Raw genomic sequence first — 524463 nt, 5'->3', positions numbered from 1 at the left:
CGGGATCGAATAAGAGAGCTACGTGAAGGGAATGGAGATGTAGTCTCTCCTTCCCTCCCACTTTTCCTCTAGACTCACTCTCATATCATCACCACCAGTCTAACATTTCTCTTCTCAACAACATGAGTCATGACAGGGTGAGATCGGCTCTACTTTACATGCGTTAGGAGGCGTAGAGCACCAGGAGACAGATGCCATTTACTTCCCATTATGTGTGATTCATATATCGTCAGACTCACGGGGGGGCGTGAAGGGAGCAGTCAGGTGAACAAAGGCCTGGAGACAAGCAGCATGAGACAGAAGAGACAATGCCATTGTCATGTCTGGCACGGAGGCAGGGGAAGAGTAGGGGGGGCTAGGGGGCGTTTTGGTTCAGAGCAGCATGGGCAACAGTCTTCAACATCTGCCTGTGGTATATAACATGAGTGTCATGGATGTGTACTGAAATGCATACTAAATGTACCATATCATCTTTGGTGTCCAAAGTCCATTCTCTGCTGAGGGTGAATGGATGGCTGTTTGGATTGGGAAAGATGAGGAGGAACTGATCAATAGGACCATGGATGGTACCAAACATTTCTGGCAAGCTCTCCTGCTTCTGTGTCCGTAGCCCTTTCAGATCTTTACAGGATGAATGATTGATAGTCTCAATCATGGAAATATTAAAGGAAGGCAGAACATATGGACAGGATGAATGCAGCGAGAACAGTACAGGAAGTAGCTAGGCTTCCATATGCTGCTCATATTAGTACAGTCTACTATTTAGACAGGGATCTGCTTCTCTACCAATAGGGATGCAGCTGTCAGGACCAGGCAGGAACTCACATGATCTGAATGTCAATGCTGGGGCTGACACTTCAACAGGATATCACCTTTCATTTGACGCTCCATGAACATGTTGATATGTGACTGGAGCAAATATAGAGAGTGTTTGTGATGTATTTCAGAACTCAGTAAGATGACGTCTTTATTGGCTCTGTGCTGTTCTCGCTTTTCAGTGTCTTTAGAGTTTGTTTGACGTGTTTTCTCTTTGAATCAATATCATGTTAATAATGTGTTTCTAGATCAGAGGCTTTGTCTTTAGTGTGAGAAAGGAGAAACATTTCTAGGATGATAGCATGTCTTGGATCTTTTTCACGTTTAACATGTGATGTTATATTTTATTTATTTAAAAAAAAATTTATTTCACCTTTATTTAACCAGGTAGGCTAGTTGAGAACAAGTTCTCATTTGCAACTGCGACCTGGCCAAGATAAAGCATAGCAGTGTGAACAGACAACACAGAGTTACACATGGAGTAAACAATAAACAAGTCAATAACATGGTAGAAAAAAAGAGAATCTATATACAATGTGTGCAAAAGGCATGAGGTAGGCAATAAATCGAATAATTACAATTTAGCAGATTAACACTGGAGTGATAAATCATCAGATGATCATGTGCAAGAAGAGATACTGGTGTGCAAAAGAGCAGAAAAGTAAATAAATAAAAGCAGTATGGGGGGCGAGGTAGGTAAATTGGGTGGGTAGTTTACAGATGGACTATGTACAGCTGCAGCGATCGGTTAGCTGCTCGGATAGCAGATTTTTAAAGTTGTTGAGGGAGATAAAAGTCTCCAACTTCAGAGATTTTTGCAATTCGTTCCAGTCGCAGGCAGCAGAGAACTGGAAGGAAAGGCGTCCAAATGAGGTTTTAGCTTTAGGGATGATCAGTGAGATACACCTGCTGGAGCGCGTGCTGCGGGTGGGTGTAGCCATCGTGACCAGTGAACTGAGATAAGGCGGCACTTTACCTAGCATAGCCTTGTAGATGACCTGGAGCCAGTGGGTCTGACGACGAACATGTAGCGAGGGCCAGCCGACTAGGGCATACAGGTCGCAGTGGTGGGTCGTATAAGGTGCTTTAGTAACAAAACGAATGGCACTGTGATAAACTGCATCCAGTTTGCTGAGTAGAGTGTTGGAAGCTATTTTGTAGATGACATCGCCGAAGTCGAGGATCGGTAGGATAGTCAGTTTTACTAGGGTAAGTTTGGCGGCGTGAGTGAAGGAGGCTTTGTTGCGGAATAGAAAGCCGATTCTTGATTTGATTTTGGATTGTAGATGTTTGATATGAGTCTGGAAGGAGAGTTTGCAGTCTAGCCAGACACCTAGGTACTTATAGATGTCCACATATTCTAGGTCGGAGCCGACCAGGGTGGTGATGCTAGTCGGGCGTGCGGGTGCAGGCAGCGAACGGTTGAAAAGCATGCATTTGGTTTTACTAGCGTTTAAGAGCAGTTGGAGGCCACGGAAGGAGTGTTGTATGGCATTGAAGCTCGTTTGGAGGTTAGATAGCACAGTGTCCAAGGAAGGGCCGGAAGTATATAGAATGGTGTCGTCTGCGTAGAGGTGGATCAGGGAATCGCCCGCAGCAAGAGCAACATCATTGATGTATACAGAGAAAAGAGTCGGCCCGAGAATTGAACCCTGTGGTACCCCCATAGAGACTGCCAGAGGACCGGACAACATGCCCTCCGATTTGACACACTGAACTCTGTCTGCAAAGTAGTTGGTGAACCAGGCAAGGCAGTCATTAGAAAAACCGAGGCTACTGAGTCTGCCGATAAGAATATGGTGATTGACAGAGTCGAAAGCCTTGGCCAGGTCGATGAAGACGGCTGCACAGTAATGTCTTTTATCGATGGCGGTTATGATATCGTTTAGTACCTTGAGCGTGGCTGAGGTGCACCCGTGACCGGCTCGGAAACCGGATTGCACAGCGGAGAAGGTACGGTGGGATTCGAGATGGTCAGTGATCTGTTTGTTGACTTGGCTTTCGAAGACCTTAGATAGGCAGGGCAGGATGGATATAGGTCTGTAACAGTTTGGGTCCAGGGTGTCTCCCCCTTTGAAGAGGGGGATGACCGCGGCAGCTTTCCAATCCTTGGGGATCTCAGATGATACGAAGGAGAGGTTGAACAGGCTGGTAATAGGGGGTGCGACAATGGCGGCGGACAGTTTCAGAAATAGGGGGTCCAGATTGTCAAGCCCAGCTGATTTGTATGGGTCCAGGTTTTCCAGCTCTTTCAGAACATCTGCTATCTGGATTTGGGTAAAGGAGAAGCTGGGGAGGCTTGGGCGAGTAGCAGCGGGGGGGGCGGGGCTGTTGGCCAAGGTTGGAGTCGCCAGGAGGAAGGCATGGCCAGCCATTGAGAAATGCTTGTTGAAGTCTTCGATTATCACGGATTTATCGGTGGTGACCGTGTTACCTAGCCTCAGTGCAGTGGGCAGCTGGGAGGAGGTGCTCTTGTTCTCCATGGACTTTACAGTATCCCAGAACTTTTTGGAGTTAGAGCTACAGGATGCGAATTTCTGCTTGAAAAAGCTGGCCTTTGCTTTCCTGACTGACTGCGTGTATTGGTTCCTGACTTCCCTGAACAGTTGCATATCGCGGGGGCTCTTCGATGCTATTGCAGTTCGCCACAGGATGTTTTTGTGCTGGTCGAGGGCAGTCAGGTCTGGAGTGAACCAAGGGCTATATCTGTTCTTGGTTCTGCATTTTTTGAACGGAGCATGCTTGTCTAATATGGTGAGGAAGTAACATTTAAAGAATGACCAGGCATCCTCAACTGACGGGATGAGGTCAATATCCTTCCAGGGTACCCGGGCCAGGTCGATTAGAAAGGCCTGCTCGCAGAAGTGTTTTAGGGAGCGTTTGACAGTGATGAGGGGTGGTCGTTTGACCGCGGACCCGTGGCGGATACAGGCAATGAGGCAGTGATCGCTGAGATCTTGATTGAAGACAGCAGAGGAGTATTTGGAGGGCAGGTTGGTCAGGATAATGTCTATTAGGGTGCCCATGTTTACGGATTTAGGGTTGTACCTGGTGGGTTCCTTGATGATTTGTGTGAGATTGAGGGCATCAAGCTTGGATTGTAGGACTGCCGGGGTGTTAAGCATATCCCAGTTTAGGTCACCTAACAGAACAAACTCTGAAGCTAGATGGGGAGCGATCAATTCACAGATGGTGTCCAGGGCACAGCTGGGAGCTGAGGGGGGTCGGTAGCAGGCGGCAACAGTGAGAGACTTATTTCTGGAGAGATTAATTTTTAAAATTAGAAGTTCGAACTGTTTGGGCATAGACCTGGAAAGTATGACAGAACTTTGCAGGCTATCTCTGCAGTAGATTGCAACTCCTCCCCCTTTGGCAGTTCTATCTTGACGGAAAGTGTTATAGTTGGGTATGGAAATCTCAGAATTTTTGGTGGCCTTCCTAAGCCAGGATTCGGACACGGCAAGGACATCAGGCTTGGCAGAGTGTGCTAAAGCGGTGAGTAAGGCAAACTTAGGGAGGAGGCTTCTGATGTTGACATGCATGAGGCCAAGGCTTTTTCGATCACAGAAGTCAACAAATGAGGGTGACTGGGGACATGCAGGGCCTGGGTTTACCTCCACATCACCCGAGGAACAGAGGAGTAGTAGGATGAGGGTGCGGCTAAAGGCTATCAAAACTGGTCGCCTAGAGCGTTGGGGACAAAGAATAAAAGGAGCAGATTTATGGGCGTGGTAGAATAGATTCTGGGCATAATGTGCAGACAGGGGTATGGAGGGGTGCGGGTACAGCGGAGGCAAGCCCAGGCACTGGGTGATGATAAGAGAGGTTGTATCTCTGGACATGCTGGTCTCAATGGGTGAGGTCACCGCATGTGTGGGGGGTGGGACAAAGGGGGTATCAGAGGTACGGAGAGTGGAACTACAGGGTCCATTGCAAACCAAAACAATGATAATGAAAACTAGCCTGAACAACAGTATGCAAGGCATATTGATATTTGAGAGAGACATACAATAAGGCATAAAGTGATTGCAGGTCTTGATTGGGAGAGCTAGCTAAAACAACAGGTAAGATAACAGCAGCAATAACAGGGTGCTAGTCTAACACAGCAACAACAGGTAAAAATGGCGACGACTAGGCAGAGAGGGTCGGATTAACTACACACAGATCCTGAGTTAAAGCACAGAGCCGACAGATAAAACACAAATAAACAGAATGGAGTACCGTGAATTAATGGACAGTCAAGCATGCATCAGCTATGTAGCCAAGTGATCATAGTGTCCAGGGGGCAGCCGTAGATGGAGCAGGGAGGCCTCCACTAAGCTAGCACGCTGCGTTTAAAGTTAGTAGCCCGGGGGGTGGTCTGCTCAGACGGAGGGGGTCTGCTCAGACGTGGTCGTGTCGACAGAGAATCCAGAGAATCCAAGCCGAATGGCGAAAGAGAGGTTGTGAATTGTAGAATTGTGTTTGCTAACTGGTGCTAGCTTCGTGGCAGTGGCGCTAACTGCGCTAGCTGCAAGCTAGCTGTGAGGATCAGAAGTAGTGGCTCAGGGATTACGGCAGGAATCCGGCGTTGTTGTCGAGAGACAGTCCGATGCTGGTAAATTGGTGAGTAATATCCAGGCTAAATACAGGGCTGGTGTCTGTGCAGAAGGTAAAAGCTACTAGCAGCGGCAAAAAAATGGCTAAATTAGCTTGTAGCTGATTTAGACCAGTTGTGATGGATTGGCAGGGCTATGTGTCGGCAAAAAAAAGGTCCAGTCCAATTGGCAAAAGAGGTATTGTAGCCCAAGAGTTCGCTGGTAGACCTCTTCGGCTAGCCGGCAGATGGGCCTAGCTCGAGGCTAGCTCAAGGCTAACTGGTGCTTGCTTCGGGACAGAGGTGTTAGCCAGTAGTAGCCACTCGGTTGCAGCTAGCTAGCTGTGATAATACGGTGTTATTGTCCAGAGCATGCGTCAGGAATCCGGTGATGTGGTAGAGAAAAAGCAGTCCTATATGCTCTGGGTTGATATCGCGCTTGCAGACTGGCAGGTATTGGCCCGGTATTGAAGCTGGCTGTGTCCGAGTTAAGGGCGAAGACCGCAGCAGTGGCTAACTGACTACTAGCTAGTAGCTAGTTATCTGGCTAGCTTCTGATTGGGGTTACGGTTCTAAAGTATAAAAAAATAGCAGGTCCGTACCACATTGGGTGAGGCGGAATGTAGGAATGTATATTCAGTTCCTAGATGGAAAGTGAAATTAAAATATATACGAAATGTATACGAAAAATACGAATACTATTTACACGGGACAGACAGGACAAAGACACATCCGACTGCTACGCCATCTTGGATGTGATGTTGAGTCACATTCACCACACTGAAGAAACACAGTGCTTTACAAACAATATTACCAAACAAACAGAAGGATTTTGCAAGCAAATGAAAACAAAGCTATCACGAGAAAACGAGCAGGAGTCAAGGTGAGAAATTAAACGATCAAACTGGCAGTGCTATAACAACAGCAATGTGATAATTGTGTCTAATTGGTGCTTTCCCTGCTGTACATTTTTCACTTGAACCTCAGCACATGATCTGTAGCATATACACTACCGATCAAAAGTTTTAGAACACCTACTCATTCAAGGGTTTTTCTTTATTTTTTTACTATTTTCTACATTGTAGAATAATAGTGAAGACATCAAAACTATGAAACAACGCATATGGAATCATGTAGTAACCAAAAAAGTGTTAAACAAATCAAAATAGCCACCCGTTGCCTTGATGACAGCTTTGCAGACTCTCTCAACCAGCTTCACCTGGAATGATTTTCCAACAGTCTTGAAGGAGTTCCCACATATGCTAAGCACTTGTTGGCTGCTTTTCCTTCACTCTGCGGTCCGACTCATCCCAAACCATCTCAATTTGGTTGAAGTTGGGGGATTGTGGAGGCCAGGTCATCTGATGCAGCACTCCATCACTCTCCTTCTTAAGTGTGCCTTGAATTAAAAATAAATCACAGACAGTGTCACCAGCAAAGCAGCCCTACACCATAACACCACCTCTTCCATGCTTTACACATGCAGAGATCATCCATTCACCCAAACCGCGTCTCACAAAGACATAGCGGTTGGAACCAAAAACCTCAAATTTATAAAAAGGACAAATTTCCACTGGTCTGATGTTTGTTCGTGTTTCTTGGCCCAAGCAAGTCTCTTCTTCTTATTGGTGACCTTTAGTAGTGGTTTCTTTGCAGCATTTCGACCATGACGGTCTGATTCACACAGTCTCCTCTGAACAGTTGATGTTGAGGTGTGTCTGTTACTTGAACTCTGTGAAGCATTTATTTGGGCTTCAATTTCTGAGGCTGGTAACTCTAATGAAGTTATGCTCTGCAGCAGAGGTATATCTGAGTCTTCCTTTCCTGTGGTGATCCTCACATGAGCCAGTTTCATCATAGTGCTTGATGGTTTTTGCGACTGCACTTGAAGAAACTTTCAAAGTTCTTAAAGTAATGATAGACTTTTGTTTCTCTTTGCTTATTTGAGCTGTTCTTGCCATAATATGGACTCTTTTACCAAATAGGGCAATCTTCTGTATACACCCCTACCTTGTCACAACACTGATTGGCTCAAAGGCATTAAGAAGGAAAGGAATTCCACAAATTCACTTTTAAGAAGGCACACCTGTTAATTGAAATGCATTCCAGGTGACTACCTCATGAAGCTGGTTGAGAGAATGCCAAGAGTGTGCAAAGCTGTCATCAAGGCAAAGGGTGGCTATTTTGATTTGTTTAACACTTTTTTGGTTACTAAATGATTCCATATGTGTTATTTCTTAGTTTTGATGTCTTCACTATTATTCTACAATGTATAAAATAGCAAAAATAAAGAAAAACCCTTGAATGAGTAGGTGTTCTAAAACTTTTGATCGGTAGTGTACCTATATCTTACCTTTCATCAATGGCAGAATAACCAAACAGCTGCATGACACTCATTTTATATTCCTCTATCTAAAAAGACATAAACATTACAAAATGACACATCTATCATAGTGACTTTCCCATTGCCTAGGGGTTTGCCTCAGGGTGTTTAAATCTGCATCAGAGCCTGATAATATGATGTCTATTTCTCTGCCCCCCTGAGTCAATTTGTTAGACAGGGAACAAGCTGTAGCCATGGACACGTGATGGGAGGAGAGTGAGAGGCCTTTTTGAGCTGTTGATATTTACTGACAACCTTTGTTATCAATATGAACATTTGCACAACAAATGCGAGTAAATATTTTTCATGTCGTTTTACTTCGACATTTTGTGTTGCACTGTCCCGCCACGTTTGAGGAAAAACAGAACTGTGGGAACTGAATTGTGGGAACTGAATAGGCTATTGTTGATGTCGAATGATCATGTGAAAGCAACTTACAGACTTGCAAATATAGCTCTGTGTATATCAATGGCCTCAAAACATCTTGTCACCCTAGTCAGGGAGGACGAAGCAGCCATGCCTATAAAGCTCTTTGCCTGGTCAGCCATGGTGACAGTGTTGAGGCCATGGTCCTCCTCGTTCTGCACATTCTCTTTCTCTCCTTGGTGCTGATATATTCTCCATGGAGAACAAGAGCACCTCCTCCCAGCTGCCCACTGCACTGAGGCTAGGTAACACGGTCACCACCGATAAATCCGTGATAATCGAAGACTTCAACAAGCATTTCTCAATGGCTGGCCATGCCTTCCTCCTGGTGACTCCAACCTTGGCCAACAGCCCCGCCCCCTCCGCTGCTACTCGCCCAAGCCTCCCCAGCTTCTCCTTTACCCAAATCCAGATAGCAGATGTTCTGAAAGAGCTGGAAAACCTGGACCCATACAAATCAGCTGGGCTTGACAATCTGGACCCCCTATTTCTGAAACTGTCCGCCGCCATTGTCGCACCCCCCATCACCAGCCTGTTCAACCTCTCCTTCGTATCATCTGAGATCCCCAAGGATTGGAAAGCTGCCGCGGTCATCCCCCTCTTCAAAGGGGGAGACACCCTGGACCCAAACTGTTACAGACCTATATCCATCCTGCCCTGCCTATCTAAGGTCTTCGAAAGCCAAGTCAACAAACAGATCACTGACCATCTCGAATCCCACCGTACCTTCTCCGCTGTGCAATCCGGTTTCCGAGCCGGTCATGGGTGCACCTCAGCCACGCTCAAGGTACTAAACGATATCATAACCGCCATCGATAAAAGACATTACTGTGCAGCCGTCTTCATCGACCTGGCCAAGGCTTTCGACTCTGTCAATCACCATATTCTTATCGGCAGACTCAGTAGCCTCGGTTTTTCTAATGACTGCCTTGCCTGGTTCACCAACTACTTTGCAGACAGAGTTCAGTGTGTCAAATCGGAGGGCATGTTGTCCGGTCCTCTGGCAGTCTCTATGGGGGTACCACAGGGTTCAATTCTCGGGCCGACTCTTTTCTCTGTATACATCAATGATGTTGCTCTTGCTGCGGGCGATTCCCTGATCCACCTCTACGCAGACGACACCATTCTATATACTTCCGGCCCTTCCTTGGACACTGTACTATCTAACCTCCAAACGAGCTTCAATGCCATACAACACTCCTTCCGTGGCCTCCAACTGCTCTTAAACGCTAGTAAAACCAAATGCATGCTTTTCAACCGTTCGCTGCCTGCACCCGCACGCCCGACTAGCATCACCACCCTGGACGGTTCCGACCTAGAATATGTGGACATCTATAAGTACCTAGGTGTCTGGCTAGACTGCAAACTCTCCTTCCAGACTCATATCAAACATCTCCAATCCAAAATCAAAGCAAGAATCGGCTTTCTATTCCGCAACAAAGCCTCCTTCACTCACGCCGCCAAACTTACCCTAGTAAAACTGACTATCCTACCGATCCTCGACTTCGGCGATGTCATCTACAAAATAGCTTCCAATACTCTACTCAGCAAACTGGATGCAGTTTATCACAGTGCCATTCGTTTTGTTATTAAAGCACCTTATACGACCCACCACTGCGACCTGTATGCCCTAGTCGGCTGGCCCTCGCTACATGTTCGTCGTCAGACCCACTGGCTCCAGGTCATCTACAAGGCTATGCTAGGTAAAGTGCCGCCTTATCTCAGTTCACTGGTCACGATGGCTACACCCACCCGCAACACGCGCTCCAGCAGGTGTATCTCACTGATCATCCCTAAAGCCAAAACCTCATTTGGACGCCTTTCCTTCCAGTTCTCTGCTGCCTGCGACTGGAACGAATTGCAAAAATCTCTGAAGTTGGAGACTTTTATCTCCCTCAACAACTTTAAAAATCTGCTATCCGAGCAGCTAACCGATCGCTGCAGCTGTACATAGTCCATCTGTAAACTACCCACCCAATTTACCTACCTCACCCCCCATACTGCTTTTATTTATTTACTTTTCTGCTCTTTTGCACACCAGTATCTCTTCTTGCACATGATCATCTGATGATTTATCACTCCAGTGTTAATCTGCTAAATTGTAATTATTCGATTTATTGCCTACCTCATGCCTTTTGCACACATTGTATATAGATTCTCTTTTTTTTAAAATTTTTTAAATTTTTTATTTTTTTATTTTTTATACTATGTTATTGACTTGTTTATTGTTTACTCCATGTGTAACTCTGTGTTGTCTGTTCACACTGCTATGCTTTATCTTGGCCAGGTCGCAGTTGCAAATGAGAACTTGTTCTCAACTAGCCTACCTGGTTAAATAAAGGTGAAATAAAATAAAAAAAATAAAAATATATTCTGGCCAGTCTGGCAGAGCAGCTGCCACAATCATGTCAATTCAACAGTGACTTATTGGCATGAAATGCAAAGGTATTTAATATTTTCAAAGTAAATTCTAACAACAAACATCGTAAAACATAAAGGGATATTTCGGAGACATTGGCTGTAAGCTAATATACAAAAGGTAAAGCTGTGAAAAGCAAGGGATAAGCTGCATATTATGTTGTTACAGAAAAGCAAAGTTGTATGATCGCCGACAGTAGAGAGTGATAGGGAGAGAAAAAAAGTTGGAAAAGGAGCTAAATTATATGCATGAGATAATTACAGCTTCCTAGCTGAATTGAGAAAATAGGCTCCCGTCTGAATAAGGGCTCACAGAGGGAGAGAGCAGTCCTCTGCATGTGAAAAGTGTCCCCCTTTCTGCCCCCCGATTGTACAAATTGTTCACACTAGTCTATTTAAACATGCTGCCTTTTCAGATAAAGCCGGGGCCCCCGCCCTCGGCCCCCGGCCCCGCGTTCTGTTATTCTGTTCTGAGGCTTGATTATACAGCACAGAAGATTGAGTGTGGTGCCTGCATGCCTCTTGGAGGACAGATCACTTCTGGTTCTCCACTGCTGTTTGTTTGCTGTTTGTTTACTTTCTGAGCTGGCCAGTGGGGAGCCACTTACAGTGGAGTAGAGAGGGGAGTAAGAGGGAGGGAGTAAGAGGGAGGTAGTGGACAGAAAGAGAGAGGAGAGGAGTGAGATGGGAGAATGGGAGTGGAGAAAGAGATTGGGGAGAGAGAAAGGAGATGACAGGAGAAAGGAGAGGGGAGGGAAAAAGGGACTGAGAGTGGAGAGCTATTGGGATTTAGTGGTCTGTTAACCACTGAAAGAGTTAGGACTGTTCTTCTGTCACATTAGATGACCACTGCTATATCAGAGTGGAGTGATTGGAATGATGAGAGCATCGCCTTTCAGAAGCTTTCTGTGTTATATGCTCTTTATTGGTCCTGTAAAAGGTATCCTTTGCTGTCCAAGGCTGCATCCTCCATTCTGCATGGCCTCTGGATCGGTGCCAGCCTCTGCCTTGCCTTGTGTTGATTTCTTTAAAGTGGCAGTTGAAACAATAACAAAGTGTTTCGGTAAAGAGCTGAAGGATTGGGCTGGACAAATGTAACCACTCTCAAATTCATAGACAGCTATGTATGCAAGGACTGACCATCCAAGATCTTAACATTATAGTTTGAACCATGTTCTGAGGCTATACATTGTTTGTTTACATTTACTTTGTAAACAAACACTGGAGAAAAACAAGTTTATATTTTGGGTTCTGATGGAGTGTGACAGTTGAACTAAGCTCATTAGGCATTTATAAGTTATATTCTCCAATAATCAATGCCTCCGCTCCTTCAGTAGATGACGTGTGTGTGGATAAGCTTTCTCCCAGAAGGAGTGACAGTGACAGGCATGATTCATCAGTCTGAGGGCTGAGCATTTATAAAAGTTACAGCGCTAGGGGCCACTAATGACTAGGAGAGAGAGAGAGAGATAGAGACAAACAGACAGAGACAGAGAGATGGAGAGCGAGAGAGAGAGAGAGAGTAGGAGGAGGTGTTTTCTGCAGGTCTATAATAGATAAGGTATGTGTACGTTATGTGCCATAGAGATGAGTAATATGCCTAGATAATGTATGTTATGTGCCATAATGCATTAGTCAGCGATTCTAGTCCCATCCATTTCCCCATATGCTGATTAATGCTGATCTAATGCTTCATTATGTTGCTTAATATAGCTAATGTGCTGACAGACCAGAGGCGCAGAGGGTTTCACTTTAGAGATATGGTAGTTGTGCGCTCAATGAAACCAGACCCATACTGCAGTACTTACGGAAAGCATTTTTCAATGTTAAAATAAAATCAGTGAACGTTTTCGGTACTGTAAAACCCTTCTACTGTACTGTTACCAGGTAGATTCCCTCACTGGTAGAGACATCCAGTTTTCAGAAATGCAAGTGTATGTGCACAGGCAGTAGTTTGTGAACAAAGACAGTAATTCAGCTCGTGTTTTTGGCTCTACTATTGGCAGAAATGTCTTCTCATGGACATGGTAATCTCAGACACCATAGGCACATACAGCAGAGCTGTCAGTGTTGTTCAGATGTTGTTAAGTGTGCAGCTCACAACTCTCGCACTGACCCTCTTGTGATATTCTCTGTGCTCCTCTCTGTTTCCTGACTTCCTGCTTCCTGGTTTCCTGGTCCGTAACAGACACTTCAGAGGAGGGAGGGTTTTATTGAACTAGCAGCTTGATCCTTTACTGTCAAACAGAATACTGGTGGTTTTCAAGGCTACTTGATGGCTGGGCCCAGGTTTTAAGTTCGCTCTCTCACAAGGTTGTTTGTTTAACAGTTTCCTTTAAATGGTGTGGTTAAAAGGAAATATGTTACACTATCTCTCTGTTGAGGTTTTAGATGGCCCAGGGAGAAATGATACAGAACAGAGACCATTACCTTGCCTTTGAAAGGGGAGACTTCTCTCACATGAGCAACCTTACTGAGTGTATCATGTCTCTCTCATTAACTCTTCATCTCTCCCTGTCTCCTCTCTCTCTCTCTCTCTCTTCCTCTCTGCCTTTATTTCTCTCTCTTTCTTTCTGTTTCGCGTTAAGGGTTTCTAATGTCAGTGCTGACGGCCAGTAAAGCTAAGCATCTCCCTCTGCTTGTAATACAACCTGTCCCCAGGACTCTCTCTCTTTCTTCGATGCTGACATTGTCTCTGCCACCGGCTATTGTTTGGAATTGAGTTTTCAGAGCTCTGTCAATTATTGTTTGGCAGTCTGGCATTGGGCAACATTGGACTCTGTTACTGGCTCATCATATAAGGCCTTGGGTTTCCATGGAGACCCACTGGTTTGGCTTGAGAATGTGCATTCTCTTTTGCTTCTTGTCACAATAGACCTTTTGCACAACGTAGCAATGCTCACTTCCGCTCAACTTCCTACCCGATACATAGCTTCCTGTCCCGACCGCGTTCTGTCAGCCTGATTGTAGCCATACTAGCCTCGAAGTCGCTTTTTTTTATCATTACCTCAGTATTTTAATATAATCACATTTCTATAGCGTTTTTATTATCATTCTTGTTGAATATTCTGTTTATCCGTTCAATTAGTGACTTTTGTAATTCGATTGTGTTCAGTGTTCAGCAGCTACCAGTACCTAGCTAACGTTAGTGCTAACGACGTTAACGTTATTAGTTGGTGTGGCATCTTTATTGAAAGAGAGCAGTACCTTTGCTATTCCAGTGGAATATTACCATGTCCAAGAGATCCACCCATGTCACATCCATGTCACATCCATGTCATTGATGGGAAGCATCAACTGAATTTGGGCTGTGGCTTGCCTTCTCACTGGGTCTCTATATCTTCTCTCACCTGAAGAAACTATGTGAAGCTGGTCTTCTTCACTGAGCGCAAATGTGCAGCCTTGAAAGTTGCTCTCCAGTTTGTAGCCATCCAGGGGCATTGAAGGGAATGGTGGTGTCTCCTTATGGTGAACTATGTGTCGCTTTGTGATTGGAGGCTGCTGGTAAGACAGGAGGCTCCCCACCTGTACCTTTCCAACGTGGGAGTCTAAAAGCTTTTCAGCAGACATCCCCATGTTGCAGATCAATGGCTTGGAAAGAGGGTCAAAGTTCTTGTATGCCTCTTCTATCTGGAGAACTGAGAGGTCAGGGAGCGGTCCAAGAAGGGCGCAGTAGAGTGTACTTCTGCAAAGCAGCCACTGTGGTTAGCCAATCTTAACAATGTACTTGAAACCACCTGAAATTAAATATATAGTCAAAGTGTAATAGGATATGACCAGCTACTACCTACTATAACTGGTTATTAGGGAATACTCACCCAATCCCTCCTTCCGCCATGCAATTTTTGGTGGGCTTGGTGATGGTCATTTTGCCTATGGGCCCAGGTTGCAGACCCTGTAAAAAGACAGTACAAGGGCACTATTCTAAATCTAATCATGAGATGATTTAAGTTTTTATTAAATCATTTCTTAGCATTATGATGTGATTATAACAATATGATGTTGATATGTGGTATAGCTATTAAAACATACCATAGTCCTTGGCTTAAGCCACTGCTGCTCGGCCTCTGTGCAGCTGTGCATAGGTGGAACGACTGATGTTTCCATCTGGGAATGCAGACTGGAATAGTAATGTAACTGTGTGGTTGCATAATGCACTGTCAGCAACACATGAACAGTGATGTTGTGTCATTGTTACTGGCTTCAGTACAACCTACGTAGGGATATAAAAATAAAATTATTAGACTATAAAATCACTCAACATGTGTCACAACCAGCAAAAATAAGTGACTGGCGCAACATACAACAGCCACTAAATTCATTACAGCAATACGGGTTTCAGCTTTTCTATTAAGGGTATATGCCCTTGATTAAATTTAATCTAATGCGTCCAACATAACAGAGCTTACATAAACAGCAAGGAAGACAACTGAACAAATACTACACTAAGAACGGTTTCATAGACATGGGTTAAGCCTAGTCCTTGACAGGAACTTCTTAGTCTAAGACTAGGCTTCATCTCTGACTGTGTAACCGGCATGTAGTGTGTCACAAACAGCTGACTTTCCACCCTACACTCAAACTGTGTGGTTTCTCAGTTTTCCTCATGGACCTGTAGCAGCAAGCCCTTATGCAGACCTCTCCTGTCACTTTGTCCCTGTTTGAAACTGTTTGGAATAAAAAGAATGAGCAATCATAATGTTAGCTAGCTATTGTAAAAGGTATGTCTTAACTCTGGGATAGGTGTCCCGCTAGTGAAACTGGAGGGCGTGCAATTCAAACAAATAAACATAACAATTATGGCTACTAAACATGTATGTATTAATACTTGTTAATCTAACTGCACTGTCTGATTTACATTAGCCATTACAGCGAAAGCATGCCATGTGATTGTTTGAGGACGGAGCCCCACATCAAAATATTTTTCCACCGGCATAGGTTTCATAAATTCACAAATAGCAATTAAATATTAACTTACTGTAAGGGTGCGTGCTGGTGGCAGGGAAGTCAGGCGCAGGAGACCGTAGTAGCACCAACGGAAACCCCTAAACACCTACCTGAGCACTCTCGCGACCACCCCGTGAGAGCCCTCTGTGGCCAAGAAACAGTGGGGTTATGACAAGCTAACCAGGGTAGGCCCAACACCACGGGAAACACAGGAGAGTCAATAAGGAAGAGACTAATTCTCTCCGTATGACCCCCCTGCGTCACCATGCCCAGAGGAGCGGTGACCTCCCTAATCAACCCTGACCCTAATGGTCGACTATCTAAGGCTTGAACGGGGAAAGGCACATCCACGGGAACGATGGGGATCCCTAAACTATGCGCTAAAGCTCTGTCAATAAAATTCCCAGCCGCGCCTGAATCGACGAGTGCCTTATGCTGGGAATGCGGGGAAAGCTCAGGGAAAATGACAAACACAAACATCTGTGCAACAGAGGGCTCTGGGTGAGAATGGTGCCGGCTCACCTGGGGTGACGCCAGAGTGCCCTGCCTGCTGCCTCGATCCCCAGAGGAAACAACCCGACACCGACCGGCAGTGTGACCTCTGCGGTCACAGATGGTGCACGAGCGGGAACCCCGTCCGGTCTCCCTGCGCACTGCCCCTCCCAGCTCCATGGGTATTGGAGAGGGGGTGCGGGAGTATGGAACTACCGGACCCCGATCAGAACGTCCGCGGATAGCCAGCAGGTTGTCCAGCCGGATGGACAAGTCCACCAGCTGGTCGAACGTGAGGGTGGTGTTTCTGCAGGCCAACTCCCGACGGACGTCCTCGCACAAACTGTAGCGGTAATGGTCGATCAGGGCCCTGTCGCTCCATCCCGCGCCAGCAGCCAGGGTCCTAAACTCCAGGGCGAACTCCTGGATGCTCATCGTCTCCTGCCTCAGATGGAAGAGGCGCTCACCCGCCGCTCTACCCTCGGGCGGGTGGTCGAAGACGGGTGAACTCCTCAAACTGGTCCAACGCCGCATCTCCCTCTCTCCACACGGCGTTGGCCCCCCAGTCCAGGGCTTTCCTGGTGAGGCACGAGACGAGGGCGGACACCCTCTCACGGCCCGATGGAGCCGGGTGGATGGTGACCAGGTATAGCTCCAGTTGAAGCAGGAACCCCTGGCAGTTCGCAGCCTCTCCGTCGTACTACTGGGGCAGGGAGAGACAAATCCCACTGGAACCAGGTGGAAAAGGGGCGCTCAGAGAAGACCCCGGTTGTGCTGGTGGAGGCGCTGGAAGAACTCCCTGTCTCTCCCAGCGGTCCATAGTCCGGACAACGCAGTCCATGGTGGTGCCCAGATGATGAAGCATTGCTGCGTGCTCCAGGACGCGCTCCTCCACCCCTATAACCGGGGTACCTGCTCCTGCTGACTCCATAGCCGGTCGGTGATTCTGTAAGGGTGCGTGCTGGTGGCAGGGAAGTCAGGCGCAGGAGATCGAACTTGGTATAAAACGGAGCAGTTTAATAAGTGCTCAAAAACTCAGAAAACCGAAATATACAAAATAATACAAGTGGGTACAAAACCCGTCGTACACCAGAACATATCTTGTACAAAGCTTACAAACAAACAATCACCGATAAGGACAATGAGGGGGAACAGAGGGTTAAATAGACAACATATAACGAATGCGATTGGAACCAGGTGTGATACAAGACAAGACAAAACCAATGGAAAATGAACAGAGGATCAGCGATGGCTAGAAGGTCGGCGACCTCAACCGCCGAACGCCGCCCGAACAAGGAGAGGGACCAACTTCGGCGGAAGTCGTGACACTTACTTTTTGAAATTCTTCCTCTGATTTGTCATGCAAAGGGTCCCAGCTATAACATGTAGGGTCGTTTTGTTGGATAAAATCCTTCTTTACATCCCAAAAAGTCTGTTTAGTTGGCGTCATCGATTTGAATAATCCACTCATCCAACATGCAGAGAAAGGAATTAAAAAATCTACCGCTAAACTTTGTTAAATTAAACTACGTTACAGCTTTCAGTAAATGTCCTTGTCTGGCCTGATAGACAACTTGGCTATACTTACCTTCATAGTTGAAAAGGTAACTGGAGACAATATTTGAATCCTTTTCCAACTTGGAGGTTGGTGCTTTGCTACTTGTCTTGGCCAGACGATGTAAATCTGTCACTGTTATCTTTGGCAGCTCTTGCAAGCGCCTTGAGTAAAACAGTGCCATGGTTGGTAAGGGAGGTGGGCGTTGACTAATTGCTAGTCACCTTACTAGTTAGCTAGCTAGCTATTAACGCGCTAAGAGACAAAAAAAGATACAGAACACAATAATCGAATCACAAAAATCACTAACTGAACGGATAAACAGAATTTTCAACAAGAATGATAAAAAAACGCTATAGAAATATGATTCTAATAATATACTGATATAATGATAAAACGAGCGACTTCGAGGCTAGTATGGCTACAATCAAGCTGACAGGACGCAATCGGAACAGGAAGCTATGTATCAGGTAGGAAGTTGAGTGGATGTGGGCGTTGCTATGTTGTGCAAAAGGTCTATAGGGCCACCATCGCTCACAGTCCCTGTTGACTTAATCAAATTGTAATTATAAAGCCCTTTTTACATCAGCAGTTGTCACAAAGAGCTTATAAAGAAACCCATCCAAAAACCCTTAAGAGCAAGCAATGCAGATGTAGAAGCACAGTAATGAGGAGTAGGATGGAATTGCCCCAAGACACTGATCTTAGGTTAGTTTTGTATTTTTCAACCTAGTGGTTGGCATGATGATTCGGAGGTGGTAATGTAACCCTCTCACCAGGCTCGAATTTGACTCTCACAATATTACCTTACATAGAATATCTCAACAGCATGGGATGTTAGGTGAGAAGGACATCTCCAATAAGAATCCCTATTGTAAACTATCTAGGCTGATGACAAACTAGGGTATTAACTTCAGATGGAATGATTATAGATTTTTGCTATTATAAAAAGATATGCTTTCCCATTAATTAAATGAAACTGCAACAGTAAATGACTCCACCAATGCAACAGACATACGGCTCAAGATATACACTGCTCAAAAAAATAAAGGGAACACTTAAACAACACAATGTAAATCCAAGTCAATCACACTTCTGTGAAATCAAACTGTCCACTTAGGAAGCAACACTGATTGACAATAAATTTCACGTGCTGTTGTTCAAATGGAATAGACAAAAGGTGGAAATTATAGGCAATTAGCAAGACACCCCCAATAAAGGACTGATTCTGCAGGTGGTGACCACAGACCACTTCTCAGTTCCTATGCTTCCTGGCTGATGTTTTGGTCACTTTTGAATGCTGGCGGTGCTCTCACTCTAGTGGTAGCATGAGACGGAGTCTACAACCCACACAAGTGGCTCAGGTAGTGCAGCTCATCCAGGATGGCACATCAATGCGAGCTGTGGCAAGAAGGTTTGCTGTGTCTGTCAGCGTAGTGTCCAGAGCATGGAGGCGCTACCAGGAGACAGGCCAGTACATCAGGAGACGTGGAGGAGGCCGTAGGAGGGCAACAACCCAGCAGCAGGACCGCTACCTCCACCTTTGTGCAAGGAGGAGCACTACCAGAGCCCTGCAAAATGACCTCCAGCAGGCCACAAATGTGCATGTGTCAGCATATGGTCTCACAAGGGCTCTGAGGATCTCATCTCGGTACCTAATGGCAGTCAGGCTACCTCTGGCGAGCACATGGAGGGCAGTGCGGCCCCACAAAGAAATGCCACCCCACACCATGACTGACCCACCGCCAAACCGGTCATGCTGGAGGATGGTGCAGGCAGCAGAACGTTCTCCACGGCGTCTCCAGACTCTGTCACGTCTGTCACATGTGCTCATGTGCTCAGTGTGAACCTGCTCTCATCTGTGAAGAGCACAGGGCGCCAGTGGCGAATTTGCCAATATTGGTGTTCTCTGGCAAATGCCAAACGTCCTGCACGGTGTTGGGCTGTAAGCACAACCCCCACCTGTGGACGTCGGGCCCTCATACCACCCTTATTGAGTCTGTTTCTGACCGTTTGAGCAGACACATGCACATTTGTGGCCTGCTGGAGGTCATTTTGCAGGGCTCTGGTAGTGCTCCTCCTTGCACAAAGGTGGAGGTAGCGGTCCTGCTGCTGGGTTGTTGCCCTCCTACGGCCTCCTCCACGTCTCCTGATGTACTGGCCTGTCTCCTGGTAGCGCCTCCATGCTCTGGACACTACGCTGACAGACACAGCAAACCTTCTTGCCACAGCTCGCATTGATGTGCCATCCTGGATGAGCTGCACTACCTGAGCCACTTGTGTGGGTTGTAGACTCCGTCTCATGCTACCACTAGAGTGAGAGCACCGCCAGCATTCAAAAGTGACCAAAACATCAGCCAGGAAGCATAGGAACTGAGAAGTGGTCTGTGGTCACCACCTGCAGAATCAGTCCTTTATTGGGGGTGTCTTGCTAATTGCCTATAATTTCCACCTTTTGTCTATTCCATTTGCACAACAGCATGTGAAATTTATTGTCAATCAGTGTTGCTTCCTAAGTGGACAGTTTGATTTCACAGAAGTGTGATTGACTTGGAGTTACATTGTGTTGTTTAAGTGTTCCCTTTATTTTTTTGAGCAGTGTATATTATCACATCTTCAATGTACCACATCAAAATAAATAAATAATAAACCCAATGAGTCGTGCACAACCCATGTCCAAATGACTTGCAAGCGTCCTTAAACAAGTTGGCGCGCGTTGGAGCTAAAAAATGACGACAGACATTAAGTCCCGAAGCACCCTGCCGTTGTAGTTACTCACTACTCGTAGATATTTCCTCAGCGAAGTATAGCAGTTCCGTGCAGGTGTCCTCACAAGATCCACAGCTATCAATGCAGACAGTACTCCTTAGCAGCAACAAATATCCAATGGTAACATGACTCGTTAATCTTCCACAAGCAATTCTCTCCAGGTCTCGCACGTTGCTAGGCTAACCTCGAGGCTGTCAAATACCTCCACGATGAGACGGTAGCTTGAGTCTCTACTAAGTCTTTCTTAACAAAATAATAATAACTCTCTTATAAAATAAAATCACTATTTCCCTTCAAAACTCAGTAGGTATAGGTTTTGTTATATTTTTATTGTCTACTTTTATCGTTTTTTCTTCACCAACACTGATAATGTCTCTCCCTACTTTTCCCCAGACCTCCTGTTAACCAGGTCAACTCTCTCATTGGCCACAGCTTAACCAGCTACCTTATTGGTCAAAACTAAAACTTAAAAGTAAACCAAGCTATTCACTTGTACATTAAATAAATATTTATTCAAAAGAAATGCATTAACAACATTACAATTCAGGAGCAATTAGATCACCTTTTAAATCTAATACCAATTAATTATGACAAATAAACTCTATACTTGGTTTTAACAAGGGTATTACAGTAAGTTGTTCCTAGATCTGTGCCTAAGGGCAGCGTGTACCCAGAGAATTGAAGTGACGTGTTCATAGTTCATTATCTTTGATGGAGGTCAGTATCAGGGCAGTCATACAGCAAGCTCACACAAACACACTATTCTTTATTTGTATATATTCTCCTTTATCTATTTGTTTGTCAACCAAGTTGTCTGTGTGAGGGGAGTGACTATAGAATATGTTGAGAAGCTTTACGGGAGGAATATATTTTCTTTGGTCACTGGTTCCATCTGTCAGGTAATAAGACAGAAGGGGAAGAACAAGTTCTGTAATTATTTCATTGGGAGACGGGCTGCCTGCAGAGACGTAATCAGAAAGTATTCAGGATATATTTAGCATAGAATTAAAAGGGCCAGATAATTGTTGGTGTCCCAAAGTAATAGCTCGGGTTCGGGGAGTTTGTATTTTTTGTGACATGCCACCGTGACATGGAATTTGCACGACCCAATGGCTGTTTGGTCTTTGGAAAGTCAGAAGAGATATAGAAAATGGAAGAATAAACTTTATTCATTCTCTTTGTCTCATGCCCTCGGTGCTGCCAGTGCATATTAAAGCATACATCAAATATGTATTTTGAAGCGCTTAAGTTCAGTATCAGCCAGTATTTGAGAAGAAAAAAAAACATATCGACCTTTCTCCTTGGAGTGTGTTTCTAACGACAGACATGGGCTCTGTTGTGTGCTATAGTTAGCTGATTTGTTTGTGAAGGCTGATTCGTGTTAAAACAGAAGTGCTGTGTACACTTCTTTCCACAACTCACCGCCTGCTCGCCTTATTGACTCCCTTGTCAGAGTGAGTGCTTAGTTTGGAGAGATTTGCTTAGAGGGCCATGCATTTACATTACAGAACCACTGCTGCCCTCTCTGTGAAGCTGGGTAATCGCCTCCCATTACAGAACCACTGCTGCCCTCTCTGTGAAGCTGGGTAATCGCCTCCCATTACAGAACCACTGCTGCCCTCTCTGTGAAGCTGGGTAATCGCCTCCCATTACAGAACCACTGCTGTCCTCTCTGTGAAGCTGGGTAATCGCCTCCCATTACAGAACCACTGCTGCCCTCTCTGTGAAGCTGGGTAATCGCCTCCCATTACAGAACCACTGCTGCCCTCTCTGTCAAGCTGGGTAATCGCCTCCCATTACAGAACCACTGCTGCCCTCTCTGTGAAGCTGGGTAATCGCCTCCCATTACAGCCAAGCGCCAAACCACTTCTCCCCCGGAAAAAAGAGATCTTCAAAACCAAACAAAAGCTGCCTCTCATAATTGCTGACTGTGTCGAGCAGAAGCCACCTCATTTTGTAATGTGTTTATTGTTTATCTGACAAGGGCCTGATTAGAGGCCTGTTCCCTCCTCTCCTCACATCCTCTCCTCTCACCTATGGATCACCAGCCCCCATCTGAGAGGCTTCATTTTGCCCTCATTTACAGCGTCTGGCTGCTCTCTCCACTTTTTCTCTAGTGCTCCATGGCCTCTGTGGCACTCTCACAATGCCTGTCACTGAACTGCCAAACCTCCAATATCATCCCACGCTTTGTCTTTCCTCTTCCTCCCCCATCCTCTCCCCTCATTTTCACCCCCAGCGTAATTTAACCCCCTTGCGCATCCCCAGTAATGGCGAGTGACCAATGCAGTTTGTTGATTGCCTCTAAGTACTTCACTTCTGGGTCAATGAGCTGTGGTGGCTGGACCGGCGCCAAGAACTCCCTCACCTCCACTTCCCCCCTCTCTCCTACTTCCTCTTCTGTCATCACCTCTCCTTTCTCCTCATTCGTCCATTATTTCCTCTCACTGGTCACAGAAGTAAATTCAATGTCTATTCGTTGGCTCAACGTAATTTCATTGAAATGATGTGGAAACAATGTTAATTCAACTAGTGTGTGCCCAGTGGGTCTTCTCTCATCTCCCTCTCCTCTCCTCTTATCTCCCACTACTCTCTTCTCATCTCCCTCTCCTCTCTTCTCATCTCCCTCTCCTCTCTTCTCATCTCCCTCTCCTCTCCTCTTATCTCCCACTACTCTCTTCTCATCTCCCTCTCCTCTCTTCTCATCTCCCTCTCCTCTCCTCTTATCTCCCTCTCCTCTCCTCTCCTCTTATCTCCCACTACTCTCTTCTCATCTCCCTCTCCTCTCTTCTCATCTCCCTCTCCTCTCCTCTCATCTCCCTCTCCTCTCCTCTCTTCTTATCTCCCTCTCCTCTGATCTCCCTCTCCTCTCTTCTCATCTCCCTCTCCTCTCCTCTCTTCTCCCTCTCCTCTCCTCTCTTCTCATCTCCCTCTCCTCTCTTCTCATCTCCCTCTCCTCTCTTCTCATCTCCCTCTCCTCTCCTCTCCCTCTCCTCTCCTCTCTTCTCCCTCTCCTCTCCTCTCTTCTCATCTCCCTCTCCTCTCTTCTCATCTCCCTCTCCTCTCTTCTCATCTCCCTCTCCTCTCTTCTCATCTCCCTCTCCTCTCCTCTCTTCTCATCTCCATCTCCTCTCTTCTCATCTCCCTCTCCTCTCTTCTCATCTCCCTCTCCTCTCTTCTCATCTCCCTCTCCTCTCTTCTCATCTCCCTCTCCTCTGATCTCCCTCTCCTCTCCTCTCTTCTCATCTCCCTCTCCTCTCCTCTCTTCTCATCTCCCTCTCCTCTCTTCTCATCTCCCTCTCCTCTCTTCTCATCTCCCTCTCCTCTCTTCTCATCTCCCTCTCCTCTCCTCTCTTCTCCCTCTCCTCTCTTCTCATCTCCCTCTCCTCTCTTCTCATCTCCCTCTCCTCTCTTCTCATCTCCCTCTCCTCTCTTCTGAGCTCCCTCTCTTCCTCTCCTTCCCTCTTCTCACCTCACATCTCATCTACAGTAGTAGTGATGGTGGGATGATGGCGTCTCTTTCTCTTACCCTGTGGTAATGGATGAATTGACCAGGTGGAAGTATGGATTGCAATCAATCAGGGCAATTCTCAAAGGAGTCACCTCTTACCCCTATCCCTAAAACATGACCACAAACACACTTACACCCTCTATCCCTGACCCATCAACACAACACATCCATGTAGATTCTAGTCACATTATTCATACTAAACTACTGGAAAAAAATCACATTTTAAACTCACATCCACAATATCTCATATATCAAGCAGGGGTTGAACCGAAATTGTGTGCAGTGCGGCATCAGAATTCAAATAAAAGCACGTCATAACTTTTTGTAGATAATATGTTCAATGTGAAATGTGATAACTATAGTTTGCTTATCTAGCATCAAAAAGGTTCATCCATTCTTCTCTAATTAAAAATCTCTCTCCCTAATTTCAGAATCAGGCTTGTAAAGTCAGTAGGCTACTAGACTATGCTTTGGGGGGAGGGGCAGGTTGACTACACACACACACACTCTGGCAAAGATTTTCAGCTGGCAGGCAGGCAGGCAGGCAGATACTGGAATACGTTTCTGAGTGACAGTGAGGGCTTTTCATAGGCACTTTGTTGCATTTTTTTGTGGGAATGGGAAAAAAGGTTTCTATGCTTTTAAAATAAGTTGATTTGGGACAATATCATCCATCATACTGTGAGAGGATTAATAACTTTTTGAGTTGATAATTATTATTTCGTTGTATAATACTGCACCTTACAGTCTCATCAGTGATGGAAAAGGATTACATTATTGTGTTAATTAGTGAATCAACTATGCCAACTGTAACTAATTGCAATTTGCTTTGCATTATAAAACTTTGTAAGTAATGCTTTTGGCTGAAATTGTACTTGATTTAATCCATGTATTAATATTGCAGTTGAAAGTTAAAACAAACTAAACAGAATGAATGATTCATCGTAGGAAAAGGAAGAAAACAATAGATTAAAGTGAATATGAAATTACAGAACCATACTTGTCACGTTCCTGACCTGTTTTCTGTTAGTTTTTGTATGTGTTAGTTGGTCAGGACGTGAGTTTGGGTGGGCAGTCTATGTGTTGTGTTTCTATGTTGGTTTAATGGGTACCTGATATGGTTCTCAATTAGAGGCAGGTGGTTTTCATCTCCTCTGATTGAGAATCATATTAAGGTAGGTGGTGTCACATTGTTTGTTTGTGGGTGGTTGTCTCCTGTGTCAGTGTCTGTGTATGTTACGCCACACGGGACTGTTTCGGTTTTGTTTGTTCGTTCGTTTTATGTAGTCATTTTTCCTGTTCGTGCGTTCTTCGTGTTTCATGTAAGTTCTTACGTTCAGGTCAGTCTACGTCGTTTGTTGTTTTGTAGTGTGTTAAAGTGTTTTCGTGTTTTTCCGTTTTGTTAATAAATATTATGTCTACTAGCAATGCTGCGTTTTGGTTCAATCCCTGCTCCTCCTCTTCGGATGAAGAGGAGGAGGAACACCGTTACAGAACCACCCACCAAATCAGAACCAAGCAGCGTATGTTCGAGCAGTGGAATACACAGGACTACTGGACTTGGGAGGACGAGCTGGATGGAAAAGGACCTTGGGCTCAACCAGGAGAATATCGCCGCCCCAAAGCTGAGCTGGAGGCAGCGAAAATAGAGAGGCGGCGATATGAGGAGGCAGCAAGGAAGCAAGGCTGGAAGCCGGAGAATCAAGCCCAAAACCGCAGATATGAAGGTATGCGGCTAGCAAGGAAGCCCGAGAAGAAACCCCAAAAATGTCTTGGGGGGGGACTAAGAGGTAGTGGGCCAAGGGCAGGTAGGAGACCTGCGCCCACTTCCCAGGCTAACCGTGGAGAGCGGGAGTACGGGCAGACACCGTGTTACGCAGTAGAGCGCACGGTGTCTCCTGTACGTGTACATAGCCCGGTGCGGGTTATTCCACCTCCCCGCACTGGTAGGGCTAGATTGAGCATTGAGCCAAGTGTCATGAAGCCGGCTCTACATATCTGGCCACCAGTACGTCTCCTTGGGCCGGCTTACATGGCACCAGCCTTACGCATGGTGTCCCCGGTTCGCCTACATAGCCCGGTGCGGGTTATTCCACCTCCCCGCACTGGTCGGGCGACGGGGAGCATTCAACCAGGTAAGGTTGGGCAGGCTCAATGCTCAAGGGAGCCAGTACGCCTGCACGGTCCGGTATTTCCGGCGCCACCTTCCCGCCCCAGCCCAGTACCACCAGTGCCTACACCACGCACCAGGCTTTCAGTGCGTTTTCAGAGCCCTGTTCCTCCTCCACGCACTCTTCCTATGGTGCGTGTCTCCAGCCCAGTGCCTCCAGTTCCGGCACCACGCACTAAGCCACCTGTGCGTCTCCAGAGCCCTGTACACACTGTTCCTTCTCCCCGTACTCGTCCTGATGTGCGTGTCCTCAGCCCGGTGCCACCAGTGCCGGTACCACGCACCAGGCAAATAGTACGTTTTGAGAGTCCAGTGTGCCCTGTCCCTGCTCCCCGCACTAGCATGAAGGTGCGTGTCCTTAGCCCGGTGCCTCCAGTTCCGGCACCACGCACCAGGTCTACAGTGCGCCTTATCCGGCCAGAGCCATCCGTCTCCCCAGCGCCATCTGAGCCATCCGTCTCCCTAGCGCCATCTGAGCCATCCGTCTCCCCAGCGCCATCTGAGTCATCCGTCTCCCCAGCGCCATCTGAGCCATCCGTCTCCCCAGCGCCATCTGAGCCATCCGTCTCCCCAGCGCCATCTGAGCCATCCGTCTCCCCAGCGCCGTCTGAGCCATCCGTCTGCCCAGTGCCGTCTGAGCCATCCGTCTGTCCCGAGCCATTAGAGCCGCCCGTCTGTCCCGAGCCGTCAGAGCCGATAGTCAATCAGGAGCCGCTAGAGCCATTCGTCAGACAGGATCTGCCAGAGCCGCCAACCAGACAGGATCTGCCAGAGCCGCTAACCAGACAGGATCTGCCAGAGCCGCCAACCAGACAGGATCTGCCAGAGCCGCCAACCAGACAGGATCTGCCAGAGCCGCCAACCAGACAGGATCTGCCAGAGCCGCCAACCAGACAGGATCTGCCAGAGCCGCCAACCAGACAGGATCCGCCAGAGCCGCCAGTGAGCCATGAGCAGCCAGAGCCGTCAGCCAGCCATGAGCAGCCAGAGCCGTCAGCCAGCCATGAGCGTCCAGAGCCGTCAGCCAGCCATGAGCGTCCAGAGCCGTCAGCCAGCCATGAGCGTCCAGAGCCGTCAGCCAGCCATGAGCGTCCAGAGCCGTCAGCCAGCCCGGAGCTGCCAGTAATCCGGAACTGCCCCTCAGTCCAGAGCTGTCTCTCTGTCCGGAGCTGCCTTTCAGTCCGGAGTTGCCCCTCTATCCTGAGCTATCTCTCTATCCTGAGCTACCTCTCTATCCTGAGCTACCTCTCTATCTCGACCTACCTCTCTGTCCTGAGCTACCTTGTCCCGGAGCTGTCCTTTATCTTGGTGTTGCCCCTTAAATTAGGTGGGTGGAGTAAGAGGGTGGTCATTCTGAGGGGGAGACGTAAGCTGGGATTGACTATGGTGGGGTGGGGACCTCGCCCAGAGCCTGAGCCACCACCGTGGTCAGATGCCCACCCAGACCCTCCCCTAGACTTTGTGCTGGTGCGCCCGGAGTTCGCACCTTGAGGGGGGGGTTATGTCACGTTCCTGACCTGTTTTCTGTTAGTTTTTGTATGTGTTAGTTGGTCAGGACGTGAGTTTGGGTGGGCAGTCTATGTGTTGTGTTTCTATGTTGGTTTAATGGGTACCTGATATGGTTCTCAATTAGAGGCAGGTGGTTTTCATCTCCTCTGATTGAGAATCATATTAAGGTAGGTGGTGTCACATTGTTTGTTTGTGGGTGGTTGTCTCCTGTGTCAGTGTCTGTGTATGTTACGCCACACGGGACTGTTTCGGTTTTGTTTGTTCGTTCGTTTTATGTAGTCATTTTTCCTGTTCGTGCGTTCTTCGTGTTTCATGTAAGTTCTTACGTTCAGGTCAGTCTACGTCGTTTGTTGTTTTGTAGTGTGTTAAAGTGTTTTCGTGTTTTTCCGTTTTGTTAATAAATATTATGTCTACTAGCAATGCTGCGTTTTGGTTCAATCCCTGCTCCTCCTCTTCGGATGAAGAGGAGGAGGAACACCGTTACAATACTAGTGAAGTTGTGTCCAATTATCCAAGTCCAGTATTTCTACAAAAACTTTGATGCAATGGAGTTTTTCCTGGGGGCCATTTTGTATTCTGGTGGTGATCTCAGTGAGCTCAGGCTTTGGCCTGTCTGTCAGTGCTGCACATCATATCTGATAGCAGCTAACTCAGGGGAATGATGGATCGATCATTGGTCAGATAGGAGAACATAAAACCGCATGAGATCAGCATGGGCGTCTGTATGTCTGCTGACCTTTTATTTCATAAAATCTCATATTCAGCTCATCCTGAAAGAATTATAGAAACTGTCAATTTGCTTCGACTTCTCTATATGGACAGAAATCACAAGTTTGGGATCACTTAGACATTTCCTTGTTTTTGAAAGAAAAGCAAATTATTTGTCCATTAAAATAACATCAAATTGATCAGAAATACAGTGTAGACATTGTTAATGTTGTAAATGACTATTGTAGCTGGAAAAGGCTGCTTTTTACTGGAATATCTACATAGGCGTACAGAGGCCCATTTTCAGCAACTATCACTCCTGTGTTCCAATGGCATGTTGTGTTAGCTAATCCAAGTTTATGATTATAAAAGGCTAATTGATCATTAGAAACCCATTTTGCAATTATGTTAGCACAGCTGAAAACTGTTGTTCTGATTAAATAAGCAATAAAACTGGCCTTCTTTAGACTAGTTGAGTGTCTGGAACATCAGCATTTGTGGGTTCGATTACAGGCTCAAAATGGCCAGAAACAAATAACTTTCTTCTGAAACTCGTCAGTCTATTCTTGGTCTGAGAAATGAAGGCTATTCCATGTGAGAAATTGCCAAGAAACTGAAGATCTCGTACAACGCTGCATACTACTCCCTTCACAAAACAGCGCAAACTGTCTCTAACCAGAATTGAAAGAGGAGTGGGAGGCCCAGGTGCACAACTGAGCAAGAGGACAAGTACATTAGAGTGTCTAGTTTGAGAAACAGACGCCTCACAAGTCCTCAACTGGCAGCTTCATTAAATAGTACCCACAAAACACCAGTCTCAACGTCAACAGTGGATTCGACTCCGGGATGCTGGCCTTCTAGGAGTTCCTCTGTCCAGTGTCTGTGTTCTTTTGCCCATCTTAATATTTTATTTTTATTGGCCAGGCTGAGATATGGCTTTTCCTTTGCAGCTCTGCCTACGCCTACGTAGATATTCCATAAAAAAATCTGCCGTTTCCAGCTACAATAGTCATTTACAACATTAACAATGTCTACACTGTATTTCTGATCAATTTGATGTTATTTTAACTTCTCTGGGATATGTGGGACGCTAACGTACCACTTGGCCAAAAGCCAGTAAAAATGCAGAGCGCCAAATTCAAATAAATTACTATAAAAATCCAACTTTCATGAAATCACACATGAAAGACACCAAATTAAAGCTACACTTGTTGTGAATCCAGCCAACATGTCTGATTTCAAAAAGGATTTACGGCGAAAGCACACCAAACGATTATGTTAGGTCAGTACATAGCCACAGAAAAACACAGCCATTTTTCCAGCCAAAGAGAGGAGTAACAAAAAGCAGAAATAGAGATAAAATTAATCACTAACCTTTGATGATCTTCATCAGATGACACTCATAGGACTTCATGTTACACAATACATGTATGTTTTGATATTTCTTTTCATATTTATATCCAAAAATCTGAGTTTAGGCGGGACGCTACTGTCTCACTTGGCCAAAAGCCAGAGAAAATGCAGAGCGCCATATTCAAATAAATTACTATAAAAATCATTAAATTCATTCAATCTTTCATTAAATCACACATGAAAGATACCAAATTAAAGCTACACTGGTTTTGAATCCAGCCAACGTGTCAGAATTCAAATAGGCTTTTTGGTGAAAGCAAACGATGCTGTTATCTGAGTTAGCACCATTGTAAACAAAGAGAGATAAGCATATTTCAACCCTGCAGGCGCGACACAAAACGCAGAAATAAAAATATAATTCATGCCTTACCTTTGACGAGCTTCTATTGTTGGCACTCCAATATGTCCCATAAACATCACAAATGGTCCTTTTGTTCGATTAATTCCGTCGATATATATCCAAAATGTCCATTTATTTGGCACGTTTGATCCAGAAAAACACCGGTTCCAACTCGTGAAACATGACTACAAAATATCTCAAAAGTTACCTGTAAACTTTGCCAAAACATTTCAAACTACTTTTGTAATACAACTTTAGGTATTTTTTTACGTAAATAATCGATAAAATTGAAGACGGGATGATCTGTGTTCAATACAGGATTAAAACAATCTGTAGCATGCTTTCTGGTCACGCGCCTCTATCTAACAGTACACAATAAGTGACCCTGATTCAAAATGGCCGTACTTCTTCATTAAACAAAGGAAAAACCCTCAACCAATTTCTAAAGACTGTTGACATCCAGTGGAAGCGGTAGGAACTGCAAGAAGGTCAATTGGAAATCTGTATTCCCAATGAAATTCTATTGAAAAGAGAGTGACCTCAAAAAAATTAAAATCTGAATTGTTTTTCCTCTGGGTTTCGCCTGCTAAATAAGTTCTGCTATACTCACAGACATGATTCAAACAGTTTTAGAAACTTCAGAGTGTTGTCTATCCAATTCTACTAACAATATGCATATCTTATCTTCTGGGGATGAGTAGCTGGCAGTTGAATTTGGGTATGCTTTTCATCCAAACGTGAAAATGCTGCCCCCTTACAACATTAACAATGTCTACACTGTATTTCTGATCAATTTGATGTTATTTTAATGGACAAAGAATGTGCTTTTCTTTCAAAAACAAGGACATTTCTAAGTGACCTCAAACTTTTCATCGGTAGTGTATATAAAATAAATTTGATTGTGTATTGGTATGTTGTTTACCATATGTTCGATAGAGCAGTCACTCATATTCAAGATGCGTTGAAGAAGCTTCGCCATATGAAATGCTCTATTCTCATGGGAGCCGACTTATTTAATTCTGTGCCTGCAGAACGGTATCTGTTGTGAACAATAATGCACAGCTTAACGCTCCTTAATATGCTATCTCTAATACCCCACGGACTCAACTTTATTTAAAATCCTCTTAGGGGACAGACATTCCTCCAGTACTGTAATCATTCATGTGGGGCGTCAGGCGTGGCTGGACTGTTTCTTTCTAAGCTCCGTCCGTTGGGACTAATTGCTGTGTGTTGTTGGCTAATTAAGGTATTAACGCAACAGTAATGAAAATCAATGAGAGAGAAGAGCCTCTGCTAGGCTGCTGTGCTTAGCCAGCCCAGATCACACAAACATATTTACTCTTTGGTTTAGTTTAGTTTATTAATTCAACCATTTAAAAAAACAAGCACACATAAAACTTGAAAAAACCATACATACACATGAGTAAAATCATGGAGGATAACACTATAAAGTCTGGGACTTATTTCCATTGTGGTCCTCTTGAGACAGATGGCTAGGCAAGATCCAACACAGTTGCAGACAGTATGACAACAAGATAATAAAACATAAAAACAAAGAAGAAGAACATCATTGCAGTTGCATCGTAAGGTGAATATGGTGGTGGCTAGATAAATACATTTACCCCCAGCTAAATAAGACACGGATCAATATAAACAGCCTCAATGTGTTGACTTGTTCTGATTGCCTCCTAGTCTCCCTGCCAGCCGCCTGCCTGCCTGCCTGCCTGCCAGCCTGCCTGCCTGCCTGCCTGCCAGCCTGCCTAGGTGCCAGTGACAGCTGGGTGAAAGCTGGAGAGGAGACCAGTGTCTGGCTAGTGTGTGCAGCATCAGGCATCAGCCAGGCAACCTTGTATTTGGAGTATCTCTCTGTGACGTGATCTGATAAGCTGGGTCTGAGGGTCCTCGAGTGCTTTTGGGTTCAAAGCCACTGAAAAGGGAGCCTACTACAACATGTAGACAGGGAACCTTTCAGACAAAAGGGAATCTTTATCCGGGAGTAAAATTGTAAATTTGGACCATTATATGCATTTGCTTTGATGATGGAACCTTGAGTGTCACACCGATAGTGGCATAGAAATGATGTTCTCAACAATATACTGTGATAATATACTGTGATAGATAATGATTAAGCATCTGCAAATGTATTTGGAGCAAGGTCGCTTATGAATTACGGTGGCATTTGGGCATGCCATTTTGTAAAAAATGAACTTGGTTTTTCAATATTTGGATTTATTTAAATGTATTTAGGTACATCTTCCCATTCTAAATCAACTAATATGATAGCTTCTGTCACTTTATACCTAGTTATGTACACTGAACAAAAAATATAAACGCAACATGTAAAGTGTTGGTCCGTGTTTCATGAGCTGAAATAAAAGTTCCAGAAATGTTCCATACGCGCAAAAGCTTATTTCTCTAAAATGTTGTGCAGAAATTTGTTAACATCCTTGTTAGTGAGCATTTCTCCTCTCCCAAGATATTCCATCCACCTGACAGGTGTGGCATATTAAGAAGCTGATTAAACAGCATGATCATTACACAGGTGTACCTTGTGCTGGGGACAATAAAAGGCCACTCTAAAATGTGCAGTTTTGTCACACAACACAATGGCAAAGTTGTCTCAAGTTTTGAGGGGGCGTGCAATTGGCATGCTGACTGCAGGAATGTCCACCAAAGCTGTTGCCAGATAATTTCATGTTAATTTCTCTACCATAAGCCTCCTCCAATGTTGTTTTGAGAATTTGGCAGTACGTCCAACTGGACTCACAACTGCAGACCATGTGTAACCATACCAGGCCGGGACCTCCACATCCAGCTTCTTCACCAGCGGGATCGTCTGAGACCAGCTACACAGACAGATGATGAAACTGTGGGTTTTCACAACCGAAGAATGTCTGCACAAACTGTCAGAAACAGTCTCAGGGAAGCTCATATGTGTGCTAATCGTCCTCACCAGGGACTTGACCTGACTGCAGTTCAATGTCAATGGGCATATGCTCACCTTTGATGGCCACTGGCACGCTAGAGAAGTGTTTGCTGATGTCAACGTTGTGAACATAGTGCCCCATGGCGGTTGTGGGGTTTTGGTATGGGCAGGCATAAGCTACGGAGAATGAACACAATTGCATTTTATCAATGGCAATTTGAATGCACAGCAATACCATGACGAGACCCCGAGGCCCTTTTTTGTGCCATTCATCCGCCGCCATCACTTCATGTTTCAGCATGATAATGCCCTATGTCGCAGGGATCTGTACACAATTCCTGGAAGCTGAAAATATCCCAGTTCTTCCATGGCCTGCATACTCACCAGACATATCATCCATTGAGCCCGCTTGGGATGCTCTGGATTGATGTGTGCGACAGCGTGTTCCAGGTCCCGCCAATATCCAGCAACTTCACACAGCCATTGAAGAGGAGTGGGACAACATTCCACAGGCCACAATCAACAGCCTGATCAACTCTATGCGAAGAAGATGTGTCGTGCTCATGAGGCAAATGGTGGTCACATCAGATACTGACTTGTTTTCTGATCCACGCCCCTACCTTAAGGTGTTTGTGACTAACAGATCTGTATTCCCATTCTATCTATTATATCTATGTATTCTTTCTGTATTCCCAGTCATATGAAATACATAGATTAGGGCCTAATTTATTTATTTCAATTGACTGATTTCCTAATATAAACTGTAATTCAGTACAATCTTTGAGATTGTTGCATGTTGTGTTTATATTTTTGTTCAGTGTACATATCTACCTCAATTACCTCGTACACTTGCACATCAACTCAGTCCTGGTAGCGTATTACCGCCACACCCGTGGTTACGTGTCATGACGGCAGTCAAATTCCATGTGACCGTTTAGTCATGGTAATTAGGCTTCTCCAAGCTCTGATGCTGCTGATGGTCAATAGTAGCCTACCAAACTTGCTAACTGCCTGGTACTCAGCACTCTATTGTCCCTCTAATCGCTCTGACATCAATGGACATTTTATAAAAAAATCTAATCAAACACTTCATGAGAGCCCATGAGCTCATGTTGCGCAACATTTCTATAGGCTATGCAATTGCATTGGTGACAATATTAGCCTATTACGTGTGAATTATATATTATCACTTGTTGTTTTTGGAATCATAGTCGCACACCTCATGTAGCCTAGCCTATAGGCCTGTATATTTTGAGAAGGTTTGTATCACAACTAAAGTGGCCAAATAACTTCTTAAAACTAAGCACATTAATCCGCTTTACAAGGGGTGTAGATCCTAACTGGCATACATAAGCAGCGGGTGAGTTTGAAGTTTGGGGAAGATAATTTTCACCATAGAAATGCACATTTATGATAAAAGCATTACATGCATAATCCCATTTGCGGTCACCTTTGATAATAGTGTTTTCCTGCTAATGGAACATTCACGCTGTCATGCCCTGACCATAGAGAGCCTTTTTATTCTCTATGTTGGTTAGGTCGGGGTGTGACTACGGTGGGTCGTCTAGGGGTTTATATGTCTATGTTGGCCTGTTATGGTTCCCAATCAGAGGCAGCTGTTTATCGTTGTCTCTGATTGGGGATCATATTTAGGCAGCCATTTCCCCTTTGTGCTTCGTGGGATCTGGTCTATGTATAGTTGCCTGTGAGCAGTATTATAGCTTCACGTTTCGTTTGTTTGTTTTGTTGTATTTGTTCTTTGAAGTTTTCTCTTCCTAAATAAAGGATGGAAACACCACGCTGCATCTTGGTCCACTCCTTTCGATGAGCGTGACACACGCTTATATCCGACTGCTATGTGAGCACTGCATCGCTTATAATGTGAAGAAATAGCCTAATAGTTTAACAACACTTTAAGCTAAACGTTCTGATCTGTTGCGTCAGCCTAATTGCGTAAAAAAGGTTTTTGATGCTAGTGGTTATATTAATTTGGGATCTATTGCATCCCACAACTGACCCAAACTATGTTTGGAATATTTATTTATTGTACAGAATAGAATAGGTCAAATGTTGTACTATCGAGGATAGTAGAATGACATAGGCTAGTGCTTTTGCTATTCGTTAGGCCTACTAATCTGTTGGCTGACAAAAAGTAAATGTGGACAGTTCTTCCAATGTCTTCAATATGCAACTTGGGTGTCTGTAGTGAGGCCTCTAGCACTGAGATGCAGTGCTTTAGGCCGCTGCGCCACACAGGAGCCAGATTGTTTAACTTTTCTATTATTTATCTATTTTCTTTCTCTCTGCATTGTTCGGAGGGGCCCATAAGTAAGCATTTCACTGGTAGTCCACACCTATTGTTTACGAAGCATGTGACAAATAGAATTTGATTTGAGCTTAAAGGGTGACTACACTTCCTGATTTGGCCTTCTTTTTCATCAATGCTCATTAACTTCATGACTGAAGATCATTCATGTGGGGCGTAATGTTGTTTAACCAAAGATATTTATAACTAACCCAAGAGAGTTCATCTGTGTCGTTTAAAAATGGGAGCAAATGAAGCATAGTGGGAAGAACAAGGAAGGAGGTGCTCAGAGATAACCACAAGATAGCTACATCCTATTGGGGCATTCTAGCATGTATTTTGGTATTTCCGTTATGGAACGCCTTCTGTGTGAAGTGCACATGTGCAGTAACTCAATTCGCTCTTGCACTCCTTGTAAATAACACTACTTTTTAAAACTTTGGCAAGGGGCACTTCTACAAAACTTAGTGCACTCTGTTCAAAACAGATTTTAGTTTTGGGAACAGAAAACTGTATTGAGATCGGCCTTTCCTTCTATTAGAAAATCAGCAGAATGTCGGCCCAGTTCCATCTCGCTCTACACTTGAAGTTGGAGATTTACATACACCTTCGCCAAATACATTTAAACTCAGTTTTTCACAATTCCTGACATTTAATCCCTGGGGGCGGACATTGCACAAACATTGCCTAGCTTGAATGAAAGCTCACGGCCCTGGGTCTGAACTCCTCCCTATGCAACGGCCGCCCCCAGGTGGTGAAGGTAGGCAACATTACCTCCTTGTCACTGATTCTCAACACGGGGGCCCATCAATGGTGCATTCCCAGTCCACTCATGTTTTCCCTGTATACCCACCACTGAGTGGCCTCACACAGTCCCAACTCCATCATCAAGTTCGCTGACGACACAACGATAGTAGGGCTGATTACCAACAATGACGAGACAGCCTACAGTGAGAAGATAGATACTCTTGACTGCATGGTGCCAGGAAAAACACCACTCCCTCAACGTAAGCAAAACAAAAGAGCTGATTGTGAACTTCATGAGGTACCATCATGTACACTTTCAATAACTTCAAATTCCTCTGCGTACACATCTCAGAGAAGCTGAAATGGTCTAACCACATGGACACCGTGGTGAAGAAGGCACGACAGTGTCTCTTCAACCTCAGGATGCTGAAGAACACCAGGTGTCGCAGGAAGGACAAGAAGATCTGAACTCCTCCCTATGCAACGGCCAACAATGACGAGACAACGATAGCCACCCGAGCCATGCCCTGTTCTCCGCTCTTAAATCCCTCAGACGCGGGCAGCACAGGAACATCATGGCAAAAACTGGAAGACTGGCCAATAGTTTCTACCTCCAGACCCTCAGGCTGCTGAATAGCCACCACTAGTGAGCTACCTACTCCCCCCTCCCCCTGTTACTCCCCCTATGGACATTTTCCCCCCACACCCCCTCAACGGACACTTACCTTACATGTTACTCCCCCTATGGACATTTTCCCCCCACACCCCCTCAACGGACACTTACCTTACATGTTGCTCCCCCTATGGACATTTTCCCCCCACACCCCCTCAACGGACACTTACCTTACATGTTGCTCCCCCTATGGACATTTTCCCCCCACACCCCCTCAACGGACACTTACCTTACATGTTGCTCCCCCTATGGACATTTTCCCCCCACACCCCCTCAACGGACACTTACCTTACATGTTGCTCCCCCTATGGACATTTTCCCCCCACACCCCCTCAACGGACACTTACCTTACATGTTGCTCCCCCTATGGACATTTTCCCCCCACACCCCCTCAACGGACACTTACCTTACATGTTGCTCCCCCTATGGACATTTTACTATGCACCCACCCCAACTACATTCATCACTGTTGCAGTTGTTTATACAGCACCAGTTAAAAGGTTGGACACACCTACTCATTCAAGAGTTTTTCTTTATTTTTACTATTTTCTACATTGCAGAATAATAGTGAAGACATCAAAACTATGAAATAACACATATGGAATCATGTAGTAACCAAAAAAGTGTTAAACAAATCAAACCCTGGAATGAGTAGGTGTGTCCAAACATTTGACTGGTACTGTATGTATATTATAGATTTGATTTATTATAATTTTTGTATTTATATCACTTGGTCCCCACACCCGCTCAATGGTCATGCTGCTCCCCCTATGGTAATCCCCCCCCCCCCCCCCCCCCCCAACCCCCTCAACAGTCTTTACTCTGCCTCCACCCCAATGGGCATGTATTTATTCATCACTGCTACACTTATGATGTATATAGTGCTATTTATATTGTTGTTGTTTTTTATTACCATTTCATTATTTTATTTAACTTAGTCTTACATGCTGGAGCTCAGAGCCTAAGATTTTCACAGCTTGATGTATTTCGCTAGCTACGGTATAATTTCCCTTTCATCTGTGGTATCATAGCTAACCTGGCTCGCTAGCATTATGAAATAATGTTGTTTAACCAAAAGTAGCAACTAGCTAGCTAGTACCAGCTATCTACGTAGCTAACATACTGAACAATACCAGTGTTTTGATGGTTGACAGGCAGTAGAAGTGACTGTGTCAGATGTAATCCATTCCTGGCCATCTGGCAATATTGTTGAAACGCATTGGAAGTTTGCACCAACTTTATGGAAGCCCATTTTCAGTCTTATTTGCCGAGCGAAATGTACGTGCATTGCACCCATATGCAGACTTGACAACAAATGTCCACGTGGCAGCTGGGGGCGGACCAAAACTTGTTGTCTCTGTGCAATTGGGCATCATTGGAAAGTGGAAAGTAAGTAATCCATAACCAACCCTCCAGTAAATGGTGACGAACTCACATACAAAACTGTTTTCAACCAGACTGACTTCATAACCAAAATGATCCTTTCTACACTTTGTAGTAAAAATGTTTACTCGTATTAATGTTTCTGACTCATATCGCTGCCATACACAGTACCAGTCAAAAGTTTGGACACACCTACTCATACAAGGGTTTTTCTTTATTTTTACTATTTTCCACATTGTAGAATAATAGTGAAGACATCAAACCAGATGGAATGGAGTATCGCTGCAGAATGCTGTGGTAGCCATGCTGGTTAAGTGTGCCTTGAATTCTAAATATATCACTGACTGTCACCATAAAAGCACCCCCACACCATCACACCTCCTCCTCCATGCTTCACGGTGAGAACCACACATGCAGAGATCATCCGTTCACCTACTCTGCATCTCAAAAAGACACGGAGGTAGGAACCAAAACTCTCAAATTTGAAAATGTTTACCTCATTATGAAAAACAAACTTCAATATAACATTTACATAACTATTCAGACCCTATACTAAGAACTGTGATTAAGTACCTTTGGCAGCGATTACATCATTGAGTCGTCTTGGGTATGAAGCTACAAGCTTGGCACACCTGTTTTTGGGGAGTTTCTCCCATTCTTCTCTGCAGATTCTCTCAAGCCCTGTCAGGTTGGATGAGGCTCAAGGACATTCAGAGACTTGTCCCGAACCCACTCCTGACTGTGTGCATAGGGTCGTTGTCCTGTTGAACGGTGAACCTTCGCCCCCAGTCTGAGGTTCTGAGCGCTCTGGAGCAGGTTTTCATCAAGGATCTCTCTGTACTTTGCTCTGTTCATCTTTGCCTCGATCCTGATTAGTCTCTCAGTCCCTGCCAATGAAAAACATCCCCACAGCATGATGCTGCCAGCACCATGCTTCACCATAGGGCTGGTGGAAGGTTTCTTCCAGACGAGACGCTTTGCATTCAGGCCAAAGAGTTCAATATTGTTTTCATCAGACCAGAGAATCTAGTTTCTTATGGTCTTAGAGACCTTTAGGTGCCTTTTGACAAACTCCATGCGGACTGTCATGGGCCTTTTACTGAGGAGTGGCTTCCGTTTGGCCACTCTACCGTAAAGGTCTGATTGGTGGAGTGCTGCAGAGATGATTGTTCTTCTGGAAGGTTCTTCCATCTCCACAGAGGAACTCTGGAGCTCTGTCAGAGTGACCATCGGGTTCTTGGTCACCTCCCTGACCAAGGCCCTTCTCCCCCAATTGCTCAGACTCATGTTTTTTTACGTAAAATGCTTTTGTTTAATGTGTTAGTGTATGTAAGTTGTTTTATCTGAAACGTTGTTCCCCCTGCTGCTATTGGACCAGGTCTCTCTTGGAAAAGAGATGTTATCTCAATGAGAAAAACCTGTATAAATAAAGGTAAAATAAAATTTAAAAAACTTATGAAAGGTATCTGTTTAAAAAAATTATAATCTAAAAACCTGTTTTCGCTTTTTCATATGGTGTCTTCTGTGTAAATCGATGAGGTAAAAAAACAATTTAATTAATTTTAGGATAAAGCTGTAACGTAACAAAATGTGGAAAAAGTCAAGGGGTCTGAATACTTTCCGAATGCACTGTATATACAGTACCAGCCAAAAGTTTGGACACACCTACTCATTCAAGGGTTTTTCTTTATTTTTACTATTTTCTACATTGTAGAATAATAGTGGGGACATCAAAACTATGAAATAACACATATAGAATCATGTAGTAAGTGTTAAAGAAATCAAAATATATGCAACATTTTAGATTCTTCAAAGTTGCCACCCTTTTGCCTTTATGACAGCTTTGCACACTCTTGGCATTCTCTCAACCAGCTTCACCTGGAATGCTTTTCTAACAGTGTTGAAGGAGTTCCCACATACGCTGAGCACTTGTTGTCTGCTTTTCCTTCCCTCTGCAGTCCAACTCATCCCAAACCATCTTAATTGGGTTGAGGTCGGGTGATTGTGGAGGCCAGGTCTTCTGATGCAGCACTCCATCACTCTCCTTCTTGGTCATATAGCCCTTTCACAGCCTGGAGGTGTGTTGGGTCATTGTCCTGTTGAAAAACAAATGATAGTCCCACTCAGCACAAACTAGATAGGATGGCGTATCACTGCAGAATGCTGTGGTAGCCATGCTGGTTAAGTGTGCCTTCAATTCTAAATAAATCACAGACTGTGTCACCAGCAAAGCATCCCCACACCGGCACACCTCCTCCTCCATGCTTCACGGTGAGAACCACACATGCGGAGATCTTCCGTTCACCTACTCTGCGACTCACAAAACACGGAGGTTGGAACTAAAAATCTCACATTTGGACTCATCAGACCAAAGGAAAGATTTCCACCGGTCTAATGTCCATTGCTCATGTTTCTTGGCCCAAGCAAGTCTTTTCTTCTTATTGGTGTTCTTTAGTAATGGTTTCTTTGCAGCAATTCGATAATGAAGGCCTGATCCCACTGCCTCCTCTGAACAGTTGAAGTTGAGATGTGTCTGTTACTTGAACTCTATGAAGCATTTCTTTGGGCTGCAATTTCTGAGACTGGTAACTCTAACAAACTTTTCTTTATTTGAGTATGTCAATATGGCTTATTTGTTGTCACTGTTTTAGCATCAAGCTGGTGGCAGTTGTGAAAAAAGTAAATAGTTGGACAGATTGCAAAATTAATTGAAAATGATGCCATTGTTGATTAGATGCTTTTTTCATTAATTAGGCTATTTTCTCTTCAACCATAGGTCTATCTACTATAAACTAATGGGCAATATAGACACAGATATAGAAAATGAATAAATTTTTTAATATCTTTTTTTACAGTTATTCAACTAAACTCAGCAAAAAAAGAAACAGCCCTTTTTCAGGACCCAGGACCCTGACAGATCTTCATTGTAAAGGGTTTAAACACTGTTTCCCATGCTTCTTCAATGAACCATAAACAATTAATGAACATGCACCTGTGGAATGGTTGTTAAGGCACTAACAGCTTACAGACGGTTGGCAATTAAGGTCCCAGTTATGAAAACTTAGGACAAAGAGGCCTTTCTACTGACTCTGAAAAACACCAAAAGAAAAATGCCCAGGGTCCCTGCTCATCTGCGTGAACGAGCCTTAGGCATGCTGCAAGGAGGCATGAGGACTTCAGATGTGGCCAGGGCAATACATTGCAATGTCCGTACTGTGAGACACCTAAGACAGTGCTCTTCACTGATGAGTTGCTGTTTTGTCTCACAAGGGGTAATGGTCGGATTTGCGTTTATCGTCGTAGGAATGAGCGTTACACCGAGGCCTGTACTCTGTAGCGGGATTGATTTGGAGGTGGAGGGTCCGTCAGGGTCTGGTGCGGTGTGTCACAGCATCATCGGACTGAGCTTGTTGTCATTGCAGGCAATCTCAACGCTGTGTGTTACAGTGAAGACATCCTCCTCCCTCATGTGGTACCCTTCCTGCAGGCTCATCCTGACATGACCCTCCAGCATCACAATGCCACCAGCCATACTGCTTGTTCTGTGCGTGATATCCTGCAAGACAGGAATGTCAGTGTTCTGCCATGGCCAGCGAAGAGCCCGGATCTCAATCCCATTGAGCACGTCTGGGACCTGTTGGATCGGAGGGTGAGGGCTAGGGCCATTCCCCCCAGAAATGTCCGGGAACTGACTGTTACTTTTGATTTTGACCCCCCCTTTGTTCAAGGACAAATTATTCAATTTCTGTTAGTCACATGTCTGTGGAACTTGTTCAGTTTATGTCTCAGTTGTTGAATCTTATGTTCATACAAATATCTACACATGATAAGTTTGCTGAAAATAAACACAGTTTTCAGTGAGAGGACTTTTCTTTTTTTGCTAAGTTTATATGTTAATTCCCCAAGTTACTGAAGATTCCGGTAACTGTGGTAAATTACTGATAGCTTTGCAACATTACTTCTGCAAAAAAAAAAAAAATCAAATCAAATCAAATGATTAATGAGCTGGACAGTCAAGCAACTGCATGAATGTAGGTCCATTATCATTTCTACACACTTTCAATTTGTTGTTAGTCGTTTTAATAAAGTATATTGAGTTCGTTTTTTTATTTTTTAAATATTTTTTACTCAAACCACCTATGGGCCGGATTGGATTCCCCTCAAGGGCCGGATCCAGCTAGCAGGCCATATGTTTGACAACCATGTTTTAAACAATGGATGAACATAACGTTTTGCAGTAAAGAACTTGCATTATGTTCTATCATTGATAAACTGTTCACTATAAGCCAAAACATGTATGACTTGTAAATATTAGTCATTTAAAGTGTGTTTCATGGTTGCAAAGGCAAGGGATGTAAATGTCCCCGCAATTCAAGAATGACCGATCAGCAATGAAATGTCAATGGTGAAGGCCCCTTTGTTTTCCTGTAAATGCCACTGGAAATTGGTTAGTAATTGTTTGCTTTGAATACAATGTCATACTCTATTGGACACAAAAAGCAATGTTTTAAGGGAAAGATAAGTGCAGTAAATATAAAAAGACTGGAAATTCAAAAGCCATTTCCTGGTTGCTAAAATTTTAATAGTTTGCCTAATTTCAGTTTAGGTGACAAAACAAGCAAGTATATCAACTATCTAAACCACTGTGAAATATCGTTTCCATAACCAAAAATATTGTATTTTCAGCTGTTTGAAGCTGGTGTACAAAACCGAAATGAAAAGAAGCAAAAACAACAAGAGGAAGCATAGAAATAGTGACATAGAACATTTATACCATAGAACAGCTCTATCACTTCTTATACTTGCTTTCAATTAGAATGACAGATTTATAACTCACATTTCTAAGTGAATTTGGCTGGGTCGCCCAAAAATGACATATTGCAGCTTTAACTTTTGACAGACCATGTAGCAGCTGTTGAAGCTGAGTGCGTTGGGAAAACCTAGTAACGCGCTTGGTGCTGGAAGGAAAGCCCTGAACAACAACGTGTGGCGCTTGGTAACACTTCGGCACCATGGACAGCGCAGGTATTCTATGCACTGAAAATAGCACTGGGCGGTGTAGAGCCGTCTCAATAGGCCCACAGTTCGCCAGGTTGGAAAGTCTGAAACTCAACACCAGCATATTGTTTAGAAATGACTTAAATGTAAATGTAGAATAGATTCACAGTTCAATGTATCACAAGGAGATTTTCTAAAATCCCAATTTCTACACTCCAAGAACAAACGTACGTTTCAAAAAGCCCTCTGCAGAAAAAAAGTTTTTCCCTCCTTAAAAGAACAAGCAATACTGAAAGTGTATCTGGTGGGCTGTGAATTAGTAGGGCGAGTAATCTCCCCCTCGCGGCACCATGGCGTCTCGTGGGGGATCATTATTCTCAGCGTGGTAAAGCGGTGGGTTGGGAGGCAGTTTTTAATGATTTCTGTAGACTTCAAGAAGGCTAGACAATAATATGAGCTCATATCATTTATAAGAGCTAATAACTCATGACTTTAGCATTAATTGCAATTAGTTGAATGTTTTGGTTGGTGACACATACCTTTACTAACGTTTTAACATATTGACAGTGAAGTGTATTATATGCCTGTCTGAGTAGTTGATAGTTTTAGTAGATAGGTGTTGTTTGGAAGAGCGACAAGCCTATCAGTAAAGTGTGATATCAAACATATTTTAAGCCTATAATTAATATATTTTACTTCAGAAACAAGAGTAGGGCTAATTATGAATCTCAGGTTTCAGCATTAATGAATTATACGTCTAACTTCCTTACTCCGCAAAGTCAAGGTGAATTTGCATCACAAGGTAACATTATCCCCCAGGCTATTTAATCGTGGCACTCAAAATAGCCAAACGGGATTATACAGTATTAGGGCAGATGTGCCAAATTACATCTCTCTCCCTCCCTCCCTCGGTCCCGCTCCCATCCAAAGTACTAACACCCATCAACCCCCCCCCCCCCCCCCCCCCATCTCCCCTTTTTCGTCGCTGATTTGAATAGCGGGACTCTGCAGCGCGTATCTGCGCTCTTTTGTTCAGTAGCGCTTGGCTTCTGGGGAAGTGAGCATCGTTCTCACTCGGATCACTTATTGTCTGCTTCTCTTCTCTCTGCGTGATAGGATGGACACCAACTAGGCTATACACTGAGAGATACCCCGTTTTTGTCTTTTGGACCTCTCCTAAACCCGATTCGTTCGTTTTTTTCCTGCACTTTATACCGTTTTGGTGCCGCTTGATGGTTCACCTCTGACTGTGGCTCGCAAATAACCGAACACCTGCAACGGATCAGACCAACGTTCCTCGACGCTCTACATTCCTGAGGACTTGACAGACACCAGAGCAGCTCACCCACTAAAAGGTGAGAACAATGTGTATTTCTGTTAAATAGCCTATTCTAGTATGTTACATTACGATTTGTCTTTTTGGAGTCGCTTAATAGGAAGCTGGAGAAACCGGTATCTTGGTTCGTCGTTATCATGTAGAATAGTCTACAGTAAGTAGCTCAATAAGGATTAGGATAGGCTATCTTCACAAGACAAAACGAGCTATATGGACACGCATTTTCTACCACTGTAATTAAATGTTAGGCTATGCATGCCTTGAAAATGCGTCAGTATTTAGTTTTCCATGTGAACAATGGCCTATCACTACACTCAGGGTCCCCCCCACACTTTTATTTGCTGCCTTTATTTTGGTTGAGTCTTAGAGCTAGGCTATCTCATTTGAATTACTAAATTGTCATCATGGTTTTAATTTCAAATGTAATTTTATTATGATAAGTTTTAGCCATGCTTTTACATGATTTAACCCTTTCCAACCATGTTATAACATATGTAGAATCATTGTTGATACAACAATTAGCCACTCTTAGCTAAGAGGAAAAGTTCATGCTTGACTGAATGATATTTGAAGAATGATACTTGTCTGTCCCTTTATGATCTAACTGTTAGTCATGTGTGAATAATCTCTGCTTTGCGTGATGTTGTGGTCTGCAAAGTCACCGCCATCACCACGGCAGGGGTGCGACAGAAAATGTGTTAATGTGTTTAAATGTGACACATTTAGAGCAATTTAAGGGGATGTTTTAATAGCTTATCGGCTCTCTTATAAAGCCACTTAATTGTTGACGAGTCAATTAAAAGAACATCGACCTTGACGAAACCAACAGGATGAGAATCTGAGCAAGTTTGAGTAGAGTAGAAATTCTGAGTAGAGATTCTAGTCTTTCCTAAAACCGAGAGTATGATACCATTTAGTATGATATGGTACGTTTTGTATGGTATGTATTAATTTGTGGATGTCAATCATACATTTGTATGATATGCTATGCATTACAATTCGTATGATATGTTACAACTTGTAATTTGTATAATATGTTACGAATTTCAATTTTATGAGATTTACATTAGCTAGGTGGCTACTGCTAACATTAGCTAGGTGGCTAAAGTTAGCTAGGCTAGGAGTTAGGGTTGGGGATTGGGAGTTAGGTTAAAGGGTTAAAAATGGGATGCATAGAAATAGCGCACATAGAACAGATCTACCTCTTCTTAGACTTGCTTTCAATGAGAATGACATATCTATAACGCACATTTCTATATGAATTTGGTCGAGTCGCCCCCAAAAAGTTACATATTGTATCTTTAAGTGACCTTCTGTCCTATGTAACCATACCAAATGTAACATACCATACTAATTTGGGTGTCCCGGATTTACATTTGCTATGTTACGTCTAGTCTATGAGAACAGGCTGTGTGAAGTCGACTAGCAGGGAGCCCTGTCTGTAAATCCTGAAGCAATGACAACTAGCTAGCCGAAATGGAACCTGCGACGTTATCTTTGATGGCACTCTGTCAAACATGGCTGTGTGTTGGCTGGCTGTGTGTTTGTATACTTTTTGCTGCCTGAAAACCAACAACTCCTGTCTCCTGCTCAAACTGATAAAAGTGCGTGCCCGAGTCCTGGTGGAGGTTGTTGCGTCAGACTCTAACATGCCTTTGCATCTGACAAAGATATGATGCAGTTGAACAGCATAGGCTACATATGTATTTTCAGTGTTATATTTTCAAAGCGTGTCAGAAAGAGAAAGCGGCAGAAGCAGGAGGGATATGCTGGTTGATAGACTGTAGGGAGAGGGGCCTTGTCACGTAGTGACATTGGGGACATCAAAACACCTCGACTGCTGCGTTATTCTTTTTTCCCTTCACCTGGTTGAACAGTCATATGTGTACATGTGCGCATAGAAAATCGTTCTGCCCTGTCACTGACCCGTGTTGGGGGCCATCAGTTTCCTGGGTTTCCTGGGTGGCACCTGTGTAAACTGGAACGATCCCTAAAAAAAAGATGATCAGCTTAAATCCTGTTAGTGAGACAGGCACCGATCTATCTATCTCTCTTGTCACTGTCTCTCTCTCTTTCCTCTCTCTGTCTCTCTCTCTTTCTCTGTCTTTCTCTCTCGCTCTCCATCTCCCTGTCTTTTAAATTGTATCTTCCATTTTCTCTCTGTCTCTCTCTCTTTCTCTGTCTTTCTCTCTCGCTCTCCATCTCTCTGTCTTCTAAATTGTATCTTCCATTTTCTCTCTCTCTCTCTAAATCCAGTTTCAGTTCAAATGGCTTTATTGTCATGGGAAACAAAGCAAGTGAAATAGACAAGAAGTAAAAGGGAAATAAACAATAAAAAATTAACAGTAAACATTACATTCACAACAGTTTTTAAAGAATATTGACATTTTAAATGTTATATTATTGGGAATGTTGTAACAATGTGCAAATAGTTGAAGTATGAAAGGGAAAATAAATCAACATATATGGGTTGTATTTACAGCGGTGTTTGTAACTCCACTGGTTGCCCTTTTCTTGTGGCAACAGGTCACCAATCTTGCTGCTGTGGTTCCACACTGTGGTATTTCACCTAATAGATATGAGTGTTTATTAAGATTGGATTTGTTTTCAAATAATTTATTGGTCTGTGTAATCTGAGGTAAATATGTGTCTCTGATGTGGTCATACAGTTGGCAGGAGGTTAGGAAGTGTAGCTCGGATTCCACCTTTTGTGGGCAGTGTGCACATAGCCTTTCTTCTCTTGAGAGCCAGTTATGCCGATGGCGGTCTCTCTCGATAGCAAGGCCATGCTCACTGAGTCTGTACATAGTCAAAGCTTTCCTTCATTTTGGATCAGTCGCGGTGGTCAGGTATTCTGCTACTTTGTATTTGCTGTTTAGGGCCAAATAACATTCCATGCTCTGTTTTTTGTTGATTCTTTCCAATGTGTCAAATATTTTTTGGTTTTGTTTCCTCATGATTTGATTGGGTCTAATTGTGTTGCTGTCCTGGGGCTCTGTAGGTCTGTTTGTGTTCGTGAGCAGAGTCCCTGTACCAGCTGGCAGAGGGGACTCTTCTCCAAGTTCATCTCTCTGTAGGTGAGGGCTTTGTTATGGAAGGTTTATATATATATATATATCTCTCTCTCTACCCCCCCTTCTCTCCCCCCCATCCCTCTCCCCCCTCTCTCTCTCCCCCCCTCTCTCTCTCCCCCTCTCTATCTCTCTCCCCCCTCTCTATCTCCCTCCCCCCTCTCTATCTCTCTCCCCCCTCTCTCTCTCTCTCTCTCCAGGTTCAAAGGCTAGCTTGCTGACACCACTAAACTAATCTCAATAAAGGTGTTCTGTGGCACCGCTAATTCGGTTGCTGCTCCATTTTTCTTCTTTTCACCAATGCATAACAGAGAGTTAGCTGCACACTGCTCCCCGGTGGCTGTTTTCCAAAGATGCCGACGAGTGCCAAAAGCTGCTCAGAAATGCTGTCATCACAAGGGGCTGAAAAACAGATTGGGGAGAATTCAGAGTATTATCTGCTTTTGCATGGGTTGATTCGCTCCGTCTTTCAATAATGTGCCACCCTGCTCGGCTGCACACAGCTTAGCACCGACACTTGTTGCGAGCGACGTGAACGCAGAGAATTCAATTTTGCACTTGAGTAGCATCCAAGCCAATGAAATAGTGTTTTTTTTAGGTTTCACTCATGTAGTAAATTAATATTGACTTAATGAAGCAGCCTCTGTCTGTTGAATTAACAAAATCACTCCCAAACTTTTTCTTAGGAACATGAGAAACTGCAGGGTATCCAAATGGCTGCAGAGGGTTCAGATGGTCAATGGTGCCGGCCAGTGTTCCTGCTGAAAGCAATACCCCATTCATACATGGAATACAAAATGGTGCTTATTATTGGTTGTGGGGGGATAGGGCGTTATGCCGACAGACACAAAGAAAGACTAATTTAGAGACTTAGACAGCCCTGATCCAATTAATCCGTGCAAATGGTCACAGCAGCCTCCATGTAACTTTAATTCTGTGAGTGTGTTTGTTTGTGTGTGTGATCACTGTGCATGTTTGTGTACGTGTGTGTCTGCATGCTCATGTGTGTGTGCATGTGTATGAATCCCACTGTCTGGGGTTTGCTGTGGGCACATAGCCTTTCACATAATGCCACTTTAAGAATGTTTACATATCTCGCATTACTCATCTCATATGTATATACTGTGTACTGTATCCTTCACTATCTATTCTTTACTATCTTTTTTTTTCTTTTTTTTCCCACCTTTATTTAACCAGGTAGGCTAGTTGAGAACAAGTTCTCATTTACAACTGCGACCTGGCCAAGATAAAGCATAGCAGTGTGAACAGACAACACAGAGTTACACATGGAGTAAACAATAAACAAGTCAATAACACAATATTGCATCCTAGCTGCTCTGTCACTGCTCATCTATATATTTTATACTTATATTTTCTTATCCCATTCCTTTACTAGATTGTGTGTATTAGGTTTTGTTGTGGAATTGTTAGATATTACCTGTTAGATACTGCTGCACTGTCAGATGTAGAAGCATAAGCATTTCACTACACTCGCAACATCTGCTAACCATGTGTATGTGACCAATAACATTTGATTTGATTTGCTGCTCTGGCTTTTTGCCAGTCTCTCCCTCCTATTGCCAGAATCCCAGAGACGTTTCATCACCTTAATGAACGTGGGGCCTGTCAGGAGAATCTCAGGCTGTTCTCAAGCTTCTGGCCTGGCAGAGCAGAGTTGAGGTGTACCCGAGCTGTAGCAGGCTGTTGGCTTTCATTTGGCGTTAGCAATGCTCTGGCATTAACCACATTGGCTAACCACAGTGTCAGGCTGCAGGCACAAATGTGCCATTGGCTAACCACAGTGTCAGGCTGCAGGCACATATGTGCCATTGGCTAACCACAGTGTCAGGCTGCAGGCACAGATGTGCCATTGGCTAACCACAGTGTCAGGCTGCAGGCACATATGTGCCATTGGCTAACCACAGTGTCAGGCTGCAGGCACATATGTGCCATTGGCTAACCACAGTGTCAGGCTGCAGGCACAGATGTGCCATTGGCTAACCACAGTGTCAGGCTGCAGGCACAGATGTGCCATTGGCTAACCACAGTGTCAGGCTGCAGGCACATATGTGCCATTGGCTAACCACAGTGTCAGGCTGCAGGCACATATGTGCCATTGGCTAACCACAGTGTCAGGCTGCAGGCACAGATGTGCCATTGGCTAACCACAGTGTCAGGCTGCAGGCACAAATGTGCCATTGGCTAACCACAGTGTCAGGCTGCAGGCACAAATGTGCCATTGGCTAACCACAGTGTCAGGCTGCAGGCACAAATGTGCCATTGGCTAACTACAGTGTCAGGCTGCAGGCACAGATGTGCCATTGGCTAACCACAGTGTCAGGCTGCAGGCACAGATGTGCCATTGGCTAACCACAGTGTCAGGCTGCAGGCACAGATGTGCCATTGGCTAACCAGTGTCAGGCTGCAGGCACAGATGTGCCATTGGCTAACCACAGTGTCAGGCTGCAGGCACAGATGTGCCATTGGCTAACCACATACAGACAAAGGCGAGCAGCCAACAAGGCAGCAAGGGGTTACCAGATAACTCTAAGCAGACACAGCTTGTGAATATTCATTGGAGTAACAGACCCCGAATGCATAATTCAATGTGGGCATTTTGCCTATTAAACACCATAAATAAATCATGACATCTAATAACTGTTTTTCTCTTTTAATGTGGAGCACAAATGGGCTTCTTCAAAGATTGGGGATTGAATATCTTTCTCCCCTCTCTTATTTGGTGACCATTTTGGTTGGATGCATCCATGTTTAGTGATATGGCTCAGGTGGTGAATGAAATGGTCTGTGTGCTGCTCAGGTTGGAATTGGATAGTGATTCTGACTGAAACCCATAGGGGAAGAATACTAGCTGTTTGTTTCACCAATTTGCTAGTGGCTTCTTATCTAGAACAGTTAATCCTCACATAGAGAGAGAAAGCAACCTCCCAAGGGGATCTGGAGTGTAGGAGGCTGCAGTGTTTTCAGCACCGTGACTGCTACAGGACCAAAGCTCTCATTGTCTCCGATGCTTCCTCAAGCACAGCAGAACCTGTTACTGCTAAATAGAGACAAGAGTCGCTACACAGGAAAGGAGAGAGAGAGCGAGAGAGACTTCAGGGTTTGAACACTGAATGGAGCCACTCAACTCTTTCTCCCCCTCTCATCTGCTTCTTATTGACTGAAGAGTATGACGTGGTAGTGGATGGCACCATGACAGAGTTCTGGGCTCCCAGCCCTGTTATGTCCTGCCATCCAACAGACACCCATAAGCCTTTAAACAGAGAACACTTGTCAAGGGTACAGATGGGTGAGGCATTCCTTCATGTCTTCAGAACACTTAGTTCCCAGAGAAGCTGTATGTTTTGTGAGTGGGTTGATTGGGGTTGTGTTTTGATATATGGGGAAAAACCAGGTCGTCTATATGATTCTTTGGAAGATCTTAGAGAAGGAAAACGGTTGCCATAGCAGAGAGACGTAGAAGGAGTAACATACTGTAAGCTCTTCAAGCCCCCATTACAGATATTAATTCCTAGGGTACTCCGCCTGTCACATTCCTTCTGAGTGCAGGTATTTCTGAAGCCCAGAGTCTGTCGGAAACCTATTAGAAGAAGCCCAACTCTAATCATATATCTATCTGCCTTGTCTGAGTCTGGGGGGAGACCAAGACGAATCGCGTTGGATTTATGGAAGAATGGAAAGTAATGTAATTAATTTAATTCAAATCCCTCTCGGACCCCAGTTGTGGCGCCTCTCAATTTCTATTTGGCGGCTTTGTGAATGCAATCTGCCTGCTCGCTATCGGCTTGTGCTGCTATTGATATTAGTTATTAGTTTCTCCCCCTTGTGTAATTCAAAGAGATGCTCATTAACATGTTAAAAAGATACAGAAAGCTTTATGCGGCTTGCCTTAGTGAATCATTTCTCTTAAATGTGGTGGCTTCAAAAAAGCAGTAGAGGTGTTTTGTTCTGCATAGAAAATGTAATTAAGTTTTCATATTTTCCAGAACGAAACCCATTTTTTAATCCTCTTTCTCCGTCTGCCTTCCTGAAGGCAAAAGCTCAGAAGCTCATGTTTCTTGATTTTTTTAGTTCTAATGCAATATATGCCATTATTTTCTCATTTCTACAGACTGATATTCTCACGATCAAGATTCACACTGAGATCAGGCTGATCCTATTTATTGTGCTACTCTGTTAGTTAGTGTCCTGAGTCACCTTTCTGAACTGTATCTAGGTGGATTTAGTTAGTGTTTGTGTTGGGAGTCAACCTTGCAGTGATTGGAGAATTTGCACGCTCTGTAGCAGAAGCTTCCTGTCTGATATCAACAAAGCCTCTCCTGTAGTGAGGGGATACTGGAATCGGCTGAGCTGAGCAGAATGAGCTACGGCAGCTTAGAAGACGGCTGAGGTTAAAGCACACTTCCTCTGTAGATGGTGCACATGCACGCGCACACACACACACACACACACACACACACACACACACACACACACACACACACACACACACACACACACACACACACACACACACACACTAAGGAAAAACCTTGTTTCTATGTGTTGTCTCAGAGTGATGCATTTGTTAAACAATCAGCATTTAGCCGTGCCACATAATCTTTGCAGTCAACTTCTCCTCAGTGATTTGAATTGCTTTTCAGTTTTGTTTGACAAATTTAGACTGGTGGGGTTGTAACCAATTCCCTTTTATAAATAACTATCATCCTGCAGAATAACAGAGGAGGGGAAATGCAGAAAAGACAGAGAGAGAAGGACTAAATACCGCAGTCCAGAGATGGAGCTGGTTCTGTTTGCACTGATTTGCAAGGATAATCTGTTATTTAGCAGAGAATATATGGTCTAAAGTGTGTGTGTGTTTGTGTGTGTGCGCATGTCCCCGTATGGGTGGGTGTGTGTGTCTGTATGTGCACGCTTACATATTTGTGTATGTCACAAAAATACAACATCTGTCAGCATCAGCATAAGTGTTGCCCTATGCCAACCCAAACCCTCCATAACCCCACTCTCCCCACCCCTGGGCATTCCTCCCAGAGGGGTATCCCTGCACCCCTCTCTGCCCCCCTACCCTCTGATCCAGTGTGTGTGTCCCCCAGGTAGCACGTCTCTCCCCTGGCAGGCCGACTGTGTGGCAGCATGGCCTCTGTCCACTCAGCTGTAATTAACAGGCTTTTATGTCTGTTTGTCTGGCTGGAATCACCTCTAGTCAGCAACAGTCACTGCCTGGGTCCAGCAGGGTTTGTCTGGCAGCTGGTCACACATCATGCACACACACACACACACGCGCGCATGCACGCGCTATGTGTCTGAGTGGGGGGGCTGCACCGACGACCCGCTCTCTGTTCAGATTGATTTGAGAGCCCTCCCAGTGAAGGATGCCTCTTTGCTTGACACCACTATTAGCTGGGTCGTTGATCACTGGCTGCTGTCACTAGAGCCACTAGAGCTAAAGTACCAGGCCAGTAGTAGGAGCGTGTAGGCAGCAGCCCTGCACTGTAGTCGCTCAAATTGGTTGTCCAGCTGAAGTAATGTCCAATCCTCTCAGGAAAATACAAAACAAGAGAGAGTAAGGATCTGATATGGAATCCCCAGTCTGCTACGTCGAGGTTTAATGGTGTCAAAATGGCCCCTTATTTTTTTCCTCTTTTGTCCCTTTCCTTTAATGTATCCAAGCCCCACCACCAACTCTACTCTCCTTCCCCCAGCCTCTCATTTCTCCTCCATCCACAGTCTGTTTTGTTTAGCTGCAGGTGGCTGGCAGAGCTCTAACTGGGCGTCATCTTGTGTGGCCTTAGTTGTTTTGACAGAGACTGATCAGAAGCAGTCAGAACTCCTCTACCCAAAACACCTCTCCAGCGAGTACCAGAGGACAGCATGGAGGAGAGCCATTAGCTGACTGGCTTCTCTGGGCTTCTGAAGGAGTCAGGGTTGGGGATAGCACTGTCTGTCTACCAGTGTGGAATATGCTAGCATTCGCCTCAATGGTCTTTAATGAAAAAGTGATGGAATGAAAAATATGAGCAGAACACCTGAATGCGTCAGATGTAAAAGCAGAGATAGGTTAAGATAAAGTCTCTCCTGTGATTTATTAAGACAACATTGCATCAGACCACAGTGGTTGGGGATGTGAAAAAAGTGCCGGAATAGAGTTAAAAGAGCTGAATGTGCAGGACTGTGTTCCTCTGCTGTTCCTCACTGGTTTTAAAACCTCTTTGGGCTAGGCGTGCCGCTAGCGCCCCACCTCGACAACATACGGTGAAATTGCAGAGCGCGAAATTAAAAATACAAAATAAAAAATATTAAACATTCATGAAAATACAAGTGTCTTACATCGTTTAAAAGCGTAATTTCTTGTTAATCCAGCCGCTTTGTCAGATTTCAAAAAGGCTTTACGGCGAAAGCATACCATGCGATTATCTGAGGACAGCGCCCCGCGTACAAAATCATTACAAACATTTTCAAAACAAGCAGAGGCCTCACGAAAGTCAGAAATAGCGATAACATAAATCACTTACCTTTGAAAATCTTCCTCTGTTTGTAATCCCAAGGGTCCCAGCTACATAACAAATGGTCGTTTTGTTCGAAAAAGTCCTTCTTCATATCCCCAAAAAGTCAGTTTAGTTGGAGCTCTTGATTCAGTAATCCACCAGTTTCCCTCGTTCAAAATGCATACAAAGGAATCCCAAAGGTTACCAATAAACTTCGTCCAAACAAGTCAAACAACGTTTCTAATCAATTCTCAGGTACCCTAATATGTAAATAAACTATAAAATTTAAGACAGAGAATAGTATGTTCATTACCGGAGATAAATAACGAAGTGCGCGCCCTCATCCACGCGCGCCACAATACTACAGCCAAAATGGGAGCCACCTAGAAAAACTACAAATTCTAGCTATTTTTTCAAAAAACAAGCCTGAAACTCTTTCTAAAGACTGTTTACATCTAGTAGAAGCCCTAGGAACTGCAATCTGGGAGGTATTCCTTTGATTTTCCCATTGCCATTTCAATGAGTGGTGACCTCAAAAAAAGAATTACGGATGGATTCTCCTCTGGTTTTTGCCCGCCATATCAGTTATGTTATACTCACAGACATTATTTTAACAGTTTTAGAAACTTTAGAGTGTTTTATAATTATATGCATATCCTAGCTTCTGGGCTTCTGAGTAACAGGCAGTTTACTTTGGGCACCTCAGTCTTCCAAACTTCCGAATACTGGGCATTTTCAGGATGCAGACTGTGATTGTTTTATCCAGACTCCAGCACAGTAGTCTCAGTACCTCATCATGGCTTTCTCATCAGTCCCAACCAATTTAGGCAACATGAGCTTCCCGACCATAGCCGTGTCTCAAACACCCCTTAGTTAGCATCTTTACAGCAACGAAAACATCATCCTGGCCCCCCTTCACCCCTCTCTCTCTCCCTTCAGTCTTAATACCAGACATCAAGGACAAAACAGCACTCAGTGGCATTAGTGTGGGCACTTTATCCGTTGCAAACACAGGGCTTGATTACGCTATCCCATATTCCTGATCAGCACAGCAGGAACATCGTAAATGCTCATCACATCATCCGACTGCAATCAAAGCATTGTCATGTGTTATATATTACACAGTCTTTAATTGGCCGCTCTCGCTCTATGATTGACCAGCACTGCTATTGCTGAAGCTGTTTTAAATAATGATGCCCTATCTAGCCTGGTCCCAGAACTGTTTGTGCTGTCTTGCCAACTCCTATAGTCATTGTTGTGCAATGACCATAGGAATTGTCAAGACAGGACAAACAGATCTGGGACCAGGCTAGCTCGTATCCACTAGGAAGTGTAAATGTAGCTGGCCTGGACCTGGTTTGGCCCGAGCTGTATCTCTGCAGTGTTTTGGCCTAGCTAATGCCAGGTCAGTCTGTCACATGGATGCATCAGACTGCCAGCTCCAGTTCCTATGGGAGATAGTCTTTGCATTGGCGGGCAGATAAATTATGTGTTTGCTTTCCTTTGGCGGCAAAGGAAAGCGAGAGGTCAGTAGGCCCGGATTCTGGGACCGCTCGGCTGTCTCTTATTCGCCACTCCGGGCCCATCTGCTCATGCACGGGGTCTGGACGGGGGAAGGGGTCGGGGGTCAAGATGGTCTCCAAGGTAACATCTCTTCTCAGATGGAGAATGGCTGAACTCTTGTGCAGCAGCGAACTATCTTGCACCAACCATACATGACGAAAACTGGATGTCAATGTTTTTCAGTGAGTCCAAGACGGAAACTTCACCAAACCTAAAGGACGTTAAAAGTTTATACAAAATAGTATGGCACCATGTTGGATATTCCAGAAGTTTCTGGCCATCCTGCCCAAATCGCTGTGGAGGAGATGGATGGACGAAAGATGGTCCACTTCGTCACAGTTTTGAGACAATGTGTTCAAAACTTCTGAAGGGTTGGCGTTAATTCAGAGACAGTTTCTTCAGAAGAAGACTGGCATCATGTGTCCTTCTCTGTGCAATGCCAATGCTCCATCCATCCTCCCATCCATTTCATTCAAACCTGATTCCCGCTAGTTAACTTCACAATCGTCACAAGTCCTTTTGAATTAACGCCAGGTGCGTTTGTTTAGTTCATCTTTACAGTTAACATTGGTTGATGAGTCAGCTAAACTACCGCTTCAATGCGTAGTCTGGCATAGCGGGGGGCTGGGGAGCAATGACTACTTCACACCTCATGCTGTAAACAGCATGATGATGATCCACAGTTGGATGATGAGGTCCCCATGGTTGAGTCATAATAGCTCCATGCCTGTGTGTCCATAGCTTTGATTAGTCTATAATGATACTGTATGTGTGTTGAAGCTGCGTCCTGATCAGAAGTAGTGCATTACCCTACATAAGGGATTGGGTGAAGGGCTCTGGTCAAACGTAGTATTCTACAGTATCTAGAGAATAGAGTGGCATCCATACAGTCTACTCTGTGAGCAGGATCTTCATTAATTAAACAAAGCATGCAACAGCCCTGTTCTAAATAAATAAGAGGTCTGTTATGAGCTCTTAAAGCTGTCATGGGACCCCCACTGTGTTGAGTTCTGTTGTTTTCCCTTTAGAACACTCCCTTTAAAGAACACTGGAATTTTAAATGGCTTTATTCTCCCTTATGTTTATTCCATCCATTGTATTCACAGAAAATGCTAATTGAGTGAAACATTCGAAGCTTTTGGATCTTAGCTTGTTGTAATAGTGTTTAGGAACTATGTGTTGGCGCAGAGATGAAAAAACAAGTAATGTTTAATCAATATGTTTTTGTTTAGAACTTTTGCCTTTTCTAAATGAATTGTTTCTAAATTGTTCTTGTTCTCTGTTGGTGTCAGCTCCCTGCTGAAGCACTGTATAATTGTTCAGTTTCTCTGCTCTCCTGGCCACATTACCTGCTCTGTGGGCTAGCAAACCTAATTTCTCTTCCACTTTGTCTCTCGCTCCCTCTTCCACTCCCTCCCTCCTTTCTTCCTCCAGACAGCCGCCTGCATTGCATTTGGTGAGACAGCAGTAGCAGGGGATGGGGAAAGGAAACATTCTTAGGAATTCATTGGGAATGTGTGAGGCATCCATTAAAGTCAGGCTTGGCCCACGTCTGCAGGAACAGTTGGCTCCATTGACAGGACTGCATCCATCAGACCTGTACTATCAGGATAATATGAGGATGATTCCAGCTCCACACTCCCTCCCTCCGCATCCCACTACAGAGACACACAGAGGGGCTTAGGTTGAGGCAGGCTGGCTGACTGGGACTTTGAAGGGCTGTTGGGACATTAGAAAAGTTTCCTCTCCATCTGAGCTCACTGACAAACTGAAAAACGGCATGCTTCTGGTCTATGGACTGGAGAAATGGGGAGGAACCGAGGTGAAACGAGGAAGCGAACCGTTACACTCTATCTCCACAGATACTCTACATTTCATCATGGCTTCCTTGTTTAGTCACTCTCTCTCTCTTTCTCTCGCTGACTGAGAAAACCAATACTCTTTTCTCAGTCAATCCATGTGATTATGAATACATCTTGGTAAGCACTGTATCAAAGGGTGCCGTATTAGATTAGTTTCTGACTGCCATATGTATCGACTGGTTTGTATTGAGAGGAACCATGTGGAAGGGGCTGAGGTTAACACCACCAATCAAGCTAATTAATTGCCCCAATTTAGTCATTAAGACAAATTTGGAATGGAAACCTGACACGTGTGAGGCTGCAGAGGGTTGTATGTACTAGGCACCAAATGGAAGGAAACTTACTGAAACAGGGAGGGACTACCTGGCCTTGTCCAAGAAGAGACGCTGTTTTGTACGGTGTGCACTAATGAATATGAACCTGATCCACGAGAGCAGTATTCTCACTGGCACATCAGCACAGCCATATAACCTCACCCTCAAGATGCAATGCATGTCTCCACGTCTCCCACTATTACAGATGTTGATATGCTGATATGTGTAGTACGTGATGTTGTGTGCTGATGCTGTCTTTTTGAGCTCTCTCTCTCCATTGATGGCACTGCAGGCTATCTCCTTCTGGATCAGATTAGACAGGCTATGTTAGGAGGAGGGGAAATGGTGCATGGGAGGGTTTGTGTACCATAAATTACTTGAGGTTTAGGGGTGGGTGACGTACTGTACGTGGTATATACAGTAGAGATGTGAGGTAGGGTAGGTTGGCACCTTGGGCTCTATCAGTGCTGACTCTGGAGGTACAGGGAGTAGAGGTCTTCACGGATCCAAAAAGTAGAGGTGCTGCTCTAGCAGGAAGGGAGATAGAGGTGCTGCTCTAGCAGGGAGGGAGATAGAGGCGCTGCTCTAGCAGGGAGGGAGATAGAGGTGCCGCTCTAGCAGGGAGGGAGATAGAGGCGCCGCTCTAGCAGGGAGGGAGATAGAGGCGCCGCTCTAGCAGGGAGGGAGATAGAGGCGCCGCTCTAGCAGGGAGGGAGATAGAGGCGCTGCTCTAGCAGGGAGGGAGATAGAGGTGCCGCTCTAGCAGGGAGGGAGATAGAGGCGCTGCTCTAGCAGGGAGGGAGATAGAGGTGCCGCTCTAGCAGGGAGGGAGATAGAGGCGCCGCTCTAGCAGGGAGGGAGATAGAGGCGCCGCTCTAGCAGGGAGGGAAATAGAGGCGCTGCTCTAGCAGGGAGGGAGATAGAGGCGCTGCTCTAGCAGGGAGGGAGATAGAGGTGCCGCTCTAGCAGGGAGGGAGATAGAGGCGCCGCTCTAGCAGGGAGGGAGATAGAGGCGCCACTCTAGCAGGGAGGGAGATAGAGGTGCCGCTATAGCAGGGAGGGAGATAGAGGCGCCGCTCTAGCAGGGAGGGAGATAGAGGCGCTATTTATCATCAAATATGATCACATACTGCCTATCTTGACTGCATCAACCTGGGAGAAGCTAGTTAAGCTAGCTAATGTTAGCTAGCTAGGCTAACTGAGGCTGCAGTGCATGCGCTTTCTCATCCTACAGTTACAAATAACAACTCCATTCAGAATATTAAATAGCAGCCTACCTGTTAGCTTTTGGTTGTCATTTTAATCCCATGTTCCGTTGATTAGATAACTCCTAACTTTTGCCACATGGAGGCTCTATGACTGTAGCCTATTGCAGCTTTGATGACTTGTAATTGGCCAACAACAATAAGCTACACGCGTCACGCTCCACTATTGTGAAAAGCAAGAGCAGTAGCATAAATTATACCATTTCTCTCTCTCTTTCTACTGCAGCAATTGGGTTTGCATCTGTACGGGCCCTTCTGGACAAGTTAGTTAAAATTACACATACCCGAGACCCATGACTGGACCGGGTCCCGGATCGGGTCTCGGGTATTTGGGTAGAGGTGGATCCGTGAAGACCTCTAGTAGGGAGAACAGGAGGGGGAAGAGAGGTGTAGCACAGAGGGGTAGATGGTTTAGAGGAGAAATAGGGGAGTCTGTTGACATGCTCCCAGAGTGAGACCTTCACAACGCTCTGTATCTGCCAAGACACACTCATCAGTAACCAGAGCGAGAGAGTGAGAGAGCGAGAGAGAGCGAGAGAGAGAGAAAAATACGTGTTCTGTTTGAGAGCACAGTCAGCGGTGCCAAATGGGCCGGGCGTAGGCCCTCTGTCTCTAGGTGTTGTGTGCAGGGGCACAACATTGGTTTTTAGAAGTGGGGGGGGGACATAAGCTGGCGAAGGGTCTGGGGGTCCTCCCTCAGAATATTTTGGCCATGTAAAGCTAATTTCCTGCATTTCTGCACAATCTAATATGACCCTTTTGGGGTCACTTTTATTGTAAATAGGAATAGAATATGTTTCTAAACACTTCTACATGAATGTGGATGCTACCATGATTATGGATCATCCTGAATGAATCGTGAATAATGATGAGTGAGGAAGTTATAGACGCACAAATATCATAACCCCCAAAAATGATAACCTCCCCTGTTATTGTAATGGTGAGAGGTTAGCATGTCTTGGGGGTATGATATTTGTGCTTCTGTAACTTTCTCACTCATCATTATTCACGATTCATTCAGGATGATCCATAAACATGGCAGCATCCACATTAATGTAGAAGTGTTTTGAAACATATTAGATACTTATTCACAATAAAAGTGATTTCAAAATGACACAATACATTATTCACCATTAATTTCTATTGGGCACAAAATAATCAGAAACGCAAACAAAACAAACAGCAAATGCATCCAATTTGTAGAGACATAAGCTTGATGTAGTCATTGCGTGCTATGAATGTGGGACCAAATACTTAACTTTTTTCTACTTTAATACACATAGAAGTGAATTTGTCCCAATACTTGTGCTCCCCTAATATGGTGAGACTATGTGCAAAAAGTGCTGTAATTACTAAACGTTTCACCCGATATGGATGACAATACCCTCAAATGAAAGCTGACAGTCTGCACTTTAACCTCATAGTCATGGTTTGATTTCAAATCCAAACTTTTGGAGTTTAGAGCCAAAATAAGAAAAAATGCTTTACTGTCCCAACAATTACAGAGGACACTATAATTCATATCACAGGGCTTATAGACCTGTATAGCTCTTTTTAGGTCAGGCAACCAGGGAAGACCAGTCTGTGATGGTGCTGAGGTGAACGTTTGCAGATGCAACACTATTCTCTCTGTGCAGCAAACACTGGACAAGCCAGAAGCTTCAAAGATGTAAACTATTTTAAGGAAGTCTGACAAACCTCTAAGGTTAACTTCCAAACTGTATCAAGTGTTGATAGAGGCTTTTACCGATTACACAAAACATGTCAAACAAAAATGTGAGGAAAACCTGGGAGACACTATTGATGATGATGAATGGATACAGATATGGTTGAATGCCCAGTCATTTTCATATAATCTCAGACATAAATTACTGCAGTGAAAGTGAATATCATGCACTCAGAAATGTCATTCCTGGGCTGAAAGTGTAAAGCACAAAAGGGACATATTTGCATATGTTATGGTCTTGTGAAGGCTGGCTGAATTCTGGCAAAGAGTATGTTATTTTATCTCAGCATGTCTACAGATTCTCCCTTCTCCCTGTTTTTGTTTGCTTGGAAATGTTGATACTAGAGACTGTTATCAGAAAAAACTATGTAACCAAGCATTTAAAGCAGCTAAGAAATGCATTGCCTTTCATTGGAAGGTTGGTTATCCTCCCACAATGTCATAATGGATGGCAGAAATGTCAAGTTATGTATCACTATATTTGATTAATTACAAGATTAAGGTTATACTGTGCAACTTTCATAAGGTCTGGATGCCTTATATGGAATACTGTACGAAAAAAGGAGTCTGTATTGAAAACATGCCCACGTCAGAGGAGATACATATTTAGGCAATCCGTTTATACCGTGTCAGTGTGTAAAGTAGGGAAGTAGCTGGGGACCTGACAGATCAATAACGTTACATTGCTATACCGACTCTAATAAAAACTCACATTGCACTGTCAAAAAAACCCGGCAGAATATCAGGCTTCAATCATTTGGCTGCTGGTTTCATCGTTTGATTTACATTTACATTACATTTAAGTCATTTAGCAGACGCTCTTATCCAGAGCTGATTCAGGTCTACTAGTGTGATTGAGGCAAAAATAATAGCTAATGTTAGCCAACTTTTGGCTAGCTCTAATGGTACATCAACAGGCGAAAACGTTCCAAGTTCATTTATTTCTGTTGAAATGGGACAAAACAACGGCTCAAAACATTTCCATACACAAAACAGCTGTTGGATACTGCTAGCTGGCAGATAGATAGAGGCTAGAGCTGAACAGCTAGTTCATTGACTTCAGACAGAACTTCAGTCCAGAGGGGATGAAACATTAGCTAATGTTACATGTCATTTACACTACTCTCTCAGCACTGGGAATACATTTTTTTCAATGTTAAGTCAAACAGCAGTTACATTGCCAGCTACATAAGTCAAATAAAGAGTAGCCAATTTCTGCTCTGTTTCTGTTCTGTAGCATTTCGGCACACCCGCAATAACATCTGCAAAATTTGTGTATGTGACCAATAAAGTTTGATATGATTTGCTTTTACAACTCGGATAAACAGCACAACACACAACAGCTGCCTCTGGTAGCACGCTCTGTGGTGTCTGTGTGGTCCTAAATCTAGCCATTTGAAACCACTAAACAGCCTACCCGACCGCTCTGAGGCGTCCGCATGGTCCTAAAGCACACCGATGCCAACTATTATGTCACAGTGCAATGATAAAACTGAGGAGGGACAAAAATGCAACTTCAGTATGTGGGGGTTCATGTCCCCATGTCCCCATCCCCCCGTCCCCAGTGATAGTTGCGCCCCTGGTTGTGTGCAATCAGTCTTCCTGGTACAGATGGTTCCCAGGAAGCTGCCCTCCCTATCTCTCTTCCTCCAGTCCTCGAGCGGACGAGGACGGTAATAGGATAGAGGAGGTTATGTTGGCAAGTCAACACGCTCGCTGTGATATTTAAATGAGCCTCCCTTCTTTAATTTGTCACAGGCCTGTACATCCTCTGTACTAGGACACTTAACGCCTGAAACCATCACCACTGTGTTTACTGAACACTTATTTGGAGAATAACACAGAAAGGCATTAGCACTGTAGGGGCAGGTCAGATTGATTATAAACACAAAGAATTAAAGGCCCTCGTTGTAACGTGGCCAGCCATCATTCTTGTTGTTGGGGACATGTTGTACCATTAATACGAATGGGGGTGTCTGCCCTATCCTGCCATTGTCGTTAGCAATTGCTGCCTTTCAATCAATTAATGCCAGCTGTGGGCATGGTGGTTCAAAACACTTCCATCCGGCTGGCTGGGGCCTTGATGCAGTACATATTACGCTACTGGCAGTAGTGTAGTGGAGGGTATAAGCAGGTTTTTGATTTGATTTATTAGCATCCCCATTAGCAGACGTGTGTGTGTGTGTGTGTGTGTGTGTGTGTGTGTGTGTGTGTGTGTGTGTGTGTGTGTGTGTGTGTGTGTGTGTGTGTGTGTGTGTGTGTGTGTGTGTGTGTGTGTGTGTGTGTGTGTGTGTGTGTGTGTGTGTGTGTGTGTGTATCTATCAGTTACACCTACAGAATAAACGAGCGGTGTGTGTGTGTGTGTGTGTGTGTGTGTGTGTGTGTGTGTGTGTGTGTGTGTGTGTGTGTGTGTGTGTGTGTGTGTGTGTGTGTGTGTGTGTGTGTGTGTGTATCTATCAGTTACACCTACAGAATAAACGAGCGGTGTGTGTGTGTGTGTGTGTGTGTGTGTGTGTGTGTGTGTGTGTGTGTGTGTGTGTGTGTGTGTGTGTGTGTGTGTGTGTGTGTGTGTGTGTGTGTGTGTGTGTGTGTGTGTGTGTGTGTGTGTGTGTGTGTGTGTCTATCAGTTACACCTACAGTACACTACTTTAGACCCAGCATTCCTGAATATAGTCACTATATATTGATCACTGCATCCAATGGGTACGAATACAGCTTTAGAACAAAGTTCTACAATATTAGTAAAAATGTGATCAATATTTGTGGATGATCTTGTTCCTGTAGTGTTTGTAAACACCCTGGTAGGTTGATTAATAACCTGAACCAGATTGCAGGCACTGGTTACAGTGAGAAGCTTCATCTTGAGCGGACAGCTTGATGAAAACCAGTCAATATTCAGGTCCCCAAGAAACTAGACCTTTCTGTTAACATCACATACACTATCAAGCATTTCACACATATTATTTATATACTGACTGTCAGCACTTGGGGGCCTATAGCAACACCCCAAAAGAAAAGGCTTGCAATCACAACACTTCAATAACACTTGACATAAGATCCTCTCTAAGCATTACAGGGATATGACTTTGAATATATATACAGCAACACCTTCCCCATAAGCCTTCCTGTCTCATCTATATATGTTATTTCCTTGTATTGCTACTGCTGTATCATCAAATTAATTATCTCAGAAATTGCTCAAATATGAATGTTATTTCTAAGGATACATATATTATATTATCCATATATTATCCAGTGAAGCTTATCATAAATAGACATAATATGGAAAAAAGCAAACAAAGCAAGAAAAACAATATACAGTTGAAGTCAGAAGTTTACATATACCTTAGCCAAATACATTAAAACTCAGTTTTTCACAATTACTGACATTTAATCCAAGTAAAAATTCCCTTCTAGGTCAGTTAGGATCACCACTTCATTTTAAGAATGTGAAATGTCAGAATAATTGTGGAGAGAATGATTTATTTCAGCTTTTATTTCTTTCATCACATTCCCTTCATCACAGAAGTTTACATACACTCAATTAGTATTTGGTAGCATTGCCTTCAAATTGTTTAACTTGGGTTAAATATTTTGGGTAGCCTTCCACAATCTTCCCACAATAAGTTGGGTGAATTTTAGTCCATTCTTCCTGACAGAGCTGGTGTAACTGAGTCAGGTTTGTAGGCCTCCTTGCTCTCACACACTTTTTCAGTTCTGCCCACACATTTTCTATAGGATTGAGGTCAGGGCTTTCTGATGGCCACTCCAATACCTTGACTTTGTTGTCCTTAAGCCATTTTGCCACAACTTTGGAAGTATGCTTGGGGTCATTGTCCGTTTGGAAGACCCATTTGCGACCAAGCTTTAACTTCCTGACTGATGTCTTGAGATGTGGCTTCAATATATCCACATAATTCTCCTTCCTCATCGCCATCTATTTTGTGAAGTGCACCAGTCCCTCCTGCAGCAAAGAACCCCCACAACATGATGCTGCCACCCCCGTGCTTCACGGTTGGGATAGTGTTCTTCGGCTTGCAAGCCTCCCCCTTTTTCCTCCAAACAGTTCTATTTCATCAGACCAGAGGACATTTCTCCAAAAAGTACGATCTTTGTGCAGTTGCAAACCGTAGTCTGACTTTTTTATGGCGGTTTTGGAGCAGTGGCTTCTTTCTTGCTGAGCGGCTTTTCAGGTTATGTCGATATAGGACTTGTTTTACTGTGGATATAGATACTTTTGTACCACCCGTTTCCTCCAGGATCTTCACAAGGTCCTTTAAGCAACGTCAACTTACCAACATTACGACCAGGAATACGACTTTCCCGAAGCGGATCCTCTGTTTGGTCAACCACCCAGGACAATGGATCGGATCCCAGCACACGACCCAAAACAACGGCGCCGCAGACGGAGCGGTCTTCTGGTCAGACTCCGTAGATTGGCACCTCGCCTATCGCTCCCGAGTATACTACTAGCCAATGTCCAGTCTCTTGACAACAAGGTAGACAAAATCCGAGCAAGGGTTGCCTTCCAGAGAGACATCAGAGATTGTAACATTCTATGTTTCACGGAAACATGGCTCACTCGGGATATGTTATCAGAGTGGGTACCGCCACCAGGTTTCTTCACGCATCGCGCCGACAGAAACAAACATCTCTCTGGTAAGAAGAAGGGCGGGGATGTATGCCTTATGATTAACGAGTCGTGGTGTGATCATAACAACATACAGGAACTCAAGTTCTTTTGTTCACCTGACCTAGAATTCCTTACAATCAAATGCCGACCGCATTATCTACCAAGAGAATTCTCTTCGATTATAATCACAGTCATGTACATCCCCTCCCAAGCAGACACCTCGACGGATTCGGTGAGCGAGTTTATTAGCAAGTGCATCGGTGATGTTATACCCACGGCGACAATTAAAACCTTCCCCAACCAGAAACTGTGGATTGATGGCAGCATTCACGCAAAACTGAAAGCGCGAACCACTGCTTTTAATCAGGGCAAGGCGACCGGAAACATGACTGAATACAAACAGTGTAGCTATTCCCTCCGCAAGGCAATCAAACAAGCTAAGCGTCAGTATAGAGACAAAGTAGAGTCGCAATTCAACGGCTCAGACACGAGAGGTGTCAATCACGGACTGCAAAAAGAAAAGCAGCCCCGTCGCGGACCCCGACGTCTTGCTCCCAGTCAAACTAAACAACTTCTTTGCTCACTTTGAGGACAATACAGTGCCACCGACACGGCCCGCTACCAAAACCTGCGGACTCTCCTTCACTGCAGCCAACGTGAGTAAAACATTTAAACGTGTTAACCCTGGCAAGGCTGCCGGCTCAGACGGCATCCCCAGCCGCGTCCTCAGAGCATGCGCAGACCAGCTGGCTGGTGTGTTTACGGACATATTCAATCAATCCCTATCCCAGTCTGCTGTTCCCACATGCTTCAAGAGGGCCACCATTGTTCCTGTTCCCAAGAAAGCTAAGGTAACTGAGCTAAACGACTACCGCCCCATAGCACTCACTTCCGTCATCATGAAGTGCTTTGAGAGACTAGTCAAGGATCATATCACCTCCACCTTACCTGACACCCTAGACCCACTCCAATTTGCTTACCGCCCCAATAGGTCCACAGACGACGTAATCACAATCACACTGCACACTGCCCTAACCCATCTGGACAAGAGGAATACCTATGTAAGAATGCTGTTCATCGACTACAGCTCTGCATTTAACATCATAGTACCCTCCAAACTCGTCATTAAGCTCGAGACCCTGGATCTCAACCCAGCCCTGTGCAACTGGGTCCTGGACTTTGACAGGCCGCCCCCAGGTGGTGAGGAAAATAACCTCACACTCAACGTCAACAAAAAAAAGGAGATGATCGTGGACTTAAGGGAACAGCAGAGGGAGCACCCCCCTATCCACATCGACGGGACAGTAGTGGTGAAGGTGGAAAGTTCCTCGGCGTACACATCACGGACAAACTGAAATGGTCCACCCACACAGACTTTGACCCACACACTCTTTGACCTCAGGAGGCTGAAGAAATTTGGCTTGTCACCAAAAACACTCACAAACTTTTACAGATGCACAATCGAGAGCATCCTGTCGGGCTGTGTCACCACCTGGTACACAACTGCTCCGCCCACAACCGCAAGGCTCTCCAGAGGGTAGTGAGGTCTGCACAAAGCATCACCGGGGGCAAACTACCTGCCCTCCAGGACACCTACACCACCCGATGTCACAGGAAGGCCAAAAAGATCATAAAGGACAACAACCACCCGAGCCACTGCCTGTTCACCTTGCTATCATCCAGAAGGCGAGGTCAGTACACGTGCATCAAAGCTGGGACCGAGAGACTGAAAAACAGCTTCTATGTCAAGGCCATCAGACTGTTAAAAAGCCATCACTAACATTGAGTGGCTGCTGCCAATATACTGACTCAAATCTCTAGCCACTTTAATAATTAAAAATTGGATGTAATAAATGTATCACTAGTCACTTTAAACAATGCCACTTTATATAATGTTTACATACCCTACATTACTCATCTCATATGTATATACTGTACTCAATACCATCTACTGCATCTTGCCTATGCCGTTCGGCCACCGCTCATCCATATATTTATATGTACATATTCTTATTCATTCCTTTACACTTGTGTGTATAAGATAGTTGTTGTGAAATTGTTAGATTACTTATTAGATATTACTGCATGGTCGGAACTAGAAACACAAGCATTTCGCTACACTCGCATTAACATCTGCTAACCATGTGTATGTGACCAATACAATTTGATTTGATTTGATTTGTTGTTCTGGGATTTATTTGCACTCTTCGCACCAGAGTACGTTCATCTCTAGGAGACAGAATGCATATCCTTCCTGAGCGGTATGACGGCTGCATGGTCCCATGTTGTTAATACTTGCGTACTATTGTTTGTACAGATGAACGTGGTACCTTCAGGCATTTGGAAATTGCTCCCAAGGATGAACCAGACTTGTGGAGGTCTACAATTTTGTTTCTGAGGTCTTGGCTGATTTCTTTTGATTTTCCCATGATGTCAAGCAAAGAGGCACTGAGTTTGAAGGTAGGCCTTGAAATACATCCACAGGTACACCTTCAATTGACTCAAATGATGTCAATTAGCCTATCAGAAGCTTCTAAAGCTATGACATAATTTTCTGGAATTTTCAAGCTGTTTAAAGGCACAGTCAACTTGTGTATGTACATAGTGTATGTAAACTTCTGACCCACTGGAATTGTGATACAGTGAATTATAAGGGAAATAATCTATCTGTAAACAATTGTTGGAAAAATGACTTGTGTCATGCACAAAGTAGATGTCCTTACCGACTTGCCAAAACTATAGTTTGTTAACAAGAAATTTGTGGAGTGGTTAAAAAATTTGTTTTAATGACTCCAACCTAAGTGTATGTAAACTTCCGACTTCAACTGTATACATTCAGCTGTCTATTAATCAGTTGGTGTGTGTAAGTTTGTGTGTGTGCTGCGGGGTTGAAGCTACGAACTCATAGGCTTGTCTCTCTCATCCCTTCCAGACTTTTGGGAGGGAGGGTGGACAATAAGCCTGTCATAGCGGATGTAAGCAATGTCCACACTCGCTCTGGCAGCTTTCATGGCTGGGGTAAGTTTTTTCCTCTTCTGGCACACAGATTCAGGATAGTCCTTGTTTAGGAAGATATACGTTCCTCTCAAGTTCTTGGGTCTTTCCCGAACAGCTACCTTGTCCTTGAACCTCAGGAACTTGACCACTATTGGCCTTAGCCTCTCACCTGGGCCGGTGGTAGGTTTTCCAGTCCTGTGGGCACGCTCCCACTCAATCTTCCTGTGTTCCATCTTCAGTTTTTCCGAGATAATTTCCCTCCCTCACTCCCTCACTCCCTCACTCCATCCAGGTCTCGTGGAGATTCTGAAATTCCGTCCACAACCATGTTGTTCTGCCTTGATTGTCCCTTGAGATACTCTGATTTCTTCGTCGTTGTTATCATGGATTTACAAAGCGAACTGATGTCCTCTCTCAATGACTTACAGATTGCTGTCATCTTGCCATTCTCCTGTTTAAACTCATCGATCTGACCCTGGGAGAACTGCAAACTGTTCTTCAGGTCCTGGACCTCTCTGGTCCATTCTTTTATTAGTTGGCTCCACCAGTATTCGGACAAAACACTTGAAGCTATTTTCTTGTTGTTGTAACAACTGCTTGTAGAATAATTTTTGTTTGTTTATAAAGATCCTTCACCTGTGATAGAGAGACAACACTGTCCTCAACGGTAGTCCTGCCAGCTTTGGCCTTTGTCATGGTAGCAACGTAGGTTACGCTGTTACTCCTCACAGTTCCAGACAGGGCAGGTCGCAGGGAAGATTGAAAACAACAACAACAAACAGCAGGGATCTAGACAGCCACAAGCCCGGGAAAACCCTACTAGTTTGATAGGCTAGCTGCTACTCCAAACAGCTCCACTTATTTTTCAGTGAACATTGTGTATACTCACTTCTTAATCCCCACTATGCGTATTAAAGTAGTGTAGTGGAGGTATACACCATATCAATTAAATAAGGCTGTTGGAACAGAACAGAATGTTTAGCTTACAATGTTGATAAACTATTATTTCTTCATATTTTAGGCACAGCAATGTGCACAGGGTGATAACCCTACAGGTGAATGTTCCAAAATGCAATTTGCGGGAAACACCCGTTTTAAAATGCGCACAGAAATGTTGAAAGAAGGCAGATCTGAAGATGCCACAACTATCATGGGTTGCTAATATGACTAGGATAATGCCTTTGGATGCTAGACAATAAAATAAAGTTGAAAGAAAACCAATGGAACAGGAGAACGTATATTATTTCTTATTTGTATTTTTTATTTAACTAGGCAAGTCAGTTAAGAACAAATTCTTATTTACAATGACGGCCTACCAAAAGGCAAAAGACCTGCGGGGACGGGGGCTGGGATTAAAAATAAAAATATAGGACTAAGCACACATCATGACAAGAGAGACACCACAAGCATGTCCCAGTTTACGTCACCTAGCAAGGGGCCAGTGTAAGGGGCCAGGAGAGAGCCTAGGGCATTTAGGGTACAGGTCGGTGTGGATGGTGGACGATAACACCCAGCAACAGTCAACAAAGAACTATTTGAAAGTTTAATGCTTAAAACCAGCAAATCAAATTGTTTGGCAACAGACTTGGTGGAGACAAGCGAGCATTGAAGGTGTTCCTTGGTAAAGATTGCCACTCCACCACCTTTGGAAGGTCTGTCTTGCCAAAAAGGTTATAACCAGAAAGGTTAACATCAGTGTTCAAAACACTCTTTCTTAACCATGTCTCAGTAATGACCAACACATCTGGATTGGAACTGTGACCCACACTTTAAATTGATACATTTTAGATAATAAGCTTCTACTGTAAACGTGCAGAAAACCCAGGCTTTTACGAGAGCAGAAATCAGTGAAGCAGATATCAGAGCACAAGTCAGAATTGGGGCTAGCAACAGTACAGGCCCATTTCCAGATATCATCAGCAGTAATACAATCAGGGCATGGCAGAGGACAGGGAGAGCTCTGCAGTGTTGATTTTTTAGGAAATTTAAATGTGTATCAGATGGCAACAAGATCATATTGTACTGCAATTTCATCAGGTAACATGAATAAAAAGCCGGGGAGAGGTGGTTAGAATAGGATAGGAGGCCAAGAGTCCGTGTAACCAATAGAGAGTCAGAGTTCCGAGTGTGTATGAGGAAGTCTTTATCAAATATTTGCCGTTCCTTCACCAGGCCGTTCCTTCATGGCGCCGTTCCTTCACCAGGCCGTTCCTTCATGGCGCCGTTCCTTCACCAGGCCGTACCTTCACCAGGCCGTTCCTTCACCAGGCCGTTCCTTCATGGTGCCGTTCCTTCACCAGGCCGTTCCTTCACCAGGCCGTTCCTTCACCAGGCCGTTCCTTCATGGCGCCGTACCTTCACCAGGCCGTACCTTCACCAGGCCGTTCCTTCACCAGGCCGTTCCTTCATGGCGCCGTTCCTTCACCAGGCCGTTCCTTCATGGCGCCGTTCCTTCACCCCGCCGTTCCTTCACCAGGCCATTCCTTCACCAGGCCGTTCCTTCACCAGGCCGTTCCTTCATGGCGCCGTTCCTTCACCAGGCCGTTCCTTCACCAGGCCGTTCCTTCACCAGGCCGTTCCTTCATGGTGCCGTTCCTTCACCAGGCCGTTCCTTCACCCCGCCGTAACTTCACCAGGCCATTCCTTCACCAGGCCGTTCCTTCACCAGGCCGTTTCTTCACCAGGCCGTTCCTTCACCAGGCCGTTCCTTCACCAGGCCGTTCCTTCACCAGGCCGTTCCTTCACCAGGCCGTTCCTTCACCAGGCCGTTCCTTCACCAGGCCGTTCCTTCACCAGGCCGTTTCTTCACCAGGCCGTTCCTTCACCAGGCCGTTCCTTCACCAGGCCGTTCCTTCACCAGGCCGTTCCTTCACCAGGCCGTTCCTTCACCAGGCCGTTCCTTCACCAGGCCGTACCTTCACCAGGCCGTTCCTTCACCAGGCCGTTCCTTCACCAGGCCGTTCCTTCACCAGGCCGTTCCTTCACCAGGCCGTTCCTTCACCAGGCCGTTCCTTCATGGTGCCGTTCCTTCACCAGGCCGTTCCTTCACCATGCCGTTCCTTCACCAGGCCGTTCCTTCACCAGGCCGTTCCTTCACCAAAAATGAAAGAGCAAGAATAAAATAACAATAACGAGGCTATAACGAGGATACCGGGTGTACCGGTATCGAGTCAATGTGCTGTGGTACAGGTTAGTTGAGGTAATTGAGGTAATGTACATGTAGGTAGGGGTAAAGTGACTATGCATAGATAATAAACAGCGAGTAGCGGCAGTGTAATAGTCCAGGAAGCCATTTGATTAGCTACACCACTGGTGTTTACACCACTGGCTAATGGGATTATAGAGAGCTGCAGCAATTTCAATAACAATAACAGTCAACTATTCAAACACTATGGGTATGCCATGACAATGCATTGGTATGCAATTTAATATTTCACCTAGATACAGTAAGTAATTGAGAACGAGAACCTTTTCGATAACGTCAAGGCCAAATGGAATACATGAAAATGTAGGTGTCACATAAAAAATGTAGAACTGCAGGAAAACCATCTGTCGATTGCTTGTTTGTTTCATGTTTAAATTCTTACCTTATCAATTTAGAGTATCGTGGAGCTATATGAGTTCCAATGTTTTGTGGAGCATTAATATATTTGTAACTCAATGCTCTATCGATCCAAAAACCAAGCTTATTTCTGGGTTGCTCGCTGCTTTAATCTTATAAAATGCCAAAATCATTTAAACAAATACAAAGATGTAATTTGGTAGCACTGGCTCATGAAGCCAATATTCACTTATGGAGTGCAGTGGAATAATCAAGGCCCTTTCTCTCTAGACACATTCTCAGGAATAAAGTAAAGTCTTTGAAATGTTATTCAATTTACAGTCAGGCCTTACTGGCAAATGTTGTAATTTAGGTAGAATTGAGACTAAATCATTCCTTTGCGATATATTCATTGCCTGTTAAATCCAATTTAATTCTACGCTGTGGTATTTCACTACAGATGAATAGCAACTTTACTGCCGATCCTCATTTTTCATGGTCATCTGTTATACAGTATAACATAAATCCTTTAGACTTACAAAAGTGGAAAGAACTGCTGAGGAAAGAAAGAAGTTAGGGCAGTGAACTATAACAGCACTTTCATCATTTAAATGAAATAACCATTAAACAATATTACGTCATTATGTCCCAGCTCCCTATTGGCATGAAATCCCATGTTATCTTTAGCATGCCTGGCATGTAAGGATGCAGAGTATGAAGAGCATGTACACAATTCCATCAAGTATGCCCATCAAAATCTTCCCATGTGAACTTCTGGCTATGGTAGGAACGTCAGTGGAACCCTAAGAGCTGTCAGAGTAGCTTCGGCACAGCAGAGCAATGGTTTTCAGATTCAAATCAGTGAGTCAGCCAGAGCATATCACATCGTGCCTCCATCTTGGCTCTGTGTGGTACAGTAGCAGTAAGATGATTTGAAGGCTGCCAATTACTGGTGAAACATGCCTCGCTGATCAAAGTGTCCTACAGTTGGAGTCAAGAAGATGTGCAGCTTCTTTGTTCATTCCTCCAGGGGGGAACAGAGCAGTATAATCTATGCAGAGGTTCTACAGAACCAGAGCAAAGGGGAAGCTGCATCTCCCATAGAGATAACTAGAGGACTCATCTTTGTATCTGTGCCATTATAGCATCTGTGACAGCATGGGCAGCACCATTGAGGCTATCTACATTGTAAGGTTGTCTATTTTCTTCTTCACGATTGGCTGATCCCTCCTGAGGACCCGTTTAGACATGACTCCAACAGGGTCACCAGGAGGGATTAGCCAATGAAGTTGGAAGTCCCACACAGTTGACTTCATTAAAATGGTGGAAGCCCTCAATGGTGCTGCCCATGCTAATACTGCCTTTTGGCCAGTAGAGGCCTCTATCATTCTCTATGGCAGTGTTTCCCAAACTGTCCAGGAGACCCCAAGGGGTGCACGTTTTGTTTTTTTGCGCTCGCACTACATAGCTGATTCAAGTAATAAATGCTTAATGATGACTAGATTATTTGAATCAGCTGTGTAGTACTGTTGCAAAACCCAAAACGTGCACTCCTTGGGGTCCCCAGGACCGAGTTTGGGAAACATGCACTATGGCATCTCCATAGAACGTAGGCTAGTTATCCTCTTGTAGAATGTGTCTGTGTAGTGTGCATGTACCAAGTGTGCAGCCAATCTGGTGCGGACTGGCTATCTGACATTTTAGGCAAATGCCAGGTGGGCTGGTACCTTTTTTCCTAGTGGGACTGCCTAACTTTTTAGGGGGCGCAAAATTATCATTATCTGGCTAATACTGGGGGCCTTAAGGAAAAAATGGTGTGGGTGCCTCAATGAATCAAATGGGCCAGTGTGTTAGAAAATGTCAGTTCTGATTTCTGGTCCCAGTCTTCCACTCTCTTCTACTACCCACCTATCTATCCCTCCCTGCTTCTCTATAGAATGTAGGTACTGTGTGGTGTGTGTGTGTGTACCAAGTGTGTGCTTGTTCAGTATAAGCCTATACAAGATCCACTTTATCCCACCACCCACCTACCTCTCCCTGAGACCACAGCAAGGCTGGCTAGATGATCAACATGCCAGAGATTGCATCAGAGTTTTGTCACTAATTATTTCATGCCATCATTTGGACTGTCTGTTGAAATCCAATTATCCAGGGAGCCTGTGTAGCTTACAAGATGGGGGCGGTAAAGGAGGGAGGAGAGAAAGAGGGAGGAAGGGAAGGAGGAATGAGGGAGAAATAATGGAAGGGTAATACTGTACTGTGATAACTGGAGCATTATTATGGGAGAGGAACAGAGAGGAAATAAGAGGAAAGAAATCTCTGTTGATTCTTTAGCTTTTGTTTCTCACATTCAGTGGCCCCCTTAGCCAGAATGATACTATGGAAATGGTGGTGTTTATGATACTAAAGATTTACTATGACTAAGGGAAGAGTGGGCTAAGTTGAGCCAAAGGGTTAGTTGAGCCACCCCTTGTTTCTAGGTAACCATTCCCTAAATTAATCATGTGACCAAATATTTAGGAAGAGGTCATCATTTCCTGGAGTCTGTGAAGGAAGATATCACATGGAAAGCGGTAAGCAAATTAGGTTAAAAAAAAATGATTTTCACAAAGTCTAATGACTTTATGAACATCTTTGACAAGCATTTCGCTACACCCGCAATAACATCTGCTAAATATGTGTATGTGACCAATAACATCTGCTAAATATGTGTATGTGACCAATAACATCTGCTAAATATGTGTATGTGACCAATAACATCTGCTAAATATGTGTATGTGACCAATAACATCTGCTAAATATGTGTATGTGACCAATAACATCTGCTAAATATGTGTATGTGACCAATAACATCTGCTAAATATGTGTATGTGACCAATAACATCTGCTAAATATGTGTATGTGACCAATAACATCTGCTAAATATGTGTATGTGACCAATAACATCTGCTAAATATGTGTATGTGACCAATAACATCTGCTAAATATGTGTATGTGACCAATAACATCTGCTAAATATATGTATGTGACCAATAACATCTGCTAAATATGTGTATGTGACCAATAACATCTGCTAAATATGTGTATGTGACCAATAACATCTGCTAAATATGTGTATGTGACCAATAACATCTGCTAAATATGTGTATGTGACCAATAACATCTGCTAAATATGTGTATGTGACCAATAACATCTGCTAAATATGTGTATGTGACCAATAACATCTGCTAAATATGTGTATGTGACCAATAACATCTGCTAAATATGTGTATGTGACCAATAACATCTGCTAAATATGTGTATGTGACCAATAACATCTGTTAAATATGTGTATGTGACCAATAACATCTGCTAAATATGTGTATGTGACCAATAACATCTGCTAAATATGTGTATGTGACCAATAACATCTGCTAAATATGTGTATGTGACCAATAACATCTGCTAAATATGTGTATGTGACCAATAACATCTGCTAAATATGTGTATGTGACCAATAACATCTGCTAAATATGTGTATGTGACCAATAACATCTGCTAAATATGTGTATGTGACCAATAACATCTGCTAAATATGTGTATGTGACCAATAACATCTGCTAAATATGTGTATGTGACCAATAACATCTGCTAAATATGTGTATGTGACCAATAACATCTGCTAAATATGTGTATGTGACCAATAACATCTGCTAAATATGTGTATGTGACCAATAACATCTGCTAAATATGTGTATGTGACCAATAACATCTGCTAAATATGTGTATGTGACCAATAACATCTGCTAAATATGTGTATGTGACCAATAACATCTGCTAAATATGTGTATGTGACCAATAAAATTTGATTTGATTTGTTGTGTTATAGGTTTCATGCTTCTACCTAAACTAAGATAATGCATGTTTATTGTTACAGAGCAGACATCATCATGCCCTGTGTACACAAATGTAAAACAAGCAGAGTTATAGCGCCTCTTGAGCAAGGGATGAAAAAATAGACTGAATGACACTGACGAGGTACATTGACAAATAGAAAACAAACATGTACCTATGCAGGCTATGATAGAGTACACAAGGGTTTATCTGATGACATGGAGTCTGAGCTTGCTAAATATCAAGAATCTTGCGGATCAGTTTCATGGGCTTAGTAGTCTCAATAATAGAGAACTTGCCAATTAATTGACACATCGAAACAACATCCCTGTCCCAGAAAACTAGAAAGGGAAAGGGGCATACCTAGTCACTTGTACAACTGAATGTATTCAACCGAAATGTGTCTTCCCGGATTTAACCCAACACCTCTGATATTGAACAGAAACACCCCCATTCCATGAATTAAACTTTGACCTATCAGCATCATCACCCACTGTCACAGGAAATCATCACCCACTTACCCCAACTCGGCTCAATTTACCCTGTCCCTGTGCTTCATGTTTTCTGTTATTTTAAGAAGCATTCTGATTATTTCCAGGGATACCCAACATACTAAAATATATGTAGATATCTTTGTTAGAAAGAATACTATATTTTCCTTGACTATTTTCCTTGACTTAGATATTACTGCGAAAAAATGCCATGCTATTGTTTGAGGAGAGCTCCTAAAATAGGTTTGATAGGTTTGATAAATTCACCTCTTACATTCTGAAATCTTGCTCTGATTTATCAACCAAAGGGTCCCAGAGATAACATGAAGTGTTGTTTTGTTAGATAAAATCCTTTTTCGTATCCTAAAAACGTCCAAATAGCTTGCACGGTCGATTTTGTATTTCCACTCGTTCAATTTGCAAAGAAAGGAATCTGTGAAAATCTAACCCTAAACGTTGTTTCAACCAGCCAAATCACATTCGTATGTATTCCTCAGAGATCCTAGAACGTAACCAGACTTCACTATATCATTAGGGGTGTAGTATATCCTATAGGACACCATATTTGGTCAGAGAGCGACGCCTTCATGGCACGGCTATGACGCAGGCGGTCTTCACTTGAACGACTCTAACTTTGTCAAATAAGCACCAATTGGGGTCAAACAAAGCTAGATAGATAGCCAATGTGCTGGGCTTTACAGGAGTATTCAGAAACCCTGTATATGTCGTAAAATGTAGCTACTAACCTTGTACGACAGCATGCCTTTTCCTTTTGGACAAAAATTATACGAATATTCAGAGTTATGAAGTTGTGAAAACTGGTTGTTTTGCAAATGTTGACCTTATAATATGGCTACTAATACTGGAAAAGCTAAATCAAAGTCCAAGTATACAGATTTTAGGATATTCTTGCAGAAAAATGTAATATGAATGCAATTGTCTCCTTCACGATTTGCCCAAATGTACCTGGGTGACTTCACACTAAATGTCATGTAGCTAGCTTATACTTCATGTTATCCGTCTGAAACTTTGCACATACACTGCTGCCATCTTGTGAACACTATTGGAATTACAACCAGATTGACGGCTGGAACTTGGACCTTTCTCTTGCATTTCAAAGATGGTGGTAGAAAAAAAACTGGTTTTTTTTCTTTGTAATTTCTTCCACCAGATATATTGTGTTATATTCTCCTACATTCAATTCAATTCACATTTCCACAAACCTTAAAGTGTTTCCTTTCAAATGGTACCACGAATATGCATATCCTTGCCTCAGGGCCTGAGCTACAGGCAGTTAGATTTGGGTATGTCAGTTAGGCGAAAATTGGAAAAAAAGGGGCCATCCCTAAGTTAATCGATTACTGTGGTGGATTATTGTATCCTTCATCAACCACAGAGCCACAGCAGAGGAAAAACTTGATGAAAAATACATTTTTGAATCACCAGGTATTTTGAATCATGGCCCTTCTGCAGTTTAGATTACTCATACCTATCATCCTTTCCCACACTTACTTAAAAGGCAAAAGTCACCCGTAGCTTTCTCTCTGAAACGACTTTTCTGACCTCAATATTTGAAGGCTGGGAGATGTCCCTCTCTGCCTGTCAGCCAGGGCCAAAGATAAATACTGTAAGTAAATAAACCCTGACCTAAAGGAGAAGCAATCCATTCTGATTTTCCAAATTAGTCTGTGCCTCTGAATCAATATGGTCGTGGGTTACCATTCTGTCTCTATTTCAGACAGCAGAGAGACCATCACTGAGCCAATACCTCCTATTGCCCCAGTCTCTCTTTTTTCTTTTGCTATTCTTTTTTTCTCTACTGTCTCTTACTCTTTCTCCTTCTTTTCTTTCTCTTTGTAGTTCATCATCCCTCACTCCCTTGCTCAATCTCCCCCTCCTGCTCTCTCCTCTCCCTCGCTTTCCATCTCTCTCGCTCTCGCTCTCGCTCTCTCTCTCTTTTTCCTTCTTTTCTTTGTAAGTCATCCTCCCTTACTCCTGCTCTCTTCTCTCCCACTCTCTCTCATTATCTGTCTCTCACATCTCCTCTGTCTCTCACATCTCCTCTGTCTTTCACTTCCCTCACTCTCTCCTTCCCTGTCTCACCTGACACCTCCCAAACAACACTCCTCTACCTCGGACTTCTCTCTCTCCTTCCAGCAGGAGCCAGAAACATCTGTAGGCTTTCATGACTCATTAGCTGTTCCAAGTGTGTTTATTTAATAAGCGGACGCACTTTAAAACAACCACCTAGGCTGAGCTCGCACAGGCTTTTCTTAGGCTTAGCATGTCTGTGCCTGCATGTATGTATGTGTATGTGTGTTTAGTTGGGGACGCAGCAGTAGCCGCAGAGGCAGCATATGCTTCACAGTGTGCAGAGTAACTGTGTGATAGTTTAATGAGCTTTATTTTCACAAAGTGATTGGATGAAATGGCGTGGGACAGAATAGGCTCTGCAATCACACTTGGTCTGTGCGTGCGTGCGTACGTACATACTTGCATGTGTGTGAAGCCTTGAACGTCCAGCTCTATTGACAACACCTAACCCCTACCTTCCTTAGTCCCACACATCTATTTGGCACCATTCTTGTATCATCTCAGGCGGGAAGTGTAATTTATGGCATGATTAAAACAAAAACTGCCTTCAGCTGCGGAAACAAGGTAACAGTAGATCCCTTGACTCCCACAATGGGAGAGTTAAGCCCCATTAAAACACAGTGATGGATTGGGAGAGGCGCCTCCACACTCTCTCCATGTATCTCACCACAGTCTCTTTCCTGTTTGGGTGTGTATGTGCATGAGTGGGTGTGTGTGTGTGTGTGTGTGTATATGTGACCGACCGGCTCAATTCGGTCTTATGTAGCAACATTTGAAATAGTTTTTTTTTTTTTACATTGGATAAAAGTAGAGACTCAGAGCTTGAAAATTGTATATTATACACTGCAGTTGAGGAGCAATGGGTGAGTAATTCTTCTTTGAAAGTTGATAAACTTGAAACCACCGTTGTGTCGTCAGCAAACTTAATGATGGTGTTGGATTTGTGCTTGGCCACGCAGTCGTGGGTGAACAGGGAGTACAGGAGGGGTCTAAGCACGCACCCCTGAGGGGCTCCTGTGTTGAGGATCAGTGTGGCAGATGTCTTGTTGCCTACCCTTACCACCTGGGGGCGGCCAGCCAGGAAGTCCAGGATCCAGTTGCAGAGGGAGGTGTTTAGTCCCAGGGTCCTTAGCTTAGTGATGACCTTTGTGGGCCACTATGGTATTGAACGTTGAGCTGTAGTCAATGAACAGCATTCTCACATAGGTGTTCCTTTTGTCAAGGTGGGAAAGGGCAATGTGGAGTTTGATTGAGATTGTGTCATCTGTGGATCTGTTGGGGCGGTATGCGAATTGGAGTGGGTCTAGGGTTTCTGGGATGACGGTGTTGATGTTAGCCAAGACCGGCCTTTCAGAGCACTTCAAGGCTGCTGCCGTGAGTGCTACGGGGCGGTAGTCATTTAGGCAGGTTACCTTCACTTTCTTGGGCGCAGGGACTATGGTGGTCTGCTTGAAACATGTAGGTATTACAGACTCGGTCAGGAAGAAGTTGAAAATGTCAGTGAAGATACTTGCCAGTTGGTCTGCGCATGCTTAAAGGTCTTGCTTACATTGGCTACAGAGAGAGTGATCACACAGTCGTCCGGAACAGCTGATGTTCTCATGCATATGCTTCAGTGTTGCTTGCCTCGATGCGAGCATAAAAGGCATTTAGCCCGTCTGGTAGTCTCGCGTCACTGTGCAGCTCACACAGGTCATCTTGTTCTTCACATTACTGTCTCTGGTAAACACACTATATCAAATAAAATCAAAGTTTATTTTTCACATGCAAAGGATACAGCAGGCGTAAACTGTATAGTGAAATGGTTACTTGTATATTTGCATTGTAGCGATATCAAAAATAGGAAGTGTCCAGATAAATATTGTATAAATATTTTATAAATCTTAGATGATTCTTCAAATCAGATTTTATTTGTCAGGTACAGTACACATGTTTAATTAACAGATGTTAGTGCGGGTGTAGCGAAATGCTTGTGTTTCTAGCTCCGACAGTGCAGTAATGTCGAACAAGTAATATCTAACAATTTCACAGCATATACCCAATACACAGAAATCTAAGTAAAGGAATGGAATTAAGAATATATAAATATATAAACGAGCAATGTCAGAGTGGCATAGACAAAGATGCAGTAGAATAGAATAGAATACAGTCTATACATATGAGATGAGTAATGCAAAATATGTAAACATTAAAGTGACTAGTGTTACCATTTATTAAAGTAGCCAGTGATTTCAAGTCTATGTATATAGGCAGCAGCCTCTAAAGTGCTAGTGATAGCTATTTAACTTCTCTGCGCTACGGATCCCTTTAGCGGGATCATTTTCCTAAACAACCGCTGAATTGCAGGGCGCAAAATATTACTAAATATATTTATAATCATGCAATCACAAGTGAAATATACCTAAACACAGCTTAGCTTGTTGTTAATCCACCTATCGTGTCAGATTTTGAAAATATGCTTTGCAGCGATAGCAATCCAAGCTTTTGTGAGTGTATCAATCAATGCTAGAACAGCTAGCCCCAAATTAGCATGGTCAAGAAAGTCAGAAAAGCAATAAAATGAATCGCTTACCTTTGATAATCTTCGGATGTTTGCACTCACGAGACTCCCAGTTACACAATAAATGTTATTTTTGTTCGATAAATATGGAAACACAGATTAAAATAAATAAAAAATCACTTCCGGGTTAGATTTCCTCAGGTTTTTGCCTGCAGAATTTGTTTTGTTATACTCACAGACAATATTTTGACAGTTTTGGAAACGTTGGAGTGTTTTCTATCCTAATCTGTAAATTATATGCATATTCTACGATCTGGACCTGAGAAATAGTCCGTTTACCTTGGGAATAAAATTCTGACCCCTAGCGTCAAGAGGTTAACAGTCTGATGGCCTTGACATAGACACTGTTTTTCACTCTCGGCCCCAGCTTTGATGCACCTGTACTGACCTCGTATTTCGAATGATAGCAGGGTGAACAGGCAGTGGTTCGGGTGATGGTTGTCCTTGATGATCTTTTTGGCCTTCCTGTGACATCGGGTGGTGTAGGTGTCCTGGAGGGCAGGTAGTTTGCCCCCGGTGATACGTTGGGCAGTAGGCACCACCCTCTGGAGAGCCCTGCGGTTGTGGGTGGTGCAGTTGCCATACCAGGTGGTGATATAGCCCGAGAGGATGCTCTCAATTGTCCATCTGTAAAAGTTTGTGAGGGTTTTAGGTGCCAAGCCACATTTCTTCAGCCTCCTGAGGTTGAATAAGTCAGAGATTTCCAAGTACCCAATTCTGAGTTCCCAGTGGTTTTGAACACAGCAATTATTCCAACCTATACTGATTGTCATAGCTAGCCACCGTGCATGAATCTGCAGGTAGCTGAAGCTAACCAACTAGGTTCAATGTCAGCTAGCTAGCTAACATTAGGCTATAACTAGCAATACAAATTGCTTTCTGACATACAAATAATATTACTACACAGATCATACAAGTAACGTTAGCTAGCGAGCCAGCCAGCTAATGTTAGCTAGCTAAATAACAGTACACTTTAACTTGCAATGAAAATTACTTTCTGACAAAATGTTAAACGTATCTATAATATCTGAAAAGAGACAGGTGAAAGGAGACAGGTGTTTTATACAACAGCCTTCTGTGTTCTCTTTTCGACTCTCTCCGCATATTTGCAATCAAACGGCAACATTTTCTCCATCTCCTTAGCTATTATAATCATGCTTCCGCTGAGCATTCCACTGAATTCAAAACTCGGTCAACTTCTTCCGTGACAATAACACTGTTGATCTCCATTTATTCCCCATCCCTGTCATCAGAAGAATTGTCAGGGACATTCTTTCACAGGAACACTCGAAGTCAATCTTAAATTAATCATTCTTTATTGTTAGCGCACTGGAGAGGTTCCAACAAATATGATGCACCATAGTGAACGTCTGTCAGTCCCGTTAATGAGGCTTCTTCTCTCTAAGCTGAAACATTGAAACTGAGATATCCCTTTCACTAAACAAGGTTCTGGGCATACTGCCAAATTGCAGATACTGATAGTGAGGATTCATTCAATCAGTCACTTGCATGAACACAGAAATTGTCACGCAGGCTCCCCTGCATTACGCACTCCTGCCACCATCATTACGCACACCTGCCTTCCCTTGTCACGCGCATCAGCGAATTATTGGACTCACCTGGACTCAATCACCTGTTTATTACCTCCCCTATATGTCAGTTCCCCAGCTCTGTTCCCTGCTGCTGCATTAATTGTCTTATGTCTGTGTTTTACCCGTTTCTGACGCTGTTCCTGTCTTGTTACATGTCTGTTCCTAATTAAATGTTGACTCCTTGTACCTGCTTCTCGACTCCAGCGTCGGTCCTTTCAGAAATTGGTTTATAGAAAAGCACAAACAGAACACAGAAATTGGTTATTAGAAAAGCACAAACATAAACATTTCCATGACAGACTACAATATCTGTTTCAATTAATTTTTTTAACCTAAATCAGGGATTTCCTGATGGTCAGATTTATTTGGCGTCAGAGTGCGTCAGCATGGCACGATCGTCCTCTAGAAAGTGGAGAGCAGTAGCAACACTTTTGCAGTTCTTCATGATATCTTTCAAAAAAGCTGCGGTATAAATAACTATATACACACACTGAGCAGCTTATATTATAGACAGAAGCATTCTTGCGCAGCAGACCAATCTGAACTCATCTCTCGGCATGTGGGACCACCCATTATCTCAGCTAATCATGGCTAGCGTGAAGGTTTCTGACTTTTTCCATGGCTAAACCAACTAGGCTCGTAATTTAACAATTGTATTCGTATTTACAGATGGCATACAAGTTTGTTATTAAGGCACACGAAAGTTCACGTTCCAGAAGGCATTTCTGCCAAGAAACTCATTTTGAAAAAAAATTATGTTTACATTCAAATGCCTCTCCTATGAAGTAGTAACGTGCGGCGTACCCCTAGTTTCCTGAAACCAGTCACATATGTGAAACTAAAAGTGCTGAGCGATTAACTGAAATGTAAGTTATAAAAAAAAAAATCAACAACTAATTGACTGACGTGTTTTTTTGTATTTTTATTTATTAGGGATCCCCATTAGGTACTGTTTCTTGGGTTCAAACACATTTTTTATTCATTATACATAAAACAAAAGATAAAACAATACATCATATAACATTATTACACCCCTACATATCTACAGTACAAAATGTATAATACCAACATACAACAATATTACAATGTACATTTGTATAGAGTGTGTGTGCTAGCGTTTGTGTGCATATGCATGTGTCTGTACCTGTGTGTGTGTCTCTTCATAGTCCCCGCTGTTCCATAAGGTGTATTTTTATCGTTTTTTAAAATATAATTCTACTGCTTGCATCAGTTACCTGATGTGGATTATAGTTCCATGTAGTCATGGCTCTATGTAGTACTGTGCGCCTCCCAAAGTCCCTCTTTGTGGCACCTGACCACATGACTGAACAGTAGTCCAGGTGCGGCAGAACTAGGGCCTGTATGACCTGCCTTGTTGATAGTGTGGTTAAGAAGGTAGAGCAATGCTTTATTATGGACAGACTTCTCCCCATCTTAGCTACTGTTATATCAACATGTTTTGACCATTACAATTTAAAATCCAGGGTTACTGCAAGCAGTTTAGTCACCTTAATCAACTTGCCCAATTTCCACATGACTCATTACAAGATTTAGTTGAGGTTTAGGGTCTGGTGAATGATTTGTCCCAAATACAATGCTTTTAGTTTTTGAAATATTTTGGACTAACTTATTCCTTGCCACCCATTCTGAAACTAACTGTAGCTCTTTGTTAAGTGTTGCAGTCATTTCAGTTTCTGTAGTAGCTGACGTGCATAGTGAGGAGTCATCCGCATACATAGGCAAACGGGATTTACTCAAAGTCATTGGCATGTCGTTAGTAAAGATTGAAAAAAGTAAGGGGCCTAGACAGCTGCCCTGGGGACTGTGAACAATAATGTCCAAAGCTGCACTGAAGTCTAACAAAACAGCCCTCACAATCTTTTTATTATTAATTTCTCTCAGCCAATCATCAGTCATTTGTGTAAGTGCTGTGCTTGTTGAATGTCCTTCCCTATAAGCGAGCTGAAAGTCAGTTGTCAATTTGTTTACTGTAAAATAGCATTGTATCTAGTCAAACACATTTTTTTCAAAAAGTTTACTAAGTGTTGGTTAAAGGATGATTGGTCGGCTGTTTGAAACAGTAAAGGGGGCTTTACTATTCTTAGGTAGCGGAATGACTTTTGCTTCCCTCCACGCCTGAGGGCACACACTTTCTAGTAGGCTTAAATTGAAAATGTGGCAAAAAGGAGTGTCAATATCATCCGCTATTTTGTTAATGGGTGCATGCTTGTTAGTAACTGGAAAAGGCAATTTCATAAGTGTCAAGTGCAGCGTCTGGTTTCTCCTCATTACACACCACAGACCAACAAATAGTCTTTGCATCAACAACATAGGAATCCCTACAAAACGTATACACTATATTAGGCCCAGCCTTTGGAACTTTGGTTTTCCTAGATATGGCTAGTATATTGTAATCACTACATCCTATGGATTTGGATACTGCTTTAAAGCAAATCTCTGGAGCATTAGTAAAGACGTGACATGTTGATGATTTCATTCCTGTGCTGTTTAACTTTTTAGGGATAGGGGGCAGCATTTTCACTTTAGATGAATTGCGTGCCCATAGTGAACTGCCTCCTACTCTGTCCCAGATGCTAATATATGCATATTATTATTACTATTATATAGAAAACACTCTGAAGTTTCTAAAACTGTTTGAATTATGTATGTGAGTATAACAGAACTCATATGGCAGGCAAACTTCCAAACAGGAAGTGGAAATTCTGAGGCTGGTGTTTTTTTCGTTATTTTTCGTTTGGAACGTTATTGGATATATATGATAACAACATCCTGAAGATTGATTCTCTACTAAGTTTGACCAGTTTATTCGACTTGTAATATAACTTTTTGAAGTTTTCGTCCGACGTTATGCGTCACTTGCACGAGCGTTTGGATATGTGTACTAAACGCACTAGCAAAAGCAGCTATTTGGACATAAATAATTTACATTATCGAACAAAACAACAATTTATTGTCGAACTAGGATTCCTGGGAATGCATTCTGATGAAGATATTCAAAGGTAAGGGAATATTTATGATGTAATTTCGTATTTCTGTTGACTCCAACATGGCGGAGAAATTTTATTTATATTTGAGCGTCGTCTCAGATTATTGCATGGTGTGCTTTTTCCGTAAAGTTTTTTTGAAATCTGACACAGCGGTTGCATTAAGAACAAGTGTATCTTTAATTATATGTAAAACATGTATCTTTCATCAAAGTGTATGATGAGTATTTCTGTTATTTGACGTGGCCCTCTGCAATTTCTCCAGATATTTTGGAGGCATTTCTGAACATGGCGCCAATGTAAACTAAGATTTTTGGATATAAATATGCACATTATTGAACAAAAAATACATGTATTGTGTAACATGATGTCCTATGAGTGTCATCTGATGAAGATCATCAAAGGTTAGTGATTAATTTTATCTCTATTTCTGTTTTTGGCTGTGTGTTCTTTGAACTTGGTGGTGATCTAACATAATCATATGTTGTGTTTTCGCTGTAAAGCATCTTTTAAATCGGACACGATGGGTAAATTAACAAGATGTTTATCTTTCATTTGCTGTATTGGACTTGTTAATGTGTGAAAGTTACATATTTCTAAAAAATATTTTTGAATTTCCCACGCTGCCTTTTCAGTGGAATGTTGTGGGGGGGTTCCGCTAGCGGAACGTGTGTCCTAGAAAGGTTAACCTCTCTAGGGTATGTGAGAGGGTAGCGTCCCACCTCTTCAACAGCCAGTGAAACTGCAGGGCGCCAAATTCAAAACAACAGAAATCCCATAATTAAAATTCCTCAAACATACATGTATTTTACACCATTTTAAAGATACACTTGTTGTAAATCCAGCCACAGTGTCCGATTTCAAAAAGGCTTTACGACAAAAGCAAACCAAACGATTATGTTAGGTGAGTGCCTATTCACAGAATAACACAGCCATTTTTCCAGCCAAAGAGAGGATTCACAAAAAGCAGAAATATAGATAAAATGAATCACTAACCTTTGATGATCTTCATCAGATGACACTCATAGGACTTCATGTTACACAATACATGTATGTTATGTTCGGTAAAGTTCATATTTATATCCAAAAATCTGAGTTTACATTGGCGCCTTACGTTCAGAAGTTCCAAAACATCCTTTGATTTTGCAGAGAGCCACATCAATTTACAGGAATACTCATAATAATCATTGCTAAACGATACAACTGTTATGCATGGAATTTTAGATGCACTTCTCCTTAATGCAACCGCTGTGTCAGAATTCAAAAAAGCTTTACGAAAAAAGCAAACAATCAAGACACAAATATATCCCCCATATTATGCAATCAACAGAAGTCAGAAGTAACATTATAAACATTCACTTACCTTTGATGATCTTCATCAGAATGCACTCCCAGGAATCGCAGTTCCACAATAAATGTTTGTTTTGTTCGATAATGTCCATCATTTATGTCCAAATTCCTCCTTGTTGTTCTAGCGTTCAGTACACTTTCCAAACTCACAACGCGCGGGCAGGTCCAGCGGACAGTACGTACGAAAAGTTAAAAAAGTTATATTACAGTCCGTAAAAACATGACAAACAAAGTATTGAATCAATCTTTAGGATGTTTTTAACATAATTCTTCAATAATGTTCCAACCGGAGTATTCCATTGTCTTCAGAAGTGCGATGGAACAGAGCTCGCTCTCACGTGAACGCGCATGGTCAGGGTATGTTCAGGTCATGATAGACCTGACTCATTCCTCTCTCCTTCAGCCCCACTTCACATTAGAAGCATCAGACAAGGTTCTAACGACTGTTGACATCTAGTGGAAGCCTTAGGAAGTGCAACATTACAAATATCCCACTGTATCTTCAATAGGAGCTGAGTTGAAAATCGACCAACCTCAGATTTCCCACTTCCTGGTTGGATTTTTTCTCAGGGTTTTGCCTGCCATATGAGTTCTGTTATACTCACAGACATCATTCAAACAGTTTTAGAAACTTCAGAGTGTTTTCTATCCAAATCTACAAATCATATGCATATTCTAGCTTTTATGGCTTTGTAGCAGGCCGTTTACTCTGGGCATGCTTTTCATCCGGACGTAAAAATACTGCCCCCTACCCCAAAGAAGTTAACTACCCTGGTACTGTAGGTTGACTGATAACTTGAACCAGGTTGCAGGCACGGGTTAAAGTTTGAAGCGTTTTCTTGAGTGGGAAGCTTGATGAAAGCCAGTCAATATTGAAATCACTTAGAAAATATACCTTTCTGTTGATACCACATACATTATCAAGCATTTCACACATATTATCCAGATACTGACTCTAAGCACTTGGTGGTCGATAGCAGCTTCCCAAAAGAATGGGCTTTGGGTGAGGCAGATGAACTTGTAGACATATTACTTCAACAGTATTTCACATTAAATCGTCTCTAAGCTTTACCGGAATGTGGTTCTGTATATAGACTGCATCACCGCCCCCATTGGCATTTCTGTATTTTCTGTAGCTGTTATAACCATGTATTGCTACCACTGTATCATCAAAGTTGTTATCTAAGTGAGTTTTAGAGATAGTCAGAATATGAATGCCATTTGTTACTAGAGAGTTATTGACTTCATGAACCTTGTGTCTTAGGCTACATACACTACCGTTCAAAAGTTTGGGGTCACTTAGAAATTTAGAAAAGCAAATTATTAGTCCATTCAAATAACATCAAATTGATCAGAAATACAGTGTAGACATTGTTAATGTTGTAAATGACTATTGTAGCTGGAAACGGCTGATTTTTTATGGAATATCTACATAGGTGTACAGAGTCCCATTATCAGCAACCATCACTCTGTGTTCCAATGGCACATTGTGTTAGCCTATCCAAGTTCACCATTTTAAGAGGCTAATTGATCATTAGAAAACCCTTTTGCAATTATGTTAGCACAGCTGAAAACTGTTGTCCTGATTAAAGGAGCAATAGTACTAGTACTATAGAAATAGTAGTACTAGTACTACAGAAAGAGTACTATATACATAATAACAACTGTAGCAGTGATTAATAAATACATGTCCATTGGGGTGGACATTGACCATAGGGGGCGCAGCAGTGAGACTAAATGACCATTAAGGGGGTGTGGAGACAATGTCCATTTGGAGAGCATCAGGGAAAGTAAGTAACCATTGGGTTTGCCAGGCCATGGCTCGGGTGGCTGAGGTCCCTGATGTTCTTCTTGGCCTTCCTGCGACCCCTGGTGTTATAGGTGCCCTGGAGGGCAGGCAGTGTGCACCCAATGGTGCGTTCGGCTGTGTGTATCAACCTCTGAAGCGCCTTGCGATCCGCAGGAGTTGCCATACCAGGCTGTGATACAGCCCGGTCTATGATCAGGGGCAACTCTGTTTGGAGTAAGAGGGTCCAGAGGATGTGAAACACACAACAGGACAGTTTGGGCCGGAGAGCATCCAGGAGAGAGAAGTCAGCGCAACATCAGGTGTTCCTCATGGGGCTCCATAACAATCCTCCTCAATTCTATGGTCACAATATTCTCTGGGTGATGTTTTTCTAGGTTGCACAGCTGGATATTTACAACAATTTAGAGCAGACCGAAATGGCTTTTGTCAACTTTAGCCGGCTATCTAGCTAGGTTAGCTAAGAAAACGTGCAGTAATTCAACATTGGTTAGCAATAAATATACTTATAAACAATGCAAGGTACCTACAGTACCCAGCAGCTGCTGAAAATATTCTTCCATTTCACAGCCTCTTGAAGAAGATATTTACTAAAATAGTCGGATCTTCATGTGTCTCACCGGACAGCATAAGGTTGGCGCCTGAAATGGATAATTTGAATCTACATTAGACATAAGCTATTACTGAATGTTAGAGTAATTTTTACAGAAGGCTTCCTAATACTGCAGTGCAATGTACAGCATGAATGCTGTAAAACACATTTATGGTATTATACTGTGCATCCTACAGTGTTTTACTGTTGAAATTACAGAAAAGACTTACAGTGTACACAACAACTGAAATATTTTATTACAGTTTTTTCCAACTGCTTACACACAAAATCTTTTCATGTCACACGATTTTTGAAACCTCTCACAAAACTACAAGTGCAAAACTACACACCAAATATCCAAAACCATAAGCTTTTCTCAGCCTTTGACTCAGTTGTCAATTGCATAAAAAATTTTTTTCAAAACACTACACACAATTCTCTACCTAAAACACAAAAATCTAACAGGAAGTGACTTGCTTTCCTTTTCCAAACACAACCAATCAAAATGTTACACTTATTCACCAGGTCACACACACACACTCCTCAAATGTGCAAACACTAATAGCTTAACTGATCACTAACCAATCACTGCTTTACTGTAGTATAGGCCTATAAATAGGTCAAAGGTCAGATTACCTGTTTTGAACAATGGATGCCAACAATGGACAGAGAGCAAGAGGAGTAGGAGGGAGAGGAAGAGGAAGAGGAAGAAGAGGACGAGGGCAAAAAAGAGAAGGAAGGAGAGCCATCTCTGATGAGATTAGGGCAACACTTGTTGATCATGTGATCAACCACGGTTTGACCATGAGAGAGGCTGGACTGAGAGTCCAGCCCAACTTGAGTCGATTTACAGTGGCGTCCATAATTCGAACCTTCAGAAATGAGAACAGGTATGCAACTATCTAATGACTATTTTAGCATTACAGTAATGTACTGTAAAATACGTATGACTGCATAGTATTGCATAAACATTTGTAACTCTAAGCCATCCATTTACTGCACTGCATTGAATGAATGAGGTTGGTTATCATGCTGTACTACATTTTTTTGTACAATGTTTACAGTTCCTATGCTGAACACATACTGGTGTTTGAATTCTGTACAGAGTGGAAAGGCAAAGACATCATGGAGACGAGGATGCTTGTTTACAGATGTACAAGAGACTGCAATTATAAATATGGTTTTGGCCAACAATGCAATTAGGATTCGAGAGATAAGAGACCATATCTTGAATAATGACACCATGTTTAACAACATCAACGCTGTAAGCCTGTCGACCATACAACGCATCCTCCAACGGCATCGAGTGACGATGAAACAACTTTACAAGGTGCCATTTGAGAGAAACTCTGACAGAGTCAAGAATATGCGACATGACTTTGTAGAGGTATGTATGCAACACTACTTCCAGTACTTCAGACATACCATATTTACTCATCTGTATATCCTTTTGTCTGTTACAGAGAGTTTTGGAGCTGGATGCCCATGTAATTTGCCATGAATTTATTTATGTGGATAAGGTTGGCTTCAACCTCACCAAAACCAGGCGCCGCAGAAGAAATGTAATAGGACAGAGGGCAATTACCAATGTCCCTGGACAGCGTGGGGGTAATATAACTATGTGTGCTGCCATCACTCAAAACGGGGTCCTCAATCACAATGCCACACTGGGTCCGTACAACACCGGCCATATGCTCACTTTTCTGGATGCAATTTACACAATGCTTGTCCCTGATCCAGATCAGGAGCCTGTTAGATTTGTGGTTTTATGGGACAATGTTAGTTTTCACTGGGCTGTTCTGGTCCAAAACTGGTTTGCCACCCATCCACAATTTGTAGTTTTGTACCTACCCCAATATTCACCTTTTCTAAATCCCATAGAGGAATTCTTCTCAGCCTGGCGCTGGAAAGTGTATGATCGCCAACCCTATGCCCGCATGCCGCTTCTCCAGGCAATGGAGGACGCATGTGGGGACATAGAGGTTGCCTCTGTCCAAGGTTGGATACGCCATGCTAGGAGATACTTCCCTCGATGTTTGGCAAGAGAAAACGCATCTTGTGATGTGGGCGAAGTATTGTGGCCAGACCCAGGCCGGAGAAGAGATGAAGCGTAGCTTAGCACTGGTGACTGACCCCCCCCCTACCAATTCCTGGCCTGCCCCCCCGGGACCCCTCACACCCAATTGTGTTCTTTACTGTATTCTAAATAATATACTTTTGGTTTACATATGTTTATGGTTTTGTTGTATGCTACTGTATACAACAGTAATGTTTGGCCTAATAAATATTTTCTGTTTCTACATTGCATTGGTGTTTACAGTGTACTTGTTACCCCTCTCAGCAGATTACTTTGACTGTAGAACATTGTATTGAAATGTAGATATAAGCCTATGAAAGACCAAAGAGCTTTAGATTTAGAACAACAGTGTTTACATGGTATATCCAAAAATGTACTATTATGAAAGCAGTGTTTGCCAGTTGATGCAAATGCTTCATTCTGACATGTGTTTATGGCATTTTGAATGCAGTGTTACATTTTGAAGGAGATGTGAGGCATTTTGCAGTTTTGGGAATTGTGTGTAGAGTTTTGAAAAAAGGAGACAGTTTTGAAAACGTGTGTAAGCAGTTGGAAAAAACTGCTAAGTAAAATAATGTGAATAAATGATGGTTAATAAGTGATACGAAGTAATGTTCAGTCACTACCTGTCACGACTTCCGCCGAAGTCGGCTCCTCTCCTTGTTCGGGCAGTGTTCGGCGGTCGACGTCAGCGGTCTTCTAGCCATCGCCGCTCCACTTGTCATTGTTCCATTTGTTTTGTCTTGTTTCCCCCGCACACCTGGTTTACATTCCCTAATCACACTACACATATATTCCCTCTGTTTCCCCCATGTCTTTGTGTGGAATTGATTTGTTACATGTTTCGTGTTACGCGCCAGGCTGGTTTTTCCCCGGGTACCGTGTTGAACCCGAGTGTGTTTAATTGTTTAACTTATGCATTATTGTGACTGTTGTCGCGCTTTGCACTTTTGCCATTTGGCTGGAGGTTTTTGACGCAATTGCGTCCATCTGTTGTTACTTCTGCCAATTAAAGTGTGATCACAACTCTCCGCTCTCCTGCACCTGACTTCTTACCAGTAGCGCACAACCTGACACTACCATCATGGGACTTTTATTAATCGTTTTTATTCTGTGTTCTTACAACATTCAACCCACATAATGCATAGAGCATTTAATGTAAAAAATATAATCATTACCGAAATTGAAAACCGTTATTTCTTTTTTAATAATCGAATTGAAACCGAACCGACCTCAAAAAGTACTAATCGCTCAACACTAGAAACTAACTCAGGAAATTGATTAGAGAGCTTCCTAAACAGGAGGCCGCTTCCATCGTTAGTTAATTCACCTCCCTCTACATTTACATTTTAGTCATTTAGCAGACTCTCTTATCCAGTTTGTGTATTCATCTTAAGATAGACAACCACATCTCTCATTCATAGTAAGTACATTTTCCTAAGTAAAGTAGCTATCAGCAAAGTCAATGCTAATTCACAGTTTAGGGAGGGTTGAGCAGGGCAGAGGGATGGTACGCTGGAGCTCAAGTTCATTATGCAGTTCCTAATAACCCCCATACATTAAAGTTATCTTGTTCAAACAGGGGAGACATGGGTTGTGTTACTGACTGAAGAAGCCTGGGTGATGAGATAATATCCATTCTGTATGTGTGGCAACAGTCATGACAGTGGGTTGGCATCATCAATTGAATGTGACTCTGATTACTGATTTGTGTGTGTGAGTGTTTGTGTGTGTGTGGTGTGTCTTAGCGTGGGGGGTTACACCGTAATCAACATCTGAAACCCCCCCCGCCCCATCATCATTTGGGATGTTGGGAGCACAGTATAATCTTCTGATGTTTATATGGCTGGAGGCTAGTCTTGGTGAGATTGTGTGAGTTTACCTCAGCGTGTTATAGTGCATGTTACTGGAGCGTGATTTAGTGGCCTGTAGCCCTGTAGTAACTTTGATTAACTGAAGGGTCTTAACAGCCTGCAGTCAGCAGTCACGGGATTTATCCCGTCTGCCTTCCTGAGACTCTATCTAAATCTACTGGGCCTGTTCGGAGTGAGGGGTAGAGGGAGGGAGAGGGAGAGGGAGAGAGAGGGGTGGCTGGTGGATGAGAGAGAGGGGTTGTATGAGACGGAGGGAGGGAGGGAGGGAGGGAGGGAGGGAGGGAGGGAGTTCGCCAGAGAGAGTTACTGTATGTGGAATATGCCCCCTGCTCTCCCCAGACCTCGGCCAATAATGAAGTGATGACATGGTCTCTTCATGGCGGTTGCGGTGCACTGCATCTGAGCCATGTGTTGGGGGGGGGCGTTGGCTCAGTCACTGTCAAAGGGATGGTGTTTTATCCCTGCTATTTGGCAGAATGCTGTTTCTGTGCCTGCCGTTGCTGCAAAGGGTGGGGGGTTGGTGAGGGCGGTTGTTTGTGTGTGTGTGTGTGTGTGTGTGTGTGTGTGTGTGTGTGTGTGTGTGTGTGTGTGTGTGTGTGTGTGTGTGTGTACTCTTACTTGTTTCTGTGTGTATGGTCTCTGCACCAGCCATGCCATTTCTGCAGAGGCTCCTTGGGCTCAGCATGCCATTGCTCACCACTGCCCCCCCCTCCTGCTCCTCCCCTGTGATTGGCAGTTATTGATCTAACACCAAGGTTACAGTGATGGGGTGGTTAGGTAAGGTTGCAACAGACACAGAACAGGATGCAATTTTATTTCCCTGAAGAAGCCTTTGCAATCTATCAGCCAGCGTACCTTTAAGAACCAAACACTGCTTGCGCTGAAAAATGTTAATTTCAGCTTTCCTTTCAGCCCAAATGTGCATTCTTCTTGTCGACAGCAGGGCAATGGGAGGGGATCTTGATGTGCTCAAGAAGAACTTCAACATTTGCCACAGTGTAAAGTGGCTGTAGACAGAGACAATCGAAATTACCGGATGAGGTGCCCAGCCCCTCACAAACTAAGCTCTCTGTCTCTTCATTCTTTGAGACAACCTTCCACCATCCCCCCCTCTCTCTCTCCCTCTCTTCCTCTCCCTTCCTTTACCCCTCACTCTGAACAGGCCCAGTAGATATAAAGTGCCTTTGGAAAGTATTCAGACCCCTTGACTTTTACAACATTTTGTTACTTCAAATTTATCAAATGTATGTTCTTTTCATCATCAATCTACACACAATACCCCATAATGACAAAGCAAAAACAGGTTTTTAGAAATTTTTGCTATATTATTTAAAAAAAAACATATCACATTTACATAAGTATTCAGACCCTTTACTCAGTAGTGATTACAGCATCGATTCTTCTTGGTTATGATGCTACAAGCGTGGCACACCTGTATTTGGGGAGTTTCTCCCATTCTTCTCTGCAGATCCTCTCAAGCTCTGTCAGATTGGATGGGGAGCGTTGCTGCACAGCTATTTTCAGGTCTCTCCAGAGATGTTCGATTGGGTTCAAGTCCAGGCTCTGGCTGGGCCCCACTCAAAGACATTCAGAGACTTGTACCGAAGCCACTCTTGCATTTTCTTGGCTGTGTGCTTAGGGTCATTGTCCTGTTGGAAGGTGAACCTTCGCACCAATTTCGAGTCTCATAACAAAGGGGTTGAATAAATATTTAAGTAATGTGTTTCTGTTTTTATTTGTAATAAATTAGCAACCAGAAACCAGTTTTCGCTTTGTCATTATGGGGTATTGTGTGTAGATTGCTGATGATTTTTATTTATTTAATCCATTTCATGATAAGGCTGTAATGTAACAAAATATGGAAAAAGTCAAGGGGTCTGAATACTTTCCGAAGGCACTTTAGATAGAGGTATTCTCTTTCTTCCTCATTTAAAAGCAGGACCTCACCCCTTCTGTCAGTTACTAGATTGGAGCAATATGTATTTTTTGTATATATTCCACCTCCCGCCAAGCCCTGACTGCCAGCCAGCCTCATTTCACTGGTGGGGTGCTCATCTGAATAGGAGAGAGGGGCCAGAGAGAGACTGTTTCTTTGAGGTGGAAGTAATGTGCTTTCACAGAGTCCTGGGCAGCTTCACTTCTGCAAGGAGAAGTCCCCTCCTATCTCCACTTCTCTCCCTCCTGTCACTTTCACGGCCTAACGCTTGGCCACAACGCGAGAATACATCCGAATACAACCTACCCTTTTGTGTTGTCGCTAACTGTGCATTATCAGGAGAGTGGAAAAACATATAATAACTCGTAGGTAGGGGAAATATACACACTGCCTGCGTTCTCCGCTGCCATGGTCACATCCTGGCACATTAGATGCAAGAGAGGGATGAGAGGAGAGAGGGATGAGATAAGAAACGATAGCTGGCCCAGTAAGGAGCGCTCCAGTTTAATTGACAGGGCCTTTCATCCCTCCTCCTCCTTCCATACCTCCCTCCATCACTCCCTCCTCCTCCTTCCATACCTCCCACCATCCCTCCATCCCTTCGTCCCATGAATTGCATCTTTCATGTCAGTGTGAACAATCCCTCATCATGTAGGCTCCAATGGCACACTACTGCATACACACTGAGAAACGCTCATACACACTGAGAAACACTGAGAAACACTCATACACACTGAGAAACACTCATACACACTGAGAAACACTCATAAACACTGAGAAACACTCATAAACACTGAGAAACACTCATACACACTGAGAAACACTCATAAACACTGAGAAACACTCATACACACTGAGAAACACCCATACACACTGAGAAACACTCATAAACACTGAGAAACACTCATAAACACTGAGAAACACTCATACACACTGAGAAACACTCATAAACACTGAGAAACACTCATACACACTGAGAAACACTCATACACACTGAGAAACACTCATACACACTGAGAAACACTGAGAAACACTCATACACACTGAGAAACACTCATACACACTGAGAAACACTGAGAAACACTCATACACTGAGAAACACTCATACACACTGAGAAACACTCATACACACTGAGAAACACTGAGAAACACTCATACACTGAGAAACACTCATACACACTGAGAAACACTCATAAACACTGAGAAACACTCATACACACTGAGAAACACTCATACACACTGAGAAACACTCATGCAAACGGGACAAATGGAGTCACACACAAATTGACGCATGGATACAGATACACTACCTTTCAAAAGTTTTGGGTCACTTAGAAATGTCCTTGTTTTTGAAAGAGGAGTGGGAGGCCCTGGTGCACAACTGAGCAAGAGGACAAGTACATTAGAGTGTCTAGTTCTCAACTGGTAGCTTCATTCATCTCAGTCTGGCCAATAAAAATATAATATTAAGAAGGACAATAGAACACAGACACTGGACAGAGGAACTCTGCCTAGAAGGCCTGCACCCTTGCGTCGCCTCTTCACTGTTGACGTTGAGCCTGATGTTTTGCGGGTTCTATTTAATGAATCTGCCAGTTGAGGACTTGTGAGGCATCTGTTTCTCAAACTAGACACTCTAATGTACTTGTCCTCTTGCTCAGTTGTGCACCGAGGCCTCCCACTCCTCTTTCAATTCTGGTTAGAGCCAGTTTGCGCTGTTCTGTGAAGGAAGTAGTACACAGCGTTGTATGACATCTTCAGTTTCTTGGCAATTTCTTGCATGGAATAGCCTTAATTTCTCAGAACAAGGATAGACCGACGAGTTTCAGAAGAAAGTTCTTTGTTTCTGGCCATCTTGAGCCTGTAATCGAACCCAGAAATGCTGAAAAGAAGGCCAGTTTTATTGCTTCTTTAATCAGAACAACAGTTTTCAGCTGTGCTAACATAATTGCAAAAGGGTTTTCTAATGATCAATTAGCCTTTTAATATGATAAACTTGGATTAGCTAACACAACGTGCCATTGGAACACAGGAGTGATGGTTGCTGAAACAATTTTCTTTCAAAAACAAGGACATTTCTAAGTGACTCCACACTTTTGAACGGTAGTGTACGAGCACACATAGACACATGTCCACATACTGTATACACACACACACATCAAATAAAATACTATGTTATTAGTCACATGATTCGTAAACAACAGGTGTGGACTAACAGTGAAATGCTTCCGGGCCCTTCCCAACAATGCAGAGAGAAAGAAAATAGAGAAATAATAGAAAAGTAAATCACTTAATAATAAAAGTAATAACAGATACACAATGAGTAATGATAACGTGGCTATATACAAGGTGTACCAGTACCTAGTAAATGAGTAATGATAACACGGCTATATACAAGGGGTACCAGTACCTAGTCAATGAGTAATGATAACATGGCTATATACAAGGGGTACCAGTACCTAGTCAATGAGTAATGATAACATGGCTGTATACAAGGGGTACCAGTACCTAGTCAATGAGTAATGATAACATGGCTATATACAAGGGGTACCAGTACCTAGTCAATGTGAAGGGGTATGAGGTAATTGAGGTGGATATGTACATATAACTAGGAATTAAGTGATAGATAGTAAACGAGAGCAGCAGCGAATGTGATGAGTCAAAAAAGTTACTGCAAATAGGGTCAATGCAGATAGTCCGGGTAGCTATTTCGTAAACTATTTAACTAATTATTTAGCAGTATTATGGCTTGGGGTAAAAGTGGTTCAGGGTCCTGTTGGTTCCAGACTTGGTATATCGGTACCGCTTACCCTGCGTTAGCAGAGAGAGCAGTCTATGATTAGGGTGGCTGGAGTCTTTGACAATATTTAGGGCCTTCCTCTGACATCGCCTAGTATAGAAGTCCTGGATGGCAGGGAGCTCCGCCCCAGTGATGTGCTGGGTTGTATGCACTACCCTCTGTAGTGCCTTGTAGTCCGATGCTAAGCAGTTGCCATACCAAGCGGTGATACAGCCAGTCAAGATGCTCTCAGTGGTGCAGCTGTAGAACTTTTGGAGGATCTGAGGGCCCACACCAAACCTTTTCAGCCTCCTGACGGGGAAAAGGCACTGTCGTGCCCTCTTCACAACTTTGTTGGTGTGTTCGGTACATGACAGATCCTTAGTGATGTGGACACAGAGGAACTTGAGGCGCTAAACCCACTCCAGCACCGTCGATGTGAATGGGGGCGTGCTCGGCCTTCTGTTTCCTGTAGTCCACGATCAGCTCCTTTGTATTGCTGACATTCAGGGAGAGGTTGTTATCCTGGGACAATACTGCCAGGTCTCTGAGCTCCTCCCTATAGGCTGTCTCATCACCATCGTGTCATCTGCAAACTTAGTGATGTGTTGGGAGTTGTGAGCGGACACGCAGTCATGGGTGAACAGCACGCACCCCTGAGAGGCCCCAGTGTTGAGGGTCAGCGTGGTGGATGTGTTGTTGCCTACCCTCACCACCCCCAGGTCAGGAAGTCCAGGATCCAGTTGCAGAGGGAGGTGTTACGTCCCACGGTCCTTGGAGAGTGATGAGCTTTGTGGGCACTATGGTGTTGAACGCTGAGGTGTAGTCAATGGACAGCATTCTCTCACAGGTGTTTCTTTTGTCCAGGTGTGAAAGGGCAGTGTGGAGTGCTGTGGGTCTGTTGGGGAGAGGGGGGAGGGTATGCAAATTGGAGAGGTTCCAGGGTGTGTGGGAGGAAAACACACACACACATGCTCACATTCTCATACAGGAAATTAGCATTGACTTCATTATCATTCAATGTTTTCAAAATGCTAATAATCCTCCTTTTATAACCTGAGCCTTCAGCCTCACATGTGGTGGGATGGAATTACTGTGTGTGTGTGTGTGTGTGTGTGTGTGTGTGTGTGTGTGTGTGTGTGTGTGTGTGTGTGTGTGTGTGTGTGTGTGTGTGTGTGTGTGTGTGTGTGTGTGTGTGTGTGTGTGTGTGTGTGTGTGTGTGTGTGTGTGTGTGTGTGTGTGTGTGTGTGTGTGTGTGTGTGTGTGTGTGTGTGTGTGAGCCGTAAGGTAGGCTGTGATGATGATGCAGAGCCTGGCTGGAAATTGTATTTTATTTCATCTTTATTTAACCAGGTAGGCCAGTTGAGAACAAGTTCTCATTTACAACTGCGACCTGGCCAAGATAAAGCAAAGCAGTGCGACAAAAACAACAACACAGAATTACACATGGGATAAACAAACGTACAGTCAATAACACAATAGAAAAATCTGTATACAGTGTGTGTAAATGAAGTAAGGAGGTAAGGCAAAACATTAATTACAATTACAAACAGTAATTACAATTTAGCAGTTTACACTGGAGTGATATATGTGCAGATGAGGATGTGCAAGTAGAAATACTGGTGTGCAAAAGAGCAGAAAAACATGTTGGTTGGATGGGCTATTTACAGATGGGCTGTGTACAGCTGCAGTGATCGGTAAGCTGCTCTGACAGCTGATGCTTAAAGTTAGTGAGGGAGATATAAGTCTCCAACTTCAGTGATTTTTGCAATTCGTTACAATCATTGGCAGCAGAGAACTGGAAGGAAAGGCGGCCAAAGCAGGTGTTGGCTTTGGGGATGACCAGTGAAATATACCTGCTGGAGTGCGTGCTACGGGTGGGTGTTGCTATGGTGACCAGTGAGCTGAGATAAGGCAGGGCTTTACCTCGCAAAGACTTGTAGATGACCTGGAGCCAGTGGGTTTGGCGACGAATATGTAGCGAGGACCAGCCAACGAGAGCATACAAGTTGCAGTTGTGGGTAGTATATGGGGCTTTGGTGACAAAACGTATGGCACTGTGATAGACTGCATCCAATTTGCTGAGTAGAGTGTTGGAGGCTAATTTGTAAATTACATCGCCGAAGTCAAGGATTGGTAAGATAGTCAGTTTTACGAGGGTATGTTCGGCAGCACAAGTGAAGGAGACTTTTTCTAAATTAACTTTGGATTGGAGATGCTTAATGTGAGTCTGGAAGGAGAGTTTACAGTCTTACCAGACATCTAGGTATTTATATTTGTCCACATATTCTAGGTCAGAACCGTCCACAGTAGCGGGCAGGTGCGGGCAGCGATCGGTTGAAGAGCATGCATTTCATTTACTAGCATTTAAGAGCAGTTGGAGGCCACGGAAGGAGAGTTGTATGGCGTTGAAGCTTGTTTGGAGGTTTGTTAAGACAGTGTCCAAAGAAAGGCCAGATGTATACAGAATGGTGTCGTCTGCGTAGAGGTGGATCAGAGAATCACCAGCAGCAAGAGCGACATCATTGATATATACAGAGAAAAGAGTCTGCCTGAGAATTGAACCCTGTGGAAACCCCCATAGAGACTGCCAGAGGTCCGGACAACAGGCCCTCCGATTTGACACACTGAACTCTATCTGAGAAGTAGTTAGTGAACCAGGTGAGGCAGTCATTTGAGAATCCAAGGCTGTTGAGTCTGCCGATAAGAAAACAGTGATTGACAGAGTCGAAAGCCTTGGCCAGGTCGATGAAGACGGCTGCACAGTACTGTATTTTATCGAGGGCGGTTATGATATCGTTTAGGACCTTGAGCGTGGCTGAGGTGCACCCATGACCAGCTCGGAAACCAGATTGCATAGCGGAGAAGGTACGGTGGGATTCGAAATGGTCGGTGATCTGTTTGTTCACTTGGCTTTTAAATACTTTAGAAAGGCAGGTTCAGGATGGATATAGGTCTGTAACAGTGTGGGTCTAGAGTGTCTCCCCCTTTGAAGAGGGGGATGACCGCAGCCGCTTTCCAATCTTTAGGAATCTCAGACGATACGAAAAAGAGGTTGAACAGACTAGTAATAGGGGTTGCAACAATGGCTGTGGATAATTTTAGGAAGAGAGGGTCAAGATTGTCTAGCCCAGCTGATTAGCAGGGATCCAGATTTTGCAGCTCTTTCAGGACATCAGCTGTCTGGATTTTGGTGAAGGAGAAGCGGGGGGGGGGGGGGGGGGGGTTTGGGCAAGTTGCTTTGGGGGGTTTAGAGCTGTTGGCTGGGGTTTGGGTAGCCAGGTGGAAAGCATGGCCAGCCGTAAAGAAATACTTATTGAAATTCTCGATTATCGTGGATTTATCAGTGGTGACAGTGTTTCCTAGTCTCAGTGCAGTGGGCAGCTAAGAGGAGGTACTCTTATTCTCCATGGACTTTACAGTGTCCCAAAACTTTTTGGAAGTAGTGCTGCAGGATGCACATTTCTGTTTGAAAATGCTAGCCTTTTCTTTCCTAATTGACTGTGTTTATTGGTTCCTGACTTGAAAAGTTGCATATCGCGGGGACTATTCGAATCTAGTGCAGTATGCCACAGGGTGTTTTTGTGTTGGTCAAGGGTAGTCAAGTCTAGAGTGAACCAAGGGCTATATCTGTTCTTAGTTCTACATTTTTTGGAAGGGGCATGCTTAATTAAGATGGTGAGGATAGCACTTTTAAAGAACAACCAGGCATCCTCTACTGACGAGATGAGGTCAATATCCTTCCGGGATACCCGGGCCAGGTCGATTAGAAAGGCCTGCTCGCATAAGTGTTTTAGGGAGCATTTGACAGTGATGAGGGGTGGTCGTTTGACCGCGGACCCATTACTGATGCAGGCAATGAGGCAGTGATCGCTGAGATCCTGGTTGAAGACAGCAGAGGTGTATTTAGAGGGAAAGTTGGTCAGGATGATATCTATGAGGGTGCCCATGTTTACAGATTTAGGGTTGTACCTGGTCAGATAATGTGTGAGATTGAGGGCATCTAGCATAAATTGTAGGACGGCCGGGGTGTTAAGCATATCCCAATTTAGGTCACCTAGCAGTACGAACTCTGACGATATATGGGGGGCAATCAATTCACATATGGTGTCCAGGGCACAGCTGGGAGCTGAGGGGGGTCTATAACAAGCGGCAACAGTGAGGGACTTATTTCTGGAGAGATGGATCTTTAAAAGTAGAAGCTCTAACTAACTAAGACCTGGATAGTATGACAGAACTCTGCAGGCTATCTCTACATTAGATTTCAATTCCGCCCCCTTTAGCAGTTCTGTCTTGACAGAAAATGTTGTAATTGGGGAAGGAACTTTCAGAATTGTTGGTGGCCTTCCTAAGCCAGGATTCAGACACGGCTAGAACATCAGGGTTGGCGGAGTGTGCTAAAAATGAATGTCTAAAGCCCCAGATTTTCCCCACACTTTGTGTGGATGGTAGCTAGCTGGAGTCAGAGTGCTCAAACACATGGAATGATAATGGGTCATCTGATTCTACTGCGCCACAGACAGACAATGTGTTTGTTGTGTCCCAGACAACGCATGCTGTCCTTTCTTCCCATTGGATAACTGTTGTGTTCTCTCCTCATTCAGGTTTTATAAGTTTGCTTTTAGCGCTCCGGTCTCAGCTTTGTTTTCATCCGGATGCTTTTATCACGAAGCATCAGAACAAAAACTCACCAAGGAAAACACAAGGAACTAACAGAGGAGGGAGAAGCAGCTCATAAAATATCAACTTTGTCATGCAAATGTAGCATACTAAAGATAACATTTACGATGCAATATGGAAGTTCAGCAATATGGTTCCTGGAAGGATAAATGTCTCTGTTGATGAGGCTCCCAAGTGGAAATAGCTGTGTGTGTGTGTGTGTGTGTGTGTGTGTGTGTGTGTGTGTGTGTGTGTGTGTGTGTGTGTGTGTGTGTGTGTGTGTGTGTGTGTGTGTGTGTGTGTGTGTGTGTGTGTGTGTGTGTGTGTGTGTGTGTGTGTGTGTGTGTGTGTGTGTGTGTGTGTGTGTGTGTGTGTGTGTGTGTGTGTGTGTTTGTGTATAGGAGAGTAAAACAAGGAAACATTTCTAGTCCCCACAAGGCAAAAGGCTATTTTTGGCTTAGGGGCTAGGTTTAGGGTTAGGGTTACAGTACGGGTTAGGGTTATGGTTAGGGGTTAAGGGTTAGGCTAGGGTTAGGGTTTGAGGTTAAGGAATCAATTATTTGTTCCCCACATGGATAGTAAAACAAATGTGTGTTTGTGTGTTGTGTTGTGACTGACTGACCGACTGCTGCAGGGACAATGGCAGTGAGAGCTGATGGAGTGACAGGGGGACTGAGTGATTAATGAGTCTCGTTAATAATACATGATGGCAAGAAAGAAAGAAGGGAGGGAGCAGGCAGAGAGAGGGAGAGTCAGACTTCATGGAGGGAGCAGAGAAGAGAGGGAGTGTCAGATTCCATGGAGGGAGCAGACAGAGGGAGAGTCAGACTCCATGGTGGAGAAGAGGAGAGAGGGAGAGTCAGACTCCATGGAGTCTGACTCTCTCTCTGTCTGCTCCCTCCATGGAGTCTGACTCTCCCTCTCTCCTCTTCTCCACCATGGAGTCTGACTCTCCCTCTGTCTGCTCCCTCCATGGAATCTGACACTCCCTCTCTTCTCTGCTCCCTCCATGAAGTCTGACTCTCCCTCTCTCCTCTTCTCCACCATGGAGTTTGACTCTCCCTCTGTCTGCTCCCTCCATGGAGTCTGACTCTCCCTCTGTCTGCTCATGGAGGGAGCAGACATAGAGAGGAGAGTCAGACTCCATGGAGGGAGCAGAGGAGAGATGGAGAGTCAGACTCCATGGAGAGAGAAGAGGAGAGAGGGAGAGTCATACTCCATGGAGGGAAATGAGGAGAGAGGGATAGTCAGACTCCATTGGGGGAGCAGACAGAGAGAGGAAGAGTCAGACTCCATGGAGGGAGAAGAGGAGAGAGGGAGAGTCAGACTCCATGGAGGGAGCAGACAGAGGGAGAATCAGACTCCATGGAGGGAGCAGAGGAGAGAGGGAGAGTCAGACTCCATGGAAGGAGAAGAGGAGACAGAGTCAGACTCCATGGAGGGAGAAGACAGAGAGAGAGTCAGACTCCATTTGGGGAGCAGACAGAGAGAGGAAGAGTCAGACTCCATGGAGGGAGCAGACAGAGAGAGGGAGAGTCAGACTCCATGGAGGGAGCAGACAGACAGAGAGAGAGTCAGACTCCATTTGGGGAGCAGACAGAGAGAGGAAGAGTCAGACTCCATGGAGGGAGCAGACAGAGAGAGAGTCAGACTACATGCAGGGAGCAGACAGACAGCGGTAGGGAGCAGAGGAGAGAGGTAGAGTCATACTCCATGGAGGGAGATGAGGAGAGAGGGATAGTCAGACTCCATTTGGGGAGCAGACAGAGAGAGGAAGAGTCAGACTCCATGGAGGGAGAAGAGGAGAGAGGGAGAGTCAGACTCCATGGAGGGAGCAGACAGAGGGAGAGTCAGACTCCATGGAGGGAGCAGAGGAGTGAGGGAGAATCAGACTCCATGGAGGGAGCAGACAGAGAGAGGGAGAGTCAGACTCCATGGAGGGAGCAGACAGAGGTAGAGTCAGACTACATGAAGGGAGAAGAAGAGAGAGAGTCAGACTCCATGGAGGGAGCAGACATAGAGAGTCAGACACCATGGAGGGAGCAGACATAGAGAGGAGAGTCAGACTCCATGGAGGGAGCAGAGGAGAGATGGAGAGTCAGACTCCATGGAGGGAGAAGAAGAGAGAGGGAGAGTTAGACTCCATGGAGGGAGCAGACAGAGGGAGAATCAGACTCCATGGAGGGAGCAGAGGAGAGAGGGAGAGTCAGACTCCATGGAGGGAGCAGAGGAGAGAGGGAGAGTCAGACTCCATGGAGGGAGCAGACAGAGAGAGAGTCAGACTACTTGGAGGTAGCAGAGGAGAGAGGGAGAGTCGGACTCCATGGAGGGAGCAGAGGAGAGAGGGAGAATCAGACTCCATTGAGAGAGCAGACAGTGAAAGTGTCAGACTCCTTGGAGGGAGCAGAGGAGAGAGGGAGAGTCAGACTCCATAGAGGGAGCAGACAGATAGAGGGAGAATCAGACTCCATTGAGGGAGCAGACAGAGAGAGAGAGTCAGACTCCATGGAGGTTTAGAATGGCAGAAAGGAGGAAGAAGACATATAAAGAGAGAGAGTGAGCAAAACAAATTATATAGAAACTTTTTGGATGACAGAAAGAACTTTGACAGAGAGAAGGTTAGAAATATTCTCCGTAGAGGGACAGCATGAGCTCCTGACAGGTGGTAACAGCACAAAAAAACCTCCCTCCCTCCCTTATGGGTGTGACAGAATGGACGGAGCAGTCAAGTCTGACAGGCTGAGCAGAGCTCCCCACCAGCTGGGATGAAGCAGCTGTGTAGGCTGTGCAGGGATACAGTGAGGCTCCCAGTGACTCCTCTCAGACTTCTCAGTATGGAGCGTTGTCTCAGTGTGTGGTATTGGACAGTAGACACCTGTTCTGGTCTCTCTGTTATCACACAACGCTAACGCCGTAATTACTGTATGTGTAATCTGTCACGAGTTATGATAGGCACAGAGAGTATCAGAGTCACAATACTTTATGTATACTTTCTGGCTGTGTGTACAGGTTTCTCTCTGTTTGTGTGTGTGTGTGTGTGTGTGTGTGTGTGTGTGTGTGTGTGTGTGTGTGTGTGTGTGTGTGTGTGTGTGTGTGTGTGTGTGTGTGTGTGTGTGTGTGTGTGTGTGTGTGTGTGTGTGTGTGTGTGTGTGTGTGTGTGTGTGCATACATTCTTGTCTGTGTGTGTGCTCCTGTATACTTTTGTGCATGCTTGGGTTGTGTGTATGTCAGTGTGTGAAATGTATGCAGCTGTGTAAATAGCAGCAGGTTCATGTGGGCGTCGCGGTGATGTCCAGTCCGGTGAGCCGGCGGAGCATAGAGAGTGGGTATTTGAAAGGACACTCACAGCTTGGCGGCTGTCCCCTACTCGCGGAGGGCCGGTAGAAAACAGTATGGCTCCAACTCGCAGATACAATTAACAGATAGACTCCTGAGTCTTCAAGCTGCGATGAAAGAGGTTACAGGCTGGCAGTGTAGAGATTGAAAGTCGATGAAAGCAGTGATGGTGGTTACAGGCTGGCAGCGTAGAGGTCGAAGGTCGATGAAAGCAGTGATGGAGGTTACAGGCTGGAAGCGTAGAGATTGAAAGTCGATGAAAGCAGTGATGGTGGTTACAGGCTGGCAGCGTAGAGGTCGAAGGTCGATGAAAGCAGTGATGGAGGTTACAGGCTGGCAGCATAGAGGTCGAAGGCAAGAATAAAGAACTGTTGAGAAGAGAGAGACCGAGAGAAAGAGAGAGAGAGAGAAGGATGCGTAGAAAAAGGCTAAAGATAGTGGCAAAGTTAGAGCGGACACAGTGTTGTGACTTACTGAACACACAGGAATACAGGTCTTATTGAACACACATTGAACACACAGCCCTATTGAACACACAGGAATACAGGTCTTTATCCATATTGATGATGTGGAGAGAGGGCCATGGAGCTCAGAAGAGACTATTGGTCTGGGATTGAAGTGGGTCTGTGTGTCATGAAAAGCCTTTGGACATAAAAACAGTCCAGAAAGGGAATAGGATATTTTCTAGACTTCGTTAACAAGGAAATCACTTAGCATTCTTGCCTTGACCCTAGCATGGTACTAAGGAGTCTAATAATAAGAGCCCTGGATTTTTCTAACCAGGAAATACTCATAGGCGAGAGGTTTAACTACAGGCAGGAGTTTTCCCAGGTCAGGTAACATGGTGGGGAAAATTCCTACCTCCAGTATAATATCACATCATCATTTGGGCAGCATTGAAGCGTTGATCTGTAGTAATATTTAGGAGGGATAAGATGTGCCCAGCTGTTTTCAATTACATGTACATTTTAGTAATTTATCAGACACTCTTATCTAGAGTGACTTACAGTAGTGAGTGTATACATTTTCATACTGGTCCCCTGTGGGAATCGAACCCACAACCCTCGCATTGCAAGAGCCACACTCTACCAACTGAGTCACACAGGCACATATTCCTCCCATATAGAACATCCTGGCTGGGCTGTCTGTGGCTGGTGTTTGTCCTTGTTTGCCTTTCTGAGCGAATAGCGGAGCTTTAATTGACATTTGACCCTCTGAGTGTTTGCATGAGTGTTTCTCAGTGTGTATGCAGCAGTGTGCCCTTGGAGCCTACATGATGAGGGATTGGTCACACTGACATGAAAGATGCAATGAACAGATGGGCTATTGGGGTGAAGGGATGGAGGGATGTCGGGAGGTATGGAAGGGTGGTAGGAGGAGGCTATGCCACATTAACGCCACACTGCTGAAAGGCCCTGTCAATTAACCTGGAGTGCTCCTCACAAGGAAAAGGAAGGAGTAGAGTAGACAGATAAAGAGAGGAGAGGAGAGAGGGAGCCTCCTCTCTAGAGGCCCTACTTCATAAACTTCCGTCTTATCTTACTTTGCTGTTGAAGTGTAGACACCTGAGTTGTCTAACCCGTTCACAGGATTGGTTAACTCTTAAGGTTCCTAGGGTCTCCACCGAGCGAGGTAAATCTGATTTTAGTTTTGATGTTCTGTATTGCTGGAACAAAATTCAAAAAGGATTTCATATTGATGTTCTGGTGCCGTTCCAACAATTTAATGTATTGATTGGGGACTTAATTTGTGGAGAAATGTAACTGTTTTCCTGGGTGATTTGTGATATTTTATTTGTATTTCTCATGACTGTGTTTTTGTATTTTATTGTGTATATACAGTACCAGTCAAAAGTTTGGACACACCTACTCATTCAGGGGATTTTCTTAAATTTTACTATTTTCTACATAGTAGAATAATAGTGAAGACATCAAAACTTTGAAATAACACATATGGAATCATGTAGTAACCAAAAAAGTGTTAAACAAATCCAAATATATTTTATATTCTTCAAAGTAGCCACCCTTTGCCTTGATGACAGCTTTGCCCACTCTTGGCATTCTCTCAACCAGCTTCATGAGGAATGCTTTTCCAACAGTCTTGAAGCAGTTCCCACCTATGCTGCGCATTTGTTGGCTGCTTTTCCTTCACTCTGCAGTCCAACTCATCCCAAACCATCTCAATTGGGTTGAGGTCGGTGATTGTGGAGGCCAGGTCATCTGATGCAGCACTCCATCACTCTCCTTGGTCAAATAACCCTTACACATCCTGGAGGTGTGTATTGGGTCATTGTCCTGTTGAAAAACAAATGATAGTCCCACTAAGCACTAACCAGATGGGATGGCGTATCGCTGCAGAATGCTGTGGTAGCAATGCTGGTTAAGTGTGCCGTGAATTCTAAATAAATCACTGAGAGTGTCACCAGCAAAGCACCCCCACACCATCACACCTCCTCCTCCATGCTTCACGGTGGGAACCACACATGCAGAGATCATCTGGTCACCTACTCTGAACAGACACAGAGACACAGAAAGACACAAATACACAAAGACACAGAGGTTGAAACCAAAAATCAAAAATTTGGACTTATCAGACCAAAGGGAAGATTTCCACTGCTTGTATTTCTTGGCCCAAGCAAGTCTCTTCTTATTATTGGTGAGTAGTGGTTTATTTGCAGAAATTCGACCATGAAGGCCTGATTCACGCAGTCTCCTCTGAGCAGTTGATTTTGAGATGTGTCTGTTACTTGAACTCTGTGAAGCATTTATTTGGGCTGCAATCTGAGGCTGGTAACTCTAATGAACTTATCCCCTGCAGCAGAGGTAATTCTGGGTCTTCCATTCCTGTGGCGGTCTTCATGAGAGCCAGTTTCATCATAGCGCTTGATGGTTTTTGCAACTGCACTTGAAGAAACTTTCAAAGTTCTTGAAATGTTCCGTATTGACTCACCTTCATGTCTTAAATTAATGATGGACTGTCGTTTCTCTTTGCTTATTTGAGCTGTTCTTTCTATAATATGGACTTGGTCTTTTACCAAACAGGGTTACCTTGTCACAACACAACTGATTGGCTCCAACACATTAAGAAGGAAAGAAATTCCACAAATTAACTTTTAACAAGACATACCTGTTAACACTTTTTTGGTTACTACATGATTCCATATGTATTATTAAATAGTTTTGATGTCTTCACTATTATTCTACAATGTAGAAAATAGTAAAAATAAAGAAAAACCCTTGAATGAGTAGGTGTGTCCAAACTTTTGACTGGTAATGTATATTCCTCCCATAGAGAACAGCCTGGCTGGGCTGTTTGTGGCTGGCGTTTGTCCTTGTTTGCCTTTAAAACAGTCTGAGTGAATAGCGTAACTGTAATGGACTCTGGGTATCTGTGGTACCCTCTCCTCGGATTTCGCCCCTTGGCTGCCTAGCCGCCGCGCCAGGCTGAACACCTTGTCTCCAGAACTGCCACATAACATTCATTATTTATACACAGGGTTTCTCTGTCCTCACGCCAGGGGCTGACCTCTCTCACTGGGACTCAGTTCACCCTCAACCCACACTGGACCCTACTCTCTGGACTGATTTGGTCTGGTCTGGACTGGACTGGTGTTAACACTTAATTATACTGTAGCAACAGACAGGTCAGGGTTTAGTTTAGTTGATCCAGGCTAATACTGTATGTACTATACTGTACCTAGTTACAAAGTCTACTTTTCTCTTTATGCTGTAGTTGTGTGCATGTGCTCGGACAATTCTCTATGTATTGCACCTGATGGGATTGATAAAGTTGTATGGAATTTTATTGAATTGAAGGCTGTTTTCCACTGGATTTTCACTCTGCTTTAATGATTCTTCTAGAGAGATAGAGATGATTAGGACCTCACTTTTATTCATTATTAAATGTGTTTGTATTGTAAGGCTTTTTTTCACCTTCCCAACGAAACGGAAAAAGTGAATTTTCCAATTGACTAATACAAACACCAGGCTCTTTCTCGCATACCAGCTTCTTCCACACTCACGAGTGAAAATGTCAAACATGCCATGTGTAACAATTACCATGGGAACAGAGGCTTCAAAGGTGTTGTATTTGCATGTTGTGTTGCGGTGCTCAGACGTTTTAATGTAAACGTCTCTCCCTTTGGTAGCGTAAACAGAAGAAGCTGATGGGTTGCCAATTAATAACACATTCTTCAATACAAAGACCATATCCACCTGATTGTCAATCAAGTTGGGTTGTGGCTTACGCCCTGGGCTGTTCTAGGTACAGCTCCATCTTTGATTGAAGGGAGATTGTAAAGTGAGCAACATTATCAGGGTCCTCTGATGTAACCTGAAATTACTCCTGTTTGATTTGTCACTGCAAGAGCTGTCTGTGGAGCAGGTTAGCGTTTTTCCATCATGAATCATGTTCTGGAGGCAGCTCTGCAGAAGTGGTCACTAGCTGGCACAGCCACAAAGTCATGAAATCGGATTTTAAACCTAACCATAACCCTGACCACACTGACCTTAAATTAATTTGTATAATATAGACAATTTTGACTTTGCAGCTGGTGTATCTAAGAGGAAATCACTCAGTTCTGCCTCCAGGACAAGACTCATGACAATAAACTTCAACCTGCGTCTGTGGATGGGATTCTAATGGCTATGCCTCCTGACCACCTCTCACCTTTTCCTTCTGTCTCTTTAACTGGCACGTTAAGGGGAGGAAATGGGGGGTGAGCATATCAGCATCTTCTAATTCTATTGATCTCTCTCTCTCTCTCTCTCTCTCTCTCTCTCTCTCTCTCTCTCTCTCTCTCTCTCTCTCTCTCTCTCTCTCTCTCTCTCTCTCTCTCTCTCTCTCTCTCACTCTTTCACTCTTTCACTCTCCCAGGTCCAGGATGATGGGTGCGACGGTCCCTGCCTGTGGACTGCAGGCTTTGCTGACAGCCCTCCTTCTCTCTCTGGGTTGTGGTAAGTTCTGCTCCCTACATTGGTTAACATGGCCGTGTGTCTTTTACCAGCGTTGGTCCAGTAGACACAACATTAGCACCACGTTAACAACACACTACCTACCCCCCTGCTCTTCTGAAGGTGTTTCTGAGGAGGTCTTGTGATAGCTCCAGGCTCTTAGCAGAGTCCCCAGTGCTGTATACTAGCTGGCTTACTGGTCCCTGGACTCCTATTTACAACACTGCCCTGTGGAGAGTTGCTGTTTATGGAGGAATGGGTTGACCCTCACTTACCATGAGAAACACACAAAAACACATATTCACAAACGCTCACAAAGACACATGAATGCATGCATCAACACACACACCACATACATACTACGCACACACACACCCACTACGCACACACACACCCTTAATATCATGTTAATACCCACATGCATGTGTCAGGATGCTCTCAAACATCTGGGGTGCATTCATTAGTTCACACCATAGCAAAATGCTTTTCAACGGAAAACAATTTGCAACGACAATGAGCATTTTGTTATTCCACAAGTTCATATTAGTCCCATCCCATTTCAGCCATTTGCTTCCTTTTGGTTTCTAGTTAATGCACCCCTGGTGAGAAACTGAGGATACAGACATGGATTCCATCAATATTCTATCCACATACTGTACAATGAGCCCTTTGCCATAGTATGTAGGCAGATACCTAATGTACCCTTATCTATGATTTGCCTCAGTACATTTCTGAGTGCTATGACAGTCTCTGGCTGTGTGTCAGTGTGTCAGAGCTGTCCCTGCACATTAAGGCTTGGCTAGTCCTTTGGCAGGACAATTTAGTCCCCCAGCATCATCACTCTTGAGTCAGGCAATAATTTGGAAGATGACTGGGTAAGGTATTTTTTACCCTCTGACTGTATGTCAGTGCATGTTTCTCTCTCACTCTCCTTGAGAACACTCTGGCAGGTCTGAGATCATGAGCTTTCAGGGAGTAGACTCTCCCTGCAGACAACAGCTGATCCTGGACCAGTGTTACTCAAATAGTCTTATCTGGCCAGTGCAGGGTTCTACAGTGCTGGAGTAACCATGTACACACACCCACAGCCCCTACAGGAGAGACCCAGACCAGCCAAAAAACTTGCACACACACGCACACACACACACACACACGCACGCACACACACGCACATACACATACAGTACACACACGCACATACACATACAGTACACACACACACACGCACATGCACACGCACACACACACGCACATGCACACACACACACATTCTTATCCAGGGTGAAGGGTGTGGAGGGCCTCTAGCAGTCGTGTCCATGCATCCACAGTTCTACCAGAGGGAACCCAGACCTTTGCCCCCTCTGTGCCCCCTGTGCCGGCTTGTCTCCCTGCTCCGTCTGCTGCCATCTGCACGCCATTGTTCTGCCTTGTGTCAAGATAAACAGCATAGCATTGTGGGGCCCGTGAAAAACCAAGGCTTGGTGGCCTGTGACTCAGCATGCTGCTCCTTTAGCACAAAAGACGTGACTGGAGCAGATTGTGTGTGTGTGCGTGCGTGCGTACACGCCCACATGTGTGTAACAGCAGTAGTTGTAGCAGACTGCAGGCCAAGAAGCATGCTCAGCAGTCTCACATAGCATAAGCATGAAAAGTCCACTGCTTCCCCCAGGTCATATAACTTACTGACACATATGAGCCTTTATATATGTCGTGCAAATAGATGCATTTCACCCTGCTACTGTGGAAAGAATGTTTATGAACATGTTGCCCCCTCCCTCTGGCCCACCCCACCCCCTTCCAACTTTCTCCTTTTCGGGTGGGTGAATATGGAAATGAGTGATGGAGGGAGACAGGCGGAGGCAGGGGGGAGTAGGCACAGAAGGGGGGCTGGCATGAAAAGCTCCTCTGGTGACTGTGTTTGTTTGATGGGCCAGAGATGAGGATGGGGAAATGGGGGGGGGGCATGGGGCCCTGTGCCACACCATATAAATGTATAATTTCGCCACACAGGGCGCAGGCAGTAGCCTCCGAGTGTCACTACACTGGCGTGTGGCGGAATAGGACAGGGATAGGACAGGGATAGGACAGGGATAGGACAGCGATGGGACAGGGTTGGGACAGGAATAGGACAGCGATGGAACAGGGATAGGACAGGGATAGGACAGGGATGGGACAGGGATGGGACAGGGATGAGACAGGGATGAGACAGGGATGGGACAGGGATAGGACAGAGATAGGACAGCGATGGAACAGGGATAGGACAGGGATAGGACAGGGATGGGACAGGGATGGGACAGGGATAGGACAGGGATAGGACAGGGATGGGACAGGGATAGGACAGGGATAGGACAGCGATGGAACAGGGATAGGACAGGGAAGTGACAGGGATAGGACAGGGATAGGACAGAGATAGAACAGGGATGGGACAGGGATGTGATAGGGATGTGACAGGGATGGGACAGGGATGGGACAGGGATGGGACAGGGATAGGACAGGGCTCAGACGCAGGCCCATATCCCTGGGCATGGTTAACATTCATAGCTAGAGGAGGGAGGAGAGGAGGGGGGAGAAGAGAGGAGAAGAAGGGAGGAAAGGTGAAGACGAAAGAGGGGGAAAGGGGTCCTGGTGAGAAGATTGCATGCAGAGAGTGCCAGCATTGGGAATGTCGTTCTAAACCTTGCATGGAGCCTGTCTGTGGGACGCCAGCTGTTGCTGAATGTTTATCTCCCCTGTTATTGGTAATGGTGGGAAGTCAGCATGTCTTGGGGGTATGATCTTTGACTCTCTGTAACTTTCTCACTCAACATTATTCATTATTCATTCAGGAGTATCTGTAATAATGGTAGCATCCACATTAATGTAGAAGTGTTTAGAAACATATTATTTTCTTATTTATAAAAAAAAAAATACTCCAAAAGGACAATACATTATTTACCATTTATTTCTATTGGGCACAAAATTATCTGAAACACAACCAAAACAAACTGCAAATGCATCCAACACATTTGTATAGTCACACGTTTGATGTAATCGTTGCATGCTAGGAACCAAATACTAAACTTTATATTTTTTTACAGTATTTATAAGAATCTTTAGGGGTGTCAATAATTTAGGAGAAAAACAATATTACATGTTAAACAAAATCTCTTTCTCTGAGCAATTGTATTAGTATAATATAATATAATTTCCCAATTTTTGGGGCATAAAATATAGCTCAGTATTTTAATGTTTTATTTATTTATCATTATTGCTCATCTTTATCAAGTGTGTCAATAATTTTGGACCCCACTGTACCTTCAGATCTGCCCTGAGAGCAGACCACCCCTACAGCACAGTAACACTTACTGTACCTTCAGATCTGCCCTGAGAGCAGACCAGCCCTACAGCACAGTAACACTTACTGTACCTTCAGATCTGCCCTGAGAGCAGACCACCCCTACAGCACAGTAACACTTACTGTACCTTCAGATCTGCCCTGAGAGCAGACAGCACAGTAACACTTACTGTACCTTCAGATCTGCCCTGAGAGCAGACCACCCCTACAGCACAGTAACACTTACTGTACCTTCAGATCTGCCCTGAGAGCAGACCACCCCTACAGCACAGTGACACTTACTGTACCTTCAGATCTGCCCTGAGAGCAGACAGCACAGTAACACTTACTGTACCTTCAGATCTGCCCTGAGAGCAGACCACCCCTACAGCACAGTAACACTTACTGTACCTTCAGATCTGCCCTGAGAGCAGACCACCCCTACAGCACAGTAACACTCACTGTACCTTCAGATCTGCCCTGAGAGCAGACCACCCCTACAGCACAGTAACACTTACTGTACCTTCAGATCTGCCCTGAGAGCAGACCACCCCTACAGCACAGTAACACTTACTGTACCTTCAGATCTGCCCTGAGAGCAGACCAGCCCTACAGCACAGTAACACTTACTGTACCTTCAGATCTGCCCTGAGAGCAGACCACCCCTACAGCACAGTAACACTTACTGTACCTTCAGATCTGCCCTGAGAGCAGACCAGCCCTACAGCACAGTAACACTCACTGTACCTTCAGATCTGCCCTGAGAGCAGACCACCCCTACAGCACAGTAACACTTACTGTACCTTCAGATCTGCCCTGAGAGCAGACCACCCCTACAGCACAGTGACACTTACTGTACCTTCAGATCTGCCCTGAGAGCAGACAGCACAGTAACACTTACTGTACCTTCAGATCTGCCCTGAGAGCAGACCACCCCTACAGCACAGTAACACTTACTGTACCTTCAGATCTGCCCTGAGAGCAGACCACCCCTACAGCACAGTAACACTTACTGTACCTTCAGATCTGCCCTGAGAGCAGACCACCCCTACAGCACAGTAACACTTACTGTACCTTCAGATCTGCCCTGAGAGCAGACCACCCCTACAGCACAGTAACACTTACTGTACCTTGAGATCTGCCTTGAGAGCAGACCACCCCTACAGCACAGTAACACTTACTGTACCTTCAGATCTGCCCTGAGAGCAGACCACCCCTACAGCACAGTAACACTTACTGTACCTTCAGATCTGCCCTGAGAGCAGACCACCCCTACAGCACAGTAACACTTACTGTACCTTCAGATCTGCCCTGAGAGCAGACAGCACAGTAACACTTACTGTACACAGAGCTCTGTGGTAGCTGTCATAAGGGGACTATACAGCAACAAAAAAACATCTACAGAAGTAAATAGAGTAAATATTCTCTGTAATGGGTTTTTGTTGCTATAGAATGTGTGTATGGACAGTGACTTTAGAAAGTGTTCATACCACTTGACTCATTCCACATTTTGTTTTGTTGCAGTCTGAATTTTAAATGTATTAAATATACTTTTTTCTCACCCATCTACACACAATACCCCATAATGACAAAGTTAAAACATGTTTTTAGACATTTTTGCAGACTTATTGAAAATGAAATACAGAAATATCTAATTTACATAAGTGTTCACACCCCTGATTCAATACTTTGTAGATGCACCTTCTTTTATTATTTAAAAAAGTGTCACGCCCTGACCTTAGAGAGACATTTTATTTCTCTATTTGGTGAGGTCAGGGTGTGATGTGGGGTGGGCATTCTATGTTTTGTATTTCTTTGTGTTTGTCCGAGTGTGGTTCCCAATCAGAGGCAGCTGTCTATCGTTGTCTCTGATTGGGAATCATACTTAGGTAGCCTGTTTTCCCACCTATGTTGTGGGATCTTGTTTTTGTACAGCTCTTGTAGCCTACGGAACGGTACGTTCGTTTTGGTTTCACTTTGTAAATTTTGTTGCTGGTTCTCATTTTAATAAATATGATGACCAAAAATGACGCTGCGCCTTGGTCCACTTCTTCAGACGAACGTTACAAAAAGTCTTCAATCTCTGTCAAGTTGGTTGTTGATCATTGCTAGACAAACATTTTCAGGTCTTGTCATAGATTTTCAAGTCAATTTAAGTCAAAACTGTAACTTGGCCACTCAGGAATAATCACTGTCTTCTTGGTAAGCAACTCCAGTGTAGATTTGTGTTTTAGGTTATTGTTCTGCTGAAAGGTCAATTAATCTCCCAATATCTGGTGGAAATCAGACTGAACCAGGTTTTCCTCTAGGATTTTGCCTGTGATTACAAGCATACCCATAACATGATGCAACCACCACTATGCTTGAAAATATGGAGAGTGGTAATGTGTTGTATTGGATTTGCCCCAAACATAACGCTTTGTATTCAAGACAAAGTAAATTTCTTTGCCACATTTTTTGCAATTTTGCTTTAGTGCCTTGTTCCAAACAGGATGCATGTTTTGGAATATTTTTTATTCTGTGCAGGCTTCCTTCTTTTCACTCTAATTAGGTTAGCATTCTGGAGTTGTCACGATCGTCGTAATAACATTTGGACAAAGCACAGCGTGAAATCGGTTCAACCTTTTTATTGAAGTGAACCGCACAAAAAAACAATATAGAACAAACAAAACGTGACGTTCTGGAGTGCTCACAGGCAACAACACAAAACAAAGATCCCACAAAACACAGTGGGGAAATGGCTGCCTAAATATGATCCCCAATCAGAGACAACGATAAACAGCTGCCTCTGATTGGGAACCATACCAGGCCAACATAGAAATAAAACAACCTAGATTACCCACCCTAGTCACACCGCACAAAAAAACAATATAGAACAAACGAAACGTGACGTTCTGGAGTGCTCACAGGCAACAACACAAAAAAAGATCCCACAAAACACAGTGGGGAAATGGCTGCCTAAATATGATCCCCAATCAGAGACAACGATAAACAGCTGCCTCTGATTGGGAACCATACCAGGCCAACATAGAAATAAAACAACCTAGATTACCCACCCTAGTCACACCCCGACCTAACCAAAATAGAGAATAAAAAGGCTCTCTATGGTCAGGGCGTGACAGTATCCCCCCCCCAAAGGTGCGGCTTTTAGGTGCCCTTCTTTGCGAGGCATTGTGGTTGAATCTGTGTTTGAAAATCACAGCTCAGCCGAGGGACCTTACAGATAATTGTATATGTCGGGTACAGTGATGAGGTAGTCATTCAAAAATCACGTTAAACACTATTATTGCACACAGAGTAAGTCCATGCAAGTTATTATATGACTTGTTAAGCGATTTGTTTTACCACTGAACGTATTTAGGCCTGCCATAACAAAGGGGTTGAATACTTATTGACTCAAGACATTTCAGCTTTTCATTTTTTATTATTTTGTAAAAATTCAGAAAAACATAATTCCACTTTGACATTATGGGGTGTTGTGTATAGGCCAGTGACAAAAAATATACATGTAATCCATGTTAAATTCAGGCTGTAGCACAATAAAATGAGGAAAAAGGGAAAAAGTCAAGGAGTGTGAATACTTTCTGAAGGCACTGTACTGTATGTGTTTAGCTACTAAGTCAATCCACGTCATTTCAGCAAACCATGATACCACCATCTCAGATTGTGCTGAAATCATTTCTGTAGTTAGAAACAGATACGATTAGTATTCCTGGCACATTATTTTATTGAAATGTAATTTGATCTTTGAAACATTTTGCTAATTGTTTGCACCCAAATGTACCCTTTAAATTGTGAGGATTCACATAATATTCAAGAACTATAGTACCTAACATTCGATTTGAGCCTAACTTCTTTTATAATTGAGAAAGGAGTATCCCTTAAAAACTTCTTATGGCTGCAGTCCCGTTAACGGGATCGATATGACAACAGCCAGTCGAAGTACAGGGCGCCAAATTCAAAAAACAGAAATCTCATAATTAAAAATTCCTCAGACATTCATGTGTCTTATATCATTTTAAAGGTAATCTTGTTGTTAATCCCACCAAAGTGTCCGATTTCAAATAGGCTTTTCAGTGAAAGCACTACAAACGATTATGTTAGGTCACCACAAAACCACAATAATCACAGCCATTTTTTCCAGCTAAAGATAGCTTCACAAAAACCAGAATAGAGATAAAATGAATCACTAACCATCAATTATTTTCATCAGATGACACTCATAGGACTTCATGTTACACAATACATGCATGTTTTGTTTGATTAAATTCATATTTATATAAAAAAATGTGAGTTTACATTGAGGCGACTAGATTCACTAGTGGCAAAAACATCAAGTGACTTTGCATAGCCACATCTTTTCAACAGAAATACTCATAAATATAGATGATAATACAAGTTATACACATGGAATTATAGCTATACCTCTCCTTAATGCAACCGCTTTGTCAGATTACAAAAAAACTTTACGGAAAAAGAAACCCACGCTATAATCTGAGACGGCGCTCAAAAGTAAAACACCACAGCCGCAAAGATGGCGTCAACATAAACAAGAAAATATATGATAAATATTCCCTTACCTTTGATGATCTACATCAGAAAGCACACCAGGAATCCCAGGTCCACAATAAATGTTTGTTTTGTTCAAAAAAATCCGTTATTTATGTCCAAATACCTTCTTTTGTTAGCGCGTTTGGTTTACATATCCAAACGCTAATTCTGGTCAGCGTTATATCGGACAAAAACTTCAAAAAGTGATATTACCGGTCGAATAATCATTTCAAACTAAGTACAGAATCAATCACTAGGATGTTTTTAACATATAGCTTCAATAAAGTTCCAACCGGAGTATTCTTTCTTGTCTTCGTGAGCAATGGAACGCAAGTGAGTACCATGAGGAAAAAGCATGATCAGAAAATGGCTGCTTGATGGACACCTGACTGATTCTGCTATCATTCTCTCCCACAACATCATAGAAGTCTCATTATAATTTCTATTGATGGTTGACATCTAGTGGAACCCCCAGGCAGAGCACAATCATTCATATCTCAAGGGGATTTCATTAGGGACTCTGGTGAATACATACAAGCTCAGATTTCTGACTTCCTGTTTTGATTTCAACTCAGGATTTTGCCTGCAAATATGAGTTCTGTTAATCTCACAGACATAATTCAAACAGTTTTAGAAACTTTAGAGTGTTTTCTATCCAATACTAATAATAATATGCAAATATTAGAAACTATGACTGAGGAGCAGGCCGTTTGATATGGGCACCTTTCATCCAAGCTACTCAATACTGCCCCTTCAGCCATAAGTTAACCAGATAACATTCGCTATAAATTATCGTTCAGTTTGATCCCTAAGACGAGGTTCTAATCTCGTTCCTGGCACTTCATAGCACAAAAACATTACCTCGTGTTATCTGGAATGCTCTTTAGGTTTTATCACCCAAAGACATCGTAAATCTCCTCTGTCAGTGCTATCTCATAGAGGCCAATTCTCAGTGGAACACACACACAATAGTTAACAGAATACTCTATTCTGTCGAATAAAACAACCATTATAATGCAATACAAGCATTAGAACATAATCTTGCAATTTTCCATGACACCAGTCCTCCATGAAAGCAGTTCAGTTTGTCCTTCTCTTAGCAACCTAATGCTTCAACCCTTTTCCTACAATAGTACAACAAATGGCAGCTTTCTGAGTTGGCTATCCCTATGGTGTAATTCTCATATGACATTTCCTACAAGTGCAAAACTTTTATGGAGAAATGGGCTAGTGACTAAAATGGTGTGACAACCCTGATGAAGTACTACAATTATAAACCATTGCATGGCACTTGTATGTTTTCAATAAAATTATTTGAAAATATCTCTATATGTAGTGTGATTAGTGACATTTACCATTAAACCCAACCCAATACCATTACCATTGCAAAACACTGTACAGTGTTTATGATGTTTACCATTGAAGAACATTAGAGATCATAACTTTGAAACCATTAGAACTACTGTAGTCTAATGGTTTGCTTGTTCACCAGGAATGGTCTAACTCATTTTTGAATGGGAATAAACCACACACAGAAGGGTCGTTTCCTGGACACAGATAATGACAAACTGAATTGCTTTTATGGAGGATTGGCTTGAATTGTGAGGACGACCAGGCAATGTATTTCAATCATGAGCAATAGCTATTGGTTTTCTACCCAAATAAAATGTTGTGATCCGTTTAATAAACACAGGAGACTAGCAAAATTAATAAAAAGGGTGTGGCAGTAGTAGTAAGAGCGGCACCTAGTGGGAAAAACCTGGTACTTTCACACTCATTTATGGTAAATAATGCAACTTCAATGTCTAATTTCAGGGGAAAAACATCACCAGTTTCACAGGGAATACATTTCATAGGATGAAAGCCAAAATTCCAATATACTGTATACTGGTTGTTGAGGTGGGCTTGGCGTAGGGTGTGGGTGGTCCGTGGGTGGTTTTTGATCATTTTATCGGATTCCTCATTTCCTACTCATTGTTAGGAATAATTATGGTCCAAATCGGATGTAAGGTACTATATTGATTGACGATTATATGAATGCAATATATTAAAATGGCCAATTTGGGTACAATCAATTAGCTTAATTTTTCAGAGATCGAAATGGTGGGTGTCTAAATCCTCTCTCTTGTGTGTTTTGAGGTGGAACGACCGTACTGAAAGAGAGAGGATGTGTGTTTTCCCCTCAAAACTCCATCTCTTGTCTCTGCTTGTGGTGTCTCTGTTGCCATGGTTATCATTAGGGCTGATTTTGGAGGATTTAGCATCTGCAGGATAACAGCTTCATCATCCCCCCTCTTCTCTCTCTATCTCTCTATTTCTTTCTATTTTTCACTTCTCTCTCTCTTGTCTCTCTCTTTTTCTCACTTCGTCTTTCCTTTCTCTCCCACTCTCGCTCTCTCTCTCTCCTCTCTCTCCCACTGTTTTGGCTATCTATTGTTCTCTCTTTCCTCAGAAGAACATGATGTGGAAGCCTGTGTCCTGGTCAAGGCCTTGTCCCTGTATATACTTTAGGTAGATCCAGGCTTTTATTTTAAAAAGAAACAGCCTTCAAATAAAATGGATTAACCGTTTTGTTAGTATATTCTAAAAGACGACTCGCAGCAGCCTCTATCACACAAAAGTTAATGGGACATAACATGAAATAGGCATCTTCAAACCCACCCTCCAACATAGCCCTTCAAATCCACTCTCAACATGGCCCTTCAAATCCACTCTCCAACATGGCCCTTCAAATCCACTCTCCAACATGGCCCTTCAAACCCACCCTCCAACATGGCCCTTCAAATCCACTCTCCAACATGGCCCTTCAAATCCACTCTCCAACATGGCCCTTCAAATCCACTCTCCAACATGGCCCTTCAAACCCACCCTCCAACATGGCCCTTCAAATCCACTCTCCAACATAGCCCTTCAAATCCACTCTCCAACATGGCCCTTCAAATCCACTCTCCAACATGGCCCTTCAATTCCACTCTCCAACATAGCCCTTCAAATCCACTCTCCAACATAGCCCTTCAAATCCACTCTCCAACATGGCCCTTCAAACCCACTCTCCAACATGGCCCTTCAAATCCACTCTCCAACATAGCCCTTCAAATCCACTCTCCAACATGGCCCTTCAAATCCACCCTCCAACATGGCCCTTCAAATCCACTCTCCAACATAGCCCTTCAAATCCACTCTCCAACATAGCCCTACAAATCCACTCTCCAACATGGCCCTTCAAATCCACTCTCCAACATGGCCCTTCAAACCCACTCTCCAACATGGCCCTTCAAATCCACTCTCCAACATGGTCCTTCAAATCCACTCTCCAACATGGCCCTTCAAATCCACTCTCCAACATGGCCCTTCAAATCCACTCTCCAACATGGCCCTTCAAATCCACTCTCCAACATGGCCCTTCAAATCCACTCTCCAACATGGCCCTTCAAATCCACTCTCCAACATGGCCCTCCAGTTACCCCTGGTGTAACTATAGCATTGCTTTCATCCTGACAAACTGCTCTTGAGCAAAACACTTCTGTGATCTTGACACCTGACAAAGAGATCACCAGAGAGAGAGAGAGAGAGAGAGAGAGAGAGAGAGAGAGAGAGAGAGAGAGAGAGAGAGAGAGAGAGAGAGAGAGAGAGAGAGAGAAGAGAGAGAGAGAGAGAGAGAGAGAGAGAGAGAGAGAGAGAGAGAGAGAGAGAGAGAGAGAGAGAGAGAGAGAGAGAGAGAGAGAGAGAGAGAGAGAGAGAGAGAGAGAGACAAAGATCAGACAAAAGATGTGTCTTGATTTATGACAGAACAAACACCTGACACGTCGCTAGTCAAAGCCAATGACAGGAGAGGACACGCTTGATCATCTCAGAGCCGGGTGGCTGGGCTAATAGAAAACAATGGAGCCTTTATCATTGAAAAGCCCATTGCAGGTAAGACTGGGCGGAGAGGGAGAGAAAAATAGATGTCGGCCATTGTGTTCTTACGACTGTGGAAGAACACATTAACAGCCTCTCTCTGTCTTCTGCTCGAGGCAGATAAAGACTTCTACCTGTAGTTAATAATTTCCCACTGCTTAAAAAATGAGATGACAAAGTTGTCAATTGTATAGATCAGAAAGTCCTCTTCTGTGATTAGCAGAAGCAGAGTGAAAGACACTTTTGGCATTACTGTCTCTCTCTCCCTGTCTGCATCGGGTTCCCGTTCATTCTTGCTCTCTCTCCAATCAATCCATCTTTACCTCTCTCCTCCCCTCTTCCCTTGCTCCTCTCCTCCGCAGGTTAGGCAGTCTGATTGGGCCTCATTCATAGGAAAAAGACAGATGAAAAATAGGCGGATTTCCAAACAAAGGGCAGTCTCAAGGGGGTTGTGCATGTAATAACATTTCCATCTAAATGCAGATTTGATATCTACTGCAATGGGGCCATGTTGGTTAGATTCATTATTTAACCATGTGGGAACATAGATTTTTTTATCCTGGGCCTCTGCTTTAAACAGTAATTTGGATTTTTAAGAAGGTATTGATTTCTTTTGATTTCGTGTCGCAAATTGTTGAGGTCGAGGTAGAAAATAAAATACAATCTGGTAAAGGGAAGAGGAGAGACAAATAAACACATTTGTACAAACAAAGTTGACAGAAGGAGACTTAGGAGAGGGGAAATATTGTGAATATTGCTTTCAGCTTGGCTTAATTCACTGCTAATTTGTTTAGGTGCTGTGGGAACACGGCTAACACAATGGTAATGTGTGGATAACCAAACTGGCTTTTGGCCAAGGGTAAAGTGGAACGGGATTTGGCAAATTCTGCCATGCCTCATGATTATACAGTTGAAGCATTATCGGTGCTTCTCAATTTAAGCATACATTTGGCCATTTTAAATTCTACCCAGCTCCAGGCAAGGTGGCCCAGAAATTGTAGCGAGATAGAGCTTGGGGGCTGCGTGTGTGTGTGGTTGTGTGTGTGTGTGTTTGCGTGGTAAACACACTTATGAGTGCCACATCACCTTGGGAGGTAGAGGAAAGGAAGGGGAAGAGTGTGTGTGTGTGTGTGTGTGTGTGTGTGTGTGTGTGTGTGTGTGTGTGTGTGTGTGTGTGTGTGTGTGTGTGTGTGTGTGTGTGTGTGTGTGTGTGTGTGTGTGTGTGTGTGTGTGTTTGTGTCATCAGGCCTGCTGACTCACTCCACTGAACCTAAGAGAACCAGCGTTCTCCCGTCTCTGCGTCTTATGCTGACAGAGTAGAGACACTTTATGTAGGGAGAAAAACGTGTGTGTGCGTGCGCATACGTACTGTACGTGTGATTTTCAATCATATTAAACCATTTCCCTTCTATAAATCACACCGTTGCTTCTCCCTTCCTCCCTTTGCCATCCTCACCATCATGTTCTGAGCAGAGTGCCAGCATCAAATGGTCCTCTTCATCTTTTTACTGCATTTCTCCCCTCTGAGGAAAGAGGAAATTGGTCTGCGGCTATCATGTGAACCAAGTTCAGAAGTGACAACATTTCCCCTGAAAGACTGAAACACATTACCTTCTGTACTCAGAGGACAGTCTCAGATGTAACACAGGGAAACTGTACCTACCGGAACATTCTGTCTCGGGAATAGAGGATGCCCCTAATGACACTACTGATGAGGTCAATTGCCTTCAGTGGCGTAGAAATGTCCGGAAATTCCTTGACTTCGTAACATACCGGTAATCAAATCTGTCTCATAATAGATATGGTTTAAAGCCACTTCTGCAGCACACAGCCACACAAAGGTGGGCAGTATAAAAGTTGTACTTCACAATACGTTCTGTTTTCATTTTGAGCTCGTGTTGACATTTCCTAGCCCCATTACATGTCACTCTTTGAAAAGAGGCGGACATGTTTTCTTCACAGGCCACAGCTCTTTAGGCAGGTGGAGCATCACTTGAGTGTGCTGAGAGAAAAAGGCCTTTTTAAAACATGAATCACCTTTCATGCCGTCGAATGCAGCGCCATGGTTTCGAATAGATCAGCTAGGTGAGGAAGTCAAACAAAACCATGTGCATCTCGAGGTGTTGAGCATGTCACACATAGACAGATGGAGAGGAGCCCTGTGTGTGTTGATGTTTAGCTGTTCGCCAACTGGCCCTCAGCCTCTGAGAAAGCCAGGGGTACAGCATGTAAACCAGCACTGACAGCTATTCACATGTCTCGCCTGCTATCTGTGTGCTCTGGCACATTAAACTATCAGGCAGGAAATTAAATATTGCCACAAATGCATGTGTGTGTGTATGTGTGTGCGTGTGTAATAATACACACACAGCACTTTCATCCCTTCCGGATTGGGTATAATTCAATGGGAATTGAAAATGAGGCAACCAAGGCAAAATTGAATTGCAGTCACAAAGACTGAATGAAATTAAATTGCTAGCTGAAGCCTTGCGAAAACATCAAGCCTGGTTTCAAAAAGGAAAACAAAAGAAAAATTGATTGTGTCAGAAGAATAAATAAATGAACAGAGGCGAAAATAAAAAGCTTCAGTGGCCGTCTGTGGCTGTGGAGATGGTTGACTGCCTGGTGGTCGAATGAAGAACGAGAAAGTAAAGAGAAGGAAAGGGAGAGAGAAAAGCCCCAATGGCATGTCTGTGATGATCTCGGGATGCATCGCTCTTCCAATCAGCTAGTTAATTACAGTGGAGATAGCCAGGAGAGACACTCCACCAGCGGCAACGCCACAACCCAATCCGCCGCACTTTACATGAAATCTAAGCGAGTCGAAACAATGCTGATACTAATGAAAATAAATCAATCCCCTCATTTCCTCTACTACCTACCATTATCCGCTGCCTTCAGTTCTCTCTCTCCTTTTCCGTTTTCTCTCCTTCCTTCCTTCATTCATAACAGGACGTCACTAGCAGTCTATCTTCCCCCCTGCTACCGGGGCAATCGAGAGAGAAATGAGAGGCGTTAGTGTATTTCTCCCCTTGTTCCGCTCAAACTATACAGCCTATCTGACAGATCTCAATGTTCTTATTAATTCCTGCTTTTCTAAGAGATGTCCCACAGCGAGTGAGTTACTGATTGAACGTGTGTATAATAAGGAGGCTTTTCAGGGGGATAGTGTGTGTGCCAGCCTGTATTCCTTGGTGGCCTTTCCAGGCGCTGGCAGCTGATTCTGTCGATACCTCCATCCCAACACTCTCCCACATAACCTAATGAGTTTGGGCTAGGAATGCTCTCAGGAGGAGCAGGGAGGAGGAGTGGAGGGATGAAGGGATGGATGGAGGAGGAGTGGAGTGGAGGGAGGGAGGAGTGGAGGGATGAAGGGATGGATGGAAGAGTAGTGGAGTGGAGGGAGGGAGGAGTGGAGGAGTGGAGGGATGAAGGGATGGATGGAAGACGAGTGGAGTGGAGGGAGGGAGGGAGGTGGAGTGAAGGGATGAAAGGATGGATGAGGAGTGGAGGGAGGGAGGGAGGGAGGGAGGGAGGGAGGGAGGGAGGGAGGGAGGGAGGTGAATAGAAAAGAGACAGTTGGGTTTTATAGCTTCCAATGTAAACCTAATTTATAATATAAGGTGAACTGTGTGAACGGATAGAGATACAGTCCATAGACGTGACTGTAGAGTGTGTGTGGAATGTTTATGACAACCCTCATTTGTTATGATGAAAACAGTCCAAAAATCAATCATGGAGACGGGCTTTCAGGTTTGAACAGATGAAACTGTTCACTTCATACAAAGTTTGATTGATGGCATTTGAAAATACAAGTTTTATCTCCCCATCTGTACTGTAGCGTTCACTCTGTATGTGTGGGGGGAATTGTCTGATACAGTGCCTACGGAAATTATTCAGACCCCTTGACTTTTTGCACATTTTGTTACATTACAGCCTTATTCTAAAATGTATTAAGTAGTTATCTCCCTCATCAATCTACACACAATACCTCATAATGACAAAGCAAAAACAGTTTTTTTGAAATATTTGCTAATGTATTAAAATAAAAAAACTGAAATATTACATTTGCGTAAGTATTCAGACCCTTTACTCAGTACTTTGTTGAAGAAACTTTGGAAGTGATTACAGCATCAAGTCTTCTTGGGTATGACGCTACAAGCTTGGCACAGCTGTGTTAGGGGAGTTTCTCCCATTCTTCTCTGCAGATCCTCTCAAGCTCTGTCAGGTTGGATGGGGAGCGTTGCTGTACAGCTATTTTCAGGTCTCTCCAGAGATGTTCGATCGTGTTCTTGTCCGGGCTCTGGCTGGCCCACTCAAGGACATTCAGATACTTGTGCCGAAGTCACTCCTGCGTTGTCTTGACTGTGTGCTTAGGGTCATTGTCCTGTCCTGAGCGCTCTGGAGCAGGTTTTCATTAAGGATCTCTCTATACTTTGCTCCGTTCATCTTTGCATCGATCCTGACAAGTCTCCCAGTCCCTGAAAAACATCCCCACAGCATGATGCTGCCACCACCATGCTTCACCGTAGGGATAGTGCAAGGTTTCCTCCAGATGTGACGCTTGGCATTCAGGCCAAAGAGTTCAATCTTGGCTTCATCAGACCAGAGAATCTTGTTTCTCATGGTCTGAGAGTCTTTAGGTGCCTTTTGGCAAACTCCAAGCTGGCTGTCATAGTTCTCCCATCTCCACTTTCGGACCCTAAAGCTCTGTCAGAGTAACCATCAGGTTCTTGGTCACCTCCCTGACCAAGGCCCTTCTCCCCCGATTGCTCAGTTTGGCCGGGCGGCCAGCTCTAGAAAGAGTCTTGGTGGTACCAAACTTCTTCCATTTAAGAAAGATGGAGGCCACTGATTTCTTGGGGACCTTCAATGCTACAGACATTTTTTGGTACCCTTCCCCAGATCTGTGCCTCGACACAATCCTGTCTCGGAGCTCTACGGACAATGCCTTCGACCTCATGGCTTGGTTTATGCGCTGACATGCACTGTCAACTGTCCTACCTTATATAGACAGGTGTGTGCCTTTCCAAATCATGTCCAATCAATTGAATTTACCACAGGTGGACTCCAATCAAGTTGTAGGAACATGTTAAGGATGATCAATGGGAACAGAATGCACCTGAGCTCAATTTCGTAACTAATAGCAAAGGGTCTGAATACTAATGTAAATAAGGTATTTCTGTTTTTTTTATACATTTGCAAAAATGTCTAAAAACCTGTTTTCGCTTTGTCATTATGGGGTATTGTGTGTAGATTGTTGAAGATGTTTTATTTATTTAATCCATGGAACAATGTGTTGAAAAAGTCAAGGTGTCTTAATTCTTTCCGAAGGCACAGTAAATCAATGACCAATAGTCAATCAGAAAGAATGGGACCATCCTCTTGTTTCAACACTTAAGAATAGAGGGACTTGTTGAACAAGCAACAGGATGAAACCATGACATCTCCCAATAGATTCATAGAAATCAATCCCCACCTCTCTCAATGCCAAAGAGAATAGCATGCAACAGTATTGTATATCAGTGATCCCCTTCCAGACAGTACTAACACACACCTGATTCAGATGATCGAGATCTTGATAACACGTTGATGAAAAGCTACTGTATTATGCTGTAATACTCCTAGCCTCTGTGGTGGCTTATTTCTGTTTTACCAAATGAGGAGAAACAAACTTCACACACCAGTCAGAGTTATACTTAAACTACATTTTTAATAATAATAAGAGCTTTGCAATAGCATTTGACTTTCAATGATGCGCCATCTCTAATGAACCATTGAAAGTGACAACAGAAAAGTACAAAGATCTTTTATAGCCAAGATACACCCCTCTCAACCTACATGACGAACAACAGATACATAGAATGGTCAAAGGGTTAAGATTTGTATGAAAGATATCTATAATAAATAGCAGACAGTTACTGCTGTGTCAACAGTTTTCATTGTATAGACCAGTGTCTGGCCCTCCTACTCCAAACTGGAACCATATCTCCCTGGTACGGTATAGAACAGAACCATTAGCTCATGTTCTCTGGAATGCTCTTTAGGCTTTATTACCCAAAGACATCGTAAATCTCCTCTGTCAGTGCTATCCCATAGAGGCCCTCCTCAGTAAAACACACACACAGTAGTTAACAGAATACTCTACTCTGTCGAATAAAACAACCATTATAATACAATACAAGCATTATAACATAATCTTGCAATTTCCACGACACCTCCATTTCCACTCTTTCACTTTCACTTTACAGAAACCATTGTCATACTTCTGTAGACCTATATTCGGACTGTGTATCTTTCCTTCTCATCTCCTCTCCTCATCCTCTTCCTCTCCTATCCCTCTCCCACTCCTCTCCTCTTCTCTCCTTTCCTCTACTCATCCTTTCCTCTGCTCTTCCTCTCCTTTCCTCTACTCATCCTTTCCTCTGCTCTTCCTCTCCATTCCTCTACTCATCCTCTCCTCTGCTCTTCCTCTCCATTCCTCTACTCATCCTCTCCTCTCCTTTCCTCTCCTCTTCTCCCACTCATTTCCTCTACTCTTCCTCTCCTTTCCTCTACTTATCCTCTCCTCTTCCTCTCCTCTCCCTCTTCATCTTCCTCTCCTCTTCCTCTCTTCCTCTCCTCTCTTCTCCCTTTCCTCTTCCTCTCTCCCTCTATATCCTCCCTTTCTCCTCCTCTCTCTCCAGGCCTTGTGTGGTCAGACCCAGTGGTGAACATGAGGAAGGTGACACACCAGATGGTGAGGGAGCAGCTGGCCAACAGCGTCCTGCTGCCCTGTGTCTTCACCCTGCGCCCCACCCCTACCCACGAGCCCCCCCGCATCAAGTGGACCAAGGTGTGGGGCCAGAGGGGTGCCAACGGTCGGCAGAGGGAACAGTCTGTCCTGGTCGCCAAGGACAACGTGGTCAAGGTAAAGATTGAGGAAATGGAAAGAAATACAAAATGTCACATTGTTTTGATTTATATTTCGAAATGGAATTCAGTGGTTTTATAGCGCTGTGACAGTCATGGAAATTTGGGTGGCTGTTATTTGTCAGCCAAATGCCAAGACAACCTAAGCATGTTTGCTACATCACCTTGCTGAAACAAGGAGCAACAAAGTTTCATCACGTTGTAAACGGACTCAACCGCACGTGTCATCTTTTTGAATGCTCGGCCATCCTGTCTTCAGTCAGCTGTTCGTCCATTCAAAAACTGGCTAGTTTCGCCTCCTCTCATTTTTAAATGTTTTTTTAATTTCACCTTTATTTAACCAAGTAGGCCAGTTGAGAAAAAGTTCTCATTGACAACTGCGACCTGGCCAAGATAAAGCAAAGCAGTGCGACAAAAAACAACAACACAGAGTTACACATAAACAAACGTACAGTCAATAACAATAGAAAAATCTATATACAGTGTGTGCAAATAGAGTAAGGAGGTAAGGCAATAAATAGGCCAAGGTACCGAAGTAATTACAATTTAGCAAATTAACACGATTGATAGATGTGCAGATGATGATGTGCAAGTAGAAATACTGGTGTGCAAAAGAGCAAAAAAGTTAATAAAAACAATATGGGGATGAGGTAGGTAGTTGGATGGGCTATTTACAGATGGGCTGTGTACAGCTGCAGTGATCGGTGAGCTGCTCAGATAGCTGATTCTTAAAGTTAGTAAGGGAGATATAAGTCTCCAACTTCAGCGATTTTTGCAATTCGTTCCAGTCATTGGCAGCAGAGAACTGGAAGGAAAGGCAGCCAAAGGAGGTGTTGGCTTTGGGGATGACCAGTGAGATATACCTGCTGGAGCGCTTGCTATGCGTGGGTGTTGTTATGGTGACCAGTGAGCTGAGATAAGGCAGAGCTTTACCTAGCAAAGACTTATAGATGATCTGGAGCCAGTGGGTCTGGCGACGAATATGTAGCGAGGGCCAGCCGACAAGAGCATACAGGTCGCAGTGGTGGGTAGTATGAGGCGCACTGGAGGCGCACTGGAGGTCTCGAGCAAAGAGCCTGCACAACCCGTCCTGGCTGGTGACTTTGGCCCTGCACGTGCGGGGCGCAGGCACAGGACGCACTGGGCTGTGCAGACGCACTGGAGACACAGTGCGCAGAGCCGGCGCAGGATATCCTGGGCCGTAGAGATGTACTGGAGGTCTGGAGAGCAAGGCTGGCACACTCCGTCCTGGCTCGATGCCCACTCTAGCCCGGCCGATGTGAGGAGCTGGGATATAGCGCACCGGGCTAAGAACACGTACTGGAGACACCGTGCGCTCCACCGCATAACACGGTGCCTGACCAGTACGACGCTCGCCACGGTAAGCACGGGGAGTTGGCTCAGGTCTCCTACCTGACTCCGCCAGTCTCCTCGTGTGCCCCCCCCAAAAAAATCTGGGGCTGCCTCTCATGCACGCTTCCTGGAGCCAACTCCTCGTAGCGTCGCCGCTCCGCTTTAGCTGCCTCCAGCTCCTCTTTAGGACAGCGATACTCTCCCGGCTGTGCCCAGGGTCCCTTGCCGTCCAAGATTTCCTCCCATGTCCAGGAGTCCATTCCACCACGCTGCTTGGTCCTTTGGTGGTAGGTAGTTCTGTAACGATCGTCCTGGGAAGAAGGAGTGGACCAAAACGCAGCGTGGGAAATTTTAATTTTAATTTAATAAATAAACGGAACACTGAAATAACAAAAACACCAAAGAGAGTAAACGGAACGAAACAGTCCTGTCTGGTGCAGACACAAAACAGAAAACAACTACCCACAACACACAGGTGGAAAAAGGCTACCTAAGTATGGTTCTCAATCAGAGAAAACGATAGACAGCTGCCTCTGATTGAGAACCACACCCGGCCAAACACATAGAAATGGAAAACATAGAACAAAACATAGAATGCCCATCCCAACTCACGCCCTGACCAACCAAAATAGAGACATAAAAAGGATCTCTAAGGTCAGGGCGTGACAGCCAGCCCTAATTTTATATGAAGAGTGTGTTGGCCATCCATCCAATACATATATTCAACTTAACATGTAACTATACTTACTGCACAATCCTTTCTACTTTCTATAAAAATAAGAAAAATCCACTCACTGTTTTTTTGCTGCCAACTGTAATAATTGGACCAGCAACCATTGAGTGGAATGTCCTTTTTCTTTTTCATTGCTGTCTTATTTGTCTTTCCTAACTATGTTTTAATTGTGTTAATAACTGTACTGTCTTTCCGTGGTTTAGGTGAAGAAGGCGTTCCAGGGGCGCGTCACCCTGCCCGGTTACCAGGACAACCGTTTCAACGCCAGCATGGCACTGAGCGCCCTGCGCTCCAGTGACTCGGGCATGTTCCGCTGTGAGGTGGTGGTGGGCATCAACGATGAACAGGACACCGTTCCTCTGGAGGTCACAGGTAGTACTGACCCCTGTTACACCTATTACACACAGGTTCTGTTCATTAGGCACCAAATGGAAGAAAACGTATCCAACCAGGGAGGGACTACCTGGACTTGTCAAATAAGAAATGGCAATTTTTCTTTTCCGTAGCGAAACGCTTTGAAGTGTTTGTGGCCTAATGAACACAACCCTGACTGTACCTCTACCTGGCATTGCTAATAGAGTCATTATATAAGCCAGTGGGTTTGTTAACTTTGTGGAAATGTCTGGTCTGGGGAACGGGACAACGTGTGCCAACTGGACCGAGTAACAGATCGTTGACCCAGCCGCTCATGAAAACAAATAAGCATAATGAGAAAATAAAGTGTGCTATTCAGCTAGTGTTACTTTGAGGGCTCTGAGGTGTAGTTTATGTTGAATCCACCCACTGCTGCACTGTAATGGCCTGGGGATATTATGCCATATCAGCTAATAGTATCAAAGTAATTACCAAATGAAAGTCTCTGAGCTGAGAAACATCATCAGATTTTTCCAGGTCACTTGCTGTTTTTAATAATCGCCTATTAGAGTAATGAGTAGAGGGAAGTGGCGCTCTGCTCTCAGCATTAGCTTTACAGTGCTGCTCTAGCTCACCTAGATCTACACAATGTTGCCAGCGTGAGCTGAGCATCATGTCCACATTAAGCCCAGTAACCTCATTCACTCACCCACATACTGTACCCAGAATCCATGGGCTCCCAGTGAAAATAGCACAGATATTATTACCTGATATAGCCACTGTGGGTTTGTGCCCATGAGCTTGTGGATCTGTGTGCATTCCTGCTTGCCTGTGCATGTGTGACAGTGGCTTTCTCACAATGATTATGACATCAAGGGCTTTGTTTTTTTTCCACCCACAGCTCTCTCTCTCTCTTCTCTTTCCATGAGTGCACTTTATTGGTCCCATAGAGACCCCTGGCTCGGTGCTCAAGAGACCCTGTCCCTCCGCACAGCCAATCAATTAACATGCCATAAAACCCCTCCCTCCTTCTGAAACAGAAACCCATTACCCGCTGGTCCTTCTGGGAGCGAACATTGCAGAGCGCACCAGTCCCAATACTAACTCCTCCAAGTGCTTAATATATTAAATGACAACGTATTGATACTGGGCCGGCCATATCAATATCATATTAATTCAGGGCTGCGCTGATTGTGTGTCGTCTAAGCTTTGATGAGGTTTTCCACCTGTGCTTTCGGCCCATATTGAACGGTCAATTGTCTGTCTCACCAATTAGAGCTCAGGCATTGATCCTCTCTGTCAGCCACAGCCATGAGATATGTCAGGCCGGCTTAAGTGCTGAGCCACAAATAGGCATATTTACACACTGGTGATGATCTCTGCTATATAGGTCTACTAGATTCTCTGCACAGATAGGACTGTATTAGTGTTGTATACCGTGATACAACAAGGGCATCACTGAATTACATACAGCTATATACATCTATCTCAGTATGTGGTCTCTCTTCCTGTTGTGTGTTATGGTTTGGTAAACATAGAGTAAGTGTATTAGTTCTGGGCAACGTGACCCATTCGTCTCCCAAACGCCAGAGACGCTAGCAGCTAGCCTCTCTGTGTTTGGCCTGGCTTGCCTCGGAGGAGAAGGAACGCTAGCAGAGAGCCTGGGAGAGGATAGAGAAAGCCCAAATGAAAGAGAACACTCCTGGTACAACGTCCTGAAGTTGAGCTGGAGTGTACAGTGCAGCAGTATAGGGAAACAGGATGGAGGCCTGTAGAGGGGCCAGTGTGTGTGTGTGTGTGCGTGTGTGTGTGTGTGTCCGTGTGCGTGTTAAGGCCGTGCACAGACCGTACTCAAGATTTTAAAAATTCAATAGACTTTCAGAATTCGTAACTGCCCTGTAGACAAAATGTCAACATTTATATGCAACAACACACTCACTCATCATACATTTTAATACAAGTTGGTGCCAATAACTACTAGGCCTAGAGATGACAAAAGATGATTGACATCGGGAAACGAGTGGCTATCAGTTGAACAGAGCAAATGATGATGTAGTTGAAATATTCTAGCTAGCTGTCGAAACAAACGTGTTTTTACTTGATTTGAGTTTGTTTTCCTGCTGACATCTGCCTCTTATTAACATGCAGTTGAAATGCCCCATTCTTTGTCCCTGACGTTGAGAGACACATACGACAGATCCAACTGTAATGTAGCCTCCTACCAGTATTCATGTCTTCTGCCCTGCGCCCGCAGCCAGTGGCCACTATCAGGTCAGGCGAGTGCGCACTTGGGGTGGGAGGGCGGAGGAGGGGAACTTAGTGAGATCCAAACGCTTATGAAATTAGCTAGTTTGATGTGCAATTCGCTACATTTAAAATTACAACTAAAATGAAAAGAGACTTAAATTAATACAATTACAAATTAATATCCACTTTTTCATAGGAGGGCAAAAGGGCAGGTGCTTGGGCATTGGCTGAGCCCTATCTGTGCACGTGCCTGGTGTGTGTGTGTGTGTATGTGTATCTGTGTGTGTGCCTGTGTGCTACGTACATGTATATGTGAGTGCATGTGTAGACTGTACCACTGAGGGATGCCTGGCTCATTTTCTGAGGCTAGCCTGCAGCGTGATTGGTCAAATTGGTCCACGCCCCGAGGAGTCTGTCATTCTATTGCACAAAGCAGCAGAAGATAAAGGAGCCTATGTTTGGAGCTATATCCCAGCCTCCCTCTGCCTCCCTGTCCACAGGCTTTCATGTAGTGGGCTCTGCTGGGATTGAATGTGTGAAGTTCAGACCGCGGTGGCCCCACATGTAGTGGAGGTCAGTGATGCTAGACTGGTGGGGGAGTGAGATGGACACTTCAAAAGCAATTCCTTTCCCATTTCTCTGCACAGTGGAGAGGAATCCTGGTCATTCACAGGTCAGGGAATGAGCGCATGGGAGTCATCTCGCGTTCCTTTGTTTCTTTTATCTCTCTTCTCTCTCTTTCAATCTCTCTCTCATCACTGTTTTATTTCACAGTTTTATTTTCTGGCTATGAAAGCTAGATAGTACTGATGTGGACTGTGTGCTAAAGTAGTAAAGCGAACATTTTAGCTGTTTGTCATTCACTGTATCCAAGGACAAGATCTCTCCCATAAAGATACGCCTGTCTGATGCTAATTCACTTCAGTCTCTGAGGTCGTTTTTATATGTTTTCTTGACTTTCTGTGCAGTTAAAGATAGAATGTTTGAAGTACATGATAATGTAGGGTTTGAGCAGAGTTTCTGTGCGTGCTCATGTTTGTGTGTGAGAATGCAAGTGTGTGAATGTGCGTGTATGTGTGTATGGGCGTGTATGTGTGAATGTGCGTGTATGTGTGTATGGGCGTGTATGTGTGTATGTGCGTGTATGTGTGTATGGGCGTTTGTGTGTTTATGGGCGTGCATGTGTGTATGGGCGTGTGTGTGTTTATGGGCGTGTATGTGTGTATGGGCGTGTATGTGTGTATGGGCGTGTATGTGTGAATGTGCGTGTGTGTGTGAATGGGCGTGTGTGTGTTTATGGGCGTGTGTGTGTGTATGGGCGTGTATGTGTGTATGGGCGTGTGTGTGTTTATGGGCGTGTGTGTGTGTATGGGCGTGTGTGTGTTTATGGGCGTGTGTGTGTGTATGGGCGTGTGTGTGTTTATGGGCGTGTGTGTGTTTATGGGCGTGTGTGTGTTTATGGGCGTGTGTGTGTGTATGGGCGTGTGTGTGTGTATGGGCGTGCATGCCTGCGTACAATATCTCCATATTGCCCTGGTGTCGCCGTACGTGTTTTCACCTCTGTGTCCTCTCCAGGTGTGGTGTTCCACTACCGTGCTCCTCATGATCGCTACGCCCTGTCCTTCCCTGACGCCCAGCAGGTGTGTCTGGAGAACTCAGCTGTCATCGCCACGCCTGCTCAGCTCCAGGCCACCTTTGCTGACGGGTATGACAACTGTGACGCCGGCTGGCTGTCTGACCAGAGCGTGAGGTAAGGACAAGACAACCGGGCATGACGCACAACTCAAGCAAAACACATCACAGCATGGCGACTATCTTATTTAATGTTTTTATTTTACCTTTATTTATCCAGACGAGTCAAATAAGAACACATTCTTATTTACAATGACGGCCTGTCCTTATAGGTTTGTATAATAGGGCTGTATAAATTGCTTATATATAAATTGTTTACTTACGATACTTTTCTGCTGCAGCAATGTAAAGCAATATCTGACGAATACGAATCTTTATGAAGTGGCAAAGTATAGGTTTACTTCAGCCTAATGAAAAATGACAGGGCTTTGATAGGCAATTAGATAACTTTTATGTTGACAATTCTCTGTGGCCTCTGTGGCCCAAATAAGGAACCAGGGAATTAAATTACTGACAGAAAGTACAGTATGCAAACTGTTTTGACCCCAATGGTCCTCTCATAAACTCCTGAAGGATTTAATTGCTTGTTTACATCTCAGAGGCTAGCTCTGTCATTCCTCATTACTCTCCGCCATTTTAGCCACAACTATCCCTCAACTAACTTTCATGTTGATGTTTGTGTTTCAGCTTGCCACCTCCCCTTATGTCTGATGACGGATAGTCAGTGTGTGTGTGTGTGTGTGTGTGTGTGTGTGTGTGTGTGTGTGTGTGTGTGTGTGTGTGTGTGTGTGTGTGTGTGTGTGTGTGTGTGTGTGTGTGTGTGTGTGTGTGTGTGTGTGTGTGTGTGTGTTTATTTGTGTGTGTGGGACATTCAGAGTCCGTGTGGATATTTTTTTACACGTCTTTATCTCAAACGTCTGCCCAATAATTGCACTGAAGAAGCAGCTTGCATATTTATCCTCTACAGATTTTCCCTGACAACGGCATCCTATCCTTTCCCCTCCTCCCCACCTGGGACACATATAATTGGTCCATCTCCAGAGCTACTTGGCTTCACATCAGTGATGAGGCAAATGTGCAATTAATAATGTAAAAATATAGACATCAGCGATCAGGATGGAAGGCTGAGATGGGGGATTTAGCTATAACATTGTCTGACGACAACGGTTGCTATCCAAGCTCATGCAGGATTGTAGCTACTGAGTGTAAGAAGCCTTCCTTCCTTTTGCCATCCATAAGCCCCTGTATGCCTGTATACATAATCTCTTAATCAGCATTTAGCCTGCACCCTCAATGCTGTTTGAATCGATGTACCTTAAAGCAGTGGTCACCAACCGATCGAACGCGATCGACTGGTCGATCTCCAAGGCATTCCAACGATAAGCCCTGTGTTCCTATTTTTCATTTATTCGTCTCACGCTGTTGGCGGTAGGTACACCCAATTCAGCTGCCCTGCTCGCCGGGTGGGTGACGTGTTCCCATTTTGAACCATTTCAGATGTCTGAATGTACAAACTGCCTTCCTGGCGGGCCCTGGGGAAGCAAATCAAGTGCTCTATAGGCCTACCACTGGCCAATCGGATGGCTCAGATTACTGTCTCTGCAGTAATGTAGCAGATGTAAAAGAAAGCTACAGCAAAGTTGATACTGTGAGTATTCAAACCGTTTAAAAACATAACTAGAGAGAGACTGTCAACGAATACAGCAAAGTTGATACTGTGAGTATTCAAAACGTTTAAAAACATAACTAGAGAGAGACTGTCAACGAATACAGCAAAGTTGATACTGTGAGTATTCAAAACGTTTAAAAACATAACTAGAGAGAGACTGTCAACGAATACAGCAAAGAGTTGCTGTTGTTATGACTGAGTTCATGATTAAGTTTTTACCCAGCACTGTCAACACTTTCTATTTAACACTTTTATAAGCCATAAAATGCACGCTCTCCCTACTTCCACTCACACTTGTGCTACAACCAGCACTGCAGTTGCAATGAATGTGTAGGAAAATGTATTGATAGGCTTGCGTTGTTGTTATTATTAGCGGCTTGGGAATTTTTTATATCGAGGAATATTTCACTTTCTCTGGTCATAGGCGTAAAAGCATTAATTTGTGCATTAGGCAGAAATAATGCAGTATGACTCGAGTTTCGCCATCAGCTACAAGACAATGTCCCTTTTTGGTCAGTGTCAGTGGAGGAAAGGGCGAGCGGAGGGATGTTGACAGGCAAACCCTCAATCTGCTGCTCGCTCCCTCTGCAGTAAAATAAAAAAAGCAAATGTGACCAGCCGCCTCGATTCAGTCTTATGTAGCAAAAAAAAAATATACGTTGTATAAAAAGTATAGAAATTGTATATCATACACTGCAGTTGAGGAACAATGGGAAAGTAATTCTGCTTTGAAAGTTGATAAACTTGTAAACCCACTTTTGAGAAATAGCCCTTGAATGTTTTGATACACCTACTGGAGAGCTCTTCTTTGTCTACACCCATTCAGCATCGTTCACAGACTCTTAAGCCTTAGCCCCACCTAGGGCTGTGGTGGTCACAAAATGTTGTCAGCCGGTGATTGTCAAGCAAATAACTGACGGTCTCACGGTAATTGTCCGTTAATTTAATAAAGGTAGGAAAATAAATTAAATAAAATAAATAAAAAATCTATAAAAAATAAAAGCATTAACATAAATACATTTAGACTTCCACACATGCAGAGCTTCGGATCATCTATATTTTAAAAAGTCTAATAAATCCATGTAATATAGCCTACACCTTCACAATAAATCCATTATTTATTTTAGACAGGTCTAAAGAAACATGATATGAAGAAAATGTAGTCTATTTCAAAAGAACAGAATAGCATACTCTGAGTTGTCCTTGTATTAGTCCTGATCTGGTGGACTACACTAGTTCATTTAGCAGACAAGATCTGCTTAGAATTCTATGGCATTATTTTATATTATTTTATAGTATGAAGAATACAATTGAACAAAGCTGAATAAAATAGAAAGGATATTTTATTTATTTATTTTCTATTTAACCTTTATTTAACTATGCAAGTCAGTTAAGAACACATTCTTATTTACAATGGCGGCCTACCAAAAGGCAAAAGATCTCCTGCAGGGACGGAGGCTGGGATTTAAAAAAAATAAAAAATAAAATAATTTAAAAAAACATAAATGTAGGACAAAACACACGACAAGTGATTTGAGGGAGTGCGCACATGCGGCTATTCTGTTTTGAGCGGTTAACAAAGAAATAGATACTCCTATATGCTTAATTTAGAGTTATTAATGTAACTTTAGTTGTTCTAAAAACGTTGGGCTATATGTTTTGATTTTTAATACATTGTAAGGCTGCATGATGTGACTCTAATGATGATTTGCAAAAAGTTGCTTGAAAGGCAGCTTTGTTTTTTTGTGCAGGCTGTACACACTTTATCAGTCTCTCATTCACAATCAGAGCTTAGAGAAGCCTAATTACCGTGACTAAACGGTCAAGTGGTCTTTGACTGCCTTCATGACTCATGACCGCCGGTGTGGCGGTAATATAGTCACCAAACCAAGCTCTAGCCCCTCCCATCTCTTTAAGGATTGACATGTGAGGTCATGTGGTAAACACACACTAAATACAATAAAATCTAAGTTTATTTGTCACATGCACAGGATACAGAAGGTGTAAACAGTACACTGAAATGGTTACTTGCATAGTAGCAATATCAAATAGAGGAAGTGCCCAGAAAAAAATATTTATAAATATTTTATAATTATTAGACGACGCTTATCCGACACACTTGTCTAAATTGATGGGTCATGTAAAGGAAATGCTATAACCAGCCCCCAGCCACATCTAACTGAGTGGATGGGTCACTATTGTCTAGACACGTGCAGATGAAGTCAGAAGTTTACATACACCCTAGCCAAATACATTTAAACTCAGTTTTCACAATTCCTGACATTTAATCAAAGTAAATATTCCCTGTCTTAGGTCAGTTAGGATCACCTCTTTATTTTAAGAATGTGAAATGTTAGAATAATAGTAGAGAGAATGATTTATTTCAGCTTTTATATCTTTCATCACATTCCCAGTGGGTCAGAAGTTTACATACACTCATTTAGTATTTGGTAGCATTGCCTTTAAATTGTTTAAAGGCAAGCCTCCCACAATAAATTGGGTGAATTTTGTCCCGTTCCTCCTGATAGAGCTGATGTAACTGAGTCAGGTTTGTAGGCCTCCTTGCTCGCACATGCTTTTCCAGTTGTGCCCACACATTTTCTATAGGATTGAGGTCAGGGCTTTGTGATGGCCACTCCAATACCTTGACTTTGTTGTCCTTAGCCATTTTGCCACAACTTTGGAAGTATGCTTGGGGTCATTGTTCATTTGGAAGACCCATTTGCGACCTAGCTTTAACTTCCTGACTGATGTCTTGAGATGTTTCTTCAATATATCCACATAATTTTCCTCCCTCATGATGCCATCTATTTTGTGAAGTGCACCAGTCCCTGCTGCAGCAAAGCACCCCCACAACATGATGCTGCCACCCCCGTGCTTCACGGTTGGGATGGTGTTCTTCAGCTTGCAAGCGTTCCCTATTTCCTCCAAACATAACGATGGTCATTATGGCCAAACAGTTCTATTTTTGTTTCATCAGACCAGAGGACATTTCTTTTCGCACCAATTTTCGCACCAGTACATTCATCTCTAGGAGACAGAACGCGTCTCCTTCCTGAGCGGTATGACGGCTGCGTGGTCCCATGATGTTTATACTTGCATACTATTGTTTGTACAGATGAACGTGGTACCTTCAGGCGTTTGGACATTGCTCCCAAGCATGAACCAGACTTGTGGAGGTCTACAATTGATTTTCTGAGGTCTGAGTTTGAAGGTAGGCCTTGAAACACCTCCTTCAAATGACTCAAATGAGGTCAATTAGTCTATCAGAAGCTTCTAAAGCCATGACATAATTTTCTGGAATTTTCCCATCTGTTTAAAGGCACAGTCAACTTAGTGTATGTAAACCTCTGACTCACTGGAATTGTGATACAGTGAATTATAAGTGAAATAATCTGTCTGTAACAATTTTTGGAAAAATGACTTGTGTCATGCACAAAGTAGATGTTCTCACCGACTTGCCAAATCTATAGTTTGTTCGCAACACATTTGTGGAGTGGTTGAAAAACGAGTTTTAATGACTCCAACCTAAGTGTATGTAAACTTTCGACTTCAACTGTACATGTACACATGTTATTGAAATACAATAGCAGTATGAATCTCCAGGTAGCTAAAGCTAACAAACAAGGTTCAATATTAGCTAGCTAACATTAGGCTATAATGGATTTTTGATTCAAGTAATATTACTACACAGATCATAGCTAACTAACAGAACGCTTTAACTTGCAATAAAAATTAGAAACTTATATCTGAAAATGTAGCTAGACTCTTACATGGATGAACGTTTCACGGCAGGCTGTAACCATTTAACTATATTTTGTTTGTAGCTACATCTTGTCTGGCCAGCGTTGTGTCAAGTCTCTCCGGTTCACACTGACCGTGGCGTGTGCAGAAAGTAGCCCATCACTTTTTCCAACCGATCTGTCGATAGTGCCTGCTAAATTCAGGGCATGAATGTTGTTGAGAAAAGTAGCAAAACCTTTGTAGTTCTTGATGGCTAATGTTATATCTTTCAAAAACGACAAGGTAGAAAGGACTGTCGACACATACTGAACAGCTCACGTTACAGACAGAAACATGCTACATGGCAGACCAATCCAAACACATCTCCCGGCATGTCCAGCCCAACCATTATCTCAGCCAATCATGGCTCATGGGGAGGCTCCTGTCTTTTTCTGTGGCTAAACCAAATAGGCTCGTAATTTAACTATTTTATTTGTATTTATGGATGGAAAACAAGTTTGTTATTAAGGCACATGAAAGTTCACATATTCCAGAATGCATTTCTGCCAAAAAAAACACATTTAGATTTAAAAAATGGTTTACATTCAAATGCGTCTCCTGTGAAGTAGTGACATGCGACATACACCTAATTTCCTTAATCAGGGTACAAATTATTAACATATATGCCCACTCAGCTGTGCCTCACAAGTAATACAACAATCAAGCAACCCAGAAAAGTGCTAAAAATAGCCCGTATTAACATATGCAGACTGAGAAACAAGGTCCATGAAGTCAATAACTAAATAAATAATGTTGAAGTAATATGGCTACAGGTTCATCTGCCTCACCTAAAGCCCATTCTTGTGGGAAGCTGCTATAGACCACCAAGTGCTAACAGTCAGTATCTGGATATTATGTGTGAAATGCTTGATAATGAATGTGATATCAACAGAGAAATATATTTTCAGGGTGATTTAGATATTGACTGGCTCTCATCAAGCTGCCCACTCAAGAAAAAACGTCAAACTGTTACCAGTGCCTGCAACCTGATTAACGTTGTCAGTTAACCTAGCAGGGTATTTACAAACAGCACAGGAATGAAATCATCAACATGTATTGATCACATCTTTACTAATGCTACAGAAATTTTCTTTAAAGCAGTCCAAATCCATAGGATGTAGTGATCACAATATAATAGCCATATCTAGGAAAACCAAAGTTACAAAGACTGGGCCTAATATATAGTGTAATAGGTCATATAATACATTTTGTAGTAATTCATATGTTGATGATGTAAAGAATATTTGCTGGTCTGTGGTGTGTAATCCGGAGCAACCAGACGCTGCACTTGACACATTTATGAAATTGCTTCCAGTTACTAATAAGCATGCACCCATTAAGAAAATGAGGATGAGGAATTTAAAAATTGTAGGCAAAAGGTATGGAAAATAAGTCTGGCAGCCCAACTGATTGGCAAATGTACTGCAAATTAAGAAATCATGTGACTAAGCTAAATAAAAAATAAACTATACTATGAAAAAAATATGAATTATATTAAGAATGATAGTAAAAAGCTTTGGAGCTCCTTAAATGAAATTTTGGGGAAAAAAGCCAACTCGGCTCCATCATTCATTGAATCAGATGGCTCATTTATCACAAAATCCACTGATATTGCCAACTACTTTAATTACTTTTTCATTGGCAAGATAAACAAACTTAGGGATGACATGCCAGCAACAAACGCTGACACTACACATCCAAGTATATCTGACCAAATTATGAAAAAGAAGAATTGTAGTTTTGAATTCCATAAAGTCAGTGTGGAAGAGGTGAAAAAATTATTGTTGTCTATCAACAATGACAAGCCACCGGGGTCTGACAATCTGGATGTAAAATTACTGAGGATAATAGCGGACGATATTGTCCCTCCTATTTGCCACAATTTCTATTTAAGCCTACTAGAAAGTGTGTGCCCTCAGGCCTGGAAGGAAGCTAAAGTCATTCCGCTACCCAAGAATAGTAAAGCCCCCTTTAATGTCTCAAATAGCTGACCAATTAGCCTATTACCAACCCTTAGTAAACTTCTGGAAAAAATTGTGTTTGACCAGATACAATGCAATTTCACAGTAAACTAACTGACAACAGACTTTCAGCATGCATATAGAGAAAGACACTCAACAAGCACAGCACTTACACAAATGACTGATGATTAGCTGAGAGAAATTGATGATACAATGATTGTATTAGACTTCGGTGCTGCTTTTGACATTATCGATCATAGTCTGCTGCTGGAAAAACTGATGTGTTATGGCTTTACATCCCCTGCTATAATGTAGATAAAGAGTTACTTGTCTAACAGAACACAGAGGGTGTTCTTTAATGGAAGCCTCTCAAACATAATCCAGGTAGAAGCAGGAACTCCCCAGGGTAGCTGTTTAGGCCCCTTGCTTTTTTCTGTCTTTACTAACGACATGCCACTGGCTTTGAGTAAGTACAGTGTGTCTATGTATGCGGATGACTCAACACTATACATGTCAGCTACTACAGCAACTGAAATGACTGCAACACTTAACAAAGAGCTAGTCAGTTTTGGAATGGGTAGCAATTAATAAGTTAGTCCTAAATATTTCCAAAACTAAAAGCATTGTATTTGGGACAAATCATTCACTAAACCCTAAACCTCAACTACATCTCATAATGAATAATGTGGAAATTGAGCAAGTTGAGGTGACTATACTGCTTGGAGTTACCCTGGATTGTAAACTGTCATGGTCAAAACATATTGATACAACAGTAGCTAAGATCAGGAGAAGTCTGTCCATAATAAAGCACTGCTCTGCATTCTTAACAACACTATCAACAAGGCAGGTCCTACAGGCCCTGGTTTTGTCGCACCTGGACGACTGTTCAGTAGTGTGGTCAGGTGCCACAAAGAGGGACTTGGGAAAATTGCAGTTGGCTCAGAACAGGGCAGCGCAGATGGCCCTTAAAAGTACATGGAGCTCTAACATTAATGATATGCATGTCAATCTCTCATGGCTCAAAGTGGAAGAGAGATTGACATCATCATTACTTGTTTTCGTAAGAGGTGTTGACAAGCTGAAAATACCAAGCTGTCTGTTTAAAATACTAGCACATAGCTCGGACACCCATGCATACCCCACAAGACATGCCACCAGAGGTCTCTTCACAGTCCCCAAGTCCAGAACAGACTATGGGAGGCACACAGTACTACATAGAGCCATGACTACATGGAAATCTATTCCACATCAGGTAACTGATGCAAGCAGTAGAATCAGATTTAAAAGCAGGTAAAAATACACCTTATGGAACAGCAGGGACTGTGAAGCAACACAAACATAGGCACAGACACATGCATACACACACATGATAACATACACACTATACACACACATACACATGGATTTTGTGTTGTAGATATGTGGTAGTGGAGTATGTGCCTGAGGGCACACACTTAGTGTGTTGTGAGTTCTGTAGTGAATGTATTGTAATGTTTTTAAATTTGTATAACTGCCTTAATTCTGCCGGACCCCAGGAAGAGTAGCTGCTGCCTTGGCAGCAGCTAATGGGGATCCATAATAAATACAAATACAAATACAAACAACTGATCTATTACCAGTGTGATCATATAACTTACCTCAAATGTTGAAATATATATTTTTTAAATGGTCTGAGAAGAACAACAGGAAGAACTACAAGAACAACAATTCAAGCAAAGCCAATATGTGGTGATAATGTTTAACCTCATTATTACAGTACTGTTTTGTGTATAGGCTTATGTTTTTTAAGTCATGTAAAAAAAAAAATATTTTAAGTAGATCTCGGCTTGTGATCTCATTTTGACCAAGAATGTGATCTCGACTCTAAAAAGGTTGGTGACCAGTGCTTTAGAGTAATTGCACAGTTGGAGCCCGGATATAAATCAAATAAATTATTTGGCTCCCCCCATCCCTCTCCCCTCTCTCTCTCTCTCTCTCGCTCTCCACAGGTACCCTATCCAGTCACCCAGGCCAGGTTGCTATGGTGACAGGGAGGACTCACCTGGAGTGCGCAACTACGGCAATCGGGCCCCTGACGAGCTGTTTGATGTCTACTGCTTTGCCAAGCAACTGCAAGGTACAATCAGATGTTAGTCATCCATGGCCGTGCAAAGTCCCAGGCGCCCCAGGAGATACGATGCTGAATCAGCCTGACTTAACTTTTTAGGGCTGCAATCCTGTTAAAGGGATCGATATGACAACAGCCAGTGAAAGTGCAGGGCACCAAATTCAAACAACAGAAATTTCATAATTGAAATTCTTCAAACAAAAAAGGCTTTACAGCGAAAGCACCACAAACAATTATGTTAGGTCACCGCCAAATCACAGAAAAACACAGCCATTTTTCCAGCCAAAGACAAGAGTCACAAAAAGCAGAAATAGAGATAAAATGAACTACTAACCTTTGATGATCTTCATCAGATGACACCCATAGGACTTCATGTTACACAATACATGTATGTTTTGTTCGATAAAGTTCATATTTATATCCAAAAATCTCAGTTTACATTGGCGCGTTATGTTCAGTAGTTCCATAAACATCTGGTGATTTTGCAGAGAGCCACATCAATTTACAGGAATACTCATAATAAACATTGCTAAAAGATACAACTGTTATGCATGGAATTTTAGATCCACTTCTCCTTAATGCAAACGCTGTGTCATATTTCAAAAAAGCTTTACGGAAAAAGCAAACCATGCAATAATCTGAGGTCGGCACTCAGAGCCCAATCAAGACAAAAATATATCTGCCATATTGTGCAGTCAACAGAAGTCAGAAATAACATTATAAATATTCACTTACCTTTGATGATCTTCATCAGAATACACTCCCAGGAATCCCAGTTCCACAATAAATGTTTGATTTGTTCGGTAATGTCCATCATTTATGTCCAAATTGCTACTTTTGTTAGCGCGTTTGATAAACAAATCCAAATTCACGAACCGCGTTCACTAAAAGCAGACAAAATGTCAAAAAGTTCCATAACAGTCAGTAGAAACATGTCAAACGACGTATTGAATCAATCTTTAGGATGTTTTTAACATAAATCTTCAATAATGTTCCAACCGGAGAATTCCTTTGTCTTTAGAAGTGCGATGGAACAGAGCTCGCTCTCACATGAACGCGCATGGTAGACCATGCTCATGGTAGACCTTACTCAATCCCCTCTCATTCGGCCTCCCTTCACAGTAGCAGCATCAGACAAGGTTCTAAAGACTGTTGACATCTAGTGGAAGCCTTAGGAAGTTCAAAAGGACCCATATCCCACTGTGTATTTGATAGGGAATGAGTTGAAAACCTACAAACCTCAGATTTCCCACTTCCTGGTTGGATTTTTTCTCAGGTTTTTGCCTGCCATATGAGTTCTGTTATACTCACAGATATCATTCAAACAGTTTTAGAAACTTCAGAGTGTTTTATATCCAATACTAATAATATGCATATATTAGCAACTGGGACTGAGGAGCAGGCAGTTTACTCTGGGCACCTCTGGGCACCTTTTCATCCAAGCTACTCAATACTGCCCCTGCAGCCATAAGAAGTTAATTCTCCTGTTAGGCAGAGAAAGAGATTCTCATCCTATTACCCCTGGTTGGGAACCACTGATTTAAGCTGTAGCTGGGTGGTGAGTAATACTGCCGTGGCCAGGATCAGGGAAACTGCTACAGGAGGATGGAGTCATATTCACAGCAGGTGCCTTTAAAATAGATCTGGGTAATTTGTTACTGTGCAGAGCCAGACCTGTCAGTTAATAGTTCTACAGGAAGTAGATGAGGTAATTTTATGAGAAGTGTAATTCTTGACACCTTGCAAATGACTGGGCTATCTAGCTGGATAGGATGGATGTTCATTGTCAGGTTCTATGGTTCTGAGTGTTCTTCTGTGAGATGACTCTGCATGACTCATGGATCATTACTTCACTGACCTCCTGTTCAATCTGGTCTGTTGACACTTCTTATATTACATTTCACACCACTCTAACCATCTCGTACTTTATTCTCATCATATTCCCCTATCTCCCCCGTTACTCCGTACCACTTCACCTCCCATACCTATCTCTCTTTCCCCTCACACTATACCTCATTATACCTCCAATCTCTCCAGGTGAGGTGTTCCACTCGTCTGTACCAGAGAAGCTGAGCCTGGCCACAGCCTCTACCCATTGCCACTCTCTGGGAGCCCAGCTGGCCACGGCAGGGCAGCTCTACCAAGCCTGGCAGACTGGCCTGGACCAGTGTGACCCAGGCTGGCTGGCCGACGGCAGTGTGCGCTACCCCATAAACCTTCCCCGGCGCAACTGTGGCGGGGATGATCCGGGTGTGCGCACTGTCTACCACAACCCCAACCGCACCGGTTTCCCAGACACCACCACCCGCTTCGACGCCTACTGCTACCGAGGTAACGGCCGGGGTCGTCATCGCCATGGCAACCTTTCTGTTTAATTTCTGTTAATTAGTGCGGGTTGTTTGTCTCATGCATGAATTAATGAATTATCACAGAGGGGATTCAGTGACATTTTGGTCCCTTCTGGGATCTGAAGTCTTCTACTGTAGCAACCAGCTAGAGCCCAGTATCAGCATTTCCAAGCTCTCAATGCAGACTTAGAGAGAGCCAACAGAGTTCTGTACACTGGCTGCAGCCTCAATGTCCTTGCAGTGTCATTCTAAAGTGTTTATAATGTTGCTGGACCACTGGAGATTTGTCTAACTTAGTTTCAAGTTCACTTTGGAGCGACGGTAGGCTCCAGTGTGCTGTGGATTTGATTGTGTTTGTGCAGAGTGTGATCTGCATTAGACTGCATTAGCTCCTCAGAGTGTCATGGAGAATGATTGACAGGCACTAAATTGATACAGACGTAATGAAGTCTTATCTTAGACTTTGCCCTTAAGTAAAGTCACCCAAGGAGAGTGTAAAAACGTCTCAATATAATATGTATGCTTTCTTAATTAAAGCAAAACCAAAAACAGAGGTCATCAACATCTAAGAATATGGATGATTCACAGCTTATTGCAAACATGGCAGCTTATTGCAAAGATTAATTTTTAAAAGCAAATAGGAATGCTAATATATTTCTCATATAATTCCAGAACGTGAAGCAGGAGTCCAGGCAGCCCAACCAGTGGGGTTCCTCCAATACAGAGACCCAGACACCAATTCCTCAGACACAGAGCCCCAGCACTCTGCCCCCTACCCCCAGCCCCCCACCTGGACTGGCATGGCGGACCTGGACAAGGAGGGCATCAGCTCCATCACTGGAGGCAACGAGTCCTCCGAGATCTCTGAGGAGCACGTGGTAATCCACCTCCGGCCAGGGGAGAGTACCCAGGGTTGGGGAGAGGAGAACCAGGAGACCAAGGGGCGATCTAAGACTGGAGCCCCTCAGAACCCATCCTCCAGCCCCAATACCAGCACCCTGGGTCTGTCTGTCCTGGAGAGTCTAGAGACCCACGGAGGTTCTGCCCAGGAAGAGGTGGAGGGCGAGGGGGATGAGGAGTGGCGTTTCGGGTCGTCCGACTCCCCTCTGTCCTCCCAGGCCTCTCCAGTGCTCCAGACCCAGACAGCCAATAACGTTCTCCACAGCTTTATCAACAACCTGATGAAGCCCTTCAGTTATTGGACAGGCTCTGTGGAGGCCGACACAGAGGCACATCTCCCAGCCACACCTGCCTCACTGCCCGAGGGGAGAGGAGTACAGGATCAGACAACCCCGGGGTCGGCTGTGGTCACACCCACCGAAGGGAAGCAAAAGCTGGGCAGTAAAGGAAGCACGGACAACGCTATCATAGAGCATCGGATTCGAGGCTCCTTGCTCAAGACATCCACCAATGGGCTCACTAGCACAGAGGAGGGTCTGCCTGATCAGGATAGAGAGGTGGTCACTTTAGTCCCATTGGGCCCTGTGATCCAGTACACACTCACCCAGCCTGGGAGGAAGGGTCCAAGCATGTCCCTAACCAACCCTCAAGGATCATCGTCTAATGGTAAGAACCACTCACTGAGTCACAATCCATCCATCAGAGAGGCTATGTGGGTTGGCTGAGTACATCGTGTCTCCTTTCAGTTTAGTTCATTACCTTTTCTCTCTAAAAGTTGTTTTCTTTTTCCGTTCCTATTTGCTCCACCTCAGTGTTTCTTCCAAATCAATGGCTTGTGTTAAATTGAAAATGCGCTGTTTACGAAGGTAGTAAATTGAAAATATGGTTTCTGTGGATGCCAGCTCAGGTCCTTTATTGCTTCAGCGGTAAATAAAGTGAAGGTTTGTTTCAGACTATTAAACACTGTCTCAGGACAATATTTATGGGAGTAATGGAAGTAGAATAGACCCCAAAAAGTTTTTATATAAAAAAAAAACTATACATTTGGCATTATCAAATGAAATCAAATTTTATTGGTCACGTACACATATTTAGCAGATGTTATTGAGGGTGTAGTGAAATGCTTGTGCAGCCTTCCTCTAGTTGTTTTCCCTAGACACTACAGTATCTCTGTGTTGCAAATGGTCGAATTTCCAGAGTATCAGAACACCACTCGTTACTTTCCTTCTTTGGTTTTCCTAAGGAGAAATTACATTAAATATATATGCATTTTGGGTGTCTATTCAAATAAAATAAAATACATACGTATTTGTCACATATACAACGGGTGTAGACTTTACCATGAAATGCTTACTTATGAGCCCTTCCCAAAGATGCAGAGTTAAAAAATAAGAATAAAATACACAAGAATGAAGCTAAATACCAGTACCACATCAAAATAAATTCAAATGAAATCTTATTTGACCCATGCTTTGTAAACAACAGACTAACAGTGAAGTTCTCACTTACGGGTCCTTTACCAACGAAGAGTTAAAGATAAAGAATAGAAATAAAAAATGTAAGTAGTGACACGAGGAATAAATACACAGTGGATAACGAATAACACTAACGAGTAAAAATAACATGGCTATATACAGGAGTACCAGTTACGAATCGATGTGAAGGGATACGAGATATTTGAGGTAGATATGCACATGAAGGCAGGGTAAAGTGACTAGGCATTAGGATAGATAATAATAAGGTATTTGAGGTAGATATGCACATGAAGGCAGGGTAAAGTGACTAGGCATCAGGATAGATAATAATAAGGTATTTGAGGTAGATATGCACATGAAGGCAGGGTAAAGTGACTAGGCATTAGGATAGATAATAATAAGGTATTTGAGGTAGATATGCACATGAAGGCAGGGTAAAGTGACCAGGCATCAGGATAGATAATAATAAGGTATTTGAGGTAGATATGTACATGAAGGCAGGGTAAAGTGACTTGGCATCAGGATAGATAATAATAAGGTATTTGAGGTAGATAATGTACATGAAGGCAGGGTAAAGTGAATAGGCATCAGGATAGATAATAATAATAAGGTATTTGAGGTAGATATGTACATGAAGGCAGGGTAAAGTGACTAGGCATCAGGATAGATAATAATAAGGTATTTGAGGTAGATATGTACATGAAGGCAGGGTAAAGTGACTAGGCATCAGGATAGATAATAATAAGGTATTTGAGGTAGATATGTACATGAAGGCAGGGTAAAGTGACCAGGCATCAGTGTGTGCCATTGTGTAGATCTTAGTGATGTGGACACCAAAGAACATGAAGCTCTCTCCCCGTTCCATTACAGCCCCGTCGATCTAGATGGGGGCGTGCTCTCCCCTGTAGTCCACAATCAGCTCCTTGGTCTTGCTGACGCTGAGGGAGAGGTTGATGTCCTGGCACCACATTGCCAGGTCTCTGACCTCCCTGTAGTAAGCTGTCTCATCGCAGTCGGTGATCAGGCCACCGTCGTGTCGTCAGCAAACTTTATGATGGGGTTGGAGTTGTGCGTGGCCATGCAGTTGTGGGTTAACAGGGATTACAGGAGGAGACTAAGCACACACCCCTGAGGGGCTCCAGTTTTGAGGATCAGCGTGGTGGAGGTGTTGTTGCCTACCCTCACCACCTTGGGCTGGCCAATCAGGAAGTCCAGGATCCAGTTGTAGAGGGAGGTGTTCAGTCCCAAGGTCCCGAGTTTGGTGTTTTAGTCTATGAACAGCATTCTCACATAGTTATTTCCCTTTTTGTCCAGGTGGGAGAGGGCAGTGAGAAGTGCAATTAAGATTGCTTCATCTGTGGATCTGTCTTGGCGGTACGCAAATTGGAGTGGGTTGATGTGTGTCATGACCAGCCTTTCAAAGCGCTTCATAATTACAGATGTGAGTGCTATGTGACAATAGTAGTTACACCAGCAGCACACCATCCTGCACCATCCTGGTCACCTAATAATCCCCAGCTTCCAATTGGCGCCTTCATCCCCCTTCCTCTCCCCTGCAACTATTCCACAGGCTGTTGCTCTAAATGAGAATGTGTTCTCAGTCAACTTACCTGTAAAAATAAGAGTTAAATAAATAAAACAAAACAATTTAGGCAGGTTATCTTGGATTTCTGGGTAACAGCGACAGTGGTTGTCAGCTTGAAACATGTTGGGATTACACACTGGGAATGAAGAGATTGAAAATGTCTGTGAAGCCCAGTGGTCTTGCTAGTGTTTAAAAGTCTTACTCACAAAGGCCACAGAGAGCGATCTCACACAGTCATCCAGAACAACAGGGGCTTTCATGCAATACTCATGAAACAAAGGAATAGGGTCCGGTGTGAACAAGGGAACAGCTGAGTTGGAGTTGAAGTAAGAGTTGAAGTCAAAAGCTAGGTTAGTAATTGTTGATCTGATGTCCAAAAGTTATTGGCGGTCATAGGAGATAATAGTATGAACTTTCTGTACAAAAAAAGTAAAGATTTTTAAAAAGTCACTAAATAACAAAGTCGGGTTGGAGCTCGTGAGATGTCGACCTTCTCTGTCGGCGCAATCTTTCATCTTAGGTCCAGAGCCATCACTAAGCCAGCTTCCAGCAGTGCAAAGAGGAAAATGAAAGCAGAGAATGAGGCCGGCCAAAGCAAAAACTCAGAGAGCCAGAGTCAGTGCTGCAGCAATGTGTTTGGCTCACCGGTGTGAATACATAGAACTCAGTTGATCTGTTTTTGTTTTGTTAATTTTGTAAGTGTTTGTTTTTTCCTTCATTAAAAGAAGATGTCTTATTTTTCACACGCTGCGTTTTGGTCCTCCATTCAAAGTCAAGACGATCGTGACACTGGGCTTCATTGGATACAAAAACTGTTGCTATCCTCCCTGAAACCAAAACTCCAAACCCAAGGCATTAATGTTTTACGCAGGGTGAAAATCTAGCTTTAGTCTGCGTACATTATTCTCAGCCTCTTTCCAATTAATGCAGGGCTGGCTAGGTGTTCCTTGCCTTGCTCGCCAGCATTCACGTCTCCCCCAATTACGTCGGCCCTGGGTGAGCGTAGGCGGTCATTATCACCATGGCAATGATGAGGGGATGGAAAACGCGAAGGATGAAAAAGAAGAGAGGAGGATGCATTTGGAAGGGGCTTTTGAGATGTTTTTTATTACATTTTTTACAGGAAGTTGTTGAATTAATGTTTCCTCTTAAAGTGGCATCACTCGCCAGATATAAACTATGTTATCGAGCGCCGCAGGCTGTTGCTTGCTCTAGGTAATCTACATTATCGATTCTGCCATTTTTATTTTTATGATTGGCAGGAAAAACATTGCATGTGAATCTTGACACCTCAATCAAAGAAATGCATGTTTCCCCATTTCCCCACACAGTCTTAGCAAAGCATCGTGGGAATAAATCTTTGATGAAACATCACGCCACTCCAGATAGATGTGCGACATGATTCACATGCCACACAATAACTTTTCCCAGTCGTCTTTATTAAATGCCATATCTTACATCAGTATAGTACTGAGGATGTGTGTGTGTGTGTGTGTGTGTGTGCTAGCTCGCATATGTATGTGTGTCCTTGTGTGTGTGTGTGTGCGTGTGTGTGTGTGTTTGTTAGATGCCGTATCTTATAACAGAAGTGCTGAGGCTGCACTAGTACACTGTGTCCTGGGGAGGCTTCAACTCCTCTCCCATTATGCTGTGTGACTGGAGGGTTCGACTCCTCTCCCAATATGCTGTGTGACTGGAGGGTTCAACTCCTCTCCCATTATGCTGTGTGACTGGAGGGTTCAACCCCTCTCCCATTATGCTGTGTGACTGGAGGCTTCAACTCCTCTCCCATTATGCTGTGTGACTGGAGGGTTCGACTCCTCTCCCATTATGCTGTGTGACTGGAGGGTTCGACTCCTCTCCCATTATGCTGTGTGACTGGAGGGTTCGACTCCTCTCCCATTATGCTGTGTGACTGGAGGGTTCAACTCCTCTCCCATTATGCTGTGTGACTGGAGGGTTCGACTCCTCTCCCATTATGCTGTGTGACTGGAGGGTTCAACCCCTCTCCCATTATGCTGTGTGACTGGAGGGTTCAACTCATCTCCCATTATGCTGTGTGACTGGAGGCTTCAACTCCTCTCCCATTATGCTGTGTGACTGGAGGGTTCAACTCCTCTCCCATTATGCTGTGTGACTGGAGGGTTCAACTCCTCTCCCATTATGCTGTGTGACTGGAGGGTTCGACACCTCTCCCATTATGCTGTGTGACTGGAGGGTTCGACTCCTCTCCCATTATGCTGTGTGACTGGAGGGTTCGACTCCTCTCCCATTATGCTGTGTGACTGGAGGGTTCAACTCCTCTCCCATCATGCTGTGTGACTGGAGGGTTTGACTCCTCTCCCATTATGCTGTGTGACTGGAGGGTTCAACCCCTCTCCCATTATGCTGTGTGACTGGAGGGTTCAACTCATCTCCCATTATGCTGTGTGACTGGAGGCTTCAACTCCTCTCCCATTATGCTGTGTGACTGGAGGGTTCAACTCCTCTCCCATTATGCTGTGTGACTGGAGGGTTCAACTCCTCTCCCATTATGCTGTGTGACTGGAGGGTTCAACTCCTCTCCCATTATGCTGTGTGACTGGAGGGTTCGACACCTCTCCCATTATGCTGTGTGACTGGAGGGTTCGACTCCTCTCCCATTATGCTGTGTGACTGGAGGGTTCAACTACCCTCCCATTATGCTGTGTGACTGGAGGGTTCAACTCCTCTCCCATTATGCTGTGTGACTGGAGGGTTCGACTCCTCTCCCATTATGCTGTGTGACTGGAGGCTTCAACTCCTCTCCCATTATGCTGCGTGACTGGAGGGTTCGACTCCTCTCCCATTATGCTGTGTGACTGGAGGGTTCGACTCCTCTCCCATTATGCTGTGTGACTGGAGGGTTCGACTCCACTTGTTTACCCCAGAAAGAGACATATACAGCTGATTTACCGCACCGCTGTCACTGAAAACACACAATGGAGCACATCATTGACTTGCCTTGATTTAGTCATTTGTGGGCAGTTTATCACGGTATGACAACATTTGTTTTGCAGGATTTTTATGTGTTGACTTTAAGTCAAAACTCACAACAAAAGATAGCAGTGAAGTACGCACATCGAAATACTAGACCGCGCATGAAATATTTGTATTTCTTATATCAGCCATTAGAATAGATAATTAGTCTTGATTAATTAATTTAATCACTCAATATCTCATCATTATGTGAAGGCAAAGTGGTTAATTAGCTATTCACATTATTAATTGGACAATTACACCATCTACAGCTCTTATGTTGAACCTGTGCTCACATACTGTAGCACATAGGGGGTGGAGGCAACATGCAGATCCCTGAATCATTTAGTATTGATTTAATATTTCATATGTGGACATACAGTATTTGTCTATGTTTCTCCCCACAGTAATTAGTTGTATTATGTAGTACAGCCAGAGGCCCTGCTGTGGTTCTTTGCACACCAGAGAGTTAGCTGTGCTTTGCTGAGTAGAGCTACAGTAGAACTCTAGCTGCCTAATATGGTAATACTATGAGAAGATTCACTGCTAAAAACCAACCCACATCTAGTCTGAATTATTAATTGTGTAGATACACTCTGGTGTAGTACATTACCTAGAAGCACAGGAGGCTGGTGAGAGGAAGACAGCTCATAATAATGGCTGGGATGGAAACCACATGTTTGATACTATTCCATTCCAGCAATTACCACAAGCCCATCCTCCCCAATTAAGGTACAAACAGCCTGTGCTAGAAGGAGCATAGGGGTGCGCTTAATCTGAATAATCAAGGGTGTAGATATGCAGTAGTCAATGAAGGTGGTGTTTAAAAAAAAAAAGCTTTACTATCTTACACTTGGTCAGTTTTAGCCCAGGAATGCGTTGATTGTAGTTTGGTGTCTGGTCTAGTAAAGTCAAATCAAATCTAATCAAATTTAATTTGTCACATGCGCTGAATACAACACCTTACTGTGAAATTCTTACTTACAAGCCCCTAACCAACAATGCAGTTCAAGAAATAGAGTTAAGAAAATATTTACTAAATAAACTAAAGTGAAAAAAGTTATTAAAAAGTAACTCTTGAAAATGACATAACAATAACAAGGCTATATACAGGGTGTACCGGTACAGAGTCAATGTGCGGGGGTACAAGTCAGTCGAGGGAATTTGTAAAGTGACTATGCATAGATAATAAACAGCGAGTAGCAACAGTGTAAAAATGATAGTTTCTATGGAATGAGAAAAGCGTGAAATTGCCTTACCAGTGTCACGTTCTGACCTTAGTTCCTTTATTTTGTCTTTTGTTTTAGTTGGTCAGGGCGTGAGTTGGGTGGGTAATCTATGTTTTCTATTTCTGTGTTGGTTTTCTGTGTTTGGCCTGATATGGTTCTCAATCAGAGGCAGCTGCCAATCGTTGTCCCTGATTGGGAACCATATTTAGGTAGCCTGTTTTCTGTTGGGTTTTGTGGGTGGTTGTTTTCAGTCTTTGTGTGTCTGCACCAGATAGAACTGTTTCGGTTTTCACTTTGTTGTTTTTTGTATTTTGAGTTGTTCACTTCATTAAATAAGATGAACAATTACCACGCTGCACATTGGTCCTCTGATCCTTCAAACTTCTCCTCCTCAGACGAGGAGGAAGACGACAGCCGTTACAACCAGATCCTCTTTTTTTGTGTATGTTGGGCCTGGTACGCAGTGTGGGTCTGCTACTGTGCTTTGTACTGGAATACAAAGAGGCTGCACCATTATTGGAATGACAACAGTAATCCAAATTAATATATTTTTTTGCAGATTTAGCAAAAAATACATAAATAAAATTGTTGCCGTGAATGAGGGTTCGCCTCCGGTATATAAATAAATAACCAGCCTTCCTATGGCGCAACACAACAACCAATCACCATTTAAAGTCTTACTTACACTCCCTTCCTGTTTGCATATTAAACCCTAGTAACTATGTCTTACATCTGGGTATAGATACTGTATCAGAATAGATAAATAAAAGAAAAAGGCAAATAGATAATGAAACTATGGATTTGAATTAATTAAATATAATGACTGCTGCACTGGAGGCAGTGTGTTATGATTGCTAATTAAACATGCATTTAATTACAATCATTCAAACTATTTCCCTCCCATGCTATGTTAATGAATGTGTGTTGTCACTCTGCAGGAGTCACAGCAGTGGGACCCGATGTGAGTAGCAAGGCCGTGGAGGCTGTGAATGGATCAGGAGGCCCCCTCCAGGGCTTTAAGGGTGGGTTGGCTTCATCCCTAGGGACCCCGGAACCATACCCAGGCAGCCAGCTGAGATGGGCCCTGAAGGCCATGAAGGGCTCCATGCTGGAGGCCCCGGGACAGGGACACGTGGCCTACATGGGGAAGGATTCCACCTGGGAGCCCATGGAGGCCAAAGCGGGGCCCCTAGAGGTCATGACCCTTCCTACCAACCCAGAGAGCTACTCTGGTGAGGGGAGAGATCAGGATGAGGACCGCAGCATCCCCCGATCCATCCTGGAGAGAGAGGACAAAGAGACAGAGGCAGAGGGAAGCGGGAGAGGAGGGAACGACTTTCCAGGTGGCTTTGGATCGAACGGTGACACGAACCCAGGCAACGGTGCCAGCAGCAGCACAAAGCCTCTTCTGTCTGGATTGAAACCTACCGAGACCCAGAGCCAGAACCAGACTCTGACGGAACACACCACTTTGTTTCAGTGGCAGCTAGTGGACCAGCCCACCACCTCTTCTACTGCTGCCTCTGCTGCTGGCTCCAGCCGGGGCCCGGGGGGAACCGCTGAGGAGGCCAGGGGAGAGATTGTCTATGTCCGACGCCCTACTGAGAAACTCCTTCCAACCTTCCTTCCAACCACCTCCAGTAAGAAAGATGGCTTCCCCCCTGTGATCAGAAAGCAGAGCCTGAATACAGCCAGGGTGACTGAGAGACAACGAAGCCCAAATGAGGTCACCACACCTGGGTTCACCTCCAGACCTGCAGCTTCTATGGAGCCCCTGACAACCATTAAAACTTCCACAGCAAACAACCAGAGAAAAGACTCCAGTGATTCTACCTCTACCAAGGAGCCACCCATCTCCATTGCACAGATTCCAGTAGATAGAGAGGAGACAGCTAGTACCACATCTCTGACCAGAGATGGACCACAAACAACTGCAGCTTCGACTCAGCTGACCACGGCGTTGTCCTTTCTGAAGGGCAGCGATCATGAGGAAGAGTCCAGGTTAGCTGTTTCAGAATCATTTGTGGTGGGAAAAGGATGGAAGCCATTGGGAGGGATGAATCCCACGTCTAAGGAGGACAAAACCCCTGTGACCACAGAGAAGTCAGAGAAGAGAGAGAAGACCACCTTTGGTGTCGTTGTGCCCAGCTGGGGCTTTGGCCTCAACCCTTCAGGTATCTTCCCTTTTCTATTTTATTGTCACCATTATTAGCCTTTATCTAATCCTACTGTGTAATTATATAATCCATTACTCCTCTAAACCATAGGAGGGGAGCTGAGGCCCCATGATCAATTTAATTCATGATGCTGCAGATGCTCTTTGTCTCTCTCTCTCTCTCTTCCCGTCTCTCTCTCTCTCTCTTCCCGTCTCTCTCTCTCTCTCTCTCTCTCTCTCTCTCTCTCTCTATATATATATATATATATACACTGATTGTACCAAACATTAGGAACATCTTCCTAATATAGAGTTGTACCCCCCTTTTGCCCTCAGAACAGCCTCAATTTGTCATGGCATGGGCTACAAGGTGTCGAAAGCATTTCACAGAGATGCTGGCCCATGTTGACTCCCATGCTTCCCGCAGTTATGTCAAGTTGGCTGGATGTCCTTTGGGTGGTGGACCATTCTTGATACACATGGAAAACTGTTGAGTGTGAAAAATCCAGCAGTGTTGCAGTTCTTGACACAAACCTGTGCACCTGGCACCTACTACCATACCTCATTAAAAGGCACTTAAATCTTTTGTCTTGCCGATTCACCCTCTGAATGGCACATATACACAATCCATGTCTCAGTTGTCTCAAATCTTAAACAACCTTCTTTAACCGGTCTCCTCCCCTTCAGCTACACTGATTGAAGAGGATTTAACAGGTGACATCAATAAGGGATCATAGGTTTCACCTGGATTCACCTGGTCAGTCTATGTCATGGAAAGAGCAGTTGTTCTTAATGTTTTATACAATTATTATATATTCCTCTCCACCGTCTTCCTCTCTATTGGACCTCAGAGAGTGCTTCTGTAAACAAAGAGGGGCTGTGAATTGGTAGAATGGAAGCAGCCTTAGTGTAGTAATTAGAGGGTCTTGGTTAGTTAGACAGGCTGTGAGAGGCTGAGATCTTAGGCCCCGGCAAATCAATGTTGACGGAAGCTAGAAGATGCGAGCTGTAATTGACTCTCTCTCCCGCTGTCTCTCGCAAAGCGAAGCCCTTCGTCCAAGTTCAGAATGATACAGCATGTGTAGAGACTCAAGCTGCTCGCCCTCTCTAACTTGTTCACATTAATTCACCCTGATGGGAATGGGTTTTAAGCCTCACCCATATATGTTTTACTCTGCCATGAAGGCTGGAGGGAAGATAACATCCTTGGTTGAGGAGTTTGTTCTCTTGGCCTCGTTTGAAATCCACACAGTAGGGCTGACTCACGGCTTAGAAAGTTCTGGTGAAATATTTAGTGCCTATTTCAGTGGAAAGTTAACGTCTGGTAAAGGAACACTGATGTCCCATGTAGAATATATGACTATGAACGAATGATGCGATGCTGACGTCTGGTAGCTGCATACCTTGGAATGCCTCAAACATCCTTTATCACTACTGTATGTAGTCATTGTTGTTCTAACCACATCCAGCAGGTAAATATGAGGGTAGATCAAATCAAATCAAATCACATTTTATTGGTCACATGCACATATTTAGCAGATGTTATTGCGGGTGTAGCGAAATGCTTGTGTTCCTAGCTCCAACAGTGCAGTAGTATCTAACAATTCACAACAATACACACAAATTGAAAGTAAAAGAATGGAATTAAGAAATATATAAATATTAGGACAAGCAATGTCGGAGTGGCATTGACTAAAATACAGTAGAATAGAATACAGTATATACACATGAGATGAGTAAAGCAGTATGTAAACATTATTAAAGTGATGAGTGTTCCATTATTAAAGTGGTCAGTGATTCCATGTCTATATCATGACACGGGGCGAGATCCAGATGGAGACACAGGAGGCAGATGGTTGGAGTCTTACAATATTTATTAATCCAATAGGGTCAGGCAAGAGAATGGTCGTGGACAGGCAAAAGGGTCAAAACCAGTTCAGAGTCCAATAGGGACTGAAGGGCAGGCAGAATCAAGGTCAGGCCAGGCAGGATGATCAGGCAGGCGGGAAAGTTGTCCAGAGTCAGGCAGGGGTCAAAACCGGGAAGACTATCAAAAGAGAATAGCAAAAGGAGTACGGGAAAAACACGCTGGTTGACTTGACTAACATGCAAGACGAACTGGCACAGAGAGACAGGAAACACAGGGATAAATACACTCGGGAAAATAAGCGACTCCTGGAGGGGGTGGAGACAATAACAGGAACAGGTGAAACAGATCAGGGCATGACAGTCTATGTATATAGGGCAGCAGCCTCTAAGATGCAGGGTTGAGTAACCTGGTGGTAGCCGGCTAGTGATGGATATTTAACAGTCTGATAGCCTTGAGATAGAAGCTGTTATTCAGTCTCTCGGTCCCAGCTTTGATGTACCTGTACTGTCCTTGCCTTCTGGATGATAGCGGGGAGAACAGGCCGTGGCTCGGGCGGTTGATGTCCTTGATGATCTTTTTGGCCTTCCTATGACATTGGGTGCTGTAGGTGTCCTGGAGGGCAGGCAGTGTGTTGTGCCCCGGTGATGTGTTGGGCAGACTGCACCACCCTCTGAAGAGCCCTGCGGTTGTGGGCGGTGCAGTTGCCGTACCAGGCGGTGATACAGCCCGACAGGATGCTCTCAATGGTGCACCTGTAAGGGTTTTAGGGGCCAAGCCAAACTTCTTCAGCCTCCTGAGGTTGAAGGTTCACCACACTGTCTGGGAGGGTGTACCATTTCAGATTGTCAGTGATGCGTACGCTGAAGAACTTGAAGCTTTTTACCTTCTCCACTGCGGTCCCGTCGATGTGGATAGGGGCGTGCTCCCTCTGCTGTTTCCTGAAGTCTACGATCAGCTCATTCGTTTTGTTGACGTTGAGGGAGAGGTTATTTTCCTGGAACCACTCCGCAAGGGGCCTCACCTCCTCCCTGTAGGCTGGAGGGAGAAGGCAGCTGAGCATGCACCCTTGTGGGGCCCATGTGTTGAGGATCAGAGAAGTGGAGGTGTTGTTCCTACCTTCACCGCCCGTCAGGAAGTCCAAGACCCAGTTGCACAGGGCGGGGTTCAGACCTGCACCTTTATTATACATTTTTTTCACCTTTATTTAACTAGGCAAGTCAGTTAAGAACTAATTCTAATGTACAACAACGGCCTACCAAAAGGCAAAAGACCTCCTGCAGGGACAGGAGATTAAAAAATAAAAATAACATATAAATATAGAACAAAACACACATCACGACAAGAGAGACAACACAACACTACATAAAGAGAGACCTAAGACAACAACACAGCGAGGCAGCAACACATGACAACACAGCATGGTAGCATCACAACATGACAACAACATGGTAGTAACACAACATGGTAGCAGCACAAAACATGGTACAAACATTATTGGGCACAGACAACAGCACAAAGGTAGAGACAACATTTACATTTAAGTCATTTAGCAGACGCTCTTATCCAGAGCGACTTACAAATTGGAAAGTTCATACATATTCATCCTGGTCCCCCCGTGGGGAATGAACCCACAACCCTGGCGTTGCAAGCGCCATGCTCTACCAACTGAGCCACACGGGACCATACATCAATACATCACGCAAAGTCAGTAAGAGTGTCCATGATTGAGTCTTTTAATGAAGAGATTGAGATAAAACTGTCCAGTTTGAGTGTTTGTTGCAGCTCGTTCCAGTCGCTAGCTGCAGTGATGAAGGGTACTATGGTGTTGAAGGCTGAGCTATAGTCAATGAGCAGCATTCTTACATAGGTATTCCTCTATGCAATGGCGATTGCATCGTCGGTGGATGGATCTATTGGGGCGGTAAGGAAATTGAAGTGGGTCTAGGTTGTCAGGTAAGGTAAGGTAAAGGTGATATGATGCTTAACTAGCACTTCATGATGACAGAAGTGAGTGCCCAGGGTGTAGAGAGGGGGGACAGTGTTTGTCCTCTCTTAATGCCTATCTTAATAATCCTCTTTAATCAATGGTTAGCTACTGCAGTAACACAGTCCCCAGAACCCAACAATACAGACCAGATCTGTCCTTGTTGTCTCTCTCTTTATGTCAACTTATGTTCCACTTCCTCACCTCTCCTCCATCTCCCTGCCTCACACGTCCTCCAGCTAAACACATACAGATGGACCCACATAGGGCAAGCTCCCAATGGGATAAACATGCAGAATCACGTATGTGTAGTCCATGAGCCCTAGGCCCACACATGTACACCTACACATGTGCACACACGCACGCAGCACACACACTGAAATCAGGACAGGTTGATTCTCCAGAGAAGGGGGTTTTGGCGCTATGTAGGCCTAATGTAAACATGGATACATTTAATTGGAATTTATCTTTAATTACTATTAGGCCTCATTTGCATAATTTATAATCTAAAGGAAGTGTAATCAATGACATTATGGCAGAGTATCTGGACATGTTGGAACTGTATTATTTTATACTGAAGTACACCACAAAGGCCTGTCAAAGTCTTACACCATTTATCCGCCTCCTTGTTTACGACCTGCTTCATTCTTCCCAAGGTAACCCTACAGCGAGTTGACACGGAGACTCCCAACTTGGCACCCATGTGCAGAGAGTGATAGCGCAGCTGGAGATGGAGGCTTACAGTATGCAGCCTGTCTGTCGAACCCTTAAATTACCAACACCAATCGGAGACAAGAAACAAGATCTCTGTGAATTATAGCCTACTTGACTAAAGCTTTTCCCAGGCTCTTAGATGGATCAGGCCCACCGCACATTAATAACCAATGAAGCCCTGGATTGGAGTGGTACATTTTGGGGGTGGAGAAACAGCTTGGCATACTGTATGGCCCCTGTTTGCCCTGTTTTTTAAAAATGTATTTATTTCACCTTTATTTAACCAGGTAGGCCAGTTGAGAACACGTTTTCATTTACAGCTGCGACCTGGCCAAGATAAAGCAAATCAGGGCGACACAAACATGCTCTGTGATAGGCTATGCTGTACCCAGATTGATCTTCTGAGTCCTGTTTTTGTCTCAGAGAGCCTCTAGCTCCTCCAGCTGTTTCAGGTTTATGTATTGTATTACTCCTTGGGACATTGTTACATCTCCCTCCGTAATAATGTTTAGAAAGCCTCTTTGGCCCTTGGTGTTGAAGGACCCAAGGATCAATGGCCCCACGCTGGCCCCCAAGGCCCTTAGCTGACCTCAGCAAGAATCTAACTACTCATCAATGCCATTAAGATAGCTTCACTACAAAACCGCTACCATTATCTCATCCCCTCGTTTCGCCTCTCCATCTCTCCGTCCAGTCTATTCTATTCCTCGCCTTTATTCGGCCATTTTCCATATCAAACGTTCATGCTGGATATAATCACACGCTATTCGCCGGTTGCATATTTAATGAATGGGGATTTGTTAAAGCGGCGCCTTGGGGAATCTGTACTCCATAATGGGGGGGAAGATAAAGAGTGTTACGCTGACTGTGCAGAGCATTGGCTTTTTGTGTCCTAGTAACAAGGGGAAACTAAGGAAGGAACCAAAGTGTGAGAGAATAAGCTGAAGAGGAGAGTGGTGGGTGTCTCTTGGGGTCATGTAGACACTGCCCGCTCACTAATACACTATTGTGCTCTTCCCGGTTTTGGATCCTGCTGGATTTCCTTATGTGACTTTAAACAGGAATGGAGTCCGAATCTGGATGATGACCATCCTGTCTTATTTTAGGAAATCCTTTTTAATGAATAGTATGCATTGCAAATAAGATATTGGATTTACAGTCAGTCAACGTTTTGCATGATGGCTTTATCTCCGCTGTGTAAGCACTGGCACTCCTTCCATACTCTTAAAGTATCTGTATTGCTTTTCTCTGAGAAATGGTCCCTTGGTGGACCATAGTCAAGTGCTACTCACAAAAAGGTAATATAACAGAGTACTGAGTACCCTCTTTGTAGTGCCTTTCAAGCACATTTATGACACTTGAAATGTTACACAAGACATAATAGTCACACACTGATTTTATTAATAATAAAAATGCAATTAACAAAAAATATAGAACCATAACAAAGAGGATATTCATATTAAATACAAGCAAAATAACTTTTGTGAGATTACAGATGTTTTTTTATTCCATTTTGAAACAAAACCCACAGTGAAAGAGACTAAACCACCCCCCCCCCCCCCACACACACTAATTTCATTCAAGCTTCAACAGTATACCATTAGCAGACTTAAAATCTGTAACTGTATTAAGCTGGTTGTACAGCCAAGCTCCCATTATAAATTGTGAATGACTGAATCCCCGGACAGTTCTGGAGAGGGGAAATAGTTCAAAAAGAAAAGGAGTCTTCGCAAATATTACAGAGTTTTTCCTCAAAGCCCTTGAAAGCACAGTTGGGAGACAACAGAGACATTCCGTACAGTACATTGTGAGACATAACAGAGACATTCTATACAGTACTGTAGTTCAAATGAGATAACAATCGCACAAGAACTGAGATTGCCCGATCCTTGTTTCCCTGTGTGCTGTAGGCGTTTGATCCATCAGGATTGCGTTCATTGTTGGCTGTGTTCTGTACTGTTGCATTCAGAAGTATTGCACATCTTTAGGGCCCTCATAATGGTAACATCATAGTGGGCCGGAGGCATAATAGTGGCCGACTGTGTGTCAGCCAGGCTACGGTAGAGCTAATTAAGTCTCTATCTGGCGTTACGCCTACTTCCCTAACATAGCATGGCTACCTTCCACCACTTCCCTAGCCTATCATGGATACTTAGCATGACTTACCTAGCCTAGAATGGCTACCTGGTATGACTTCCCTAGCCTACAGTAACATGGCTACCTGGCACAACTTCCTTGGCCTAGCATGGCTACCTGGCACCACTTCCCTAGCCTAGCATGGCTACCTGGCAGGACTTTCCTAGCCTGTGAGTGTTTGAAATTAGTGATCGGTAATTCCACAGAAGATAATGAATGTTATTTGTCCCAGTGGGCTAGAAACAAACTGGCCCTATGGAAGAAAGAACAGCAGAGTACAAACCACAGACCACAGACCAGGTTAAATCTAATGTCCCCACTGTTTGTCTTAACATTTCGGCTGTTTAATCTACAATTCTCTTCACTTTTATTCTGGTCATTCTGTTTTAGATGGCCGTAAACGATAGTAGCAAAGGACCTCTATCGAGCCATATGTCATCCTTTTAAAAAGTAACATTGACTTCATGTGTTTCGTTCAGAACCATATCAGTCTTTTTATTGTTTTTTACAGTGCCGGCGTCCCCGCGGGTGTGTTGAATTTTATAAACCTGTGAATCACATCACCTCTGTGTCCCTCGAAGTAAGAAATGAAGCTGCAGGTCTGCAGGCGGAGTGCTGTCAGTGGAATATAATACCCTTAATAGATGCTTTGTCCTCGTCTGCAAAATGGGATCCTTCTGGCTACAGCTCTGACCTGGATGGAGCCGGAGCCGGAGCCAGAGGAGAGGCTAAAGTATTCAGTCCTATTTGATTATGCATGGAGACTCAGCGTCGCCCTCTGATGTGTCATTTCACCAGCACATCTATATCCCCCATGGGGAGAACAAAGAACAAACAGAGGCACAGAAGCTGTTTCTCTATATCCTGTCTCTTGTCTCTTAACACCACCTCTTATTTCTCTCTGACAGAACAATCACATAATACTTCGGGACTGGCATCCATGTCAAAATAACCGTAGAACCATTGCTGTCTTATGCATACAGTGTGCCTGTCGACATTTGAAGGAGACTGTCCACGATCCAGCCTTGATATAATCGTTTTGCATTTGCACTGTAGCCAGCCAGATATACCTCAAGGTTAACTGCACACTAAAAAATGAGGGTTCTTCAAGGGTTCTTTAGGAAGGGGGATGGTTCTATGTGGAGCCATACTGACCCAAAGAACCCTTTGAGCTCTTCAATAGTTCTTTGCAATTGAGTGATCATTTATATGCAGGGGTGGCGGATCATTCGAATATTTGGTGGCGTGGTTTGCTCACAGCTCATTTTGTGCAACCGTGAGTGAGTGTGTCATTTCAGTTGATCTAATCTGTTGTGTTATGTTATTACATGTTATACTGTATGACTATGGCCAGTGACGGTGTCTTGTAAAAGTTGACTAAGTCGGTAGTTCTTAATTCTCTCCTCAGGGACCCCCAGTTCTTCCAGAGCTAGAACACCTGATTCAACTAGTTAATAAATACAATAATAAAACGTATGGAATTTTAACAATATAACATGGCTATAGATGGGAGTTCAGGTGGGACTTTGCCCTTCAGCAAACAAATGGATTAAAGTGAAAATAAATCAATCCTAAAAAAAATGAGTGCTCCAACTCCTTTCTACCTTGAATTAGTCATTTTGCACGTTTTTCTTAGCGCACTCAGATGTCCGTGAGGGGCAGAAGTCCGTCAGTTGTTGTGATTCTGGATGGCCAGATAGCTACCAACAATGAAAAGAAGCTGCCATGTGGGGAATTGTATTTGACTCATTTCAGCAAGTTTCATCTTGTTCTTGATACCATGTCTTGTTTTGAGGTGTTCTGACTGCTTTCATATGTATGCTAATATGGCAAAAATTCACTAGCTAACTAACCAACAACTGTAACGATGTATTTGAGAGTTTATTGTACAAATGTTCAATAAACATTGGAGATGAAATATAGTTTAATGTTCTCAACAGTCTAAGCTAACCCTGTCTGTTTGACCCATAGTCGTTCACGCATTGGTTTTGTTGCTAAACAACCAACCTGTCTATTAAACCATGAATAAAAAACCCTGTATGGTTCTATAAGGAACCTTTGAGATTGAGGTTCTATAAAGAGCCATATAAAACGATTCTATTGTATATAGCCCTCAAAATGATTGTAACCATAGCAGAACCATTTTTTAATAGTTCTTTATAGAACCTTAGGAAAAGTTATTTGACAGCACCATACAGGTTCCATTTAGAACCTTATGAACATGGTTCTTTATAGAACCTGAAAAAAGGTTCCATATAGCACCAAAATGGATCTGCTGTGATTACAAGCCAAATTACCCTTATTTGGCACTATATAGAACCATTTATTTTTAATGTGTGTGAAGATGATGAAATCATAGTCTTTTTTAGTTGGGGGGGAGAAACAGAACCCAACTGGTTTTGAAAGTTGTGAGTTCTGAGATGTTTCCTCCACTTCAGAAGACGATCAAGTTAGTTTGGAGGCAGTGAACTCATTGCAGTCACATCGCATCATGTTTTGCCAAGAGAGGGCAATCTGGCTGTGGAGGAAATGATGGAGCCTGTTGGGCCGGGCAGTACCCAGAGAATTACCCCACAGAACAGGCGATACACGGGGAAGAGGGGGGTTGCACTACAGCTCCTATTAGAAAAGCTGTCAGCAGCAGCTCTCCAGACACTAACCATAGGATGACCTGAAATATTCTGCTTTTGGGGAAAAACAAACCATAGGCTAGTAGAGAAAGTAGAGAATGTGTTTGTGATGATAAGGAAGGATGGAGTGTGACAGCTCGGATAAAGCAATGTATTTAGGCTCACTGCAAAGTGCTCTTGTAGAAACAATATCCCAATTTGGCCGTCACTCTTGTTTCGCGATCTCTTAAATTGGCCTCTATTGAGTAGCCAGTTGACATATTGCTTGTTGCTCCTCTCCTCACTATTTTAGTGTGATTCTAGGAGGTGCTCTCGGGTGGTGAGGGTTGCCTGGTTTTAGCTGTCTCCAGCTTCCGGACTAGAGCTAATTGTAAGTGTCCGGCATAAAGCTTTGTGTGTGTGTGTGTGTGTGTGTGTGTGTGTGTGTGTGTGTGTGTGTGTGTGTGTGTGTGTGTGTGTGTGTGTGTGTGTGTGTGTGTGTGTGTGTGTGTGTGTGTGTGTGTGTGTGTGTGTGTGTGTGTGTGTGTGTGCGTGCGTGCGTGCGTGCGTGCGTGCGTGCGTGCGTGCACAATGTTGAGAGTTAGAGGTGAGGTTGACGCAAATGAAAGGTGATCAATATTTAGGCCTGTTTCTAGGCAATTTAGTAAAGTTTTTAGGAAGTACATTTCCTTGGAAAGATAACTGCCCCATGCTTCTCCAACCATGTGTAGGCTATAGCCTACTCTATTTCATTGAGACCACATGCACACCTGATCTCGCAGGTATGGCTAATGAACTTGGAGCAGCAAGAATGATGACAGCAACACTTGCTACGTTTTGCATACAGGATATAGCCTACCTTTTAGGAGGACGATTTACAGGCAGAGACAAATAAATGGGTAATCAACTTACTGAAAATGAAAAGGCGCAACGCTCACTCACCATAGTAGCCTAACCTATGTGGGCGTTGTGCCTTTTCCTTTTCAATGATGATTACATTTTTTGATTGCACTTCGAATCACATTGGTTAAGCAGGTCCTGCAGGCATCCCTTGGGAATGCAGCCCTCTAGTGCAGTCAGTACACAACACTGTTCATCATGTCTTAGCAGCATCAGATGGTGACAGGGGTCCCAGCAGGGAAGACCAGTATTTGACGGAGCTGAGGTGAATATCTGCAGATACAACACTTTATTCGCTCTGTGCAGCAAACACTGGACAAGCCAGATGCTATTTTAAGGAAGTCTGACAAATCTCCAAAGTTCATTTCCAAACTGTATCAAGGGTTGAGAGAGGCTTTTCCCGTGGACCCAAAACATGTCAAACAAAATGTGAGGAAGACCTGGGAGACACTATTGATGATGATGAATGGATACAGATATGTTGGAATGCCCAGTCATATTCATATAATAGCAGACATAAATTACTGCAGTTTAAGACCATCTATAGAACGTACTATATGCCAGTGAAACAGAACATCATGCACTCAGACATGTAATTCCTCTGCTGGAGGTGTAAAACACAAGATGACATATTTGCTATGTTATGGTCTTGTGAAGGCTGACTGAATTCTGACAAAGAGTATGTTCTTTTATCTCAGCATGTCTACAGATTCTCCCTTCTCTTTGTTTTTGTTTGCTTGGAAATGTTGAAACTGGTGACTGTTATCTGAAGAAACTGTGTTACCAAGCATTTATAGCAGCTAAGAAATGCATTGCCATTCATTGGAAGGTTGGATATCCTCCCACAATGTCAAGTTATGTATCACTAGATTTGATTTCTAACAAGATTAAGGGTATACTGGGCAACTTTCATAAGGTCTGGATGCCTTATATGGAATACTGTATGACTTAAAGTGTCTGTATTGAAAACATGTCCATGTCAGGGGAGCTACCTATTTAGGCAATCCCTAGCTGCTGAGATGCTCAGTCCTGGCCCTGGGGGTCTGTGGGTTGTCAGTCTGACCTTGGCCTAAAACGCCCAAAATCAATAAATTCATGTTTCACTAAGATCCTAAAGCTGAGTGGGGTGTGTTGGATTGGGGTTCTGCAGGGTGGTGAACGCCTAGGGGCAGGATGGGGCGACCCAGCTATATTGTGTGCAAATAAAAATAGCTCTACAGTACTATTAGTCCTATTAGATTAATTATCTGAAGGATTTGCTGTTTCTGTGTGTTAATGTAGTATATTTCAGGTGTATGTGGGGTTTTCTGTAAAAAAATTGGTTTCCAAACCTTTCCCTTCGGAATTAAACAAATTCAAGGTGGGAACTGGGAAGGAAATTGTGTTGGAGTTATTGACTAGACTGGTGGGGGTCGGTCATGCAGACGGCTGGGGCTGGCTGGTCGGTCTGGCTGAAAAGTCTTTGTATTTTTTCAAGAGTTGTTCATTTGTTAGTCTGTTAGTTAAAGGTGCAACATAATATTTATTATTGAGTTACCTTTGATCTAGTTCAGTCTTATTAATCACTTTAACATATTTAATAATGATCTCTTACCTAGCTTGATGACTGTGGGTATTTTAGCTTACTTTTGTTCTAAATAGAGATGGCATATTGGATTGTGTTGCTTTGGGTCTTCACCACAGAGAGGAAAGAGAAGTGCTATCTATATTGCAGACACTGAGTAAAGTGTCTCTGTCTCTGTCACCCCGCCCCACCCCCCTCTCTATCTGTCTGTCAGTCTATCTGTCTCCACCCCGCCCCACCCCCCTCTCTATCTGTCTGTCAGTCTATCTGTCTCTGTCTCCACCCCGCCCCACCCCCCTCTCTATCTGTCTGTCAGTCTATCTGTCTCTGTCTCCACCCCGCCCCACCCCCCTCTCTATCTGTCTGTCAGTCTATCTGTCTCTGTCTCCACCCCGCCCCACCCCCCTCTCTATCTGTCTGTCAGTCTATCTGTCTCTGTCTCCACCCCGCCCCACCCCCCTCTCTATCTGTCTGTCAGTCTATCTGTCTCTGTCTCCACCCCGCCCCACCCCCCTCTCTATCTGTCTGTCAGTCTATCTGTCTCTGTCTCCACCCCGCCCCACCCCCCTCTCTATCTGTCTGTCAGTCTATCTGTCTCTGTCTCCACCCCGCCCCACCCCCCTCTCTATCTGTCTGTCAGTCTATCTGTCTCTGTCTCCACCCCGCCCCACCCCCCTCTCTATCTGTCTGTCAGTCTATCTGTCTCTGTCTCCACCCCGCCCCACCCCCCTCTCTATCTGTCTGTCAGTCTATCTGTCTCTGTCTCCATTCTGTTTATCTATCTCTCTGTCTCTCTCTCTCACTGTCTCCACCCCCTCTCTATCTGTCTATCTGTCTCTGTCTCTCTCTCTGTCTCTACCCCGCCCCTCCTCTATCTGTCTCTCTCTCTCTGTCTCTCTCTCTCTCTCTCCACCCCGCCCCCCTCTCTCTATCTCTATCATCTCTGTGCAGCAGGTACCCGGCAACAACCTGGCAACCTCTAAATCACTCTTATTGGAGTGTGCTAAGATTGCATTGGGTCTTCACCACAGGGAAGAAAGAGAAGTGCTATCTATATAGCAGAGACTGAGTGAAGTGTCTGTTTGAGGACATGGTGATACAGTGGATCATACGCCTGCCGCCCTCCCTGCAGTGTCAATGGGGAGATGGAAATGTGTACTTACTGACCCCAGGTCATTTACTGTGGGATGGTACAGGTTATAGCAGCATGTTTGGTTTGAGTTTGAGTTGAGTTTATACATTTATGCATGTCTACTGCAGCAGCATACTAAGCAGTGGAAACACGTTAGAGTAAGACAGATATTATCATAGCTAGATGTACAAGTGTAGGAGTCAGTTGTAAGCTTGGTTCTACACTATAATGCACTTTCAATAGAGATTCTCCTTTGAGCATGCTATTTAGTCCAGTAGCTTTAATCTTTGTCCAGGAAACTGACCTAATATTAATAGGTGAGTCATTTTTCAGGTTGTGGTTGACCAGGTTGTCATGGTGACTGTTATTTTTATATTTCCCCCGACCGTCGCTGTTTAAATGTAGTCATCCTAAAACCTGTTACTGTGAGAGATATTTGTAGTTCAGTACATTTTCTCCAGTGAGGCATTAAAGTTTAAGACCCAGCTGTGTTGCTATGTATAGGCAATGGCTTATCTTGCGTATAGAGGTGCACTTGAACAGGCAGACCCCATGATCCTTGTCTCTGGAAAAGCTATTACAAGGTTCAGTAACTCCCACGGTGATGGAGGATGGTATGTGTGTGTGTGTGTGTGTGTGTGTGTGTGTGTGTGTGTGTGTGTGTGTGTGTGTGTGTGTGTGTGTGTGTGTGTGTGTGTGTGTGTGTGTGTGTGTGTGTGTGTGTGTGTGTGTGTGTGTGTGTGTGTGTGTACGTGCGTCTGCGTAAGTGTGTGTGTTTGATCTATTAATAATGCTCATACTGTATGTATTGTCTTAATGCGAGCAGCACAATGTGAGCAGCACAATGCGAGCAGCACAATCCCATTTGGGTGTGATAAGTCTAATTGTGTGAGAATTGAATCAATTCCCACTTCCTGGAAACCAGACCTGCCTTGGTTTCTCTTTCTGTACTGTAGCATGGAGCACTACTACTCCAGACAATTCATCGCCGGGAGAGTACAAATTAGTAAGCTACATGTTTTCACTCTTTAGAGAGTTTTTCATGATCTTCTACCTCAATAGAGGTTGCAGTTCTGTTTCTGTTTTTGTTTCTTGCTGAAATAATGTAGTTGAAATTCTCCCTGTGGCTGACTGTCTACAGATCTGGTTGGATATAAAGGCTCTTTCATATTCTAAGAGGGTCAGTTCAGTTTTGGTTCCATGCAGGGAAAATGGGTTTGAAGTAGCACTAGTGAAAGCAGGGCTAACTGCCGTATCTGCTGAGCTCCCCCTGAAAGACTGTGAGTCACAACGGTCATTTATTTACCTTCTCTGTTTCACTCAACACCAGCCTCATTACTTACCCAGCCCAGGACCTGCAGCACTTGTACACATAGCACACACACACACACACTAACACACAACCATCTGAGCCTAGAGAGGTGCCCATTTCTCTTCCGCTCTAATAGCACAGTCATGGTGTTGAAACTAAACAACACCAGACACACAGCCAAAGAAATGTAACGAACCAGTGATAACTTAATGGGTCATCCACAGTTCCAATGTAGATAATAGACACTGATGTTGTCTGAATTGATATACTGTATACCATAAATGTTGGAACAGTACTACTGAGTACTCTAGCATACACTGCCCTTGCTGTGGATCAGAACACAACTAGAATGCCAGCCAGCCTGAGAATTTCAATTCACACTAACCTCCCCCAGTAGCTTGGCTATAGGTCAGGACAAGACAACAGCACTGTGTCCTCTGGGCTGTCAGTGGGTTTATTAGCGTCTGCATTGGAGCAGACACAATGGACAGCTGCAGCACTAGGCTAGCCGCTGTCTCCCCCGGACACGCCTAGCTCATTAAAACACTGCCTGTCACTGGCTGCCTCCATGAAGACTAATTGTGGTGAAAAGATACAGGAAAGGGAGACAGGAGAGGGAGACAGGAAAGGGAGAAAGGACAGGGAGACAGGAAAGGGAGAAAGGAGAGGGAGACAGGAGAGAGAGACAGGAGAGGGAGACAGGAGAGGGAGACAGGATAGAGAGACAGGAAAGGGAGACAGGAGAGGGAGACAGGAGAGGGAGACAGGAGAGGGAGACAGGAGGAGGAGACAAGAGAGAGGGACAGGAGAGGGAGACAGGAGTAGGAGACAGGAGACAGGAGAGGGAGACAGGTGGGGGAGACAGGAGAGGGAGTCAGGAGAGGGAGTCAGGAGAGAGAGACAGCAGAGGGAGACAGGAGAGGGAGAAAGAAGAGAAACGGGGAAGGGAGACAGGAGAGGGAGACAGGAGGCGCAAACATCCCTCTGCAGAGAGAGCACAATGTCACACTCATACTGGCCTCTTATGGCTAATATCTCTGCCCACACTCTTACGCCATACCCAAACCAGCCGCGATCGTGCGCAAATTGATTTTGTCCTCCCACACCAAACGCAATCACGACACGAAGGTTAAAATATCAAAACAAACTCTGAACCAATGACATTAATCTGGGGACAGGTGTCACGCCCTGACCTTAGAGAGCCTTTTTATGTCTCTATTTGGTTTGGTCAGGGTGTGATTTGGGGTGGGCATCCTATGTTTTGTTTTTCTATGATTTTGTATTTCTATGTTTTAGCCGGGTATGGTTCTCAATCAGGGACAGCTGTCTATCGTTGTCTCTGATTGGGAACCATACTTAGGTAGCCCTTTTCCCTCCTTTAGTTGTGGGAAGTTAACTTTGTTTGTGGCACTATTGCCTTAAGCTTCACGGTCGTTTTTTGTATTGTTTATTGTTTTTGTCGGCGTCATCCTAATAAAAAGGAATATGTACGCTGCGCTTTGGTCTAGTTCTTTAGACGGCCGTGACAACAGGTCGAAAAGCATTAAACATTTATGGCAATTTAGCTAGCTAGCTTGCAGTTGCTAGCTAATTTGTCCTATTTAGCTAGCTTGCTGTTTGTTGCAAGCTAATTTGTCCTGGGATATAAACATTGAGTTGTAATGTTTATACCTGAAGGCCCTCTACTCCGACAATTAATCCACACATAAAACGGTCAACCGAATCGTTTCTAGTCATCTCTCCTTCTTCCAAGCTTTTTCTTCTTTGGACTTTATATGGCGATTGGCATCTAACTTTCATAGTTACCGCAACGACCGACCGAACTCAGTTCATCTTTCAATCACCCACGTGGGTATAACCAATGAGGAGATGGCACATGGGTATCTGCTTCTATAAACCAATGAGGAGATGGGAGATGCAGGACTTGCACTGCGCTCAGCGTCACAAATAGAACTGACTTCTATTTTAGTGCTTGGCAACACAGACGCTCGTTGGCGCGCGTGAGCAGTGTGGGTGCAATAATTGAATAACATGTATGTTTAAATTTATTTTGCAACGCGAGTGGTCTGATCAGCATGTTAGAGAAAAAGGTGCTATCGAGACCCTTAAAGGGTTCTTCAGCTGGCTCCATAGGAGAACCCTTTGAAGAACCCTTTTTGTTTCCAGGTAGAACCTTTTTGGGTTTGAAGCCCCTTTCTGGAGATGGTTCTACATGGAACCAAAAAGGGTTCTCCTATGGGGACAGCCGAAGAATCCTTTTGGAACCCTTTTTTCTAAGATTGCACCACTGCTGTAATGCATGTTGGGGGGTGTGTGTGGGGAACAATTATGGGGGGCCAGGTATGATGTGACTATGATAATGTGTGTGTGCAAGCGTTTATTTATTGTGAGTGTGTGGTCTGTGTGTGTTCGTGAGTGTGTGTTCTTTTCTCCAGTCGGTTACATCATATTTATTTGATTAGCTTCTCAGATGAGCTGTGTATGCTTGCCGATCACGTACTGTATTCTTTTAGCTGTTGATTTAAGAAATGAAAACCCCCACACTGTAATGGCTTGTCTCCTTCTCTCCAATCCCTTTGATATATTTTCAAAGCCAGCACTCACATTGTTATCACCTCAGAATAGTGTATCAGTGGCTGCAGCACAGGAGGGGGTAGGAGGCTATCCCTCAGCTTCTCAGGAAATGTTACACACACTCACCTCTATATCTCACCAGTCTGGAGCGAGTTAGATTCACACTCACACAAGCATACACAGAAATACAGGCACGAAGGCACTCTCTCTCTCTCACACACACACACACATTAGGACTGTCTCACACACACACACACACACACCCCCACACACACACACACACACACACATTACAACTCTCTCACATACACACACATACACTGTGACTCACACACACACACATTATGACTCTCTCTCTCTCACACACACAAACACACACACACACACACACTGTGACTCACACATACACACACATTACGACTCTCTCACATACACACACATACACTGTGACTCATACACACACACACACACACACACACACACACACACACACACACACACACACACACACACACACACACACACACACACACACACACACACACACACACACACACACACACACACACACACACACACATTAAGACTCTCTCACATACAGTTGAAGTCGGAAGTTTACTTACACTTAGGTTGGAGTCATTAAAACTATTTTTTTCAACCACTCAACACATTTCTTGTTAACAAACTATAGTTTTAGCAACTCGGTTCAGACATCTACTTTGTGCATGTACTTTTTCCAACAATTGTTTACAGACAGATTATTTCACTCATAATTCACTGTATCACAATTCCAGTGGGTCAGAAGTTTACATACACTAAGTTGACTGTGCTTGGAAAACACCTGAAAATTATGTAATGGCTTTAGAAGCTTCTGATAGGCTAATTGACATAATTTGAGTCAATTGGAGGTGCACCTGTGGATGTATTTCAAGGCCTACCTTCAAACTCAGTGCCTCTTTGCTTGACATCATGGGAAAATCAAGAGAAATCAGCAAAGACCTCAGAAAATAAATTGCAGACCTCCACAAGTCTGGTTCTTCCTTGGGAGCAATTTCCAAACACCTGAAGGTACAACGTTCATCTGTACAAACAATAGTATGCAAGTATAAACACCTTTGGACCACGCAACCGTCATACCGCTCAGGAAAGAGACGCGCTCTGTCTCCTAGAGAGGAACGTGCTTTGGTGCGTGAAGTGCGAATCAATCCCAGAACAACAGCAAAACATCTTGTGAAGATGCTGGAGGAAATAGGTACAAATGTAATTATATCCACAGTAAAACGAGTCCTATATTGACATAACCTGAAAGGCCGCTCAGCAAGGAAGAAGCCACTGCTCCAAAACCGCCATAAAAGAAGCCAGACTACGGGTTTGCAACTGCAAATGGGGACAAAGATCGTACTTTTTGAAGAAATGTCCTCTGGTCTGATGAAACAAAAACACAACTGTTTGGCCATAATGACCATCGTTATGTTTGGAGGAAAAGAGGGATGCTTGCAAGCCGAAGAACACCATCCCAACCGTGAAGCACGGGGGTGGCAGCACCATGTTGTGGGGGTGCTTTGCTGCAGGAGGGACTGGTGCACTTCACAAAATAGATGTGGATATATTGAAGCAACATCTCAAGACATCAGTCAGGAAGTTAAAGCTTGGTCGCAAATGGGTCTTCCAAATGGACAATGGCCCAAAGCATACTTCCAAAGTTGTGTCAAATGGCTTAAGGACAACAAAGTCAAGGTATTGGAGTGGCCATCACAAAGCCCTGACCTCAAACCTATAGAAAATGTGTGAGCAGAACTGAAAAAGCATGTGCGAGCAAGGAGGCCTACAAGCCTGACTCAGTTACACCAGCTTTGTCAGGAGGAATGGGCCAAAATTCACCCAACTTATTGTGGGAAGCTTGTGGAAGGCTACACGAAAAGTTTGACCCAAGTAAAACAATTTGAAGGCAATGCTACCAAATACTAATTGAGTGTATGTAAACTTCTGACCCACTGGGAATGTGATGAAAGAAATAAAAGCTGAAATAATGTAACGTCCTGACCAGAGTTCTTATGTGTTTTGCTTGTTTAGTGTTGGTCAGGACGTGAGCTGGGTGGGAATTCTATGTTGTGTGTCTAGTTCGTCTGTTTCTGTGTCCAGCCTAATATGGTTCTCAATCAGAGGCAGCTGTCAATCGTTGTCCCTGATTGAGAATCATATATAGGTGGCTTGTTTTGTGTTGGGGATTGTGGGTGGTTGTTTCCTGTCTCTGTGTTTGTGTTCTGCACCAGATAGGACTGTTTCGGTTTGCCACACTTTTTATTTTGTTCGTTGTAAGTGTTCACTGTTTCTGTTTAATTAAACATGTTGAGCACTGGCTACGCTGCGTGTTGGTCCGATCCCTGTTTCACCCCCTCTTCTAGTGAAGAGAGGGAAGGCTGCCGTTACAGAACCACCCACCAAACTCGGACCAAGCAGCGTAGCAACGGGCAGCAGCGGAAGCAGCAGCAGCAGCGGGACCAGGAGAAATGGGAGGACGAGCTGGACGGAAAAGGACCCTGGGCGGAGCCAGAGGAGTATCGCGGCCCCAAAGCAGAGCTGGAGGCAGCAAAAGCAGAGAGGCGGCGTTTCGAGGAGCTAGCTCGGCAGCGGGAGCCGGATCTGGGTTACACCACTTGGGAGGAAATAGATTCGATGGAGCAATGTGCAGAGGGATACCGGCGAATGAGGTTAACACGACGACGCGGTAAGAAGCCTGTGAAGAAACCCCCAAAATTTCTTGAGGGGGGCTAAAGGATAGTGTGGCGAAGTCAGGTAGGAGACCTGCGCCCACTTCCCATGCTTACCGTGGAGAGCGGGAGTACGGGCAGACACTGTGTTATGCGGAAGAGCGCACGGTGTCTCCTGTACGTGTGCATAGCCCGGTGCGGGTTATTCCACCTCCCCGCACTGGCCGGGCTAGATTGAGCATTGAGCCAAGTGCCATGAAGCCGGCTCTACATATCTGGCCTCCAGTACGTCTCCTCGGGCCGGTGTACATGGCACCAACCTTACGCATGGTGTCCCCGGTTCGCCAACACAGCCCAGTGCGGGTTATTCCACCTCCCCGCACTGGACGGGCTACGGGGAGCATTCAACCAGGTAAGGTTGGGCAGGCTCGGTGCTCAAGGGAGCCAGTACGCCTGCACGGTCCGGTATATCCGGCGCCACCTTCCCGCCCCAGCCCAGTACCACCAGTGCCTACACCACGCACCAGGCTTCCAGTGCGTCTCCAGAGCCCTGTTCCTCCTCCACGCACTCTCCCTGTGGTGCGTGTCTCCAGTCCAGTACCTCCAGTTCCGGCACCACGCACCAAGCCTCCTGTGCGTCTCCAGAGCCCTATACGCACTGTTCCTTCTCCCCGCACTCGCCCTGAGGTGCGTGCCCTCAGCCCGGTACCACCAGTGCCGGTACCACGCACCAGGCCTATAGTGCGCTTTGAGAGTCCAGTGTGCCCTGTTCCTGCTCCCCGCACTAGCCTTAAGGTGCGTGTCTCCAGTCCGGTACCACCAGTTCCGGCACCACGCACCAGGCCTACTGTGCGCCTTCCAGTCATGAGCTGCACTCCAGTCATGAGCTGCCCTCCAGTCATGAGCTGCCCTCCAGTCATGAGCTGCCTTCCAGTCATGAGCTGCCCTACAATCATGAGCTGCCCTACAGTCATGAGCTGCCCTACAGTCATGAGCTACCCTACAGTCATGAGCTGCCCTACAGTCATGAGCTGCCATTCAGTCCGGAGCTGCCATTAGTCCTGAGCTACCTCTCTGTCCTGAGCTACCTCTCTGTCCTGAGCTACCTCTCTGTCCTGAGCTACCTCCTAAATCATGTGGGGGCCTTGGGGAGGATTCTTAGGCCAAGGTCGTGGGCGAGGGTCGCCACTCAAAGGACGCTAAGGAGGGGGACAAAGACAGTGGTGGAGTGGTGTCCTCGTCCTGCGCCGGAGCCGCCACCGCAGACAGATGCCCACCCAGACCCTCCTCTTGAGTTTTAGGGGTGCGTTCGGAGTCCGCACCTCAGGAGGGGGGTACTGTGACGTCCTGACCAGAGTTCTTATGTGTTTTGCTTGTTTAGTGTTGGTCAGGACGTGAGCTGGGTGGGAATTCTATGTTGTGTGTCTAGTTCGTCTGTTTCTGTGTCCAGCCTAATATGGTTCTCAATCAGAGGCAGCTGTCAATCGTTGTCCCTGATTGAGAATCATATATAGGTGGCTTGTTTTGTGTTGGGGATTGTGGGTGGTTGTTTCCTGTCTCTGTGTTTGTGTTCTGCACCAGATAGGACTGTTTCGGTTTGCCACACTTTGTTATTTTGTTCGTTGTAAGTGTTCACTGTTTTTGTTTAATTAAACATGTTGAGCACTGGCTACGCTGCGTGTTGGTCCGATCCCTGTTTCACCCCCTCTTCTAGTGAAGAGAGGGAAGGCTGCCATTACAAATTGTGAAAGGAAAGGAATTGTGAAAAACTGAGTTTAAATATATTTGGCTAAGGTGTATGTAAACTTCTGACTTCAACTGTATACACATACTGCAGGTCTCTCACTCAAGCACACACACACACAGACATACACAAACTGTGAACAGATGACTTAGCCTGGGTATTATAATGCTGGAGAACAGATTACTTAGCCTGGGTATTATAACGCTGGAAAACAATAACTTCGACTGGGTATTATAATGCTGGAGAACAGATGAGTTAGCCTGGGTATTATAATGCTGGAGAACAGACGAGTTAACCTGGGTATTATAATGCTGGAGAACAGATGAGGTAGTCTGGGTATTATAATGCTGGCTAACAGATGAGGTAGCCTGGGTCTTATAACGCTGGCTAACAGATGAGGTAGCCTGGGTATTATAACGCTGGCTAACAGATGAGGTAGCCTGGGTAATATAATGCGGGAGAACAGACGAGTTAGCCCTGGTATTATAATGCTGGAGAACAGATGATTTAGCCTGGGTATTATAACGCTGGAGAACAGATGAGTTAACCTGGGTATTATAACGCTAGAGAACAGATGAGTTAACCTGGGTATTATAATGCTGGAGAACAGATGAGTTAGCCTGGGTATTATAATGCTGGAGAACAGATGAGTTAGCCTGGGCATTATAATGCTGGAGAACAGATGAGGTAGCCTGGGTATTATAATGCTGGAGAACAGATGAGGTAGCCTGGGTATTATAATGCTGGAGAAAAGATGAGGTAGCCTGGGTATTATAACGCTGGCTAACAGATGAGGTAGTCTGGGTATTATAATGCTGGAGAACAGATGAGTTAACCTTGGTATTATAACGCTAGAGAACAGATGAGTTAGCCTTGGTATTATAACGCTAGAGAACAGATGACTTAGCCTGGGTATTATAATGCTGGAGAAAATATGAGTTAGTCTGGGTATTATAATGCTGGAGAACAGATGACTTAGCCTGGTTATTATAACGCTGGAGAACAGATGAGGTAGCCTGGGTATTATAATGCTGGCTAACAGATGAGGTAGCCTGGCTATTATAATGCGGGAGAACAGACAAGTTAGCCTTGGTATTATAATGCTGGAGAACAGATGATTTAGCCTGGGTATTATAATGCTGGAGAACAGATGAGTTAACCTTGGTATTATAACGCTGGAGAACAGACGAGTTAGCCTTGGTATTATAATGCTGGAGAACAGATGAGTTAGCCTTAGTATTATAATGTTGGAGAACAGATGAGTTACCCTGGGTATTATAACGCTAGAGAACAGATGAGTTAGCCTGGGTATTATAATGCTGGAGAACAGATGATTTAGCCTGGGTATTATAACGCTGGAGAACAGATGAGTTAGCCTGGGTATTATAATGCTGGAGAACAGATTACTTAGCCTGGGTATTATAACGCTGGAAAACAATAACTTCGACTGGGTATTATAATGCTGGAGAACAGATGAGTTAACCTTGGTATTATAACGCTAGAGAACAGATGAGTTAACCTGGGTATTATAATGCTGGAGAACAGATGAGGTAGTCTGGGTATTATAATGCTGGCTAACAGATGAGGTAGCCTGGGTCTTATAACGCTGGCTAACAGATGAGGTAGCCTGGGTATTATAACGCTGGCTAACAGATGAGGTAGCCTGGGTATTATAATGCGGGAGAACAGACGAGCTAGCCTTGGTATTATAATGCTGGAGAACAGATGAGTTAACCTGGGTATTATAACGCTAGAGAACAGATGAGTTAACCTGGGTATTATAATGCTGGAGAACAGATGAGTTAGCCTTGGTATTATAATGCTGGAGAACAGATGAGGTAGCCTGGGTATTATAACGCTGGAGAACAGACGAGTTAACCTTGGTATTATAACGCTAGAGAACAGATCAGTTAGCCTGGGTATTATAATGCTGGAGAACAGATGAGGTAGCCTGGGTATTATAATGCTGGAGAACAGATGAGTTAGCCTGGCTATTATAATGCTGGAGAACAGATGAGTTAACCTGGGTATTATAACGCTGGAGAACAGATGACTTAGCCTGGGTATTATAACGCTGGAGAACAGATGACTTAGCCTGGGTATTATAACGCTGGAGAACAGATGAGGTAGCCTGGGTATTATAATGCTGGAGAACAGATGAGTTAGCCTGGCTATTATAATGCTGGAGAACAGATGAGTTAACCTGGGTATTATAACGCTGGAGAACAGATGAGTTAGCATGGTTATTATAATGCTGGAGAACAGATGACTTAGCCTGGGTATTATAACGCTGGAGAACAGATGAGTTAGCCTGGGTATTATAACGCTGGAGAACAGATGACCTAGCCTGGGTATTATAACGCTAGAGAACAGATGAGTTAGCCTGGGTATTATAATGCTGGAGAACAGATGAGTTTGCCTGGGTATTATAATGCTGGAGAACAGATGAGTTAGCCTTAGTATTATAATGCTGGAGAACAGATGAGTTAGCCTGGGTATTATAACGCTAGAGAACAGATGAGTTAGCCTGGGTATTATAACGCTGGAGAAGTGATGAATTACCCTGGGTATTATAACGCTAGAGAACAGATGAGTTAGCCTGGGTATTATAACGCTAGAGAACAGATGAGTTAGCCTGGGTATTATAATGCGGGAGAACAATTGAGTTAGCCTGGGTATTATAACGCTGGAGAACAGATGAGTTAGCCTGGGTATTATAACGCTAGAGAACAGATGAGTTAACCTGGGTATTATAATGCTGGAGAACAGATGAGGTAGCCTGGCTATTATAATGCTGGAGAACAGATGACTTAGCCTGGCTATTATAACGCTGGAGAAGTGATGAATTAGCCTGGCTATTATAACGCTGGAGAAGTGATGAATTAGCCTGGGTATTATAATGCTGGAGAACAGATGCAGTGCATTAGATGCCCTGTCAGATTGTGTCTTCGCCTGGAAACCTATCTGGATTGGCTAATAAAACCACACTTAATCTAGGAAGCTCTCCACACAGCCACGAAACAAGCTTTAACACCTACAGCTGTGCAACCGTCCTTGTCAAACCCCAGCGCCGTCCTTATAATTACGACTTAATCTCCTCTATCTGACCATTTATCTCCAAAACATTTCCCTTGAAGAACAGAGCTTGGAGTTATTGCCTTGCGAAATAAAACGTGTTTATTACCTTGCAACGACGCAGTAATGTACCATAAAAAGAGGCGGCCGTGAGGGTGCCTGACTGGATAATGATCAGGTAATTTATGAGGACCCGGCTCATCAGAGGGACGTGGGTGGGCTGGCGGGGCAGGCGGCACACATTGTCCTCCCCCCTGTCGAGCATCCGTCATGATAAGCAGTGGGCAGACAGACAGAGCAGCAGCCAATCTGTCACCTTGTAGAAAGTCATACACACTGCCAGGTTGTCTGTCTGTCTGTCTGTCTGTCTGTCTGTCTGTCTGTCTGTCTGTCTGTCTGTCTGTCTGTCTGTCTGTCTGTCTGTCTGTCTCTCTCTCTCTCTCTCTCTCTCTCTCTCTCTCTCTCTCTCTCTCTCTCTCTCTCTCTCTCTCTCTCTCTCTCTCTCTCTCTCTCTCTCTCTCTCTCGCTCTCTCTCTCTCTTTCTCTCTTTCTCTCTCATGGTCTCCTGTCGCTCTCGCTCTCTTGAACGGAGAGGAGGGTGTGACTGAGAGAGTGAAGTACTCTATGAAGAACCTGTCAGATAGATTGTCTATCTATCTTCGCTATTGTTTCTCAATCTAAAGCTTTTCAATAGCTAAAGGTTATATCAGAGAAAACCACAGAGGTATGGAATGGTTTTCTTTTAGTTGGGGAAGGATTAGGTATTGTTCTTCCTTCTTATACCAACATAATTGAAGAGAAACACACCTCTGACAGTGGCGTGTTTAGCCCTGCTTGGGATGGTGAGCGTGGCAGTGTGTTTGGTGAACAAATCCAAACCTGATCCATTGGATATGTGCTGGTTAACATGTGTGTGTGTGTGTGTGTGTGTGTGTGTGTGTGTGTGTGTGTGTGTGTGTGTGTGTGTGTGTGTGTGTGTGTGTGTGTGTGTGTGTGTGTGTGTGTGTGTGTGTGTGTGTGTGTGTGTGTGTGTGTGTGTGTGTGTTTGTGTGGTGTGGTGCGTGTGGTGTGTGTGTGTGTGTGTGTGGGTGTGGTGTGGTGTGTGTGTGTCTGAATTACATAGCTCCAGACAGGGCCCACAGTAGATGGGACTGTTTTTAATGCACAGCCCACTGATGAGCTACAGTGTGTGTGTGTGTGTGTGTGTGTGTGTGTGTGTGTGTGTGTGTGTGTGTGTGTGTGTGTGTGTGTGTGTGTGTGGTGTGGTGTGGTGTGGTGTGTGTGTGTGTGTGGGTGTGGTGTGGTGTGTGTGTGTCTGAATTACACAGCTCCAGACAGGGCCCACAGTAGATGGGACTGTTTTTAATGCACAGCCCACTGATGAGCTACAGTGTGTGTGTGTGTGTGTGTGTGTGTGTGTGCGCACATTTTACTATACTCATAAGTACCAAAGGTTCTCAAGAATAGTAAACCAACCATCTAAGTCCTCACTTGTAAAAAGCCTATTTGTGACTCACGACCTGGATTCGGACTTATCTAGCAAAATATGAAATGGTGTTTTTTACATTGGATAAAAGTAGAGATTCAGACCTACGACATTGTATATCATACACTGCATTTGAGGAACAATGGGAAAGTAATTCTGCTTTGAAAGTTGATAAACTTGTAAACTCACCTTTGAGAAAATCGCCTTTGAATGTTTTGGTATCTAGTGAAGAGCTCTTTTTTGTCTACACCCATTCCGCATCGTTCACACCCTCTTAAGCTTTAGCCCCACCCATCTTGTTACGCTCTTGGAGCGCACACTTGACAGTCTGGTCGATGATTTGTTTACCTCTGGATAACATGAAAACAACCTAACCAGCTCTGCTGGCAACAATTTCATTATGCTTCTTTGCAGACGTTTATTGACACCGTCCATATTCAACGGGTGTTGTACACATGTCACGTAATGTTAGCTAACAAGCCAGCCAGCTAATGTTAGCTAGTTAAACAACAATAAACAAAGTGCCAACAATTCCACAGTGCTGGGAGCTAACCAACCAGCTAGCTAACATTAGAAAAGCACTAGAAAAGCAAACAGCTCTGGGAAACGTATACTAACGTCAGCTAGGGAGCCAGTCAGCTAGCTAGCTAACAGTACACTTTAGCTTGAAATGAAACCACTTTCTGTTAAAATTAGAAATGTGTAATATCTGAAAATGTAGCTAGCTAATGCTAGACTATCTTACCTGTGTACATCATAATGCATGATGGCCGTGTCTCCCTGTCAGGAATGCCATACCACGGTTGCCCTTAGTTTGAAGATGTAATCCGGAAACAGGTGTTTTCTCCATCTCTTTGGGTATCATACTCTAATTCCACTGATTTCAAAACTTGATCCTCCTGGAAGTGGAGAGCACTTATCCTCAAAAAGTCCTCACAAGTATATATACAGTTGAAGTCGGACGTTTACATACACCTTTTTCACAATTCCTGACATTTAATCCTAGTAAAAATTCCCTGTTTTAGTTCAGTTAGGATCACCACTTGATTTTAAGAATGTGAAAGTCAGAATAACAGAATAAAGTCAGAATAATAGTAGAGAGAATGATATATTTCAGCTTTTATTTCTTTCATCACATTCCCAGTGGGTCAGAAGTTTACATACACTCATTTAGTATTTGGTAGCATTGCCTTCAAATTGTTTAACTTGGGTCAAACGTTTCGGGTAACTTTCCACAAGCTTCCCACAATAAGCTGGGTGAATTTTGGCCCATTCCTCCTGACAGAGTTGGGGTAACTGAGTCAGGTTTGTAGGCCTCCTTGCGCGCACACGCTTTTTCAGTTCTACCCATACATTTTCTATACGACTGAGGTCAGGGCTTTGTGATGGCGACTCCAATACCTTGACTTTGTTTTCCGTAAGCCATTTTGCCACAACTTTGGAAGTATGCTTGGGGTATTTGTCCATTTGGAAGACCCATTTGCCACCAAGCTTTAACTTCCTGACTGATGTCTTGAGATGTTGCTTCAATATATCCACATCATTTTCCATCCTCATGATGCCATCTATTTTGTGAAGTGCACCAGACCCTCCTGCAGCAAAGCACCCCCACAACATGATGCTGCCACCCCCGTGCATCACGGTTGGGAATGTGTTCTTCAGCTTGCAAGCCTCCCCCTTTTTCCTCCAAACATAACGATGGTCATTATGGCCAAACAGTTCTATTTTTGTTTCATCAGACCAGAGGATATTTCTCCAAAAAGTATGATCTTTGTCCCCATGTGCAGTTGCAAACCGTTTTACTGTGGCTATAGATACTTTTGTACCTGTTTCCTCCAGCATCTTCACAAGGTCCTTTGCTGTTGTTCTGGGATTGATTTGTACTTTTCGCACCAAAGGACGTTCATCTCTAGGAGACAGAAGGCGTCTCCTTCCTGAGCGGTATGACAGCTGCGTGGTCCCATGGTGTTTATACTTGCGTACTATTGTTTGTACAAATTAACGTGGTATTTTCAGGCGTTTGGAAATTGCTCCCAAGGATGAACCAGACTTGTGGAGGTCTACAATTTTATTTTCTGAGGTCTTGGCTGATTTCTTTTGATTTTCCCATGATGTCAAGCAAAGAGGCACTGAGGCCTTGAAATACATCCACAGGTACACCTCCAATTGACTCAAATGATGTCAATTAGCCTATCAGAAGCTTCTAAAGCCATGACATAATTTTCTGGAATTGTCCAAGCTGTTTAAAGGCACAGTCAACTTAGTGTATGTAAACTTCTGACCCACTGGAATTGTGATACAGTGAATTATAAGTGAAATAATCTGTCTGGAAACAATTGTTGGGAAAATTACGTCTGTTATGCACAAAGTAGATGTCCTAACCGACTTGCCAAAACTATAGTTTGTTAACAAGACATTTGTGGAGTGGTTGAAAAACTAGTTTTAATGACTCCAACCTAAGTGTATGTAAACTTCCGACTTCAATTGTATGTGTGTGTGTGTGTGTATATGTGTGTGTGTGTGTGTGTGTGTGTGTGTGTGTGTGTGTGTGTGTGTGTGTGTGTGTGTGTGTGTGTGTGTGTGTGTGTGTGTGTGTGTGTGTGTGTGTGTGTGTGTGTGTGTGTGTGTGTGTGTGTGTGTGTGTGTGTGCACGCTTGTGTGTGTGTGTGTGTGTGTGTGTGCATGCCTGTGTGTGTCTGTGTGTGTGTGTGTGTGTGTGTGTGTATGTGAGCCCCTTGGTTAACCCCCCTGCCATGTCTCCATTCTGCAGCTGAGGACAACCCGTGTCAGACCAGCCCCTGTCTGCATGGAGGCAGCTGTCTGCAGGAGGGCGACGGCTACAGCTGCTACTGCCCCCAGGGCTACTCCGGAGAGAGCTGTGAGATCGGTGAGTGGGTTCAGGGGTTAAAGTTCACAAAAGAAAGGGCAGAGGTTAAGACCTTCAGAAGGACTGTCTCTGTCCCATCCCTTTGTTCTCACATCCATTTCAACTAATTTCAGTGTTCCTGTTTAACTAACCTAACGTTGCAAGCGTACAAGAAACACCTGAGCGGGCTTTATTTCTGGTCCTGACGAGAGAGAGAAAACTGTAGGGGGAGGTTCTCTTCTGCGCTGTTCAACCAATCCAGTAAATGTGGAGGAGGAGTGAAGATGGAGTGTTATAGTCCAAAAGCTGAAGTTGCATCACAGGCACTCCTTCAATATCCCCTGAAAACCGGAAGCATCCGGTTGAACCTGCCCCGCGGAGGGTGCTGTTTAACTGTAACTGAAAACATAATCAGCACACAGTAAAATGCCTCACATGAATGGTACAGTACATGTCCAGTATAGGTTGTACAGATGTGGTACAAGTTTGTTCTCAATGCGTTTGAAAGGAGTCAGACTGTGCTACAGTACATTTCATGGCCCTTTGGCACAGTCAGTTTTTGCATGAGGAAGTTTAGCTGCATGGTCCTGCTGTGCCCAGGTTCCTGTTTCTTGCTGTTCCCTGCCTGCAGAGGTGAGGATGAGGCGGCAGTCTGTGAAAGAAAGTATGAATGGGGAGGGTGTATGGTGTTTTCTGAGTTGCGCACGCGCGCGCGTGCGTGCGTGTGTGCGTGCGTGTGTGTGTGCGTGCGTGCGTGTGTGTGTGTGTGTGTGTGTGTGTGTGTGTGTGTGTGTGTGTGTGTGTACATGTGCAGTGGGTGTCTGTTTCCCGTGCTCAGAGGTGAGATTCTAACAGTGAATGTGTGTGACTGGGGTTGCTGTGAGTGTGCTTTGTAAGACCAGGCTGAGCCAGCAGTCTGTGACAGTAAGATGCTGAGTGCTTGTGACTCTCACTGGCAGGCTGCCAGGCAGCTCATCTCTCCACTGGGTTGTGTGATAAGAGACTGAGCCAGTCAGCACTGAGCTAGGCTGGGCTAGGCTGTACCCTGCTGCACAGTCACAGTGCTGTGTCACACTGAGGTGTGTGTGACTGTGAAGAGAACATGGGCTCAGTCAAGGGTGGAGGGTAATAATGGTTGGGAACAGTGGTGTGTGTATGTGTGTGAATGAGCGGGTCTTAGTTGCACCATGCCGTGGTGTTCTGTACTGCAGTGAGAGCTGTGACTGTAGAAGATGGACAGATGTCTGCACTGATGGGATAGGAGCTCAGTGAGGGCTTGAGGAGGAGATTAAGGGTTGGAGCTGTGTGACACTGTTGTGTATGGGAGAGGGGAAATGCAAAGTCAATGGGGAGGGATAGCTTTTCCAAGGTCACTGCTTATGTAGAGGAGTCACAGACGAGGGGTCAGATGTTAAGAGGGGAGGTATTGATTATCAATCAGCCATCTACTGTGATTATCAATCAGCCATCTATTGACCGCACTCACACACACACACACACACACACACACACACACACACACACACACACACACACACACACACACACACACACACACACACACACACACACACACACACACACACACACACACACACACACACACACACACACACACACACCATGACTGTCTGAGGGCGGCAGCCTTCGATTTGGGGATCATCCTAAACTAATATGGGCTAAAGGCATCAGTGATTAATCAACACTACAGCCACGTCAATAAGTCCTGATAAATGCATGTTAAACGATGAATAACATATGATTTGTAATGCAAGTTTGGGATATTTTAGAATCTGTTGTGACATAGACCATATTGTGTATGTCAATATTAATCATATAAAACAGATATTCCTCATTGTTTCTGGCAACAAAAACAAAAGGGATTCATTTGGAGCTTTTAAAATGTAGAATAACATTTTTCCATTATGCATTTCATGTTGTCGGTTCATTCTGTGTATGGTTATTGGCTTGTTTTGTGTTCAGTTTGAAAACCTCCTGCAGGACTGTGGATGGTAATTGGTTTGTTTTGTGTTCAGTTTGAAAACCTCCTGCAGGACTGTGGATGGTAATTGGCTTGTTTTGTGTTCAGTTTGAAAACCTCCTGCAGGACTGTGGATGGTAATTGGCTTGTTTTGTGTTCAGTTTGAAAATCTCCTGCAGGACTGTGGATGGTAATTGGCTTGTTTTGTGTTCAGTTTGAAAACCTCCCGCAGGACTGTGGATGGTAATTGGCTTGTTTTGTGTTCAGTTTGAAAACCTCCTGCAGGACTGTGGATGGTAATTGGCTTGTTTTGTGTTCAGTTTGAAAACCTCCCGCAGGACTGTGGATGGTAATTGGCTTGTTTTGTGTTCAGTTTGAAAACCTCCTGCAGGACTGTGGATGGTAATTGGCTTGTTTTGTGTTCAGTTTGAAAACCTCCTGCATGACTGTGGATGGTAATTGGCTTGTTTTGTGTTCAGTTTGAAAACCTCCTGCAGGACTGTGGATGGTAATTGGCTTGTTTTGTGTTCAGTTTGAAAACCTCCTGCAGGACTGTGGATGGTAATTGGCTTGTTTTGTGTTCAGTTTGAAAACCTCCTGCAGGACTGTGGATGGTAATTGGCTTTGGCTGCTGCTCGTTTCCTGCAGCTTGTGTCTGCAGCAGATAGGGTGTCTGTCTGTCTGTCTGTGGTCTCTGCCATATTAATTACAGCCAAAAGCAATCAGGTTAATTGCATATTACTGCAAACCCTTGACCACATTTGTAATGACTCAACACCACGTTCTCTCCAGTTGAGGATGAGAGGATTGTCTTCTTTTTGTCTTTTTCTTTCTTTGCTGTCTGGCTTTCTCTCTTCAAATAAAATTGTATTGGTCACATACACGTGTTTAGCAGATGTTATTGCGGGTGTAGCGAAATGCTTCTACACACACTTCTTGTTCTAACGTTACCTTTTCTCTACAGATGTAAGATCTTAATTTGATCACTTTTCTGTTGCTGAGAATTTTCCTGCACAGTAGTGTTCGAGGTTTAAAAAAGGATTCTAAAATGTATAATGTCAGACTTTATTTGCCCTAATTATAATCCACATAATATTTCACATTTCCTGTTGCTGCAGGATTATTTTCCAAACCGCCTCTGTACACTAGAACTCCATTTGTACACTTCCATTTGCTTCTCCTGCTCTGTGTGATTGAGTCTTTATCAGTGATTCTTCATGGTCATTATCATGCATCATTACTACCAAGCGAGGCAGAGCCACATACACTGCAATAATACAATTGTATTTCCCTCTGCATACAGTACAGTGGGAGAAATTATGATTCACTCAAAACAGGGCTGATGAATTGCAGCTGGAGAAGCTGAAGCTGCTCGGAGATTATCCCCAGAGCCTATTGGGGCTGTGGCGTTTAGAGGATCTGCATAATCCATGGGCTCCGTTTCGGCTGGGTCGCTCAAACATGAATCGGGGAGAATCGCTCTGTGGGGAGAGAGAGAAAAAGAGAGGGGGGAAGGGATGGAGACTTGGTGAGACACAGGGTCAGGTGAGATGTCAGGTGGGAGTTTCCCAAGGGGGAAAGGGCCATAACACCCTATATACATAAATCTTATAAATATTATATTGGTTTCCAATATACATAGCTGTGTGTAGACAATAGGTAGACTATCAGTGGGGGTCGGTACCTTTAAATGTGTAGACTAATAGTAAAGTCCAACACCTGTATAAATGCATACAGTATACAATGTGGAACTTTCTGATAGAAACCTATTGTGTAGGACAGACTCTCTCTGACAAGGAATCATGTCAGCTCCAGTGGCGTCTATTTTATTTTTACATTGTATTTCACCTTTATTTAACCAGGTAGGCCAGTTGAGAACAAGTTCTTATTTACAACTGCGACCTGGCCAAGATAAAGCAAAGCAGTGCGAAAAAACAACACAGAGTTACACATGGGATAAACAAAAGTACAGTCAATAACGCAATAGAAAAATCTATATACAGTGTGTACAAATGTAGTAAGATTAGGGAGGTAAGGCAATAAATAGGCCATAGTGGCGAAATAATTACAATTTAGCATTAACACTGGAGTGATGTGCAGATGATGATGTGCAGGTAGAGATACTGGGGTGCAAAAGAGGAACATTTACAGCTATTTACAGATGGGCTGTGTACAGGTGCAGTGATCGGTAAGCTGCTCTGACAGCTGATGCTTAAAGTTAGAGAGGGGGATATAAGTCTCCAGATTCAGTGATTTTTGCAATTCGTTCCAGTAATTGGCAGCAGAGAACTGGAAGGAAAGGCGGCAAAAGTAGGTGTTGGCTTTGGGGATGACCAGTGAAATATACCTGCTGGAGCGCGTGCTGTGTGTGGGTGTTGCTATGGTGACCTGTGAGCTGAGATAAGGCGGGGCTTTACCTAGCAAAGACTTATAGATGACCTGGAGCCAGTGGGTTTGGTGACAAATATGTAGCGAGTGCAAGCCAACGAGAGCATACAGGTCTCAGTGGTGGGTAGTATATGGGGCTTTAGTGACTAAACAGATGGCACTGTGATAGACTACATGCAATTTGCTGAGTAGAGTGTTGGAGGCTATTTTGTAAATGACATCGCCGAAGTCAAAGATCGGTATGATAGTCAGTTTTACGAGGGTATGTTTGGCAGCATGAGTGAAGGAGGCTTTGTTGTGAAATAGGAAGCCAATTCTAGATTTAATTTTGGATTGGAGATGCTTCATGTGATTCTGAAAGGAGAGTTTACAGTCTAACCAGACACCTAGGTATTTGTAGTTGTCCACATAGTCAGAACCGTCCAGAGTAGTGATGCTAGTTGGGCGGGTGGGTGCGGGCAGCGATCGGTTGAATAGCATGTACTTAGTTTTACTAGAATTTAAGAGCAATTGGAGGCCACAAGTGTTGTATGGCATTGAAGCTCATTTGGAGTTTTGTTAACACAGTGTCCAAAGAAGGGCCAGATGTATACAGAATGGTGTCATCTGCGTAGATGTGGATCAGGGAATCACCAGCAGCAAGAGCGACATCGTTGCTATATACAGAGAAAAGAGTCGGCCCGAGAATTGAACCCTGTGGCACCCCCATAGAGACTGCCAGACAACAGGCCCTCCGATTTGACACACTGAACTCTATCTGAGAAGCAGTTGGTGAACCAGGCGAGGCAGTCATTTATGAAGCCAACGCTATTGAGTCTGCCGATAAGAATGTGGTGATTGACAGAGTCGAAGGCCTTGGCCGCTCAGAAACCAGATTGCATAGCGGAGAAGGTACGGTGGGATTCGAAATGGTCGGTGATCTGTTTGTTAATTTGGCTTTCGAAAACTTTAGGAAGGCAGGACAGGATGGATATAGGTCTGTAACAGTTTGGGTCTAGAGTATCTCCCCTTTGAAGAGGGGGATGATCGCTGCAGCTTTCCAATCTTTAGGGATCTCAGACGATCCCTAAACAATTGGGGCGGATCATTGTAGAAAGAGAGGGTCCAGATTGTCTAGTCCAGATTGTCTAGCCCAGCTAATTTGTAGAGATCCAGATTTTGCAGCTCTTTCAGAACATCAGCTGTCTGGATTTGGGTGAAGGAGAAGCGGGGGGGGGTCTTGGGCAAGTTGCTGTGGGGGGTGCAGACCTGTTGGCCGGGATAGGATTAGCCAGGTGGAAAGCAAGGCCAGCCGTAGAAAAATGCTTATTGAAATTCTCAATTATCGTAGATTTGTCGGTGGTGACAGTGTTTCCTAGCCTCGGTGCAGTGGGCAACTGGGAGGAGGTGCTCTTATTCTCCATGGACTTTACAGTGTCCCAAAACATTTTGGAATTAGTGCTACAGGATGCAAATTTCTGTTTGAAAATGCTAGTCTTTGCTTTCCTAACTGACTGTGTGTATTGGTTCCTAACTTCCCTGAAAAGTTGCATATCGCGGGGGCTATTCGATGCTAATGCAGTACGCCACAGGATGTTTTTGTGCTGGTCAAGGGCAGTCAAGTCTGTAGTGAACCAATATCTGTTCTTAGTTCTACATTTTCTGAAAGGGGCATGCTTATTTAAGATGGTGAGGAAAGCACTTTTAAAGAACAACCAGGCATCCTCTACTGACGGGATGAGGTCAATATCCTTCCAGGATACCCGGGCCAGGTCGATTAGAAAGGTCTGCTCGCTGAAGTGTTTTAGGGAGCATTTCACAGTGATGAGGGGTGGTCGTTTGACCGCGGACCCATTACGGATGCAGGCAATGAGGCAGTGATCGCTGAGATCCTGGTTGAAGACAGCAGAGGTGTATTTAGAGGGAAAGTTGGTCAGGATTATATCTATGAGGGTGCCCATGTTTATGGATTCAGGGTTGTACCTGGTAGGTTCCTTGATAATTTGTGTGAGATTGAGGGCATCTAGTTTAGATTGTAGGACGGCCGGGGTGTTAAGCATATCCCAGTTTAGGTCACCTAACAGTACGAACTCTGACGATAGATGGGGGGGGGCAATCAATTCACAAATGGTGTCCAGGGCACAGCTGGGGGCTAAGGGTGGTCTATAACAAGCGGCAACAGTGAGAGACTTATTTCTGGAAAGGTGGATTTTTAAAGTATAAGCTCGAACTGTTTGGGCACAGACCTGGATAGTATGACAGAACTCTGCAGGCTTTCTCTGCAGTAGATTGCAACTGTCTTCAAGATAGAACCCCCTTTGGCAGTTCTATCTTGATGGAAAATGTTGTAGTTTGTGATTGAAATTTCAGAATTTTTGGTGACCTTCCTAAGCCGGATTCAGACACGGCTAGGACATCAGGGTTGGCAGAGTGTGCTAAAGCAGTGAATAAAACAAACTTAGGGGGGAGGCTTCTGATGTTAACATGCATGAAACCAAGGCTTTTACTGTTACAGAAGTCAACAAATGAGAGCGCCTGGGGAATAGGTGTAGTACTGGGGGCTACAGGGCCTGGGTTAACCTCTACATCACCAGAGGAACAGAGGAGGAGTAGGATAAGGGTACGGCTAAAGGCTATAAGAACTGGTCGTCTAGTGCGTTGGGAACAGAGAATAAAAGGAGCATATTTCTGGGCGTGGTAGAATAGATTCAGTGCATAATGTACAGACAAGGGTATGGTAGGATGTGAGTACAGTGGAGGTAAACCTAGGTGTTGAGTGATGATGAGAGAGGTTGCATTCCTGGAGGCACCAATTAAGCCAGGTGAGGTCTCCGGATTTGTGGGGGTGGGACAAAGGAGCTATCTAAGACATGTTGAATGGGACTGGGGGCTCTACAGGGAAATAAAACGATAAGAACAAACAGAAACAGCAGTAGACAAGGTATATTGACATTAGAGAGAGGCATAAAGCAATCACTGGTGTTGATCGGGAGAGCTAAGACAAAAACGGGTAAATGGCGTTGTTAGGTACAAACAGGACCTGAGTTCGAGGCTGGGGCCGACAGATAAACAAAATGAGGTACCGTGTTAGTGAACAGTCCAGCAAGCATCAGCTGTGTAGCCAAGTGATCATAGGGTCCAATGAGCAGCAATAGGTGAGTCAGGGAGCCGTTCGGTAGTCGCTACTACGCTAGGCGAGCGGGAGACACGGTGTTCAGAAAGCTAGCGGGCCGGGGCTAGCAGATGGGTCTTCGGCGACATTGCAACGGGAAACCCTGTTGAAACCACATCGGACGATTACGTCGGCAGACCAGTCATGATGGATCGACGGGGCTCTGTGTCGACAATAAAGGGGTCCAGGCCAATTGGCAAAAGAGGTATTGTAGCCCAAGAATTAGCTGGTATACTTCGTTGGCTAGCCGGGAGATGGGCCTAGCTCGAGGCTAGCTCAAGGCTAACTGGTGCTTGCTTTGGGACAGAGGGATTAGCCAACAATAGCCACTCGATTGCAGCTAGCTAGCTGCGATGATCCAGTGTAATGGTCCAGAGCTTGCGGCAGGAATCCGGTGATGTGGTAGAGGAAAGCAGTCCGATATGCACTGGGTTGATATCGCGCTTTGCAGACTGGCAGGTATTGTCCGAACTAAAGCTGGCTGGTGTCCGAGCTAAAGGTGAAGACCGCTAGCAGTGGCTAACAATGACTAATAGCTAGTAGCTAGTTAGATGGCTAGCTTCTGAAGCCAGGCTTCCCCTCCAAAAATTACCAAGAAAAAATAATATATAAAATAATGAATTTTTCTTCTCACTGAATATACTGTATCTCATATGAGAAAGCATCCAAGCGAGCGAAACAGTGCCCCTCTGTCTATGTATGTGTAGCCCATCTATCTGATGCTGTCTGGTCAAAAACACTATGATATTGTTGCTGCCTATAGCATTGAATGCAAGGGAAGCCAGCAAGCATTTGGCCTCTCTTGATAAAAAATTATACAATGATAGCAAATCAAACTAAACTGAGGGAGCTCAAATGTGAGTGGTCCTGGCACACCCAAAAAAATGCCAAGGGAAGCCAGTTTGGATTTGGCTTCACACTAATCACATCACATCAAGCCAAACATCATTGACAGAAAAAATCTTGAATTGTTGCATCTCGTTGTGTTGTCCTCCGGTGGCTTGCTAGTTAAATTGTCCCTTTCCTAAATTAGCCATGGATGGAGATAGGGATTTGGACTTTTTGTTTTTCTTAATTCTCCATTTTGGCCAATGAGTATAATGGTGATTCTGATCCAACCATAAATTCATACATTGTGCCTCTGGTCTGAGAGGATGGAAGTTCCATATGTAGCTAGATGTAGTAGGCTAATGTTAACTAGCTGGCTAATTGTTGCCTATTAAATGAAAGCTAGCATTCAAGCATTTTAGCTAGGTAGCCTAGGACAACAAAAACGAAGTGTGTACTGTACTGTATGGCAGAGTCATAGACCGTTTAGGTAACATGGAAGAGGAGGATGGCATTGGCTTTTCAACAGTAGAAAAAAATTATACTTACGCACACACACGCACACACACACACACAGAAATCAGTACCATATGATATTTAGCTTATATTGTTGATTGGACTAAATTGTTTTTGGGATCTTTTAATTGTCACTGTATTAGACTAGGTGATTTGATGATGTTGAAATGTTGAGGTTAAAATGGTGCTGGAATAGTAGAGGCAGCTCCTGTTTTCTTTGCGAATTGCGGTAACTCGCCGGTGTTCTAAGTCAATAGTTAAGTAGTCCGTAAATGTCGGAAACATTATTAACTTGCTTGACAATGCTGTAGGTCATGTAACTGTTTGTTACATGCAATATGCTTTGTGGACTCCGCCGGACAGATGTTGCTCTCCAGTTTTGTAATTAAATAAATGTATGGTTGAATTTATTCTGCCACTGTGTCTTCTTATTGTCTTGTCCTGAGGCCTATATATCACGGTGTCAAAGCACATGAACTAACAGGTTATAGAGCAAACAACACAATTATCACAACACATAGGTTGCAATATGGCTTTTTTTCTGGCTTGGCTTCCCCAGTGATTTTACCCACGCACCGCTACTGGTCAGCTCTAGTCATGGCATTTTTGTATCTGCAACACTCGTGGCAAACTGTCACAGACACCTAAAGGCTGCTACAAGCTCCACTCCGTTAATCTACGTGTGTGTGTCCACATGGGTGGAGTCGGTTTTTTGGGGGCTCTTTTCATTGCGTTCCACCCAGAGAGGAAGTCCGCCTTGTGGAATGTATATCCACTAAGCTGTCGCACTTCCCAAATACAGTGGAGTCTTGCGCCTTGGCTGTATACTGTAGCTAAGATCTTGTTGCTGGGCAGATTCTGTATCTGTTCTGTTCAAATTAGGTTTGTTTTGGGATGTAGAGATGAAAATGCAAAAAATCTCAGAACAGGGGTCAACAGATTTTAAACGAAGTAGGATAATTATTTGGGGTGAGCTGTCACTTTTTTAAAAGAAGGATGTGTGTAAAAAGACAGGACCGCTGGTGCATTAAGGAGAGAGATTCTGTCCATCAAACTTATTTAGCTTGCAGAGAGAGAAAGAGGAATTGTTACATGCAATCAATATTTTATTGGTTTGGTCTAGGGCATAAACAGAGTTGAGTGAAGTATGAAGGAAGAGGTGGGTGATTGTCTTTAGTTATTCTGGACAGGGATAGTGAAGGGGAATTGTCAACGCTACAGATAATGAGGAAATTATTTCGACCTCTCTTTGTCTCTATCTCTTGTCTCCCCCTCTCTTTTTCTGTCTCTCTTTATTTCTCTCCTTTCCTCTCTGTCCCTCTTTCTGATGAATGAGAACAGATAACTGTGTGCTGCAGACTGGCACTGCAATCTGGCCTGAGAGACACACACTCCGACGGCCCTCTGTCCTTTTCCTCCTTCTCCCATTCATCCTCTTCCTGCCCTCTTCTTCCTCATCCTCCCCTTCCTACTGATACTATACAGGAGAGTAGAGAATGAGTAACATTTCCGGCTCAGTGAACTGAGCAATGTAGACAACTTCCCCTACTCTCCCTTCACACCTAAACAATCACACAAAATAACTGATTAACAAATTCTGATGTGTGTTTACCATCCCCCCAGGTCAATTTGAAGAAAATAAATTGAATCCCAACTTTGTATGTCCCACCGCTGAGCAATGTCAATGTCCTCCTGCTAGTTTGATGCTTGACAGGAGTGTACACAATTCCATTTTCATTTCCCATGCTCTCTGTCCTCATTCTGAGAGAGTGATTGTATTGCGAGTTTTCACTGTACCTCCCTCTTTCTCTCCTTTCCCCTGTCACTCTTTCTCCTAATTTTTTCTCCCTCCTTTCTCACTCTCTAGTCTCCCTCTCGCTCTCTAGTCTCCCCCCTCTCTCTAGTTTCCCCCTCTCTCTAGTTGCCCCCCTCTCTCTAGGTGCCCCCCTCTGTCTAGTTGCCCCCCCCACACACACACACACATACTCTGCTCTTGCCTCGCTGCATGCAGCTGTTGTGTACTTTAGTCTAAATGAAGTGATAATGTGGATATTGTGTTTAAATAGTCCTTTAGAGCTCACCCTCCAACCCTTCCTGTCTGTTACTATTGTATCCTGTAGTGGATCCGTCTCCTCTCACACTAGCTCCTATCATTGAGCCTGAAACATTAATGAAGTCAGGGCTATTAATATCATTGGCCCTAGGCTTGGGTGGTATACCGTGTATACCGTATACTGGGGTATACAGTTGAAGTCGGAAGTTTACATACACTTAAGTTGGAGTCATTAAAACTTGTTTTTCAACCACTCCACAAATTTCTTGTTAACAAACTATAGTTTTGGCAAATCGGTTAAGACATCTACTTTGTGCATGACACAAGTCATTTTTCCAACAATTATTTACAGAGAGATTATTTCACTTATAATTCACTGTATCACAATTCCAGTGGGTCAGAAGTTTACATACATACATACCTTTAAACAGCTTGGAAAATTCCAGAAAATAATGTCATGGCTTTAGAAGCTTCTGATAGGCTAATTGACATAATTTGAGTCAATTGGAGGTGTACCTGTGGATGTATTTCAAGGCCTACCTTCAAACTCAGTGCCTCTTTGCTTGACATCATGGGAAAATCAAAAGAAATCAAAGTCTGGTTCGTCCTTGGGAGCAATTCCCAAACACCGCTAAATGTTTGCCAGCTAGATATTTTATAACTATTAAGGTAACGATCTAAAATGTGCTAAATACTCTGCAGTTGTGCATTTGGTTTGCTAATTTAGTAGATAGTTAGTTATTTAGCTAAGTTTGTTATCTAACTAAGCTCCTTCCAAAATCAAGCTTCGCTTGATAACAATAAAACTTAAACAAATGTAACTGTTGAAAGCGAGGACGGAATGAAGTAACAATAGAGAGAGAAAGAGGTAAGCTAACATTAATTATACAAATAGGCCCTATTATATTTCAAAATTAAAATCACATCTACTATGCTATACTTGTACCAGAATCTCTCCCTGCTTTATCATGGTTTGAAAGATGTGTGTAATTCCAGTCCATATAATATAGTATAATACAATACAGTATACTATTACAGTTAACACTCTAAAAGATTAGCCTACTGAAGCTAGTTTCATTTATTTACCTAAGATAGCATATAGCTATGAGCTTTTATGTTTTTCTGTCGTGTATAATAATGTGCAGTAGCCTATATCATATATGTATTGGATAACAGCACAATCATGTAGGGCTCATAAAATGTATTTAATATATGGCTCATCAGGCTCAGGTAGCATCAGGCTTGAATTTTCGATCAAAGCTCTAATCAAATCCAGACATAGACCTATTTATATGATTTATATGCTCTTGAATGGCACTTCCGGTTTTGGTGGGAAATACCGGTTTACCCTGGAGAAAAGTGATTTATTCTCGGGATGGAACATTTGTAAAATACTGGGAAAATATTCAACCTTAGCCCAAGCCCATAACCTGACCTGGTCCCCTGGCCGTGGAACAGAGAGCCAGGGTCTGGAGAGAGCTAGCCCACAGAGGACAGCCCTTTGTGGGGGTGGGAAAAGGGAGCACTGGGTGTAGGAGGATAATGCCCCTAGATGTATGTAGGAGTCAGTTCCATTTCAATGCAGTTAATTCAAGAAGTGAATGGTAATTTCCAAGAGGGTTTGTGTGGCTTTCAGTCACAATCTCGCTCTAGAGTGTGTGTCCCGTGTGTCTCAGTTGGTAGAGCATGGTTGTGGGTTCGATTCCCACGGGGGAACAGTATGAAAAATGTATGCACTCACTACTGTAAGTCGCTCTAGATAAGAGTGTCTGCTAAATAACTAAAATGCAAATGTAAAATGTGTGTGTGTTCTGTGTGATTGATGGTCAGATTGATATGAGTGTGTCGGGCGCCTAGCCTCTTAAAGGAGTGTGATTGGCTTACTCCACCTGCTGCTACGCCTCATTACTCCGTCTCTGCCTCTCGCCCTCATCTCTCATGGCGACGTGATCACCTGATCCACCCCAATCACCCGCCATCACAAGCCTCACACACCCCTGATTGGAGCTTCTCAGTCTGCAGTGGCCCGCTGCCACACAAACTCATACTCACTCCTCTCCGAACTCCTGTGTGCAATGAGAGGCAGAGGACATGCTTTCTGTCCTGCAGAATGAGAATAAGATGAAATGCTGTGTGTGTGTGTGTGTGTGTGTGTGTGTGTGTGTGTGTGTGTGTGTGTGTGTGTGTGTGTGTGTGTGTGTGTGTGTGTGTGTGTGTGTGTGTGTGTGTGTGTGTGTGTGTGTGTGTGTGTGTGTGTGTGTGTGTGTGTGTGTGTGTGTGTGTGTGTGTGTGTGTGTGTGCGCGTGTGTAGCGCACTGTTGCTCAACGCGCTGTAAACAGACCTGGAGATTAATTTGCTTTTTCTATGGCCAGGTTCCCAGGCCTCTACACACAAATCAAGGGAGGCCTTATCCCCATGACAACAGACCAGTGCCCAGTTTCCCAAAACCTTTGTAGGAGCATCGTTAAATCTCTGAGCTGTTTCCCAAAACCATTGGAATCTAACGCCTGCCTACACCATCCACTTATCCGCCGATAACTTCAGAAAAAAATGACTACACTACAAAGTTACCAATGTCTTGGCAATTGATACAAACAAGCGATATATAAAGATGCTTCAAATGAAAACCGAGACGACTGCATTAATATAAACAGTATAGGCTATAGGTGTCACGATCGTGTGGAGGATTGACGGACCAAAACGCAGCATTAGGGAAATAAGCCATCTTCCTTTTTATTATGAAGAAGGAGAACCAAAAACAAAACACTATTACAAAAACAAACAAACGTGAAGCTATGAACGTAGTGCACATACAGGCTACAAACGTATAACATAGACAATTTCCCACAAATACCTAAAGCCTATGGCTCCCTTAAATATGGCTCCCAATCAGAGACAACTATGACCAGCTGTCTCTGATTGAGAACCAAATCAGGCAGCCATAGACTTTTCTAAACACCTACACTCAACCATAGACTATACTAGACACATACACTAAACCATAGACTATTCTAGACACATCCACTCAACACAAACCCATACACTCTAACAAATCCCCCTAGACATTCCAAACCACCCAAGACAATACAAAAACACAAACCTAACCCCATGTCACACCCTGACCTAACTAAAATAATAAAGAAAACAAAGAATACTAAGGCCAGGGCGTGACAATAGGCCTATTTCAATCATATTGGAATACATTTAATGTTCAATCAATTGAGTTCTATTTTGCTACATGTAGGCTACTGTCTGTAATGTGTCTCAGTATAGTTTATGATGTGTAATCTACCATGTGCGCAAATTGGTGATTTAGTGCATTTTATTGGGTAAGCATTAGAATAAGCCACCTCAATATTTGCAGCCATAGGTTGTAATATCTCTCTAGGAGCTGATGCTTCGTCAGTACTGTCAATTCATTCTAATGTAAGATTTGAATGTAGAAAGATGACCCCGAGAGCAGAGGGATGATTCGAGAAAGAGCGATAAGGAGCATCAGCCCAAAGCCAGGTGAGTTGAAGTGGAGCTGAGGTACAGTAGCTCTGAAGTGGATCAATCAGGTGTTGAAGTAGAAACGTCTGTGAAAATGACTTCGTTATAAACCTCTGCACTGTCATTGTAGCCTACACTGTACTCCACAACTTCGCACCACTCAAAACGATCTACTTACAGTACATAGTCTAACCCACTAAGTTTTCCCACTGCCAGTGATTAATCGATTCTGACAGGCGAGAGATTATTTCCCTTCTTTTTGCTAAAGTATGTCAGAAATAGCACAGGGAACTGTTCTACATTAAAATCAGAAAGGTGTTTCTGCATTGCTGTAGATGTATGATACAGTAGATCAGTCATGTAGAGTGGAGCTGACCCCTGGTAAACCCTGGTAATGATCACTGCTCTGGGTATCAGCTGAGACAGTGGCTGTCAGGGGACATTTCTAAATCACTGTCCCTATGGGTACTCAATGTCCCAAAGTAAAAGGAGGGAGTCAATGGGGGAAGGAAAGGAGGAGAATGAGTCAGCAAGAATATCCCCACCGCTTTCCAATGTTTTGAAATGTTTATTTAGCCAGGTAACTCATTGAGAACCCTTTCTCTTCTACAAAAACAACCATGTGTCTATCCAGCCAGTATCTCCAGCCCGCCAGACAGCCAGCCTGTGTCTCTGACAGCAGGTAGAGGCTGACTGACTGACTGGTGCCTGCATGGCTTTAGGGCCATAGACCTCTGTTTATGTGGGACTGGGAAATGACAACAGGCCCCTGACCAAGCCTCATCTCCCAGGGAACAGTGACCAGAAATAGGCTGGCTGTCAGAGAACAGGTACCAGAGATAGGCTTGCTGTCAGAGAACAGGGACCCGAGATGGGCTGGCTGTCAGAGAACAGGGACCAGAGATAGGCTGGTTGTCAGAGAACAGGGACCAGAGATAGGCTGGCTGTCAGAGAACAGGGACCAGATATAGGCTGGCTGTCAGAGAACAGGGACCAGAGATGGGCTGGCTGTCAGAGAACAGGGACCAGAGATGGGCTGGCTGTCAGAGAACAGGGACCAGAGATGGGCTGTCTGTCAGAGAACAGGGACCAGAGATAGGCTGGCTGTCAGAGAACAGGGACCAGAGATAGGCTGGCTGTCATTGGTGAGGGCTGTGTGAGGACCAGGGCTTTGACATGTTGTGACATACTCTTCTCATTAGGTTTTCCCACAGTCACATGTGTGTGTTGAATTATCCCTGTCAACAGCAGCCTGGACCTGTCGGTCTGGCTGAAACACACACACACTCACTCTCTGTCTCGTTCTCACACACATGCTCGCACTCACGCATGCACACACACACACACACACACACACACACACACACACACACACACACACACACACACACACACACACACACACACACACACACACACACACACACACACACACACACACACACACACATTAAGACTCTCTCACATACAGTTGAAGTCGGAAGTTTACTTACACTTAGGTTGGAGTCATTAAAAGAATTTGTTATTCTCGGTATTGGAAAATAGGTTTCATGCATCAAACGCGATAAACGCGAATACTCTAGGTATGGTTGAGTTAGAGTAACAAGAGTTTAAATCAATAGGATTTTGAATTTAGGACTACTAAATCTACATTTCTACAGATATAGGATCTTCATTTGAGCCAATTTGCTAAAGCAGGAAAATAATCCTGCAGCAACAGGAAATTTGAATTATTACGTGGATTATAATTTATGGACATTTTTGTAGGGGTTGAAACTGTTTTCATAGGGGAAAATAAAGTCTGAAATGTGTAAGTGGAGAGAATGGGGAGAATGGCCCTCGCCCTCACCCTCCGATCCAACAGATCCCAGACGTGCTCAATGGGATTCATGGCTCTTCGCTGGCCATGGCAGAACACTGACATTCCTGTATTGCAGGATATCACGCACAAAATGAGCAGTATGGCTGTTGGCATTGTCATGCTGGAGGGTCATGTCAGGATGAGCCAGCAGGAAGGGTACCACATGAGGGAGGAGGATGTCTTCCCTGTAACGCAAAGCGTTGAGATTGCCTGCAATGACAACAAGCTCAGTTCGATGAGGCTGTGACACACCGCCCCAGACCATGACGGACCCTCCATCTCCAAATCGATCCCGCTCCAGAGTACAGGCCTCAGTGTAACGCTTATCCCTTTGACGATAAATGCGAATCCGACCATCACCCCTGGTGAGACTTCATTGAGACTCGTCAGTGAAGAGCACTTTTTGCCAGTCCTGTCTGGTCCAGCAATGGTGGGTTTGTGCCCGTTGTTGTCGGTGATGTCTGGTGAGGACCTTCCTTACAACAGGCCTACAAGCCCTCAGTCCAGCCTCTCTCAGCCTATTGCGGGCAGTCTGAGCGGGGGGGTATGCCTTATGATTAACGAGAAGTGGTGTGATCATCATAACAACACACAGGAACTCAAGTCATTCTGTTCACCTGATCTAGAACTCCTCACAATCAAATGTCGACCGCATTATCTACCAAGGGAATTCTCTTCAATCATAATCACAGCCATATATATTCCCCCCCAAGCAGACACATCGATGGCCCTGAACGAACTTTATCTGACTCTTTGTAAACTGGAAACCACACACCCTGAGGCTGCATTCATCGTAGCTGGGGATTTTAACAAGGCTAATCTAAAAACAAAACTCCCTAAATTCTATCAGCATATCGATTGTGCTACCAGGGCTGGAAAAACCCTAGATCATTGTTATACTAATTTCCGCGACGCATATAAGGCCCTCCCCCGCCCCCCTTTCGGAAAAGCTGACCACGACTCCATTTTGTTGATTCCAGCCTACAAACAGAAACTCAAACAACAAGCTCCCGCGCTCAGGTCTGTTCAACGCTGGTCCGACCAATCTGAATCCACGCTTCAAGACTGCTTCGATCACGCGGATTGGAATATGTTCCGCATCGCGTCCAACAACAATATTGACGAATATGCTGATTCGGTGAGCGAGTTCATTAGGAAGTGCATTGACGATGTCGTACCCACAGCAACGATTAAAACATTCCCAAACCAGAAACCGTGGATTGACGGCAGCATTCGCGTAAAACTGAAAGCGCGAACCACTGCTTTTAACCAGGGCAAGGTGACCGGAAGCATGACCGAATACAAACAGTGTAGCTATTCTCTCCGCAAGGCAATCAAACAGGCTAAGTCCCAGTACAGAGACAAAATCGAGTCGCAATTCAACAGCTCAGACACAAGAGGTATGTGGCAGGGTCTACAGTCAATCACGGATTACAAAAAGAAAACCAGCCCCGTCGCGGACCAGGATGTCTTGCTCCCAGACAGGCTAAACAACTTTTTTGCCCGCTTTGAGGACAATACAGTGCCACTGACACGGCCCCCTACCAAAACCTGCGGGCTCTCCTTCACTGCAGCCGAGGTGAGTAAAACATTTAAACGTGTTAACCCTCGCAAGGCTGCAGGCCCAGACGGCATTCCCAGCCGCGTCCTCAGAGCATGCGCAGACCAGCTGGCTGGTGTGTTTACGGACATATTCAATCAATCCTTATCCCAGTCTGCTGTTCCCACATGCTTCAAGAGGGCCACCATTGTTCCTGTTCCCAAGAAAGCTAAGGTAACTGAGCTAAACGACTACCGCCCCGTAGCACTCACTTCCGTCATCATGAAGTGCTTTGAGAGACTAGTCAAGGACCATATCACCTCCACCCTACCGGACACCCTAGACCCACTCCAATTTGCTTACCGACCCAATAGGTCCACAGACGACGCAATCGCAACCACACTGCACACTGCCCTAACCCATCTGGACAAGAGGAATACCCATGTGAGAATGCTGTTCATCGATTACAGCTCAGCATTTAACACCATAGTACCCTCCAAACTCGTCATCAAGCTCGAGACCCTGGGTCTCGACCCCGCCCTGTGCAACTGGGTCCTGGACTTCCTGACGGGCCGCCCCCAGGTGGTGAGGGTAGGTAACAACATCTCCACCCCGCTGATCCTCAACACTGGGGCCCCACAAGGGTGCGTTCTGAGCCCTCTCCTGTACTCCCTGTTCACCCACGACTGCGTGGCCATGCACGCCTCCAACTCAATCATCAAGTTTGCGGACGACACTACAGTGGTAGGCTTGATTACCAACAACGACGAGACGGCCTACAGGGAGGAGGTGAGGGCCCTCGGAGTGTGGTGTCAGGAAAATAACCTCACACTCAACGTCAACAAAACAAAGGAGATGATTGTGGACTTCAGGAAACAGCAGAGGGAGCACCCCCCTATCCACATCGACGGGTCAGTAGTGGAGAAGGTGGAAAGTTTTAAGTTCCTCGGTGTACACATCACGGACAAACTGAATTGGTCCACCCACACAGACAGCGTTGTGAAGAAGGCGCAGCAGCGCCTCTTCAACCTCAGGAGGCTGAAGAAATTCGGCTTGTCACCAAAAGCACTCACAAACTTCTACAGATGCACAATCGAGAGCATCCTGTCGGGCTGTATCACCGCCTGGTACGGCAACTGCTCCGCCCACAACCGTAAGGCTCTCCAGAGGGTAGTGAGGTCTGCAGAACGCATCACCGGGGGCAAACTACCTGCCCTCCAGGACACCTACACCACCCGATGTCACAGGAAGGCCATAAAGATCATCAAGGACAACAACCACCCAAGCCACTGCCTGTTCACCCCGCTATCATCCAGAAGGCGAGGTCAGTACAGGTGCATCAAAGCAGGGACCGAGAGACTGAAAAACAGCTTCTATCTCAAGGCCATCAGACTGTTAAACAGCCACCACTAACATTTAGCGGCCGCTGCCAACATACTGACTCAACTCCAGCCACTTTAAAAATGGGAATTGATGGAAATTATGTAAAAATGTACCACTAGCCACTTTAAACAATGCCACTTAATATAATGTTTACATACCCTACATTACCCATCTCATATGTATATACTGTACTCTATATCATCTACTGCATCTTGCCATCTTTATGTAATACATGTACCACTAGCCACTTTAAACTATGCCACTTTATGTTTACATACCCTACAGTACTCATCTCATATGTATATACCGTACTCTATACCATCTACTGCATCTGCCATGCCGTTCTGTACCACCACTCATTCATATATCTTTATGTACATATTCTTTATCCCTTTACACTTGTGTGTGTGTGTAAGGTAGTAGTTGTGGAATTGTTAGGTTAGATTACTTGTTGGTTATTACTGCATTGTCGGAACTAGAAGCACAAGCATTTCGCTACACTCGCATTAACATCTGCTAACCATGTGTATGTGACTAATAAAATTTGATTTGATTTGATTTGATTTGATGGAGGGATTGTGCGTTCCTGGTGTAACTCGGGCAGTTGTTGTTGCCGCCATCCTGTACCTGTCCCGCAGGTGTGATGTTCGGATGTACCGATCCTGTGCAGGTGTTGTTACACGTGGTTTTCCACTGCGAGTATGATCAGCTGTCCGTCCTGTCTCCCTGTAGCGCTGTCTTAGGCGTCTCCCAGTATGGACATTGCAAGTCCTCATGCCTCCTTGCAGCCTGCCTAAGGCACGTTCACACAGATGAGCAGGGACCCTGGGCATCGTTCTTTTGGTGCTTTTAAGAGTCAGTAGAAAGGCCTCTTTAGTGTCCTAAGTTTTCATAACTGTGACCGTAATTGCCTACCGTCTGTAAGCTGTTAGTGTCTAAACGACTGTTCCACAGGTGCATGTTCATTTATTGTTTATGGTTCATTGAACAAAATCAAATCAAATAAAAGTGTATTTGTCATGTGCGCCGAATACAGCAGGTCCTTACAGTGAAATGTTTACTTACAGGCTCTAACCAATAGTGCAAAAAAGGTATTAGGTGAATAATAGGTAAGTAAAGACATAAAAACAACAGTAAAAAGACAGTAAAAAATAACAGTAGCAAGGCTATATACAGTAGCGAGGCTATAACAGTAGCGAGGCTACATACAGGCACCGGTTAGTCGGGCTTGGGAAACAGTGTTTAAACCCTTTACAATGAAGATCTGTGAAGTTATTTGGATTTTTACGAATTATCTTTGAAAGACAGGGTACTGAAAAAGGGACGTTTCTTTTTTTGCTGAGTTTAGTACCTCCAGTTCCTATGTTCACAGCTCTGATCCGCTCTACATCCAGTCATCCTCCCTCTCCCCCATACACATCCACCAGCCAAGGGCACACACACACATCAAATCAATTCATTTATATAGCCCTTCTTACATCAGCTGATATCTCAAAGTGCTGTACAGAAACCCAGCCTAAAACCCCAAACAGCAAGCAATGCAAGCAATGCACACACAGACACACAGACACACATACAGTTTACCCACCTCTTTACTTACCACTACATCACTGTTTGGGGTCAATTCCATTTCATTCAGTCAGTCAATTCAAGAGAGTGAAGGGATGAACTAATGTTCCAATTCAAGAAATGAAAATTTATTTATTTTCAATCAGGATTTTTTCAGTTGTTGAATTGGAACTTCAAATGGACTAAATTGAAATGGAATTGACCCAGCCCTGGACAAGACCAGCCTGGGTACTGAGCAGTCCTCTCCTTCAGGTCTATACTCTCCCGCTTCCTGTTCTCCTATCCTAAATGAATTTTCCCCGTCTGGTATTTCCAGGTTCACTAACCCTCTCTTTAATCTATCAAAACACTGTTTGATCAGGGAAGTGTTGGCATTTAGTTTCCCACCCTGGGTCCTTTACTGAGCTGTTGGGCTGTGTTATGACTAAACAAGCTTTCCGCCTCCCATACTGACAGCGGCCGAGTTACCATACACTGGCAACAGTGTGTGTGTGTGTGTGTGTGTGTGTGTGCGTGCGAGTGCGGGGGGGGGGGGTGTATGGGTGTGTGTCTGATACATGCGCCATCTCATTGTGTAAACCTTAGCTTACCTTCTCTGTTTCACGACACACTCAGCGGCTGTACGTTTTGTTAGTGTTGAATAGAGCTTTCTTATGCTCTGCTGAATCATAAGGCCATCAATAGGACCTGTTGAGTGCAAATAATCCCATTAGCAGTTCCAGGTCTCTCTTTCTCTCTGTCACCCTCTAACTATCTCTCTCTCTCTTTCTCTCTCTCTCTCTCTCTCTCTCTCTCTCTCTCTCTCTCTCTTCCGCTGTCTTTTTTCACTCTCTTCCTCCTTACTTCCCTTCCTCCCTTTCTCTATCTCTCTCTCTATCCCTCTCTCTCCGCCACATTTTCTTTGTCCTCCCCTCCTCCCCTCTGACAATCCCACTTCACTGCACAATCCATAAAGCACATTTCATTGAAAAGGCGAGACTATTCACATATTGCCAAAGTAATTACGAAAGAGACAATCAACAGCAACAGAATGACGACTGTTCCCTTGAAATAGGGTAATTTATCCTTCAAACATAATAAAAAACTCAGAGGAGACGGACACCACTGAATTTCACAGAGTTTTAAGTGGCAGAAACCATCCTTCAGATAATGATCCCTTTAAGATGCTGTCAAGGAAATGATTATCATAAAGTGTCAAGGAAATGATTATCATAAAGTGTCAAGGAAATGGTTATCATTAGGTGCCAAGGCCAACAAATACACTCCAGAGATGTTGACTTGCTCAATGCGGCCATTTTAGTTTTCATTCATGGCGCTGTGTCAGTGTGAATGTTAACTGAGGTGGGTGATGGCTTCTTTGTTGCAAATTATGGGTTATTTCCTGTGGGTGGTTAACTCTGACGCTCATCGTAATGCCTGTTTAATGAATGGAATGCTGACTTTATAGGTGAATGCTGATGTGTTGATTGCCTCAGAGGAAACTCTAAGTGGATGGTAGCTACAGTAACGTCTTTCCTTGCACCAAGGTATAGTATAGTACTAGTGTCTGTGTTATGAATAGCCAACTGAAATAGATTGCGACTTCACTGTGCAATGCAAATCTAGCAATCCATTCCTCTGGTTTCCAGGTGCTGTAGATTATATAGTGTCTGTATTGATAGTTTTATGTAAGGTAGACCATATTAGTTCTCAGGTAGACTGTAGTGTCTGTTTTGTGATGAGCCGACTGACTTAGGAATCATGCTTAGTGATGAGAGAGAGAGAGAGAGAGAGAGAGAGAGAGAGAGAGAGAGAGAGAGAGAGAGAGAGAGAGAGAGAGAGAGAGAGAGAGAGAGAGAGAGAGAGAGAGAGAGAGAGAGAGAGAGAGAGAGAGAGAGAGAGAGAGAGAGAGAGAGAGAGAGAGAGAGAGAGAGAGAGAGAGAGAGAGAGAGAGAGAGAGAGAGAGAGAGAGAGAGAGAGAGAGAGAGAGAGAGAGAGAGAGAGAGAGAGAGAGAGAGAGAGAGAGAGAGAGAGAGAGAGAGAGAGACTACCCCTGCATTGCAAATGACTTCTGCCTGTGTCACGTCTTTACATTTTTTATCATTAAGACTTGAACCCCACAGCAGCACCATTGTAGGAGAGAGGGAGATAACGTGAATGAGAGAGAGAAAATATGCCTGGGAAACTTTTTTACTGCTGGTCTGTCTGACTGAGAGAAAGTCCTTGGTCATGATATTGATCCTTTTTTCGTTTCCTTGCCTCCTTTATTGGATTCTAGTCTGTGGACTCTAACTGGGCCCAGAGGAGAAACCTGCTGGGATTCATTGGCGTGAAATTGTTGATTGCGTCGAAATTCACATTTATAATAGAGGGAGCTGTTTACTTTTTATTTGGCTCCATGTTCACAGATGCCCTGGAATTGAAAGCATAAATCTTGCTGTGGTGAAGTAGGGGGAAAACCCTCCAGAACTGGAAACAGTAGGAATAGAGGGGCCTGGCCCTGCATAGGGAAATAGTGTTACACTGGACTGGCACACACCCCATAGGGACAGAGACGAGGGTGGGGTGGTGGGGAGGTTGGTGGGTGGACTGGCCAAGACTGCAATCTCTCTCTCTATCTCTCTCTCTCTCTCTCTCTCTCTCTCTCTCTCTCTCTCTCTCTCTCTCTCTCTCACCCATGTCATCTAGGCTGAGACTGCACATTTGTCTGCGGCACACCCCCCCAGTTAGTCTGGCCTCTTTCACTCACTCGCTCTCTCTCTCCCCCTCTCTCCTCTGCCAGCCGATGAACAATCCTCACAATCCTCCACCGGCTGCTCCCGGGAGTCCTTGGGGATGGAGCATAGCTTCTAGGCTTTCAGGCCTGCCTGTGTTATCCTGGGGAGGAAGCCAGAGAAGGCTGGGCAGCAGCCGCCCTCCACCACCCACCACCTGCCCCGGCTACAGTTTATCCCCAGTTAGCCAGCTGGGCTGGGTGGACACTGAGTGGCCACTGAATGAGCTCTCTGGCTTCTCTCTGGTCTCCTCTGTTATGCCTGCTGTGTCTGAAGCTGGAGGAGGATGGGAGGAGGAGAGGAGGGAGGGGAGACACTCAAGAGGCCAGGGCCGGCCCAGCAGTATGTTCCCTCTTTCCTGTCATTGTTGAGAGTCAAGTGCTGCGCTGCATGGGGGTCAGAGTTAGCTGAGCTAAACCAAGACTTCTTTGGAGGATTGTGGTACCACCTCACAGACAATGGGATGGATGAGTGGCCAGCTTCTGTACTCCACAGTATCACACTTCCTGATTAGCAGAGAAACATTGCAGTACTAGAGAACTCAGCTGAGAGCCCTGCTATATATACAGTACAGCACCAGTCAGAGCATCCATACGTCCCTGTATGTGTGCTGTAGTAATCCCTCCCTCCTGATCTGTTGATTCATTGTCTAGACATGGCAGGCAGTCCCAGTGTGGATTCAGACTAACTCCTGCTTTTATCCAACACGCTTCGCCTCGCCATCAAATCCCTGTAATCCAACCTAGGGACTCGCCATCTTCCACACTCTTCCAGACTTGGAGAACTATAAAAAGCGTGATCCCTACGTTACTCGATACCCGTCTCCTGCCCTCTCGCCCGGGCCCCCGAGATATACTCATGTTCTGAGGGCAATGGTTGCTGGGATGCCAGCTGTGGTTTTAATGATTTTGCCCTAAGGCCCCAGATCAGCAGTGAGATAAATATAGTTCTGCTTTTACACAGAAAGGAGACCCATAGCCTTAAACGTCTCCACAAATTGTGTGTATCTGTTCGTGTGTGTACAAGTGTGCATGCATGGATTCCTGGTCTACTGTATGAGTTTGTTCATCTGTATCACAGCTACATGCATCAGTTTCACATATACAGTATGAAGTGTCAGTACAACTCTAGCATGATTGCATGGGTGTAAATATCTGAATATCAAACAACTCCAACATCAAACTGCCTCCTCCCTGCATCTTTTCCCTGCCAATGGAGACTATAACCTGTCCAGGTTTGACAGCAGAGTGGAAGGCAAGTCCTGCATATGCATCACAATTAGTGTCATGCGCTTCACTGCTCCTCCACCCACTTATTGATGGGCTGCTGAATCAAAGCTTTTAATTACAACTCCTCAAAAGAGCTCAGACCTCTCCGAAAAGTTAGATCTCTGATGGTGACAAGAGATATGTGCCGTGTCCAGTGACTGCATTGTTGTAACTGACCCTGTCTCCTCGCGTATCCTTGTTTTTCCTTGGTTGTATTCATTAGGACATACAACATTTTAAAACAAAAATAAGCCATTCGTATTGGACAAGTCCAGGTGATCCCTCCCTGATTCAATCTGTTTTCTTCCATTTGGTGCCTAATGAACACAACCCTTTTTTCCCCCTGACAGACATCAACGACTGCCAGTCAAACCCGTGCCAGAACGGAGGCACCTGTATCGACGAGATCAATTCCTTTGTGTGCCTGTGTCTGCCCAGCTACGGTGGAGCCACTTGTGAGAAAGGTAATATTTTATCGCTTAACACCTCTCTCATTAACTCACATCCCTGGGGGAAAGAGGAAGTGGTAATATGTATCAGTGGTGCAGCTTATGACAGAACACCTGTGCTCAGCTGGAGCCCCTCAAAGAGAAAGAATGCCTAGTGGGCATGAATGCAGCTATGCTGTTTGAAAAATGTAAATGGTTTTGAGCCTCCATTACATGAAAGCAGGTCTATGAAAGATAGACAGCCAGCCACAGCAGTGTCTGAGAAACACAACACTTTAGGAGAATGTTTCTTTGTAGCACCAAGAGAAAAACCGAGAGATTGAGAAGAAAGAAGAAAGAGAGAAGGAAAGTGAAAAAAGGGGGAGTTTAAATAGAGATGGGCAGTGTACTAATGCATATTTACCCCAGTAGAAGCCCAACCTCTGGTGTTTTCTCACCCACACCGTCAGCCTGTATCCTAGCAGCCCAGCTCTCTCTGCCTGCAAGGCTCTGAGTCTCCTTCTCTACCTGGGGCAGGGTAATGAGCCTTTACAGATCGATGCCTTACCCTGCAGAAAGAGACGGAGGAATGGAGAGAGCACGAGCGCGTGTATCCCAATCAGTGACGTGTGTGTAGAGATGGACAGGCCGTGAGGCGTAGAGGTTTGAGGCTCAGTGACGTGTGTGTAGAGATGGACAGGGCGTGAGGCGTAGAGGTTTGAGGCTCAGTGACGTGTGTGTAGAGATGGACAGGCCGTGAGTGAGGCGTAGAGGTTTGAGGCTCAGTGACGTGTGTGTAGAGATGGACAGGCCGTGAGTGAGGCGTAGAGGTTTGAGGCTCAGTGACGTGTGTGTAGAGATGGACATGCCGTGAGGCGTAGAGGTTTGAGGCTCAGTGACGCGTGTGTAGAGATGGACATGCCATGAGGCGTAGAGGTTTGAGGCTCAGTGACGCGTGTGTAGAGATGGACATGCCGTGATGCGTAGAGGTTTGAGGCTCAGTGATGTGTGTGTAGAGATGGACAGGCCGTGAGGCGTAGAGGTTTGAGGCTCAGTGATGTGTGTGTAGAGATGGACAGGCCGTGAGGCGTAGAGGTTTGAGGCTCAGTGATGTGTGTGTAGAGATGGACAGGCCGTGAGGCGTAGAGGTTTGAGGCTCAGTGATGTGTGTGTAGAGATGGACAGGCCGTGAGGCAGTAGAGGTTTGAGGCTCAGTGATGTGTGTGTAGAGATGGACAGGCCGTGAGGCGTAGAGGTTTGAGGCTCAGTGATGTGTGTGTAGAGATGGACAGGCCGTGAGGCGTAGAGGTTTGAGGCTCAGTGATGTGTGTGTAGAGATGGACAGGCCGTGAGGCGTAGAGGTTTGAGGCTCAGTACTGTGAGGGTTCTAGTTCTCATCAACATGTATAGTATAACACTCATACTGTACAGTACTGTGAGGGTTCTAGTTCTCATCAACATGTATAGTATAACACTCATACTGTACAGTACTGTGAGGGTTCTAGTTCTCATCAACATGTATAGTATAATCACTCATACTGTACAGTACTGTGAGGGGTCTAGTTCTCATCAACATGTATAGTATAACACTCATACTGTACAGTACTGTGAGGGTTCTAGTTCTCATCAACATGTATAGTATAACATTCATACTGTACAGTACTGTGAGGGTTCTAGTTCTCATCAACATGTATAGTATAACACTCATACTGTACAGTACTGTGAGGGGTCTAGTTCTCATCAACATGTATAGTATAACACTCATACTGTACAGTACTGTGAAGGTCCTAGTTATCATCAACATGTATAGTATAACACTCATACTGTAGAGTACTGTGAGGGTTCTAGTTCTCATCAACATGTATAGTATAACATTCATACTGTACAGTACTGTGAGGGTTCTAGTTCTCATCAACATGTATAGTATAACACTCATACTGTACAGTACTGTGAGGGTTCTAGTTCTCATCAACATGTATAGTATAATCACTCATACTGTACAGTACTGTGAGGGGTCTAGTTCTCATCAACATGTATAGTATAACACTCATACTGTACAGTACTGTGAAGGTCCTAGTTCTCATCAACATGTATAGTATAATCACTCATACTGTACAGTACTGTGAGGGTTCTAGTTCTCATCAACATGTATAGTATAACACTCATACTGTAGAGTACTGTGAGGGTCCTAGTTATCATCAACATGTATAGTATAACACTCATACTGTAGAGTACTGTGAGGGTTCTAGTTCTCATCAACATGTATAGTATAACATTCATACTGTACAGTACTGTGAGGGTTCTAGTTCTCATCAACATGTATAGTATAATCACTCATACTGTACAGTACTGTGAGGGGTCTAGTTCTCATCAACATGTATAGTATAATCACTCATACTGTACAGTACTGTGAGGGTTCTAGTTCTCATCAACATGTATAGTATAACACTCATACTGTACAGTACTGTGAGGGGTCTAGTTCTCATCAACATGTATAGTATAACACTCATACTGTACAGTACTGTGAGGGTTCTAGTTCTCATCAACATGTATAGTATAACACTCATACTGTACAGTACTGTGAGGGGTCTAGTTCTCATCAACATGTATAGTATAACACTCATACTGTACAGTACTGTGAGGGTTCTAGTTCTCATCAACATGTATAGTATAACACTCATACTGTACAGCACTGTGAGGTTTCTAGTTCTCATCAACATGTATAGTGTAACACTCATACTGTACAGTACTGTGAGGGTTCTAGTTCTCATCAACATGTATAGTATAACACTCATACTGTACAGTACTGTGAGAGTTCTAGTTCTCATCAACATGTATAGTATAACACTCATACTGTACAGTACTGTGAGGTTTCTAGTTCTCATCAACATGTATAGTATAACACTCATACTGTACAGTACTGTGAGGGTTCTAGTTCTCATCAACATGTATAGTATAACACTCATACTGTACAGTACTGTGAGGGTTCTAGTTCTCATCAACATGTATAGTATAACACTCATACTGTACAGTACTGTGAGGGTTCTAGTTCTCATCAACATGTATAGTATAACACTCATACTGTACAGTACTGTGAGGGTTCTAGTTCTCATCAACATGTATAGTATAACACTCATACTGTACAGTACTGTGAGAGTTATAGTTCTCATCAACATGTATAGTATAACACTCATACTGTACAGTACTGTGAGAGTTCTAGTTCTCATCAACATGTATAGTATAACACTCATACTGTACAGTACTGTGAGGGTTCTAGTTCTCATCAACATGTATAGTATAACACTCATACTGTACAGCACTGTGAAGGTTCTAGTTCTCATCAACATGTATAGTATAACACTCATACTGTACAGTACTGTGAGAGTTCTAGTTCTCATCAACATGTATAGTATAACACTCATACTGTACAGTACTGTGAGGGTTCTAGTTCTCATCAACATGTATAGTATAACACTCATACTGTACAGTACTGTGAGAGTTCTAGTTCTCATCAACATGTATAGTATAACACTCATACTGTACAGTACTGTGAGGATTCTAGTTCTCATCAACATGTATAGTATAACACTCATACTGTACAGTACTGTGAGGGTTCTAGTTCTCATCAACATGTATAGTATAACACTCATACTGTACAGTACTGTGAGGGTTCTAGTTCTCATCAACATGTATAGTATAATCACTCATACTGTACAGTACTGTGAGGGGTCTAGTTCTCATCAACATGTATAGTATAACACTCATACTGTACAGTACTGTGAGGGTTCTAGTTCTCATCAACATGTATAGTATAACATTCATACTGTACAGTACTGTGAGGGTTCTAGTTCTCATCAACATGTATAGTATAACACTCATACTGTACAGTACTGTGAGGGGTCTAGTTCTCATCAACATGTATAGTATAACACTCATACTGTACAGTACTGTGAAGGTCCTAGTTATCATCAACATGTATAGTATAACACTCATACTGTAGAGTACTGTGAGGGTTCTAGTTCTCATCAACATGTATAGTATAACATTCATACTGTACAGTACTGTGAGGGTTCTAGTTCTCATCAACATGTATAGTATAACACTCATACTGTACAGTACTGTGAGGGTTCTAGTTCTCATCAACATGTATAGTATAATCACTCATACTGTACAGTACTGTGAGGGGTCTAGTTCTCATCAACATGTATAGTATAACACTCATACTGTACAGTACTGTGAAGGTCCTAGTTCTCATCAACATGTATAGTATAATCACTCATACTGTACAGTACTGTGAGGGTTCTAGTTCTCATCAACATGTATAGTATAACACTCATACTGTAGAGTACTGTGAGGGTCCTAGTTATCATCAACATGTATAGTATAACACTCATACTGTAGAGTACTGTGAGGGTTCTAGTTCTCATCAACATGTATAGTATAACATTCATACTGTACAGTACTGTGAGGGTTCTAGTTCTCATCAACATGTATAGTATAATCACTCATACTGTACAGTACTGTGAGGGGTCTAGTTCTCATCAACATGTATAGTATAATCACTCATACTGTACAGTACTGTGAGGGTTCTAGTTCTCATCAACATGTATAGTATAACACTCATACTGTACAGTACTGTGAGGGGTCTAGTTCTCATCAACATGTATAGTATAACACACATACTGTACAGTACTGTGAGGGTTCTAGTTCTCATCAACATGTATAGTATAACACTCATACTGTACAGTACTGTGAGGGGTCTAGTTCTCATCAACATGTATAGTATAACACTCATACTGTACAGTACTGTGAGGGTTCTAGTTCTCATCAACATGTATAGTATAACACTCATACTGTACAGCACTGTGAGGTTTCTAGTTCTCATCAACATGTATAGTGTAACACTCATACTGTACAGCACTGTGAGGGTTCTAGTTCTCATCAACATGTATAGTATAACACTCATACTGTACAGTACTGTGAGAGTTCTAGTTCTCATCAACATGTATAGTATAACACTCATACTGTACAGTACTGTGAGGTTTCTAGTTCTCATCAACATGTATAGTATAACACTCATACTGTACAGTACTGTGAGGGTTCTAGTTCTCATCAACATGTATAGTATAACACTCATACTGTACAGTACTGTGAGGGTTCTAGTTCTCATCAACATGTATAGTATAACACTCATACTGTACAGTACTGTGAGGGTTCTAGTTCTCATCAACATGTATAGTATAACACTCATACTGTACAGTACTGTGAGGGTTCTAGTTCTCATCAACATGTATAGTATAACACTCATACTGTACAGTACTGTGAGAGTTATAGTTCTCATCAACATGTATAGTATAACACTCATACTGTACAGTACTGTGAGAGTTCTAGTTCTCATCAACATGTATAGTATAACACTCATACTGTACAGTACTGTGAGGGTTCTAGTTCTCATCAACATGTATAGTATAACACTCATACTGTACAGCACTGTGAAGGTTCTAGTTCTCATCAACATGTATAGTATAACACTCATACTGTACAGTACTGTGAGAGTTCTAGTTCTCATCAACATGTATAGTATAACACTCATACTGTACAGTACTGTGAGGGTTCTAGTTCTCATCAACATGTATAGTATAACACTCATACTGTACAGTACTGTGAGAGTTCTAGTTCTCATCAACATGTATAGTATAACACTCATACTGTACAGTACTGTGAGGATTCTAGTTCTCATCAACATGTATAGTATAACACTCATACTGTACAGTACTGTGAGGGTTCTAGTTCTCATCAACATGTATAGTATAACACTCATACTGTACAGTACTGTGAGGGTTCTAGTTCTCATCAACATGTATAGTATAACACTCATACTGTACAGTACTGTGAGGGTTCTAGTTCTCATCAACATGTATAGTATAACACTCATACTGTACAGTACTGTGAGGGTTCTAGTTCTCATCAACATGTATAATATAATCACTCATACTGTACAGTACTGTGAGGGTTCTAGTTCTCATCAACATGTATAGTATAACACTCATACTGTACAGTACTGTGAGGTTTCTAGTTCTCATCAACATGTATAGTATAACACTCATACTGTACAGTACTGTGAGGGTTCTTGTTCTCATCAACATGTATAGTATAACACTCACACTGTACAGTACTGTGAGGGGTCTAGTTCTCATCAACATGTATAGTATAATCACTCATACTGTACAGTACTGTGAGGGTTCTAGTTCTCATCAACATGTATAGTATAACACTCATACTGTACAGTACTGTGAGGTTTCTAGTTCTCATCAACATGTATAGTGTAACACTCATACTGTACAGTACTGTGAGGGTTCTAGTTCTCATCAACATGTATAGTATAATCACTCATACTGTACAGTACTGTGAGGGTTCTAGTACTCATCAACATGTATAGTATAACACTCATACTGTACAGTACTGTGAGGGTTCTAGTTCTCATCAACATGTATAGTGTAACACTCATACAGTACAGTACTGTGAGGGTTCTGGTTATCATCAACATGTATAGTATAACACTCATACTGTACAGTACTGTGAGGTTTCTAGTTCTCATCAACATGTATAGTATAACACTCATACTGTACAGTACTGTGAGGGTTCTAGTTCTCATCAACATGTATAGTATAACACTCATACTGTACAGTACTGTGAGGGTTCTAGTTCTCATCAACATGTATAGTATAACACTCATACTGTACAGTACTGTGAGGGTTCTAGTTCTCATCAACATGTATAGTATAACACTCATACTGTACAGTACTGTGAGGGTTCTAGTTCTCATCAACATGTATAGTATAACACTCATACTGTACAGTACTGTGAGGGTTCTAGTTCTCATCAACATGTATAGTATAACACTCATACTGTACAGTACTGTGAGGGTTCTAGTTCTCATCAACATGTATAGTATAACACTCATACTGTACAGCACTGTGAGGTTTCTAGTTCTCATCAACATGTATAGTATAACACTCATACTGTACAGTACTGTGAGGGTTCTAGTTCTCATCAACATGTATAGTATAACACTCATACTGTACAGTACTGTGAGGGTTCTAGTTCTCATCAACATGTATAGTATAACACTCATACTGTACAGTACTGTGAGGTTTCTAGTTCTCATCAACATGTATAGTATAACACTCACACTGTACAGTACTGTGAGGGTTCTAGTTCTCATCAACATGTATAGTATAACACTCATACTGTACAGCACTGTGAGGGTTCTAGTTCTCATCAACATGTATAGTATAACACTCACACTGTACAGTACTGTGAGGGGTCTAGTTCTCATCAACATGTATAGTATAACACTCATACTGTACAGTACTGTGAGGGTTCTAGTTCTCATCAACATGTATAGTATAACACTCACACTGTACAGTACTGTGAGGGTTCTAGTTCTCATCAACATGTATAGTATAACACTCACACTGTACAGTACTGTGAGGGTTCTAGTTCTCATCAACATGTATAGTATAACACTCATACTGTACAGTACTGTGATGGTTCTAGTTCTCATCAACATGTATAGTATAACACTCATACTGTACAGTACTGTGAGGTTTCTAGTTCTCATCAACATGTATAGTATAACACTCATACTGTACAGTACTGTGAGGGGTCTAGTTCTCATCAACATGTATAGTATAACACTCATACTGTAGAGTACTGTGAGGGTTCTAGTTCTCATCAACATGTATAGTATAACACTCATACTGTACAGTACTGTGATGGTTCTAGTTCTCATCAACATGTATAGTATAACACTCATACTGTACAGTACTGTGAGGGGTCTAGTTCTCATCAACATGTATAGTATAACACTCATACTGTGTGAGAGTTCTAGTTCTCCCTCTCTCCTGCATTTGGCCACAAGTTCTCATCAACATCACATCTTATGTCTTCTCTGGCGATGCATCTTGTAAAGTATCTTCTGGAAGGCCTAATCCAACCCTGGAAGTCTTCAGGAGAAGTGTCTCCACACCCTGCATTCATGGCATCCAGTAAGGACATCTGGCCATGTGGATGGTGGTCATAAACCTTCCACCTCCATGCAGAGTAAAACTCCTATGGGGTTTAGGAAGGGGGAGTATGGAGGCAGGAATAGAACTGACATCCTGGGATGTGCAGCAAACCAGTCTGTGACTGCAGCAGAGTGGTGGAATGCCACATTATCCCACAGAACAACGAAGTAGGGGAGTTTCTTGCCCCTCTCTCCTCCGCTGGTACAAGTTGATTATGCAGGTATTGTAGGGGCCAATGAGTGGTTTGTGTAACAGCAAGCCATCATTGGACAGTGCTGCACACATTGTGATGTTAGCTGCTCTCTGGCTTGGGACATCCACGGTTGCTCTCTGTTCAACCACATTTCTCCCCCTGCGGTGTGTATTTGCCAGGTTGAATCCAGCTTCATCCACAAAGATGAATGTATGTGCGGTTTGCCTGGCTTCCATCTCCATTACTCTCTAAAATACAGTAAATCCACAGTTTTACAGTTCTTTACATTATGCATAGCTGTGTATGTACCCTGTTTGGTTATTGAACAGACATCTTACCTGGACATATTGATACCGGAGTTCTTTCACAAGTTCACCGTTTCTCTCAAAGGGTACAACTGCTTCATCCTTATTTTATGTTTCTCTGGGACTCTGGCAATTGTCATTGTGTTGACCGTATTCACACTCCCAAAAGTGATATTGTCTGCCAGCACTCTGTCCCGAATTTCTCGCAGTTTTATTGCATTAACAACAATGGCAATTTCCTGCGCAGCTGATAATATTCTAATCCTTGGATCCTACTGAAAAACACAAAACAATCTATATATTTCAAAATGTCAGTACATGTAAATATGTGAACATACTGTATTGTACTGTAATATGTAGTTCAATTATCATTGAAGGATGCACATCTCACCTGTTGTTTTTGCCTGAAAATGTGTACTATTGATGCAACTGTTGAACGCTGCAGATTTGGTTGCACCCTTAAACCGGCCTCTCTCAAAGACAGACCATGGTTTACAACATGGTCAATAATTGTGGCCCTTATCTCATCAGAGACCACTGCTCTAGGTCTTCCTCTCCTTTGTCCTCCATGCATTCGCCCTCTCCCTGCCACTCTTCTTTCCCCGCCAACCTGTCTTCCTCTCCTTTGTCCTCCATGCATTCTCCCTCTCCCTGCCACCCTTCTTTCCCCGCCAACCTGTCTTCCTCTCCGTTGTCCTCCACGCATTCTCCCTCTCCCTGTCACTCTTCTTTCCCCGCCAACCTGTCTTCCTCTCCGTTGTCCTCCACGCATTCTCCCTCTCCCTGCCACTCTTCTTTCCCCACTAACCTGTCTTCCTCTCCGTTGTCCTCCACGCATTCTCCCTCTCCCTGCCTCACTTCTTTCCCCACTGACCTGTCTTCCTCTCCTTTGTCCTCCACGCATTCTCCCTCTCCCTGCCACTCTTCTTTCCCCACTAACCTGTCTTCCTCTCCGTTGTCCTCCACGCATTCTCACTCTCCCTGCCACTCTTCTTTCCCCACTAACCTGTCTTCCTCTCCGTTGTCCTCCATGCATTCTCCCTCTCCCTGCCACTCTTCTTTCCCCAACAACCTGTCTTCCTCTCCGTTGTCCTCCATGCATTCTCCCTCTCCCTGCCACTCTTCTTTCCCCGCCAACCTGTCTTCCTATCCGTAGTCCTCCATGCATTCTCCCTCTCCCTGTCACTCTTCTTTCCCCACTAACCTGTCTTCCTCTCCTTTGTCCTCCACGCATTCTCCCTCTCCCTGCCACTCTTCTTTCCCCAACAACCTGTCTTCCTCTCCGTTGTCCTCAATGCATTCTCCCTCTCCCTGTCACTCTTCTTTCCCCACTAACCTGTCTTCCTCTCCTTTGTCCTCCACGCATTCTCCCTCTCCCTGCCACTCTTCTTTCCCCAACAACCTGTCTTCCTCTCCGTTGTCCTCCATGCATTCTCCCTCTCCCTGCCACTCTTCTTTCCCCAACAACCTGTCTTCCTCTCCGTTGTCCTCCATGCATTCTCCCTCTCCCTGCCACTCTTCTTTCCCCAACAACCTGTCTTCCTCTCCGTTGTCCTCCATGCATTCTCCCTCTCCCTGCCACTCTTCTTTCCCCAACAACCTGTCTTCCTCTCCGTTGTCCTCCATGCATTCTCCCTCTCCCTGCCACTCTTCTTTCCCCACTAACCTGTCTTCCTCTCCGTTGCCCTCCCTCTCCCTGCCACTCTTCTTTCCCCAACAACCTGTCTTCCTCTCCGTTGTCCTCCATGCATTCTCCCTCTCCCTGCCACTCTTCTTTCCCCACTAACCTGTCTTCCTCTCCGTTGTCCTCCATGCATTCTCCCTCTCCCTGTCACTCTTCTGTCCCCGCCAACCTGTCTTCCTCTCCTTTGTCCTCCATGCATTCTCCCTCTCCCTGCCACTCTTCTTTCCCCGCCAACCTGTCTTCCTCTCCTTTGTCCTCCATGCATTCTCCCTCTCCCTGCCACCCTTCTTTCCCCGCCAACCTGTCTTCCTCTCCGTTGTCCTCCACGCATTCTCCCTCTCCCTGTCACTCTTCTTTCCCCGCCAACCTGTCTTCCTCTCCGTTGTCCTCCATGCATTCTCCCTCTCCCTGCCACTCTTCTTTCCCCACTAACCTGTCTTCCTCTCCGTTGTCCTCCACGCATTCTCACTCTCCCTGCCACTCTTCTTTCCCCACTAACCTGTCTTCCTCTCCGTTGTCCTCCATGCATTCTCCCTCTCCCTGCCACTCTTCTTTCCCCAACAACCTGTCTTCCTCTCCGTGTCCTCCATGCATTCTCCCTCTCCCTGCCACTCTTCTTTCCCCGCCAACCTGTCTTCCTATCCGTTGTCCTCCATGCATTCTCCCTCTCCCTGTCACTCTTCTTTCCCCACTAACCTGTCTTCCTCTCCTTTGTCCTCCACGCATTCTCCCTCTCCCTGCCACTCTTCTTTCCCCAACAACCTGTCTTCCTCTCCGTTGTCCTCCATGCATTCTCCCTCTCCCTGTCACTCTTCTTTCCCCACTAACCTGTCTTCCTCTCCTTTGTCCTCCACACATTCTCCCTCTCCCTGCCACTCTTCTTTCCCCAACAACCTGTCATCCTCTCCGTTGTCCTCCATGCATTCTCCCTCTCCCTGCCACTCTTCTTTCCCCAACAACCTGTCTTCCTCTCCGTTGTCCTCCATGCATTCTCCCTCTCCCTGCCACTCTTCTTTCCCCACTAACCTGTCTTCCTCTCTGTTGTCCTCCATGCATTCTCCCTCTCCCTGCCACTCTTCTTTCCCCAACAACCTGTCTTCCTCTCCGTTGTCCTCCATGCATTCTCCCTCTCCCTGCCACTCTTCTTTCCCCAACAACCTGTCTTCCTCTCCGTTGTCCTCCATGCATTCTCCCTCTCCCTGCCACTCTTCTTTCCCCACTAACCTGTCTTCCTCTCCGTTGCCCTCCCTCTCCCTGCCACTCTTCTTTCCCCAACAACCTGTCTTCCTCTCCGTTGTCCTCCATGCATTCTCCCTCTCCCTGCCACTCTTCTTTCCCCACTAACCTGTCTTCCTCTCTGTTGTCCTCCATGCATTCTCCCTCTCCCTGTCACTCTTCTGTCCCCGCCAACCTGTCTTCCTCTCCTTTGTCCTCCATGCATTCTCCCTCTCCCTGCCACTCTTCTTTCCCCGCCAACCTGTCTTCCTCTCCTTTGTCCTCCATGCATTCTCCCTCTCCCTGTCACTCTTCTTTCCCCGCCAACCTGTCTTCCTCTCCGTTGTCCTCCATGCATTCTCCCTCTCCCTGCCACTCTTCTTTCCCCGCCAACCTGTCTTCCTCTCCGTTGTCCTCCATGCATTCTCCCTCTCCCTGCCACTCTTCTTTCCCCACCAACCTGTCTTCCTTGATCCATGTTTCCAAACTAAATCATTCCGAAGCCGTCCTCTTTTGTCTGTTTGGTAACGAGACTAAAAACAGGACACTTGGGTAGACTTTCAAGCCGAAATTGCAATCAGCTGTGTTTGGAATGAATAAATATTCTGCTGAGATTTTCTATATTTTTAAATCTGGTTACTGCAGAAATGCACAACATTTGCCATCATTATGTTTTGAATGCTTTTTTAACAGTTTTGGAAACAGTGTGTTAGCATTTGAAAACGTGCTGCAAATATATCGTTTTGCAGATGGGGGAGTATGAATGAGAAAATAGTTCATGGATTTCGGAGAATGTGGTCATTGAATGTATTTTGTGTGAAAGCAATAAAAAATGATTCACAGTTTAGTCCACATACACTTCTGTTTCGCTGACTGTGTGAAGAGTTTTGACAATGTGACTTCAGTCTTGAACAATGCATGTTAGCAATTGAAAAAAACTGTAATAAGACCACACATAAATGATTCAACCCTGTAGAGAGGAGATCTCAATAGACATTTCTAAGGAAAACATTGAACCATGATCATGGAACTAAGGGGACAGAGAAAATACATTTGTTCAGATACTATGAAGAACTATGACACATACACTACATGACCAAAAGTATTTGGACACCTGGTCGTCGAACATCTCGTTCCAAAATCATGGGCATTATTATGGAGTTTGTCCACAGAAGATGTTGTAAAATTGCAACAGGGACTTGCTTCCATTCAGCCACAAGAGCATTAGTGAGGTTGGTCACTGATGTTGGGCGATTAAGCCAGGCTCGCAGTCGTCGTTCCAATTCATCCCAAAGATGTTCAATAGGGTTGAGGTCAAGCTCTGCAGGCCAGTCAAGTTCTTCCACACCGATCTTGACAAAGCATTTCTGTATGGACATCGCTTTGTTTGCGTTCTCCTGGCATCCGCCAAACCATGATTTGTCCGTCGGACTGCCAGATGGTGCAGCGTGGTTCATCACTCCAGAGAAAGCATTTCCACTGCTGCAGGGTCCAATGGTGGGGAGCTTTGCACCACTCCAGCCGATGCTTGGCATTGCACATGGTGATCTTAGGCTGCTCGGCCATGGAAACATATGAAGCTACTGACAAACAGTTATTGTGCTGACGTTGCTTCCAGAGGCAGTTAGGAACTCGGTAGTGAGTGTTGCAACTGAGGACAGCCGATTGTTACGCTCTACACGCTTCAGCACTCTGCGGTCCCATTCTGTGAGCTTGTGTGGCCTACCACTTTGGGGCTGAGCCGTTGTTGTTCCACTTCACAATAACAGCACTTACAGTTGCCCGGGGCAGCTCTAGCAGAGCAGAAATTTGACGAACTGACTTGTTAGAAAGGTGCCATCCTATGACGGTGCCACGTTGAAAGTTACTGAGCTCTTCAGTAAGGCCATTCTACTACCAATGTTTGTCTACGGAGATTTACTCTGTTCCTTCTGACTGCGCAATCCACTGTCTCATCAGCCCAGGCAGGGAACTTATAAACTTGATCTCCACTATAAAAATTTATTTTAGACTAATATTTAGTTTTCAACAGAAGAGATTTCTATAAACCGTACTGTCTGTCTCTCCGACATTTGCAACATTGTTTCAATATTCCAATTAGACTAATATTGACAGAGATCTCGACAGTGGGGCCTCAGCTAGGAAGGCTAGCAGCGTGTTAAGGTGATACAGTATGTGCTATGTAACAGTTGAGGTGATACAGTATGTGCTATGTAACAGTTGAGATGATACAGTATGTGCTATGTAACAGTTGAGGTGATACAGTATGTGCTATGTAACAGTTGAGGTGATACAGTATGTGCTATGTAACAGTTGAGGTGATACAGTATGTGCTATGTAACAGTTGAGGTGATACAGTATGTGCTATGTAACAGTTGAGGTGATACAATATGTGCTATGTAACAGTTGAGATGATACAGTATGTGCTATGTAACAGTTGAGGTGATACAGTATGTGCTATGTAACAGTTGAGGTGATACAGTATGTGCTATGTAACAGTTGAGATGATACAATATGTGCTATGTAACAGTTGAGATGATACAATATGTGCTATGTAACAGTTGAGGTGATACAGTATGTGCTATGTAACAGTTGAGATGATACAATATGTGCTATGTAACAGTTGAGATGATACAGTATGTGCTATGTAACAGTTGAGGTGATACAGTATGTGCTATGTAACAGTTGAGATGATACAATATGTGCTATGTAACAGTTGAGATGATACAGTATGTGCTATGTAACAGTTGAGGTGATACAGTATGTGCTATGTAACAGTTGAGATGATACAATATGTGCTATGTAACAGTTGAGATGATACAGTATGTGCTATGTAACAGTTGAGGTGATACAGTATGTGCTATGTAACAGTTGAGGTGATACAGTATGTGCTATGTAACAGTTGAGGTGATACAAAATGTGCTATGTAACAGTTGAGGTGATACAGTATGTGCTATGTAACAGTTGAGATGATACAGTATGTGCTATGTAACAGTTGAGGTGATACAGTATGTGCTATGTAACAGTTGAGGTGATACAAAATGTGCTATGTAACAGTTGAGATGATACAATATGTGCTATGTAACAGTTGAGGTGATACAGTATGTGCTATGTAACAGTTGAGGTGATACAATATGTGCTATGTAACAGTTGAGGTGATACAGTATGTGCTATGTAACAGTTGAGATGATACAGTATGTGCTATGCAACAGTTGAGGTGATACAGTATGTGCTATGTAACAGTTGAGGTGATACAAAATGTGCTATGTAACAGTTGAGATGATACAATATGTGCTATGTAACAGTTGAGGTGATACAGTATGTGCTATGTAACAGTTGAGGTGATACAATATGTGCTATGCAACAGTTGAGATGATACAGTATGTGCTTTGTAACAGTTGAGGTGATACAGTATGTGCTATGTAACAGTTGAGGTGATACAGTATGTGCTATGTAACAGTTGAGGTGATACAGTATGTGCTATGTAACAGTTGAGGTGATACAGTATGTGCTATGTAACAGTTGAGGTGATACAGTATGTGCTATGTAACAGTTGAGATGATACAGTATGTGCTATGTAACAGTTGAGGTGATACAGTATGTGCTATGTAACAGTTGAGGTGATACAGTATGTGCTATGTAACAGTTGAGGTGATACAGTATGTGCTATGTAACAGTTGAGGTGATACAGTATGTGCTATGTAACAGTTGAGGTGATACAGTATGTGCTATGTAACAGTTGAGATGATACAGTATGTGCTATGTAACAGTTGAGGTGATACAGTATGTGCTATGTAACAGTTGAGATGATACAGTATGTGCTATGTAACAGTTGAGGTGATACAATATGTGCTATGTAACAGTTGAGGTGATACAGTATGTGCTATGTAACAGTTGAGATGATACAGTATGTGCTATGTAACAGTGGTTTTTAGTACAGGTAATATCTCTCTGGAGAGTGAGAAGTCTGAACATGAACTTGATAAGGATGGCTAGGCTACCATATTTCAGTCACAGAGACACGGTGTACTACACACCACTGTTACATAGCACATACTGTATCACCTCTCTGGGATATGTGGGACGCCCTCGACAAAAGCCAGTGAAATTGCAGAGCGCCAAATTCAAAACAACAGAAATCCCATAATTAAAATTCCTCAAACATACAAGTATTTTACACCATTTTAAAGATAAACTTCTTGTAAATCCAGCCACAGTAACCGATTTCAAATAGGCTTTACGGCAAAGCACACCAAACGATTATGTTAGGTCAGCACCTAGTCACAGAAAACCATAAAGCCATTTTCCAGCCAAGGAGAGCCCTCACAAAAGTCAGAAATAGCGATTAAATTAATCACTAACCTTTGATGATCTTCATCAGATGGCACTCACAGGACTTCATGTTACACAATAAATGTGTGTTTTGTTCGATAAAGTTAATCTTTATGTCCAAAAACCTCATTTGAAATTGGTGTGTTATGGTCAGAAATGCATTGTCTCAAACAAACATCCGGTGAAAGTGCAGAGAGCCACATCAAATTACAGAAATACTCATAATAAACATTGATTAAAGATACAAGTGTTATGCATGGAAATATAGATAAACTTCTCCTTAATGCAACCGCTGTGTCAGATTTTAAAAAGGCGAAAGCACACCTTGCGATTATGTTAGGTCAGCACCTAGCCACAGAAAAACATACAGCCATTTTCCAAAGAAGGAGAGGTGTCACAAAAGTCAGAAATAGCGTTATAAATATTCACTTACCTTTGATGATCTTCATCAGAATGCACTCCCAGGAATCCCAGTTCCACAATAAATGTTTGTTTTATTCGATAAAGTCCATCATTTATATCCAAATACCTCCTTTTTGTTCGCGCGTTCAGTACACAATCCAAACTCACGATGCGCGGGCAAGTCCATGTGAAAGTTCAGACGAAAAGTAATATTACAGTTCGTAGAAACATGTCAAACGAAGTATAGAGTCAATCTTTAGGATGTTTTTAACATAAATCTTCAATAATGTTACAACCGGACAATTCCTTTGTCTTTAGAAATGCAATGGCACGCAGCTAACTCTCACGGGCGGGCGCGGGACTGAGCTCATGGCACTCTACCAGACATCTGGTTGAAACAGCTCTCATTCTCTCCCCCTTCACAGTAGAAGCCTCAAACAAGGTTCTAAAGACTGTTGACATCTAGTGGAAGCCTTAGGAAGTGCAATAGGACCCCATAGACACTGTATATTCGATAGGCAATGACTTAAAAAACTACAAACCTCAGATTTCCCACTTCCTGGTTGGATTTTTTCTCAGGTTTTTGCCTCCCATATGAGTTATGTTATACTCACAGACATCATTCAAACAGTTTTAGAAACTTCAGAGTGTTTTCTATCCAAAATCTACTAATTATATGCATATTCTAGCTTTTGGGCCTGAGGAGCAGGCAGTTTACTCTGGGCACCTTATTATCCAAGCTACTCAATATTGCCCCCCAGTCCCAAAGAAGTTAACACGCTGCTAGCCTTCCTAGCCGAGGTCCCACTGTCGAGCTTTCTGTCTCCTCTTATTTCTATATCAGTTCTCTCTCTGTCTTTCGTTCCTCCCTCTCTCTTTCTCTCATCTCTTTCTTTAATATCCTCACACCTGTTGATGTTTCCATCCTGAACTCTGATGCCATACCATTCTTACCCCTCAAAGTTTACTATTAACTTCTCGTCTGTCCCTTCTTCTCTCTTCCCTTTCTCCTACCCTCTGCCTCACCTTTTACCTCACCCCCCCCCCCCCTCTCCTCTCCACAACAGCATCAGGAAGTCTCTTCTGGCATGTGTGGATTGTACCGTGTGTGTTAGCGTTAGTCAATGTCTTTATACATTAATAAAAGCCCTGGGATACTTCTCTGTCACTGAGAATCATCTGTTCCCTGCACGGCCGCGTAGTCTCTGGGCTGAGATCTCCTGGGCGTTATCACACACACACACACACACACACACACACACACACACACACACACACACACACACACACACACACACACACACACACACACACACACACACACACACACACACACACACACACACACACACACACACACACACACACACACACACACACACACACACACACACACACACACACACACACACACACACACACACACACACACACACACACACACACACACACACACACACACACACTGTATCCTACTATTCCTCCCTGACTCACTGTGGCGTGATGTTTCTCTCTTCGCCCGCCATCCCAACTCCAAAGCATCTCCCCCTCACTCCTTACTTCAGCAGAAACTACACATGGAAGAACTCCTTCACATACAGACAGAGCACCACCAGGCACTTCCACTGTCTTCTATCTGACGGGAAAACTGACAATCCACACAGCTCCTACCAGCTAAGTTACTGTAGTACTGAAGTACCAGTTCTCAAGAGCGTAGACAGAGTTTGATCAACAACCACATGCAGAGCGTTCCAATCCCCAAGAGATAAATCGCAGCTCCTCCCTAGGCTTGTGGTTTTGGACTGACTGACTGCTGCCTTTATCTACAGAAAGAATACCTCCTCCTCACGTGATGCTTTTGCTCTGAGAGCTGGAGAACGCCACTGATTTGTTCCTTTTTTCTCCTCCTTCTCCCTGCTTGCCTGCTTTTCCATACGTTGCATAAATATGTATTCTGCATTGTGGAGAGAGAGGGAATTTGGAGAGGATTGTTGTCTGATAAAGGTGTTAAATCCCCCTGTGTGTTGTAGAGCTTGTGGGAGTGATGAATGCCGGGTTAACCTAAGCGTAAAATAAACGCCTGAAACTAGATCCACTACGTACTGGTCTTGACAAGAAGGGGAAAAAACTGTTGTGCGGGAGAGGAGAGGAGGATGTTGTACAGGAAAGGAGATGAGAATGTTGTGGAGGAGAGGAGAGGAGAGGAGGATGTTGTACAGGAAAGGAGATGAGAATGTTGTGGAGGAGAGGAGAGGAGGATGTTGTACAGGAAAGGAGATGAGAATGTTGTGGAGGAGAGGAGAGGAGGATGTTGTACAGGAAAGAGGATGAGAATGTTGTGGAGGAGAGGAGAGGAGGATGCTGTACAGGAAAGGAGATGAGAATGTAGTGGAGGAGAGGAGAGGAGGATGTTGTACAGGAAAGAGGATGAGAATGTTGTGGAGGAGAGGAGGATGTTGTACAGGAAAGGAGATGAGAATGTAGTGGAGGAGAGGAGAGGAGGATGTTGTACAGGAAAGGAGATGAGAATGTAGTGGAGGAGAGGAGAGGAGGATGTTGTACAGGAAAGGAGATGAGAATGTAGTGGAGGAGAGGAGAGGAGGATGCTGTACAGGAAAGGAGATGAGAATGTTGTGGAGGAGAGGAGAGGAGGATGTTGTACAGGAAAGAGGATGAGAATGTTGTGGAGGAGAGGAGAGGAGAGGAGGATGTTGTACAGGAAAGGAGATGAGAATGTTGTGGAGGAGAGGAGAGGAGGATGTTGTACAGGAAAGGAGATGAGAATGTTGTGGAGGAGAGGAGAGGAGGATGTTGTACAGGAAAGGAGATGAGAATGTAGTGGAGGAGAAGGAAAGGAGATGAGAATGTTGTGGAGGAGAGGAGAGGAGGATGTTGTACAGGAAAGGAGATGAGAATGTTGTGGAGGAGAGGAGAGGAGGATGTTGTACAGGAAAGGAGATGAGAATGTTGTGGAGGAGAGGAGAGGAGGATGCTGTACAGGAAAGGAGATGAGAATGTTGTGGAGGAGAAGAGAGGAGGATGTTGTACAGGAAAGGAGATGAGAATGTAGTGGAGGAGAGGAGAGGAGGATGTTGTACAGGAAAGGAGATGAGAATGTTGTGGAGGAGAGGAGAGGAGGATGTTGTACAGGAAAGGAGATGAGAATGTTGTGGAGGAGAGGAGGATGTTGTGGAGGAGCCTGGTAAGCCTGGTAAGCAACATAATCAGTTTACCTACTGTCTGTCTCTATTTCTCTTTCATTTCTTTGTTCTTTCTTTTTTCCTTCCTACTTTCTCTCTCTCTCTCTCTTTCTGTCTTTCCCTCTCTCTCTTTCTCTCTTTCTGTCTTTCTCTCTTTCTCTCTTTCCTACTCTCTCTCTCTCTCTCTCTCTCTCTCGCTCTCTCTTTCTCTCTTTCCTACTCTCTCTACTCTCTCTCTCTCTCTCTTTCTCTCTCTCTCTCTTTCTCTCTTTCCTACTCTCTCTCTTTCTCTCTTTCCTACTCTCTCTCTTTCTCTCTCTCTCTTTCTCTCTTTCCTACTCAAATTCAAATTCAAGCTGCTTTATTGGCATGAAAAACATTGTGTCAATATTGCCAAAGCAACAATGTATACAATATACATTGTAATACAATTAAAACAATGACAAATAATAATATAGAATGGCAGTAAATAATAATACTAAATTAAATATAAAAAATAGTAACAATAAAATGGTAACAGTCAATAGTCGAATGTAATGTATGGTGTAATGCACCACTACCACCACCACTATCATTAAACTGCTATCATTACCATTACCACCCATACCATTACTATTTGGAATGATAAACAACAATAATAATACTAATAACAATAACAGTAATAACAATAACAGTCATAATAAGTAAGTTACTGCTTACTATCCAGATGTTATTATTCAGTGTCCCTCAGGCTATGGCAGGCAAATACATATTTGGCTGCAAGAGGAGCCATTGCTCCTTCGCCCATGAGTATTTTTAGTTTTTCCTCTGGGTTTAATAAGTTAAAATTTGGAATAAATGTAGTCATTTCTGTGAATAATGAATCTCTTGGTGAGGAATATTTATCACAGTAAAGGAGAAAGTGCATCTCTGTTTCTACCTCCCCTGTCGTGCAGTGACCACATACACGCTCCTCTTTGGGTAGCCATGTCTTTTTATGTCTGCCGGTTTCTATTGCCAATCGGTGGTCACTCAGCCTGTACTTGGTAAGGATCTGTCTCTGCTTCGAATCTCTGACAGAGTAGAGATATTCAGCCAATTCATATTCTCTGTTTAGGGTCAGATAGCAATTTAGTCGGCTTTGGGATTTTGTTTCGTTTTTCCAATGTTGTAAATATGAGTCCTTTGATTGGTTCATGATTTTGTTTATTGGAATTCTTTCTTTTGAAGCAGTGCCGGTGTCAGCTTGGTTGGTTAGGTCCAACACCAGCTGACTGAGAGGGCTCGTTTCTGGGCTCAGCTCTTGGGTTTGAAGTGCTTTAAATTGCAGACTCGAATTTGGACTTGAATTTAGATGTAGCCAAAATTTTTATGATCTTTTCTGTATTTTCATTATTACTGGAAAGCGGCCCAATTCTGCCCTACATGCATTAGTTGGTGTATTTCTCTGGACTTGTAGGATTTTCCGACAGAATTCTGCATGTAGGGTTTCAATTGGATGTTTGTCCCACATTTTAAAGTCCAGTTTATTGAGTGGCCCCCAAACCTCACTTCCGTAAAGAGCTATTGGTAGGATTACACTGTCAAATATTTTGGTCCAAATTCTAATTGGGATGTTGATTTAGAATAATTTCATTTTTATTGCATACAATGCTCTGCGGGCTTTTTCTTTGAGTGCATTCACTGCCATATTAAAGTTTCCCGATGCAGATATGGTCAGACCAAGGTAGGTGTAATTTTTTGTGTGTTCAATTATGGTGTTGTTCAGGGTGAATTTATATTTGTGTTTCTGACATCTGTTTTGTTTTTGGAAAATCATGATTTTAGTTTTTGGGAAATTTACTGCCAGGGCCCAATTATGGCAATATTGCTCTAGAATATTAATGTTCTGTTGAAGACCTTCTTTGGTTGGTGATAGAAGTACCAAGTCATCAGCATATAGCAGGTATTTCACCTCTGTGTCAAATAGTGTGAGTCCTGGGGCTGGAGAATGGTCCAACATGTCTGCTAATTCATTGATATAAATGTTGAAAAGATTTGGACTCAAACTACAGCCTTGTCTCACACCTCGACATTGTGAAAAGAATTCTGTTCTTTGGTTTTTGATTTTTATTGCACACTTATTTTCTGTGTACATACATTTTATTAAGTCATACACCTTACCACCAAGCCCACTTTGTAGAATTTTGTAGAATAGCCCTTCGTGCCAAATAGAATCAAATGCTTTTTTAAAGTCAATAAAGCAAGCAAAGATTTTGCCCTCTTTTTTTTGGTGGACGTGTTTATTAATTAGTGTGTGTAAGGTGTATATATGGTCAGTAGTGCGATGGTTAGGGAGAAAGCCAATTTGACATTTAGTTATTAAATTTTTTTCTTGAAGAAAGGTTTGGATTCTTGAATTCAAAATGCTACAGAAAACCTTTCCAGAGTTACTGTTTACACAAATTCCCCTGTAATTATTGGGGTCTGATTTGTCTCCACTTTTGTGGATAGGGGAGATGAGCCCCTGGTTCCAGACATTTACATTTTACATTTAAGTCATTTAGCAGACGCTCTTATCCAGAGCGACTTACAAATTGGTGCATTCACCTTATGATATCCAGTGGAACAACCACTTTACAATAGTGCATCTAACTCTTTTAAGGGGGGGGGGTTAGAAGGATTACTTTATCCTATCCTAGGTATTCCTTAAAGAGGTGGGGTTTCAGGTGTCTCCGGAAGGTGGTGATTGACTCCGCTGACCTGGCGTCGTGAGGGAGTTTGTTCCACCATTGGGGTGCCAGAGCAGCGAACAGTTTTGACTGGGCTGAGCGGGAACTGTACTTCCTCAGAGGTAGGGAGGCGAGCAGGCCAGAGGTGGATGAACGCAGTGCCCTTGTTTGGGTGTAGGGCCTGATCAGAGCCTGAAGGTACGGAGGTGCCGTTCCCCTCACAGCTCCGTAGGCAAGCACCATGGTCTTGTAGCGGATGCGAGCTTCAACTGGAAGCCAGTGGAGAGAGCGGAGGAGCGGGGTGACGTGAGAGAACTTGGGAAAGTTGAACACCAGACGGGCTGCGGCGTTCTGGATGAGTTGTAGGGGTTTAATGGCACAGGCAGGGAGCCCAGCCAACAGCGAGTTGCAGTAATCCAGACGGGAGATGACAAGTGCCTGGATTAGGACCTGCGCCGCTTCCTGCGTGAGGCAGGGTCGTACTCTGCGAATGTTGTAGAGCATGAACCTACAGGAACGGGTCACCGCCTTGATGTTAGTTGAGAACGACAGGGTGTTGTCCAGGATCACGCCAAGGTTCTTAGCACTCTGGGAGGAGGACACAATGGAGTTGTCAACCGTGATGGCGAGATCATGGAACGGGCAGTCCTTCCCCGGGAGGAAGAGCAGCTCCGTCTTGCCGAGGTTCAGCTTGAGGTGGTGATCCGTCATCCACACTGATATGTCTGCCAGACATGCAGAGATGCGATTCACCACCTGGTTATCAGAGGGGGGAAAGGAGAAGATTAATTGTGTGTCGTCTGCATAGCAATGATAGGAGAGACCATGTGAGGATAGACATCAGGGAAGCAGCCAGAAGTTAAAACCATGTTGAACAATTTAAGCACAGCATTTTGCAACTCAGGTGTGCTGTTTTTCAGCATTTCATTTCTGATGTTGTCTAGACCACAAGCCTTCTTTGATTTAATAGATTTGAGCTTTTCATTTAGTTCTTGTTGGGTTATTGGGTAATCTAATGGATTTTGGTTATTTTTAATGACTGATTCAAGGATTTTCAATTTTTCTTTAATTTCTAATTGGTTCTGTTTTAAGTCTTTTTGTGGGATGTTTTTGTATAGATTATCAAAATAAGTTTTCCAAATTCCTACATCTTGTATGGCTAATTCTTGTGGCTTTGTTGTGCTTAAATTGTTCCACATGTCCCAGAACTGATTTTGGTCAATTGCGTTTTCAATTTCATCAAGTGTCTTGTTGGTATAATTCAGTTTCTTGCGTTTCAGTGTATGTTTATACTGTTTCAGAGTTTCAAAGTATTCATATCATAGCTCTGGGTTGTTTTGCTGCTTATGTTTTTTGTTTGACATTTGTCTTAGGTGTTTTCTAATTGTTTTACATTCATTATCAAACCATTTGTCAGAAACATTTTGTTTTTTGTTTCTGATGTTGCATTTCTTTGGTTTTCTCAAATTTGCTTTCGATGCTGCTTTTTGGAATATGCAGTTGATGTTTAGAGTAGCCGAATTGACACCATCTTTATTGTTTTGGTATTGTGAGTTATTGAAAAACTGTATAGAGTTCATCATTTCTTTTGAGTTCAATGTTTCAATGAATCCCTCTGCACTGTTTGGAGCCCATCTGTATGATTGGTTTATGTTGAAGAGTTTATTGGGCAGTTTTTTTGAATGAATATTGCCGGTTAATTTCTTCAAAAACACGTTGATCTGACTGTGATCTGACAATGGTGTCTGTGGTCTGACAGTGAATGCACTAATGGAGGAGGGGTCAATGTCCGTGATGGCATAATCGACTACACTTGTCCCAAGAGCTGAGCAGTAAGTAAACTGACCTAAAGAGTCCCCTCTGATTCTACCATTAAGCATGTACATGCCTAAGGCTCGACAGAGATGCACTAACTCCTTCCCATTTTTGTTCAGTATTTGGTCAGGACTGTTTCTATTATTTATAATAGGGCTGCTGTACAAGGAGGGGTGACCAAATATGTGGTGGTTACCTCCCGCATCAGTGTAGTCAGGCTCAGAACCTGTTCTTGCATTGAAATCTCCACAAAGAAGCACTTTACCCTCTGCCTGAAATGTAATGATTTCTGTATGGAGATTGTCAAAAAACTGATCATCATAATATGGTGAATCTGAAGGAGGAGCATAAGCTGCACATATGTACACATCATTGTCACAATAGATTGTACCTTTGTTAAGTTTTAGCCAAATGTGACTGGTACCTTTTTTCATTTCATTCAGTGCCAAGTCCTGCTTATGCCAAATGATGATTCCACCTGAGTCTCGGCCCCGTTTAACATTTTTATGTTTGATTGATGGTAGTAAACTTTCCCTATAGCCTGAGGGACACTGAGTATCTATGTCTCCACGACACCATGTTTCCAGTAGGATTATGATGTCCTGTCCTTTGATGTTTTTAATCAATTCTGGATTTGTTGTTTTATAACCAAAATGTGAAGAGTAAAGTCCCTGGATATTCCAAGAGCTGATAGTTAATGATCTCATTTATAATAAGTGATATTCACTGGTTTGAGTAAAGTACATTGAAAACAATACAAAATAATATATATATATATATATATATATATATATATATATACAGTGGGGAGAACAAGTATTTGATACACTGCCGATTTTGCAGGTTTTCCTACTTACAAAGCATGTAGAGGTCTGTAATTTTTATCATAGGTACACTTCAACTGTGAGAGACGGAATCTAAAACAAAAATCCAGAAAATCACATTGTATGATTTTTAAGTAATTCATTTGCATTTTATTGCATGACATAAGTATTTGATCACCTACCAACCAGTAAGAATTCCAGCTCTCACAGACCTGTTAGTTTTTCTTTAAGAAGCCCTCCTGTTCTCCACTCATTACCTGTATTAACTGCACCTGTTTGAACTCGTTACCTGTATAAAAGACACCTGTCCACACACTCAATCAAACAGACTCCAACCTCTCCACAATGGCCAAGACCAGAGAGCTGTGTAAGGACATCAGGGATAAAATTGTAGACCTGCACAAGGCTGGGATGGGCTACAGGACAATAGGCAAGCAGCTTGGTGAGAAGGCAACAACTGTTGGCGCAATTATTAGAAAATAGAAGAAAATAGAAGAAGTTCAAGATGATGGTCAATCACCCTCGGTCTGGGGCTCCATGCAAGATCTCACCTCGTGGGGCATCAATGATCATGAGGAAGGTGAGGGATCAGCCCAGAACTACACGGCAGGACCTGGTCAATGACCTGAAGAGAGCTGGGACCACAGTCTCAAAGAAAACCATTAGTAACACACTACGCCGTCATGGATTAAAATCCTGCAGCGCACACAAGGTCCCCCTGCTCAAGCCAGGCGCATGTCCAGGCCCGTCTGAAGTTTGCCAATGACCATCTGGATGATCCAGAGGAGGAATGGGAGAAGGTCATGTGGTCTGATGATTCAAAAATAGAGCTTTTTGGTCTAAACTCCACTCGCCGTGTTTGGAGGAAGAAGAAGGATGAGTACAACCCCAAGAACACCATCCCAACCGTGAAGCATGGAGGTGGAAACATCATTCTTTGGGGATGCTTTTCTGCAAAGGGGACAGGACGACTGCACCGTATTGAGGGGAGGATGGATGGGGCCATGTATTGCGAGATCTTAGCCAACAACCTCCTTCCCTCAGTAAGAGCATTGATGATGGGTCGTGGCTGGGTCTTCCAGCATGACAACGACCCGAAACACACAGCCAGGGCAACTAAGGAGTGGCTCCGTAAGAAGTATCTCAAGGTCCTGGAGTGGCCTAGCCAGTCTCCAGACCTAAACCCAATAGAAAATCTTTGGAGGGAGCTGAAAGTCCGTATTGCCCAGCGACAGCCCCGAAACCTGAAGGATCTGGAGAAGGTCTGTATGGAGGAGTGGGCCAAAATCCCTGCTGCAGTGTGTGCAAACCTGGTCAAGAACTACAGGAAACGTATGATCTCTGTAATTGCAAACAAAGGATTCTGTACCAAATATTAAGTTCTGCTTTTCTGATGTATCAAATACTTATGTCATGCAATAAAATGCAAATTAATTACTTAAAAATCATACAATGTGATTTTCTGGATTTTTGTTTTAGATTCCGTCTCTCACAGTTGAAGTGTACCTATGATAAAAATTACAGACCTCTACATGCTTTTTAAGTAGGAAAATCTGCAAAATCGGCAGTGTATCAAATACTTGTTCTCCCCACTGTATATACACATACATACATATATATATACATATACACACATACATATACACACATACATACACACACACACACACACACACACACACACACACACACACACACACACACACACACACACACACACACACACACACACACACACACACACACACACACACACACACACACACACACATACATACATACATACATACATACATACATACATACATACATACATACATACATACACACACCATTATATATAAATATTATTATTATACTGGTGCCAATAAAATTAAGAATAGTTGTAAACAAATTAATAAGAATGGAATAAGACTGCACAAAAAATAAGTACAATGCAATCTGCAACCCTGTGTGTGTGTGTGCCCGTGAATTAAAGGGTCTGTCTAGCTCAGTAGTCTGCATATTAGTTGCAGTAGTTGGCGCACCTCTCCTATCTCTGATTGTTCTAGGTGTCTTTTGCCAGAGGTTACCTCAGCATATGAAGGCTGATGATCTGAATGATACATGGTGTGGACTGCATCATGTGGTGTACTTCTCTGAAGGACAGTGTTCTGTCCGACCCTGGAGTAGTGGTCAGAGCTGTGTTGTGATGGGCCAGGTCCAGTAGAGATGTGTTGTGACGGGCCAGGTCCAGTAGAGCTGTGTTGTGATGGGTCAGGTCTAGTAGAGATGTGTTGTGATGGGCCTGGTCTAGTAGAGCTGTGTTGTGATGGGCCTGGTCCAGTAGAGCTGTGTTCTGATGGGCCTGGTCTAGTAGAGCTGTGTTGTGATGGGCCTGGTCTAGTAGAGCTGTGTTGTGAAGGCCCTGGTCTAGTAGAGCTGTGTTGTGATGGGCCGGGTCTAGTCGTGCTGTCCTGAGGCGGGTCTGGTCTCGTAAATCTGTGTTGTGTTGGGCCTGGTCTAGTAGAGCTGTGTTGTGATGGGCCTGGTCTAGTAGAGCTGTGTTGTGTTGGGCCTGGTCTAGTCGTGTTGTCCTGATGCGGGTCTGGTCTCGTAAATCTGTGTTGTGATGGGCCTGGTCTAGTAGAGCTGTGTTGTGAAGGCCCTGGTCTCGTAAATCTGTGTTGTGTTGGGCCTGGTCTAGTAGAGCTGTGCTGTAATAAGCCGTGTCTGGCTCTTTTCTCCTGGGGATGGTGGAGGTACTGTTGTTTCAGAAGGTGGGGCGGGGGACCTCTGTTGCTGGGGTGATGGGTGTGTGGGTCCCTGCCAAGTGTTGCATCTTTTAGGTCCTTGGCAAAGGTTCTGACACTGTCCTGATCAAGATGTACATTATCGTATAAGTGTTGACATGTCAGAGTGGGGTGGTGAGCCGTTCTGACGTTGAGTAGTGAGGCACAGTCCACAGTGATCTGTTGATTTATTTTGTCGATCAACTGTCCTGGGAAGTCTTTTCTTGGTAGGAGGGTGGACACAACTATATTGGTTGTTGGGAACACAGCCTGTGCCCGTTCTGCCACTCTTCTCACTGCCCCAGATACATCTTCACCTTTGGCATGAAGGTCGTTTGTGCCAGTGTGGATGATGATGTTGTCGAGGGTGTCAATCCTGGTCTGACTGAGTAGCTGCATTGCACTGTCAGTTGTAGGACACCAGAACTTATACACCTGGTGTCTAGGGAATAATCTTTCCTGTACTAAGAACTTCCCATTTGAACCAATAAGGATTGCAGTTGTGGGTGACTGTCTGGCTGGAGCAGACTGGGAGACTGGTATTCTGACCTGGGCTGGAGCAGACTGGGAGGCTGGTATTCTGACCTGGGCTGGAGCACACTGTGTTGGAGCAGACTGAGAGGCTGGTTGGCTGACCTGGGCTGGAGCAGACTGAGAGGCTGGTATTCTGACCTGGGCTGGAGCACACTGTGCTGGAGCAGACTGGGAGACTGGTATTCTGACCTGTGCTGGAGCAGACTGGGAGACTGGTATTCTGACCTGTGCTAGAGCAGACTGGGAGACTGGTATTCTGACCTGGGCTGGAGCACACTGGGAGACTGGTATTCTGACCTGGGCTGGAGCACACTGTGTTGGAGCAGACTGAGAGGCTGGTTGGCTGACCTGGGCTGGAGCAGACTGGTAGGCTGGTGCAGTGTCATCAGGCTGTGTGGTGGAGGCCATGCTGGTCTCGGGTTCTGCTTGTGTTGTGCCAAGCTGGTGGACATGTTCTCCAGATGCAGAGGACATAATGACTCGCTGCTGGTTGAGGAGGTCAATGTATCTCTCTCTTTGTTCTAGCTCCTTTCTTGTTGTGCTCAGATGGTCTCTGAGGTCATAATTTGTCTGACTCAGTTTGTCCATTCTGCTTTCCAGTTTAGCAATAGATGCTCTGCTCTCCTCCTTGAACTGTTTCATCTCTTCTTTAAGTTTCTGGACAGTGTCCTCCTCTTGAAGCTTGTTCTCTCTGAGTTCTATGACCTCTGCTTCGACTAGAGAGAGAGAGTGTTGTGGAAACGTTGCATAGCAGGTGTTCTTGGTGCTGTAGGCATGTCCTTGGCTCTGTCTGCTGCATGTGAGGTAGGTAGAGGGACACTGAGGGCTTCTTGCTGGGTCACAGAGACCGTTGGGGGCTGCTCTTCACCGTCATCTCCCTCCTTGACTTTTTCCTCAGTTTCTGAGATGATTTCAGCTTCTGCTTTTAGGGTAGTAAACCTATTCTCAAAAGCCTGGAGGCTTGAATCATTGCCTTGTATCAATACAGTTCCATTATTATATACATTTACTGTTTGATATGTGTTGCTAGGGTCAGCTTCTTCAAAAATGCTGATCTGACATCCTTGGCTGATGCCTCTCTTTTTTGAGAAAGGGAAATGGTTGCAAATAACCCTTTTCCATATGTGCCCTCGTTTGGTATTAAAAATTAAATTTGCTCTTGTTTTGCAACTGGTAAGATCTGCAAACAGGCATTCATGGTTCTGTCCCATCAACAAACCTTTGAAACTTTTCTTAGCTTTCTCTGTTTTGATGTCTGGTGGGTAAACAATTTCCATAGCAACGCTGGTGATGTTGGCTACAATGTTGCAATAGAAGTGTTGTTTCTTGTATTATTGTCTTTTATGTCTTTAGAGGACTGCTTCACCTTGATGTCCCCTTTCCCTTTTCTTCTGTCCTTATTTTGTCCCACTTTGTCCCTTCTTCTCTTCTGTCAACTAGACACTCCTTGTTAGCTAGCTAGCTTCTTTCAGGAGAGTCCCTAGCAACTGCCTAGCAACAGGTAAACAACTTAGCTAGCTAAGAAAACGGTATAATTTTATGAAAAAATGTTACTTTTTCAAAATCCTTTCTTCTTTGTTTGCTGCTTGTTTGGTCTCCTATTCAGTCTAGCAGTTTTCTTTTGCATTTTTTCGATGTACTTTACTCTAAAAACCATACAAATTTCAATATTTTTAGGAGCTCATCTTTTCAGCTGCTGCTGCTTAATTTGGAACTCCGGAACTTCTCTCTCTCTCTCTCTCTCTCTCTCTCTCTCTCTCTCTCTCTCTCTCTCTCTCTCTCTCTCTCTCTCTCTCTCTCTCTCTCTCTCTCTCTCTCTCTCTCTCTCTCTCTCTCTCTCTCTCTCTCTCTCTCTCTCTCTCTCTCTCTCTCTCTCTCTCTCTCTCTCTCTCACTCTCTCTCTCTTTCTCTCTTTCCTACTCACTCTCTTTCTCTCTTTCCTACTCTCTCTCTTTCTCTCTTTCCTACTCTCTCTCTCTCTTTCTCTCTTTCCTACTCTCTCTCTTTCTCTCTTTCCTACTATATCTCTCTTTCTCTCTCTCTCTCGTTCTGTCTCTTTCTCTCTTTCCTACTCTCTCTCTCTCTCCTCTCTCTCTCTCTCTCTCTCTCTCTCTCTCTCTCTCTCTCTCTCTCTCTCTCTCTCTCTCTCTCTCTCTCTCTCTCTCTGTCTCTCTCTCTCTCTCTCTCTCTCTCTCTCTCTCTCTCTCTCTCTCTTTCTCTCTCTCTTTCTGTCTTTCTCTCTCTCTCTCTCTCTCTCTCTCTCACTCTCTCTCTCTCTCTCTCTCTCTCTCTCTCTCTCTCTCTCTCTCTCTCTCTCTCTCTCTCTCTCTCTCTCTCTCTCTCTCTCTCCTCTCTCCTCTCTAATTTTCTTGTTTCTATTCTATTCACTTCTGGCCAATCCTATAGAAACATACTATATTTGCCAGTCCTTGCCAGTACATACATGCATACTGTACTATATTTGCCCGTCCTTGCCAGTATGCACATGCTTACTGTACTGTATTTTTCCGTCCTTGCCAGTACGCACATGCATACTGTACTGTATTTGTCCACCAGTACATACGTGCATACTGTACTATATTTGCTAGTTCTTGCCAGTACATACATGCATACTGTATTATATTTGCCCGTTCTCGCCAGTACATACATGAAACTGTACTAATTTGCCTGTCCTTGCCAGTACATACATGCATACTGTACTATATGTGCCAGTCCTTGCCAGTAAATACATGCATACTGTACTATATGTTCCAGTCCTTGCCAGTAAATACATGCATACTGTACTATATGTTCCAGTCCTTGCCAGTAAATACATGCATACTGTACTATATGTTCCAGTCCTTGCCAGTAAATACATGCATACTGTACTATATGTTCCAGTCCTTGCCAGTAAATACATGCATACTGTACTATATGTTCCAGTCCTTGCCAGTAAATACATGCATACTGTACTATATGTTCCAGTCCTTGCCAGTAAATACATGCATACTGTACTATATGTTCCAGTCCTTGCCAGTACATACATGCATACTGTGCTATATTTCCATGACACATTTGTGTTGTATCAGCTCATGAAGCAGATGTGTAATTCCCTGTGTGAAGGTACCCCAGTAGGCATCACATATTTATAGCAGCAGTTTATGACAGAGCATAGACACACACCGTAATCATCATACACATATGATGCATCATTGAACTCGGAGCAGCAGTAGGCCTATGCAGTTTGCTGAGTACTGGTTCAGAAGCTGCATCAGAGGGTCATTGGCCTGAATTTTTTGCGAGGTCAAGTGTACTTGTGATTGAGTTGAGCCACAGCCACTCATGCTTGAAGTACAATGCAGAACATTCCTGTTGAACCTGACCCCTGTCTGACAGGCTGTCTCTGACAGAAAGACGGAAGGTAAACAGACAGATATGCAGGCAGGCAGACAGATGGACAGGTAAACAGACAGACATGCAGGCAGGCAGACAGAACAGACAGATGGACAGGTAAACAGACAGGCAGGCAGGCAGGCAGGCAGGCAGGCAGGCAGGCAGACAGACAGACATGAGAGAGATGCTGTTTTATGTGGTGTTGTGTTTTAAGACAGGCAACTCCAGGGAAAGCCCAGAGCCGTTGAGCCGCTGTGGGTCCTTTCTAAATCCCGACTCAGCATAAACCGCAAGGAAAGACGGCAAATTAATTTGGGTCATCCTCTGTGTCTTTATAGAGGCTATTAATGCTAATGAAGATTTATGCTTTATAATAACACACGTTGTGAGGGACACGTGCTGGGACTCACTCTGAGCAGAAGGCGGGCAGACCGAGTGGGCTTCAAGTCTTTGTTGTCTCTATTAATCCTTACACAGCTACTCTAAACACGATCCACCTCTCTAGGGGCCTCGCATCTGCACGAGGCGCATGATTCCAGCCAGGACAATTATTTACCAAGTTTACAGGCAACTTGGCAGGGAATAGTCAAACAGAATAATGAAATGCTGTCAGTTGACTCTGACTACAGCTCTCAGCCCACATGTTCTTGTGTGTCTCTGCCAAGTCTGTTCTGGTGGAAAAGAGAAAGCCCATCTTGTCTTTGTGCGTCAGAATAGGAACCTGGGTTGGTTCTCATTCAAGGTGCTTAATTAGGGACATGTTCCAGAAGCAATTCCCATCGTCTCCCCTCAGAATGATGCTCAATACTGTGTATCGGAGGGAGGGGGAGGGGGAGAGAGGAAGAGAGAGAGGGATACGTGGATTGGAGAGCATGGGTACTGGTGGAGGAGAGATGTGTGAAGCAGTCCCAGCACTGGAAAGCACTGCTTATTTTCTCTTTACCCCAGGCAGACCCAGCACGTCAACACACATACACACATACTCACACACACACACATGCACATGCATACTCACACACACATTCTCACACACACTCACACACTTAAACACACAGACATTCACAGTCACACATATACATACACACACACACACACACAGCATTCACGACCCACTCAGTACTAGTTGATATAACCAGGGTTAGCTTGGCCCGGTTTACATTAAGGAATCATGTTCCCTTACGTATGGGAATTGTTTAAGAGTGTTGCATTGAGCCACTCAACTATTTCCCTAGGTAAGAGCATACTTAAGGGGTTTTACGGTGGTTTGAAGTCATGTATGGCAGAAAGAATATATGTTACCATGGAGACGGCCTGATTCACTGACTAAACGTTTGGTCAAAGTGATCGTATTTATTTTGTGAGATAGCAAATTAGAAACTTTATAATCAACACACGATAACCAAATTGCTTCAGAAGATAATAAACCACGTTTGTAGCTAAGTAGCTAGCTGGTTGATGTTTTTCTTTTTCTAACCAGGCTGATATAAGCGACATTCACCTCCACAAATGCTGTTTACATTGATATCCATACTGAATGAAGCAGTTAAGGGACCTCATGGGCACCCTTAACTTTTTCACTTAATTTAAGGGGGGAATTCACTTTAAAACGTTTTGTGCAACTGACTTAAAGTTAAGGAAACTTTAAGGGAAAAGATGAGGGGGCAATTAGCATTGGGCCATTAGACTATGTGCTGTGGTGATCCAGGCTGAGAGGCTGGTGTTGTGGCCCTGGCCTCCTCTTCTCCAGTGGTGTCCCCAGTGGACCCTGGTCTGTAAACAGAGGCTCTGACCTATCTAATGCTGATGTGATGGACTTTCTGTCAGGCCCACCAATAACAGCTCCCCTCCTGACGGCCTGAACAAGCTGCAGCTCGCTTCATTTTAAGAGGAAGAGCAGCTACATACAGTAGACACTACTAGTGTGTGTGTGTGTGTGTGTGTGTGTGTGTGTGTGTGTGTGTGTGTGTGTGTGTGTGTGTGTGTGTGTGTGTGTGTGTGTGTGTGTGTGTGTGTGTGTGTGTGTGTGTGTGTGTGTGTGTGTGTGTGTGTGTGTGTGGATTGTTCTCTCCTCTCTCCGTCTCCAGCTCTCTAGCAGCAGCTTGGTGGTAAATATCACGTCTCCAGGTATTTACAGTCCCTTCGGAAAGTATTCAGACCCCTTGACATTTTCCACATTTTGTTAGGTAACAGCCTAACAAATTACAAATTAGGTTACAGCCTAATTGATTAAATAGTTTTTTCCCTCATCAATCTACACACAATACCCCATAACAAAGCGTGACAAATCAAAAACAGTTTTTTATACATTTTTGCAAATATATAAATAAAAACAACTGAAATATCACTTTTACATAAGTATTTACTCAGTACTTTGTTGAAGCACCTTTGCAGCAATTACAACCTCGAGTCTTCTTGGGTATGACGCTACAAGCTTGGCAAACCTGTATTTGGGATTTTCTCCCATTCTTCTCTGCAGATCCTCTCTGTCAGGTTGGATGGGGAGTGTTACTGCACAGCTCTTTTCAGATCTCTCCAGAGATGTTCGATCGGGTTCATATCCGAGCTCTGGCTGGGTCAGTCAAGGACATTCAGAGACTTGTCCCGAAGCCACTACTGCGCTCTTGGCTCTGTGCTCAGGGTCGTTGTCCTGTTGGAAGGTGAACCTTCGCCCCAGTCTGAGGTCCTGAGCACTCTGGAGGTTTTCATCAAGGATCTCTCTGTACTTTGCTCCGTTCATCTTTGCCTCAATCCTGACTAGTCTCCCAGTCCCTGCCGCTGAAAAACATCCCCACAGCATGATGCTGCCACCACAATGCTTCACTGAAGGGATGGTGCCAGGTTTCCTCCAGACGTGACGATTGGCATTCAGGCCAAAGAGTTCAATCTTGGTTTCATCAGACCAGATGGTCTGACCATCTTTAGGTCTTCTCATGGTCTTGGAGTCTTTAGGTGCCTTTTGGCAAACTTCAAGCAGGCTGTCATGTGCCTTTTACTGAGGAGTGGCTTCCGTCTGGCCACTCTACCATAAAGGCCTGATTGGTGGAGTGCTGCAGAGATGGTTGTCCTTCTGTAAGGTTCTCCCATCTCCACAGAGGAACTCTAGAGCTCTTTCAGAGTTACCATTGGTCACCTCCCTGACCAAGGCCCTTCTCCCCCGATTGCTCAGTTTGGCCGGGCGGCCTGTTTTAGGAAGAGTATGGTGGTTCCAAACTTCTTCCATTTAAGAATGATGGAGGCCACTGTGTTCTTGGGGACCTTCAATGCTGTAAAACCTTTTTGGTACCCTTCCCCAGATCTGTGCCTCGACAAAATCCTGTCTCGGAGCTCTACGGACAATTCCTTTGACCTCTTGGCTTGGTTTTTGCTCTGACATGCACTGCCAACTGTGGGACCTTGCACAGACAGGTGTGTGCCTTTCCAAATCATGTCCAATCAATTGAATTTACTACAGGTGGACTCCAATCAAGTTGAAGAAACATCTCAAGGATGATCAATGGAAGCAGGATGCACCTGAGCTCAATTTTGAGTCTCATAGCAAAGTGTCTGAATACTTATGTAAATAAGGTATTTCTGTTTTTATTTGAATACGTTTCCAAAAATGTCTAAAAACCTGTTTTCACTTTGTCATTATGGGGTATTGTCACGCCCTGACCGTAGAGATCCTTTTTATGTCTCTATTTTGGTTGGTCAGGGCGTGAGTTTGGGTGGGCATTCTATGTCTGGTGTTCTATCTTGTCCTTGTTTTGTATTTCTATGTGTTTGGCCTGGTATGGTTCCCAATCAGAGGCAGCTGTCTATTGTTGTCTCTGATTGAGAACCATACTTAGGTAGCCTGTTCCCACCTGTGTTTGTGGGTGATGGTTTTCTTTTTTGTGTGTGTACCTTACAGGACTGTTTCGTTTCGTTCTCTCTCTTTTTGTATTTTGTTCATTCAGTGTTCAGTTTATTTAATATCATTAAAATTAAAACTGACCAGGCTGCACCTTGGTCTTCTCCTTCTCCCGACGAGGTTCGTTACAGAACCACCCACCACAAACGGACCAAGCAGCGTGGTAACAAGGAGCAGCGTGACCTGGAGAAATGGACATGGGAGGAAATATTAGACGGCAAGGGACCCTGGGGCACAGCCGGGGGAGTATCGCCGTCCGAAAGAGGGGCTGGAGGCAGCTAGAGCGGAGCGGCGACACTACGAGGAATTGGCTCGAGGTAACGGGGACGAGAGGCAGCCCCAGAATCTTTTTTTGGGGGGGGTGGCACACGGGGAGATTGGCGGACTCAGGTAGGAGACCTGAACCAACTCCCCGTGCTTACCGTGGCGAGAGAGTGACTGGGCAGGCACCGTGTTATGCAGTGAAGCGCACGGTATCCCCAGTGCGCACGCATAGCCCGGTGCGCTACATCGCAGCTCCTCGAATCGGCCGGGCTAGAGTGGGCATCGAGCCAGGAGGGATGATGCCGGCTCAGCGCATCTGGTCTTCTCGGCCCGGGGTATACTGCACCAGCCCTACGCATGGTGTCCCCGGTTCGCCAGCAGAGCCCAGTGCAGCCTGTTCCAACTACCCGCACTTGCCGGGCTACAGGGGGGATCCAGCCAGGACGAGTTGTGCTAGCTCTGTGCTCGAGGACGCCAGTGCGCCTCCACGGTCCAGTGCATCCGGTGCCTCGGCCAAGGACAAGGCCTCCTGCATGTCTCCCCAGCTTGGTGAGTTCTGTGCCTGTGCTAAACTTTAACCCTCCTGCATGTCTCCCCAGCCTGGTGAGTCCTGTGCCTTCTCCCAGGGCCAGGCCTCCTGTGTGTCTCTCTATTACAGTGATGATCCATGGCACAAAGGCTCCATTGATGATCCATGGCACGAAGCCTCCAGTGATGATCCATGGCACGAAGCATCCAGTGATGATCCATGGCAAGAAGCCTCCAGTGATGATCCATGGCACGAAGCTTCCAGTGATGATCCATGGCAAGAAGCCTCCAGTGATGATCCATGGCAAGAAGCCTCCAGTGATGATCCATGGCACGAAGCCTCCAGTGAGGAGTTGTGGCACGAGGCCTCCAACGAAGGACGCTAGTCCGGAGCCTCCAGCGACGCCCTACAGTCCGGAGCCTCCAGCGACGCCCTACAGTCCGGAGCCTCCAGCGTCGCCCTCTAGTCCGGAGCCTCCAGCGTCGCCCTCTAGTCCGGAGCCTCCAGCGTCGCCCTCTAGTCCGGAGCCTCCAGCGACGCCCTCTAGTCCGGAGCCTCCAGCGACGCCCTCTAGTCCGGAGCCTCCAGCGACACCCTCTAGTCCGGAGCCTCCAGCGACACCCTCTAGTCCGGAGCCTCCAGCGACACCCTCTAGTCCGGAGCCTCCAGCGACGCCCTCTAGTCCGGAGCCTCCAGCGACGCTCTCTAGTTCGGAGCCTCCAGCGACGCCCTCTAGTCCGGAGCCTCCAGCGACGGGCTTCAGTCCGGAGCAGCCAGAGTCTCCCTCCTGTCCGGAGCAGCCAGAGTCCCCCTCCTGTCCGGAGCAGCCAGAGTCCCCCTCCTGTCCGGAGCAGCCAGAGTCCCCCTCCTGTCCGGAGCAGCCAGAGTCCCCCTCCTGTCCGGAGCAGCCAGAGTCCCCCTCCTGTCCGGAGCAGCCAGAGTCCCCCTCCTGTCCGGAGCAGCCAGAGTCGCCCAGAGGCGCCACCTAAGTGGGCCAAGACTAAGGTGGAGCGGGGTCCACGTCCCGCACCAGAGCCCCCACCGTGGTGAAATGCCCACCCAGACCCTCCCCTATAGGTTCAGGTTTTGCGGCCGGAGTCCGCGCCTTTGAGGCATTCTATGTCTGGTGTTCTATCTTGTCCTTGTTTTGTATTTCTGTGTGTTTGGCCTGGTATGGTTCTCAATCAGAGGCAGCTGTCTATCGTTGACTCTGATTGAGAACCATACTTAGGTAGCCTGTTCCCACCTGTGTTTGTGGGTGGTGGTTTTCTGTTTTGTGTGTGTACCTTACAGGACTGTTTCGTTTCGTTCTCTCTCTTTGTTGAATTTTGTTCATTCAGTGGTCAGTTTATTTAATATCATTAAAATGAACACTTACCACGCTGCACCTTGGTCTTCTCCTTCTCCCGACGAAGTTCATTACAGGTATTGTGTGTAGATTGCTGAGGAAATTATTTATTAAAATTTATTTAATACATTTTAGAATAAGGTTGTAACGTAACAAAATGTGGAAAACGTCAAGGGGTCTGAATACTTTCCAAAGGCACTATAGGTGGAATGAGGCACAGCCTGGCATCAGAGAGGATCAGAAATGTCCACTCTTCACCCATTACATTGACTGTAATCCTCACCCGATTAGAATCCTCATCACAGACCTGGTAATAACCATAACAACTCCCATCCTATCCTCCATTTACACATTCACAAAACTGTGAGAGTGTGGAAGGCTCTCTCCGACTCTGGCTGGCCTCGTTTAAATGGCATTTAGCTGTCAGTCATCAAAGCGATTGTCACAGGGAGGGAGAGAGCGAGGGGAAGTGAGAGAGTAAGAGAGGGGAGGTGGGCTGGGGGAGGCGGTAGGCAGGCAGACACACACATCGTTTCATCATCAGAGGTCTCAAAAAGCCACGGTGCCGAAACAACACATGGTGATGTGGATAAATGAGCCAATCACTCAGCTGGAAGCATTTGCCATTTTATATCCCTAACTGATGCTCATTCACTTCTCCCTCTGAATATTAATGGAAGAAATGTACCCTGGTCCAAAGGGAAAAGAAAAACGTGGGTAAAGGCATAAATATCATAGAGGCGATGGATGGGTGTTGTCAGGCATTGAGACTTCTGTCGGAGGAGGAAATCAGATCTGGGAGTAGACCTGTCTGTGTACTCTTCCTTCTGGGCCTGTCTGTCTGTCTGTCTGTCTGTCTGTCTGTCTGTCTGTCTGTCTGTCTGTCTGTCTGTCTGTCTGTCTGTCTGTCTGTCTGTCTGCACACCAGTGGCGACCCGTCATTCAGGGCAGTTTAGCTGTTTAGCTGTTTTGCATGTTATTTTGGCATTAATTCGTGTCACATAACAGTTTGCAAACAATGTGAAAACAAATGTATTGAGTAAATAAAGCCGCATTCAAACATTGTCTCTTTCTTGCTTTCTTGAGTAAGGCAGATCCAAAATGCAGGTGTTTCAGCCTAGCTCAGTCAACATTATCATTTCAAAATCTTAGCTAGCTGAAAGGGTCTCTTTTCCAAACTTAAAAGGATAAACATTCACACGCAACACCATGGACAAGAAAAGGTTGAATACATTGGCCATGCTGACAATCCAGCATGACTTCTGCCGCGTTCAAAACAAATGGAAACTCGGGAATTGGGAAATCTCAGACTTCAGTGAGTTTAAGACCACTGGGAACTCTGAAAAAAACGAGTTCGGACTTGGAAAATATGTTTTGAGCGGTCATCCAACTCGGAATTCCAAGTCGGGAACTCGGTCCTCTTTCTAGAGCTCCAACCTGAAGATCACTGATGTCATGATTCGACTTTGTATTTTTATGAGTTCCTAGTTGTCTTGAAAGCACCATAAATCCAGAGAATACCAGAGTTTGATGATAACATTTGCCCACAAGAAGGACTGCCGCACCACCTTCCTGTTCAAGTGAGCACAGCGCAACAACGATGAGTCCAAAAATGTATTGTATGCTGCTGCATAAATTATGTAAAATGTATACTGTAGCTAAGAAAGTAATACTAATTATATGTTCTGTAGTAAGCTGTTCGTAGCCCATGTGCCTCACCCTAATAACTTGGTCCCTTTCCACCTCAGAACTTAGCCTACTGTTCTGACTTGGTGGTTCACATAGAGCCTAAAGATTTAGATAAATGTCATAATCGAATACTGTAAGAGCTTCTTTGTCTGCTTATTTTCCCCTTTATTTATCCTACGGTTCTGACTTGGTGTACAGGGAGAATACTGTATATACTGAGAATACTGCCCATGTTATTAATTCTGTCGCTGTACATTTCAGAAGTGCTGAACAAATAGATATGTTGAATACAAATCAAATCAAATTATATTTGTCACATGCGCCGAATACATCAGGTGTAGACAGGTATAGACCTTACCGTGAAATGCTTACTTACAAGTCCTTAACCAAAAATGCAGTTAAAGAAATTGAGTTAAGAAAATATTTTACTAAATAAACTAATGTAAAAAATGTAAAGTAGCACAGTAAAATAACAATAACGAGGCTATATACAGAGGATGCCGGTACCGAGTCAACGTCCATCTTAGCTCACTCATTAATGTCTTAATCAAAATTACGTATTGCCTCTTGTCCGCTCATCGTTCCCTTATGCCATATATTGTACATCTAAATTGTTATAGCCTATTGCTTATGTAGGTATATCTCATTAGTATCTAATTCATCATTTTAGGCAATTTCGGAATGATTTCCTTGTTTTGCTTACTTTGTGTATTATAATTAGCTCATATGCTTTTCTTGACGAGGAAATACTATATAATGTTGTTGGGTCTGTAACCATGTTTTCCAGTGACAGTCTCTGTCACTCCCTGACCATAGAGAGCCTTTTATTCTCTATGTTGGTTAGGTTGGGGTGTGACTAGGGTGGGTTATCTAGGTTATTATAAGTCTATGTTGGCCTGGTATGGTTCCCAATCAGAAGCAGCTGTTTATTGTTCTCTGATTGGGGATCATATTTAGGCAGCCTTTTCCCACTGGGTTTTTGTGGGATCTTGTTTGTTTTTTGGTTAGTTGCCTGTGAGCACGCCATTAGCTTCACGTTTCGTTTGTGCTTTATTGTTTTTTTGTGCCGGTTCACTAAATTAAATATGTTGAACCCATACCACGCTGCACTTTGGTCCGACAATCATTGTAACGATCGTGACAGTCTCTTCCCATTCAAATATTTGTTTTCAACAAAAAGTTCAATAATAAGGTTAATGATATAAGAATAAGCATTATGAATTTACTGAACATAAATGTAATAATGTTGGTGTATGATTCAGAAGTCAAAACTCATTTTGCCGTTTGTTATTATTGAAGGAGAATGTGGTTCTTATCAACTTACACAAATCCACAAGGAGTCAGTAGTAACCACATTTGTTTAAGCAAGTCAGTCATATCAGCTATGGTTTTTAAAAAGGCAGTAAATGAGGCTGAAGGAACTGGTTCGCTGCCAGACAAGGCTCCACTGGTAGCCAGGTGTAGTGGTGGTAAGGATTCACTCCATGGTGCTGAAAGGAAATATCTGCTGTTGGGACAGCTTTATGTAGGCCCTAACAGTTTGTGGGCACCATTTGTCACTGTTATAATGCAATTCATGTATTGTTTAGTGATGGGTTGTGTTGTGTAGTGGCTTTGCTGGCATGCATCTCAACGTCAACAGTGAAGATGCGACGTCGGGATGCTGGCCTTCTAGGCAGAGTTGCAAAGAAAAAGCCATATCTCAGACTGGCCAATAAAAAGAAAAGATTAAGATGGGCAAAAGAACACAGACACTTGACAGAGGAACTCTGCCTAGAAGGACAGCATCCCGGAGTCACCTCTTCACTGTTGACGTTGAGACTGGTGTTTTGAGGATACTATTTAATGAAGCTGCCAGTTGAGGACTTGTGAGGCATCTGTTTCTTAAACTAGATACTCTAATGTACTTGTTCTCTTGCTCAGTTGTGCACCTGGGCCTCCCACTCCTCTTTCTATTCTGGTTAGAGACAGTTTGCGCTGTTCTGTGAAGGGAGTAGTACACAGCGCTGTACGTGATCTTCAGTTTCTTGGCAATTTCTTGCATGGAATAGCCTTCATTTCTCAGAACAAGAATATACTGACGAGTTTCAGAAGAAAGTTCTTTGTTTCTGGCCATTTTGAGCCTGTAATCGAACCCACAAATCCTGATGCTCCAGATACTCAAATAGTCGAAAGAAGGCCAGTTTTATTGCTTCTTTAATCAGGACAACAGTTTTCAGCTGTGCTAACATAATTGCAAAGGTTTTTTTTATGGTCAATTTGCTTTTTAAAATTATAAACTTGAATTAGCTAACACAACGTGCCATTGGAACACAGGAGTGATGATTGCTGATAATGGGCCTCTGTACGCCTACAGTATGTAGATATTCCATAACAAATCTGCCGTTTCCAGCTACAATAGTCATTTTCAACATGAACAATGTTTACACTGTATTTATGAACAAAATGTGCTTTTCTTTCAAAAACAAGGACATTTCTAAGTGACCCCAAACTTTTGAACACACAGTGCGTGTGTGTGTGTGTGTGTGTGTGTGTGTGTGTGTGTGTGTGTGTGTGTGTGTGTGTGTGTGTGTGTGTGTGTGTGTGTGTGTGTGTGTGTGTGTGTGTGTGTGTGTGTGTGTGTGTGTGTCTGTGTGTCTGTGTGTCTGTGTCTGTGTCTGTGTCTGTGTGTCTGTGTCTGTGTGTAGCCCCCAGTCTCCCCATTTCTGTGGATAACAACACAGTCTACGCCAATGCAATCCAAGTTGGACATTCATACAAAGACCATCCACGGAGCAGCCAAACTGTTAGGGAAGGTATTAGGGTAGAAAGGGGAATCTAGGGATGATTGGGGTGTGATCTAAACAGACAGCAGACATAGCCCTGCAGGACTAGCAATAACACACCAGAACATTCTAATCTCCACCCACTTGACAGAAATGAGTAAACAACACATAGTGTTCACAACAAGCTCGCAAAGTCTCCCTGCAGAATTAGACATTTTTGCACTTTTCTCCAAATGTCAAATTTGGAAGTTCCTCCATACATAAAATGTCTAAATTAAGGTTAAGGGTTAAGGTTTTGGATTGGGTTAAAACATTACGTTTAGGCATTCATTCCAAATGGTTAAGTTAAGGGTCAAGGTTTAAAACAAAACAATAAAACAAAACAATTAATACAAAACAAGTGTCTTCAAACTGAGATGGAACTCGCAGCCTTCAGACCCGGAGTCATGGAATTATGTACATCCACAACGCCCTAGATAAGAAAAACCCAAGCCTACTTGATGCTAATAGCACTCACTGTTGCCCCTACTGGCCGGTTGAAGGCATATCCCGACGTACTCAGGACATGGACAGACGTCCAATTTCGAAGTCAATCTTGAGCGATCTGGCTGACTGTTCAGTGCAATTTATTGGAACATCAGAGTATTATATGATGATTAAACCCACCTAGGCAGCAGAGACTGTGTGTGTGGGCTGTAGTGAGTTGTGGAGAGAACAGAGAGTCAGCTGCCTACTCTCTCCGTGAAGTCTGGATGATACTTTAAAACAGCAGACCGAGTGATTTTAACATTATCTCTCATCTTTGCTCTGTCTAATTCATCATATAAGTGAAAGTTTGGCCTCCCCCTTATCCACACACACACACCCACACACACACACACACACACACACACACACACACACACACACACACACACACACACACACACACACACACACACACACACACACACACACACACACACACACACACACACACACACACACACACACACACACACACCATAGCCCAGTGAGTGAGTGTGTTATCTTGGAGCCTGCTGGGAGCAGAATGGGAGATTAGTGTCTGCAGCCATGCAGATGTGTTCACTCACCTAATTACACAGGCCTCCACAGCGCAGCGCATAGCAAAGTGTGTGTGCGTGAGTGCGTTTGCACGTGCATTGGTGCGTGTGCCTGCTTGTGAGCCTGCTTGTGAGCCTGCTTGTGAGCCTGCGTGCGTTCAGCAATTTGTTCGGTGCTATGGCAATTCGCCATTCGTTCAACATGCATTCCTATATTCTGTGTACAAATGTCCTGTGTTTGTGAGGCGGGAGGTTCTACTGTAGTTACCCTCTCACTACATGTTAAGTATTGCTTCTTATTATGAGGGGGTGCAGCTGAGCAGTTTGCTACATGTTGTTCCCCATACTGGGAGCTAATGGAGACTAGATTGCTTTGAGCGCCGGCCATTGGGAGGTTGTTAATAGTGATAGTGAGCGGGGCTAATGCATTCTGCTGGAGATGGAGTGTTTTCAGAACCATGGACAGCTCTGCTCCGGAGCGGTCCACTTCAAGCCTTCCTCCGGGCAGGTAGAGAGGTGTCTGAGGACTCTATTAACATGGCACCGCATTGTGGAGAACAGTCCCTTACTAGCTATCGCATCGTATGTAGCCGCTCTGAGTAATATAAGTGGACTGGACAGCCTCTCTTCAGCTAGCACTCAACCACTTACAAACACACCCAGAGACACACACAGACACACACACACACACACACACACACACACAGACACACACACAGAGACACACACACAGAGACACACACACAGAGACACACACACAGAGACACACACACAGAGACACACATACAGAGACACACACACAGAGACACACACACACACACACACACACACACACACACACACACACACACACACACACACACACACACACACACACACACACACTCACTCACTCACTCACTCACTCACTCACTCACTCACTCACTCACTCACTCACTCACTCACTCACTCACTCACTCACTCACTCACTCACTCACTCACTCACTCACTCACTCACTCACTCACTCACTCCTCGGTCCCTCTCCTCTGAGCTCTTCTCAGGCCAGCCTGTAAGTGTCTGCATGCTAAGCAGGGCCCCATACGGCCCAATTTACTGGTGTCACTTTAGATTTGTTGGAGGAAAGGCTGAGGCCATCTCTCTTTGATCCCCACTCTGCAGGGGTTGGAGGGGAAGGGGGGTAGCGGGAAAGGGGGCTTGGCTGGGTTGACACACAAACACTGAACCCCCATCCCCAAACACAGATGCACACACACTCCCACTCTCTTTGTTTCCCACACACACATACACACACTCTCACTCTCTTTGTTTCCCATACACACACTCCCACTCTCTTTGTTTCCCACACACCCCCTCTGTAGACACTGAGGACAGGTGCAGCATGTAGTAAACCCCCACAAAGACAGAGGGATAGATGGAGAAATGAGATGGAAGGATGGAGGGAGGAAGAGGCTCAGTGCTGACAGGGCTGTGACAGGGATGGAGGGAGGAAGAGGCTCAGTGCTGACAGGGCTGTGACAGGGATGGAGGGAGGAAGAGGCTCAGTGCTGACAGGGCTGTGACAGGGATGGAGGGAGGAAGAGGCTCAGTGCTGACAGGGCTGTGACAGGGATGGAGGGAGGAAGAGGCTCAGTGCTGACAGGGCTGTGACAGGGATGGAGGGAGGAAGAGGCTCAGTGCTGACAGGGCTGTGACAGGGATGGAGGGAGGAAGAGGCTCAGTGCTGACAGGGCTGTGACAGGGATGGAGGGAGGAAGAGGCTCAGTGCTGACAGGGCTGTGACAGGGATGGAGGGAGGAAGAGGCTCCGTGCTGACAGGGCTGTGACAGGGATGGAGGGAGGAAGAGGCTCAGTGCTGACAGGGCTGTGACAGGGATGGAGGGAGGAAGAGGCTCAGTGCTGACAGGGCTGTGACAGGGATGGAGGGAGGAAGAGGCTCAGTGCTGACAGGGCTGTGACAGGGATGGAGGGAGGAAGAGGCTCAGTGCTGACAGGGCTGTGACAGGGATGGAGGGAGGAAGAGGCTCAGTGCTGACAGGGCTGTGACAGGGATGGAGGGAGGAAGAGGCTCAGTGCTGACAGGGCTGTGACAGGGATGGAGGGAGGAAGAGGCTCCGTGCTGACAGGGCTGTGACAGGGATGGAGGGAGGAAGAGGCTCCGTGCTGACAGGGCTGTGACAGGGATGGAGGGAGGAAGAGGCTCCGTGCTGACAGGGCTGTGACATGGCTGTGACAGGGCTGTGACATGGCTTAATCAGCCTGGAGAGTGTCTCCACTGGAAGATATTTCTGGGGATTGTTGTCATTTGTTGTCATTTGCCTTTCACAAGACTTAGCTGCTTCCTCATACTGCTCCCATCCCAGCCCACAGCCGAACTAGGATTAGGCCTGGACGGACGTCACAGTGGAGGGAGGGATAATGGAGAGTCATATTGCTGGAGTAGGGAGAGTATTTGTATGTATTAAGGATCTCCATTAACTGTTGCCAACGCAGCAGCTATTCTTCCTGGGGTCCAGAAACTTTAACATTTCATAACACATTAAGTGTGCACCCTCAGGCCACTACTCTACTACCACATATCTACAATACAGAATTCATGTGTAGGTGTGTGTAGAGTGCGTGTCTTATCATGTGTATATGTAAGCGTGTCTGTGTGTGTCTCTTCACAGTCTCCTCTGTTCCATAAGGTGTGTTTTTAACAGTTTTTAAATTCTGATTCTAATTCTTACATCAGTTACCTGATGTGGAATAGAGTTCCATGTAGCCATGGCTCTATGTAGTACTGTGAGTAGAGCACTGGGAAGAGATGGTATGTGAGAAACAGTACAACAGTGTGAAGTGTGTGTGTTTGTGCTTCGATGCACATGATTGCGTGTTCCAGAAATATAGGAGCATGCATGGGTGTGCATTCATGTGTATACTGTTCATGTGTGTGTTTCTGTAGACCAGTGGTTCCCAAACTTTTTATAGTCCCGTACCCCTTCAAACATTCAACCTCCAGCTGCGTACCGCATCTAGCACCAGAGTCAGCGCACTCTCAAATGTTTTGTAAGCCTGCCACACACACACTATACGATACATTTATTTAACATAAGAATGAGTGTGAGTTTTTGTCACAACCCGGCTCGTGGGAAGTGACAAAGAGCTCTTATAGGACCAGGGCACAAATAATAATATAATAATAATATATAATGTTGCTCTTTATTTAAACATCTTACATATAAAACCTTATTTGTTCTTCAAAAATTGTGAATAACTCACCAAATCAAATCAAATGTATTTATATAGCCCTTCTTACATCAGCTGATATCTCAAAGTGCTGTACAGAAACCCAGCCTAAAACCCCAAACAGCAAGCAATGCAGGTGTAGAAGCACGGTGGCTAGGAAAAACTCCCTAGAAAGGCCGAAACCTAGGAAGAAACCTAGAGAGGAACCAGGCTATGGGGGGTGGCCAGTCCTCTTCTCGATGTGCCGGCTGGAGATTATAACAGAACATGGCCAAGATGTTCAAATGTTCATAAATGACCAGCATGGTCAAATAATAATAATTACAGTAGTTGTCGAGGGTGCAACAAGTCAGCACCTCAGGAGTAAATGTCTGTTGGCTTTTCATAGCCGATCATTAAGAGTATCTCTACCGCTCCTGCTGTCTCTAGAGAGTTGAAAACAGGAGGTCTGGGAAAGGTAGCACGTCCGGTGAACAGGTCAGGGTTCCTGTCACGAGAATTATGTTCTCAGTGTTCATAAACCCAATTGAATTGATTACTCAGCCTGAAACACAGAATTTGTAGGAAACTGGTTGGAATGAATCAGACGGAGGCCCAGCTACAAAGTCATGAATGTTTATTTAGAGAGCTCTGCCAATCATTACATGTACATTGGTTTATATACCTCTCATTTCGTCATAAATGTCCCTCCTCCTCTTAGACAATGACAATATAGTTTACAAGTCTTCTCCTATGCATACATTGCTTATCACATCCTGCAACATGTTACACAATATACTACAAGCCCAAGGTTTCTCCCCTCCCTGGGTGGGGAGACTTCCTTCCCTGTTATCAGTTTCACAGTGGTCACAAGTTGTCTGCCACAGTTCCTTGCCTGCTAACAGTCCCTCTTTCTTATGGACAAACATTCTTCATCAGACAGGATATAATTATGTTAGTTATAGTTCTACGTTAAATGTATACATCATTTAGTCATTATTCATAAAAATCCCATAACAATCCACCCTATGACTAAATATTATACACACAATCCCACATCTATTTTTATTTGAAATATCAATTATACCCAAAAAATCAACCACACAAAAACCAATATATGTATTTACAATGACTGTTCTAGGCCTACATCAGAATCATAACTCTTCTTATCAGGATTTTCGTTATAATCTTCATCAAAAAACAGTCTAAACCACAACACAAGAGGAAACCTAAACCTTAATAAGGTTTAACATAGGCTCCTCATAAGTGAAGGAGCCGGGTCCATCTACTAGATCTGGGGTCATGTATTCATCATTCCACTGGTCAGAGCTCGGAATCGGTCCATATCTCACCATCTGTTGCATCATCGATTTCTCCAGAGTCCTGGAAATGAGAACCTTTCACACAACATCCGCACAAAACTAACACAATCACACAGGTGAAGGTTGCCCACTACACAGTGATCGTGACATTTTTCCATTTCCCAAACACACTATCAAACCAATTTGATAGAGCATTATCTACCCCAGAGTTCTCTGCCAGGGCCTTGGTCACTGATCCGTCTGGAGCTGTGTTATCAGGGATGAAAACCTCATACACCCCCCACCCTTTTCAGCCAGCCAAGGCTATTCTATTCTGACATCCCATCAACCTAGTTGCAGCTGTTATCACCAGAAGATGCTTGGTTCCAATCCAGAACTCATCAGGTAACCCCCTTGGAACTCCAATGCTATCAATGTAAACTCTATTGTCCAAAGATCCTGACGGAGCACTCCTTCTTCTACCTGGCTCTAGGTAAGGGTGAAGGGCATGCCTAACTGCACTAGTGCACAACTACCGGTCCAATTGGTGGACAGGTTAGGCCACAGCTTCATACCTCCACACTCTAGGCCTTTTCATCTGCCAGTCAGGTCCCTCATTGTCTTGTCGGTTGTAACATTCTCTGTCCTATGGCTGTTCTATGTTCTTACTTCCCCTACGTCCCATCCGTGTGTTATGTATCGAGCCATGCAATAATAATGTCCTCCTGTAACTGTGAAAGGGGGAAATCTGGATGTAATGGGCACATGGGAATACAGATCATGCAGATCAATGCAACTGTCATTGTCCGGCTTCCCTGCCCTCATGAACAGCTTTACCATACAGGCCACTCCCCTGGGTGCATCAATTCCATCAAATGTAAAGGGAATGGTTGTCCAATGAGGTTTTGCTGTGGCGCAGGCATAACATTCTTATTTCGCTACTGATCTGGCTGTATACTGAAACCATTCTACCCATAGGTTAGAATCCCCATAACCCATTTCCACCTCAATCACTTCCTTAAGATCTTTCGTCTGCACTATCCGCACCGGCCCTTGGCTCTGGACGACTCTGCTGTCAGTATCTGTTTTGTCAGGGGCTCTGCTTGTATTCTGGCTGACTATAGAGCTATCACCTGCCCTCACTTCTTCTACCCGGAATGGCACTAGGGTGTCAACCGAAACTTGGTCAAAACCAACATATCATAACCCTAGATCCTCCTTCTTTACGTTTTTAACGGTAATTCGTACCTTTATGCAATACTTCTCTCGCTCCGGATTGCAGTCAAAAACTCCTCACCTTCACTTATACTCCACCTCCTTCCATATGGATTCATATAGCCCTCTCTCTCTATGTGAGCTAGGACCTGTGTCCATGAACTACACGGGGACCTGCACAGATATATTCCATAATGACTCATAGTCCTAGACTGCCAAGGAGTCAGAGACCCCATTTGGTCTACATAGAACTCCACTGAGACATCCTTCCCAATCTCCACTCTCACTTCCTGTTTATCCAGATCAAGTGAACTCTTATGCTTGGTTAATGCAAAATCCTCATCGTCTAAGCTATGGGTCAAGTTACCACCATCTGCATTCTCGGGATGGGTCATGGTGTATTTAGGAATATTGCTCCCACAATAAGACAGCTCAGACCAATCAGCACTCCTGTAAAGCCCCACCCTTTCCCGGAGAACATATCCTCAGCTAGAGGCCAGCCCACACTTTCACTTCTATGAATGCACACAGGGAGGATAGGGCGGGGTCAGGGAATCTTCGTTAGAGAGGAAACCCCCGAACCCTATTGGTTTCGGTTCTTCTCCTAACTCTGTGATTGTTCGACAGTGTCAGTGTGTCTTACCCTCTTGCAATGTGTGATATGAACCCAGGTAGCTCTTTCAGCTATTCTCACCGCGAAGGCTTTCACCAGGAGTACTTGGTATGGCCCCTCCCAACGGGGCTGCTTTCCGTCTATTCTCCTCAGGGACTGGATTAAGTGAATCACCTTCTCCTGTAATTCACCTGTAAAGCATAAAATCTTGGACATACAGGTTTGGTTAACAAACAGTCTTCTCGTGTGTTCTGTCTGATTAGCTAGAATGTCATCCATTATTTAAAGAACTAGATCCTAGTAAACCACCTCTAGGGATAATATCTTGACCCAATATTTAATTTACCATAATCGTGTCCGCCAAGTAAGTTGGGAACGCTATAAAAAAAAAAGTTTTTAATTATTATTATCCAATAGGCCACAAAGTGTCCTATCCCATCCCCCCTGTGATACATGGCTCCGCCCTTGTATCAAATCTAAACAATTCTCTGTCAAGTGTCTTATCTACTTTAAGAGTTATGTGTGCTGCTTTGTAACCAGTAACCTTTCTCTCCTTTCTTATTTCACAGGCACTAGTCAATGCCACTATTTTGGCCTGTTGTGCCGAATAATTTCTGGGCAATGTTTCCATGTTTAACCCCTTATTTCCAGAAACCAACTAAGCTTTCATTCCCCTTTTGTCTCCACTCAGTAACCGTGACCCATTCTGTGTCACTCCTATCTTGCTGATTTCCTGGCCCCCCTTCCCCACCTTCTCCTCTCTGCTCCCAAACCTTCAAGGTCTCAGCAGTGCGGGGAGGACTCCTCCGTCTGCCCTTTCTCCTATCTGTCTGTCGCTCTTTTTCATAATAGTCAGTGTCTCACTGTCTGAACTCATAGATTTTGGAATAATTACCTGTCTATGGTGGCCATCTCTAAAGGAATTACATAGGTTGATTAAGGTTATCTCGATGTTCTCTATAATTCTGAATCACCACAGATGTCATATATCCCTGTCCTGTTGGTCTGGATTAGGTTCTAAATACTTAACCTAAGTTCACCATTAATCCAAGGCTATGCCTTTTCTTTCTTCTCATTGGTTCAAATTACAACTATGTCAAAGAACTATAAACTCATTCATAATTATCAATTACTCAATTTACCTTAAAATCAGTATCACAAATGACCTCAAATTCATTATCCAAATGGCCCTCCCATGAGGCTGATCAGACCACAAGGGAAAGCCATGATAGAGGTCAAGAGTCATACCACCCTTTTACAGTCGTGTTACTCAATTTATATTATACAAATTAAAGAAAACCCCTCCAACATTTTCTACATGTTGTATCCCAGATTCCCAGAACATTCCCTTATCAAAATAATTCACGTGTTTAATTAAGACTCCACATGTGTGTACCCCTTTAAGATATCGTGTCTCTAGGAAAATGGAAATCTCCTCAAACCCAAAGGCTAAAAACAAACATATCCAGGCCTTTGCAATTTTGGTAGAAACATGCCTCTGTCTCACTCGCTCCCTTCAAGACAACAGCCCCGGAAAACATTTCCAAAGAAAGAAAATGAAGCATTCCTTTTCCCAGACCTGAATCGCTTACAGCCAAATATAGCCCAGTGCGCCACAACCAATCAGTGATGCCCACCTAGCCATTTTGTTCCTAGATTTAGCATGTTTTCCGACTACCCCGACAAATGTAGCTACTTTTTAAAATTGTATTTGGAACTTTTAGCAACTTTTGAAAAGTGACTCAAAGCTATAATGCACGCATTTTTCCCTCTGAATGACACAAACAATTTTCTCTGTCACACCCTCAGTCACAACATCATTGCCTGGCTGCAAAAGTGCATTGTGAGTGACGTCAGCAGCAGGCGCTCAGCCCGTGCCCAGGCAGCAGCAATTTCAGCGAATTGCAAATCATTGTTGGCAGTCAGCAGCAGTAGTACGGGTTCGACAACCCAAACCCAAGGAATATAGTTGGTCACAAATGTTTGATCTTGAACAGAACTTACAACATCAATCAACATCTCTCAATCAAAATTGTACTGCCAGAAGTACAGAAAAGAATGGGAATCTGTACCTGAACAACTGTCAAATCAATTTCAGTAATGCTATTGTGTATTTTACGTAATGACGCAGTTTTACGTTATCACGCAATGATATCACAACGTCATTTAGCAATAAATCAACCTGCCTCCAGCAATTTACCCTGAAAATTAGTAGGCAACACTGCAACCAACTCACTTATTCCTGCCACTAGGCAAAAATATACCCCCTACTCAAACTGGTTACTGCTTTAATTCTATCGTAAGAGTAAATCCAAACTTTCACAAAACTTTATTTTCTCCAAAATTTTAAAGTACCATGTACTTCGCTAAATTTATAACGTATGTCAGTCAATCCATAAGAATAAAACCATTTCGATGGCCACAACTCTATCGTAATTGTCTCTCCGTTATTATTTAGAATTCATTAGATTTAGGTAACTGTCTCTTCTATGATTCAGCATTTTAAATACGACTCCATTCCCAATACGTTATTCCAGCGGGCCATTTAGGCAAGACAACGTATTCCATCGAAATCGACTCGCTATTATTTAGAATTAATTAGTCTTTCCATTTAACCTAAAAAGGCTATTAAAACATTCAGTTTATAACCTAAACCAGGGGTGTCAAACATACGGCCCGCGGGCCGGAACCGGCCCCCAAGGAGGTTCGATCAGGCCCGCAGGATAATTTGAAAGTGGAAAAAATGCATAAAAGACATGGAATTAATATTTTTAATTCGCTGCAATTCATGGATTATCCGCTAAGGGGCGCACTCTTTCCATCAGAGTAGAAGACAAGCTGCATCACTGAGACAGACTGAAAACAGCAGACGGTATCAATGCGCCATCTGCTGCTTGTTACGACGTTGTTAATACCTTAATACCTCATTAGCCAAAATGTCGTTATCCAAACGGAGAAAAGTAGATAAGGAGTGTAGAATTTTCAAAGAAAAATGGACCACGTCCTATTTATTTACAGAGATGCACGGAAAACCTTCGTGCTTGGTGTGTTTGCAACAAGTTTCGGTATTGAAGGAATATAATATTCGACGCCACTACGAGACTCATCACAGCGAAAAATATGACGGCTTGCAAGGACAACTGAGAAGAGATAAGATTAACGAATTGCTGGCGGGTCTGAGGAAACAGCAGTCAACTTTCATCCAGAGCCGAGAAGTCAGTGAAGCAGCGGTAAAAGCCAGCTACCTAATTGCTAGCGAAATAGCATTAGCATCGAAGCCGTATTCCGACGGTGACTTTGTTAAACGATGCATGATGAAGGCGGCTGAACTTGTATGTGCCGAGAAGCGACAAGCTTTTGCCAATATTAGCCTGACGAGGAATACTATAGCAGAGAGGATTTCGGAACTATCGGCAGATTTAGACAGTCAATTGAAACAGAGAGTCAAGTCATTTATTGCATTTTCCGTGGCAATTGACGAGAGCGAACACTTTCTTCATTACACATTAAAAATCACTCTCCTTAGTTTGTAAGGTGTACGCAGGGATTACATTTAGATTTTATATGCGTATGTGTAAGTGGTTTAAAAATTCCTTTCTTTAAAAGTCTCATTTAATCTTAAAGTGCATTACTATATTTTTCAGTACCAATTAAAGTTTTGTGCCTTTGTACAATCAGTGGGATCAGTTGCAATGCATATTTGTGAATGATAAAAGTAAATTGCACATTTGTCTAAGGAAATATGAGGTGTTTCATTAAATGTTTTGTAAAAGGATAGTTCATTAAATTTCAATATTTTCCTAATGTTCTTGTGCTTCTTTACACCAAAACAAAGGAAAGACATGATATTTTGGTTATTTATAGCAGAGTATGGTATAATTTTAATGGTCCGGCCCACTTGACATCTCCCTAGGCCGTATGTGGCCCACGATGCGAAATGAGTTTGACACCCCTGACCTAAACAAACACTAACTAACCGTATCTCTCCCGGCAAAACTTATCAGTATTTGAATTACAACCAGAATGACTTTTAGTCTATCGGTGCATAGGCTGAGATACGAACCCGAGTCTCTCGCGTTGTAGGCAAGAGTTCCACACCTCGACCACCATCACTATTGGAATGACGGAGCCTCCCCACCAACAACCCTATTATTATAATTGTCTGTAGTCGCAAACTCCGGCACCGAGACAATTCCCAGAAAATAGCCCTAATTTAAAGGTCCAAGCTTTTTCCCCAGCGAGGATTCTCCTTACTCTCTCTCTCTCTCGTTTTCTCTGTATGTCCTCTTGCCTTCTTTTCCGGGATTCAGACAGCCCGGTATTTAACCCTCGACCTGCTGTTTCCCTTGACTATCTACCCCTTTCTTTTGACTGTGTCTATCCACTTTTCTCAATAAGTTTGTTAAATCCTGTCCTAGTTCGGTTAAATCTTTCCTGACTTTCCCTAGGGCAGCCAGCCCTATCCTTTCCTCCTCCTGCTTGCTACTTACATATTCCTTATGTATCTGTTTTATAAGCGATTCTAGCTTTTGTACATCTAGACGCCCATCAAATTCATACTTCTTTCTCCATTTTGGACCGAAATCAATGTTTCTTTTACCTTTTAGCTCCATATAGCGCTCATCTCCCGTTAATTCAGGGACCTCCTTTGAGGATTTACTACCCATTGTTTGTAATACTTTATCTCTAGGTGGCTCACAATTAATGTGTATGTCGCTACTCCTTATGTATGTGTGTCTATATTATGCTCACAGTCTATGTATATCTCTTCTTAAAACTCTGGTCTCTTTCCACACACTATGTGTATGTACTGTCCTATATGTGTTTCTTCTTTCTGGAAACTTTATCTATAGAGGTGTCTTTCGATTGGACATTAGATCTCACCCGTTTACAAGTATAAGCTATTTTCCAGGGGTTGTAAGCTCTAGTTAACGGCCTATTTGTTCTATTAACTATTAACTTTTGACGTTAATATCTCGTATCTCACACCGCTATATTAGGTTTCGATCACAGAACCGCCAATATACCCTGAATCAGGTTTCGAATATTAGCTAGTTTACTCTGGTACTGCAGATACCCTAAGTCGTTTCGGACCTAAGTTGCTGAGGACTTCTTCTCTCCTAGGTGGCTCTACACCCAATTCCTATCTTCCAATTGTATAGATACTTCATTCCCTTTAAAACTTTTCTCTACACAAAATTCTAAAGATAGGTCACCAGGTAAGAATGCCTACAGAATTCCAAAGATCAATATCCAAACCATACAAGAATCATAATAAATATTTATCTAAATGCAGTCTGAATGTCAATTCCCCAAAATCCGTAAATAAAGATTACTGACCTTCTCTTGAAGACTGGGAAAAGCAATGTAGGTTGGATCTCGTCACCACCTCTGTCGTGTACCAGTTCGCCACTGGCCTGAAATAAACCCTCAACTCAGAGGTCAGGTCTTTGTCTTACGGATCTTAGATCCGCCCGTGCACGGTTTTCAGCAGTTCCTTGGGACGACAGAGGCAGGTATTGAGATCCGTCTCGAAGGACCAATTGTCACGAGAATTATGTTCTCAGTGTTCATAAACCCAATTGAATTGATTACTCAGCCTGAAACACAGAATTTGTAGGAAACTGGTTGGAATGAATCAGACGGAGGCCCAGCTACAAAGTCATGAATGTTTATTTAGAGAGCTCTGCCAATCATTACATGTACATTGGTTTATATACCTCTCATTTCATCATAAATGTCCCTCCTCCTCTCAGACAATGACAATATAGTTTACAAGTCTTCTCCTGTGCATACATTGCTTATCACATCCTGCAACATGTTACACAATCTACTGCAAGCCCAAGGTTTCTCCCCTCCCTGGGTGGGGAGACTTCCTTCCCTGTTATCAGTTTCACAGTGGTCACAAGTTGTCTGCCACAGTTCCTTGCCTGCTAACAGTCCCTCTTTCTTATGGACAAACATTCTTCATCAGACAGGATATAATTATGTTAGTTATAGTTCTACGTTACATGTATACATCATTTAGTCATTATTCATAAAAATCCTATAACAGTTCCATAGCCGCAGGCAGAACAGTTGAAACTGGAGCAGCAGCACGGCCAGGTGGACTGAGGACAGCAAGGAGTCATCATGCCAGGTAGTCCTGAGGCAGGGCTCAGGTCCTCCGAGAGAGAGAAAGAAAGAGAGAAAGAGAGAATTAGAGAGAGCATGCTTAAATTCACACAGGACACCGGATAAGACAGGAGAAGTACTCCAGATATAACAGACTGACCCTAGCCCCCCGACACATAAACTACTGCAGCATAAATACTGGAGGCTGAGACAGGAGGGGTCAGGAGACACTGTGGCCCCATCCGATGATACCCCCGGACAGGGCCAAACAGGCAGGATATAACCCCACCCACTTTGCCAAAGCACAGCCCCCACACCATTAGAGGGATAGAGGGGGGGCGCCAACCCACCACAGGTTAATGCAACCGCTGTGTCAGATTTCAAAAAAACTTAACGGAAAAAGCAAATCATGCAATAATCTGAGACGGAGCTCAGAACAATAGCCAAACTAGCCGCCATGTTGGGGTCAACAGAAACCAGAAAATACATGATAAATGTTTCCTTACCATTGATGAACTTCATCAGAATGCAGTCCTAGGAATCCCAGGTCCACAATAAATGCTTGATTTGTTCGATAATGTCTGTTATTTATGTCCAATTAACTACTTTGGTTAGCGCCTTTGGTAAACAATTCCAAAGTCACAAAGCGCCTCCACTATAACGTGACGAAATGTCCAAAAGTTCCGTAACAGTCAGTAGAAACATGTCAAACGATGTACTGAATCAATCTTTAGAATGTTGTTAACATACAGCTTGAATAACGTTCCAACTGGAGAATTAGATTGACTTCAGAAGAGCGGTGGAACGGACGTCCTCCTCATGTGAAGGCGCATGGTGAATGCGTGATCAGCTCATGGAAGTGATTACTCATTCCTGTCTCCTTCGGCCCCCCTTCACATTAGAGTCATCAGACAAAGTTCTGTTGACTGTTGACATCTAGTGGAAGCCGTAGGAAGTGAAAACTCATCCATATCTCGCTGTAAGTTCATTGAGAGCTTGGTTGAAAATCTGCCACCTCCGAAAAAATTCCAACAGGAAGTGGAACTTCTCAGGTTTTTGCCTGCCATATGAGTTCTGTTATACTCACAGACATAATTCAAACAGTTTTAGAAACTTCAGCGTGTTTTCTATCCAATATGAATAATAATATGCATATATTAGCAACTGGGACTGAGGAGCAGGCCGTTTAATATGGGCACCTCTGTGCACATTTCATCCAAGCTACTCAGTACTGCCCCTGCAGCCATAAGAAGTTAATGAGAATGGTGTGCTTGAAAGAATTCACATAACTCTGCAATGTTGGGTTGTTTTGGAGAGAGTCTCAGTCTTAAATCCTTTTCCACACATAGTGTGTGCCTGTGTTTAGTTTTCATGCTAGTGAGGGCCGAGAATCCACTCTCACATATGTACGTGGTTGCAAAGGGCATCAGTGTCTTAACAATGCGATTTGCCAAGGCAGGATACTCTGAGCGCAGCCCAATACAGAAATATGGCAGTGGCTTCTGATTAAATACAATTTTCACAGAACCGCTTGTTGCAATTTCGATGAGGCTCTCTTGGTAAGTGGACTGGAGGCAGGGCATGAAAGGGATAACAAATCCAGTTGTTTGTGTCATCCGTTTCGGGAAAGTACCTGTGTAATTGCGCACCCAACTCACTAAGGTGCTTCGCTATATCACATTTGACATTGTCCGTAAGCTTGAGTTCATTTGCACACAAAAAATCATACAATGATGGAAAGACCTGTGTGTTGTCCTTGTTAATGCAGACAGAGAAGAGCTCCAACTTCTTAATCATAGCCTCAATTTTGTCTCGAACATTGAATATAATTGCGGAGAGTCCCTGTAATCCTAGATTCAGATCATTCAGGCGAATAAAACACATCACCCAGATACGCCAGTCGTGTAAGAAACTCGTTATCATGCAAGCAGTCAGACACGTGAAAATTATGGTCAGTTAAGAAAACTTTGAGCTCGTTTCTCAATTTAAAAACACGTGTCAATACCTTGCTCCTTGATAACCAGTGCACTTCTGTATGTTGTAAAAGCGTTACATGGTCACTGCCCATATCATTGCATAGTGCAGAAAATACACGAGAGTTCAGGGGCCTTGCTTTAACAAAGATTAACCATTTTCAATGTAGTGTCCAAAACGTCTTTCAAGCTGTCAGGCATTCCCCTGGCAGCAAGAGCCTTTTGGTGGATGCTGCAGTGTACCCAAGTGGTGTCGGGAGCAACTGCTTGCACGCGTGTTACCACTCCACTATGTCTCCTTGTCATGGCTTTTGCGCCATCAGTACAGATACCAACACATCTTGACCACCAAAGTCCATTTGATGTCACTAAGCTGTCCTGTACTTTAAAAATATCCTCTCCTGTTGTCTTGGTTTCCAGTGGTTTGCAGAACAGGATGTCTTCCTTAATTGACCCCCCATAAACGTAACGGACATATACCAGGAGCCGTGCCAGGCCCGCCACGTCTGTTGACTCATCCAGCTGTAATGCATAGAATTCACAGGCTTGTATGCGAAGCAGTAATTGTTTCACAACATCTCCTGCCATGTCACTGATGCGTCGTGAAACAGTGTTGTTTGATGAAGACATTGTCTATATAGTTTTTTTGGCCGACTGTAGCTTATTTTTCAAATTGGCATGTTTTGTTTTCTAAATGTCTGCGCAAGGGTGAAGGTTTCATTGAGTTGTGAGATAGTACTTTTCCACATATAACACACTGTGGCTGAGGAAAGGCACTACTCCCAATATAAGTGAATCCCAAATCAATGTAGTTCTCATCATATTTGCACCTCTTCGATGGTCCAACGTCCATGTTGTTCGGTGCTTTCCCGGGTAAGGGGGCAGTAGCTCTTCGGCTGCATCAGATTCACAACTGTCAGTGTCCATGCTAGCTGGGCTAACAACAAATATAGAATTACTGATGCTAGCATTGGATCTGCTCGCGGAAGCAGAACAGCTTGTGTCATCGACGGGTGCAGGTGTGGTACTGCTGGCAGTAGCAGTACTACCAGTAGAGCTGGTATGTGTCTCTATGGACGCAGGCCTTACTTATTTTAACCATTTATCAATTTTTGAGCAAACGGAATGAGCAGCAGCTACATTTGGCTACATACGGACCGTTAGTGGAATTCCCCCGAGAGAGTAACGGTTAACACACGGAGATGCATACAAAGCTCTCCCTTATCCTCCATTTGTCAAATCTAACCATAATTCTATGCTCCTGATTCCTGCTTACAAGCAAAAAATTAAGCAGGACGCACCAGTGACTCGGTCTATAAAAAAGTGGTCAGATGAAGCAGATGCTAAACTACAGGACTGTTTTGCTAGCACAGACTGGAATATGTTCCCGGGATTCTTCCGATGGTATTGAGGAGGACACCACATCAGTCACTGGCTTTATCAATAAGTGCATCGAGGACGTCGTCCCCACAGTGACTGTACGTACATACCCCAACCAGAAGCCATGGATTACAGGCAACATTCGCACTGAGCTAAAGTTTAGAGCTGCCGCCTTCAAGGTGCGGGACTCTAACCCGGAAGCTTATAAGAAATCCTGCTATGCACTCCGACGAACATCAAACAGGCAAAGCGCCAATGCAGGACTAAGATTGAATCATACTACACCGGCTCCAACGATCGTCGGATGTGGCAAGGCTTGCAAACTATTACAGACTACAAAGGGAAGCACAGCCTGGCGCTGCCCAGTGACACGAGCCTACCAGATGAGCTAAATCACTTCTATGCTCGCTTAGAGGCCAGCAACACTGAGTCATGCATGAGAGCATCAGCTGTTCCAGACGTCTGTGTGATCACGCTCTCCGTAGCCGACGTGAGTAAGACCTTTTAACAGGTCAGCATTCACAAGGCCTCTGGGCCAGACTGATTACCAGGACGTGTGCCCCGGGCATGTGCTGACCAACTGGCAGGTGTCTTCACTGACATTTTCAACATGTCCCTGATTGAGTCCGTAGCCATGAAGTGCTTTGAAAGGCTGGTAATGGCTCACATTAACATCATTATCCCAGAAACCTCATCACCGACAACGACAAGACAGCCTACAAGGAGGAGGTCAGAGACCTGACCTTGTGGTGCCAGAATAACAACCTATCCCTCAACGTGATCAAGACAAAGGAGATGATTGTGGACCACAGGAAAAGGAGGACCAAGCACATCCCCATTCTCAGCGACGGGGCTGTCTTTGGTGTCCACATCAACAACAAACTAGAATGGTCCAAAAGACAGTCGTGAAGAGGGCACAACAAAACCAATTCCCCCTCAGGAAACTAAAAACATTTGGCATGGGTCATCAGATCCTCAAAAGGTTCTACAGCTGCAACATCGAGAGCATCCTGACTGGTTGCATCACTGCCTGGTATGGCAACTGCTCGGCTTCCGACCGCAAGGCACTACAGAGGGTAGTGCGTACTGCCCAGTACATCACTGGGGCTAAGCTGCCTACCATCCAGGACTTCTACACCAGGCAGTGTCAGAGGAAGGGCCTAAAAATTGTCTAAGACCCCAGCCACCCCAGTCATAGACTGTTCTCCCTACTACCGCATGGCAAGCGGTACCAGAGCGCCAAGTGTAGGACCAAAAGGCTTCTCAACAGCTTTTACCCCCAAGCTGTAAGACTCCTAAACAGGTAATCAAGTGGACTATTTTCATTGTGTGTGTGTCCCCCCCCCAACCCCTCTTTTACGCTGCTGCTACTCTCAGTTTGTCATCTTTGCATAGTCACTTTAACTATACATTCATGTACATATTACCTCAATTAGCCCGACTAACCGGTGACCCCGCACATTGACTCTGTACTGGTGCCACCTGTATATAGCCTCACTACTGTTATTTTCACTGTCATTTTACTGTTTTCTTATTACGTTGTTATTTCCCTGAACACTAGATGGTTTCATTTTATTTTTGGCGAGAAAAAAACCTCACCCAAACCTCACCCATTGGAAAATATAAATGGACTGTTTGAAAATGTGAAGGAAAAAAATGCTAATAATCATATTATTGAAAAAAAAATGTTTTATGTGAATCACATTTTTATTTAGCGTACCCGCAGTTTGGGAATACCTGGTGTAGACTAACCCCTCTCTCTCTCTCTCTCTCTCTCTCTCTCTCTCTCTCTCTCTCTCTCTCTCTCTCTCTCTCTCTCTCTCTCTCTCTCTCTCTCTCTCTCTCTCTCTCTCTCTCTCTCTCTCTCTCTCTCTCTCTCTCTCTCTCTCTCTCTCTCTCTCTCTCTTTCTCTCTCTCTCTCTCTCTCTCTCTCTCTCTCTCTCTCTCTCTCTCTCTCTCTCTCTCTCTCTCTCTCTCTCTCTCTCTCTCTCTCTCTCTCTCTCTTTGTCTTTCTCTCTTTCTCAATTCAATTTCAATTCAATTCAAGGGTCTTTATTGGCATGGGAAACATGTTTACATTCTCTCTCTCTATCTCTTTATCTCTCTCTCGCTCTTGCTCTCTCGCTCTTTGTGCAGACACAGAGGGCTGTGAACACACGTGGAAGAAGTTCCATGGCCACTGCTACAGGTACTTCAGCCGCAGACACACCTGGGAGGACGCAGAGAAGGACTGCAGGGAGCACAGCGGACACCTGGCCAGCATACACACACTCCACGAGCAGGACTTCATCAACGGTGGGTGTCTTTCAATCATTACGACCTTACATAATTTATAATGAAGTGTAGTCTCATGTTTTGGCACTGATCCAGAAGCCATCCCAGTTGGAGTTAGAAGAGGAGAGGGAGAGAGGGATGGAGGGAGAGACAGAGGAATAGAGGGATGAGAGAGAGAGTGATGGAGGGAGAAACATAGGAAGGGAGGGATGGAGAGAGAGAGTGATGGAGGGAGAGACAGAGGAATAGAGGGATGGAGAGAGAGAGTGATGGAGGGAGAGACAGAGGAAGGGAGGGATGGAGAGAGAGAGTGATGAAGGGAGAGACAGAGGAATCGAGGGATGGAGGGAGAGAGTGATGGACGAAGAGACAGAGGAAGAGAGAGATGGAGAGAGAGAGTGATGGAGGGAGAGACAGAGGAAGAGTGGGCTGGAGGGAGAGAGTGATGGAGGGAGAGACAGAGAAATAGAGGGATGGAGGGAGAGACAGAGGAATAGAGAGATGGAGAGAGAGAGTGATGGAGGGAGAGACAGAGGAATAGAGGGATGGAGGGAGAGACAGAGGAAGGGAGGGATGGAGAGAGAGAGTGATGGAGGGAGAGACAGAGGAATAGAGGGATGGAGGGAGAGACAGAGGAAGGGAGGGATGGAGAGAGAGAGTGATGGAGGGAGAGACAGAGGAATAGAGGGATGGAGGGAGAGACAGAGGAATAGAGAGAAGGAGAGAGAGAGTGATGGAGGGAGAGACAGAGGAATAGAGGGATGGAGGGAGAGACAGAGGAAGGGAGGGATGGAGAGAGAGAGTGATGAAGGGAGAAATAGAGGGATGGAGGGAGAGACAGAGGGATGGAGGGAGAGAGTGATGGAGGGAGAGAGTGATGGAGGGAGAGAGAGGAATAGAGGGATGGAGGGAGAGAGTGATGGAGGGAGAGACAGAGGGATGGAGGGAGAGAGTGATGGAGGGAGAGACAGAGGAAGAGAGGGATGGAGGGAGATATAGAGGGATGGAGAGAGAGAATGATGGAGGGACAGACAGAGGAATAGAGTGATGGAGGGAGAGACAGAGGAGTAGAGGGATGGAGGGAGAGAGTGATGGAGGAGGAGACAGAGGAAGGGAGGGATGGAGAGAGAGAGTGATGGAGGGAGAGACAGAGGAATAGAGGGATGGAGGGAGAGAGTGATGAAGGGAGAGACAGAGGAATATAGGGATGGAGGGAGAAAGTGATGGAGGGAGAGACAGAGGGATGGAGGGAGAGAGTGATGGAGGGAGAGACAGAGGAAGAGAGGGATGGAGGGAGATATAGAGGGATGGAGAGAGAGAATGATGGAGGGACAGACAGAGGAATAGAGTGATGGAGGGAGAGACAGAGGAGTAGAGGGATGGAGGGAGAGAGTGATGGAGGAGGAGACAGAGGAAGGGAGGGATGGAGAGAGAGAGTGATGGAGGGAGAGACAGAGGAATAGAGGGATGGAGGGAGAGAGTGATGAAGGGAGAGACAGAGGAATATAGGGATGGAGGGAGAAAGTGATGGAGGGAGAGACAGAGGAATAGAGGGATGGAGGGAGAGAGTGATGGAGGGAGAGAGTGATGAAGGGAGAGACAGAGGAATAGAGGGATGGAGGGAGAGAGTGATGGAGGAGGAGACAGAGGAATGGAGGGAGAGACAGAGGAAGAGAGGGATGGAGGAGGAGACAGAGGAAGAGAGGGATGGAGGGAGAGAGTGATGGAGGAGGAGACAGAGGAATGGAGGGAGAGACAGAGGAAGAGAGGGATGGAGGGAGAGAGTGATGGAGGAGGAGACAGAGGAAGAGAGGGATGGAGGGAGAGAGTGATGGAGGAGGAGACAGAGGAATGGAGGGAGAGACAGAGGAAGAGAGGGATGGAGGGAGAGAGTGATGGAGGAGGAGACAGAGGAATGGAGGGAGAGACAGAGGAAGAGAGGGATGTAGGAAGAGACAGAGGAAGAGAGGGATGGAGGGAGAGAGGGATGTAGGAAGAGACAGAGGAAGAGAGGGATGGAGTAAGAGACAGAGGAAGAGAGGGATGGAGGGAGAGAGGGATGGAGGAAGAGACAGAGGAAGAGAGGGATGGAGGGAGAGAGGGATGGAGGAAGAGACAGAGGGAGAGAGGGATGGAGTAAGAGACAGAGGAAGAGAGGGATGGAGTAAGAGACAGAGGAAGAGAGGGATGGAGTAAGAGACAGAGGAAGAGAGGGATGGAGGGAGAGAGGGATGGAGGAAGAGACAGAGGGAGAGAGGGATGGAGGGAGAGAGAAATGGAGGAAGAGACAGAGGAAGAGAGGGATGGAGGGAGAGAGAAATGGATGATTGGAGCATGGGAGCCCCTCCCAGTCCCAGAACGGTCAGAGCTATCCTTTCCCCACTCGTCCTCCCTCATCCTCTCCTCCACAGCCACATTTACCAAAAAGTGTGTTTAATTGCCTCGAAAATGGACGTCTCTACCTCGGTAATAAAGGGAGCACAGCCATTAGGAAGATTAATGGGCCCCATAATGAACACCATGATTGAAATTCCATTACACCCAGATCTCATCAATGCTACACCGTCCACAAAGATCTGGCTGCTTCTGCCTGCTGCTATGGAGGGATGAAATTGTGATCAGATCAGAGCTGAACCTCCCTGAGGGAATGGCTGGTGGTGCCTTGGAGACAGAATGCATGTAGAATAGGAGAATATGCATAACTATTCTGCAGTAAATACTGCTGGTTGTCTTTTTAAACGACGGGTGTTGTGTGGGTGTGTTTTTCCCTGTCGCCTTTCAGATCTGAGCCATGACAACACCTGGATCGGCCTGAACGACAGAACAGTAGAGGAGGATTTCCAGTGGACTGACAACATGGACCTGGTGAGAGAGAGAGAGGATTACTCTTTTATCCTCGTGTCGTAGTGAGGAGGTGGATGTCAGCTTAAGGTCAGGGGGGAAATTGATAGAGTGAACGTGTCATTACATGTGTACATGTACACCCTCGCTCGCTGAATCACTTTTCATCCTGCACTACTTACCACTTCTATCTCCCTAGAGGCAGCTCCTATGTGCCTGGTGTTATTTCAGAGCTGTCATTACTCTTTGTCGGTCTATACCTCTGGAGAAAGACCATAAGTGTCGTTCAATAAAAGAATGAAACAGTCTGTTTTATACTGCATGGATAATGATGCTATCTACCACTTTTCTTTTTGTTCTGTCTGTGTTGTGTGACTGTGTCTGTGACTGTATATTTGTCTGTATCTGTGTCTGTGACTGGATCTGTGTCTGTGACTGCATATGTGTCTGTGACTGCATCTGTGTTTGTGACTATGTCTGTGACTGGGCCATGTGACTGTATCTATATCTGTGTCTGTGACTGTATCTGTGTCTGTGACTGTACCTGTGTTTCTGACTGTGTCTGTGACTGTGACTGTATCTGTGTCTGTGACTGTATCTGTGTCTGTGACTGTACCTGTGTTTCTGACTGTGTCTGTGACTGTATCTGTGTCTGTGACTGTATCTGTGTCTGTGTCTGTGACTGTACCTGTGTTTCTGACTGTATCTGTGTCTGTGACTGTACCTGTGTTTCTGACTGTGACTGTGATACAGCAATATGAGAACTGGTGGGAAAAGCAGCCGGATAACTTCTTTGCTGGGGGAGAGGACTGTGTGGTGATGATCGCCCACGAAAACGGCAAGTGGAACGATGTGCCCTGCAATTACAACCTGCCCTACGTCTGCAAGAAGGGAACAGGTGAGACAGAGAAAGAGGAAGGGAGGGAAGGAGGAGAGAAGGGGAGAGAGACTGAGAATGTGAAAGAGGGAAGAATCAAGAGGGGATGAAGAAAGAGAGGGGGCGAAAGGGACTGAGAGTTGAAAAGGAGGTGATATCATGTTTCTGCTGTGCTTTAAATACATTAAAGAATACTTTAAAGTGTCCTGGATGTTAGCGAGACCATTTTAGTCTCTTCAATCAGTCAGTCTGGACAATAGGTTGGCACAATACAGCTCACCTCCAAGCCCAGTCATCTCACCTCCAAACCCAGTCAGCTCACCTCCAAACCCAGTCATCTCACCTCCAAACCCAGTCACCTCACCTCCAAACCCAGTCATCTCACCTCCAAACCCAGTCAGCTCACCTCCAAGCCCAGTCACCTCACCTCCAAACCCAGTCAGCTCACCTCCAAACCCAGTCAGCTCACCTCCAAACCCAGTCAGCTCACCTCCAAACCCAGTCACCTCACCTCCAAACCCAGTCAGCTCACCTCCAAACCCAGTCACCTCACCTCCAAACCCAGTCAGCTCACCTCCAAACCCAGTCAGCTCACCTCCAAGCCCAGTCACCTCACCTCCAAGCCCAGTCACCTCATCTCCAAACCCAGTCAGCTCACCTCCAAACCCAGTCAGCTCACCTCCAAGCCCAGTCACCTCACCTCCAAGCCCAGTCAGCTCACCTCCAAACCCAGTCAGCTCACCTCCAAACCCAGTCAGCTCACCTCCAAACCCAGTCAGCTCACCTCCAAACCCAGTCACCTCACCTCCAAACCCAGTCACCTCACCTCCAAACCCAGTCAGCTCACCTCCAAACCCAGTCACCTCACCTCCAAGCCCAGTCACCTCACCTCCAAACCCAGTCACCTCACCTCCAAACCCAGTCAGCTCACCTCCAAGCCCAGTCAGCTCACCTCCAAACCCAGTCACCTCACCTCCAAACCCAGTCAGCTCACCTCCAAACCCAGTCAGCTCACCTCCAAACACAGTCAGCTCACCTCCAAGCCCAGTCACCTCACCTCCAAACCCAGTCACCTCACCTCCAAGCCCAGTCACCTCACCTCCAAACCCAGTCACCTCACCTCCAAGCCTAGTCAGCTCACCTCCAAGCCCAGTCAGCTCACCTCCAAACCCAGTCAGCTCACCTCCAAGCCTAGTCACCTCACCTCCAAGCCTAGTCACCTCACCTCCAAACCCAGTCACCTCACCTCCAAGCCCAGTCACCTCACCTCCAAGCCCAGTCACCTCACCTCCAAGCCTAGTCACCTCACCTCCAAACCCAGTCACCTCACCTCCAAGCCTAGTCACCTCACCTCCAAGCCCAGTCACCTCACCTCCAAGCCCAGTCACCTCACCTCCAAACCCAGTCAGCTCACCTCCAAGCCCAGTCAGCTCACCTCCAAACCCAGTCACCTCACCTCCAAACCCAGTCACCTCACCTCCAAACCCAGTCAGCTCACCTCCAAGCCCAGTCACCTCACCTCCAAGCCCATCACCTCACCTCCAAACCCAGTCGCCTCACCTCCAAACCCAGTCGCCTCACCTCCAAACCCAGTCAGCTCACCTCCAAGCCCAGTCATCTCACCTCCAAGCCCAGTCACCTCACCTCCAAACCCAGTCACCTCACCTCCAAACCCAGTCGCCTCACCTCCAAGCCCAGTCAGCTCACCTCCAAACCCAGTCAGCTACCTCCAAACCCAGTCACCTCACCTCCAAACCCAGTCACCTCACCTCCAAACCCAGTCACCTCACCTCCAAACCCAGTCACCTCACCTCCAAACCCAGTCCGCTCACCTCCAAACCCAGTCACCTCACCTCCAAACCCAGTCACCTCACCTCCAAACCCAGTCACCTCACCTCCAAACCCAGTCACCTCACCTCCAAACACAGTCAGCTCACCTCCAAACACAGTAATCTCACCTCCAAACCCAGTCAGCTCACCTCCAAACACAGTCAGCTCACCTGTAGCTGAGCTTCCCACTTCAGACAGCTCCTTTAAACCACTACTACTGAGGGTTTTACTGTCAACCCAGGGGCTGAGGATTCTCAGAACATTTAATCCACAACAAAATTATCCTCCTTTGTGTGAAGCATTGTTGGAAGACTTTCACACAAAGTTTTGGGGTTGTCTGGTAAAGTTCCGGTGTCACATGATCAGGCCTATGTGTATCTGCGCTGTCATGGTGCTGTGAGGAGTGTGAGACGCCAAAGAAGCCAGTGGCTATTAGAGCTGATGGTCCCTGATTTGCATTTGGGGCAGACAGAGAGACAGGGTATTAATAGTCAGCCAGGTAGGGGTTTCTAGGTAGGTTGAGACGGCTGGCCAGAATCCAGAACTGGGTTTAAGGAAATGGAAGATCAGGAGACTCTGGACTCACTCGTGGGTCACTGCTAGATCATTTTGGCTGCTGATTTAAAACTGGCCTCAGACTAGAAACAGTATTTACTTCATCTGAATGGTCACCAATTAGTTAGAAAACTTAAGATAAGTCACTCATGCCACACAAAAGTTTGGGGACCACTGCCCTAGAGTCAGATCAACTTTCCACTGTGGATGTGAAGGTATTTACTCTTTATGTTACATATAGTATTTACAGCATGTTATTTCTCTCATTATACAGAGGTTTAACCCATAGCTGATGACACACTGTCACAGGTCTTACTTAATGGCTCCAACTGGAAAGCTGACTTTCAGTCAATCCGTCAGTGGCAGCATTCAATCTTCAGCCCAACTACACTCCTTCTTTACAGCAGAGCATAATCTGTCTTGATACCTACTGTTTAGTGGTGTTGTTCTGGGGTCTGCTGCTCATCAGTGGCCGTATGATGTGATTGGCTGATGACTGGCGTGTGGCTGACACTCAGGCCTGTTCCTCTTGAGAGAGAGCCAGGAGGCAGTATCCAATCAGAGATGCACGTCATCTGGGTAATTAGTGTTACCCATAATGCCGTGGGGCAGACCACAGAGCAGGCTGGCATGAGTCACCCTGATCAGGAGGATGGGCTGTGGTGAAGGCATCTGTCTGTCACAGACACACACACATGAATATGCACACAGAGAGTATTATCAAATACTCAAATTCTCATTCATATACAGTTCAAAGTATTCTCTTACACACACACCTCAAGTCCAAGCCAGAGCACCCTGGTCCTTTGGAGCAGTTGGGCCAGAAGTCCCCTGGAACACCTGGAACACCTGCCACTGCCTCTGCCTCTACATGCCTGTTACCAACTACGCCTGGAACACCTGGAACACCTGGAACACCTGCCACTGTCTCTGGCTCTACATGCCTGTTACCAACTACACCTGGAACACCTGCCTCTGTCTCTGGCTCCACATGCCTGTTACCAACTACACCTGGAACACCTGGAACACCTGCCTCTACATGCCTGTTACCAACTACACCTGGAACACCTGGAACACCTGGAACACCTGCCTCTACATGCCTGTTACCAACTACACCTGGAACACCTGGAACACCTGCCTCTACATGCCTTTTACCAACTACACCTTCTCTCCTGCACCTTTCCTCTGGTGACAGAGAAGCAGCTCACCCTGACACCCCCATGGACCTATTCATGAGGATAGTGTGTACGGCCCAGTACATCACCGCGGCCCTCCTTTTGCAAGCCCGCGGACAAAATGGTAACCGGTGATGTACTGGGCCGTACACCACCCCTCTGTAAAGCCTTGTGGTCGGACGAGCAGTTGCCATACCAAGCGGTGATGTACTGGGCCGTACACCCCCCCCTCTCTAACACCTTGCGGTCGGACGCCAAGCAGTTGCCAAGCGATGATGCAGCCAGTCGAGATGCTCTCAATGGTGCCGCTGTATAACGTTTTGAGGCTCTGAGGGCCCATGCCAAATCTTTTAACTCAGTCAGGGTCTCAACTTACTGTTGAGCGTTAGAATAATAGAATAGACAAGGTGCAATTTTGACATTACGTAGTACATCAGCAGTCACTTAATTAGCTCATGTCAGCAAAAAAAATGTGACTGTTAAATTAGTCTAGCGCCAGCTATCTAAACTCGTAGTAAGCATGGTTGAATTACCAACCGGGGTGGGGCCCATTGATTATCAGTTATCTTATAAAAAATTGCTAAATCTTATCTCCACCCCATGGCAAAATGTGTAGAATTGCAGCAAACCTGCTTTAAAACAAGCCACCGTGGCCCCTCATGATAATTTTTTGGTGGGCCCCACCCCCCATCAAAGTTGCCCATCCCTGCACTAAGTCTTTTGACACATCACATGCACTGCTGCTACTGTTTATTACAGTATCTATCCTGTTGCCTAGTCACTTTATCCCTACAGTACATATCTACCTCAATTACCTCGTACCCCTGCACTTCGACTCAGTACTGGTGCCCCGTGTATATTGCCAAGTTATTGTTACTCATTGTGAATTTATTCCTCGTGTTATTATTTTTATATTATTTATCTTTTTTCTCTCTACATTGTTGGGAGGTGCCCGTAAGTAAACATTTCACTGTTAGTCTACACCTGTTGTTTAAGAAGCATGTGACAAATAACATTTGATTTCATTAAACTTTACTCACAGTTCACCTTAACTCAGCTGCCTGCCGTGACAGCTGCAGGGCACGGCATTGGCTGCGAATGAAGCGTGCGTGTGTGTTTGTGAGTGAGAGAGAGAGTGTGTGTGTGTGCGTGCATGTGTGTGTTGAAAATATGCTTGTGTGTTGTTTGTGTAAACATACCCACCTCACCCCAATCTAATCTGCTGAGACATGATAGCCTCTAGGAGTAGCTTCAGCCCAGAGGGCTCGGAAAGTGCTGGATGAATTCAGGCTCTAACTGTCTTCAGCTTTCAAAAGAACACTACATCAGCCTGACACACACACACTCCTGCTCGCCTGCCAGCCATCCCCAACCTAGACCCAGTCAGTAGGGGCATATCTGGGTTGTGTTGTGGAGTGTCTGGTCCTGTGTCTATTGATCTGTTGACACCGCGCGCTAGTGTTAGTAATGTCCCTCCTAGTCTCTGCTACTGCACACTGAACACAGTGAGTAATAAACTGGGGTTTTCTGGTTGGCTGAATTTAAGGTGTGAGCCACAGCAGCAATCACTGTACTGGCAGTCTAAACAAACGCTGTTAACACAATTTACAGATTTTTTGCACTATTAAAAGTGGGGTAATCTGATATGGCTAGCCATTATTAAGGTGTCTAATTATATGGCTAAGTAATACCATAGCTATGTGATTAGGGTAGCTCAGTTAGTAGAGCATGGCACTTGCAATGTCAGGATAGTGGGTTTGATTCCCGGGACCACCCATATGTAAAATGTATACAAACATGACTGTAAGTCGCTTTGGAGAAAAGTGCCTGCAAAATATTATAAATTATTACATTGTAATAGCCTACAGGTAATTACTGCAGTCACAGACCAGACCTCCCACTGGGCGTGTACTGCAGTCACAGACCAGACCTCCCAATGGGCCCATACTGCAGTCACAGACCAGACCTCCCACTGGGCCCGTACTGCAGTCACAGACCAGTCCTCCCACTGGGCCCGTACTGCAGTCACAGACCAGACCTCCCACTGGGCCCGTACGGCAGTCACAGACCAGACCTCCCACTGGGCCCATACTGCAGTCACAGACCAGACCTCCCCCTGGGCGTGTACTGCAGTCACAGACCAGACCTCCCACTGGGTCCATACGGCAGTCACAGACCAGTCCTCCCACTGGGGCCTTACTGCAGTCACAGACCAGACCTCCCAATGGGCCCATACTGCAGTCACAGACCAGACCTCCCACTGGGCCGGTACTGCAGTCACAGACCAGACCTCCCACTGGGCACATACTGCAGTCACAGACCCGACCTCCCCCTGGGCGTGTACTGCAGTCACAGACCAGACCTCCCACTGGGTCCATACGGCAGTCACAGACCAGTCCTCCCACTGGGCGTGTACTGCAGTCACAGACCAGACCTCCCCCTGGGCGTGTACTGCAGACACAGACCAGACCTCTCCTTGGGGGTGTACTGCAGTCACAGACCAGACCTCCCACTGGGGCCTTACTGCAGTCACAGACCAGACCTCCCACTGGGCCCATACTGCAGTCACAGACCCGACCTCCCAATGGGCCCATACTGCAGTCACAGACCAGACCTCCCCCTGGGCGCGTACTGCAGACACAGACCAGACCTCCCCTTGGGGGTGTACTGCAGTCACAGACCAGACCTCCCACTGGGGCCTTACTGCAGTCACAGACCAGACCTCCCACTGGGGCCTTACTGCAGTCACAGACCAGACCTCCCACTGGGGCCGTACTGTAGTCACAGACCAGTCCGCCCACTGGGCGTGTACTGCAGTCACAGACCAGTCCTCCCACTGGGGCAGTACTGCAGTCACAGACCAGACCTCCCACTGGGGCCTTACTGCAGTCACAGACCAGACCTCCCACTGGGGACGTACTGCAGTCACAGACCAGACCAGACCTCCCACTGGGGCTGTACTGCAATCACAGACCAGACCTCCCACTGGAGCAGTACTGTAGTCACAGACCAGACCTCCCACTGGGGCCTTACTGCAGTCACAGACCAGACCTCCCACTGGAGCAGTACTGTAGTCACAGACCAGACCTCCCACTGGGGCCTTACTGCAGTCACAGACCAGACCTCCCACTGGGGCCTTACTGCAGTCACAGACCAGACCTCCCACTGGAGCAGTACTGTAGTCACAGACCAGACCTCCCACTGGGGCCGTACTGCAGTCACAGACCAGACCAGACCTCCCACTGGAGCAGTACTGCAGTCACAGACCAGACCAGACCTCCCACTGGGGCCGTACTGCAGTCACAGACCAGACCAGACCTCCCACTGGGGCTGTACTGCAGTCACAGACCAGACCTCCCACTGGGGCTGTACTGCAGTCACAGACCAGATCTCCCACTGGGGCAGTACTGCAGTCACAGACCAGACCTCCCACTGGGGCCTTACTGCAGTCACAGACCAGACCTCCCACTGGGGCCGTACTGCAGTCACAGACCCGACCTCCCACTGGGGGTGTACTGCAGTCACAGACCAGACCTCCCACTGGGGCCTTACTGCAGTCACAGACCAGACCTCCCACTGGGGCCTTACTGCAGTCACAGACCAGACCTCCCACTGGGGCCATACTGTAGTCACAGACCAGACCTCCCCCTGGGCGTGTACTGCAGTCACAGACCAGACCTCCCACTGGGTCCATACGGCAGTCACAGACCAGTCCTCCCACTGGGCGTGTACTGCAGTCACAGACCAGACCTCCCACTGGGCCGGTACTGCAGTCACAGACCAGACCTCCCACTGGGCCCATACTGCAGTCACAGACCCGACCTCCCCCTGGGCGTGTACTGCAGTCACAGACCAGACCTCCCACTGGGTCCATACGGCAGTCACAGACCAGTCCTCCCACTGGGCGTGTACTGCAGTCACAGACCAGACCTCCCCCTGGGCGTGTACTGCAGACACAGACCAGACCTCTCCTTGGGGGTGTACTGCAGTCACAGACCAGACCTCCCACTGGGGCCTAACTGCAGTCACAGACCAGACCTCCCACTGGGCCCATACTGCAGTCACAGACCCGACCTCCCAATGGGCCCATACTGCAGTCACAGACCAGACCTCCCCCTGGGCGTGTACTGCAGACACAGACCAGACCTCTCCTTGGGGGTGTACTGCAGTCACAGACCAGTCCTCCCACTGGGGCAGTACTGCAGTCACAGACCAGACCTCCCACTGGGGCCTTACTGCAGTCACAGACCAGACCTCCCACTGGAGCAGTACTGTAGTCACAGACCAGACCTCCCACTGGGGCCGTACTGCAGTCACAGACCAGACCAGACCTCCCACTGGGGCTGTACTGCAGTCACAGACCAGACCTCCCACTGGAGCAGTACTGTAGTCACAGACCAGACCTCCCACTGAGGCCTTACTGCAGTCACAGACCAGACCTCCCACTGGAGCAGTACTGTAGTCACAGACCAGACCTCCCACTGGGGCCGTACTGCAGTCACAGACCAGACCTCCCACTGGGGCCGTACTGCAGTCACAGACCAGACCAGACCTCCCACTGGAGCAGTACTGCAGTCACAGACCAGACCAGACCTCCCACTGGGCCGTACTGCAGTCACAGACCAGACCAGACCTCCCACTGGGGCAGTACTGGAGTCACAGACCAGACCTCCCACTGGGGCAGTACTGGAGTCACAGACCAGACCTCCCACTGGGGCTGTACTGCAGTCACAGACCAGACCTCCCACTGGGGCAGTACTGGAGTCACAGACCAGACCTCCCACTGGGGCAGTACTGCAGTTACAATGCCGGGATACCTGGGAAATACATGTTTCCTCCCCTTCTTCCCTCGTTTCCTCTACTCCTTGGAGTTATTACTGATCTGATAGTTCCACATTAATGTATTAGGAATGTCATACGGACCTCTCATTTTCACCACGTTCAACCATGTTTCAAATGAGCGATCAGCGATTACTTCAAGGAAGCGAATGAAGGATTTACTGTAGTCTGCAGATGGGTTGTTGAATGGTAACTGTCTGGGGGTTAGTAAATGTACTGAGGGCTTTAGGTTTCAACTGCAGGGCTGCCATCTAGGGAATGACAGAGGAACTGCACCTTCACCCCCAGTCAACCCTCCTCATCATTCGTCTCTCATTCGTCCCCCTTCTAATCCGGCCAATGAGAAGCAAGCGTGGGTGCATTCCTAACATCTGTCACACACTGTGGCCCCTAAGGCCCCTGTCTTCTCTAAGATAGTTTGTGTATGATGAAATTGCCACTACACACTGATCTAAGGTCAATTTTGTGTTTTCCTCCTGGATAGTGAATGCTAGATTTGATGGAGGGTAAACTGATCCTAGATCTGGTCCTATGGGGAACTTCTAGCCAGAGCTTAAAGGTCAGTGAGTCAGTGTGAGGTCTCATGGGGGACAAGGGCATAAAAGGGACATGCACCCAGGCAAAGAATGACTGTGTGGATGTACACCACTGTGAATGCTGGTAATAGACATCATGTTATGACCTCATGTCCCACTCATCCATTGCTGTGCTTCTATCTCTCCCTCTCTCTCTCTCTCCATTGGCAGTGCTGTGTGGGAACCCACCCAACGTGGAGAACGCCTTTCTGATTGGCCGTAAGCGGTCCCACTATGACATTCATTCATTGGTGCGTTACCAGTGTGCCAATGGGTTCCTCCAACGTCACGTCCCCACGGCCAAGTGTCGTGCCAACGGCAAGTGGGACCGGCCCAAGATCATCTGCACAAAGTGTGAGTGACCAAGACCATTAAAGGGTTACGTTTTATGTCTATGGGGTTAATGCTCAAAGAACAGGAGAGGAATGGACACGACAATTAGATCAGATTCAGTAGGAATACAAGACTCTCCATAGAAGTTGTAGTATGCACTCTATTTTGCAGCTTTTCAGCTTTTCATCAGATAGAGGTTGTGAGATGACGGTAATGTCCTTTTAATGTAGATAAAACTTAAATTATAGCTATTTTTCTGTGAGATTGACAGCCAGAGGTTTGGAGGACTGCCAGAAACACCAATAAGAAACATTTTATTTGACCATCCTCCCATCGAGTAATAAAAGTCACTCTGCAGAACAACATCCATCTTTCTTTACGACAGCAGGATCTTTCATATTGTAGGATGATAGATTTTATGAAGTCATTAGAAACCTTATTCTCCTTTCACCTTTCAAACGGTGATATTTACTCGGCTCGTACTGATGTAATGGATTGCTGCTGTTTAAAGTGAAAATATGGAGCCTTGTTATTTGTTTTATTCCGTGCATTTTGAGTGCAATGTTGTTTTCCTGCCATCGTCGTTTGTTAGTCATCATTATCCTGGCAAGGTAGACTTTTTGTTGGCAAACCCAAACCAGGACCAACGGATCCAATTTGGCAGCACAACATAGGAAGGAAGTGGCTTCCTCAGGCCGTGAGTGGGAGAACAGTCCTATGCTAATACATGTAGAGAGCTCGGCGCCCACACTGTTCAATGTAAAGTAGAGTAGACACTCAGAGCTGAGTGTCTGATGTTGAGAGCTGTATATCTGTAGTGTTGACTTTTCGTCCCCCCCCTCCCTTCTCTCATATACCTCTCTCACTCTATCTCATCCTTGACTCTCCCCCGTTGCTTCCGCTCTACCTGTCACACACCCCTCTACTCCCTCTCATCCGGTCTCGCCTCTCTCTTAAACCCTCACTCCTCCCCTTTCACCCCCTTTCACACCCTTCTCTCCCTCTCTAGCCCGGCGAGCCCACCGCTACAGACGGCACCATGATCACAGCGGGCGATGGGAGCGTAAAAAGCACAATCAACACAGCCATGGACACAATGAGGGAGGCCACCACGGAGGAGACCAGGGCCACAGGCACGGCCATGGACACGGAGGCCACCACGGAGGGGACCAGGGCCACAGGCACGGGCATGGGCACGCTCATGCTCACATCTGAACCAAAAGCCTCCACTGCCCAAACTTCACCTCACTGCCCAGTCTCCCTCCTCTACTGCTCTCTACCCCCTGTCTACCCCCTCTCCTGCCCTTTTCCTGACCCCACAGCCTGGCTCCCCGAGCCAGCATGTATCATACTCAACTCTGAGGCCTGACAGCCGACTGCTAGGCCTCACTGAGACAATAACAATCCCTTTGTACTATTTTCTTTACCTTCAACACTTTCCTTTTCTTTCATTTATCCCTCCCCCTTCACAACCTACTGTCATCGAGTCAGTGAGGACCCAAGATACGGGGCTTTGCTCACCTAATAAAGCTTTTTTTTTTTACATAAACAATTGTGGAGGAGGAGGTTTAGTACAAGCTGTAAATAGGGACAACATCATTGGAATCAGAAGTCGAGGAATAGATAGATACATATATCCATGTTTTTCCATTAGTCTTCATTCTAACACCTTTATTTTTAAGAGACTTGTTGTCTGAGTGTATTTCCCAACTTTGCTGTTTTTGGTTAGCTCTTTGTAAGACATTTGACTTAATAACCTACAACAGTTATTCTGAACAGATTGACATGCTTTGCTTTGACACTGGTGCTTGTACCGATTGAGTAGCGTTGTGTTTCATCATTGTAAGACAGACACTTTGGACTGTGTGTACTAGGTGCACAGAGGAAAAGAGAGACAACTCACACTTAGCTTGTATCTGAGTCAACCTCACACCACTGAGGTCAAATCAAATCAAGCATCCACAGCAGTCCTTTTTAAAGCTGAACTGGAAATGTTACTTTAATGGTTTCTTCTAACAATATCATCCTACTGTATGTGTTGCCTTTCTAAGTCATTCTGTGTTCCTGCTTAAGTACTAGAGGTGATTGCTAGTTGGTAGTCGAGAAACCCAACCCAGAAAAATTGTTACCTTTGGAACTGGCCAGATTGTGATTGAGTCTGGTTTTCCAGCTAGCTAATAGGCAATGATCCTTCATTAGAATCCTCTCATGCCTATCACCACACTCTCCTATTCCATCTGTGTCTCTAAATTGAAGGTCTGTTCATCGTCTATCTTAGAGCTCTACTTCTCTGGCCAGCTGAGGAGAAATTGTTCTGTCAGACTGTCAGAGAGAGAGAGAGACGGACATGTGGAGAAATAGAGAGAGAAAAAGAGAGAGGAGCAAGGAATCCGGACTCTTAATTACAGTTGGCCCCGTTCTCCAGCACATCAAACAGAGGGATGACAGGGCTCTCTGTGCAGCCGTCGGGTACAGAGCTGGGGCCATAATTAGCTTCAGAAAGTACTGCTAATAGGACATGGGTCCATAAAGTCGGGATGACTACCAGAAGAGACCTGGGCTGGGGGGGCAAAGAACCAGAGCTGTTGGAGAAGGCAGAGGTGGCTGGGTTCAGAGCCCAGTCTCAGTGCGGGTTGTGTGGGGTTAACAGTGGGGCGACAGGACCCACAGAAGATGCTTGAAAAATTATAGATGGTTAGAAGCGATAAAGCACTTTTGTATTTCTGGACATGGAGGCAATTGGCTGTTGTTCACATTGTTTCACAATAGTACTCACTCCAGGTGTGTGTCCTGGTTTTAAACAGGTCTACTGCAGCATGCAGCCCGGTCCGGCTGGGATAAGACCCGGGCCACCTCCTCTCTGCTGCCGCTAGAAAATGAGACACGTTTTCTTTTTCACTGCAGGGTCCGACTGATTCTCTAAAGCTCCTTTATCACCTTATGTAATTCCTCTGAGCTTAAATCCCCCTCTTTCTCTTTCTTTCTCTCCTCTCTCTTTTTGCTCTGTTTCTCTCTCTCTCCTTCCCTCGCTCCTCCAGTTCTTCCCTTGTCTTTCATCCTCAGCCCTTTATCCACCTTGTCAATGACACAGATGGGGAAGAGAAAGAAGAGAGAGGCTCCATATCAGTACAATTCATCTCCCTTAAAGCATGCTTAATTAATGAAGAGGTTATCATCTTGATCTTTGACCCTGGCTGTGATGACAGTGGCTATGCTCTGACGGATAGGGAGCCACAGGCCTTTCACAGCACTCAAGCTCTGACGTCTTTAACATGTCAGTCTAATACCTGCTTTTTTCTATCTGTCTACTATTCCAGATATTTCAAACAATGGATTGACTATGGGTGGGTGGGTGGGTGCTCCTTAGGCATTTAAAACAGCTTAGATTCTCATAGAGAAAGCGTGATGACTATGATTAATATGGACTTAAGCAGGACAATGTGTGTCTGTCTCTCACAGTAATACGAGGGACAGAGTGGAACGTGTGACAGGAAGAACAAATATGAACAGAGGTGATTGGATCTCTCTCTCGCGTAACAGAACTATAAAACTATAACAAACAGAGACTCTGCTGAGAGAGAGACTGGGCTTGAATGAGGTGTGAGGTTCCAAACAGATGTTGGATATGATTAGGGAGTAGAGATGGAGTCCTGGTTGTTTTATAGGACAGTGGAGGCTGACCAACATGGATGGTGTCGGCCTGCTCTGATGCACACAGATATACCCTCAATCTCTCTCTATCATAGAGACACATTCTCTCTCTCTATCACAGAGACACATTATGCCGACGATGGGATCGCTGCTTCATTGTGATGAACCTTAATTCTGAAGACGAGTCACTAAACAACTGAGGTCGCCCACAGCTGTCTGCTGCCACGGCATGGTCGCCCACAGCTGTCTGCTGCCACGGCATGGTCGCCCACAGCTGTCTGCTGCCACGGCATGGTCGCCCACAGCTGTCTGCTGCCACGGCATGGTCGCCCACAGCTGTCTGCTGCCACGGCATGGTCGCCCACAGCTGTCTGCTGCCACGGCATGGTCGCCCACAGCTGTCTGCTGCCACGGAATGGTCACTCCCACAGGTGTCTGCTGCCACAGCATGGTCGCCCACAGCTGTCTGCTGCCACGGAACGGCATGGTCGCCCACAGCTGACTGCTGGCACGGCATGGTCGCCCACAGCTGTCTGCTGCCACGTAACGGCATGGTCGCCCACAGCTGACTGCTGGCACGGCATGGTCGCCCACAGCTGACTGCTGGCACGGCATGGTCGCCCACAGCTGACTGCTGGCACGGCATGGTCGCCCACAGCTGACTGCTGGCCCACGGCCTGGTCGAGAGAGAGAGAGAGAGAGAGAGAGAGAGAGAGAGAGAGAGAGAGAGAGAGAGAGAGAGAGAGAGAGAGAGAGAGAGAGAGAGAGAGAGAGAGAGAGAGAGAGAGAGAGAGAGAGAGAGAGAGAGAGAGAGAGAGAGAGAGAGAGAGAGAGAGAGAGAGAGAGAGAGAGAGAGAGAGAGAGAGAGAGAGAGAGAGAGAGAGAGAGAGAGAGAGAGAGAGAGAGAGAGAGAGAGAGAGAGAGAGAGAGAGAGAGAGAGAGAGAGAGAAATCTATTTCACTTGCTTTGGCAATGTAAACATATGAGCGGGAGTGGGAGAGTATTGGGATACTGCTTAATTAGAACTGCATCAGTGTGGTGTCTGTGTCTCTGCACGGTTGGCAAACTGGGAGTGTGTGGATGAGTAGATGCGCAGTCAGGTAGCGTGTGATTGGATCAGAGGGTGGAATAATATGAGCAGAGGAGAAGTTCACTTTCTGTCGTCTGTCTCAGGTAGCAACAGACAAGCAGCCTGAGAGGAAGAAAACTTTGTTAGCATTCTGAAGCACAAGCTGTAATGAGACGTTAACCTTGCCCTTTTGTATTTACGTTGTTCTGGGAGTGAGAGGAGGAGGACAGGAGCGAGGCAGGAGCGGAGAGGAGAAGGGAGAGAGCCTCTATTTAATCTGGGCCCTGCGTTAGCTGGAAACATCCATCAATGACTACATACACTGCTTTAGTATGATCAACGTGTGTATCTCATCTCCATCTCCTCTCCTTCTCTTCTGTCCTCATTTCACTCCTCCTGTCCTCTCTCCTCCTCCCCTCCCCTCCCCTCAGTGCTGGTGCCCAGCAGCCCATTGAGGGCAGTTAATCCTGACACTAAACCCCAACACCACACGACTCTCTACTGTAGCTCACCGTCACCTTTCTACCATGCTGATGGTGAATCAGATGACAGCTCTGTAGCAGCAGAGGCATTAAAGCCACCGCTGTGTCAGTTCTGTCTCCAGCTCCTCCAGCAAAAGAAGACTCAGCGTAGCGGCAGTCCCGTGCTGAGGACACCTGCTTTCTGACTGCTAGAGAGTAGCATCACCTATTATGGTATTAACCCTAGGAGAGGAGAATGACATTCACTCTATGAGCCTGAGAAGCTGTGGTAGATATGATTGTTTTTATGAGATCATTTTTGCTAGATACCACCCATATCAGATGTTAAACTTCGTACATCGACAAGCTGATCAGCCTGGGGAATAACTATTGAATCTGTTGGCACTGCAGACAGACAGCTCATTAATTTCATGGTTAGTCTGTCTGAGGTACTGTTAGAGTGTCTGTGAGACTGGCAGCATGAATTGATAGGCATACTGTATATTGTTGACTGGTACCTAACCTACCGATCCTCAGTGTCTTTGCAAGCGGACTTTTTGAACTTGTTCATTTCCATGGTTCATTTGTTTTTGAGTTGCCAGACACTATTCTCTGTCCCTCCCTGTGTGTTTTTAAATCTACTCCAAAGCATCATTGTGTGTGTTTGTGTGACTGTTTTGACCCCAAGATCAATTCCTTCTGTTTTACATGATATTCCCATAGCAGAGAAATGGTAACCCATAGCTACCAAGCACTGGGTATTCAGTAGTTATGTGAACTAACTATGTTGGCATCCTAATTGATGTACAATCCCCTTACTAGACCAGAATTTGTTTTATCTGGAGTGTTGAAATTATTTCTAAGAATTAGCTGTGAAGAGCTTATTTACCCCTTGTTGTATGTGGTTACATGCAGTACAGCGTTACATACTGTTAACTGAGTTAACATTTTGTCACTGTCAAGAAACCAGCACTTGCTCCGAGGAAGGAAGCTACAAACTGATAGAATGGGAAACGACGGGTCCAGACGCGTAGCAGCCAAGACCACAAATCACTCCTCTTCTCCTCTCGTCCTTTCCTCCTCTCTGTGATGTAAATACTCTGTGGGATTTTTTTTTATCCTTTTGAACTCTGGGTGTGTTTGTTGCTTAGACTCGCTGGACCATATTCATACAGTTTCAGTACCCAACGCTCCGTTCACCAGACAGATGGGAGAGACACAACACTGTTTTTATGCCGCTGCTGCCACACCATTAAAATGAGAGGATCAACACTTCTTTTGGTGAGCCTAAAGTGACACATTACAGTTCTGACAGCACACCGCCTCCCCCAGTATGCAGCAGCACTACAAGGACTACAGTACAAGCACAGATAGGTTGTGTGATGATCTTGATGATGAGACAGACTGTGTGAATCTGGTCCTCAAGTATTCATCCGTATTTATTGATGTTCTTATAAATTCCAGTCCTATCATATTGTATGATATTCTTTACAAGACAAATGATCATTAAAAAACTTTGATTGGATCCGTTATATGGCTGTGTGTGTGGTTATATCGATTTTGGGATGTTGGTCTGATACTGTACACCACAGTCAATGATGCACTTTGTGGCCGTGGTGATCAGATCCATGGTAAGATATGAGTCTTTTCATCAAATGTTGGCATGCAGGTTTTTTGAAAGATACAAAATCAGAAATTCTGTCAGAGAATTGACTTTTCCAAATACTGTATTGTAAAACCAACACTGACAAAAATGTTCATTGAAATATGTCTCCTTCATTCCTTCATAAATATATATATGTTTTGACAATAAACAAAACATGCATAGACAAAAACAATAGACAACTTAACATCTACACACATACGTCTCAACAAACATTAATGACATAACACTTGCTCAGACCCACATGTTCCCACCGTATCCACACCAATGCTTGTAAGACTCTGCCCCATATGACTTCATATTGTGTTATGTTGTTTCTGTTTGTAGCCAGATTTGATCAATATTTAAATAAAGCATTTGATTCTTCCATTCTCTTAACGTTGGAGTATCATTTGACTTCCAGTATTTAAATAATAGCTTCCTCAATATAAGTGATGAAAATAATATTGTCCACCTAGCCACCAAGCTAGAATTCGTAACATATCATACATTTTGGTAATGAAACATATTGTATGTTTTTCAAATCATGACATGTTGTACATTTTGCAAATTTGTATATAATACGAATTGTAATTTAAAAGATATCATAAGAAATGGGTGATGGAAATCCACAAATTAAAACATAACATACGAAACGTAACGTATCATACTAAATGAAGTCTTGGATTTGCGTACATAATAATACAAAATGCTCTGAGACCAGGTTGAAATTCTATTCATTAGTTTATAATGGATTGAGCATACATTTTCTCTTTAACTGTAATTTAGTTTGTTATGTTGCAACACTTCCTCCATGCCAATTACAGTTATTTTTAAGTCTTGATTCTAATAGTTGATATTTTTTTCTAAGAGATTGTCAGTTGGATAGGCTCTCTGCAAGGTTTTGTCGAGCTTACCTATCATATGATATATTTTTCTGACTCAAATTCCCTCATGTCCAAAAGCTTTCATTATCGAAATTTCGTGATATAACATTTTTAAGTTGCATATATTTGAAAATGTCTACATTGGTCAGCCCAAAGTTGCTTTTTAATTCAGAGCAATATCTGCTTCCTTTGTGGTGCTTGTAAGGGTTTTAGAGAAAGACCAAGGACAGCTTTGCATATGAAGTACAAAGCAAAACTTAACCGGCTTCGGGGCAAATTTACACTATATATACAAAAGTATGTAGACACACCTTGAAAATATATATTATGTGGGCACAATGACTAAGGGGTAAACATGTCTGTGTAAATATTTGTCTCTGTGTTTTAGTCTTACTATTAATCCATGAAATTGCCTGAACCTCCCCCAAGGTAAATGTATGTAATAGTACATGGAAAGTCAGTCATTTGTGTTGTTCAAGCCTAGAGCAACCCATTTTCTCTAATTATGTGAGAATCAAGGTTGGGAATATTTAACATGCTACTACAGTGTTGTTTGCTATTGTTTTTTGGTCCTGCATAGATAACAACCTGTATCTTTGCAAAGAGTAAAGAGTGTTTTTTTCAAAGGAATAAATATCTCCAATGCAGAGCTAAAACTGATCAAACTAGTGAAGGTTGTTGTGAAACTCCCTCCAGACTTCTGGTGAAAGTAGAGAAAAGGGGGGAGGGAGAGAGAGCTAGAAAGAGACTGTCCCACTGGGCACACTGGTTGAATCAACTTTGTTTTCCCGTCATTTCAATGAAATTTCATTGAACCGACATGGAATAGACGTTGAATTGACGTCTGTGCCCAGTGTGTGTGGGTGTGTGGTGTTGTGGGTATCTGTGTTTGTGTTTCATAAAGCACAATTGTTGTCTTATCTCCTTTGACAGATATCACAAGTTTTCTGAAACATCTGCAAAATGGCAAACAGAAGATACCCAGTAACAAGCACATCCAACAATGCATAGGAAAAAGCTGATGTGTTCCAAGAACAATTGCCTCTCCTGTCTTTGTACTGCTTGACACTTCTCTCTCTCCCCATCTAGTTTTGGCCTCCTCTGTGCTGCATCAAGGCTTACCATTGGTGCCTCAACAATGTACCTATCTACAGCCCATACTGCCTCTGTGTTTTGAATGGATAATTATTTAATGTTTTTTTTCAGGGATTTCTGAAAGATTCTAAAGCGTGTGTGATGTTTGGTGGGCTGTGTGAGTTCCAAGGACAAGCAGAACTCATTAGGATGACTACTGAAGAGTTTACATAATGAAGTATCAAACGTGACCTTCAGTTCTCCATCCACACAATAACAGCTCTGGTTTGTGTTCGTATTCTCCTCTGAACAGGAACAGGATCCCCATTAGCTGCTGCCTTCCTGGAGTCCAAACAAATTAAGGCAAAAACGAATTTAAAATAAAACAGTACATATAGTATTATTATACCACTAAATATCTACAATACAAGTGTTACAATACCACCATACATACAGTACCAGTCCAAAGTTTGGACACACCTACTCATTCAAGGGTTTTTCTTTATTTTTACTATTTCCAAGAATAATAGTGAAGACATCAACACTATGAAATAACAGGTACGGAATCATATAGTAACCAAAAAAGTGTTAAACAAGTCAAAATATATTTTATATTTGAAATTCTTAAAAGTAGTACCCTTTACCTTGATGACAGCTTTGCAAACTCTTGGCATTCTCTCAACCAGCTTCATGAGGTAGTTACCTGGTGTCACGCCCTGACCTTAGAGAGCTGTTTATTCTCTATGTTGGTTGGGGAGTGATAGTGACTAGGATGGGTCATCTAGGTGATTAATGATTTATGTTGGCCGGGTATGGTTTCCAATCAGAGACAGCTGTTTATCGTTGTCTCTGATTGGGGATCATATTTAGGCAGCCATTTCCTCATTGTGTTTCGTGGGATCTTGTCTACAGATAGTTGCCTGTGTGCACACCAGTAGCTTCATGTTTCGTTTGTTCTTGTGCTTTATTGTTTTGTTTGGTGAGTTTCAATTTATTAAAATATGTGGAACTCTACGCACGCTGCGCCTTGGTCCAATCATTACAACGATCATGACACCTGGAATGCATTTCAATTAACAGGTGTGCCTTGTTGAAAGTTAATTTGTGGAAATTCTTTCCTTCTTAATGCATTTGAGCCAATCAGTTGTGTTGTGACAAGGTAGGGGTGGTTTACAAAAGATAGGCCTATTTGGTAACAGACCAAGTCCATATTATGGCAAGAACAGCTCAAATAAGCAAAGAGAAATGACAGTCCATCATTACTTTAAGACATGAAGGTAAGTCAATACGGAATATTTCAAGAACTTTGATAGTTTCTCATGATGACCGCCACAGGAAAGGAAGACCCAGAGTTACCTCTGCTGCAGAGGATAAGTTCATTTGAGTAACCAGCATCAGAAATTGCTGCTCAAATATATGCTTCACAGAGTTCAAGTAACAGACACATCTCAACATCAACTGTCCAGAGGAGACTGCGTGAATCAGGCCTTCATGGTTGAAATTGCTGCAAGGAAACCACTACTAAAGGACACCAATAAGAAGAGACTTGTTTGGGCCAAGAAACCAGAGCAATAGACAGGGGAAATCTGTCTTTGGTCTGATGAGTCCAAATGTGAGTTTTTTGGTTCCTACGCAGAGTAGGTGAGCTGATGATCTCTGCATGTGTGGTTCCCACCATGACGCATGGAGGAGGAGGTTTGATGGTGTGGGGTTGCTTTGCTGGTGACACTGTCTGTGATTTATTTAGAATTCAAGGCATACTAAACCAGCATGGCTACCACGGCATTCTGCAGTGATACGCCATCCCATCGGGTTTGCGCTTAGTGGTACTGTCGTTTGTTATTCAACAGAACAATGACCCAACCCACCTCCAGGCTGTGTAAGGGCTATTTGACCAAGAAGGAGAGTGATGGAGTGCTGTATCAGATAACCTGGCCTCCACAATCACACGAACTCAACCCAATTGAGATGGTTTTGGATGAGTTAGACTGTGGAGTGAAGGAAAAGCAGCAAACAAGTGCTGAACATGAATCATGTACTGTAGCTGTTGGGGCCTGTGGGACATACAGTATACCTCTGTGGTCCAGATGGTACAGTTGAAGTTGGAAGTTTACATACACCTTTACCAAATACATTTAAAATCAGTTTTTCACAATTCCTGACATTTAATCCTAGTAAAAATCCCTGTCTTTGGTCAGTTGGGATCACCACTTTATTTTAAGAATGTGAAATGTCAGAATAATTGTAGAGAGAATGATTTATTTCAGCTTTTATTTATTTCATCACATTCCCAGTGGGTCAGAAGTTTACATACACTCAATTAGTATTTGGTAGCATTGCCTTTAAATTGTTTAACTTGGGTCAAATGTTTTGGGTAGCCTTCCACAAGCTTCCAACAATAAGTTGGGAGAATTTTGGCCCATTCCTCCTGACAGAGCTGGTGTAACTGAGTCAGGGTTTTAGGCCTCCTTGCTCGCACACACTTTTTCAGTTCTGCCCACAAATTTTCTATAGGATTGAGGTCAGGGCTTTGTGATGGCCACTCCAATACCTTGACTTTGTTGTCCTTAAGCCATTTTCCCACAACTTTGGAAGTATGCTTGGGGTCATTGTCCATTTGGAAGACCCATTTGCGACCAAGCTTTAACTTCCTGACTGATGACGTGAGATGTTGCTTCAATATATCCACATAATTGTCCTCCCTCATGATGCCATCTATTTTGTGAAGTGCACCAGTCCCTCCTGCAGCAAAGCACCCCCACAACATGATACTGCCACCCCCGTGCTTCACGGTTGGGATGGTCTTCTTCAGCTTGCAAGCCTCCCACTTTTTCCTCCAAACATAACGATGGTCATTATGGCCAAACAGTTGTATTTTTGTTTCATCAGACCAGAGGACATTTCTCCAAAAAGTACGATATTTGTCCCCATGTGCAGCTGCAAACCATAGTCTGGCTTGTTTATGGCGGTTTTGGAGCAGTGGCTTCTTACTTGCTGAGCGGCCTTTCAGGATATGTCGATATAGGACTCGTTTTACTGTGGATATAGATACTTTTGTACCTGTTTCCTCCAGCATCTTCACAAGGTCCTTTGCTGTTGTTCTGGGATTGATTTGCACTTTTCGCACCAAAGTACGTTCATCTCTAGGAGACAGAACGCGTCTCCTTCCTGAGCGGTATGATGGCGGCGTGGTCCCATGGTGTTTATACTTGCGTACTATTGTTTGTACAGATGAACGTGGTACCTTCAGGCGTTTGGAAATTGCTCCCAAGGATGAACCAGACTTGTGGAGGTCTACAATTTATTTTCTGAGGTCTTGGCTGATTTCTTTTGATTCTCCCATGATGTCAAGCAAAGAGGCACTGAGTTTGAAGGCAGGCCTTGAAATACATCCACAGGTACACCTCCAATTGACTCAAATGATGTCAATTAGCCTATCAGAAGCTTCTAAAGCCATTACATTATTTTCTGGAATTTTCCAAGCTGTTTAAAGGCACAGTCAACTTAGTGTATGTTAACTTCTGACCCACTAGAATTGTGATACAGTGAAATATTCTGTCTGTAAACAATTGTTGGAAGAATGACTTGTGTCATGCACACAGTAGATGTCCTAACCGACTTGCCAAAACTATAGTTTGTTAACAAGAAATTTGTGGGTGGTTGAAAAATGAGTTTTAATGATCCAACCTAAGTGTATGTAAACTTCCGACTTTAACTGTATGTTTGCATACCTGAAGCATTGATACTAAGGCAGCTTATATTGTGGTTTTCCTGTGAATGAGAAATTAGGCCCTTGTTCCCATTTCTGTTTGTTTTACTGAAGGTGGGTTTGAACAGGATGTTCTACATACACCATCCACAACCTAACCCTACAGAAATGGTATGTAGATTCGTGTTTAGTCCTAACTCACTGCTTGTGAACATTGAAATGACTTGGCACTGAGATCAGTGTATAACAAAGAGCATCCTCTAATCACGCTAATCTTGTTTTAGTGTCTGTACATTGGCCATTTGGCAACCATGGACAATCAACAGGGACCTTTGACATCATCCCCCAGTATCTAACTAATACCCCCAAAGTTTAGCAATACAAACAATATACAAAGACATTTACTCTTCTCTCACTACGATGGAGTCAGCTCCGATAGATTCTCCCAACAACAGGTGAGCCCTACAGCTTAGCCGAATTAAAAGGTTCAATCCATCTTAAGTCCATTTATCTTCCCCACAGCTACTTTGATGAATAGGCCAGTCCTCTAAGCTTCACCAGTGCAACTGCATTTACAACGATAATGATGTCTGTGCAGATGACGAAGCATCAGCCGCTAATAGCTTTTCGAGCCGTGTGAGACGCAAAGCCAGCAAAACGTCATCCTGAGCCGGCCTTCATTGGCCCGGGCTTGCGCTCTCAGACGGCTGCTCTCTCAGTTGTATTGTTATGTGTCTACAACTGATGATCTGGAAATCGGACTGTATTAAGCAGCTTAACGCAACGCTCTACAAAAGGATTTGGGAAAGATTAATCCAGGCATTGGGCATACACCACTGTTTCTTTTATGGTGTACATTAGATTTATGCATTTATTTTAGCTCATAGGCCCACTTCTTGACTAGTATCCTGCTTGTTCCATAGATGCGGGTTAGATGTGCGTTTGTTAATAGCAGACCTCTGGTGCTGGCAGGGCATAACATGATATATAAGATCAAGCAGGAGAACATCAAGCCATCACACTGTGAAACACTAGACAGACAGGCTATATGGTTGTAGGTTATCAGTAGAGCAGTACAATGATATGCCCAGATCAGAGCTAGCGTCATAATCCCAGTTCATTATCATCTCAGTAACTCTATATATTAATGTTTTTATTTATGTAATGTTTTATGCACACTCACAGGACCCTACACACACACACACACACACTGACACCAACACACACACACAAACACTTACTGCATCACTTGCTCACACACACATAATATGCACATACAGTGCCTTTGGAAAGTGTTCAGACCCCTTGACTTCTTCCACATTTTGTTTCGTTACAGCCTTATTCTAAAATTGATTCAATCGTTTTTTTCCTCATCAGTCTACACACAATACCCCATAATGACAAAGCAAAAACAGGTTTTTATAAATTGTTGCTAATTTATTCAACATAAAAAAACGCAAATATAACATTTACATAAGTATTCAGACCCTTTACGAAGCACCTTTGCCTTCGATTACAGCATCGGGTCTGCTTATGTATGTCGCTATAGGCGTGGCACACCTGTATTTGGGGAATTTATCCCATTCTTCTCTGCAGATCCTCTCAAGCTCTGTCAGGTTGGATGGGGAGCATTGCTGCACAGCTATTTTCAGGTCTCTCCAGAGATGTTAGATCAGGTTCAAGTCCGGGCTCTGGCTGGGCCACTCAAGGACATTCAGAGACTTGTCCCGAAGCCACTCCTGCGTTGTCTTTGGCTGTGTGCTTAGGGTTGTTGTTCCGTTGGAAGGTGAACCTTCACCCCAGTCTGAAGTCCTGTGCGCTCTGGAGCAGGTCTTCATCAAGGATCTCTCTGTACTTTGCTCCGTTCATCTTTCCCTCGATCCTGACTAGTATCCCAGTCCCTGCCGCTGAAAAATATCCCCACAGCATGATGCTGCCACCACCATGCTTCACCGTAGGGATGGTGTTCGGTTTCCCCCAGACGTGATGCTTGGCATTCAGGCCAAAGAGTTCAATCTTGGTTTCATCAGACTAGAGAATCTTGAGTCTTTAGGTTTCTTTTTGGCAAACTCCAAGTGGGCTGTCATGTGCCTTTTACTGGGGAGTGGCATCCGTCTGGCCACTCTACCATAAAGGCCTGATTGGTGGAGAGCTGTAGATAGAGTTGTCCAGCTGGAAGGTTCTCCCATCTCTAGAGCTCTGTCAGAGTGACCATCAGGTTCTTGGTCACCTCCCTGACCAAGGCCCTTCTCCCCCGATTGCTCAGTTTGGCCGGTCGGCCAGCTCTAGGAAGAGTCAACATCTTCCATTTAAGAATGATGGAGGCAATTGTGATCTTTGGGACTTTCAATTCAGCAAAAATGTTTTGGTACCCTTCCCCAGATCTGTGCCTCAACCACCCAATCCTGTCCCGGGGCTCTACGGACAATTCCTTCGACCTCATGGCTTGGTTTTTGCTCTGACATGCACTGCCAACTGTGGGAGCTCAGACAGGTGTATGCCTTTCCGAATCATATCCAGTCAATTGAATTTACCACAGGTGGACTCCAATCAAATGGTAGAAACAAGTCAAGGATGATTAATGGAAACAGGATGCACCTGAGCTCAATTTTGAGTCTCATTGCAAAGGGTCTGAATACTAATGTAAATAAAGTATTTATGTTTTTTATGTTTAATACTTTAATATTTGCAAACATTTCTAAAAACCTGTTTTCACTTTGTCATTATGGGGTATTATGTGTAGATTGCTGAGGAAAATGTTTTATTTAACCCATTTTAGAATAGGGCTGTAGCGTAACAAAATGTGGAAGAAGTCAAGGGGTCAGATTACTTTCAGAAGGCACAGTACATTTATACTCAACACACACACACACACAATCATTCTATACGCTGCTGCTACTCTGTTTACCATATATCCTGATGCCTAGTCACCTTACTCCTACATATATATATCTACCTCTATCACTCCAGTATCCCTGCAACATTGTATTGCATGAACCCAGCCTGCCACAAAGATTCTCTAGAGCACGGACAAGGACATCCCGGATGACGCTGGGCCAATTGTTTCCAGCGTTATGCGTCTCCCGGACGCGGCCAGGTGCGACACAGCCTGGGATCGAACCAGGGTCTGTAGTGACACCTCTAGCTCTGCAATGCAGTGTCTTAGACCACTGCGCCACTCGGGAGTCCCCCCTATATAGCATGCTTACTTACTTTCTTGTGTTCTTCTTATTTCTTATTTTTATTTCTTGTGTGTTTTTGTTCTACCTTATGTTATTTTTAGTATTACATTGTTACTGATTACTGCATTGTTAGGTTTTGAGTTTGCAAGAAAGGCTTTTATTTCACTGTACTTGTGCATGTGACATTAAAACTTGAAACTTGTTCAACTTCAAGCTGGCACGGCTGTAGGTGTGGTGATTTTGGAGCAGATGAGATGGGGTCAGTGGTATACACCTCTGGGGTTACAGGTACTTAATTCCCTATTTTACAATCGGAACACAATAGCTTTCACAGCAGACAATTTTCCCTCCCTATTCCTGTGGAAGACCTGCTAGCCTCGAGTCAGTCTACGTTCCCCCTCCTTCTACATCACTCCCCCTCTCTCTTTCTCTTTCCCATTCTCTCTCACTGCTCACACACTCTCTTTCTCTCTCTCTCCTATTCTCTCTCACCCATTCTCTCACCCCCTCACTCTCTTTTTCTCACCCTTTCTCTCTGTATTTCTCTTTCCCATTGCCTCTGTGTTTCTGTTGAGGTTGTCTCTTCCCCCTCTTCTCACCATGTGCCCCCCAAACACACACACACACACACACACACACACACACACACACACACACACACACACACACACACACACACACACACACACACACATACAGCACACAACACACACAGCGCCTCATTCTTGCAGAAGAAAAGGTTTGAATTGTTTCATTAACCTCCTGCTACTCTTTGCCGACCCAATCTGGGATTCTCGAAACAGTCCAGCGTGCTCTTGATCTGTGTGTGTGACAGCTTCCAATCACAACAAACAGCAGGACTCACACGGCCGGCTTAGGGGGGAAGCTAAGCAAACAGAATCAGCATTCTTTCATCTGGAGGCCTATAATATGATGAGGCCCATGTGAATTCAAATTCATTATCCACATTAGATGGTTAACACTTTCAATTGACTTAGCATAGCTGCATATTTAAATGCCAACGCTCCGGGGGAACTTGTTAGCTTATTTAGCCAATTAGTCATCTCCACTAACCAACTGTTTCTAATGCGTAATGTGTCCCAGAATATTCTTGACAAATTACACAGGGCAGCAGAATATGCGTAAAGCATAAGGGAAGTCGTTGGGGAAAATGGGGTGTAATTTAGATACCATCTTCATTGAGTCAATATTATCCATGTCTGTCTGTGTTTGTAGAGTCAATCATAACAAGCCATGGGCTTGAAACATAAAAGGACATGCCATACGTCTCCCTCGTTATAATGCACAAGGTGTACACCATTATAGAAAACAGTTCTACTGAAAGCTGGGATTTCATACAAGTGTGCCGATGGGTGAAGTCTGTGTATTACAGTGAAATAGCACAACAACAAGGAAGTGCTTCATGATCACTTCTCACTGAAAGCCATGGTGATGTTCCATACAAGTGTTTCAGTGAATGCACTAGGTGATGCCCTTCAGTCTACATACCCTAACCCTGGGAGAGCTGATCTGATGGTATCTACCTCTCTCCTCTCCCCCTGGCTCGTACCATGTCTGAGTGGAGGGGGGTACCCAGGTCTTCCTCTGTCCTTCACCACGGCTCCTCTCTCAGCTCAGTCTAGTGTTGTGAAGGCCTGACCCTTGTCACAGGCTGATGAATGGAAGCCTGTGCTGTCTGATTCTCCTCTGGGGGGCAGTTCCATTGTTACAGGGTCACCTCATTTCATTTTAAGCCAGGAAAGAAAGGAGGTTGATGAAATGAAGATTGCGCTTTTCATCCGTTCGAGGCCAAAAGTGTCAAAGTTCGCTCTCTCGCTCTCCTCTCTCCGCAGTTCCCATTCGGAGAGTAAATGGGAGCAGAGACTAACCCAGTCCACCCCACAGTGTTCCTGTTCACATTTGGTAGAGGCTGGAATCTCCCTGGTTTAGACTGTATTCTCACTATGGGAGATTTCTAGAGGTTTCGAGAAAATACCCTCGGCTAGACCTTTTACTGTAATGGAAACATGTGAACTGGTCACGTCTGCCACGACACCTCCTTGAAGATATCATCTTCAAACAAGTATTCCTTCCTATTGAGCTCTCATTCCAAACCTACCATCTTGATTCTCCACACAATTGTGTTACCATTTAATTTAGGTAGATACTGAAGTCTTTCTGGTTAATCTCTGCATAATGTTCGCTCCAAACCCCTGAATTATAAATGTCAAGATGACTCTCGGCTTAGCCTTTGTTATAATTCATGGCAGAGATTGATATGACAGAGAAACCCTGCTCTAACAATGTTGGAATAAATATGTCTTCATGGCATTTGAATGTGTCTTTAACAAATGTCTCAACATACTTTAAGTTTGTGCTTCTGAGGACGTAGCTACAGGTAACTCATAATCATTCCAATTTGCTTTGCTCAAATTCATCACTAATAGAATGAATGTTTTATGTTGTTAGTTTGCCTCAAACTTGATATGGGCTTGTTAAGACTGTTGCTATGGAAATGACATGTTCACTTCTGTTGTGTTGGCAGTGCACCAAGTGTTTTCCCACTACAGCCTGCACTCACAGTGCTACTCAGAAACAAACACTTAAAGACCAGATACAGTAGAGATGACGAAAATGCAAAAACATAATCTCACAGAATCAGTTTTAATGAACAACATTGTCAATATCTAATGTATTACTTTTGTATCACAGCTTCAGCATATATCCCTCACTATAGATACAATTCATACATCAAGATAATGACTGATACAGTTCAATTGTGGTTTTCACAATTGAACAAATAGTGCAATCAATGGCCATGGCTGCATAGAAACATGAGGTAATCAAGCAGCTATTAAAGCAGCTATAACATAGTTCAGTTAGATCAGCCTCAGTTACTAAAATTAGCTCCAGGTAAAACATGCTTGCTATAGACTAACCATTTCGTCATAAAATATATCTAATTAAAAGTGCAACATTCACTATGTTTATTGAGCTCTGGTACGGTTGCCAGTACTTAGTTAGTTACTGAGGAGAAACGTTTCAGATGGCTCTACCCAAACATGGCAACCGGATAGAGGCGCACGACTGGGGGCGCAGTAGAACTCAAAGGGCACCTCTAAGCAGTGCTCTGCCATGCCAGGCAAAGCTTGGGCATCATGCTGGCACCTGGCAACATTTGCAGATAGATTAGGCATGATAGTAGTCTGCTTTAAAGCTCATCATCAGTATCTGCTTATCAGGGGCTCGCTTAATGTGCTGCATTCATTACAGTCAGACAGACATAGTATATTATCTGTCTCTGTCTCCACAGCCCGCTAATTAATGTGACTCTCTGCGGCTGGCACTGCTTAAAGTCGAGTGCTTTTAGCAAAGGACCCTTTCCTCCAGAAATGAAGCCACATGGAGAACAGAACACACTGTGAAGTCTGAGCCCCCATCATGCCTGTGGTCTCTCGCCATGTCTCTAATAGACACATAGTAAACAATGGCGTTCATTTTTCTAATCCTGATGTGCCTGAGAAATGATGATCTGCTGCATTTACTAGCTAAGCCTCTCTGAGACAATGGTGGGCGCACAAACCAACCTCAACATGACTGCCACCTCATTTAAAACAAGAGAAATCACGGAGATAAAGATTCCGCCCCTAACTGAACCACGCTGTTACCTTCTCTTTCTGGTGAATCCTGATGCAAATTAGCATATCTTGTCAGTAATGTTCAGCAACATTGTTTAGTTAAAGCAATGGATGGAGCTATGTTGTAGCAAGAGTGATCCTAATAAACCCTCCTCTCAGTCTCTCTCTAGATGTTTCTGGTGGTAGTGGTGTTCATGGGGATGTCCTTACTGCTCTTCCCTGGGTGCTGTGTCAGCTTAACTACATCAACATTAACATTCTCTTGGTTCTTGCGGAAGCAGTAAACCCCGTAGAGGCGGAACTTCAAGTCGGGGAAGCCCAGGTGGCGGACCCCCGGTTGGGGCCCTCCGCAGCGGGTGCGTGGGTTGACGATGGGGTAGCGGATACTTGCGTCCTCCAGCCAGCCGGCCTCACAGCGATCCAGCAGCTGGATCTTCCAGGCAGCATAGAGCTGACCCACCTTGGCCACCACCGAGCTGTCACGCAGGCACGCCTTCACTGCCTCAGCATAGTTAACCTTCTTAAATCGCTTCAGGAAATACACCTTACCTGGAGGAGAGAGAAGGGGTGGGGGGGGAGAGAGAGAAAGAAACAGACAGAGGGAGCCAGAATAGACAAGGAAATAAATTGCCAGGGGTGTGAGACAGAGAAAGAAAGACAGAGAACCACATGAGACAGCAGCAGATTCCCTGAGGGGAGAGATCCTGAGTTCTTATGGCCTAGACCAGTCTGATACCTCGCCTGCAGAATGTGTTCCCAATCTCTAATCAACCAAACATCCGTCTGGGCAGCTGCTCAAAATCGAAAAGCAATACAGCATCGGTGGACAGTAAAATACTTCAATTTCTACTTTCATCTTGCACTGGGAAGACTTCTCGCCTACCAGAATTTACAGAATTGGTATCATGATTGCAGAAAGTATTTGAGCAAAAATGAAGCTGAGTTAAGTTTTTACAGAGAGAAATAAAAAAGCAACCCTAGAAAACACAGAACGGCTGCTAGCAGCCTTACACTTGGCTATCGATTTTGCGTTTGTTTATGTGACTGATGCCTGTTAGGGAGGAATATTGTCTCATATTTCCCCAAAGGCTACTGTGTTAATATCTTTCAGCTGGTCAGTGCAACAGTATCCCCTACCATTACTCCTGAAGATAGCCCACATCTCAGGCCAGATGTCTGTTGACTGTAATTAACTCACTGCAATGAAAAGACTGCTAGGTCTCCACTATGAAGTACCAGGTTAATGTTCGACTATGGCTACTGTGTACTTTATTTTCTCTAGTTCAGATTTGTTTTAATTTTATTTAACTAGGCAGATGCTCAGATATTGTTGACAAAATGACTTTTACTTTAATGTTCACAGGAAGAAAATCATTACTTTTATTCAGTCTCAGGAGAAGAAAAAGATTGAAAATCCATTTTGTTTCCGAATGCATCCAATGTTGTTATTTCTTTGCCGACTGAGTCACAATCTTACCGTAGCACTCAACGGCTGTACCCATAAATCAAGATTCTCAAAATTGAATGTTTCAATTCCCTGGTAGCAGATGGATAATTCTGTCATGACGAGTTCTTGTACAGTAGAGCAGCAGTGTAGCAGCAGTGCTCCCAAATGTGTTTTGAGCCCTAGAACCAGGCTAGGCTTCTCCCCCTGCCACGGCTGTGTGGAAGTGTTGATGGAAATCAAAGGAGAGGAGATAAAAGCACAGCTAGAAAACCCTGTGGCCCTTTTAAGAGGGTGGAATCAACACAAGGTTAGGGGATCACAGGCAGAGATCAGAGACAGGCTCCGATCGCTGCTGTGGACTCTGGCTGCATCTCAATACACCTTGCCTCATCTCCTTCCCTTCGTCTGCACAGATCTGAAAACACTGTATAGTCAGAGCAGAGGCAATACGGTGGAAAGATATCTGGGGAATCTACCCGTCACCAATCAATGTTCATATATCTCATCTGCTCAAGAAAAGTAAGCATTGAAAGGACCCCACACACACCACACACTCACCATTGAGGTTGGAGGTGAAACAGAAGGCATCGTAGCGCTCATCCTCTTTGTGTCTGTAGCCGTAGTTGCGTACCCCTGCGGCGGTGTCCTTGCGGCCACACTGGTCCCGGGGGTGGGAGATGGGGTACTGGACGGAGCCGTCCTCCAGCCAGCCTGCGTTGCACCAGTCCAGGCCCTCTAGCCAGGCCTTGTGGAGCTGGGCATGGGAGGCCAGGATGGCATCCTGCTCCTTACACACATCCTCAGCCTGGTGGTAGTTGAGCTTGTAGCGCCCCACCCGTGGGTAGTAGGGGAACACCACACCTGGAGGAAAGAGCGAGAGAGAGATACTGAACTATGAGGACAAGTTACTAATGTTGTGAAAGCTGAGAAACACTAACTCCATTCTGCCTGTTACATTTTCAAATACTTCATTTTTGTCCTCATTTTGACTGAGGTCTTACACCACACATAACCCATCTAACCACTACAGAGGGCAGTGAGTACAGCCCAATACATCACTGGGGACGAGCTCCCTGCCATCCAGGACCTCTATATCAGGCGATGTCAGAGGAAGGCCCTACAAAATTGTGAAAGACTCCAGCCACCCAAGGCATAGACTGTTCTCTCTGCTACCGCATGGCAAGCGATATCGATGCACCAAATCTGGAACCAACAGGATCCTGAACAAATACATTTTTATTTGTCACATGCGCTGAATACAACAGGTACAACCTTACAGTGTAATGCTTACATACAAGCCCTTAACCAACAATGCTTTAAGAAGTTATGAAGAAAAAAAAGTTCAGTAAAAAAATTAAAATTAAAATAACAAATAATTAAACAGAAGCAGTAAAATAACAAGAGAGGCTATATACAGGGGGTAACGGTACTGAGTCAATGTGTGGGGGCACCAGTTAGTTGAGGTAATTGAGGTAATATGTACATGTAGGTAGAGTTAAAGTGACCATGCATAGATTATAAACAGAGAGTAGCAGCAGTGTAAAAGGGGGGTCTGGGTAGCCCTTTGATTAGCTGTTCAGGAGTCTTATGGCTTGGGGTTAGAAGCGGTTTAGAAGCCTCTTGCACCTAGACTTGGCGCTCCAGTACCGCTTACCGTGCGGTAGTAGGGAGAACAGTCTATGGACTAGGGTGGCTGGAGTCTTTGACAATTTCTAGGGCCTTCCTCTGACATCGCCTGATATAGAGGTCCTGGATGGCAGGAAGCTTGGCCCCAGTGATGTACTGGGCCATACGCACTACCCTCTGTAGTGCCTTGCGGTCAGAGGCAGAGCAGTTGCCATACCAGGCAGTGATGCAACCAGTCAGAATGCTCTCGATGGTGCAGCTGTTGAACCTTTTGAAGATCTGAGGACAAATGCCAAATCTTTTCAGTCTCCTGAGGGGGAATAGACTTTGTCGTGCCCTCTTCACGACTATCTTGGATTGTTTGGACCATGATAGTTTGTTGGTGATGTGGACACCAAGGAACTTGAAGCTCTCAACCTGTTCCACTACAGCCCTGTCGATGAGAATGGGGGCGTGCTCAGTCCTCCTTCTCCTGTAGTCCACAATCATCTCCTTTGTCTTGATCACGGTGAGGGAGAGGTTGTTGTCCTGGCACCACCACCGGCAAGGTCTCTGACCTCCTCCTTATAGGCTGTCTCATCGTTGTCGGTGACTGTTGTGTCATCGGCAAACTTGATGATGGTGTTGGAGTCATGCCTGGCAGTGCAATCATGAGTGAACAGGGAGTACAGGAGGGGACTGAGCACGCACCACTAAGGGGCCCCTGTGTTGAGGATCAGCGTGGCGGCTGTGTTGTTCCCTACCCTTACCACCTGGGGGCGGCCCGTCAGGAAGTCCAGGATCCAGTTGCAGAGGGAGGTGTTTAGTCCCAGGGTCCTTAGCTTAGTGATGAGCTTTGAGGGCACTATGGTGTTGAACGCTGAGCTGAAGTCAATGAATAGCATTCTCACATAGGTGTTCCTTTTGTCCAGGTGGGAAAGGGCAGTGTTGAGTGCAATAGAGATTGCATCATCTGTGGATCTGTTTGGGCATTATTCAAATTGGAGTGGGTCTAGGGTTTCCGGGATAATGGTGATGATGTGAGCCATGACCAGCCTTTCAAAGCATTTCATGGCTACAGACGTGAGTGCTACGGGTCGGTAGTCATTTAGGCAGGTTACCTTAGTGTTCTTGGGCACATGGACTATGGTGGTCTGCTTGAAACATGTTGGTATTACAGACTCGGTCAGGGACAGGTTGTCAGTGAAGAGACTTGCCAGTTGGTCAGCGCCTGCTCGGAGTACACATCCTGGTTATGCGTCTGGCCCTGCGGCCTTGCGAATGTTGACCTGTTTAAAGGTCTTACTCACATCGGCTATGGAGAGCGTGATCACACAGTCGTCCGGAGCGGCTGGTGCTCTCATGCATGTTTCAGTGTTACTTGCCTCGAAGCGAGCATAGAAGTAATTTAGCTCGTCTGGTAGGTTTATGTCACTGGGCAGGTCGTGGCTGTGCTTCCCTTTGTAGTCTGTAATAGTTTGCAAGCCCTGCCACATCCGACGAGCGTCAGAGCCGGTGTAGTACGATTCAAACTTAGTCTTGTATTGACACTTTGCCTGTTTGATGGTTCGTCGGAGGGCATAGCGGGATTTCCTATAGGCTTCCGGGTTAGAGTCCCGCTCCTTGAAAGCGGCAGCTCTACCCTTTAGCTCAGTGCGGATGTTGCCTGGTTTGGGTATGTACGTACGGTCACTGTGGGGACGGCGTCATCGATGCACTTATTGATGAAGTCAGTGACTGATGTGGTGTACTCCTCAATGTCATCAGAAGAATCCCGGAACATATTCCAGTCTGTGCTAGCAAAATAGTCCTGTAGCTTAGCATCTGCTTCATCTGACCACTTTCTTATTGACCGAGTCACTGGTGCTTCCTGCTTTAGTTTTTGCTTGTAATCAGGAATCAGGAGGATAGAATTATGGTCAGATTTGCCAAATAGAGGGCGAGGGAGAGCTTTGTATGCATCTCTGTGTGTGGAGTAAAGGTGGTCTATAGTTTTTCCCCCCTCTGATTGCATATTTAACATGCTGATAGAAATGAGGTAAAACTGATTTGAGTTTCCCTGCATTAAAGTCCCCGGCCACTAGGAGCCCCGCCTCTGGATGAGCATTTTCCTGTTTGCTTATGGCTGTATACAGCTCATTGAGTGCGGTTTTAGTGCCAGCATCGGTCTGCAGTGGTAAACAGACAGCTATGAAAAATATAGATGTAAACTCTCTTGGTAAATTGTGTGGTCTACAGCTTATCATGAGATTCTCTACCTCAGGCGAGCAAAACCTCAAGACTTCCTTAGATTTCGTGCACCAGCTGTTGTTTACAAATATGCATAGGCCGCCTCCCATTCTCTTACCAGAGGCTGCTATTCTATCCTGCCGGAAAAGCTTAAAACCCGCCAGCTCTATGTTAATCATGTTTTCGTTCCGCCACGACTCGGTGAAACATAATACATTACAGTTTTTAATGTCCCGTTGGTAGGATATATACATGCTCATAGTTTGTCTATTTTATTATCGATTATGAAGGTAGATTACCCTCTCGGCGACGGATCCTTACAAGGCACCCGGACCGTCGTCCATGATATACCTCCGTCTTTTCCTTCTGCGAATGACGGGGATGAGGGCCTTGTCGGGTGTCTGGAGTAAATCCTTCCCATCCGACTTGTTGAAGAAGAAGAATTCCTCAGGAACGGGGTGAGTAATCGCTGCCCTGATATCAAGAAGCTCTTTTCGATCATAAGACACGGTGGCAGAAACATTATGTACAAAATAACGCAAAAAACATACTCAATAGCACAATTGGTTACGGGATCGTAAAATGGCGGCCATCTCCTTCAGCGCCATTGTAGGTAACAGCTTCTACCCCCAGGACCCTGAACAACTTCTACCCCCAAGCCATAAGACTGCTAGTTAAATAGTTAACCAACATCTATCCGGACTATCTGCATTGACCCTTTTGCACTAACTCTTTTGACTCATCACATATGCTGCTGCTACCATTTATTATTTATCCTGTTGCCTAGTCCCTTTATCCCTACCTATATGTACATGTCGACCTCAATTACCTCGTACCCCTGCACATCAACTCGGTACTGGTACACCGTGTATATAGCCAAGTTATCATTACTCGTTGTGTAATGAAACAGTCAGAGGTCACCAAGTCCAAGATAGCTTCAGCGTGTAAATCAGCTAGAAAGATGTGTTGGCATCGAGTAATTGTCTCTGGCCTCCACCCAGTTAGGGGGAGTGATGAGCTCTACAGCAGAGTCTCACAACTCAATCGCTGGTTGAAAACTGTTTTCTGCCCCTCCCAAAAGATAGAATTTGTAGATAATTGGCCCTCTTTCTGGGACTCACCCACAAACAGGACCAAGCCTGGCCTGTTGAGGAGTGACGGACTCCATCCTAGCTGGAAGGGTGCTCTCATCTTATCTACGAACATAGACAGGGCTCCAACTCCCCTAGCTCCACAATGAAATAGTGTATAGTGTGGCTGTTATCCAGCCTGCCAGCATAGTGGAGTCTGCCACTAGCACAGTCAGTGTAGTCAGCTCAGCTATCCCCATTGAGACCGTGTCTGTACCTCGACCTAGGTTGGGCAAAACTAAACATGGCGGTGTTCGCCTTAGCAATCTCACTAGAATAAAGACCTCCTCCATTCCTGCCATTATTGAAAGAGATCGTGATACCTCACATCTCAAAATAGGGCTACTTAATGTTAGATCCCTCACTTCCAAGGCAGTTATAGTCAATGAACTAATCCCTGATCATAATCTTGATGTGATTGGCCTGACTGAAACATGGCTTAAGCCTGATGAATGTACTGTGTTAAATGAGGCCTCACCTCCTGGTTACACTAGTGACCATATACCCCGCAAAGGCGGAGGTGTTGCTAACATTTACGATAGCAAATTTCAATTTACAAAAAAAAATGAAGTTTGTCTTTTGAGCTTCTAGTCATGAAATCTATGCAGCCTACTCAATCACTTTTTATAGCTACTGTTTACAGGCCTCCAGGGCCATATACAGCGTTCCTCACTGAGTTCCTATCGGACCTTGTAGTCATAGCAGATAATATTCAAATTTTTCGGTGACTTTAATATTCACATGGAAATGTCCACAGACCCACTCCAAAAGGCTTTCGGAGCCATCATCGACTCAGTGGGTTTTGTCCAACATGTCTCCGGACCTGCTCACTGCCACAGTCCTACTCTGGACCTAGTTTTGTCCCATGGAATAAATGCTGTGGATCTTAATGTTTTTCCTCATAATCCTGGACTATCGGACCACCATTTTATTACATTTGCAATCACAACAAATAATCTGCTCAGACCCCAACCAAGGAGCATCAAAAGTCATGCTATAAATCCTCAGACAACCCTTGATTCCTTGATGCCCTTCCAGACTCCCTCTCCCTACCCAAGGACGTCAGAGGACAAAAATCAGTTAAACACCTAATTGAGGAACTCAATTTAACCTTGCGCAATACCCTAGATGCAGTTGCACCCCTAAAAACTAACAACATTTGTCATAAGAAACTAGCTCTTTGGTATACAGAAAATAACCGAGCTCTGAAGCAAGCTTCCAGAAAATTGGAAACGGAAATGGCGCCACACCAAACTGGAAGTCTTCTGACTAGCTTGGAAAGACAGTACCGTGCAGTATCGAAGAGCCCTCACTGCTGCTCGATCATCCTATTTCTCCAACTTAATTGACGAAAATAAGAACAATCCCAAATGTATTTTTGATACTGTCGCAAAGCTAACAAAAAAGCAGCATTCCCCAAGAGAGGATGGCTTTCACTTCAGCAGTAATAAATTCATGAACTTCTTTGAGGAAAATATCATGATCATTAGAAAGCAAATTAAGGACTCAGACTTTAAATCTGCATATTCCTCCAAAGCTCAGTTGTCCTGAGTCTGCACAACTCTGCCAGGACCTAGGATCAAGGGAGACACTCAAGTGTTTTAGTACTATATCTCTTGACACAATGATGAAAATAATCATGGCCTCTAAACCTTCAATCTGCATACTGGACCCTATAACTAAACTACTGAAAGAGCTGGTTCCTGTGCTTGGCCCTCCTATGTTGAACATAATAAACGGCTCTCTATCCACCGGATGTGTACCAAACTCACTAAAAGTGGCAGTAATAAAGCCTCTCTTGAAAAAGCCAAACCTTGACTTAGAAAATATAAAAAACTATTGGCCTATATCGAATCTTCCATTCCTCTCAAAAAAAATTGAAAAAGCTGTTGCGCGGCAACTCACTGCCTTCCTGAAGACAAACAATGTATACGAAATCCTTCAGTCTAGTTTTAGACCCCATCATAGCACTGAGACTGCACTTGTGAAGGTGGTAAATTACCTTTTAATGGCGTCAGACCGAGGCTCTGCATCTGTCCTCGTGCTCCTAGACCTTAGTGCTGCCTTTGATACCATCGATCACCACATTCTTTTGGAGAGATTGGAAACCCAAATTGGTCTACACGGACAAGTTCTGGCATGGTTTAGATCTTATCTGTCGGAAAGATATCAGTTTGTCTCTGTGAATGGTTTGTCCTCTGACAAATCAACGGTAAATTTCGGTGTTCCTCAAGGTTCCGTTTTAGGAACACTATTGTTTTCACTATATATTTTACCTCTTGGGGATGTCATTCGAAAACATAATGTTAACTTTCACTGCTATGCGGATGACACACAGCTGTACATTTCAATGAAACATGGTGAAGCCCCAAAATTGCCCTCGCTAGAAGCCTGTGTTTCAGACATAAGGAAGTGGATGGCTGCAAACTTTCTACTTTTAAACTCGGACAAAACAGAGATGCTTGTTCTAGGTCCCAAGGAACAAAGAGATCTTCTGTTGAATCTGACAATTAATCTTGATGGTTGTACAGTTGTCGCAAATAAAACTGTGAAGGACCTCGGCGTTACTCTGGACACTGATCTCTCTTTTGATGAACATATCGAGACTGTTTCAAGGACAGCTTTTTTCCATCTACGTAACATTGCAAAAATCAGAAACTTTCTGTCCAAAAATGATGCAGACAAATTAATCCATGCTTTTGTTACTTCTAGGTTAGACTACTGCAATGCTCTACTTTCCGGCTACCCGGATAAAGCACAAAATAAACTTCAGTTAGTGCTAAATACGGCTGCTAGAATCCTGACTAGAACCAAAACATTTTATCATATTACTCCAGTGCTAGCCTCCCTACACTGGCTTCCTGTTAAGGCAAAGGCTGATTTCAAGGTTTTACTGCTAACCTACAAAGCATTACATGGGCTTGCTCCTACCTATCTTTCCGATTTGGTCCTGCCGTACATACCTACACGTACGCTATGGTCACAAGACGCAGGCCTCCTAATTGTTCCTAGAATTTCTAGGCAAACAGCTGGAGGCAGGGCTTTCTCCTACCGAGCTCCATTTTTATGGAATGGTCTGCCTGCCCATGTGAGAGACGCAGACTCGGTCTCAACCTTTACGTCTTTACTGAAGACTCATCTTTTCAGTAGGTCATATGATTGAGTGTAGTCTGGCCCAGGAGTGTGAAGGTGAACGGAAAGGCTCTGGAGCAACGAACCGCCCTTGCTGTCTCTGCCTGGCCGGTTCCCCTCTCTCCACTGGGATTCTCTGCCTCTAACCCTATTACAGGGGCTGAGTCACTGGCTTACTGGTGCTCTTCCATGCCGTCCCTAGGAGGGGTGCTTCACTTGAGTGGGTTGAGTCACTGACGTGATCTTCCTGTCTGGGTTGGCGCTCCCCCTTGGGTTGTGCCGTGGCGGAGATATTTGTGGGCTATACTCGGCCTTGTCTCAGGATGGTAAGTTGGTGGTTGAAGGTATCCCTCTAGTGGTGTGGGGGCTGTGCTTTGGCAAAGTGGGTGGGGTTATATCCTCCCTGTTTGGCCCTGTCCGGGGGTATCATCGGATGGGGCCACTGTGTGTCCTGACCCCTCCTGTCTCAGCCTCCAGTATTTATGCTGCAGTAGTTTATGTGTCGGGGGGCTAGGGTCAGTTTGTTATATCTGGAGTACTTCTCCTGTCTTATCCGGTGTCCTGTGTGAATTTAAGTATGCTCTCTCTAATTCTCTCTTTCTCTCTTTCTTTCTTTCTCTCTCTCAGAGGACCTGAGCCCTAGGACCATGCCTCAGGACTACCTGGAATGATGACTCCTCGTTGTCCCCAGTCCACCTGGCCGTGCTGCTGCTCCAGTTTCAACTGTTCTGCCTGCGGCTATGGAACCCTGATGTAACGCTCGTCGGAAGAAGTGGACCAAGGTGCAGCGTGGTACGTGTTCATGATTCTTTATTTAACTTCTCTGCACTACGGATCCCTTTTACGTGATCATTTTCCTAAACAACCGCTGAATTGCAGAGCGCAAAATATTACTAAAAATATTTATAATCATGCAATCACAAGTGAAATATACCAAAACACAGCTTAGCTTGTTGTTAATCCACCTATCGTGCCAGATTTTGAAAATATGCTTTACAGAGAAAGATATCCAAGCTTTTGTGAGTGTATCAATCAATGCTAGAACAGCTAGTCCCAAATTAGCATGGTCACGAAAGTCAGAAAAGCAATAAAATTTATCGCTTACCTTTGATAATCTTCGGATGTTTGCACTCACGAGACTCCCAGTTACACAATAAATGTTATTTTTGTTCGATAAATATTACTTTTATAAATATACAAATATTTATAATATTTGCTGCCTAAGTATGATTCCCAATCAGAGACAACGATAGACAGCTGTCCCTGATTGAGAACCATACCCGGCCAAAACATAGAAACACAACACATAGAATGCCCACCCCACATCACACCCTGACCTAACCAAATAGAGAAATAAATCGGCTCTCTAAGGTCAGGGCGTGACACCTGACCTGTTCACTGTGATTACTATTATTTGACCATGCTGGTCAGTTATGAACATTTGAACATCTTGACCATATTCTGTTATAATCTCCACCCGGCACAGGCAGAAGAGGACTGGCCACCCCTCATAGCCTGGTTCCTCTCTAGGTTTCTTCCTAGGTTTGCTTGCTGTTTGGGGTTTTAGGCTGGGTTTCTGTACAGCACTTTGATATATCAGCTGATGTAAGAAGGGCTATATAAATACATTTGATTTGATTTGATTTGTGTAATTATTCCTTATGTTATAATTATTTTTCTCTGCATTGTTGGGAAGGGCCCATATGTAAGCATTTCACTGTTAGTCTACATCTGTTGTTTACGAAGCATATGACAAATAAAATGTGATTTGATTTGAACCCTTCAACCTTAACCCCTGACCTTCAAGATCCAGGTTGACAAATCCCGTATCGTCCTCCATGTCGTTGGTGACCTCGCACTCGTAGCGTCCGTAGTCCTCCAAAGTGACGTTGTGGATGATGACAGATGCGTCCCCCGGTCCGTTCTGCTCTAGGGACACACGACCCCGGTATGACCCGAACACCCTCTGCTGGAGGCCCAACGCCACAAACACGTCCTCAAACACCAGTGCATCCGTCACCTTGGTCCACTTGATGCGGATGCGGTTGGGGTCAGAGCTCTCGGGTTCGTGGTGGTAGCGGCAGGGCAGGGTGATGGAGCCTCCCCGGTGGGTGATCACTTTACCAGGGGCGGTTTGAACGATCACTGCCCCAGTGTCATCCTCTGGACACAAAGAGGGAGAGTAAAGGACGAAGAATGGTCAGGAGAGGTAAGGTTGGGAGGACTTATGTTTTTCAATGATCTGGTCCCGCAAGGGGGTCCAGTCCGGCCTGCAGGTGGTTTGAGTAAAACATTATCATAATAATTATTTAATTTTTTGTATTATTTGGCAGGGAAAAAAACTCAATATACTTTAAAATGACTAAAACCAAATTGAAACTCTGTAGAAATTATAATGGACCTACATTCACATCGTTTTTTGACTGTGTCCAGCTCGCTAATAATCACATAAATGAAAGCTAGTCAGGGAGCATTGACAATTCCATTAAAGATGGATAGAGGACAATTTTTTGCACATTTTAATGGCAAGGGGGGAAAAAATTCGGTGCGCCCCTCCAGACCTTATTGAAGACCGAATTTGACACCCTTGAGCTGACCTGTACCTGTACTTTACCTACAGTGCATTCGGAAAATATTCAGACCCTTGACTTTTTCCACATTTTGTTATGTTACAGCCTTATTCTAAAATGGATTAAATACCTTTTCCCCCTCATCAATCTACACACAATACTCCATAACGACAAAACCAAAACAGATTTTTTCAAAATGTTGCAAATTTATAAAAATGAAAAAATGAAATACCTTATTTACAAAAGTATTCCCGCCCCTTTGCTATGAGACACGAAATTGAGCTCAACTGCATCCTGTTTCCATTGATCATCCTTGAGATGTTACTACAACTTGATTGGAGTCCACCTGTGAAAAATTCAATTGATTGGACATGATTTAGAAAGGCACACATCTGTCTATATAAGTGCATGTCAGAGCAAAAACCAAGCCATGAGGTCGAAGAAATTGTCCGCAGAGCTCCGAGACAGGATTGTGTTGAGGCACAGATCTGGGGTAGGGAACCAAAAAATGTCTGCAGCATTGAAGGTCCCCAAGAACAAAGTGGCCTCCATCATTCTTAAATGGAAGAAGTTTGGAACCACCAAGACTCTTCCTAGAGCTGGCCGCCCGGCCAAAATTAGCAATCGGAGAAGAAGGGCCTTGGTCAGGGAGGTGACCAAGAATCCAATGGTCACTCTGTCAGAGCTCCAGAGTTCCTCTGCAGCACTCCACCAATCAGGCCTATATGGTAGAGAGGCCAGACGGAAGCTACACCTCAGTAAATGACACATGACAGCCCGCTTGGAGTTTGCCAAAAGGCACCTAAAGAACTCTCAGACTATGAGAAACAAGATTCTCTGGTCTGATGAAACCAAAATTGAACTCTTTGGCCTGAATGCCAAGCGTCACATCTGGAGTAAACCTGGCACCATCCCTACGGTGAATGATGCTGTGGGGATGTTTTTCAGTGGCAGGGACTAGGAGACTAGTCAGGATCGAGGGAAAGATGAACGGAGCAAAGTACAGAGAGATCCTTGATGAAGACCTGCTCCAGAGCGCTCAGGACCTCAGACTGGGGCAAAGGTTCACCTTCCAACAAGACAAAGATCCTAAGCACACAGCCAAAGACAACACAGGAGTGGCTTCGGGACAAGTCTCCGAATGTCCTTGAGTGTCCCAGCCAGAGCCCAGACTTGAACCCGATCATACATCTCTGGAGAGACCTGAAAATAGCTGTGCAGTGACGCTCCCCATCCAACCTGACAGAGCTTGAGAGGATCTGCAGAGAAGAATGGGAGAAGATCCCCAAATACACGTGTGCCAAGCTTGTAGCATCATACCCAAGAAGACTCAATGCTGTAATCGCTGCCAAAGGTACTTCAACAAAGTACTGAGTAAAGGGTCTGAATACTTCCATTTTTTTTATTTGTAATACATTTGCAAACATTTCTAAAAACCTGTTTTTGCTTTGTCATTATGGGGTATTGTGTGTGGAGTGATAAAGGGGAAAAAATGATTTAATCCATTTTAGAATAAGGCTGTAACGTAACAAAATCTGGAAAAAGTCAAATGGTCGGAATACTTTCCAAATGCACTGTATATAGGGACTACTGCTACAGTTATTGGAACCACCCAAACTTTAGTTAAAATATCAGGATAGTGAAAGTGTATAATTAGATAGTATGTGAGCAAGGAAGATCCACAAAGCCTATCTTCTTCTCTCTACAAAGCCTATTGTTTCCCCTGTGGGGGCCAATGGGGTGAGGAGACGTGTCACCTGAGAGATGTGTGTTTCATCATCAAGACCAGACCCCAGCAAGCCTTGTTCTGTGTCCCTGGCACTGCATCATCAAAGAAAGAACTTCTGAGCTGTGTTCGAATACCCGTACTAACATACTGTATACTACATACTTAATGAGTATATACTACATACTATATACTATTAGTTCATTTTATTATACTGTAACCGAACGGTATCCTTTCAGTTGAATGTACTAGCTCTTTGCCTGTCTACCAGAAGTTGATGCTGTTGCTATGCAACCTCTTGCTAGCTAGTTAGCCTAAAAAATTACTAGTTAGACATTTTACGACTTTGGGTGTGTTCTTAAATTCAATCTGGAGTGCACTCATAAATTCAGAGCATTGTCAGATTGTCCGTTTGTAAACTCCTCGGGCCGAGGAGTAGGGTTGATTTGAACGTTCTGGCTGGGCAGTCATGTACCAAAGCTGACGTTGGCTACCTTGCTATCTACTACCAGAAACAAATGAAACCACACTGACCATTTTGCTGGCCTTAGCAGAGTTGGTTAGGCAGTTTTCATGTTAACCAGAGCGTTGGTGACTGTAACTGTGCTGCTGGAAACAATTTAATTAGGCTTTTTTGCAGATGTTTACTGACACCGGCCATATTCAACCGGTGTTGAGCGCTCGTAAATTCATTCTGCGCTCTGGTACACTCAGACGAGAGTGCTCTGAAATCAGAGTAGATAGCCAGAGCAAATTTACAAAAGCACCCGAATGTCCATTGAGAACGCACAACGACTATACCATTTAGCTAAGCTAAGAATGACGGGAATAATCAAGTCAATAAAAGTTGGGTAGTTAGTTAGATATCCTATTGTTAATATACTGGCAAGTTTGATTTATAAATAGCCAACTAATGTTAGGTAGCTAGCTAACATACCAGTACATACTGGTGTAATGATATGCTATGTGGTTTGTAAGGACAGCGTATCTAACAAATCGCCAGCCAACCAGAATGCGGTGATTGACAGAGTCGAAAGCCTTGGCCAGGTCGATGAAGACGGTTGCACTGTACTGTCTTTTATCGATGGCGGTTATGAAGTCATTTAGGACCTTGAGCGTGGCTGAGGTGCACCCATGACCAGCTCGGAAACAAGACTGCATAGTGGAGAAGGTACGGTGGGATTCGAAATGGTCGGTGATCTGTTTATTAACTTGGCTTTTCGAAGATTTTAGAAAGGCAGGGCAGGATGGATATAGGTCTATAACAGTTTGGGTCTAGAGTGTCTCCCCTTTAAAGAGAGGGATGACCGCAGCAGCTTTCCAATCTTTGGGGATCTCAGACGATACGAAAGAGGTTGAATAGGCAGGTAATGCTGTTGCAACAATTTTGGCGATTTATTTTAGAAAGAGAGGGTCCAGATTGTCTCGCCCAGCTGATTTGTAGGGATCCAGATTTTGCAGCTCTTTCAGAACATCAGCTGTCAGGATTTGAGTGAAGGAGAAGCGGGGGGAGGCTTGGGCAAGTTGCTGCAGGGGGTGCTGAGATGTTGGCCGGGGTAGGGGTAGCCAGGTGGAAAGCATGTAAAACAAAAGCCGTGGAAAAATGCTTATTGAAATGATCGATTATTGTAGATTTATCGGTGGTGACAGTATTTCCTATCCGTGCAGTGGGCAGCTGGGAGGAGGTGCTCTTATTCTCCATGGACTTTACAGTGTCCCAAAACTTTTGGGGAATTAGTGATACAGGATACAAATTTCTGTTTGAAAAAGCTAGCCTTAGCTTTCCTAACTGACTGAGTATATTGGTTCCTGACTTCCCTGAAAAGTTGCATATCGCGGGGGCTATTCGATGCTAATGCAGAACGCCACAGGATGTTTTTGTGCTGGTCAAGAGCAGTCAAGTCTGGAGTGAACAAAGGAACCTATATCTGTTCTTAGTTCTACATTTTTTGAATGGGGCATGCTTATTTAAGATGGAGAGGAAAGCACCTTTGAAGAGCAACCAGGCATCCTCTACTGACGGGATGAGGTCAATATCCTTCCAGGATAACCAGGCCAGGTCGATTAGAAAGGCCTGCTCGCTGAAGTGTTTTAGAGAGCGTTTGACAGTGATGAGGGGTGGTCGTTTGACCGCGGACCCATTACGCATGCAGGCAATGATGCAGTGATCGCTGAGATCCTGTTTGAAGACAGCAGAGGTGTATTTAGAGAGCAAGTTGGTCAGGATGGTGCCCATGGTTACGGATTTAGGGTTGTACGTGTTAGGTTCCTTGATAATTGTTGTGAGATTGAGAGCATCTATCTTAGATTGAAAGACGGCTAGGGTGTTAGGCATGTCCCAGTTTAGGTCACCTAACAGTACGAACTCTGAATATAGATGGGGGGCGATCAATTCACATATGGTGTCCAGGGTATAGCTGGGGGCTGAAGGGGGTCTGTAACAAGCGGCAACGGTGAGAGACTTGTTTCTGGAAAGATGGATTGTTATAGCCTATGTACCTCGGAATGTAGTGAAGCAATATGTGTAGGATGGGGATAGAGACAAAGTCAGATCTTACCGAGTACATGAACAACTTTCCTCCTTCCCTTCTCAGCATCAGCAGGGAGGGAGGTCACAGAGAGGACAAAGGTTAGAACCAAGCAGGTCACTGTCCCCAGGAACAGGGGCTGTGAGGAGAGCTGCAAGGGAGGCAGGGAGAGAGGGACACGTTTGAGTTATGGTGGTGCCCAATGGTGCTGCTTGGCATTCCTAAGGCCTGAAATGGCTAGCCTATATAACATGGAGGATGGACCAACTCCTATCTTGTTTAGGACATGACTAATGAGCAATTCTGCAACTGAACATCATGTGCTATATTATGCAGTGGTAAGAGAGTGCATTGCACCATGTGATATAGCAAGGTACAATGCAGAATAGGGCTTATAATGTCACCGGACTTGGCACTAAGTTATAACCCCAGGAGAAAGAGCGAGGTGATGAAGCTGCTCAATTAAGTAATTCAGAAATGGTATTACACAATTAGTTCGGCCAATTGGTTTGACCAAGGGGGCATTTAAGTCTGTGTATGTAGGTTAAGGTTGGAATATGGTGAAGTATTAGTTCAACTTCATTGTACAGTAGAACGCATACAGTACCAGTCAAAAGTTTGGACACCTACTCATTCAAGGGTTTTTCTTTATTTTTACTATTTTCTACATTGTAGAATAATAGTAAAGACATCAAAACTATGAAATATTGGAATTATGTAGAAACCAAAAAAGTGTTAAACAACTCAAAATATGTTTTATATTTAGATTCTTCAAAGTAGTCACCCTTTGCCTTGACAGTTTTGCACACTCTTGGCATTCTCTCAACCAGTTTCACCTGGAATGCTTTCCCAACTGTCTTGAGATCCCACATATACTGAGCACTTGTTGGTTGCTTTTCCTTCACTCTGCCGGTCCAACTCAGCCCAAACCATCTCAATTGGGTTGAGGTCAGGTGATTGTGGAGGCCAGGTCATCTGATGCAGCACTCCATCACTCTCCTTCTTGGTCAAATAGCCCTTACACAGCCTGGAGGTGTGTTGGGTCATTGTTCTGTTGAAAAACAAATTATTATCCCACTAAGTGCATACCAGATGGGATGGCGTATCGCTGCAGAATGCTGTGGTAGCCATGCTGGTTAAGTGTGCCTTGAATTCTAAATAAATCACTGACAGTGTCACCAGCAAAGCACCCCCACACCATCACACCTCTTCCTCCATGCTTCACGGTGGGAACCACACATGCGGAGATCATCCATTCACCTACTCTGCATCTCACAAATTTGAACTCATTATACCAAAGAACAGATTTCCACCAGTCTAATGTCCATTGCTTATGTTTCTTGACCCAGGCAAGTCTCTTCTTATTATTGGTGTTCTTTAGTAGTGGTTCTTTGCAGCAATTCAACCACGAAGGCCTGATTCATGCAGTCTCCTCTGAACAGCAGAATTGCCTTCTGGAATGTGAACTTTCATGTGCCTTAATAACAGACTTGTATGTCATCTGTAAATACAAATAAAATTGTTAAATTACGAGCCTAGTTGGTTTAGCCACATAAAAAAAGAGCAACCTCCCCACTAGCCATGATTGGCTGCGACAATGAGTAGGCTGGACATGCCGAGAGATGAGTTCGGATTGGAATTCCATATAGCACACTTCTGTCTATTTGAGCTGGTCTGTATGTGTAGCTAATCCTGTCTAACACTGATTTTTTTTAAATGCATTGTGTAGTAGAACTGCATAAGTGTTGCTCTCCACTTTCTGGAGGACCAAATTTTGAAATCAGAGGAATTAGAGTATGATAGCTAATGAGATGGAGAAAACACATGTCTGCCGGTTTACATCTTCAAACTAAGGGCAACAATGGCATCTGTGACAGGGAGAAGCGTCCATCTATGAGATATACGGGTAAGATAGTCTAGCTAGCTACATTTTCATATATTACATGTTTATAATTTTGACAGGAAGTTGTTTACCTTTCAAGTTAAAGTGCACTGTTACCTAGCTAGCTAACATTAGCTGGCTGGCTCACTAGCTTACATTATATGTATCGTCTAATTATTTGTATCTGAGCCATTTGCTTTGCTAGTTATAGCCTAATGTTAGCTAGCCAACATTGAACCTGGTTGGTTAGCTACCTGCAGATTCATGCAGGGTACTAACGTCATGAGTTGGGGATTATGGTTCATTGTTTAGCGAGCTAGTTAGCTACATGTCTTAACAAAAGACTCCACTATGGAAGTGTCCATTTCAATAGAATATCACTGCGACAACTGTTGATAGACGTAGCTGGTAAATTCGCTTTGGCTATCTACTCCGATTTCAGAGCACTCTTGTCTGAGTGTGCCAGAGCACAGAATAACTGATGAATTTACTAACTGTAAACACCCATTGAATATGGCCGGTGTCAGTAAACGTTGGCAAAAAAGCCGAAATTGTTGCCAGCAGCACAGTTGCAGTCACCAACGCTCTGGATAACATAAAAACAGCCGAACCAGCCGTTCTAGGTGAGTAAAATGGTCAGTGAGCTGTTCTCTCATTTGCGTCTGGAAGTAGATAGCAAGCTAGCCAACGTTAGCCAATTAGCTTGGGTGCTTGACTGTTGTTGTTAGGACAGAACTCTCGGATAAACCCTTAGAGATGGGTGGGGCTAATGTTTAAGAGGGTGTGAACGATGTTGAAAGGGTGGAAACAAAGAAGAGCTCTCCAGTAGGTACCAAAACATTCAAAGGCCATATTCTCAAAAGTGAAGTTACAAGTTTATCAACTTTCAAAGCAGAATTACTTTCCCATTGTCCCTCAAATGCAGTGTATGCAATTCAATTTTGTAGCTCTGTCTCTGCTTTTATCCAATAAACACAAGTTCAAATTTTGCTACATATGACCGAATCAAGGTGGTTGGTCACATTTGGGCAGCCATTTCTGAGGCTGGTAACTCTAATGAACTTATCCTCTGCAGCAGAAGTAACTCCTTTCCTGTGGCGGTCCTCATGAGAGCCAGTTTCATCATAGCGTTTGATGGTTTTTGCGACTGCACTTGAAGAAACGTTCAAAGAAATGTTCATTATTGACTGACCTTCATGTCTTAAAGTAATGATGGACTGTCATTTCTCTTTAATTATTTGAGCTGTTCTTGCCATAATATGGACTTGGTCTTTTACCGAATAGGGCTATCTTCTGTATACCAACGCTATCTTGTCACAACACTACTGATTGGCTCAAACGCATTAAGAAGGAAAGAAATTCCACAAATTAACTTTCCTTGAAATTCATTCCAGGTGACTACACCATGAAGCTGGTTAAGATAATGCCAAGTGTGCATATTTGTCATCAAGGCAAAGGGTGGCTACTTTGAAGAATTTCAAATATAAAATATATTTTGATTTGTTTAACACGTTTTTGGTTACGACATAATTCCATGTGTGTTATACGGTGACTGAGTTCATCAGGAAGTGCATAGGAGATGTTGTACCCACTGTGACTATTAAAACCTCCCAAACCAGAAACCGTGGATGGATGGCAGCATTCGGGCAAAACTGAAAGCGCGAACCACCGCATTTAACCATGGCAAGGGGACTGGGAATATGGTCGATTTCAAAGTGTAGTTGTTCCCTACGTAAGGCAATCAAACAGGCAAAACGTCAGTACAGAGAAAGTAGAGTCGCAATTCCACAGCTCATGCACACTACCTTTTTTGTCAGGGTCTACAGACAATCACGGACTACAAAGGGAAAACCAGCCACGTCGCGGACACCGACGTCTTGCTTCCAGTCAAGCTAAACACATTCTTTGCCCGCTTTGAGGATAACACAGTGCCACCGACGCGGGCAGATATCAAGGACTGTGGGTTCTCCTTCTCCGTGGCTGACGTGAGTAAGACATTTAAGCGTGTTGACCCTCACAAGGCTGCCGGCCCAGGCGACATCCCTAGCCGCGTCCTCCGAGCATGCGCAGACCAGCTGGCTGGAGTGTTTATGGACATATTCAATCTCTCCCTGTCCCAGTCTGCTGTCCTCACTTGCTTCTAGATGTCCACCATTGTTCCTGTACCCAAGAAAGCAAAGGTTACTGAACTAAATGACTATTGCCCCATTGCACTCACTTCTGTCATCATGAAGTGCTTTGTGAGGCTAGTTAAGGATCATATAACCTCTACCTTACCTGACACCCTAGACCCACTTCAATTTGCTTACCGCCCCAATATATCCACAGACGATGCAATCGCCATCGCACTGCATAGTGCCCTATCCCATCTGGATAAGAGGAATACAAATGTAAGAATGCTGTTCATTGACCTTAGCTCAGCATTCAACATCATAGTACCCTCCAAGCTCATCATTAAGCTCGAAGCCCTGGGTCTGAACACCGCCCTGTGCAACTAGGTCCTGGACTCCCTGACGGCCACCCCCAGGTGGTGAAGACAGGAAACAACAACTCCACCTCAGGAGGCTGAAGAAATTTGGCTTGGCCCTTAAAACCCTCACAAACGTTTACAGATGCACAATTGAGAGCATCCTGTCGGGCTGTATCACCGCCTGGTACAGCAACTGCACCGCCCGCAACCGCAGAGCACCCGATGTCACAGGAAGGCCAAAAAGATAATCAAGGACATCAACCACCCGAACCACGGCCTGTTCTCCCCGCTATCAACCAGAAGGAGAGATCTGTACAGGTGCATCAAATCTGGGACCGAGAGACAGAAGCTATTTTTCAATCTCAAGGTCATCAGACTTGTTAAATAGCCATCACTAGCCGCCTTCCACCCGGTTACGCAACCCTGCACCTTAGGCTGCTGCCCTATATACATAGACTTGGAATCACTGGCCACTTTAATAATGGAAGACTACTCACTTGCGCTAGGAAGCATTTCGCTGAACCCGCAATAACATCTGCTAAACATGTGTATGTGACCAATAAAATGTAATTGTATTCATAGTTTTGATGTCTTCACTATTATTATACAATGTAGAAAATAGTCTAAATAAATAAAAACCCTGGAATGAGTAGGTGTGTCAACTTTTGACTGGTACTGTATATGGATACAATGTCATACAGAGCCTCCACATGTTTAGATGTTTAAAAAAGTAAACAATAATAGAATTAATGTAATAAAGGGTTATTGCAGCAGAATACATTCCTTTTTAGGCACCTCTGCAATATTATACATTTTAATTATCTATATAGACTATAACAGGAACATGCAAATATGCTGCTGACCACATTTTGAACAAATAACCCTACATGCGACACTCCAGTCTCCTGCTCTCCTCCTCATCATGCACTGTACTGCTATAGTAGGCTACAGTACTGTAGAAACTCTTCAAGGTTACTGCAGACTACAGTAATATCCCATGCAGTTATAAAAAAGACCGCATGATGCGCAGACACAGAGGCAACCCATCCCCCCACTTACCATTATTATCTCTTCAAGAATACTGTGTCTGTCTGAAGTTATATATGCCGTATGTCGTCTGCTCCAGCTGGGCTTTTAATGATATGGTGCAGTACTTGACTCATCCTCTCTCTCTATCCTGCAGTTAGCTTGCCGTCTCCTGCCCTATGGCTGTTTCATTTTGTCAATGCAGGGGAACTGCTGACGCTGGGCAGGACTGGGCTAGTTAGACTGTCCCACTCATTTTAAGTATAATGATGATAATCACTATCAGAGAGCGGCAGAGCAATTCACTGTCCTATCTTACTACAATGTAGGCTGTCATTCGGGGTACAGTCAGGGAACAACAGTGCTACAATGTTGCATTTGCTGTCACATTGGCATGGTAAATTGTGCCAGCAGGTACACAATGTTTCAGAAATGCAGTGATAGTTCCACTCAATAGCATAAAACTCATTAAACTTAGCCTAGCAATGTTGTCCAAAAGCAAACATTGTAATTGTAGCTAATGTAATGTTATTAGCTAATTCAACCAGTGTGGATTTGTGTGCATGTTGTTATTATAGACTATAATTTAGCAGGATACGAAATAATAACCACTGGTGGGGACAATATAACTGCGTAGTATATGAGCCTAATCTGAGCCAACGTTGCCAACCGGGGAATTAGCTCAAATGGTAGAGCGCTCGCTTAGCATGCGAGAGGTAGCGGGATCGATGCCCGCATTCTCCAAATCATTTTTCTTCACCCAAACATTTCAAGAGTGTTCTAGAAAGAGGGGCATAGACTACTGCATAGGCTACTGTCCTGAAGTCAGGATCACGCCAATTTACATTATAGTAGGAATTGCTTTTGATTGTGCAAAATTGTATTTCTGTCAGGTCTCAGTAGGAGGCCATAAAGAATCCAGTTTACCAGTCAGTGGTGTGCTATTTTTTTAAGGTGTCTGAACGCAGAAAAATGCAAATTATGTCATCAATCAAAGTTTGTACTGTCAGATGTAGCCAATTGAATTGCCAGCCCACCAGTATATAATATGCATAAAATGCATACTCCAATTGCAACGTCTGCCTATACCCACACATATTGTCTAAATCAAATGTAATATTTTTAATAACGTCAAACACCATATTGGGCATAGGCTACCTCATGTCAAAATAGGCCATCACTGTCAATAGTGAATGATAATTATTCAAGTTTTACCAGTGAAACGTCCAAACTGCATCTCCATGCCAATCATTTGATTGATCTCAATCAGTTTCATGGTAATTTAGATTTTCTTGAATTACTGTTTCCTGAGTTAAGTAGTACTAGAGCAGATGGTGTTAACAAACTATTAGCCTTGTATTTTGTTTCGATCAAAGCATATCCTACCATTGGCACGCTCTGAGTTTTGGTGCATCCCACTTTTGTTTTTTTACTATTCAGTTTCAGCTAACCATCCTAAAATCTCATGAGAAATTAGGTGTTTTTTTGTGTAACAGTAACATTATAGGCCTACTATGCTATGATATTATATTCGGTTCTCCATTCGTTTGTATTTTTCGTTTGTATTTTATTTTGTATTGCTCTTGTGTTACTATTTTATTTGTATTATTCTTTTTAAACTCTGTATCGTTGGGAAGGGCTTGTAAGCAAGCATTTCACGGTAAAGTCTACACCAGTTGTATTCGGCGCATGTGACAAACAGTTATTTTATTTAAAATGCTAATTAATCATGATGTGATCTTGCGAAACATTGATTCAGATTTGATCCAACTTTACTAAACAAGCAACATTCTGAGAGGTGATAATATTGTGTTTGTAAAAATCAATAAAATTCAAGCTTTTGATGTGGTGTATTCACACGTATCAATAAACTATAACCTAAATGCATTATTACCTTTAACATGACCCAATTCACATTTTCAATTGCCCACCCTGAAATACCAAGCTAGAGGGCCCTGTGTCTCAACCAATAGCCAATGTAGGATAAACATCCCAAGCAGGGCTTCAGCAACTTCCAGAGAGGGTCAGGCTTTTTGGGTTTTGCGGTGGCCACTCTGGCTTGGGTTTCCTCGGCAGAACTGTGTCGCTGTAACCAAGTGGTCACATATCCTTCTGGGTTCCACTGCGCAAAAGGGGTCCATGAAGATTTATGAACATCCAGGCAGACACAGTGAATTTAGATTTTTTTTCAGCATTCTGATTGGCTATAGTGATGAAGCCTTTGACGTGCTTCAACAGTGCACACACACAGCCATTAGTTCTTCATCATTCTCGCCACTGCCAGAGAATAGACAAGGAAGAAACCACCATTTAACTACCTCTAGACTGCTATACATATTTATTTGGATTTTCATTCTATTGTTTTTCATGGAATACATGTATTCTCAAATTGAAAAGAATTGAGGGAGTGCTGCTCCTCCGCGCTCCAGCAGCACTATACCCCTGCAGCTTACATCATCTGACCATCATGCCCTCTGTCCTCTTCACACCCACTAATATTGATACCGCCTCAGTCTGCCAGCAAAGTGTGAATTTGTCATGTTTTGTCTTTGATCATCATGTCTTGTCCCGGTGCTTCCCTCTGCTGGTCTTATTAGGTTCTTTCCCTCTTTCTATCCCTCTCTCTCCCCCTCCCTCTCTCCCTCTCTCGCTCTCTCTCTCTATCGTTCCGTTCCTGCTCCCAGCTGTTTCTCATTCTCCTAACTACCTCATTTACTCTTTCACACCTGTCCCCTATTTTGCCCTCTGATTTGAGTCCCTATTTCTCCCTCTGTTTTCCGCTTCTGTCCTTGTCGGATTCTTGTTTGATGTTTGCTGTTCTGTGTCCTTGTTCCGCCCTGTCGTGTTTTTGCCTTCTTCAGATGCTGCGTGTGAGCAGGTGTCTATGTCAGCTACGGCCTGTGCCTTCCTGAAGCGACCTGCAGTCTGTGGTCGCGTCTCCAGTCGTTCCTCTCTACTGACGAGAGGATTTCAGTTTCCTGTTTTGGATTTTCCTATGATAATATCCAGGAGTATCATTGTTTGTTTAAGACTGGATTAAAGACTCTGTTTCTCTTAAGTCGCTTTTGGGTCCTCATTCACCAGCATAACAGAATTGCTATAGGCTGTGTTGATACAGGCAGCCCAATTCCGATCTTTTTTCCACTAATTGGTCTTTTGACCAATCAGATCAGATCTGAAAAATATGTAATGTAAGAAGATCTGATGTGATTGATCAAAAGACCAATTAGTGGAAAAAACATTAGAATTGGGCTGCTTGTGTCGTATGTAGCTGCAGTGTTCAGCAATCGAGCTAAAGGCAGATCGCAACTCTCCTGGGGTCTCAGGCTGCACAACTGAGCAGACATCTGCACATATTCCCAGTGGCTCCTCCACTTCCATCATATGGATGGAGCTGTTGTGAAAGGGGCCGGATTTCATATAGAAGGTCTGTCACACAGACTGCATGTGCAAGCAGGGCGTTTCCTTCTTCATTACCATACATCAGCATGTAAAGCTGCTGAGGGAGAAGGAATTAGATTAGCCTGTGTGTGTGTATATGTGCGTGTGTATGTCTAAGGATGACACACTGGAGTGAGTTTAGGTGGTATTTCTTCGTACCGTACCAGGCTGCTGCATTTGTTTCTAATGAAAAGGGGAGAAAATGGTTTGTTTGCCAACAGCTCTGTGTTTGTATGAACTAACGGCTGCGGGGAAAGTGGAGCCTGTTTCTGTCTCACTCTCTGCCTCTGCAGTATAGTGCAATGGAGGTGTCCCCGGCCTAAGAAAAACATGGTGTCCTGTATGATACACATACTCCTCTTTGTCAGTGTTGGGGAAGCTACTCTGAGCTACCAATTATGTCACGGACCGGCTCGAAGTCCGTAACAAGGGAGACAACGTGGAGATTAGGAATAACAAAAATAGATTTATTAACTGAAGTAACGTAAATACAATGAACTATGGTGTGTGTAGTCAGTAATCAGTAGTGTGAGTGGTCGCGTGCATAAATGTGATAATGAGGGGTGTTGAAAGGTGCCAAAGCAAACAAACAAAACGGCCACAAAAATGCCACAACCAAAATCTAACAGTGTGTCTGCATGGAGAGAGTCTCCTTAATGAATGGGGAAGAGGTGTATTTATCCCGGGACACACCCGAGCCCAGGTATGTTGCTGACGACTCTACCAGCTCCGCCCGCCGACATCCTAATAAGGAAAACAAGAGCAAAGAGAGAATACGGCAGACAGAGTGGGAGCGTCGTCACAATTACTTCTCACAATAAATTAAGCTACACTAAAGCCACCCTTAAGAAAAAATTGTTCACTACCTCAAAACGACTTAGTGAAAAATGATATCTAAATCTGAAATGTCATAAACTCCAAATTGCAGAACAGATCACTGGAGTCAGATGTGAACAGAATGTGTAATTTAGCCTATTAAACACAAAAACGATGTTTCAAGTGAAAATTAAGCAGGTCTGATGTCCCGAAAAATGACATTTTTGCCTACTTCACCCATATTTAGGGGTTCACATCGAAGCTGTCAAACTTATTATTATTATTTATTTATTTTTATCTAAGAATTGCACCAACTGACCTATAGGTGACGCTGTGATAAGCAGTCTCACTTAAAGAGCCAGTGGACATGCCGATTGGGCGATTCTGCTCATTAGAAAAACAAGATTTCAGTCTTGGACATATGCTGCCTAATCGATTCTGCGTTTGGTGAATGATGTTTGTTCCCCATGAGACACTGTAGACACGGAAGCTTATTTCACTTCCACAAAATCCCCAGAATCTCTGTTAACTCAAGAAATCTGTGATTTATTTAGACATTTTTGTAGAGGATGTTTAAGTTGCACAGTTTTACATATAACTAAGTTGTTTGGTGCAGTTTTTCTCAAGTAAAAAATATGGAACGTGCTGTCTTATGTAAACAAAGTCGGGCTGTTGGGCAGTTTTGTCTTGCTATTGGATAGAGAGCAATCAATCCCATGTTAGTGGGCAAATGTACATTGTCAAATCAACCTCCATTTACCCGTTGTGACGCACGGATGTTCCCAAGACTGATTTTATGAGCAAAATTATCCTATTTACACTTTGTAGTATATCTTGACACTAGAATAACTGTTTGAAATGAATCAAATTTTTAGCAGATGTTATTGCTGGTGTAGTGAAATGCTTGTGTTCCTAGCTCCAACAGTGCAGTAGTATCTAACAATTCACAACAATACACACAAATCTAAAAGTAAAGGAATGGAATTAAGAAATATATAAATATTAGATAGAGCAATGTCGGAATGGCATTGACTAAAATACAGTACATACATATGAGATGAGTAAAGCAGTATGTAAAAATTATTTAAACGTTATTAAAGTGACAAGTGTTCCATTATTAATGTCGCTGTCACGATCGTTGTAGTGAGGAGACCAAAGCGCAGCGTGATGTGGATACATACTTTTAATGAACGACGAATAAACACGAAGAACAATAAACAAACTAACAAAACGAACGCGACTGCTATAAACAAAGAGTGCATACATGCAACTTCACAAAGACAATAACCCACAAACTAAACTGGAAAATGGCAACCTAAATAGGATCCCCAATCAGAGACAACGATCAACAGCTGCCTCTGATTGGGAACCAATCTAGGCCACCATAGACCTACATATGCCTAGACTAACTACACACACCTAGACATACATAAACCCTATACAATACCAAAACCCCATAGATATATAAAACCCCTAGACAAAAAAAAACACACATGCCACCCTCGTCACACCCTGACCTAACCAAAATAATAAAGAAAACAAAGATAACTAAGGTCAGGGCGTGACAGTCGCCAGTGATTCCAAGTCTATGTGTATATAGGGCAGCAGCCGCTCTGGTGCAGGTTTGCGTAACCGGGTGGTAGTCGGCTAGTGATGACTATTTACAGTCTGATGGCCTTGAGATAGAAGCTGTTTTTCAGTGTCTCGGTCCCAGCTTTGATGCACCTGTACTGACCTCGCCTTCTGGATGATAGCGGGTTGAACAGGCTGTGGCTCGGGTGGATGATATCCTTGATGATCTTTTGGGCCTTCCTGTGACATCGGGTGCTGTATGTGTCCTGGAGGACAGGTAGTTTGCCCCCGGTGATGCGTTGGGCAGAATGCACCACCCTCTGGAGAGCCCTGAGGTTGCAGGCGGTGAAACAGCCTGACAAGATCCTCTCATTTGTGCATCTGTAAAAGTTTCTGAATTTTAGGGGCCAAGCCAAATTTCTTTAGCCTCCTGAGGTTGAAGAGGTGCTATTGTGCCTTCTTCCCAACACTGTCTGTGTGGGTGGACCATTTCAGATCGTCAGGAACTTGAAGCTTTCCACCTTTTCCCTCTGCTGTTTTCTGAAGTCCACAATCCTTTGTTTTGCTGACATTGAGTGAGAGGTTATTTTCCTGACACCACACTCCGAGGGCCCTCACCTCCTCCCTGTAGGCGGTCACGTCGTTGTTGGTAATCAAGCCTTCCACTGTAGTGTTGTCTGTAAACTTGATTGAGTTGGAGGCGTGCACGGCCACGCAGTCGTGGGTGAACAGGGAGTACAGGAGGGGGCTGAGAACGTACCCTTGAGGGGCCCCAGTGTTGAGGATCAGCGGAGTGGAGATGTTGTTTCCTACCTTCCCCACCTGGGGGCGGCCCATCAGGAAGTCCAGGACCCAGTTGCACAGGGTGGGGTTGAGACCCAGGGTCTCAAGCTTAATGATGAGTTTGGAGGGTACTATGGTGTTGAATGCTGGGCTAAAGTCAATGAACAGCATTATTACATAGGTATTCCTCTTGTCCTGATAGTATAGGGCAGTGTGCAGTATGATGGCGATTGCATCGTCTGTGGACCTATTGGGGTGGTAAGCAAATTGGAGTGGGTCTAGGGTGACAGTTAGGGTGTAGGTGATATGATCCTTGACTAATCTCTCAAAGCACCTCATGATGACAGAAGTGAGCACTACGGGGCAATAGTAATTTAGTTCAGTTACCTTAGCTTTCTTGGGAACAGGACAATGGAGGCTATCTTGAAGCATGTGGGTACAGCAGACTGGGATAGGGATTGATTGAATATGTCCGTAAACACACCAGCCAGCTGGTCTGCGCATGCTCTGTGCAGACCGCACCACACACTGGAGAGCCCTGCGGTTTTGGGCGGTGCAGTTGCCGTACCAGGCGGTGATACGATGCAATCGCCTGCACACTGCCCTATCCCATCAGGACAAGAGGAATACCTATGCAAGAATGCTGTTCATTGACTACATCTTAGCATTCAATACCATTGGGATGCAGTCTGGGACGGCAGCCTTTCGAGGGTTAACACGTTTAAATGTTTTACTCACGTCGGCCACGGAGAAGGAAAGCCCGCGTCGGTGGCACTGTATTGTCCTCAAAGCGTGCAAAGAAGTTTAATTTGTCTGGAAGCAAGACGTCGATGTCCACAACGGGGCTGGTTTTCTTTTTGTAATCCGTGATTGTCTGTAGACCCTGCCACATACGTCTCGTGTTTGCGCCGTTGAATTACGACTCCACTTTTTCTCTATACTGACGCTTTGCTTGTTTGATTGCCTTTTGGAGGGAATAACTACACTGTTTGTATTCAGCCATATTTCCGATTAGTCAGACCAGCGTTGGATAGACCTAAGCACGGGCGTTTCCTGTTTTAGTTTCTGCCTATAGGAGGGGAGCAACAAGATGGAGTCATGGTCGGATTTGCCAAAAGGATGGCGGGGGAGGGCCTTGCATGCATCGTGGAAGTTAGAGTAGCAATTGTCGAGCATCTTACTCGATCGTGTACTGCAATCGATATGCTGATAGCCTTGTTCTCAAATTAGCTTTGTTAAAGTCCCCAGCTACAGTAAATGCAGCCTCAGGATATATGGTTTCCAGTTTGCATAAAGTCCAGTGAAGTTCCTCGATGGCCGTCTTGGTATCCGATATACACGGCTGTGACGATAACCGAGGAGAGTTCTCTTGGGAAATAATACGGTCTGAATTTGATTGTGAGGAATTCTAGGTCAAGTGAACAAAAGAACTTGAATTATTGTATGTTATTACAATTACACCATGAGTCGTTAATCATGAAACATACACCGTACAGTAGGTTGGCTGCCAGGACAGCCAGGAAGGACTTGCCTAGGATCTGGAATGGGACCACAGTACGTGGGTGGAGGGATGCCCCGATGTGGGCCCACTGGCACTGTGAGGGAGAGAGGAACGTTTGTGGTTATTCCAAACAAAGGTGTTGGGTTATTCAGTCATGTCACTCAGCAAATATTTTTAGGAAGATCCATTGTCAGACAAATACTACTACTCACTTCCCAATAGAACACATATTGGTGTTGAATCCCTAGATGTAACTAACATACACTACATGGCCAAAAATATGTGGACACCTGCACATCAAACATCTCATTCCAAAAAAAAACTTTGCTGCTATAACAGCCTCCACTCTTCTGGGAAGGCTTTTCACTAGATGTTGGAGCATTGCTGCCGGGACTTGCTTCCATTTTAGCCACAAGAGCATTGGTGAAATCGGGCACTGATGTTGGGCGATTAGGCATGGCTCGCAGTTGGCATTCCAATTCATCTCAAAGGTGTTCGATGAGATTGAGCAGGCCAGTCAAGTTCTTCCACAATGATCTCAACAAACCATTTCTGTATGGACCTCGCTTTGTGCACGGGGGAAATGTCATGCTGAAATAGGAAAGGGCCTTCCCCAAACTGTTGCCACAAAGTTGGAAGCAACAGAATTGTCTAGAATGTCATTGTATGCTGTAGCGTTAAGATTTCCCTTCACTGGAACAAAGGAGCCTGAACCTTGAAAAACAGACCCAGACCATTAATTCCTCCTCCACCAAACTATGCATTGGGGTAGGTAGCGTTCAGCTGGCAACCGCCAAACCCAGATTCGGCCGTCGGACAGCCAGATGGTGAAGCGTGATTCTTCACTCCAGAGAGCGCGTTTCCACTGCTCCAATGGCAGCAAGCTTTACACCACTCCAGCCGACGCTTGGCACTGCATATGGTGATCTTAGGCTTCTGTGCGGCTGCTCGGCCATGGAAACCCATTTCATGAAGCTCCCGATGAACAGTTCTTGTGCTGACGTTGCTTCCAGAGGCAGTTTGGAACTCGGTAGTGAGTGTTACAAGCGAGGACAGACAATTATTTTTTTCTGTTTTCTTTTAGCTTGTGTGGCCTACCACTTTGCGGCTGAGCCGTTGTTGCTCCTAGATGTTTCCACTTCACAATAACAGCACTTACAGTTGACCAGGGCAGACATGTGAGGAACTGACTTGTTGTAAATGTGGCATCCTATGATGGTGCCATGTTGAAAGTCACTGAGCTCTTCAGTACGTGCCATTCTACTGACAATGTTTGTCTATGGAGATTGCATGGCGGTGTGCCTGATTTTACACACCTGTCAGCAACGAAGTGTGGCTGAAATAGCCAATACACTAATTTGAAGGGGTGTCCACATACTAGTGTAATTCTTATTCACTCGCATAACTAGCCAATACATTTATTTACAGCTGACCGCTAATTTTCAAGTGTTGATATTCAAGTGTTCTCACACAAGGTTTGATTTAATAGCTTTAAATCCCATACTTTACTCTACTTTGAGCCAGTGCAACAGCCATTAGTATCTGCAGCTAGCGATGTACAGTACAGCACGACCCCAGAGAGAAGACTCTGGTGCCCTGCTCCGTTCACAGGAGTCTTTTGATTAGAAATGCTGAATCCCCGAGGCAGGCCTTCCCCCGGGTTGAGAGGGATAGTAGGGGCTGCAGACGAGTCTATACAGTACTGGCCTTTGATCACTGCTTCTTGTTTGATGACTGCCTCTATGAGTCCAGCATGGAGAGGAAATTCAACCTCCTGATGACAGGAAATAGGTCTCCGTAGGATGGGGCTGACTGGTTATTATTATGAACACGTACGCCTTGAAGAGGCCTTATTAAAGCTGGATATAATAAAATATTTATATGAGAACTTGCGATAGTGGTAGCACTGGGAGCTATACTTTCACTATTCTAATCTACTGAGCCATTAACTTTATTAACAATTTATTATTGTTGTTGCATTGTCAAGAAGGAACCTACAAGTAAGAATTTAATTGAACAGTGTATACCAACTGTATCCCTTACATACGACTAATAAAACTTGAAACTAATGCTGAGCATAATATACACAGTTTGAACTTTCAGGGGCTCTAGTCACTCTAAAGTGATTCATCCTATTCTATTATGGCTAATAATAGCAATATGTAGAATCAAATCAAATAAAATGATATTTGTCACATGCGCCGAATACAACAAGTGTAGTAGACCTTACCGTGAAATGCTTACTTACAAGCCCTTAACCAACAATGCAGTTAAGAAAATAAGAGTTAAGAAGTGATTGACTAAATAAACTAAAGTAAAGAAAGTAACACAATGAAATGACAATGAGGCTATATACAGGGGGTACCAGTACAGAATAGAGGTTACTATTTTTCAACTCCGATACCGACACCGATTATTGGAGGACCAAAAAAAGCCGATACTGATTAATCGGACAATTTTTTATTTTTTTTACATTTGTTATTTGTAATAATGACAATTACAACAATACTGAATGAACACTTATTTTAACTTAATATAATACATCAATCAAATCAATTTAGCGTCAAATAAATAATGAAACATGTTCAATTTGGTTTAAATAATGCAAAAACAAAATGTTGGAGAAGAAAGTAAGTGCAATATGTGCCATGTAAAAAAGCTAACGTTCCTTGCTCAGAACATGAGAACATGTGAAAGCTGGTGGTTCCTTTTAACATGAGTCTTCAATATTTACAGGTAAGAAGTTTTAGGTTGTAGTTATTATAGGACTATTTCTCTCTCTACCATTTGTATTTCATATACCTTTGACTATTGGATGTTCTTATAGGCACTTTAGTATCGCCAGTGTAACAGTATAGCTTCCGTCCCTCTCCACGCCCCTACCTGGGCTCGAACCAGGAACACATCGACAACAGCCACCCTCGAAGCATCGTTACCCATCGCTCCACAAAAGTCACGGCCCTCTGCAAGGGGAACAAGGTCTCAGAGCGAGTGACGTCACCGATTGAAACGCCAATAGCGCGCACCCCGCTAACTAGCTAGCCATTTCACATCGGTTACACCAGCCTAATCTCGGGCGGTTGATAGGCTTGAAGTCATAAACAGCGCAATGCTTGAAGCATTGCAAAGAGCTGCTGGCAAACACACGAAAGTGCTGTTTGAATGAATGCTTACAAGCCTGCTGCTGCCTACCACCGCTCAGTCAGACTGCTCTATCAAATATCAATTCATAGACTTAATTATAACATAATAACACACAGAAATACGAGCCTTAGGTGATTAATATGGTCAAATCCGGAAACTATCATTTAGAAAATGAAACGTTTATTCTTTCAGTGAAATACGGAACCGTTCCGTATTTTATCTAACGGGTGACATCCATAAGTCTAAATATTGCACAACCTTCAATGTTATGTCATAATTACGTAAAATTCTGGCAAATTAGTTCGCAACGAGCCAGGCGGCCCAAACTGTTGCATATACCCTGACTCTGCGTACAATGAACGCAAGAGAAGTGACAGAATTTCCCTAGTTTAATATTGCCTGCTAACATGAATTTATTTTAACTAAATATGCAGGTTTAAAAATATATACTTCTGTGTATTGATTTTAGAAAGGCATTGATGTTTATGGTTAGGTACATTCGTGCAACGATTATGCTTTTTTCACAAATGCGCTTTGTTAAATCATCCCCCGTTTGGCGAAGTTGGCTGTCTTTGTAAGGAAGAAATAGTCCTCACAGTTCGCAACGTGTCACGGCTGTCGTCCTCCTCTTCTGACGAGGAGAAGCGAGAAGGATCGGAGGACCAATACGCAGCGTGGTAAGTGTTCATGATAATGTTTTTATTTAAACTCAGAACACTAAACAAAACAATAAACGATGTGAACAAACTAAACAGTACCGTGTGGCGACAAACACTGACACGGAAGACAGAATTACCCACCAAAAAAGGACCAAGCAGCGTGGTAACGGACAGCAGCAGCAGCAGCAGCAATCGGAGGACTCCTGGACCTGGGAGGAGATTCTGGACGGCAAGGGACCTTGGACTCAGGTTGGTGAATATCGCCGCCCCAAAGCTGAGCTGGAGGCAGCGAAAGCGGAGAGGCGGTGGTATGAGGAGGCTGCACGTAAGCGCGGCTGGAAGCCAGAGAGGCAGCCCCAAAAATGTATTGGGGGGGCACACTGGGAGTGTGGCTAAGTCAGATAGGAGACCTGAGCCAACTCCCCGTGCTTACCTTGGAGAGAGAGCGGGACCGGGCAGGCACCGTGTTATGCCGTGAGGCGCACGGTGTCCCCGGTGAGCAGGCATAGCCCGGTGCGGTACATAGCAGCACCTCGTATCGGCCGGGCTAGAGTGGGCATCGAGCCAGGTGCCATGAAGCCGGCTCAACGCATTTGGTCTCCAGTGCGTCTCCTCGGGCCGGGGTACATGGCACCAGCCCTACGTATGGTGTCCCCGGTTCGCCAGCACAGCCCAGTGCGGCCTATTCCACCTCGCCGCACTGGCTTGGCTACGCGGAGCATTCAGCCTGGTAGGGTTAGACAGGTTCGGTGCTCAAGACCTGCAGTGCGCCTCCATGGTCCGGTCTGTCCGGTGCCACCTCCACACACCAGCCCTCCGGTGGCAGCCCCCCCGCACCAGGCTGTCGCTCTGTCTCCTCACTACAGGTGCTCCCGTCTGTCCAGCGCCACCTGAGTCTTCCATCTGTCCAGCGCCGCCAGGGTCTCCCGTCTGTCCAGCGCCGCCTGAGCCGCCCATCTGTCCAGCGCCGCCTGAGCCGCCCGTCTGTCCTGAGCCGTCAGAGCTGCCCGCCAGTCAGGTGCTGCCAGAGCCGCCCGCCAGTCAGGAGCTGCCAGAGCCGCCCGCCAGTCAGGAACTGCCAGAGCCGCCCGCCAGTCAGGAGCTGCCAGAGCCGCCCGCCAGTCCTGAGCCGCCCGCCAGTCCTGAGCTGCCCGCCAGTCCTGAGCTGCCCCTCAGTCCGGAGCTGCCAGAGCCGCCCGCCAGTCCTGAGCTGCCCGCCAGTCCTGAGCTGCCCGCCAGTCCTGAGCTGCCCGCCAGTCCTGAGCTGCCTGCCAGTCCTGAGCTGCCCCTCAGTCCGGAGCTGCCCCTCAGTCCGGAGCTGCCCCTCAGTCCGGAGCTGCCCCTCAGTACGGAGCTGCCCCTCAGTCCGGAGCTGCCTCAGGGTCGCGGCTCAAAGGACGCCAATAAAGTGGACTAAGACTATGGTGGAGTGGGGTCCACGTCCAGCGCCGCCACCGCGGACAGATGCCCACCCAGACCCTCCCCTATAGGTTCAGGTTTTGCGGCCGGAGTGGCCGGAGGGGGGGGGGGGGGGGGGGTACTGTCACGCCCTGACCATAGTTTGCTTTGTATGTTTATATGTTTTGTTTGGTCAGGGTGTGATCTGAGTGGGCATTCTATGTTGTATGTCTAGTTTGTCTGTTTCTGTGTTTGGCCTGATATGGTTCTCAATCAGAGGCAGGTGTTAGTCGTTGTCTCTGATTGGGAACCATATTTATGTAGCCTGTTTTGTCATTGTGGGTGTGGGTGATTGTCTATGTGTTAGTTGCCTGTGTCTGCACTGTTATATATAGCGTTACGTTCGTTTTGTTGTTTTGTATTAGTTTGGTTAGTGTTTCTTCTTAAATAAATAGAAGAATGTATTCACTTCACGCTGCGCCTTGGTCCTCCTCTCTTTCTCCCGAAGACGATCGTGACACAACAAGCCAGGCGGCCCAAACTGCTGCATATACCCTGACTGAACGCAAGAGAAGTGACACAATTTCCCTAGTTATATGAAATTCATGTCAGCGGACAATATTAACTAAATATGCAGGTTTAAAAATATATACTTGTGTTTTGATTTTAAGAAAGGCGTTGATGTTTATGGTTAGGTACTCATTGGTGCAACGACAGTGCTTTTTTCGCGAATGCGCTTGTTAAATCACCCGCTTGGCGAAGTAGGCTATGATTCAATGATAAATTAACAGGCACCGCATCGATTATATGCAACGCAGGACAAGCTAGATAAACTAGTAATATCATCAACCATGTGTAGTTAACTAGTGATTATGTTAAGATTGATTGTTTTTTATAAGATGCGTTTAATGCTAGCTAGCACCTTACCTTGGCTCCTTGCTGCACTCGCATAACAGGTAGTCAGCCTGCCACGCAGTCTCCTCGTGGAGTGCAATGTAATTGGCCATGATCAGTGTCCAAAAATGCCGATTACCGATTGTTATGAAAACTTGAAATCGGCCCTAATTAATCGGCCATTCCGATTAATCGGTCGACCTCTAGTACAGAATCAATGTGCAGGGGCACAGGTTAGTCGAGGTAATTGAAGTAATACGTACATGTAGGTAGGGGTAAAATGACTATGCATAGATAATAAACAGCGAGTAGCAGCAGTGGAGCCTTTTGAACCTAGACTTGGAGGTCCGGTACTGCTTGCCGTGCGGCAGCAGAGAGAACAGTCTATGACTTGGGTGGCTGGAGTCTTTGACAATTTTTTGGGCCTTCCTCTGACACCGCGTAGTATAGAGGTCCTGGATGTAGAAGAAGAAATGTAAGTAGAGCACGTTGCATTCTGGGAACTGTAGTTTGTTATTAACCCATAATAACACAAATGTCCCCCATATCTTACCTGGGCAGTGCCTCGAACACAGTCCAATCAGGCATCCAGGTGCAGCCAGGCACTGAGTCCATAGACATAGGCCCCCAGCATTGGCAGCATGTAGAACAGGAAGTGCAGAATCTACAACAGGGATTACATCATAGGATTACATCACAAGTGTCTCAGAGACCTCTGTGTGATTCCAGACGGTCCGCTCCACCGTGCAGCTCTGACACTCCAATGGAGAATTAATATAGACACACCAATGGACAATTAATGCAGTACATCTTCATCCTTGCTAGGGCACTAACAGCGTTACAGCAGTACAAGCACTCACACAGAATACAGATAATACTGCTTCTGGCTGCATAAACACACAAACAATCACTCACTCACACACACTTGAAGTGCTTTCAGAATGCACACTGAGGACCAAATTGTAGTGTTCAAATAGAGGTCATTACATTGACTCTCACTTGCACTTCAACAGAAAATATTTGGAGCTTGAAAGTCAGGTAGCTGCTGAAGTAATGGCATCAAATTATACCTTTGAACAGTGGCTTTTGTTCTAGGGCTGTGGTCCTGATGAATCCTAATGAATTGAGCACAGAGGCTGAGAGCCAATCACACGTTGCCCTTCAGTCCTTGGAGCAGTGTCTGTGTGCTGCGCCCGGTCATCTGTCTACCGTGGTTGATCACCATCAATGATTAAAAAGGTTGATCAATGCAAAAGCAGGGTAACACTATGTACACCGCCTCTACACACACCTGCATTGCACACACATGCTTTGACACACACATGCTAGCTAGAGCATACACACATGCACACATACACACACACCTCCCACCCAGTGTGTTGCTGATGGGGGGTTCAGGGGAAGGAGGATTAGCTTATCAAGTTCTCAGCATGCCCTTCCCTGCCTGATCAATGCTTTGTCATTGTTCCTGGACTGTAGCCACAACAAGGTCTTTAGATAACCTATTGACTCCGTTAAGAACCCTAATAAAACAAAACACCCAGCTTTTGAAGTAAACCCAGGCGGCCGTTGAGACCGGCCCAGTCACAACCACATTCTCTTGCCTAACAAATAAGAGACGATGAGCCAACCTGGCCTCTCAGCCCTCTCATTGTGGCGTAATGATGAGATACACAGAGAGGAGAGAGAGTGCAGGCTTCAAGGCAACTCCAAGTGATCTCTGGATGGAGTGGCTATTACATTGTTATTTAAAACAAAGTGGGTTAGCGACGAATTAAGGGATGCCACTGAAACTGCAAAGAGGCATGCTCTGTGTCTGAATACCCAAAATAACCTTGGGGTAGCCCACCGGGTCCTTCAGATATGGCTCATACTGGCCAAGGTAGACAGAACAGGCCTCTAGAGGGGAGTCAAGAGCTACCCCCCCCACCCCCCCACACACACACGAGGAAGGTTACAAGTATTGAATGAAGATACATTAAAACATAATAAGTAGGTACATTTTCCCACAAATCAGACAAATCATCTTCAAGCGGCTTTTTGCGAGGGAAGTGTCATATGAGACCACCCATATGACATGACTGAATCAGCACAGAAGATGTTGCACATAATCTATGTATCATAAACAAATCATTATCTACTACAAAGACAGGTGGCACATGAGGGAATCACTTATACAGTGGGGAGAACAAGTATTTGATACACTGCCGATTTTGCAGGTTTTCCTACTTACAAAGCATGTAGAGGTCTGTAATTTTTATCATAGGTACACTTCAACTGTGAGAGACGGAATCTAAAACAAAAATCCAGAAAATCACATTGTATGATTTTTAAGTAATTAATTTGCATTTTATTGCATGACATAAGTATTTGATACATCAGAGAAGCAGAACTTAATATTTGGTACACAAACCTTTGTTTGCAATTACAGAGATCATACGTTTCCTGTAGTTCTTTACCAGGTTTGCACACACTGCAGCAGGGATTTTGGCCCACTCCTCCATACAGACCTTCTCCAGATCCTTCAGGTTTCGGGGCTAACGCTGGGCAATACGGACTTTCAGCTCCCTCCAAAGATTTTCTATTGGGTTCATCTCTGGAGACTGGCTAGGCCACTCCAGGACCTTGAGATGCTTCTTACGGAGCCACTCCTTAGTTGCCCTGGCTGTGTGTTTCGGGTCATTGTCATGCTGGAAGACCCAGCCACAACCCATCTTCAATGCTCTTACTGAGGGAAGGAGGTTGTTGGCCAAGATCTCGCGATACATGGCCCCATCCATCCTCCCCTCAATACGGTGCAGTCGTCCTGTCCCCTTTGCAGAAAAGCATCCCCAAAGAATGATGTTTCCACCTCCATGCTTCACGGTTGGGATGGTGTTCTTGGGGTTGTACTCATCCTTCTTCTTCCTCCAAACACGGAGAGTGGAGTTTAGACCAAAAAGCTCTATTTTTGTCTCATCAGACCACATGACCTTCTCCCATTCCTCCTCTGGATCATCCAGATGGTCATTGGCAAACTTCAGACGGAACTGGACATGCGATGGCTTGAGCAGGGGGACCTTGCGTGCGCTGCAGGATTTTAATCCATGACGGCGTAGTGTGTTACTAATGGTTTTCTTTGAGACTGTGGTCCCAGCTCTCTTCAGGTCATTGACCAGGTCCTGCCGTGTAGTTCTGGGCTGATCCCTCACCTTCCTCATGATCATTGATGCCCCACGAGGTGAGATCTTGCATGGAGCCCCAGGCCGAGGGTGATTGACCGTCATCTTGAACTTCTTCCATTTTCTAATAATTGCGCCAACAGTTGTTGCCTTCTCACCAAGCTGCTTGCCTATTGTCCTGTAGCCCATCCCAGCCTTGTGCAGGTCTACAATTTTAGCCCTGATGTCCTTACACAGCTCTCTGGTCTTGGCCATTGTGGAGCGGTTGGAGTCTGTTTGATTGAGTGTGTGGACAGGTGTCTTTTATACAGATAACGAGTTCAAACAGGTGCAGTTAATACAGCTAATGATTGGAGAACAGGAGGGCTTCTTAAAGAAGAACGAACAGGTCTGTGAGAGCCGGAATTCTTACTGGTTGGTAGGTGATCAAATACTTATGTCATGCAATAAAATGCAAATTAATTACTTAAAAATCATACAATGTGATTTTCTGGATTTTTGTTTTAGATTCCGTCTCTCACAGTTGAAGTGTACCTATGATAAAAATTACAGACCTCTACATGCTTTGTAAGTAGGAAAACCTGCAAAATCGGCAGTGTATCAAATACTTGTTCTCCCCACTGTATATGCATTGACTCTTTAGGCTGTACTAAAATTGGTGCGCTGAACCAATCCTAATAACCTTTTATTTCTGATGTTTTATTTTTGAGTGTTTATTGAGTGTGTATTCAGGCCCTGCTGGCTCACCAAGCTCCTGAAGAGAGTGAAGGACATGGTTCCCGGTATCAGCAGCACCAGGAAAAGGTCTGTTGGGTGCCAGATGAGACTAAAACTTTGATCATAGTGGGCCTGGAATACACAAACACCTGGGGAGAAGAAGCTTCTTTAGACAGATGATATGCACTCAAACACAGCCATTAATACACACTTCTGAGAAGATATTGTGAAACAGCATTACTAGGACCAGGAGTTTTTCCTGATCAAGTCTAACTCTGAGCCATAGAAATAGAATGATGAAAACGGGCTTGGAACCTTTAACCCTCGCATTTGACTGGTAAACTCATGGGCACAGTCACAATGGCTGCCTGGTACTGTGACGCAATACTTTTTATGGTAACATAGAATATTCATAAAAATTATGTTTACTGATGTGGCTCATGCAATGGAATGTATTTTTTGTTATGTCAGTTTAGTTGAATCAACAAATCACAGCACATATTGAAGGGTACACCTGCTTTGTGCCTATTGGTACACTCGCAATGGCCGCCAGTACACCCATTATGCCATCCTTGACTTGAATAGATGCCGCGCTCTAAACAACTGGGAACTCTGAAAAATACGAGGTCAAATCATGATCTCAGTGATCTTTCTAGAGCTCCGACTTGAAGAGGCCCGAGTTCACGAGTTGCATGACCGTTCAAATCTATTTTTCCCGGTAGCAGCTAATTATTTTCTCAGTTTTGAACACATTGAAGTCAGAAGTCAGAATTTTCAGAGTTCACAGTTGTTTGGAACTCGGCAGTATGAGTCATAACCGTGTAAATCTCTCTGGGACAAGGTGACTTTTATCAACATATTCGCCTGTATTTACCGCCAACAAATGAAACGCTAATATGCTGATAATGTGGCTATTATAAAGAACTACAAATGCAATGATGATGATCTGGACGAGACTGACACATTGAGGCAAAGGTAAGAATCTCTGGATTAACTATCTAATGTTAGCTAAATGTAGTTATGAATAAATTGGCAAAATGTCTTTAAATATACCTGTTAGCAAAGGTGCCAGCTAGAGATGAAGTGCAGGAGCTTGCAGGGATTTGTAGTCTTGCATGATGTTTACTTTGATGCTAATTAGCATTTTCAAATCTGAGAGTATATACACTACCGCTGACCTTCTAGGCAGAGTTGCAAAGAAAAAGTCATATCTCAGACTGGCCAATAAAAATAAAAGATTAAGATGGGCAAAAGAACACAGACACTGGACAGAGGAACTGTGCCTAGAAGGCCAGCATCCCGGAGTCACCTCTTCACTGTTGACTTTGAAACTGGTGTTTTGCGGGTATTATTTATTGAAGCTGCCAGTTGAGGACTTGTGAGGCATCTGTTTCTCAAACTAGACACTCTAATGTACTTGTCCTCTTGCTCAGTTGTGCACCGGGGCCTCCCACTCCTCTTTCTATTCTGGTTAGAGACAGTTTGCGCTGTTCTGTGAAGGGAGTAGTACACAGCGTTGCACGAGATCTTCAGTTTCTTGACAATTTCTCGCATAGAATAGCCATCTTTTCTCAGAACAAGAATAGACTGACGAGTTTCAGAAGAAAGTTCTTTGTTTCTGGCCATTTTGAGCCTGTAATCGAACCCACAAATGCTGACGCACCAGATACTCAACTAGTCTAAAGGCCAGTTTTATTTCTTCTTTAATCAGAACAACAGTTTTCAGCTGTGCTAACATAATTGCAAAAGGGTTTTCTAATGATCAATTAGCCTTTTAAAATGATAAACTTGGATTAGCTAACACAACGTGCCATTGGAACACAGGAGTGACAATTTCTGATATTGGGCCTCCGTACGCCTATGTAGATATTCCATAAAAATCATCAGTTTCCAGCTGCAATAGTAATTTACAACATTAACCATGTCTATACTATTTCTGGTCAATTGGATGTTATTTTAATGGACAAAAAATGTGCTTTTCTTTTAAAAACAAGGATATTTCTAAGTTACCCCAAACTTTTTTTAAATTATTTTATTTTATACTTTGTTTTTATTGTAGGAACACAAAGAAAGTACAAATAAAAAAAATAAAAAAAAAAGAACAACAAAAAAGATCTGGCAGTTATAGTGCATGTCATACCTTCATCATATTAGTTACATTGACATCTTTGAATTAGACCTTTTCCAAGTACGAAACCCATTTTTCCCAGTATTCCTGACCTCTCTCCTGTTGAGTTCTTAAAGCAAAGGTCATACGCTCCATGTGGGGTATTTCTTTTACAATGTCGATCCATTGTGTCACTGTGGGAGGGTCTTTTTGTAGCCATTTCCTAGTGATAGCCTTTTACTGGCTGCCAGTAGGACCTTCAAGATGTACTTTTCTCTATTGTGTACGTTCAGGTATTTCCCCCAAGTACAAAGAAATGAATGTTTGTTCTGTCAAATCCCATTATTTTTCCAATGTTAGATCTTATTTCTCCCCAGTAGGTTTCGATTGCGGGGCAAGTCCAAAAGATATGAGAGTGATCCACCCTCGATAGGCCGCATTCTCTCCAACAAGGATGTAGGGAGCCAGTCTGTTTTGATTTCAGTTTAGGTGTTATGAAGAAACGTACAACCTTCTTCCAACAGAATTCTCTCCATGACCTTGAGTTGGTGGCGCTTTGAGTCTCTAATATGTTCAACCATGTTTCATCAGTTATTTCATTGTTAAGTTCCTCCTCCCTTTTCTTTTTAATATAGTTTGCAGAATGTTTCTTTGAGGATTGAATACCCAAGTAGAGATTTGAGTTTTTTTGTTACTCCCCAAGTTGTATGAGTTAGTGAATACTTGGATTAATTTTGGAGGTGCTCAAGGGTCAGTCACTTTTATCTCCCTTAAGAAATAGTGTCGAATTTGTAGGTACATGTAAAAATCTTGTTTATCCAAGCCATGTTTTTTACTTAGGTCCTGGAAGTTATCTAGGTCCCCATTCCTTATAATTGTACTGAATGATGTGATGCCTTTCTGCGTCCATTGTTTAAATCTGCTGTCCTGAGTTGCAGGGATGAAGCTGTCTCTAATTTATTTTGCTTAACTACCCTAAACCATGTCTTCAGAGAGAAGTTAATCCACTGATTTTGTCTACTGTATATTTCTATTAGCATGTCCTTATTTCCCAAAACTGACTGTATGGGTGTCTCTGTCAAAGTAGTCTCAATGTCTTTCCATTTGGATTCGTATTCTGAATTGCACCAACACACCAGAGGTCTCAATTGGGCCAACACATAATAATCTTTTAGGTTTGGTAAGGCCATACCCCCACAGTTTTTTGGTAATTGTAATGTTGTATATCTAATTCTTGGTCTCTTAATGTTCCAGATAAACCTTGATATCCATTTATCCCATTTTATTTATTTATTTTACCGTTATTTTACCAGGTAAGTTGACTGAGAACACGTTCTCATTTGCAGCAACGACCTGGGGAATAGTTACAGGGGAGAGGAGGGGGATGAATGAGCCAATTGTAAACTGGGGATTATTAGGTGACCGTGATGGTTGAGGGCCAGATTGGGAATTTAGCCAGGACACCGGGCTTAACACCCCTACTCTTACGATAAGTGCCATGGGATCTTTAATGACCTCAGAGAGTCAGGACACCCGTTTAACGTCCCATCCGAAAGACGGCACCCTACACAGAGCAGTGTCCCCAATCACTGCCCTGGGGCATTGGGATCTTTGTTTAGACCAGAGGAAAGAGTGCCTCCTTACTGGCCCTCCAACACCACTTCCAGCAGCACCTGGTCTCCCATCCAGGGACTGACCAGGACCAACCCTGCTTAGCTTCAGAAGCAAGCCAGCAGTGGTATGCAGGGTGGTATGCTGCTGGCCATTCTCTAAACTGTTTAGGCGTTACCCCAAACTTTTGAACGGTAGTGTATATACACTGCTCAAAAAAATAAAGGGAACACTAAAATAACACATCCTAGATCTGAATGAATGAAATATTCGTATTAAATACTTTTTTCTTTACATAGTTGAATGTGCTGACAACAAAATCACAGAAAAATTATCAATGGAAATCAAATTTATCAACCCATGGAGGTCTGGATTTGGAGTCACACTCAAAATTAAAGTGGAAAACCACACTACAGGCTGATCCAACTTTGATGTGATGTCCTTAAAACAAGTCAAAATGAGGCTCAGTAGTGTGTGTGTGGCCTCCACGTGCCTGTATGACCTCCCTACAACGCCTGGGCATGCTCCTGATGAGGTGGCGGATGGTCTCCTGAGGGATCTCCTCCCAGACCTGGACTAAAGCATCCGCCAACTCCTGGACAGTCTGTGATGCAACGTGGCGTTGGTGGATGGAGCGAGACATGATGTCCCAGATGTGCTCAATTGGATTCAGGTCTGGGGAACGGGCGGGCCAGTCCATAGCATCAATGCCTTCCTCTTGCAGGAACTGCTGACACACTCCAGCCACATGAGGTCTAGCATTGTCTTGCATTAGGAGGAACCCAGGGCCAACCGCACCAGCATATGGTCTCACAAGGGGTCTGAGGATCTCATCTCGGTACCTAATGGCAGTCAGGCTACCTCTGGCGAGCACATGGAGGGCTGTGCGGCCCCCCAAAGAAATGCCACCCCACACCATGACTGACCCACCGCCAAACCGGTCATGCTGGAGGATGTTGCAGGCAGCAGAACGTTCTCCACGGCGTCTCCAGACTCTGTCACGTCTGTCACATGTGCTCAGTGTGAATCTGCTTTCATCTGTGAAGAGCACAGGGCGCCAGTGGCGAATTTGCCAATCTTGGTGTTCTCTGGCAAATGCCAAACGTCCTGCATGGTGTTGGGCTGTAAGCACAACCCCCACCTGTGGACGTCGGGCCCTCATACCACCCTCATGGAGTCTGTTTCTGACCTTTTGAGCAGACACATGCACATTTGTGGCCTGCTGGAGGTCATTTTGCAGGGCTCTGGCAGTGCTCCTCCTGCTCCTCCTTGCACAAAGGGAAACATAGAGCATTTCATCCCCTAAAAGTATGAGGAGGAACTGGGTACATCTGAAGTAGAGTAGAGCAGTCTAATTTTAACCGTGTTATAGTTGACACATTTCCATGAGAAACAGAGTAGACCTTTGCCAAAAGTGGAGACCACATTATTATAACTTGGAGGCTATATTATACACGGCTTGTAATTAACTTAAATGGTGTTCTAAATAAGTCCGCAGTAGGGCATCATTGAACAAATATGCAACTTAAATACAAAATGATGGTAACACATTGTTGTGGGTTAGTTTGATCCTCCGATACTTCTTCGTTTGAAACCCAGAGAACAGATGCTTTGAGACTAGTTTTGCTTTGTTCTGTCAATTCTAAAGGCAAGTGCATTGTTGTACTGGCAGCCTACACTATGACACTGATGCTACAACGCTGTACAGTTGATTAACTCGTCATTGTGGGATACAGGAGGGGCGAAGGAAAGACTCACCTACAACAATTCCTGTCACAAAGACACTTATGTTGGCAAACAACGATCCAGCCCAGAAGAGACCGAGGGTATGGTAAGACATACTGAGAGAGGGAAAGAAATGGCCCAAAGTGGTTACTCCAATCATTGTAAACTAGTGGCAGCATACAGCTTCAAATTAATGGCCCAGCAGTGAGATGTGTGGTCGTAAATGTGGTCACACAAAGATGTCCGATTCTGTGGTACGAATCCTTAGCCCTCTTGGTGAAGGGGACTATAAGGTACAATACAATATAATACAATACTTGCTTAATTGGTCCAGGCATGAATGTAGTGTATTAGAATCGTAGTGCATGTGTGATTTGTAGATCAACATTACAAGAAGACCAAGGTGACACAGTGTTCCATAAGCATTGTATCATCATGAGGTACATGATAAAGTGCACTATTCCGTCCCAGTAGCAGATCATGATGGCTGTCCCTGCCACACACAATGCAACCATGAACCTCATGGCACTGGAACAACAGACAGATTCAACATCTGTATTTATATTAGCAAGATGGAGAATCGAGAGACTAACCATTTTCTGGTAGAATTCCATCATTCCGGAGAGAAAACAGTCATGTTCCAAAGAACTCACAAGGTCAATGACACAAGTGAAGGACAACTCTGCTAACACTAACACTGTAAAGACAATGCGAACATTCAGTACTGTGGAAGATTGATATTGTGAAAGTGGGCAATAATGAGCATGAAGCAATACAGCATTATAGAAAGTTTATGTTGAAAGCCTCAATTACACAACAGAAAATAACTTGGATTAATGCGTGGCTGTTGGTCTGTTCAACTTTCTTTGTGGCGAATAGCATACACGGATTGCATTTGTGAGCATACTCAGCTTTAAGAAAGGCCCTCATTCAATTTGTTGCGAAATTCAGCAGATTTCAGCAGAATTATGTAGCAGCTAGATGTTAAGTTGTAGGAACAATTATGATTATCCTCATTGTAGTTATGGTGAAGAGAAAGCTCCTTCCTCCATGTAATTATTACCCAATCTGCTTTGTCTGCCTCTTGAAACGTTTAATAAAACTGTCAGAACAATATTACTGCTTATAAAGACGCTTTGAACAGAAGTGGATTTGTGAGAAGCTCAACCTCTTTTTCTCTCATGAACAGTTAGCTAACCACCACAACTCCTTTTCTTTCACACCATCCTTGTGTTTAAAATATTTCCCTCCAACCAACCAGCTATTGATTTTCTGGGCTGTGGAGAGAGATAATGATGTCTGCTGGCTGTAGGCTGGGTGAAGGGAGATTTATATTGGGAGATGTGGGTTGAGTTTTCCTCGGGTTAAGAGCACAGCGGTGCTGAGAGGGCACCTATCTCAGAGTCATAGCCTGAAACACCATGTGGGTCTGGGAGACACATAATGAGTGGCGGGGGATAAAGAGGACTGGAGATAGCAAAGGAGCTCAGTTAAAGTGGCTGGTAATGTGCTGCCAACAGATGTGGTGGTTCTCCACATTATTCTCCAGAATCTTTAACATCTAAAACAATAAGCATTTTGGGGGGGGGGGTCATATAGATATTTAATTTAGAATTTTAGGACCCCTGTAGCTAGGTATCAAAAATGTCATAAAATATTGTATTTGGCCTTTACTACTATAGCCCATATAAACGCATTTAAAAACACATTAATAAATGGCAAAACCAACAGTCCAAAAATAAATCATAAGGAATAATGTTTTGAGGTGGCTTTCCTGTATCTAGGAGACATAAGAAAGCTAAGGAAAATATGAAAGTTTTTTGGACACATATTTAACCCCCTTTTTTTGGGGCACAAAATTACCTCAATACTACCATTAATGTTTTTTAACCAGTTCCGGTTACCTTCAGACCCGTGATAATTGTGGGAGCGTCTCATCTTTCCATAGAGTGGTCATATTAGTTTGTAGGCCAAACCGTCTGTTGGTACAGACATTTTCGTGAGAAGACTATTGTCGGGATGTCTCATGGTCTGACAAACATCACTGTAGCTTGGCCACCTTCCACCGCAGATGCGGAAGGCTGACATAGGCGGATGCGGTGGATGTTACTTATACTGAACAAAACATGAAACGCAACATACCACAATTTCAACGATTTTACTGAGTTACAGTTTATATAAGGAAATAAGTCATGTGAAATGAATTCATTAAGTCCTAATCTATGGATTTCACTTGACTGGGCAAAGGCGCAGCCATGGGTGGGCCTGGGAAGGCACAGGCCCACCCACTTGGGAGCCAGGCCCACCCACTGGGGAGCCAGGGCCAGCCAATCAGTTTTTCCCCACAAAAGGGCTTCATTACAGACAGAAATACTCCTCAGTTTCATCAGCTGTACGGGTGGCTGGTCTCAGACGATCCCGTAGATGAAGAAGCCGGATGTGGAGGTCCTGGGCTGGCATGGTTACACGTGGTCTATGGTTGTGAGGCCGGTTGGACGTACTGCCAAATTCTCTAAAACGACGTTGGAGGCGGCTTATGGTAGAGAAATTAACATTCAATCATCTGGCAATAGCTCTGGTGGTTATTCTTGCAGTCAGCATGCCAATTGCACGCTCCCTCAAACTTGAGACATCTGTGGCATTGTGTTGTGTGACAAAACTTCACATTTTAGTGGCCTTTTATTGTCCCCAAAACAAGGTGCACCTGTGTAATGATTACGCTGTTTAATCAGTTTATTGATACACACCTGTCAGGTGATAGATTATATTGGCAAAGGAGAAATGCTCACTAACAGGGATGTAAACAAATTTCGGTACAAAAGTTGAGAGAAATAAGCTTTTTGTGTGTAAGGAACATTTCTGGGATCTTTTATTTCAGCTCATGAATCATGGGACCAACACTTTACATGTTCCGTTTATATTTTTGTTCAGTATAGATTGACGCACAGGTTATATTAAGGATTAAAGGAAATGCCTGCATGGTCAGTCAGTAGCCATTACTACCATTGATTTACAGTACCAGTCAAAAGTTAGGACACACTTACTCATTCAAGGGATTTTCTTTATTTTACTATTTTCTACATTGTAGAATAATAGTGAAGACATCAAAACTACGAAATAACACATATGGAATCATGTAGTAACCAAAAAAGTGTTAAACAAATCAAGATATATTTTATATCTGAGAATCCTCAAAGTAGCCACCCTTTTCCTTAATGACAGCTTTGCACACTCTAAGCATTCTCTCAACCAGCTTCATGAGGTACTCACCTGGAATGCATTTCAATTAACAGGTGTGTTAAAAGTGAATTTGCGTTTGAGCCAATCAGTTGTGTTGTGACAAGGTAGGGGTGGTATACAGAAGACGGCCCTATTTGGTAAAAGACCAAGTCCATATTATGGCAAGAACAGCTCAAATAAGCAAAGAGAAACGACAGTCCATCACTACTGTAAGACACAAAGGTCAGTCAATGTGGAAAATTTCAAGAGCTTTGAACGTTTCTTCAAGTGCAGTCGCAAAAACCATCATGGGCTATGATGAAACTGGCTCTCATGAGGACCGTCACAGGAAAGAAAGACCCAGAGTTACCTCTGCTGCAGAGGATAGATTCATTAGAGTTACCAGCCTCAGAAATTGCAACCCAAATAAATTATTCACAGAGTTCAAGTAACAGACACATCTCAATATCAACTGTTCAGAGGAGAATGCGTGAATCAGGCCTTCATGGTCGAATTGCTGCAAAGAAACCACTAATAAATGACATCTGGTTTGTGCTTAGTGTGACTATCATTTGTTTTTCAACAGGACAATGACCCAACACACTTCCAAGCTGTATAAGGGATATTTGACCAAGAAGTAGAATGATGGAGTGCTGCATCAGATGACCTGGCCTCCACAATCAAATCAAATCATATTTTATTTGTCACATACACATGGTTAGCAGATGTTAATGCGAGTGTAGCGAAATGCTTGTGCTTCTAGTTCCGACAGTCACCTACTGTATATCCTGCCATCAGCTCTTCCATAAACACCTGTGTGCAGACCTATCTGCTAGATGCCCCGTGGCTAAGCCATGCGAGTGCTCCTCAGTAGATGATTCTGAAGAAGAATCATCTAGTTTGAATCCCTCCTTTTTTACCTGTTAGATGGCTCAGATAAACCAGACCCTCTAGAGGATTAGAATGCCACAGGTACTTTGAGAGAGACAGAGTGCGTGTGTCTCTGTGTGTTTATCAGGGGACAGCAGCATCGTCAGGGAGATGGGGAGGGATGTAGGACGGCTGTCTGAGCCGTTACACACAGGTGCCATTACAAGGACGTTTGATGTTATAAGGGACAGCCAATCCTTGTAATACAGCTAATATATGGATTGTGCACCCTATTCCATTTCATGAAAACATGAGTTCAAAGAAGTCTTTATAAGCATGTTAAATGTCCTGTAAAGGTACATTGCCTGGCTGTAAACTGATCATAATGAGTTAACACTCATAAGATATCCACAAGCCCAGTATACAGTAAATGTACAAATACACTTTGTCTGGCTCTATAAGTCTATATATACAGTACCTGTTATGCTGATGAATGAGGACCCAAAAGCGACGTAATAGTAACAGAGTCTTTATTCCAGTATTAAACAAATAATGATTCTCCTGGATAATATCAATGGTCAATCCAAAACAGGAACTGAAATCCTCTCGTCAATAGAGGAACGACTGGAGACGCGACCACAGACTGCAGGTCGCTTCAGGAAGGCACTGGCCGTAGCTGACATAGACACCTGCTCACACGCAGCATCTGAAGAAGGCAAAGAACACGACAGGGCGGAACAAGGACACAGGAACAGCAAACATCAAACAAGAATCCGACCAGGACAGAAGCGGAAAACAGAGGGAGAAATAGGGACTCTAATCAGAGGGCAAAATAGGGGACAGGTGTGAAAGAGTAAATGAGGTCGTTAGGAGAATGAGAAACAGCTGGGAGCAGGAACGGAACGATAGAGAGAGAGAGCGGGAGAGGGAGAGAGGGAGGAGGAGAGAGAGAGAGAGAAAGAGGGAAAGAACCTAATAAGACCAGCAGAGGGAAGCACAGGGACAAGACATGAAGATCAAAGACAAAACATGACAGTACCAGTCAAACGTTTGGAAACACTGGGTCAGATGTTTATATACACTCAATTAGTATTTGGTAGCATTGCCTTTAAATTGTTTAACATGGGTCAAACGTTTCAGGTAGCCTTCCACAAGCTTCCCACAATAAGTTAGGAGAATTTTGGCCCATTCCTCCTGACAGAGCTGGTCTAACTGGGTCAGGTTTGTAGGCCTCCTTGCTCGCACACGCTTTTTCAGTTCTGCCCACACATTTTCTATAGGATTGAGGTCAGGGCTTTGTGATGACCACTCCAATATCTTGACTTTGTTGTCCTTAAGCCATTTTGCCACAACTTTGGAAGTATGCTTGGGGTCATTGTCCATTTGGAAGAACCATTTGCGACCAAGCTTTAACTTCCCGACTGATGTCTTGAGATGTTGCTTTAATATATCCACATAATTTCCCACCCTCATGATGCCATCTATTTTGTGAAGTGCACCAGTCCCTTCTGCAGCAAAGCACCCCCACAACATGATGCTGCCACCCCCGTGCTTCACGGTTGGGATGGTGTTCTTCGGCTTGCAAGCCTCCCTTTTTCTTCCAAACATAACGATGGTCATTATGGCCCAACAGTTCTATTTTAGTTTCATCAGACCAGAGGACATTTCTCCAAAAAGTACGATCTTTGTCCCCATGTGCAGTTGCAAACCGTAGTCTGGCTTTTTTATGACGGTTTTGGAGCAGTGGCTTCTTCCTTGCTGAGCGGCCTTTCAGGCTATGTCGATATAGGACTCGTTTAACTGTGGATATAGATACTTTTGTACCTGTTTCCTCCAGCATCTTCACATGGTCCTTTGCTGTTGTTCTGGGATTGATTTGCACTTTTCGCACCAAAGTACGTTCAACTCTAGGAGAGAGAACGCATCTCTTTCCTGAGCGGTATGACGGCTGCGTGGTCCCATGGTGTTTATACTTGCGTACTATTGTTTGTACAGATGAACGTGGTACCTTCAGGCGTTTGGATGAACCAGACTTGTGGAGGTCTACAATTTGTTTTCTGAGGTCTTGGCTGATTTCTTTTGATTTTCCCATGATGTCAAGCAAAGAAGCAATGAGTTTGAAGGTAGGCCTTGAAATACATCCACAGGTACACCTCCAATTGACTCAAATGATGTCAATTAGCCTATCAGAAGCTTATAAAGCCATGACATCATTTTCTGGATTTTTCCAAGCTGTTTAAAGGGACAGTCAACTTAGTGTATGTAAACTTCTGACCCACTGGAATTGTGATACAGTGAATTATAAGTGAAATCATCTCTCTGTAAACAATTGTTGTAAAAATTACTTGTGTCATGCACAGAGTAGATGTTCTAACCGACTTGCCAAAACTATAGTTTGTTAACAAGAAATGTGTGGAGTGATTGATAAACAAGTTTTAATGACTCCAACCTAAGTGTATGTGTAACAGTATAACTTTAAACCGTCCCCTCGCCCCGACACGGGCGCGAACCAGGGACCTTCTGCACACATCAACGGTCGCCCACGAAGCATCGTTACCCATCGCTCCACAAAGGCCACGGCCCTTGCAGAGCAAGGGGAAACCCTACTTAAGTCTCAGAGCAAGTGACGTAACTGATTGAAACGCTACTAGCGCGTACCCGCTAACTAGCTAGCCATTTCACATCCGTTACACTCACCCCCCTTTCAACCTCCTCCTTTTCCGCAGCAACCAGTGATCCGGGTCAACAGCATCAATGTAACAGTATAACTTTAAACCGTCCCCTCGCCCCGACACGGGCGCGAACCAGGGACCTTCTGCACTCAACAACGGTTGCCCACGAAGCACGGTCGTTACCCATCGCTCCACAAAAGCCGCGGCCCTTGCAGAGCAAGGGGAAACCCTACTTAAGTCTCAGAGCAAGTGACGTAACTGATTGAAACGCTACTAGCGCGTACCCGCTAACTAGCTAGCCATTTCACATCCGTTACATATGTAAACTTCTGACTTCAACTGTACATATTCATTCCTTTACACTTGTGTGTATAAGGTAGTTGTTGTGAAATTGTTAGATTACTTGTTAGATATTACTGCACGGTCGGAACTAGAAGCACAAGCATTTCGCTACACTCGCATTAACATCTGCTAACCATGTGTATGTGACCAATAAAATTTGATTTGATTTGATAAGCATACACATGCTTGCACCGGCACTCTACACACACGCACATTGTAATATTGCTTTATGGTGGTATTGCACATGTTGTATTGTAGATATGTAGTGGTGTAATAATCTTATATGATGTACAGTTTCATCTTTGGTTTTGTGTGATGTAAGTGCCTTAATGTGTTTGGACCCCAGGAAGAGTAGCTGCTGCCTTGGCAACAGCTAATGGGGATCCCTAATAAATACACATACAAATTATATTATTCAAATTCATAGTACAACTCTATACTTCCCCGCACTGTACTTTTTAAAGAGCAACCTCCCTCCAATTTTCTGCCTCATTCTCTTTTCTAATTAGTTTCCATCGAAGTTTGTAAGTCTCCTCTGCAGTGCTAAATTAGTGAGCAGTGATGAATGGGGAGACCAAGGAAGCGATAATTATGCCAACACCCAGAGCACCAGGATAAATTATGCAGAGATGGGACACCACGTGACAGAAAGCACATACTGACAGATACTGACGCATGGGGCCCAGAGATGGAAGGTGTGCTGACAGACGACCTGCTGCTGCTGTAGCGAGGGCCTGGAAACTCTGGGGAGGGGGATTGCTGCAGGGTCTGTTTGGGTTCTTATGATGCTAAAGCCTTGGAGATTGGCGGCTAGCATCCTGCTGTTCTCTGAGAGTTAGAGGATCTGTGCTGATGTCAATGCAATGGCTACATGGGGTACAAGATGGTCAAGTGACTGCTCTAACAATGGAAATACATATCCTCAAAGATGGAAGGCAGGCGAGAGGAGGCGAGATCAGGTGGGACCATTCTAGCCAATGAGAGGACAGATACCCATGTGAACAACAGGCCACAGAGATAGAGAATTCATCTTTGTATCTATGCCATTGTAACGTCTGTGACAGCATGGACAGCGCTACTGAGGGTCTCTCCATTTTAAAGTAGTACATTTTCTTCTTCTTCATTGGCTAATTGCTCTCAACTCATAGGAATCCCCACCCAGTTGACTACTTTAAAATGGTGGCAGCCCTCAACGGCAATGTCCATGCTAAAACAGATTATATCCATGATGAGTCTTCTATCTATAACAACAGGCACAACTCTGATATAGCTGCTTTTTTCAAAGTTGCCGAAATGCCACGTGCATCCACTTATATCAGTGCATTCGTAACAACCTAACCATTACAAAACGTATATTTGATCAAATAAGCCTCACGTATAACTTTTTTTTAGGACAGATTTTGGGAGGAGTAAAGCATCTTGCTTCGCCTCTTCCTCTCTGATTGGACCAAGGGTCACAGTATTCAGTGAGGACAAACGGCTGGCTTGCTGGTTTGATCTGCAGTCTTTAGTAGCCACGTGACCAGGTCTAGTTCATACTACTTCAACTGTTGTGTTGACCCAAGCTGTGAGGTCAACTACTAAAGTCTGCTTTGATGCTAAGGGGCCTCTGGTCTTCTTGTTTCAACAGAGCTACTTTGACTTGCTGATCATCCCTAACGCCATGGGGATGTCAGATCACCAGTATAGGATGTAGGATTCATAGAGTTCTCCCATTGTTTCCCAGAAACATCAGAGATCATCACCACAACGACTCAATCAATCATGGTCTTAGGTGTAGGAGGCAACTGGCTGGGGCATGTAAGTTCACCACTCACCACCATGTTTGGCAGTCAGAGTTAACAATTACTGTGTTCCGAAAAGATTAATGTGCTTTGGGCCGTCGCCATCTAAACAAAATTACTTCTCTACCAAACGTACAATGTGTTCACGGAAACCAAACAAATGCTGTGAGGCCAAAGGGAAGCTCCCTGGCTGCATGTCAATGCACCAGCGCTGGAAGATTTATGCACACAATACTGTTGGTTTGCAAAGTGGCAGAACACATGGCATGGCAGAACACATGGTATATTGTATGCCAGCAGCAATTTATCAAACTCCTCTCATGGCCTGTATTGATTGTCAGAGTCCACACTTAAAAAGAGTTCCAGAGATATCCGCTATGGAGGAGTACGGCAGTTTGCTTGAAATTAGAAATGTCCGCTGAGGAATGGAAGAATTACTAGGGCGGAGTGGTGCAGACAGTCACCACTATCCTTTTAAAACTTTAATGGACTTAGGCCTGCTGTGGCAGCTTGCTTATCTAAACAGAGATTAACAGTAACTGTCATCACTGGAGACAGCATAGTTTAACCCAAGTGTCTACTGACAACACAGGTAGGCTGTGGATTGACTAAATATGGAAATAGGAAAATAAATAAAAAATATAGTTTTATTATATATTTTTTTATTTCACCTTTATTTAACCAGGTAGGCTAGTTGAGAACAAGTTCTCATTTACAACTGCGACCTGGCCAAGATAAAGCAAAGCAGTGCGACAGAAACAACAACACAGAGTTACACATGGAATAAACAAGCGTACAGTCAATAACACAATAGAAAAAAAAGAAAGTCTATATACAGTGTGTGCAAATGGCATGAGGAGGTAAGGCAATAAATAGGCCATAGTAGCAAAGTAATTACAATTTAGAAGATTAACACTGGAGTGATAGATGAGCAGATGATGATGAGCAGATTATGTTGTGTAAGTAGTGATACTGGTGTGCAAAAGAGCAGCAAAGTAAATAAAAACAATATGGGGATGAGGTAGGTAGATTGGGTGGGCTATTTACAGATGGACTATGTACAGCTGCAGCGATCGGTTAGCTGCTCAGATAGCTGATGTTTAAAGTTAGAGAGGGAAATGTAAGTCTCCAGCTTCAGTGATTTTTGCAATTCGTTCCAGTCACTGGCAGCAGAGAACTGGAAGGAAAGGCGGCCAAAGGAGATGTTGGCATTGGGGATGACCAGTGAGATATACCTGCTGGAGCGCGTGCTACGGGTGGGTGTTGTTATCGTGACCAGTGAGCTGAGATAAGGCGGAGCTTTACCTAGCATAGACTTATAGATGACCTGGAGCCAGTGTGTCTGGCGACGAATATGTAGCGAGCGCCAGCCGACTAGAGCATACAGGTCGCAATGGTAACAAAACGGATGGCACTGTGATAGACTACATCCAATTTGCTGAGTAGAGTATTGGAAGATATTTTGTAGATGACATCGCCGAAGTCGAGGATCGGTAGGATAGTTAGTTTTACTAGGGTAGGTTTGGCGGCGTGAGTGAAGAAGGCTTTGTTGCGAAATAGAAAGCCGATTCTAGATTTTATTTTGGATTGGAGATGTTTGATATGAGTCTGTAAGGAGAGTTTACAGTCTAGCCAGACACCTAGGTATTGTAGTTGTCCACTAATTCTAGGTCAGAACCGTCCAGAGTAGTGATGCTAGTCGGGTGGGCGGGTGCGTGCAGCGAACGGTTGAAGAGCATGCATTTAGTTTTACTAGCATTTAAGAGCAGTTGGAGGCAACGGAAGGAGTGTTGTATGGCATTGAAGCTCATTTGGAGGTTTGTTAACACAGTGTCCAAAGAAGGGCCAGATGTATACAGAATTGTGTCGTCTGCGTAGAGGTGGATCGGGGAATCATCCGCAGCAAGAGCGACATCATTGATATATACAGAGAAAAGAGTCGGCCCGAGAATTGAACCCTGTGGTACCCCCCTAGAGACTGCGCCAGAGGTCCGGACAACAGGCCCTCCGATTTGACACACTGAACTCTGTCTGCGAAGTAGTTGGTGAACCAGGCGAGGCAGTCATTAGGAAAACCAAGGCTATTGAGTCTGCCGATAAGAATACGGTGATTGACAGAGTTGAAAGCCTTGGCCAGGTCGATGAACACGGCTGTACTGGGCCGTATGCGCTACCCTCTGTAGTGCCTTGCGGTTGGAGGCTGAGAAGTTGCCATACCAGGCAGTGATGCAACCAGTTAGGATGCTCTCGATGGTGCAGTTGTAGAACTTTTTGAGGATCTTAGGACCCATGACAAATCTTTTCAGTCTCCTGAGGGGGAATAGGTTTTGTCGTGCCCTCTTCACGACTGTCTTGGTGTGTTTAGACCATGATAGGTTTGTTGGTGATGTGGACACCAAGGAACTTGAAGCTCTCAACCTGCTCCACTACAGCCCTGTCGATGAGAATGGGGGCGTGCTCGGTCCTACTTTCCTGTAGTCCACAATCATCTCCTTTGTCTTGATCATGTTGAGAGAGAGGTTGTTGTCCTGGCACCACACGGCCAGGTCTCTGACCTCCTCCCTATTGGCTGTCTCATCATTGTCGGTGATCAGGTCTACCTGCCACTGTTGTGTCATCAGCAAACTTAATGATGGTGTTGGAGTCATGCCTGGCCATGCAGTCGTAAGTGAACAGGGAGTACTCCTCTGAACAGTTGATGTTGAGATGTGTCTGTTACTTGAACTCTGTGAAGCATTTATTTGGGCTGCAATCTGAGGTGCAGTTCACTCTAATGTACGTATTCTCTGCAGCAGAGGTAACTCTGGGTCTTCCTTTCCTGTGGCGGTCCTCATGAGAGCCATTTTCATCATAGCGCTTGATGGTTTTTGTGACTGCACTTGAAGAAACTTTCCGGATTGACACACCTTCATATCTTACAGTAATGATGGACTGTTGTTTCTCTTTGCTTATTTTAGCTGCTCTTGCCATAATATGGACTTGGTCTTTTACCAAATAGGGCTATCTTCTGTATACCACCACTACCTTGTCACAACACAACTGATTGGCTCAAACACATTAAGGAAAGAAATTCCACAAATTAACTTTTAACAAGGCACACCTGTTAATTTAAATGCATCCCAGGTTACTACCTCATGAAGCTGGTTGAGATAACACCAAGAGTGTGCAAAGCTGTCATCAAGGAAAAGGGTGGATGATTTTAAGAATCTCAAATATAAAATATATTTTGATTCGTTTAACAATTTTTTGGTTACTACATGATTCCATACGGGTTATTTCATAGTTTTGATTTCTTCACTATTATTCTACAATGTAGAAAATAGTAAAAAGAAAAACCCTTGAATGAGTAGGTGTCCAAACTTTTGACTGGTACTGTATATATTCCAGAGAGGTGAGAGAAAGTCTGCAAATGCATTTGGTGTCAAAGACATGTTCTTATATGGTCTGTCTGAATTCACAAGCCTCTTTTGACCTCCCGTTTATTAACAAAGTATTTTTTACCTATCACCATATAATCTGAATTTCATCATTTACATGCGTGGGTTTCAGGCGTGCAAAGTCAGAGTTGGCCAATCTTCAGACAATTGGAATTCACACAAGGGTATTACTTGTTTCCACAAGAGGTCAAGGATTTATGTGTCAGAAATCCATGTGTATGAATTCATAGGTCTAAGTCACATGAGCTGATAGTGCCCTCAAGCTGTAGCAAAGAGTATTAACACCGTTCAACTGGGTCGTTGAGTATGGAGCCTACATTAGAATGAATGACTGCCATAAATCAGTCTAGAGGGTTTAGTCTGCAAAATATTTGGTCATAGTTCCACATAGACTACAACTTGTGAATATTACTATTTATTAATAAAAAAAATATGAAGTTCAAAAACACATGTAAAAAGAGCACATTTGGGAAGAATGACCTTTGATTCAAATCTCATACGGGATTTTATTATGCTGCATAAGGAACAAAAACAATGCTTTAAAGCTATTGATTGATTGATTGAAGTCTACTACCCTAAAAAAAATTTTTTTTATAACTTTATAAGACATTTAAATGACCCGATAGGTTGACAATAAGACATGAAATCATTGACTTACTCTTGGAACTTTGGAGTGGTGTTCATGCAGTGAAGGACAGCAAGGGCAGTCAGAGAAAACAAGAAAATCTCTCCATCTGCAGATGAAACATACGAAGGGTCCCTGGAGAATCAATAGCACTGACCACTGTAAAGAAAAACAAAAGTGGAATACAACTGCCATTTGAATCAATGATCTACTATATGATCTAATAACTACCTGTCTTAAGAAAAAAAACATTCATAATTTAACTATTTGCCAAAAACATATCCAGGCAATACCTTTAAAAGTCCTCACAAAATAGACAGAATCTCAATACAAAATTTGAAAGAATATGTACCCCACTGAAAAAGACAGCAAATCTTACTGTCTGGCCACTCATTTGGGCCATGGATTAATGAAATGATGGCTACCTCGGGCAAACACAGTATATTTACAAGGACATAATGAACTAGAGACAAATGAGACTTTGGGGTAAATTACGCAATCCGGGTTCATCGGGGATTTACATAGGTTGCATAAGATGGGGTCATTTACGAAGTGCTTCTCAAGTCACATTCGTGTGTTAAGCAATGTGTAGGCCAATATGGTTTATACAACGTAGGCTACATTATTGCACATACAGGATAGGCCTACTCTCTATTTAGTTTGACCTAATTTCAGATTGAACACATTATATACCTAGGCTATAAATTATGTGTGGTTTTTTTGTAAGAAGAAGTTGTATGTCTTAAAGAAATGATTAACTGTGCCAATCATCAAACAGGCCTAATGGGCATTACATGTACTTGCACATTTCTTCCAGCAGAGAGTGCCAAATTCAAATTTACAATATGCAAACACCAAACTGTAATTTTCAGCGTAGTTTATAGGCTGTGCTACAATAATGCAAAATAGGTCATGTGTGGGGACAACACATGATCTATTTTATTACAAACTATTCAAATATGGCAGGAAAAGTAGTTACCTTGCTTATATTTGGTTTGTCTCATTGCACTCGATAGGTGGCTTTAATATTTAATGAATGGGAAGTCACTCAATGCGCACAGAGAAAGGGTATTGGTGTAATAAGGAAATCACAGCAGAAATTGAACTTTGGCAGCTGTGAACAAGAACAGGCAAATAATCGCATACCGTAATATTATAAACCATTGGGATTGAGGTCTCTGTATACATACAGTTGAAGTTGGAAGTTTACATACACTTAGGTTGGAGTCATTAAAACTCGTTTTTCAACCACTCCACAAATCTTGTTAACAAACTGTAGATTTGGCAAGTCGGTTAGGACATCTACTTTGTGCATGACACAAGTAATTTATCCAACAATTGTTTACAGACAGATTATTTCACTTATAATTCACTGTATCACAATTCCAGTGGGTCAGAAGTTTACATACACTAAGTTGACTGTGCCTTTAAACAGCTTGAAAAATTCCAGAAAATGATGTCATGGCATTCGAAGTTTCTGATGGGCTAATTGACATAATTTGAGTCAATTGGAGGTGTACCTGTGGATGTATTTCAAGGCCTACCTTCAAACTCAGTGCCTCTTTGCTTGACATCATGGGAAAATCAAAAGAAATTAGCTAAGTCCTCAGAAGAAAAATTGTAGATCCCCACAAGTCTGGTTCATCCTTGGGAGCAATTTCCAAACGCCTGAAGGTACCACGTTCATCTGTACAAACAATAGTATGCAAGTTTAAACACCATGGGACCACGCAGCCGTCATACCGCTCAGGAAGGAGACGCGTTCTGTCTCCTAGAGATGAACGTACTTTGGTGCGAAAAGTGCAAATCAATCCCAGAACAACAGCAAAGGACCTTGTGAAGATGCTGGAGGAAACAGGTACAAAAGTATCTATATCCACAGTAAAACGAGTCCTATATCGACATAACCTGAAAGGAAGGAAGAAGCCACTGCTCCAAAACCGTCATAAAAAAGCCAGACTACGGTTTGCAACTGCACATGGGGACAAAGATCGTACTTTTTGGAGAAATGTCCTCTAGTCTGATGAAACAAAAGTAGAACTGTTTGGCTATAATGGCCATCGTTATGTTTGGAGGAAAAAGGGGGAGGCTTGCAAGCCGAAGAACACCATCCCAACCGTGAAGCACGGGGGTGGCAACATCATGTTGTGGGGGTGCTTTGCTGCAGGAGGGACTGGTGCACTTCACAACATAGATGGCATCATGAGGAAGGACAATTATGTGAATATATTGAAGCAACATCTCAAGACATCAGTCAGGAAGTTAAAGCTTGGTCGCAAATGAGTCTTCCAAATGAACAATGACCCCAAGCATACTTCCAAAGTTGTGGCAAAATGGCTTAAGGACAACAAGGTCAAGGTATTGGAGTGGCCATCACAAAGCCCTGACCTCAATCCTATAGAAAAATGTGTGAGCAGAACTGAAAAAGTGTGTGTGAGCAAGGAGGCCTACAAACCTGACCCAGTTACACCAGCTCTGTCAGGAGGAACGGGACAAAATTCACCCAACTTATTGTGGGAACCTTGTGGAAGGCTACCCGAAACATTTGACCCAAGTTAAACAATTTAAAGGCAATGCTACCAAATACTAATTGAGTGTATGTAAACTTCTGACCCACTGGGAATGTGATGAAAGAAATAAAAGCTGAAAGAAATAATTCTCTCTACTATTATTCTGACATTTCACATTCTTAAAATAAAGTGGTGATCCTAACTGACCTAAAAAAGGCAATTTTTACTAGGATTAAATGTCAGGAATTGTGAAAAACTGAGTTTAAATGTATTTGGCTAAGGTGTACGTAAACTTCCGACTTCAAGTGTACATGAGGGAAATGAGGAGAGATCATAACCATCACATTTGGATTGTGATCTTTAGGAAATGTCATTGGATCTTGAAAATGGAGATATGCATTGTTGATCTCTAAAAACACTATTACACAACACAATACCCAGAAGTGAGCCAGAAATAATTTGAGCTACAAAATGTCCATCCCTGTTCCATCCTGTTTGTTATCAGTGTTGGATAATATTTCATTTGGTTTGTAAAGGACTTACTGGCATCTGTTTTTATGTGCAACCATAACTTTATACTCCAATCCAGGCCCACAAAAGTAAGAGGTGATACACCTCTGTCTAGACAAAGCAATGTGCCACCTTGTCTGTCCCTTGTCAATTTGTCTCAATTAACCTCACCCTGTAATTCATTCTACCCCTTTGTTGGGAAAATGGGTACTTTTGTACAAGGAAGGCTGTGTTTACTGGAAACAATTGGACCTCTTCCAGTTGCATCATTCAATAACTCAGCAGCCAAAATGACAGAAACCAGGAAATGATACACACACAGCTCCTCTGTTCATCGAAATATGCTTCTTAGTTAATATAAATGTATTAATATTATGGGCTAATTATGGTTTCCATGTCTGTATCGATGCTGAATTAACATTTCGTTGTGTTCAATGTACAGTATAGGCCTATGAGGCTACTTTGTACAAGATTATTATTATGTGGTACAGAGATTACTTTTTTGTGTGGCTCTCTGTTATTGCTTTAAGGAAGCTGAATCAGGTGTAATGGTTTAACACTTTTTTTTTGTTTATAGTAAATATTTTCTTAACTCTATTTTCTTAAAGCTGCATTGTTGGTTAATTAAGAACTTGTAAGTAAGCATTTCACGGTAAGGCGCATGCGACACATACAATTTGATTTGATGTGTCTGTAGCCTATTTTGAAACCAAAGGAGAGGATGTGAGAACCATGTCTGACAACACCCAAGCCTTGGTCCCAGCCTAGTCAAACAAGTGACCACTGGCCATGTACCAAAGGACAAGCTGATCTGGCCATACTGGGGTCCAGCCATTATGAAAACTTCTGAGACGAATACTTTCCCATTTACTATAAATCATTTGAAAATCAAATCCAATGATGTAGGCCAAGCTATAGCAAAAGTGAACTTAGTAAAACATTATTGAAGTTTAAAAACAGCCGGCATTGAAAGTACTATTGTTGATGATGGTATTTGTTTTACTCATGTAGCTATAGTCCTATTCAAAATAGCTGAGAATGTTACCAAGGTGGGCGATAGACTGTGGTTTCAGTTGGCTAAATTGTATTAAATGCAATTGTTGGCAATGCTTATTGCTGTACATTCTGTACTCACTTATCTATTTATTTTGTTTTCAATCGTCAGTTACTTCCGCAGGCAAGGAATACTGTTTGTGATCCACGAGCTTCAAGCCACTATTTGCCGCGTTCAAAACAACTGGGAACTCGGAACTCAGAAATCTCTAACTTCCGACTTCAGTGCGTTCAAGAAGACTGGGAACTCAGGGGGAAAAAATGCTCCAACTGGAGAACGTTCTATTCAATTCAATTCAATGGCTTTATTGGCATGGGAAACATATGTTAACATTGCCAAAGCAAGTGAAGTAGATAATATACAAAAGTGAAATAAACAATAAAAATGAACAGTAAACATTACACTCACAGAAGTTCCAAAAGAATAAAGACATTACAAATGTCATATTATGTATATATACAGTGTTGTAACAATGTGCAAATTGTTAAAGTACAAAAGGGAAAATAAATATAAATATGGGTTGTATTTACAATGGTGTTTGTTCTTCGCTGGTTGCCCTTTTCTTGTGGCAACAGGTCACAAATCTTGCTGCTGTGATGGCACACTGTGGTATTTCACCCAGTAGATATGGGAGTTTATCAAAATCGGGTTTGTTTTCGAATTCTTTGTGGATCTGTGTAATCTGGGGGAAATATGTGTCTCTAATATGGTCATACATTTGGCAGGAGGTTAGGAAGTCCACCTCATTTTGTGGGCAGTGTGCACATAGCCTGTCTTCTCTTGAGATCCATGTCTGCCTACTGCAGCCTTGCTCAATAGCAAGGCTATGCTCACAGAGTCTGTACATAGTCAAAGCTTTCCTTAAGTTTGTGTCAGTCACAGTGGTCAGGTATTCTGCCAATGTGTAGTCTCTGTTTAGGGCCAAATATAATTCTAGTTTGCTCAGTTGTTTTGTTAATTAAGCATGCCTCTCCTTAATGTCAATATGCCTTGTCCATTGCTGTTCTGGTTAGTGTTCATTGGCTTATTTCACTGTAGAGCCTCTAGCCCTGCTCATTATACCTTATCCAACCTTTCAGTTCCACCACCCACACATGCGATGACATCACCTGGTTTCAATGATGTTTCTAGAGACAATATCTCTCTCATCATCACCACTCAATGCCTAGGTTTACCTCCACTGTATTCACATCCTACCATACCTTTGTCTGTACATTATACCTTGAAGCTATTTTATGTTCCCAGAAACCTGCTCCTTTTACTCTTTACGCACCTGCCCGCCCGTCCAGCATCACTACTCTGGACGGTTCTGACTTAGAATATGTGGACAACTACAAATACCTAGGTGTCTGGTTAGACTGTAAACTCTCCTTCCAGACTCACATCAAACATCTCCAATCCAAAATTAAATCTATAATTGGCTTCCTATTTCGCAACAAAGCCTCCTTCACTCATGCTGCCAAACATACCCTCGTAAACTGACCATCCTACCGATCCTCGACTTCGGCGATGTCATTTACAAAATAGCCTCCAATACCCTACTCAATAAATTGGATGCAGTCTATCACAGTGCCATCCGTTTTGTCACCAAAGCCCCATATACTACCCACCACTGCGACCTGTACGCTCTCGTTGGCTGGCCCTCGCTTCATACTCATCGCCAAACCCACTGGCTCCAGGTCATCTACAAGACCCTGCTAGGTAAAGTCCCTCCTTATCTCAGCTCGCTGGTCACCATAGCAGCACCCACCTGTAGCACGCACTCCAGCAGGTATATCTCTCTGGTCACCCCCAAAGCCAATTCCTACTTTGGCCGCCTCTCCTTCCAGTTCTCTGCTGCTAATGACTGGAACGAACTACAAAAATCTCTGAAACTGGAAACACTTATCTCCCTCACTAGCTTTAAGCACCAGCTGTCAGAGCAGCTCACAGATTACTGCACCTGTACATAGCCCATCTACAATTTAGCCCAAACAACTACCTCTTCCCCTACTGTATTTATTTATTTATTTTGCTCCTTTGCACCCCATTATTTATATTTCTACTTTGCACATTCTTCCACTGCAAATCTACCATTCCAGTGTTTTACTTGCTATATTGTATTTACCTCGCCACCATGGCCTATTTTTGCCTTTACCTCCCTTATCTCACCTCAGTTGCTCACATTGTATATAGATTTATTTTTCTACTGTATTATTGACTGTATGTTTGTTTTACTCCATGTGTAACTGTGTCGTTGTATGTGTGGAACTGCTTTGCTTTATCTTGGCCAGGTCGCAATTGTAAATGAGAACTTGTTCTCAACTTGCCTACCTGGTTAAATAAAGGTGGGAAAAAAATCTTTCCAATGTGTCAAGTAAATATATTTTTGTTTTCTCGTGATTTAGTTGGGTCTAATTGTGTTCATCCAAATCGGGAGCTCGGACCTCTGTCTTAGAGCTCCGACTTTCCGATCTGAAGATCGCTGACGTCATTATTTGACCTCGTATTTTCCCAGTTCCCAGTTGTCTTGAATGCACCATTAAATAGCGACATCACTGATGCTGCGTTCCTATACTAGTCGGAACTAGGAATCTCGGAAATATACGACTTGCTAACTGGTTTTAGTTATACACGTGCCGCAGTCAACCAATTAGCAATCGAAAAGTTTCCGAGTTTCCTAGTTCCGACTAGCAATTGAACGCTGCAGGAGTATCCCACTGTGTGACATACCGAGTGACGACAGCAGAGGAAATATCTGCTTGCAAGATGGCGGCGTCTATCAGGAAGTGAAGAAAACAACTGAAAATAATAAGTTGGAGCAAATTCCTTGTTTTGGGCCATTTAAAGCAATAATTCGATTGAAAACATAACTGCGAACGGATCTTGTATTCAGAATAAGAAACACATTCGTGGTAAGTTTAATTTCAGCTTTTCATAAAGCTAAAACACGGCGCGAACGACACTTCGTCAGCTAACCTTAGCTATCAATCCCCTGCTCGATCGACTCAAGACTTCTCAAGCAGCTTGAGCGACATAGTTAGCTTGGTAGCCAGGCAAGCTAATAGTCGTCGCACTTCGATAGCACCTATTTGTTTAGCTAGCTAACGTTGGTGAATGTGTAGCTAAGTGGTATTTATCGTTATTTTGAAGTTAATGCTACTGAAAGATTGTTGTCAAATGTCTGTTTTTGTTTTGCAGTTTTCTATCTTCGTTTAGCTATCGTTATGTCTAGCCAGCCGCTAATGCTAGTTAGCTACGCTCAGAGAGCACCTTGGCTTGGCTAGTGGTAGCTAGCTAGCTATCTCTGCCTTTGTACCAAAGATTTCCCATAAATATTTTTGTACTTCTTAGTTAGCTAGCCTAGCTAGTTCCCGGCATGTAAGGACATGATTTGTCATCAAAGCAATTTTATTTATCGGACTTGTATTTAAAGTTAACCTTAACTATGTTTGCTAGATATCTGGAAAGTATTTGAAATAACCATAGTAGCTAACGTTAGATAGCGAACGTTAAGGCTTGTGTTTACACGAAGTCTATGGTATTGTTGGCTATTACGCTAACCATAAATGTAAAGCCTTTACTTTACTAAAGAACCGCGTTAGGTTTTTTTATTAACAGTGGATAGCTAGGTATTACGTATTTGAGTGATCATCGGTTGAACCTTTAGTTATGTAGTTAACAGAATACACAACAGGTTTTCCAAATTGAAAGTATACCTTTTTTTCATAGTGATATTGATAGCCCTCACATCCCCGCATTCTTTCCTAACCTTTCTGAATCAGTGGACAGTGTGACCAGCTTTTCTTTTAATGTAAACTTTGGAACTCTAATTCACATTACATGTCTCTTTTCATAGCTAGTACTTTTCATAGGATGGATACAAAGTAGACAACCATATCCCAATAGAATATAGATGGATAAGGCTCAGATGGAAAAAATACATTTTAGAATTTAATTCAATTTGTTACATGCAAACCGACACAGAATTAGAGAGTTGTGAGGTGCATGATAAGTCACTGACAGTCAAAGGCAAGGCAGCACATCTCTTGTTTGGCTGAAAGACCTTTCTATGTGAATGTCGCATGTTTAGGGCCATAGGCACTGGCAGGCGTACGGACTCTAGTCACAATGCAGTTCCAGACCTGTCTGCAGGGGTTTTTCTGGCTCAAAAGGGGGCTTAGGTAATGGGTGTGGTCGGAGCAGCTGAATTTTAGAGGCCCCCATCTTGGCAACATATTGAACATTTGTGGAGCTGAAAGAAAATGTTGCCGTTTTACAGCAAATTTCCTGCAATTCTATGCATTTTGCTTTGGCTAATGCTGGGGTTCTTTTGCTGTAACATAGTAACAAAATATGCTAAATTCATTGTTTTGGGGATTTTCAATTCTCCCTGACTGTAGCTTTTATTTGTGATTGTTAGTTCTCAAAGATCATATTATTAAAAAATATATAGATCTCATTATCATCTACATACTCTCTATCTGGTTTTAGTCGTTTAAGTTTATACTGAAAGCATTTTTCCATCCCTAATTTTGATTTAAAAAATGTACACTGTTTGGACTTATGCATACTGAGGAAAAATCCCTGGTCTGTACTTGTGAAGAAGGGAAATGTTGACGCACGCATTGTGCTGAAGCTTTATGTGTGTTATGAGAGGGGAGTGGGGAAGAGCAGGAGGCGATGCATGTGTCATTGTAGCTTGCCTGGATTGTAGATCACTGACAGCTGTGAGGAGGCATTGACCCCTTAAGCTTTAGTCCTGCTTGTCTGAGTATGTGTGCAACTGCAGTGTAACTTTATAGGCCTAGCTGTAGAAATGTTAGCTCTTGTGTCTGCCTGGCATGATACCACAAGTGTTTTTTATGGCTGGCAGTTGAGATTCTCTTGATTCCTTGTAGGCACAAGTAAGGATAATTGCTCATGAAGAAATCAAATGACCGTTCTCTTACAAATCTGTAGCCACTTCACAATTTCTTCCCAGCAGAGTACAATTGCCAGAGTCCCTTCGATGCCTGCAGGCTAGTCAGGGAAAATGCTACAGTTGGCACAGTTTGCCATGGTAGTTTTTCCATGGTCATTTCCCCTAGTGAGGGATGCTATTTGCTGATTGCAAGTTGAAAATGCTGTGTTACCGAGCTTCCTGTTTATCCACCATGGCTGAGGGGAGCGAGATAGAGAAGGGTTAGAAATTCATGACATCAAGGACAATGACCACCTCTCTCGCTCCCCACGGCTACTGGAGCTTAATGGCAACACACAGGCTCTTTAACTATCATGCAGGAATATGCCTACTGAATGAAAACCACAAGCTTCCCCCCTCTCCTTTCTGGCGGCAGTGCACCCCAGAGCTCGATCAATAGACACCTGTTCACTTCGTGACATGGGTTGACATAAAGTCAGGAGTGTAATGAAAAAAAAAAAACACTACTCCACTGTTATTATTTTGTCACGTCCTGTGAAAAATAGGTGTTGACAAAAGCAAATGGATCTTACATAAATAATAAATGCTAAATGTTGACTTTTTTGTATTGAACATACAAACTAACATTTAGGCTAAGTCTTCCATAGGATGTAGTCCTAGATAATCTTATGTTTATAAGTGTATTACAACCAAAATACCAATGCTCATTAATGTCTTGCTACTAGGCTGAGTGAGTTGATCCACAGCCGTGCTTCCAGTCACTGTGCCTCAGTGTGGGGGTGCCTCTCTACTGCTCCCCCTCCCCTGCGTCAGCAAGTGCACTCCAGCGCTACCCTTTCTGCCAGAGCACTGAAGGGCACAAGGCTCTGTTGTTGAGCGCAGCAGGGACAGGGAGCAGGGCGTGTGATTTAATGCACCCAAACAGCGCTCTCTTTTTCACAGTCAGCTCACTGCTTCCCCTGACATGGACTTTTTGTGCTGTGCTACCACCACTCTCTCCCCTCAATCCAGAGCTAGTGATACATCTAATTTATGGGTTCTGGGCTGATTGGAGTGAAACATGTAGAGTGGAGGAGGAGCAGAGAGAGGTGGGGGGAGTCAGGAATGGGTAATGGGTTTGACTGTTCCCGTCTTTCCTGGAATCTGGCCTTCATTAGCTAGGCTAATGGTTCATGTATTAAACATGAGCCGGTAGAGCCATGGTTCTTGCAGGAAAAAAGGGCATACTGTTCCTACTACACAGTCAGAGGCGACACATATAGCCTTTTATGGTTGGCTATGTCCTATGTGTGTCTCGGCCACATAAGAGCCATTCTGAAGATGATTAAAATGCAGGAGAGAGTGCTCAATGCTGTGCCTTTCAGTAGGCTGAGGAATGTCAACATCCTTCTCTGGAAAGGCAAACATTGTAATTTCAACATGGGACTAATCCAGCAAGGAAATATTAGGGTAATATTAACAACCACATTTAATGGACGAAGATGATTCTGTCATTGTCCAAACTAGCCTAGATTGTGGGTAGTGAAATGTAAGATTTCTATTTGAACACATACCAAGCTGCAAATCTGGTATTTATGAAGTAGGCTACCTGGAAATGTATTCATAGCATAAGTAATATGTATATTCATAAATAACAAAAAGTGCGTTTTGCATGTACTCAGAGCATTCCCATGAGTAACTACAGAAATAGATGATTAGCTGCCATTTCTGATTTTCTTATCAATTATGTGTGTAAAAACTGCAGAGCTGGGCTGTTTCATTAGTAGTTCATTAATGGAGAAAGATTAGACACTGAGGTATTGAGTGTAGTGTTGCTGGTTGAGAGGATGGTATTTATTGTGTGGATGGTTTCAGTCAACTCGTTTGGAAGTATAACCTGGTCCCGGATCTCTATGTGCTTCATCTTTATCCTCTGCGTGACAACGACAGACACTCGGAGTTGTCTTGAGGAGAACTCACCAGACCGATTTGTTTATTTTCTTTTGTTTTGCTTGCCTTGCATGGATAGATTTTGCAATCAACACCTCAGTCTATTCCTCACATCCTCTTCCCAAATCCAAACACATACCTATCACAAAGTTAAGCTCAGCACGTCCGGTGCCAGCCTCCGTTGTTGACAAAACGTGTTTTACTAGCCTGAGTTACAAAACTATGCACCACCATTCATTTTTTTATTTCGTGAATTTTGCAAACATTCAAATCAATTGTGTGTTTGGTGTAGACTTACCTTGGCCTGACGGTTTTTGATAGCCGTGTAATTCTTTCTCGGACACTGAAGCCCAGCTAGCCTTGCTAGCCTCGAATGGAGGATGCTAACAAATGTTTTCAACGCTGCAGGAGCTGTGTTTATTTTGCTTTATTCTGGGACAAAACCTGCGGGCTCTCCTTCACCGCAGCCAACGTGAGTAAAACATTTAAACGTGTTAACCCTCGCAGGCTGCCGCCCCCAGATGGCATCCCTAGCCGTGTCCTCAGAGCATGCGCAGACCAGCTGGCTGGTGTGTTTACGGACATATTCAATCAATCCCTATCCCAGTCTGCTGTTCCCACATGCTTCAAGAGGGCCACCATTGTTCCTGTTCCCAAGATAGCTAAGGTAACTGAGCTAAACGACTATCGCCCCGTAGCACTCACTTCCGTCATCATGAAGTGCTTTGAGAGCACTTCCTGACACCTGGCACCCTACCTGACACCCTAGACCCACTCCAATTTGCTTACCGCCCAAATAGGTCCACAGACGACGCAATCACACTGCCCTAACCCATCTGGACAAGAGGAATACCTATGTAAGAATGCTGTTCATCGATTACAGCTCAGCATTCAACACCATAGTACCCTCCAAACTCGTCATTAAGCTCGAGACCCTGGGTCTCGACCCCGCCCTGTGCAACTGGGTCTTGGACTTTCTGACGGGCCGCCCTCAGGTGGTGAGGGTAGGAAACTTCTCCACCCCCCTGAACCTCAACACTGGGGCCCCACACAGGTGCGTTCTCAGCCCTCTCCTGTACTCCCTGTTCACCCAGTACTGCGTGGCCATGCATGCCTCCAACTCAATCATCAAGTTTGCAGACGACACTATAGTGGTAGGCTTGATTACCAACAACAACGAGACGGCCTACAGGGAGGAGGTGAGGGCCCTCGGAGTGTGGTGTCAGGAAAATAACCTCACACTCAACGTCAACAAAACAAAGGAGATGATTGTGGACTTCAGCAAACAGCAGAGGGAGCACCCCCTATCCACATCGACGGGACAGTAGCGGAGAAGGTGGAAAGTTTTAAGTTCCTCGGTGTACACATCACTGACAAACTGAAATGGTTCACCCACACAGACAGCATGGTGAAAAAGGCGCAACAGCGCCTCTTTAACCTCAGGAGGCTGAAGAAATTTGGCTTGTCACCAAAAACACTCACAAACTTTTACAGATGCATAATCGAGAGGATCCTGTCGGGCTGTATCACTGCCTGGTACGGCAACTGCTCCGTCCACAACCGTAAGGCTCTCCAGAGGGTAGTGAGGTCTGCACAACGCATCACCGGGGGCAAACTACCTGCCCTCCAGGACACCTACACCACCCGATGTCACAGGAAGGCCAAAAAGGTCATCAAGGATAACAACCACCCGAGCCACTGCCTGTTCACCCCACTATCATCCAGAAGGCGAGGTCAGGTGTATCAAAGCTGGGACCGAGAGACTGAAAAACAGCTTCTATCTCAAGGCCATCATACTGTTAAACAGCCATCACTAACATTGAGTGGCTGCTGCCAACATACAGACTCAATCTCTAGCCACTTTAATAATTAAAAATTGGATGTAATAAATGTATCATTAGTCACTTAAACAATGCCACTTTATATAATGTTTACATACCCTACATTACTCATCTCATATGTATATACTGTACTCTATACCATCTACTGCATCTTGCCTATGCCATTCGGCTATCGCTCATCCATATATTTATATGTACATATTCTTATTCATTCCTTTACACTTGTGTGTATAAGGTAGTTGTTGTGAAATTGTTAGATTACTTGTTAGATATTACTGCACGGTCAGAACAAGAAGCACAAGCATTTCGCTACACTCACATTAACATCTGCTAACCATGTGTATGTGACCAATAAGATTTGATTTGACCTGGAATTATTTTCCAACAGTGTTGAAGGAGCTCCCACATACGCTGAGCACTTGTTGGCTGCTTTTCCTTCACTCTGCTGTCCAACTCATCCCAAACCATCTCATTTGGGTTGAGGTCGGGTGATTGTGGAGGCCAGGTCATCTGATGCAGCACTCCATCACTGTCCTTGGTCAAATAGCCCTTACACAGCCTGGAGGGGTGTTGGGTCATTGTCCTGTTGAAAACAAATTATAGTCCCACTGAGCGCAAACCAGATGGGATGGCGTTTTGCTGCTGAATGCTGTGGTAGCCATGCTGGTTAAGTGGGCCTTGAATTCGAAATATATCACTGACAGTGTCACCAGCAAAGCACCATCACACCTCCTCCATGCTTCACAGTGGGAACCACACATGCGGAGATCATCCGTTCACCTACTCAAATTTGTACTCATCAGACCGAAGGACAGATTTCCACTGGTCTGTCCATTGCTCATGTTTCTTGGTCCAAGCAAGTCTCTTCTTATTATTGGTGTCCTTTAGTAGTGGTTTCTTTGCAGCAATTTGACCATGAAGGCCTGATTCACACATTTTCCCATGAACAGCTGATGTTGAGATGCTTCAGAGAGTTCAAGTAACAGACACGTTTATTTGGGCTGCAATTTCTGAGGCTGGTAACTCTAATGAACTTATCCTCTGCAGCATAGGTAATTCTGGGTCTTCCATTCCTGTGGCGGTCTTCATGAGAGCCAGTTTCATCATAGCGCTTGATGGTTTTTGCAACTGCACTTGAAGAAACTTTCAAAGTTCTTGACATTTTCCGGATTGACTGACCTTCATGTCTTAAAGTAATGATGGACTGTTGTTTCTCTTTGCCAATTTGAGCTGTTCTTGCCTTATTATGGACTTGGTCTTTTACCAAAGGGGGCCATCTTCTGTATATCACCCCTACCTTGTCACAATACAGCTGATTGGCTCAAACACGTTAAGAAAGAAAGAAAATCCACAAATGTACTTTTAACAAGGCACACCAGTTAATTGAAATGCATTCCAGGTGACTATCCTGAGGCTGGATGAGAGAATGCTAAGAGTGCAAAGCTGTCATCAAGGCAAAGGGTGGCTACTGTGAAGAATCTTAAATATAAAATATATTTTGATTTGTTTATCACTTCTTTGGTTTCTACATGATTCTGTGTTATTTTATAGTTTTGATGTCTTCACTATTTTTCTACAATGTATAAAATAGTATAAAAAAATAAAACCCTTGAATGAGTAGGTTTTTCCAAACGTTTGACTGGTACTGTATATTTACAGAAGTAAGACAGATCTTGCATCTGTTGCCTGTTTGAGTGTTTGTTTAATAGCCTACTGATTCTGTGAGCACCTAGCCTAATGCAATGGCAAAATGTCAGAGAAAGCAATTTCGCAGATTATGCTTTTAAAATAATATTTTGCTATGCTGTAATAAAGGCGTACAGATATTTTTGCGTTAGGACAGGCTGGTATTACTTAATGTATTTAGTGTTTACACTGTTCCAAACAGGCAGAAAAATAATATTGTAATCTAACAGCACCTGTTTGTGTCAAACACATGCACGCAGCTCTCGCTCCTATACCCTCCTTTTTCTTGATCTCCTTATTGTTATTATTATTATCATCATTATAATAATAAGTAGTGATTAGTAGGCTTTGCCACAGGAGACACTAGAGTGCGATGGAACAAGGATATCCCAGATGGCCAAACCCTCCCCTAACCCAGTAGCTAAAATGGGGAGAAGCCTGCTCATAATAAAACGCTGCTCTGCCTTCTTAACAAGGCAGGTCCTACAAGCCCTAGTTTCGTCACACCTGGACTACTGTCCAGTCGTGTGGTCAAGTGCCAACCAGAGGGACCTAGAAAAATTATATTTGGAAGCACGGCTGGCCCTTAAATGTACACAGAGAGCTAACGTTGGCTCAAAGTAGAGGAGAGATTGACTTCATCACTACTTATTTTTGTATTAAGTTTTGACATGCTGAATGCACCGAGCTGTCTGTTTTTAAACTATACTGAAGAAAAATATAAACTCAACATGTAAAGGGTTGGTTTCATGAGCTAAAATAAAAGATCCCAGAAATGTTCCATGCTCACAAAAAGCTTATTTCTATAACATTTTGTGCACAAATTTACATCCCTGTTAGAGTATTTCACCGTTGCCATGATAATCCATCCACCTAACAGGTGTGGCATATTAACCTGTCTAGGACGGAACCCCGTTCCGCTAGCGGAACCCCTCACCAATGAAATTGCAGGGCGCCAAATTCAATCAACAGAAATCTCATAATTCAATTTTCTCAAACATACAAGTATTAGGCACCATTTTAAAGATAAAATTCGCGTTAATCCAACCACAGTGTCCGATTTCAAAAAAGCTTTTCGGCGAAAGCAGAGCATATCATTATGTTAGGTCAGCAACTAGTCACAAAAAGCAGAAATATTGATAAAATGAATCACTAACCTTTGATATTCTTCATCAGATGACACTCCCGGGACAACATGTTACACAATACATGTATGTTCTGTTCGATAAAGTTCATATTTATATCCAAAAACCTCGGTTTACATTTGGCTTTGCCTCCAAAACATCCTGTGAATTTCCACAGAGCCACATCAAATCACAGAAATACTCATAATAAACATGAATAAAAGATACAAGTGTTATTCACAGATTTAAAGACATACTTCTCCTTAATGCAACCGCTGTGTCAGATTTCAAAATTATTTTGCAGAAAAAGCAAACCATGCAATAATTTGAGTACAGCGCTCAGAGACATACACAACCCAAGAAGATATCCGCCATGTTGGAGTCAACATAAGTCAGAAATGGCATTATAAATATTCACTTACCTTTGCTGATCTTCGTCAGAATGCACTCCCAGGAATCCCAGTTCCACAATAAATGTTTGATTTGTTCCATAAAGTCCATCATTTATGTCCAAATTCCTCCTTTTGTTAGGGCGTTTAGTAAACAAATCGAAACTCACGAGGCGCGGGCAAGTCCAGCGGAAATGTCGGACGAAAATTCCAAAAAGTTATATTACTGGTTGTAGAAACATATCAAACGATGTATAGAATCAAATTTAGGATGTTTTTATAATAAATGTTCAATAATGTCCCAACCGGAGAATTAATTTGTCTGTAGAAAAGCAATGGAACGAGAGTTAACTTTCTCATGACCGCACATCACGAGACCGTGGCTGCTGGCAGACCTCTGACTCATTCCCCTCTCATTCAGCCCCCCTTCACAGTAGAAGCCTGAAACAATGTTCTAAAGACTGTTGACGTCTACTGGAAGCCTTAGGAAGTGCAAGATGACCCATATCCCACTGTATATTCAATAGGGGCTGAGTTGAAAAACTACAAACCTCAGATTTCCCACTTCCTGGTTGGATTTTTTCTCAGGTTTTTGCCTGCCATATGAGTTCTGTTATACTCACAGGCATCATTCAAACAGTTTTAGAAACGTCAGAGTGTTTTCTATCCAATACTACTAATAGTATGCATATATTAGCATTTGGGACTGAGTAGGAGGCAGTTTACTCTGGGCACGCTTTTCATCCAAACATGAACATGCTGCCCCCTATCCATAAGAAGTTAAGAAGCTGGTTAAACAGCATGATCATTACACAGGTGCACCTTGTGCTGCGGACAATAAACGGCCACTCTAAAATGTGCCGTTTTGTCACCCGACACAATGCCACAGTTGGCATGCGGACAGCAGAAATGTCCACCCAAGCTGTTACCAGAGAATTTAATTCATATTTCTCTACTATAAGCCGTTGTTTTAGAAACTTTTGCCGAACATCCAACCAGCCTCAGAAAAGCAGAACCTGTGTAACCACGCCAGCACAGGACCTCCACATCCAGCTTCTTCACCTGCGGGATCGTCTGCGACCAGCTACCCGGACAGCTGATGAAACAGAGTATTTTTGTCTGTAATAATGCCCTTTTTGTGGGGAGAAACTATTTCTGATTAGCTGGGCATGGCTCCCCAATGGCTGCGCCCCTGCCCTCCCAGGTTCACCCATGGCTGCGCCCCTGCCCAATCATGTGAAATCCATCGATTCGGGGCTAATTCATTTATTTCAATTGACTAATTTCCTTATTTGAACTGTAACTCAGTAAAATCGTTGAAATTGTTGCGTTTATATTTTTGTTCAGTATACTAGTACACAGCTCGGACACCCATGCATACCCCACAAGACATTCCACCAGAGGTCTCTTCACAGTCCCCAAGTCCAGAACAGACTATGGGAGTCGCACAGTACTACATAGAGCCATGGCTACATGGAACTCTATTTCACATCAGGTTACTGATGCAAGCAGTAGAATCAGATATAAAAATACACCTTATGGAACAGCGGGGACTGTGACGAGACATGCACAGACACACTTACATATACAAGTGATAAGACACGTACTCTACACACACCTACACATGAATTTAGTAGATATGCGGTAGTAGAGTAGTGGCCTGAGGGCACACAATGTGTTATGAAATATAATGTTATGTAATATTTTATATTGTATTTAACTGCCTTAATGTTGCTGGACCCCAGGAGGAGTAGCAGCTGTGTTGGCAACGGTTAATGGGGATCCTTAATGAATACAAAATACAAATACGTTTGTCTTTTCACTTTGTAGATAGCTAGAGTGGACAGGTGCTAAGGGGACTGATCTGGTTTCTGTTCTGCCCTCTGGAGCCCGACCTGTGACATTCTCTCTACTTCTCACCCCAGGGCAATCCCTTCTCAAACACACACTGACAGGCACGGAGCTATACGACACCACAGACGAGACAGTACGTCAAGATTTCTTGGGTAATATTATCTTCAAGGTTTGAAACATTTTATTTTATTTTTATCTGGGACTAATTCATCCTCTAAAATATAGGATTGTTGAAGCTGTCACCACAAGGCTAAATATTTGCTCTTATCATACATGGGTGAGCTCAACCCGAGGTGGTGTTAAAATGGAGTTGGATGTAATCCTCCTAAGTCAAACACATGAGATCATCTCCTGCGTGTTCATTCCAATTGACCCTGAGAGATCCAGCATTAAGGAGAGGAATCCTAAAGCGATCAGTTCCTCTTTCACCAGGTCAGAGAGACAGGAACCCTTATCACAGACAATAGCAGGGGGAAAACAATGTTTTGTTCAATTGCTGATGGTTTCTTGTTTTAAGGTCACGTGCACAAGTACAGTGAAATGCCTTTTTTGTTTAATTGGGACCTCCTGCCGGTGGGCAACTGACAAACTAAATTTTCGCCCATTTCTACATGTAAAATCAGTTTGTAAATTACGTCCGGCACTTTTTTATAGATTAACAACATTGTATTTTCTAAGGCCACAACAATGCTTAAACCACATCAGGAAACCACTTTTGAGGGCTGAGAAAAATCTAAGAAATTTAGAATTTTGGGTGTAGTTACCCTTTAATGCACCAGTTAGAGACCATTGTTTGGTTAGGTAGGCATCGTCTACTTTGTACTTAACATTTTAATTGAGAAGATTTTGGGAAAGCTTTTCCATCTCTACCAGAAGAATGTTATCATTAGCATCATTGCTAGACATAGTGTGGACATATACACACAGACAGACGGGGTCGTTCATGTTGCTGTTTCAGGAAGTTGCAGGAAAGTATGAATCAGTGATGCATTTTGTTCATGTCTTATGATTAACTTGGGCAAATGTAATGAATTTTCAAATAAGTTCAATACATTTAGTTGATTTCCTACAAAGTTAATAAAAAAAAAATATATTTATTGTTGAATTCCGTCTTATGTCTGGATTCCGTGATTCCGTCCGCTTTCTCTGCAATGCAGATTTTATAGGGCCCTAGTCACCCTTCCGCAGCCTCTGTCTACAGCCAAGCCATTTCCCCAGAGCACTCCAAATATCATAGGTGGTGGCTGGCAGTGTTGTAGTACTCGAATCCAGGACTCGGAAACGAGTCCGACTCATCCCAATTTTCATGACTTGTGACTCAACTTGGACTCGAATTTTGGTGACTCGGACTCTCCTTCCCTTGACTTGTATTTGCACTTGGACTGGATAGGCTGCTATGATAAGCAAAATATTAACAGCACTGGTTGCACAGAGAAGCCAGTGTTCTGTTCTATAGCAGTGTGAAGGACGCGCCACAACACAACGGCGCACAGTCGACATCAGCTGTTGAGCTGCGGCAAAGCAAGCGATGTGTAGCAGGCTCCGCTCTGACTTCGCATCGATCATAGGCTGCACATCGCACAAGCGGCTCTTGCTTCCCGGTTACCACCAATCACCAGTCTACTATTTAGCTTTGCCTGGATAAACACAAACTGCTCTTGGAAATGTAAAACAATAGTATTGAATAGTATACTCTCTCCCCTTGAGTATAGAAAAGTAGACTGTCTTTGAATTTGTCTCGTTCAGGCAAGTCTCCCTTTACTTTTCACTCTGCAATAAAAAACCTACACATATCAGTGGGCAATTACAAAAAAGTAGCTGAGAGCCTGTTACAATTATTGCAAATAATAATCTGGTCAATCTGACAGGAGCAATAGCCAATTCCTTCTAGACACCATCCCTTCAAAACATCATTACGGATTTGACATAATTATTGAACAATATTTTTAAATATGTGTATGAAGGACTTAATTGTTTCATAGGCTATTGCATATTGCAGGCAATTATGACTATTGGACAATAGGAAGAAAATCTTTGCGTTACTTCACTGCTCAAATAAAAATCTTCCCGCCAGCCTGCCACTAGTTGTTGCGGGGCAGATTTCTTCAACCAAATCTGAGCCAAATCAATAGAGGTGCGAATCTAGCTACAGAAGAGCATCAAGCCGGCAGTATTAGTAATGACTTTAGCCATAGAGACTTGTGACTTGACCATTGGTGACTCTGAGTCGGACTTGAATCGAACTCTAGGTTTAGTGACTACAACAACACTGGCGACTGGTAACCGAGTCCTCTTAACTCTTGCCTCGGACTCTTTGTCAATCTTCAATGCAAAGTAGTAGCGTTCTTTCTGCTAATTTCATTCTCAAAGGTTTTATTGAGTTCAGGTTGTTAGGTTCAATAGATTGTGTAATTGTTAGCTTTTCACTTGCTGTGTGTTATAATCACCACCTGCCGGTGGGCGACTGACAGCCGCCATTTTTCGCCCATTTCTACAGGTAAAATTGGTTTGTAAATTACGTCCGGAACTTTGTTCAGGGGTGCTAAGTACTCTCGGCCGGCAGACACTCGACAATCCTACTGGTCTGTCCGTGCTATTAATCACATACAGATCTGGGACCAGGCTATTGTTCTCTCTTCTCTCTGACCTGGTGAAAGAGGAGCTGATCTCTCTAGGACTCCTCCCCCTAATGCTGGATCGCTCAGGGTCAATTGGAATGATCATTCTCAGTAGATCTCATGTTTGATTTAGGAGGATTACCTCCAACTCTTTTTCAACCCCACCTTAGGTTGAGCTCACCTACAGTGCCTCACCTGTTGTCTTACATCCTGAATTTAAAATGGATTAAATTAAGATTTTTTTGTCACTGGCCTACTTGTAGGCCAAATACCCCATAACGTCAAAGTGGAATTATGTTTTGGGGAATGTTTACAAATGAATGAAACATTTAAAAGCTGAAATGTGTTGTCTAAGTATTCAAGTCATTTGTTATGACAAGTGTAAATAAGTTCAGATGTAAAATGTGTTTAACAAGTCACACAAGTTGCATGGATGCACTCTGTGCAATAATAGCGTTTAATATGATTGTTTAATGACTTCCTCATCTCTGTACCCCACACATACAATTATCTATAAGGTCCCTCAGTCGAGCAGTGAATTTCAAACACAGATCCAACCACAAAGACCAGGGAGGTTTTCCAATGCCTCGTGAACAAGGGCACCTATTGGTAGATGGGTAAAAAAAATACTTAGAATATATCCCTTTGAACATGGTGAAGTTATTCATTAGACTTTGGATAGTGTATCAATACACCCAGTCACTACAAAGATACAGGCGCCCTTCCTAACTCAGTTGCCGGAGTTGAAGGAACCCGTTCAGGGATTTCACCATGAGGCCAATGGTGACTTTAAAACAGTTAGTTTAATGGCTGTGATAAGAGAACTGAGGATGGATAAACATTGTAGTTACTCCACAATACTAACCTAATTGACAGAGGGAAAAGAAGGAAGCCTGAACAGAATACAAATATTCCAAAACATACATCCTGTTTACAACAAGACACTAAAGTAATACTGCAAAAAATGTGGCAAAGCAATTCATTTTTTGTCCTGAATACAAAGCGTTATGTTTGGGGCAAATCCAACACATTACGGAGTACCATTCTCTATATGTTGAAGAATAGTGGAGGGTTCATAGTTATGGGTATGCTTGTTATCGTTAAGGACTGGGGAGTTTTTTAGCTAAGCTAAGCAAGCACAGGCAAAATGCTAGAGGAAAACCTGGTTGTCTGATTTCCACTAGACACTGAGATGATTTCACCTTTCATCAGGACAATAACCTAAAACATAAGGCCAAATCTACACAAGTTGCTTACCAAGAAGACAGCGAATGTTCCTGACTGAGTTACAGTTTTGACTTAAATCTGCTTGAAAATCTGTGGCACGACTTATATGGCTGTCTAGCATTGTTCAGCAACCAATTTGGCAGAGCTTGAAGCATTTTGAAAAGAATAATGGGCAAATATTTTTCAATCCAGTTGTGCAAAGCTCTTAGACTTACCCAGAAAGACTCATGTATTGACTCAGTGGTGTGCATACTTATGTACATTAGATATTTCTGTATTTCATTTTCAATAACTTTGCCAACATTTCAAAAACATGTTTTCACTTTGCCATTATGGGGTATGCATGTAGATAGGTGAGGGAAAAAATATTTTTAATCCATTTTTAATTTAGGCTGTAACACAACAAAATGTTCATTAAGTCAAGGGGTATGAATACTTTCTGAAAGCACTATGTAAGATACAAGATCATATTTGGCCTTGTGGTGAAAGCTTCAACAATCCCTCCTTTTTAGAGGATGAATTAGTCGCAGAGAAAAACATTTTTAGAGCTGAAGTCTTGAAGATAATATTACACCAAGAAATCTTAAGATACTGTCCTGTCTGTGGTGACATGTAGCTGCGTGTCTGTGTTTGAGAAGGAAAGGGATCGCCTTGTGGGCCCCAGTAGTGAGAAACAGGTCAGTCTCCACCTGAGTCTCCAGAGAGAATGGAACAGAAACCAGATCAGTCCCTTTAGCTGCTTCCTATAGTGGACAGGCGCTATCTAGAAAGCAAAAAGCTACTGTTAGGCTGGCACTGGACCTGCAAGGTAGGCCAAAACAAAACTGAATATAAAATGGCATACAGAATGCACCGAGTGGTCTGGGGGATGGCGCTTGACTTTGCAGCCACTGTGCAGCATTTAGTCCACCCCCAGCTTTCCCATCTCTTTCAGTAGTTTGTCATTCCAGCCACTCAGACTCTGTCTACAGCCAAGCCAGGTCCTCAGAGCACTTAAAATATCATACACTGCTCAAAAAAATAAAGGGAGCACTAAAATAACACATCCTAGATCTGAATGAATGAAATATTCTTATTAAATACTTTTTTCTTTACATAGTTGAATGTGCTGACAACAAAATCACACAAATTATCAATGGAAATCAAATTTATCAACCCATGGAGTTCTGGATTTGGAGTCACACTCAAAATTAAAGTGGAAAACCACACTACAGGCTGATCCAACTTTGATGTAATGTCCTTAAAACAAGTCAAAATGAGGCTCAGTAGTGTGTGTGGCCTCCACGTGCCTGTATGACCTCCCTACAATGCCTGGGCATGCTCCTGATGAGGTGGCGGATGGTCTCCTGAGGGATCTCCTCCCAGACCTGGACTAAAGCATCCGCCAACTCCTGGACAGTCTGTGGTGCAACGTGGCGTTGGTGGATGGAGCGAGACATGATGTCCCAGTTGTGCTCAATTGGATTCAGGTCTGGGGAACGGGCGGGCCAGTCCATAGCATCAATGCCTTCCTCTTGCAGGAACTGCTGACACACTCCAGCCACATGAGGTCTAGCATTGTCTTGCATTAGGAGGAACCCAGGGCCAACCGCACCAGCATATGGTCTCACAAGGGGTCTGAGGATCTCATCTCGGTACCTAATGGCAGTCAGGCTACCTCTGGCGAGCACATGGAGGGCTGTGCGGCCCCCCAAAGAAATGCCACCCCACACCATGACTGACCCACCGCCAAACCAGTCATGCTGGAGGATGTTGCAGGCAGCAGAACGTTCTCCACGGCGTCTCCAGACTCTGTCACGTCTGTCACATGTGCTCATGTGCTCAGTGTGAACCTGCTTTCATCTGTGAAGAGCACAGGGCGCCAGTGGCGAATTTGCCAATCTTGGTGTTCTCTGGCAAATGCCAAACGTCCTGCACGGTGTTGGGCTGTAAGCACAACCCCCACCTGTGGACGTCAGGCCCTCATACCACCCTCATGGAGTCTGTTTCTGACCGTTTGACCAGACACATGCACATTTGTTGCCTGCTGGAGGTCATTTTGCAGGGCTCTGGCAGTGCTCCTCCTTGCACAAAGGCTCCTGCTGCTGGGTTGTTGCCCTCCTACGGCCTCCTCCACGTCTCCTGATGTACTGGCCTGTCTCCTGGTAGCGCCTCCATGCTCTGGACACTACGCTGACAGACACAGCAAACCTTCTTGCCACAGCTCGCATTGATGTGCCATCCTGGATGAGCTGCACTACCTGAGCCACTTGTGTGGGTTGTAGACTCCGTCTCATGCTACCACTAGAGTGAAAGCACCGCCAGCATTCAAAAGTGACCAAAACATTCCCTTACCTTGTCAAGCTTCAATGCAAAGCAGTAGCTTTATTGCTGATAATTTAATTGTTGAATGTTTTATATAGGTTAGGTGCATACTTGTATTGTATTATTTAGGCTGCTTTCTGTTTCACTTGGAGTATTGCGTTGTCATTTAGGCTGCTTTCTGTTTCACTTGGAGCTGAGCTTGTTGAAGGGAGCGGATAGTACCTTATGCAAAGACAGTTTAAAAGCTTTCAACAGCTTCGCTGTTCTAATATAAGCTAATGCAATCTCTCCTTTCCCCCTGCTTCGGTTTGATGGAAAATGCTATCCTGCTATCTGCTAGTGTGCCCACACAGTAGGCTACTCTGTATCCTGCCCTGACCAATAGTCCAGTCCCCTATGGCTTGGATCAGAATCACCCACTCATTATTAACACCAGCCTATTCAGATTCAGAGTACACTCCAGGGGTTCCTTAGCCGGTAATACAATTGTAGCTGGACAAATTCTCCAGGGCTGCCTTGCTACTGAGGAGAGGGAGAACGCAATTGAGGAGCCTTGGCCTAAGTTACTGTTGATTGCGAAGATGGAGTTATTTTTCAAGTAAAACAAAAGTTAGTGCCTCTGGTGAAAAGACTTCAGACTGCGACCATTAATCACTTTTTGCGACCCTTTGATTTGGCCTACTTCTGTGTCCAGCAAGTCTCTCTCTCTGTCTTTATCTCTGTCTGTGTCTCTGGGGAGAAAAACAAATGCTCTGGGCGAAAGAAAATTGTTCTGATTGTGTAACATTGTCAATTGCTGGGATAACACAGCTATCGTGTTGTCACAGATGGAGAGAGGATGTTCTAAGCTTTCTGTAGGTATACTATATTTCTCAATTATGAGTTAAATAGCAACTATTTTACAAAGATATTTAATATGGCTTTGAGATGTGTGAAATGTGCTTTGGCCATTGTGAGTGCGTTGGCCTTTATTTTTTATTTTCTACATTGTAGAATAATAGTGAAGACATCAAAACGATGAACTAACATATGGAATCATGTAGTAACCAAAAAAGTGTTAAACAAATCAACATTTTTTTTATATTTGAGATTCTTCAAATAGCCACACTTTGCCTTGATGACAGCTTTGCACACTTGGGATTTTCTCAAACAGCTTCACCTGGATTGCTTTTCCAACAGTCTTGAAGGAGTTCCCACATATGCTGAGCACTTATTGGCTGCTTTTCCTTCACTCTGCTGTCCACCTCATACCAAACCATCTCAATTGGTCGGGTGATTGTGGAGGCCAGGTCATCTGATGCAGCACTCCATCACTCTCCTTCTTCGTCAAATATCCCTTAAACAGCCTGGAGGTGTCCCACTAAGCGCAAACCAGGTGGGATGGCGTACCGCTGTGGAATGCTGTGGTAGCCATGCTGGTTAAGTGTGCCTTGAATTCTAAATAAACCACAGACTGTAACCAGCAAAGCACCATCACACCACCACCTCCATGCTTCACGGTGGGAACCACACATGCAGAGATCATCCTTTCACCTACTCTGCATCTCACAAAGCGGTTGTAAACAAAAATCTCAAATTGACAAATTTCCACCAGTCTAATGTCCATTGCTCGTGTTTCTTGGCCCAAGCAAGTCTTCTTCTTATTGGTGTCCTTTAGTAGTGGTTTCTTTGCAGCAATTCGACCATGAAGGCCTGATTCACGCAGTCTCCTCTGAACAGTTGATGCTGAGATGTGTCTGTTACTTGAACTCTGTGAATAATTTATTTGGGTTGCAATTTCTGAGGCTGGTAACTCTAATGAATCTATCCTCTGCAGCAGAGGTAACTCTGGGTCTTTCTTTCCTGTGACGGTCCTCATGAGAGCCAGTTTCATCATAGCGCTTGGTGGTTTTTGCGACTGCATTTGAAGAAACTTTCAAAGTTGTCTGACCTTCATGTCTTAAAGTAATGATGGCCTGTTGTTTCTCTTTGCTTATTTGAGCTGTTCTTGCCATAATATGGACTTAGCCCTATTTGGTAAAACATAATCTTCTGTATACCATCTCTACCTTGTCACAACACAACTGATTGTCTCAAACGCGTTAAGAAGGAAAGCAATTCCACAAATTAACTTAACAAGCCACACCTGTTAATTGAAATGCATTCCAGATGACTACCTCATGAAGCTGGTCGAGAGAATGCCAAGAGTGTGCAAAGCTGTTAAGGCAAAGAATGGCTACTTTGAAGAATCTCAAATTTAAAATATATTTTGATTTGTTTAACTCTTATTTGGTTTCTACATGATTCCATATGTGTGTTCATAGTTTTGATGTCTTCACTCTTAGTCTACAATGTAGAAAATAGTAAAAATATAGAAAAACCCTTGAATGAGTCGGTGTCAACTTTTGACTGGTGCGGTATATCATTAGCCTATTGCTGTCATTTGTTGGGTACGGTAGGCAGTAGCCTTTCTTGGTAATTGCTGCAATTTAGCCTGTTCAAAAATTTTGGGAAAGTTTAAACCAGTTCGCAAGTGTTTTGTTTCATTCTGTTAAGCAATTTTTTGCGGCCAAATTAAGTTCCAACTGTAATGTTTGCCACAATATAATATCCTTCTCGTATTTTCCCTATTATCAATGGCTTGACTTACTTTTGAATTTACTGTAATAAAGTTTAAAGACTTTTGTTAAGGTGTAGGTATTAGCCTATTATACCGCAGGCCTATGATTAATGTAGGATCTTTAATTTGCGTCAGTTTGCTATACCAGGAATATAATCCTGCAGCAACTGGAAACGTGAAATATTATGTGGATAATAATTAATAGACAATCTGTTTCCCTTACATTTTGTACTTATTTTATTGTACTGATCAACAACATTTGCATAGAAGTAGCTTATTTTGTAAAAGTGTGCACTGTCTCTTTAACCAGTAATGACATCATTCATGACGCAGGAGGGGAGTGGCCTGTCAGGAGCCCTACTCACACCTTCAGTTCGCTGAGCAATAGGTAATCTTTGGGAAAGATGTGAGAGAGACAGATTTAAGTGAATTAATAAAGTTTTGGTGACAATCAGATTTGATATCAGCCTATTTTGTGTCATGGTTTGCATATTATCACAAACAAAGTACTAGGGTAGTCAATTGATGTTAGCTTTCACTGTCAGCTAGCATAACAAGGAAAGTTGAAAAAGCTGGAAGTTACCGGTATCTTTTTGCATTGTAAAGTGTTCGAGCCTGTATGGACATTGTTTTGCGAACAGCTAGAAAATTTCTACATGCCATGTTTTATTATTCAAGTGTGTCAACTAATGTGCAGCTTGAATGGGGAGCTAACGTGATGCAGCCCAGACTCCTAGCGCAGGCTAAGTGGAGTAGGCACGGTGCGCTCGCACATCGGCTGTGATGATAGACTTGATCCATAAGACACATTTGACAGAAGTACCGAAAGTAGTAACAATTCTAGTACCAAACCGTTTCTTCTTGTTCTATAATTGAAAAAGTACATACGTTTTGGCATACCGTGCAACATTATGCATGAAAGAGAAGCACCAGTTTATAATCTGAGAGAGGCAGTGGGGGTGTAGAGGGGGAGGTGTTGAAGCCTGGAAGGGGTTCTGGGCTGGTTGAAACACACAATGGTTTTTTTTCTGGATTAAAACGGGCTGTAGGTGGTGAGTGTGGCAGGGGGCGTGGTAGGACCGTCTGCACGGCTGGATTTGGTTCAGGCCCCGGGTAAGAGAATTTGAGGCCCCCATCTTGGCAGCTCATCATGGAGCTGAGAGAAAATTTTGCAGTTTTAAAGCAAATTTCCTTCTGCTCAAACATAACAAAATCGATGCTCTTGAATTCGTTACTCAGAATTGTTAATAACATACAGTTGAAGTCGTAAGTTTACATACACTTTAGGTTGCTGTCATTAAAACTTGTTTTTTGACCACTCCACACATTTCTTGTTAACAAACTATAGTTTTGGCAAGTCGGTTAGGACATCTACTGTGTGCATGACACAAATAATTTTTCCAACAATTGTTTACAGACAGATTATTTAATTTATAATTCACTGTATCACAATTCCAGTGGGTCAGAAGTTTACATGCACTAAGTTGACTGTGCCTTTAAACAGCTTGAAAAATTCCAGAAAATAATGTCATGGCTTTAGAAGCTTCTGATAGGCTAATTGATGTCATTTGAGTCAATTGGAGGTGTACCTGTGGATGTATTTCAAGGCCTACCTTCAAACTCAGTGCCTCTTTGCATGACATCACGGGAAAATAAAAAAATCAGCCAAGAACTCAGACAAATAATTGTAGACCTACACAAGGAGCAATTTCCAAATGCCTGAAGGTACCGTGTTCATCTGTCCAAACAATAGTACGCAAGTATAAACACCATGGGACCACTCAGCCGTCATACCGCTGAGGAAGGAGATGCGTTCTGTGTCCTAGAGATGAACGTGCTTTGGTGCGAAAAGTGCAAATCAATCCCAGAACAACAGCAAAGGACCTTGTGAAGATGCTGGAGGAAACGGGTACAAAAGTATCTATATCCACAGTTAAACGAGTCCTATATCGACATAACCTGAAAGGCCGCACAGCAAGGAAGAAGCCACTGCTCCAAAACCGCCATAAAAAAGCCAGCCTACGGTTTGCAGCTGCACATGGGGACAAAGATCGTACTTTTTGGAGAAATGTTCTCTGGTCTGATGAAACAAAAACAGAGCTGTTGGTCATAATGACCATTGTTATGTTTGGGGGAAAAAGGGGGAGGCTTGCAAGCTGAAGAACACCATCCCAACCGTGAAGCACGGAGGTGGCAGCATCCTGTTGTGGGGGTGCTTTTCTGCAGGAGGGACTGGTGCGTTTCACAACATACAGTGGGGAGAACAAGTATTTGATACACTGCCGATTTTGCAGGTTTTCCTACTTACAAAGCATGTAGAGGTCTGTAATTTTTATCATAGGTACACTTCAACTATGAGAGACGGAATCTAAAACAAAAATCCCGAAAATCACATTGTATGATTTTTAAGTAATTAATTTGCATTTTATTGCATGACATAAGTATTTGATACATCAGAAAAGCAGAACTTAATATTTGGTACAGAAACCTTTGTTTGCAATTACAGAGATCATACGTTTCCTGTAGTTCTTGACTAGGTTTGCACACACTGCAGCAGGGATTTTGGCCCACTCCTCCCTACAGATCTTCTCCAGATCCTTCAGGTTTCGGGGCTGTCGCTGGGCAATACGGACGTTCAGCTCCCTCCAAAGATTTTCTATTGGGTTCAGGTCTGGAGACTGGCTAGGCCACTCCAGGACCTTGAGATGCTTCTTACGGAGCCACTCCTTAGTTGCCATGGCTGTGTGCTTCGTGTCGTTGTCATGCTGGAAGACCCAGCCACGACCCATCTTCAATGCTCTTACTGAGGGAAGGAGGTTGTTGGCCAAGATCTCGCGATACATGGCCCCATCCATCCTCCCCTCAATACGGTGCAGTCGTCCTGTCCCCTTTGCAGAAAAGCATCCCCAAAGAATGATGTTTCCACCTTCATGCTTCACGGTTGGGATGGTGTTCTTGGGGTTGTACTCATACTTCTTCTTCCTCCAAACACGGTGAGTGGAGTTAGACCAAAAAGCTCTATTTTTGTCTCATCAGACCACATGACCTTCTCCCATTCCTCCTCTGGATCATCCAGATGGTCATTGGCAAACTTCAGACAGGCCTGGACATGCACTGGCTTAAGCAGGGGGACCTTGCGTGCGCTGCAGGATTTTAATCCATGACGGCGTAGTGTGTTACTAATGGTTTTCTTTGAGACTGTGGTCCCAGCTCTCTTCAGGTCATTGACCAGGTCCTGCCGTGTAGTTCTGGGCTGATCCCTCACCTTCCTCATGATCATTGATGCCCCACGAGGTGAAATCTTGCATGGAGCCCCAGACCGAGGGTGATTGACCGTCATCTTGAACTTCTTCCATTTTCTAATAATTGCGCCAACAGTTGTTTCCTTCTCACCAAGCTGCTTGCCTATTGTCCTGTAGCCCATCCCAGCCTTGTGCAGGTCTACAATTTTATCCCTGATGTCCTTACACAGCTCTCTGGTCTTGGCCATTGTGGAGAGGTTGGAATCTGTTTGATTGAGTGTGTGGACAGGTGTCTTTTATACAGGTAACGAGTTCAAACAGGTGCAGTTAATACAGGTAATGAGTGGAGAACAGGAGGGCTTCTTAAAGAAAAACTAACAGGTCTGTGAGAGCCGGAATTCTTACTGGTTGGTAGGTGATCAAATACTTATGTCATGCAATAAAATGCAAATTAATTATTTAAAAATCATACAATGTGATTTTCTGGATTTTTGTTTTAGATTCCGTCTCTCACAGTTGAAGTGTACCTATGATAAAAATTACAGACCTCTACATGCTTTGTAAGTAGGAAAACCTGCAAAATCGGCAGTGTATCAAATACTTGTTCTCCCCACTGTAGATGGCATCATGAGGAGGGAAATGATGTGCATATATTGAAGCAACATCTCAAGACATCAGTCAGGAAGTTAAAGCTTGGTCGCAAATGGGTCTTTCAAATGGACAATACTTCCAAAGTTGTGGCAAAATGGCTTAAGGACAACAAAGTCAAGGTATTGGAGTGGCCATCACAAAGCCCTGACCTCAATCCTATAGAAAATTTGTGGGCAGAACTGAAAAAGTGTGCGCGAGGAAAGAGGCCTACAAACCTGACTCAGTTACACCAGCTCTGTCAGGAGGAACGGGCCAAAATTCTCCCAACTTATTGTGGGAAGTTTGTGGAAGGCTAACCGTAACGTTTGACCCAAGTTAAACAATTTAAAGGCAATGCTACCAAATACTAATTGAGTGTATGTAAACTTCTGACCCACTGGGAATGTGATGAAAGAAGTAAAAGCTGAAATAAATCATTCTCTCTACTATTATTCTGACATTTCACATTCTTAAAATAAAGTGGTGATCCTAACTGACCTGAGACAGGGAATTTTTACTATGATTAAATGTTAGGAATTGTGAAAACGGAGTTTAAATGTATTTGGCTAAGGTGTATGTAAACTTCCGACTTCAACTGTATCGGCCCATTATCTTTAATACATATTTTGTCTGATTTTAGTCGTTTAAGTTTACACTAAGCATTTTTCAATCCAGAAAATGTATTTTGTCTTAGGCGGTCGAAAAAAAGCCGAAAATAAACAGTTCTATGCAGAAAAAACCCTGACATTGCTTTCCTTTCCTAATGGTTAGGTGTTCTAGCCCTGGGGGTTAGACTCGGTTTCCCACACAGGAGTTCACAACCCTGTTCCCTGGTTACCCAACCATTATACACTCTCCCTCCAGTTTAAACCACACACAATGGAGCCAGCCTCATTCACCGGCTTGATGCGGTAGTCTGGTCCTGTTGATGATCAGGTGTGTAATAGGAGTCTCTGCTGACGAAGTCCACAGCTGAGCTGGCACAGGCCCACTGTACACATACACTTAGAACTGGGTCAGTTTGTATGAATCGTCTCCGCCAGCCTGCAGGTCCGTTGAGTACATGGTCTAATGCCTCCAGCCGATCCCATTTTGTTCTGCTCTGCCCCATGCTCACTTATTCACACAACGAGAAGGGATTGGTTGGCGTTTGTTTGGGTTTGGGGAGCCAGTCTTCAGCATCAAATCCACAGCATCAGGCAGGGTCAGGCTGGGTGAGAGGCGAGCAGCACTTGACACTACAGCCTGAACACACTCACCCGGCCAGGCTGACTCTTGATCAGACCGAGAGGCAGGGAGAGCCAGGATGCATCTCTGGAATGATGCTGCTTGTGCTTGAATTATAAAACAGACGCATTGAAGCGGAATAAACCACCTGACACACAGTTGGCTACAATCATGTTTATGATTAATTTATGTCAGTTTTATTGCAGTACAGAGGGCATGGGTGTTAGCTTACATTTTATTATGAAGGTTTATTGAATGCAGTGTGAGTGAACCATTTTAGAGACTAATCAGAGTGAATCGGGTGTAATCTCAAATGACACCCTAGTTCCAATTTCCCACTACATATATAGGCCGTGAATAGGGTACCAAGAAGAGACCAGATAAGTGGATCCATTTCCTCTTTGATGTTACCTGGCTTTGATCTAGATCTGGTGGATATTGGGGCTCTGGTGTCAGTAAGCCCCACTGTTGGTGGTTCTCATTCTCCCCCTCTCCTTTTCAACACAACAAAAGACTCATTCTGAGTCACTTCCCTGTAATATTCACCCTCATGTTGATAAATCACATGTCTCATACAGCTGGAGACTGTCATTAGGCTAATAATATTCATCATGCGCTCATATGGCGAATTGGCCTTTCTGGGTTTCATTTTAATGTGACTTATGTGACTCACTCAATCCCTTGTGATATTTTGCTTACAAAAGTGCTTGATTTTGCTGCAGCAATTCTGACATTGTGCATGGCAATATGTGATGATTCTGTCCAATTTGGAACAAAGTGTGAAAATGCTTCTTTATGGAGATAGATGTCCCTTGAATGTAAATTGGTTACAAAAGCATTGCCACTTCCTCGCTTGGTTTTTGGTGAGTCAGGCTAATTCTATTGTTGCTTCTAATCATGTGCAGCATGATTAATATATGAATGGCTGCAGAAACTCTAACAATACAGCAGGCTCTTAACACACTTTCTTTCTATCTCCCTCCTGTTTGATAGCGCTGCAGATTTGGTTACTCAGTCATTTGATCATTTTTCTTTGTAATTTCCTCCCTTGTCACCAAGCTGTCCACACATCCTCTCTGTGTGTCAGTGCCACTCAATGGATAATGGCGTGTTGAAAAATACCTGATTAATAATTCACTGTTTTGAATGACAACTGTGTTTCCGAGGGAAGTAACTTGTTCCTTTTTAGGCATTTTTTTAATCAAACTGTCATAACCACCAACCCACTTGTTTAATGTAATGTAGCATGGCTTTATAATCTTATTGAAATCAGACATTTAATAAGTGAGGACATAAGTGAGTTACTTTGTAGGTTTAGTTTATTAGGATCCCCATTAGCTACTGCGCATGCAGCAGCTACTCTTCCTGGGATCCACATAAAGGTTGGAAGAAGTGTTGTCACGTGAGGTCTGAGATGGCATGTCTGCTCAACGGGAACAGATGTAAAAGGTTTGGTCTGTCGTTCGTTCATATGAAACCTCTTGCAACCCTGTGTGTGTGTCACCCTTGCTGCCAGGATGCCCTGAACTTGAGAGTGTAGTTAATGAAGATGAAGCGGGGCCGCCCATTAAGGGATTTACTCTCTCCCTTAAGCAGGATTAATGCCAGGCTTGAGGAGCAAGGGAAGACAAGACAAGTGTTTTTAAAGAGTGATGGATCACACATCAGGGGTGAAGAGGTGGAGGCCTGCGAACATGGTGGTAGAGATGACACCACTACACTGGGGCATGTTCTCATACCACTCCGGGCAGTAGTTGCCCTTGGGCACAGGCCAGATCAACTATCAGTTTACCCTCTACAAATCCTAACCTTAACACATGAATGCAAAACTGAATGACCTTAGATTGGCATTTAATTAGGCAACTTTATCATGATAGATGGTAGGAAAAGACCCTGACATAGCGCTCCATAGTCAGCCTTGCCTGGCTCTCTCCCCTCCCTGCTGGCTGTGTGGACTCAGCTCCGCCCGGCCCCTGACCCAGGCTGAGCTAGAACTGCCACAGAGAAAGAGGCTGTTCCCCTCCTGTGTGGAAGGATGGTGGTCCTCGTGAGCGCTTAGCTGTGATTTAGCAGATTAAGGGAGTCACACTTCCCTGGATGACTTCCATGTGCTTCAGCTGGCAGGGTGAGTGCCATGTCAGAATGAGAGACAGGAAGACTGGTGGCTTGGCTAGCTGGCACTCAGCAAAATGGGGAAACGGCTGTGGAAAATACAGTGTTACAACAAAATGTGATGTTTGTTCATAATCAATACTTAATATGTTGTAATGTAGGTCATAACTTGTACTTCAGCCCTCTTAAAGGTATTGAGTTCTTTCATTTCAGGCTAGATTTATAAAATGCAGGGACATGAAATAATCTGCACCTCACACCCTCGGTTTATAATATGTCAGGTCACCCAGTAGGGAGGCTAAGAGAGGGTGGCACTGGACTAACCAGCACCAGTCACTGAAGTAGGGATGGGCATTTTGGTAAATTTGTTGCCAACTAACCAACCCTCATCAACAGGTCAACAAACTGTAAAAAAATATATATATATACATTTATTAGCGATTGTGAAACTTCTCGCTTTGCATCTTCCTCTCTGATACTATGCATGCATACAAGGAACATACTGTTTTCATTAAGAGCTTAATGGAAACATGCATCATTAGCAAGCCTATCGTCTTCCAGTCAAAAGGCAAAAGGCTATATTATTGAACACTCCTGTAATGAAGCCGCAAATAAAACAAATTTTTCAAACATTTTCCAAAATGCAATTCGCGGGAAAACAGTTCTAAACAGCACACCTAATGTGAGCGGTTCCATGTGATTGAGATAAAATATAAATTTAGGAGCGGGAATCTAATAGCAACAACTAGGATTGGTTTCTAATATGACTATGATTGTGCCTTTTGGCTTCTGGACAATGAAAGAAAGTTCATATGAAAACCAATAAAATAATACAATGATTACCTCCACTTTTCTATGGATGGATTTTTGCTTCTTTGAAGCAAGGTAAGACTTGCCTCATTATTTGAAGTAAAGTAAAACGTTACGGTTTCAGACAATTTATACCGCCTCAAGCTCACATTGCAAAGAGGTGGGTGACACGCTGATAGCCTGCCTACCGTTGTCTATAGGTTATGCGCTCGAATGGGAGGTGCGCTTTAATTACGAGTTGAGATTGACAAATAAAAATGGCTCTTTTTAATCGTTATTTGTTGCGCGATGACTGGTTTTACAGAAAGCGTTTCAATCCAGTACCAGTTTGAGGCGCTGTTCTCGCGCTGTCTGACAGGTGATGGGCTATTCCGCTCCACAAACTAGACTTTGTATGCTGTGTCCGTGGGATAAATAAGATGCATGACATCTACCAAAATACACACGCGCCAATTTAATTACACAAAATTATGCAAATTAACCCATAGACCGATTTTAAGCATGACTGGGCAAATGTATTTCTCGAACCAGCTAACCGATTTAACTGTTAACATCCCTACTCTGAAGCAATGAAAATATTACACTGTATACTCACTCCTGTGACTGTGAAATGAACCCCCTCCCTCTCTACTACTCTACAATAGGCTTTAAGTTTAAACTGTTTAACACAAAAGATCTGGATTTTGTGAGACCGCGTTACGGTCTTACAAATGGGACACCCTAGAACCCATCCCCATGTACTTGTGAAAAGCATTATATATTTCAATATAGGCCAGAACCTTTTAAATAATTCATGGAGGTATAGTAAATGCTTTCCTTATGTGTGTTTTGCTGAGTGAATGAAACACTAGTTACATTGTTAGCCTCCCGCCCTTCTCTCTCTCCCTCCCTCAGTGGCAGGGAGTTTTTCCTGTATTGATAATAGGCCTTACAGGAAGAGAACATCTGGGAACCCAATAATTATCAGTATTTATTGTCCTCAGACACTGGGCTGCTAAAGAGGGAGATTTTATTGGTTGCTAGGAGACATGATCTGCTGCCGGTGATATGGGGGAAGGTTGGATCAACTGGAGGGAAGGCGGGAAAAGCGGGAAAGGGCCCAGGGATGCTGGGAATAAATCTCAATGCTCCTGAGATGGTGAGAGAGAGAGCGAGGTGGGGCTTAATGACCAGAGATGGACTGTTGTGTTTGTCACACTGATTAAGTCATCACCTGCCTGTGATTGTGGGATTCACAGCCGCATATCTCCTTCACACCACTCTCACACAAACGCATGCACACTCCTCTCATGTATCTGTTCTTTACCAGGTCTGACTGTACACCTACATCTAATATGATTTCCAAAGTGTTAGTAGGGCCAGCTGTTTTTCTGGACCATAGCCTATAACTATGACCCTGAGTACAGTTTTTCCGGGTCAGGTCCTGTGGTTAGAAAAACGACTTGTGTCAGCATCCACACACCCTGGGGAGGAGCCTGCCAGCCTGGGTCAGGCTGTAGCACAGAGGACTGCTTATTGAAACCCTCATATGAACTCCATTAGACTTGTGGCTATGCCCCCTGGCGCAGGTGGACAGGTCTGTTCTTTGTGTGCTGGTGAGGAGGGAGGGAGGGAAGAGTTTGATTAGTGAGAAAGGTGGGAAAGAGAGCATGTTAAAGAAACAGCAAGCCCTCACTAGCTTTCTATTGCTCCAGATAGTGGTAAAAAAGCAATGTAGCCTGGCGTGCAGGCCTTTATGTGCCTATTTGATATGCATATCTGACTATGTTCCCTTCAGGAGGGAATACGATTGAAGTTATGCAGCTAATCGGTCATGGTGGTGTGTGGAGCCTCTTTTGATCATCTGATCAAACTTAGTGGAGATGTAGGTGGTGGGACTGGGAGACCTCCAAGCTTCCTCTCCAGTAGGCTCACTAACTAGCTGTCCAGGAACATACAGCACCTGCCATCCTCTCTCAACCCCCTCTGTCTACAGCTAGTATTTACTATTTTATTAGGATCCCCATTAGCTGTTGCCAAGGCAGCAGCTACTCTTCCGCTTCTCTTCCTAGCTCAATGAGAGCTGTGAATTTAATAGCATTGCATGTGGAATCTGCTGTGATGTCAGAAGGCATAAAGCAAATGGGTCCTGTCAATCAGGAACGATGAGCTACTTCCAATTACAATTGAGCTGTGAATGCAGCAAATTAATGTAGCAGTGTGCGAAGAAGACTGACATCCCAATACATTTACAGACAAACTCATGATTTATATTGGGCTATCCTATGATTTGCAACATTAAGATGTTTCAATGCATAATAAGCAGTAGGCTTATTTGATTGATCTGCCATTTATTTTGTTTGGAACTTCAAGTAAGTGATTGTTTGTCATTCTGGATGTAATTCGAGTGATATTCCCCAGATGAAGTTGTTGCCATTCCACACAGTTTCACCATCCTGGTTTCACTACAAACACTGTTACGCATTATAGTCCGATGTAATCAAACCTGTCATAGTGACGTTCATGCATTATCTTTGTTTAAAATCTGCAGCCTTTGTGCAGACTTGTCTTAGCTCATCATTCCTGATTGACAGGACCCATTTGCTTTAGTCTACTTGGTGTTACAGCACCCAAAACCATTATGCAATTAGGTTATTTGACTTGAGGTAAAACGGTATGTATATTCTCCTGCTTCAAAACAGCAGTACAGGTTTTACACAGTTATATTAGACTACACTACTGGACGAAAAACATGACGCGCTACCGCGTGAATAGTTAGGGGTTTAATTCAAGCTATTCAAATTCTATGTCTCTTTCTCTCGCTCTCCAGGTGATGGAGTGGGCCTTGGTATAAGCTCTGTAGGACACAGCCAGCATACGTACGTGAAGGTCAAAGGTCATGTGTCAGCCTGCAACCTGATGCCCAGCCTCCCTTCACCCTCACCGGCCATGGACGGGGAGAACTACCTGCACCCAGAGGGGCCACAGCTGGACAGCAGCATTTTCGAAGTTGCCTCTTCCAATATGGAGGTATGTCGTATGCACACTACACACGTTTACACATCCACCCATTTTGGTAAACTCACATTTCCAGGAAAATATGGCTACATAATATGCTAATATTGAAAGGCTACATATGCAAATAATAATGTTTATTGTCATCAAACATTTTGTTAGCATGGCTAACGGCATGCAGAACTCTATCTCTGGATCTCCACTGGCCCCTCTACCTCCGAGCCTCTGGGCTGGCCTACAGGAGGGCTGACTGTCAGAGTCCAAGGGGCCAGGTTACATTTCCTCCCTAGCCACTAATGTTAAAGGTTAGGGAAGGGAATGTTATGTCGGTTATATTTACATGCAGGATGTGCCCTCAGTCTATTGAATCTCCCTCCCTATCTAAGCAAGAAGTACTCAGCAAAGAGTCAACAAAGACCCGCAACTAGTTAAACAGATCAGGTGCTTCTCTCCCCTAGCCTGATAATAACTCATGACTGACTGTCATGGTGGTTAAGGACACTTCAACTCAGGGGTCACGTTAATGCAGAATTCTGCATTTTCCACACAGAACATTTTTAATAAAACACATAAATATCTTGCTGTGTTTTGTAAACACAGATCTGAAATGCTTCTTATTGTCATTTCTGCTCGCGTTCTGACAAATTTTGTGCTTCAGTTGCACTTCTCCACTCGGATGAGAAATCTTTGTTCGTCAGACCAATAAAATTCCCGCATTCGCGAACGTCATTCTATCAGCAGACCGTGTTCTGTAAAGCTGCTTTTCTCCATCACTTTTCTATGTGTACTTTTTCTTCTGTACTTTTCTTTTTCTTCTGTAATTTTCTGTGTACTTTTCTCCTGTAAAATGCAAGATTAACTTAAAGCAAGACATTAGAAAATGTAACTGGTAAAAAATAAATTATATGATAAACATCGGCATGCATAATTTTTGCAAGAAAGACCTTGCCTTTTCATTGTAAGCTAATTTACGTGTGGCTGCTAGCCAAATAGCGTTGCACTTCTGTTGTCATCTGATGAAAATGAAGCTATTTTCTGACGAATGTGTTGCACTAATGTATTTTGTGTGAAGGAAAACTATAATTACATGGGCCTGATCTCACTATTGAAGCAAAAAAACAGAGTTTTAATATAAATCACAGGTGAAATGGTTTTTATGGTCTCCATTTCTGAAGGCTAATGCTACCCCTGCAATTTGAGAAGGACCTGGAACACTAACAATGGCAGTCATGCGTTAGACTTTTTGACATCTGTGGTGGGATGGTGACGTCTTTGTGCTGACACAGTTATCTCGACCGATACTGGGCCTGATGAGGGTCAAGATTTCTCAGGCTGATTCTCGTTCAGGTATTAACTAGTGCCGGGCATCATCTATGTCTCGCTTTTAGGAGACGCTGGTACTATCTAGTGCAGGAATGGGCAGCTGGTGGTGTAGCCCACGGATCTCAACTTAATGTTGAGATTTGGGATAGTAGAATACACAAGGTGCAATTTCAAATTTTGTTTGTATCAGCAGTTGTTCTATTATGTCAACCCCTTGCAGTCACTCAATTAGCCCATGCCAGCTAACATATTTAAGTTTGGTAAGTTAGTCTAGCAGTAATCATTGTCAAATTACCAACCGAGGGGCCCCCATTGATTTTGTTAGTCACTCTCACTCCTATAATTTTCAAATCTGCAAACATTGTTTTCCACCTTATGGAAAATTAATAGAATTGTAGGAAATTATGTGTAAAACTCTCCCCAAAAATATCCGCCCCATGGCAAAATTAGAATGGCATGAAATATAGTTATACAATTGGGTATGTGGCCCCTCATGAGGAATGACCCAGAGGAACCAGAGGAACAAAGACATCCTAAATGGTTACCTGTGAAATGCGCTGGTGAAAAAAATATATATATATTTTGTGCACAATTTTTCAGTAATTTGACAATATAAATACAAAGCATTTTTGACCATATGATATCCAGTCGCATATAGTGTTTGAGTCTTGTTAGGCATGGTATACTAATTAACCTTTTATCTACTCTGTTTCAGAGTTATCTGTATCCCTCTGGTTCCTGGGGATCATTTCCACAGCAGTCTGTAGGCTACAGCGCACACTGCCCTATGCAATCTGGAAACCAGTAAGTAACCAATCACTTCTCATACCTCACCCTCCCCTCTGCTGTTTTACTTGTGATGTGTATTTAGTATTTTTTTATGAATTTTACTCGGATCCCCATTAGCTACAGCCAAAGCTGCAGCTACTCTTCCTGGGGTCCAAATAAAACATGACATAATACATAACATTAATAGATAGTTACAGCTGAAGGACAGAATTACATAAAATTACACTACTACATTGTGGATGCTACTATGATTACGCATAATCCTGAATTAATCGTGAATGATGATGAGTGAGAAAGTTGGGGGTATGATATTTGTGAGTAACTTTCTCACTCAACATTATTCACGATTTATTCAGGATTATTCGTAATCATGGTAGCATCCACATTAATGTACCGTATGTGTTTAGAAACATATTTTAATTTACAATAAAAGGGACTCAAATGACACACTACATTATTTACCATTAATTTCTATTGGGTACAAAATATTCTGAAACACAACTAAAACAAACAGCAAATGCATTCAACAAGTGTGTAGAGTCACAAGCTTGATGTAGTCATTGTGTGCTAGCACAAAATACTAAACTTGACTACTTTTAATACACAAGTTAATTTGTGCCTATACTTTTGGTGGGGGGATTATGTACCCAAAAAATCTGTAATTACTAAACGTTTCACCCGATATGGATAAAAAATACCCTCAAATTAAAGCTGACAGTCTGCACTTTAACATCATAGTCATTGTATCATTCCTGGAGTACATTTCTGGAGTACAGAGCCAAAACAACAACAACATTTTTTCGCCTATTAATAGCTGAATGTATAGAGCGAGATCATGCCAACCTATAAGCCCTGCATGACCCCAATGCATTTAAAAACTACACCATGTCCGGGCCAGTAGAAATTCTGTTTGGGCCAGTAGATTTTTGGCCAACTGGGCCAGTGAGAAAGTGAAGTTTACGTTGGATTCTGGTTTATTAAATCCAAATATTAATTCAAAAGTACCCTGACAACAAAGCACCAGTCAAAAGTACCCTGACAACAAAGCACCAGTCCAAAGTACCCTGACAATAAAGCACCAGTCCAAAGTACCCTGACAATAAAGCACCAGTCAAAAGTACTAGTGCGTAATGAGTCTCATGTAGATTGTCCTGTAAGTGCCAGTCTTAAAATGTGGGGGTGGGCTTCAGTTCCTTATTAAATCTCCTTCATTTCCTGTGGAGCGTTGCATGCCTGGCTGGCTGTCTGGCGTCACCCTCGCTGTAGAGGGTGGAGGTTATCTCTGCATCTGGCAGCTGGGGCTGTTCCCTGGCCTCCCAGTCTACTGAAATGTGTTGCTCACACTGCCCCCTAACCCTCACCTCTCAGACACACACGCACACCACAGCACATGCACACACACACATAAGAGCTCCTAACTCTTACCTCCATCTCGCACACACTGGCAATTGTATGCCCAGAAAGGCCTATCTGTGTACCAGTTGTGGACACATGATTTCATCTGGTTTAACAGGGTCAGGTTAATTAGTTCAACGCTTTTTTATAGCATTTTCTCCATTCAGTTTTCCCATGTGGCACATTGCAAAGAGACTATATGTAACCCAAACCTCAAATCCCTACCAACTGTTGATTTAACCCTGTAGAGTCGATATCCGAGCCCCCGAAGGGAAAAATAAATAAATAACCCCAAATAAAATCCGTCAGTTTAAGCTGGAGATCAGTTTTTGTATTGGATTCGTCTCAATCCCCTGCATCCGCACTTCCACATCTGCGGTGAAAGGTGACAGCTAAAGCGGTCTTCTCACAAAATTGTCTGTAGCGACCGCCACAAGCGTATTGGGACTCGTCAGATCGGCTGTACCAACTTCAGAACTCTTCTGTCTGTTTCATTTTTTTATTTAACCTTTATTTAGCCTTTCAAGTCTGTTAAGAAACAATTCTTATTTACAATGACGGCCTACCCCAACCAAACCCTAACCTGGACGACACTGGGCCAATTGTGCACCGCCCTATGGGACTCCCAATCACAGCTGGTTGTGATACAGCCTGGAATTGAACCAGAGTCTGTAGTGACGCCTCTAGCACTGAGATGCAGTGCCTTAGACCGCTGCGCACTCTAGAACACTTTAGCCCAAACCGTCCGAACAGTTTGGGCTACACACTAATATGACCTCTCTGTGGAAAGATGACTCTCACAAACACGGGCATGTCGTTGTTTTCCTCTAGGACACCCACAGGCCTCACAACACTCGTATCTAGGCCCCACGGTACCAGTTGAAAAAATAAATGGATGGATATATGGAGACTATTTAGTGCCAAAAATAAGGGGTTAAATACATGTAAAAAAATATATACACTGCTCAAAAAAATAAAGGGAACACTAAAATAACACATCCTAGATCTGAATGAATGAAATATTCTTATTAAATACGTTTTTCTTTACATAGTTGAATGTGCTGACAACAAAATCACACAAAAATTATCAATGGAAATCAAATTTGTCAACCCATGGAGGTCTGGATTTGGAGTCACACTCAAAATTAAAGTGGAAAACCACACTACAGGCTGATCCAACTTTGATGTGATGTCCTTAAAACAAGTCAAAATGAGGCTCAGTAGTGTGTGTGTGGCCTCCACGTGCCTGTATGACCTCCCTACAACGCCTGGGCATGCTCCTGATGAGGTGGCGGATGGTCTCCTGAGGGATCTCCTCCCAGACCTGGACTAAAGCATCCGCTTGGAGCGAGACATGATGTCCCAGATGTGCTCAATTGGATTCAGGTCTGGGGAACGGGCGGGCCAGTCCATAGCATCAATGCCTTCCTCTTGCAGGAACTGCTGACACACTCCAGCCACATGAGGTCTAGCGTTGTCTTGCATTAGGAGGAACCCAGGGCCAACCGCACCAGCATATGGTCTCACAAGGGGTCTGAGGATCTCATCTCGGTACCTAATGGCAGTCAGGCTACCTCTGGCGAGCACATGGAGGGCTGTGCGGCCCCCCAAAGAAATGCCACCCCACACCATGACTGACCCACCGCCAAACCGGTCATGCTGGAGGATGTTGCAGGCAGCAGAACGTTCTCCACGGCGTCTCCAGACTCTGTCACGTCTGTCACATGTGCTCAGTGTGAACCTGCTTTCATCTGTGAAGAGCACAGGGCGCCAGTGGCGAATTTGCCAATCTTGGTGTTCTCTGGCAAATGCCAAACGTCCTGCATGGTGTTGGGCTGTAAGCACAACCCCCACCTGTGGACGTCGGGCCCTCATACCACCCTCATCGAGTCTGTTTCTGACCGTTTGAGCAGACACATGCACATTTGTGGCCTGCTGGAGGTCATTTTGCAGGGCTCTGGCAGTGCTCCACCTGCTCCTCCTTGCACAAAGGCGGAGGTAGCGGTCCTGCTGCTGGGTTGTTGGCCTCCTCCACGTCTCCTGATGTACTGGCCTGTCTCCTGGTAGCGCCTCCATGCTCTGGACACTACGCTGACAGACACAGCAAACCTTGCCACAGCTCGCATTGATGTGCCATCCTGGATGAGCTGCACTACCTGAGCCACTTGTGTGGGTTGTAGACTCTGTCTCATGCTACCACTAGAGTGAAAGCACCGCCAGCATTCAAAAGTGACCAAAACATCAGCCAGGAAGCATAGGAACTGAGAAGTGGTCTGTGGTCACCACCTGCAGAACCACTCCTTTTATTGGGGGTGTCATGCTAATTGCCTATAATTTCCACCTTTTGTCTATTCCATTTGCACAACAGCATGTGAAATATATTGTCAATCAGTGTTGCTTCCTAGGTGGACAGTTTGATTTCACAGAAGTGTGATTGACTTGGAGTTGTTTGTTTAAGTGTTCCCTTTACTTTTTTGAGCAGTGTATATATATAAAAAAATATATACAAAATTAACATTCCTGATCTTTCTTATCTCTCAGACATAGGGCACATACTTCAGAACAAACTTCCTTGAGATTGTTTTTTGGGGGGGCTGATCTGTTGTTCCATATAGTGAATCTGTTATAAAATAGACTGTAATGGGTTAACTGTTGATGTAGTTTGCTCTACCTCTTTGCAAAACCTGTGGCTTTCACATTTCCTCAGACTTTAGTTCATTGGTCGTGGCTTCTTTAATCTGTCATATCTGTTGCAGATCCCCCCCCCCCCCCCTTCCCTGAGTGGTTTAATGAAGTAGCCTACTTAGATCAAATATTAGGCTAATGAAAGTTGATTTGATTCTACAACTATACTTATCAGCTGTATTAGTCCTGCTTGCCTCCTAATAACATTGTCTTTCTTGCTGTAATTGTAGCCAGACGTCCAATAAATAGCATGAGAACAAGGCAAATAACAATGTCAGACATAACAAATTTGTGGACCTGCAATGACCCGAAAAGGGAATCTAATCTACTGTATCGTCTTCAGCTCTGCAGATCAGAATGATGCCTTGTAGCCGTCATTAAGTGCAGAGAGTTGATCTCACTGACATATGAATAGATGTTTTTTACTGTAGCTAAAATGGATATGCTAGTTACCACACAGTTGATCAAGTCCTGTGGTACATTGGGAGACAAGTGATTCAATTAGTCTCAGCCTCATCCTCACATCCCTGTTCAGTGTGAGCAGAGAGTCCTGTGCAGAAATGTGAATGGGTCGGTCTCCAACACTCTGTTTACTCACCACTCTCACTCACTCACACACTGAGCGTAGCCTAGTGGTTAGAGCGTAGCCTAGTGGTTAGAGCGTTGGACTAGTAACTGAAAGGTTGCAAGATTGAATCCCCGAGCTGACAAGGTACAAATCTGTCGTTCTGCCCCTGAACAAGGCAGTTAACCCACTGTTCCTAGGCCGTTATTGAAAATAATAATTTCTTCTTAACTGACTTGCCTAGTTAAATAAAGGTAAAATTAAAAAACACACACACCACACACACTATTTTTGAGATGCTGACTGGGTTGATTTATCAATACAGAGCTCACTGAATGAGCGTGAGATCCAGCCAGCGTTGTGTGTGTGTGTGTATTCAAGGGTCGCTATCCAACAAACGGCTGTACATGCCCCCTCAGTTTCGTCACCATGTGGTTTTGCCTCACAGTGTATCTCATGTATCAATGCTTTGACAAACAGGCCACCCACCATTTTGAGCTTCTGTTTACAGCAGTACTTCAAAAGCAGTAGATATCTAGGGTGTAGGCCTACAGCTGTATTGGAACATGTATGGATCATTTTAAATGCAAACTGTTCCTCTGTCTACTGTATCTGCATTGTTGGCAGTCTTTCAGACTAATGCCCTAGTCTGCAGTACAGGGGTGGTGAATTAATTCAGATTCAATTCAGTTAATTCCACAGTGAATTGAAACAGGCTACCTATTTAAAAAGTAATCCTTCATGTAAATGGAACTGAAACCAAACCCTGACTGACGCACATACTGGTTAACACAGAGTGGGAGATTGACACGAGTTGATAATCTGAAGTAGCTAAATGAATGTCAGGTTTGTCTGGAAGTCAGAATGAAAGCTCCTGATGTGGTCAGTAGAGGATTAGGGTTAGGCCAGGGAAGGATCATTGTGTCACATGTCTTTTGGTAAATTCTGCTGGCTTGTCACACAAGTAAATATTAAACCTCTTCTAGGAAAACAAGATATTGTTATTAATCCCCACCCCCCACTATTCCTGTTAGTGTTTTGAGTGGGTTTATTTTGCTCTTCCTGCCCATGCTAGTATTTTTTTATTTTTTTTCTATGTTTTTAGGGGGTTGATCAGCTTTAATATTGCAGATAAATTGTGGATTCTATCAATGTAATATCTGCATCATTTCCAATCCCCAATATTTTTGTTGTAAACTTATATTTTCCTATATTATTTACCCTTAACTGTACCACCACTGCCCTAATTGGAGTAAACTAATGGACAACAATACTTAGGCTTCAACTTCCAGCTTATACATAGTATATACATTTTACGGACACAGTATATTTTAAAATAGTTATTTTATTTGTTTTTAGTCCCAGCCGTCAGCTACCGTCAACCTCTCCCATCTTTCTCTGAAGCCCTTCCAGTTTTGATTTCTATCTACCATATAATTTTCTGCTGTGATGTTTCACAAATGTTCTGAACCTTTCTATGCTAGTATTCTATAGATGATCAAACACACCTTTCATCTGGGTCTCTGTAATTCATAGTTGTCTGGACAAGCCTGTAATTCGAGACGAGCAATGTAGGTTTGACTTCTCTGAATATTATTGCTTTCCACTTTTGGTATCAAGTCCTACTGTCCTGACCAAACTATTACAACTCGGAGGTTGTCACCTTAACTGGATTTATCTCCTCAGAATTCAATAACAGTTATGCATCAGGTGAGACGTGATACTCGGTCGTCAATAAAGCATTTACTGTAAGATGGGTTACTTTCTGTTTGGCCTGCCCTACGTACATTAAATTGTGCAACACCAGCTTGAACCAGTCCAATACATGGAATAGCCTTTGTCACAGTTGGTTACAGAAATATTTGAGGGGTTTTGTAACACTACACAAAGCTGACTCATCCGGGAAAGGCTGTCTTTGTGTTATTGGAATGCTGCTAGTGCTGACACCTTCTGGCAAGGTAGCAATTATCACTGTCATTTTTATTTAACCCTTATTTTACCAGGTAAGTTGACTGAGAACACATTGTAATTTACAGCAACGACCTGGGGAATAGTTACAAGAGAGTGGAAGGAGAATGAACGAGCCAATTGGAAGCTTTAGGATGCTGCACTGTGACCCCAGCTAGGTGGCTGACGGTGACCCTTTAAAATAAAGATGTTCGATTACAGGTGTGAATTTTCCACACTAATCAGGAAACCCGTATTTCTGATCCTACAATATCTGGCTTGCTTTTTTTTTAGATTTACCACACATCCCTGAATCTCCATGTTAAATTCCCCTCACACCCAGCTTTGATATACATATGAAACCGACAAACAAAGTTTAGACCACCAGCATCTCTCCCAATTGCTTATCTCTCCCGTTCTCTTTAAATAACAACCTTCAAGTCCATCAACGATCCTCCAGCTGGTCTGTGGCCTGGGTTGGAGGACAGTTTTTTTCCCTCAATTACCCATTGTATACATTAACTCACACAGGATTTAATTCTATGTTGCGCTCCTCATTTTGTCACCGGCATGCCCTGCCTGCCGTGACTCAGTGAGAAAGTGAAAATATCCAACAGGCAGCAGAAGTGAAGCGGGTGTTTTTCCACTGAACTGGGTTGTGATTCCAAGAAGCAAAAGTGAAAGAGTGGAGTGCCTCCATTCGCTTAAGGTCAGAGGGGAGTCGCATGAAGCCCTGAGCGTAGAGAGACACAACTCCACACAGCTGTGCCACTCCAGTGTCTTTGTGATGGTGTGTGAGTCGACTCGGTACATCTCCAGTGTGTGTTGTCTGTGTATTTCTGTGCGAGTCTGATTGGACAAAGGCAGTATGGTCAGCGTGGCCTTTGTGGATCATGGAACCCGATGACGGGTAGGGGCTGTTCTCTCTCCGTCTCTGACTCTTTCTCTCTCAACTCAATTCAAACGGGCATCTCAGATGTTATGTTATTAGCTACGTACAAAGTTGTAACAGTGTGCAAGTAGTTGTAGTATGATTGGCAAGGGAAAATAAATAAACAGATAATAAATATTGGTTGCATGTACATGTGTGTATATATTTTGTTTGAATGTCCAAAGGTGTTTGTGCTCCACTGGTTTCTCTTGTGGCAACAGGTCACACATCTTGCTGCTGTGATTGCACACTGCGGTATTTCGCCTAACAGATACAGGAGTTTGTCAATGGGGGTGTAATGGTTCACCAAACCTGCGGTTCGGTATGTTTTGGGGTCACGTTTCGGCACTGCTGGAAAATTAAATGCCAACAGTTACTGTAGTTCATTTGTGTTTATTTAAGAAAATACAAAGTGTTGGTATTCCTGATTCCATATATGATCATGAGTCAAATAATGCCTGATGAGAGCACAATCAGGAATACCAAAACTTCTTAAATGAAAACACACAATTACTCATCAACAACACAAAAATAAAGTGCAACATGCGTGTGAAATCAATATGTAAACATGTCTTGACCTATGCTATGTTTTCTTACAAAGATAAAAATTAGCGCTTGTGTGACTTGTGTTTCCTAGCACGGTACTTCTCATTTTCAAGTCTTGGGTAATATGATGTGCTGTCACTGTGAAGTTGCTCTAGCCCTGGTGGTCCATCCATCTGAAGTAGGTGCAACATAGGATGCATTGGCCAATTCATTGAGAACTTAAGGCTTTAGCTTTATATTTCTATCTGGGGTGGCAGGGTAGCCTAGTGGTTAGAGCATTGGACTAGTAACCGAAAGGTTGCAAGTTCAAATCCCCGAGCTGACAAGGTACAAATCTGTCGTTCTGTCCCTGAACAGGCAGTTAACCCACTGTCTAGGCCGTCATTGAAAATAAGAATTTGTTCTTAACTTCTTATGGCTGCAATCCCGCTAACGGGATAATATGACAACAGCCAGTGAAAGTGCAGGGTGCCAAATTCAAAAAACAGAAATCTCATAATTACAATTCCTCAGACATGTGTTTTATACCATTTTAAAGGTAATCTTGTTGTTAATCCCACCAAAGTGTCCGATTTCAAATATGCTTTTCAGCGAAAGCACTACAAACAATTATGTTAGGTCAATCGGACACTTTAAGCACAATAAGCACAGCCATTTTTCAAGCAGAAATATAGCTAAAATGAATCACTAACCTTTGATGATCTTCATCAGATGACACTCATAGGACTTCATGTTACACAATACATGCATGTTTTGTTTGATAAAGTTGATAAAGTTCATATAAAAAAATCTGAGTTTACATTGGCGCGTTACATTCACTAGTTCCAAAAACATCCAGTAATAGTGCATAGCCACATCGTTTCAACAGATGTAAATGTAGATTATAATACAAGTTATACACATGGAATTATAGATATACCTCTCCTTAATGCAACCACTGTGTCAGATTTCAATAAAACTTTACGGAAAAAGCAAACCATGCAATAATCTGAGACGGAGCTCAGAACAATAGTAAAATTAGCCGCCATGTTGGAGTCAACAGAAACCAGAAAATACATGATAAATGTTTCCTTACCTTTGATGAACTTCATCAGAATGGAATCCCAGGTCCACAATAAATGCTTGATTTGTTCGATAATGTCCGTTATTTATGTCCAATTAGCTACTTTGGTTAGCGCATTTGGTAAACAATTCCAAAGTCACAAAGCGTGTCCACTATAACGTGACGAAACAAAAGTTCCGTAACAGTCAGGAGAAACATGTCAAACGATGTATTGAATCAATCTTTAGAATGTTAACTTCTCTAGGATAGGGGGCAGCATTTTCACTTTTGGATAAATAGCGTGCCCAATTTCAACTTCCTTCTACTCATCCCCAGAATATAAGATATGCATATTATTAGTAGATTTGGATAGAAAACACTCTGAAGTTTCTAAAACCATTTGAATCATGTCTGTGAGTATAACAGAACTTATGTAGCAGGCAAAACCCAGAGGACAAACCATTCAGATATATATTTTTTTAAGTCACTGTCTGTTCAATAAGATTTCATTGGGATACTAGATTTCTAATTGACTTGTTTGCAGTTCCTAACGCTTCCACTGGATGTCGCCAGTCTTTGGAAATTGGTTGAGGTTATTCCTTTGTGTAATGAAGAAGTACGGCCATCTTGAACGAGTGTCACTTGAAGTGTACTTTTTGAGAGAGGCGCATGACTCAAAGTAGCGTCAGTTTGTTGTCTTCCTGTATTGAACACAGATAGTCCCGTCTTCAATTTGATCGATTATTAACGGTTAAAAATACCTACAGTTGTATTACAAAAGTAGTTTGAAATGTTTTGGCAAAGTTTACACGTAACTATTGAGATATTTTGTAGTGACGTTGCGCAAATTGGAAGCTGTTTTTTTCTGGATCAAATGCGCCAAATAAATGGACATTTTGTATATATATGGACGGAATTAATTGAACAAAAGGACCATTTGTGATGTTTATGGGACATATTGGAGTGCCAACAAAAGAAGCTCGTCAAAGGTAAGGCCTGATTTATATTTTATTTCTGCGTTTTGTTGTGCCTGCAGGGTTGAAATATGCTACAGTCTCTTTGTTTACTGTTGTGCTATCATCAGATAATAGCATCTTCTGCTTTCGCCGAAAAGCCTTTTTGAAATCTGACATGTTGGCTGGATTCACAACGAGTGTAGCTTTAATTTGCTATCTTACATGTGTGATTTAATGAAAATTTGATTTTTATAGTAATATTTTTGAATTTGGCGCGCTACATTTTTCTGGATTTTGAGGGACGCTACCGTCCCACATATCCCAGAGAGGTTAACATACATCTTGAATAACGTTCCAACCGGAGAATTACATTGACCTCAGTTGAGCGATGGAACGGAGCTGCCTCTCACGTGAACGCGCGTGTTCAATGCGTGGTCACCTCATGGCAGTGGTGAATCATTCCTGACTTCTTCGGCCCCCCTTCACATTAGAGTCATCAGACAAAGTTCTATTGACTGTTGACATCTAGTGGAAGTCGTAGGAAGTGAAAACCCATCCATATCTCGCTGTAATTTCAATGGGAGCTTGGTTGAAAATCTACCAGCCTCAGAAAAAAATCCAAACAGGAAGTGGAACTTCTCAGGTTTTTGCTGGCCATATGAGTTCTGTTATACTCACAGACATAATTCAAACAGTTTTAGAAACTTCAGAGTGTTTTCTATCCAGTACTAATAATAATATGCATATATTAGCAACTATGATTTTGGCCAACACGTTTACTCTGGGCACCTCTGTGCACCTTTCATCCAAGCTACTCAATACTGCCTCTGCAGCCATAAGAAGTTAACTGACTTGCCTTGTTAAATAAATGTAAAATTAAAATAAATATAGAGCTGGCTCTATCTGTTTGCTGAAATGGGTGCGACAGGGCGAAGTTCGTAATGTTGCAAGAGCACTTTCACCAGTTGCTGAAACCACCTATTCTTCTCATCAACTGAGAATGGGTGCATATCCACAGCTATAAACATACAAACAGATCACCGCCCATTTTGAATCGCTCTTGTAATTTATTTGGCCCAGTCAGAATCGGCTGCGAAGGGCTGCTTGAATGAAGAGGTGGTAGGAATACTGGGGTGATGTCGGCGTAAATGTGTCAACATGTTTGAGGTGTTGGCAGCTGCATATGCTAATCTCGTTAAGCAGTGGCAACATACTCTATCTGTTCATCGTCAGTGTAATCTACAGGAAAGCCAAAATGTTCCCAAACTGGAGATTTAAACGATGACGGGGAATCCTCCTGGTTCATCGTTCTCGCCATCATACAGAACTCGTTCAAATCAAATGTTATTTGTCTTATGCTTTGTAAACAACAGGTGCAAACTTTCTGAAGACACTGTATATTCCCTTTTGTGAGACTGGAGCCGTTTCGTCTATCCAGCTGTTCCCTTCTCTGTGTAGGTTGCTGCTACAGGTAACTGCCAAAATAAAGGAAATGCCTGCAAGTGTCTTAATAGGGTGTTGGGCCACCACGAGCTTCCAGAACAGCATCAATGCACCTTGGCATAGATTCTACAAGTGTCTTGAACTTCCTGTGTGAACGCACCCCATGCTTTCAATATATTTTGTGTCCCTAATTTACTCAACTGTTTTCTTTATTTTAACAGTTACCTGTAGAATGGACTGAGATCGTTTGAGTCGCGGGAAAAAAAATTCAGTATGATACAATTTCATGTGTACAACATAAATACGTGTCACTATACTGAGAGCTTTGCAATTTCTAAAAGGACATTTTGGAGCCTTTGTTCATGTTTTTTCGGGGACCCCATATAGGGTTGGGTGGGATCCCAATCTTCATATCGTCCTTCTCCCATCCTGTGATTTACGGTATTGGGGTGCCAAAAAAAGGCAATAAAGTCCATTCGGCGTCTATTTCCAGAAAGCTAACAAAAACTAGCACGAGTAATAGCAAATTTCCATGGAGGTTACTAGCTAAATATGCTAACGAGCACAAACGGGGGGAAAAAACATTGCAAAGACAGACAATCCAGGAGCTACCGAAATGTCATTTTTGGTGAGTTTGGACATTTACAAGTGAATGTAGAACCAGGAACAGTTATAGCCCTTGGTTCACTCCAGACCTGACTGCCCTTGACCAGCACAAAAACATCCTGTGGCGTATTGCATTAGTATCGAATAGCCCCCGCGATATGCAACTTTTCAGGGAAGTTAGGAACCAATATACACAGGCAGTTAGGAAAGCAAAGGCTAGCTTTTTCAAACAGAAATTTGCATCCTGTATCACAAACTCCAACAAGTTTTGGGACACTAAAGTCCATGGAGAATAAGAACACCTCCTCCCAGCTGCCCACTGCACTGAGGCTAGGAAACACTGTCACCATCGATAAATCCAAGATAATTGAGAATTTCAATGAGCATTTTTCTACGGCTGGCCATGCTTTCCACCTGGCTACCCCTACCCCGGTCAACAGCCATGCACCGCCCACAGCAACTTGCCCAAGCCTCCCCATTTCTCCTTCACCCAAATCCAGATAGCTGATGTTCTGAAAGAGCTGCAAAATCTGGACCCCTACAAATCAGCCGAAATTGTTGCAACCCCTATTACCAGTCTGTTCAACCTCTCTTTCGTATCGTCTGAGATCCCCAAAGATTGGAAAGCTGGCGCTGTCATTCCCCTCTTCAAAGGGGGAAACACTCTCGACCCAAACTGTTAGAGACCTATATCTATCCTACCCTGCCTTTCTAAGGTCTTCGAAAGCCAAGTTAACAAACAGATCACCGCCCATTTTGAATCCCACCGTACCTTCTCCACTATGCAATCTGGTTTCCGAGCTGGTCATGGGTGCATCTCAGCCACGCTCAAGGTCCTAAACAATATCATAACCACCATCGATAAGAGACAATACTGTGCAGCTGTATTCATCGACCTGGCCAAGGCTTTCGACTCTGTCAATCACCACATTCTTATCGGCAGACTACACAGCCTTGGTTTCTCAAATTACTTCCTCGCCTGGTTCACCAACTACTTCTCTGATAGAGTTCAGTGTGTCAAATCGGAGGGCCTGTTGTCCGGACCTCTGGCAGTCTCTTTGGGGATGCCACAGGGTTCAATTTTCGGGCCGACTCTTTTCTCTGTATACATCAATGATGTCGCTCTTGCTGCTGGTGATTCTCTGATCCACCTCTACGCAGACGACACCATTCGGTATACTTCTGGATCTTCTTTGGACACTGTGTTAACTAACTTCCAGACGGGCTTCAATGCCATACAATTCTCCTTCTGTGGTCTCCAACTACTCTTAAATGCAAGTACAACTAAATGCATGCTCTTCAACCGATCGCTGCCCGCACCTGCCCGCCCGTCCAGCATCTCTACTCTGGACGGTTCTGACTTGGAATATGTGGACAAATACCTAGGTGTCTGGTTAGACTGTAAACTCTCCTTCCAGACTCACGTTAAGCATCTCCAATCCAAAATTAAATCTAGAATCGGCGTCCTATTTCACAACAAAGCATCCTTCACTCATGCTGCCAAACATACCCTCGTAAAACTGACTATCCCGCCGATCCTTGACTTCGGCAATGTCATTTCCAAAATAGCCCCCAACACTCTACTCAGCAAATTGGATGTTGTCTATCACAGTGCCATCTGTTTTGTCACCAAAGCCCCATATACTACCCACCACTGCGACCTGTATGCTCTCGTTGGCTTCATATTCGTTGCCAAACGCACTGGCTCCAGGTCATCTATAAGTCTTTGCTAGGTAAAGCCCCGCCTTAGCTCACTGGTCACCATAGCAGCACCCACCCGTAGCACGTGCTCCAGCAGGTATTTTTCACTGGTCATCCACAAAGCCAACACCTCCTTTGCCGCCTTTCCTTACAGTTCTCTGCAGCCAATGACTGGAACGAATGGCAAAAATCACTGAAGCTGGAGACTTATATCCCCCTCTCTAACTTTAAGCATCAGCTGTCAGAGCAGCTTACAGATCGCTGCACCTGTACATAGCCCATCTTGCACCCCAGTATCTCTACTTGCGCATTTATCTTCTGCACATCTATCACTCCAGTGTTTAATTGCTAAATTGTAATTATTTCGCCACTATGGTCTATTTATTGCCTTACCTCCCTCATCTTACCTCATTTGCACACACTGTATATAGACCTTTTCTATTGTGTTATTGACTGTATGTTTGTTTTTTCCATGTGTAACTCTGTGTTTGTGTCCCACTGCTTTGCTTTATATTGACCAGGTCGCAGTTGTAAATGAGAACTTGTTCTCAACTAGCCTCCCTGGTTAAATAAAGGTTAAATAAAAAAATGTGAACGAGAGACATTGTTCAAATTAACAAAGTTTTGATTCATGCTTGTCTGAAGGAAGAGCTGCACTGGTTCTGGAGCAGCATGTGTACATGCTGCACACACACACACACACACACACACACACTGTGTGTAGTCTGGAGTCGCTAAGGTAACAGGCGTGCCTGCTCTGCTTGGAGAAGAGGATTGGGGGGAGCAGACAGGCAAAGAATGGAGAGGAGAAAAAAACGGAAGGAAATCAAAATAGCAGTGGCAAACACGGCAGAAAGCGAACACTATAGTGTGCGAACACTATGCGTTAACGCAGAATTCAGTTTTTCACAAAGAAAAAAGAATGCACCAGAATTATATAATTTTTTGTAAACCCAGATCTAAAATGCTTCTTATTGTAATTTCAGTTGCACTTCTCCACTCGGATCAGAATTCATCAGGAGACCGTGCTCTGACTGATGTATAGCTACTTTAATCTGGTACTTTTCGGGGTAGCCTATTTTCTCCAGTAAGATGCAAGATTAACTTCAAGCGCAAACTTAGGAATTGTAGCTGGCTACATTCTTTCTATGATAAACATTATAAATATGATGGCCATGCATAATTTTTGCTAAAAGTACTTTGCTTTTTCATTGTAAACTCATTTACTTGTGTGACTGCCAGCCAAATAGCAAAGCACTTCTGTTAAGGTGTCTGAACTTTTCTATAACATGCCATTTACATCACAAATTCTTTAGGATAATGACTCATTTGGTTGAATAGCTTGTGTTATGACTCCACAGTTTGTACAGGTTGATGTATTCCACTTTGTGTACATGTTGACTTTATTTATTCCCTTTATCCTCTCACTATTCTTGCTCTTAGTTATGTCTTTGTTGGGCTAGTATGAGACGGTTGTTTTTCCAACCATGCCAAAATCTCACTGCGTTCTAGTTTCCTTTGTTTAAATAAATTCCAAACGCCTTCTGATTCAACTTCTGCCCACCTAATGATGACTAGGGAGTTCCCTTGTGAAACCTGCTATCCACAGCGCTCTGCTCTCGATCTCTCAGTACATCTCATTAAGCTGCCTTACCTCTGACCTTTTTCAGGCAATACCACTTGAATGCTCCCATGCCCGATATGCACATGGACATGTTCAGCCATTCAGGATTCCATGACGATTTCCTCAACCTCCCCAGGAACGGAGAATTCCCTCAGGTAAGATCTCCCTATATCACGCTCCCTCTGTCCCCCTCTGTCTCGCTCTCTGTCTCTGATCCTGTCTTCAATGTTGCATGGTTGGTTATTCCTGGCTGCAGAAACTGATTAAAACGTTGTGTCTGACACTGTCTACGCTACCTGCTCCTTTTCCTGTGAAGGCTTGTTATTAATTAGCCACTCATTTTTCTGGGCTTTAGTTGTTGCCATCAGGTTCTATTCACTCTGTCACTCTGATGAAAATGGCTGCTCTCATTGCACTTTTGAGGAACACTTGTGGGGGGGGTTTCGGGGAGTTTTTGCATGGAGGAATTTTATCTCTTGCTTTCTTCCTCAATATTTGCTTGTTGAGTTTATGCACCACCGATCACCCGGGGGCTTTTGGGACAGGGAATTTCCCCCCTATGTTTATATTTAGCATCCTATGGGCTATATCTATTTTGTATTGCCCACTTATACACACTTTGTGTCAACCCAGGCAATTCCACTTCTCTTCATATGGAAAATTAATCCCTCCCCTGGCCTCCAGTGACTGAGATTAGCCTTAACAACACAGACCATTGACTTCTCATCTGGGCTTGTTTGTATGGAGGTTGTGTGTTATGGTATTAACTCATTGGGCTCCAGTAGCTGTGGGTAAAGGAGAGCAGTGATGTGTTAATGAAGAGCCAGTCAGTATGCCTCTCACATCCGGCCTGTCCTGTATCAGGTGGCTGGTGAGTGTTCAGTGGTTGGGGGTATGCATATTTACTTTATGAAGAGCCTCTTACCCAAGTGTGGCACATGCCAAGTGCTCACAGATGCCTGGGAGGAGTGAATGCCCTAAATCAAATTTATTTATATAGCCCTTCTTACATCAGCTGATATCTCAAAGTGCTGTACAGAAACCCAGCCTAAAACCCCAAACAGCAAGCAATGCAGGTATAGAAGCACGGTGGCTAGGAAAAACTCCCTAGAAAGGCCAAAACCTAGGAAGAAACCTAGAGGAATCAGGCTATGAGGGGTGGCCAGTCCTCTTCTGGCTTTGCCGGGTGGAGATTATAACAGAACATGGCCAAGATGTTCAAATGTTCATAAATGACCAGCATGGTCAAATAATAATAATCACAGTAGTTGTCGAGGATGCAGCAAGTCAGCACCTCAGGAGTAAATGTCAGTTGGCTTTTCATAGCCGATCATTAAGAGTATCTCTCCTGCTGTCTCTAGAGAGTTGAAAACAGCAGGTCTGGGACAGGTAGCACGTCCGGTGAACAGGTCAGGGTTCCATAGCCGCAGGCAGAACAGTTGAAACTGGAGCAGCAGCACGGCCAGGTGGACTGGGGACAGCAAGGAGTCATCATGCCAGGTCGTCCTGAGGCATGGTCCTAGGGCTCAGGTCCTCCGAGAGAGAGAAAGAAAGAGAGAGAGAGAATTAGAGAGAGCATACTTAAATTCACACAGGACACCGGATAAGACAGGAGAAGTACTCCAGATATAACAAACTGACCCTAGCCCCCCCGACACATAAACTACTGCAGCATAAATACTGGAGGCTGAGACAGGAGGGGTCAGGAGACACTGTGGCCCCATCCGATGATACCCCCGGACAGGGCCAAACAGGAAGGATATAACCCCACCCACTTTGCCAAAGCACAGCCCCCACACCACTAGAGGGATATCTTCAACCACCAACTTACCATCCTGAGACAAGGTTGAGTATAGCCCACAAAGATCTCTGCCACGGCACAACACAATGGGGGGCGCCAACCCAGACAGGAAGATCACTTCAGTGACTCAACCCACTCAAGTAACGCGCCCCTCCTAGGGACGGCATGAAATAGCACCGGTAAGCCAGTGACTCAGCCCCTGTAATAGGGTTAGAGGCAGAGAATCCCAGTGGAGAGGCAGAGACAGCAAGGGCGGTTCGTTGCTCCAGAGCCTTTCCGTTCACCTTCACACTCCTGGGCCAGACTACACTCAATCATATGACCCACTGAAGAGATGAGTCTTCAGTAAAGTCTCTCACATGGATAGGCAGACCATTCCATAAAAACGGAGCTCTATAGGAGAAAGCCCTGCCTCCAGCTGTTTGCTTAGAAATTCTAAGGACAATTAGGAGGCCTGCGTCTTGTGACCGTAGCGTACGTGTAGGTATGTACGGCAGGACCAAATCGGAAAGATAGCTAGGAGCAAGCCCATGTAATGCTTTGTAGGTTAGCAGTAAAACCTTGAAATCAGCCCTTGCCTTAACAGGAAGCCAGTCTAGGGAGGCTAGCACTGGAGTAATATGATAAAATGTTTTGGTTCTAGTCAGGATTCTAGCAGCCGTATTTAGCACTAACTGAAGTTTATTTTGTGCTTTATCCAGGTAGCCGGAAAGTAGAGCATTGCAGTAGTCTAACCTAGAAGTAATAAAAGCATGGATACATTTTTCTGCATCATTTTTGGACAAAGTTTCAGATTTTTGCAATGTTACGTAGATGGAAAAAAGCTGTCCTTGAAACAGTCTTGATATGTTCGTCAAAAGAGAGATCAGGGTCCAGAGTAACGCCGAGGTCCTTCACAGTTTTATTTGAGACGACTTTACAACCATCAAGATTAATTTTCAGATTCAACAGAAGATCTCTTTGTTTCTTGGGACCTAGAACAAGCATCTCTGTTTTGTCTGAGTTTAAAAGTAGAACGTTTGCAGTCAACCACTTCCTTACGTCTGAAACACAGGCTTCTGGCGAAGGCAATTTTGGGGCTTCACCATATTTCATTGAAATGTACAGCTGTGTGTCATCCGCTTAGCAGTGAAAGTTAATATTATGTTTTCGAATGACATCCCCAAGAGGTAAAATATATAGTGAAAACAATAGTGGTCCTAAAACGGAACCTTGAGGAACACCGAATTGTACCGTTGATTTGTCAGAGGACAAACCATTCACAGAGACAAACTGATATCTTTCCGACAGATAAGATCTAAACCATGCCAGAACTTGTCCGTGTAGACCAATTTGGGTTTCCAATCTCTCCAAAAGAATGTGGTGATCGATGGTATCAAAGGCAGCACTAAGGTCTAGGAGCACGAGGACAGATGCAGAGCCTCGGTCTGACGCCATTAAAAGGTAATTTACCACCTTCACAAGTGCAGTCTCAGTGCTATGATGGGGTCTAAAACCAGACTGAAGCGTTTCGTATACATTGTTTGTCTTCAGGAAGGCAGTGAGTTGCTGCGCAACAGCTTTTTCTAAAAATTGAGAGGAATGGAAGATTCGATATAGGCCGATAGTTTTCATATTTTCTTGGTCAAGGTTTGGCTTTTTCAAGAGGCTTTATTACTGCCACTTTTAGTGAGTTTGGTACGCATCCGGTGCATAGAGAGCCGTTTATTATGTTCAACATAGGAGGGCCAAGCACAGGAAGCAGCTCTTTCAGTAGTTTAGTTGGAATAGGGTCCAACAGCTCCCTGGCACTGCCCAGCTGTGTGGTGTAGACTAAAATGGGTGCTGCACACACTGTACAGAGCTACACACACCACACACACACACACCGACCCACCGGTGTCATATTACACTAACATACCTCTGAAATGTCAGTTTTGCTTTGTAGACACATGAATGAGTGTAGGTGCCCAGTGATTTTATTCAGATTACAGCATGATATTCAGATGGGCATTTTATCAGAACAAAGATAGCAGCTTGTCTTTGTCATATAGGAACACTGTTACGTTATGCGTTCAGTGTGGTATTTCATAGGGGATTTTCCTAGTTTTTGATGTAGCTTTTTTTCTTCTTGACAAGCAGTGTGATATTTAAACTGGCATTTCTAGTTGTCTAAATTACTGTCTCGAACTCAACCCACAAATAATATACAGTTCTTTCAGAAAGTATTCAGACCCCTTGACTTTTTCCACATTTTGTTAGGTTTCAACCTTATTCTAAAATTGATACAATTATATTTTTTCCTCATCACACAATAACCTGTTTGGTTTGTCATTATGGGGTTTCAGACATTTTTGCTAATTTATAAAAAATGTAAAACTGAAATATCACTTTTACGTAAGTATTCAGACCATTTACTCAGTACTTTGTTGAAGCACCTTTGGCAGCAATTACAGCCTCAAGTCTTCTTGTGTATGACGCTACAAGCTTGACACACATGTATTTGGGGAGTTTCTCCTATTTTTCTCTGCAGATCCTCTCAAGCTCTATCAGGTTGGATGGGGAGCGTTGCTGCACAGCTATTTTCAGGTCTCCAGAGATGTTTGATCGGGTTCAAGACGGTCTCTGGCTTGGCCACTCACGGACATTGAGACTTGTCCCAAAGCCACTCCTGCTTTGTCTTGGCTGTGTGCTTAGGGTCGTTGTCCTGTTGGAAGGTGAACGTTCGCCCCAGTCTGAGGTCCTGAGCACTCTGGAACAGGTTTTCATCACAGCTCTCTCAGTACTTTGCTCCGTTCATCTTTGCAGTGGAAAAACATCCCCCGACCACCATGCTTCTCCCCTGCCAGAAACCGCAGGGCTCTCCAGAGGATGGTGAGGTCTGGCCAACGTATCAACGGGGGCAGACTGCCTGCCCTCCTGGACACCTACAGCACCCGACGGCCAAAAAGATCATCAAGGATATCATCCACCCGAGCCACGGCCTGTTCAACCCGCTATCCTCCAGAAGGTGAGGTCAGTACAGGTGTATCAAAGCTGGGACCGTAAGACTGAAAAACAGCGTTTGGAGGTGTGTTGGGTCATTGTCCTGTTGAAAAACAAATGATTGTCCCAATAAGCACAAACCCGAAGGGATGGCGTATCGCTGCAGAATGCTGTGGTAGCCATGCTGGTGAAGTGTGCCTTGAATTCTAAATAAATCACAGACTCTGTCACCAGCAAAGCACTATCAAGGTGGGAACCACACTTTGCGTCTCATAAAGACACGGCGGTTGGAACCAAAAATCGCAAATTTGTACTCATCAGACAAAAGGACAGATTTCCAACGGTCTAATGTCCATTGCTCGTGTTTTTTGACCCAGGCAAGTCTCCTTTTCTTATTGGTGTCCTTTTAGTAGTGGTTTATTTGCAGCAATTCGACCATGAAGGCCTGATTCACGCAGTCTCCTCTGAACAGTTGATGTTGATGTGTCTGTTACTTGAACTCTGAAGAATTTATGTGGCAGCTTCATTAAATAGTAACTGCAAAACACCAGTCTCAACGTCAACAGTGAAGAGGTGACTCCAGGGATGCAAAGAAAAAGCCATATCTCAGACTGGCCAATAAAAAGAAAAGATTAAGATCGGCAAAAGAACACAGACACTGGACAGAGGAACTCTGCCTAGAAGGCCAGCATCCCGGAGTCGCCTCTTCACTGTTGACGTTGAGACTGGTGTTTTGCAGGTAAATCAAATTTATTTATATAGCCCTTCTTACATCAGCTGATATCTCAAAGTGCTGTACAGAAACCCAGCCTAAAACCCCAAACAGCAAGCAATGCAGGTGTAGAAGCTGCCAGTTGAGGACTTGTGAGGCGTCTGTTTCTCAAACTAGACACTCTAATATTCTTGCTCAGTTGTGCACCGGGGCCTCCCACTCCTCTTTCTATTCTGTTTAGAGCCAGTTTGCACTGTTCTGTGAAGGGAGTAGTCCACAGCGTTGTACAAGATCTTCAGTTTCTTGGCAATTTCTCGCATGGAATAGTCTTCATTTCTCAGAACAAGAATAGACTGACGAGTTACAGAAATTTATTGGTTTCATTTTGAGCCTGTAATCGAACCCACAAATGCCAATGCTCCAGATACTCAACTAGTCTAAAGAAGGCCAGTTTTATTGCTTCTTTAATCAGAACAACAGATTTCAGCTGTGCTAACATAATTTCAAAAGGGTTTTCTAATGATCAATTAACCTTTTAAAATTATAAACTTGGATTAGCTAACACAACGTGCCATTTAAACACAGGAGTGATGGTTGCTGATAATGGGCCTCTGTACGCCTATGTAGATATTCCATAAAAAAATCAGCTGTTTACAGCTACAATAGTCATTTACAACATTAACAATGGCTACACTGTATTTCTGATCAATTTGATGTTATTTTAATGTACAAAAAATTAGCTTTTCTTTCAAAAACAAGGAAATTCCTAAGTGACCCCAAATCTTTGAACGGTACTGTATATACAAAAGTATGTGGACACCCCTTCAAATTCGTGGATTCGGCTATTTCAGCCACACCCGTTGCTGACAGGTGTGTAAAATCGAGCACACAGCCATGCTGTCTCCATAGACGTAGAATGGCCTCACTGAAGAGCTCAGTGAATTTCAACGTGTCTTTCAACGTGCCAGGATGCCACCTTTCCAACAGGTCAGTATGTCAAAGGCCACACAAGCTCACAGAACGGGACCTCCGAAGCACGTAGTGTCAAAATCGTCTATCCTCGGTTGCAACACTCACTACCGAGTTCCAAACTGCCTCTGGAAGCAACGTCAGCACATTAACTATTCATCAGGATATGGGTTTCCATGGCCCAGCAGCCGCATAGAAGCCTAAGATCACCATGTGCAGTGCCAAGCGTCTTCTGGAGTGGTGTAAAGCTCGCTGCCATTGGACTCTGGAGCAGTGGAAACGAGTTCTCAAGAGTGACGAATAACTCTTCACCATCTGACAGTCCAACGGACAAATCTGGGTTTGGCGGATGCCAGGAGAATGCTACTTGCCTGAATGCATAGTGCCAACTGTAAAGTTTGGTAGAGGAGGAATAATGTTCTGTGGCTGTTATACGTTGTTCGGTCTAGGCTCCTTAATTCCAGGTAAGGGAAATCTTAACAGCGTACAATAACATTCTAGACGATTCTGTGCTTCCTACTTTGTGCCAACAGTTTGGGGAAGTACTTTTCCTTTCATCATGACAAGGTCCATGCAGAAATGGTTTTTGAAATCTTTCTGGAAGAACTTGACTGGCCTGCACAGAGCCCTGACCTCAACCCTATCGAATACCTTTGGGATGAATTGGAATGCCGACTGCGAGCCAAGCCTAATCACCAACGCCAGTGCCTGACCTCACAAATGCTGTTGTGGCTAAATTGAAACAAGTCCCCACAACAATGTTCCAACATCTAGTGGAAAGCTTTCCCAGAAGAGTATAGACTGTTATAGCAGTGAAGGAGGGACCAACTCCATATTAATGCACATGATTTTGGAATTAGATGTATGACGAGCAGGTGTCTACATACTTTTGGTCATGTAACGGCTCTATCCACATTTATTTTTATTTCAAAGTTTTATCTATCTATCTGAAGGCTAAACTACTACCTAGCCATCCACATGAATGCTATACTACTTCTACCTATCCACATGAAGGCTATACTACTACTTTCTATCTCCACATGAATGCTATACTACTAATACTATCTATCCACATGAAGGCTATACTACTACTATCTAAACTCAGCAAAAAAAGAAACGTCTCTTTTTCAGGACTCTGTCTTTCAAAGAGAATTCTTAAAAATCCAAATAACTTCACAGATCTTCATTGTAAAGGGTTTAAACACTGTTTCCCATGCTTGTTCAATGAACCATAAACAATGAATGAATATGCACCTGTGGAACGGTCGTTAAGACACTAACAGCTCACAGACGGTAGGCAATTAAAGGTCACAGTTATGAAAACTTAGGACACTAAAGAGGCCTTTCTACGGACTCTGAAAAACACCAAAAGAAAGATGCCCAAGGGCCCTGCTCATCTGTGTGAATGTGCCTTAGGCATGCTGCAAGGAGGCATGAGGACTGCAGATGTGGCCAGGGCAATAAATTGCAATGTCCGTACCGCCAGATGCCAAAGACAGCGCTACAAGGAGACAAGACGGACAGCTGATCATCCTCGCAGTGGCAGACCACGTGTAACAACACCTGCACAGGATCGGTACATCCAAACATCACCCCTATGGGAAGGGTACAGGATGGCAACAACAACTGCCTGAGTTACACCAGGAACGCACAATCCCTCCATCAGTGCTCAGACTGTCTGGAATAGGCTGAGAGAGGCTGGACTGAGGGCTTGTCGGCCTGTTGTAAGGCAGGTCCTCACCAGACATCACCGGCAACAACGTCGACTATGGGCACAAACCCACCGTCGCTGGACCAGACAGGACTGGCAAAGTGCTCTTAACTGACGAGTCGCGGTTTTGTCTCACCAGGGGTGATGGTCGGATTCGCGTTTATTGTCAAAGGAATGAGCATTGGAATGAGCATTGTCAAAGGAATGAGGTGGAGGGTTCGTCATGGTCTGGGGCGGAGTGTCACAGAATCATCAGACTGAGCTTGTTGTCATTTCAGGCAATCTCAATGCTGTGCGTTATAGGGAAGACATCCTCCTCCCTCATGTGGTACCCTTCCTGCAGGCTCATCCTGACATGACCCTCCAGCATGACAATGCCACCAGCGATACTGCTCGTTCTGTGCGTGATTTCCTGCAAGACAGAAATGTCAATGTTCTGCCATGGCCAGCGAAGAGCCCGGATCTCAATCCCATTGAGCACGTCTGGGAGCTGTTGGATCGGAGGGTGAGGGCTAGGGCCATTCCCCCCAGAAATGTCCGGGAACTTGTAGGTGCCTTGAGTGGGGTAACATCTCACAGCAAGAACTGGCAAATCTGGTGCAGTCCATGAGGAGGAGATGCACTGCAGTACTTAATGCAGGTGGTGGCCACACCAGATACTGACTGTTACTTTTGATTTTGACCCCCCCCCCTTGTTCAGGTACACATTATTCCATTTCTGGTAGTCACATGTCTGTGGAACTTGTTCAGTTTATGTCTCAGTTGTTGAATCTTGTTATGTTCATACACATATTTACACATGTTAAGTTTGCTGTAAATAAACTCAGTTGACAGTGAGAGGACGTTTCTTTTTTTGCTGAGTTCATCTCTCCACATGAAGGTTATACTACTATCTAGCTCTCCACATGAAGGTTATACTACTATCTATCTCTCCACATGAAGGCTATACTTATATCTATCCACGTGAAGGCTATACTACTACTATCTATCTCTCCACATGAAGGCTATACTGCTACTTTCTATCTATCCACATGAAGGCTATATTACTATCTATCTCTCCACGTGGAGGCTATACTGCTACTATCTATCAACATGATGGCTACACTACTATCTCTCCACATGAAGGCTATACTACTGTCTCTCCACATGAAGACTATACTACTATCGAGCTCTCCACATGAAGGTTATACTACTATCTAGCTCTCCACATGAAGGTTATACTACTATCTATCTCTCCACATGAAGGCTATACTACTATCTATCTATCTATCCACATGAAGGCTATACTACTACTATCTATCTATCCACATGAAGGCTATACTACTACTATCTATCCACATGAAGGCTATATTACAAAAATCTATACTCATGAAGGCTGGACTATCTCTCCACATGAAGGCTATACTACTATCTGTCCACATGAAGGCTATACTACTACTATCTGTCCACATGAAGGCTATACTACTACTATCTCTCCACATGAAGGCTATACTACTATCTATCTATCTATCCACATGAAGGCTATACTACTACTATCTCTCCACATGAAGGCTATACTACTATCTAGCTCTCCACATGAAGGTTATACTACTATCTATCTCTCCACATGAAGGCTATACTACTATCTATCTATCTATCCACATGAAGGCTATACTACTACTATCTATCCACATGAAGGCTATATTACAAAAATCTATACTCATGAAGGCTGGACTATCTCTCCACATGAAGGCTATACTACTATCTGTCCACATGAAGGCTATACTACTATCTGTCCACATGAAGGCTATACTACTACTATCTGTCCACATGAAGGCTATACTACTACTATCTCTCCACATGAAGGCTATACTACTACTGTCTATCTCTCCACATGAAGGCAATACTACTACTATCTATCCACATGAAGGCTATACAACTACTATCTATCCACATGAAGGCTATACTTATATCTATCCACATGAAGGCTATACTACTACTATCTATGTCTCCACATGAAGGCTTTACTACTACTTTCTATCTCTCCACATGAAGGCTATACTACTACTATCTATGTCTCCACATGAAGGCTTTACTACTACTTTCTATCTATCCACATGAAGGCTATACTACTATCTATCTCTCCACGTGGAGGCTATACTGCTACTATCTATCAACATGATGGCTACACTACTATCTCTCCACATGAAGGCTATATTACTGTCTCTCCACATGAAGGCTATACCACCCTCTCTCCACATGAAGGCTATACTACTGTCTCTCCACTATCTCTCCACATGAAGACTATACTACGTGTGCCTGTCCACATGAAGACTGTACTACTACTGCCTATCCACATGAAGGCTATACTACTACTATCTGTCTCCACATGAAGGCTATACTACTACTATCCACATGAAGGCTATACTACTACTATATATCTACATGAAGGCCATACTACTATCTATCTCTCCACATGAAGGCTATACTGCTACTATCTATCCACATGAAGGCTATACTACTATCTATCTATATATCCACATGAAGGCTATACTACTACTATCTATCCACATGAAGGCTATATTACTAAAATCTATACACATGAAGGCTATATTACTATCTCTCCACATGAAGGCTATACTACTTTATCTCTCCACATGAAGGCTATACTACTTTATCTCTCCACATGAAGGCTATACTACTTTATCTCTCCATGTGAAGGCTATACTACTTTATCTCTCCACATGAAGGCTATACTACTTTATCTCTCCATGTGAAGGCTATACTACTTTATCTCTCCATGTGAAGGCTATACTACTATCTATCTCCACATGAAGGCTATACTACTATCTATCTCCACATGAAGGCTATACTACTATCTATCTCCACATGAAGGCTATACTACTATCTATCTCCACATGAAGGCTATACTACTTTATCTCTCCATGTGAAGGCTATACTACTATCTATTTCCACATGAAGGCTATACTACTATCTATCTCCACATGAAGGCTATACTACTATCTATCTCCACATGAAGGCTATACTACTATCTATCTCCACATGAAGGCTATACTACTATCTCTCTCCACATGAAGGCTATACTACTTTATCTCTCCATGTGAAGGCTATACTACTTTATCTCTCCATGTGAAGGCTATACTACTATCTATCTCCACATGAAGGCTATACTACTATCTATCTCCACATGAAGGCTATACTACTATCTATCTCCACATGAAGGCTATACTACTATCTATCTCCACATGAAGGCTATACTACTATCTATCTCCACATGAAGGCTATACTACTATCTATCTCCATGTGAAGGCTATACTACTTTATCTCTCCACGTGAAGGCTATACTACTTTATCTCTCCACATGAAGGCTATACTACTTTATCTCTCCATGTGAAGGCTATACTACTTTATCTCTCCATGTGAAGGCTATACTACTTTATCTCTCCATGTGAAGGCTATACTACTTTATCTCTCCACGTGAAGGCTATACTACTTTATCTCTCCATGTGAAGGCTATACTACTTTATCTCTCCATGTGAAGGCTATACTACTTTATCTCTCCATGTGAAGGCTATACTACTTTATCTCTCCATGTGAAGGCTATACTACTTTATCTCTCCATGTGAAGGCTATACTACTTTATCTCTCCATGTGAAGGCTGGACTACTATCTATCTCTCCGCATGAAGGCTATACTGCTACTATCTATCTATCCACATCAAAGGTTTTCTACAACTATCTATCCACATCAAAGCTATACTACTATCTATCCGTCCACATGAAGGCTTTACTACTATCTCTCTCCACATGAAGGCTATACTACTATCTATCTGTCCACATGAAGGCTGGACTACTATCTATCTCTCCGCATGAAGGCTATACTGCTACTATCTATCTATCCACATCAAAGCTTTTCTACAACTATCTATCCACATCAAAGCTATACTACTATCTATCCGTCCACATGAAGGCTTTACTACTATCTCTCTCCACATGAAGGCTATACCACTATCCGTCCACACGAAGGCTGGACCACTATCTATCTATCCACATGAAGGCTGTACTACTGCTATCTATCTATCCGTCCAAATGAAGGCCATACTACTATCTATCCACATGATGGCTATACTACTATCTATCCACATGAAGGCTATGCTACTATCTATCTACATGAAAGCTATACTACTATATCTATCTATCCACATGTCCATTGTGCTCTTGAGTGTAGTTATTGTTGTTCTCCTAACATCTGCTGCCCTGAGTGCTGCCAGAATAAAATGTGAGAGGAGTCCCCTTCTGTTACTCAGGCAGAAACTGATTGGCTTCGTCAAGGCAGATGAAATGGGAGTGTGTATGCTTGCGTGCGGTGTGTGTGAAGTGCCATGGGCCTCCGTGTGCTCAGGATGGGAGGTGCACCCAGGCTCAGTAGAAGGAGCTTGTTGTGGAAAGGCTTGACCTTTTCACATTTCAGACCGGTCAAACGGTGCTGCACTCAGTGGGTGGGGATGTGAATTTAGCTTATGGCTCTCTCTCTCTCTCTCTGTCTATTCATGCTCGCTCACATGCGTGTTCACCTTAAATCAGAATGCATGTACAGTGCATTTGGAAAATATTCAGACCCCTTCCCTTTTTCCACATTTTGTTACCTTATTTTGTTATCTTACAGCCTTATTCTAAAATGTATTTTAAAAATATATATGTTTTACTCCTCAATCTACACACAGTACCCTATAATGACAAAGCAAGAATAGTTTTTTTTAAATGCTTGCAAATCTATTAATAATGTAAAAAATACCTTATTGACATAAGTATTCAGACCCTTTGCTATGGGACTAGAAATTGAGCTCCTGTTTCCATTGATTTAAAAATGTTTTTTATTTAACAAGGCAAGTCAGTTAAGAACAAATTCTTATTTACAATGACGGCCTACCGGGGAACAGTGGGTTAACTGCCTTGTTCAGGGGCAGAGCGACAGATTTTTACCTCGTCAGCTCGGGTATTCGATCCAGCAACCTTTCGGTTACTGGCCCAACGCTCTAACCACTAAGGCTACATGCCGTCCCCGATCATCCTTGAGATGTTCTTACAACTTGATTGGAGTCAACCTGTGGTAAATTCAATTGATTGGACATGATTTGGAAAGGCACACACCTGTCTATTTAACGTCCCACAGTTGACGGTGCATGTTAGAGAAAAGCCAAGGCATGATGTCGAAGGAATTGGCCGTAGAGCTCCGAGACAGGATTGTGTCAAGGCACAGATCTGGAAAAAGGTACGAAAAAATGTCTGCTGCATTGAAGGTCCCCAAGAACAGAGTTCCTCTGTGGAGATGGAAGAACCTTCCAGAAGGACAACCATCTCTGCAGCACTCCACCAATCAGGCCTTTATGGTAGAGTGGCCAGAAGGAAGCCACTCCTCAGTAAAAGGCACATGACAGCCCGTTTGGAGTTTGCCAAAAGGCACCTAAAGGACTCTCAGACCATGAGAAACAAGATTCTCTGGTCTGATGAAACCAAGATTGAACTCTTTGGCCTGAATGCCAAGCGTCAAGTCTGGAGGAAACCTGGAACCATCCCTACGGTGAAGCATGGTGGTGGCAGCATCATGCTGTGGGGATATTTATCAGCGGCAGGGATTAGGAGACTAGTCTGGATTGAGGGAAACGTAACGGAGCAAAGTACAGAGAGATTCCTTGATTTAAAACCTGCTCCAGAGCGCTCAAAACATCAGACTGAGGCAAAGGTTCACCTTCCAATGGGACAATGACCCTAAGCACACAGCCAAGACAATGCAGGAGTGAGTTCGGAACTAGTGTCTGAATGTCCTTGAGTGGCCCAAACAGAGCTTGGACTTGAACCCAATCAAACACCTCTGGAGAGGCCTAAAGATAGCTGTGCAGCAACGCTCCCCATCTAACCTGACAGCTTGAGAGGATCTGCAGAGAAGAATGGGAGAAACTCCCCAAATATAGGTGTGCCAAGATTGTAGATTCATACCCAAGAAGAGTCGAGGCTGTAATCGCTGCCAAAGGTACTTCAACAAGGTACTGAGTAAAGGGTCTGAATACTTAAGTAATATTCATATGTGTTTTATTGTTAATACATTTACAAAAATGTCTATTTTAGAATAAGGCTGTAACGTGGAAAGGTCAAGGGGTCTGAATACTTTCCGAATGCACTCTAAACCCATGGCTAGCATTCTTGCTAGAGAGAGTAGTTTCTGTGGCTTTATGCTAGCATGTTGTCACCGCATTTAGAAATGTAGCCACAGAAGGCTTGCATGGCAATGTGCGTGCAGCATGCACACACTGAGGATCTGGGTCACGAGCTCTGTCTCTCCACACAGGTCATCTGATTCGCTGTGCTGTGTAACATGATTCAGGGAAAATAAGAGAAATGCTGCCCTGCTTACTGGAAGAAGAATCATAGGAGAGCACTTTTTCTAACCACTCTCACCAGTAAGCCACAGTTAGAGTGAGGAGTATATCCACACACATTCAATGCTGAGTACACTCTGACACACACACACACACACACACACACACACACACACACACACACACACACACACACACACACACACACACACACACACACACACAGTGCACATGCTCTTTCCTACTTCCTGATTGTCCCATGAAGTGTCCGGCTGTCTTTGTTTGATCACAAATCTGTATGTTTGAACAGACCCGTTCTGCCTCCCACCCCCTCCTGTTAAAGTTTTTTTTTTCTCCCATATTTGTCACGTACACAGGATACAGCAGGTGTAAAACAGTATAGTGTAATGCTTACTTGTGTGCTCTTTCCCAACAATGCAATAATAATAATAGTAATAATATAGATAAGAAACAAATGAGAAATACCATAGGAAAAAAAAGACAAATGCCAAAAAATTGCTATGGTCGGTGCTTGCAAGACGGCAACCATACCGTAAGCTGCCACATTCTCCAAGGAGATAGAAAACTAAAGGCTTTAAAGGCCATGTTCAATTGTTCTGAAGCCCTGAATTGCAAAAGAAAGTGTCTGGATAATGTCCATTGACTTAACACCCTCGGGTTCTGTACCAAGTTAAAGCTTCCCCCTTGTGCTTTGTTTATTCTAACTGAATCAAGCTAAATGGCTTGTTTTATTGTCTCTGCTTGTTTTTTGTTGCAGTAGAAAGCCCTACAGAAATGGCCCTGTTAGTTTAATAGTTAAGTCCAGAAGTTCTGAAATGCAGGTTTTATACCGTACTTGTTTTGCAAAGACAGTTTTCTTTCTTCTCTAATTCACGTCACAAATTGCCTGTTGGATGGCCAACTAAGTTCAGTGGTTGCCATGGCACTGTGAGGTTACCTATGCTGAGAGCTCTGTAAATGTTGTATATTTTATATTTTTTATGGTTTTTTTTTGTTGCTTTTAAAAAAAAGTAGCATAATTGGGATGAAAAGTATATTTTTGGCTTATCACTAGGTAGCTGGCTGTTTTGGATTCAAATAATGCAGCCCCGGCTTTGTTTCATGTGTCGGGACGAATTGCAAGTACTGCATGCTGTGTCTAGAGATGGCAAAGAGGCTCAGGGACTGTTCTTAATCACTGCCAAGATGTGGTGGATTTTCGTGCGCTTTTCAGCAGCTGGGGCATCACCCAGGTGGGTGCTACATGTTTGGCAATGGAGAACCAGTATCTACAGAGGAGCGGGTCATGTGGAGGAACTGACCGTCGGAGAAGGAGATGTGGTGCACTAATGAAGCGCTCCGGGCTTGTTTGTCAGACTGTCTTTGTTTCTCTCTGGCTGTACCATCGATGCCTACTCTGCTGAAGCTACACTGCCTTTCCAAACCAAACTGCCTCAACTTCCAGCCTTTCATCAAAAGCCAAATGGAGACATAAAATCTCTATCTCTACCATCTCAATTTAAATGTTTGTTTTGCTTTTTATGCGCCTTGAGATAATTTTCTGTAATGAAAAGAGCTATCTATACAAGTTCAATACCTTTTTATTATTACTTCTATACCAGGAAGTTATTGTAACAAATTGATTGCTACAGGTAGTCCTCCAATTGGTGGCATACAGCTAGCCTCGCAATTTGTGGGAAAGCAACATTTTGTGCTTTTGATGTTGCTTTTAAATGTTTAACACTCTTTGGTTCTGTCTCAGCAACAGATATATATATTTTTTTCAACAACAGCAGCAGCAGCCCCTGCCGCCACAGTTACTCTATTGTCCTGGGTTTGACACAGAGGGGTGAGATGACACTGCCGGCTTGAAAGAGGCAGCCTATCAGTGACTCATCCTTGCTGATGTCCCAATAGCTCAGTGACCGTTACAGGCCTGAGGATTCCCACAATCTCCCTCATGACACCACCCAGAGGCGCCACTCAGTCTGTCGGTCTCCATTTTGGACCAGACTAGCCCAGTGGAGGGGGGCAACACGGTGCCTCATCTCTGTTCCTGTTTGCAGAGGGCAGTGGCCCTGCACCATCCCTCTGCCAGGAAGGAAGATGGGATTGTGAAATATGTGATTGTTTCACATTCATAATTTCTTAAAGGAAATCAGGAGCTACAGTGCCTTCAGAAAGTATTCACACGCCTTGCCTTTTTTCCACATTTTGTGTTAAAGTGGGATTAAAATTGATTTGTCATTTTCGGTCAATGATCTGCTCAAAATACTCTGTCAAATTGGTAGAAAAATTCTAACATTTATTACAAATTATGGAAAAATAAAACCCCAATTGTCACTTTCTGACCGTAGAGAGCTTTTATGTCTCTATTTTGGTTTGGTCAGGGTGTGATTTGGGTGGGCATTCTATGTTCATTTTCCTAGGTTTTGTATTTCTTTGTTTTGGCCGGGTGTGGTTCTCAATCAGGTACAGCTGTATATCGTTGTCTCTGATTGGGAACCATACTTAGGTAGCCTTTTCCCACCTGTGTTTTGTGGGTAGTTACTTTCTGTTTAGTGTTTTCTGCACCTGACAGGACTGTTTCAGTTTCGTTTATTCACTTAGTTTTTTTGTTCGAGTGTTCAGTTTAATAAAAATCATGAACACTTTGGTCCACTTCTTCATGCAACGATGACCGTGACAGAACTACCCACCACCAAAGGACCAAGCAGCGTGATAAGAAGGAGGACTGGACATGGGAGGACATTTTAAATGGCAAGGGATCATGGACGTGGGAGGAGATCCTGGCCCAACTCCCCGTGCTTACCGTGGCGAGCATGTGACTGGTCAGGCCCCGTGCTATGGGGTGATGCGCACTGTGTCTCGGCCAAGCATTCACAGGCCGGTGTGCTCGGTGCCAGCGTCCCGCATTTGCCGGGTGGAAGTGGGCATACAGCCAGAACGGGTGGTGCCAGCTCTGCGCTCGAGACCACCAGTGCGCCTCCACGGCCCAGTGTATCCGGTGCCTCGGCCAAGGAAGAGGCCTCCTGTATGTCTCCCCAGCCTGGTGAGTCCTGTGCCTGCGCCCAGCCCGGAGCCTCCAGAGACAGACGGCCTCCAGCACGGAGCCTCCAGAGACAGACGGCCTCCAGCCCGGAGCCTCCAGAGACAGACGGCCTCCAGCCCGGAGCCTCCAGAGACAGACGGCCTCCAGCCCGGAGCCTCCAGAGACAGACGGCCTCCAGCCCGGAGCCTCCAGAGACAGACGGCCTCCAGCCCGGAGCCTCCAGAGACAGACGGCCTCCAGCCCGGAGCCTCCAGAGACAGACGGCCTGCAGCCCGGAGCCTCCAGAGACAGACGGCCTCCAGCCCGGCGCCCCCAACGAGGGTGCCCAGTCAGGGGTCGGCGGTGCCAGAGGCGGTGCCAGAGGTGGAGCGGGGTCTACGTCCCGCACCAGAGCCGCCACCGCGGAGAAATGCCCACCCAGACCCTCCCCTATAGGTTCAGGTTTTGCGGCCGGAGTACGCACCTTTGGGGGGTGTACTGTCACTTCCTGACCGTAGAGAGCTTTTATGTCTCTATTTTGGTTTGGTCAGGGTGTGATTTGGGTGGGCATTCTATGTTCATTTTTCTAGGTTTTGTATTTCTTTGTTTTGGCCGGGTGTGGTTCTCAATCAGGGACAACTGTCTATCGTTGTCTCTGATTGGGAACCATACTTAGGTAGCCTTTTCCCACCTGTGTTTTGTGGGTAGTTATTTTCTGTTTAGTGTTTTCTGCACCTGACAGGACTGTTTCGGTTTCGTTTATTCACTGTTTTTTTGTTCTAGTGTTCAGTTTAATAAAAATCATGAACACTTACCACGCTGCGCTTTGGTCCACTTCTTAATGCAACGATGACCGTGACACCAATATATTGATTAGATAAGTGTTCAACCCCAATACATGTTAGAAACATGTTTGGCAGCAATTACAGCTGTAAGTCTTTTGGAGTAAGTCTCTATTTGTTTTGCAAACTTGGATTGTATAATATTTTCCTTTTTTTTTTATATTATTATTATTTTTCAAGCTCTGTCTAGTTAGTTGTTGATTATTGCTAGACCACTTGTATTTTTAGGTTATTGTCCTACTGAAAGGTGAATTCGTCTCCCAGTGTCTGTTGACAAGCAGACTGAACAGGTGCCTTGTTACAAACAGGATGTATGTTTTTGAGTATTTTTATTCTGTACAAGCTTCCTTCTTTTCACTCTGTTATTTAGGTTAGTATTGTGGAGTAACTACAATGTAGATGATCCATTCTCAGTTCTCTCATATCACAAGCATTAAACTCAGTAACTGTTTTATAAAATCACCATCAGCCTCTTAGTGAAATCCAGAAGCATTGTCCTTCTTATCCGGTAACTTAGTTTGGAAGGACGCCTGTATCTTCGTCATGACTGGGTGTATTTATACCAACAAAGCCTAATGATTAACTACCATGATCAAAGAGATATTCAGCATCTGCTTTAAACATTTTTACACATCTATCAATTGGTACCCTTTTTTGCGAGGCTTTGGAAAACTTCCCTGGTCTTTGTGGTTGAATCGGTGTTTAAAATGTGCTACTCTGTTGAGGGACCTTACAATTATCTGTGTGTGTGTGTGTGGGGGGTACAGAGATGGGGTGGTCATTCAAAAATCATGTTTACCACTACTATTGAACACAGAATGAGTCAATGTAACTTATGAACTTATTTAGGCTTGCTATAACAAAGGGGTTGAATAATTATTGACTCAAAACATTTAAACGTTTTATTAATTTGTCTAAATTTCTAAAAGCAAAATTCCACTTTGACATTATTGGGTATTGTGTGTAAGCTAGTTATGCAAAATCTCCATTTAATCAATTTTAAATTCAGGCTGTAACAGAACAAAATGTGAAAAAAGTAAAGCGGTGTGAATACTTTCTGAAGGCACTATCTTTTTAGTACTAGCTGATTTCTTTCATCTCTGTCTTATCATTCTCATTTATCAGTAGCCTTTCCCCCAGGTGTTTTTCCCCCAGGTGTTTTATTGATCACAGCCTTGTTTTCCATAAGCAGAGATGTCAGTTATGATGGATTGTGTCGGTGTCCGTAGTGCATCTGTGCAGGACTCGGGATGGGTTCAGATGTGGAGAAGACATCAGCTGTTTCTTTACCGTATACACATTTTTTTTGATAGCATATAGATCCTGATAGCATATTGATAGCATATAGATCCTGTCATTTTTCAGTTTGTATCACAGATAGGCCTATGGTGTACGTTATGGTGACTTATATATTAGATAGACTCGCTCGTTGTCTGTGTCTTTGCGGATAAGATATCAAAACTTTTCCCAGTATTTCTGAACCATGTAGCTACATATACTGTCAGTGTGAAACAGGTGCTTTGACAGCTTGGAATGACCTCTCCGTCTACTGTAGCACAACACTGATCAGTGACTGCCCATTCCATTAGCTCTTTAATTAGTTTGACATCTCAGCTCAGCAAAACTCAACCATTAGAAGTCCAGATCATTTCCACTTCAAGCAGCAGCAGTAGCAGCCTTGAAATGGAGCATAATCTGTCAGGCAGACAAAAGTCAGCGTCTGAAAATAAGTCTACCAACCAACCTCGAAATATAATAATCATTAAATACTGATCCCACACCATTAAACACAGCCGTAAGCAGCGGCTCTAGAGCCGCTAAAGAGGACCCAGCACGCAGCACTGTTTACACTACAAATGCGGTTGAGTTACACCATGTACAGTAAAATGAGCTTGACTGCCAGTAACTCTAGTCACTTACCAACAAAAGCATCATTTCCTGAAAGCTCCTCCTCCTTCTGCTCCCCTCCCCTTTGCTCTCTCCCCAGCACCTTAGAGCATTGAGGAACTAGACTACAATCAATATGACTAAACCTCTATGCAAATACCTGTCAGTCCAGCCGTAGCAGGAAATGTGTGTGTTTTAGGGCAGTGTTTTCTGCCCAGAGCTTACCTGTAGTCTGCGTTGTCCAAATGTGTGTGTTGGTGTTCTGAGGAGCTGGTAGGGCCGTCTGCTATTGGGAAACATTACAGCTGTGAGGTGTTTCCACAGCTCCAGCACATGGAACGATCTGTTGTTGTAAGGGAAAGGTGAATTAGGGGTGTGTGGTCTTTCCGCCCAAAGCTTTTGGACTCATGGCTTCTATTCTGCCGCTTTGGACTAAACTCTATTCACAGTTGGGACGACCTCTTCCCAAGGTAAGGTTTGTCATCAGTTATTTATGTTGAAGTGTGTAAAGCAGGAGCTCTGTGTCTGGGGTGAACAATAATTTATAGATGTTTGCGGGGTGGCTGTTTTCATTTCTTTTCTTTTTTTACCGATGTGTTTGTTTGAAACTGTCGCGTAGGTAATGGAGAATAAGTAGGTTAGGTGTTATCTGGTGGACTGATTTGGTTATTTATTTGTTTGCTTTCTGGAATGGGTTATTATTTAATATTCTTCCTTCTCCTTACACCTCCTTGGTAGAATAGAAATCGTCAGTACACCTAGGCCTCACCTCTTCTGCCTAGCTTGCATTATGGCCTCCTCTGACCTAGGTAGAATTAGTTAAAGTTGGGTTAAGTTCAGACATGTATAGGCTAGGCTACTGCTCTATCAATAACTACTAATTACATGTTCATGTCAACAACAAAAAATCTGCTGCACATTCTCTTCTTCACTCTTAGACATTGGACTGCGTTATATTCAATATGCTATTATAAATAAATAGATGATTATTGAATGAATATTATATCAAGCATATTGGTGGTTTTGGAGTTTGTTCTGTTTCACATTGGGCTTCCTATGCTGCTCGTCCCTGTTGGTGTCTGCCAATCACGATAAACGCTGTCTGGACCACAGCCTTCCAGTAAGTCCTAGAACCTGATAGCTGCGCATGACCACCATACATACAGCAGAAGTGCCATGCTCTCTCCTCATCTCTCTATTCCAAGTATACAGGACAGAACACAGTCATACATTCTCTGAATGTTTTTTGTTCTAAATTAATCTGGAATGTATACGATTTATGTTCATTCAGCTAATCACATGATTTGGCTGCAAGGTTGATATTATCAACAAATTCAGTGTTTTCATCACAATGCCCATTTTTACAGTTGAATCCGTGCGTCATGCAGTGGTCTGTGTCATGCTCTTTCATTGACGTCCAATGTACGCAGACAGACGGTATTTTTTCCAACAAGTGAGTGTAGAGTAGTCCACTGTAATACTTTCCCGGTCCAGAGGTGGTGTGTCTTTCTCACTCTGTCTGTCTCTCTCTCTTTCTCTCTTTCTCTCTTTCTCTCTCTCTCTGTCTCTCTCTCTTTCTCTCTCTCTCAATTCAATTCAATTGACTTTATTGACATGGCAAGTTATTATTACTTACATTGTCAAAGTATACATATCGAAAAATTTAAATAAAATATATATGTATATATATACACAAAATATATATATATTTATATATAAATAAATGGTGGGACTAACAGTAATAACAGTAATCTCTCTCTCTCTCTCTGTCTCTCTCTCTCTCTCTCTCTCTCTCTCTCTCTCTCTCTCTCTCTCTCTCTCTCTCTCTCTCTCTGTCTCTCTCTCTCTCTGTCTCTCTCTCTCTCTGTCTCTCTTTCTCTCTCTCTCTCTCTCTCTCTCTCTCTCTCTCTCTCTCTCTCTCTGTCTCTCGCTGTCTCTCTCTTTCTCTCTCTCTGTCTCTCTTTCTCTCTCTCTCTCTCTCTGTCTCTCTTTCTCTCTCTCTCTTTCTCTCTCTCTCTGTCTGTCTCTCTTTCTCTCTCTCTCTTTCTCTCTCTCTCTTTCTCTCTCTCTCTTTCTCTCTCTCTCTCTCTCTCTCTCTCTCTCTCTCTCTCTCTCTCTCTCTCTCTCTCTCTCTCTCTCTCTCTCTCTCTCTCTCTCTCTCTCTCTTTCTCTCTCTCTCTCTCTCTCTGGGAACCGGTAAATAACGTTATTTTACATTGCATTTACATTTTACATTCCGGGCATCTCTCTCTGTCTCTGTCTCTTGTCATCCTGTCGTCCTGTCTCTGTCTCTGTCTCTCTCTGTCTCTCGCTGTCTCTGTCTCTCTCTGTCTCTCTCTGTCTCTGTCTCGTCTCTTGTCATCCTGTCGTCCTGTCTGTCTCGTCTCTTGTCGTCTTGTCATGTCCACTGCAGATACAAGGGAGTCAGCACTATTTTAGGCCCGGATTGGCAGCAAGGCATGTTTTACTGGAACTGGGAGACCGGAAGGTTAACTGAGTTCATGGGCTTCTGGTGTTGGAGTGCCAGTGTGTGGGGTGGGATTTTAGAGGGGGCTTTTTTTTCTTCAGCCAATTCCATTCCAAATCAAAAGATAAACTGCCATTAAAAGATATATGTCATTGTAATTTTGATTAAAACCAGGGGTTGGAAGCAAAATTATTTTCCAATTGTTTCGTTCTGAACAGAACCACACATTATTTTGCATTCCATTCCACTGTTCCAACCAGCAAAATAAAGTTCTGAACCGGTTTGAACCAAACAACTGTTTATCGTTCCTTTCTGTTCCTTTTTAAACCTCTGAATTAATTTTATTTTGACATTTAACTCAACATTAAATTACTTCACCAATGGATAGAGCAGCTTGCTATGGAGCGGGCAAGCTATGGAGCAGGCAAGCTATGTACATGCATTGGACAGACAAGTAGGGTGCAACATGCGACTGAAATTTTGCAGGTGAGGAGAGCGCTGGGCATGAAGCACTGGGTATTTTTGTTATGACATGCATTATCTGAATTATGCTCACAGAATTATACCTACAGAGGAGCAGCTTCAATGGAGGAACTTTGAATTTCTTTGAAATTCAGAGTTGGCGTAACTAACGTTGGACCAGATCTAGCCCTTGACCATGACTCTCAGTTCCATTACATTACACATAATGCTGCCAAGTTTTCCAGAGCTAAACCAGAGCTAGCAAAAAGCTAGCTAGCTAACAAGCTTGTTAACTACTGGAAGTAGTTTGAGTGACAGTGGGGGCTTTGCGTATGCGCATTGTTCCGTTTTTGTGGGACTGGGAAAAAATGCCCGGAATGTAAAATAACGTTATTTACCGGTTACCATTCTTTTAAAATAATGGTTCTCTTCCAGGACATTGAAGATCACTTTCATTCTCGGTTCTGGTTCTGTTCCTTGAAAATTTGCGGGGTTTTTTCTGTTTTCTTTTATTTGTTCCCTTGAACTGGTCCTAACCCTGGTCACAACTGAAAAGATTTTTGGATTTAATTTATTTGAGCCTATTTAGTGTGTCCATAATATGGATATTGACATTGAAAGTGTTGTGGAGTGTGATGCAATCTTAGGCTGCACAATAACCAGGCAATTCTTGGGAACTGAGTTATCTGACGTCAGCACCCTGATGAATCCATTTCCCTTAAGCCATGAGAATGCAGGCTCACATCTGCCCCCCACCCCAAAACACACACACACACAACTGCACACACACAATATCAACTTGACCGGTTTTGTTTCCTCTTAGGTGTGTGTTGCTTTTATTTGTTCTGATTCCTGAGTCACACGTGGTGCTGGTTTACGGTAAGCTTCAGAGTCCCACCCTCTTTGTTTTTCAGAGACAATGGGTGCATCTCAATACTCCTTTCTGTCATCTGCACTGTTCTGAAGAAAGAAAGAAATAAAGATGGGTGAAAGTGATATGAATATCCACCATTAAAAAAAGTGATATCACCTGTCCAGTTCTTTCACAGTGCAGATTTCGATAAAGAAAGAAAGCAGGAGAGGAAGACAAATTATACTATAGACCTGCTCCCAGTGTGTGTCAGCTGCTCTCCACCCAGCCCTTTTGGTTCTTCCTATTGGCAGAGAGATCACTGGGGCCGCTGACTGCTGCCCTCCTATTGGGCTAACCCTCTTCCCTATCGGGTGACTAGCTTATTCAGATTTCTTATTAAAGCTGACTAAGTTGACTGTGAGCTCATTGTTGCGGGGAAGAAGAGAGGTGTTCCGTGTAAGAGAATTGAGCATTGCGTAACATTCAGATATAAATGTGCTGTTTACACCATACATTATTGTCTGGTGTGTAGAACAGACACTTCTACATTACATTTCTCTTATCTTAACGTTGTACCCGTCTGAATGCATTTTATGGTGGTGCTGCTGTTGGAGTAAGAGGATCGTTGTGACCTACTGCCCCTCCACAGCCTGAGAGAGTCTTCTTCGCTCCCTGCCAACCCAAAACAGACAAAGCCATCTCAGCAGGCCTCATAGCCAACTGTATTCTTTTTTAATCATTAAAATATGATAGCCTGCTATGGCATTCTTTTATTATTGAAAAGTGTGCAAGCATTGGAAAGTTCCAGAGGCCAGCTTCCCTTCTTTCCTGTGGCTGGGCAGGACGTAAAGGCCTCTGTGGGTATCCCTGTACAGCATGTTAGGTGATGTGGGTAACAGACTGCCTGGGATAAAATAATCCAGACCGCTCCGTGGCCCCAGGCCATCCGTCAGGCTCTGGTGACAGCAGTAGGTACTGGGTTCCATTCAGGGACCACGTGACCCACACAGGCCCCTGGAGACAGGTGGGGCTTCCTCCTCCTGCCGTCCCTCCTACACAACAGTTGCTGACCCTTGTCCCAGACAGACACTGATTTTAAGGTCTGTTTTACGTCCCCTACCTGGAATTAAAAGGTTAGGATTGGGGGAGGGTAAGTTGTTTCCACACAAGCTACTGCTGTTGGGAGTGTTTCAACCAGCTGTGTTGGCGTCCGGCACTGTGGACAGTGATGTCATCAACTTGAGTCCACACAGGCTGGCATATTGGAACTTCACAGAACTACTTGGCTCCTGACCTAATGCCATGGGATTTAAAAGAGCCATGATTGGAGAAAGGCTGTGCAATTTATTTACTTTTTAATAGACCACACAGCAGTGGAGAGGAAAGAAGGACGTCTGTGTTGTCATTCTGCTAAAAACACTAGCTACAGCAAATGTTGGGTAGAAAAACATCCAAACAAAACATCACAATGAGAGTTTGTTGTCTTGAGACGTACTGGATGTCTGTGTGACTCTCCACTTCCTGGGCTGGCCTGGCTGAGTAGAGGGGGATTCCCTGGCTGCCTCGTCAGCTTCTTTGGAGGAGGAGGAGGAAGAAGAAGAAGTGGTGGTTAGGGCTTCAGGAAGTCTGCTTATTCCCTCTGGGGTGGGGGGGTGAGGAAGAAGTGGTGGTTAGGGTTTCAGGAAGTCTGCTTATTCCCTCGGGTGGGGGGGCGAGGAAGAAGTGGTGGTTAGGGCTTCAGGAAGTCGGCTTATTCCCTCTGGGGTGGGGGGGACGAGGAAGAAGTGGTGGTTAGGGCTTCAGGAAGTCAACTTATTCCCTCTGGGGTGGGGGGGCGAGGAAGAGGTGGTGGTTAGGGCTTCAGGAAGTCAACTTATTCCCTCTGGGGTGGGGGGGGGGGGGGCGAGGAAGAAGTGGTGGTTAGGGCTTCAGGAAGTCTGCTTATTCCCTCTGGGGTGGGGGGGGCGAGGAAGAAGTGGTGGTTAGGGCTTCAGGAAGTCAACTTATTCCCTCTGGGGTGGGGGGGCGAGGAAGAAGTGGTGGTTAGGGCTTCAGGAAGTCAACTTATTCCCTCTGGGGTGGGGGGGGCGAGGAAGAAGTGGTGGTTAGGGCTTTAGGAAGTCAACTTATTCCCTCTGGGGTGGGGGGGGCGAGGAAGAAGTGGTAGTTAGGGTTTCAGGAAGTCTGCTTATTCCCTCTGGGGTGGGGGGGGCGAGGAAGAAGTGGTGGTTAGGGTTTCAGGAAGTCAACTTATTCCCTCTGGGCAGGGGGGCGAGGAAGAAGTGGTGGTTAGGGCTTCAGGAAGTCTGCTTATTCCCTCTGGGGTGGGGGGGCGAGGAAGAAGTGGTGGTTAGGGCTTCAGGAAGTCTGCTTATTCCCTCTGGGGTGGGGGGGCGAGGAAGAAGTGGTGGTTAGGGCTTCAGGAAGTCTGCTTATTCCCTCTGGGGTGGGAGGGGGCGAGGAAGAAGTGGTGGTTAGGGCTTCAGGAAGTCTGCTTATTCCCCCTGGGGTGGGGGGGAATACAAACCTAGGATTAGCTTATCCACACCACCAAATAAAAACCTTTACTATTAGTGGATAAAATGTCAAACTGACCTAAGATGAGTGTAATACGGGCAACTTCATCCGGGAGCTGAAATGGGCAAGAGAGAAACACTATTGTATGTTACGACTTCCTGAAAAGATAGACATACGTTCTTGAGCTGAACCGAGAAGAGCCATGCCTTCTACAGTTGCTGAACAATGACCAGCCTCATGTCTTATCACAAACCTGCTATGTAAAGCTACTATCATTATTTTAATTATGTTGGGAAAGCCCCCCCCCCCCCCTCCCTGGATGCCTTAAGTGACGTACACACAGTCATGACACTGATAAATGATGATTTCATGGTTGACATTAATTCTTAAGGACTCCTTGGCCAGAGACGGGATGTTTGTTTTGTTATTAAATGTGTTTACTTCACATGACAAGGAAAATAAGAATGTCGGCTAGCTAAAAGACATCCAGTACAAGATGGCCCAATTAACAACAAATACAGATATTTGTGAGGGATTCATGTCTGATGGCTTTGTCATTGGCAGTGCTGCTTTAACTCAGGAGGCAGTCAACACAGTAATCTCAGACCCAGCAGTGTATGCGTTGCCTTGCTTTCTGACAGTGATGCTAATTGCAGCGATTCTTTACTCTCAATGTTTCCATTACTCAATGCAGCCAGACAACTGCCATTATCCCAGGCTCTCAAACATAATTTAGTGCGTGTGTGTCTCTGTGGTTACATCCAGGGGGTTGTATCATGTGACTGAAGGATTGTGGAAAGGGGGCCTACAGGTACTGTATATATGGGCATGAATGTGGTTTTCCTCTGTGTGTGGGTCAGCATGAGGAGAAAAGGAGAATGCTGGGTTAAGCACTAAAACAGGAGAAAGTGAAGTGTAAGAGGAACCTGTGAAGGACTGGCTTTGTGTGATGACATGAGGACTGACCCACAAACTGGGAACTAGCCGACCAACACGCAGCTCTGCCGTTTCATAAATGAACGCACAACTTGTCCTGGATTTTCACTTTGAAATCCTTTTCTCTCACAAAGGCCATACACTGTCTGCTACCACTCACTCTCTCACACACACACGCATGAGCCTGCATGTGCATGCACGGACACACACCACTCACTCATTCACAGATTTCTCCATGTTTCCCATCGCTCGCTCACTCTACCATCTCCATGTTTTGTCCTGTGAGGATTAGGAGCCAGGCAGTCTGTGGCTGTTGTTGGCCAGATTACCATCAGTGCAGTTGGAATTCAGGCCTTATCTCTGCCTCACAGAACATCATCTTAGCTGCAGCACCAGCCGCCTTGCTGCGGGAACTAATAGTGCTTTACCAGTCACACTTGCCTTGCTTCACATTTATTAAGAAAAATACATTCCAGTCTGCTTGGGTTATTCTCTCTCCCTCTCCTCTCGCTCTCTCTGTGAGTGGAGATTCGTGGAGCTGGAGGTCCAATTGGTTGGTGATTTTAGAGAAGAACGACCTTGGCCATGATGTTTGGGTAGGGGGCTGTTTCTGTTTGTTCATAATCAAAGCTCTTATCCTGGCTCTGAGAGGGAAAGGCTGCCGTCTCATCTTTGCTTTGATGATAAGGTTCGTCCTGTCTGAGCAGGAGGGGTGGGGAAAAGGACGTCATTATTTCTGATATCTGACAGTTCATGACAATATCAATTTGTCAATCAATAAACAAAATGTGCATGTGCATGCTACATCGTCTGGTCTTTGTGGTGAGTCTAATTGTAGGTAAGAGCCGTAATGAAGGATGCCTAGTTTCTAGTGTAAGAGAGTATGAAGCCCTTCCTTATGTTCACTGTAGGACGGAATTCATCACTAAGCTTGTGTTTCCACTGTAGGAACTGCTGAGCAGTTGGGGGGAGGGGTGTAGTATATGTCTGCCTCTGGTTACATTTTGTTCCTCCTTGTTTACTAATCACTCTTCTGCCGGAACAGCCACGTTTCTTGGAATGGTGGTGGGAGGGGCACTGGTGGAGGAATGGAGGGGGGAGAGTTTCCAGGGATCGTCTCGGCTTCTCTTCCCCATTTCTCTTCTGTCACACACAAAAAATGCAGCTGTTCCATTTTAGCTGGCCACAGGCACAAAACTTCAAGAGGCTGCTTTCAGAGCTCAAGTCTGATCTTGCCCTAGCAGAGCGAACACATGCACAAGTGCACACGCACACGACACAACCAGGAGTGTAATCAGAGCGCTTCCAGTAAACACTGATTAGCTGAGTGCTGTGCCCTTGCAAAACCTCTCTTTAGGAGTTCTTTACCACCCTTAAGACACATATATATCACACACACAACCGCACCACTCATCCTGCTCCTCTGACCTTGTAAACACACACACAGACCCTGTTGGCCGGCTTCTAGCCCCCTTAGGGTTCCCCTAGAGCTGCTATCCTGCCTATTATAGTCCCTCTCCTGTCCTCGCTGGTCGGTTGTGAAACCTCCCAGCCTGGGGTGTGTACGTACATTACATGACCAAAAGTATGTGGACACCTGCTCGTCGAACATGTCACTCTAAAATTATGGGCATTAATATGGAGTTTGTCCCCCCTTCGCTGCTATAACAGTCTCCACTCTTCTGGGAAGGCTTTCCACTCGAAGTTGGAACATTGCTGTGGGGACTTGTTTCCATTCAGCCACGAGCAGTAGTGAGGTCGGACACTGATGTTGGGCGCTTAGACCTGGTTCGCTGTCGGCGTTCCAATTCATCCCAAAGGTGTAAGCTCTTCGCGCTTCTGGCGGGCCATGCGCCTGCAGGCTGACTTCGGTCGTCAATTGAATGGTGTTTCCTCCAATACATTGGTGCAGCTTGCTTCTGGGTTAAGCGAGCAAGTGTTAAGGAGCGCGGCAAGTGTTAAGGAGCGCGGTTTGTTGGGGAGTTGCAGCGATGAGACAAGATCGCAATTGGATATCACGATATTGGGGAGAAAAAGGGCAGAAATTTTATAAACTGACTTGTTGGAAAGGACGCATCCTGTGATGGTGCCACGTTGAAAGTCACTGAACTCTTCAGTAAGGCCATTCTACTGTCAATGTTTGTCTATGGAGATTGCATGGCTTTGTGCTCGATTTTATACACCTGTCAGCAACGGGTGTGGCCGAAATAGCCGAATCCACTAATTTGAAGGGGTGTCCACATACTTTTGTATATATAGTGTATGTTCTGTAGTATGTAGAGTGTAGTCACTCTGGCTAGGCCCCTTCTTCCAACATAATCTAGTAATGTACACAGCACAACTGTACTCTTATTGACCGTGGGAAAATGTTTCAGTAACAGCTTGTGCGACGAGCATGTTTTCCATTCTTTATTAGGCTTCATTTTGAGTGTATTGCTCTGCTGTAGGATCTTACTGTGCTGGACAGGGTGTCCTACCTGCTGTCCTTAGTCAGTCCTTTGATATTAGATAGTGTTTTATTCCATGGTGTATATCTGTCTTTGGCTGCTGGGTCATCTGTGGTTGGAGCCCCTGCTCTTGTTATGCAACGCTGGGCTAAGTTGATGCATTGGCCTCTGGGTGGTTCCACTGAACTGAAGTGTGGGGGTGTGGGAGCCTCTACCAATGACCGACCAGCCAATCATACTGTGGGAACACTATACACATAGTTACCAACTCTTGTATTTAAGCACGCACGCACTCACACATACAGTACATAAACCCACACAAATACATTTACGAGCACACGTGTGTATTACATCACCACACACACACACACACTCTTTCTCTCACACACACACGCACACACACACAGTGTCGGGTCCTAGACATGGCATCTCCTCCATGGGGCTTGTCTCTCTCTCCCACCCTCTCTCTGGGTCCATGTTTATAGGTCTCAGGGGGTGCCTGTGGGAGGTAGTTAGTGAACATGGCAAATGGAGCTGCTACAATATGAATGGAGAGGGTCTGGAAGGCAGCCATGCCTGAAATGAGAGACACAGACGCTCCACACACACATTCACATCTGTCTAATTAGGCTATGCTCTCCAGAGAGAGTGGTATGTTGGCTGAGGACCAGGCCTAGTGTGTCGTCATGTCCCTCCCTTAACCTCTGTATGAGAAGTACAACTGCTCTGTTATGCTTGTAGAATAAGATTTAGGTCAAATTTGTTGTCACAAAATCATCATGCATAATATGTTATATTGCATAATGAATATTCAGAACATACTGGAAGCAGTTTGATTGTACAGTGTGTGCTTTTTGGCATTGGATATTTTTTTGTAATAACAATGGTAAACCAAGGAATAATCCCACAGTACAAAGATAAACAACTGTCCTTGTTATACCCCATGGAATCTGCTGACATATAAAAAGGTGCCAGCAGCACTAACTTGATCCAGAAAGGAGAGAATGAACTAACATATTGTCTGTTGCCCTGTCTCTGTTTCCAGGACCTGTCCTGCATCGATGACCTCTCCAACTCTCTATTCTCCTCTCCGGCCGACTCGCTGTCAGACTACGCCGATGCCCAGGCCTTCATCCCCACAGATAACCTGGCCCACGTGCCCACGATATGGGACATAAACACACCAGCACAGAGCCAGCTGGAGGTGAGGGGACCTGACTACGCGCACACACACACAGAGAGAGAGACTCTCACTCATACACACTCACACACAGAAATAAACACGTCAGAAAACACACATAAGCCGTTTTCTTTTTCTCACACAAAACAAGGAAACATGCATAACTGCCTTCAGAAACTATTCATACCCCTTGACATATTCCAAATTGTCTTGTTACAGCCTGAATTCAAAATGTATTCATGACAAAGTGAAAACATGTTTTTAGACATTTTTTCAAATGCATTGAAAATGAAATACAGAAATATGTCATTTACATAAGGATTCACACCTCTGAGTCAATACTTTGTAAAAGCACCTTTGGCAGCATTACAGCTGTGAGTCTTCCTGGGAAAGTCTCTAAGAGTTTTTCACACCTGGATTGTGCAACATTTGCCCATTATTCTTTTCAAAATTCTTATAGCTCTGTCAAATTGGTTGTTGATCATTGCTAGACAACTATGTTCACATCGTGGGATAGATTTTCAAGTAGATTTAAGTCAAAACTGTTTCTCGGCCACTCAGGAACATTCACTGTCTACTTGTTAAGCAACTCCAGTGGAGATTTGGCTCTTTAGGTTATTGTCCTGCTGAAAATTGAATTAATCTCCCAGTGTCTGGTGGAAAGCAGACTGAACCAGGTTTTCCTCTAGGATTTTGCCTATGCTTAGCTCCATTACGTTAATTGCTTTGCCATATTTTTTGTGGCATTACTTTAGTGCCTTTTTGCAAATAGGATGCTTGTTTTGGAATTCTGTACAGGCTTCCTTCTTTTTACTCTGTCAATTAGGTTAATGTTGTTGATCCATCCTATCACAGCCATTAAACTCTAACTATTTTAAAGTCACCTTTTAGCCTCGTGAATTCCCTGAGCGGTTTCCTTCCTCTCTGACAACTGAGTTAGAGGACACCTGTATCTTTGTAGTGACTGGGTGTATTGATACACCATCCAAAGTGTAATTAATAACTTCAACATGCTCAAAAGGGATGTTCAATGTCTGCTTTTACAGTTTTTACCCATCTACCAATAGGTGCCCTTCTTTGCGAGGCATTGGAAAACCTCCCTGGTCTTTGAGCTTGAATCTGTGTTTGAAATTCACTGCTCGTCTGAGGGACCTTACAGATAAATGTATGTGTGGGGTACAGATGAGGTAGTCATTCAAAAATCATATTAAACATTCCATTTATTATGGGACTTGTTAAGCAAATGTTTACTCCTTATTTAGGCTTTCCACAATTAAGGGGTTGATTACTTACTGACTCCCGGGTGGCGCAGAGGTCTAATGCACTGCATCTCAGTGCTAGAGTTAACACTACAGACCCTGATTCGATCCCGCGCTGTATCATAACCGGCCGTGATCAGGAGTCCAATAGGGCGGCGCACAATTGGCCCAGCGTAGTCCGGGTTAGGGGAGGGTTTGGCCGGGGTAGGCTGTCATTGTAAAATATGAATTTGTTCTTAACTGACTTGCCTGGTTAAATAAAAAATTAATTTAAGCTTTTTATTTTTGTATTAATTTGTGAACATTTTGAAAAACTTAATTCCACTTTGACATTATGTGGTATTGTGTGTAGTAGGCCATTGACCAAAAATCTGTAGCACAACAAATTGTGGAAAGTAAAGGGGTGTGAATACTTTCTGACGGCACTGTACATTCTTCACCACACACTACTACCTAGATAACTAACACCACTATGCTCATACCCACACATACACACTCACTCTAAAAACAAGATCAAGTGTCTGTGTGCTTAACACTAAACAGCAATTCTCAAATACACATCATGTGCAGTTGGTAAATGTTGCCTCTAGGGGTCAGATATGTTTACAACTCATCTCTGTAAAGAGAGCATGGTAGCAAATTAACTCAGAAATGGGAACGTTTGAGTCTTTGTATTTTTCCTATAGGTTCTGTTATTATTTTATCCATTATCTAGCTGGCGGTCACTGACAAGATGACTCATCACTCTCTCATGTTGTGTTTCCAGATGTTCCCACATTCATGACATACACTCACTCACCACTCAGTGTGACTTGTATCTTTTCATTAGTTTGTGTTTGTTTTTTGTTTGTTCTCCCTGCAGCTGAATGCCAACAGGTTTCAGGGTTTGAACAGTTTGGAGGATATCTCTGCCATTATCAGCACCCCACCTTTGGGAGGATACCAGGTAGCCTCAACCCTTCAAATCTAATCAGACCTAAATTAGTCAAGTGACTGACTGAGGGCCCCGTTTTGACAGGCATAAGAATGTGGAGATGGAGCCAACACTGACTGCATCATTTTAAATATGCGGCACTAAATTCAAAATGAGATTGCCATAAATGTTATTTGTAATTTTTTTTGCCCCTTTTTTGATCATGTCTCATCGCTGCAACTCCCCGACGGGCTCGGAACTCGAAGGTGGAATCATGCATCCTCCAAAACATCACCCGTCTAACCGCGCTCAGTAACACCCTTAACCCGGAAGCCAGCCGCACCAATGTGTCGGAGGAAACACTGTTCAACTGGCGACTGGGGTCAGCCTGCAGGCACCCGGCCCGCCACAAGGAGTCGCTAGAGTGCGATGAGCCAAATAACATGACCCCCCCCGCCAAACCCTCCCCTAACCCAGACGGAGCTGGGCCAATTGTGGCGGGGAGTCCTATCCCCGCCGGTTGTGGCACAGCTCGGGAATGAACCCGGGTCTGCCTTAGACCGCTGCACCACTCGGGAGGCCCCGGCATAAATGTTTTAATTCAAGTGAATTGTTGCTGTATTTTTGCGGACGTTCCAAAAACAGGTTTTGAAATAATATATTGAGTAAAGCAGTCGGTTTTGGTAACTTCTTTGTCAAAATGAATCTTCCTGTGAGGCTTTGCTCTTCGGAGTCTTTCCGAAACACTGAAGGTTAATGATCTGATGTCCAATCAGGCTCCCATTGACATTAATGAATTAACCTTATTAGGTTAATTATGTCCAATTAGCAGTCTCTCCACCCCTTGACCTGTAACCATCCACAAATATGTTGTTTGTTCATTTCACCTCACATCTATCTTGTCTAGTTGGTTGAGGATATTTTACTGACATCTCTTCCTCATCTGCACTGATCTGAAAAGAAAACAGGGGCATTTGCTTTTCACCTGTCCAGTTGTATCATACCAGTGTAGATGGCGAGGAGACCAGTAATGGACTGGATATTAACTAAATGACCTGTGTCCCCTTGCTTCTGCAGGCTCAGAGAAACCAGACTCCGGCAGAAGAGGATGCAGAGGAGGAGGAGGAAGAGACAGAGGAGCTGGGACATGTAGACACCTACGCTGACTACAAACCATCCAAATGTACGCTGCCCTACACTACTCTCAAGACACAACCTATTTATCCTGTTTTATTGGTTTCCTTTGTGGAAGGAATTATTATTTTGCAGTAATATTTTTCCGTGGTATTACTACACATAGTTTCCTCATAATAAAATAATAATACCATCTGATACTGGTAGTTAGTCTGTGAGGGGCTGAGTAAGGTTTTGTCTGTCCATTCAATCTTTAAACTATTTTGTCCTTCCTCAGCCACCATAGGGATCTCCCACCCAGACATAGTGGTGGAGACCAACACGCTGTCCAGCGTCCCTCCACCTGACATCACCTACACTCTGTCCATTCCTGACTCCACCATCAACTGTGGCCTGCTCTCTGCCCTGCAGCTAGAGGCCATCATCTACGCATGCCAGGTAACACACCACTCTATCACCTCTGACCCCTGACCTCACACATCTGGTCTGACAGGAACACGTTTGTTCTTGGGAACTACAGTATGTGGGTCATGCAAAAAAGGGTAGAGTATACATTGGTTTTAAACAACTGTTTCTGCTGTATTACCTACTTCAGCTGTGATTTTGATATCTTTCTATGTAAGACGTTTGTTCAATGGGATGCTGTTTTATTAATTGCCGGTCTTCATAAGAGTGTCTACTAGATGACTAGAATGTGAAGTGTTAGTTAGTGTTTCTACTTGCGTGGACACATGAGTGACACTGCTCCCTGTGTGCTCCCAGCAACACGAGGTAATTCTGCAGAACAACCAGAGAGCAGGCTTCCTGATAGGAGACGGGGCCGGAGTAGGGAAAGGCCGCACGGTGGCCGGCATCATCCTGGAGAATTACCTAAAGGGAAGGAAGAAAGCGCTATGGTAAGACACTAGATACTCCACCCAATGCATTTCCCAGCCTAGCTCTGTTTCTCCCTACCTAATAGGTTTATCCTACCAGTACGTAGGAGTGGGTCTCCCTGTCTTAACAGATTTAGATTTCATGGTTTTGATTGTAAAACGTTAGTTGTAGTGGATATTGCTTCAGGAAGGGGCCTTTGTGACCTGCGTTAGAAACCCTCACTGATAGTCAGTGCCATTGGTTACTACAAACTATAAAACAAACCTATTCAGTTGTGCTCCACGATTGTTTAGTAAAGATGCACTCGTTCTCCTCTTTCCCCACACAGGTTCAGTGTATCCAATGACCTGAAATACGACGCAGAGAGAGATCTGAAAGACATAGATGCTCCCACCATTCCTGTGCATGCCTTAAACAAGGTGAGTGTTGAAGGAAAAGCAAACCACACTCCAGATCAATATTTGTTCTCAATCAAGAATAGTCATATCCATCAGATTTACCTAATGTCTTTCCCTGGCGAAACCTGGGATTATGTTACTTCCCTGTAGATAAAGTATGGAGACACAGCTACCTCAGAAGGAGTACTGTTTGCGACATACTCTGCACTGATCGGAGAGAGCCAAGCAGGGGGGCAGCACCGCACCAGACTCAAGCAGATCCTGGACTGGTGCAAGCCCGGCTTTGATGGAGTTGTATCCTTGTATACTACATTATCGCCTTGCTCAATGACCACCATTACCTGAAGTATCTAGCTGGCCATTTTAGAAGAATGGAAGTACTGCATCTGTTATCCGCTAATAATGACTAACCCCAAACCCTAAAATGTGAACATACTTGATCAATAGTTTGGATGATATTGCCACTTCTGTCAGTTCTAGCATGGCATCTAGCCCAGTAACTAGTGATAGGAGAGCATACATCACTCAATGTTTACAGTTCATTTTGTAGCTGCAGTACTTTGCCCTTGACCGTGTTCCTAGATTGTGTTTGACGAATGCCACAAGGCCAAGAATGCTACGTCCACCAAGATGGGCAAGGCCGTGCTGGACCTGCAGCACAACCTGCCGCTGGCCAGGGTGGTTTATGCCAGTGCCACAGGTGGGCCTTTCTCACACTGTACCTGAACCTCTGTCTTCTCTTTCACTATCGCTCCTTCTCACAATACCTGTACTTTAGGACTGTTTGTCTTCCTGTTCCAATCTCTGTGTTTCCCTTTCTCAATCTTATTCAGACTGCATCTGTCTTCCCTGTCTCTTCGCTACTCTCTCTCTCTCACCCGCTCTCGCTCTTTCTCTCTCTATATCAACATCTTACCCCTGCTTCTCTGTCTCCCTCTAGGTGCCTCTGAGCCAAAGAACATGATCTATATGAGCCGCCTGGGGATCTGGGGTGAGGGCACGCCCTTCAAGACCTTTGACGACTTCCTGCACGCCATCGAGAAGAGGTCTGACCTTATTCCACACGTCATTTACCTGATTTATGTCACCTGTATCATATTATTCAAATGTTTATGATTATCTATGTTGTGAGAATGACATCTCGTAATGTTGTGGCTACCAGACCAGTCCTGGCTTCCAGGATTCAGCATCGCTGACAAGCCGCCTGTGGCTTTGATTTTTGATTGACAGGGGTGTAGGCGCCATGGAGATTGTTGCCATGGACATGAAGGTGAGTGGGATGTACATCGCCCGGCAGCTGAGCTTCTCAGGGGTGTCCTTCCGCATCGAGGAGATCGGTCTGGACGACGACTTCAAACTGGTCTACAACAAAGCTGCCAAACTGGTAAGACTGACTTGATAGTGTGTGTGTTGATTTAATTTATTTGCTAAGTTTATTTGGATAAGGACAATGTAGAACAAAAACATTACTCTTAGAAGTGAGAAGTGATGCATTGCAGCGTTGATACGTTTGAAAACAGAAGTCAAGACATGACACAAAAGTCATTGAAATGAAAGCTGGTAGAGGTGGAGACCCGCACACTGTTCGAAATAGAGGAATAAATCCAAAACTGAGGCTGAAATACAAAAAATAAATGTTTTAGTGGGACATCATGGTGCATAAATAATGTATACTGTGTAGGAAAGTGCATAAATATGAGGTGAAAACAAAATAGAAAAGTTTTGGCATCAAGCCATCATCAGTGTGACTGGTGAGCACACACGCTAAGCTTCTATTGGAGGTTAATTGCATATGTCACATGATCTAGTGAACAAATCTATACATGCAAACAAGTACGTGAATAAAGTACAGGAGTGGACAGAGAAATATCAACATCTTTGCTATTACATATACCATGTGAACATTTCCTACGGATAAATAACACAGGATTATAATAGGTCTAAAATACCAGAATGTAGAGTGATGTCCAAATAAAACATCTTTATTTTTGCATTTAAGCCTTAGTTCTGGAGACAGTGTGCAGGTCTTAATCTTTTCCACATCAAAGTCATTGCACATATTTCTGTTGGACCTGATAATATCAGAGTTTTAAAACACATGATTATGTGAGATTCAAATTAAAGTTTATTTGTCACGTGCGCCGAATACAACAGTGAAATGCTTACTTACAGGCTCTAACCAATAGTGTGAAAAAAAGGTGTGTGTGTGTAAAGAAATAAAACAACAGTAAAGAAATAAATAAGTAAAGAAATAAAACAACAGTAAAAAGACATTTGAAAATAAGAGTAGCAAGGCTATATACAGACACCGGTTAGTCAGGCTCATTGAGGTAGTATGTACATGTAGGTATGGTTAAAGTGACTATGCATATATGATGAACAGAGAGTAGCAGTAGCGTAGAAAGAGGGGTTGGCGGGTGGTGGGACACAATGCAGATAGCCCGGTTAGCCAATGTGCGGGAGCACTGGTTGGTCAGGCCAATTGAGGTAGTATATACATGAATGTATAGTTAAAGTGACTATGCATATAAGATAAACAGAGAGTAGCAGCAGCGTAAAAGAGAAGTTGGGGGAGGGGGGCACAATGCAAATAGTCCGGGTAACCATTTGGTTACCTGTTCAGGAGTCTTATGGCTTGAGAGTAAAAACTGTTGAGAAGTCTTTTTGTCCTAGACTTGGCACTCCGGTACCGCTTGCCTTGCGGTAGAGAGAACAGTCTATGACTGGGGTGGCTGGGGTCTTTGACAATTTTTAGGGCCTTCCTCTGGCACCGCCTGGTGTAGAGGTCCTGGATGGCAGGTAACTTTGCCCCAGTGATGTACTGGGCCGTACGCACTGCCCTCTGAAGTGCCTTGCGGTCGGAGGCTGAGCAGTTGCCGTACCAGGCAGTGATGCAACCGGTCAGGATGCTCTCGATGTTGCAGCTGTAGAACCTTTTGAGGATCTCAGGACCCATGCCAAATATTTGTTGTTTCCTGATGGGGAATAGTGCCCTCTTCACGACTGTCTTGGTGTGTTTGGACCATTCTAGTTTGTTGTTGATGTGGACACCAAGGAACTTGAAACTCTCAACCTGCTCCACTACAGCCCCGTCGATGAGAATAGGGGCGTGCTCGGTGCTCCTTTTCCTGTAGTCCACAATCATCTCCTTAGACTTGATCACGTTGAGGGAGAGGTTGTTATTCTGGCACCACCCAGCCAGGTCTCTGACCTCCTCCCTATTGGCTGTCTCGTCGTTGTCAGTGATCAGGCCTACCACTGTTGTGTCGTCTGCAAACTTAATGATGGTGTTGGAGTCGTTCCTGGCCATGCAGGAGATTGTCTGTATGTGTATGTAGAAAGTTGTAAAATTTTTGTAAAGTGCAAGAGTACAATACTACCCTGTTAGGGTAAGATGACGAGCTTGTAAAGAGCAAGGAGACTGACCTATATATGTTTGTCCTCCTCAGTGGGCGGAGGCGCTGGCCGTGTTCATGCGTGCAGCGGACGAGCTGTGTCTGGTCAGCAGGAAGTCCCTGTGGGGTCAGTTCTGGTCTTCCCACCAGCGCTTCTTCAAATACCTCTGCATCGCCGCCAAGGTTCGCTGCCTGGTAGAGCTGGCCAAGAAAGAACTGAAAGCTGGCAAGGTGAGACTGACCAGCATTTAAGTTAATTTATTCAGCCTTTATTTTATAATTAATTTTTAAGATCACAATTCTTGGCCCCCTTTTAAATCTGTACTCAGCCTCTGATTGACTTCCAAGAGGTTAGGAGTCACCATAAAGCATAACTTGGTATCCTAGGTGACCTCTAGGTGACCTCCCTGAGGCCAAGGGTCAATGGCTTTAAATTCAGCCATGAATGGCTTCAAATGATCAATACATTTAATACAAGGCTCACTCTGACCCAAGTGCTCTTCACAACGTTGATTAAATGTTTTTATCAGAGGCCCGGAACACTTGGAGAACAAACAGATAAGCAAGAGTATTTATGCCTGCCCTTGAGGAGGTTGGCAGATTGGTACAAACCGTTCAGAGGAACGTGTCTATCTCCCTATATGCATCTGTCTATTGTTTGTCTATTAAACCTTTAAATATAGATGTCTTATCATGGGGACTCAGCATTTACCACAACAGAGTGTCATTTAGATGGGAATCTCTGGCCAAGAGGCATTATCACAATTATCCAAGCATTTGATTGGACAAAGAAAATCATAAAGGAAATAGAGCCATGTTTTAATGTTTTTTCCAGGTTGGTATGTTTTAGTGTGATGCTCTGCTCATGTGTCTTGTTTCTCCCCTTCCCAGTGCATCGTGATTGGTCTACAGTCCACAGGAGAGGCCCGAACCAGAGAGGTCCTGGATGAGAACGATGGGCACCTGGACAGATTCGTATCTGCAGCAGAGTAAGTGTGTGTGTCTGTGCCCGTGGCTCTCTGGGTAAGTATAGTATTAGAGCAAATATATTTTTGGCTCAGCCCTGATTCAACTCTCACACACAACACCACAGCTTCCATCTAGTGTAACCGGGGCTTTCCAGCCTGACGCGCCTGTGGTTTTCATACAAATCATTTGTTTGCTGCCGGGTGAATGACCACTTCCTGGTTAGAAAGCACTCCATTTGTCACTCTCCACCTGCAGTCAAAGGTTCTGTCTGAACCCTTAACTTCTCTTCTTCAGTACACACTACCTGAGGGTGTATGGTGAATCTGCCCTTAGACACTGATTTAAAGTCAGTTAAGCTGTTTGCCCGCTAATGGTTAAGGACTAGGATTTGGGGAGGGTAAGCTGATCCCAGATCTGTTCCTGCATTCAAGTTAAACCGGGAGCATACCTGTGTATCAGGCTGGAAATAACGCTGTGTGTCTGCCTGCCTGGACCATCTGAACCTGGGAGACATGAAATGCATATGATGAGGCCAATCAGAGCTTGTCACTCATCTCTATAACGTGTCAGAACTGTCTTTACATTCTATCAGCCTTCCACGGTGTCAGATTGAGAAGATAACATCTGTATGTCTGTGTCTGGTCTTTTCTCCTCAGGGGTGTATTCAAAGCTCTGGTACAGAAACACTTTCCCTCCGAGAAGCAGAGAGAGAAGGCGCGTGGAAACAAGAGAAAACGTACGTCAACTAAAATAGTAAAAACTCTGGGTTCCTCTGGTGAGGTGTTTGTTCTGTCTGGTCCAAATAAAACTTTGGACTGAGACCAAAGGTGGGCACTGCCCCCATCCCCACTGTACTCAGCAGCACTGCCTTGTTAACAAATCCAGGGGAGAACCCTGTAATAATAATAATAGCAACTCTATTTGTGACCAGATTTCTCTATGGGGGCTTATGTCAAATTTAATTGACTTCATATCCAGTCAGTCTCAATATGTACTATTCAGGTAAAGCCACTGAGCCACAGTCTGAATTAGCTCGTGTGTGTTCTGTCCACTAGGTAAGCCCAGGGGCCGGCAGCCCAAATTCCCAAAGCACACCATGGTGCATCTGGGAGGCGTGATCAACATCAGTGACGACAGCAGCACGGACACGGATGGCATGGACACCGACTCCAACTCCTCGCCAGACTCCCTGATGGACAATAACGATGACGTCATCTTCGTCCAGCACACCAGCTGTCACACAGGTACTAGATTTCGACTCTCCTTTTAGCGATATTTTTGAATTGGTTCAGACCAAAAATGATCCACAGGTAAAAATATACACTGCGTGTACAAACTATTAAGAACACCTGCTCTTTCCATGACATAGACTGACCAGCTGAAAGCTATGATCCCTTATTGATGTCACCTGTTAAATCCACTTCAGTGTAGATGAAGGGGAGGAGACAGGTTAAAGAAGCATTTAGACATGGATTGTGTATGTGTGTGCCATTGAGGGTGAATGGGCAAGACAAAATATTTAAGTGCCTTTGAACGGTATATGGTAGTAGGTGCCATGCGCACCTTTTTGAGTGTGTCAAGATCTGCAATGCTGCTGGGTCTCCCGTGTGTATCAAGAATGGTCCACCACCCAAAGGACATCCAGCAACTTGACACAACTGTGGGAAGCATTGGAGTCAACATGGGCCCACATCCCTGTTGAACGCTTTCAACACCTCGAGGCTCTTCTGAGGGCAAAAGGGGGTGCAAATCAATAAGGTGCTCCTAATGTTTTGTATACTCTGTATGTTAGGCAATGCACACCTTGTGTTGAAGTCTAGTCAATAATTTAAGACAAAGAAAATTACAATAAAGAAACTGATGCATTTTAGGTCCACTGTACTCTCTCACACACAGAGACAGTAAAAGCACTTAGCAGACATTTGGGGACATTTTACCGTGCTCGCTCCCTTTATGACTGACTCTGTTAGCAGTCGTTAACATGCCTTTGTCTGGGGTTGGTTGGGTTCCTAAAGCCAGTATAGAGAAGATGAAGCAGAGCCTCCTGAACAAGATCGCTGACTTGGGAAAGGAACTACCTCTGAACACTCTGGACGAGCTCATTGACCAGTTTGGAGGACCAGAGATGGTATCGGAGGTACGTACACCTCTGTTACCGAGCTGGGCAGGCGCCACATAACCTTATGTCAGAGAGTACATAGTGAGGGCTCTATCAGACAAATTTGAGATGAGTACCGGTATGTTTCCTGTTTAGAGATTTTTGATTGGTTGTTAAATTTTGCTCTGAGGCACTCATTGACGACCTATGTTGTAGATGACGGGTCGTAAGGGTCGCGTGGTGCGGCGTCCTGACGGAAGCGTGCGTTATGAGTCACGTGCAGAGCAGAGCCATACCATAGACCACATCAACCTCAAGGAGAAGGGCCGCTTCATGTGTGGAGAGAAGGTGAGACACTGGACACTAGAACCATTCTACATGTGAGTCGAAGGATCTCACTCAAACTGTGTTTGTTTGTTCTTGCTTAGAAAATCATGATCCTGTGACACTATGTTCTGACCGGATATGATGGCATTATTCTATGTTCTGACCGGATATGATGGCATTATTCTATGTTCTGACCGGATATGATGACATTATTCTATGTTCTGGTTTGCAGTGTTAGTGATTTGTTTTCTTCCTCTCCTCCATCCCTCTTGCCTTCCCAGATGGTGGCCATCATCTCGGAGGCGGCCAGCTCGGGCATCTCCCTGCAGGCAGACAAGCGGGTGAAGAACCAGCATCGGAGGGTCCACATAACCCTAGAGCTGCCCTGGAGTGCAGACAGAGCCATCCAGCAGTTTGGTGAGTCTGGAGACTACCAGGGGTTAAAGGTCAGGGGTCTGTTAAGCTTAAGGTGTCTGCATGCTTCCCAGCCAAAACAGTTCGGAAGAGTTTGAGAATATATTATGACAACATTTAGTGATGTTTTGGACTTTTTCAGTTGTTTGGGCACAAAACACATTTTCTCGAGGCAAGCCGAAGCCGGAAGCCCCTTCGTTGGTGATTGGTCAACAGTAGGGATTCTTCAATTAAGTATTTGTCATTCAATGAGAGACGACTCGTTTTCATGCACATTTTTTTATTGAGAAATACTGCACCAAACATCTTAGTTAGATACATTTTTTATTATTTTATTTAACCTTTATTTAACTAGGCAAGTCAGTTAAGAACAAATTCTTATTTACAATGACTGCCAAACCTGGACAATATTGGGCCAATTGTGCGCCGCCCTATGGGACTCCCAATCACAGCCGGATGTGATGCAACCTGGATGTAATATTGCGCGACTAAGATCTCCTCTGCAAAAACGTCATAATTAATTACAGATTTTTGGAGTTATCTTAGATGAATTATAACTATTTTGAGGAAGTGTATATTGGCAATGGCATCTCAAAATGGACAAACATTACTATTGCTTATTTTTTCTAGTTTTTCAAGCGAAGGACTTTTAAGGGGGTATGCGAGCACACTCGTTCGGTTCGTGGAGTTCGACTAGGCAACAGCCGAACTGAAGCATGCTGACGCCTTTAGGGGTCAGGGTCAGAGTTGGACTCTCCTCAATGCAGGTTACACACCCTGTCACACAGACGTCTCTCTTCACACAATCCACCCTGCTAGAAGTGTTACACGCTAGCCTGATAAAATGTCATGACATTAGTATTGGCTGCCTCTTCAAATTGCCTTGCCTAAAGACAGATTTAATCATTTGATGTATATCAAATTAAAATATATTTTGTATTAGGATGTGATACATTTTAATCATTGGAATGAGTCACTTTTATAATGGTGTTGTGAAACTTTACTTGGAGGTGTTGCAGTTTTGTCTGGTTGCAAGGAGAGAGGTGTGTTGGACTAAATTAGAATAATATAATTATTCTTCATCCCCGCTGCCGTCTGCTAGATATAATTTTGCACCCAATAACCACAGTGGAAAAGCGGGCGTGTGCACGCACACATCGTGGGCCATGAATGAATTGTTTGCAATTAGCTAACTGCCTGTAATTCCTTCCCGTTAGCTGCGCTCCCTTGGGGAGCTGAACTCACTGCATGGGTTGGCATGTGTGGGCCTGATTGACAGACACTGTTTACACTCACAACAGCAAAACACGCACACACACACATTTAGGTGGCCTAGGATTTCCACTTTAAAATCCAAGTCAGAACTCGGAACTTGAATGACGGGTTTAGATATGGTACGATTGTTCCAGGAAAAATATGTGGGGAGTGGAAACTTGGACCCGTTCCGAAATTGAATTTTTTTTAAATATAGAGACCCGTTCCACATAGACTTGGTCGGATCCAGATCCGATCCGGGTGAGGGAAGCAGCAGACCAGAGCTGGTGAAGTGCGAGAGGGAGAGAGGTACTGCTCTAGTAGGCGGAGAGTGGCCGTACTGTGAGCGATTGACACAGGGAGGTGGGAGCGAGAGACTGCAACCAAGCCGACTCGCACTATAGTAGACTAATAGCTGCCATAGCGAGGTTATTTATCATTGAATATGATCACATACTACCTATCTTGACTGCATCAACCTGGGAGAAGCTAGTTAAGCTAGCTAACATTAGCTAGCTAGGCTAACTGAGGCTGCAGTGCATGCGCTTTCTCATCCTACAGTTACAAATAACTCCATTCAGAATATTAAATAGCAGCCTACCTGTTTGGCTCTTGGTCGTTGTAGCCTATCCTTCTCCTTTAACTTTTAATTCCATCATTTTAATTCCATCTTCCATTGATTAGATATCTCCTCACTTTTGCCGCACATGGAGTGATGCTCTATGACTATGACCTATTGCCGTTTTGATGACTCATGATTGGCCAACAGCAAGCTACACGCTCCACTCTCGTGAAAAGCAAGAGCAGCAGCATAAATGATGAAAGGTATCTCTCTCTCTCTCTACTGCAGCAGTCACTTTCAGATCTGTACAGGCCCAGCTGGACATGTTAAAATTACACATACCCGAGACCTGTGACAATATTATCAGATCTGACACTGTCCCGTGACATAATTTACAATTCTGCATCCGACCCGCTTGTGTCCCGGGTACAGGTGGATCCGTGAAGACCTCTAGAGGAAACGCAATTCAGAGACAGATTACCCAGGAAATCCACATTTGCTGACATCATCCTCTGTTCATTGAAATCAACCTACCCCACAAACCAATATCTTATTTTTCTAGCTTTTCCCTCTTGGACACTACTATACTGAACAAAAATATAAACGCAACATGCAATACTTTCAACGGTATTACTGAGTTACAGTTCATATATGGAAACAGTGAATTGAAATAATAATTAGGCCCTAATCTATGCATTTCACATTACTGGGTACAGCCATGGGTGGGCCAACCCACTGGGGAGCCAGGTCCAGCCAATCAGAATGAGTTTTTCCCCACAAAAACAGATTATTACAGACATAAATACTCCTCAGTTTCATCAGCTATACGGGTGGCTGGTCACAGACCATCCCGCAAGTGAAGAAGCCGGATGTGGATGTCCTGGGCTGGCGTGATTACAAGTGGTCTGCAGTTGTGAGGCCGGTTGGACGCACGGCCAAATTCTCTGAAATAACTTTTGAGGCGGCTTATGGTAGAGTAATGAACATTCAATTCTCTGGCAACAGCTCTGGTGGACATTCCTGCAGTCTGCATGCCAATTGCATGCCCCTCAAAACTAGAGACATCTGTGGTGTGTTGTGTGACAAAACTGCACATTTTAGAGTGGGCTTTTACTGTCCCCAGCACAAGATGCACCTGTGTAATGATCATGCTGTTTAGTCAGCATCTTGATATGCGACACTTTCCAGGTCGATGGATTATCTTGGCAAAGGAGAAATGCTCACTAACAAGGATGTAAACATATTTGTGCGTATGGAATATTACTGGGATCTTTTATTTCAGCTCATGAAACTTTGGACCAACACTTTACATGTTGCGTTTATATTTGTTGAGTATAGTTCCTCAGTCTGCCTGTTCTGACTGATCTTCCTCCTCTGTGTGTGTGGTCCTCCAGGTCGTACACATCGCTCTAACCAGGTGACGGCTCCAGAGTATATCTTCCTCATCTCTGAGCTGGCCGGGGAAAGACGCTTCGCCTCCATTGTGGCCAAGAGACTGGAGAGCCTGGTACGTGCTGTTGCAGCCTCCTTTACTACAGGCTGATCTATCTACTATGGAATCCCAGAACTACATGTGTAATAAATCCTCATTTTATTTGAGTGAAGATTGAACTGCTGAGCTTATTACTTAGGGGCTGTCTTTCTCCCAGTAGTCCGTTTACTTCCCCACCACTGTCCCATTGACCAGACGCTTTCAAGGTCACAAACACCTTTCACACAACATTTCAAACACAGGAAATTCCTCAGATCCTCATTTGGTCTGAATAATAAGGTTATCAGACATTGGAACGCACCCATGTCTGGGTAGTTATGAGACTGCTATGAGACAGTTTTCCATATTTCATTGTAATCTCTTTACTCCAGTCGTTTATTTTCCTTGTCTCTCCGGAGGGAAGGGGGGGTTCCAGAAAGTGTGTGTTGTCTCTGCCAGGCCTGTGCGGTAATCCAGTCTCAGAATGGGATATGTCATGCCCAGGGCCCAGCTTCTCTTCTTTCCCTCCTTCCCAGCCTCTGACTACCTTTGTTTGGCTCCCTCCAGATCAGCAGTGATCTCATATCTGGCAGAAACATCCCTTTGTTTTTATCTCAGAATGTTCCTTAGTGTGGGCACCAGCTAAAGCAGCTGCTGGCTTCAAGTGGACCTTCAGTCACAATCTGTGCACAACACTCAATGTCTTGGCAGTCATGTCAATTCACTGCATCTATGCTTTACCTGTCTGCTGCAGTTGAGAAAGTTGTGCGTTTGTAGCTGGTGTGTTATCAGTCCGTGACATAAGGCTGTAAAGCTAACAGTGTTTGTTCCTGTTTCTGTGTCCAGGGTGCATTGACCCACGGTGACAGGAGAGCCACAGAGTCCAGAGACCTGAGCAAATACAACTTTGAAAACAAGGTCAGCGCTGGCTACAGCTATTTCATGCTTCCTCTTGTACAGAAGCCCAATTTGGCATTACTTGTGTTTGGTTGTGTTGGAGGTTCTGGGGGGAGGGAGCGCTGACCTGTTAGATGACCTGGTTTCCTGCCGTGTGTGTCTTCAGTACGGTACCAAGGCTCTGGATAAGATCACCAAAGCCATCCTGGGCCACATCGAGAGCAAGGTGTCCCCTCCCAAAGGTTACCCCGGGGGTGATGCTCTGTTCTTCAGAGGTATGTTGAGTGCATGTAGGAAATTGTCCAAAACATTATGCAAGTCCAAAGCTACATTGAAATAATTGTTGTATTACCTGTTTCAGACATGAAGCATGGCATGATGGACGTGGGTATCTTCTGCAAGGAGCCACGGTTTGGTCTCAGCACTGAGAAAGACTGCAGCATCACCAAGTTCCTCAACAGGATCCTGGGCCTGGAGGTCCACAAGCAGAACTCTCTGTTCCAGTACTTCACCGACAACTTTGACTACCTGATCGAGAAGGACAAAAAGGAGGGCAAATACGACATGGGAATCCTAGGTATGGAGTCCAACACTCATGCTGAAAACATGACTGAATAAAATGGTGCCCTTTCCCATAGGTTGTAAAGCTAAATAACTCTCCACACTATTAGAACAAAAGGCAGTATATACTCCTCCATATATTAAAATGAATCTACCTGCCTACTGCATTTGGCCTTCCTAGAATGTGTTTCCATGAACAGCAACATGAGGCTGATGGTTTAGGATGGTACCGAGTCTCTGTATAGAGATGCTAGGTATGTCTCCTGACTAGAACTATGTGTCCTGTCTGTCAGATCTGGCCCCAGGTAACGATGAAATCTACGAGGAGAAGCAAGAGACCTTCATGACAGTGGGAAACCCCCAGGACGGACAGGTCGTGCTCTACAAGGTACTCCCATGGTACACTGGTACATTATTGTACAATCGAATTATCTCGCTATATTTGACAGGCACCTCATATAGATTTGCATGTTGATCTTTGTTTTGTAACTAAATGAGTGCTGCTGTTTGGGCTGGTTCTCTGGTCTGAAAAATAGATGTAAAGTTTCAATAAGACTAAACCTAGTGATATATATTTTTTTTTAACACTTCCCACCATTGCCGTGAAACAACAAGAAAGCAGTGTTTCCTGCATACGCAGCCAGAGAGGTGATATAATGTACTCGACAGATTTATCCTCCACTTTGTTATTCAGTACTCTGACTCCTGGATACAGTTATTAGTGCTGAGCGATTTAACCAACATTTCAGGGGGGTTTCAGTTATTAAACAACTAATTGACCAACGTCGGATCACTTGCGTGAATTACATTTAGTTATTTTTTTTGTGCCCAACGTGCCGTTTCTCTAGAGAGAAATCAAATCATTCACGGAAGAAATCAAGTACTACGTGGGACGCTGGGCTAAAGGGAGTTGTAGTTTTCATTAAGCAAATAACCTAGTTTAGCGCAGAAACATGGTAATGAACTACATTGACCATAATCCATTGCCCGGATCTTTCCTGCTCTGACAGGATTCATTTTTCATTACGTTAGGTTAGATACACACAGACCACATGAGAGAAGAATGTACACAATGACGAGAGAGTTACTTTGAAGAACTAGTCAAATTATTTTGTCAGACAGCTCTGCAGCATACTTGTGCAGGCTAGCCTAGCTAAAAAGGATGACTAAAGACAGTACAGCACAGGTGTCAAACTCATTGCACGGAGGGCCGAGTGTCTGCGGGTTTTTACTCCTTACTTATACTTGATTGGTGAATTAAGGTCACCAATTAGTATGGAACTCCCCATACCTGGTTGTCTAGGGCAACCAAAAACCTGCCCTCCATGGAATGAGTTTTACAGCCCTGCAGTGCAGTATGGGAAGCACAGAGATAACTTTAGATGGGCTGACTGCTACAGGCAGAGATGAGATGATCACTTTAAGGAATTCAAATAAAACTAAGTAAAGTATTTCCTAATGAATTAAAAATATAGACAGTATATCACAAAAGTGAGTACACCCCTCACATTTTTGTAAATATTTGAGTATATCTTTTCATGTGACAACACTGAAGAAATGACACTTTGCTACAATGTAAAGTAGTGAGTGTACAGCTTGTATAACAGTGTAAATTTGCTGTCCCCTCAAAATAACTCAACACACAGCCATTAATGTCTAAACCGCTGGCAACAAAAGCGAGTACACCCCTAAGTGAAAATGTCCAAATTGGGCCCAAAGTGTCAATATTTTGTGTGGCCACCATCATTTTCCAGCACCGTCTTAACCCTCTTGGGCATGGAGTTCACCAGAGCTTCACAGGTTGCCACTGGAGTCCTCTTCCACTCCTCCATGACGACATCACGGAGCTGGTGGATGTTAGAGACCTTGCACTCCTCCACCTTCCGTTTGAGGATGCCCCACAGATGCTCAATAGGGTTTAGGTCTGGAGACATGCTTGGCCAGTCCATCACCTTTACCCTCAGCTTCTTTAGCAAGGCAGTGGTCGTCTTGGAGGTGTGTTTAGGGTCATTATCATGTTGGAATACTGCCCTGCGGCCCAGTCGCCGAAGGGAGGGGATCATGCTCTGCTTCAGTATGTCACAGTACATGTTGGCATTCATGGTTCCCTCAATGAACTGTAGCTCCCCAGTGCCGGGCAGCACTCATGCAGCCCCAGACCATGACACTCCCACAACCATGCTTGACTGTAGGCAAGACACACTTGTCTTTGTACTCCTCATCTGGTTGCCGCCACACACGCTTGACACCATCTGAACCAAATAAGTTTATCTTGGTCTCATCAGACCACAGGACATGGTTCCAGTAATCCATGTCCTTAGTCTGCTTGTCTTCAGCAAACTGTTTGCGGGCTTTCTTGTGCATCATCTTTAGAAGAGGCTTCCTTCTGGGACGACAGCCATGCAGACCAATTTGATGCAGTGTACGGCGTATGGTCTGAGCACTGACAGGCTGACCCCCCACCCCTTCAACCTCTGCAGAAATGCTGGCAGCACTCATACGTCTATTTCCCAAAGACAACCTCTGGATATGACGCTGAGCACGTGCACTCAACTTCTTTGGTCGACCATGGCGAGGCCTGTTCTGAGTGGAACCTGTCCAATTAAACCGCTGTATGGTCTTGGCCACCGTGCTGCAGCTCAGTTTCAGGGTCTTGGCAATCTTCTTATAGCCCAGGCCATCTTTATGTAGAGCAAAAATACTTTTTTTCAGATCCTCAGAGAGTTCTTTGCCATGAGGTGCCATGTTGAACTTCCAGTGACCAGTCAGTATGAGGGAGTGTGAGAGCGATGACACCAAATTTAACACACCTGCTCCCCATTCACACCTGAGACCTTGTAACACTAACGAGTCACATGACACCGGGGAGGGAAAATGGCTAATTGGGCCCAATTTGGACATTTTCACTTAGTGGTGTACTCACTTTTGTTGCCAGCGGTTTAGACATTAATGGCTGTGTGAGTTATTTTGAGGGGACAGCAAATGTACACTGTTATACAAGCTGTACACTCACTACTTTATATTGTAGCAAAGTGTAATTTCTTCAGTGTTGTCACATGAAAAGATATACTCAAATATTTACAAAAATGTGAGGGGTGTACTCACTTTTGTGATATACTGTATATATTGTTGAAATCAAAAACAGCAATTATTTTTTAAGAATTGAACCGACACCAAACCAACCTCAAAAAGCATGAATCGCTCTGCACAAGCAGATATACCGAGATTTAAAATGTTGACATTTCAGCTGCCTGTGGTTGGATGGTGAACATCATATTTAGCCAGATGGAGGGAGAGTAGCAGAACGCTGAAAAATTATCATTACTGGTGTCTCCGGCTCCCTGCCTTGCCTGGACGTCACTGCAGGATAACCTAGAGTGTACATTTTTAACCAACACAGCCAGGACCGGTAAAGCACATGTAGACTCCCAACTCATGCCAACCCCCCTGGCTGGCCTCTGAGCCCCTGATACAAAGAGGATACAAAGAGCTGTGTATGTGTGTGTGCCTGCACAGATTTCCGTGTATGTGTTGGGAATGTTGAATCGTGCCCACAGTGGGTATTCGCTGCATAGTGTTCTCCCATAGGGCAGCTTTTCTGACCTCTAACCTTTAACCCTTGTCCTCTGCATGTCACCCCTATAGATCAGCGTGGACAGAGGTATGCCCTGGGAGGAGGCCTATGAGAAGGTCCAGAACCTCAACAGTCCTGACGAGGGCTTCTACCTATCCCACAAGGTGAGTCTAGCTGGCTACCGTAGAGCACAGAGAGACACTCTGCATGTCCCAGCACGCACACAGACGTACCAGGAAGCGTATGATACTGTGAGTACCTGTACCTCCCCAGGGCTCAAGCAGAGCTACAACAGCTTCCAGACTGGCTATTTCCCAGGGGTGAATGACAGTTCAGAAGGGTCCAGGTGCCTCTGTTCTGTTCTCTGGAGTGTGAATCTTTCATCGCACATCAAGGGAGTAGGATGAAAGTACACATGTTTTGAACCTAAAGAAGGAGCTTAACTAGGATTTTGTTCAGTATTAATTGTAGTGGCTAGAGTGAACAATATACACAGCCTCTTCCTTCCTGATGTGGAGTTTTCTTAATTATACTGTAGTTAAATTCACTTGGTTCATAATACAATTCAACAATGGAATGACAGTCTTCTATAGTCCCACCAAGCAAACACTTCGACATTGCCAGGTTCCCAGTTGAACTCGCTATAAATCTTCCGCCTCTTTTTTGATCTGATTTATTTGTGGTTTAAAACAATTGTACAGATGGAGTTCAATCGTGGCCAGAGGAAAACACATGAAAGTATTTTACAGAACTTTAAAGACATTTCCATCCCCTATGTGTTCCTCAGTTGCGAGGGAACCACCCGTGTGTGCTGCTGGCGGAGCAGGGTCGAGGGAGGAACTTCATAGTGTACAAGCCCAACATTGGCAAGCAGGCCCACCCAGAGAGCCTGGACAATCTGCAGCTACGCTACCGCAAGGTATGACTCAGTCTGACACGCACAGACACACATACAGACACACACACGGACACACATGGACACACATGGACACACACACAGACACACACACACACACGAACACGGACAGAAGTCTGTGTGGCGGAAGGAACAGCTATAGGGTCCACTGACATGCACACAATAGAAGGTTTCCACTCGCATGGCAACAAGATTTGTCTTTGTTGTTTGGCAGGAAATGTTTTATGGTTTTTGTGTGGTGTATGCTGCCCTCTGGTGGAATAAACAACAGTGAAACAGGAAGAACAGTCCTGCGTATTGTCTAAGGTCCAATATAAAAACCAGCACTCAACACTTTAACATAAGACTTGTGTGTTGTGTTCCCATCCTAGGTGACTCCAGACCAAGCCAAGGACAGCTGGGAGAGCCAGTTCAACTTCTCCTTTGGGAAATGTAGCCATGCTAACTGGAACGGGAAGTGTAAGAAGATCGAGGAGGGTCAGGAGTGTCTGCAGGGAATGCGTCTGCGCCAGTACCACATGCTGTGTGGTGCGCTACTGCGCGTCTGGAAGTATGTTGCCGACGTGGTCTCTGACATCACCTGCTCCAGCATCCTTCAGATCGTACGCCTCAAAACCAAAAATAGTAACAAGCAAGTCGGTGAGTACTAAACAACTCCATACAACACACACACACACACACACACACACACACACACACACACACACACACACCATCACCAAAGTGTTGTTCTGTGAAAGGGAATCAGAGGGAATGTCTTAACAAATTAGTTTTTCGGTTGCCAAAATCAAACGCCACAACAGCATTATGCTCCAACCAACTGAGCCAAATTATCGACTTGTATAAACAAATGTAAACATAATAATCTCGTGGCCTCCCGAGTGGTGCAGTGGTCTAAGGCACTGCATCGCAGTGCTGGTTCTGCCACTAGAGATTCTGGGTTTGAGTCCAGCCTCTGTCGCAGCCGGCCGAGACCGGGAGACCCATGGGGCGGCGCACAATTGGCCCAGCGTCGTCCAGGTTAGGGGAGGGTTTGGCCGGCAGGGATGTCCTTGTCCCATCGCGCACTAGCGACTCCTGTGGCGGGCCGGGGTGCAGTGCACGCTGACACGGTCGCCAGGTGTACAGTGTTTCCTCCGACACATTGGTGCGGCTGGCTTCCGGATTAAGTGGACGTTGTGTCAAGAAGCAGTGCGGCTTGGCTGGGTTGTGTTTTGGAGGATGCACGGCTCCCGACCTTCGCCTCTCCCGAGTCCGTACGGGAGTTGCAGCGATGAGACAGAACTGTAACTACCAATTGGATACCACGAAATTGGGGAGAAAAAGGGGTTAAAAAAAACAACAACATAATACCCTCTCTTTCTCCACCAGGTATCAAGATCCCAGAGAACTGTGTGGCCCGAGTGCGGCAGGAACTTCTCAAAATGGACGAGGAGGTGAAGAGAAGGCGCAAAGAGAAGGAGCAGCAGCGCGCCCAGGAGCAGCGACTAGCCGAGGAGCGGCAGCTTCAGAACCAACACCTGCTGGCCAAGCTTTACAGCCAGAGACAGACCCTAAACCACAGCTTCAAGAACCAGAACTTGTCGCAGAGCCTCAGCCAGGGCCTCAAGACCCAGCACCTGAGCCTGGCCCAGGCCAATCCTCTACAGGTCAAGCCTCTACTCCAGCCCAAACCTTCACAGCTCAAACCCCAGCTCGGTCCAGTCAACCAGCTCCCCAGCATGGCCAGCCCCACCTCCCACTTCTCCAATTTCCCCCACCACTTCCCCTCCTCCAAGCCCCCTCGGACCGGGGAGGAGGTCTTAGACCTGACGGTGAGCCCCTCTCCCTCCCCAGACAGCAAAGAGAGAGGCCTGGTCCTCGACTGCCTGACCAGAGACGGCTTTGGCCTGGACTCTCTGATATTGCTGAGCGAGCTCGCCGCCCAGAACACTGCACACAAACTGCAGCAACCTCTACAGCCACTGCCACCACTGGCAAAGCCACAGCAGCTACAGCTACAGTCGCCACAGCAGATACAACCGCAGCTACAGTCGCCACAACAGATACATCCACAGCTACAGTCCACACAGCAGATACAAACACAGCTACAGTCACCACAGCAGATACAACCACAGCTACAGTCGCCACAGCAGATACATCCACAGCTACAGTCGCCACAGCAGATACAGCTACAGTCGCCACAGCAGATACAACCACAGCTACAGTCGCCACAGCCGATACAACCACAGCTACAGTCGCCACAGCAGATACAACCACAGCTACAGTCGCCACAGCAGATACAACCACAGCTACAGTCACCACAGCAGATACAACCACAGCTACAGTCACCACAGCAGATACAACCACAGCAACGGTTGGACAGTCCGACTCTAATCAACTGCGACCACCAGGACTACTATGACATCCTCAAACTGCTGGAAGATCCAGACCATCTGCCTTACTCTCTGTCTAGCCAGACAACTACTAACCCCTCCACTTCTTCCAACACAGTGGCTCAAGTCTCGTCCGGCCTCCTCTCTTCCCCCTCTACCCCCTCCTCCTCTCTCTTCTCTTCTTCGGCCCTGGCCCCCTCAGAACAGCAGCCGCTCCCTCTGCCCAACGGCCACTGCAGCACGGACACCCTCATCAATGTGCGCGAAGTGCTGGACAACATGCTACGGACCAGCGCAGACCGGCAGTCGGTTATCCATTACCGGCTGCCTGAATGGGACTCTGTGTAACCACATCATCAGTGTGGCTGCCTGAATGGGACTCTGTGTAACCACATCATCAGTGTGGCTGCCTGAATGGGACTCTGTGTAACCACATCATCAGTGTGGCTGTCTGAATGGGACTCTGTGGAACCACATCATCAGTGTGGCTGTCTGAATGGGACTCTGTGGAACCACATCATCAGTGTGGCTGTCTGAATGGGACTCTGTGTAACCACATCATCAGTGTGGCTGTCTGAATGGGACTCTGTGGAACCACATCATCAGTGTGGCTGTCTGAATGGGACTCTGTGGAACCACATCATCAGTGTGGCTGTCTGAATGGGACTCTGTGGAACCACATCATCAGTGTGGCTGTCTGAATGGGACTCTGTGGAACCACATCATCAGTGTGGCTGTCTGAATGGGACTCTGTGGAACCACATCATCAGTGTGGCTGTCTGAATGGGACTCTGTGGAACCACATCATCAGTGTGGCTGTCTGAATGGGACTCTGTGGAACCACATCATCAGTGTGGCTGTCTGAATGGGACTCTGTGGAACCACATCATCAGTGTGGCTGTCTGAATGGGACTCTGTGGAACCACATCATCAGTGTGGCTGTCTGAATGGGACTCTGTGGAACCACCTTGTCAGTGTGGCTGTCTGTGTCCTCTAGCTCCTGAGTGTGAACGCACACCTCATCCCCTCAGGGCCTCGTCACATCACTGCCTGTCCTGTGCTCTTCTCCTCCTTAACCCTCCCAGGCACTGGATCCACAGGCCAGGGTCACTTTCACTGGACCAAATGTGTGGTCCCGTTCAGAGATGGTAAACATACGACCCAGGTGGAACTGGCCGGGTCCCTTCGCTGAGAGAGAGCAAATGGTTTCTATATGGCGTTTCTACACCAAGGCTTGACTCAATGAAGAAAAACAATTCCAACAGGGTTTGATTATGTTTCTATAACTATCAAAAGCTCATGTGCTTTTAAAAAAAATCCAACCTGGTTGCAATTGTTTTGTTTTTTTATTGAGGAAACCTGAATGTAGAAATATTTTTCTAGAACCACAGCTAGTCGCTACTGGTTTTCACTTGTAACATCGCTGGATTCAAACTGCCTCATGCACATCTGTATGCTTTTCTGCGTTGTCCTGTAATTTGCTTCATCGCCATTGCATCGACTTGGTTTGTTAAAACCAAGGGCTCTACTCAAAAACATAAAACTGGAAAAATCGACAATGTTTCAGTTTTGGCTCCTTCTTCTCCCTCGCTCTCTGCTGTTTCTACCATCACTCTCTCTAGTGTCCTGTGTGAAAAAAGAAAACAGTCAGCCGTTGTAACAGTGCCTTTGGAAACCTACTTAAATGCAGTCTTTGAAACCCATATAGGCCTAATGTATAGATTTGTACTGGAAGCATAGGTATGTTAATTTATTATATTTGTATTTAACTTAACCCTCCTTGGCCCTCTATTGGGTCTATGCTGGTGGCAGGTGCCAGGGGTCGTCCCCACGGGCCCAGTATGTGTATGTCTGTCTGTGTGTGGACCTTATAGCTGTCCCTTCAGCAGGTCTGTTCTGTGTGGAACCCTGCTTTCCCAGGCCATGTTATAGACAGAGAGCAGGGGTTAGATGGGATGGACACTGCTGATTTGATGCAATTGGGTGGATAGTTTAAAATGGTGTCATATCCTACTTTTAGTCTACTTACCATTCATCCAACGGTGACTCCTGGGTTGCTTTTGATTTGAAGTTCTCAGGAATGTCTCGGGTGCATTTGTTATTTTGTTTAACTTTCAGACCGACATTGATATGAGTATTTGTTTTAGCTTTTATATATATATATATATATATGCTAAAACAAATAATAAATATATATAATACATGCATACAGTGCCTTTGGAAAGTATACAGACCCCTTGACTTTTTCCACATTTTGTTACATTACAGCCTTATTCTAAAATGTATTACATTTTTCCCTCATCAATCTACACACACTACCCCATAATGACAAAGCAAAAACAGATTTATAGAAATGTTTGCTAATTTATTATTATTTTTTAATTAAAAAAAACATTTACGTATGTATTCAGACCCCTTTACTCAGTACTTTGTTGAAGCATCTTTGGCAGCGATTACAGCCTCAATTCTTCTTGGGTATGACGCTACAAGCTTGACGTACCTGTATTTGGAGAGTTTCTCCCATTCTTCTCTGCAGATCCTCTCAAGCTCTGTCAAGTTGGATGGGAAGTGTTGCTGCACAGCTGATTTCAAGTCTCCAGAGATGTTCAATCGTGTTCAAGTCCAGGCTCTGGCTGGGCCACTCAAGGACATTGAGACTTGTCCCAAAGCCACTCCCAAGGGTCATTGTCCTGTTGGAAGGTGAACCTTCGCCCCCAGTCGGAGCGCTCTGGAGCAGGGTTTCATCAAGGATCTCTCTGTACCTTGCTTAGTTCATCTTTCACTCAATCCTGACTAGTCTCTCAGTCCCTCCCGCTGAAAAACATCCCCACAGCATGATGCTGCACCCACTATGCTTCACCTTAGGGATGGTGCCAGGTTTCCTCCAGAGGTGACGCTTGGCATTCAGGCCAAAGAGTTCAACCTTGGTTTCATCAGACCAGAGAATCTTGTTTCTCATGGTATGAGAGTCTTTAGGTGTTGCAGAGATGGTTGTCCTTCTGAAAGGTTCTCCCATCTCCACAGAGGAACTAGAGCTCTGTCAGAGTGACCATCAGGTTCTTGGTCACCTCCCTGACCAAGGCCCTTCTCCCCCGATTGCTCAGGGTGGCCAGCAATAGGAAGAGTCTTGTGTTCTTGGGGACCTTCAATGCTGCAGACATTTTTTGGTACCCTTCCCCTGTGCCTCGACACAATCCTGTCTCGGGAGCTCTACGTAAAATTCCTTCGATCTCATGGCTTGGTTTTTGCTCTGACATACTGTCAACTGTGGGACCTCATATAGACAGGTTTTTTCCCTTTACCAAATCATGTCCAATCAATTTAATTTATCACAGGTGAACTCCAATCAAGTTGTAGAAACATGTCAAGGATGATCAATGGAAACAGGATGCACCTGAGCTCAATTTCGAGTTTCAGCAAAGGGTCTGAGTATTTATGTAAATAAGTTTTAAAAAATAATAATAATAATTGTCTAAACCTGTTTTCGCTTTGTCATTATGGGTATTGTGTGTAGATATCTTGGGATTTGTTGTCATTTAATCCGTTTTAGAATAAGGTAACGTAACAAAATGTGTAAAAAGTCAATGGGTCTGAATACTTAACGAAGGCACTATACATACATACATACACGTGTATATATATATATATACATACATACATACATGACCAAAAGTATGTGGACACCTGCTCGTCAAACATCTCATTCCAAAATCATGGGATTTTATACACCGGTCAGCAACGGGTGTGGCCGAATCCACTTTTGTGTGTGTGTATATATATCTCTGTCTAAATCGTGTATGTATGTGTATATATACACTACCGTTCAAAAGTTTGGGGTCCCTTAGAAATGTTCTTGTCTTCCATGAAAACATACATGAAATTAGTTGCAAAATGAATAGGAAATATAGTCAAGACATTGTCAAGATTATAAATAATGAGTTTTAATTGAAATACTAATTGTGTCCTTCAAACTTTGTTTTTGTCAAAGAATCCTCCATTTGCAGCAATTACAGCCTTGCAGACCTTTGGCATTCTAGTTGTCAATTTGTTGATGTGAGCTGAAGAGATTTCACCCCATGATTCCTGAAGAACCTCCCACAAGTTGGATTGGCTTGATGGGCACTTCTTACATACTGTACCATACGGTCAAGCTGCTCCCACAACAGCTCAATAGGGTTGAGATCCAGTGACTGTGATGGCCATTCCATTATAGACAGAATACCAGCTGACTGCTTCTTCCCTAAATAGTTCTTGCAGTTTGGAGCTGTGTTTTTGGGTCATTGTCCTGTTGTAGGAGGAAATTGGCTCCAATTAAGCGCCGTCCAGGGTATGGCATGGTGTTGCAAAATGGAGTGATAGCCTTCCTTCTTCAGGATCACTTTTACCCTGTACAATTCTCCCACATTACCACCCAAAGCACCCCCAGACCATCACATTGCCTTCACCATGCTTGACAGATGTCACTCCTCCAGCATCTTCATTTTCTCTGCGTCTCACGAATGTTCTTCTTTGTGATCCGAACACCTCAAACTTCGATTCGTCTGTCCAACACTTTCTTCCAATCTTCCTCTGTCCAGTGTCTGTTCTTTTGCCCATCTTAATCTTTTATTTTTATTGGCCAGTCTGAGATATGGCTTTTTCTTTGCAACTCTGCCTTGAAGGCCAGCAACCTCTTCACTGTTGACAATGAGACAGATTTTTTGCGGGTACTATTTAATGAAGCTGCCAGTTGAGGACTTGGGAGGCGTCTGTTTCTCAAACACTAATGTACTTGTCCTCTTGCTCAGTTGTGCACCAGGACCTCCCACTCCTCTTTCTATTCTGGTTAGAGCCAGTTTGCGCTGTTCTGCGAAGGGGGTAGTACACAGCGTTGTACGAGATCTTCAGTTTCTTGGCAATTTTTCGCATGGAATAGCCTTTATTTCTCAGAACAAGAATAGACTGACGATTTCAGGAGAAAGTTTTTTGTTTCTGGCCATTTTGAGCTTGTAATCAATCCCACAAATGCGGATGCTCCATATACTCTACTTGTCTAAAGAAAGCTAGTTTTATTGCTTCTTTAATCAGCACAGCAGTTTTCAGCTGTGCTAACATAATTGCAAAAGGGTTTTCTAATGACCAATTAACCTTTTAAATTATAAACTTGGATTAGCTAACAACGTGCCATTGGAACACAGGAGTGATGGGTTGCTGATAATGGGCCTGTGCAGATATTCCATAAAAAATCTGCCGTTTCCAGCTACAATAGTAATTTACAACATTAACAATGTCTACACTGTATTTCTGATCAATTTGATATTTTAATGGACAAAAAATGTGCTTTTCTTTCAAAAACAAGGACATTTCTAAGTGACCCAAACTTTTGAACAGTAATGTGTGTGTATATATTATGTTTCAGAACCTGTAAGATCTGGCTGTGGTTGTGAAATGAATGCACGGTAATTGGTTCATGAAAAGCCTGGGTAAGTTCAACTAATCAAAAGTAATAAACAAGACATTTTGAATAGCAGATGTTTTAGAAGTCTAAGTACTGTTTACGCCGAAGGTTATAGATTCACCTGTGCATGGTAAGAATTGGATTCCTCTTTATTTCTGTTCTACTTGTAGTCTGTAGTTAAAGACCGCTGAAATACTTATGAACTTTGTATAAACATTGTGATGGGATGAAAGCAATGTGCTATTGATGTTTTTTGTCATCATTATTATGATGATTGTTGTTATTTATATTTTAGGGATATTTAGTTTTTAGATTGTTATCCTGATGATCCTTTAGTTAAAGTTTGGTCAGGGACATTTCTAGTTTTCAAGATTACTATAAAAACAAAAAATAAGTATATTATAACCTGCCACCAAATAATATTGCACTGTTCTGTACTGCTGTACAGGGGTGATCATTTGTTTCTTTTCAGTTCTTTGATCCGATTCTGCTTGTGACTCGAGTAGAATTGTTCCAACTTTTCCATCTTCTGCCAGGGCTTTAGTTTGCAGAGAGATACCAAAGTATTCCACACCCCGGAAGTTACTGGTTATATCTGACCTATTATATCAATCTCAGGAAGAAACCTTAAAGAGATGTATTGGTGGGGAGTTATGAGAAATGTTATTGTTTTCCCTTACAACAGTGGTGAACCTAACAAAAATGCACATTTAGTGCTATTTTATTTCTTCGTTTTGTGCTGCAACTCTTGCTGGGTTTTTAAAAAATGTTTTTTTAATCTTTGATTTTAAGTGTTTATGCCATCTTAGGGCAAAGATCAAACTCTGTTTCTTTTAAGGAACTTAATTGTTTATATGTCTGGACAGTTTTTTTTTGTCATTTAATAAATTTTAATGCTGACAAAGATTTTGAGCAGATTTGCACCTGGATATACTGATATGTGCAATTACTGGTGCAGATCGTTCCCCTTTCCCGACTATCTGACAGATTCACGCTGTTCCCAGACATCCAATAGCTCAGGCCCATTTTCTCCTAAGAGATTCTACTTTATACCCATCTCATAGCCCTCTCTTTTCTGCTTCAGATTGTCCCAAACATATATTTCCTCATCAGGCACATTCCAATAAATCCAAACATTTTCACAATCAAACTGTTTGTCCCATGCTTCACCTATGGCCAATGGACTGTGTGGTATTACACTGACATAGAGGTAATATGCATTATAAACCTGTGGAAACAGACAAACACGATTTGAGAAAATGAATTACAATTTTTAAAGGAACTGTTTGACTTTGTCTTAGCTAGCTAGGTCTTTTTATTTTGTCTAAATTTGCACTAAGAATGGCATAATCAAGTTACTGTTGTCTGTTTGTTATGATTGAGAGTTGCAAGCTTGTTATGTTCCTGACCTTTTGATGGATAGCATTTTTGTATACTGTAACCATCCTCCTTGTTTCTCCACCTTTTGCATATAAAAGTATCACATTCAATAATTTATTGCCAACCAAAACTAAACAAAAAACATGCTACTGATTGTATGTATTTTTTAAAAAATATTATATTTTCTTTCTGTAAAAACTGTTCAGCACTTTTATTCTGGGTTGTGCTTTTGTTTTTCTATATATTTATAATTTAGATCGAAATGTATATATTGTTAAAAAAAATGTGCCTTTCGACTAATTCTTTAAAAGGTTTTCTACTCATAAAAGGAAGGAATATATCAAAATGCAATCTTAACTTTGTAAACAAACAACAAATAAAAACTTGAAGATTGTGAAAAATGGTGTCTGTCTTTTTCATTGTGAATTAATGCCTTTTGCATTGGGCCTTTACTGATGATGCATAATCCATTTGCTGAATTGCTATTGAAAACACACTTCTAAGACAGGTGCTGGTGTTCTCATTACTTCTGTATTACATTGATTGAGACCTTTACTGTGCATTTCAGTTAGTAATAGTTTTATGAAATATCTCAAATGGGCTGTGTGCATTTTAGTAACATTTTGGCATACTCAATGTTTTCCCATATGGAGGCAGAATAGTTTTTTGTACTTTTACCCCTTTTTCTCCCTAATTGTTACTGTAGTTAGTCTTGTCCCATCACTGCAAATCAAATTGTATTTGTCACATGCGCCGAATACAACGGGTTTTCACCTTACAGTGAAAAGCTTACGTACAATCCCTTAACCAACAATGCAGTTTTAAGAAAAATACCTACAAAAAATAAGAAATTAAAGTAACAAATAATTAAATCATAGCGAGGCTATATACAGGGGGTACCGGTACAGAGTCAATGTGCGGGGGCACCGGTTAGTCGAGGTAATTGAGGTAATATGTACAGTTGAAGTCGGACATTTACATACACCTTAGCCAAATACATTTCAACTCAGTTTTCACAATTCCTGACATTTAATCCTAGTAAAAATTCCCTGTCTTATGTCAGGATCACCACTTTATTTTAAGAATGTGTAATGTCAGAATAATAGTAGAGAGAATTATTTATTTCAGCTTTTATTTATCTCAATACATTTCCAGTGGGTCAGAAGTTTACATACACTCAATTAGTATTTGGTAGCATTGCCTTTAAATTGTTTAACTTGGTCAAAGTTTCGGGTAGCCTTCCACAAGCTTCCCACAATAAGTTAAGTAAATTTTGGCCCATTCCTCCTGACAGAGCTGGTGTAACTGAGTCAGGTTTGTAGGCCTCCTTGCTCGCATACACTTTTTCAGTTCTGCCCACAAATTTTCTTTAGGATTGAGGTCAGGTCTTTGTGATGGCCACTCCAATACCTTGACTTTGTTGTCCTTAAGCCATTGTGCCACAACTTTGGTAGAATGCTTGGGGTCATTGTCCATTTGGAAAACCCATTTGCGACCAAGCTTTAACTTCCTGACTGATGTCGAGATGTTGCTTCAATATATCCACATAATTTTCCTTCCACATACTTTTCCTGCCTCATGATGCCATCTATTTTGTGAAGTGCACCAGTCCCTCCTGCAGCAAAGCACCCCCACAACATGATGCTGCCACCCCCGTGCTTCACTGTTGGGATGGTGTTCTTCGGCTTGCAAACCTCCCCCTTTTTCCTTCAAACATAACAATGGTCATTATGGCCAAACAGTTCTATTTTTGTTTCATCAGACCAGTGGACATTTCTCCAAAAAGTACGATATTTGTCCCCATGTGCAGTTGCAAACCGTAGTCTGGCTTTTTTATGACGGTTTTGGAGCAGTGGCTTCTTCTTTGCTGAGCGGCCTTTCAGGTTATGTCGATATAGGACTCGTTTAACTGTGGATATAGATACTTTTGTACCCGTTTCCTCCAGCATCTTCACAAGGTCCTTTGCTGTTGTTCTGGGATTGATTTGCACTTTTCGCACCAAAGTACGTTCATCTCTAGGACACAGAACGCATCTCCTTCCTGAGCGGTATGACGGCTGCGTGGTCCCATGATGTTTATACTTGCGTACTATTGTTTGTACAGGTGAACGTGGTACCTTCAGGTGTTTGGAAATTCCTCCCAAGGATGAACCAGACTTGTGGAGGTCTACAATTTGTTTTCTGAGGTCTTGGCTGATTTCTTTTGATTTTCCCATGATGTCAAGCAAAGAGGCACTGAGTTTGAAGGTAGGCCTTGAAATACATCCACAGGTACACCTCCAATTGACTCAAATGATGTCAATTAGCCCATCAGAAGCTTCTAAAGCCATGACATAATTTTCTGGAATTTTCCAAGCTGTTTAAAGGCACAGTCAACTTAGTGTATGTAAACTCATGACCCACTAGAATTGTGATAAAGTGAATTATAAGTTAAATAATCTGTCTGTAAACAATTGTTGGAAAAATGACTTGTGTCATGCACAAAGGAGATGTCCTAACTAAACTTCCGACTTCAACTGTACAAGATAATAACAGAGTAGCAGCAGCAGTGTAAAAGAGGGAGGGGAGGGCAATGGAAATAGTCTGGGTAGCCATTTGATTAGATGTTCAGGAGTCTTATGGCTTGGGGATAGAAGCTGTTTAGAAGTCTCTTGGACCTAGACTTGGTGCTCCGGTACCGCTTGCCATGCAGTAGCAGAGAGAACAGTCTATGACGGGTGGCTGGAGTCTTTGACAATTTTTAGGGCCTTCCTCTGACACCGCCTGGTATAGAGATCCTGGAATGTCTTAGACTCCGGAGAAGCGAAGGTCGAGAGCCATGCGTCCTCCGAAACACAACCCTGCCAAGCCGCACTACTTCTTGACACACTGCTGGCTTAACCCGGAAGCCAGCCACACCAATGTGTTGGAGGAAACACTGTCCAGCTGGTGACCAAAGACAGCTTGCAGGCGCCCGACACGAGTCGCTAGAGCACGATGGGATATGGAAATCCCAGCTGGCCAAACCCTCCACCAACCCGGACGACGCTTGGCCAATTGTGCGCCGCCTCATTGGACTCCCGGTCACAAACGGCGTTAACACAGCCTGGGATCGAACTCGGGTCTGTAGTGACGCCTCAAGCACTGTGATGCAGTGCCTTAAACCACTGTGACACTCGGGAGGCCGGAGGCAGTATAGTTTTACCTTTCCTACTAGACTACTACTAGCCAAAGAGGTACTCTTAAGGAGCCCACCGTTTGTTACTTTCAGAGGTAAACTGGCTCTGCCAGCCAAAACAGCCAAATACTCAATCTAAACGTGAGTCGATTCTCAATTGCGATACGGTTCTAAAAGCATAAAGGTCCCTCTGTTTCCCATCTGTTTTCTGTAAATGAACGCAGTAACATAGAGATATGGCTGTGTGGAAACACTAACCCTATAAAGGTGTGTATCAATTTAGCCTTTTTTATTATTATTTCTCATTGATATGAAAGATAAGGTCCTTATGCTTCCAAAACCGTACTGTAAGCGATGTGTGTTAATGTTTAGACCAAGCATCGGTGCTCTTGAGTCTTATGTGTAATGGAATGGAACTGAGGGTCATAATCAAGGGCTAGCCTACCTGTCTATTTTGTGTTTGTTTTTTTACCGTTATTTAAGTAGGCAAGTCAGTGAAGCTGGGCCAATTGTGTGCCGTCCTATTGGACTCCCAAACATGGCCGGTTGTGATACAGCCTGGAATCGAAGCAGGGTCTCTTATGATACTTCTTGCACTGAGATGCAGTGCCTTAGACTGTTGCGCCACTTAGGAGCCCATCTATGTACATTCTTGATTGTTTTTTATTAATACATCTAATATTTGATAGTACAATTATACTCCTTGTACTATTTGGGCTTTATAATAATGGTTGGATAAAGGTTCGATACGTTGACAATCCATAGATTGAGGAATACCAAGGAGTGTCTCTGGACAGTGTATTGTGAACAGGGCAGGGAAGAATGAAATTGAAAAAAGGACGGGTGTCCTCCTTCCTGTATGTGACGAGCAAGCGTGATGACGTTATGAAACTCACCTGAACGCTGTACCGCCAAATAGGGACATCCCTTTTCTGTGTTCTTCAGGTTGGTTTTTCAAGGATTTTATTTAGTTCATTCAGATCGGCTGATAGCGTCAAGTGTTTGGAGCCAAATTATTATTGTGAGTTGGACGCCTTTACGCGAGTTGCTGGGACTTGTCTGAGACGTTTTACAGGTAGGATAGGAATTAACTACCACCTTTCGAACACAATTTCTCAAGCAGATGTTGGGGATCTACAAATTGTTATCTCTAGGCGTGAGTTGAAATCATTTGCTCGAATGTTGTGACACCTGTGTTGGCACATTGACACTGTTTTCATGAACATTGCAATCTCACAGAGGTCGCGAAGCTTACTTGGTTTACAGCTCTGGTTTTACTGTTTTCACTTTCTGTCATGTCATACAGTGCCTAAAGAAAGTGTTCACACTCCTTGACTTTTTACACAATTTGTTACAGCCTGAATTTAAAGTGGATTGAGGTGATTATTTTGTCATTGGCCTACTCGCAATACCCCATAATGTCGAAGTGATATTATATTTTTCAAAATTAATTAAAAACGAGCCTAAATAAATTAAGGAGTAAAAATGTGCTTAGGTGACAAGTTGCATGGACACACTGTGTACAATAAGTGTTTAACATGATTTTTGAATGACTACCTCAAATCTGTACCCCACACATTACATTATTGCTAAGGTCCCTCAGTCGAGTAGTGAATTTCAAACAGATTCAACCACAAAGACCAGGGAGGTTTTCCAATGCCTCGCAAAGAAGGGCACCTATTGGTAGATGGGTAAAAAAATTACAAATCTAACATTGAACATCCCTTTTAAGCATGTTGAAGTTATTAATTACACTTTGGATGGTGTATCAATACACCCAGTCACTACAAAGATACAGGTGTCCTCTAACTCAGTTGTCAGAGAGGAAGGAAACCGCTCAGGGATTTCACGAGGCTAAAGGTGACTTTAAAACAGTTACTGAGTTTAATCGCTGTGATAGGATGGATCAACAACATTAACCTAATTGACAGAGTAAAAAGAAGGAAGCCTGTATAGAATACAAATATTCCAAAACAAGCATCATGTTTGCAATAAGGCACTAAAGTAATCCTGTAAAAAATGTCCTGAATAGAAAGTGTTATGGTTTGGGCAAATTCAATACAAAATATTACTGAGTACTGAGGGTGGACCTGCCTCCTCACCCTACTGGTTCTGCCACACATGCAGGTTTTTGCCTGCCAAGGAGTTACGCCACTGCATTACCAAATGGCTGCATCTTCCCTTCCATTGTCTACTTGATGCTTGCTTGATAAATTAAATCTCTAATCCACTAGTTTCATTTAAATTCAAGGTTGCTTTTTTTAACTGACTTGCTCAAGGAAAAGTCTCATTCAAACTATCCAGTCATGGTCATCAGATCAGCGTGAATTCCTTGAAAGATGTTTAGTGATTGTAGTTTGTTGAAATGGTTTTCCACACTGTGTAACCGACACAAATGACACAGGATCCACACACATTAACCGCAATGAGCATAATATTGAGTCAACAATTGTATTGTTAGTGATTAAATTACCTGCTTTGTGTGTGTATATAAACAATCCAAAAAGTTGTCTGTAAGCGTCAGCAGCAGTTCAATGAAGGTTGAAGGCCCATGGTAATTAATCACATTCACTAAGATTACATGCCTCTTGTAGTTTTCAAACGTGTTGTGAAATGGTTGCACAATGTACATACTGTGCAATATTGTAAGTGGTAGGCCTAAGTAATCCCTCAGTTCAACTGAGAAAATTGGCCCACTGTAATTACACTGTGGGTTCTGGCTCTGCAAACCACCATTTACATTATATACAGGATGTTTACTTTTTTTTCTTCTTCACTTATGAAAATGATCTTGTTAGTTTTGTGTTGCTGTGTTACTCAACTCTTGACCAAACCGCACATCAGATGTATTTTACACGGTAATAACAGTGAGTCTTTGTGGACCACAGGCAGGGCCCAATCAGTGTTTTCTTTTACATTCCAAAATACAGTAGATTAAGATTTCAGGCATGCTTCATTAGCGTTCTGTGAAGAATTCTCGCTATACATTGTGGTGGAACTAGGTTTAATATAGTAAAACATTTAGTCATAGCTCAGCAACACTCACATGCACTGAAAGCATAGTAAGCTTCCCAGTAGTCAAGTAACAGTAGTTACAATATGTAGGTCTGTTGTGTGCATTTTTGAGAAGCACAATATTTGTTCCAGTTAGGAACATGACATATATTTGCCTGTGTGCTAGTGCAGTTGGGGCCTACTGAGCAGTCTCTCTCTGAGTGAGTGATCGTTTACCTGCCGTAGGGGCACACCTGTTCTTAAGTGTTTGCTTTTGTTACAGCCTTCTCTATGACATGTACTCAAGTGTTGTTTTTTTTTAACTCTACCTCTTTCCCTCTGGTCTGTTAATAATTCAGGATTTGTGCCCAAGTCTGGTGTAGAGGCCTAAACAATAAAAAAAAAACATATACTTAAGGCAATGAAAATAAAAAAAGTGAAGAAAAGATTTGTGATTCAAAAAGGGTGTGTTATGACTGTCCAAAGGCCAGGAGTTCCAGGAAGCGGAGTAAAAACAGTGAGACTGTTCTGTTCTTACTTCCTTTTTACCACACCCAATTGTCACAATACTCAGACTGGAAGGCAACCTTGGTCCTGCAATTGGCCTCTGAAGGCCCTTTAATGACTAATCTCTATTTTTCCCCTCCCTCTCCAAGCAAACGGAAGATTAGAAGGAAGGTAGACCAGGTAGAAGCAAAGGAGAAAAATCCAGCCAGAAAACACCTGTGCTCTAAGCCATGCATAAATGTTTTTTATGAAGAGATACAATCTAAACTCTCGTTCCTCTCCAATCGCAAAGCACAGTGACAGTGGCCTATATAGAGAGCCCTTTGCCAGGGCCTTTTGTGGAGTAAATACCCTGTCAGTTAACAGCCCAGTGTACTCCATTCCTTCTGGTAACCATAGTGCCAGGCATGACTAAGCCAGCCCCGTAACCTGGGCTTCCATGGGAAAGTAGTACCTAACTGCTCTCCATTAAGTATGGGAATAGGCCTGTGCACTGAGAGGAAGGATCTCTCAGCAACATTGGATATATGATTATGAAATTCCTTTTGTAAACAGGAAGGGGCTATGTGTCATTTGGAGAGTTTCTCTATAGCATCACACTGTTCCCTGTCACCTGGACTATGTGGGGACAGGTTATCAGTGGTGGTGGTGGCTTGCTGAGATAAGGTGCTCAGACCAGAGGTGACTCAGCCATATTCTGTCAGCAGGTTGTTGTTGGAACCAAACAGGACGTTGCTGTTTTGTCATGAATCTGACACAGGCGCTGAAACTCGTCACTTATTCAGTGACACCACCGGTAAGAGTACACTCAGTCTATCCCTTTTTTGTAGCTTCTCTTTGAGCTCAATGTTGGCTTGAGTAGGTCAAATCAAGTTTGCGTGAAATTGCAATAAGAGAGGATGAGTGACTTAACTGATAAAATATGTTGGACTGATTTTATTGTTGTGTAGAATTTGAATCGGTATCTATTTTGTGTTTGTTTCAATGATTGACTTTCCTACTGAATGTCACCATCAGTGTCGGGTTGGGAAGTGCTAAAAGGCTAACATGTACAGTTCTGATCAGACCATGTGAGTTTACTGGCTGTAACTCCCCCTTAGTGATATGATTTATCTGCTCTCAAAATATGTATTTTCAAGTTTCACATAACTATTCATCTAATGACTGGATTACAGTGACTCACATTCTGGAGTATCTGTCTTCATATTTTCCATCTAAACCTCTTAAGGTGTTTTAAATGTGGGGCTATATGGGGTTTTACTGTGGCAAATGTGGTTCTGCCTTATATCCTTGGCAACAAAGGGCAATATAAAGTGCTGTATGAGTGGCAGAGGGGGTGGAGCCTCCCATTGATCCAGGTGGGGTTTGTTTCTGTAGGGTGATTTTTCTGTGGTCAGTACTCATTAGCTATTGATAACCTGGCTCCCCTTTCAACCAGACTGCCGACTCAGGGTCATTTTGGTGAGGATTTTTTTTTTTATTGGATTTGAAGCACTGTCTGGATCTTGAATTTCGTTTCCCCCAACATGGATTATGATATGGAAGAGAGAGCAAGTTGTTTTAGCGTAGAGGAGGAGTCCACAGGTGTGTTGCTAAGCTGATCTCCCAAAGGGGAATGGAAGTGAGATTCAGAGAAGTGGTGAGTACAAAGGACACCTCTTTAATGGTCTTTTATGAAAGGCAGAAAAGTACCTAAGGATTTTGTTGCTACATTGAGAAAGTGTGGTTTAAGATTATGTAAAAAAAAATTAAAAAAATAAAATAAAAATGTCACCTTTATTTAACCAGGTAGGCCAGTTGAGAACAAGTTCTCATTTGCAACTGCGACCTGGCCAAGATAAAGCAAAGCAGTTCGACACATACAACAACAGAGTTACACATGGAATAAACAGACATACAGTCAATAATACAGTAGAAAAAGTCTATATACAGTATGTGCAAATGAGGTAGGATAAGGGAGGTAAGGCAATAAATAGGCCATAGTGGCGAAGTAATTACAATATAGCAAATAAACACTGTAATGGTAGATGTGCAGAATGTGTGTGTGTGTGTATATATATATATATATATATATAGTTATATATATATATATATATATATATATATATATAACTGTGCAAGTAGAGCTACTGGGGTGCAAAGGAGCAAGATAAATAAATACAGTATGGGGATGAGAGAGCCCATCCAACTATGTGCAGTGATCTGTGAGCTGCTCTGACAGCTGGTGCTTAAAGCTAGTGAGGGAGATATGTGTCTCCAGCTTCAGTGATTTTTGCAGTTCGTTCCAGTCGTTGGCAGCAGAGAACTGTAAGGAAAGGCGGCCAAAGGAGTAATTGGCTTTGGGGGTGACTAGTGAGATATACCTGCTGGAGCGCGTGCTACGGGTGGGTGCTGCTATGTTGACCAGTGAACTGAGATAAGGAGGGGCTTTACCTAGCAGAGACTTGTAGATGACCTGGAGCCAGTGGGTTTGGCGACGAGTATTAAGCAAGGGCCAGCCAACGAGAGCGTACAGGTCGCAGAGGTGGGTAGTATATGGGGCTTTGGTGACAAAACGGATGGCACTGTGATAGACTGCATCCAATTTGTTGAGTAGAGTGTTGGAGGCTATTTTGTAAATTACATCATCGAGGATCGGTAGGATGGTCAGTTTTACGAGGGTATGATTGACAGCATGAGTGAAGGATGCTTTGTTGCGAAATAGGAAGCCGATTGTAGATTTAATTTTGGATTGGAGATGCTTAATGTGAGTCTGGAAGGAGAGTTTACAGTCTAACCAGACACCTAGGTATTTGTAGTTGTCCACATATTCTAAGTCCGAACCGTCCAGAGTCGGTTGGACGACCGGCAGGTGCGGGCAGCGATCGGTTGAAGAGCATGCATTTAGTTTTACTTGCATTTAAGAGCAGTTGGAGGCCACGGAAGGAGAGTTGTTTGGCATTGACGCTTGTCTAGAGGTTAGTTAACACAGTGTCCAAAGAAGGGCCAGAGGTATACAGAATGGTGTCGTATGCGTAGAGGTGGATGAGAGGATCACCAGCAGCAAGAGCGACATCATTGATGTATATAGAGAAAAGAGTCGGCCCGAGACTTTAACCCTGTGGCACCCCCATAGAGACTGCCAGAGGTCCGGACAACAGGCCCTCCGATTTGACACACTGAACTCTATCAGAGAAGTAGTTGGTGAACCAGGCGAGGCAATCATTTGAGAAACCAAGGTTGTTGAGTCTGCCGATAAGAATGTGGTGATTGACAGAGTCGAAAGCCTTGGCCAGGTCAATGAATACGTCTGCACAGTAATCTCTCTTATCGATGGCGGTTATGATATCGTTTAGGACCTTGAGCGTGGCTGAGGTGCACCCATGACCAGCTCTGAAACCAGATTGCATAGCGGAGAAGGTACAGTGGGATTCGAAATGGTCTGTAATCTGTTTGTTGACTTGGCTTTCGAAGACCTGAGAAAGGCAGGGTAGGATAGATATAGGTCTGTAGCAGTTTGGGTCTAGAGTGTCTCCCCCTTTTGAAGAGGGGGATGACCACGGCAGCTTTCCAATCTTTGGGAATCTCAGACAAGTCGCTCTGGATAAGAGCGTCTGCTAAATGACTTAAATGTAATGTAAATGATACGAAAGAGGTTGAACAGGCTAGTGATAGGGGTTGCAACAATTTCGGCAGGTCATTTTAGAAAGAGAGGGTCCAGATTGTCTCGCCCGGCTGATTTGTAGGGGTCCAGATTTTACAGCTCTTTCAGAACATCAGCTATCTGGATTTGGGTGAAGGAGAAATGGGGAGGCTTGGGCGAGTTGCTGTGGGGAGTGGAGGGCATGGCCACCCATAGAAAAATGCCTCATTCTAAAAGGGATTAAATGTTTTTCCTTATCAATCTACACACAATACCCCATAGTGGCAAATAGAAGACCGATTTTAGTTTTTTTTGCGAATACCTTATTTACATAAGTATTCAGACCCTTTGCTGTACGACTCAATTGAGCTAAGGTGCATCCTGTTTCCATTGATCCTCCTTGATGTTTTTACAACTTGATTGGAGTCCACCTGTGGTAAATTCAATTGATTGGATATGATTTGGAAAGGCACACACACTTGTCTATGTAAGGTCCCACAGTTGAGCAAAAACCAAGCCAAGAGGTCGAAGGAATTGTCTGTAGAGCTCCCAGACAGGATTGTGACGAGGCACAGATCTGGGGAAGTGTACCAAAAAAAAAATGTCTGCAGCATTGAAGGTCCCCAAGAACACAGTGGTCTCCATCATTCTTAAATGGAAGAAGTTTGGAGCCACCAAGACTTTACCTAGAGCTGGCCAAACTGAGCAATTGGGGGATAAGGGCCTTGGTCAGGGAGGTGATCAAGAACCCGATGGTCACTCTGACAGAGCTCCAGAGTTCCTCTGTGGAGATGGGAGAACCTTCCAGAAGGACAACCATTTCTGCAGCACTCCACCAATCAGGCCTTTATGGTAGAGTGGTCAGACGGAAGCCACTCCTCAGTAAAAGGCACATGACAGCCCGCTTGGAGTTTTCCAAAAGGCCGCTAAAGGACTCTGACCATGAGAAACAAAATTCTCTGTTTTGATGAAACCAAGATTGAACTCTTTGGCCTGAATGCCAAGCGTCATGTCTGAAGGAAACCTGGCACCATCCCTACGATGAGGCTTGGTGGTGGTGGTGGCATTGTGCTGTGGGGATGTTTTTCAGCGGCAGGGACTGGGAGACTAGTCAGGATCGAGAAAAAGATTAACGGAGCAAAGTACAGAGATCCTTGATGAAAACCAGCTCCAGAGCACTCAGGACATCAGTCTGGGTCTAAGATTCACCTTCCAACAGGACAATGACCCTAACCACACAGCCAAGACAACGCAGGAGTGGTTTTGGGCAAGTATCTGAATGTCCTTGAGTGGCCCAGCCAGAGCCCGGACTTGAACCTGATCGAACATCTCTAGAGAGACGCTCCCCCATCCAACCTGACAGAGCTTGAGAGGATCTGCAGAGAAGAATGGGGAAAAACTCCCCAAATACAGGTGTGCCAAGCTTGTAGCGTCATACCCAAGGAGAATCTAGGCTGTAATCGCTGCCAAAGGTGCTTCAACAAAGTACTAAGTAAAGGGTCTAAATACTTAACTGTTTTATGACCTTTGACACAAAAGTGCATAATGTTTTCATTACATAATGCTGCATTAGCCTCGTTAAGTGGTGCATATAACTTTGTTGATGGTGGGAATGGCATGTCTCATTATTGAACGTCAATTTTCTTGACGGTTTTAAAATTAAATTTGTTCATTATGATCAATTACACCTCATAGCACAAACTGCTTAATACTATTTTAGAAATATACTTTTCTTTCTTTAAACATACTTTTACACAATGTTGTATGCATCATAAATTGTGAATTCCCAACAATCCTCTAAAAAGAGCCATGTAGCAGTATTCAGTTCTAACTTGCAACACAAACACTTGATTAAAAAATGTACTCATCAAAATGTCTGACTACTACTTTATTTAAGTGAAGGCATAAAACATAATATAATCAAGTAAGAAACTTGATTTAATAAATGTTAGATTGACTTATTAGTCAACTTGTAAAAACTCAACTTTGGATGAGCACAACACAAATACAGTAGTTATATTTACTGAATAACCTAGTTTGTTTAAAGTACTCAAACATTAAGTGATAAGAACATCTGAGTAAAGTACCACTTATGATTGAGTTCTACAAGCTGTTGAAGATGTTTTGAGTAACTACTACTCAATTGTTTTCTTGACTGCATTTAACCTACTCATGTTATTTCTGACAAGTTTCACAAGCCAAGATTGTTGATTGGCAGAATCCTAAGCAAAATGTACATGCTCAATAATGCTTTTATATGTGCTTAGAAATCTCCACTTGTTCACTACCCTTTGACGATGTAGTCATATCCTTTTCATACACAGACCGAAATCCCACAAATGTACTATGGCTGCTTTTTTTTTTTTTTTTGAAAGTGATAGGGGTACTAATAAAACCCACCTAAAGACCTAGTCATGATTCCTGCATTTGACAGTAGCTAGGTTTCCATCCAATTGGTGACAGTTTAATGTGAATAATCAGAAATAAAACAAATGTGCATTTTCTCATCAGAGATGTTCAATCCAATTGACTTGTTGCAGATAAATCTGTGTGTGACGTAGTGCACATAAAAATGAGGTTAAATTACCATGTACTGAAAATTAAAAAAAATACACATTAAATGGGTTTCCATCGCAAATGGTTTTGTCACTAAAAATGTGTTTATATAGCGAATGTTCCCACTCTGGTATTGGCATGTGTGCTTTAACCAACAGCTCGCAAATACAGTGCGTGTATAGCCTACATATTGAGCTTATTATGGAGAAAAGAGAGATTATTTTAATTGGGCTCTGTGGGTTCACGTTGGGCTTATTGAAGGACCTCAGTGGGCAAATGTGTTATACCCCACGTTTAGCCCAGGTGGGTTAACACTTGGGCCCCCCCCATGTTGTGTATCCACATTGGCCCCACATGTGGTTGCCATGTTGGGCTTTATGTGGGTTCATGTTGGGCTTCATAAGTTGTGAAGCCCAACATGGCAACTGCATAACATGGCAACTGCATAACATGGCAACTGCATGGGGCAACATGGATACTGAGGAGAACTTTGTGGGCCCCTTGTGGTTGTACAACATTGGGCCCAAGTGTTAACCCACCTGGGCTAAAACCTGGGGGCCATGTGTGTTATCGTACTTACCTGCATGGGTCCCAGGTTTTTACCCAAATGGGTGTGTAGTGACCTATATTGGCAGTAAGTAGGCAGTAAAATGTGGATTTCAATTGGGCTGCCCACCTGGGACCAAACTGGTTTTGTTCTCAGTCTCCATGCAGGGCCCAGATGTTCCCCGAGCAAAGCGTTCTTAAGAGATGACAAAAGCAGTTCATTATTATAATTTTTTTATTATAGTATATGCTCAGATCAAATAAAATGCAGGAATTGTGTTTACAGGTATAGGTCAATTTAATTACAAATGTACACATTGGTTTCCTCACACTGTATACAGTCCCAAAAATGTGCATGTCAGCAGTGAAGTTCTCAAGATTTCTGTACTGAAAGTCCTGTGTTCCCCAATCTTGGTCCCAAAGGGGTGCACGTGTTTGTTTTTGCCATACTACTCACATACCTTATTTAATTCAGGCTTGATGATGTGTTGAATCATGTGCACTGCTCTCGGTCCCCAGGACAAGAACTGTGAAACACTGCAGTACAGAGCAAAAAATGTAATGATGCAAATTATATGCAAATACCATTTTGCTCATTTGCTCTGTACTGAAAGTGCTCGATCTTGAAAACTTGACTGTTAACATGCACCATTTTTGGTATTATATTTACAGTGGACTAATGAACAAAGTACTACAAGAAAGTTTTTTTTGTAAAACATCCCTGTCAGAGCACCTACCACTCTGTCGAGTAACTTTTGGTCCATCGCCTTCACATCCTGGACAGTATTCATAGTGTAATCAGCCCCCTCGGGTAGTGTTGCTGTTGCCATGTTACCACTGTCAGGTCCTGACTCTTCTTCATCCATGTCTGAGTCCGTCTGCAGATCAGAAGTCTCCTCTGCCTTTTTTAAGTTTGATCTGGGCCTGTTCATAGGTAGCTGTGAAAATAAAACGTCATTCCGTATTTAGGCTACTGATCTAGTGCAACATTTCAGAATGTATCCAAGGACTCTTAGCTGAAACGTAGTTGGGTTAACCTTTTGGGACAGACATGGACAAACCCATGTGGGCTACAAAATGGGTCTCTGAGCGTGTTTACACAGGCAGCCCAATTCTGATGCTTTTTTCCCAATCAGATCAGCTTTGGGCTGCAAATGTAGATGTAGCCAAATGGTCACTTAAACATTTGAGGGCTGTAATTGACATACAGTAACCTTCTTATATTAAAAAAAATATATATCATTTTGAAAGACTAATCTCAATATTTTTGACCAATCAATTCAAGATCATGTGCATTTGAACTGTTCTGACAAATGGCAGCGGTCATTCTGCGTCATTTTATTTGCCTCCCTCGGTAGCTAACGTTAGCTAAGTACATACTTGGACCAAGTAGGCCAACAGCCGATAAATACAGCGAGGGACGTATAATTAGCTACTGTTGTCTTGCCTGGACATGTATCTACAACCAATGTTACCTGTACAATCTTTGGTTAAGCGCCTGAATTTAAAATTCCGTCACTTGTGCCTCAAAATATTGAATGCGCATTTCCCCCAAAAATGTGTGACAGCATGTACTAGCTGGCGACTTTTCAGGCAAAATGTTTTGAAATTTCACAAGCATAATATATGTTTTCGCAATTTTAAACCCACACAAAAATGAAAATGTTAACTTTATTTTAGCTTCCCCTCATTTCATTAGTTGGTGTTTTTACAGTGCATTAAAGTATTTATTGACCATTTTGGGAACCACACAATCCCTGACCATATTCACACCAGATAGCCCACTTACAACACACAAAGCATTTATTCAGGGCCCGTTTGGGACCCATGTTGTAGCTCACATGGGCTTGCCCATGTGTGATCCAGGTAGTAAGACCGACTGAGTCCCATAGACAGTCCCTGACCATATTCACACCAGGTAGCCCATTTACAACCCATAACAAATTGGCAAAGGGCCCAATTGGGACCCAATGGGTTTTCCCATGTGACCTACTCAGTTGCAGTAGCGGTGGCATCCGGTTTTGTGATAAAACCATCTCTGTCCGGAGAAGTCTACGACGCATACATGACCTACAGCATGGTTAAGCAAGTTAATGTTTCCCACATTATCGGACCACTAAACACCTATTTATTTAGAACCACTGAGTGACCGCAAGTCACAAAGAAAAACAGGTGCTGCCTCCACTATTCCAACTACAACATTTCAACATCATCAAATCACCTCTGCTTAGTCTAATATAGTGACAACTAAAAGATGCCAAAAACGATTTAGTCCAATCAACATAAGCTAAATATGATGTGGGTGTGTGTTCGTGCAAGTAGAAAAAACATGTTGACTCACCCTACTTGTAGAGAAATGCCAATGCCATCATCCTGTTTTCATTTCATGTTGAAATGGTCTATCACTTTGTCATACAGTACACGCTTATCTTTTTGGTTGTCCTCGGCTACCTGGCTAAAATGCTTGCTCGCTAGCCTAACTTCCATTCATGGGCAACTTCAGCTAGTTAACATTAGCCTTTTACATCTAGCTACTGTACATATTGAATTTCCATCCTCTCAGGTCGGGGGCACAACAATGTATGAATTTATGGTTGGATCCGAATCACTGTTATAATCATTGGCCAGTACGAAGAATTAAGTAAAACCACAAGTCCAAATCCCTATCGCCATCCATGGCTAATTTAGGAAAAGGACAGTGCTAGCTAGCTAGCCAGCCACCGGAGGATGACAACGAGATGCAACAATTCAAGTTGTTTCTGTCAATGACATATATGCTCAAAGAGATTTGATAGGAGAGACGACAAATCAAAGCTTGCTTCCCTTGTCACTTTTTAAAATTTTTGGCCAGGACCATTCATAGTTGAGCTCGCTTAGTTTAATGTTGATGATTGGCACTTTATTTTTTGTGTCAAGGAGTCCAAACTAGACTGTCCCTGACTATTCACACCAGGGGCCTCCCGAGTGGTGTAGTGGTCGCTGTGCCACTAGAGATTCTGGTCCAGGCTCTGTCGAGTTCGAGTCCAGGCTCTGTCGCAGCCGGCCGCGACCGGGAGACCCATGGGGCGCTGCACAATTGGCCCAGCATCGTCCGGGTTAGGGGAGGGTTTGGCCAGCAGGGATGTTTCTGTCCCATTGTGCACGAGCGACTCCTGTGGCGGGCCGGGATCAATGCACGCTGACACGGTCGCCAGGTGTATGGGGTTTTCTCCGACACATTGGTGCGGCTGGCTTCCGGGTTAAGCGGGCGTGGTCAAGAAGCAGTGCGGCTTGGCTGGGTTGTGTTTCGGAGGATGCACGGCTCTCGACCTTTGCCTCTCCCAAGTCCGTACGGGAGTTGCAGCGATGGGACAGGACTGTAACTACCAATTGGATACCACGAAAAGGGGTATTAAAAAAAAGCCCACTTACAACCTATTTTAAAATTGATTCGGGGCCTATTTGATACCCATGCTGTAGCCCACATGAGTTTGCCTGTTTGTGACCCAAATGGTTAACCCGATTGGGTCCCAGTCGTTATTCCTGAACAAATAACACCAGTTTGCCCATAAAATGATTCAGGGACCATTTCCCCCCCCACACTAACTCACATGGGTTTGTCCATGTCTGCCCCAAAAGGTTAACCCATCTGGGTACCAGCTAAGATAACCATTTAGAGACCTTGCCCAGTTGAAACCCATTAAGTCCATATAAAACCCAGGTGGGGTCCACCTGGACATGTTGGCTGGGTATTATATAAATATTTGCGCATGAAAGCGTTTCCACCGCCATTTCTCGCTTAATACATTTTACAGACACAAAAAGATCCCACCTTGTATAGCTTATTTTGTTTGATCGACATTTGGAAAGTTTACAGACAAACGTTCTGTTTCCATCAGGCCTGTTAATTTTGTTGTTGCTGACATTTACTTTACTCACATAAAATGGTTGAATGGAAACCTGATTCCTGTAACTAATGGATATTAGTGACTGACTGTTTTCAGGAATAGTGTCTCTGACTAGACGCCGCTAGAAAGATAACATAAATGCTATTTGCATATTGGCAGTCAGCCCCCTCAACCTTTCAAAGCAGATGAAAGGTGGCTGCCAGAGGATGCATGTCAACTATATCCTCTTTATTAATTTGTTTTTATTACAATAATTAACTTGACCGATGATCAAAACTATATTGCGTATTTTATAGATAAACTATACTGGAATTTCATTGATTAGGTCATTAATGACTATCTGAGCAGTCAGTCTCTTTGACCAGGATCTTCTTAAATTGAGTCTTTGTTAGCTGTGAGACTGCTGATATCCAGTCCTTCAGTCTGTTAATTAGACTGATGTTGTAAAAAATTATACCAGGTTAAACCTAACCAAGTCTCTGAGAAACAATGCACCTGGCTGGCAGCTATTCCACCTGCTACCATTGGTAAAGTGGGAGGAGCTATACGGGATCATTGTAATGGCCGAAATTGAGTAAATGGAACGGAGTCCAACGTGGTTTCCATGTGTTTGATAAATTCCATTCCAGCCATTACAATGAGCCTGTCCTCCTATAGCTCCAGCCACCACTGGCTAGTGATTTATTGTGGATGCTTATCTGCCTCTGTGGGTACCTGACCCTGTCTGTTTCACCCTGTTGGCCTTTCGTCGACCTGTGTGTTGGTCCTGACCCTGTAGGACAACACTAGGGGCTCACACTGACCTACATGCAACAATGCCTGTTAGGTTTAATTACGCTATGTAGAATAGTAGGAAATTCACTCGTTTTTTTTCTTTCTAGTAAGCCTAGTTATATTATTAACGGAGCCGGACAGATGGTCACACATACACAGAATTGCTGAACTGATTGTAAAAGTCGTCTTCTGTTTACATTTCATATCGAAGTAAACTTGGAGTCACGCAATGATATGGTGTGTGTGTGGTCCTCCCACTACAACTTGGGAAACCATGCAGTTTATTAGGCTACAGATAAAATAAATTGATCAACTTCACAGGGTGGGTGGTGAAAGTGCACGGTGTTTAGTATGAGGTGCCTTTCCAATAAATATCGAGAGTCTTATTCTTGTGACATGATGATTGATGCTTGGCTGCCATTTGACAAATAGTCTCATGTAGACTAGCCAGCTGTTGGCTAGAGAGCACATGCCAAGACCAGAGTAGGAACATCTGCTATTTAAAGCAAAGTTTGACAAAACTATCCGTAGAGTTGAAAATGCGATAAACACATTGAACGTTAGGTTTTGATGTTCCAAATAAAAATCAAAGGGCAAAAGTACATTGTGTGCTTATTTTCTTTGCGGATTTTAGAATATTTGCATGAAAATCTGTCGCCAATTGGATGGAAACCTAGCTAGTGAAGCAAGTAGATGGACTCAAAAAACATCATCCCAGTTGGCATAGCTGGACAAGAAAGCAAAAAAAGATGGTGACAGCCAAAGTAAGCCATCATGATGGTATGCATTGCTGTGGTGATTTCAGTAAACAAACAGTGCAAATCAACATCCGGTAGAAAACAACGCAACAGCAGAAATTGAAATATTTGAACTCTGGTGGCAAGTCCGTCTACCATTGCAGCTGACGGCATTCACCGCCAGGCTCAACGGCATTTACCATTGTGCTCTCATTGAAAGCAATGACATCCGGTTGCAGTCTACCACGTACCATGTAAACGCAGTTTAGTTGAGTAAATACTGTAATGACCTGGATAGATCATAAAGGAACAACTGTCCAGACAGAATATTGAGTTTACGAATTCACGGTTTATTAACCTAACTCCACACAAGCTACTGTTTGGCCGTAGCCCACACCAAATGCATGAAGGATACACGTATAAAACAACCGTGACCATCTCTTGTGAAGACCAGATGTAAGCGAGAGAACAATGGCTAAACATGGCCTTAAACTTGAGATGCTACACCCCCCCGCCAAACCCCAAAGATATGAAATGAGGGAAACAGTCTGTGGCAGGGGGCTGCCCCTCTGAGACCCAGGGGATGAAGGCAGGGACATGGGGGGACAAGGATGAGGTAATGGGGGGGCTGAGGTAATGGGGAATACAGTCCGCGGCTCAGGAGACTGGGTGAGTGGGCTGTCTGTGGCGCCTGGGGGTGGGTGCCTGAGGAATATCATTGCCAGAGAGGGGAATAGTGGGGGTCCCTGGGGTTTGGGGAGAAGAGGCCCCTCTGTATGGAGCTAACCTGTCGCAGTACCACTTTTTTCTCCCGGTGCACCAGCTCCCCAGCCACAAAGTGCCTTCCCTGTGTGTACACGTCATAGTTCCTCTTCTGCCTTAGACCAGCTGCCCTCTAGCGACGGTGTGGACTGTCTCCAGGAGGTCAGGCATATTCCGGCCCCGGGGGAACAGGAGGGCTATCCAGAGTCTGACCAAACGTCATCTCTGCAGGGGTGCGGAGCTCTCTCCCCAGCATGAGGAGGGCAGGCGTGCAGGAAGTGGAGTTTTGGACAGCAGAGCGGCATGCCATGAGGACCATGGGCAGGTGCTTGTCTCAGTCATGATAGTGTTTGGCAGAGACGATGGCCAGCTGCTGTCCAAGTGTTTTGTTGAAGTGCTCCACAAGGCCATCACTGTGAGGATGGAGAGGAGTAGTGCGGGTCCATCCACAGCCTTGGTTGCTGTGGATAGACTCCGCAGCTCCAAACCTGCTGAACATCCCTTGTGACCCCAAAGTGTCCCGTCCCAACCCCCCCATGAGTGCTCTGGAGCACAGCCTCCCACAGTGCTTTTGGGACCACCACCTCTCCTCTCCCGTAGCTGACTCCTTCCATGCCCGCTGTAGCATACCATGAGCCAGCCGCAGTCTCTCAAACTTTGACCATCACCCTTTGGTCGCGAGTGAGAGAGCTGCCACCTTCCCACGGTGGTCTCAGCTGCGCATCTACCCACTGTAGCACTGGCTGTAGGTCTGTGTCCCGTCCCTGTTTCTGCCCCCATTCAGCTACGTCGACAGTCTGCAGCTCATAGCACAGGCCTGCTCGCCCGACACACTGTGGCACAGACCCCTTCCTCCGCACACAGCTCTCTCTCACATCCCTCTCTCCGCTCACAGTGGCGGCACCCGTCTACAGTACAGGGCCGATGGGACATGGCGTCGACGTTGGAGTGTCGTGCCCCTGCCCTGCACTGAAGTCATATGGCTGAAGCTCCTCCAACCAGTGTGCAACCTGCCCCTCTGGCTCTTTGAAAGACATGAGCCACTGGAGAGCAGAGTGGTCAGTCCTTACAGTAAAGGGCAGGCCACCCAGGTAGTACTTGAAGTGTTTGATGGAAGCCACAACAGCCAGGAGCTCCCGCCGGGTGACACAGTAGCAGCACTCGTGTGTTGACAAAAGTACGCCACCACTCTCCCCCTCTGGCCCCACCCGGGCCAGCACCCCACCCATGCCCACATTGCTTGTGTCTGTGTCCAGGATAAATGGCAAGGTGAGGTCAGGGGGGGCAAGCACAGTGGCCTTGATCAGTGCACGTTTGAGGGTGTTGAAGGCCTCCTCACACTCCACTGTCCAAGTGAAAGCCTTGAGAAGCCCTGCTGTGCTCCTGTAGTACGAGGCCAGGCCCAGGAAGCTCTTCAGCTGATGCTGATCAGTGGGGGTGGTCCAGTCTTGGACAGCCCCCACTTTGTCATCCATGATGCTGATACCCTCCTTCCCCACTCGGTGGCCCAAGGAGGACAACTCTCCTCATGAAGTGGCACTTCAGGGTGGAGCTTCAGGCCTGCGGTAGCCACCCTCTCCAGCACACGCCATAGCGCCACCAGGGCTGACTGGAAGAAGCTGCCATGGGCCAGGATGTCGTCGAGGTATACCAGACACTCCTGTCGGGGAATGCCATCCAGCACCCTGTCCATCAAAAGCTCAAAAGTAGCTGGAGCGTTGCACAGGCCGACGCACAGGACCTTGAACTGCCAGTTTCCTCTGTTAGTGGAGAACGCAGTTTTGGCTCTGGCCTCTGGGGAGAGGGGCACCTGCCAGTAGCCACTGCGGAGGTCAGGTGAGGAGAACCAGGAGGACCCCCTAACCAGGTCCAGCGACTCATCGATACGTAGTATGGGGCATGAGTCCTTCCTGGTTACTTCATTCAGCCGCCTATAGTCCGCACAGAACCTCAGCTTGCCCCCCTTATGAACCATGACGACTGGTGCCGCCCAGGAGCTGTGAGGGCTCGATGAAATCTGCCCCTTCTATCTCCAACACAGCCTTGTCTGCCGCCTCCTGGTGTGCCAGCGGGATACGCCAGGGATGCATCTTGATGGGCCGAGCATCACCTGTGTCGATCTCATGCTGCACCAGATGAGTCTGATCCACCTCTTCCTCACTTGGTGCAAAGCTGTCTCTGAATTCAAACAGCAACTGCCACAACCGTTCCGACAGTTCCTCCCCCATATCTCCCTGACTGCAGACCGTGTCATCTCATCTGGGGTAGCTGGGCTGGGCTGAGGGGGGGCGCAGCCCGGGCTCACAGAGGGATGTGTCGTGGAGGTAGCTGGGGGAATGTAACACACAGCCATAGGTGATAGAGGGGCTGGGGAAAAGTCACACACAGATGTGGGGGAGGGGGAGCAGCCATGAGTCTCTGCTGCTTTAACTGTTAGAGTAAAGGGTTTGTTGGGTTGTGTGAATGTGACATTAGGGGGGGGGGCATGGTGACTGCCGACCCTCCCTGGAAGCTCCATGTGCCCCCATTTTAGGTCTAACTGGCAGCCTGTGCTACTAAGAAAGTCCAACAGCCGCCACCCACACAGGATGAGGTACAGTCCTGCCCCCTACTGTCAGTCATTATTCCCTTCCCTTTCATGCATGCCAGCTCACCTGTGACTGTGCGGAGCTGCACAGTTGTGGGCTCAAACGGAGTCCTACCTGGCACAATATCTAGCCTCACCAGGGTTACTGTGGACCCAGTGTCCACCAGGGCAGAACAGGGCACCCCTCTACAGTGACATAACAAAAACCCCAACACAGTTGAAGCCCCAGCCCACACTAGCTCCCTCTCCAAAGCCATCTCCAAGTGTAAGAAATTGTATAAGATACTGGTAACTTGTTTTAACCACTTCTCAACATAAGCTATTCTTGGCACAACATGCACCCATCCCCACTACTTTGTCAGACCCACACACACATCCCCTCCCCCATGAATAGGGCCTGTGAAAACAAACGCACATGCAGGATGCCTTTGGATGTGACTAGGACAAAGAACTGTGTGAAAAGCCAATGGAATGTCGACATCAGGCCGAACAGGACTACCCACGACCCAGATCGACCAATCGGAAGGCCAGACGACAAGATCAACCTACTTTGCTTGTTGCCTATATAATCTGTATGTACTGCTTAGAGGGGCCTCTTCTCCGACGATTCCATAAGAATTAGACAGAAAGGGGCCGTGCACGTTTTTGCCTGATATCTTTACACTTAAATAAAACGGCCTTATTATACAAATATCCACCTCGTCCTATGTCTCCACTTGGTCTCCTGTCTCCAGTAAACGATTTATCAACACAAGGCTATCTGCGATGACTCAGGATGAGCCAGCTGGGTCTGTATGCGCAGCTCCGTAGGAGAGAGCGCCTGTATGAACTGGTCCCGTGCTAGCTCGCTCTGCACGGAGGGGGGCATGTGAGCATATGCCCGCCGAGAGAGGCTCTCAATGTCATTAGTTAGCACCCGTAGAGGCTCTCCAGGCTGCCTGCGTCTATTACTCAGTTCGGAGCGCAGTAGCCCGGGCTGTACACACTGTCCATAGCGCCTCCTCAGTGCTCCCACTAAAGCCCCATAATCACATCTGTCCTCGGGGCTAATCAATATCAAACTGGACAGAGCATCATCCGTGAGGCACAAAGCCAACTGCAGTGCCACTATCTTCATTCGACCCTCCCCCCTCCAAAATGAGCTAACAGTTCAAACTGAGCATGAAAAGCTTCCCAATCCGCCTTACCGGAGTACTTCGGGTTCTTAACAGATACGGACGCGATCGGGGACTGGGCGCTGCCATGTTTGTTACCATCCTGAGCCACAGATTCCTCGTCCCGCAGCGTCACCCTTTTGGTCCACGCGAAGAACAGTCAACGAAGCACTCATGTCCGCTTCAGCGGCCATCAATCTAGCGGTCACCCTCAAGCGGCCTCTGTGCGCCGATGCCCTGGCCAGATCCTCCGACGTCCATACACACGCACCTCCTTGGCCAAAGTCGTCCCCTACCTCCACCTTCACTTTCGGATTCCCTCGAAGCATTTTCAGCCCCCGTTCTCACGTACGTTAGCTAGCCACATTTGTCAGCTAGCTAGCTGGCTAAGTTTTTCCCTCCCCCGAACGAACACAGCTGTCTGTGCGAGTCGCTACAATACTTTAACACTTATTTTTCTTAACTGCATTGTTGGTTAAGGGCTTGTAAGTAAGCATTTCACTGTATTTGATTTGATTCACTATCGTAGGTTGGTGACTGTCCTCAGATTGTATCTAAAGGTGTGTTCAATTGGATGAGGCACGTGAAACGTTGCATATAGAAATGCATTGTGTAGAACAGACAGTTTTCTACATGACTAGAAGCAGGGAGCAGAAGGAATATAGTCAGCTATATTACGTTTCTACCTGCAGGTTTCTGTAACATTGCACAACATTGAACAATGGCCTGGTGTCATATGTCACAGCAAGGCCATAAGTGCAGCCTGCTGAGTCTTTCCCCTATGGCCCCTCCCCATACCTGCCAGACAAGAATGGAATGGGACAGTTAGGACACGTTGCTGTTAACTCGCTCCTCACTGTCTCTTACACAGCCCAGTGTTGCTTAAGGACACGAAACAGCTGCTTCTGATGTTGTTATCGGACTTCTGTTGAAGTTGCTCCTGTTCATTAATGGCCAAGTGGAGAATGCCTGTATTCTGTTGTTGGTTTAGCATGTTGTAATGGGTGTGATATTTGGTTTTTCAGGAACCGGAGATGGAGGAATTAACGATATTCGAGCAGCATACTATAACACTCGGCAAAGTAAGTGTCTCTTGTTTGGTCGGTCAGTGTTTTGATGTTATACTGTCACCTGAAACTAAACAAATTGTACAGTACTTCACTTGCATCAAGGTACACTGAAAGAAATAGCCTACTGAACCACTTTAGTTAGAATGGACTTCAAAACTATCAGTTTCAGTGGCGAACTGCCAGAATTAAGTGTAACAAAGACATGCCCTGCTCCCTGTTACTCTAGGTACAGGTCAGGTGACACACTTCAGTGCTGATGGAATGTGCTCACTCTCTCTCTCCCCCCTTTATCACCCTCCCTCTCTCTTGATGGCAGGATTCCAAGATGGGGTTTGGCTTTGCGATATCAGGAGGCAGAGACCAGCCGAACCCGGACTCAGGGGACACAGCCGTGATAGTTTCAGATGTGGTGCGGAACGGACCCGCTATGGGACGGCTATTGTAAGTCACCTATACACCTTTACCCTTCAGGCTAGCCAGTAGAGCCAACCTGCTTGCTTACAGCTGCACTAGGGTCAGACAGACTTCCTGACACTGCAGAGCCATCTCGAGATATGGCTTGGAAAACCTACCTCAATCCAGGGATGAGAAATGCGTTGTACTCTGAATTGTTCCATTATCCCAAATGTTACACCAAGATTGGGGACGAAAAGGGGAAAAAACGGCCCTTTTCTTCCTCATGCTAGCTAGCAGTAGCCATTATGGAATGGCACGTTGCGTTGAACAACAAAGGAGCTGATTGGCTGATACTGCCATAACAAAAAACAATACAAGTGACTCCAAAATGTATATAGCATCCTCATTAATGTAGTGTTTAGAAAACGTTATATTCTTATTTACATTAAAAGATACTCCAAAATGACACAATACATTATTTATTGGTCAAATTTGCAGTCACACAAGCTTGATGTAGTCATTGCGTGCTATGAATATGGGACCAAATACCTTTTACAACTTTAATACACACATAAGTGAATTTGTCCCAAAATGGGGGGGAGTCACTATGTACAAAAAGTGCTGTAATTTCTAAACGGTTCCCCCAATATGGATGGGTGAACCATGCTGAGTACAGAGCCAAAACAACAAAACATTTGTCACTGTCCCAATACTTTTGGAGCTCACTGTATATAAACACACACACATACAAACACTTAAAATGGCATGTGTTTGATCCTTAGCAGTGCTTGATTACCTTGTTCTACATCTCGTCCCTTTCCAAAAGCGTCAGAGATCAGATCGTCATGGTCAATGGAGTGTCAATGGAGAATGTCTACTCTACCTTCACCATCCAGAACCTCAAGTCATGTGGCAAAACAGCCAACATAGTGAGTACTGGCAAACTTTATCTTCTGTTCTGTTTAGATGAGTTATTCTTGACATCTTCGTAAGATCTGTGAGCAACTCCAACCCCAGGTTATGGATGTGAGATCATGATTTCAGTACACCAGAAAAAAATGTATGTAATACATTTTCAGCTGTGTTACTGACTCTCCCTCTCTCAGACAGTGAAGCGTCCTCGTAAGATCCAGCTCCCCGCCAGCACCAGACCCTCGCGTGCTGCCTCCTACTCCAACCTGCTGGACCAGGACCTCCCACAGAGGCCCCGACGCTACTCCGATGGTAGTGACCAGGCCCACAAAGCTGACCGCTACCGCTCCGCCCTCGACCGCAACGGGACCGCTCATGCCCTGCCGCTAAGTTCAGGGTACAAACGGCTCCCACAGCAGGCCTTCCCAGACAAGCCAATCAAAGCCACCCTGCTGAAGAAGAAACTCACAGACGGTAAGGAGAAACAGGAGAGAGAATTTGCGGCGTGTTTATTATACCACGCCGTAGCAAAAGGTTTCAAAACGTCATCGCAGATCTGACATAGTGCAAGCCTTGCATTCACCCATCTATATCAATTTCATGTTGCCTTCCTGTTTCAGAGTATGGACTGAAGTTGGGAAGCCAGATCTTCATCAAACACATGACTGAGACGGGTCTGGCTGCCAAGGAGGGCACTCTGCAGGAGGGAGACCTCATTCTCAAGGTAAGCGAAAGCAGGCTGTTATGAAATTTCATCACAAAACATTTGGTTTGTACATAGATTTGATTCTTTACTGGGACCATAAACCAAATGCTTTTGGTATTCTAACAGTGTCTTTTTTTCAATATTTGTCGTGTCATTGTATGAAGCCAAGGAGATTTCTGCATTGTGTGACCACATAATTTTTCAACTTCCTGTTCAGATCAATGGGATGACCACAGAGAACCTGTCCCTTCTGGAGACCAAGCACCTGGTGGAGAAGTCCCGGGGAAAGCTGACCATGATGGTCCTGCGAGACGACCGCAAGTTCCTGGTCAGCATCCCAGAAGTGCAGGACAGTGCCCCCAACAGCGAGGAGGACCACCGCGGCAACAGCAGCTCTGAACTGGAGGGTGAGGGAGAGAGGGTGGAAGTAGTGAGGGAGAGAATGTAGCATCAGCACTGCACCTCATGACTGGAGGGAGGGAAGGTGGAAGGAGGGGGAAAACCGAGGCTGGGGGAGGAGAAAAGTGATTGATGTGAAATGTGATGTCAGAAGCAGCTCCTGAACAGCTAGCTGATCCAGTATGTGGTTTTAATGTCTTTCCTCGGTTGTCCTCAGACATTTCAGACCTGGATACAGACATCCCCACTCCCAGAGACAGAGTGTCACGCTCTGCAACTAGAGAACGACGCACACGCAGGTTACCTCACCTGAAACAACATGCTTATTTCACCTATTCTGATCTTATTGAGATGTCTGTACTTAATCCAACATTTTCTTAAAGGAACGGTTCACACATTTTGAATGTTATATTGTTTTTGTGCATCTCCGCGTGATGTTCTATCGATTACCTGGGTCATTTCATGTTTTTATGTGTATCTGAGTTACTGTCGTTCAAGCCGGCAGAAATCCGTCCGGTATGACGTAGCACTGTGATAAAGTCTCTCTCACTACAATGGAAGTTTTACATCGCAAAAACGTCTATCATACATGTCATATTTTAATACTGGCTGATGTCATACCTCGGGAGGAGATCTTCTCTCGAATGAGCCATTGATCATATTTTTGCGATATTCCTACCTCGAGAAGACTACTAAATTGATAGCTGTGAAATCGCCTAAACTAACTGCACTAACTAGTTACTTTACATGCTGATATTGTGTAGCCATGTTGGCTTGCTAGCTACCTAGCTAGGTAGTCAGTTACCTAGCCAGCCAGCCCATAGAGAGAGCATTGCATTGTGGATTTTGTAGTCGACTGCAACAGATTTCCACAACGATTTTCCATGTTGCTACCAACCTTATTATAATGCCAAAAATGACATTTGTTCACCCAAAAAAATATTGTTCTCACATATTAGTGTTATTTAACACTGTTAATTAAAGGGTGGATTTTTCCTTTAAGTGACAAGTCTGCTGTTAACCTATGTATGACAAGGCATTCTGTCTCTCTGGCTTGTTGCAGAAGAGCTGAGCCTCCTCTAGTAGCTAAGTCACGTGATCCGTCCCCGGTGCGGTCGACACTGTCCCGGCCTGTTGCTAAAGCCTACCCCTCTCACCGAGGTGAGTCCAGTCATAAACATTGGTCCATCCCACTCATGTGTAATCCGTAACCTGTCATATTGACCTGACCTGTGTATTTCAATCCAGCCCTCTCAGAGTCTGAGTCTGACCGTAGTGCATCACCCACTCCTGTCAGGAAGGACAGCCCAGACCACGCCAACAAATACAGGTGGGTTCAACCTCAAATTAGACACATTTGGTTTGATATTATCTGTCTTAGTGTGTTTCATTGGAGGGTGTTTCTCTCTTGCTGTAGAACTCTTTCAGGGCTGTCCACCCTCCCCAACCCCAAAGCCTCACCTGCCGTCTTTGACTGGGTCGCCCCACGTTCCTCCCGTCCCTCCTCCTCTACCTTGAGACCTCGCAAAGGTAAACACCACACGGGCTATAGGGAAATCTCATCAAATGACACTGAGTGGATCATGATAATAACATGTTCTCTCCCTCACTCTCCTTCACTGTCTATCTCTCCTCTTTCACTGTCTCTTGCTCTCCTTCACTCTCTGTCTGTCTGTGTAGTGGTGTCAGAGTCGGACTCGGACCACAGTGCCTCCCCACCCCCCAGAAGAGGAGAGAGTTCCCGAGTCACAGAGGACCACTCCAGATACAGAGTGCTCCCTAACCTGCCCCACCCTAGGACACTGAGAGCCTCCCCCATCACCATTCGTCAGGATCCTCCTCGACGGGTCTCCTCTCCTGTCAAAGCCCCACTCCCAGGTCAGTACCTCAAGTTCCACAACAGGAACACCTTGACAGAACATTGTAAGTGCATTGAAACGAGGTAGAAACGGCCACATAATTAGAGCATTACCCCTGTTCTCTCACCAGACTCTGAATCTGAGTCAGACAGCAGCTCTGGGCCCGCCCACAGCCAGGACTCCCGGAGCAGATACAGGTACCGATGAGGCCCACCCCTACCATCCTACCCCCCCAAGTCCCAGCAGGAGCCCCCGGACTGGGGCACTGGGCAGCCGATGCATGCCACCCACCTCCTCCTTCCACTCTTGTGCTATTATTAATATACTGTTAAGTTTTCATGAATTATTTTATTTTTGGTCTGTCGGCCTTGATTGACGATTACGTTGTACCCCATAATACATGTTGTTCTTGTGCCTACTGTGAGGTTCTGTTTAACAATAAAATAAAAGCGACTTCCACTGAGCACGTCTCTACTGTACATGTGGTTGAATCTGGTCAAAAAGCAATCAGCAGTATGATCAAAGCAACAGATTGCCTCTTACCTGACTTAATCTTAAAATGCATTTGAAATGGTACATGGATGGGTTAGCATTCATGGCATGAATAACAGACTGAGGTACTCTTTTCGAATTTAACGCAACAATGATGCTAAATTGTCCATATGCTCATGACGTGATTAGCCATGTGAGACAGCTCCCCCAGAGGCCCTAAGGTGAATATATCACTCTTCTCATCCTCATCATTATCTATTTTAGCCACGGGTCCCCCTTTCCACACGTAACTGAGTTCTGTTGTCTTCCTCCCTCACTCCAACCTCCCTCTTCTCTTCCAGAGCCACTCCCTTGGTAGCCATGTTGCCCCAGGTGGAGCCCACCAAGTGGAAAGCCCCCAGTGTCACAACGAGCCATCCTGTTAAAGGTGTGTGCGTATTGACTTACCTGTATTTGTAACTTATTATTATTGCTCATGTGTGGTTTGTTTGTTTGTTTAGCTATGTGTTGTATGTGTGGAACTGCTTTGCTTTATCTTGGCCAGGTCGCAGTTGTAAATGAGAACATGTTCTCAACTAGCCTACCTGGTTAAATGCAAAAATGTGTGTGTCCATATCCCCAGGGCGCTCAGGATCAGAGTCGGAGGCAAGCTATGCGTCAGTCCCTCGACTGGAGTCTGTAGACATTGGAGGCTCCAGCTCCAGGGTATCCAAGAACAGATACAGGTCAGGCTGACAGACACACACCAACTCTTCTATAACATTGGCACACAAACACGTTTAGTCAAAACGGTTTCAATAGTTGACTGCTTCAGTGCACTAGATTCTCTGAAGATAAAGCCAGGATGCTAGACTGGTTAGTCTACTTATACAAGGAACTGGGTGAACACTTGAAACAACACTGACAAATGCCATCAAAGTATTCATACCCCTTGACATTTTCCACATTTTGTTGTGTTGTGTTACAACCTGAATTTGAAATGGATTAAAATAAGATTTTTTTGTCACTGGCCTGACATGTCTTGAGTCTAAGTATTCAACCCCTTTTGTTATGGCAAGCCTAAATAAGTTCAGGCGTTTAAATGTGCTTAACAAGTCACATAAGTTGCATGGACTCACTTTGTTTCCAATAATAGCGTTTAACTAACAGTTTTTGAATGACTGCGTCACCTCGGACTAGCAGTGAAATTCAAACACAGATTCAAACACAAAGACCAGGGAAGACCCCAGTATCTCTACTTGCACATTCATCTTCTGCACATCTACCATTCCAGTGTTTAATTGCTATATTGTAATTACTTCGCCACCATGGCCTATTTATTGCCTTCCTTATCCTACCTCATTTGCACACACTGTATATAGACTTTTCCTACTATACTATTGACTGTATGTTTGTTTATTCCATGTGTAGCTCTGTTCTATGTGTCAAACTGCTTTGCTTTATCATGGCCAGATCGCAGTTGTAAATGAGAACTTGTTCTCAACTAGCCTACCTGGTTAAATAAAATAAAGGGAGATTTTTCAATGCCTTGCCAATTAGGGCAACTATTGGCAGATATTGAATATCCCTTTTGAGCATGGTGAAGTTATTAATTACACTTTGGATGCTGTATCAATACACCCAGTGACTACAAAAGATGCAGGCGTCCTTCCTAACTCAGTTGCCGGAGAGGAAGAAAACCGCTCAGGGATTTTACCATGAGGCCAATGGTGACTATAAAACAGTTAGAGTTTAATGACTGTGATAAAAGAACTGAGGATGGACCAACGACATTGTAGTTAGTCCACAATACTAACCTAATTGACAGAGTGAAAAGAAGGAAGCCTGTACAGAATAAAGATATTCTAAAACATGCATCCTGTTTGCAACAAAGCACTAAAGTAATACTGCAAAAAATATGGCAAAGCAATTCACTATTTGTCCTGAATACAGAGTTGTATTTGATTTGCCCCAAACATAACACACTACTGTTCCACTCTCCACATTTTCAAGCATAGTGGTGGCGGCATCATGTTATGGGTATTCTTGTAATCGTTAAGGACTGGGGAGATTTTCAGGAAAAAAGACACTGGGAGATGATTTCACCTTTCATCAGGACAATAACCTAAAACACAAGGCCAAAATCTACGGGCGGAGTTACATTTTTGAATTAAATCTGTGTGAAAATCTATGGCAAGACTTGAAAATGGTTGTCTAGCAATGATCATCCAATTTGACAGAGCTTGAAGAATTTTGAAAAAAATACATGGGTAAATATTGAGAGCTCTAATTAATCCATTTTTAATTCCGGCTGTAATGCAACAAAATGTGGAATAAGTCAAGGAGTATGATTTTTTTCTGAAGGCAGAGGTCAGCAACAGGCCAAAACTGTCAGAGTTTTTTTGTGCACGTTATTAGTCAAATAAATTGACAAGAATTTGGTTAAATGTGATCATGTCTAAATGTAATTAGAGTATGACATATTTTCAAAAACAAGCTCTTTTTGGTCTTACATAGCTTAATGGTTAGAGCGTTGGACTAGTAACCGAAAGGTCGCAAGATCGAATCCCTGAGCGGACATGGTAAACTGTCGCTCTGCCCCAGAACAAGGCAGTTAACCCACTGTTCCTAGGCTGTCATTGAAAATAAGAATTTGTTCTTAACTGACTTTCCTAGTTAAATAAATAAAAAACGTGTTAATTTGCTGGGTACATTTAAAAAATAAAATAAAAATCCGGCTCCCCGACCATTCGCTTGAACAAAAATCATCCCACGGCTGAATCTAGTTGCCTACCCCTGAATATTTTATTTTTTAAATGTAACCTTTTATTTAACTAGGCAAGTCGGTTAAGAACAAATTCTTATTTACAATGACGGCCTACCTAGGAACAGTGGGTTAACTGCCTTGTTCAGGTGCAGAACGACAGATTTTTACCTTGTCAGCTCGGGGCCTCAAGTAGTTGACACAGTAAGGGCATTATATTGAGTGTGATTGCTCTCTCTCTCTCCCAGATCTCTGCCTGAGATGAAGTCTTCTCCAGCTCCAGTAGTGAGACAGGACCCCCCTCGACAAGGCATGACCCCCTCCAGTCCAGTCTCAGGTCAGTGTCCCTCCTGTGAAAGATGAGCACTGTCTAAGAAGATGGAATTTTGGGGTTGGAAATCCTAAGGTCTGAACATGTACAGTGCCTTCAGAAAGAATTCATACCCCTTAACTTATTCTACATTTTGTTGTGTTAAAATCTAAATTCATTGATTGATTAGATTTGTTTTCCTCACACCCATCTCTAACACAGTACCTCATAATGACAAATGTGCTTCGACAAAGTATTAACAGAGGTGTGAATACTTATGTAAATTAGATATCTGTATTTCATGTTCAATAAATGTGAAATTATAAAAACATGTTTTCACTTTGTCATAATGGAGTATTGTGTGTAGAATAAGTCAAGGGTTATGAATACTATCTGAAGGCACGATGTCAAATTTCAATCAAATGTATTTATAAAGCCCTTTCACATCATTAGATGTCACAATATGTGATACAGAAACTCAGCCTAAAACAGCAAGCAATGCAGATGTAGAAGCATGGTGGTTAGGAAAAGCACCATAGAAAGACAGAAACCTAGAGGAACCAGGCTCTGAGGGGTGGTCAGTCCTCTTTTGGCTCTGCCGGGTGGAGATTATAAGAGTACATGGCCATTAAGGCCAGATATGTATCCTGATCCTCTGTTTGCCCTGTTAAGGTTCATCTGATTCGGACCGTACACCCTCACCCCCTAGGAGGTCTGGGAGTACAGATGTGGAGAGCAACCACAGGTAAAACTCTAGTTTACAGTATCTTCTAGAAACCACTATAGACAACCAGGTAAAGAACAGTTTTTATTAACCACCATAAAAAAAAGAATGCTCCTCTGTGACAAAAGTCACCGTCACTATTCAAGTCAATCTGATCACAAGTGTGTGCTCACTTCCACCTTCTCTGACCTCTAACTCACTGTAGAAGTGTTATTGTGGAAATGTGAGTGAATGGTAATGCATCTCTTGTAGTATTCCACACAGAGCCAATGGCAATGTCCGCACTGGGATATCAATGAAGAGCAACCCTCCAGTCTACTGTAAGTATCAGCTCTCCAATGTCCTCTTTATAATGTAAACTCAGCAAAAAAAGAAACGTCCCTTTTTCAGGACCCTGTCTTTAAAAGATAATTCAAATAACTTCACAGATCTTCATTGTAAAGGGTTTAAACACGGTTTCCCATGCTTGTTCAATGAACCATAAACAATTAATGAACATGCACCTGTGGAACGGTCGTTAAGGAAATTAAGGTCACAGTTATGAAAACCTAGGACACTAAAGAGGCCTTTCTACTGACTCTGAAAAACACCAAAAGAAAGATGCCCAGGGGCCCTGCTCATCTGTGTGAATGTGTCTTAGGCATGCTGCAAGGAGGCATGAAGACTGCAGATGTGGCCAGGGCAAGAAATTGCAATGTCCGTACTGTGAGACGCGTAAGAGCGCTACAGGGAGACCGAACGGACAGCTGATCATCCTTGCAGTGGCAGACCACGTGTAACAACACCTGCACAGGATCGGTAAATCCGAGCATCACACCTGTGGGACAGGTACAGGATGGCAACAACAACTGCCCGAGTTACACCAGGAACACACCAGGAACGCACAATCCCTCTATCAGTGCTCTGACTGTCCGCAATAGGCTGAGAGAGGCTGGACTGAGGGCTTGTAGGCCTGTTGTAAGGCAGGTCCTCACCAGACATCACCGGCAACAAACCCACCGTCACTGGACCAGACAGGTCAGGCAAGAAATGCTCTTCACTGACGAGTTGCGGTCTTCTGTCTCACCAGGGGTGATGGTCGGAATCGCATTTATCGTCAAAGGAATGAGCGTTACACTGAGGCCTGTACTCTGGAGCGGGTTCGATTTTGGAGGTGGAGGGTCCGTCACGTTCTGGGGCGGTGTGTCACAGCATCATCGGACTGAGCTTGTTGTCATTGCAGGCAATCTCAACGCTGTGCGTTACAGGGAAGACATCCTCCCTCGTGTGGTACCCTTCCTGCAGGCTCATCCTGACATGACCCTCCAGCATGACAATGCCACCAGCCATACTGCTCGTTCTGTGCGTGATTTCCTGCAAGACAGGAATGTCAGTGTTCTGCCATGGCCAGCGAATAGCCCGGATCTCAATCCCATTGAGCACGTCTGGGTTCTGTTGGATCGGAGGGTGAGGGCTAGGGCCATTCCCCCCCAGAAATGTCCGGGAACTTGCAGGTGCCTTGGTGGAAGAGTGGGGTAACATCTCAGAGCAAGAACTGGCAAATCCGGTGCAGTCCATGAGGAGGAGATGCACTGCAGTGCTTAATGCAGCTGGTGGCCACACCAGATACTGACTGTTACTTTTGATTTTGACCCCCCCTTTGTTCAGGGACACATTATTCCATTTATGTTAGTCACATGTATGTGAAACTTGTTCAGTTTATGTCTCAGTTGTTGAATCTTATGTTCATACAAATATGAATATAATATGAATATTTATTTTAAGTTTGCTGAAAATTAACGCAGTTGACAGTGAGAGGACATGTCTTTTTTTGCTGAGTTTATTAGTAACTCTGGATGGAAGGTCTTAACTGTTATTTCCATTTCAGCCAAGACAGAGGAACCCCTCTACTCCCTACCCCCAGACTCCATTCCTACACCTAGCTTGGGGTGAGTTGTTTTATTTATACCCATATAGCCTACATTAAAGGCATACTGGCGATGAGGCCCTTTTATCTACTTCCCCAGTCAGATGAACTCGTGGATACCATTTTTGTGTCTGTGTGTCCAGTATAAAGGTATAAAGTGGTAGTTTTTCAAGTCAATGCTAACTAGCATTAACGCAATGACTGGAAGTCTATGGGTATCTACTTGCATGCTAGCCGAAACAGATAATATTTGACTAAAATAATACTTTTTAACCTTGCTTACATTTGTATTCAATCGCATTTCTTTATTATGCGTGGGAATACTTTGGTACAGATTTCCAAAATTAAATTAGTTGGAGCTGATTTGCTGGTGTTTTTAGTCTTTTATGTCCAACAATAACAAACAAACAACTTTGTTTTTGTTTTGCTGCCAGTAGGGATACCCTGCTATAGTCTGTAGCATTTAAGACTGGACAATGCTCCTTTTCATAAATTCTCATTTTGATGTGACTCCTTTTTTCAAAACTGTGTTTACTCTCGGTTGATACAGCTCAGATCTGAACACAGTGTCGTTTGTGAAGGAGGGGAGCGTTGGCCTGAGACTGGTGGGAGGCAATGATGTGGGGATCTTTGTGGATGGGGTTCAGCACAACAGCCCCGCTCAGGAGCAGGGCATGAAGGAGGGGGACCAGATCATGCAGGTGAAGACCCACTGATCACAGCAGTGGTTACCACCGGGACAGGGTGTGTAGGTTTTTGTTCTAGCCCAGCACGAACACAGCTGATTCAACTAAGATCTTGATTGTTTAATAAAAATGTTATGCTGTGCTAAAGTAAAAGCCTGCACACACTGTAGCTCTCTGGGACAAGTGTTGGTGACCACTGAAGTGCTGATCTACAGTATCTACAGGACAGTATATGCAACACGTCTTTCACCACTTATGGGCTATGGTCTTGTTGTAGGTGAATGGGGTGGACTTTGGTTATTTCAACCGTGAGGAAGCTGCAATGTTCCTGATCAACATCAAGAGAGGGGAGCCGGTCGACATCCGTACTCAGAACAAGATGGACAGTGAGTATTACCTCAGAGACTGAAGCAGGTGCAGGGGTGGAAGAATTGTAGTTGATTTCAGAGGACTTGTCAGTGTGACATTTTCTATATAATTACTTTGGTAATAAATCTACCCCAGTAATAAGGTACATACAAATGATTAAGTTATTCCTAAATGACTGAGTTATTCTTCCTCTCGTCAGTTTACAAGAAGATCCTGAAGTCCAACCTGGGGGACTCGTTCTACGTCCGGACCCACTATGACAACGAGGTGGAGGGCAACATCGGCCTAGCTTTCACCAGGGGAGAGGTGTTCAGGGTGGTGGACACCATGCACAGGGGCAAGCTGGGAAAGTGGCTGGCTATACGCATGGGCAACGACCTGCATGAGCTGGACAAGGGCACCATCCCCAACCAGGTCAGGTGAGTTGAGACTAGAATGATTGGTTGTTTGGTTTATTCCTTCATTGGTTGGTTGGATTTGGATGTATGAAAATACATATGGTTACAGAGCATGACACCTGAGAGCAACGTACTGCACTTATTTCCAATGTGTACACTTAAAGATACTGTCATTGGGGTTGCTTTTATTCCACAATAATTCTATTACAACATATTTTCCATGGTATTTCCTCTCCGTCTCTCTCAGGGCCGAGACTCTGGCCAGAATTGAGCAGGCTCAGAGGGCCAGTGGAGAAGGGGATCGCCAGGTCTCAGGACCCAGGGCAGAGTTCTGGAAACTACGGGGGCTCAGAGGGGCCAAGAAGAACGTCCGCAGGACTCATGATGACCTGCTCCAGCTTACCATCCAGGGCAAATTCCCAGCATACGAGAGAGTTCTGCTCAGAAAAGGTAGGGACAGTTTTATATATTGCATAATAGTTCACATAATAGTCAAACACTTTGAACGTTTGTGTACTTTTTGTATTTTGAATCAACACATGTACACCTTTTGACCCATGTGGCTCTCCAGCTAATTTCAAACGGCCAATCGTCATCATGGGTCCTCTGAACGATGTGGCCATGGAGAAGCTGGCCAGAGAGATGCCTGATGAATATGAGGTGGCAGAGATGGCTCCTCATAGTAGTGGCACAGACACTACTTCCACGGTCATCAAGCTGGACACAGTACGAAGGATTGCAGAGAAGGTGATGAAACAAACTGGGACTTGATCTGTTTTGGTGTGAGACAGAGCAGACGTACAACTGCTGTATGCTTGTTTGACTCCAGTACCAGAATTGAAGAAAAATGCCCTGTGTGTTTCTTCACTCTGTTTCCAGAACAAGCACCCTCTGCTGGACATTACTCCTACTGCAGTGGAGCGTCTGAACTACATCCAGTACCACCCCATGGTGCTGTTCCTGGACCCACACAGCAGGAAGGACGTCAAGGTCATGAGGCAGAGGATGTGCCCCAACTCCAACAAGAGCTCCAGACGCCTCTACGCACAGGCCCTCAAGATGAGGAAGCACTGCAGCCATCTGTTCACAGGTTAACACACACACACCTGTGTTATCAAAACACATACATGTTGTTTTTGCTCTTAAATGGTTTATCTGTAAAAAAAATTATAAATAAAAAACACATGTCCCAAGTGGTTTTATCAAAAACTGTCCCATTGTTCCCAGCTCGTATTGATCTCCAGCCCAGCTGTAATGTGTGGTATGAGACTCTGAAAGACAAGATCAGACACCAGCAGGCCAAACCTGTCTGGGACTCAGAAGTCATGGTAACACAGACAGATACCAGCTCACAGTAAAACTGGGAATTTGCTCTCACCAAATTACCTGGTGGAATAAAGTCAAAAATAAGTAAGTGTGTGTGTGTGTGTGTGTGTGTGTGTGTGTGTGTGTGTGTGTGTGTGTGTGTGTGTGTGTGTGTGTGTGTGTGTGTGTGTGTGTGTGTGTGTGTGTGTGTGTGTGTGTGTGTGTGTGTGTGTGTGTGTGTGTGTGTGTGTGTGTGTGTGTGTGTGTGTGTGTGTGTGTGTGTGTGTGTGTGTGTGTGTGTGTGTTAGTTGGAGGGATGCGGAGAGGAGGACCTGGATGCATTGGACCGGACCCACTCGGACTACCTGAGTGCTGCCAGCGAACTAGAGGACACAGACGGAGAGGTCTACACTGACAATGAGGACCTGGAGGAACCATTTGATCCCAGCAATCAGCCCCGGATGTCAAGGCTCACCGCTCTAGCCCGGTCTTCAGAGCCTGCCTCTGAGTACCCCGGCCCCTCCCCCGAGTCCCTGAGAGAGGTTCCACCCCTGATGCATGTGTCTGAGCCCAGATCGACCCGTCGTCCATCTGACAGCCCTCCTCACGTTGACGTTGCTGATGACACCCGACCCTATCATAGCTTCTCAGATTCGGACTTCAGGGCCATTGACCAGGCTGTCCCAACCACCCCCTCGGACACACCCCCTGACTTCATAGCCCCTGACCCCAGAGTCTCTGTCTCTGTCTCTGTGCCTGAGCCCCCGTCGGCTGAACTGCTGCCAGAGAGCCCCCCAGCTGTCACACTGTCAGTCATAGAGAAGAAACTTCAACAGGTACTGGTGGGGCTGTCAGTCCAGCATAGCACAAACTCTTACAGATCCTCTTAACTTGTAGTTTCCTTCCAAAGGCTCAAATCCTCTGTTAACTTGTAGTTTCCTTCCAAAGGCTCAAATCCTCTGTTAACTTGTAGTTTCCTTCCAAAGGCTCAAATCCTCTGTTAACTTGTAGTTTCCTTCCAAAGGCTCAAATCCTCTGTTAACTTGGTCTCCAGTGATTTTGACCCGTGACCTCTTTCACTCTTTCAGACCCGTATGGCAGAATCTCAGGAGAGGAAAGCATCTCCATCGTTCATTGTGTTAGTGAAGTAGACCAATATCTGATCATATTAATCTGTGTGACAATGTTTGTTTAATTGCATGGTCATCAAAATGCCTATCTATAAACCAACCTTAGCAATTGAGCAACTACTCCAGTCCTAGTCCAAATTATTCTATCCAAGTTGAGTAAGACTGAACTGACAGTTAGTAATGCCCTCTCTCTATCTCCTGATAGGTTGGCTCACCACCAGGCTGTCCAAACGAGACGCACTCGGATCCAAGGCAGTGACAGCTCTGACAATGAAGAGGCTGATGACATCGAGTGGGGTCCAGCTACAGAACTTTAGATTAGAGCACACCATTCCAGAACTATAACTCTAGAGAGCACAGACAACGGCCGTGTTCGAGAGCATCAAATCCGTGATGTGACTTACTGATCTGCAAATCCTAATCAGTCGATATTTATGATAAAGTTCAGTCATTCGGCAGTCGCCTGCACAAACGAGGCAATAGCCTCTTAAATGGGAGATGTGAAATGCTCTCAACTTCAACCTTCAAGGATCACTTGTTTTTTTTTGTCCCTCTGTTGGACTAACATCTTCTTTGGAGAGGTAAGTTGGAGGGCCAATGCTAGGGCTGCCTTCAGACATGGGAATTTAGGCAATGGCTTCCGCAGACCAGAGCTCTCACCTTTCTTTATGCTTAATTCCAAGAGAGGAAGATGTTTAATTTCACTGGAAATTCTAATAAAAAAACTCAGGGTTTTTGTATTTCTACAATTTGCGGTAAGACTGAACTGAATTGTGTGTACTTTTTTTTTAAATAAATGCAATTTTTAAAATCAAAACTATGGAGTCGTTACCAACAACTTTGCTGTCAAGGATGTCATTTGAACAAAAAAACATTTTAAAGCTGGAATCCTAAATTGAAACAATAACAGCGGTCACCCCACCTTTGGTCAAAACGAGTGCTATGTATGCAAGGACTGACCATTGATTATCTAAAATTATATATATAGTTAACCATATTGAGGCTTTTCAGTGTTTTAGATTTACTTTGTCTACAAACCATAGAGTATAACAAGCTTATATTTTGGGTTCTGATGGGGTATGTGATATATGGCCAATTGAACACGGCTAAGGGTTGTTCTTGTGCGCAATGCGATGTGCCTGGATACAGCCCTTAGCCGTGGTATATTGGCCATATATCACAAACCGCTGAGGTGCCTTCTTGCTATTATAAACTGGTTAACAATGTAATTAGAGCAGTAAAAAATGTTTTGTCATACCCATGGTATACTGTCTGATATACCACAGCTGTGAGCCAATCAGCACTCATGGCTCGATCCACACAATTTATAATATTGAAGAATCAATGGGTGTACATCGTTCATTTATAAGTCCAAATATGGATGTCGCAACTAAGGATTCTAGCTTTAATGGGAAATGCTCCAAAAACAATTATGGACATTCACAGAACAATGGATATAATGAAGCTCAATTTTCTATCCTGCTTCATTTGTCTGTTAAAATGACTGATTTTGTAAAGATTTTGTTCATTAAAGATTACAGATATGGCAATGAATATCTGCCCTTGTCATTGTTTTTCAGTTCATTCTAGAACAGAATAGAAAATCCTCACCTTGTCCACCCATAACTATTTGTAATGTAACATCCCTGTGTTACAAATATCTTGGTTGAATAATCCAACATGTTTCTGTATAATGGATGAATGAAACTCAGTTTAGCTGTGATGCATGATGACAATGGCAGCCTGAGCACATATTATATTCAAGGGATAGTTTAACCAATCTGTCATTTAATCATTTGTCTTTTTAAACCTGTAAGCAGTCTATGGACAAGGTATGACAGCAATCCATGCTTTTGTTTAGTTTCCCTGGCACTGTTTTAACATGCTAGCGTTTAGTATTCGTGGCACAAATCCTATTCAAGTCATCTCACTGAAATTAGCATTTTTTTGCACATGTTCATAATTCCTGTCAAGTATCCATAGATGGTATTAACTGACACCTCCCATTAATGTTAATGTTGTGCATGGCTGTTTTTTTAGCCTACGGCTGTCTACACAGTTGGGCCCAATTCTTATATATTTTTTCCAATAATTAGTCTTTTGACCAATTTCATCAGATTTTTTTCCACATCACATCTTTTTCAGAGCTGATCTGATTGGTCAAAAGACCAATTAGTGAAAAAAGGATCAGAATTGGGCTGCCTATGGTTGCGTTTTAGACCAATGATTTATATAATGCTGCGTTCATAACCAAGTGGGAATTTAGTTTATGGTTTACGCAGCTTGTTGGCCATTAGCCAATCTTTGTATTTGTATTTTAATCCGGATCCCCATTAGCTGCTTCCAAGAAATCAGCTACTCTTCCTGGGGTCCAATCACAGTTACATACAATACATAACACAACACAGTATTACACACTACTCTACCATAACATATCTACAAAACAAAATCAATAATACAGCAAAATAATAGCCTCTCTTCACAGTCTGTGCTGTTGAATAAAGTGTAGTTTTATGGGGTTTTTAAAAAATCTGATTTTACTGCTTGACTGAGTTAAAGGGTAAAATCTGATTTCTCAAGTTCAAAGCACTTGAATGCATCCAATTGGTATTAACAACGTCACAACTGGTAAATTCCCACCTCCCACTTGGTTACGAATGCAGCATAAACCCTGGATTGCTGATGCTACGTATTGGCCAAACCGGTCGCACACATTGGGAAGCAGACCCCCATAGGAATTAATGGAATTCTACAGTATTTCAATTAAATTAAAGGACAAAATGACATGTATCTAAGTATTTTTTGTTGTAGTGGGGACAGTAACATTAGTACTTTTCCCCAAAAAATTATACACATAAATGCATTTCTATAGCTTCCAAAATATTTTGTACAACGGTGGGGGAGTACCAAAATGACTTCAAAACAGCCACCCAGTTGTAAACTAACCTGGTTCAGCTTATCAACTAGCTAGCTAACTAGCTAATTACTAGAATCAAGTGTGCTAGATTAGGGTACAGGATGGTAGCTGTCCAGGAACAGGGTTGGAGAGCCCTGGTTTAAACCAATGATGTATATACAGTGGGGCAAAAAAGTATTTAGTCAGCCACCAATTGTGCAGACTTACAGAAAACGTTTGACCTCTGTCATTGCCAACAAAGGGTATATAACAAAGTATTGAGATAAACTTTTGTTATTGACCAAATACTTATTTTCCACCATAATTTGCTAATAAATTCATTAAAAATCCTACAATGTGATTTTCTGGATTTTGTATTCTCATTTTGCCTGTCAATTTCGAGTCTCATAGCAAAGGGTCTGAATACTTACGTAAATAAGGTATTTCAGTTTTTTTGTATTTATAAATGTGAAAAAAATTCAAAAAAACTGTTTTCGCTTTGTCATTATGGGGTATTGTGTGTAGATTGCTGAGAAGATTGTTTTAGTTAATTCATTTTAGAATACGGCTGTAATGTAACAAAATGGGGAAAAAGTCAAGGGGTCTGAATACTTTGTAGGCTACATTGTTTCCACTAATTGGTCTTTTGACCATTCACATCAGCTCTTTTCACATCAGTTCTTTTTCCGAGCTGATCTGATGGGTCAAAAGACCAATTTGTGATTTTTTTATCAGAATTGCGCTGCCTGTGTAAATATAGCATATCAATTGGTGAGAGAGCTGTATACATGAATCACAGCGAAGTTGGTTCCTGTTTCAGACATGCCTTTGGTCATGTTTGCGTGTTTCAAACAAAAACATCCGAATGATTGGTTGACAATAGAGCCTCTCAGAATGCAGGCACTGGCTGCAGGATGAAGTTGATGAAGAGCAACTGCAGAAGCTTGCAGTCAACTGCAGCAGATAGGAAGAGGCAAAGCGAGAGGATTCACTCCTGTCAAAATCTGTCCATCCGAGAATACAAAATATCCCCATTTGGGCTGCTTAATAAAACCAAGTGGCCTGCCTTTCAACGTTTGGGACAATGCCTCCCATTGTTAGGGCAGAGACAAGAGCTTGTCATTATAGACAGTGGCCGTGTTCGAGAGCATCAAAACGACTGCAGGCAACTTCTGACTGACTGATCTACAAATCATCTTGCATCAAAAATAACGTCTCATTACTATTTGCAGATCAGTCAGTCATAATTTACCCATGATACATTGTGGTTTTGATCCTCTCGAGCACGGCCAGAATCTCTGTCGATGGTCGAGGACTTGACAAAATTGATCTGCTCGAACGCGCCCAAGGGTCCATCATTTTTATTTTTTATTTTATTAACAACAAATCACTACAGAAAGTACATGAGGGAACTCAAGTATATATATTATATACAATGGACAATCGAGCTAGTGGGTGCAATATCACATTACAATTACACAAGGACCTTAAGGGACATACATAAACTTACAATTCTAACAGCTTTTTTGTTAGAGTATTTAATAGTCTTAAAATACAGTTCAATTTCTTTTTGTAGGGTAAGAAAATGTGTTTTTTTTGTTTGTAAATTTACATTTGTGTATACATAAAAATGTTTCTGCTTATTTCTATCGTATGTAAAGAATCCAAGCAGTACATCTCTCCACAATAGTGTAAAATCGTCGTAAATGTGTTCAATTATAAATCTACTGATGTCTTGCCACAATTTTCTTACATGAATACAATGCCAAAAAAGATGCAACACTGTGTCTGGGTGGTCATTACAAAAGGAGCAATTTGAGTTGATGTTTTCCTTAAATATTCTTCTTCATATAGTGGTTGGCAGGATAATATTTATGAATAATTTTAAAGGAAACTTCCTTAATTTTGTTAACAAGTAGGTATGTGTGGCAACATCCAAACTTTTTTCCAACAGATATTATCAATAAATCCATTCCAATAAGGCATTACATAAGGTATAGATACAACATCCTGCTGAAACAAGGTTCGTATCGCTCTGTTGTTGAATGGGCCAAAAGATAAACAAATCTTTCCTACTGATGAGTCAACAGGGTCAATAGAAGGTAGGCTCTGAGGGTCAGGTCTTGACACGTTCCTGAATAACAGAGCAACACCTGAGGGAATGGCATCTCAAACAATTGCAAAATCTTTAGGTGTTACAGGGACCTTGTAAAGTGATAAGAATTCCTTATAACTGAGTAAAAGACCCTCTGCATTTACCATTTGGCTCACCAATAGGATATTATTTCGGAACCAATATTCTAAAAAGTATTTTTATACAATATATCCCGATTATTCCATATATAATATCTGTGTGGAGAAAAATTGTGTTTATAAATTAAGGACCATGACAACCTGCCGATGAAAAGCAGAAAGTTTCACTGGAATTTTGTCAATATTATAATTGCAAAACAACATGAAGTTAAGGCCACCAAAAGTAGAGAAGACATGATGAGGAATAAAATTCCAGATAGAAGTGGGTCTTCTTAGGAATTGTTTTATCCAATTGATATTAAACGTATTATTTAAAGTAGTAAAGTCCAGAAAATTCAGTCCACCATTCTCATAAGTGTTCATTACAACAGTTTTCCTAATGTAATGGGTACGGTTTCTCCAAAGAAAGTTGAAAAGCATCTGGTCTATCTCCAGTCTCCTTTGTCTGGTTAAGGTTTAAGTCTGAGAGAGGTAGAGGACTTAAAGGCCATGTTCTGCAATGCTTAAAGCACTTTAGATCGTAAAAAGGGACAGGGAGGTGCATTTTCAATGTACAGTTAACAAACAGCCATGCTCAGTCTGTGGAGTTTTGATTTTTAGTT

The 524463-nt window shown here is 44.1% G+C and overlaps 4 protein-coding genes, 1 long non-coding RNA gene and 1 other non-coding gene across 12 annotated transcripts; 4 read left to right on the top strand and 2 right to left on the bottom strand.

Annotated features, from left to right (window-relative positions):
- Nucleotides 1-44083: 44083 nt before the first annotated feature.
- On the top strand, nucleotides 44084-288773 carry LOC139539712 (neurocan core protein-like). 2 transcript variants are annotated; one of them, XM_071342908.1, is made up of 17 exons: nucleotides 44084-44420; nucleotides 47403-47478; nucleotides 110781-110860; nucleotides 129308-129531; nucleotides 131823-131991; nucleotides 135796-135970; nucleotides 145254-145381; nucleotides 147410-147703; nucleotides 148393-149286; nucleotides 156845-158080; nucleotides 186643-186759; nucleotides 211873-211986; nucleotides 272845-273003; nucleotides 275765-275847; nucleotides 276577-276721; nucleotides 285846-286028; nucleotides 287017-288773. In XM_071342908.1, exons 3-17 carry the CDS (start codon nucleotides 110788-110790, stop codon nucleotides 287220-287222), a joined length of 4200 nt encoding a protein of 1399 aa, XP_071199009.1. In that variant the 5' UTR covers nucleotides 44084-44420; nucleotides 47403-47478; nucleotides 110781-110787; the 3' UTR covers nucleotides 287223-288773. The 2 variants fall into 2 exon arrangements, with proteins under 2 accessions (XP_071199009.1, XP_071199008.1); XM_071342907.1 differs by lacking the exon at nucleotides 47403-47478.
- LOC139539713 (uncharacterized) lies at nucleotides 258733-267340 on the bottom strand. The gene is made up of 2 exons (XR_011667985.1): nucleotides 265199-267340; nucleotides 258733-263890 (listed from the first exon to the last, which is right to left on the bottom strand). It is a non-coding gene; the product is annotated as an uncharacterized lncRNA (long non-coding RNA).
- Nucleotides 288774-304327: 15554 nt separating the features above from the next.
- On the bottom strand, nucleotides 304328-327309 carry LOC139539711 (hyaluronan and proteoglycan link protein 4-like). Its single transcript, XM_071342906.1, has 5 exons — nucleotides 327099-327309; nucleotides 321718-321838; nucleotides 316664-317026; nucleotides 307326-307628; nucleotides 304328-305869 (listed from the first exon to the last, which is right to left on the bottom strand). Exons 1-5 carry the CDS (start codon nucleotides 327099-327101, stop codon nucleotides 305487-305489), a joined length of 1173 nt encoding a protein of 390 aa, XP_071199007.1. The 5' UTR covers nucleotides 327102-327309; the 3' UTR covers nucleotides 304328-305486.
- Nucleotides 327310-327736: 427 nt separating this feature from the next.
- trnaa-agc (transfer RNA alanine (anticodon AGC)) lies at nucleotides 327737-327809 on the top strand. The gene has a single exon. It is a non-coding gene; the product is annotated as a tRNA-Ala (tRNA).
- A 42529-nt stretch (nucleotides 327810-370338) lies between these two features.
- LOC139539710 (protein strawberry notch homolog 2-like) lies at nucleotides 370339-480425 on the top strand. 3 transcript variants are annotated; one of them, XM_071342903.1, is made up of 30 exons: nucleotides 370339-370511; nucleotides 400922-401121; nucleotides 403145-403233; nucleotides 418706-418814; nucleotides 449680-449838; nucleotides 451936-452019; nucleotides 453064-453169; nucleotides 453398-453558; nucleotides 453883-454016; nucleotides 454325-454415; nucleotides 454545-454688; nucleotides 454977-455094; nucleotides 455335-455440; nucleotides 455625-455778; nucleotides 457844-458020; nucleotides 458681-458778; nucleotides 459415-459494; nucleotides 459814-460002; nucleotides 460774-460895; nucleotides 461073-461204; nucleotides 461465-461600; nucleotides 464808-464920; nucleotides 465731-465802; nucleotides 465948-466056; nucleotides 466143-466358; nucleotides 466636-466730; nucleotides 469988-470080; nucleotides 470704-470835; nucleotides 471204-471471; nucleotides 472204-480425. In XM_071342903.1, exons 2-30 carry the CDS (start codon nucleotides 401011-401013, stop codon nucleotides 473553-473555), a joined length of 4950 nt encoding a protein of 1649 aa, XP_071199004.1. In that variant the 5' UTR covers nucleotides 370339-370511; nucleotides 400922-401010; the 3' UTR covers nucleotides 473556-480425. The 3 variants fall into 3 exon arrangements, with proteins under 3 accessions (XP_071199004.1, XP_071199005.1, XP_071199006.1); XM_071342904.1 differs by lacking the exon at nucleotides 451936-452019; XM_071342905.1 differs by lacking the exons at nucleotides 370339-370511; nucleotides 400922-401121; nucleotides 403145-403233; nucleotides 418706-418814 and adding an exon at nucleotides 438765-439422.
- Nucleotides 480426-484104: 3679 nt separating this feature from the next.
- On the top strand, nucleotides 484105-520266 carry LOC139539701 (tight junction protein ZO-3-like). Of its 4 annotated transcripts, none has more exons than XM_071342889.1 (29): nucleotides 484105-484256; nucleotides 504333-504389; nucleotides 504694-504818; nucleotides 505600-505702; nucleotides 505880-506159; nucleotides 506306-506409; nucleotides 506609-506798; nucleotides 507008-507089; nucleotides 507854-507951; nucleotides 508039-508120; nucleotides 508208-508320; nucleotides 508471-508668; nucleotides 508780-508846; nucleotides 509483-509568; nucleotides 509764-509866; nucleotides 512133-512221; nucleotides 512867-512939; nucleotides 513171-513238; nucleotides 514786-514846; nucleotides 515375-515525; nucleotides 515788-515896; nucleotides 516079-516298; nucleotides 516525-516727; nucleotides 516849-517024; nucleotides 517157-517367; nucleotides 517505-517605; nucleotides 517891-518418; nucleotides 518671-518720; nucleotides 518918-520266. In XM_071342889.1, exons 2-29 carry the CDS (start codon nucleotides 504342-504344, stop codon nucleotides 519027-519029), a joined length of 3831 nt encoding a protein of 1276 aa, XP_071198990.1. In that variant the 5' UTR covers nucleotides 484105-484256; nucleotides 504333-504341; the 3' UTR covers nucleotides 519030-520266. The 4 variants fall into 4 exon arrangements, with proteins under 4 accessions (XP_071198990.1, XP_071198989.1, XP_071198988.1 ...); XM_071342888.1 differs by lacking the exon at nucleotides 484105-484256 and adding an exon at nucleotides 487291-487478; XM_071342887.1 differs by lacking the exon at nucleotides 484105-484256 and adding an exon at nucleotides 503318-503655 and having other exon boundaries at nucleotides 513183-513238.
- The last annotated feature ends 4197 nt before the right edge of the window (nucleotides 520267-524463 follow it).

The sequence above is a fragment of the Salvelinus alpinus genome, chromosome 15 (genome assembly GCF_045679555.1).
Source record: "Salvelinus alpinus chromosome 15, SLU_Salpinus.1, whole genome shotgun sequence".
Classification (NCBI taxonomy): domain Eukaryota; kingdom Metazoa; phylum Chordata; class Actinopteri; order Salmoniformes; family Salmonidae; genus Salvelinus; species Salvelinus alpinus.
This window is presented reverse-complemented; position numbering and strand designations above follow the sequence as displayed.

Excerpts from the sequence above, each read along its gene's own strand:
- LOC139539712 (XM_071342907.1), top strand. The coding sequence starts at position 110,788 with ATGATGGGTGCGACGGTCCCTGCCTGTGGACTGCAGGCTTTGCTGACA. Across the intron at positions 186,760-211,872 it reads CGGAGAGAGCTGTGAGATCG|ACATCAACGACTGCCAGTCA; the intron begins GTGAGTGGGTTC and ends TCCCCCTGACAG. Across the intron at positions 273,004-275,764 it reads CGAGCAGGACTTCATCAACG|ATCTGAGCCATGACAACACC; the intron begins GTGGGTGTCTTT and ends GTCGCCTTTCAG.
- LOC139539711 (XM_071342906.1), bottom strand. Across the intron at positions 317,027-321,717 it reads GAAAGTTGTTCATGTACTCG|AGGATGACACTGGGGCAGTG; the intron begins GTAAGATCTGAC and ends CTTTGTGTCCAG. Across the intron at positions 307,629-316,663 it reads TGTCAACCTGGATCTTGAAG|GTGTGGTGTTCCCCTACTAC; the intron begins GTCAGGGGTTAA and ends TCTTTCCTCCAG.
- LOC139539710 (XM_071342903.1), top strand. The coding sequence starts at position 401,011 with ATGCCCAGCCTCCCTTCACCCTCACCGGCCATGGACGGGGAGAACTAC. Across the intron at positions 455,779-457,843 it reads ACAACAAAGCTGCCAAACTG|TGGGCGGAGGCGCTGGCCGT; the intron begins GTAAGACTGACT and ends TGTCCTCCTCAG. Across the intron at positions 460,896-461,072 it reads GACCAGAGATGGTATCGGAG|ATGACGGGTCGTAAGGGTCG; the intron begins GTACGTACACCT and ends CCTATGTTGTAG.
- LOC139539701 (XM_071342885.1), top strand. The coding sequence starts at position 503,482 with ATGTCCGCTTCAGCGGCCATCAATCTAGCGGTCACCCTCAAGCGGCCT. Across the intron at positions 509,569-509,763 it reads AACGAGCCATCCTGTTAAAG|GGCGCTCAGGATCAGAGTCG; the intron begins GTGTGTGCGTAT and ends CCATATCCCCAG. Across the intron at positions 512,940-513,170 it reads GATGTGGAGAGCAACCACAG|TATTCCACACAGAGCCAATG; the intron begins GTAAAACTCTAG and ends CATCTCTTGTAG.